Source organism: Drosophila montana, unplaced genomic scaffold (assembly GCF_035044405.1).
Source record: "Drosophila montana isolate Dmon_TW-CO22-7 unplaced genomic scaffold, ASM3504440v1 contig_3848_1, whole genome shotgun sequence".
Lineage (NCBI taxonomy): Eukaryota > Metazoa > Arthropoda > Insecta > Diptera > Drosophilidae > Drosophila > Drosophila montana.
Window position 1 is genome coordinate 1 of NW_026998720.1, and position 407,805 is coordinate 407,805.

General features: G+C 41.1%; 42 protein-coding genes across 69 annotated transcripts; 16 read left to right on the forward strand and 26 right to left on the reverse strand.

Moving 5' to 3' along the window:
- Positions 1-9,951: 9,951 nt before the first annotated feature.
- LOC135438703 (uridine diphosphate glucose pyrophosphatase NUDT14-like) lies at positions 9,952-10,983 on the reverse strand. Its single transcript, XM_064697115.1, has 2 exons — positions 10,530-10,983; positions 9,952-10,469 (listed from the first exon to the last, which is right to left on the reverse strand). Exons 1-2 carry the CDS (start codon positions 10,931-10,933, stop codon positions 10,238-10,240), a joined length of 636 nt encoding a protein of 211 aa, XP_064553185.1. The 5' UTR covers positions 10,934-10,983; the 3' UTR covers positions 9,952-10,237.
- A 33-nt stretch (positions 10,984-11,016) lies between these two features.
- Positions 11,017-11,883, reverse strand: LOC135438702 (uridine diphosphate glucose pyrophosphatase NUDT14-like). The gene has a single exon (XM_064697114.1). It carries the CDS (start codon positions 11,774-11,776, stop codon positions 11,072-11,074), a length of 705 nt encoding a protein of 234 aa, XP_064553184.1. The 5' UTR covers positions 11,777-11,883; the 3' UTR covers positions 11,017-11,071.
- Positions 11,773-15,414, forward strand: Pdhb (Pyruvate dehydrogenase E1 beta subunit). 2 transcript variants are annotated; one of them, XM_064697111.1, is made up of 6 exons: positions 11,779-11,922; positions 11,990-12,225; positions 12,857-13,018; positions 14,329-14,740; positions 14,805-14,924; positions 14,985-15,414. In XM_064697111.1, the coding sequence occupies exons 2-6, from the start codon at positions 12,034-12,036 to the stop codon at positions 15,179-15,181; spliced, it is 1,083 nt and encodes a 360-aa protein (XP_064553181.1). In that variant the 5' UTR covers positions 11,779-11,922; positions 11,990-12,033; the 3' UTR covers positions 15,182-15,414. The 2 variants fall into 2 exon arrangements, with proteins under 2 accessions (XP_064553183.1, XP_064553181.1); XM_064697113.1 differs by lacking the exons at positions 14,329-14,740; positions 14,805-14,924; positions 14,985-15,414 and adding an exon at positions 13,343-13,892 and having other exon boundaries at positions 11,773-11,922.
- Positions 15,415-15,525: 111 nt separating this feature from the next.
- On the forward strand, positions 15,526-17,834 carry Atg14 (autophagy related protein 14). The gene is made up of 3 exons (XM_064697110.1): positions 15,526-15,911; positions 15,977-17,028; positions 17,354-17,834. The coding sequence occupies exons 1-3, from the start codon at positions 15,631-15,633 to the stop codon at positions 17,509-17,511; spliced, it is 1,491 nt and encodes a 496-aa protein (XP_064553180.1). The 5' UTR covers positions 15,526-15,630; the 3' UTR covers positions 17,512-17,834.
- On the reverse strand, positions 17,765-23,025 carry yem (yemanuclein). The gene is made up of 6 exons (XM_064697109.1): positions 22,005-23,025; positions 21,734-21,946; positions 20,836-21,679; positions 20,623-20,770; positions 20,334-20,573; positions 17,765-20,272 (listed from the first exon to the last, which is right to left on the reverse strand). Exons 1-6 carry the CDS (start codon positions 22,266-22,268, stop codon positions 18,601-18,603), a joined length of 3,381 nt encoding a protein of 1,126 aa, XP_064553179.1. The 5' UTR covers positions 22,269-23,025; the 3' UTR covers positions 17,765-18,600.
- A 524-nt stretch (positions 23,026-23,549) lies between these two features.
- On the forward strand, positions 23,550-29,781 carry Ctl2 (Choline transporter-like 2). Of its 3 annotated transcripts, none has more exons than XM_064696919.1 (4): positions 23,550-23,695; positions 23,984-24,302; positions 26,705-27,066; positions 27,130-29,781. In XM_064696919.1, exons 3-4 carry the CDS (start codon positions 26,743-26,745, stop codon positions 29,179-29,181), a joined length of 2,376 nt encoding a protein of 791 aa, XP_064552989.1. In that variant the 5' UTR covers positions 23,550-23,695; positions 23,984-24,302; positions 26,705-26,742; the 3' UTR covers positions 29,182-29,781. The 3 variants fall into 3 exon arrangements, with proteins under 3 accessions (XP_064552989.1, XP_064552990.1, XP_064552988.1); XM_064696920.1 differs by having other exon boundaries at positions 23,984-24,276; positions 26,731-27,066; XM_064696918.1 differs by having other exon boundaries at positions 23,551-23,695; positions 26,731-27,066.
- dgt6 (dim gamma-tubulin 6) lies at positions 29,368-32,615 on the reverse strand. Of its 2 annotated transcripts, none has more exons than XM_064696925.1 (4): positions 31,632-32,615; positions 30,985-31,440; positions 30,424-30,929; positions 29,368-30,359 (listed from the first exon to the last, which is right to left on the reverse strand). In XM_064696925.1, exons 1-4 carry the CDS (start codon positions 32,500-32,502, stop codon positions 30,216-30,218), a joined length of 1,977 nt encoding a protein of 658 aa, XP_064552995.1. In that variant the 5' UTR covers positions 32,503-32,615; the 3' UTR covers positions 29,368-30,215. The 2 variants fall into 2 exon arrangements, with proteins under 2 accessions (XP_064552995.1, XP_064552994.1); XM_064696924.1 differs by having other exon boundaries at positions 29,368-30,368; positions 31,632-32,613.
- A 417-nt stretch (positions 32,616-33,032) lies between these two features.
- LOC135438568 (zinc finger matrin-type protein CG9776) lies at positions 33,033-38,885 on the forward strand. Of its 3 annotated transcripts, none has more exons than XM_064696915.1 (7): positions 33,033-33,923; positions 33,984-34,169; positions 34,840-35,027; positions 35,093-35,788; positions 35,849-35,997; positions 36,514-38,534; positions 38,656-38,885. In XM_064696915.1, exons 1-7 carry the CDS (start codon positions 33,170-33,172, stop codon positions 38,664-38,666), a joined length of 4,005 nt encoding a protein of 1,334 aa, XP_064552985.1. In that variant the 5' UTR covers positions 33,033-33,169; the 3' UTR covers positions 38,667-38,885. The 3 variants fall into 3 exon arrangements, with proteins under 3 accessions (XP_064552985.1, XP_064552984.1, XP_064552986.1); XM_064696914.1 differs by having other exon boundaries at positions 33,034-33,923; positions 36,511-38,534; XM_064696916.1 differs by lacking the exons at positions 33,033-33,923; positions 33,984-34,169 and adding an exon at positions 34,442-34,748 and having other exon boundaries at positions 36,511-38,534.
- An 807-nt stretch (positions 38,886-39,692) lies between these two features.
- LOC135438570 (GATA zinc finger domain-containing protein 6) lies at positions 39,693-55,800 on the reverse strand. 3 transcript variants are annotated; one of them, XM_064696923.1, is made up of 10 exons: positions 55,411-55,800; positions 49,528-49,756; positions 43,170-43,645; positions 42,876-43,099; positions 42,584-42,813; positions 41,726-41,893; positions 41,542-41,626; positions 41,399-41,480; positions 40,784-41,345; positions 39,693-40,453 (listed from the first exon to the last, which is right to left on the reverse strand). In XM_064696923.1, the coding sequence occupies exons 1-10, from the start codon at positions 55,417-55,419 to the stop codon at positions 40,428-40,430; spliced, it is 2,091 nt and encodes a 696-aa protein (XP_064552993.1). In that variant the 5' UTR covers positions 55,420-55,800; the 3' UTR covers positions 39,693-40,427. The 3 variants fall into 3 exon arrangements, with proteins under 3 accessions (XP_064552993.1, XP_064552991.1, XP_064552992.1); XM_064696921.1 differs by having other exon boundaries at positions 40,756-41,345; XM_064696922.1 differs by having other exon boundaries at positions 40,756-41,345; positions 55,407-55,800.
- A 285-nt stretch (positions 55,801-56,085) lies between these two features.
- LOC135438743 (UNC93-like protein MFSD11) lies at positions 56,086-63,941 on the reverse strand. The gene is made up of 4 exons (XM_064697181.1): positions 63,512-63,941; positions 57,798-57,967; positions 57,275-57,732; positions 56,086-57,210 (listed from the first exon to the last, which is right to left on the reverse strand). The coding sequence occupies exons 1-4, from the start codon at positions 63,596-63,598 to the stop codon at positions 56,624-56,626; spliced, it is 1,302 nt and encodes a 433-aa protein (XP_064553251.1). The 5' UTR covers positions 63,599-63,941; the 3' UTR covers positions 56,086-56,623.
- A 188-nt stretch (positions 63,942-64,129) lies between these two features.
- Positions 64,130-65,163, reverse strand: vrs (versager). Its single transcript, XM_064697185.1, has one exon. The coding sequence runs from the start codon at positions 65,012-65,014 to the stop codon at positions 64,229-64,231; it is 786 nt and encodes a 261-aa protein (XP_064553255.1). The 5' UTR covers positions 65,015-65,163; the 3' UTR covers positions 64,130-64,228.
- A 22-nt stretch (positions 65,164-65,185) lies between these two features.
- On the reverse strand, positions 65,186-73,511 carry Desat1 (Desaturase 1). Of its 2 annotated transcripts, none has more exons than XM_064697184.1 (5): positions 73,491-73,511; positions 68,054-68,382; positions 66,560-66,896; positions 66,319-66,504; positions 65,186-66,256 (listed from the first exon to the last, which is right to left on the reverse strand). In XM_064697184.1, the coding sequence occupies exons 2-5, from the start codon at positions 68,364-68,366 to the stop codon at positions 65,938-65,940; spliced, it is 1,155 nt and encodes a 384-aa protein (XP_064553254.1). In that variant the 5' UTR covers positions 68,367-68,382; positions 73,491-73,511; the 3' UTR covers positions 65,186-65,937. The 2 variants fall into 2 exon arrangements, with proteins under 2 accessions (XP_064553254.1, XP_064553252.1); XM_064697182.1 differs by lacking the exon at positions 73,491-73,511 and adding an exon at positions 71,585-71,746.
- Positions 73,512-74,100: 589 nt separating this feature from the next.
- Positions 74,101-75,311, forward strand: LOC135438666 (uncharacterized). 2 transcript variants are annotated; one of them, XM_064697056.1, is made up of 2 exons: positions 74,320-74,454; positions 74,520-75,311. In XM_064697056.1, exons 1-2 carry the CDS (start codon positions 74,408-74,410, stop codon positions 75,064-75,066), a joined length of 594 nt encoding a protein of 197 aa, XP_064553126.1. In that variant the 5' UTR covers positions 74,320-74,407; the 3' UTR covers positions 75,067-75,311. The 2 variants fall into 2 exon arrangements, with proteins under 2 accessions (XP_064553125.1, XP_064553126.1); XM_064697055.1 differs by having other exon boundaries at positions 74,101-75,311.
- Desat2 (Desaturase 2) lies at positions 75,232-76,706 on the reverse strand. The gene is made up of 4 exons (XM_064697051.1): positions 76,403-76,706; positions 75,998-76,334; positions 75,753-75,938; positions 75,232-75,693 (listed from the first exon to the last, which is right to left on the reverse strand). The coding sequence occupies exons 1-4, from the start codon at positions 76,704-76,706 to the stop codon at positions 75,375-75,377; spliced, it is 1,146 nt and encodes a 381-aa protein (XP_064553121.1). The 3' UTR covers positions 75,232-75,374.
- Positions 76,707-77,915: 1,209 nt separating this feature from the next.
- Srlp (Spliceosome-ribosome linker protein) lies at positions 77,916-79,467 on the reverse strand. Its single transcript, XM_064697050.1, has 3 exons — positions 79,255-79,467; positions 78,410-79,198; positions 77,916-78,348 (listed from the first exon to the last, which is right to left on the reverse strand). The coding sequence occupies exons 1-3, from the start codon at positions 79,352-79,354 to the stop codon at positions 78,068-78,070; spliced, it is 1,170 nt and encodes a 389-aa protein (XP_064553120.1). The 5' UTR covers positions 79,355-79,467; the 3' UTR covers positions 77,916-78,067.
- A 356-nt stretch (positions 79,468-79,823) lies between these two features.
- On the forward strand, positions 79,824-88,511 carry Gdh (glutamate dehydrogenase, mitochondrial). Of its 2 annotated transcripts, XM_064697048.1 has the most exons (6): positions 79,824-80,358; positions 85,650-86,084; positions 86,148-86,467; positions 86,611-86,815; positions 87,271-87,309; positions 87,853-88,511. In XM_064697048.1, the coding sequence occupies exons 1-6, from the start codon at positions 79,956-79,958 to the stop codon at positions 88,122-88,124; spliced, it is 1,674 nt and encodes a 557-aa protein (XP_064553118.1). In that variant the 5' UTR covers positions 79,824-79,955; the 3' UTR covers positions 88,125-88,511. The 2 variants fall into 2 exon arrangements, with proteins under 2 accessions (XP_064553118.1, XP_064553119.1); XM_064697049.1 differs by lacking the exon at positions 87,271-87,309 and having other exon boundaries at positions 79,825-80,358.
- Positions 88,196-90,438, reverse strand: LOC135438664 (uncharacterized). Its single transcript, XM_064697052.1, has 5 exons — positions 90,272-90,438; positions 90,036-90,209; positions 89,573-89,941; positions 89,241-89,509; positions 88,196-89,171 (listed from the first exon to the last, which is right to left on the reverse strand). Exons 1-5 carry the CDS (start codon positions 90,303-90,305, stop codon positions 88,902-88,904), a joined length of 1,116 nt encoding a protein of 371 aa, XP_064553122.1. The 5' UTR covers positions 90,306-90,438; the 3' UTR covers positions 88,196-88,901.
- Positions 90,439-90,686: 248 nt separating this feature from the next.
- LOC135438665 (uncharacterized) lies at positions 90,687-91,736 on the reverse strand. The gene is made up of 2 exons (XM_064697054.1): positions 91,386-91,736; positions 90,687-91,324 (listed from the first exon to the last, which is right to left on the reverse strand). Exons 1-2 carry the CDS (start codon positions 91,659-91,661, stop codon positions 90,758-90,760), a joined length of 843 nt encoding a protein of 280 aa, XP_064553124.1. The 5' UTR covers positions 91,662-91,736; the 3' UTR covers positions 90,687-90,757.
- A 233-nt stretch (positions 91,737-91,969) lies between these two features.
- LOC135438659 (cytochrome P450 307a1-like) lies at positions 91,970-93,790 on the reverse strand. The gene has a single exon (XM_064697047.1). It carries the CDS (start codon positions 93,773-93,775, stop codon positions 92,060-92,062), a length of 1,716 nt encoding a protein of 571 aa, XP_064553117.1. The 5' UTR covers positions 93,776-93,790; the 3' UTR covers positions 91,970-92,059.
- A 564-nt stretch (positions 93,791-94,354) lies between these two features.
- Rpt2 (26S proteasome regulatory subunit Rpt2) lies at positions 94,355-95,940 on the forward strand. Its single transcript, XM_064697116.1, has 2 exons — positions 94,355-94,491; positions 94,553-95,940. The coding sequence occupies exons 1-2, from the start codon at positions 94,489-94,491 to the stop codon at positions 95,867-95,869; spliced, it is 1,320 nt and encodes a 439-aa protein (XP_064553186.1). The 5' UTR covers positions 94,355-94,488; the 3' UTR covers positions 95,870-95,940.
- LOC135438712 (uncharacterized) lies at positions 95,858-97,729 on the reverse strand. Of its 2 annotated transcripts, XM_064697127.1 has the most exons (3): positions 97,588-97,729; positions 96,475-96,571; positions 95,858-96,294 (listed from the first exon to the last, which is right to left on the reverse strand). In XM_064697127.1, the coding sequence occupies exons 2-3, from the start codon at positions 96,562-96,564 to the stop codon at positions 95,941-95,943; spliced, it is 444 nt and encodes a 147-aa protein (XP_064553197.1). In that variant the 5' UTR covers positions 96,565-96,571; positions 97,588-97,729; the 3' UTR covers positions 95,858-95,940. The 2 variants fall into 2 exon arrangements, with proteins under 2 accessions (XP_064553197.1, XP_064553196.1); XM_064697126.1 differs by lacking the exon at positions 97,588-97,729 and having other exon boundaries at positions 96,475-96,609.
- Polr3F (RNA polymerase III subunit F) lies at positions 96,439-97,717 on the forward strand. The gene is made up of 3 exons (XM_064697121.1): positions 96,439-96,581; positions 96,761-97,159; positions 97,221-97,717. Exons 2-3 carry the CDS (start codon positions 96,767-96,769, stop codon positions 97,707-97,709), a joined length of 882 nt encoding a protein of 293 aa, XP_064553191.1. The 5' UTR covers positions 96,439-96,581; positions 96,761-96,766; the 3' UTR covers positions 97,710-97,717.
- Positions 97,730-97,858: 129 nt separating the features above from the next.
- Positions 97,859-99,432, forward strand: LOC135438706 (zinc finger protein-like 1 homolog). 3 transcript variants are annotated; one of them, XM_064697119.1, is made up of 6 exons: positions 97,859-98,101; positions 98,154-98,278; positions 98,343-98,454; positions 98,519-98,712; positions 98,773-98,971; positions 99,033-99,432. In XM_064697119.1, exons 2-6 carry the CDS (start codon positions 98,177-98,179, stop codon positions 99,326-99,328), a joined length of 903 nt encoding a protein of 300 aa, XP_064553189.1. In that variant the 5' UTR covers positions 97,859-98,101; positions 98,154-98,176; the 3' UTR covers positions 99,329-99,432. The 3 variants fall into 3 exon arrangements, with proteins under 3 accessions (XP_064553189.1, XP_064553190.1, XP_064553188.1); XM_064697120.1 differs by having other exon boundaries at positions 98,169-98,278; XM_064697118.1 differs by having other exon boundaries at positions 97,860-98,278.
- LOC135438709 (transmembrane protein 199) lies at positions 99,430-100,371 on the reverse strand. Its single transcript, XM_064697122.1, has 2 exons — positions 99,801-100,371; positions 99,430-99,736 (listed from the first exon to the last, which is right to left on the reverse strand). Exons 1-2 carry the CDS (start codon positions 100,369-100,371, stop codon positions 99,450-99,452), a joined length of 858 nt encoding a protein of 285 aa, XP_064553192.1. The 3' UTR covers positions 99,430-99,449.
- A 13-nt stretch (positions 100,372-100,384) lies between these two features.
- Muted (muted) lies at positions 100,385-101,111 on the reverse strand. Its single transcript, XM_064697125.1, has 3 exons — positions 100,954-101,111; positions 100,624-100,895; positions 100,385-100,555 (listed from the first exon to the last, which is right to left on the reverse strand). The coding sequence occupies exons 1-3, from the start codon at positions 100,973-100,975 to the stop codon at positions 100,385-100,387; spliced, it is 465 nt and encodes a 154-aa protein (XP_064553195.1). The 5' UTR covers positions 100,976-101,111.
- Positions 101,112-101,296: 185 nt separating this feature from the next.
- Positions 101,297-102,956, forward strand: PSR (Bifunctional arginine demethylase and lysyl-hydroxylase PSR). Its single transcript, XM_064697117.1, has one exon. It carries the CDS (start codon positions 101,383-101,385, stop codon positions 102,598-102,600), a length of 1,218 nt encoding a protein of 405 aa, XP_064553187.1. The 5' UTR covers positions 101,297-101,382; the 3' UTR covers positions 102,601-102,956.
- Positions 102,957-103,462: 506 nt separating this feature from the next.
- On the reverse strand, positions 103,463-107,208 carry Sar1 (Secretion-associated Ras-related 1). The gene is made up of 6 exons (XM_064697123.1): positions 107,061-107,208; positions 106,159-106,279; positions 105,729-105,848; positions 105,600-105,665; positions 103,892-104,127; positions 103,463-103,819 (listed from the first exon to the last, which is right to left on the reverse strand). The coding sequence occupies exons 2-6, from the start codon at positions 106,199-106,201 to the stop codon at positions 103,703-103,705; spliced, it is 582 nt and encodes a 193-aa protein (XP_064553193.1). The 5' UTR covers positions 106,202-106,279; positions 107,061-107,208; the 3' UTR covers positions 103,463-103,702.
- Positions 107,209-107,587: 379 nt separating this feature from the next.
- rdhB (retinol dehydrogenase B) lies at positions 107,588-111,898 on the reverse strand. 2 transcript variants are annotated; one of them, XM_064697001.1, is made up of 5 exons: positions 111,597-111,898; positions 111,369-111,546; positions 111,181-111,307; positions 108,006-108,141; positions 107,588-107,894 (listed from the first exon to the last, which is right to left on the reverse strand). In XM_064697001.1, the coding sequence occupies exons 1-5, from the start codon at positions 111,732-111,734 to the stop codon at positions 107,718-107,720; spliced, it is 756 nt and encodes a 251-aa protein (XP_064553071.1). In that variant the 5' UTR covers positions 111,735-111,898; the 3' UTR covers positions 107,588-107,717. The 2 variants fall into 2 exon arrangements, with proteins under 2 accessions (XP_064553071.1, XP_064553072.1); XM_064697002.1 differs by having other exon boundaries at positions 111,369-111,534; positions 111,597-111,890.
- Positions 111,899-134,939: 23,041 nt separating this feature from the next.
- LOC135438602 (uncharacterized) lies at positions 134,940-135,570 on the forward strand. Its single transcript, XM_064696968.1, has one exon. It carries the CDS (start codon positions 135,093-135,095, stop codon positions 135,465-135,467), a length of 375 nt encoding a protein of 124 aa, XP_064553038.1. The 5' UTR covers positions 134,940-135,092; the 3' UTR covers positions 135,468-135,570.
- Positions 135,571-137,600: 2,030 nt separating this feature from the next.
- LOC135438449 (uncharacterized) lies at positions 137,601-138,697 on the reverse strand. The gene is made up of 2 exons (XM_064696777.1): positions 138,677-138,697; positions 137,601-138,598 (listed from the first exon to the last, which is right to left on the reverse strand). Exons 1-2 carry the CDS (start codon positions 138,695-138,697, stop codon positions 137,606-137,608), a joined length of 1,014 nt encoding a protein of 337 aa, XP_064552847.1. The 3' UTR covers positions 137,601-137,605.
- A 13,717-nt stretch (positions 138,698-152,414) lies between these two features.
- On the forward strand, positions 152,415-159,537 carry LOC135438583 (uncharacterized). The gene is given in 6 exon segments (XM_064696944.1): positions 152,415-152,960; positions 155,724-155,999; positions 156,119-156,296; positions 156,539-156,645; positions 158,679-158,756; positions 158,847-159,537. Coding segments are annotated over 6 exon segments (1,320 nt in total). The 3' UTR covers positions 158,982-159,537.
- Positions 159,538-167,243: 7,706 nt separating this feature from the next.
- Positions 167,244-170,882, reverse strand: LOC135438441 (carcinine transporter). Its single transcript, XM_064696769.1, has 10 exons — positions 170,491-170,882; positions 169,668-170,013; positions 169,484-169,602; positions 169,159-169,321; positions 168,899-169,075; positions 168,670-168,819; positions 168,322-168,546; positions 168,111-168,238; positions 167,573-167,994; positions 167,244-167,472 (listed from the first exon to the last, which is right to left on the reverse strand). The coding sequence occupies exons 2-10, from the start codon at positions 169,979-169,981 to the stop codon at positions 167,374-167,376; spliced, it is 1,797 nt and encodes a 598-aa protein (XP_064552839.1). The 5' UTR covers positions 169,982-170,013; positions 170,491-170,882; the 3' UTR covers positions 167,244-167,373.
- A 3,216-nt stretch (positions 170,883-174,098) lies between these two features.
- On the reverse strand, positions 174,099-335,804 carry SKIP (Shal K[+] channel interacting protein). Of its 6 annotated transcripts, none has more exons than XM_064696562.1 (18): positions 334,644-335,801; positions 291,386-292,117; positions 192,944-193,267; positions 192,243-192,538; positions 192,051-192,100; positions 191,846-191,952; positions 189,753-189,839; positions 188,909-188,965; positions 185,590-185,647; positions 184,873-185,069; positions 182,887-183,050; positions 180,689-180,770; positions 180,076-180,282; positions 177,952-178,144; positions 176,725-176,867; positions 176,392-176,663; positions 176,196-176,317; positions 174,099-176,046 (listed from the first exon to the last, which is right to left on the reverse strand). In XM_064696562.1, the coding sequence occupies exons 2-18, from the start codon at positions 291,743-291,745 to the stop codon at positions 175,610-175,612; spliced, it is 3,156 nt and encodes a 1,051-aa protein (XP_064552632.1). In that variant the 5' UTR covers positions 291,746-292,117; positions 334,644-335,801; the 3' UTR covers positions 174,099-175,609. The 6 variants fall into 6 exon arrangements, with proteins under 6 accessions (XP_064552632.1, XP_064552631.1, XP_064552630.1 ...); XM_064696561.1 differs by having other exon boundaries at positions 184,873-185,084; XM_064696560.1 differs by having other exon boundaries at positions 174,099-176,067; positions 184,873-185,084.
- On the forward strand, positions 178,898-179,413 carry LOC135438296 (acylphosphatase-1-like). Its single transcript, XM_064696568.1, has one exon. The coding sequence runs from the start codon at positions 178,956-178,958 to the stop codon at positions 179,316-179,318; it is 363 nt and encodes a 120-aa protein (XP_064552638.1). The 5' UTR covers positions 178,898-178,955; the 3' UTR covers positions 179,319-179,413.
- Positions 245,941-250,771, reverse strand: Gld2 (GLD2 poly(A) polymerase). 6 transcript variants are annotated; one of them, XM_064696629.1, is made up of 4 exons: positions 250,030-250,769; positions 247,825-249,948; positions 247,509-247,769; positions 245,941-247,436 (listed from the first exon to the last, which is right to left on the reverse strand). In XM_064696629.1, the coding sequence occupies exons 1-4, from the start codon at positions 250,303-250,305 to the stop codon at positions 246,291-246,293; spliced, it is 3,807 nt and encodes a 1,268-aa protein (XP_064552699.1). In that variant the 5' UTR covers positions 250,306-250,769; the 3' UTR covers positions 245,941-246,290. The 6 variants fall into 6 exon arrangements, with proteins under 6 accessions (XP_064552699.1, XP_064552698.1, XP_064552697.1 ...); XM_064696628.1 differs by having other exon boundaries at positions 247,825-249,951; XM_064696627.1 differs by having other exon boundaries at positions 247,825-249,966.
- A 1,191-nt stretch (positions 335,805-336,995) lies between the features above and the next one.
- Positions 336,996-337,870, forward strand: LOC135438759 (uncharacterized). The gene is made up of 3 exons (XM_064697230.1): positions 336,996-337,089; positions 337,154-337,306; positions 337,373-337,870. Exons 1-3 carry the CDS (start codon positions 337,021-337,023, stop codon positions 337,706-337,708), a joined length of 558 nt encoding a protein of 185 aa, XP_064553300.1. The 5' UTR covers positions 336,996-337,020; the 3' UTR covers positions 337,709-337,870.
- A 4,537-nt stretch (positions 337,871-342,407) lies between these two features.
- Positions 342,408-344,261, forward strand: LOC135438451 (uncharacterized). Its single transcript, XM_064696779.1, has one exon. It carries the CDS (start codon positions 342,408-342,410, stop codon positions 344,259-344,261), a length of 1,854 nt encoding a protein of 617 aa, XP_064552849.1.
- A 15,584-nt stretch (positions 344,262-359,845) lies between these two features.
- LOC135438454 (uncharacterized) lies at positions 359,846-361,699 on the forward strand. Its single transcript, XM_064696782.1, has 2 exons — positions 359,846-360,400; positions 360,461-361,699. Exons 1-2 carry the CDS (start codon positions 359,846-359,848, stop codon positions 361,697-361,699), a joined length of 1,794 nt encoding a protein of 597 aa, XP_064552852.1.
- A 1,828-nt stretch (positions 361,700-363,527) lies between these two features.
- Positions 363,528-377,791, reverse strand: LOC135438267 (signal transducer and activator of transcription B). Of its 3 annotated transcripts, XM_064696522.1 has the most exons (12): positions 374,245-374,378; positions 371,235-374,135; positions 367,928-368,079; positions 367,740-367,874; positions 367,427-367,684; positions 366,471-366,810; positions 366,325-366,411; positions 365,807-365,957; positions 365,439-365,748; positions 365,281-365,380; positions 364,439-364,582; positions 363,528-364,294 (listed from the first exon to the last, which is right to left on the reverse strand). In XM_064696522.1, exons 2-12 carry the CDS (start codon positions 373,928-373,930, stop codon positions 363,844-363,846), a joined length of 4,824 nt encoding a protein of 1,607 aa, XP_064552592.1. In that variant the 5' UTR covers positions 373,931-374,135; positions 374,245-374,378; the 3' UTR covers positions 363,528-363,843. The 3 variants fall into 3 exon arrangements, with proteins under 3 accessions (XP_064552592.1, XP_064552593.1, XP_064552594.1); XM_064696523.1 differs by lacking the exons at positions 363,528-364,294; positions 364,439-364,582; positions 365,281-365,380; positions 365,439-365,748; positions 365,807-365,957 and adding an exon at positions 366,178-366,244; XM_064696524.1 differs by lacking the exons at positions 363,528-364,294; positions 364,439-364,582; positions 365,281-365,380; ... (5 more) ...; positions 367,740-367,874; positions 367,928-368,079 and adding an exon at positions 377,776-377,791 and having other exon boundaries at positions 370,780-374,135.
- Positions 377,792-379,939: 2,148 nt separating this feature from the next.
- On the reverse strand, positions 379,940-381,084 carry LOC135438456 (uncharacterized). Its single transcript, XM_064696783.1, has 2 exons — positions 380,210-381,084; positions 379,940-379,979 (listed from the first exon to the last, which is right to left on the reverse strand). Exons 1-2 carry the CDS (start codon positions 381,082-381,084, stop codon positions 379,940-379,942), a joined length of 915 nt encoding a protein of 304 aa, XP_064552853.1.
- Positions 381,085-384,832: 3,748 nt separating this feature from the next.
- LOC135438457 (uncharacterized) lies at positions 384,833-385,977 on the reverse strand. Its single transcript, XM_064696784.1, has 2 exons — positions 385,103-385,977; positions 384,833-384,872 (listed from the first exon to the last, which is right to left on the reverse strand). Exons 1-2 carry the CDS (start codon positions 385,975-385,977, stop codon positions 384,833-384,835), a joined length of 915 nt encoding a protein of 304 aa, XP_064552854.1.
- Positions 385,978-392,529: 6,552 nt separating this feature from the next.
- Positions 392,530-399,466, reverse strand: LOC135438459 (target of Myb protein 1). The gene is made up of 4 exons (XM_064696786.1): positions 399,384-399,466; positions 399,030-399,311; positions 397,865-398,961; positions 392,530-392,672 (listed from the first exon to the last, which is right to left on the reverse strand). The coding sequence occupies exons 1-4, from the start codon at positions 399,464-399,466 to the stop codon at positions 392,530-392,532; spliced, it is 1,605 nt and encodes a 534-aa protein (XP_064552856.1).
- Positions 399,467-407,805: the final 8,339 nt, after the last annotated feature.

Genomic DNA, 407,805 nt, shown 5'->3' on the forward strand with positions numbered 1-407,805 from the left:
CAAAATCACACACGTTGCTGGGAAGCTTATAATTAAGACTCGAACCAAGAACAAATACGAAATACGTCGTTAATTCAGGGATTTGTGGATTGGTTGCTTATCTCAATTTAATTTGTGCAAATAACATTTTTTTTATATTTTTCCAATTTTAAATTTAATTTAAATAGAAAAAGTCGGGCAGCAAGGTATTCCATTACTCACAATTGTTATCAAAACTGCAAATATATTAACAAACAAATTACACGTATATTTAAAAAGTGCGTTTTGTTTTTTTTTTTTTGCAAAGTCCAATCAAAGATTCGGACTTAAAACTTCTCAGATAACCTCATATATTCTCGCATTTATATAGTACTAGCGGGTATAACCCGGACTTGCCCGTGGCACGTATGTTATAAAATCAATGTTCTCAAAAAAATTTGAAATGATTTTGAAACTGATCGGACCGGACCGTAAACAAATAACTTTCATACAAACGTTTTCCGCTAATTTACCACTGTTGCGAGTGGAATATCCCAAATCGTTGAAATACGTATTTATTAAGTTCTTATGTAGAGCATTGAAAATAAGTTTAAAGCAAATCGGACACAACTTAAAAATTCGTTCAAAAAATCTTTAAATCGCATTCCCCCTGAAAAAGTGTGAATTCTGCGAAAAGTGTGAAACACGTCTCAAATGATTTTTCTTATAGATCTGTGGAAATTAATTTGAGGGCGAAACGTCAAACCACAAATTTTTGACCCCCATTTCCACCAAGAAGGCATGCATTTTCAAAAAAGTGCGAAACACCCTTCAAATGAATTTGAACAAAGACGTTTGAAAATAAATTTGAGGCCGATCGGATGGTAAACAAAAATTTACATACAAACGTTTTTCGCGATTTTTCCACACTTGCGGATGGAATTTCCCGAAACCCCGTCTTAACGTGCACCTACATCACATAAGGTAACTACAGTGAAAATTTCAGCTTCCTAGCTCTTACGGTTTGGGCTGTGCGTTGATCACCAATCAATCAGTCAGTCAGTCAGTCAGTCAGTCAGTCAGTCAGTCAGTCAGTCAGTCAGTCAGTCAGTCAGTCAGTCAGTCAGTCAGATCAGTCAGTCAGTCAATCAGTTAGTCAGTCAGTCAGTCAGGACAAACAGTTTTATATATAGAGATAAGATGTACTGCTAAAAATTTCATCAAGGTCGATTAAGAAACACAATTATTGTAGGAAAAGTTCTTTGACTTTCCTTTTATCAGCGGCAGCAAGCGCAAATTCCAATAATTTCAACAGCATTGCAATTGCGATTGTATTTTTTTCTGTGCTGCTATTTTAATCGTTTATTTACTAATGTTCAATTATTGGTGTGGCTGTTGGGTAGAGGCGGCAGCATGTAGTGCGGTATGTTGCGGGTTCCAACCCAACTAAGGAAACTAATTTTTTTTGGCTACTCTTTTTTGGCGCCTCTACTCAACAGCCACAGTTGAGTAGAGGCGGCAGCAAGTAATGCGGTCAGTTGCGAATTCGAACCGTGCCAAGGGAACTTTTTTTTTATTTATCTTTATTACTACCAAAGCGAACAAGCGCGTTGGTGTTGGAATAAGAGGGTTCAGGGTATCCCCTAGTCGGGAGCTCCCGACTAGAACCTCTTACTTGTTTACTTTGCAAGGGAGGTGGGATACAGTACATTGCATCGGGATTCGCATTAAAAAAAAAAAAAAATATCAAATATTGCTATAAAACGGGCAGATTAATTTAAAATTCGCGAATGGTCGTTCAGTCTTCGAAGCACAATGATTAAATCTGGATCTGTTGTAATCGCATTTTTGCTCTGCCTGCTAGCGGACGTCGCTAATAGCTCATTATCAAGTAAGCTATATATACAAAAACATATATATAGAGCATTGCTTAAATTGAAATTACCCACCAAACTAGTTACCTGCAATTGCAATCCACAGCAAGAATACCATAAGATTGGCTGTAAGTACTACTTCATATGGCACACAGAGGTTTCCTGGTTTGAGGCAGCACACGTATGCCGGCGCTTGGGCGGAGATCTGACGCTAATCGAATCGGCCGAGGAGATGACGTATATTTCCAAATTTCTACTGAGCCAGGGATATGACCGTTATTTTTGGACATCGGGCAACGATCTTGCTAAAAATGGTCAGTTTCAGTCAGTAACAAACGGAATGCCATTGTCGTATACCAATTGGGCAAGTGGACAGCCTGATAATGAATATGGCAAGGAGCATTGCGTGCATTTGAAGTTACAAGGAGGCTCCTTCAAAATGAACGACTGGATTTGTAATCAGATGGCTCAAGTCTTATGTCAAAGCCAAAATCACACACGTTGCTGGGAAGCTTATGATTAAGGCTCAATCCAAGAACAAATACGAAATACGTCGTTAATTCAGGGATTTGTGGATTGGTTGCTTATCTCAATTTAATTTGTGCAAATAACATTTTTTTGAAATTTTTTGTAATTTTAAATTTAATTTAAAATAGAAAAAGTCGGGCAGCAAGGTATTCCATTAATCACAATTGTTATCAAAACTGCAAATATATTAACAAACAAATTACACGTATATTTACAACGTGCGTTTTGTTTTTTTTTTTTTGCAAAGTCCAATCAAAGATTCGGACTTGAAGCGCAGATAACCTCATATATTCTCTCATTTATATTGTACTAGCGGGTATAACCCGGACATGCCCGTGGGACGTATGTTATAAAATCAATGTTCTCAAAAAAATTTGAAATGATTTTGAAACTGATCGGACCGGACCGTAAACAAATAACTTTCATACAAACGTTTTCCGCCAATTTACCACTGTTCCGAGTGGAATTTCCCAAATCGCTGGAATACGTATTTATTAAGTTCTTATGTAGAGCATTGAAAATAAGTTTGATGCAAATCGGACACAATTTAAAACATCACACAAAAAATCTTTGAGTCGCATTCCAGCCAGGTAGCTACAGTGAAAATTTCAGCTTCCTAGCTCTTACGATTTGGACTGTGCGTTGATCACCAATCAGTCAGTCAGTCAGTCAGTCAGTCAGTCAGGACAAACAGTTTTATATATAGAGATTATTTATATTGTTTACAGTGCATACGAAACTTCCATAGGGTTAAAGTTTGAAAAGTTCTAATACGTTTTTCAAATTGCTCTAGGCTTTTATACCATAAACAGAGTATTGCGCAGTCAGTTGCATCCGACTACCACTTTTTTATACTATTCAATACACTATTCGCCTGATGCTGCTCTTAATCACATTTTAAAATCGTAATATGCTCTTAATGTCGTCTGTTTTCAAAAATGTAGTAAATAGATATTTATCCATATAGATGCCCGACAACTATTGCAGTTAGACTGCTGAAGAAATCTTCTAAATATCGAGCAAAGCTCACACTCGATCGTCTCTAAAAAATCACAGTTTAAAAGCAACTGCTTGACAGACACAAATGCATGAAGGCAGTTATAAAGAAAATTCTTTCCGAAACTTTGTGAACAGGTTATGGAGCAGTCGGTTACACCCGACGTAAAAGTTGCTGTTTTGCTTTGCTTTTTTTCATAATATGATTATCTAAGCATGTGTTGATTTTTCCTGCTCAGCGTCCGCGGCGCTTTTCCAACTGTCAACGGCGCACAGCCGTCGAATGATTCGCAGATTCTGTTTGACAGTCGATCCGGTTTTTCATTAATGAACATGATCAAGACTGTGAAGGAACACACGCACCGAACGCGACAAACACGACACAACACGGCTATGGTCATTTGATTTATGGCATGGGCCTAGTTAAAGGGTAGACACTGAGATATATTCGGCAGTACGTTTGAGTCAGTCAGTTGGCCAGTTGGCCAGGCTCCAGGGCACCCTAATGAAGATAATTTATTATGCGATGCCGTTTAATTAAAATCAGATAACCAGAGATCGTTCGCCGGCCCTCAACTCCTTCAAGCTGTATGCATACATATACGAACGTATATCCATTGGCCTGCCCGGCTCCAAGCGTTCCGGCAACTGGCATTGTCAGCTCCTCATCCGCCGCCGCAGCTGCCGCAGCATTCCCAGACTCTGCCTGAAGCTCTGAGGAAATGCTCTGACGTTTGGTAGTTGTTGCTGCCGCTGTTGTCATACCCTGTATTCATTGAAGAAGGGGTGCAATGTTTTCTTGCAAATATTTGCAGCATGCAAAAGGAAGTAGCAACAACCCCATTAGGCTTGCCTATTCTTGCTCAGCATATGTCCATCTGCTTGTTTATAAGAATTCGTCAAGTCCCAAGATCGATATTTATCGTTATTATAGCTTCCGGGCCTACAAAAACTAGAGGCTTACAATTTGAAATATAGTATATGTATATACTCTCGTATATCATAGGCAGAACGGGACTATCATTTATCAATAAATAAATTAATATCAACAAATAAATAAATCAAAAAATTGATTTTTATAGATAGTTTCTCAATAAATAAATAAAATAATCGATTATTATCGACAGTTTCTCCCATTTCTTTTAAACCGATATAACACAAACGAAATAAGGAAAAAACACTCATTTAAACTAAATCCACATTTGCAAGCCATATTTAGGACCTGAAAGTTTCATAGAGATCAGACCACATGCACGAGGCTATTCAAGGATGCATTCATCACACTGTGGGGCAGGTGGAAGAAGAAGTACATCCGCTGCGTGGCTTCTTGAGTGCGTTGGTATTTGAGATAATAAAGTGTTATTCATATACAAAGGCTTGCAAAGGCAGCTCGGCTTAAGGACCAAGGATTCGGTTAAGGGTATTGCCTAGTCGTGCATTCCCCACTAGAGCACTCTTGCTTGTTGTTGTTGTTGTTGTTGTTATTATTGTTAATTTCCCAGGCGCAGGCCAACAAGATTTCGCGTTAAGTTCAACAACTAAAAGCAACAAAGTTGTAGCCGGTCAACGTCGCGTCGTCGTCGTCGTCGTCGTCGTCAAACGTCGCCGGTGGCAGCTGCGACTGCCCCTCAGTTTCGATTGCCATACACGATTGGGCATTGGTTCTTTATCAGGATCTTGTTTAGGCCATCTCGGTGCTTTGTTGCCGTTCGAGTTGGACTTTTAATGCGCCCCTTTATTGTGGTTGCGGCCTTCATTATCAATCCTATGCAAATGATTTTTAATTGTCTGACCGGCTTGTTAAGGCCGGTGGAAATCTCTATTTAAACGCTTGTCGAAACGGCTAAATGACGACTTAAGTGTCTGGGACCACACAGCAAGCAGGCGCATGACTCAGGACGTGGCCAAAATGCCGTCGGCCGTGGCCAGTACGCAACGAACGGATCGTAAATATTAATTAACCGTGGCGAAAATTGGTAAGCGCCCATTTTTGGCACTTTCGCGCATTTGCATAGCCAAAATTTTAGCAGAGGGGGCGGTAGCCGGGGTTTTTCGCTCTCTAAAATCTACATTTCACTTAACTAAGTAGGCGGAGCATAGACGAATGTCTAGCGGCCATTTAAGAGCGACAAAAGCTTCAGCTTAAGAGCAACATTTGCTCTTTGGCCAAAGCCAAGCTGTGCCTCTTGTGGACAGTGAAATAGAGAGAGAAGACCTCTCTCTCTCTCTCTCTCTGTCCCTCTCTTTCTCTCGCGCATTATTATATTCGGTTAGCAATGCAGCTCAGAAATCAATCACAGGTGCAGCTCTGTGGCACAGTTTGAGAGCCACTGGGAATGCTAAAAGCAAGTTTCCTTGCGTGGTCGCCATATCATAAATCAAGCCGGCAAAGAGTGTGAAATTTTAACCAGCCAACTTTATGTGCGTCGCGCGCATTTTTAGCCATTTATGACTTAATTTCAATTACACGTATTTGGCCAAATTATTTGCTGACACTTTGGGGGCAATTAAAATGGCAACACGTGCAACCCAACACGGCCAAAGATGCAAGCGGCTTTTAATTAAAAAACCTGCAGTTGCATTTGGCAAGGCCTTTAAAACGCATTTATCATATTGACAGCGGCAGCAGGAACTAAAGATATTATTTTACAAATTTTAAGATGCAAAGCCGGTTCGAAACTGGATTTCCAATAAGCTTTTTATCATAAACAGAACCCAATTAGTAGCCAAAAAAATAACTGAAACTGAGCCCGAACCATATCTAAAAATATTTCTTCTTAAGACTAAAATGGTTTCTGTCTGAGCAATCACTAAAAATTAATTTTGTTTCCAGTAGTTGGCGTTGCGCTAACGATATTTGAATATTCTATGATATCAGGAAAAACGACTGATCCTAGACGATATGAGAAGAAGATAAACCTTTTTCCGAAACGTCTTCGAGAAGGATCTCGGATATTCTTAAGGGCAAGATCGGTCAAATATAAGGTTCTTCTGTTAAGCAATTATTTTAAAGATATTTGTATCATTCTTGGCATTTACAACGGTCGAATAACAAAATTTTGGAATGGACAACTTTTTTGTTTTTTCTTAATTCAAGTTAGTTTTACCAAGCTCAGTAAGTACTAGCTAAAAGCCCGTTTCAAATCGGAACACTATATTATATAGCAACAATCGGTCGGATATAAGTCTACAAAAGTATTAAATCTTAGGCGTGCAAAGTTGGAAAATGTGAACTGACTGTGGAAATTCCTAGTTCCCAAACCTAGGGGCGAAGCATTTTTTTGTCCATTTGAAATGGACGTTGATTTATATTTAAGCCTCAAAAATTTACATAATTATTAAAAAATGTATGAAGTCAATCAATCAACTCTCTATTAACAAAGTCTATCAAAAAGTTGCACTTGTTAATTAATTTCTATGTAATTTACTATTTTGAAAGTTTGATTTGCTTATTTATTAAATTAAAAAAAAAAAAATATTAAAAAAGTAGATATTAGAAGAAAATGCCTTTGTTATACATTATATTACATCTACTCTAGTGTCTTATGTAATCCACTCAATGGACGATAATTTCAATTTGTCAAATTGCAATTGTTTTGGCCACATGAGTTCTGCTGTGCCCGTGGCGCACCTTGCGGCTGAGAGCCGTCCACAGTTGACGGCAAGGTGCAGCAGAGAACGACTCCAGTTTCGGTGGACAACGCCCCAAAGCCCTCAGCTAACCCAGCAAACGGTGGCATCGACTTTAGAAAGTCAGCTCCAAAAAAACCAAAAAAAAAAAATAAAATCGTTGCGCTTAAAACGGTAAAGCCAAAGCCTTTTCCTTTTGCCAGCAACAGGAGCGGAAAAGCAAAGACGTAAAAGCGGAGCCGACATCGAAAGCCTATATAGTATATATGTACGTATATAACTCATTGCAGACATTTGGCCTTTTATTAATTGTTTGACGGCGCCCGTGCCCATGAAGCTGCTACTCTCCCAGAACCCCCCACCAAAGCAACCCCCGCACCGCAACCTGGATTTTCCTCGCTCTGTGCCAGTGTCTGGGCGTGATGAGAAATTTAATATTGGCAAACGGATAAAACCGCCAGATAATTATACATTTTGAGTGGCCCAAGCTGCAGTTGTTGCTGGCTGCCGCTGCTGCTGTCTGAAGGCCCGGCGATTTGGCTGACTGGCGCTGGCTTACTGGCCACCAGTTTGCAGTTGCTTTTTTTTTTTTTGTTTTTTTTTAGTTCATGATAGTATAAGATTTCATTTCATTAAAGTGCATCACGACGGACAGCGGACAACAGACAACGGCTGGTGGAATCAATGAGCGGCCGCTAACATAGTTGAGCCGCTGCAGTCATTGCCCTCTCTGCCCGTCCCGCTGCCCGCTGGCTAGCCAAGCAGCTACCAGCCAGCAGCAGCTACCAGCCAGGCAACAAAACCTTCCTTGCTTACTTTTCTTCTTATTGGCAGATTACGGCAGCGGGGTGGGCCGGTGGTACGTACCAACTTATAATCAAATCCGATAAAAAATTTCATTATTGCTGCGGCAGCGGCAACAACAACAGCAACAACAACAGCAGCAACAACAACAGCAGCAGCAGCGCCCATAACTGTTTTGCAGGTAATCTGTGCTGTTGTTGTTATGATTGTTGCTGGCTGCACTTAATTTTCGCATGCGCACTGAGAGCTCATGATCGCGATTTCTTCGTTCCGTTCCCTGCCGTTCCGCAGCGGACGCCATTTTGAGTTTTGGTTCTCAGCCACTGCAACTCTGGGGTCAGCAGCAGCAGCAACAGCAGCAGCGTCCAAGGGATAGAAAGAAGCTTTGATTTGAAATAGCAGTCTCCACTGTATTTGTTGTTGTTGTTGTGCTGGCGTTGCTCTAGCAACATAAATTGGGACGTGATTATGAAATAATTGCAGATCTCTTTTGTGGCTTGTAGCTTTGGTCTTGCGCAATGTACGGCAAAGCTAAAGCCAATCAGTCGCCAGTTGATTTAAGATCGGCTCATGATGAGAACGTGTTGAGGCAACAACGCGATCGCAACACCTCGGGGAGTTTGACACGAACAGGAGCAGTGACAGGGCGACAGTTGATGCTTGACAGCCATATCACAGCGATCACTAAGGGACTACAAACAATAGCAAAAAAATAAAATAAAAAATTGCTACTCATATTCATTACAATTCTGAGCAAATGTGTACAGCCTAACCGGAAGTAAAATGCAGGCATGAGCTTTTCAAATCTTATCTTATCTTATCTATAATTGTATCTAAAAACATTTGTACTGAACTGATTGGTGGTGATCTAGCTAAGGTTTGTTTTACAGTAGTTACATTATGTGACGATGTTTAAAGATCTTTGTGAAAATTCTTTGGAAGCTTCTTGCGCTTTTCTCGAAAAATCTTTCTCTATCCGCTGACTAAGAATGAGGCTTAAACGTTTTACACTCGTCAATTTAATTTGTGTCCAAGCGACTATAACTCAATTTTAAATCCCCACTTCAAATTTATTGCATGTAATCGTTTAATAGCGACTTTATAAAATTCAGCTTTTGGTAAGCCATCTGATTTGGATCCAATACTAAAAGTTACTCGAAATAATATTATACATGTTGTTTAAGTGTATATAAAAAACTTGGGATCACTATGGCACTACTCACCTTGACCTATATTCCCTTCGTCAAGCATATCAATTGCATTAATTGCAGAAATGTTTCAGCTTTGTGGCGAACAACAGTGACACCCAGAAGAAACTCACGGGTGCGTCATGCGGAATAGCTACTTGCGAGTCCGTCGCAGCTCGGCTACTGCTCGTTTGTTCACATATGCAAATTAAATATAATTTCAACACTCGCAATGCTGTTGATTCTTTTGCTGTACGTCCATAATTTACATGAGGTTAACACGCAAGCAAACAGGCCGCAGCAGACGCTTCAGCTTCAGGACTGGCCTTGATTATCTCCTGTAAATCGAATGCACGCACAGAGCATGCAGTGCATCTACAGTAACAGCAGCAGCAACAATAGCTGCAGCAGCAACAGGAGCAGCAAGAAAGCGCATCAAGTTTTTAAAGTTAAAAAGAAATTCTATTGCAGCGTTGAATGTTGAAATATTGCCAAATCATGGCTTTGAAGTAAATAAATTTCCACGCCACCGCTCGCCGTGACCGCTGAACTTCTGACGTAGGCAGGGGCAGGGGCTGGGGGCAGAGACACAGGAGCAGAAGCAGCAGCAGCAGCTAAAATGCCTGGCCGTGTATAAATAAGTAACCTGAGCTGCGCAACACGTTGCCTGCAAGTCCAAAAACGGCACACGGCTCGGCTTGGTTCGGATCGGATCGGATCGGCTGGGCAGCGAGTTGGTTGCCAACTTGTTTAGATGCCGCTGCCGCAGCAGCAGCAGAAGCTGCCTGCCCCTCTTGCAGATTGCAGCAGTTCGCGTGTGCGCCTGGCGGCTTTTTGATTTATTTGCGATTTATGCACTTGGCTGCTGCTGTCAGTTTGCTCGACAGTCGGCGGGTCTCGGGGGTGGTTTCTTGCCATTTCAGCTGCAGCCACATTTGCGCGCATCCACTTGACCGATTTCCACAAGCCAGAGATTGCGTCTCGCAGCTAGAGCTCATGCTCTTTATTCTCAAACAAATGATAAACAAAATATCTATAATATATACAGACAAGCAATATATATGTATGTACTATGTGTTGTGTAGACTCGAAAGGCATCGAAATTTAGTTACGCTACGCGTGTTAACTGAGGTGATGGAAAGCATGTGAAGTTCTTGTTTGCGTATATTAATCATCTGCAGCTGCCCAGAGTATTATCGTTGTGAAGTAGTTATCAGTTAGATAACACAAATACGCGATTATACGGCGGGGGACAGTGGGCTAAGCGCTTGGGGGCGCCTTGTTGGCGAAAAACCACATAAGGCCCATTAGGCAACTGGGCGGACTATTGTTAACGGCGCCTTGCTGCACCATACGCTTGGCCTCTTCCAGAGACAATTCCACCACCTCAATCAATTCATCATCGACGCCGCCGCCGCTGTGGGCTTTATCCGCATCTGTCACCTCGCAGTAGTACATGGCCTGCTTGGCGCCCGATGAGCCCACACCAGATCTGCAAGTGCAAAGCGTTCGACTCATATGCTGTTAGCAAGCAAACCGCTCCATCACATACCTATACACCATGACTTGCTCAATGCGCTCCACGGGCACATCGTAGCCGCACTCCTCCAGCATCTCCTCGCGAGCGATTTCCTGCCAGCTCATCGACTTATCCACAATGCCGGCGCACAATTCCAAGGTCACGCCAATAGCAGGCGGGTAAGCCTTCAGATCGACCTTGTCGAAGCCACCCTCCTCACTGGCAATTACACCGTGATATACTGCCGGTCGAAACTGACGCACCAGCACAAGTTTCTGGCGCGTTGTGTTAAATAAGACAATCGCAACGCTGTCGTGCACTTTCAATAGGTCCCAGTTCTTTTCGACGCCATTTTGCACATAATACATGCGAAATGGTTTTACATATGGCGAGTCTTCGGGCAGCGGGCCCAACCAGATCTTTGTAATGTTTTCCATTTTGGAATAAATCAAACTGCAGCCGACAGCTGATTTTGGCAAAAACAACTGACAAGTTATACAGAAAAAAAATACTCGCACGCTTAAATCGTTTTGACGTTTCACACCTATCGTTTTATGGTCACACTGAAATTCAATTTAAATTTGATTGCACAAAAACCATAGTGTGCCTATAAGTGTGCCTGGACCGCTATTTAATGTTGCGCCCTTTTGGACTAAACTCTTAGCCTCATCAATTGATAGCTCCACAACTTGTATAGCTTCATCTCCAATGCCACCGCCATCGGACACTTTTTGGGAATCGCAAACTTCACAATAGAACAATGTGAGTGCAGCGCTGGAGGCGCCAACGCCAGATCTGAATTCAAAGATGCGCTCCATCTTGTCGGCGGGCACATTATAGCCACATTCTTCGCGAACTTCTTCGCTTGCTATGTCAGCCAAACTTTTGGTTTTGTCAACCACTCCAGCACAAGGCTCCAACGTCACCCCCAACTCGGGCGGAAAACGCATCAAATCAACTTCTTCCTTGGGTATTTCGAGAGTATTACCTCCTAATATGCCGTGGTACACCGCTGGTCTGAATTGACGCACATAGATAAGCTTCTTTTTTGAAATATTGTACACGACTACCAAGACACCATCATATAATTTAACTATATCTCGATTCTTCTTTTGTCCATTTTCAACGTAGTGCATTTGGCACGGTGCTATCCATTGAGAATCCTTGGGCAACGGTGTGAACCAAATTTTCGTTATTTGACTTAACTGTTGTCCATGACAATTTACTGCATCCGAGCTGCGAAAGCGTCGCAAAGCCAGGGCGGCAAAAGACTTAAACATTATCGATAACCAAAAAGCCAAACTCGTTGGCAGCTCTTCAACTGTTCGTGTTGGAAAGTGTTTGTAGTCTGCAAGTAAAAAAGAGAGTGCTGTAAAGCAGAGAAAAATATTCTGACATTTTATTAGGGGCGAAAAGACGTTCGTCGGTGTGTATAAGATTTTGTTTTATTTTTATTAGGTAATGGGAAATTTTTCAAAACATCTCTATAATAGGAAGCATACGAAACATTCAAAAAGGGTCAAACAAAAAAGCCAAAATGCTGCGCTCCAGACTCACACAGGCTGCCTCCGCCGCTCAGCGAGCATTCTCCACGAGTCCCAAAGTGTTGGCCGTCAAGCAGATGACGGTACGCGATGGACTCAACAGCGCCCTAGACGATGAGCTTGCCCGCGACGACCGCGTATTTCTGCTCGGCGAGGAGGTGGCACAGTATGATGGTGCCTACAAGGTGAGTAAAAGATTTGACTTTGCCACTTGTAAGATGATTACGTAAACAGGCCAAGTGACAGCTCGCACTGACAGCTGCTGCGATTAGGGGATGGCGCGGGGCCCGGAAAAAGTTGCAACGGGTTCACCTACCAACTGCTGATTACAATTTTGAGCTCATATGTTTTGTTTCTTGAGCTGCGTGATTGGCGAAGGTCACGCTTAGATTGCATGAGCCGATAACGCACGCATCGATAGCGTACGCAATCGATAAATCCGTTTTGTTTACAATCAAGTGGCTGAACTGAGAGATAGCGTTTCATTTGTTTTCTTCTATAGTTAACACAAGTATAATATATTTATTTTATTTACCAACTAACTTTTATAGATTTACGCATTTGCAAGAACAAAATTTAATTTATTTAGGGATATATTATACAGTATATTTTGCTGGAGCAAAAAGAAATAGTTGTTAATTTTTCCATATTTTAATTAATCTACCAGAGCACTATCTTTATTAGTTATTTTTGGATGAAATGTCAACTCGCTAACTTTTATTGCATTGTATTTATTTGGGTATATGCTTACCTTTATTATTCCGAACCATTACGCATTTATTTACATAGAGACTAACAGCCAATCTTTTTATCCAGATATCCCGTGGACTTTGGAAGAAGTATGGAGACAAGCGGATCATCGATACGCCAATCACAGAAATGGGCTTCGCCGGAATTGCTGTCGGCGCTGCCATGGCCGGTCTGCGTCCAATCTGCGAGTTCATGACCTTCAACTTCTCTATGCAGGCGATCGATCATGTGAGTAGCACGCACCTGTACCACCCGAAACACCCACCGCCCACACACACCACGAGCAGTAGCTTAACTACTCATATTATCTCATGGAAATACAGAACACGTCAACTCCAAATCTATGTGCCTATACGCCGCGTTAGCTGAATATCAATTCAAGTTTGTCACACAATCCGCAAAATATAAATTGCCTTCACTTTAGCGTAATGGGATAATATGGGTCTCAAAATCTGGTTGAGCTGCTGCTGAAGTACAATCTAGCTGTCATGCGGACATTTAGCCAAAACGATTGATTGACTAATTCCACCCATATTATCCAATTATGTGCAGGCAAATTCGCTTAAGCCCGCCAACTACAACGATAGGCTCGCCTTGCGGCCATTGGTCAGGCCACAGCCCATTGGTGATTCACCACTGCTGCACAGGAAGATTATCGAGAGTCCGCGCTCCAGTCTCCTAACGGAAATCAATGATATACTGCAGAGAGAGCGTGTTGGCGAGATAATTGCACCTCCGCTGGACAGGAGCAAACCCGACAAAATGGAAGCGGCGCGTCTGATTGTCATTCGGCGGCGCAAGATGAAGAAGCACAAGCTAAAGAAGCTGCGTCGCAAGATGAAGTTCGAGTGGGCCAAGGTGCGCCAGCGACGAGAAATGCGCAAGGAGAAGGCGTTCCAGGCACAGCTAATGTCACAGATCAAACAGGCGGAGAGCTTCAATGCCGAACAATATGTGACCGAGGTGCTGCGCCAGGCCAACGAGGTGCCTCTTCCCCGATACTGGAAAGGACGCCGGCTGCCCGCATTTATAATTAAGCAGAAACTAGGCGTTAAGTAAAGCAAAAAGTCAAGAAAATAAAATGCGAGTGTACAAACTTGAATCTATATTCAGCTGATCGTTCTGAGTAATTATCAATTAATTACTCTCCATTCATTAATACACGTGCAAACAGCTCTCATCGGGTTGCCGATTTTTAAATACCCTTGCAGATGTAGGATTGTAATATATATATCTTCATATTCATACAAAACATAAAGTATACAAAAGATAAGTTATACCAAAAGTAAAAAAAAATATGTTTTTAATACAAAATCACCATCACAATCCATTGTTTCTAAAGGCACTGTATGAAATAGTGGTCCGATCTAGATAAAAATGTAATATATAGTAAATCTAAATTTGGTTATATAATACCATCTGCAATGATATAAATTGAATATCCTGCCTTACATAATTTTATAATCAACCAAAGCTGGAGTTTATCCAAGTATATGTATTTTATATTATCCAACTGCAACATTTTCGTTTACCATTAGGTCATAAACTCAGCCGCCAAGACATTTTACATGTCTGCTGGCGCCGTCAACGTACCCATCGTGTTCCGTGGCCCTAATGGTGCCTCCGCTGGTGTTGCGGCGCAGCACTCACAATGCTTCGCCGCTTGGTACGCTCACTGCCCTGGCTTAAAGGTGGTGTCACCCTACGACACAGAGGATGCACGCGGATTACTCAAGTCTGCCATACGTGATCCCGATCCGGTTGTTGTGCTAGAGAACGAACTATTGTATGGTACTGCATTTCCTGTTGACGACAGCGTGACCGATGTTGATTTTTTGATACCCATCGGCAAGGCAAAGATCATGCGTCCGGGCAAAGACATAACAATAGTGGCCCATTCCAAGGCTGTGGAAACGGCGCTACTCTCGGCCGCCGAGCTAGCTAAGAAGGGCAAGTTTAAGCGGAAACTAAACTGTAATATTAACATAATAATCTTATAAATGGTGTTTTGCAGGCATCGAAGCTGAAATTATTAACCTACGTTCCATTCGCCCTCTTGACATGGAGACCATTTTTAATTCAGTCCGCAAGACACATCATTTGATCACCGTAGAAAACGGCTGGCCTCAGCATGGTAAGTGGCCAGCTAAATCTAACTCTCACCTATATAGTAATAATTTTCTATTTTACACAGGCGTTGGTGCTGAGATCTGTGCTCGCTTTATGGAGGACCAGGCGTTCTTCGAGCTAGATGCGCCCGTTTGGCGTTGTTGTGGTGTTGACGTGCCCATGCCATATACCAAGTCCTTGGAATTAAATGCACTGCCCCGTGAGAACGATGTTACAGCAGCTGCTCTTAAGGTTCTCGGCAGCAAAGCGGGCAAGAAATAAACGAGAACGAACGCTTACAAACACAGGCACATGCTAACTAAATTAATTGTCCTCTACGAAATCGATAGGCAGAGGTAGTCCAAAATTGAAAAATACTCGGCAAATCGAAAAGTGAAATTGTTATTATTGGAGCCGCATCGATAGCGTTTTGTTCCCATACGCAACATACTAGTTGAAATAATTATATTTGGTTATCGAAATCTCTGCATAAAATAAAATGTACAACTATTTTATATTGGCAGCTATTTTCTTAAATTAACATAGAAATTTCAAAATTGGCGGCTACGTTGCTTGCAGCCCTGATAGTTGCGCGAGAGTGCTGAGCAATGACAGCAGCAAGATAACGTTACCCAACACTTCTGCTTTGACAGGGGGAAAAAGTATCAATAACAAAAACAATTATCAATGAAAAATCGACTACGCATACTAAGTGCAATGATTTGACTGTAATGGCAAATAGCTCCAGCTCCGATGAAAGCTCCAAAGCACCAGAAAATTTTCAATTATCAAGCGCATCCACAAACGACGACGAGGACGATGTCAATGTCTGTGATGGCGTTGCTTACAGAAAGAAGCATCCGAATTGCGATGTGCGCGTAAAGCCAACAGCTGGTGGCGCCTCCACAGGTCTGCGTTGTCCACTGTGTTGCAGGTACCAGCGACGGCTCCATTGTCGGACTTGTGTCAAAAATGGAAATATTACCCATAGTTCAGCCGAAGAATCCGAAAGGTTGTTACTCATTCACACACATGTACACACACACAAAGAAAAATAAATTATTCAAATCTTTTTAGCCTTACGGAGAAACAGCAGAAATATATCAACCTGCAGGCGGGCCTAAAGACCTATAGCAATCGATATGAGAACCTCATACAGCAGCATAAGTGTAATGAGAATCGCATGATAGCGATCCGTGCGAAACGGGAGCAGCTGCAGTTACTGCAACAGCTGATCGGCAGCACAACGCAACGCCTGCATATGTTAAGCGAGCAGAGGGATGAACTACGTCATGCCAATGCTGAGAAACGCAAAAACCTGCCCAAGTATCCCACCAAGGTGAAGATGCTCGAAGACTATGTAATCGATCGCTCTATGCGCATTGAGAAGCTGCGCCAGCAGCACATGAGTCTGTTAGACAGCATCAAGCAGACAGCCCGCCGTGACATCAAACAGCTTGTCACCTACATATTTCCCATCTCGGAGGTGGTGCTGAAGGACGAGCAGCAGCGAAAGGTATGCGCCGAGCGCAGCGAAGATGCCGAAACAATTGCAGCACTGGCCGATGCCAAAAACACTTCATACATACGCGGCAAATGGGTGTTTCATGGCAGCGGCATCAGCGAGGTGCAATATCGCATAGTGGGACCATCGTTGCCCGCCAACGGCGACTACTCCGCCTACCTTGACTGGCTGTCCGACAACAAGGACGATGTGCCCAAAGCCACGGCCAATGAGATAACGCCCAGTCGACTTGAGGCCTATCGCATAGTTGGCGCACTCACCTACACGACACAGCTGACGCAGCTGCTCAGCTTCTATCTGAATGTGCGGCTGCCGCACAAGATTGCCTACGGCGACTTTTGCCGCAAGCTGCTCAACGAGGAGCAGTTCCTGCGCAAGGTTTGTCGCGTTAACAACAACATCATGTATCTGGCCTACTCACAACAGGTGAAGCTGCGCGCACTCAACGAACAGCATACGCTCGAAAATATACTGGCCATCTTGGATCTGGATCGCAGCGATTTGGGCCGTTACGGTCATTTGGATGTGACGAATGCGCCGCTTATGAAATCCGTGGACTCGCTTCTCATTGGCATTGAGACGACTACGGAATCGGAATCTGAAGGTTGGAATTTGTTCAAATATGAATTTTTACAGTATACTCTCGATAATCCGTACAATTAAAAATCGTGGTATTCAAAGAAAAAATATTAGGGAACAAACATGTTTGTTAAGTTTTCAATTATTAATAATTCCATTTGTATACATACATTCCCATACGGACTGAAACTTTTCTCTGGTGGTTAAAGTATGCTAAACTATGCAAAAATATAAAGTGTACAGGACCCAATTAATTTGAACTAGTTTAGTAATAATATTAATCTATAAACTATACATAATAATAACAAGTTTGTACTGTTTATACAACTAATCGATCTATCTCCTTGCAGATGAAAGTTCGTTACGTCTGGACTGGGAGGCAGTGCCGAGCGTCAGCGTGTCTCAACCAGAACTCACAGAGTCCAATCTGATACCTGCGGTGGCACAACAATCCACCATAGCCATGGCGGCCAATCGCATCACATCAATGCTTCGCTGGATCAAGTGAACCACTTACCTGGTTGCGTGCGTGTGTTATATCTCTTAAATTAGGTAAGGTTGGTTTAGGCTAAAGAGCGGTAGAGCTGGTAGAGCGGGGGAGCCTTCATGAGATAACCATCTATAGAAATTATGTAAAATATATACGCAATGGAAATGTCTCCCCAAATGGATGAGAACTATTGTCACAGTTTTCTTGAGTGTTATTGATGGCTGCTGTTTTCATGTGCATAGAAGGAACTAATTTTGAGTAGACTACGCGCTTTTGTTTTATTTTTTTATTATATAACTTATTTTTCTTTTATTTAATAAAAATTGATTCACTATAAATAACCTGATACAACTCGATTGATTCTTAATTCTTTCAAAGTACATACTTTAAGTTGGTGGACTTGATTCTTCAAAAATAAGAAAAGAAACATACAAAAGAAATACGAAAACATCACATCCGGCACACACACACACACACCGAACCCGGCATACCCTTACTTTATGCATACGTGCGTCACTTGGTTGTTAAGCATGTCTTGCGACCCATAAACCTTTTCAAGTCTTTTTCCTGGCAGTGATGCAGACGCACAAGATAAATGCACAATAGTAGTTAATGCCGAGTAGTGATAGGAGACAGGGCGGGGGTTAAATGACTAATGCTTATGAAACCTACAAACTAAACATATTAATTCCCTTAACTCTGGGAGATAGATTTTTATAATGGTCAACTTAGAATCGCTTAGGGAGCGTGTGTGTGCAATCCATATACCTAAACAAACTTTGTCGGCAGTTGCGCCGCTTGCGCCGTGTTTGCTGCCATATCGGTAATCCCTTCGACAGCGGTTGCGGGCGGCGGGGAAGGCTTCAGAAATACTTGTGGCAGTGTTGGTGTTGTTGTTATTGTTGTTGCTGTTGCAGTTTGAGTTGAGGAACTGGCCACTTGAGCGGCAGCCAGGGACCCATTCAGTAAACCCAATTGCGCATCGTACGCATCATAACGGGCGGAGGCGCTCATCGAGGAGAGCACCAGTGCCGCAGCCACTGCCTGCTCGTGATTATAGAATGCCGACACCGACACCGATTGGGGCTGTGTGGCATTCCCCGTATGTCATTGATGCGTTGAGGCGCCAGCTCCCGCTCCAGCACCACTGCCCGCACCAGTGCCGGCACCCTTGAGTCCGGCGGAGAGTAGCGAACATTTTGACCATTTCATTTGCTTCTCGAGCGCCGATAGGTCCGATAACTGTTTCATTATCTGCGGATTGCGACTGAGATCGTAGCCAACAGTAGACGTCGTGTTGGACGCCGCATTTGCGCGTATGACGCCGGGTCCAATCTTGACGGCAGCATTGTTGTTGTTGTAGATGTACATGTTGTCCAAGTTGAAACCAACCGCACCATTAAGTCCATTGGGCACCGTGCCCGTTGTGCTTATGACTGACGTCGTTTTACTCTTCTGGTTGGCTTTCGACCTGGGCTTGGTGTGGCCTGGATTTATGTGCTTTACCACAGCCGGATAGACGCCTACAATCTCCACGCCGTCAGACTCGCTGCTGCTCTCGCAACGCACTACCGCAGGAGGCACTGGTGGCGGCGGCTGTGCTGGCGACACCTGAACGGGCTGCCATTCAGTGGCCGCCAACTGCTGCGATGTCTGCAATATGTCGCTGGGACTCTTATAGTCGTCTAGATTGATGACATGTGGCACAGGACGTGCTGCAACGACGCTCGTTGTGGAATGTAATGCACTAGGTGACTGACTGTTAATGGGCGCACTAACGCTGGCCGAAGCGGCGTTCAGCGACGCTGCCGTTATCATGTTATAGATGCCGTGCTCCGTTTTGGTGGGCGATGCCAGCTCCAACATACTGGCTGCTGCCGCCACAACTGCTGCATTAAGCGCCGCCGCCTGCTGCGAAGTGCTGGGCTGCGACATCAGCGTGTCCAGCTGCGTCATTGGCGTTGGTGATGGTTGCTGTTTCTTCTTCTTAGGCGGCTTGCTGCACTGCTTTGAATGTAATGTGGAACCACCCATCGTTGGTTTCTCTAGCTTGCGCTTCAGACTGGTCGATGAGGCACTTTTAACGGAATCTGTATCGGAATTGGCACGCGAGCGACTCTGCGAGGCAGTTACAGTGAGCTCATCAAATTGCTTCAGGTAGTTGTTGACAGCTGGCAGAGACATCGTTTCAATGGCAACTGGTGCCATCTGCGACGCGTTGTTGATTTGCGACATCTGTGCCAGCGTGGCCGCCAGTTGTTTTTGGAACTTTATTTTTGGCGGCTTAGCGCTCGGCTTTTGCTGTATCGTAGTCGTGGCAGCAGCAACGCTCGGTGGCAGTTCAAGTTTACGTTTGACACTATTGGATGAGGCACTTGTAGCTGAATCTGTATCGGAATTAGCCCGCGACCGACTCTGTTCAGTGGCCGTTAGTTCATCGAGCTGCTTCAGGTAATTGTTGGCAGTTGGTGCTGTGGTTGCTATGGCCGTTAGCTGTTTCTTTGCTTTCTCTTTGAGCTTCTTACTAGCGTGCTTATGGCGTTCGATCTCGCGCTGCAGCTCCTCGTAACGCATCCAGCCTGTGGCCCACACATCCACTATTTTGTCTTTCAGGTAGCCATTAATGAACTGCTCTAGCGAATCCTTTCGCTTGCCCAGCACTGCGTAAGATGTCCAGCGCGCCTGGTAAACCTCGTACAGTCGCTCGCGCAGCTCATTTGTCCACTGGAACTTTTTGCGCGGCATCTTTGGCGGATGCTCGGCGTTGACATCAGCCGCCCTAAAAGACAAAATCAAAATGAAAACTTTACCAACGTGTTGGTATTATATTTATATCTTACGCTAGCTCCGCGAACTTGTGCAATTCGATCTCGTAGTTGGCAATGGCCTTGGGCATCACCTCGGCGACTGCCTTGCGTAGACGCTCCAACGCATTTGTCGTCTTATTCTTCTCCTCCCTGGCGCGCAGCGCCTTAGCCTTGCGCAGTATAAAATACTTGGGCAGTTGTAGCTGGTATTCCAGATGCGCAAACACCATGTTACGTTCATTGCGCTCCGTGCAAAGCAACGCTTCGTAAACCCTAAAGATTAAAATTAAATAAATTGAATTTGTCTTTTGGTTAAACTCACTTGAGTAGAAGCGCCGTCAGTTTGCCATCAAAGTAGAATCTTTTGCCGCACAAGTCTCTGCTTCTGACCAGTTCCTTGAAGCAATTGATGCTCGCAAGCATATCATTATCGAGAGTTGCTGGTAGAATGGTATCCGCGGGTCGTAGATCTAAAACGAATATAAAGGAAAAATGTCAGCAGGGGCAAAAAGGAAGTTCTTAACCGTTCGCTTACTATCGCTGCCATCCTTGGTCTTGGGCAGCTTCTCGGATCTTCCTTGCTCGCTGGCTGAATCGGTGTCATCGTTGTCGCTGCTAGAATCCACAGTCGTTGAAGTGGTGCACTTGACTTCACCGTTGACGGTGATTTTCGAGGGGCCTTCGAGCTGGCCCTGAGATTTAAGGAAGCTGTCCCTTTTGGCCTTTAGCATATCCTTAACGGTTGTCGTCTTGACCACTTTTTTGAGCGCCTGAGATTGCCGCTCCTCCGTATCCGAGATGTCTATGGCATTTGGACGCGGCGAGTTTGAGGAGGAGGACGGTGCCACGTACAACTTGCTGCTTGGTTTCTTTCCATTATTGTTGACCTTCTGTTTGATGGCGGAACTCGGTTTGGGACGCTTCAATGCGGTTTGTTTGAACTTATTTTTGGTATTGGCAGATGTGCCGCTGGTCTCATCGCCCAGACTTTCGGTGTCGCTGTCGGAGCCGTCAATGCTCTCGCTATCGCTATCAGAATCGTCATCCTCATCGTCGTCATCCTCATCATCATCGTCTTCACCATCATCCTCGTCCTCATCATCATCATTATCATCCTCATCATCATTATTATTATTGTTAACTTTATTATTCGCGACTTCTTTCTGTTCATTATCACTTGCAGAATCAGACGATGACTCAGAGGAATCATCCGAGCTGCTGGACACAACACGTTTGCGCGATCGTTCCGGCATTTTGATAATGGCATCGGTGCGTCGTGTGCTCGATTTTTTGTTAAGGTTCTTGAACTCCAATGCGCCGCAGTTAATATAAAATCCACCCTCCAGAGTCTCCACCTCTTCAGGCAAGATTTCATCGTACTAAAATTAAATAGCATTAATATAGTGTAACTGGGCAGGACAACACAAGCTTACGGCCTCAGTATTGTCTATAAAGGAATCGGACTCATCGTAACCCATTCCGATATCACAAAAATCATCCTTTTTACGGCGTCCACGTCCTCTGGCATAGGCATTGCCATATTTGGCCTCCAATTCCTTGGCGATGCGCGCCACATCATCATCATTATCGGCAAATGGATCAGTGCTTCCATTGTTCGTTTTCCCTTTCAGCATTTTTGCCTTTTTCTGCAGGGGATTTGGATAGTTAGACAACAAAAGCACCTAACAGTATGGAAGCGATTACCTTCTCCAAGTAGAGCAGCTTTGAATAGTTAAACTCTGGATACCTATTGGAGTCCGTCTCGAACAGTTCCAGCTGCAACCGAACGCTTTTGTTCGCCGATTTGCTGCTCTTGTTGGGCTGCACTGCATCCGGGTCCAAGAAATCACCGAAACGCGAGAATGTCGGCGGCATAGAACTGAAGCCCGCTTCATTGCTATTAAAAATGCTCCTTTGAGTGCTGATTGTGGTAAGGGATACACGCTTGTGCTCGCCCAGCTTCGACATTGCCGCCGCCGCCGCCCCCCAATCGTGAGGCTGAATTCAGAACACAATGCGAAAAAAAAATAATAATCGAAAAACGCGTTACGAAAATTCAGACGCGAATCGTTTTAGTTGCCTTCCCGCCCTTTTGCTAAACAGCACGCCGCGTGTTTTGTATACCAAACAAAAACAATGGCAGCAGCAGAGCGACAGCAGCAGCAGCAGCAACAACAACAACAATAACAGTAACGGCAACGACGACGGCGACGTCGGGCCCCACCTCCTGCTGGCTGTCAGCGATGTCTGCTTCTGCTTCTGTTTCTGTCCGTGCACGTACACCACCAGCGCGACAAATACTCTGCCAGCTCTTGGCCTGTTTTCACTATTTTGTTTAGCAATTTAGAAATGTGTGCAGAATCTGTTATAAACAAAAACAAATGCGATGATTCGGCGATTTAATTGGTTGCGTGCGCTCTTTAGTTCGTTTAAAAAGTATCCACTGTAGCTGCACTTGCAGCACCCGACGAAATAATTTGTCACTTTTTGTGCAATTGAAAATAAATTTGTAGTTTTGGCGTCCAGCCGGCGCAAACAACACAAAGACTTTGGCCAAGCACACATATGATCATAGACACTTATAGCTATGGCCAAGCGAGAGTCTTTGATTAAATTAAAGCATAAGGTTTTTTAAAATCCTGAACTGTTTTTAAATTTGTTTTTCTTTTTTATCAAATCTTATGCCGTCTTCAACGCTAAACATTTTCACTGCACTCATGCCGCCGACCCCGCAATTAATAAATTGTATCACTTACCAGCACTGGCCGCAGATTTGCAATATGACTGTCTCGCTCTAGTTGGGCTCTGTTCACACTTGGCGCCCGAAACTGTTGCGCAGCAATATTTAATGCAAATATTTTGATTGGAATGTGAGTGCTCACTTATTATCAAGCATATTATTTTTAGCGTGCTTTAAAAACACCTGTAAGCTAAATTACCAACTTATAAAATACGTATGTTCCATTACCTTTAGCATGGAGTAAGAGCTAACTTCGTGAACTTTAAAACTTGGAAAATTAATTAATATAATGTAATACATTTCAGTTCTGTTATCACTGTACTAACTGTTCCTCAACCACTCGAGGAATAAATTCCTTGGAGTAGATTTTAGGTTTATTGTAAGGAATAGTTGGCCTTGTGCTTAGAGTCTGTAAAAAGAATGGCAAAATTTATCCTATTGGAATTATTTTATGACAATCACTTGTTTATACGATACTATCGCAGCAATACTGCTGATGTAAGTCAGTGTGCATAACATTTTTTGTTTTGTTTTGACTGTCCTTTTCGTTGGCCAACACTGCTCGAAACAGCTGAACGCAAGTGGGGAGCTGCTTTGTTGGGTCTCTCTCAGTGTTATTGCGTGCATTGAGGCTGAATGCTTCGCAAAACGCCAAGTGAGTGTCATAAATACTAATTTAATTGAAGTATTTTTTTAGAGCATATTTATGTATGTGTGAGTGTGTGTATGTGTGTCAACTCTAGACATAAAGTTGCATGCATAGCAATTCAAGCCGAAATGCATGCAGTTATTAACAAAATTGTTAAACCGTGCACCTTATCAGAAAATGGTGTGCAATAAAACGGTGAATGTGTTCCATATTGGCTACAGTCCGAGAGCCTTGTGATTAAGGCGTGTGCCTCTGTGAGTGTGGTGTATATTTATGTTGCCTTTATGCTTGCAGTTCCAAGTACACCCCCTCCTGCACTTTCCCGTTATTGACGCCAAGTGACCGCCGCCGTTCAAAGAGCAACGTACGCGACTCCAACAAAGGCAACCACTTTAGTCGTTTACTGACTTTCGCCTGAGACGCAAGCCGAACGCGATTCCTGCATTCGCAAACAAAGCGATTTTCAGGCCACCCACCCACCAACCAACCTGGATATTGGACAAACGGCTATGTGGAGACAATAAAGAATCGCCTTGTTCATTGTTTCAATTGTTTTCGTTGAACGGGAGGAGAAACTTCGTGCACAGGTAGACACACAAAGGCCCCGACCAGGGTGAGTAATGTATATGCATGTGCTCTATTAGTAATTAATGTGGCTCGTTTTACGCGTATTTGCCATTTGGTAAAACAAATAGACACAAATGTCGCACAGACAACAACATTGGTCGATAAGCAAAGCAGCAGCAGTAGTTGCAGTCTTATCTATTTCCTATTTGTGAAAAATTCAAATACATGGTATTTTTCTGCTCTGATAAACAAGATAAAAATATAAAAATTATAAGACTCCACACGGCTGCCGGTTGTGCCCACACATTCTCCTCCACCTTCTTCTGTTTACTATTGCTCCTGTCTGTATACAGTTACAGTGAAAGAACGAATATTATTTTGTGCATCTGGTGGAGCTATCCACCTAAAAGCATCGCTGATGAAATAGGAATACAAATGCATTAGTTCATGTAGATATTGGAAAACTTCTATCGTAAATTGACAACTTTTTCTAAGATTTCCTGAGATGTCAGAACGTCAAGCTGTGTCGATTAAGACATGTGCTTTTTCCCGTCTCGAAATTTCAAATATATGTATATGTATGTACATATGTACATATATATTCTCGTAGAACCCTGCTCTTTAAAGTGTAATAGTGTTGGACAAAGAGGGGTAACAAGAACGTATGTAAAAGTACGCACAAGACAGCTGTCCGTTAGAAGAGCATTCACTGTACTTGAAACCGAGTTGCGGTAAATGACCTTGAATGTGTCGCCTTGTCAGCCAAATATGTTTTACAAATTTCAATTTCAATGGAAAGCGAATTATTTCAATGAAAATAACAGTGCACACCTCGCACAGGCGCCCGTTTAGGCCCCAACAGGTTTTGTTTTTATTTTGGGCAACAGTGGCAAGGCGGACCACAAAAAAAAACAGACAAACAACAACAGAAAAACGTGCGGCAAGCAACAAGTTGCGCATAAATGTGTGTGCACACATAATTAAATGTATTTAATACGCTTTTAATGCGTCATTATTGCCAATTTACGCAATGCTTTGTTGGAGCCGGTAGCGATTGTGGCTCACGTTCATTATCAAAGAGCATCAGCATCACAAGTCAATATACACACGTATACACACACACAACATATGTATGTAAAAGAAAAACAAAAGTAGATATACACACACATATGTATGTATTTATGTACGTTCAAACGTGGAGGAGGCAACCGATCACTTTGTGCGCCGACAGGCGAATACGCTCACCCATAAATTCCCCTGCAAGGAATTTGATGCAGAAGTAAGCGAGTTCTGTGGTCAAGCTTAATTTAAAATCCGTGCGTTCTGCGACACCACGGTCAGCTTTGAACAGTAACAGATTACGATTGTCGGGCTCCATTGTGAGCTACAATATTCTTTGTGCCCACTTTTGAGCTTGAATCCTGCACGAATTCAAGTATTTTTATTTGATTGTTGTTTTTTTATTTGATTTGGAGATCCTATATCTATAACTTACAATGGAATTGACCTCAAGATAAATTCAGTAATATAGCAAATATATTTTTTTCTTTTTATGTAGTAATATATAGAGCATCCAGAAATGTAGTTCTTTTGCAGTTAGAAAACATATCTGAAACAAGAACGTTATAATATCCAAGCGACCCCAGTGTCTCTTCAAAAGTTTTATTATGCTATTTTATGGTTAGCGTGTGCTTACGCGGCTCTGTCCGCTCTATTTGAAATGTACTGAAGCAGTTTTGTTTTACAGTCATAACTGGGAAGCTAAGAACTATATAAATCACATGACTCTATGCTCATGTATGGCAATGATATGCCTATATAGTAACTGTAATATATTTATTATTATTTTATTCCTGATTATTTTTAGAATATAAATACTGGTCCATTTAATAGAAAGCAGTGAGGTGTTTCGAAACGTTAATGTACTCTTGTATGCATGGCATAAAAAATTTATACTATTGTTCACAGAAATACGTTTTAATTAGACTCTATATAACACAGTGGTTTGATAAAATATACTCTATATATATATATATTGTTATGAATTCTTCTCATAAGTTTGATCGTTTAATTTTTGTCACTTCCCTAAAAAAGAAATCGACTGCATAGCAAGTTATGCAAGTCGTGATATCATGCATATAGCCTTTATTATAGAGCATTCAAAGTGCAGACAATGTACGATTGTCCATTGAGCCGTGTGTGTGAGTGTGTGTGTAGTCTGTCTGCTATCTACTGTGCTTTCAATTCGAAGCAATGACGAATGTTCTGAAATAACTTACAATGAACTATGTTTATATATGTACTACTATGTATGTATATGTAGTATATATCGCAGCCGATAGAAAGCAAAAACATGAGATAAAATCTATAGAAATGAACATTATTGATGATGCTGAGTTGTGCTCTGTTCGTTCTGTACTGTGCGGTTCGTCTCTAGTCTAATGACAGTTTTTCAATTCTATATTTGACTCCAGAGCGAGCGAGAGATGCCTGAGAACGTGGAGCTGGTGAACAAATATGGCGAGCCGTTGCGCTATGATCGAAATTTTCAGGGACCCCGACAGCGTGATCGCAGCTGCACGGATGTGCCCTGCTTAATACTATTTGTGCTCTTTCTGGGCGGCTGGGCATTCATAGCCCACTATGCCATACGGATGGGGGATCTCAATAAGCTAATGGCGCCCACGGACATGTATAATCAAAAGTGCGGCATTGATTCCAGCGTGCTCGATAAAGAGTATTTGTTCTTTTTCAATCTGGACCAATGCATTGATCCGCTGGTGCCCATAACTGGCTGTAAAACGCCGCAAGTAAGTATCCGGATGCCGCTTTGCCATGCTTCATGACACATTTCATCTCGTCCGTTTTTACAGGTCTGCGTCAAAAGTTGTCCCACGCAGACGTTCGTTTGGGATAAGATGAAGAATAATAACTTTGAGGATTTGAAAAGCCGCCTGATTTGCAAAACGGATGAGGACAAGGCAGCCATTAGCTCCAAGTCGGACATTGAGCGTGCCATCCTGGATAATCGTTGTGCGCGCTATTATATCAAAAGTCAGCCCTTTCTCAAACGCTGCATGTTTGAGTTCTCGGATCAGGTATGCGAATTTCTGCCCAGCGTGCTGCTGCGAACGCGCCGCGACTCAAAATTGCTGCTTCCCGGCAATGCTAGCCAGGTGGAGGAGCTACAACTGCAGGCAATGGCCCTGACCATGCAAACTGTGGGGCAGGCGCAGGCACGTATGGCGCCCCAAACTATAAGCAAGCAGGCGCCAGTGGAGGACCAGGTTGGACAGTGTCGCCGTCAGCAGCTAAACGGCGCGGTCATTAGGGAGAAAATGATGCAAACGGATACACGACTAGCCAAGATGGTGGGCAATCTGGTGGCGCACTTTTATAATGGCACCCACGATGCGCAGCGGCTGGGCGAGGAAATAGTCGAGGATTTGGTCAATTCCATGACAGTGGTTCTAATGGCGCTACTCTTCACGCTGATTGCTTCGCTGGTCTTCATTTCACTGATGCGTTGGCTTGCCGCACCCATTCTCTGGTTCTCCATCGTTGGCGTGCTCGTCGGCCTGCTGTTGGCCATATACTACAGCTTCAAGCAGTACAGCTTCTGGAACAAGACACCGACGGTACCGTTGCACGATTTGAATCTGCATAAGCAATGGCAGAATCTGCTGCAGGATCCAAAGATGTGGCTCTATTTGTCCATTGCGGTGTGCGTCTGCTTTGTAGTCATATTTCTGCTGGTCATTGTGCTGCGCAAGCGCATCCGGATAGCCATTGCACTGACCAAAGAGGGCAGCAAGGCTGTCAGCAGCGTCATCAGCACCGTTTTCTTTCCGATCTTCTCGTGGGTGCTATACATTGGTGCCATTGGCTTTGCCATTGGGGTTGGCCTCTATCTGGGCTCCATTGGCCCATTATCGTTCCGCATGGTGCAACGCCTGAATGATGCGGGCGAGGTTACCAACGAGCCGTGCGTATGTGGGGGACCCGCTATTAACTACACCGTGGGCGCTGCATGTGATCCAAAGATATTTCAACAGAATTGTCACATCAACCAAAGGCGCGATTCCTGCATTCAGACCACATGCAGCTTCGTGGAGATTGATAATCCCCCGCTAGTGCGCTGGGCCATGGGCTATAATGTGTTTGGATTTCTTTGGCTGAGCTTCTTTATATCGGCCTTTAGCGACATGGTGCTGGCGGCCACCTTTGCCAGATGGTATTGGACCTTTAAGAAGCGGGATGTGCCCTATTTTACGCTGACGCATGCCTTTTGTCAAACAGCTCTCTATCATCTGGGTACCCTGGCCTTTGGCTCACTGATACTGGCCATTTGCCGGTTAATACGTCTGGTGCTGGAGTACATTGACGCCAAGCTAAAGAAATACGATAACACGGTCACGCGCGCTATTCTCTGCTGCATGCGGTGCTTCTTTTGGCTGCTGGAAACCTTCCTAAGGTTCCTCAATAAAAATGCGTATATTATGTGCGCCATACATGGCAAGAATTTCTGCTCCAGTGCCAAGGATGCGTTTAATCTGCTTATGCGAAATTTTCTGCGCGTCGTTACATTGGACAAAGTCACCGATTTTCTATTCTTTCTCTCCAAGCTGCTGCTCACCGCTGGCGCAGGCGTGTCCACCTACTATTTTCTGGATAATAATCCATCCGTTATACAGCTTAACCACAAGGCCGTGCCCACAACGGTGGTTGTAATTGGCTCTTTTCTGATTACGAGCGTATTCTTTGGTGTCTACTCAATGGCCGTGGACACGCTCTTCCTTTGCTTCCTAGAGGACTGTGAGCGCAATGATGGCACACCAGAGAAGCCTTATTTCATGTCCAAGCAGCTGATGAAAATCTTGGGAAAGAAGAATAAGCTGCCACAGCGCCAGCGTCGCAGCAAATAGGAATCCACAGGCAAAGTCGGCTGGTCGCAAAACCAAAGCAATATCCCTTGATACATGTAAATGACAGTGCAAATTGTAGCGTAGACGAAGGATGTTGAAGATGCTTGCTTGGAAAGACATATACATTATATATATATATATAAATTATATTTATCATACGTTAACATAAGCCACAGGTTGTGCGCGAATATTGCTCATGCGAAATTTATTTAGATGGCAACAGTTTGGGCCGGCTGCAATAAGTATTTACATGCAATGTAAGGTTAACCAACTTAATGCTCCAATTTTGCCAATATATATAGTATTTTAATTGACATTATTTTTTGCATACATATAATGTATGCAGTACTGTGCATCTATATATGTATAATGCAAATTGAAATCCACAAATATGTATATATTTATGCACATATCAATATTTGTGGTTCAGCGAGTTTATTATAACGGGTGCTCAACTATTGATGTGATAAAGCGCTGAATCATAAATAACTTTATTCTAAACACAGAACCAAAAGATATGCGTGTACTTAATATACATCTGTACACGTTAATATGCATGTTTACACATGAAATATATATCTCATACTACAATAATGTAAATATAGCAATTTTATAATACAATATTAGAACACTACTCAAATCTCAGAGATTGTAGGTTTTCTCACGATAATTTGGAACTATGAACTTAAGGAAAAGAACTGAAGTTGAGTTAAACTGAATATGTTGAGAAAACTAACCATAAGGTATTTATATTTTTTTTCTAATAATATTCATGCACATTTTAAATTTATTATGGTTTGATTTCGTTGGTTAACAAAAATATATTTGAATTTAATTAAATTGAATTCAACTTCAAACACATCCATTCGCATAATCTAACATAAATTGCCAAGCAAATGTCTCACTTTAAACATATGTCAATTGTTTCAATAGAAATTAAATTTAACAGCGCAAAAATAAAGAAATTTTTATACATGCATTATGTAGCTAAGTTTTACGATTTGCATATATAATAAACCATATGAGAATGAAAACTAAATGAAAATATCTTTGAGCACACTATCGCTAATGTTCTGCAAATCATCATTTTCCCCATGATCGCTAAAGTCTAGACTAAATTTGGGCGGTGGCTGGTTCATTTGATTCGCATCGTTTTCCTTGCTGCTGCACTGCAGCTGCTGAAAATCCTGAAAGGATTGAGCCTATTAGTAACTGTAACATTATTTTGTGTTATATACTCACGATAAGTGTTTGATCATTCAGCTGCATGCGTGGTAGGACTTGTTCCGGCAATGGACCGGGTACCAGTGCATCCAACCGACCCGATGGTGATGTGCTCAGATTCTGTACGTTCAGCGAGGCGTCCAACACTTTCATCATGGCAGCACTCTTCTTGGCATATAACGAGTTGTTGCTTGTATCAGCCGCTTGTGGATGTTGCACTCGCTCAATGCGGGTGCGTTCGTTGCAATTAAGCGGCGTAAACGGTGAGTAGCTGCTAGCGGCATTGTACTTGGGTGAAGTAGGCACTGCGGGTGTCACGTCATCAAAGCCAAACGTGGCCTGCATCTGCTTCCATTTGCTGCCCAATGAGGAAAGATTTCCCAGTGTGTTTGGCTTAGCTGACTTTTTATTAATAGTGCGCAGGAGCTGCATGGGATCAACAATTTTTGACCTATTCATGGTGCTGTTTAGCTCCGAGGGATGTTCCAGCTTAATCTTTCTCGCTGAACGTGGCGCTGCAGGTACTGCAAATGTACAAAAATGAGTCAAGTACAAGGGGTATTAGGACTCTCCACTGACCCAGTAGACTGTTGCACGTCGTCTCAAACTGCTTGGCATTGAAGTCATCTTGCAGCGGCAAGCGCACGTGCACATTGCGCACGCCGCTGGCCAATTCCGGTCTAATGGGCGGCGTGGAAACGAACTTCATCAGCAGCGGATGCCCAGCGGCGCCGGCTTCAGTTCGTGCATCCAGCGTGCGTAGTGGCGTGCTCGGCACCGCTAGCTGTGAGCTGTGCATTTGTGACGCATTGCCACTTATATTGCTGCCCTGCTCCTTGGCGCGTGCATTTAAATTCCTTTGTACAGCGCTCACTTGTAGATCGATCTGCTGCAGCTCGGCACGCAAAGTCTCCAGATCTGTTGTAACAAACTCATTGCACTCGTTGTAGTGATCATTGGCATCCAACTGGTCGGCGATTGTCTCGCTAATGCTATTAAAAGCGGACAGCAGTGCGTTAAGTCTTACGCCGTTGCCTTAAATATTGATATATGTATATATTTGATACAAATTATACAAACTGGAAGTTATCTTGGGCGGAAGCTCTAATGACCGGACGTAAGCTTTATTTATATACGAATTTGAAGGAAGGACTTACTCCCATCTGGCTCTGTCTCCACTCAAGAGAACTTTGAAATATACCTTAGCTAAGACGTCCCACGCTTACCTGTTGTATAGTCTGCCTCTGTGCCGAAGAGCTTTTGGATACCGCGCAATGCATTGTCCGCAGCTTCTTTGTTTTGCTTGTAGTGGGCCCGCTTGGCTTGAAACTGATCCATTACAGTTTTAAGCGCACACAGTGGGGCCTCTAACATTGCAATTTTTGCAGCAGGCACAGTTATTTTCTGCTCGCATTTGCGTCGATTAGATGTCTCAAAGTCTTCCAGAAATGCATCGTCTAGCAGCAGCGCCTCATCGATCTCGGTTTGGGCTGCAATTGCTGAAAATGTTTGCCTTATTTTCTGGGTGCGCTCACGGAACTGGGTTGCATTTTCCTCCAGCTCCTCAATATATGCTGAGATATATTCCTTTCTGAAAACATTTGCTTCTGACATTCTTTGCACGCTCCAATTCCGGTATTTTGATATATCCGTGTCTGCTGACAATGCTTTCTCCCGTTGCCTGGTCAGTTCCTGCACGACAAAACTGACCAGGTCTAAAAGAAAGTTAATGAATTTCATTCCACCCGGCATTACAACCAGGTAGGATTTAATGTTGGTCCAATTAAGATTATGTTTCGCGTTCAAATGCTTCAAATAATCAACGGTGCTGGTTCGAAAGGTCGCCTCCGATTTCTTGTCCGTAATAGGCCAGAAGAATCGGCGTTTGAACTCTACGGGATCCAGTATACGAAAGAGGTAGTGCATCACTTGAAAAAAAGCGGGCTGGTTGGGCTTAAGAAAAATGTCGACCGAAAGCAACTTGTTCATTTCGTCGTTCATAGGATACAACAAGGAGAGGCCTTGCAGTTTTTTATACAATTTCTCACTATGCTCCTTTTCCTCTGCTCTCCAGGGCGCTATCATTGTACGGTCCATATTGTTAGCCAAATTCTACACTTTTAAACTATTGCATATGCATGGAAATAATTTAAATTATTTTTCTTAATTTCCAGTATGATGACAGTTGTGCCGCTCTCTATTCAAGATGACGACAATTCGAGTACAAATGCAATTGAAAGTATCGATAAATACTAGAAACATTCAGAATTAATTATCCCCCACAAAGCTTAAATATAAAACGCACCCATTTTTCTTATTTACTCCACTCATATTAAAATGAACAATAATTGAAAAGGCATTAACAAATATAGCTATTTAGTATATAAATAAATTTTCATAACACGTGTGTGGTCACACTGCCAGTTCTCCAAGATTGTATCGATGCTTGTACTATGCATTATCGATTATATAAAAAATTTTAATTTTAATCAAAAACTTGTTTGCTCGAAATTATAATTGAAAAGTATAAAAGCATCATTTCAGATAAGTCGTATGTTGAGTAGAACAAATAACACTGAAAAATCGACATCTTTTGCCATACCGATAGAATCAACACTATTTGTACAGCTGCTATCGATAGTATCGACATCATTTTTGCAGCTCTACTGGCAGAATCTACGGAGAAAAAGTAAAAACGTATAAAAACCACTAAGTGCACATTAATCGCGCAAGTGACTTGTGGAAAGCATTCCACTATTTCAACATGGATGAAGGCATAGCGTTGAAACAAGGAACAGACAAACGCATGGGCACAACGTTGGATGACGGCCCGCCCGGCGTGGATGGCAACGATGCGAGTGAAAAAAACGAGGCGGCAGCAGCCGCAGCGCCCGCGTCCCGCAAAACCAAGTCGACCTCCCGTCGACGCTCAACATCGCGACGTCGCTCAAGTTCGCGCCATGCTACATCACCGCCACCCATTCGTCGCAGACGCTCGCATACGCGATCGCCGACGCCACCGCCACCGTCTCGTCGGGGACGCTACGATTCACCGGACTATGGCCGATATCCGGCACGACGTCGCTTTGACCGCCGACGCTCACCAGATCGTGATCGCGATCGCCGACGCTCGCCACCGCGTCGTGGTCGACGTGACCGGTACGGCAGATCCCGGTCGCGTTCGCGCAGCGCCTCACCACCAAGGCGAGGGAGCGGTCGTGGGGTTAGTCCAACGTCTCGATGGTCGCCCAAGAAGAAGCCATCTTCGCCGCCGATGCCAGCACAAGCAGTGCAACAGTTGCCGCATCCTGTCCAAGCAGCTGCTTACGGTGTCATGCCGGCGGCAATGTACGGTCAAGCAGCTTATGGCGCAACGGATGTGTACGGACATCAGTACAACATGGCGCCATCGAATGCCTTCCCGCCGGCGGGACCACCGCCTGGATATGGCATGCAGGGGCCACCACCCACACAGACTGCCCCCTTCAATTCAGGCTACGGAGCCTGGGGCGTAAATGGTGAGCCAGATCATTTTCAGTGCATAGTAATGTTTGCTTTATATAATAAATGTCTTCTAGAATATGGACAGCAAGTTTGGCTGCCGCAGCCGCTGGCCAACGTAACTGCAGTAACACCTGAGCCTCTAGCAGCCCAGCAGGTTGCGCTGGCGGCGCCAGGAGCACAGCAGCAGCAGCCACCGCCAGTAATTATTGAGGAGCAACCAACTCCGGCGCTTGAGAGCGCAGGTTTGCCACCACAGGACGGTAAGTGTGGAAATGAACTTTGCCTTTGCTACTTACGACAATTCACATGCAAACCTCTCACATTATATTTTATTGTTGTCATGATTTACGCGCCCCCTAACAACAACAAAAAACCAAAACAAAAACAAAAACTTGTATGTAATTGTAATTTGTTAACTGTAATTTATAATATGCGCTTGCAAACGCACAAAAGTATTTAAAAAAATGCATTGTAAAAGACATTCAGAATCTAGCTATAAAATCGCAGCGAGAGCTTAAACTGACACGGACTTGGGCTCTGGCGACACTTGATATATTGAATTCCATTTACGTAAGCAAATCGAAACAATTTGTCGTTTTCTGTCGTGTTTTGTCTAAGACTAAACTTCTCGCCTGGGGGGAGAGCGGCACACAGTCAGCAGTTACGTCACGGCGGACGGTCAGCCGTCAGCCCCAACACGCACAACCAATTCCCGAGGACAGCAGTACAAGCCGTCAGACCCGATATGCTACAAACCGATTCGTTCCGGCGAACGCATCCGTTGGTCTTATTGCCAACTGTGTGTAACTAGCCGTGAAATGCACTCGAGAATGCATTTTGTAAATGAAATTTGAACTTTAAATCAGCTAACGAGAATGTGCATTAATTAATTTCTTTCTCTCACTCCCACCCAAATCAACAAATTGGCAGCTGTGGCGCAGGAGGCGGAGAATCAAAAGGAAGAGCTGAAAAAACAACGAACCAACTATGTGAAGAAGGTGTCGCTGCTCAAGAAGGAAATGAAAGTGTTAAAGGAGCAACGCAACGATCTGACAGCTGGCGATGCGCCACCATCGCCAACCACAAAGAATTTCATTGAGGAAAACGATCGCCTGCAGGTTAGTCAGGGATACAGCAAACCATGCGACTCCCTTCCTAATTATTTTAAACATTCAATTTGCAGGTGCAAATCAAAAAGAAACTGGACACTATAGAGAACGTCATAGATATGTTGAACGGCATCATTGGCGACGAAGAGGCCGACGAGGAACCAGAGGTCATGCCAAAGAAAGAGCCAGAGCCACCAATCATTAAATTAGTTCAACCAGCTGCTTCTGCGGCCTCCACTACAAGCGATAGCTCTGATAGCTCGGATTCCAGCTCATCCTCGAGCAGCTCATCGGAGTCATCCACAGAGGACGAGGGCGATGAGGAGAACGGCACTGGCGATGGCAGTCCCACTAATCGTCTCAAGAATCGCGCAATCAAAACAATGAAAGCCAAACAGCGACAGGCTGCACCTCCGGCTAAACCGGCTGCGCCACAAGCCCAAAACTACAATTATGTATTCTTCGATCCCGAACAGCATTGGTGTGAGAGCTGCAGCGTGTTCCCAAAAACGGCGCGCGACTATTTAAAGCATTTGCATGCAGAAGAGCATATGAATCGGGAGACCATGGAAACGCCCTGGCATGTGGGCATCGATCATGATCCCTATCCCACCTTCGATAAGGCGCCTATTAAGCGTGTCCCCGTGCGTGGACTACAATTTCTGGTGCCCGCCAGTGCCTGGTACTGCAAGTTGTGCTGCGTTTGGATTGGCGATTTGCACTGCGCCTCTGCGCATCTTAAATCTCGCATGCACGCCAATCGATATGACGTAAGTGGACAATATTTTGGCAGCTTTAATTCATTTAATATTACGAATTTCCAATTGCAGTTGTTCATGAAAAAGCAACCCAACTACGAGAGCGAGTGGCTAAGCAAACGAGAACGCGCGCAGCAGCAGCAAAAGGAGAGCGAAGAGGCCAAGCTCAAGAAGGCCAAAAAGGAGGAAGACAAAACCTCAAAGAAGCGTAAGAAGAAGAGGTAAGTATCGTTTTATATACCATGCAGTGTACCGACAAGAACTGGATTAGTAGATAAAAATGAAGTTATGCAAATGTAACGCGCAAAACAAGGCAACTTCGATCTATGAATTATGTGCACTATTGTTTAGAACAGATAGCTGAGTATTCCTTGCCAAGACCGTCTGTTAAACGCATCTTCTTTCTAAAAGCATTCATATATAACGACTCCAGCTCCACCTAAAATTTAAAAAGTAAAGAAATTTTTGAATATGCATAAATTTAGACGTTATTATGTTTTAGCTTTAAGTATATAATTGATACCAAAGTTATTCATGAATGAAAATTGCAATGTGTGATGCAAAGTGAAGAAGAAGCAAAGACCCTGACCAAAGTCCACAGGTTTTGCTATTAACTTATTATATGAGATAACATATCTATATATATATTTCGGCGCTGAGCAAAGGGTATCTTCTAGTCGTGCACTCTAATTTAACATTACAAGATTATTAAACTCCCTTTTACTTTAATAAAGCAGTGAGAAGAAGAAAAAGAAGCACAAGCATGGCAAGAAACACAAACGTAATGCGAATGCTGCGAACAGCACATCCACTTCAACGGACAGCTCCTCGTCGGATGAGGCGGATGAGGTGCAGCAACCAAAGAAAGGACATGTCACAACGGATGGTGCGCCTCCCACCAATGCAGCCTCAATACGAGTGGCCATGCGAAAACAGGATGCTACCGTGCAGGACAAAGCGGAGGCGACGCCACAAGTGGTACCGCCGCCACCGCCGTTTATTAAGGATGCTGTAAAAGATACAGTAGAGCGCGGCAAATGGACACCTGCCAGTAATGATGTGAAAGAGAAGGACGATGAGCAGAAGAAGCGCGACGATGTCATGATGCAGCAATGGAACACAGTGCAGCCAGTTATAAGCGAGAGTGAGAAGAAGCTGCTCGAACAGCTGAAGGGCAAGCTGAAGAGCAAGCCGCGGCCGGCGGATGACAATCGAAATTCAAGTGCTGCAGCTGATGAGAAGTCACGGCGTCCCGCCTCCAAGCGAAGCAGTCCATCCCCACGCAGTGGCAGCCGCGGACGTATCGACCGCGATCGGCGCGACCGGGAGCGTGATCGTGATCGCGATCGTGGCCGTGAGCGGGACCGTGAGCGAGACCGTGAACGTGAACGCGATCGTGATCGGCGTCGTTCACGCACCCGCTCGCGCAGCCGCGGTCGAAGACGCAACTCTCGCTCGCCTATGCGCGGCGGACGACGCAGTCGCTCACGTGACGCTCGCTGGCGTCGGAGTCGCAGTCGCAGTCACTCTGGTGAGCGCGTTGAGCGGCCTGTGGTCAAGCCAGCCGAGTTCCGGCCGCGTACACTGCCCGAGCGCAAGCAGAACGATGCCAAACGCGACAAAAAGGACACGGTGGTGAAGCCAAAGGTGGCCAAGAGCAATACAAGCACCGCAGCCAATACAGGCAAAAAGTTGCCCTTCATTGGCAAAATGCCAGTGCTGAAAAAGCAGCCAGTTGCTGCGCCGATTACTGGCTACAGTGATCCAAGCGTCTACACCAATGGCGGCACCATGGACAATTTACCAGTGGGGCCACCACCACCACCGCCGCCGCCAATGGCCATGGCGAACACTGCACGCCAGAATGCGCCGACAGCGGCACAAATCCAAATGGCCATGATGGAGGATGCTTTTGGCAATGCGCCACCTTTTCATCCCGATGCCGGCATGATGATGGACTATGATGAGCTAATGCCCGATCCAGTGCAGTTTGCCAATTTAATGACACATTGCCCGCCACCGCCGCCGCCTGGCGACAGTTCAAATATCGATGGCAACGAGTCCCTGAACGCAGATCAGCTGGCGAGCGAGGACAATGGTGAGGAGGACGTTCTACCTCCAGGCATTGATGAGGCCGAAACGGATCTGGTGCCTCAGCCGATGGTAGCGGCAAAAACAACACGCGACGGTGAGCTGCCGAAGGATCTGGCTGAGGCGCTCGACATTATATTCCCAGCGGAGAGACCAGCGGACGCCGAATCCGATGAGACCAACCATATGCCGGCCGTGCCGCAAACTATAACCACCATTGTGGAGGATGAGCCTGTGCTAGACGAACACAATCTACAGGATTTGGCTAAGCAGGGAATACATCTGGTATCCATTGAGGAAACCACGTCGAGCTCAATGCCATCCTCCATAATTGATGACGCGGCAAAATCAAACGATTCGCCCATGCAAATAAGTGCAGATGAGTCGTCCCAAGGTGTCTATCCACAAGCGAATGGCAGCGCGGAAAACCAAATGCCACACACAAACAGCCTGAAACAGTTGGTGGCGCAAGACATACCAATGCCTGGCTCACCGGCACCAGCGGACCCCATTGAAGAGGTCAAGGCCAAAACCGAGGAACTGTTTAATGTCGGCGACATACCCCAACCACCCGACTCGCCCACAGACAGTGAGAAGTTGAGACGCCAGGCGGAGCTGGATGAGTTGGCTATGCTGGGCATTGACAGCAGCGACATGGCGGCACAATGTATGTAGAGCGCACCTACACCTACACTCGCACACGCACACTCACAAACACACATACACACACACTTAACATATTTATTCCAATAACTTGGCTCATAATATCAACTTGTGTATTTATTTAGATGCGTTATAAGCCTTGATTCGACCATTTGGCCACGAAACTGGCCACTGGAGGCGTCATCAGCTCTATCTGTGAGTTAATCGCATGCAAGGGCTGGCTGCAATGGAGGAGCCCAAGTTTAATTCATTTTATTAGTTTTACTTTATTCCTATGTATGATTGTGTTTATCTGACGAAATGTTCTCAATAAATGCACATATATGTATGTATCATATGTATGATTAAACTAGAATTATCGTCTTTTTATTCTGCTTTAGTCAAACGAATCTGAAAATTGTATTTTCCAGAATTTATTAAATTAATTTGCAGAATCAATCTAGAGGGCATGAAAATTGTTTCAGTTTTGATAAAGTTCTGAGATCTTCGAAAGGAAGGGTGTATGTTATGGATCCGGGAATTTTATTTTTATCAACTTTTGTCAATTATGGCATGATTTATTACAACAAAATTTGATCTGTTTCGAATGGTTTTTGAAATTTAGCCACTATATACATCTATGTTTGTATGGAATAGGTATGCATGTGTGTATGAACATAAACATGTGCATGTTATGCATGTTTGTATGTAGTTGTGTATGTCTACATGTACTCTTATACCAAACATAGACCAATTTATCTGCAATTTTTGAAAACTTCATCCGCTGTGCATCAAATTAGAAAAACATTTTTGAACTTGTAGCCCTACTTTGCGATTCTCATGAATTTAGGTATGTCTTAAAGGTTTTCATTCTTTGATTATAAGTGTTGTTAACAGTTTGTTTTGGCAATTTTAGAAGTTGTATCGCTGGGCTTTCTCTCACATCAATTTTGCCGACTACACTGTATTTCTCTCTCAATTCTTAACATTCTCTTTCTTTCTCCTGCCTTTACTCTAAACACCTCTAAATCAAATTCTGTTTCCCACCTACTTATAGATGGCCATAATATAATCGTGCATGCGTATTAACAAACTTGTTTATATATAAATAAGAATGTATGTTAAAGCAATTCCAGACCTGGGCGTGGCTTAATGCCTGGTGATTAAATAAAACATGTTATGGTTGTTTATATCAAATGGCACCTAAATCTGTTTAATGTAAGTTATTAAAAAATAGTGATTAATACTAATACACTGCACAACAACATTGATGAACGTACGTATGTGTAAAGTGATTGCATCCCTTAACAAAACAATTAGATCTTAATAGATTTTGATTTTTGTTCGCTTGTTATCAAGTATATATGTATGTATGTCTATATAGGTACACGATTCTCGCTATTAGTTACAAAGTTAATAGTTGTAGGTAAGTGTAGTTACTAAATGGTTTTAGTTACAAATTGTGTGGGGTCAACTGATATTTTGTGCGGCCTGAGGATTTGGGACACAATTATAAAATGCTGGATTGGGGGATTTGGCCTTTGGAATACGACCAACATGTCGTAAACTTAACACGATCTTTTGGCTTATGTGTGTATTAAACATGGTCTTGTTGTTGTTGTTGTTGTTTTGTTTTACGCATAGGTCAGTGAGCTATAAATAATTTTGAAACGAAATGTGTGCAGTCGCCGCTGTTGCCGGTCGCCCCGAGGATTTGGTGCCTGCTATAAGTGTGTCACACGCAAACCGGCTGCTGTCTTGTGGTGTCTGGTGCCGGGCGCGTTGGCATCGCCGCAGCCGGTTAGCTAGAACTATAAGTCCGTAATGGGTCCGCCGGCGAGGCTGAGTCTGTTGGCCGTGGCAGCGGTGCTTGGCGTCACACCTGGATTCCAATTCGGCTGGCTGGCCACCTGGGCGCTTAGGTCTTTAACCAATTTTTCGAGTCTAAAAGCAGTTGATCGAAACAGCAGGTATTTGTTTTTGTTTGTTTGTTTTTTTCCGCGCAAGACAGAAAGTTAGAACGAGAAGAGCAGAAATGCAAAAAAAAAAATACTGTGAGTGAGTTTTGTTGTGTTTAGTCACCGGATACGCTTAAACATGATGCGAAATGGGTTATTGGTGCGGCATCAAAGCGCTGCATGCATGCGAAATGAGAGAGGTGCGATTGAAAGGTCGGGTTAATGGATTAACAGCTTGCACATATAGAGATAAATAAAAGAACCATATAGAGCATAGACTACACCCACGCAATGATACGCTGATTGGCCTCCTTACGTGCGCTGGTCGCTTCGCTGAGTTCGCGCTTCAGTTGGGCATGCTCCTTTTTGCGCGGCAGCAGCGGCGGCGGGGGCGTGGGCGTAGGCGTCGATGCCAACTGCTCCGCTAACAATGCAAACTTGGGCGGACTTTGCACTGGCTGGGCTTGCGGCTGTTTTGCTGTGGGCGTGGCCAGGCCATTGGTGCGAGATTCATTGCTGGAGCTGGACAGACGCTTGCTTCCCGCCGCACTCAACGCCAGCTCCTCATTATCCTCGTCCTCCGGCTGCCCCTCATCATCCTCATCCAGCAGCTGTGTGGGCTGCGCCGGCGCCTGATGCACAGTGCCATAGTGCAGATTTAGGGAGTGTGCGCGTCGAGCGCCGCCATTGGGAAACCCGAAAGGAGCCTTGCTGCGTGCGGCACGAGCGCGTTCGTTCTCGTATATAATGTCGTGATACGCCTGACGTTGATTGAATAAGCTGGCCAAGGCCTGGCGCAAATATTTGTTCTCCGCCTCGAGATGGGACACACGCTTGTTCGTCTCCTTGCGCTCGACGCGCAGCTGCATCACATGGGACTGGAAAATGAGCGCTGCATTAATCAGTTTGACAAAGCTCAATGTGGACATACCTTTAGCTCATCTATGTCACGCAGTATGCGCACGTTGCCCTCACTCATGGTCCACTGGCGCTCCTCCACCATGGACTTGACGCTGTGTAGGGGGATTCGGATTGTGAGTACTTGCTGAGGTCTTGAACGATCTGGCGACTTACCGATTAATCAGCGCATCCTCGCGGACGCGCGCCGCCTCCTTCACCTCGCGCACCACATCCGTCATCATGCCGGGCGTGTAGGCGCCTAAAAAATAGCCAAGAGCTCGGATTAATACGGAGCTGCTTGAGCAGGTGTGTAGGAAGTGGCGTGTATGTGTAGGCTTGTGTGTGTGTGTATATATACCTGAATGAAAGGTGGGCGCTGGACTGTGAGTGCCACCGAATCCGCCGCCAAATACCAAGGGCTGACTTTGTGTGCTTAATCCGCTCAAGCTATCTCTACGGTGCCGCATGCCCCCGCCACCAGCCCAGGGCTGGCCATTGGGAGCGTGCTTCAAAGCTTCGATATCGACTGTGTGTGTGTGTGTGTGTGTATTTACGTAGTGTGCAGTGTGTGTAAAAGATAGATAGGCGAAAAAAAGGTAAACGAAAATACACAGCGAATACGAACAAAAATAAATGCATACAAAATACATAATTTAGAACAGCGTGTAAATACAGAAACTTTTAAAATTTTCAACAATTACAATTTTAACAACAGCAGCAAGAACAGTTAAAGAGAGCCAAAGGACTTTACAACTAGGATAGAGTATACAGAATTATTGTATAAGTATTCAACGAATTTACAGACTGTCTTCCAATGTATGTACAATGTAAGAATAAACAAATAAAAGAGCTCTAGTCGAGGGCGCCCGACTGGGATATACCCTGTACCCAGCTTGCAAATGTAGTTGGTGCTGTTTTTATACCCCTCTAGAGGGATCTCTGGAATGAGACATCTGTGACTCCAATCGGTTGTTAACTCAGTTTCACTATCCTCCTTACATATATATACAGGACTAATTAAGATCTACGAGAATCTATATTCCATATTTGCAGACAGACGGACATGTTCAAATCGATTCGGCTATTTGCATTGATCCATGTTGTGTAGATTTTTCTCGCAGCTTCCGCCTTGTTGCACAACTGCAATATACCCTTTCCTAAATCATGTTTAATGGGTACAGGCTATAATTGGATATCCCTTATGCGGCGCACGCACCTTTCGTTTCGTGCAAATTGCGACAAATTTTGGAATTCGTTTCGTGCAAAATGTTAATCTGTTCCATTAGCGCGGCAAAGAATTTATTCTGGTGCTCCGAGTCGACATTGCCATTGCCAATGCCCGCGCCAGGGGCGCCATTGCCATTGCGACAGTCCGGCGTATTCTGACCGCTTAGCTTGGAATCATTGTCCGAGGGATTCAGCAGGCAGGGATCACTAAAGCGAAAGCTGCAACAACAATAAAATAAATTATTGTCGTTCCCCAATTGGAAGTTGGATAATTGTTTTACCCGCGGCTAATGTTCGGATTGCTGCCGCTGCCATCTAGGACATCTGTGGAGTTCTGGTCGTGCTCTGGGCTGGCGCCAAAGCCGCCCAGCATATTGACCAGCGGCGGCAGGCTGGCAAACTCCTGCCCACCATCGCCAGGCAGCGGCAGGCCAAAGCCCAGCCCGTAGCCATTGGGCTGTTGCGGAAAGAGCATTGGGTAGCGATAGCTAAGCGGCTGGGAGTGCTGGGCAATAAGAGAAACAGTTAACTATTTTGACCACAAACAGTTACAGGCCTTAATGGCCAACACTCACGCGTTGTATGCCCAGGCTAAAGGGCGTGGCAGCGCCCATGCCAAAAGGTTGCGACTGCGAACGCATCAGAAATTGCTGCTGCTGCTGCTGTTGTTGTTGTTGTTGCTGTTGTTGCTGCTGTTGCTGCTGCTGTTGTTGCTGTTGTTGCTGCTGCTGCTGAAGTTGCTGTTGCTGCTGTTGTTGCTGCTGTGCCGCGGCAGCTGCCAGCGTTTTGCCAGCTGCTGCTGCTGGATTAAAATCCAAGAATTCCGATGACGAGGACAATTGCGCATTTGTCGCATCCCGCAGGCAATTCTCCAGCCAAGCATCTAAATGATCCTTGGCATATTGCTCGCGTGCGCTGCCATTGCTGCTGCTGCTTTTGTTTTTGCTGGATGTTGTTGTTGTGCCCGTTGCAGCTGCTGCTGCCGCTGCTGTTGTTGTTGCTGTTGCGGCGCTGCGTGATTTCAGTTTCTTGCGTTTGGTGGCATCCACAGCTGAAAAATGAAATCAATCGATTAGTTGCGCTTGCTTTTGATTGGGTAATTTAATTGAACTGGGTCAAAACGACAGCACAGGCCGCTTGGCAATCCACAGCCAGTTGCGTTGTTCACCTTTAGCCTTTTCCTATTTGGCTTTTAATTAGAGCCAACAATTATCAATCACAGACTGCACTGGCGCATTGCGAAAACACAAATGACTCAGAGCCCAATTGGCTGCTAGCCAGGCTTAAAAGCTCTCTGAATGCCCGCTTTGGATTATTTCAGCCCACAAAAATGTCGCGTTGCGCATTCTCAAAACGAGTTTTCTCTCGCATTGATATTCGCTTTTTGGTCTTCATATACCCTGCACTTATCGAAAATGGATAGCAAGGCGTATATTGTAGCTATGCAAATCAAAAGTTGCGGGCAAAGCTTAACAAAAACTATACATTTTTCTTTATAGAGAGTGTCAAAAATAAATGCTAATATTTATTAAAAAATGGGTTGTATAGTTCCTTAAAAGTCCAAAAAATACCCTGGAAGGCAAAATATTAAAATTAATATTAATATAATAAATATTTTGCCATACAAAAACTAATTTTTCGACCGATTCTTCCTAGAAGTGCGATATGGATAGGATTTGGCTAAAACTAATTGATAGCAACAAGGTTTTCAAATAATAAGTTAACTTTCTGATTGTTTGCTCCTATGGCAGCTAATATTAATTATATAGTGGTCCGGCCCGGCTTGTTCAGATCGGCTGTCTATAGCAAAAAGACAGACCTATACGAAGATTAGAGACAATATCTTTATGACTGATAAACAAGTTCGCAAACGGAAATGGCTATATCAACTCGGCTATTGCCGCTGATCAAGAAATATATATAGATATGTATACTTTATAGTAAACGCAAAAGTTATTCAAAAATGCAATTTTGCAGTTGAAAAAACAGGCACATGCTGGCTAGAGGGTATCTTCTGTTCGAGCACTTTTGATTAGAGTATTTTTGTTGTTGTTCAGTTTTCTGTTTTTGTTTTGGTTTCAGTTAGCTAAATATTTGAATTCGTTGGGAATTCGAGCGCCAGCGTTTTCTCCTCGGCTTTGTCAACGTTAGAGTTTCATTCGCAAACCGGTAATTGTATGCAAAAACATGTGGGCGGGACGCGGAGAGCAGCTGCCTTCAATGGCAATCCAATGCATAATTGAATAGACCATGACTCCATGGGAGTCATATGCCCCGCATTCCAGCCACATGCGCAAGCCGCCGTCGCCGTCGCTGTCGCTGGCGACTCCGATGCGTTCCCCCAGAGGCTTACACAGTCCGTTTAAATTTAGCAAAAGTCTCGCAGAGAGCTGCCCTTGTTAGTTGTTGCTGTTGCTGTTGTTCTTGTGGTTCTAGTTGATGGCGATCATGGCGAGGGGCGTGTACGTTTTTGGCGCAGGGTGGCCATGAGGGTGCTATAAATAGCATGTGAGCGAGTTATTAAAGCGGATGTGGCAAGAACAAGGAGCAGCCAGGAATTAAGGCGCGCATACGGGCTACATACATACATACATAAATGGTGGTGGCTAGCCAAGTCAGCTAATGATATATGCCTCGAAAACAATACATTCGCCAAGACAGGCGCACGCATACACACACACATACATGTACATGCAAGCACATGTCTCCGTTTCAAGCGAATCCTAAATTTAGAGCCAAGGCTCAAGTCCAGAGCTCACACTGCAAACGCATTTCTTGAAAACTCATTAGAAGGAAACGGAAAGCTTTCGGCAAGATATCAAAAATCTTCATTGGCAAACTTAATATAATAATATTATTATTATTTACTCATTATATTAATATAGGTATTATTATTATTATCATTGCTATTAGTCATATTATATCAAAACATAATTTAGTTTTAATATTATTATTAATTTTACCAATATAATTATTATTTTTATATTAGTATTATTAATATTATTAATTTAAATATTTTTATTGTTAGTATTGTTATTGTTATTATTATTATATTATTATTGGTATTCTCATTGTTCTTTTTGTTCTTAATATTGTGAGTATTTATTTTATTATTTTATATACTATTATTAAAAGTATTAGTTTTATTATTATTGTTATAACTTACCTCTATTTTCGATATTATTATTATTACAATTAGTATTGTTTTATTATTATTATTATTTTTTATTATTGTTATAATTATTATAATTGTTATTGTTAAATTCTTCTTCGGCCCCAACCTTATTGAATCCATACAACAGACTGGAACTCGTACCCGGATCAGATATAAGTATAGAAATTCATTTTTATTTTGAGAAACAATTAATTTCTATCAATTATTCACAACCGCAAGCAGTACTTTAATAACTTTAATTATTTATAGCGTGCCCCCTTACGCCCCTGTAGACCTTTATCGCGGCCCCATCTCAAGAGAGATTTCCGAAAACAAAGCCGTGTTTTGCATTGAAAACATGACTCCAAACTTAAAACTAATTGTGGTTCGGTTCATGATTCTCTGCAGTCTGCACTTTAACCTGGCATTTCAAATCTATGAGCCCAGGTTTTGGTTCTAACCTCGGTTCGTCTTATGTTTTACTATGTTAAATAGAATAAAGTCAATCATTTTTCATATATTATAAAGTGGTTTTGAAACCCTTTCGACTCAAACTTATTTCGGTAGTTAGAATTTAATCCAACTTCTGTGCTTTTAGGTTCGGTTCATGTGAAATATAAAATTGGAGCTGGGTTTAAACCAGCTTGCAGGCTTCATATATTAGTATAGGATATGCTCACTAGCAATATTATAAACAATGGATGACTAGTCTATTCTGAGGTACATGTAACTACATATCGGATCTAACGTTATTTTCCAAACAATTGATGATGTTATATGTGTTGCATGTGCACAGTTCGCATTGTTAGCTTCCGCCCTTGAATCTAATCATTAGCTGCTACTGGTTACAGTAAAGCCTACTGCGCCCACCTCCACCCCAGCTCTGGCTTAATTGGCAAGCATTTAGTACATTGTTCCCAATTCGAATCGCATTCGCATCGCTTACCCAATTTCAATGTCAGATCGCGTGTATAGATTTCATAATAGCCCCCAATTGAAATTAAATCAATCACTGACCGTGAACTTGCACACACACACACACACGCTGTACACACACGTCGGTGAGTTGGGGACGCGAAGAGAGTCGCCACCTGGCACGCCGTGGAACCAATATGATGCAGGCCTTTCTAATTGCAACAGAAAGCAGATGCTTCGGGGGCCCAACTAATCACACAAATCACAAATTAGCGTCTGCATGGGGGAACTTTCGAATGACACAACTTTGTATAATTTGTTCAGTTTTTAAATGTTGCACAACAAATTTGCAATTATGAAAAGCATTGAGAAAATTACAGCGAGTTTCGTAAAGGGGGAAGGGGTAAATAACCATCACATGCGTTAAGGGAATTGAAAAGGAAATAATAAGAAAACTTGAATAAAACGATGAATGAGAATTGAAAAATATATGCAAAACGAGCTGGAATAGATAGCACAGACAGCTGGGGGCATGAGAAAACTTTTATGTAAATTCTCATCTGAGATTGTAAGATAGAAAGAGTTAGTTGGGATTCAAGTAAATTATATAAATTATAAATCAAATGTCTCAAGAGTTGAAGTTGAGAGATAAAAAGAAAATGCTTTTTACTCGCATAACAATAACAGCTAAGAGTGCGTTAGTCGGGTGTGTCCGATTAGGGAATACCCTGTACCAAATCTCAATGAGTTGATATTCGTATATTTGTAGGTTGATCCATTTATTTGATGGCCAAGATATGAAAGATACTTCATATGTATGTATGTAACTCGTCTAATATGGTCGAATAGGTTCTGAGATCGTCGCGATCAAACGTACGAACAGACGGACATAGCTAGATAGACTCGGCTATTGATGCTGCAATGGGGTCGGAGATGATTCCTTCTGCCTGTTACATACATTATCACAAAAAAATTATACCCTTTATATAAAAGTTTATACAAAACTCATGTACACTCTTTACCCATTTTAAAAGGGTTCAAGGAATAAACATCAATAGAACTGAAATTTTCGAAGTGCAGAACATTAAATACTTTTCTAAATATATAACTCAGGTGGGATATATTTCGACGATGTGTTCTTTAATGGTACATAAAATACCATGATAATAAGATGTTGCCCATAAATATAGGTACATATAGCTGAGCCTTGTTAATTTATTTAAATCTTTTTTTGAACGTTTGCTTAACGATATAGTTCTCCGATCCAGGCAACTGTTGTTATTTTATATTATATTTTATAGACTATTTAACAAATGGGATGAATAATAAAGATAAATAAATGCAAATGGGCATCGCATAAGCAAGAAGCAAGCAAAAATGATAAGCGCATTCTTCCATTTGTATTTGCCTCAAGTATGTAAGCCATAAAATATTTCTAGATATCTGAATGTATCTGAACTATGTAAGCTACAAAATATTTTCAGATAAATGAAAGCGTATAAAAAAATTATGGAGATGTGCGTATGGAATTTAATACGAAAGGCTCAATTATTGCCAATTAAAGTGTTGTACGTAAATAAACAATATCAGTTCTAAAGGCAATTGGATCGATTCTAAAAATTTCAATAATATTACGTTACAGTTTATGAAGCTTAATAATCATTATTTATACTATTAGCTGATTTTCACTTTTCCACACGCCTCCACGTATTTTACACTAGGTACGATCGAACTCTATCTTGAACCAAAATTTGATTTAGAGTCCTTCGCCAATTTTAGTCTTGTGGTGAAAATCTAATAAGCGAAAAAAACTATCATTCATCCAACCCACATTTTCGAGCTAAGGGGGCGGATTTAACGAAGTGTGAAACACGTCTGACATGAATTTTCATAAAGATCCTTGGAAATGAGTTTGAGCCCGAAATCCACCAAATCCTTGACCTCTCTTTCCCCCAAGAAGACGTAATTTTTCAGAAAATTGTGAAATACCTCCCAAATTAATGCGACAAAATCTCATTAGGCACTTAACCTCAGCTTAACCTTAACCTTTTAACTTGACTGTCAAGGGTGAACAACAACAAGTTATAAGCACCAAGGGTGATCAAGTTGTCTGTATAGCCTTTTCAAGAACCTTCCGATTCTATAATTTGCAGAGTTTGCTATTGACTCCAGACTTGCAAGACCTTAGCAACAGTGTGAAGCTAAAACTACTTGAGAATTATAAGCAACAAAAGGGCGACACAGCTAGCAAATTCAAATAAATTTGAACAAAGAACATTGAAAATGAGTTTGAGGCAAACAAAATAGTTTCACACAACGTTTTTTTTTGCGATTTTTCTACACTTGCTGGTGGAATTTCTCAAAATCCCGTCACAGAAGGTAACTACAATAAAAATTACAGCTTCTACGATTTGATCAGTCAGAACAAACATTTGTATACTATATATGGAGATATTCCCAAGTACTTCTAATTTGAGGCATTATTAATGAGTTATTGTATGGAATGTAACAAAAAACTCGGGCTATTTATAAAGAGCTCCACTTAGAAAGGTGTTTTCAACTCCAATTTCTATACATATACAGTTACAGATACATGTCTATAGCTACGTCTATGTGCGGGCATTTATGCCCATTGACAAATTATTTAAACAGCTGCCTGTTATGTTTGTTTGCCAGCGGAAATTGCGTGCGACAATTGTGTTGTGGCCAGCTCAGACATTGGTCTCATCTAGCTTTTGGTTGACATGGAACTGTGGAATATCGCGTGCCGCTGCCAACAGAAGTGTGTTGGAAAATTAACAGCATTTAGCTGCAGAGTTTTTTTTTTATTTTTAAGCATATTTCGTGGCCAGCCAAGTGCTCACCTCTTTGTGTGCTTGGCACGCCCGCGCCCACGGCGCCTGGACTCTTGGACACTGGATGGGCTTTGGCCAGCTCTGGGCTGGCCCTGCCGGAGTTGGAGTTGGTGTTGGTTGCAGTTGCCATTGTGGTCACGGCGCTGCCATCCAAGCTGGCGTTGCCGTTCCCGTTCCCGTTGGTGTTGATCTCCATCTGCGTTGTGGTTGTCATTTCTATGCAAAACGAGTCGCTCGCCTGCAAAAAAAACAAATGGAAGTAGTAAGAAAATGACGAGAATTTCTTTTTATTGTTATTTAACAAAAGTTCCATTCAATGTCTGCGTTTGGCTCGTCTTCATTTCAAGGCATGTCTGTCGCTTCGCAACATGTTGGCATTCGACCATGAAAAACTTGCCAAACAGCAGGGTAACTAGCAAAAGTTCTTGAGTCTATGCTGCTTGACTAGAAGATACTCTGTACTAAGCTCAACAACATGCATTAGTAATAACATACAGACATGCTGATATGCAGAACTCAGACAGTGACTGCGCTTCTCTCTTCTCTCCTCTTGTAAGCGACTTATCCGCCCGTCGAAGCTTTAACCAGTTGCGAATTGCAAGCTTCATAGTTATCAGGAGTAGATTTTACATGCGGTTGTCCTCTCAGAATATACGTATATATATATATATATATATACACGATAGATTCCAAGAAATTCTCCTTAGCCTGTTAGCCACAATTAAGAAAATCTGTCAAACCCTACGATAATTACAGGGTATAACAAAGTCTGGTAACCAAAGAGATACTTTGTTATAGTTGAGGGTAAGAATGAACATAGAGACAATGATCAAATAGCAAAACTGGCAGAAAGAAAACGTCAGTTTACGTATGCCAATGCCGGAAAACACCTGTCTATTTTCTATTTTTCTTTAGCTTTATCTTGCGTGTTGTTGTTGCTGTTGTTGCTGAATGTTTGTGTAGCCGTGGTACTGCACAAACATTTTATTGATGAAAAGTAAACAACAGCACTTTTATCGAAATGCAAAGCGTGAAGTGCGCGAGAGTAAACATATTGTCAAGTTTTGGTAACCAGGAGACAGATAGCCGACAAGAGGTTAAACAATAGTTGGCAGGGTGGCAGGGTGGCAAGGTGGTATACAACTGACCATTTATAGGAAGGGGCAAGGGGCAAGTGGCAAGCGAAGTGCACACACACTCAACACACAAGTTGTGATCTTAAGATAATGAAGTACTTGTATGCCGTTTGCAATTTGCATTTTGTGGGTTTCCATGCAGCTGCAACAGACAAAATTTTCGCGGTTAGCAGGCAAGAAGAAACTAACCCAACTAGCTCAAGTTAGGTTTTTCAACTTTTAATCAACTTGGGTGTTATTCGAGTTCAAATAAAAGTTATTAAGTTAAGTTTTCTTTGGGCCAAAATAAAAGTCGCTGGTTCAACGGTTCGCAACGGCTTCGTGCCTTTAGGATCGGTTCGTGACCCTCTTTTCCCACATCTGGAAGCCAGAATTTATCTAAAAACTTGGTTTTTCTTGTATTTCTGAAATTCGAACGGTAATTTAATATAATTCACAAATAATTGAAAATATTGCATATCCTTTGTATTTTCATAGAGAAGTCGCGGGTTAGATTTGAACTCTACGCACAATTGGAATTTATCAAATATGTTGAGATAAATCCAAAGTTTGGGCCCGGTTGAACTGGTTCGGTGTAGAGCCTTAAAATTAGTTTAAAGCTGATAAAACGATTTGAGTATAAACTATGTTAAAAGCCTGTAGACCTTAAAGCTGTACAGGTAAAATCTCTGAAGTAAAAGTTCGGAAAATTTTTAAATGTGACAAGGTTAATTTGCTATACTTTTTTAATTAAAGCATTCGCTTTAAAATTAGCACTTTCAGATTACATTGACCAGTAAATTCTACATTTAAGAGTGCTAAAAAAAAGGAAACATAAAAAGAATTTTATAAATATTCAGAATTTCATAAATAATAATATTCATTTTAGGTATTTATTTCTACAATTTCTATTTTTTCGAATATATAATTATTAACTTTACGATGGGATATATATTTGCTAGCAACTGCTTCCGAAATTCTCTAAAACCGTCTACGTTTGATGCCAAACATTTAGTTGAACAAAACTAAACGCAAAACCTAAATCGATTTCGTTCAGTTTTTGCTTCAAGCAACGAGTTACCCAAAATAAAAGCTAAAATCGAATGAGCACAAGAAAACAAGTAGCAAATGCACAAAGCAAAGCGAACAGTCTGCCGAATTATCCGGCTGCCTTCAAGTATGGACATGGCTTTAAAATACAAACGTAACATTGAGGTACTTGTTCTCACTTCATTTTCTACTCTGTTTTTGACTATTTGCATTTCTGCTCGTTGAGCCTTTGGAGACTACTCCTCTTTTTATAATCATTCTTTGCCCTATGCAAGGGTATAAAAAGAAAGAGTGCGAATTTTGAACATGTTTGAATTGGAGTCAATCATCTCAAAAGCCTACTTGTTAATGTTCGTCCAACGCACACACTTGCATGTACCGCTAGTTAGAGTCTAAGCATGCATCCGGTCCTAGTAAATGGAAACAGGAAACTTAGTTATATTCGTTCGAGAAAGTTGGTCGAAACGAATGTTTGAATGTGTCGTTTGCCATTTCGTAGAGAAATTTGCAGGACTCTAATACAAACATCAACTTAATTTGTATGTAAAGAGGCATTCAGCATTCACAGGGATTCGAATCCGTATCCTGATTGTTGAATGACTTACTTAGATCAGTAAAAGAAAAGTAACAATTCAAGGAGCAAAATGCATTTCTAGCATTTCGCATATTTCGAGGGTTAAGTTGGCAAGTTTCTAAAGAAACAACCCTTCTGGCTGATCTGGATAACATTGGGACAGATGTTAACTGTTAAACTAATGTATATGTGTACTTTTTGTATGTGTACCTGCGACTGCATCATTAGTCTAATGGGTTTAAGTGCAACGTTGTTTTTACAATGTGTCTTAATGTCTGAGAAAGTTGTCGGCCAGCAACATTTGCATGCCATTAAGAGAGACGGCCACAAACTGGAATGGTTGGCTTGTTTTAATGTGGTAGCTTCTTCTTTCATTTATGACAGCATAATTGGCAGGCCGTTAGCTGTAAAGAAATTTACATGTGCATTGCCAGTTGGGTTCGGTTCTGTAACAGAATTAACAGAGCGCTGCTATGCTTTAACGCTTCGCTTGCGGCAATTATGCGGCAACAGAGTGCAAGATACATATGTATCTTTTGGATACGTACGCGCGTGCAATTGTATATCTTGAAAGCGCCAAAAAAAATTAAAAAAACTAGTTTGGTCCTAAACTTATCACAGCGCCAAACTGGGCGCAACGAAAGTCAAACGACTCTTTGCATTTGCCACGCTCGTTACATAGATAAAGATGCAGAGATATAAAGATAGTCAGATACAAAGATGCCTTTGCTGTGTGTGGGGATGCCAATGCCAAAATCTATGCAAGGCGAAAACAAATTAAAAACTAACAAGAAAGTATATGAGATAGAGAAAGACAGAGAGAGGGAGCGAGCGAGAGCGGCATATGCTATATTGCCCGTTAAGTACAACAAGTACCTCTAAGATACATGCATATACAATTATATTGTCTGTATCTGTGGCTGTATCTACACAAGCGCTAACGAGCGAAAAAGTTGACTTTGCCGCGAATGGGCTTGTTATTGTTGCCATTTTTTATTAACGTGCCGGCAAAAGGCCTTGCCACTTCACTAGTCAACTTCAAGTTGAAAGTGAATTAAGTTTTTGCTTTTCTTTGCTGCTGAGCTCAGCGAAAGGCGCAACAACAACATCAGACACAAAACAACAACGACAACAACCACAACATTGGCATCTGATGATTAATTAAATTAGCGATAGCGCAAAAATTTTAAATACCTCTTGATGATAAGTGGGTGGCACTACTGTATAACAAGCAGGTCTAGTAGGTAAACTGATATAATAGATTGCATCTACACGCTATAATAAATTAGGAAGTTAGTGCAAGGCTTTTAAATTAGAAATGAAATAGTCAATATATTTAGTTTAATATATGCTCTGAAAATCAGAAAATGAGATATTGTTGAAGCAAAGGGAATTCATTTTAGCTAACATTGGTCATCTGTTCATTTACAGAGCAATAGGCAAATGTTGTAATGTTACTAACATATTTCTGTAAAGCTCGTTACAGAAGCTTAACATTAACATTCGACTTACGAATAACATTACCAATAACAATAATGTTAACAGTATAATGAACATGAACTTGCACAGTAATGTGAATGTTAATGTTAATATTATGGGTAATGTTAATGTAATATTAACATTAAGATTCATGGGTATATCAGAGTCGACATCTAGCTTTTCTCTCAGCTAATCTAATCTCGCCAGCGCACTTAACAGGCTAATAAATTAAGGCACTGTAAGTCAGACTCGAGGTGTTATGACGCCTCTAACCAAATTAACACCAATGACACAAAAACAAGAAAAAACGCTTTCGAGCTTGACGTTTGTTTAGTTTTGGTTTGTTTTTGTTTGGTTCTTGAGTTGGCCCTGATTAGTTGGCCGCAAGGTGAGAGCCGAACCGAAACAACAACAAAAACACATTCATTACTGGCAAAACCTATTTTGGTGTTTCTTTTTATTTTCGCTCAAGTTCTAGGCTATTGAGACGGTGCCAAGAAAAAAGGGCATGTCGCCAAAGAAAAGCAGATGAAGATGAATTTCACTGCTGGGAAAAAAACAAACTCCAAAAGATAATGAAGTTCGAACGTGCAAAAAGTCTCTGGTGCTATTGTGGCATCCACAAAAAAATAAAAAATATATAAAGCTTTGGAATTGAAAGCTGCCAACTGCACCATACTCTATTCCCTGTGTAAAAACATCTGTATGGAATTCCAAAAAAATCTGCTGGATTACCCGCTCGTGCCTCTAAAACTGTAATACTGTGACCTTAAAACTGTAGGCTATAAAATTAATACTTTTCTAATAGATAACTCCCTTGCTGTCCAATTTTTGCCTAGTTTTAGTCTTTTATCTTCTACAAGGAATATGCCTTTTTTAATTTTTCAAACAGGGTATAAAGAAGAACCGGTTTTTTCTAATGGTCCAGGGACAACACAAATCTCTCTTAGTGTGTGTATGTTTGTGATTGACCTTTCCCAAACAGCAATTTTTAATGACACCAATAAAAACAAAGTAAAGTGAAGTGTAAAAGCCGGCGGCGACAGCGACGTTGATCAAATCACCGGACGCGATCAATGGCTAAATAGAAGAGAGACAAACACCAACACAAACAAAGATGAAGTTGCAGTCATTTGGTTTGTTGACCCAAGCGTAGAGCATTCAATAAACTGAAGAAAATGAATGAAAGGAGAAACAGAGACAGACACAGACGGAGACGGAATACGTAAAAGTAGCGATGACCAAGCCAAAGCGCACAAGGAGCAGCTACATAGACACACACACATAGACAAAGACACAGACAGAGACAGCGGTCACATGGGACACACATTGCTCTGGTAGAAGAGACAACTATCGAGTTATTTGTGCGACCCTCCCCCTCCACAACAGTCTGTTCAACGGCAGACGACAAACAGAAAATGAAAAGCGAAATGCGTTCAGATGACGTCGTCGCTGGCGTAGGCGTAGAGATTCTGCCGCGTCGCTGCTACTGCTGCTGCTGTCAGCTGAGGCAGCTGCTGCTGTTGCGCCTGCATGAATTGGAAATGCTTTTGTTTTTATGCTGGCACTTGGTTCACATACCAAACAAATTTCTCAAGGTTTCGGAACACACACACATATTTACACACAAACACACCTACATATACAATATTGCTAATTATTAAAGTTACCTACGCGTTGCATTCGGAGCTGAATCGATGTGCAGTTGTACTTTAGCCTGTGCCGCTTCAAGTATTTTATAAGCAGTGCTTAATGATTTAATGCTAATTTGCCGCCGTTAATAGCAATAAAATAACACACACACACACATTTGCTGGCTACTTTTGCTTTTTGCCATTTCTACTTTGCACAACGAACACACATAGATACAGCGTCAACTTAAAATTCTACACGTTTTGATTATTGAATTTGTTCAATGGATTTAGCGGCAGTTGTTTTTGTTGCTTCCGCCGACTATACAGTAGTTTTATTCGCAATTATTAACACAAACACCCGCAATGCGTGCCCAATAGTTATGCGCAGCGACAAAATACACAGCACGTCCGGTCTCGACAAGCGTTGCTCGACAACTACAGTGTGCGGCAAAATGGAACTGAAACTGAACGACGCAACGGAATGGAACGAAATGAATCTATAAGATAAACTAAACAATAACTTGACGAAGGATTAGCCAACTGTGGCCAGTGCTGGAAGGCGTGTGTTATTGTGGCGCAATTTCGTTAAAATTTGAAACTTTAAATTTTTATGTTATATTTTAAGATAAGAAATAGCATATTCTTGGCTAGTTCATTCGAAATACTTAGATTTCAAATAGGCATATTTTTCAAAAAAAAAACAAAAGTCGTACGATTTTATCGTCAAATACGTGTATATTTAATGCTCGCAGTGCATATGCAAACTGCGCGCTGCATTTGTTATTGTAGACAATATAAATTTACAATTGCACGTTTACTTTTATGCATTAAATAAATTAACATAGATAAACAAATACATACACATATACATATATATATTTATAAATTTATATAAAAAACAATTACAACTACAATTATGATTACGTTTTGGATGTTCAACATTAAAAAACAAACATTCATACATATAGCAACATTAGCGATCAACAATTAACTATTATTGCATATGTATAGGAAGACGCCGGCGCACGTGCAAATGCACGCACGAAGGGTTTTAACAAACAATGAACATATATGCATTCATACGTACATAGGACACATACATATGTATGCAGATACATATATATATATATATATATACACACAAAAGCGTGCATTACCCTAAGCAATCTCAGTTTCAATACAAGTACTAATCTTACATACAAACAGCATTAAATTTGTTACGAATTAAACTACTCTGCAAGCGACAAACTAATCTACTTCTCCATTTCGCGATGCTCCCGCTTAAAGCTCCATTCAACAATAACAAAAGCGACTGTGCCAATGGTGCCGGTGGCCACCAGAATGGCCAGTTGGACGTACAGGCCAAAGTGCGAGGAGTAAAAGAAACTGATGGCCGCCGCCACGGATTGTGTGAACTTGAATAGAGCAAATGCGCCCACAGGATTGTTAACAAATTCGCCGCCCAGCATGGAATAGACCTGGGTGTTGAAGCAGGCGTCGCCCAGACCCAGCAGAAAGGCGCAGACTAGAGCCATGGTGGCGCTGGGTGGATCCAAATAAGATATATCGGTGGTATCCGTAAACGGTGCGCTGTTGGGCAAGTTGAGGAATATCATCAGATAGGCAGCCATGTGCAGCACATAGCCGGCAATAACAATCGGATCGCGTCCAAAACGTGTCGTCTTTGAGGCCAAAATGCCAAAGAAGCCGCCGCCAAAGACCTCGCCGACGCCAATGCAAATGCCCACCAGGCCAACAATTTCCTTGGGCGTTGAGGCGATTTTCGAGGTAAAGCCAATGGACGAGCCAAACACGCCGCTGAAGAACGAGAGCTCCAGACCTAAAGTCAAACATAAATCCAGTTAAAGGCGGAACAGTCGACAAATTAGCTGATCGAAACCCACCTGTATAGAAGAAAGCCAGGCTGAGCAGCAGCATTCGCTTGGTGCAGAACAGTTTGCCGGCCAGTTTGAGAGCATACAGCGCCTGGCCACAGCCCGTGTGCTGGTGCTCCAGTTCGTTATCCTGTTCCGCATTGCTGGCCATGAAGCGCAGCGCAGCCAAAAACACAATGCCCAATATAGCCACACCGGTAAGCACTCCAATGACCAGATTACGCGTCTCCGTATCGATGTGCGTCTTGTCCTGGAACTGATAGTAGACAAACAGATTGCCAAAGAACATGCTGCACTGCAGCAGGGCCCAAAAGATGCCCGAATTGCGGGAAATTGTCTCCGCATTGCTGCACCGCGCCAAATAGGTGCCCTGACCCGTCCAGGTGATCGAGGCGCCCAGACCCAGCACGGCGCTGGCCACATACAGCAGTGCCGTCGACGGGAACAGGAATGTGATCATGAAGAGCCTGCGGAACGTAGCACAAGGATATTTATTGCTATATGTGCATACACAAATGTGACAAGTACTCACGTGTAGGTGGACGCGCCCACAACCATTGCCACGCGCGGTCCTGTAAAGGATATGAAGGATGGCGCCAGCCAATTGGAGAGTGAAAAGAACAGATAGAGTATGGCCAGGCTGGTGTAGCCATCGCCTTTAAAGCTGTCATCCTCCTGCGATATGCTATCCAATATGGTTTTCTGCGTAGTAAATAAAATATTTAATTATTATATTATGCAAAATAATTTGTATCAAAACGTGTCCCGCAAATTCAATAAACATGTTCTGAGCAAAAGTGACTAACAAGTAAGTTATTTAGTCAACAATGAACGACTAGCAGATACCCTTCCACTGGCTTTTATATAATGTTTGTATGCACATACAAATAAGTTAATTAGTAACGAATGTCCGACTGGAATATACCCTGCCACTGGCTTATAAATAATATATGTATATATTATATCCACACATTCACATACAAATAAGTTATTTATTCAGGAATGACCGACTAGAAGATATCCTGCTTTGCAATATATTTATATTCGCTCTCACTTCTATCCACACATGCACATACGAAAAGGTCATTTAGTCAAGAATGACCGACTAGAAGATACCCTGCCACTGGCTTATATATATAGTATGTATATTCTTACTTATATCCACACATACATATACGAACAGGTTTTAAGTCAGGAATGACCGACTAGAAGATGTCCTGCAACCAGCTTTGCAATACATACCTCTATCCACACGTATACACATAAATAAGTCATTTAGTCAATAATGACTGGTTATACGATACCCTAAAGTCATGTTTGCAACAAATGTACAAACATTCAAATACATACATACATATACACACGATAAGACCTTTTCCCCTTAGCACAAATTTTGAAGAATGCATTCTAAAATAACTCCTAAAATGCATGTATCGGACATGTTTCAAATGTGTAAATATACCAAAACTTAAGGCTATATACAACAATAAAACTTGTATTCATTTTTGGGATTAATGGGAGATGCTATCAAAGAAAGTATAATATAATTTTTTTTTTTAAATGTGAACTTTTGTTTTCTCTAGCTCTCATATTTACAGAAAGAGGTTGAAAATCGATATTTATCGAATTTCAGTTAAGTTATGTCACTTATCGAATTAAGAAGAACTTAGATTTTCAAGAGCTTCTATTTTAATTTTCGTATTGTAAACTATCCTGATCAAGAATAAATTTATACTTTATAATGCCGGGGATGGCCTTCTGCTACTAAAACCAATATACCCGCCCTTTCATTCACCTGTTTTCAGGTTATACAAATACCATATAGATTTTAAATGATTTGCTTGAATTTTAAGCACGTGCTGACTGCTCAGGGTTAGACTAGCTGAAACTTCCAGTTTAAGCGTTTCCTATGCGGATGCGGATGCGGATGTGGTGGGCGTTGTTTCCATTTGGGCACGGCTTTTGTCTAGATCACGCCTGCGCCTGAGTTTGTCAACTACATAGCTGTATGTATACCTTTATGTGTTTATAAATATATTTTTAGTCAATTTGCAAATCAGCTTTAAACAAGTTTTACGGCTAAATTCAAGTGCAATGACAGCTGCAGCTGAAAATTCTTGCATGGCTGCCCCGCTGCCACATTTTGCATGCGAATTAATTAGTATTTATGGAAAATTACGTGCCACAGACGTCGACGAAACGTGTTTTGTCTGTGCAAAAAATTTTCCACGCTCAAGCCGAAGGATTGTGTCTGAAAGTTTTGAAAACGAAATGATATCGTTATCGTCTACTTGACTCTGACACCAATACGATTTGCATTGATTACGCACCGTACGTATTGTCGGCCAGTCCTTGTGCCCATTAAGAAGTCAAGTTGTCAGCTGTATTATCTGTAGTACGCCAAGAACTAGGTACTTTGTTGATCTTTCAGCTAGCCCCCTCTCGAGATTGTCGGACGTGTGCAAAAAGTCAATGACAGTGGGGAAAGTGAAAGTCAAATGTTTTGTTGTGAATGCAGGAATTTATCAACACGCAGGCTTAAAACGCAGCTACGTATCGTATCGTAGTTAACAATTTAAAACATATTTGCTAATATTTTCATAAGGTGAGCTTTGAATTTTTATGTATTTCCTAAGCTAACCGAACTTGGCATTTAATTACTATAATTGAACACGCTTATCAACATCTGACAGCTATATCATTTAAGTCCAACAAACAAAAGTTGTTTAAAAAGAAAGAAAAATATCACACATTTGCAAGGGTATTTAACAGTCGGCACTCCAAAAAATGATGCACTCTCCTGTTGGCGATGCGACCAAGTTTGATTCTAAAACCAATTCCAACAGTTTTAATTGCCATTAATGAAAAATAAAAGGTGTTATCTTTTGACGAAAATTGGTATTTATTAAGCAAAAATCTATGAATTACGGCTTTCCATATTATAAATCGCTGTTATCAGAGCCTCAACAAATCCATAAGACTTGCACCTACACACACACACACACATACGTATACATATAAGCTTTATGTAATCATAAATACCGCTGGTTAGTCTTAAATGCGTACAACAACAATAAACTGATAAGAGAACTAGAGTTATAATCAGCTCAATGGCGACTCTGGAGCACACAAACAATGAACATTAAAATAAGAAATGAAAAAAAAAATAAAGTTGCACTTTCAAAAGTGGGTCAAGTTTTGTGCAAATACTACATGAGAGACAAAGTCTTAAAAAAAGAAGGCCTTAACATACGTATGTATGTATGTATGCAGCCATGTGAAAGTCAATGGCCCAAACTATAAACAAAAGTAAAGACTGCAAAAACGCAGCCGGAATTAAAAGCTGCTGCAAACCTATTGAGCGCCGAGATCTGATATAAAGAGTTATGCGCATGTTACGCAAATATCAACTGGTGCGACAACTCTTTAACAATACGAATGTGGCGCCAAAAAGAAGGCCTGGAAAACAAAATGCTGAAACAAGTTTCATTGGGTAGTTGTTTTTATTTTTTCTTTCTGTTGTAGACAACTACAATGAGGGGGGAGCAGGTGGGCGGGGGTCCTGGTGGGCTCGTCTATGGCGCACCCACTTTTTTGGGTTGAGTAATGACGTTGCAGTTGGCGTCTAACGGTTATTATGCTCGGCCAATGGGACAGGCGCAGTTTTGCGTCGTTTAACAACACTTTTGCTATATTTATGTTAGTGTGTGCGCTGTATTTCTGTTTGCATGTTAACCAAATGCATACGCTGGTCAGTCTGGCCTTGAGCCTGTGCATGTATGCTGTGTGTGAGTGTGTGTGTGTGTGTGTGTGCGGCGAACTTGCATTTGCAATGACATTGAAAGAGTTGACTTTGATGCGTTAGCGCACACACACACAGTTGCTTGCAACCTACATTGTGAACAATATTTTGTACTTGATTGCGCAATCATGTGGAAAATTAGTAGTTATGATCGGGTTGATAAACTGACCAAAATTCGTTAAATATGTATTTACAGTTACAAATTTGTAGCATTGCTTGTTGCTAAGCGAACTGGTTCCTTCTTAATTTCCCTTTGACATGTGCGCACATACATAGTAATTGAATGTTAAGCAGTTGTACATGTTGTTAACAGTTTACGTTTTTGAATGCTTGTTTACATTGATTATACATACGTATGTTATGTATGCTTGCACAAACGAACCAGATAAGTCCGCGCTTTGAAGCGAGCTAATCACATTAAAAATATTTTAAAGAGAGCATTTACGGATTTTCTTTTATATTTGCATAGTAGTTGGAGTTATCCGAATTTATTTTTGGGTCAGTTCTCGAATTTCCAAGATAATCGCTAGCTTTACGCAGCTCTTGGATAAGTCCATAGTAAGTGTACTAGCGTGCCTATGGATAGATTGCGCCACATGCCAAGGCCTTTTGCACCAAAATTGCGCTCTAATGGGCCACACAGATATAGTATATACACTGTATGTATTGGCTACGACTGGTCGATCGATCGTTTTTATTCCTCTATAAGTTTTGTAAGCGGTGTTTGGTGCACGCCCTGCTTGGAATTCCAACTCACTTCGATGTGGAGCGTAGTAAATTATTTAACAATATAAAAAGAAAACAAGAAACGAATCAACTGGAGGGCAAATTGCACAAAGTACAGGTTGCTATAAAAGTGAGAGCTACATGTATGCAATATATGTACATATATACACAATACTCTGCTCATTAATTAAATAAAACTTGGTTACTGTCAAACAAAGCAGTGAAGATTCAAAAAACGTCACAGGTTCAAATTTAAAGCTGCACCATAACGGTTTTTGAAAACGGTTCAATGAACTACGTACCATAACAGAATGTAATTATGATGAGTAAATGTTCAATATAAAACACACTGCATTGAGTTATTCCGTTTCAGATTGCTTTCCAAAAGGCAAGCGATAAAAAAGTGCTTAGCATACAAAACAAAAAACCTGAATTTCAACAAAAAAAAAAAGACGATTGAAATAACACGTTATTTTAACGCGCCGACGTAACAATACACTTGTTTTGGCTAAACATTTTCCGGAATCAGTTAAAAACCGCTTATTCTAATAATAAAAACTGTATCTAAAAAATTCTATATTAATTAATGCTTTTGCTTGAAGTTCAAAATAGTTTTGCTAGGACGAAAAAATATACTAAGGGTACTGAAAGTGGTTACAATATTGGGGTTTTGTTTCTAAAAAATTCCCATTTTAAATGAACATGTTAAAAATGTAGAGAAACAGAATGCTGCATTTGCTATAGGTGTTACAAATGTAATGACAAAATGTTGCAATCATTTGCAAGGCATTTCGAATAACTGAATTCGCACAGCGCAGTTTAGTTCTATACATACATATATGTATATGTATATGTATGTATACACAACGAGCGACCTTCATCTTAACACTGTTAACACAGAACCCGGACAAAAGCCTGAATAAACCGCTATGTAAGCCAACATGTGAATGGACGCAGTAATGAAGCTATATATATGCAGCCATAAAAAACATTAAATGTTTGTAATTATTATAATGTCAGAAGGGAATAAGCAAATACAAAGGCATACCCCATAACACAAGCTTAATTTGTGTGGGCGTTTTCTTGTTATCGGACCACAAAGGCCTATCAATGTCAGCACGTTTACACTGTGAGAAGCATCTCGCCGCCAGTTAATTGACAATCTGCCCTTTGACAAAGGGAGTTGACTCGTAATGGAAGTTGACTTTTGAGCTCGTCAATTGAATGCAAGCAAGTCTCCAATTGCATTAAATGTATTTATGCATATGCGACCAAATAAATGATGAATGAAGTTAGCGGCTGCAAAATATTGCGTTATCAGTCATGAAATATTATCGTATTATACTAACGAGCCGAAGCTTTAGCAAACAGCGTCTTAGAATTGATTAGAAACACGATATACAACAACAACAACAACAACATCTAGGGCAGCCCGTTACTTTACACAGACTGAAATCAGTGTAATTTACTCAAATGGTAATTGAATGAATCGCTTTCTTTGTGTGCATCAGCTAATATGTGGTTGTGGGTGTGTGTATGTGTGTGTTTTAGTTAGTGGGAGTTGGCTGGCAATAACTGACAAACGACGACGCCACGTATGCCAAGGCTACTACAACGTCTATTGGCAAGGACAAGGACGAAAATAGCGCTCTGGCGCAGGGATTGTCAACAACGCCCACGCATACACACAAAAGCCCGGACGCACACTCAGAACTTACCTCAATATTACACATTGTTTGAAATGCAGTAAAAACAAACATAAAACCAAAGCCAAGTATTATTATCATTACGAATTTCATCTCCATTTTGACTTGTATTTATTCTTTACTTGTCTTGATTAGTACAATTTTGTGTAGTTTTATTTATTTGTTTATATTGTGCATATCAGACGCGCAGCATTTGACGTCACAAGCAAGACGATGACTGATACGGAGGAGGCGACGGAGACGTTACCAGCGACAACGAATTTTGATGCTCAGCGCGGGTTAAAATCAAAACATAAAAACACAATTTTATTTATGCATATTGTTAAACAATTGCCTAAACAATAATTAGCAACCCAAAAGAAGCTTCACGGAGAATTTAAATCGAAAGACACCAAAAAGTTTGACGTTGGGTTAATGTGTATGTGATGAGGTTTGAGAGTGGATTGAAATAAAAAAGAGAATGTGTAAATATACACAATGTTAATTATAATGTTAATGTTAATGTTAGCTCAAAATGGCACTGTTAATACGATAACAGCATCAGCTGCTCAGTTTAATCGACTGACGAGCAACCGCCACAATCTAGTATTTGCAATAATCGATTGTTTGGACGATCGAAAATCAGGCGGCTTGATGTGTAGTAAATTTTATTTGAATACAAACATTTTTAGGGATATTTTGAATTTTTTTTCTCAAAGCTTATATAAATTAAATTAAAGCCAGAGCATCTTAAGCAGAATGATTGGCGTGATAACCTTGAGAATTATCATAGCTTGGTGCGTACATAGGCGAATCCTGGGGAACTACATCAGGCTCTATTTCCATGGCCATGGGTATAGCGGATTCACGGTGCAAGTCAGCTTCGTTTTCAGCTACCATATGTGTTCCGCTTGTCCTTGGAGTTACGTGTGCGTCCATGCTACTGCACTGATTAATCATTTGACATATTTTGACCAAATCCATTAGGGCCGAGCGGCAAGCAATGCACATTATCGACGGCCGACGTTGGCTACTCCTTTTTTGGCGCAGAGACGGAGCACGTACTCGCTTTGTCCTCGATGCAGGACCACGTTTAACGGTTTTGACCGAACCTTTCCTGTTGCGCGGTACCCGTTTACTTAGCCTAACATTACCCGCTGAATCGGCGCTAATCACTCGCACCGGATTGGAACATGGGCTTCGCTTGCGAGATGCTGCTGCCGAGGTATCTACCTTGGACATGGGAATCGATACCAGAGAATATTCATCGGTGGAGCACTTGATGGTGTGCCGTATGGCATAATCCGAGGAGCCAGTACAGGCCAGCACGCCAAGATTAGTCAGATTAGCCAGCGACTGATGTATGATGCCATCCAAATTGGGCATATTCTTGCTGCGGCGCAATTGGCGTTTAACGTGCTGGTTGATCAGCTCGGCAGACACGAAGCCCGACCGCGAAGTCTGCAATACGGAGACGGCTTTAAAGACGTGTCGGTTGACCTTCTTGGGCACATTGAACTGATCCATGTCAAACATTGAATGTTAAAACAATAATTTTGTTAGAGTTAATTTTTTTTTGTAAAATTCTTACTATATTCTCATTTGCTTCGTATATAGATTGTGTTCTATTCTGTACGAATTTCGGAAATATTGTGTGAAGTCCCAAACAGGCGTCGACTGTTTGAGCTTCGAGTGAAAGGCAAAGTCTACTGTTTAAAAGCTAAAACGAAGAGATTTTCGATTTTATTTATAACAATTTTGCAAAATTCATGTAAGTGTTCAAGAGGTTTTGTGTGTCTAACATAGATCGTTTATTATATCGTAAACATATAATATATAATGATTCCTTTTGTGTTAGTTCTTTTTGGTTTACTATAAATACTAAAATCTTTTGTAGAGTGTGTGTTCTTTCTGCAGGTATTTATAGTTATAATCAATTTCATTACATTTAATTGAATTCTTCGCTTGCTACAAACTGGAGTGAGGCTCGATATATTTCCAATTGAACCATAAATCAAAATTTGTTTTTTTGTTTATAACATAAGTAATAGTATATAGCATGGTATGTGTATGTATAAGTATAAAGATAATTTTTTTTCTGGCTGCCGTCTAGTTGCTGTCCAGCGGGGTACTTTGTACACTTGGCTGGCGTCCAGATCGACTGACTCCATGCATCTCCAATAAATCAAATGTGGAGCGAAAAAACAATTTCCAGAGCTGGTTTAACACAGACGGTACACAGTTATTGATAAACAACAGATATTTATCAACAACATCATTTCTTAAAATTATTTAAAGGGTTTCTGTTTGTATGTTTTTTTTTTTTTTGCTATGCTGCTTTGAATATCCTTTAGCCGGCATGTGTAAAATTGAAATTTTCTTTCATTATGTTGTTTCTCTGATTCTGTTTATCATTTGATTCAATTCATTCTGGCTTTAGCGCGAAATACGCTTTTAATTTATTCGCTCTTTTTGTGTGTAATCACGGCATCATCGATCTCCTCCTTGGGCTGATCCTTATCGCCCCAGCCCCAGGTGGCGTGGGTACCATCGCCGGTGCGCTTCACACGCTTCTTGATAATGTCGGGGGAGACGCTCTTTAGGTCGTAAGCCCAGCCAATCTTGGCAAAGAAATCAATGAAGGCCGTGGTCAGATTTAGCGAATATCTGCCAAACTCAGCGGTCTTGTAGTCCCAGGGGAACACATGATGATAGTTGTGCCAACCCTCACCGAAAGCGAGCAACGCAACAGAAATGTTCTCCGAAGGATTGATGAATCTAATAACAAGTAGAAAGCAGTCAAAAAAATGCTACTGCGGCTCTTCCAGATATTGACTCACCTGTCATAGGGACGGCCACCGAATTTGTGTGCGGCACTATTTACCAGCCAGGTCACATTCAGAATGAAGCACCAGCGGAACATGGTGGCCACAAACCAGGCATTCATCAAGGTCTCATTCCAGAAGTACATGGGCGCCACAGTAGGCAGAATGAAACAGGCCAGGGGCATCAGGATCATGTAGTGTCTAAATGCGAGAACATAATTGAGCCAAAGGTAGACAAATTGGTATAAGCACTCACCTCTTCTGGAACATCAGGACGGGATCGGCGCGCAGATCGGACAGATCAACACCCTTGCCCTTGGCCTTCACCTCGGGATGCTTCTTGCACAGCAGCCAGCCAATATGCGAGAAGAAGAAGCCACGTGTGGCATTGTGTGGATCGGCATCGGTTTCCGAGTACTTGTGATGCACACGATGATCGCGAGCCCAATGGAAGGCGGCATCCTGGAAGGCCACCGTATTGAATAACACCAAAATCACGCGCAACGGCCACTTAGCCTTGTACGAACGATGGGCCCACAGACGATGAGCGCCAGCAGTAATGCCCAAGCCAGAGACAGCATAAAGAATGAAAGCTGTAAAAAGAGCATAAGGATATTAATTATATATCTTAGTTAATACAAATTAACAACGATTATGGCATTATAAAATTAGCGAGTTGTTTAATATGTATTTTCCCATTACTACTATAATTTTTTCATTTTACAAATATAAATAAACAGTTTTACACTGGCTCTGGCTGATCATGATCAATTTGCGCTCGATTCTTTGATTTAATAAGCATGTCCCCAATGTTGCGTATGGCATATGATTTGCTATCATCGCTGGCAGAGAGTATGCCCAGAAAGGTCAAGTTATGCAGCGAGGATTTGATGCAATCATCTAGACGATGCACAGGATTTCCATTACGCATCGAGTACTTCACGTGCTCTTGTATGACTGAGAATGGCGCATATTCCAGATCCTCGTTATCAGTGATGTATCTGACGGCCTTCAGCACATGCCGATTGACCTTGCGGGGCACTCGAAAGTTATCCATTTGTTTTGTACAAGTGTATTATACGTTCGTGTGTTTGTGTGTGTGTGTGTGTGTGTGTGTGTAAGAACTTGTACGCTCTACGTTTAAGTCTAATTGTTTCTTTACACTAAGAATGTTGACAGCAAAACAACTGCTACTAGTCGGATGAATAATGGGGCAAGGGCAAGGGTCTATACTTGGAACAGCTAGAAATAGAGTTCCGCCTGACCTCGTAAATTAGGCATTCTTTAAATAAGAACCCAATCAGAATATGCGCATTTCAAACAAGAAAAGGGAATTTAATTTTCTTTACTTATATTCTCTCATTGATTATTGAACAGCAATTTTAAGAGATATATTAAGCATAAGTTAAGTTGATAAAAGCAAATAGGACTTCTTAAGTTGCAAATGAGAAACACCTTTGCAATCGAAGTGTTCTATTTGGAGAGCGTTCACTTGAATACGTTTTATAATCAAACCGCATTAAACATGCAAGTTGAATTAGGCATTATGCTAATTTTGATTCTGGACTTGCGGACTACGATACGACTTTGCTCAATGTTATCAGCGCCAAATTTGAAATAAAAAACAACACGCTGATAACCTCGCAATTTTAATGCGCGGCACGCGACGGAAAGATGTCAGAAATGAATAAACATCGGAAAATATTGATGATTGAGGTGATTGAGGCTATCTGCGTGTCTGTCCACTTACCCAAAGCAATTGTCTGCCATTTGGCTGAGGTGAAGATCAGCCAAGCGCCGTAGAGTGCGGCCAAGTGCAAATAGCCGAATAGAATTATATTGCGCCAGACGAGTTTCAGTTTTCGCCTGTCGGCCTTTTTCATGGAGACGATGTCCTTTACGAGGCCGCCATCGATGGTCTCGGCATCGCACTCGAAGAGCACACCGGTCGAGTCCTGCTGCAGCTTGGTGGGATTCTGCTCCGATTCGGCGGCTGCTGTGGCAGCGGCCGAGATAAGCGAGTCGGTAATCGACTGCCCTCCGGCGGTTGCGTTGGGCGGCATATTGTGGCACCAGTTACTGCAACAAAATAAAACAAAACAAAACAATAACATAATGCACATTAAATTTCAAATTAATTGGTTGGGCAATTAACTAAACAAATTGGCTAAGCTGAACTTGACACGCTTTACCTATAGCTGCCACCCTAGGCGCGCTCTTAAAGGTGTCGTCGTGGCCGCCTGGTCTTTATTGCTCAGCTCGTAAATTGTTGCTGCCCGTTACTTAACGTTAATTACAATAATTTACCTTGCAATATGCTGCCGTATGGAACAATTTATTGTCAGGCTAAGCCTTGAGCACCATGACCTACGTTGAGGCAGGCTGATGGAAAAAAATCAATAAATTTGTGCATGTCCTTGGCGAAGGATAACTGCCAACACAGTGAAAGCGCGCTTGAGCGAACACTCTCGGTTTCAGGTATACATATTTTTTTTTATAATTAAAACATTATTCCATGTATTTTCATAATAAAAATTGCTTTTTAAAGAGACACTATTTTGACATAAAAAATATAATAACCAAAATCAGAAATTGTCGTGAATTTTGCTTGATTTGCTCTTTTATTTTGTAGTCCAGCTTAAACTAAATTTCCCTGGTTAAAAATTTGGTTTGTCTGGAACAGGGATATTTTACAACAACAAAATTATCATACGAGCAAAAAAAAGGGGAGTTTTGAAAAGGTAAAAAAAAAAATTGGGACTTTAATGTGCGACCGGCTAATGCAGATGGCTGCTCAAGGCGTCTGTCCATTAAGAGATTTTACGGTTAATAATTAAAGTGTCGGCATGACAACAACAACAATAACAACAACGGCATCAACGGAGAGCGCCAACTGCAGTCGAAAACGACTCACACAATTCACACCTCTGCAAGTTTGTGTGTAGGCACATACAAACACACATGTGGGTCACTGGGCGCCTTATGTGAAGGCCAGGCATTAGCTTGCTAACGTGTGCGTGTGTCTGTGCCATGGAAAATTTCCTAGCTTCAAATTTCTTATACAAACAGACTAACACCTTAGCAACAGCAATTAGGAATTAAAGAGACTATAATAACTGTTATTCAAGCAAAAGCAAACCGACATCAATTAGCAGATGCACTATTTATTTATTTTATGCATACACACATATTAACACATGCAGCTACAGAGCGGCTGGTTGGTTTGGTTTACCTTTGTTCACTTATAAAAAGTTCTTATTTGACAACCTGCCAACTGGGGGTTAAGTTTTAAACTGTTGAGTAGAAAAATTGCGCATAAGCCACCAAGCAACTGTATGCTAAAGCTTTTTGTTTGCGTAAGCTTTGGTCAACCCAAATTGGTTTGTTGTGCCGGTAAGCTTTTACAGGTGTGCAGCGATGAGAAGAAATATAAGCTATACAAAGGCAGACATCGAATGATGCTTATATATTATTCAGGGTCAGGGTTTTATATTCTGCCGATAACTGACGACATTCAATCACGTTGCTTTATCGCTTCGCATTTTTAGCGGGTAATATGGGTCTAATGGCCAGTTGCTGGTTTAACAAAAATCTGATGAAATATCATGTGTTACTGATATACAGAAAGAAAAAAAATTAAATAAATAAACGAAAATATAAAACACGTCGACTTAAGCAGGCAAAGAAAAACAAAGCTTGTATTTTTTCCATTGTAAAATGCATTGATGAGGTTGCATTGCACTCACGCATACATGCAAAAGAACAAACATATACACATACATGTACATATGTAGGTTTGTACGTACATCATAACATTGATACATGAACCACGTGTGTGTACGTGTGCTTGAAGTCATACGATGTCTACGCCAGACTCGGTCGACCCACCAAAAGTGCAAGACAGAGGCAGAACGATAGCAAGAACAAGAAATACGGTTGAGTTTGTTTGTATAATATTGTTGTATGTGTGTGTGTATACTTTCAATTCAAAGAATATTTAGAAAATAACTAAAAGAGAAGATCGCCTACGAAAGCTTTTCTACTATGGCGCACAAGTGAAGTAAACATCTGTTTATTCTTGCGGAGAGAGACGCACCATGAAATGTGGCAAAACCGGCAAACGTCTGCCTATGCCTGCATATTTTTTTTTTTTTGCCAGTTTTCATTATGTCGGGCCTCGTATCTGTGATACAGCCTAACCGCTTTGATATTGAACTTGAAATTTGAGTTGACGCAGTCCCATTGGCGACAATGCCCGTACACACAGAGCGAGAGAGCGTGAGAGAGAAAGAGAAATTGGGCTGGAGCTTAATTCGCCGACCGGCATCACGTTGCAACAGCGTGATTCGCTCTGCTCAACGCGTAAAATCGGGTCGTCTCGGTCATTTTCTATTGATGCGTCTAATCTGCTAAATTGTGTGCTTAATTTTGCGAAAAAAAGAGCTTTCCGGCAGCTTGTTCAATTTAGTATATGTTAAATTTGGTTGCATTTAGCTAGATACACGACACATCGTTAAATGTAAGTGTACAATTAACAAGGCTAAAGCGGAGCATTTTGTAAAAACAAAGTTCATGTTAATTAAGTCATATTACATTGTTGTTGATTGAATGTTTCAACACTGTAGTGAGTGCGCCATACAGTTTTTGCATTTTAAGTTTTTACAACATGGGTTCATTAGCCGGAATTCATTACGATAACAAAAAAACGTGCATTTCAATTTCCGGAAACTGTAATTGAGCTAACATAATGTTAGGCTGTACGCTCTTTTTAGATACATATTAACAAATCAACCGTGGCATAAGAATAACATATGCATATTTCGGTAATAATTTATGTTTCATTGTATAGTCTGCGAGTCATAATATTAGTATGTTAAATATGTACATGGTCGAGTAGCTAAATGCCCCAAGCTAACTATGAAAGGCCCCGAGTGTTTGCGCCTAGGTCTCTAACCTTCGACAAATAGACGCTTTGACCGTTAAAGTACAGCCTTCACAAGTTAAGAGAAGCTTATAAAAAAAAAAAATCAAGCTTCAAAATTTAATGATTAGCATGCTTGATGATCGGATCGCTTGGGCGCAATAAAAAGTACTTATAGCAGTTTTTTCTTTTTTGGCTGTAAGAGAGAAGAAGAACGCAACAACACTTTTTTTTTGGTAGTGTCTTTTTCTCTATATATTCTTTGGTCACTTGGCTACAGTCACACGTTTGGGTTAGTTAATGGTTTACATAAACACTTGAAAATCCTGTCGCAACTGCCAAACGGCAACGAATACTAACCTGTTTTGTTGACAAAGCTAATAAACCTTGCTTTTCGCGGGTTTTCTTTCAAGTAAAAATCAAATAAAAACTGTAGTTTGTCACTGTTTTTGCACTGAGTTTTTGTATGGGTAACAAGCGAACAGCCAACGTTAATACGTCCGCACGCTCTACGGTCTCAACACTAACTGAGAGCAACTTGGGCAGCGTGGTGAAAATTTAAACTTTTTTTCTTCGCAGAGCAAAACTTTGACGTTGGCAGCGACGCAAAACTTTTACTGCCCCTTTCTTTCGATTTGTTGATACGCCCGAAGCTTGCTTACGCCAATCTGTCATATACATACATATGTATATGTACTTATCAGCACTTAAACATAAGTACATACATACAGGTGTAGATCAATTGAGATGCTGTGAGATGATAACAAACATTCAGATTTGCACGTATGCATTTCTCAGAGAAGTGCGCAAATATTGCGGGATCAATTTAAAGCACAATAATGAATGAAAATGACTTTGAAATCGCATTTTGGGCCCTACGCAAATAACTTATGGGCATCGTTAATAGATCAATTTTAATAATGTAACTGGCCAAAAGGAAATTGTTAAATTTGCTGGAGGTACACAACAATTTAAATATATTTCCAAAGCATGCACTCTGTACTCCGTTATAAAAATATTTGTATAGATATCGTACAAATAATATTACTAACTTATAATCTTTGATATGGGTTCAGAGTAGTAATGCTATTAATAATCCATTTGAGTGAATATTGATAGTTAACTTTCAAACGTGTTCACTTTTGTACTTTGACCTATTGAAAAAAAGTTGATAAACTGAATAAAAGTAAACTCCCCACAGAAGATATTTTATACCCTATTTGCAAGGCGAAATATGCTATTGTTCTTTATAAATAGTTTGCATATAATGTAATGTAAATGTTTGAAATTTAAGAGAATCTTGGCATGAAACCTTTCACATTATCTGATTAGATATATATAAGTATTAGGTTCTCATATCACTTAGCATTCCGATCAATCAGAATAGAGTATTTAAAAGTTCTGCGAAATTTTGTTTTGTGATTTAATGGTTTGGCTTTGTTAAACAAACAACTTCTGCTTGCCTATCTGGTCAAGTCTAACAAAAGACAAAGATCAGCATATGGTAAACATAAATAAGTATATATGCACGGTAAAGCGGAGACATATTCTTCGCTAAACCAAATAATAGTGAAATACTTTTAAATACGCATAACTGGGCGAAGAACGTAAACGATATGCACAGCTGTTGCTTTAACGTAAACGACATTCGTGCTTCAGATGTCCGTGCAGCTACATTAAAAGCAATTTCTACATGCAATACTTATAGTATATACATATGTTTGTACAATTTTCCAAATAATGTAACTTGACATGCATATGCGCATTGGTCGCATGGAAAATTATAAGGCAGATGAACTCTGAAGTCAATTTGATTAAACGTGATTATAATCGTTTTAGCGCCTGTTCAGCTCGTTCTCAACAGCTGAACGTCAATTGTTTAACCCTTAAACTATATATTTATTTTATATAGAATTGACATATGGATGTGTATTTGTGCAACATTTTAAAAGAAAACGCGTGATTTCAAGCAATGCCTAGGGGGAAATCTAATCCAAACCTTGCGTCATTGCATGCAAAGTAATGTGTCACTATGTGATTGTGCTGCGCATCAGACACACAGTTCTAATCTTTCTAAACAAAAAATATTGTTATTTCGCATATACATACATACATATATTCCTTTAACCTTTAAAGCGAGCTGCGGACGTGTTCAGCTCAGCTACTGAAGATTTTGGCAACCTCTAGCTACTACAATGTTTGATTTTGCACAAGGTCAATCAAAACTTATATATATATATATATTGATATATATGCAACAACTTACTTGATACGATTATTTATTAATTTTGTGGTAGATATCCGAAATCTGCAAAATTGCTTGCAATTAATGCCTGTGAGTTAATTATTAGAGATGCCAAGTATCGGGATTGCTGACAAGCAAATATCGAGCCCCATCAACTCGATATTTAAACTCAATGCCATGGGCAATGTATCGATATTAAGGAAACAGTTAAAATAAACCTCGAATGTCGCGTAAGGCACATATGTAACAAGTTTTATATATTTATATATTGAAAGGTACACTGCATCTGCTAATTACAAAATTAAATTAATTCTTTAGAGGTTAGCTAAAATAACTTTTTGTGCCAATATTTGCAAACTGAAAAAGCTTAATTTACATATAAAGTAATTTTATAGTAAGGTATTTTGTTCACAAAAATCATAAAATTTTTGTGAAGTGTAGTAAAAACTGTTGGGATTTAAATGCCGTTGATATAAACTCAATATTAAAGATATTACATATGTGTGTGACCTCTACCTTTCGATTTGACATCTAGCTCCACATTAATGTTTGTTTGCTTATGCTTGCTATATTTTTTTTGTTATTCTTTTCTAGTACTTTTCCATTATTCTGATTGTTACCTATCTTGTCTTTGCGAAAAACAAAGTCATTAACAGCTGTTTGCATCAGCTGTCAAAAAAATAAAATAATCCATATATTTCGTATGTCTACAACGATTACTCAGTATCGGCAGGATACTTAATTATAATCGATAGCATACACAGCTTGATGACCTATCGTTGCGCCTATTGACCTGCATAATTCCTAGTTCCATCGCAATTGGCATTTGCCCTGGTGCCGCCACAACATGTCTCAGCAAGGCGGCGAAGACGAAAATCCTCTCGAGAAAGCAAATCAGGATCAAAATAAGGAAATCATTGCTGCACACGAGAAGCCAAATGAGGACCCAAATATTGCTAAGGAGCCAAATGAGAATCTTGGAACGGTAAACATTGCCCCAGATGATTTGCCAAAATATGTTCAAAGTAAGGTTGTCATTGCTGCACCCAGTGAGTCGAATAGGGAACAGGATATGGACAGGACTACTACAAATCCAAATCAGGATCGAGAAATTGAAATCGAGAAGCCAAATGGGGATCATAATACGGAAGAGAATGCTGCACCCGAGGTGCCAAGTGATGATAAGGTAAACACACCTGCATTTAAAACGCAGAATATGGACAAATATGAGAGCCAAAATATGGAGATCAATTCTGGAGTTGGGGAGTCAAAGCAGGATGAAAATGAAAATAATAAGTTTAACAATACTGAGGTTGAGCAGGATGAAACCGACAGCCGACAGAATAAGGAACTCGGCCCAGCAGTTATTGACCAAGGCACGGTGAAGAGTGTTGTAAACAAATCGCCATCCCTGCGCATTGCAGTCCATGGCATGTCGGAGCTAATCAACACGCGCCTCTCGACCGAAGCACTGGAAATTTGCGTTGAGCTAATAGAGGCAGGTGTGCAGCCAAGGGCGCTGGCCGAAGTTGTGCTGCATATCCTAGATCTTAAGATGAAGAAGTACGAGAAAGAGAACGGTCCCATACTACCGTAGACTTTGACGCTGTCTAAGCCCCGAAAGCAAATCCTAGAACGCACATGGCTAGAGATAATGCTTATCAGCACGACAACACCTGCAGGCCCCAGCCGTCTAGACGTAACAATAACAATTCCGTCACAATCCATACAAAGCGATTACCGCACCAGCGAAATCCATCAATTGCGATATCAGAGTTAATTATGTATATTGTTGTATATGTTTTTGTTACTATCGAAAATATAACCCGTTGTATTAAGTAATTATGTCTTAAGATTAGAATATTGTTATAATAATTAAGTTTGTTTGTGCCCAGGCACAAGGTTCTATGCTGCCTTCTTGTCAACGAACAGCACGTGCTGTGCATCCTCTGAGGTTAGATCCTTGTCGCCCCAACCCCACAGCTCGTGTGTTCCATCGCCAGTGCGACGCACTCGCCGCTCAATGGTCTCCGGCGCCACCGACTTCAGTTCATAGGCCCAACCGATCTTGGCAAAGAAATCGATGAATGCTGTGGTCATGTTTAGCGTATATTTGCCCCACTCGGCTGTCTTGTAGTCCCAGGGGAAGACATGATGATAGTTGTGCCAGCCCTCGCCAAAGGTAACGGCCGATACATATGGGCTTTGTGAGGGATTGATGTTCCTGTACATAGGTAATAAATATGTTTTATATATATATTCACAACTACAGGTAATACATACTTGTCATAAGGGCGTCCACCGAACTTGTGGGCGGCGCTGTTCACCAGCCAGGTCATGTTCAATTGGAAGCACCAGCGGAACATGGTGGCCACAAACCAGGAGCACAACAACGACTCGTTCCAGCACATTATGGGTATGATGGTGGGCAATATGAAGCAGGCCAGCGGCATTAGAACAAAATAGTGTCTGCCAAATACCGAGATTAGTCAGAGTTGGATTTGTATTAGTTGCTATTAGCTACTCACTTAAGCTGGAACATGAGTATGCGATCGGCGCGCAGATCGGACACATCCAGGCTCTTGCCCTTGGCGACCACATCGGGATGCTTCTTGCACAGCAGCCAGCCGACGTGCGAGAAGAAGAAGCCACGTGTCGCATTATGCGGATCGGCATCCGTTTCGGAGAACTTGTGATGCACACGATGATCGCGCGCCCAATGAAAGGCGGCATCCTGAAAGGCGATCGTATTGAAGGTGACCAAAATCAAGCGTAGCGGCCACTTTGCCTTGTAGGAGCGATGAGCCCAGAGACGATGAGCACCGCCGGTAATGCCAATCATGCCCGCAGTATATAGGAAAATGGCTGCAAAGATGTCAAAGAAGAAGTGGGTCAAAGCAAAGTACGGAAAGGGAAAGAAAGTCTTTACTTACAGAAGACAACCGTGGCCAATTTGGCCTGAGTTAATAGCAAAAAGCCGCCGTAGACAGCGGCCAAATGTAAATAGCCAAAGAGAATTATGTTACGCCAAACCAATTTCAATTTGCGTTTCTCGGCCTTTTTCAACTTTTTTACATCCACATCCAAGGCGCAGTCGTTGGTATCCGCATCACCCTCAAAGAGCACACCGGTCTGCTTGGAAGACGTCGCATTCTCACTGCTCAGTTGCGTCAGTTGCTCCGCTTCGGGGCATGTGGCCAGCACATTGGACGGGCCGGGTACGGCGTTTGGTGGCATTTTTTCTGTAATTCAAGCGGCAATTAGGCATCATTCAAACGAAATTGATCTAGCCTCCCCGAACTCAGCAAATACATAGGCTGGAGCTAGCAAATTAGGTATGTGGCTTATTTATCTCTCAAGCTCTCGATATGAACATGTAGTTCGCACTATAAGGACGGTGTTTCTGTGCTTTTTGCAATTAAATATCAAATGGTTGTTTAAAAGGCTCGCATTAAGTGTATGACATTCAGTTTTATCAGTATTCTATTTGCACTTGTTCGCGGAAATACAGCGACTGAAGCCAGTCAACAATTACTCTAAGTACTTTGGGCCAATTGAAGAATTTCTGAAAACCAAAGAACCAAACTTTACTGCTGCCATCCACGACCGGAGAGAGCTGACTTTTTACTGTGGGCACGTTTTATTATGACAGCGAATTTGATGCCTTCTTCCATTTACCTTCTTCTTTAAACTTAAATTCGCTTAGCTTTTTATTTTAGAATTTCAGTTTTAATTGGCGACACAACCACGTCTAAAATATGGAAAATAGTTTGAAACTGTAACATCGCCTGCTCGCAGTATTTATACAAAAATTTTCAATCAAAATATGCCCATTTGTTTAACTCTGTTGACATTGCGAACAGATTACAGAATAAAACCTACTAATGACTGTACTTAATCAGATTTAATGAAATTCTCATAGTTGCAATTTATTCCTATTGAACTGTGGACAAACACTCTCGTATGCGGCTGGAGCACATGCCCGATGGCAATTCAAAGTGCACGTAGCGCAAGATCGCTCGATCTTGAAGGCGTCTAGGTGTCAAATCTGAGTCATAATCTCGACGTGTGGCTGCTGACACCGTGATAGTCGGGTTATCTCGCTGCTAAAATCAATTACTTACTGATAACCAAAGCGCCATCTAGATGTCGTGCGTACAAGCCACCTGGCTCTGAGTTCATGAAAATGCCGGCATTACCCGGCTTTGCCTGGATTGAAAGTTTTTCTATAATTTTCAGTCGGGAGAAAAGGGAAAATATATTCTTACTACCTAAAACCTCCATTGATGCTCAAATGAAAGGAAAATGTTGTAGAGCTTTTCCGATTACAACTTTGAAAATAATATCGAATATATTGTGCCTAAAATATACATATATACTATACAACTTGAATCACACTTAATGAATTTCCAAAGATTTTCTTAATGAATTATCAGTGTCAGTCAGTCAGTTGAAAAATGTTTATATTTATAGTTTCAGTGTTCACGGTTATGTATTTAAATAAATTAACAAATTCAAGTTTGTCAGTTCTGAACTGCATGTAAGGATGTTATTATATACAAAATGTTTTAATTTAGTTCTATACACTAAGGTTGCCCTTATTTATCCTTTGGTTTTTCGGTTGGATCTGTTTTTTCGCTGCTAACTTTGCTGCTGTCCTTTTCGCTGGACTTTTCTTCAGGTTTAGCTTCAACTGCTTTCTTGGACTTCTTGAGCGCCTTCTCTGCCAGTTTCTGCTTCTCAGCCTTAAGAAGTGCTGCTTCTTCCTCCTGCTTTTTGGTCTCCTTTTGAGCTGCTGCTTCTGCCACATCCTCATCATCCCAGTCAGCCATGGAGCGGTCGCGTTTCAGCCAAGAATGTGTGGTGTCTGCCTTGAACGCTGCATGGAATGAAGTTATCAAATTAAATTTGTAGCTACCAACAAACAAGAAGCTACTCACTATTATTAAACCACTTGATGCCGTTCTGCATGTCCTCGATGATTTCGCGTGATGTGTACATTACCTCGTTCTGCACCGCCTGGTGGAACGTTGATGTCTCAAACGCGGCGGAGTAAACCGAGTTGCGATCATGATTGAGTGCACGCTGTGGAAATTTGGCCAAGCAAGTGGCCAGCTCCAGTGCATGGCCCAGCGCTGTGCCTGTGGGCACAATACGATTAACTAGGCCAATATCATGCGCCTCTTGTGAACCCACCGGGCGTCCGGTGAGTATCAAATCCAGCGCACGGGAGAGTCCAATCATGGCGGGCAAGCGAACAGTGCCACCGTCTAGCATCGGCACACCAAAGCGCCGATTGAAGAAACCCAGCACAGCGGACTCCTCCATGACGCGCAAATCACACATGAGCGCCAGCTCCAGACCATTGGCTATGCAGTAGCCATTGATGCCGCAAATTACCGGCTTTTTAATCTGGCGACGTGTGGGACCAACAGATCCCTCGGGTCTCATCAGAATATCAACGCTTATCTCCTCCTTTTCGTCGGTGCTGATCTCAAGAATGTCAAAGCCCGAGCAAAACGATCCACCCACACCATACAGGACGGCCACCGGCGAGGTATCATCCGCCTCGAAGGCGGAGAATGCCTCACAAAGCTGAGAGGCGGTACTCGAATCGATGGCATTGCGTTGCTGGGGACGATTAATACCGATTAAAGTAATATTTTTATCCTTCTCCACGAGTATGCTTTTAGGCGGTGCCGGTTCTGACTCTGCTTTGGCTGCGGCATCTGCAAAAATAATTATTTTACTAGATAAACATTATGTCACGCTGTGTTTTAACTACCTTTGTATAAAGTGTTTGTGGTGGCTAACATGCGGCGAGATGTCAAACGTATTTGCTGGCCTATCTGCTGGCCCAGCTGCCTTCCTACTTTGCAGAACATGTTGATAACACTCTTTAAATTGTTTATAACTTTAATTTGGTAAACACACGCGATTACTTCTTTAATATGCGAAGATATGCAATTGTAATTCGCAAAACAATTTATGAATATCGTAAAAAAGGGCTGCCAACTGTAGTGAAAAAATGAGAGTTGCCAGTCTGCAGCTCATCTATTCGATAGTGAAGTACAATCGATAGATATTGCAGCTAAATCGACTGATATTGTTAATGATCAGTGACAAAGCAAGTTGTAATGTTTCTTTTAGATTAAAAGTTATGCATATTCAATGGCTGTCACAACATATTTATCAAATCCATTGTGATATTTTGATATCTGATTACCCGTAAATATCGATAGGCGGTCTGTGCTCATGAACTCATAACTAGTTTTCGCGCGCTTTTAGACATGGCAAATTTTAATTTCACCACGGTTCTGGTGAAAAAGCTTTCAAGGTATGGAGCGTCCCTCAATGTGCTCAGTTTGGAGCGGCGTCGAAAAGCAAGCGGTTGTGTATTAGCCAGCAGCTTCTGAGGAGTGGTACCAATTTAGAACATTTGAATTTTGTGTGGTGTGGCAATTGTGTGTGCGTAGTATAGAAACCATGTATCACCTGAAGAGTTTGGCCCGACAGGGTGCTATGCGCCAGCAGGAGTTGACCGCCTTGGCCAAGGCATTGCCCACTGCTGTGCTCCAGACACGCAATTACCAAATTCCCGATCGTCTCAAGGACGTGCCAACCGCCAAGGATCCGCGTTTCTTTGACATGGTCGAGTACTTCTTCCATCGCGGCTGCCAAATATCCGAAGATCGTCTGATCGACGACATGAAGGGCAAACTGTCGCTGGACGAGAAAAAGCAGAAGGTAAAGGGTATTCTTATGCTTATGCAACCGTGCGACCACATCATCGAGATTGCATTCCCGCTGCGTCGCGATGCGGGCAACTACGAAATGATTACCGGCTACCGTGCACAGCACAGCACGCACAGGATTCCCACCAAAGGAGGTAAAATATAAAAAGATATATGTATGTATGTATTTTAATAAGCAGTCCGTTTTTCCACCTCTCGTTTTCTGGCCTGCGCCTTCTTTTGGCCGGCATCTTTTGTGTTGTTGGCGTGGAAAAACATTTTGCCAACTGTTGGCAAAAATCGATTTTTCTCTACAGGCGCTGCATTTGTTTCTTGTCTTTGCAATTATGTAATCAACGCATACGTATTCAGACCTGCCCACAAGCCGCCCCCTCTGACTGCCTGCTCCCGCGCACACTCTACACATTGTTTACATTGACGCTGCCCGGGCACACATGCATATAAATACATATGGACTATATGCTACCTAGGCCTTTCCTTTACAGTTAGCCCAATTGCATAAGCAGCTGGTTGGTCTTTACACGTGTTCCCATTTGATTTCCAAACCCTTCAAGTGTTGTTTAACCCCCTACACCTCTTCTAGCAGCAATGACACCAACATAAATTCGATGCCTTGCAAAATTCACAAAATTTTTTGTTCAACTAGCGCGTTGGCAAAACTTTTTCAACGATTGTTTTTGTTTTGCACTTATTTTTGCTTCTATTTTTAATAACGTTTTTTTTTCGTGCTTTTGCTTTTGTTTTGTTTTCTAATTGGAACTAGAGCAGCACAGCAAATAGGGCACAGTGTGACAAATATACGATTAACGGCACTCGAAACGGCGTTTTGTTGTCAAGCTGCAAATAGCGCCACACGCCCACTTTTTTTGAGTGCAATACAGTGAAGCCCCTACAAACGGATTAAGCGAAAAAATAGCTAGACGTTCAATTGTCCAAGTTTTTTTTTTACTTTATTAAGTATTGACAATTACTGAAATAAAATGCTTTAAGCGTTTTGCCTCAGTAAAATACAAATAACAGTATGACAGTATGACAGGTTTCACTGTAAAGCAGCCTTAATGATACTTGATAAATGTATAACAAAATTTAAAAAGAAAATTATGCATCATAAAAATAACACAGCCACACGGTTCTTATCAGACCTTGGCAGGCGGCTGGAACAAAAAAACAACAACAAAAAAGTTGACAAAAAACAAAAATCATATACATATGTATGAGTTTATTGGTGTATTTGTTTCGTATCATCGGCAACAACTAAATAATTGTACATGATTTTTTGCTTTTGCTCATTGTTATTGATAGTCGGCGCCCTCCGGGGCCTGCGTAGCATAAATAGACGAACCATTTTATGATTTTATTTGCCGATTTCATAGTCATTGAAACTGGTTGTCAACAAGCGTGTGACTGGCTGTTGCCAACCACTCGAGCTAGTTAATTATGCCCCTAAATATTTTGATATTTTTCTAGTCGCTGCTAGAAATAAATATGTGTACACATATACTAGATGTTGGTGCTAAATTGATTTTAGACATTTGTTGAATGGCCCGGCCTTTTAGTGGTCATTTTCATTACTCTAATTAATGCTAATTGCAATATATATATACATATATATATATATACATATGTATAAATATATGCTAAGTGTATGTGTTTTTCTATAGGCACTTTATTGGCACAAATGACTTCATGGCTTGGCTCGAATTCGGTTAAATACATTTTGCAGTTAATTCTAAATGTTTGACGTCTGCCACTCGCTAAAAAAAAAAAGACAAGACTGCTCTAGTCGACTATGGAATACCCTTCCAATGCCAAATGCAGCTCGCGCTCGAACTCGCCAATCCCCAACTCCTTGCTACTTGCCACGTCTTCATTCTTCACAGCCATACCAAAAATGTATATTCAATGAAAAAACTGTATTAAAATAGCAGCATATAACACAGCACAGATTACAATATAATATGAATTACAATTCATCATGTGGAACTAAAAAAAAAACTAGCGGAAGAATGTACACATACACATGTGTACAGAAATTCTTGCGCTTTCCACTGGCAGCCGCACGTTTTCTTTAATAACTTCTGTGTTTCTTAACTGATCTTGATGAAATCTTCAGCAGTAGATATTGTTGTGCTAAAGAATATTCGTATATTCTCGAAAACCAATAGCAATAAAATTGTGGCAATTATTGTTGGGTCCAATTAAGTAATTAATTTCATTTAAAGCTATGGGATGGAGGCGATACCTATAAAATAAAAAGATACTTGATCTGTATATATTATTTTAGAAGCTACATGTCCAATTTACTGACTAGCTCTTAAAATCTACGAGAATTCCTCAAAAAAAAAACAGGTTTTCAATATCGTCTTAGTAGTGTTTTTATATAACGAAGCAATACTACAGTGTATAATATATGTATTAAAGTGGTCCGACGAATTCACCAATTAATGTACTTTTACAAATGTCATCTTACATGTGTTACATATTTGATAACAAAACCATAATACCCTATGCCAATGTATTAAAAGAGTAATAAAAGGCAAACAACAAAACTGGTTTTCAGCGCATTGGTTTGGGTGGTGTCTATACAGCTTGTATCTCCCTCAATCAGCAAAACTTTTCATTTTCGATTTGTTTTATATTTTTTTTTTTTGTGATGTTGAGTGTTTCACGTGATGCTCACGTTGTGCCAATGCATGAGTCACACGTTTTACATTCTTGGCACACTGTGCAGCTGCTTTATACACCACTTTCTATGTCGTTGAACTGTTGTCTGGCAATTGGATTAATTTATTCGCTATGTATGCATGTATATATAGCAATTGTATCGGATTGGGAAATAAACAGCGCATTCATTATAATGATAATTATTGAAGTACAGCCAAAAGTCTTATATAGAGCGTGCTATTTATGTGCACGGCATAATTCCACATTTGGGTACATTATGTGTTTGCTTTTAATTATCAAATTTAGGCCTAAACTGTTGCAACTACTCGTAAATCAAATGATAATTCAGCTGATAATGTGAGCAATGTAATGTGGGCAGGGCGAGGCAGGGCTTATCAGCCGGCTGGCGGTATGTGTATATGCAACATTTATGTACATACATACATATTACAGTAGTCACTCGTAAATTAAAACGCTTTCTTTCGAATTTACAAATTTTAAAACTTATACCTAGCTGTGCTGCCCCAAAAAAAAATTTTTAATTGCTGAATATAATTACAAATTACAAAAATGCCCAGCAACAAATTGTCTCAAAAAAGAAAACTTGTATGCATCCCAATTTATTAAAAACTAAGCTAATTTCTTAAAATTTTCGATTTCTGCCCAACTACTGTACATTAATTAAATATAGGATTTGTTTACAAAAAGATAATCAGTCGGGCTCGTGTGTAAAGCTTCCATTTGCAATTTGTATTCAAATAAGTTGTGTCAACATTTAACTGTTGTGTGAAAAACTGCTGTTGTTTGTATTCGTGTCTTGCTCAAGTACTACAAATACTGTTGATATTCGCCCCTGAATGCATACGAGTTGTCCAGCAGGTATTTGCCCACTTGTTTTGTTTGAATGCTCTAATTGAGTATGGGAACTGTTTACCATCATTTTGGCACTTGCTACAGTATTCAGCGTCATTTCCTGCGCTATCTGGATCCTATTCGCTTATATCTTATCCATATGTCAGGAAAAAAGACATAAGACGCCGACAGCCCACGCTAGAAGAGAAAAAAAAATATCATACGGCTCAAAAGCTAGTCAGCTGATGCGCACTGGGGGGCAACCGGTTTGGCCTTTCAAATTTGCGATTGCTGTTGCCAATGGCACACACTAACACAGTCACAGATACACACATAGAGCAGACTTATAGACGTGGCAATATGCACGCCCCAAACGATCGAGCCCCCAAAAAAGCAAAGAACTTATCGCAACTGATTGTATAAGCATGCCATATATACATACATACATATACATACATAGCATTTATAGGTACATACATATAGGTATAGCTATAGTATACCTATAGTATGGCAAGCTCTTTGCATAAATAGATTTGCGATACGTGGGGGCATATACCAGCTCGTAGTATGCGAACTATAAAAAAGTCACGCGTTTGCTTGTTTTTTTCATTTTCTGTTTTCTTGCTTTGTACGAATAATACTGAAAAACAAGTCTCTGTTTGCTCTTTGGGCCGATAAAGCCGGTTGTTAGCAACGAATTTTTTATGCGTTAAGCGCTGAAATTCCCGAAACTGAAGCGAAAGAACAAATAGAGCTGAGGTCTTTTGGCAAGTCGAAAAGATGTGTGCGCTGTTGTTATGCGGGCACAGAAGAAAGAGAGCGCAAAGCAAACAATAAGAGAAATAGCAAGCATTGCAAAAAATGGCAACATCGCATTGAGCTTCTCTTTTCTTGGTCCGTTGGTCAGTTGCTCGTTTGTTTATTTTCGAGTCTAGAGTTTTCGTTACTTTGTGCACACGCACACAGCACCAGACGAGGATGGTGCACTGCTTACACGAGTAAGCAGCGCAATGTGCACACATACTAATGCACTCATAAGTGCGCGCACACATATATATTTTCCAGCTGCTTTGCATTGACAATATTTACAGCTGATAAGATGGACTTGCGAGAAGTTGCAGCAATCAAATGTTGCCGAATTCGGCATGCCAAAGTTCACCGGATTCATGGCCAAGACATCAAGATCAGTGCTTGACAACCGCATTTAATTAGCTAAAACTTTTTGCGTGTTTGTTTTTGTGCTTTCTTTTTTTTTGGGAGGGAAAAACAAAATTCGTTTTCCCAATTGCTAAAAGTTCATAAATTGAAAAATGTGTGTACTTTGTGCCTGCCTGACCAATTATTTATCTGCTTCAAGTGCATAATGTTCATATTGTTTATGGATTACATCGTAAAATTAAAAATAAACCTTCGTATTGTTAAAGGCGGGCAATTTAGAAGTTGAGGAAGTTGCTTATCTAATCGCCAAGACCATTTTACTTTCAAGATATAACGATATTAAAATGGTACACACAAACAAGATAAGCAACAAAATGCTGGCACAATGTCTTGGGTCTTTCAGGTTTTACGGCCTGGTTAGCATTTACTTGCCTCTATATGCGATTATGACCCACTTTGGCAATGATCCCAGGGCGAATGCACGTGTGAAGGGAGATGCCAACACACTTTTCAGAAAATCAACTTTTGCTTTCGAATACAAACGAAATGTCTATTCATAGAGCTTTGCAATTGGATTAAGTCCAAAAATATAAAAAGACAACTGCAAAGCTGCCTAGACAGGAGGAATGTACTTTTTTTCGATACGACATTTAGTATTTTGAATATATTGTATATATATTGCTTTCAAGGTTTTCTTGTGCCCAGGCACACCTGTCGTATGCGTAATACTTATGCAATTCTTTTACCGCAGGCATTCGCTTCTCGTTGGATGTGTCACGCGATGAAGTCAAAGCCCTTTCTGCTCTGATGACCTTCAAGTGCGCCTGCGTTGATGTACCCTTCGGCGGTGCCAAGGCCGGCCTGAAGATCAACCCCAAGGAGTACTCGGAGCATGAGCTGGAGAAGATCACGCGTCGCTTCACACTTGAGTTGGCCAAGAAGGGTTTCATTGGCCCCGGCGTTGATGTGCCCGCACCCGATATGGGCACCGGCGAGCGTGAGATGTCCTGGATTGCCGATACCTATGCCAAGACCATCGGCCATTTGGACATCAATGCGCACGCTTGTGTCACTGGCAAGCCCATCAACCAGGGCGGTATTCACGGACGCGTCTCGGCCACCGGTCGCGGCGTCTTCCACGGTCTGGAGAACTTCATCAACGAGGCCAACTATATGAGCATGATTGGTGAGCTATTCTAGAGATTCCCAGTCGCTTAAACATTACCATAATCATATCGCATGCTCGCAGGCACCACTCCCGGCTGGGGAGGCAAGACCTTCATTGTGCAGGGCTTCGGTAATGTCGGCCTGCACACCACCCGCTATCTGACCCGCGCTGGCGCCACCTGCATCGGTGTGATTGAGCACGATGGAACACTCTACAACCCAGAGGGTATTGATCCCAAGCTGCTGGAGGACTACAAGAACGAGCACGGCACCGTCGTCGGCTATCCCAATGCCAAGCCGTACGAGGGCGAGAACCTGATGTTCGAGCAGTGCGACATCTTCATTCCAGCGGCCGTCGAGAAGGTCATCAACAGCGAGAATGCAGGCAGAATTCAATGCAAAGTGAGCATCAATCACATATGACCAAGGTTGCAAGAAATGAAAACTGGGAATTCTAGATTCCGAACTAGTTGGCAGCCTTTGCCTTTGATATGTTTGTACAGGATTATCTCCATATTTCATGCTTCATCTTATTATACTTCTAGATCATTGCCGAGGCTGCCAACGGCCCCACCACGCCCGCTGCGGATAAGATACTCATTGATCGCAACATTTTGGTCATACCCGATTTGTATATCAATGCCGGTGGTGTTACCGTCTCATTCTTTGAGTGGCTCAAGAACCTGAACCATGTATCATACGGTCGCTTGACCTTCAAGTACGAGCGCGAGTCCAACTATCATCTGCTCGGTAAGTTGTTCAAGTTCCTTGAAGAAAAACACTATCTTTAACTATCTATCTATATACGTAGTATATATATATATATATCACAGGCTTGTACGATCAATCATGCCATATCATTTACAATTCATTTAAGGGTATATGGTTTTTAAAATTGTATGATTATTTATTGTATATATTATGTCTTTTAACTTAAGCCAGTTGCAAAACCCTTACAGAAAAGCGGCTGCTCTTAAGCATTTGCTCTTCCGGTTTGGTTTGGTTTCTAAAAACAAAAACAAAATACAAAAAAACATCTAATTTATTCTAATTTATTTGGCTCCATTTAGTTAGTGCTCCTCAATAGTCGTATATCAGCTAAAAAAAAAAAAAACTTAAAATCGTAATTTAATTATAATGCCATCTTAGTAATTCGTTGTTTATTCTATTTCTTCTTTTTTTCTGTTTCTCTATCACCAATGTAGACTCAGTCCAACAGTCAATTGAAAGAATTATTAACGACGGTACATTATTATTAAATCTTCTTTTCTATTATCCTGTCCCATAAAAAAAAACAAGCCTTTTACTGTTACTCATAACGTACACACACACACCCATCCAAAAAACGCCTGCATTGGTTCTTGTTATCCTTTATTATTTAGAAAACTTTATTGTATGTTGCTTTGACATACATGTATTTTTTATAGTTTTAGATTTTTCCTCTTTTTATGTATGTTATGTTCTTTTGTCCGCATTATCCTTACCATCAACGCATTGGTAGAGCTTGAAGATCTGTGTTCAGATTACGCCCGGATGTCTCTTGCCAGCTCCTTATCCATTATACCATACAGATCGTGTCACTAATGACTGGGGCCTAGCCCATAAACACATCTAAAACTATGTGCTCTAACTGTGCCTTCATAAATGCTCTAACCTAACCTTGGCGGCTTATAACGTATCCAATATCCAGCATGTGGCATATTTAATTAATCGCTTTGTCTATTTTTGTATCCCTCTCTCTCTCTATTTTTCTCTTTCTCTTTGTGCAATGCCGGATCATATTTTAGAATCCGTGCAAGAGTCCTTGGAGCGTCGCTTCGGTCGTGTCGGCGGTCGCATTCCCGTCACACCCTCTGAGTCGTTCCAGAAGCGCATCTCTGGCGCCTCCGAGAAGGATATTGTGCACTCCGGTCTGGATTATACCATGGAGCGTTCCGCACGTGCCATCATGAAGACAGCCATGAAATACAACCTGGGTCTGGATCTGAGAACCGCTGCCTATGTCAACTCCATTGAGAAGATCTTCACCACATACCGTGACGCCGGTTTGGCCTTCTAAGCGCTGCAGCTGCTAAAACTTAACTAGTTTATTAATCAACCAAACTCAAAAGCAAACATAAACATATTGCATCCGCGCACCTCTGTTTTTGGCAAATGTCACAAAAGCAAATTAATTTATATGAAGCAACAAATTATTAGTTTAGCTGAAAGATTTGTTCAACTTTCTAACTTCATACCGTGTTTTAAATTAAGCTAAACAAAAACAAGAGCGAGCTTTAATTGCTTTTACAATGATTATTGTTGATTTTCTGTAAGTTTTTAAGTTTTAATGAGCGTAAAAGTGAAGCAATTGCATTTTTCAATTATGTATCGTATCGTACGAAACGCTCCGTTGCCGCAACTTTTAAAGTAATCAAATACACACATAAACTAAATAACTAAACAATTGCATTTTGTTTTTTTTTGTATTTATTTTTTTTTTTATTAAAATTGTCAATTGTCGTTGGCCACTAAAATGATCACAATATTAATTTTAGTCTCAAATGTTCTCAGTTCGTTAGTCGAGCTTTAAATTACGTATACATTGTATAATTGATTGGAATGTATGCATACTACGATATAGTTTTTAGTTATATAAAAAATGATTGGCTCTACACATAATACTATAAGTACACTTTTTTTTTGCAAACGCTACAAATTACAGGTTAATATATACCTGGTATAAATTGGAAGATTTTGTGGTCATAATTGATTCGCAATATTAAAACTTTCATCTTAACTAGTAATGTTTGTGTGCGTATTAACTTGGTGCTTGATCCGTATCCAATAGCTTCAGTTAGATTGCCAAAGATTTGGGAAACAACTGATGTTTCACATAGTCATCAATCATTTCCATAAGCAAGGCGCGCGTTACTTTTGGCTGCTGTAGCACATACCCAAAGTCTTTTAGTTTCGTATTGTCCAGGTAGAGATGCTTATGATGCAGCTGTTCTTCGTCTAAGTAAGGTGTAAGCGGCGTATTGTCAATGCCATTGTGTTGACAAATCTCAGCCCAGGGCGCCAGGTGCTTATCATTAATTTCCCCTACCGTATCGCTTGGATAGAGCTGAGTAAATGCATATGAATATGTAGTGATTAAATAGCCGTGAGTCATCGGTCAATATTGATGACATACCTTAGTCAGATTGGACATAACAATGCCAAAATATTCCACATTGATTTCAAAAATATCCACAAGCAAATCGCTGATGCTGCCCTGCGTAGAGGCTGAGTCATCCACAATGTTGTAGACCTGACCAACCGTTTTTGGACTTTCAGCTAATTGCCAAATCGCAGCACATACGTCGCTCACATGCACCGTATTGAGGCGCATGGCGTCGTTCCACAGTAGTTTCATTGTCTCGCCGAGATATTTGTATATGGCTGCTATTATAATGCGTGGCACTGTGGAGTTAGTTACATTATTGTTATATACAAAAACAGATTGTGATTGTGACGGCGACTCACTTAAGTAGCGCTTATCGCCAATGCCGTAAACAACAGGCAGGCGCACCACCGTATAACTAAGATTGTTAATGTGCGCCAGCTCCTTTTCCACTTTAAGCTTTTGTTTGGCCACACCCGTCCAGGGGTCCAGCTTGCAGTCTTCTTTTAGCGGTGTCTTCTCGCTGCTGTTCACACAGCCCGAGCTGAGCTCCACATAGCGCTTGGTCTGCTGACTGGCAGCCTCATTGGCACAGTTGATGCTCAGCTTGTAGATGCCCTCCTTGTAGACGGCATCATCTTGATTGGAACGCGTCTCGGCTGCACAGTTGATGACCATATCCCAGCTCCGATTCGTTGTTGGGTGTGGTGCAAACGCCAATTTGCATGAGGCTGCAAAGCATGAAGGACACCCACAAAAAAAATCCAAAAACCAGTTTCAGTTTGTGTAGATAAGGTTGCGTGTGTGGGTTGAATTATTACATACCGGCATTAATTAAATTCGCGCTGCAAAACTCAACTTTATCACTAGCGAAAGCCTTGCTTTGTTGCTCATTCAGCCAGGCCATTTGTGGCGGCGTCTTATCAACAATGCGTATTTCCTGTGTCAGCTCATTCTTCAGCAAGTAAGTCACCAAGTTGCGTCCAATAAAGCCACAGCCTACAGATACAGTCGAGATAAGTCGCAGCTATCGCTCCGATTGCCATTGCAATTGCACTTACCGCCCAAAATTAAAACAGTCGGTTTCTCAGACATACTGCAACGACGACGCAACCGACAACGAGACTACGACGAATGACTAGACGCTTGCTTCTGTATAGTTTCAAAATCTTTAAATTATATGTAAACGGGACGCGAATCAAATACAAAGGCAAGCGTTAGGGCTGAATCGTTGTATTTGTTCAGTTCAATGAACCGATTGAAGCAGTTGCTATCGAACTACTGAAATCGCCGTTTTGTTCAACAAGTGGAGGGTTCTTTTTGGAGATGACACTTGCAATGAAACAATTTGAAATGTATTTAGTTGACGCAAATGCATTGCTTAATTTTAATTCATCAAAATTCCAAAGGTAAAGAAAAAAAAATTCTATAATTTGAAGTAGGAACAACCCTTCTTGAAATACAAACATATGTAAGTTATATAATAAAAATCCGCAAAGTTTAATAAATTGAATGGCACTACATGGTGAATTTATGTCTATAAGGTTCTAGTTTGACCATAAGTCGTATTTGGGAGCCCTAAATCCGCGGACTATTACATCTGCCTGCCACCAACCAGTCATTTGCTCTGTCTCCTTAATGCACACTTCCTCATTGGCTTCTGTTGGATGTAAATTCAAAATGGCGATATCCTCGTATATAGCCAACTGCTTGCAGCATTCCAGCTCTGCATTGTCTTTCTCGTTGACATGCAACAAATGCAAATGCACATTCTTGCAACTACGTGGCAACTGACTAATAACATCCTTAGGGATTAGTTTCCAAGCCTCGATCTGTTCCTCCTTTTCATGGCTCAACAGTTCCAGCTCCAGGAAAACATTAGTGGCCTTAAGCTCTGTGGACCAGAGCGTATAGAGATCCTCGCAGGTGAGTAGCTGCAGAAGTGTTTGGTTCATGGGTCCATCTGCCATGGAGTGCATATCACCGTGGTATTTGGATATGGATGTGTGCGGAATGTGTATTGTGTAAGACTCTGACGGCATGAATGTATTATTCCCGAATAAAAACCGTAAACTCTTTACCGCTTTGCTGCTTTTAAATGTAGTTCGTATTAGCTGAAAATAAAACAATGTTTGTTCAGTTTTGGCTACTTTTGCTCACGTTGCTTATATTTACTTCTCGCATATTGCTGATGGCCTCCTTGGTCTCCTTAGCTAAGGATCGTTGTTTTTGTAACTGATAGTGCTTAAAGGAGTCTTGCGCATTATCTGTTTGATTAGTTTCATCCCATTTCTCCACATAATATTTGTATGTTTTATAGACGAATGGAATTTGACTGCGGTGAAATAACAGGAAGTCCAGTATGCTATTTACAAACTCTGCAACAATTCCTGCTGTTAAAACATCGACGTCTTGGAGCTTAAGCTCAATGTTTTGTGGGTTTTGTGCCATTTATTTATAATTTTAACAATTTCGCGGGTTTTGTTCAATAAACAACAAACTTGAGTTGTTTGGGTTAGAGATGATATTGAGCATTGAAATTATATAGTTCAGCTCAAAGCTAGTTCGCTTGTATGGAAATATCGATATATTAAATTAATCAAGATAAACTATCGATGTTCTCTTCTAATTTTGAGAACATTAAAACTACTGTTAATTCCAAATAGGCAGACATTTACATTTACATTTATTTTTCTTGGTTTATTATTTATTTAAACTATTTTCAATTTACATTATCCTATAATAAAACTACCAATATATGTAATTACATTTTCGAAAAGTTTACTTTTAAGCTTGGTTATATTCTATGTTATGACAAATGGCATATTGAAAATATTATTTTGTGAATTTTACTTTCTTTCTGTTAATACTAGTGGAAAGCAATTTGCGGGCAACGCTAAGCTGGCCGGATTTACCTTAATCGTTGAAATGTCTGGACTGCTTATATTATAACGCAATAATATATTGGACAGCAATATAAAACCAAAGCCTCGTACTAAATTTTGTCCAATGCAAGTACGTTTTCCTATACTAAAAGGTAGAAAATGTGGAAGATTCTTTCTCAGTCGAAACTTTGGTAGTTCATCAGTCAGTTGATTAGTTGTACCAGATTTCGTTTTTAGGTTTCTTATATGCGAATATTGTAATCCAAATTTACTATCGTTTTCGAACTCTATGCCTGAATCAGAGTCTTCGGACATTTTTCTCTTATCAGAAATCGTTGATGATTTTTGAGCATTATTTATACATTTTTGTTCTAAAAATCGTTCTGGACAAAAGTGATTGGGATTCCTCCAACTTTCTTGGCTCATGTTTAGTACATAGTTGTTTATAAACACAATTGTGCCCTTAGTCACTCCAAATCCTGAAATAACCAAATCCTCAGTAGCCACATGTGGTACAATGGGAGACGATGAATAGCGCAAAACTTCGAATATTGTGGCCATGGTGTAAGGCATTTCTTCCATGTCTTCCAAAGTTATATTTCGCTTTCCATTATTTGAGATAACATCTGCTTCAAATTGAATATTTCTACCAATAACTGGATCCTTGGCTATATAGGCAAGAGCCAGCATTATCAAATTACCAACAGCTGAATGGCCACCGATAAAGTCTTCCAGCATAAAGATAATTGTATTACGACACATATTTTTGTTTTCTATCAAACTTTTCAGTAGTGCATCCGTGAAATCGTTGTCTGGCTCCTCAGGATCAATATTCAGCTCCCTTTGGTTAAGAACACGCTCCAGAATAAATTTACGTATTGTTGTAGACCAATATGCAATTCGTTTCGTGTGTAGCTGGTAAAATGGTGATAGCCATGGCAAAAAATCCAATGGATGTCCTTGGTTAATTTCCCAAAAAATTTCGTCGAAAAATTTAACGATTTGTTGAAATTCCATATCGTCATAATCAAATCGTATTGAACACATGTATTGGCTAAACATATTTGCGCATGCTGCGTTTAAAACTGGTTTCAAATCGAGTGGTTGTCCAGGTATAATAACTTTTCTCAGCTCTTCCATCAAAATGTCAATCTCATCACATCCAATACTTGACATCTTGTTGAAATAAGAGGACGATTCTCGCGGAGAGCAGTGGCGTCGCGCCAAATTCCGGCGTTTTTGTTGCAGTTGAGACCAATCGCATAGAGCTAGAGAGTTGTTACGGTCCCCTCCAAACAGCTTATGGTAGCGTAGAAAGTCCGGGCGACCACCAAAGAATTTCCCATTCTTGTTTAGAACCTCTCGTATTAACTCCAAGTTGTTCACCACAAGGCAGCGTGTGTGACCAAAAGTTAAGGAGTAAATGTCTCCATAATGGATTGCTAATGTTCCAAAGCCCTTGAACGGATTTTTAAAACGGCCAATTATATCCAAGTTTCCGAGTATAGGCCAAGGATGTGGACCAGGTGCCTGAACGAATTCACGTTTAACATTTTCCTCATTTGAAAGTACAATTTGGACAATAACTTTTCGTGTACATTTAAATATTATTAATATGTAGGACGCGACGAACACAATTATTAAACTTGTAATGGTCAAATAAAATAATTCGAACATCATTATAACCAATAAAGCATTTAGATAAAGCACTCGAATGTTACGTAGACAATTTTACAGGTATCTAAAAATAGTTAACAGAAATTCATTACATGTACATGAATCTACAGGTGCCTTAATAATTACGTACCTGTTGATAAGCCGATGACGAAATGCCGATCGCTAATAAATGAAGACGTTATTTCTGTTGTTTCGTCTGATTTTTTGCGTATATTCTTGGGATCTACGGAAATGTTTATTTTTGTTGTTTTCTAACCTTGAACTTTATGTTAATTAAATTTACTTGTTAAGAAACTTGTTATCTGCTTGCTATGTCCTTCCTTTTTGTGGTGAATATGTTGAGTAGAAAATTACTACTGTAATAAGATGCTATGTTAAATGTGATGCCATGTTAAAAAGTACATAACAACGTATGTTGTTATTCGTATTCTAAACGTCTATCAAAAAGTTAATTGTCTTATTAAAAAAAAAATTATAATTGCATTCACAAGATAATATATAAATAACGAAACAAGAGTTCATTAATATGTTAAATTTAAATTTAAAGTAGGCGCCAAAAATATTATTTTGTCGTGCAACCATGTTCGATACAAAGTGTACACACTGGCAGTGTAGCCGCAGCCAACTTCATGTTGGTTATGACTAGTAAAAATCTGTTTGTGTTGCCGACAAAATAAATTAATTTTCGTTTGACTATATTAAAGAAGACACGCAATATGGTAAATTGGCCTGGGAAAAGGCTTAGTTTTGTAAGTTTAATTGAGTACTGGCGTTTTGCAGGGTCAAAACCAATCGGCACAGGGTGGAACTGGAGACAAGAAGGATGACAAAGACAAAAAGAAGAAATATGAGCCACCAATTCCGACTCGTGTTGGCAAAAAGAAGCGTCGCGCAAAGGGTCCCGATGCGGCCATGAAGCTGCCGCAAGTGACGCCCCATACACGCTGTCGTCTAAAGCTGCTTAAATTGGAGCGCATTAAGGATTACCTTATGATGGAGGACGAGTTTATACGCAACCAGGAGCGCCTGAAGCCACAAGACGAGAAGAATGAGGAAGAACGTTCCAAGGTGGATGACTTGCGTGGCACACCAATGTCCGTGGGCAATCTAGAGGAGATTATCGATGACAATCATGCGATTGTGTCGACATCCGTGGGTTCCGAGCACTACGTCAGCATTCTGTCCTTTGTCGACAAGGACCAATTGGAGCCTGGCTGCTCTGTCCTCTTGAATCACAAGGTTCATGCTGTCGTGGGTGTTCTAAGTGACGACACAGATCCCATGGTCACGGTTATGAAGCTGGAGAAAGCGCCACAGGAAACCTATGCGGACATTGGTGGTCTGGATACGCAAATACAAGAAATCAAGGAGTCTGTTGAGCTTCCGTTAACTCATCCCGAATACTACGAGGAAATGGGCATAAAACCACCAAAGGGCGTTATTCTTTATGGTCCTCCCGGCACTGGTAAAACTCTTCTCGCCAAGGCTGTTGCCAATCAAACCTCTGCGACTTTCTTGCGCGTTGTCGGCTCAGAGCTTATACAAAAGTACTTGGGCGATGGTCCCAAGTTGGTGCGCGAGCTGTTCCGCGTGGCCGAGGAGCATGCGCCGTCTATTGTATTTATTGATGAAATTGATGCTGTTGGCACAAAGCGTTATGATTCCAACTCGGGCGGAGAGCGCGAAATTCAGCGCACCATGTTGGAGTTACTCAATCAGCTCGATGGTTTTGATTCTCGCGGAGACGTTAAAGTTATCATGGCAACAAATCGGATTGAAACGCTGGATCCGGCGCTTATACGTCCGGGACGTATTGATCGTAAGATTGAGTTCCCACTGCCCGATGAGAAGACCAAGCGACGCATTTTCACCATACACACCTCGCGCATGACGCTCGCTGAGGATGTGAATCTGAATGAGCTAATTATGGCCAAAGATGACCTATCTGGCGCTGATATTAAGGCAATTTGCACAGAAGCTGGTCTAATGGCCTTGCGCGAGCGCCGCATGAAAGTGACCAACGAGGACTTTAAAAAATCGAAGGAGAGCGTTTTGTACCGCAAGAAGGAAGGCACGCCCGAGGGATTGTATTTATAAGTCAAATCAACTTTCAGTTAATATATTATAATTCCTAATCACACACGCATTAAATCAGGTTAATACATAAATCATTTCGCTTGCGACTTGAATAAATTTGTTGTTTTTTGCAGCGCTTCGTCGCAGTGTTCCAAAAAATTGTCTATATAGGCATTTTGTTTTTCGGATACAACGCTGAGTGGCTCACTTTGATGCTCCAAATACTTAAAGTGGCACTTATCTGTAGGTTTTGATAACTTCATTTCCTCGTAGGCCACATGCTCCTTTGATAAAGTTTCGTCAATATTTGCGGTTTTGAGTACGTCATAAAAGGCCGGGAACTTGGATAATTCCATTCCAGTTCTTAATCCATCGGCATAGCCTTGATCGAAGCTGGTCTGAAACACTTGTTCGCGTCCATCTGCAATTCCATCAGCATAATTTATCTGTAGGAAAGATAGAGTATTCAGTATTCTCATATGCTTGATCCTGTAAGTTGTCAGCTGATTTCGAAGTTTTGGGACTGCACACTTAACATATTGCTTCTTCTTCTCTTTCTTAACAGACGTCGTAAAGTAAGCTGACAGGCAACTCGGTTCCCACTTTGAAGCACGCTTTTGCCATACCTTTTCTACTTTTTCCTGTATTCGTTGGTAATTAGTTGTATTGACGGCCTTAAAATCAGTTTCGTCATCTGAACTGTGTGTTTGCGACATTTTAGCACTGTAAAATCGTAAGTTATTGTAAAAATAAAACAGCTCAATTTACTTTCGACTATTGAAAACAAAAACATTCGCCTGTGTACAATGCCCTTACTTAGCAGCCTAATAACAGAAATGCTCCTCATTTACTGTGTTGCTCCACATTTGACATAATTTACCCCACCAATTTATTTGAATTTTTTAATTACAGATCACAATGGCAGCCGAGATCGCTCAACTTTTGTTTGCTGTAATCCAAGGAATTCCGGGTGGTGCCACAAATGATGACCTTACCAAAGCATTGTCGGATATGTCCGCTGCTTCGCGGGTCGAAGGTCTCAATGTACTGTTGAAGCAAGGGAGCATAGAGGTTTTAAAGAAAGGAGAGAAACTTATTTATCGTGCCAAAGATCCCCAAAAGAAAAGCGCTCTACCGAAAGACGCTGATAATGAAGAGAAGATCGTCTATAGTATAGTTGAAGAGGGCGGCAACAAAGGCATTTGGATACGTGATATACGCATGAAGTCCAATTTGAACATGACACAGTTAAACAAAATCCTCAAGAATTTGGAAACAAAGAAACTGATCAAAGCCGTTAAATCAGTGAATGTAAGTGAACGCTAACTATAAGAGAAATCATAAGAATTACATTTGAATTTTCACAATCAAGGCCAGCAAAAAGAAAGTCTATATGCTATACAACATGGAAGCAGATCGGTCTGTAACGGGCGGTGCTTGGTATCAGGACCAGGATTTTGAAGTCGAGTTCGTGGATGTGCTCAACCAACAATGCTTGCGATTTCTTCAAATGAAACGTGAGGGTGCCGAGAAGAAACGCGATGGACCTCTGGCGTTTAAACAAATGTCCTGTTGCACTGTGAAGGAGGTCCACAAATTTATTTCGGATTTGGGTATTAGTAAAGTCAATCTAGATGAGGATGATTTAGAGACCATACTGAAAACCGTAGTCTATGATGGCAGCGCAGAACGCATACTACAATCAGATGGAACGTACGTGTATCGTGCGGTAAATTTACCTTTGCCGGCACCTGGTTTGGTTCAAATGCCATGTGGCATATGCCCCGTGATTAAGAATTGCTCCAATTGTGGCGATGTTACCGCTATTAATTGTCAATATATGAACGATTGGTTAGACTAAAAATTGAAGCATTGTTTTTTATTGTTACGGTAATTTAAGTACTGTTCATTCAGAAGTTATTTTGACAGCATTCGAGTTCATTATATATATATATATATATATCTATATATTAATGGATGATAAAATTACATTTTGAGCTAAAAACATTTCCCAACTTAAAATTTATACTGTGCATTCAAATACTAACCAAAACCAACTGCGCCCCCATACAAACAATTTATCGATTAATCGGAAGTCCGATAGAATTTTGGTCGGTCTGGAAACAGTATAAATACGTGGCTGTCGATTCTGTTATTATCTAGGCAAAAATTCCAACAAAAGCTAAGCACAAAATTAAAATAATTAGAATTATTCACAATAAATATGCGATAATACAAATTTGTGCGCCCAAGGTAAATAACGACTGTTAGCTCAAGTGCGATACAAAGCTTATTGAAAACAAAGACAATAACTCCTCAGTATCCACAATGGGACTTTGCAAATGTCCAAAACGATTGGTGACAAACCAATTCTGCTTCGAGCATAGAGTAAATGTTTGTGAGCACTGCATGGTCCAGAGCCATCCCAAGGTAGGTTTCGAACTCAATCTATAAGTGATAAATAAATTTTAATGAATCAATTACTCTCGTATAGTGCATAGTGCAATCGTATCTACAATGGCTACGTGATAGCGACTATATATCCAATTGTACGCTGTGCGGCACCGGCCTGGAGCAGGGCGAATGTGTACGTCTGGTGTGTTACCGTAAGTGCTTAGTATCCGCAGACAGTCAGGAAATTTTCATCGATTATTTAATGTTCATTCCTAGATGTTTATCACTGGGACTGCTTGAATGCACGTCAAGCCGGTTTGCCTGCGAATACAGCGCCTAGTGGCCATCAATGCCCAAGTTGTAACGTCGAAATTTTTCCAACATCAAATTTGGTCTCACCCGTGGCAGATGCACTCAAACACTATCTGGCCCAAGTGAACTGGGGACGAAATGGACTGGGTCTTGCCTTGGTAAATGCTCAACGGGATGGCATAGTTGAACTGTTTACATAGTAACAAATCAATTCGCAGCTTTCAGATGATCAAAACAATAGCTTCAAGTCGAAAGCTATTGGTAGCCAGTCGGCTGTTACGAACATAACCAAAGTGCACCATCATTCCGCTGGCGAGCGTGAGCGTATGAAACCGAATGGAGGCGTTGATAGTTCCAGTCCACATTCCGTGCTGTTAATGGACGCATTTAATCCGCCTAGCTCAGGCGATTCACATGGTTCGTTGTACGTTGTTTCAATCTGTATGCCATTTTAAAACATTTTATTTTTTTTTATTAGGAACTAGCAGCCGGCGTCCTTTATTGCCGCGTCAGTCGCCCATAGGTGGCACGGATCGTGATGATAATAAATACCAGCGCCGCACACCGGCTGAGCTATTCTCGCGATGGACGCGTCGCTTTTATGCACCGTCATCGCGTCCGCCTTGGCGTCGCACCTGGTTCTTGGTACTCAGTGGCATTTTGGCTTTCATTATGTTCATTTATTTAATGGCATTGCTAGGTCGAGGCAGTGGCAACGAAAGTTTGGACGACAGCTGGAATAATCCAAACCCCAACCAGAACCACTACGAATAAGTGTATGTGTATTGTCAACATATATCGAAAAGCCCTTCCCTTCCTCTGTTAAAATCAAAACTTATTTATCTAACCCAAATACTGCAAACGAAACTTAACGCTAAGCTTTTTAAATTACTTTTTAATCAACATGCGGCTTAATGTTTTGCACGCCGCTTACTTTAGTCGAGTTTGGAGTTTTACGTTTGGGCGCATCCAAGACCTCATCATATTCGTGCAGCTTCTTGGCTAGGAAATACATCTCGGCGAGCGCTATAACTAGTGCCACAATGACACCCAGCAGAATTCGAAAACCAAAGGGCAAGGGACCAACCATCAAATTGACACCAAAGAAACCAAACGTAAATCCTGCCGCTACCGAGAAGATGAACTGAGCCACGGCTATGATTTGCTTATTGATGCTTTTTACTGCAAGAAAGATGAGAATTATCATGATTTATCTATATTGATTTAACTTGATTGATTAACTCACATTGATAGGCAACGGTGTCCTCGGGAACATGCTTCAGGGTTGCATCAACATTTTTGGTCATCTTTTGGTATTCTCGATTTTGCTGCTCCTCACGCAAGCGCTGGCAACGCGCCTCAAGCTCGGGATTACGAGGCTTAAACTCATTCTCTGGCAGTATGAGCTCGCAACTTTCAATTAGCTCATAGAGAAATACATCAATTAAATTTTTTTTGCGTAGCTCAGTCAAAGTTGAGTTAAGCCAGTGCAAGTCGTTCAGATATAAAAAGTGGCCCACAATTGGCCGCTGCTGTTCCTCCTCCTCTGGGGCTTCCGCTGCTTCTTGGGGCACATCTGGGACATCTGCTGTTAGTTTTTCCAGCAGCTTTGTATCAATCTGTGGGCGCTTAAAGGCAAGCTCACTGTCTTTCAAGATTCTGATACTTTTCGGAACGCTGTACCCGTTTTTCTCCAGTGCAGTGGCCAAATTGGCCGGCAGTTCTTTCAAATGTTCCTTCTGTGCATTTAGCGAATCCAAGAACTTCTTGGATGGGCGAAGCCGCACACGAGTGTCCACGATTGTTGACTTCAGCATGTCGCTGGCGTACTTATTTGTTAATGTTCAGCTTAAGTTGCAAGTCCGAGTATAGTTCGGCTATTTCCTCCTCCTTTTCCTCGAATGAGTTATCAATTCTTTGATAACTGTGCTGCAGATTGTTAATAAATTCTGCTTTGCGTTGCTCACGTGCAAGTCTTGCCTCCTGTAGATTGGCGCTGGGCTGGGTACACAAAAAGATTACTCACAATTCGGTTGGAAAATATTTGATTATTAGTTAAATACACGCACTGTTCGTTCAACTTTGGCTTTCTCCAGAAGCGCTTCAACGCCACAAAGCAAGTTGTTAACACCTGTGGCAAGTTCGGTAAGCTTCTGATTACCTAATGCAATGCACCGCTCTGAAAGGTCGTATTTAAGTGAACCCACAATTTCGGTGACCTGGAAAAGTTTCTCAACTTCGCTATCGTTGCGTTTTACTTCGAAATTATCCAAAAATGTTTCGATTTCGCCGTTAACAAATACGCGATGGTCTAAAATGCGATGCGGCACTCTGTAAAACTCTGTAAGAGTTTAATTTAACTTATATACGTTAGCGAGGTATAGTTCTCAAAAACGTACCTCTTCCAACTTGGCTTATCATTATTTTTCTTCATAAAACACCTATTTTTTGCTTCTGTCACATGAGTGAGGCCGACGATATACCGCAATTGACTATCGATATATTTGATTGTGACATTGGTGACTTTCCTGCAAAAGTTAATTTACAAATTTGAAATAAAAAGTATGGAAAATAATTTGCTGTTCCTAAAGAGGTCTGTCTGGAAAAATGTTGTATAATTAAGAGTTAAAATATTTCTATTGCATTGAATTCAAATTGAACTACGCTTTCAGCAAAAAATCGATATCATAGGAATCATTAATTTTTGAAGAAATCTATATCGATATCGTATTTGCAACTCATCTGCATTGGCTCTGAATGCGACGTGCAGAAAGTCATCCACCAACTGCCTAATTACCATTTCGCTTCTTTTTACTGAATTTCTCATAATGAGCGAAGAATTCAAACTGCCGAAACGATCCCGAAAGCGTACGCGTGACGTGAAGCGCAAGGCCCGGCCTGAACTGGATGGAGATACCGCGTGGATTGCGATGCGCTATTATGAGAAGTTTGAACCATTTTGGGACTTTACGGATAACCTGGAAAGAATTGACAATGCAACAATAACATGTGATGAATTCATTGAACGCTACGAGCGTCCCTATCTGCCCGTAATAATTACCGGTTGCGCTGATGGCTGGCTGGCCCAGGAGAAATGGACGCTCTCCCGCCTTGCTAAGAAGTATCGCAACCAAAAATTCAAGTGCGGCGAGGATAATGAAGGATATAGCGTGAAGATGAAAATGAAATACTATGTGGAATATATGCAAGGGACTCGCGACGACAGTCCGCTTTACATATTCGATAGCAGCTTTGGCGAGCATCATCGTCGGCGAAAGCTGCTGGAGGATTATACGGTGCCCAAATATTTTCGTGATGATCTCTTCAAGTATTGCGGCGAGGATCGTCGCCCGCCATATAGATGGTTTGTCATGGGTCCATCTCGTTCCGGCACTGGCATTCATATTGATCCATTGGGTACCAGTGCCTGGAATACGCTAATACGTGGCCACAAGCGGTGGTGCTTATTTCCCACGCACACGCCCAAGGACCTGCTGAAGGTCACCAGCGCTATGGGCGGCAAGCAGCGCGACGAGGCCATCACCTGGTTTAGCACCATTTATCCGCGCACCCAACTGCCCTCGTGGCCGCAGGAATACAAACCCATCGAGGTGCTACAGTGTGCTGGCGAGACGGTGTTTGTGCCTGGCGGCTGGTGGCACGTGGTACTCAATCTGGACGATACCATTGCGATAACGCAGAACTTTTGTAGCATTACGAACTTTCCGTGTGTGTGGCACAAGACGGTGCGCGGTCGTCCCAAATTGTCGCGTAAATGGCTGCGTGTGCTGCGGGAGCAGAGGCCAGAGTTGGCTCAAATAGCCGAAAGTATTAATATAAACGAAAGCACGGGTTTCGCCTCCGATAGCTCGAGCAATTCAAGCTCATCCTCCTCGTCCAGCAGTTCCTCTTCATCAGAGACCGAGGCGGACGCCGATTCAAATACGGATAGTGGCCAGGAAAGTCTCACGGCCAAGAAAAAGAAAAAACGGCGCATGGGCGGCAGCGGTGATGGCGGAGGTGCTATGGGCTCTTCGCAGTCTTGATGTCAACACAAAGCGAAAAGGAATAGCCTGCTCCTGCGGCTGTTTCATCGTCAACTGTTATTCTGTGGTCGCGTGCCGCGTTGTCAACGTTCGTCCGACCGCACATCCCGCCCAAGCTAACAGCGCAATCCTGACCCTGATCATTTCTGCATGTTTTAGTAATATTTTTCTACATAGACAAGTAAACATGTTGCTGTAAAAATAAACTATGAATTATCCCCGGCTAGACCAAACAGCCGATTAATATTAGCTCTAATTAGTCAATTTGATGTTTTATTAATTTCAAGTTGATCCGCCAAGGATAATTCGCCAACGACTTAAATGCAACATAAATAAATTCAATATATTTGTAAAAATCTGCACTGCGTTTCGTTGATGGAATATATATTCCGGTTTCTACTAAAATGTTTACTCGTTGGAAACGATATAAATGACCTGGGAAAAGGTTCCTTCTGCCTGGGCGTTGAAAATGCATTCAAATGGTTTTATACAAAAAATGTGTCATCTTTTTATTGTAAATTTGCGTTTTTATAAATTGTTTCCCATGCAACTTAAAAGATGTAGCAACAAATTAAATTGGTCGTGGAAAATATATCGGCAAGTTATATAGAAAAAATTGAAAAAGACCAAATCAAAAAAATTTGACAGATTATTTAAAATGTTTAAATAATAAAATTTATTTATGGAACATAAGCAAGCACATGGTCCTTAAAAAAATCACCTTTTAATTTGCTACAATTTATTATTCATACATAATTATTTTTAAAAGCTTTTCCCACGCATTCCTTAAGTTTCCCGTTTTTATTTTCTTTATTGGCAACCTGCGTGCGTCTACGTTGAGTTTTTAGAAGAGGTTTTGCACTTTGTTTTTTAAAAAATATTTTTTTGCTTTATTTTTTAATTTAGTTCCTTTTGTTTTGTTTTACGATTTATTGTTTATCATTGTGTATAAATTGGAAATTGCGCTCGCAGCTTCGATTTGCTTACTGTCGTTTCTGTTTGTCCATTCTAAATATATTTTTTTGTTGTTAGCCAAGTTCTTTGCTTTGTTGTGTGGTTGTTGAATTCTGTTTGTTACTTTGTTGTTTATGTTAATCATGACTTAATCAATATACTGCGCTAACCAACGGAAACCCTCGCCATAGCCCTGTCGCTTCAGCACGGAGCACATAAACAATTCCAACGGGCGACCAGGCAATTCGGAGCGTGCAACTTTGCCCTGCGATGCCGAAACCAAAAAAGAATTTAATTAAATATATTGAGCGACAATATTAAACAAGTTTAGCTATACCTTGCCGGTCGTTAACTGATACAGTCCGAACACATTTCTCAGCTCATCCTCGCTGGCCGCGCCAGGCTTATCAATTTTGTTGCCCAATATGAGCACGGGGCAGTTGGAGAGCGCTTCATCTGTGAGCAGCGAATCCAGCTCGTTTTTGCTCTCCTGGAAGCGGCCGCGATCCCAGGCGTCTATCAAAAATACGATGGCATCTACAGCTGGGAAGTAATCCTTCCAAACACGACGTGCTGCAACAAAGCAAACATTAATTAGTAACTGAACGGACTTATCTAAACAGCCCAATTACATGACTAAATCAAACAAAAACATGCCGCTCCCGCCCCCATTGCTATCAGTCACGATTTTGATATCATCACGCTGACGCTGACGCTGACTATTTAGTGTCTCTCACTCTAAGCAAATACGGCTCTGTCTAAAAATCGAGCGTAACGCTGACAGCGCTACTTGGGCTCTTTAGGCCTCTAATATATGTGTGATATACGTGAGCTGCGCCTCGCTGCTCGCTTATCAATAATATATGTATGTATATTATGCACACTCGCTAGCCAGTTTGCGCCATCTAACGCTTACGAGCTTTATTATATAGATTTGCTTGCACGTAAAAACTTGAGGTATTCTTATATATTAAACAATATAGTATACTTATGCATGTGTTTATATTTGTTGTTGATCGTGTGCAGTTTTCATACTTGTTATGGCAACTTAGGCCTGACTGCTTGACATAGCACATTTTATAATTATTCCAGGCACAGTGGTTATCAGTTTAAAGAAACCGGTGTTGTAAGCTACCAAAAAATTGTCGAGGTTCAAACCTTTTTTTTTTATATATATGCATGTATTATAAAATGTTAATGAAGAGATTCGATTTGTAAGATAAAATTGCCTGTTCTACTGAAAATTGAATTTCGAGCTGGTTGGAAACAGTTTTAAAGTTTGATAGTAATACGAATTGTTACAAATTTTCGCCGTTTTTTAGTTTTTGAATATTCTACTAGTATTTACAGCGAATATTCCTATATTCCTATTACAAATTGCTGAATATTTTAAGATTTCTCTGGGGTCAATTTACTTTTCTGTAAATTCGTATAGTTTGACAATTGACTATTAGCAAAATAGTAAAAGCAAGGATTAAGATCGATCAAGAAAACTGTCCGTTAGTAGAGTTTTCACTGTACAATAAATTGGGCATAGCTATTATTATTGTATAGCCAATAACAATTACAAGTGGTTGTTAACCACAGTAGACAAATTGTGTCCAAGACCAAACTATTTATAAATGCTTGCAGTCTGGTTTTATTTAATTTATGTTTTTAAGCATATGTATTAATTAGTTTCCTATATGGTACATATCTGTTCTGTCGTAATACAGATTAACTATGACTTACATGCAGATATATCTATAAATATCTATAGACATTTGTTGTTCTTGTTTTTTGTTGAAAGAGTGAACGCAACAACTGGCAAAAATTACAACGTGTTTCGCTTTCTGCTAGTATGGGTGACCCCCTGTGCTATATTTTACGCTGATTGTTTTGTTGTTTCTCTGTGCTGTCTTTGTGCTATGTATATGCATTGCGCTATATTTAGACAAAGAGCACGTTTTAACATGCGCATTATTTTTGATTTTAATAAGGTCTTAGATGATTGGATGTTTGAAATGTTTTTGAATTGTTCTGTCTTTCAACCGAGCTTAACTTACCCTGAGTGTGTCCACCCAAGTCGAATGTAGTGAAACGCATATTGCCGATGGACAGCTCCTCGGATGCTAAGCAGGGCAAATAAATACGATTTAGTAACATATAATAAAGTAGCTGTATTTAACACTTACTTGGATGCAGTGTTGGCACATGCTGCGCCAGCTTATCATCTTTGAGCATATGCAATAATGTAGTCTTACCAGCATTATCCAAGCCAAGGAACAATAGTTTGCCGGACTTTTTCCATAGACCTGGGTGTTTCGAATGGTTTTTAATGATTATTAATATATAATTCAAAAAATAGCTTGAGCGTTTGCCAGTCAATGCCAATGCTAAGGTTAAACCGACTTTACTAAATCGACATTAATTAAAAACCAACAGCTTCACCAATACACGCATACAATTGACCCGCATACAGCTGAAACATTTCGTTTAGCTTTTGTTGTCTGCTTCTGCTGTTGATATTGATGATGTTGTTGTTGCTGCTGCTGATTTGTTGGCAAGCGCTCAAGAAAATAGCTCATGTAGCAATGTCAAATTCCATTTCGCCCAGACGCTTACCTAAGTATCCGAGAACACCCGTGAACCAGTCCCAAATGAACATCTTGGCTTGTGCTGTGGTTTCTTGCGGGAGTAGCAAAAGGCTGAGTGTGTGTTTGTTGGGGGGAAGTGCGGTGCTTTACTGAAAAATAGAAAATGTGGTAAACACAAAGCAAGACAAGGAAAATGAGAATATGCGTAGCAAGTTCAATGTCCAGCTGCAGTGAAACACAACGCGGCTCTGTTTTTGTTAATAATAATCAATTTTCTGTCTCGTTCGTAACCTAAATGCGACCAAAGTCAAGTACTAATTGTATAGCAAACGCTGAACGTCCGGTTTTTGGATCCAAGTGCAAGCAGCCTTGACATAAATAAAATGAAAAAATGTTGCCGCTGAATGTTATTGCGCTCAGGAAATAATATCTGACCGATTATAATTAGGTTAAAAACCTGTTTAGGTTCTTTGTCAAGCTCTAGGCAGCACTTTCTTTCTTTGCATGCGTGTGAGTTTGTATGTGCTAGCGTCTACGGCTTTGTATGCATGTATTTGTATTATGTACGTGGTTAACACGCATAATACTTTGTAATTTTCATCAAATTTTTTTAATTTCGTAATCTTGCACTTTGGAGCTAGGCATACTCTGTGTGCCCTACAAACATGTCAATTTGCCGCACCCTTGGCGCTCGCGCCATTCCACTTATTGGACTGGGTTTATATGTATAAAAACAGCAGACATGACAATCTGATTTTGCACTACGTGGACACACATTTCTAGTTGGCTCTGGATTCGGTCTTTTGATTGCACGTTGCCGCGTCGCTTTGCTGCACTAACTACAATGGATCGCTGTATAATATGTAACACTATGCGTGTGCATTAAATGCATTTTTCGTTTATTATTTACGAGTTATTATTATTTATTACTTTTTCTGCACACGTTGTATCGAATCGTTCGGAATAAGTTCAATCGAACGACTCACTAAACTGAATGAACGAATGTCGTTCATCTAGTTCGTTACATATAAGAAGAAGAAAACAATTAACATGCTATCGGACTGTTTCTGACAGTGAGGAAATATTTGCTGGTATAATTCCAATTTCTGTCTCAAGCTTCTAATAACAGTGCCATATAAAAATAATAGATGATATTTTCTATATATTCTCTATTTGCTGGTAATTTTAAGAGCGTTTCTATATATCGATGTGCTATCGATTGAAGTACAATCGATACTAATTTACTTATCGATATGCATAAATATCAGAGATGCGATAGTGAGCAAAGTTGGCTGCACTTGAGCAAAGAATGTTATTCGGCTTACAGTACTGGTAAAGTGCGCGCGCTTTTTTAAATATTTCTTTCGAATAAGGAGAGCTGCTATTTTATATATGCGATTGTTGCTTCCAAAATGGACTGTATATTGATAATTCTTTCGGCCCCAGAATATACGAAATTTCTTATTAGGTTTTATATCATCGTAATGAGTTTATTGTACACTTCGGTTAAAGATGCAATTTTTTTCAAATCCATTTATTATATTTAACATTTAAAAAAATTTAAAATGCTTTCGATGTACGTCTGCTTCACTCAACTTTCCGCATCTTTTGCATAATGATATCCTCCACCTGGACTCCATCGGGCGTGTCGAGTGCATATAGAATTGCCTTGGCCACATCGACGGCCTGCAGTTTGGGCAATTCATCGACGGCCTGTGAGTAAACATTCAGAAAATCGGTGTCCACCATGCCGGGGCAGATGCTCTGTGCGGGCGAAAGAAGACGCGTCACATATGTTTGCATGCAACATGCGGGGCGCCAAGCGCCAAACCCTTCTCCCATTTGGGTGCAATGTATGCAATGCATTTAACTTACCGTTAATTTAATATTTAATTTGAGAAAATGTATTTCCTGGCGCACCGTCTGGCAAAGTGCTGTAATTGCATGCTTCGTGGCCGGATAAACGCTGAATAAGGGCACCGGCACTTCCGGTATGCGATGGCCCAGCACGCTGTCGCCAATCATGAGAGAGAGAGAGATGGAGTAAGTATGTTTGAGATGGAGAAATAAGTAAAGTCAACGCTGCTACCCAGTGTAAGCGCTTGAAACAACAACAAAGGCGATTGCAGAATCCATCACGGGAAAAATGATGGTCAACATCTGTCGTTGATTTCTGCGTGTGAAAGAGGCGGTAGCCTGTGCAGGCAGTGCATGGACCCGGCACCGGTACCTCAATTCGGCGAGTGCTGTCGTTGGGCATTTTATGCAAACATTGCGTAAACTTCTTTTAATTTAACAGTGTCTGAGGCAGCATTAAGTGCAAACAGCGGTACCAACTGGTGCAGCTCCTCGGCCAGTGCGTCCTCATGCAATTTTAATTAATTAAGTCTTAATATTATTGCGTTGACATTAAGCGCAATGCATATTGATGGACATGCCCACAGCCACGCCCACAAGCCCGAACCCGCCACGACATTCGTTCATTAGCAACGCCCCAGCGCATCCGTACGCCTTTTGTCGCTGTTTTCACTGATTATACCCTAGCTGGGGGTATAATTATTTTGTCACCACAGATGGTGACTTTTTCGACAACATAGTGTGTTTATGTTTATGCAGATTCCTAATTAGTATTAACAGACGTCGGTCATATTTTTAGAAAAACTAGTTTCTTAGTGCACATGTCGAAGTTCACCGAGTTGCATAGTCAGGCGTAAATTAAGATATTTTATGAAAATTTGCTGCCTGACCAAGTTTGAAACGAGTTTCACAATGCTTCTTACATGTAAGCAAAAACTTTACAACTTTGTCATACGTCTCTTTAGAAAAATCAGTACAAAAATTTGTATTTTTAAGATATCTGTCAAACATTGTCAAATCGTACTACTATATCATATGACGTTTGTAGGAACAATCGGTCGGACATCAGGCTTTTGTGTAAAAGAGTTTCTTCAAGAGCATTCAATCTTCCGCGTGCCAAAGAGAATCCTTTCTTTTTGGTTTATTAATTTGGTGTTTTTTTTTTTTCAACAGCATTCACATTATATCAATTTTCTCATTAATTAACGTTGAAGCTTGTGAGTTTTCTTTTGTTGCACTGCGCACGCTGTTGCTCAATTGTATTTGATTACGGCGGGCATTCCAATATATGCGAATGCCTTTTTCTTTGCTCATTAAAAAAGCAAATTGTTCACCGCGCCTGGGGACAGCAATTTAAGTTCATTCGCAAGCATGTGCCAACGGCCAGGCAAAAAATATACATTTACATTTATAAATAAAATAATTATGAATGATAACGGAGTGCTCTACTTATGAAGAAGACTCTGCCTGGAGCCGAGCAAGCCCTGACTTTTTAAGCCTGTGGCAGTATTGAGATGCCTGCTGATTGATTTGACCAATATTCAATAATTTGCAATTGATTTTGATTGCCTAGCTTGACCAAATGTTGAATCTGGCATAAGTCTGGCGCACAGTGCGTATGCGCAGTTATGTATATAAATTATATCAAATTGTTTACAATGCTAATTGTTGAAACCTGTTTAAGCGAATGTGTGTGCCTTTTTAAGTAAGTTCCATTAAAACGAAATCAATTCAATTTTAATTTAAAGCCAAAGCGCGCATCAAACGACGCGGCTTAATTTTGATTTTAAATGCGTTGCGCATTGGAATTCATGAAATAAAAATCAGCAGACATACACAAATGCAAACACAAAGACACACGCCCACACACCCGCACACACACAGACGACTGCACATTTATATGCAGGCTGCTTAATGCAAAATACTTAATTATGTTGAATAATTGAGTTGTTGTTGTTGCTGATATTTGCGGAAACACTTTCGCCATGGCGTTGCAAATGCAAAGCTTTTAATGCACAGAGCAACCGCAAAGCAGCATCAACAACAACAACAACAACAGCAACAACAACAACAGCAGCAACAACGGAACAGAACAGTAATTGCGGGAATCGCAACATTTAAATATCAATAAATGTTTGCATGTTTGTGCCATGGCTTTTAATTTAATTTAAATAACGCGCAATCGTCTCGTCTCCACACAATGCCGTTGCGCAGCTCATGAAAAATGCATGCGCTGCCCAACACTGGCCAATGCTGGCTGCACAATCGCACTATTTGCACTTTCATTAGCCCCCTAGACACGCACTCACATGCACACACATACACAATTCACTAAATATGGACATAATTTTGGCAAATGCTTTGGCACTCAAGGCAACTTTGGTCAGTTGTTTGTCCATTGCAAGCAACTTCTATAAAGCAAATACAAGTGCGAACTGCGTATGGGTGTGTGTGTGTGTGTGTGTGTGTGTGTGTGCGTGTGTTAGTGTGTTGCAGTGTGCGTAAGTGCATTGTGATGATGCATGACCAACAATTTAAGCCTTAGATTCATTTTGCTATTTTAGCTGGACAAACTTCATTTACAAAACGAAAACAGACTCTCGTCCCCTCAAACTATGCTAAGCGATAATTGTGCTAATGCTGTAGTGCAATCAGGCAATTTGAATGCAAATTTGTTGTCATTTGCAGTCGAGTGTATTGGTTTTGTGACTTAGCGGCATGCCTAACGTGTGTCCTATTTAATTATCGAACCAAACTGACAAGCTAATAGCAGACAATTCTAGCCAAACAATATTCAGTAACATTAGACATTTTAATTATTGAAGAATATTCCAAATTAATAAAATTGTTTCGGAAAGTTAACAGAAAGAGGAGTTAACGATATAAATCTTAAAAATCTACATTTTTAAATGTTGAAATAACGAGTGTTGAACAACACTGGATGATTTCAATTATTTATCGGAAGCAGAGCTCAACATATCGTAAAAGTTGATGGTATTGGAAAATATATGTTTTTAAAATCTTCGCAAAGATAATGCGTATTTTACAACACTAATAAGTGAAGTGTTGCTTTTGTAAATCAAAATCAACTCTCATGTTGAATGTTAGTTATATTCAGCAATATTTGTTGAGTCGTGGGAATTTTGTTGATAAAAAGTTAAAAAATTATTATTATGGTTGGCTTTCAAATTACCTGTTTATAACGATAATGTGGCAGCGCACCTTTGTTGCAGCCATATGCTTCAGTGTTTCGCGCAAACAGCTCGCGGTGGCGACCACATTCAAATCGAATAGTTCCTTAATGTCCTTGGTTGCTGATTCTAGGGGTTAAGGATATTGTAGTTTTTTTGCATATTAAGCTCACAATCGGACCGGATTTACCACTCAAAAAATTTGCCTTGAGTATGCCCGCATTGCAGACGAGCACATGTATGCAATAGAAACGCTCGCGTATCCAGTTGAAGGTGCTGATCAGCTGCTCATCATCGCTGAGATCGCATTGACGCGCAAAGATTTTGCCCTCGCCAGTCACTTGAGCGTTGAGAGCCTGCAATGTCAGCTGTCCAGTTAAAGTTAAAGTTGAAACAACTGCAAACTGAACACTCTAACCTCGATCAGCTCGACGCGCCTGGCCAGGCCCACCACAACCATGCCAGCATTGGCCAGAGTGAGCGCCGTGCTGGCACCGATGCCCACCGAGGCGCCGGTGATGACAGCCACCTTGTTGCGCCAGTAGAATCTCTCCATGTCGATAGCTAGCTAGACAGCGCTCGCCAGAGATAACCCAACAGCTGCGTGTGCCTTGAGCAACTGATCTCGGAGGCTGTACGCTATCGCACCCAGAGCAATCGCAGCAGTTGCCTATTCGCTCGGTCGGCGGCTTTGCCAATTGAATAGTTCAGGGTCTGCGCTCGCTTCGATTGACTCTGCGGACTTGCAGTTATCGCATTTAATTTTTTGCAATTAACTCTTGTCATATTGTGGTCTACTTTAGGGCCCCCCACCTTACTGACAGTGCAATGCACTGGCTCGAGTCGTTTTGCAGCCGGGTATTGCCTGTGTACCCTGTATTCTTTACTGTATTAAAGATGTATGCAGTAAGAGTCTGTAGAGGAAGTATATATATATATTTTTTTAAATTATTAATTTGATGCGAATAGTTGTATTATAATGTCTGGAGTTATTGTTATTATATATGTAATCAATATATTTGATACATATACTATATTGATATTTGAATTTATTTAATGCAGATTGAATCTAGACCTCCAACTGACTAAGCTTAGTACATATTTTTATAATAATATATTTATTTTATTTATTTATTTATTTATTTATTAGTGGTCGACAAAACGAGTGTCTTCCTAATTATTCAATACATTATATTTACAATTATGAAATTTAGATGCTAAAAGCCTAGATAGAGAACACAAATTTCAAATAGCATCACCGACCGATGGAGGTGTTTTATTTGCCAGTCCGGCCAGCTGTGCCCCTTTTCACAGCTAATTTTGTCAGTGACGCTATTAGAGCCTACATCTAAGAAGAAGGGTGTAAGTAGGAAAAAGTGTTCTTAAGTAAAATTAAAAATAATCTTAATTTGCTATATTATTTAAGAATATATCATAAATAGGAGAAAAGAAAGTAAAAAGATTGTTAATAAAGTAAAGAACTGTATGCTAGATATACAGAGTGTTAAGTAGATAGGATAAAGAGATAGTATTGGGAAAGTAATGGGAAATCACCGACCCGGTGGGGGAAAATTTGCAGCCTGTCCGGCAAGCTATGCCCCTGCTCATAGCTGGGAATGGTCAGTGACTTCCCGAAGGTATCCTGAAAGCAACGATTTTATTAGGGGTAGAGAAAGTTCGGTAGAGAAAACGTGATGCAAACTATTGTAATTTTTACATAGCACGCGAAAAGGATTGTGCATAGCGTAGTCTGTTGTGCACGTAGATAGGAATAAGGGGCGGTAATTTCTGGTTACTTAAACTCATAGTTCCCAACATATTTATGTATGTATTAAATTGTTATCCGCATAACAGGGTATTTTCTAGTCAGCCATAGCCAAGTTAAGCATTTATACCTGTTTTATTTCTAGCATTTTCTTTAGAGTTTGTTTAGCGGAAATTTGATACAACATGAAATTCTCATTTTGTGTGGCGGCTTTGGTTTTGTTTTGTCACTAATCTCTAGTGGCTGACACTTGCGGCTTATGCATTTCCACATTGCACAACTAAACGCGGACAGTAGGCACTCGCTAAGGTTGCGGGCTCTTTTCCAACTCGTTAGTCATGTCAGAGTGCGCACTGTTGCCCCAGCGATTTGCCTACCTATGTATATACATATATATATATATGGGTACATCGTGTCTATTACATATATTCTATTTGCTTCTGATAGTGCCTTCTGCTTGAAACGGTTTCGTTCATGCGGTAAACCTTATCATATTTTTGTTGTTACTCAACAGCAGCTTCGGTTTCAGCTGCCTACCGCATTCTTATGGCCTCCCGGCAGACTGAGAGTACTTGCCACGCCCGACTGAGTCCGGAGCAGCAAAGCTGCTGTCAAGCAAATCAGAGATGATATTTATCAGCATGCACCAGAAAACCTAGAGAACTCTAGTAGACTATGAGATACCTCGTAGTACCTCGAATATTAAATATGTTAGTGTCAACAAATAATAATTGTCCGATAGTCCTTAGATGCGACAAACTCTGATTAGTCTAGTGCCAGTGTTGCTCAGCGACTTATCGAGTTTTGGTTAGTCGAGCATTGTTAAGACTTAAAAAGATAAGCTTTACTTTTGCTAACATTAAATTATTGTGCTGTTTAAATAACCTAAAGTTAACAGAGCGTAGAGAAACCTGGCGAGAATTAAATACTTTAAGGTTTGAATTCTAGGTAAGGGTGCGAATAGGATGTTTGATTACGACTGAGTTTATAATATAATTTCAAAGAATAACTATTGTGCCTTACATAAACTTTGTGAAATATACCCCAAGTTGCCTTCAGATGTTGGGTATAATTTTTTTGCAGCAAGAAAGTGAAGCGGCAATTGTAAAATGCAAAATGCAATTCAAAAATGCATCTAAAAATGCACTCGACTTGGAGTTTGCCAGTGCAGTGTTGCAAATGACAGCAATAAAATGCAGGTGCTGCATCTCAAACCGAGACAAGTGGGTTTTATCTGTGTAATTCAATGGTCAAGCCCATGCATTTGGTACAGTTGACAACACTGTTAACTAACAGCGTCTATGTGCAATCTATATTACATTTGCTTTGGCTGCTCGTAAAGGAAACTTTGATTAAACTTCAAATAAACGAAGGCTGTCGGCAATAAACAGTCGCTGCTGGGTATTCAATTTTATTTGGTGGTTTTTGGCACCACACATACATGCCACACACACACACACACACACACACACACACAACACCACAGCTGGTGGCATAGTCATCAAAGTGGCAGCCATTTAAGCTGTACAAAAGCACAATTGCCAACATTTTCAATGCTCTTCCCCACACCGAAATTGATAGAAAATTGGCAGGCAAAGTGTTTTTAGTTTTGCAACAATTTATTTGTTTTTTTTTTTTATTTTGATTCTCCGTTCGACGTTGCTGTTGCACGTTGGGGGGCGCCGCGAAATAAAACAAATAAATGGCAAAAAAATCGCGCATCGTGGGGAAATTTATTGTTGCATACTTTTCGGCTCAGCGCGCTGGCATGCAAAAATAAAATTGTTGTTGCCACATGTTGGGGCATGTTGTTGGTCTTGTTTATTTTTCGGTTAAACCCAAATATGCATTTTTCATGGGCTGTGCGCCGGCTGCTTCTGCTGCTGCTCTGCTGCTCTTGTTGTTGTTGCCTTTGTTGTTGCACTCCTTTTAATTGTAATAACATTTGTTGGGCACACGATTTAAATTGCATTTATGTTTGGCAATTGGTCTGAGCTCTGCTGCTGTTGCTTGGCTTTTTATATAACTCATACGTCACGTTGGCCGCCGCCGACTGTCGCCGTTGTCGGGATTTTCGCTTTCACAATCTAATAAAAAACGCGCTCGCTGCCGCAAGAATAAATTGAAACAATGGCAACGAAACAAATCAACTGCTCGTCGTCTAGCGAAACGAGGCCAAATTAAATTACAAACTTTTCTTTTAAGCAAGCAATTTAATTGAATTGCTTCATCCACACGCACACACACACACACACACACACAGTAGCTGGAAATTTTGTTGTGTGTGTCTATTGCATTTAAATACGCACACACAGTAAAACTTGTTGGCTTTTGTTAACAAACACAACAATACTATAACTAAAAGTTTCCCAAAATAAAATACTATACGGTTAAACACAGCCTGGGGTTAGAGTTTCTGCAACTGAAAGGCTTTGGCTTTTTTATAGCAAGCTCAATCTGAAGCGTTTTTCTATTAGTTTAAGCTTCGTCAAAGTAGTCATAGGCGTTTAAAATTATAGTAATTTAATTTTTTGGCGATAAAAGACTTTTATATGTTTGCAGCGATTTAATATAATGCTGTCATGATTTATGTTACATATTGAATGAGCTGTCTCCGATCCTTTGTAGTACATATATACATATATTTTTAAATATAGTCTATATCGGCAATGTTTTTCTGTGTGTCTCTCCTTTTCTATGCAAGCTATTCATTTAGTTTAAAAGCTATTTTGATGAGGTTTGTCATCAGTTTGTCTTACTGCTGATGAGCTTGATCGGAGCATTATATCATATAGTGAAATGAAAATATATTGCTCGTAAATTAAGATCCTTTAAAACTTTCTTTCCTTTTACGAATCCTAGCAAATTACTCTTATTTTACATTTATTTAAAAGTGACATTAAATCCTTTTTTTGGGTTATACACATGTATATAGTTTATCAATTTCTGCAACATTGGTCGGTATCATATAAACTGAAAAATAATATTCCAGCAAACCAGCAACATTGTCTGGATAAGTTTAAGACACATATCGCAAAGGGTTCATATATCCTAGCTAGGGTATTTATTATTATTATAACGTGATTAATTATTATACAAAACAAGTAAGAGTTTCTAGTCGGGAGCTCGCGACTAGGGGATACCCTGAACCCTGATACTTGATATATGTAAATGTATATACTATATACTATTTTCGAAGCATGTCAAGTTTGAGCTCATATTATTTGCCGAAATTGCTCATAAAACAGGATTTAGATATTGATTTTCATCGATTACTTGGCATCGGGGCAAGTTATCGAATATCGGAAACAAACTCGATATGCGCGGGGACTAGGAGGGTCTACAGCTAAAATTTCAAGTCTCTAGCTCTTATAGGTTCTGAGATCCTTGCTTTCAGACGGACAGAAGGACATGGCTAAATCGACTCGGCTATTGATGCTGATCAAGAACATATATACTTTATGGGGTCAGATATGCTTCCTTGTGCCTGTTACATACATTTGCACAAATACCATATACCCTGATTACATATAAAAATAATGTAATAACTAAAGGGAGGGAGTGCTAGCTTCTAAGGCCATCGACTCAAAGGTATTTAAACTTTGGCACCTTAAAGATAACTATTCTCTTTTTGATACACATTCAAATACATTTTATATCCATTAAACACTTGTGTAATTATCGTAGAAGTTGTGCCTGCGACTAATCATTAATCAAATGTGTGCTTAAGAATTTAATTAAGTGCCACGCCCACATTTACACCTTTATAATTGACACGTAGACAAAAGACGACTGTTAAGCAATTATTTAAGGCGCACGCATAGTCTATGAGCAAAGGATGTTTTTTGTCAACTGTCTGGAGGGGAGGCGGAGGCGGGGGCAACTGCCGAATGTTGGACCCAAAAACTATGCGAACAATTTTAATGTTAAATGCCAGCCGGTATTAGTGGTTATTGTTGTTGTTGTCGTTGTCGTTGTTGTTGCTGTTTTTATGTAGAGACAACTTTTGATTAAATTAAAATTTATTTTAATTAAACAAGAGTCGCAAATGTCTCATTTACGCTTCGATGATGTGACAGGCAACACACGCGTGTGTCAGAGTGCGTGTGTTTGAATGAGCGTGTGTGCCTGTGTGTGTGTGTGTGTGTTAGTGTGTCTGTTTTTCAATGGCAGCAACAAATTTGCTTTTAGCTCGCATGTTTTGTGGTCTGCTGACAATTTGTACCCGCCCAAAAAAATTCTTTTTGCTGGCATTTTTTTGTTTGCAACAACAACAAAAGCAACAAGCCAAAGTGCGGGTGTGTCCGACTAGGAAATACCCTTTAACCAGCGTCGAATTGCTGTTACAAATACATCCACACTTAAACACACCTATACACCTTACGGAGATTCTTCTTTCCATTGCCCCATACTATGGGAAATGCGTTCTTGAATAACTTCGGTTTTTCAAGTTCGTTATTTTGAAATATATATACGGCGCCTTAATGTGCGTTAAGCAGAGTTTCTTGTATTTACAATCTTCAGAGGAACGGGGGAGTTTTATCTACAAAGTGAAATTTTTAGATCTTTCACTATACGAAAGCCCACATACAACATTTGGCCTCTAGCTCCGAGATATGCTCAGTAAACAGAATATCGATATCGATTCTTATCAATTTCATGGCAACAATCGACAATGATCGATGATTTCAAATGAGCCTGACAAAAGCTTGCGATATATCTAGTATATATGTATATATACTTCCTCTATATACTTCCTTTCGCCTGTTACGTACGTTAGCTGCAAAGCATCGTAACTTTTTTTACGGGGTATAACAAAAGCAACTGCAGCTTTATCTATTTAACAGCCAAAAGTATGCAAACCCGTTGTGGCTGGCAGACAAGAAAGCTAAATGGCGCAGCGTGCAGGTGTTGGTTGGTGGTTGATGGTTGGTTGGGGGCGTGGTTGTATCCACTAAGTGGCGCCTAAGCTCGCGCTTAAGTGCAACTAATTAGCCTAGATTTTGGGCCAAGTACGCATGCAGCTGCTAAAGGCTGCAATAACATGTTAGTTGTTGCTGTTTTTGTTATTGTTGCCTGTTAATTGCGCAACGTTTGCCGCTAAGCAGCGAACGCAGCCAGCGCAAAAACTTTTTGGCATTTGCCACGCGAAACCGGGCTTGTTGTGGCACTTTATTAGCTCTGCTCCTGCTTGGCTTGGCTATTAATTGATGTTATTTATGACTGACAGACGGCAAGACATGCATTTGTTGCTGCTGCTGCTGGTGCTGCTGTGGAGGAGGCGCACCTGCGTCTGGCCATAAGGTGTGCAATGTTATTTTCATTACTTGCAAACTTTGCGTTTACTTTTGCCACACAGCTAGTTGCAAGTGTTTGGCAATTAGATGCAAGCATGTTGAGCATTTCGGCATGCTGCACTCATTAGAAGCTTGTGTGGGAGGCTAAGGTCTTCTGGGGTTAACATTAAAATGCGCTCGCATTAGGCAGCCAGTAGCCAGGCCAACTTACACTTATATCCCATGCAAAGGATTTTTCCCGTGATCTAGATCGCACTAGCTATATATATTTCTTAACAGTATCAACAGTCCACCTATCTGCCTGCTTCTATGCAAACTGATCTCTCAGTTCTAAAACCACTTTCATTTGATTTTAAAATATCTTAACCAAGTTACTTGACTTACCATTTACGAGGTTCAGTAAGGGTTCCAAACATTTCAGCTAAATCCTATCTACTTGGGACTAGTATTCGATGGGAGCAATAGCTCGGATACTAACTTTTTATATAAACTTAAAGAAGGTATATTTATTCTTGATCACCATCTATTACCATGTTATCTGTGTCTGGGCAAACTTGTAGTCCTTTTTTCTATTGCAGGCAGTAGATATGTCGGAGTCGACCAGATCGGACAACTATATCATATCTCTGCTGAAGTAATTATTGTTCGGCAACAAAATTCTGAACATGAATTTTTTTATGTATCTTAATCAAACTCAGCAATGACGATCTTCACTTCGTTCTTAACTTGAAACATCTAATAAGCAACGGAATACTATATCATATAGCTTCTGTTGGAAGCACTTATTTTACACGGATTCTTTTGTATCTGAGCTATATGATATACTACTCCATTGCTAATTAAAGTGCTGCTGGCTCAGTGAAAATATTATAAAATAAGTATAAGCAGCCTTTTCGTTTCTTCAACCCGAGCTCAGCAATTATGAACTGTGAGTAAAATTATGAATATTTAACAACTTTTGTATAATATATATAGTTTAGAATATATAGCTTAGTATATATATTATGGTATATTATGCATAGCATTGTTCTCATAAGCACTCTTTGTCATATGTCTGCAAGGGTATTCAAACGTCGCCATCGTCAAAAAAAAGTAATTTCTCTGTAATTGCTAGAAGCGTGCACTCGTGCATGTCGTCGGAGATTCTGGACGGCGCTGGACTGGACTGCAGGACGTCTCGACTGCTGCAGGCATAAATCACGTGCGCCGCACAAGAAACTTTTGATTTGTGAAATCAAAAGCTATTTGCTGCGCTGCAATCAGCACAAACATTGTAGCAGTAGCAGCAGCAGCAGCAGCAGAAGGCAGGAAAAACTTTTGCTTTTTGGCATTCGTCAGATATGGATGCCAAGCAGCAGCAGCAGTAGCAGCAGCAGCAGTAGCAGTGGCAGCCAAATCTAAATCCAAGTCCATATCCAAGTTCTGTTCTGTCTGAAACTTTTTCTCTTGTTGTAAAGTTTTTAATAGTTTGTTGGCGCTTTCGCTGATTTGCTGTTGCAAAGTTTGTCGCTTTCTTTTCTTATGTTTTGTATGTTTTTGATATTTTTTTTTTTGGCTTAGCAGCTGATTTTAAGCATACAGAGTGTAATTCCCTCGAAATGCATTCGCTAAATTTCAATGGAGCGGCTAATGAAGCGCCTTAAAGCTGGCAGCTCTAAACCAGTCACATTTCACTCAAGTCTCTTAAGCCGCACTCTCCCTAGCCTCCCTCTCTCCCGCTCTATCTCTCTCTTGCTCACTGCGCCTTCTCTGCCAACACACTTAATCTCGCACGTGTCCACTATAATTTGGCTTTAGCCGCACTGCGCTGCGCCCAGAACTATGCTAAAAGAAGCTAAAAGTGTGTCAGACCAACAGCATTTAGCATAGTCACAGCAAGTGCCCGAGACACAAGAAGCACGAGAATTTGTCACAATTCACGTAGGCTGCAGCAACCATAAAAAAATAGAGGAAAACTGTGGAAAAAGTGGAAAATAATCAACTAAAGCTAAGTGCACTGATGGCGCAGCGGCAACTGCGACAAACTGTGCGCACTGCCAAATGAAGAAAGAAACTTCTCATACTATGTGTGCTTTCTCTGTCTCCCACACTGCATCTATTTCACTCTATCTCTCTCTCTCCCACGCTCTCTCTCCCTCTCTCTCTCTCTCATTTTCCCTCTGTGTCACTTAATCTGTGTGTGTTTTGTATACCCTGTTGGCTTGAAAGGGACTCATAAATTTTTGCATATTTTGGCAACTGTAGAAGGACACACCCGAAGATTGACAATTATGTCCACTTCGTGACAGACTCAAGTTCATATTTTCGCTTGAATTTAAGTCCAGATAGTCCTATGACCAACTGAAAAAGGCGAACTGCTGCTTCTTAAGACAATTACAACAGGTTCCTGACAACTTTAATTTGGTTTATTAAAAACACAACAAACAATATTTTGATTGTACGAACAGCTAAGCTTTGTGCAGGGTAACTGTTAGTCGGGCAGGCTCGTGCACTGGCACATGATTTCTTTTTCGTTGCATTCCTTGCAGCATTACGAAAAACTCGTAGAAAAGTAGTTAAACTTAAACTTTTAGCTGCTTTGGCTGACATAATTTCTACTCTGCCCGCCTTTTGAATGATATATACAAAATGCAGTAATAAATTTCCACAAAGTATACAAAAACTTTTTGGCAAAGTATGCCGTCACATATATACACACACACACTTATACACGCACACACAGAGTTATCTGTGTATGTACATATGGTTGGCAGGAAGAGGAGCTGGTAAATGGACTAACTGGCTAATGCGGCGTATGCGCATTAAAGTTGCATTTGCTTCTATGTGGGGGCTCAGATAATTGGCATATTTATATTAAGTTAATATTATTAACACGTTCAACAAGCAGTTTGGAATATCACTAAACAAGAACTTAACAAGCTGACATTCAATTGAATAATAAATATAAAATAAATAAATCATCACGGTTTGACCCAACTCTCTGCCTTCAGCTTCGGTTCTTGAAGCTTAAGCCCAATTGTTGGCTTAAATATTCTTTGGTCATATGTTTTGAAATTGTTTTTAAGCAATTTAGTCAAACAATTGCCCGTTTTCTTGACAGCTTTTTGGTAAGATGAATGCAATGGTTCAGCACAAAGTTATTTGTAGTTTGGGGCTGGGTTGCCAAAAACTTATGTTTATTTATTATTAATTTTACACAGCTGGGTTAGTTTAAGGTTTAGTTCATAGTAAAAAGTTGGAACCCTGGGCTTGCAGTCTTGCACAAAATTATTTTCCTCCTTAAAAAACATATTATATGTATTAATTAATAAGTTTTATTGAATGATCAATCAAATATATATAAGTAACAATATATAAGCTATTTTACGACTAAAAATATATTTTATCTTCTGTACATGGAATTAAATAAACCTATTTTGATTGGAGTTTACGAACAAATATAACTTGAGTCCCAAAGCACGGTTGTAAATCAGGCTTAAATCAAATAATCTATACCATAAATTAATTAAGTAATTTTCTTTTTAAGCTTTTTAAGTCACTTTGCTGAGCTAGTTCCAAATTTGTTTTTAACTCCAATTGAACCAGTTCATGTATCTGATTTATGTACATTTTCTTTTAAAGCAGTTATTTTGCTTGAATCCTTAGTTGAAATAAATATTATGTTGAAATATATTTTTTTGAATAAAAGTCTCAGTTTATACAAATTTTTCTCCCTGCTAAGCGTTCGTCCTGGCTGACCTTCATCGCAGGACATGCTGTTCGTGCACATTTATTTTCATATTAACTGTTGGCTCTATGCTTTATTTACTTGCATTTGAGCCACAAATTGCAGCACATAGTTTAAATGCAGTTAGCCTTCGCGACAGACCCCCTTCTCTCACTCTCTCTCTCTCCCTGTCTCTCTCTCACTCAAGCATTTTGGCCAAGTTCAGGGCATATCAGCACGTGCTGCCCAGATTCATCTCAGTCAGTAGCAGTCAGCGCACAATTTCTCCATTTAAATGAGAAAAAATTGTGGAAAATTTGTAATGCAGGCGTTTCGCTTGCCCCACACCCCGTGTCCCGCTCCAGCTGCTGGTCACGAGCTGTTTTTGTTTTTTGGTTTTGTTTTTGTTTTCCAGGCTTTGCCAGTCAAGTCAAGTAAACATGACGTGCGATGTCTAATTTTTTTACTTTTCTAGTGTTTTTTGTTTTTACTTTTATTTTTGTTCATTTTTTGCGAGGGCTGCGTTCGCTCTCTCGCCAGTCGTTGACTCCGTGAGGCATTGCCCCTCTCTCTTTCTTTCACGCCCGCTCTCTGACTCTCTCTCTCTCTCTCTCTTTCTGTCGTTTTCACGAGCGCAATATTTTACATTTTCATGCATGACGCGTTTAATCACGTGATGCATATGATTTTCAGCCGCTGAGGGCAGACGCAACACTTTTCCCCATTTTCTCAAACTCATATTCATGCATACAATTCCATCAGCATGAATTATTATGCCTTGCATACTTTTTAGCTGCCTCTAGTGTGTGTAGGTGTGTGTGTGTTTGTTTGTGTGTTCGAGTGTGTGGTTGGGCTTAGGTCTTTGGCGCTGTCTGCTGTCTGCTGGTGGCTTTCTGTTTGGTGGCCCTTGGCGCCTTTACGAAATGTCGCCTTTTATATTTTTACTCTATTCGTTTTTCTTGGTTTTGTTTTTAGGTTCTCTTGCAGAGGGTTGGGCAATACTCCAGTCGAAAAGTTGTGGATTAGAGCGTGTAATTTAACTAAAAAGAGCACTTCATATACGACGCATTTGTAAGTGTTTTCGGTGTTTCGGGGCAATGTGCTTTTAATTTCGCTCACTTTTTGGCCAGAGTCGAAAATTCTCATGTAATTTATGTGCTTAACTTTTACACAGTCCGCTTGGCTTCTGGCAGTCACAAAAAATAGTCATAAAAATTCTCGACATTTTCACACTTTTGCGCCTTTTGGCCAAAACTGAAAATGAAAGCGAACAGCCAGCCAGTCCAGCAGCCAACCAGCCAGCCAACATCAACCCAAATATATTCAAGTGAATATTTATGAGCGACAAAAGTAGCATTTGTGCTTTGCATTTTGCTTTTCAAAATGGCAAGCAGCTGTTATACCCTGTAATCATTGCAAATGGACAAGAAGGGATAGATTAACTTTTTGCAAATGTTTGTAACAGGCAGAGGGAAGCATCTTCACTCATCATCAACAGCTGAGTACACCTGACTATAAGGGCTAGAGTCTTTGAACGTAGGTCTTTCTAAAGCCCGCAGATCAAGAGCCTTAAGCTTTGTTACACATTTAAGCCCTGCAAATTTCATATAGTTCGTACTGTCAATACCGAAGTTATTCAAGAACTCATTTCACATTTATACAGTTTGAGGCTAAGAGAGGAAGAAAGAACGCCTTGCTGGGTTTAGGGTATCTGCTGGACGAGCACTCCCGACTAGAGCACTCTTACTTGTTATTGTTGTTGTTGCTGTTGATGTTTCTGCTGCTGGTGCTATTATCCCTACGTTATGGCTGTAAGCAAAAGTCGGCCAAAAGCGACGACCAGCGTCAACAGCTTTTGGCCAGCTTTTGTTGATGCTGTTCTTGTTGTTGTTGTTGCGCTCTCGTTGTCAGCATTTCCGACGCTGATGGGTTTATGCTTTTGGGCTATATTACTTTATTCGCCATTGCTGTCTGTCTCTGTGTGTGTTTGCGTATGTGTGTGTGTGTCGGGCCTCTAACTCTGCGGTTATGCGCCTCACACAAACGCCCATTCATGACTGTCATGAGTTTTCCGCAATTGATGGTCTAATTATGCCGCCAACACTAAATTTCATGACTCCGGTGGTCGAGCCAGTTGTGGGGCTGTCTGTGGCATGCTGGCAGACAGAACGCATGTAATTTAATGGAAAAACATTTGCCACACACACACACATTCAGATACATATGTGCCCAAACTATGACTGAGGGCTGTGTTTGCCAAGTGTGAAAGATACCCATCAGCGATTGCCCTTTAACAGATTGACAGTAAACGCTGGCAAGGATGGCCAGTGCTTCATATTAGAAGGTCAGAGTACAGGCATTATCACTCAAGTACTCGCATTATGGACAGTTTGACAGGAATTGAACAGCAGCTGTGTCCTGTAAACTTTCACTTAGGGTAAAAGCATAAGCCATGCAATTGGTGTTAATTAGATGAATACATTTCATTTAATAAGCTACTTGCGACTTCTACTAGTAATTAACAGTTTGACAGGAATTGCTATACCCTCTTTATTCAAAATGCGTAAGGACCTAATAAGGGGTGTATAACTAAAACTCTATTAACTTAAGAAAATACATTTTTAATTATTTGAAGGGAATTGTTATACAAAATATGTGTCTTATAAACAATTAAAGCGATTGACATTTATAAGCTGTATAAAAAAAAACTTATTGGAGGGTGTCTAATAGATTCTAAAGATTTATTTAAGGCCAGAGAAGTTTTACAAAAGTAGATTTATTGACAGTTTGGTGTAGATTATAATTGCAAAATGGATAATGCATAAAATGGAAGGGCACTTAAATGGGGCTAGTAAATAAAAATTTGTAGAGGGTTTTTAATAAAGCGCAACTTTTGATCAAGATTTTATTTATTATTATTTAAAAAAACACCTTAAAACAAAAATATATATACTAGTTATTGACAGTCTGACAGACATTTTAATACCCAGCTAACATAATGGTACATCAAATAAACGTGATAGAAAATAACACAGGTTATTCAAAGGTAATTCGTTTAACTATAATTAAAAGTTTTATAGACATCACTGAGCTTGGCTAACAAAAAACTATGAGAGTAAATTTAAAAGACAAGTCGAAAGTGTTTCAGAGCAGGGCATTAGGTACCGACACCTTTTAGCTAAACTCTTAATAGGCAAGTTTGGCTATAAAGTATCAGAAGCTTATACATTATACATATACATTGGGTATGTGTGAATAATAAAATAATATAAGCAATCCAGAAGCTCTCAAGACGTTAAAAATGTTTGAATAATTACTCAATAATATTTGGCGATTTAATTACCTTAATCAGGTTTCCGACAGCTTTGTCTTTGTAATAGACGTACCACAAAGTTATGCAAATTATATTGTTCGCACTTAATATTTATGAGAACATATAATTATGTATACAAACGAATGCTAAAATATACGCAAACCAAAAATAAAAAAATACCATTAATTAAATGCAAAAAGATAGAAGAAAAGTGAGTTTAATTTACGAAGATAAACAACGAAGCTGCCTCTCAACAGATTTCTACATAACTCTATAATTTCAAAAGCTAGATAGTTAGTTCTTATCTGTGTTTTCGCGTGGCAGGTTCTATCGAGAGCGGGCGACTAGATATTACTCAAATGTCTTTCAATTGGCAAACATTGGTGTTGAGCGTGTGCCTCAGTCAAATCGGGGCGCAGTTGTTTGAACAGCCGTCGACGCTGACAACAACAAAGTAGGTCGTCTATGGGCATTGCTAAAGCAGGTCAATCTATTGAGCAGCCATTTACTTGCAGTGTGGCTTACACAACCTATATACAGGGTGCTGCCGGTGGCGCCACACAGCTGCCAAATCATGTGACCGCTCAACGTGCACCAGCAGCACAAATTATTAAGGCAACGGAGCAAGAAATCACGGATAGCGATGCGTTGGCGCCATTGTTGCAGCAATTGTTGAGGCAAACTATGCCAAATTGGCAGCAGGAACAGCGGCAGCAACAACAACGACAGCAGCAACCGTTTGTTGAGTATGAAAACTCACAGCCTGTGCAGCTGGCAGGTCAACAACCTCAAATATTGCTAGGGTTCAATGGCGTCAACGTACGTCAGCAGCAGCAGCCACAAACGAGATATATGCCGCAGCGGCAGCAACAACAATTCACTCAGCTGCCAATTCAGCTGCAACAACAGGAATATACAAAATATTTACAAACAGCGCCAAAAATCGCATTGGCGCCGCCTGCAACAGCAACACCAGCAACTCCAACACCCGCAACGCCCGCAACACCCGCAGCAGCTTGGCCGCCCGCAGTTGGTTTTGTGGCGCCAATTGGAAGTTGGGCGAACAGTTTTCAGCCTCCGTAAGCAAACAACTATCAGGCATAATCGTATTTTTTATTATTCATTGTTGTTGCCGCCATTCAAACAATGCATTTATTAATTAGCTCACCTCAAGCGAATAATGCGACTACGGATGCGTTATGCCAGCGCTGCTGCGACCCGGTGGCGCCGCCAGAAACGCCCTGCGCCTGCTGCAACACGAAGCCGCTGCTGAGCGCCACGCTGCTTAAGGCGACAGCTGGTTAGTTGATTTTAATTAAATTGCTTGGCCCGATTAATAAAGATGCGCAGCTGCTGCGAAAAATGTGTTGCATACTTTTCAGCTTCTCGATAGAAGAGAGAGAGTGTGTGTGTGTCGAGTGTTTTATTTAATTGCATGTGGCAGCAGCTGTGGCAAATGTGTGTGTGTGTGTGCGTCAGAAAAGTTTTTACAATATGCGTCTTATCTGTCATCAACGGCAGCCACGCCTCCGTCTGCTGCGTCCAGTTGACTTCTACTGCTGCTGCTGCTGCCGCTGCCGCTGCTGCTACTGCAGCCATGTTGTCCAACTTGAACGGAAAACACAAAAGCGACTCATGCAACTAAAAACAATATCTAAAAATATAAAGCATGCCACAAAAAACCGCAACACTTCATGTTGAGTGCGACGTTGCAAATTGTTTGCCACTGTTTGTGGGCATGTGTGTGTGTGTGTGTGGTTGTGTGTATGTGTGTGCGCTGCGCTGTCAGCATGAAAATAATAAATAAAAAATCTGCTAAAAGTATGCTGTTCGGTGTACTCTGTGTCTGTGTGTCGGTGCATGTGTGTGTGTGTGCGCGACTGTTTCTACTGAAAAATGAAAGTGCTGAAGTGTTGCCCATTGTTTTATGTGAACGCTAAGCGCAATCGCCAGACAGCGTCAACAATGACTCAAGCGAAGAGGATGACGACGTCAGAAAGGTGGCAACAGCACGAGTTTTCTTGTAGCTTTTACCTATCATATGTTTTTCTCTTTTATGAATTGTACAAATTGAATCTGGATGTGAAATGCTTATCAACAGACATTTATCTATTATTTACCTGATGTGGTTTTTTCTTTGTTAATATAATAAATAAATACTTATTATTTTATGAATATTACAAAATGGATCTGGGGAAAATTGCTAAAATTGCTGATCACGAGTTGCTTCGCTCTCTTTCTCTAAAAATGTATTTTCTGTGAATTTGAATTAAATACAACCACGTGATTTTGATTTGCTATTGTATCTGCTAATGTCTTTAATATTATATGTATTTAATTTAAAATTGTATAATTAGCCATCGACATATTGTAGGTTGGTATAAAATCTTTTTAACTTCATGTTTAGAAAATTCATATCTATTACTATTATCTATTACTTATTAGTTTTTGCAGCCAATATATCGCATATAAATTTTCCATACAGTCTATTAATATAAATTTCCAGAGAAAATCATTGGAAAAGCTAAAAACTCAACACGTACATAAGGTCCAAAAAACTTATCACATCTTATAAAAATTCTCTAAAGCTTCCAAATCGAAAAAATAGTGCTATAGAAACAATATTTTTGATAATATATAGAAAACGTTTAGTTTAGAAATTTTATTGTCATTATTATTATTACATATTTTTTATATATATTTTATTTGTTTTGTCAAGAATCGCCCAGCAATTTTGGCAATAACATGGTAGCTTACAAAGAAATAGTTCTTAAAAAATTTTCAAATGTAGAAAGAATGAAATAATACTACAAAATTTTAAAAAAGTAAAATAGTTTAAGCATTTATTATTATTGATGATATTATTATTATTGTAAATAATAATTACATTATATTAAAAGTATAGAATAACGTTTTTATTTTATGTTCATTTGAATCCTAATGAAACGTAGTGACTCGTGCCCAACAACTGACCGAGGGGCAAGTACGACACGAAGTCGAAGTGAAAAAACCAACACAGACTAAGACTATCTAAATAATAGTAAAGAATAAGGGTCTTAATACAAGATGAACAGAATACCCTGTAATTATAGTCTTAAAAGTGGAGCCACAACTGTGGATGCAAGGCAGAGACGTTTGCTTGCGCTGGTCTTTGGATAAGATAACACTATTTCCATACAGTTGGTATTAATACGAGTGCGGATCCCCTTAGATTATAAATAAAAGCAATTATATTGTACAACACGAAACGGTGTTAATTCAATATATAGAAGGACATGGCATATAAAATAATCGAGTTTAGTTGTGGTTAGGCAGCTTTCAAAATGTTAACTACCCAGGCACAGAAACGTCGGCATCCCTTGGTCTGGCCCAAGAAATACATTAAGGAGCTGAGTGCAAAGGCTGCATCATGTCATGGTGTATAGCCTATTTATTACCGAGAGGTAGATGTAATTTCATGCTCGCTGCTCGAAATGGACCATAATCGGGTGGCGTGGCTAATTAAATTCTAAGCATTTGCCAGCAGCTCCAAGTGCAAACACTAAAAAATGTTTTAAATGGCAACAGAGTTGCAAAATCCAGCAACAAAGCGACAAGGCAGAGTCAACAGCCAACAGCCAGCCCCAAGCCTTAACCCGCCAGCTTCTAAGCCCAGCCCCAACTCTCTCCAATTGACAATCTCAATTGCAGATCCTGGACCCACACACGCCCCTATGCAAATGGCAAAGCTGCCTCAGTTTGTGCTGACAGCTTTTGAACTGCCTGCGTTTGTTGTTGTTCATGTTGTTCATGTTGTTGTTGTTGTTGTCGTTGTTGTCGTTGTCATTGCCGTCTAAATTAACCGTTTCGTTACACCAGCGCACTCCTTGCCTATCCTTGTGCGTTACCCGTTGCCAGTTGCCCGGGCTGCTTGACTGACTGGCAGCCTCCAGCCTGAGATGCGACTACGTCTCTTGTTATACACTTGCAGAGGGTATTCCAATTTTGACACTAATTGTGTAACGCATAGTAGGATGCACAGTAGAATATATTCTGGACCAGTATCAATAAGTGTGTCGACTTATGTTCCTCTGTCTTTTTTCATGCAGAGTCGTCAATTGTTTTGTTTGAATTATTATCTTATACAGCTTCAATAGGAATAATAGGTTAAAAATTTAGTTTTTTAATGAATACTTTTTTTATGATGAACAAATTTTGCATTAATTAGTTTTATCATGTTCGTGTTTATTATATAGTTCTATGGGAAGAATTGGTCGAACACTGAGTTTTATTATTTATACTTCTTGATCAAACTTAAGAACCTTGACGTTAGCTATTCTTTTAGAATATCTGAAACCCGTATCGGACTACTATTTTATATGATTTCAACAGGAACAATCGTTCGAAATGGCCATATGCCTAGGCGGGTATTTCGACTTCGGCGTGCCGAAGATAGCTTTGCTTTCTTGTTTAGGTTCAAGTTTGTATGTGGCAGTCGTGCGTGCCCGGGCGCTTGCCAATTGGCGCAATCAGGCAGCGACTTTAGACAACGTCGTCGTCGTCGTCACCGTTGCCGTTGCCGCTGCTGCCACTCGACTGCGACAGTTGGCTTTGTCTTCCTTGGGAGCTGATCCGGGCGCCGCCCTGATTGCCATTTACAATTAGCGCGCGGGTAAACAGAGAAATTGTATGGCCTTTAAAGCGGGCCCACTCTCTAATGAACAAGTCCCCGCCTCAAAGCAGAAAGATGGCATCAGCTCCCTCACCTCACCCTCTCTACCTTTCTCTCTCTCTCTCTCTCTTTCGCTCCCTGTCGCCCTCTCTGTCTTATGTGTGCGCGTAAGTATGGAATTGGAATAATGTACTCGTAATTGGATATGTGATTAATGAGCCATGTGCGCGCTCGCCTTTGACTCATCACAAGTGCTGACTTACCGCTGTCAACGGGTGGTCCCATATCACACACACACACACACACATACACGTACACACATTAAATGCACTCGTTTAAGTATTTCCCGATTAGCTGACCAGGCTACAATTATACAATTATAGAACTCTGATATTTGATTTAAATTTCGATATTTTGTTTGTCCTTTATACACAACTTTAATTGAAGCGGCTTTATTACAGCTGTCGGCTGAGGTTGCAATGTCAGCTTGAGCTGACAACCGAATGTTGCAAGTTGCTGTGGAAATTTGCAGTTAATTATGTCTCAATGGAGCGAGCATTTCTTGTTGTTGTTGCTTCACCTTTTGGCGGCATGCGGCTTAAAGTAAGAGGCATCGATGAAATAAATGTAATTAATGACAATTAAGTGGGCGTGGCAACAGCTATACATGCAACACAAGTAGCCCACTGGACGCTAATGAACCATATTATGGGTTGGCTGCCAATGTGTGCGTGAGTGTGTGTGCGCTTCTTTATTACATTTACGTTTACCTTAAATAATTGCGAAAGCTTAAAGTTGTCAATGGAAGATGCTGTTAATTGGGGTCAGCCAGCTGTTGCAGGGGCAGAAAAAACGACCACAGTAGTTCCATGTGTGCTTCATAAATCTTCAGAATGAATCGGGTCGCTTTTTAACTCGAGTATATATTTTAAATAAGGCGAAAATTGTTAAATATATTCATAAATACTATATGTGCATTGGCCAGAAAACTTTTCTTCATAGGAAGATATCGATTTAATCATATGTTAATTTGACTATTTTTCTGTGTTGTAAATCTCAGAGAAAGTAATTACGTCATTTAATTTTGATGACATATTGATTACATATAGATTTTATAATATTATAGACTATATAAAGATCGAATAAATTTCTAATAAAAGTTAAATACTATTTATCTAAATTCATATCTACAGATATAAATCAATTATATATAAATCAATAATAATAAAATATATAATATTATATATATATATGTTATAACTTTTCTAAAATCCGAAAAGTATCGATTGAAATTCTTTCTATATAATAATATTTTTGTATGATTTTATTATAATAAAACATAGAAAAGTTATGGAAAGATATTAATACTAATTACAGCTTATTCAATATTTCACTAGCTACGAGTTGCAGTCGTTAGGTCGAATTAAGGCTTAATACAATGCATTAATATTGAATTAAATTATTAAATGCAGTTTATCTGCTTGAACATTTAAATGAAATTCAATGCAAATGTTGAGGTTTTGGCTTGAGCATTAAGTTTCTTGCGCTGACCATTGAACAAAGTCTATGATTAAATTAGGGGGCAGCTGGCAAACAGGGGGAAGGGGCGTGTGAGGTGGCACAGAAATTATGTGCACAGTTTGTTGTGGTTGAATTGCATATTAAATCTAATTCGATTTGCATTTACTCTGTGCACCACGATTTCAATGGATAATGATGTGTTGTGCTGCATGGATTGACGCTCTCTTGGGATTGACGTTTATCGGGTCTTGGGTGCAGACTTGGGTGTAGGGGGACCACAGGGCATCTTGCAGCTGGGCGTTGATGCGTCTGGCAAGTTGATGTAATGTTGCGGTCGAGTTTTGAGGCACGTTGCTTTGAGGCTTTTGGCCCGACTGTTGCCAGAGCTCTGTAAATAGTTCAAGCCAGACGGTTATAGGGGCGCTTTGAAATAGCTGAATCTCTTCAAATAATTGAAATTTTGTTGCCGCCAGATGAAAAAAAAATAACAGAGAAAACAAAAAATTATAACTCAAATTCTTGTTGTTTATTGTTGTTTTCATTTTTGGGCTGCTGTCCAGCGTATTTTGTTCTGACGTAAATTGCCAACAAAATATTTGTGCACATTTTTTTACTCGCGGCAGCTCAGCTTCCAAAAACATGTCTTTGATCTCAAACATGTTCAACTGCATCAGCGAAAACAATGAATAAAAAAAGGTTGTGTTAGGCACAAACAACAAAACGTCGCACCAATTTACAATCAACGTAATATGAAATTTACACAAAAATAAAAAAATTCAACAAAAATCGAGTGAAATGTAAGTGCAAAATAAGCCGCAGAGTTTGCCGCTGCTGCTGGAATTATTTACGGAATTCATTATTATTTTCGTAAGCAACAGTGCCAGGCAGAGTGTCGCCCGAATGCAAATGATGCCATCAGTGGGTGGCCCGGGTAAGGTAAGGGTAAGGGTAAGGGTTTTCCAAAACAACACAAAAGCTTGTTGATTCACCCTTACAAAAAAAAGGCAACACACTTATTTTTAATATCTCACATAAATTAATGGAAAGCGGCTCTGATTGACAGTCAATTTTAATTTATATTTATTTCTCTTAGCAGCTTCGCCAAATGAAGTCACATTTGTTCAATTGCATTTTGGTTTCAGATTTCTTATAAGCTATTAATTTAAAAATTAATTATCTTGTTTCTTTATGTTTAAAATTTACGAATCAATCTAAAGCTGTTTATTTAATTTTTTAAATAATTTGTTCTTCATTAGTCTGATATTTTTTAATGTTTTTAGTTCTAGTTGCAAATCTTTGCTGTGCCATCAATAAAAAATTAATGATTTCTTTTTAACATTATTTATTTTTTCCTTTGTATCTAAAGCTGTTTATTCAAATCAAAGATAATAATTATTTCGCCATAATTCTGTTATTTATTTTATGTATTCAGGTCTACTTGCAGATCTCTTATGAATAAAATAATAAAAATCGATAAGAAATTAAGGATTTTATTTGACATTATTTGCGATTCTTCTACATATTTACTTAATAGTTAATATATATAGTCTATATAAATCAATATGAGGCTGATTATTAAAATTGAAGATTTTGTACCATATTTTTGTTCTTGTTCTTTCATTCTACTTCCTTCTATTGACATTATTTGTTATTCTTCTTTATATTAAGTCAATAGTATTTATCGTCTATATAAATCAATAGGAGGCTGATTGTAACAATTGTATTTTTAAATTTTCTCTCAATTTTTTCTTCTATTTAGTTTTTTGTTTATTCTTGTAATTATTTTTATTTTTTCTTAAATTTTTTAGTGTAATTTCCATCTTTTCTACTTTAAAGCAAGATTAACTTGATGTTGTATTTTAAGCATTTTCTTGATAGTTCGTGTTCTTTCATTCTACTTCTTTCTATTGGTTCTCTAATTCCCAAAGTCATTCTCTTACCACGAATAGTTTGTGAACTGGCTCAGCAATTAAATAAACCAAAGTTGTTTTCCTTTCCTTCACAAAACTGAACATCAGAGAATATCAGTTAATTAAAATCGAATTATGCTCCATTCTCGAATACCAATCGTTTTAAAATCTGTGCTAGTTTTAACTTAATGGGCGCTCTTTAATTGGGTTTACGATATCGAAATATATTGTAATAATGCAAACGAGATGCAAGCTGAAGGCAATGCACAGCAAACAGCAAATCCGTAATTAAATAATAATATTAAAATGTCGCATTGTAAAACCTTTTGATTGATGTGCCAATTTGTAAAGTACGTGTGTGTGTGCGTGTGTGTGTGTGCGCGTGTGTGTGTGAGTGTTTTACATATGCATATGTGAGCTGAAATCAAGTGCTTTAACTGCACAAAAGTTCAGTGGTACAAAGCGTGTGTAATTAATATTATTTTTTATTTACATTTAATATGTATGTATTAATTAGCCAATAAGGTAATTGAAGACAGTTGAACAAAGGTGAATAAAAACGCAATCCGAATTTGAATGAATCATTTGCAAATGTGTGCCACAACAAGCTGCATAGTCGCAACAACCTGTCGCAGCTGGATTTGTTTTTGTTTTTGTTTGGTTTTTCGCATTTGCATTTCTTTTGTTTCATACGCAATGAACTTGACATGCAACCTGACGCATGACGCGATTGCTCGACAGTTCCAGCTCCACGCTGCACCGAGCAGCTCCTGGCTGACCTGCGCTGACGTTTGCTGCGTGTGTCAATCACTCCGCTTGTCAGTCAAAGGCAGCAGCCGGCAGCCAGCAGAAAACAGCCAGCGGCAGTCAAATGGTCGTCGCACAGTTGGAAATCGGAGCTTGCGAACCGGATTTACCCAAAACAAACAAAAAATTTATCAAATAACAACGTTGAGTGATCGGGTGCCATCGACTGCGCAATGCTCTGTCGCATAGAGTTTTTCTTGGTGATTCTTAAACTGTAAGTTTAAAGCAGTGAATTTCCAACTGTGACTATTTGCCATATGCGTGTGGGTGGCCTGGGAGGTGGGTACGAGTGGGCGTGGCCTCAATATATTTGGTTCGATTTGCTGCCTATAGTTCTTAGAATGTAGAAGATATAAATTGCCGGATAGAAATATTCATTCCAAGTGGCGTTCATTGCTGAAAGCCAATATACCCGTTTTCAAATCGCGAACAGAGAGTATCAGAAAAAAGCGGCAGTGAAATGTTTTTTCTCTCGACTTGAACTTGATGCGCGCCTTAAATATAAAAACACAACGCTCAGAACATTAGACGTGTTCAAGAGCTTGATTTAAACGTAGCGCGTAAAAAATTCAAGGAACTTGAATTTTAAAAAAAATTGCAAATCATTTATTTATATTGAAAAAAGTTGTAGAAAGTATAAGACGAACAATTTAATCAAGGCATATTAATATAAAATATTTAAGAGAAAAAGGAACAGAACATTTTTTTTTAAAGATGTGTGCGACAAGTTTTAGAAAAATGGTAAGCTTTAAAAATTTGTCACAAAACATTTAAGCGAACTATCAATTTTTCAAACCTAGCTACTCAGCTGCTGTCTAGCCTTGGTGCTGTCCACAAGTCAAGCACTGCCACGGTACAGTAAAAGCTCGTATAAGAGGAACTTTGATCTGAGTGGCGCCAGCAGCGAGACCATCCTTGCCTATGCGTCCAAGCCACAGCAGCCCATGACACTGACGGACAACTATAACCTAATCATGCCCGATTATTACGATCACCATCCGGCGGAGTCTATGCAGCTGCAGAACTTTGCCAACTTCTATGAGGCTGAAATGAGTCCGGGCGCCGATTTGGGCATGGATGAGTCACAGTTTCTGACCAGCACGCCCGTGCGCGAGCCACAGCCCATCAATGCCGAGGAGCAGCATATACGCAAGGAGCTGCATCCGGTTGACATTAGCCGGGAGAAGAAGGCCCTGCAGAAGCTGAAGAAGGGCAACACGAAGCCGCGCGGCGCTGGCTATGCGGAATGGGATCAATTTGATTATGATCTTTATAGCGTCAATCCCGGCGATAACAAAAAGTACAATAACGATTTCTAAATCTGGCAGCGGTTGGGGCAAGTTTCTTGTTATTTCCGAATTTGTTTATTGACGTTTGTTTTTGTTAAGTACTGAAATAAATTATTTATTTATTTGTAAATTGCATTTCGCAAATGTGGTCGGAATGTGGTTTTGAAAGCTTTTGCGGCTGTCGCAACATCTTCGCCTTATTTTTTTTTATAATTAGACTTTTTTTTTGCCAATTTGCCTGACGAAATTAATTATTAGTTGCCTAATTTGTTTAATTGCGCTTGTCATTAGCATTTAGCCAGGCGGCGCGTTTGCCTTTAATTATAGAGAAGACTTTTTTTTTTTTTTTGCGAAATCAATTTTGAACTTCCAGAGTTTCCAATGTCTCCGACGCTTAGTTCAAGTGTCTGTGCTTCCGGTCCCAAAGAGAGCTGTCTGCAAGCCCAGCAGCAGCGGAAGCTGCATCATAAGCGTGGCCCTTGCAAGTACGTTGACACCTTGTTTACTTATGCAGCTCTTGTGGCGCCTCTGCGTTGCAGAGCTTGTGACATTTCCGCTGGACATAGAGTCCACTGTCAGCTCTTGGCCCACAACTAAATATGTGATGAATGGCCAAGCAGCTGCTGGGAATTTTTCTTATACACTTTTTGACGTCATGGGTTAAAACGTGTTTATATTTGGTAACTAACAAAGTCAGCAGCAAACAAAACAAAAAGAGAAGACAAACAAAAAAATCGAAGATATTTCTTGGCGTGTCTCACTCGAATGCTAAACAAATGACTAAGCACGAGTTCTGCGCAGTCTTTGGAGCAGGTTTCGAATTGTTTGGGTTTAACAGCAATCTGATATTGAAAATTTCCCAATTAAGGAGAAAAGAAGAATTTCGTGATGTCAGTAGAAATCATTCTTAATTGTATTTATAGCGCTGCTCGGATGAGTGACCGAGCTATTAAGGTAAATGGACAAATAGAATCCGTTCGAATCTTAGTTTGGTTGTATACAAATAAAATACATTTAACTTACTTAAATGTCTTTTTCCGTGGCCTTGTTTGAATAATTATACAAAAATATATTTAGTTTGTCTTATCCCCTGTTCTTAGCTGTTACTTACCTATTACAATTATTTTTGTTTTGTTTTTTTATTCGAAGTTGAGAGACCTTTTATGGTACTTCTATATCAAGAATTGTAGCTAAACAATTTTATAAGAATACAAAAAATTAAAACAATTTATAGAGCTGTTAGCAACAATGTTGCTTAAGTCTTACTAAAAAAAGTTGCATGCTTTTAGGCTGGTATTAAAATTTTAATTTATTCAAATGTGGGCATTAAATTATCAAACCGAAAACGATACGACGAAAAAATTATGGGAACAAATATTAAAGATAATTTTTTTGGCCGATTAAGTCAATTGAGTCACAAAAAATCAAGTTTTTATTTAATACAAAATATGTAAAAATGTTAAAATGTCTAGCTGCATCGGGTTCTTTATCTTGAAGTAATTTGCGTTGTTTTGATATATATTACGTACGATTCTTTCTATAAAAGTAATAGACGTATTGGGGCTCGTAGCTGCTGTTTCAAATAATTTGATAAACAAAAAATTGTTCTTTTAAAAATTGAGTTTAAGACCAAAAGTTCTCATGGCAGGTATATGTTAAATATAAAATATTTCAAATATTTGTAGTTTTTGGGAAAAATTAAATTCATATTGAAAAATAAAATTAAAGACGTAAGGGATCTCTAGTCTTGAGTGCCCGACTAGAAGATAATCTAAATTGCGATCCGAGCTACCTTTACAAACAATCTAACTTTCTTCTATATATAAACTCATGTAGGGAAATGCATTCTGTAATAGCAATGTTCTTTATAGGCCGATTGTTAACAGACGGACATGGCTAAATCGACCCATCGCCCTATTTAAAAACACATATATATATATTATTTAAAATGGTTGGAGGCGCTTTCTTCGACCTTTTAGATACATTTGCTCATTTTCACATATTTTCTAATTTTCAATGGGTTCGGTGTATAAATCATATTTTTAACTTTGGAAAATAAACACACAAAATAGTTTCAGGAACATTTGAAGGTTGTTCATCTTAAGGGTACTTTATTTGTATTATAAGGCAACTAACAGGTACTAATAAATTCGATTTGGGTATTTAATTTAATTATATGGATACTTGGCCAGCTCCTCTTGGACGTGCGCATAGGTGCGTCTGTCGCGCGGCCGCAGCTGGCCCTGGGCATTCGGTTGGGCGCCCGGCGGCACATAGTTTTCTTTCTGACAGCCACCTTTAGCTGGCTGTGTTTGCGCACGCGCCGTCTGCAACAGTTGATGGTGATCGGTATCAATCTGTCCCGGATTCAGATTCAGTTGCTGGCACTGCCCGTTCGGCTGGCAGTTGGTCACATAGCGTTGATAGCTGCGCGTATCTCCGGGCACAGACTGCTTGTAGTTATACGTATCCAGTGCGGCATTCGGCGATTGGGCGTTGTAGTCGCCCACACGGGTCGGTTCCGTTGAGTGTCCACTCTCGGCGGGCAACGGGCCCGAGCCGTGACCAGCATCCAGTACGCGTTCACCCTGCGGCAGCGTGACAACGGCATAAGGCAGTGGATTGCTATAGTGTGGCGAATGTGGCTGCTCCTGTGGCGGACCATAGCTGGCGGTTGGCTGCGTTTGAGTTGCGGTGGCGACTGTCAAGGCCTGTGGCTGCCTATAATAGCTGTCAGCTGTCTGCTGCCCGTTGCTTTGTGCCTGCGCCTGAGTGTAGTAGGTAACGGACCCACCTGGGACAGGTGATGGCGGTGCTGGCGGCGTCAGGCCAACTGGGACAGCTTGGTAGTTGGTGTTAACTAGCAGAGGATTCTGGTACTGCGAGCTGGACAATTGCTGCTGCGGTTGCTGCACATGATGTTGGAATTGCCTCTGTGGCTGCCGCTGATGGCCAGGCACAGCGTACGTTTCATGTGCCACATAGATTGCTGGCGATTTGTGCGTTTGCAGCTCATAAGTGCGTCCATGCGGTCCAAAGGTCTGTACTATAAACTTGGTCGGCGGCTGACGGGCTGCCGGGCGCTGTGGCGTCAGGTGGAATGGAAACTGCGGGCGCGGATAATGATAATCTTGCGACTGGGCGCAGGTCATCAACGACAACTAAATTAATTTATGGACAAACATATAAATTTTAATGAGGTAGTCATTGATGGCCCATTCAGGCAGAGCACAGCTTACCGCCAAGACGAGCAGCAACATGTTGGCCATCAAATGAACAGAGATTCGGTTTAAGATATTCAGACTGTGTTTTGTGTTGTGCACGCCTCGCCGACTGGCAAATGATTGAGCCAGACGCTGCGAAGATCACCTGGTTGGACTTCTTTCAAAGAAGAGTCAACAGAGCAGCAGCTCAAGCAGCAGCAATAGCTGGCAGCAGCGACATCGGCCAGAAACTTGTTTGGCTATTGAGCTGTAATTGTGTTGGCAGCGGCGTCGCGTGGCTTTTGATTTGTTGTAACACTTTTAAATTTCATAATTTCTTTTTGTCTATATATCTGCACACACATTATATATATATATATATATATATATATTTATTATACAGTATCTTGTTGATGTTTTCGTCGTTGACCACTTCAACGTTCGTTTGCTTGTGGCATAATTTTGCTATCACTCACGTCTGGTTTTGTCATCGTTAAGGAGCCAACTTTTGCTTTGGCCCATGCAAAGAAATCATTTCGTGAGGGCCGTGAAAATGTTTTCCGCTCATGATACCCTGTATGCATTGAGAAATTGGAAGTAGGGTATTATCACTTTGTACCAATGCATGTAATAGACAGAGGGAGGTTTACATATTATTGTTCAGCAACAATAGCCAAGTCGCTCTACCCGTCTGTCTGTCCGTGTCCACTTCAAAATAGACATTTAATATAATAAATTATCGATAACTTGAACTACAAAATTTGGTATATATACACATTTCGGTATCATATTTAGGATTAGAAAATTTCAAAGATCGGACTATAAGTACTGAAATTATTAAAGACCACATTTTTGATAGTGTGTCGACAAACGAAGATGAAGTATGTTATGTGTGAGAATGTGTGCTTTTATGTATGTATAAATAGAAGATAGCTTTTTGGGAGCTCAGCGCTGAATGCAAGATATCTCATAGTCGGGCACTACCGAGTAGATCCCTTTAATTGTTTTGTTTTTTGTCTCATTCTGCCTTTTTGCCTTTCCGCTTTTAACCACTTTATGGTTTAATTTACCATCTTACCCAGGCATCATTATTGTACATTTCTACGTATTGACTTTATGTGTGTAAAGATCATGTTGATCCAGTCAAAAGTAAAAGTGCGATTCCGGCGACCTTAACGATGAGGTCTGCTTTGTTTTTGTTGTTTGTATACAAATAAATTTGCATTAATTTTGTTTAGGGGATTTTTGGTTTTTCATTTGATGAAGCCAACAGAGAAATCAAATGATTTAAATGCAGGCGTGTCGGTACATTTGATTTATGTCTGCGCGATTAAAATGATATTGCTATACGTCTACTGAAAATGCTCCTCAGCTCAAATTTAAATTTCTTCTGAAACTCACGTCATTGATACAATTGCATGTCTTAGGCCCGTTTATGGGTCAGGTCAAAGTTTGTTGTAGCCATTAATTGGGCACATACTAAATATGGAAATGACAAATGTTAAGATAATTATTTTATTTTGTGAAAACTGGTTTCATCATATGATATTTGTATGCGATACCCACAATATATGTGTATATAAGACAAATTTTATAATTTATTTACAACAAAATGTATATATCTGGCGCGCATGAATGGTCGATTCATTCGATTGGCAAAAATTATTATAATTTACGACTTTTAATTGTTTTGTTGCGGTTTATACTCCGCTCACACACTGAAAAGGAGTGTATTGGCTGTGTTTATTTCGCTTTTATTTCCTTATTTTCGACTTTTTGTATGTTGTTGCGGTTAATACTCTGCTCAAATAGGGAACATAAGTATATTAGTTTTGGCTATATTTCTTTGCGAGAGAACTTTTGTATTTTTTTTTGGCCTCAACTGCAGCTAGAGTCTCTATATAGAATATACTTGTTAATAACAAGTCATAAAAATTAGATAATCATAAAAGCTATTAAATTTAAAATGTAAATTGGAGATGATTTTCCTAAAAGATCGATAGTATATCAAACACTGCAAAAATCAATCAATACAAAGTTTGAAAGTTCTGTTTGCAGTGTGAAGGTAACTTAAGCCTTAGGACTACCCATAACAGAGACGCGTCTTTTCCATCTGGGTATCAGTTGCTTAATACATTTCTTAGGTTACAGCATTGGGGCTACAGTTTTAAAAGGACCTAATAAATAATTATGAATGGTTTTCGACTGTTTGAGTATTGAAGCTATAGTGAGAACAGAGTGTTACGTATTCGGTTGAAGCCGACTGACATTTTTCACTTGATTTGGTTTCTTGTATAAACCTGATTTATTTATTTGCTTTTTATTTCCATTTAACAATAATTTAAGTGCTACAGTGGAAAGAACATAACTGGTTAATGTGGCCCCCAAATGTTTAACATTATATCACTAATTATGTTAGACGCAGGCGAGAAGAAGCCATTGAAAATGAACGTTATAACAATAAAGGTATCACAGTGTAACTTGTCGAAAGGTTAACTAAAAACTGTAATAAAACGAAAAATGTATTATGATTAATTAGTTTGCTCTGACTAAGGCAAGATCATCTATTATTATATTGACTGCTTTGATATATTAATAATATGAACATATAAAAAATTATGATATCATCTCATAAATAATCAGTTAGTGTGGACGATAATGTGGCTTAAACAAAATAAATGCGACCAATATTATGAGTATATAAAATGTATATGTACGGAGTCACCTCCGTAACCGGTATTGGCTTATTTTTCTGGTACTTATAACTCATGCTCAAGAGATCGTAAGGGCAAACAAATCTGCTGTTTAACTGGCTCAACTGCTTTTATTTTTCTTCTTTTTTTATCTGAAGTCTACGAAAACTTTCTTCTTGTTGCGAACACACTCAATTGCCTGGCAGACATAACGTCGACTTCACAGTGCCTGGCAATATGTTAATGTCAATCAAAGACGCGGCATGTAAAATGCACTTGAATGCCACTTGACAAGGCAAACGCCGCTGTTACCGGATCTGCACGTGCAGTTGCTCGGTGCTGGGGCGGCTAACAAAGCATCTTGGCAAGCAACTGCCAACACTTGACATTCACAATGAAATTGCAAGGCACTTGAAAGCACCAATGCACACACACACACACACACTCGCACACTCGCACGCACGCACACGCACTCGCGAGAGCTTATCACAGCGCTGGAGTAGCGCTTAATAATGCAAGTGGCCAATGCTGCGTATACGCAATCTGCCTTGACTTGACTTGACTTGACTCGACTTGGCTCAGCATGAGCCCCAGGCGCGGCTGTGGGCGTGTTTTGTTTGCCATGGTTTGGGTGCGTCTGTGCGTTGTCTGTGCCACGGCTGTGCTGCATTCATGCGATGCATTCAGGGTTAAAAGCCGCGCCGCGCCGCGTTGCATGCAACGCCAAATGAGATAGCGCACGTGAGGCGGCCGCTATAGAAATGCAGTTGCAGTTGCAGTTGCTGTTGCCATAGCACTGGCAGTGCCCGTGTGTTTGTGTATGCCTGCTATCTTTTTAGCACACACAGACAGACGGACGTGCAGTTTGTTTTTGCCATTTTCCACATGAAGCGTCACTTTAGACACCTAGCTGGGCTTTGCTGGCTTTTCAGAGGATTTGCTTTAGTTGCGGCGCCTAATTAGACGCACACAGCTCGGCCCACGGCATAACTGGCCAGGCTGCCAAATTAGTTAGCCCTCGCCAGCGGGTTGAATGACCCTTGGCATCCAGCTGAACTCGTAAGCCGACAAAAACAAAAACTGCTTTAAGCAGCTTCGCCTACAACAATGAAAAAAACGTAGCAAGAGCAAAAAAAAAAACCAAGAAAATCAATTGCATAATGGCGCATGTGTTGCGCTCAGCAGCAGCAACAACAACAACTGCAACAATAAAAAAAAATAAATTGCAACTCTTTTTTTTTTGTTTTACATTTGCACGTTGGCAGTAGTAGAGAAAATAACAACAACAAAATCAACCACCAGGCGACGCCACTCGACTTGCAGCTGGCAGTCAGAGATTTTTTGTTGCTGCTGCCATATTTTTTTGTTGCTTTCGGAGACAAATACACCCACCCACACACACACACCCACACACACATACTCGGATTGGCACATGTGTGTGCCGTGTGCGACTGGCTGGCAGTCAGCTTTTGTTTGCACCCGCACAGGAAGCCATTTAAGTGCGGCTTCTTGAGAAAATTGCTGGCGCGACGGGCAGAGCGGAGACAGAGAGAGAGAGAGAGAGAGAGAAAGAGAGGGAGAAAAGCAGAGATAGGGAGAGCTGGATATAGAAAAAGCAAGAGCAGGCATGAGTACATAGAAGGATGTGTCTAACGAGCGCGTTGCAGCCTTAATTATTAACAGCAGCAGCAGCAGTCGCGAAAGGGTTTAGCCGATGGGGAGTTGGGGCAAGGGCCTGACCAGGGCTTAACTTTGTTGGGGCCTATCGCTCACGGGGCGCTTTTTAGCTTGGAAACCCGCTCAGTGCTAAGCCGCTCAATTGTTGAGCGACTCAGGCGCTTTAATAGGCTTAAAATCGAGTCAACTATCAAAACAAGTCCGATAAAAGGCACACACATGCCCACGCACGCACACACAGACACACGTACTCAGCCGCACGTACACACACTCGCATGCAGATGCATATGAAATCCTTGCGCTCCAATTGCCGGGCAAACAGCTTTGTCAACGCAGCCCAAATCTGCGTCCGTGTCTGTGTCCCTGTTTCGTCTTAACTGGGGCTACGCTTATGTCTCGGCACACACACGCACACACATAAACTTACACATGCATGCATATGCCATAGTCTGCTGCGGCGCCTGTAAGTATGCTTCGTAGTCTCTTGGCTTGCAGTCGGACTTGTCCTCATTGCCTTTGTTTTATAATTTTCTTTTGATTAATTTTTTGTATTTTTGTTTTCGGTCGCATGCACTAAACAATGCGCATAAGGAATGCAGTCTACATATAAACAGGGTGTGCCTTATATTTTTATCGTAACAAGCTAAACTTAGGCATGATGTTAGAGATTTACAAATAAAATATATACAAAAATACAAATATTTTAATTAATTAAAATATAAATAAATTTCAACAAATTTGCAATCAATAGAGCTCAACTAAATTAAAAGAATATTAAAAAATGAATATATTTATTAAGTATTAATTCAGGTTTTTTGACTTTAATTTTAATATTATGTTCAAAAAGTCAAATACTTGTAAAGCAATTAGTAAAAAATATTGTAAATACTTTCTTTTTATAAGGAAGACCTCGTAACTTGAGTTATGTAGGCTCATTAGAAAAATATTTCGAGCTGTTCCTTCAATAATTTGAAGAATCAAAGTTATAAAATAAATTTCTAAATGGAACTGTTTGGCATTACCCGGCTATATCGGCTTCCAGTTACAGCCATTTATCTGCCAATTTCCACCAATAGGAAGGTATCTTCCGCAAGCGGTAAACTCATAATTTACGTAGAATTTTGAAAATAAAACGCTCGATCTTCATTTAACGAAGTTATTTTAATTTTTACCTTTTAAAATATTCAGTTTTTAATAACTCAGGAAAATAGAATGAATGGTATGGCTTTTTGGACTCAAACGGATCGGATTTTTAGTTATCACAAATTTTTTCCATAATGCTAGACTAAAGTATTCGCCAAAATTGTGATATATTCTCAAGACTTCAACAACTTCAAAAATCATATCTTTTCATGATCGGACTTTATTCAAGCGAGCTTAAGTTTAATATTTTTTAATTGCTATAATTATTTTTATTATTAGGGCTTATATTGTTATTATTAATCCTTTTTTCATTTTGTATTATAATAATTATTATTTTTGTTTTAATCCGAAAAAATGTTTTGTTACTGCAGCGAAAAAGATTAAAGGTCCAATATTTTATAGAACATTTTCAAATACAAATCGGTATATTATCTAAATAAACCATTCTAATAAAATTGTTATAGTATGTCCAGAACAAAATTAAAGGATTCACGGTTGAAAAATCAGCAAAACGTTATGATTTTAAGATTATTTTTTAATCGATTAAAGCCTTGTAAAATTGAAATGTCTCCAATGAAAAACTTGCACAAATGTTTTAAGTAAAAATATAAATTGAAATAAAAACAAAATTAAAATATTTTTCGACTACAGATGGACTTGATAAGTAAGACCCTATATACACTGAATTTGTCATCCACAAGCAGTGTCTGTCTTAGCTTGATGCTGCCAGAAGGTACCATGGGCATCACAACTGACTTCAAATGCTGATTATTGCAACAATATCAACAGCAGCAGCAGCAGCAACAACAACTGAGCTGGGCGAACTGCTGGATGTGGACTCCTCTGACGTTTATTTGCAGTCAGTCGCATGTGTCGCCACCAGCGGCTGGAGATGATGAGGCACAAAATGTGCCCAGGCGTAGTCAAAACTAAACGGCCTGCCCGTCTGCCTGACTGTTCGTCCGTCTGCCTGTCGGTTCGTCTGCGACAAAAAGAGAATTAAGATTAAAAAAAAATGTTGAAACAGGCAGACAAATGAGGACGCCGGCGTTGACATGATAGCCGCCTGGGAGCCTTCGAGCGGCTTCTGCCGGCGTCGCTCTGCCGCGGCGCATGTTGCAGACGCTGTCGTCACTGCCGTTGCATGCGTTGCATTTTTACGCCACTTTTTTATTTACGTTTTATTTTTTTTTATATTTTCCTTTTCTGTTTTTTTTTAGCTATATTTAAATACGCTGCGGGTTGTGCTGTGTGCGGCTCGTCGGCCGCAGCACTTCATTTGCTTCACAGCTCATTCATGTTTTGTGTCGAGCCTACGCTGCCAGTCAGCCAGGCAGCCAGGCAGCCAGCCAGACGGAGCGTCAGAGCTCTAAGCCGAGGTAAACACTCTCCTCGACAGTTACCCGTCTCGCTTTGGCTCATGTGGCTCGACTGGCAGCTACCTCACCTACTTTCTGCACTTAGACATGCTGCCACATTGGCAGCGGTGGTGGCTGCCTCGCAAAAAAAAACCTCCCCAACTGCGCCGCCGACGCTGCTGCAGTCGCCTGCTCTGCTGCTGCTGCTGTTGCTGCTGCTCCCTCGCGGCCTGCGTCTGGGCCGTGGGTATCGCTTACAACAAACACTTGCAACGTTTGCAAAGCTTCTGCTCCGCCGCACGGTCGTTGGCCATGGAGGCGGAGGCGCTGACGGCGACGTTAACGTTAACGTTAACGTTACGTTACGTTAACGGCGGCCTTCCTGCCTCGAGAAGTTTGCCGAGCTCTCCACTCGGTTGCATTTGCTGCATGTGGCATGCCAGTTGCCAGTACGTTCGCGTGCTTTGCATACTTTGGTTGCGTTTTTTTTGATCGAACCGCTGCTGCTGCTGCCGCTGCGCGCGAGATTTTACGTGGGATTTTAGTTTGGTTTATTTTGTCGATTTCGGTTCGCATTGCAATCAACGCTTTGGCCTCAAACCGCGAGCACAGAAACGCGCTTTTTGCCGGCTTGCCAATTGCATGCGGACATATATATTGTGCAGCATTTGTGTGTGGCGCCTCCGATTTCCGCCGGTGTTTGGCCATTTGCGCGCCACTTTTTTGCCGGCCATTTATTCGTTGAGGTGTGCAAAGCCAACGCCATAAATCACATGGCATAATTGTGCATGTTGAACCACCATTTGGCTCACAGCTTGGACTCTGGGCAAGCAGACAACAGCAAGGACAACAAGTGGGCTGATTGGCTTCACGCATTATGCCTTAATGGCCGCTATAAGCCTAACGAACTCTTACAAATTAAGTGCTGAAACATTTGATTATTTCAATAGCAATCGCAATTCAAGGATAAACAAAAGCTGCCCAAGGCTAACTCTTACATTGTGCGAGGATTAGGAAGCACACCTAAAGCTCCAATTAGGATATACATTTAACAGAGCCAATTGATTGCTGACCTTAATTGTAAGTATGCAAGTAAAACTATTTTTAAGCGGAAGGGTATAAATTATTTGGGGCTTTACATTTAAAATTGTCTATGCACTTTCCCCGGCTATGTATCATGTAATATCTATTATATTTGTGAAAGTTTATTTATAGAAATCTATTAAAATAGTAATCTTCAATTTATCACTGAATTTCTTATAAATATTTATATTCTATAACAAAATGTCATGATTAGTGTCATGTTTTGGAGTAAACTAAATTTTAAATGGTTGACTCGAGGCCATTGTTGGATACAATAACTAACAACAATAAGGTATAAAACCAAATAATGAGGAGAATGTCTATAAAGCTATTTCAACAACCTAACTTTTACCGCCTTATCAATCTATGCGAAGCTATAAAAACAAAATTTTACTTTATAAATAAAGCTAATCAATCTTGCAATTGGTAAGTGGAGTGGTTGAAAATGTCATTCAGCAGTCTGCAAAGCGTATTATCGTTTACGGACGCGACATAAAGAAGAACATAAAAAGCCAAAGAGGGCTTCGAGAGTCTGAGCTCAAACATTAAACGAGTTAAAATTGACTTATTTTTACTTCTTACGTACATTACTTGACGAAATAGGCATATTTCACAAATTTAATTTAGCCAAAAGGCAAGTTCCTTGTGTAAATGCTAAATTGCATATTAATGCAGAGGCTATTTAGTTATTCATTTATATAATGCCAAAAGCTTAAATTAGAATTAAGATATCCTATAAAAACAAACAGTATCAACAACAATAAATACATTATACGTTTATATATTTGGATCATACTACTTACATTTTTATTTAGTTATATTATGTCTAAATTCATATAAATATCGGGCGGCTCCAATACAATGATATAAGTTAATTAGCTGGATAATAATATATTATATGCGAATTTCTAAGCGCTGCCATATCTCAAAATCAGGAAAAAAAACCTGTTTATCTTGTTTTAAATTGGGGTTTTATTGACAGGTCCTTTCTTTTAGACTAGGGGCTAAATACTGAAAGTCCGCATTCGAAAGCACCTTTTTATATGAAGCGGATATTCAAATTTTTCATAGGCATTGTGCGATAAGAAGGGTGAATGTAGAATATAGCATATATGATGTGAGCACGTTAACCACAGAAATATCTGTCGCTGCTTTCTGTTCGACAACTCGTCTTGAATTTGCATAACCAACAAAACAAGTCTTGGGTTCCTGTTATAATTCACAACCTGTAATTATGTGCAAACAAACGCAGCAAATGCAATTTCAATTAAGCAGCGACAACAGCTAAAACAATAATAACAAAAGCAAGAGACATGTCAAAGGCAACGGTTGAAAAAAAAGAAAAAAAGTGAAATCGAATCCGTTAACATCACACGCTTTGTTAAGCAGTGTCCCCTCCCTCGGGTACAGGAAAGATGGCACTCGAAGCGCTTGTGAGGCTTCCCCAGCCGTAAGCAACCGCAAGTGCGTAGCCTGTCAGAGGCTGCTGTGCCGGTGGCACAGCTGGGGGTACACGGTGTCTGGCTGTGTGCTGAGTGCCGTGCAGCAAGTAGCAACTGCCAAGTGCAGCGTCAGGTGCACTGACATTGACGCGCACGACTGCAGCAGCAGTGGCGGCGGCAGCAGCAGCGGCAGGAGGGGACCTGCCACACAGCCAGCTGTTCCATAGCAAACCTTGAGCCCAAAACAAACTCGTCTGATTTTTGCTGTGCGCCTGTTACCCAACAGTCGCGTCTGCAAGGGTGTTCCCGAGTTGAATTTCGCCATCTCTCTCGCCTGCCTCTCAGTTCTCATTGTGTGCTCTGGTTTTTTTTTTTCTCGATTTTTTGTAGAGATTGCATACTGTGTGTTTTGTCAACATAGCAGCCAGGCAAATCCAGTTACAATTCCAACTCCAACAACAGCTTCAGCTACAGCTCCAGCTCCAGCTCTAGTTCCAGCTCCTGCATTGTGCTCCTTTTTGTGTGCATTGTTTTCGCTGGCGGTTGGCGGGTGGCAGCGCAGTTGTTGCTGCAGTTAATTGAAAATACTAAATTTTCACTGTCTAGACGGCAAATTATATGACAATTGTTAGAGCGCATGTTTGACTTTCATATTAAAATTAATTACTTGGGCTGGTTTGCATAAAAATGGGCACTGGTTAAATATTAGAGATACGCAAATAAATGTACAAATAATTATATCAAAGCTCGTGGAGTACATTATTTTTATGTAAATTAAACTGAAAGATTAAATTTGAAAAAAAATGTACAGAAATACGTGCAATTAAGTTTTAAATTTTTGAATTATATTGGCAGACGAGGTAGCTGATTGAAATAATCATTGAGGCTTATTAATAATATGGTACCAGGTTTTAATACCAGGCGTAAAAGTGGGCATTGGTTTAATTAACCAGGTAGACAAAAATAAAAATAAAATATTCCTATGAATATAACATAAATAATATAATATATAAATAATATTCACATGAAGATTAAATGTATACGAATCAGGGCTGCAAGTTCAGGATTAATAGTTATTGGTTCGCTTAACGGCTCGAACATCTCCCAGAATTGAGGTTCATTCACCTGGTATTCCACATCTATGACCACAACTTTGAATTAAGAACTTGATTTATTTCGGCTTGTAAGTTCTTTGATCATAATAGTAAGTTTTTGGAATTTGTAGTTTGAAATGATTTGTTTTTAAATCAGTTGACCAAAAATATATTGCCAGACGATTTAATTGAATAAGTTGAAATCGTAGGAATAAGACTGTAAGAATTTGTTATGGATAGCTCATAGAGTATATAATATTAATATTTATTAAATTAAAAGATTTAATCTGTACACTTATTAAAAGTAGGTGGCTCTTACACTCTTAAGCCAGGCTAATATATGAAAGCCTTAATGATGCAGAAAGCAATGCCATTTAAATTTTGGGTTAATTTGAACATAAATAACAATAATATAAAGTTAATTAACGCTTAGCGAAATAGCTTAGATATCGATTTTTGGAATATCTAGCACACAGAATTTATGCAATTATCGTACTTCCAAGTTTCTAACTAGGGAACTAATCACACGTTCCATATAATTAATGCCATAATTGCAAATGCATTAAAATTAAGGAAATCTCATAAACATGCAGCTGGGCAGGGCATTGAACAAAATTTACACAATTACAATTACAAACGGAAATCGTGCGAAAGCAAAACACCTTTGACAATTGCTCCGCATGAACACACATGCACACATATACATACTTACACATATACACACACACACATACATCATTAATTTGGCACTTAATAAACAATGAAATTGAAAATTTAAGACGCTTATCTAACTAGAGTCGTTGGCAAAGTCGTATGTAAATTCTGACATTACAGTCATGCAAGTAATTACACTGACCGCCCGAGTGCACGAGAAATTTTATGCATTTCCAGTATGTGTGTGTGTGTGTGTGTGTGTGTGCTTGTGTGTGTTTGCTATCTGAATATGCTGTAGGAAATTCATTAACTGTCGCTCGTTGTTGTTGTTGCTGTTGTTGTTGCTGCTGCTGTGGTCCTTTTGGCCGGCATCTTGGAAATCAAATTTGTCTAGCAACGGCAGCGTATGGAAAGCATCCAACTACTTCAACATTGACTTTACTGATTTTGCCTTACGCATTTTATTACGTGTTTATTATGCTAACAATGCGAGAAAAGTTTCTGGTTGTGTGCGTGTGTGCGTATGTGTGTGTGTGTGTATTGCTCCAACTGTGGCAGTTGCAAACAGTGGCGTAGTTCTTCAAAGAATGAAAGTTAAACATAAACAAATTCATATACATGCGTATGTGTTAATGAATATGCAAAATAAACTGCTGTAAAGTATGATAAGTGAACTCTGCAGCAATAGTTATTCTTTGTGACTGCTTATTCTTAATGAAAAATAAACAATAGTTTTTTTTTCAGTATTAAATTTTATACATTTATATTTAAATCAAGAATCTTTAAGCTGTTTAATTATTTTTTTAAAACTCTAAAAAAATATGATTTTTTAAAATTGTGTCAACTCGTTCTCCTTTCTATTTGTCTATCCGAATAAACGATTCTATGTTAAATGCCAGAGATAACTTTAAACTCATTTTCCGACCAATTCTTCTTAAAGAGCTATATGATATAGATTTGGCTCACTTGTGAGAAACTAATAACTTTCAGGCTTGGCCAAGATATCTTGATAGACAAGAAAGTACTTCATACAAGAACCTAATTCTTTACCAATCATTCCTATGTACAATATGGTATAGTAGTCCGGTCCGGCCGATTCCCTCATATATTCTGCCTGCAACCAAGAGAAGGGTCTATCTGAAGTTTTGCGACCATAGCTTTAAATAAAGCTAAGGGACTTGTTTTCAAGGAAACAGACAGACGAACAGACGAACATGACTATATCATTTCGGCTATTGATACTGATAAAAAATATAAAATAATATTTCTACTTTTTGGGTTCGAATGTGTCTCTTTCTAAGCCTTACTTATTTAATGACTTAATTTTAATACTATCTCAAGGCTATAACAAGTTTAAGTGCAATTGAGGACGAAATAATAAGACATATATCACATCCGGCTAACTGTTGCTATCGGAAGCATATTTATCGAAAGTAACAATTATTACTTAAGTAACACCTGGATAGACGATAACAGAGTTACGCATACTAGGGGAATTCCCTAGCAATATTTATGATATAATAATTTACAATTATTTATGATATTGCAATTTGGACATTTAATTGCTAAGGGCTGTTTCAACCCCTTTACAAGAAATTTCCAATACGACCCATGACATAGAAATGTGGCACAACGAGTGCTGTTGATTGTGGTATTTAGCTGCACATGTTTTGATCAATAAGTCGGAATGGCAAACTCAAGTGCCTGAATGTGCTCCCAAGTGGCACAAAACAACAAATGAAATATCTTATAAATATTTATGTGTGTGTGCGTGTGCGTATTTGTGTGTGAATAAATCAACACACAGACGATGTCACTGGACCTTTCTACTTAATGACAGCTGCAGCAGCAGGCGCAACCGAAAACTGTAGCCACATCTTTTCATTAGGGCATTGTTTCCTGGGTGAGCGTTAGGTTTAAATTCGTTATAGCATAGGGCTGAAATCGGAGATGGTTTCTAGAAATGTGTGTGTGTGCGTGTGTGCGAGTGTGCGAGTGTCTGCGCACGACTGGCCACCTGAGCTAAGCCAAACGAATGTGTTGTGGAAATGGCTGCCAATATTTCTAGTGGCAGCAGCCATTTGCATTTCAATTTTCGACAAGCAAAAATATTTTTCAGGCGCAGGACGAACTGTCTGCCCGGGGCATTATAAATAGTTAGACGACTTCCTTTTGTCTTTTGTCCAAGTCAAAGTCTACAGCTGCCTGTGATTGTCTCTGTGTGGATGTGTGTGTGTGCGTGCTTAGTCCATCTGTCATTTTAAGTGGCTTATTCATATGCAAGTGGCTTCCGGGGCTAAACATATTCAAGTGTTTTAGTGGCCCGTGTACATGACCGAGCATTATCATTAAGTGCTTATAGGCTGGCCGTGCAGTCTTTCAATTTCTCACCCTCTCAGTTGTCAGTTTGTGAACAATGATGGCTATTAACGCAAATTGATATACTACATATACCTGTCTGGGCCGGCTATTGTGCTGCTTTGACAGCCAGTGCATACTTTGTGGGCGCCGGAAGTGACAGGCTTTATTAAGCATACGCACTGTTGCACATTGTAACATAAGTTCGCTTTCACTTTCCATTCTTCACTTTTCGCTTATCCTTGCCACTGTTTCCCTTTGCAGGCGTTGCTATGAAGGCAACGGTCAACAGCAGCAGCAGCAGCGCCGCCAGCAGTAGCAACCAGTTGGAGCCACTGGCGGCCAGCAGCAGCAGCAGTGGCAGCAGCACCAAGCCCCGACTGCCCAAGGTCTCATTCGCACCGCTGGACATTGCGGCACCATCGGCCGCCACGTGATACGCGAATATGCCGCACCACAATATCGTTTGCGAGTGGCTGCGCACAATTGGGCTGCCGCAGTATGGCGAGAGCTTCCTGGAGAATGGCTACGATGAGCTGGAGATATGCAAGCAAATTGGCGAAATCGATCTGGATGCCATTGGCGTGGACAATCCCACGCACCGCGGCAAGCTACTAAAAAGCGTGCGTGCCCTGCGTGAGAAGGGCGCCGCCATTGTCTATGTGCTCATCAATGATCCGAAGGCGCTCAGCAACAGCAACGAGATACTTGCCTCTGACTGCGATACGCCCATTACCATGAAGGAGCTGGAGGGGGTGATGAAACGGCATCTGGAGGCAGATGGCATACGCCTCACAGCCCATCCATACTCCTCGCCGGTGAGTACTCGACTGGCGTTGGCCACCATGGCCACCACCCCAGCCCCAGCTAGTGCCGGCTTATCTTGGACATTTTATTTACCGCTTGCAATTTGCATGCTCTCCATGGGGGACTTGTTGTCCTGCCTGGATGTTGTAGTTGTTGTAGTTGCTGTTCCAGCAGCGTGTGACAGTCGCCGCTAGTTTGTAATGGTCACCGTTTGGGGACAGCCAAACGGACAGCGGCCTGGTGTGCGCTCTAATGTGAAATTAACACGATTTTAATTTAGTTAAACCGAGTGGCCAACCGCGTGTCTGGTCTGGCCTGGCCTGGTGGCCATTGCCCAACCACCGCCCACCGAGCAGCCAGTTGTACACTTTTCGCTCGAAAGTTTATTTTATAATATGTCGGTCTGGTTTAGCCGTGGGAAACGCTTTTAGCCTCGCGTTAATTTTGTTTATTTTAGCGGGTGCTGTTTCTATGTTTCCTGCCTTGTTCCTCCCTCCCCCCCAAATGGTGGCGCCCTTAACAAATTGGGCCATAAACGCCACTGTGGAGCAGCAGAGCAGCAGGGCAACAGTCACCAGGCGGTTTGAAACCCTTTAATGATCTGCCAATACACAAATTTTTGCAATGCTTGCAACATTGCCAAATTGCTGCCACTAGACACGCACGATAAAGCAACGCTGGCAACAATGTGGCCATAATGCAAGAGTTGCAACATCCAAGCGAAAAGAGAGAACAAAATAGCTGTATATGTAAACAGTGGGCTGCGTTTTATATAAAATAAGTCCGAAAAAAGCATGTCTTACTAGTTATGTTTATTTACTGCGCTTTAAATATTATAATTGAGATATTTCGGGCATATTAAGTCTGATCTTACGAGCTATGTTAATTTAAAGATATTTTATAAATATGATATATTAAATATAAAGTCAGATCTCTGAAATATTAAATATTATATTAAATTTCTACTATTACGCATGACGCACCTCTTTTCAATTTTCTGATGATTTTAATGAAGAAATTAAAATCGATAACAAATTTCTTGGTGTGGAAATCAAAATTCAAATTTTAAAAGGGTTTAAGTCCGTTGTGTGAATTTAAGGGAAAAATTAAAAAACTTTGGCGGAAATTATAGAAAAACACAAATATAGTTGAAAATCGCTTGTGTACGGCCTAAATATTGAAACTATCATGAATATTCATGAGCATGTTTCAGAGTTTTCTTTTGGCAGCATGCGACCCACTGTGCCCACTATGCATAAAAAGCGTGCATTAAAGGAAATATATACTTTTGCGGACATGTTCGCATTGGCACATCTAGTGTGATGAGTTTTGTAAGCGTGTCAAGGGACAGCCAGTGCAAAAGCTCCAATTTCCAAGCTCAGTTGGCAACCCTTTTATCCATAGTTGTCATGCAGTTTTGCGCAGATTTATAAAAAATAAAATAAAAAAAAAACATATAAAAGAAAAAACATGTCACTGGTTCAGGGCCGTGTTTCACATTTGAAGAAATGCGCTGCAAATAAATGCGGAATGAGTCTAGCTGTTGCTTTTGATTTAAAGTTGCATATTTGAGGCGTATGGGCAAATGGGCGTGGTCGGGGCAGCCTATTGAGCACGCATAGTGCCTGGTACTTGTCGCTGTTTTATTATGCAGGCGCGTCACATGGCTGCCACGCCCAGCACTTGCCACAAGTGCCAAATTGTGCAGTTTTGATGATGAAGCACGAAACGGAGAGCCTCTTGTGGCGTGTTTTGTGGCAACTTTGACATAGGCTGCCATCCAGCAGCTGCCTTGCATTTTAATTAGCCATTGCGTTGTTGGTAATGTTTTTTTTTTTTTTGTTGGGTACTTAACATAGTTTGCCTGTTCAAATGTAGACAAATATTTACAGTTGTTTTGGCAACATTTGGGCGGACCACGCGGCGTATGCGCAATATCACGTTCCGACCGCAAATTGAAATGCAACTTAAAAGCGGCAATAAAATTATATGAAATGGAAATGCAGTCAAGTAAAAATAAATATGTATATCTTTTGTATGTGCGTGTGTGTGTGTGTGTTGGCCTGACAGGTGTCTGCGCTCGTGCGAGACTACAAAGAGTTGGAGGGGATCGGTGAGCCGAGGCTAGACTTGTTAGCTTCTGGGGTGCTTTCCTCTGTCTGGGGCATGTTGATGCGCGCAACTTCAACTAATTGCACTTTGCGCTGATGAGGCAGACACGAGTGTGTGCATGTGTGTCCCAGTCCGTGTGTGTGTGCGTGTGTGTATCACTGACTGACTGACAGTTGCAGACAAGTTGCATTTCAGCACAAATGTTTGCATGGCTGCGACTCTAAATGAATTTGCCTGGCAGCCACAGTAGCAGACAGACACAGACGCATGCACACCATACACACACACAGAGACATTCAGAATGCCTTGAGAGGATGCACTGATGCTTCAGTGGACGCTTTGAATGTCAAGCAGGACACATTTAAGTGGCAGACTTACGCTAATTACCGGAAGATATTAACACTTGTGTTTCTGGGCCACAAAGTGCCTCAGCATTTGACCCTGGTCAATATCTTGGGAGATTAGATTGCGGCTGGGATGCAAGTGAATTTGAATCTAATGTGGGAAATGGGTTGAAAATGAATATATAAATGTGTATAATTGAATATATAATGTTCATTTGGCCCGGACAAAGCCGGGTAATTCCTGCTAGCTTATATATATTCTAAAAAAAAAACATTCTATGCAGTCTTTAACTTTTTCTCTTGCTCTTCCTCCCTCAGGAGGGGAAACGCGGCTACTTGGAAGGCCTGGCCGCGCATTATAGCAAACAGATTAATATGCCCTATGATGATGTGCTGGATGCCATTGAGCAGGTGCGTCTTTCGAAGTGGAAGGAACGACATGTGCGCATCTCGACGGGGCATACGTTAACGCGTCGCAACGCTGGCGCTGGCAGCAGCAGCAGTGGGAGCAGCGGCGGGGGTGGTGGACTGGTTGGCTCATCGGTGCTGCCCACCAGTCACAGCCAGCCGCTTTATGTGCCCGGCAAGTATTTGGTAAGCAAAGTGCACATTGACTTTTTACGGCTCAGTGTTTTTACGATTCGAGCTAATCAGGCCGCACGAGCCGCCTGGCGAATGGCTTCTAATTCATTTCGTTTATTATGCATGTGCAGCCATCGAGCTGCCTGTCGAATCGCGAGGAGAACGAGATCTACAGCTATACCCAGAACGATTTGGCCAATCGCATGGCCCGCAATGCCATCGACTCCAAGTCGGCGCTCAATCTGAATGGAATGCAGCACAGCTATCCCGGGGCGCGCACCAATTTCTTTTACGATTTTTCGGCAACAGGTAAGGGCATCTAACTGGAAGGGGTTCTTCAGGCGGTGTAGTCTCCCACCCAAACATTTTTTGGATGCGCTGCATGTGGCTTGCCACTTTGTCGGCTGTTTAACTTTTTATGGCTTTTAATTCAATTAAATTGGCTTGCGCAGTCCTCGTTTCTCAGTAGATTTGTGTACCTATATGTTTAGCGTACAGACTGTTTGATTGTGGCTTTTAATATCGGTTTGATTTCTTTTTACCTTTTTTAGAGGGGCGCAACAAGAACAAACAGCGACGCACGGTCTTTGCGCGCTTCCTGCAGGGCCTGCGGCAAAGCGGAGACGAGCTCAATGCCAACGAGGGTATGCAACTAAAGGTGAGTGAGAAGGTAAGAGTGTGGGTGGGTTAAGGGACACATGTTGAGCTTGCTTAAGTAGTTATTTTCTGGAAATTAGAGAATAGTATGTACACCATGCGAGAAAGTAGAAAGACATATAAATATAAATTGGCACATTTTGGTGATTATAAAGCTTTTAATTGGTACATTTCATTGGAAAAGGTTATTTAATCAGCATATAGTATTTTTTTTGGTGATTATTTCATAATTTGTATGGGTTTCGATACATTTTTACTTATTGATAAAAACATACTTACAGATAAAAACATAAGAAACAATCAACATATCTTTCCGAGTCAGTTTTTGTACAGGGTATTTAGATTTATTGGCACAGGCTTAATTTGTGGCACTATTTATTTTATTGGCACAAGACATTTTAATGTAACGCGTAATTTTAAAAGTAGATAGTATATTAATATAATGGAATAATGGTGGAGGGTATAAATATTTATTTTTGAACATTTTACCTTCATGCACCACATTTTAATTTTTTTTGATATTTTTTATATTTAAATATAAACCGTAAATTATACATATTAAGCCGCTTTTTAATGTACTTCAAAGCATTTCCTGCCGACAGCCAATGCCAAAAAGTTTAGGAACGCTTTGTTTAATGACTAAATTTTGCAAAGACAAACTTTTGACCTCGGGGGTCGCCTCCCGTGTGCTACTTATAAAATTAAATTAAAATATAAAAACCGCGCAAGCCCACAAATAACAACAACAATAAGAGCAACTGCAAAGTTGACAGAGAAAAAGAGAGGAGAGTGAGAGGGAACGAGATGCAAACAAAGAGAAAAAACTTATCAGGACTAAGCCGATAAAAGGCAATTACCGTTAATTGCGTTGCCTTGTGCGAAGTGCGGTGCACGAGATGACAAAACAGAATTGTAAGAGGGCAAAAGAGCAGGGCTTACGAGAGTGAGAGGGACAGGGAGAGGGGTAGAGAGAGATGGCGAAGGAGGTGCAGCACAGACATGTGCTGCATGCAAATAGCAGACCGACAACGGCCAAAGAGATATGAACTGTGCAGGTGCGAGTTGCAAGGATGGGCTTGTGGCAGGAAAAGGGGCAGCCAAAGGATTTGTCCGGTCGAGCTGTACGGCTTGCAATTCTTGGGGATCGGCCTGATTGGGTTGGGTCCGGCGGGTCACCCACTCATTTGCACCTTTGCGCGTTGGCATTTTGCGGTTGGCATCCGGTGATTCCCAGCACACGAATGTCCTTTCTTTTTGGTTATTTTTCTTCTTTTTTTCAAACATCCAACGACAGCGTCGCATTTGTTTTTATTATTTCAGGCGTGCCAAAAAGTGTTTTTGTTTTGCGAGTCTCTTTTTTGTGCTCCTGCGAGAGTTTATAACTTTTCGTGTTTTACGGTTGTTGTCCGGCGTTTCTTTGCCGTATTTGTGTTGCTGCCTTTTGTTGTTGTTGTTGCTCTTTTTTTATGTGACTTTTTTTGTGTTGCTGCTCATTTAATATTTAAGCGCAATTTGCTGTCGCCCAGCGCAACAGACTCCCAGTTCTTTGTGGTCAATTTTGAAAATGACTTGGGCTAAGCACTGGCGACAATTGTGGCCCGCCAACTTGCTGTGTGTGTGTGTGTGTGTGTTGTCCTTTGGCACTCATTACCTTGTTTATACCATGAACCGGGGTCCCGGCAACAGCTGCCGGCCATGGTTAGCCAGCAACAAGAGGTCACAGACGCGTATGTATAATTCTAAACTTGGCTACGCTCTCATTATGCGGTCTGTTGCGGAAATGTTGCTTTAGGGAAATTCTCTGTTTGGTCTTTCATTATTTTTCGTTGGCCGGCGCTTTTCATTTGACATTTTCATTTGTCTGCCTGTGTGTGTGTGTGTTTGTGTGCGTCCCTTTTATTGTGGTTTTTGTTGTGAGGTGTCGATTTGTTTTATGCCGTCTGGCTGGCAAAGTTCTGGACTGCTTAAGTTAATGAAGTAATCATGGGCCAAAAATACTTATTTATTCCATGAATTTATGTTTGCATTTAACAGACCAACGAGCGCTTGAAAAGCTGCGGCACCATGAAACGACCCGAACCCCCGCAGGACTTTGAGAAGACCATACAGCGAGTAAATATGAGAATGCCCATAACTGACTTATCCATTCCTTCTTTCTTTGCCATTTGCATCTAATTTTTTTGTTTTTTAATTTTCACACAGCTTAAGACGCAAAAAGCTGCGCAAAAGAAACCAGCCAGCGCACCCATGGACATTGCCCTGCATGAACGCAACAAGGAGGTGGCCCACAGTCTGGCCACGGAGATGCCATTGAATAATTATACAAAGCATCCCTAGGATACGGCCATCAGCATCGATGCTGCATAAGATTTACATATTTAAGAGGCATGCATTCCATTTAATACCATATGCACTCAAAATGAAGCTAGTTAGTCGGGTTCGGGTGATACACACGTTAAGCGAGCAATACGAATTTAAACATAAACATAGTTTGTAGTGCAGTGTAAAGGTGATATTGAACAGTATAAGAGCTAATTAATATAGTATGATAGACAGCACTTACTGCAAACAGTTGAAGCCATTACGATAATTACAATTCAATAGATATAACAAACCTACGGCCAGTTGATCTACAGAAAACTTTTTGTTTAACATATGCAGCTAAAAGATTTTGTTCTATTTATTTTGGGCGTACACACTTGAGCCAAACTAAAAGCATCCACAAGTCAATCAAAACTTCTTCGAACATGCCAGGGCAAACCATATGCCATACTCGATATTCCAACAGCCTTAGACGGCGAAATAACTAGCGGCAAATGCATCAGCAACTTGGCGAGGAATGTTGACAAAACGCGAAATTCCAACAAGCTTAACGCTGAATCAACACGACCACACACACCCAAACACACATACACATACACACACACACACCCACACGCAAACATATACAGCAAACTTGCGCCAACCGCAGACACTGTATAGACAATCCAGCAACTGCTGCTGGTTGAGGTCCTGCCTGGATCTGGGCTGGGCTGTGCCGGTTCGGTACGTCTCGGCCTGGTTTGGGTTTGGGTTTGGGCACTCGTATTTCCGTTTCCGCACTGAAGTGCATCGATTTTGGTCTTTGGTTTGATTGGGCGGGCGGATTTGTGCAGCAGTTGTTGCCGTTGGCTTTTTTGCATTTTAATTGCATGTCGCGCTGGAAAGTATGCAACGAAGTTGACACTGGCCAGGACCTGGCTTGGCTGCTGGCCTGTCCAATGGACTCTCTCTCTGCGTGGTGAATGCGATTTGCATTTCGCCATGAAAGCGGCGCAAAGCATTTGAAATTTGAAATCGCTTATAATTTTATTTGCATTTTGGCCAAAAGGCACAAAAATACTCGGATAAGAGCGCACACGCTGTTGTCCTTGCAATTCGCGCACTCACAAATGTCAGTTCCTGTGGCTGGCTGGCGACTGCATTTATTATTAAATGTCCGCTGGCGCCTTATGGAGCTGCCAAAATTGAAACATTTAGCGGCTACGTGAGTGCAAAACAGAGCACTAGACAACTATGGCCATTTAATGCGGGCTGCGTGCTTGCGTTTTCGCATCCGTTTCCGGTTTGTTGGCAGCCCTCGCCGTGATTAGCCAAAGTACTTTTCTGGCAGCTAAAAATGCTGTCGAGTTAAGAATATTGGAAGCGTGTTCTGCCCATCGATTTCACCTCAATTTTGGTAATTTGTCGTGTTTATTAACACTTTGTTCGCACATTAATTTCAATTGTTGCATTTCATTCGTGGAAAGTGATGTGCATAACGTGCTCAATTATCCTGGACTTATACTTGATTGCGAATCACATGTTTTATGCAAATTTTTAAAAAATATATTTTATTTGCTTTTAATTTTTGTTAACGAGCAATTAAGTCTGCTGCTTTCCCATGCAGGCCGCGTTTGCCTTTTATCATTTTATCATTGAAATTTAATTAAATGCAATGAAACTCATTCGTAAAATCAACCAGCCATAGTGAAATAGTATAGAGACATACAAAATGCAAACAGTGAAAAAAAGGTGAAATTAAATATAGGCAATATAGGCAGTCATGTATTAAATTGTGCGCCGTTTTAAAAAGCATATACAATACATACAGTACAGTACAGTTACATACATATAATTGTTTGACTACATACACACACACACACACACATACATAGACTATGTATGTGTATGGAATACAATGTGCAGACAACAGCAAACGCAGGATTACAATAATAGCAATAAAACGAAACAGTTTTTATGAAAGTTTTTCAATTTGTTGCAGGCTCATTTTTAATTTCGCATAGCCAAATATTAAGTATACGCAAAAGCAAACAAACAAAATAAAATATAGTTATACTCACACATACAGTCAGATCTTTCTTAAATTAAGCATTTCCACTGCGACTGGAAATATCTTTGTTAACATATATTTAATACACACAATCATATGTTAAGTGCCAGTTGAAATAATGAATGTGACATCGATAAAATTTAAGCCATCAAACAATATAAATAAAAACACTTTAAAAGCATAAATATATATATACACATGCGTAGTTTATAGTGCATTAAATATCAGAATTACAAATATACAAGACAATTCGTCAATATATTTAAGCAAATAATACTTTGCTCAAGCAAATAGCAGCATTCACAATTGGCCAGAACCAAGCAATTGACTCAAAAACCAATTTTCAAATGGCCATCAGAGTTTGCCGAGCAATTGAGATAAAAAATCAATATATTAAGAGACAGAAAATACAAAAATTGATATATATATATATATATGAATGTATATTTATTGGTTGCGCATAAATATTGATGAGATACAAATATATTTATATACATTTACAATTAATAGTGCTAGAGCTGAAAAACTGAAATATCCCATATATACAGATATACATACATGTATATTTCAATTTACATATTTAAGTGTTCAAGCAAAATGCCAAAATGTATTTCAAATGCCTGGCTGAAGCAAAAAAGTTGTTTGCGCGATGAATAACAAATATTTATGAATGTAAGCGAATAAATATAAATACGTTGTTTTAAAAAAACTGGCACACGTGCTAGCAGGTATATATATATTTATATATATGCTAATAATCCATATATACACACAAAATCTATATGTATTTTGAATAAACATTTAGGATACATCTGACAAATGCTACGTGTATTTAATGTATGTTTGTATGCCAGTTGGCTTATGGCAGCAGGCATTTAGTAATAAAATAAAATATATAGAAAATTGGCATCTATCATAAGGCACTTTTGCAGCAAATTGAATCAAAATTATGTTTAAATGCGTATTTAAATGAATAAAGTGTGCTTAAATTGTAAAAAGTGTTTAAGTTGAGCTTTAACCCGTCATTAATATGTTCGGATATTAAATATTGGCATTATATTTATTGCAGTTCTTGGAATTTGAGCTTTGATTGGGCTTGATTTCTTATTAAAAAGGCTATTTGCTGATTATCTTTGAATTTTCGCAGAAATGTTCAAGGATTTCAATTCAAGCTATATGCAGACTTTCGTGTAACACAATTTTAATTGCCTTCAGGCTTATGTATTTTGATTTATTTCTCTGGTGTTAAATCATTGAGCTTAAATATTTAAATTGTTTCTTAGAATTCCAATACTATTTATTTTACATTCGTGTCCATTGGCAAAGCGTTTTGGTTTAATCACTTGGCCAGAGGAGGTATTTATTTTTATTTTTTGAAATATCAAAATGCTCAGAAATGCAAAAATACGCAGACCGTCTACAAATATCATCTAACAGGCAGCTCCATTAAAACTAATGAAAGCAATTTGTAAAAACAGCAGAGAAAAAGTAGAAATAAATGGAATGCACCTGCACAGTGTATTGCTGGCAAATATGCAGAGCTCACACAGTTCGAACATGTCATTGTAAGTTCAAGTGTAGCCAGAACATCAGCAGCAGCAGTAGCAGCAGCACCTGGCCAAGGAGCAGGAGCAGCAGCAGGAGCAGCAGCAGTAGACACTAGAGCTGGCAGGCCCACAGCTGACTCTGGCTGATGTTTGGCATTGCAATGGCTGCTGCTGCTGCTGATGACTGTGATGGGCACAAAAGCCAACACCTCATGAAAAATGCATGGACTCTCATATGTTTTATGGCTTGTTGAATTTCGTTGCTGTTGTAGATCAAGTTGTAGTCAAAGGCGCAGTGGCAGCCTGTTAAATTAATAAAGGACATCAGTGCAGGCACCAACCAACCAACCGGCTTCAGTCGCGTTCAGCATGACAGAAATTTTGTATGCGACCAAAAGTTGAGGTTTGTTTTTCAACAGCTGTGCAGGAGACAACGGCCGGTCTGGGCGCCTGTCAAATCTGGCTGGCGTTGCCTGTCCCGGCTCGGCTTTACACGGTTATAATATATTAAATTGTCTTTACATTGTTTTTTCTTTATTTTTTTTTAAGCTTTGTTTGATTTTATGCGCCCAAACAGCGCGCATTTGTTTAACGAACTGTGAATTTTGTTTTGGCTTAGCAGTTGCTGTTTGTGTGTGTGTGTGTGTGTGTGTAAGTGTGTAGCGCCTTAGCTCATGTGTGTGGCAAAAGGGTTTTCGTATATACAGTTTTTTTGCGATAGATTTTAATTTCCGTTTGCATTTTGCACGTTTTTCATAATTCATGCGCTCAAGCAGCGAGATTGATGAGGGCCTTTACCGTAGGTTTGGGGCTGAAACTGGCTTAGCCTCCAGCCCAAGCATACACACACACATAGACATACGCGGACATTCGCACACCCGCTTTCTCACAGGGCATAATCGTGCGGAAACGCCAGGCACACTAAGCTGACCTGGGCCAGTCGCCTCAGTATTACTTATATATATATGTATATATATACATGTGTCTATAAGTAAAACACAATGAGAGTGCAACAGAAGCAAACCAGTCAAGCCACCCAGCCCCCCAACCACCCAACCACCCCCGCTAGCCCCGGTCAACCCTTTAGACATTGCCGAACAGCTGCCGTAACTAGCGCAGCCGTTGCATCCCCAAAGGGCCATTGACTAATAGGATTTGAAGAGCGTAAAATTGGTTCGTTGTGAACATGAAATATGCAGTAAATCCTTCTGCCAGCATCCAGAACAATTTCACTTCGTGCCACCCCCCGTCCACAGCCCCCCCGCTCGCTTCGCATTCTTATTTTCACATGTTTTTCTTTAATATTTGCAGCACCGTCGCAGCTTAAATATTCTTTGCAGCTTGCCATATTTTGCGTCCCGGCAATGCGACCGGATCCTTGTTGGCGCTCGCATTCGCGCTGCCGCTGCCGCTGCCGCATCCGGATCCTGGTGCTTGGGTCTGGGTCCTGACTTTTGCTATTACCGCTGCCATGGAGGCCAATGCACGCGCAGTTTGTTACAATTTCGCGGTTCGATTTCGCCCAAAGTCTCCATCGTCCTTGTTGTTGTCCTCCAGGGCGCGATGGTGTGTTTTATTATCGCAAATAAAGCGCAATCATTGTTGTTGCACCCACAGCAACAGCCAACGTGCAACTCCCTCCCCGTATTTGTACTTTTCCCCCGACTGGATTTTGTTCATGTGGCAGCTGGCTGCATGAAATATTGCAAATAGTTTTATTCATACCCAATTGAGTGAAATATGAAAAGCTTCAAGAATTTCACAAGCGCCTCGCTGCTCCAAGCTAAGCAACCCTGCAGAATATATTTACAGTGGCTCCAAAATAGATTTGGTTTAAATTGTACTGGAATTAATCTGATTGCAAAAGGGTTTGGTGTAAAAACGACAAAGCTAAGCAAACCAATTCGAATTGTCTTGCGGCTGGTTGTAATCCATCTGATTGGAAAAGTGTTTGAATTGGGTGACGTTTCAAATGAAAAATAAAAGAAAAGCGTTTGATTTTCTCCTTAAATTAATTTGCCTTTTTGTTATTAATTTGATATATCAATTCTAAAAGAGGATTCTACCTAACATCAGCAGCTTGAGCTAGCGACATGTGAGGGGATAATATACGTTTGGAGCTTGCACCTAAATACTCTAAAGTTGACTAAATAAATATTAATTATATTAATAAAGTGCACCCGAATTTTAAAGGTAATGAAACAAACTATTGCAGACTTTTGTGTTGCACCACAGTTTAGAAATTTCATTGCATACTTATGAGCTTAAAAAAGAATAAAGTAAGTATTTGAATTTAAACAAATAAAAACCTTTGTCAAATATTCGTAGATTTTCCTTGCAAGGACAGGATTTAAACACTTAAAAAAAGTTTGGTTTCTCTTGTTCCTTCTTAGCCCTAAAAATGAGGGCCATATCCTTGCAGATTTTCACTGGATAAAATGGTCGATTTTAAGGTCGGCATCTTGTGTTAATTTTTTGGAAAATCTTAGATAGAGAAAGTTTGATTTTGGAATGTGTTTTTGTCTTGGACTCGTATGTTATGTAAAACCAAAATCGCAAGGCAAGACATAACAATTTTTGCAAGTTTCGGATCCACATGGCAGATGATTTTGTTTTTACTCTCGGTTAATTGAAGTCTGGTTTAAGGTGTGGTATCGCTACTATGGATAACTACTATTTATTGTAGTTAAACAAATAATTAGTAAAAAAAGGAATATATATATTCATTTATGGGGTTTATAGTTATATCATGTTTTTGTTTCTGGGAAAAAGTAAGATTTGGGTTCATTGTTCCAATCTGAACTTTTAGCGATTAAGATTACGAGTTCTATACAATTTTTGTCAAAATTTTTGCCGCGGCTCCCCGAGCTTTAAAAGGCATTTGGCAGCCAGCCAGACGGCGATAATTGCGCATAATATTTAAGCAGTTGCTGTGTTCTGCTGTGGCGCGCTTCATGATGCCATTGATGCTTCAAATGCCTCAAAATCCCTTGTAAGTCTATAGAGTCAGTGCCAAGGACTTGGCCCGTCGTCTTAGGGCTAAGCTGGCTGAAGACATTCTCGCTTGTCGTTCATTCAACTGCAGCTTGGCTGACTTCCGGCGTTGCCTTTTATGATAAATTGAAACAAATAGCCAGCAACAGCAGCATACACCCACACATACAAACACACACTCACATACACACGCACACTCTGAAAGTGCAGCCAGGACTATGGCTTATCAGAAAATTGCGCTCAGCTGTTTATGAAAGCATAACAATGTTAGCTGCTGCTGCTGCTGCTGCTGCTGCCTCCGTTGTTGCCGGGGCCATTACTGTGCGGGGCAATTGCGCTGCGAACATCAAGCTGATCATCAAGCTGAAAGGCTGCCCCGGCTGGCCGTAGCGTCGCAGCACATAACTCACAAGAAGGATAAACAATTTACTTATCGCTGCTGCAGGCCAGCAGAGAAGGCCTTCAACGCCAACTATGGGACTTGGACGCAGTCTCGGCTCTTGGCTCACAGCTCGCTCAGCTCTCAGTCTGAGATGCTGCCACATTGGCAAATAAATCATAATAAATAACTTGAAAAACGAAACACCTTGCCGCATAAAAGTTGCACGTCGTTGTCTGCCTGGCTGCGTGCCTGTTGCCAAACAAGTTTTGCTCCTGTTGAAACTTGCCGTGTGTTTGGCGGGCATTATAACTTTGTAACAACGTTCGTAACATGCACCGACAAGGGATTTGGTAGTCTGAAAAGCTTGCACCATGTATGCAAACCGAGTTTAAGTCATGTGAAAACATGGCAACGCTTTTGGATAGTTGTGTGAAATATGGGCTGGTAGTTCATTCAAATTATAATTTCAATTATATTGATTTTCTCATTATATTAAAAGTAGTTTTATTATTTATGAAATAATTTTTACTTGAATTATTTAAATAAAAAGTGTTATAAATACAAAACAGTTCTCCTAGTTCAAAGAAAAAACGAAAAAAAGATATAGTTATTTTGTTCTCAATGCGATATGCTTCTCCAAATGCGATATCCGAATAGGTACAAAATCAATCAGATTATAATCTAGAGTTTGAGGTACAATATTAATCTTTGATTTATATATAAAACTTAAAAAACTTATATATAAAACTAATGTCTGGTCTCTTTTAAAGCAGCTGCTCTGAAGGGTATCTAAATTTCCAGGTTATTATCCTACTTGCATTACTTTTCATTCCTGTTATTGTTGTTACATTTTGTTTTTTTGTTGTTGTTGTTGTTATTGCTGCTGATGGTGTTAGTGTCTGCTTACAGTTTAACACTTTGCCAGGTCTTTGGGGTCTGTGTGGGCGGCTCATTTTTGCAACTGGTGATAAAAATTGATACATAACTGGCATAAATCAGGCGAGTGGAGCGCATTACGCATACGACGCGTGTGTATGCCAAGCCATTTATTAAATTAGCCACAGTAGCATCAGCATAAGCAACATTCACACACACACACGCGCGCTTGTACCCACCGCGTATTCTTGCCAAGGGCGATGGCATTGGTATCGCAGGTAATTTGTAAATATCTGACAGATGCGCTGATAAACTCATTGCAGAGATTTCATTCATTCTCGACGGCGTCTCTGTGATTTATGTAGGGCTTATTACGCAGTATACACATAAACACACACACACACACGCACACATACACAAACATACAGTTAAGTATAACAACACTTTATTCGTAATACTTGGGGCGTACTTAATGTAACATCACAACGGGCCAAGCAAATCAATTGCCTTTCTGCCTCAGCTTTAGCTGCAGCTTCAGCTTCATCTTCAGCTTCTCATTCATGGCGCAAATGCCGGCTGATTCAGCTTGGTTAGCTCCGGCTGCGATGTAGACTTCTTTTCCTGGGCCAGCGGCGCTTTTGGCAGACTGAAGAATTTCTGTAAATTAAATTTGTGAAAAATGAAATTAGGCTACGGCTGCTTTGCATAATTTAAATTATAAATTAGATGCCGTCGATGCCTGATGGCTGATGCTTACATCGTGCCTGCCAAAGTTCCTTGCCTCCTTGATGGTGTCTGGCAGCTTCTTGTGCAGGGTCTCTGGCAGAAACAGGGCACCGATTCCGCCCAGCAGAAACAGGGTGCCCAGTATATAATAAGGAGCGCGTATGTTAACCGTCGTCCCCAGATACACCAGATAAGGCGCCAGCACGCCAATCGCATTGGCCAAAATGGAGCCCAGTGCAATGCCCGTCTGACGCATGCACGTCGGATAGATCTCCAGGCACTGCAGATTGGCCGTAAAGAATGTAACCGCATTGAGGAATTTGATGAACGTGGCCAAATAGATCATCAGCCACTCGAAGCGCTCATCGGTGGCATAGGCAATGATGGGCAGGCAGGTGATGAAGGAGATGAGAAAGGATACCGAATTGGTAAAGCGGCGTCCGTACTTGTCGCCTGCCGCATGTGGGAGGAATCCAATGCCAAAGAGTGGAAGATAAGCATATTTGGCAATCAGTGGCCGGTTTGGTACAAACTGCACAGCGTACTTTTTTATTTTGCCTCTTACTCACCCAGGTATCTGCCGACCATGTAGGCGGGTATTTCCACAATGCTCTGGTACAAAAAGTTCAAAAACGGATTGCCCGCCATCCGCGAGCTGAAGAGCACCAATGTGAAGTAGGAAACGGCAACCACGCACCTGTTAATGGTTCGGATGGTTTGTGAAGAAATCAACCAAAATGGCCAGCAGTTAGGTATGCAAATTGGTTTTTTGATACGCACCAGCTAAAACCCATGATGGTGGTGTTTCGCGCCAGACGCCAGCCGGCGAACAGCGAGGCCATGCCATAGGTAACCTCTTGCTTGTCCTGGCTATAGATTTCGGTCAGCTCTTTCTCGGTCACATCGAATGTGCGCCCATTAATTTTGGCAATCTTCTTGAACTGCACAATGGCTTCTCGGTAGCGCTGCTTGCTAATCAACCAGCGCGGCGATTCGATGACGTATCTGAAAACAAAGAAACGAAAAAGAAAAAGAAATAGAAAGGGGAATAAATGCGTATGGGAATGGCTATTGACAGCAGCTTGGACAATAGTTGGAGCATTCAATTGAATTGACTGCGTGACTTACTTGGAGAAAATTAAAACCATCGCCGTGGGCAGCGATGTTAGCCACATAAAGGATTCCCAGTGGCGCAGCCACCAGAACAGCAGCGGCATCAGCGTTGTGCCCACGGACCAGCCAACGCTCTGAAAGAAGGCAATTCGACTGCGATCCTCCCTGGCCAAAAAGTTAGTTTCACGAAACTTTTTCGTTTTCTCATTTGATTTTTTTTGGTTTTTTTGTTTTGCAAACTTACTCCCGTGAGATTTCCATGCCAATAATTTGCGGCGATTGAAAGAGACTGTTGACGGTGAGGCCCACAATGCCGGACGTGATGAGAAACCATGTATATGAGGACGTGCATAGAACGGAGCCCAGGCGTCCCACCGAGCAGAAGACGACGCTAATGTAGTAGACCACACTGCGTCCAAAGCTGTGACCAATACAAATGCCAAAATTCAATTACCAATTGCCAATTGCGCACATGGACTCATAATTTAGTTTTGGCCAACTTACGAATCGCCCATTTGTCCAAATATAAATGAACCGACTACCTCCGTGACGCGGCCCACAACGAACACATTTGTTACAAACAAATCCTTGGCGCACACCCAGTTCTGGTCGGTGGGTATTGTGCTGTCATACCAGGTCTGGTCGTAGCTCCAGCCGTTCTGGCAAACTGTCAATCGTAGAGCCCCATAAAATGTATTAGAGTACAAAGTTGTAAAAATTTATAAGACAGCGAGCAAAAGCGAGCCAAGTTTTTCCATACGCCACAAAGCCAGGCAATATATATCTGCGTATGTGTGTGTGTGTGTCTGTGTGTCTGTGTGCTATTCACCTGTGGTTTGATTTTTGCTGCGGCTATTGGTCCAGGCTGAGAAATCGGATACTTCTGTAAAGTTCATATCGTACATTTCACAACTGCTGTGCGTCTCCTTCCCTCGGTTGTCTTTCTGTCTATATTCGAAATGGTAAAGCTTAGCACAGGGTTTTAATCTTCGCTTTTCTAAAGTTCAACTCACTTGGGCAATGTCAAATCGCGCCACTGATCCAGCGTGTAGTTTGTGAGCTCCCTTCCCGGCACAGTGCACCAGTGCTCGGGTATATTGAGTGCCAATATGATGTTCATGTAGATCATGGCACCGGCAAAGGCCAGGCCAGCGACAAACACATAATTGTAGAGTGTCTGATAGCGTCCATGGTTGCCGGCCTTCTCCATGAGCGCCTGGAATGGATCATTCAGCTCGGATTCATCTATATCCATTTCGTCTATGCTGGCCGCTGTCGTAGACACTTTTCTACTGTAGGCCACCACCTCCTCCAGTTTATCTTTCATTGTGTTGTATTTGTGTTGGCTGCTGTTGCTATCTACATAAATCGTTAGAAGATTACCTCTGTGCACACAAATGCTGCACTTATCTTTATGAAAGGCCTCATGCCTCATGTAAATACGATGCAGCCTAATAATACAGTTTTATGAATTTGAAAGTTTAAGTGCGCCTTAAATGCGTCAAGATCAACCGATGTTGAAGCTTATATCAAAAACCGATCCGATATAACTAGCTTTGTTGCAATATCTTTAATGTATTCCTTGAATTTCACAAAGCTTCAGATCTAATAGTAAGAATTTTACAATAAACTGCGCAGAAATTGGGAATGTGATAAGTGCTTTATGATGGCGTCTTAATATTTCCGAGTGTCATTAAAATTTATTTAGACCATATACCAAGGGCCATTAATTTTATATGTTTTATAATTAGCAGCAAATGAATTTCAGTCAGAGAAAATGAAATTTCTTATCAAAATGCTTGCTTTTATTTTTGTAAAATAATATAGTATACTTACGGCTTATTTAGATATTATTATTTTTGACATATGCTCGCGTCTTGTAATTGAGTAATCGATCTATGGAAAGATTTCACAACGTAATCCACAATTGAAACACTCTTGCGTAGTAAATGATTTTATGAACGTAGGCACTAAAGGAAATTTATAAAACCTCTTTCGATAAGGTTTCTTGCTGTTGTCGCTTTTGAGTAGAATTGCTTTCTAATTGCAATTTAAGAACAAATTAAAATCAAATACAATTAACTCGATCTCATTGAAATATTATAGTATTTGATATCAGTCACTATTCGTTTGCACTTCTCACATTTCGCATGCAAATTGTGCTTGTCAAGTGCCCGTTGAATGGAAGAGCAGTTCATCAACCGTCTGCAACACACGCGGGTGCTGTTATGAGTGCCGACACGGGCAAATGCTGGTGTTAAAAGGGGCCCTCTGTAGGAGGTGGCTTATCAGCTGAGACAGAGCCCATAAGCATTATTAAATAATTGCTGATAACAACGGGTGTTTAGTTTACAGCGTTATATACGACAAACGATTAACAAGACTCAAACCAAATGTTCGTTAGACAATTAAAACAAAAAAGGAAAATAGTTTCCGATGCATTCGAAAGAATCAATTGTGCAGGTTATGTTTGGGCGTAATTTCTCAATACGAGTCGATTTAATTTGTTGATATATAATATAATATATATTATATTTGTTAATATATAAAAGAGTTGCTCAGGTGCTTGTTTCATCCAAAAAATTTTTGTTTATCCCAATTTAACCGATTGTATTGCGATAACTAGCTCAAGATTTGCTTCTACTTTGGATATTGCATTTAAAATTAATGCACCTTTGAGTACTTGCCTCTAAGCTAGGCTGATTTTTATTTAAGCCATGGTTAAAATGAATTTACGTCGAATTCTTACCTTTCAACTTTATTTTCATTTGCTACAGAGTATTTCCGAGTCGAGAAGTGGATAAATGTTAAAAGCGGTCAGCAAAATTTTATTTTTTTTGGTAATTTTGTGGGTCAAGTTACCAAATATTAACTGGGACTAATAAATGGGGTCTTACTAGAAATACACTTTAAATGTTATATTTGTTGGACATGAGTGACAAATAGGATTGACGTATTCTCCACGTTTTGTATAGGTAAAAGTTATTAATTGATTAGCATTGAAGAATCTAGGTGTGAGTTGTGTAAGTTGTCGAGTTCATTCTGGTCATTAGATATTTTTGCACTTCGAGTCTAGAGCTCAAGCGAGATAAGATAGCCTTTTGTACCGTGGTTAAATGTGGGGACACAGCAGCACAGTGAGACGAAGCCGTCAAACGGATAAGCCACGATTTAGGCCTGGTAATTTAGAGCTCTGGCTAAGTAGATGGCATAAATCTCATTTTCAAGTCACTGAGCAAGACTGTTTGGAATATTTCCACTCCACTTTTGCTTTTCTATGGCACATTTACTCCTCTGACCGTTAATATATTTATACTATATAAAGTCTATTGTCTGTGGTATTTTTCTTTTTATTAGATTATAGAATTTATTATTTATGCGCTCTTGCACTGGCTCTGACTCGGAGCGCACAGCAACTGAAACTGAAACTAAGCGCAAAATGTGGCAGAAAATGAGATAAAGTCCACGTAGTTTGTGCAATGCAATAATATCAATTTTCATATTTTCATTTACTTATCCGCCGAGCGAAAGACAAAAGCAATTTAACAATCTACTAAACCACTTAAGCGCAAATTTACTTCCCGGCCGCACAGGCAACATCAAAAATAAAGCAAACGCGAAAAAAAAAACAAAAATGCTAATTTCCAGCATAAAGTTCGTTAGTTCGTGGGTTCGTTAGTTACAAATGCCCTATGAATAAACAGCACAATGCATAATGCATGTGTGCACTAGCTTCAAGAGATAGATCTATTTCACAAGTGTCGTAAATTTAATCAGCTTCTCAGCATCAGCGCAGATTACGACAAAGATAGCTCCGCCTCATCGACACCAGGGGCCGGCGACGTCCATCCAACCATTACCCGTTCACATTGAGCTGCCATCTGCCCCGCCGGTTCCTAGCCCTAGCTTTACGAATTGTTTACATTCTCATTTTGGGCTGGCGCGCCACCTTATACGATAAGATTGTACAGAAATTTACGTATATATATATACATATATGCATAGCTATAAACCTATTTTGCTCACGTGTAGATGAAGCTCGATAATCAGAATTGATGTGAACTAGAGCGTTCATTCAATGTCAGTGAAATTGTACTCTTATTGGGTGGGTAGGTAGCGGCCAGATGATATATAAAGCCATTTAGGCGGTCTCTTTTATTCTATCAAACTTTGAAGATGGGCTCAAGTAGCTCATAATATGAGCTATATTTAGAAAACTGTTTGATTGCTTCTTATAACCATCTGAATGTCACGCGTTGATAATTTTTCTGGATAAAAAAAATACCCATGGGCAACTATCTCAAAAAACGTTTTTTTGAGACTTATAAGAGATATAGAAGATATAATTTAATTTGAATTGAGATTAAATATAGCTCTTGTATATGATTGTATGTATGTGTATATATTTTCATATTTTCATGTATGTATCAATATTTTCAGTACAACAAGCATTTGTAAATTCAGAATTAAATTTCGATCTTAAAATTTATAAAATACATGATGAGCTAACTAATAATAAAAAACTAGGTTAAATTTGTACACAACGTTGTGTAAATCTTCTCTTTTGAATAAAATGGAAGTTTACTTACCTGTTTAGCAGCTCATACCAGTTAAATAAATAAACCATTTAATTACTTTTTAGATATGTTCATTTTTATTTAAGACTTTTACTTGATTTATGCATAAACTTTCATCAGCTTGTTGTGTGCTCCGCTTTGTATTCTTTTGTTTTGTTTTTTTTTTTTTATGCTGAAAATTTCTTCTAAAATGTATGGAGCTCTGGAGAGTTAAAGTTCGCTGACTGCATTGTTTGTATACTAATGAATTGTAATTTTTAAGGTTCTTTTTTGTTTTAAACTTTGCTTGCCTGAAACTGTGTGATGCCTTAGGTATTTTCTTTTTTCTTTTATTTTCTTCTATTTTTTGTTGTAATTTTAAACTTTAATATTGCTTACATATTCGAATTTAATTACATAATTTTACAGTGATAAATGGAAACTTTTAGCACATGCTGCATGCGGCTCTTCTGCATATTATTTTGTTTTTAATTTCTTTAATAATTTACAGTTGAAACACTTAAATGTATCTTTAGATAAATAAAATTAAAAATTCCTACATAAGAATATGTTTAATCTCTGGCTTTAACACGTGCGCTATTAATCTTTTGTTTTGTTTGTTTTATTTTTTAACTAACTGTTAAATTTTATTTAAATTTTTGGGATTATTTAAACTTGTAACTTTATGAATATTGATATACATTAATATATATATATATATATATATATGTTGCTTATTTATGAATAAAAGCATTTTGGAATTTTTGTCGTTTTCTTTTTTGTTTCAAATGTACATAAAGTCAATTGGTATATTTGATATTCATATGCGCTACGATATATTTTTTATTTGTGTGTATATATATTAATATATATCTCATTTGTGCTTGCTTTTGAATATTTGTTCATTTATTTATTTATTTAACTAATTGATTAATTTGAAATCAATAATATGTTCCGCGCTGACGAATTTCATTGTCCTTTTCCTTTTGATTATCGCTAAATATCTGGCAAGTTGCTAATGGTTAAGATTCATATATGAATTTATATGTATTGCTTATATGTATATATATATATATATATATATATATTTAAATGTTAAATGGCATAAATATACACTCCAATGGCAATAATACCTAATCTATGTACAGATCGCTTGCATGGAGTCTACGATTTCCAATTTATATTGCTTAGCATACAATTTTTCTTAGCTGGTTTTGCAAATTTACAATTTTGACGGATACATCATGATGTGTGTTTGTGTGTGTGTGTGTTTGAGTTTTTCTTTACAATGTTCGCACTTAAGAGTAACACAATTAAAATGAGGTTTTGTCGAAATATAAATAGTTTTTAATGTTTATTGGTAATTTATTTGTTTGGTGTAAATATTGAATTTGAATTTGATTTTAAAATGTAATTGGTCTATTGCCGGCACACTGTGCCTTAATATAGGAATCAACTTGAGTTATTAATTATTTATATATATATATGTATTTGTTTTAGGCTCCCCTCGCACCAAGTAAAACGTGGTTTAATTAATTAAAAACTGCAATTCAAGTTGGACGTTTGACAATATCACGTTGCGAAATACACATAGCAATAGAAAACAATTGGCAAATGGCAAATTAAAAAATGTTTTCTTTACATCTTGCTAACTAAAAATAGTTAAAAGATTTCATTACATTACATTACTAAGTATATAGCTCTGTCTCTTTTGTTTTTTAATATAAATATAGTTATATATATATATATAAGTATATATATAAATGCCAACATTATCGGAGGAAGGATTGACTGACTAACTGACTTTGCTTTGTGTGCTCTCTCTTACTCTCTCTCCATCTCTCTCTCGCTCTCTCGCTCTCTCGCTCTCGCTTTCTCTGTTGCTATCTATCTGTCTCTATACACTATACATTTGAACTGAAAGACGCGTCTTGGCCTTTTTTTCACTATCGAATCACAGCAATTGAAATACATACATACATATATCTAAATCAAATATCGGATACAGTTATATCGAGAACCTAAACTAATATCGGTATGTGATAAATGGGTTGTTATTGATCCTTGTCGTCGTGAGCCGCTGGTGCCGCATTGGCACTGGTATTTTTGCGCAAGTGATTGCGCAGCATCACCAGGTTCCGATTGAGGGGCACATTGCTGGAGAGGCCCAGCGTGCTGTTGCTGCTGCCACTGGAAGGGGCATGCGGGAGTGTGTTGCAAATGTTGCCAAGCGGCGCCGTTGCATTCAGGCTGCTGGCACTGCTAGGGCAACCCACCATGCTGGCCGAAGCGACCGAGGTGGTGGGCGAGGTGGCGCCCAAGCTACTGCCGCCCCCGCCTCCGCCGCCCACTTGGCCCACGCCCAGCAGCAGCTCGTGGGCGAGTATGGTTGGCAAATGTTAAGTGCTGCTCTTTAGCGGACCCGACGATAGCGAACTGCTGCTGACGCCCGAATCGCTCGACTTCTCACTGAGTCCGCCACGTGTGAGCGTATCGTCGCCCATAAGACCGCCGCCGCCAAGAAAGGACTTCTTGCCGACGCGCGCCGGCAGCGTCGCCTTGAACGGATTGTCCTTGCAGCGACGCGCGCTCTCCACCCGCTTCATAATCTCGCTGGAGCACTTGGACACCACATCGTCCAAGCTGTTCGATTCGTCCGTCGAGTTCACCGTCTGCGTGGGCGTCTGTGAACTGGGCAGCGGCGAGCCCTCATAGCAGCCGGAATCGCGCGGAAAGTGTCGCCGCCCAAAGGGCGAGGCGCCGTGCTTCTTGTTGATATTGTTCAGGCGCGCCTCGTCGTTCTCGGAGCTGGAGCCGGCGATGTCCACGTCGGAGCCTGTGCGTGCGAAATTTGTAGCTGTGTTAAGTGCGTGTGTGTATGTGAGTGTAAGTCGGTTGGGTGTGGATTATGTGGAGTCGGGCATATGGCGATACATATTGATAGTTAGGCGTGGGGCGTGGTTGAAGGCGGGCGCAGTTACTTACATTCAATGTCATGCAACAGCTGCACGGCCGTCAGTAGCTTGGCGCGATGCTCCTGGTTGAGTATGCCCAGATAATCCAGATCAGCCGGCTCGAGTTCCTTGAACAGTTCCAGATCCTCGTAGCTGCAAATGGAACGATAGGTGAAACAATCCAACAAAAAATTTGTTGTGAAATTTGTTTCATCTACACCACTTACCCGTTGAGCACAAACACCGAGGTGTACTCCTTGAGACCGATGCGAATCAGCAGATCCTCCACAGAGCTGGGTCCACTGTTGCCGCCGCTGCCATTGTTGCTGCTGGCCAGTCGGGCGGAGGCTGGCGCCAGGGTTTTGCTGCTGGAGCTCTTCATGCGCTGCTCGGGCAGCACCTCCACATTGATGAACTTGAAGTGACCCACACGGCCATGACAGCGACCCTTCCAAATGCCCGAGGCATTCATCGACAGCACATCGATGAGTTCACCCTTCTGCAGGTGGCAAGTGGAGCATTGAATATAAAAAGCTCGGTGCAGTTGAGCTTCGGCTTACCTTGAATTTAAGCGCCTCCTTGTCGTAGGGATTGGGCAGACTGTCGACAAGAGCCTTGGCCTTGCAAATGGTCGCCAGGGAGGTGCGATCCTCGGCTGAAATGGAGCTGTGCGGGCTGCCAGGACGCACCAGAGCCTGAGTGCCTGTCCAAAATGGATGGTTTCAAGTTTAAATATTTGTCTCGACAAAATTTCGATGGAAGTTTGCCCAGAAAATTTTCCAATTAATGCGCCCACAGCCAATTAGCCAAGGGCTAAAGAATTTGGCAGTGCCCAAAATACAAACACACAATCTGACGCACACACACACACACGCACGCACGCACACACACAGTTCGTTTGGTTAATTAAAAACTTTTCAAATATTTTTACACACACTCTTGCATACTGAGAGTGAGACAGAGAAAGAGAGAGAGAGAGTGTGAGAGAGGGGGTTGGTGGACACAGACACAAAGCCCGTTACGCCCAGAAAATATTCAAATAAGCACTTGAAGTTTTTGGGCAAAGCTTTGGCTAATCCTTGCTTTGTGTCCTGGCCACATGAAAATAAAGTATTTTTTCTTGCACTTTTCAAAGTTGCTCCTGTAACCCGTCCCTCGCCTATCCCTCAACTATCCCAGCCAGGCCCTTGCTTTGGCTTTTTGTTTTGTTTTGGTTTATTTTTATTTTTTTTCTTTATTTAGTGTAGAAATTTGCGCATATAGCGAAAACTTTTGTTCATTAAAAACTGAGCAATAGCAGCAACAGCAGCAGCTGCCTCAACGGCTGCCCTTTATTTAACCACGCCCCAGAAATTGCACCGGGCTGCATGGCCTGGCCCATGCACTTGCCACATTGCCAGCTGCCAGTTGCCAGTTGCCAGTTGCCACTTGACTGTGCGCAAGTGCATTAAAAATTCATTAAGTTTGCAAAATTTCAAGTTATTGTGCAGCGGTTGCAGAACAACCGCAACAACAACAACTACAGCTGTTAATATACCAATATGCAACACGGACGGATGGGGTCGTGCTGATGGGCGGCAGTCTGGGAATTTTTATAAACAAACCGCTAGAGCCGAGGCGAGCGCTGCCAGCGAAATAGAAAGCAAATGCAAAGGCAAAATCAAAACTCTAAATTGTAAGCACACACACACTCCCTCGCACACACACACACACACACACACACACACACTCACTCGCCCACACACACTCTCGCATACCTAAATAGTTATCTAGAGCTTTATACTTACTCGAACCGGAAGCACTGGGCAAACTTTCAACGGAGCTGGCGGAACATGCAAACGCCTGATCGCTCATGCTGCCACGGTCGGTATTATCTTGGGAATTGCTGAAATCCCTTGATGTATCCTTTGTGGCAACAAAGTTTCGTCCATTCTCATTAAATGCGCCAATTTCCTTTGGCGAGCTACGCATTTCGCTCGACTGCAGCAACACCAGAGTGAAAGTTGTTTCGTCGTCGTCGTGGTCGTCGTCGTGTTGTGCAATAAATTGCATGTTGAGCCGGGCAGGAGGCAGCAAAGGGAGCATATAGAATAGAGCAAAAGTTTTGTTAGTTAAATCATTAAAAAGTTTAATGCTACCACACAAATTCCCCCATACACACACACACACACAGAGTTACACTTACAGACAGACCCCTTACAGTGGCAAGCTTTTTCAAATCTTGGATTTGGCTGCAGTGCTTCCGCTATGGCTTTGGCTTCGGCTTTGACCCTTTTTTTTGGGTGGTTTGACAGTCAATATTGAGCTGCTGCTGTTGCCACAAAACTTTGCTCATATCTCGCACAGTCAACAGGCCTAGGCGCCGATTGCAACTTTTGCCACACGCTAACAAAGCAACAAAGTTGTCTGCAACATTTTTGCGTTGCAAGCTTGAATTGAAAAAAAACCTCTGTTTTTCAAAGTCAGAATAATAGAGGCAAGGGTTCGGTTACAAGATACCCTGTATTTCGATTACAAGTTTCTGTTAACCAAAAAATATATTTGTTTTAATCATTTTTCCGTATTTTGTACATTATATTTTGTATTATGTATGATATTCGAAGCATTTCCTTCGGTTATGCCATTATTTGGCATAGTACGCCTTGAATTTAGTAATAGACCAGAATAATTTTTTGAAATTTTTGTAGTTGTTTTATAAATTGATACAAAATTAGTATTGTTTTTTTTTTTTTTTTTTTTTATATTTTGTATTCGACTCCAGGAAAGGAAAGCTTTTTCCAATACATGTACAATGTCTACAGTGCATTCGTGTGAATTTGAAGTTTTTGGCAAGGTGCAAGGCGTTTACTTTCGCCGTCATGCTGAGATGAAGGCCAAGACTCTGGGGCTACGTGGCTGGTGCATGAACACGGCGGATGGTACGGTCAAGGGCTATATCGAGGGTCCACGGACCGAGGTGAACCTGATGAAGGAGTGGCTCCGCAACACGGGCAGTCCCACGAGTAACATTGTCAGGGCCGAGTTTACCAGGGACGAGGAGAAGCGAGACTACGGATTCAAGAACTTTCAAATAAGACCCGACGCGCCCAAAGAAAATAACCGCAAAATGACAAACAGAGAAAACAATATGACGAAATGGGAGCATGATTCATAGACCCAAGCCCCGAAAAGATTGCGTTTGTATGACCAAATTGTACAAGGACATTATATATAAATGGAGTCAGAAAAAAAAGCCTTTGACTAATATAATATATTATTAAGATATGCTCTAGGCTAGGTTACCTCGTTTAAAACAGAATCGGCTTGAACACTGATCGAAACTAGCCAATCAGATTTTTTAACAGCCTATATATCTATTTCTGTTAATATATATTTTTTTAGCAAAACACAATCTGTGACCTGTGTTCAGACTTCTCTGGCAACTGTGCATTGCCCACTGCAGCGCCAAGTAACCATGGCCTAAACTGAAAATGAGCTTTCACTTTTTGAGTTTGCCACATAGGCATAGGGATGTGAACCACATGACCGGACGCATGTCCGTGTCCAGCGTTTGGGCTCGCATAAAAACTCATTTAACTGGCATTTGCATTTAGAGTGCATGTTCAAGCGTTGCCCTGGCGGGCACATCCCGCGCCCTTTTGGCCACGTTGTTGTGGAGCCTTTTGGTCCTTTTGGCAAACGTTTTCTGCATAGGCCGTAGACAAATTGCAAGTGGCTTAGATAGAGGCGCTCACAAATTCCAATCAGGCGCATATGTAAATGCCCAAGCTAATTACATTTTGCAGCTCACAGATTTGCGGCGAGTCAATAAGCTGAATGCTGTTCGTGTACACCAAATGCAATTGCAATCACACTCACACACACAGAAACACAAATACATACACATACATGCATTTGATTAATTAACTTACATGATGCACCATGGCCTTCTGACAAATCGTATTCGCCTTGTGCGGCAGTCCATTCTTTTTGGCCTTCGCTGCAAAACTCGGCGGCAGTCCGTGCCTTGTGGCGCCAATGTCCTCGTAATCGGATGACGGACTCGGTGACAGGGACGGCGACTCACCAATGCCGCCGCTAAGCGTGCGGTATCTGGCGGTGCAATTGTTGGTGCCAATCTGTGGAAGACGAAGCAGAAGCAGTGGCAGAGCATGTTAAACGCGTTTCATACTAAACAGACGAGTCAAGTTGGGTTTGCAAATGAAATGGCCAGCAGGGAAACGAGGGCCGGCACATCGACATCGTTTAGCTGGCTTAAGTGGCTGCCTTGGGAGCTGCCATTGCTGCAGTCAAAAAGGAAAACTTTTGGCTAAAAAGCTTTTCCAGTTTTTATGCTCGTACACAGTCTACGTGCATTTTGTTATTCTTCCTGGTCGTTCAGCTCGTTGCCAACTTTGTTTGTCACTAAGTGCACTTAATCAATTTAGACGACGCATTGAGATGAACACACACATACACACACATGTGTGTGTGTGTGTACAACTTAAATGAGCTGCTTCGTCTAATGGCTTTTGCCTTACTCACCGAAACTGTGCTCAGCCTGGAGGTAACGCTTTGTAAATCCGAAATGGAGCCCGCATAGTCGCCGCTCTCGCGATCATGAGATCTGTAGGGGAAAAATCAGAGTTGGAGATAAATATAGTTCATTTAGCGAACATTCAGTTCAGTTAAGCTATATGGTAAATAACTTCTCTCGGTGAAAGCATGTAAATAATATTTGGTAAAAGAAAGGGGCATACATGTCCAGAAGCTATTTAGCGTTTTTCAAAAGACTTTATGCGAAACCTAATCCAAATTATATTTAAAACATAATTTTCATATTTCGAGATAAAAACTGGTTCGCGCATCTTTTTTAGTCGTTTTCATTATACATTTTCTTATTAAGTTATTTGTCTTGGTCTAGTTTCTAACCTTTTATGTTGCTTAACATTTGTTTTAACTTACAACTTTTTAAATAACCAACTTCTAACCCTCAGCAGTCCATCATATATTTCGCAAAACTTTTAGCTAGCCCTCAATTGGACCTGCAGCAGCTGTCAGCTTGTTGAGATCTAAGCAAACTATTTAAATTATATACCAAATATTTGCTCATCTTCACCTTGAGGAGCCAGCAGCTGCCAAAGAAAACTAACGAAAGTTGAGCAGGGGTATACCGTATACCGTATACCGTCCGTATCCTGTATCCTGGCTAACACTTGAAGAGCTTTATGGTAACCGTTTTGATTTCAAACCAGAATATTGTTGCTGCTAAGCAAATATGTATATACAAGGGCAACAACAACAGCAATAATAACACTCGGCACAAAGGTCTCGGGTCCACAGGCAAGCAAAAGCTCATATAAATAAATATTTTATACCTTTTTTTTCGGCTACTTCTGTTTCTTTTCTTTTTTTTATTTGTTGTGCCTGGGCATTTGACTTTAACACTGTTGAGATTTTCACTTTTGGCTGTTGTTCGTTTTTCGCTTTTTCCATTTCCATTTCCATTTTCATTTATTTTTATTTTTGTTTTCTTTTATTTGGCAAAAAAAGTTTTTGTTTTGGCCCTGAGGGCGCACAGGGCGTATAAGTTATTTCAGCACGTCTTTTGTATAGTTGGCCGGTGCGTACGTGTGGAAAACGGTTCTCCAATTGGCAACTGGCAACTGGCAACTGGTAACTGACGACCGACTGGCGACTGGCGACTGGCGACTGGTGAGTCTCGACTGTCGACTGTCCCGGCTGATTGACGAGTCGTGTTGCACAGTGTACTGGAGCCGCGTTGAAGTAGCAATAATGCCAATTCATTCAAGTGTCGTCGCTGTCTGTGTGTTGGGCCAATATTGCAGACGTCGACGTCTTCTTATTAGTTTGGGGCCAGCTGACTGACACGCCTCCCAGAAACAGACTCCCGAACCCGCCGCCAGCCCGCTTCGGCGATCCATACACCTGACAGTCCATGTTTTATTCTTTGTGGCATGCGTAACAATATGAAATTGATGACTTTCGCTCCAATGCGCTGCGATATGTTGCAAGTAGTCGGTCAGACAGGACACTCAAACAGTCAGTTTGTCATTCATTCATACACTCATTCACTCGCCCGCCCGCCCGCTCGCTCGCTCGTTCATTCGTTTGGCTCATTCATTCATGTGGCTGCAAAATGTTGATAACGGCACTAATGAAGTGAGGCTACCTTTTTTATTTGGGTGGGCGGCCTGTTGTCCGGGTCAATCCTTTTGCGCACCTTTTCATATTGACAAATAAATTTGAGGCTTCCGAGGGGGGCAGCTACGGGGCAGCAATTGAGCTGCTTGATTGCTTTGCTTTGCTTTGCTTCGGCTCGATTCGATTTGGTTTGGTTTGGTTTGGTTTGGCTTGAATCGGTTCGGTCAGCTATTAGTGTTGGGTTGTTTACAGGGCTAAATGTTTGGCCTTTTCATGCCACACTGCACACATTTCTGGCACATTTTGTGCTTCACTGAGCTTCCCTGAGCAGCGCTTTGAAGTGGTCAAAGGGTTAAGGGTGGGCCACCCTGCAAGTGCCAGATATAACCCGACAACTGCCCCGCATTCATCTTACCCTACTTACATATATATCTACTCTACGTGTTTATATTTTTTCTTTTTGCCAGCGCCTGTTGTTGCTTTTGTATTATTAATGCGTTGCCTTTGGCCCCACAAATAATAATGGCAATCAGCAAGACCCTATTCCCAACCACCCTGGACACTGTGGCAGCACTCACCTGGCATGCGTTAACGGTATTATTGTCGGCGGATTTGGCGGCTGCTGCGGCACGATAAGCCCTCGTCGCGGCGGTCCGCGTTGCGGTAGTGAAATATCTCCGGCGGATCTTAATGAAATTACGCCCGTGCTCTCGCGGTTGTTCGAGAAGCGCACGCGGCCACCCTGAAAGAAAGAGAGAGGAGAAGAAAGTTGGTGAGTGAGACAGAGCTATGAGAGAAGTAAGCGAAACATGCGGATTAGCGCTCAAGTAGAATTTGTTGCAACAGCAACAGCAAAAGCAACAACAAATTATGAAAAATTAACAAAGTTATAAAACTTTATGCGCCGCGCGTTGCTGCTGAGTTGAGTTTACTTTTGGGCCGTTGTGGCTATTGTTGTTGTTGCTGCTGCTTGTTGTTGTTGTTTGGCAGAGATTTGCTGCTGCTATTGCTGGTTGTTGGCTGTTGGGCTTTGTTGCCTTTTATTTATTTTGCTTGGAATTTTAAATTTAGTTTATTCGAACGCAGCGGAAATTGCAAAGTTGTTGTTTTAAATTTGAAGCAATGCCACATACACACACGCACACTCACGCACACACTTCTCAATTACAGCAACTTTCAGTTTTGGACGCAATTTGTGGCAACATGTAAATTGCAAAGTTTTCGAAGCATGTATATTTGCTGCTGTTGCATGCTGTATAAGGACAGTTGCTGTCCACAGCAAAGTTGTAAGTTAGCGGCTAGCAGGCGCATAGATAATGAATATGTTGCGTACTTTTTGGCCCATGCTGGCCCATCAACCCCATCATCAAAGCTCGAATGCTAATTCCATGCATTGGACTCTTATTTTCTGTGCTTGGGGTCCCATTAACATGGGCCAGGCTGCGGTTCGCTGGGCAACAACAGCAGAAACAAATAGGGACAATTGTGCGCTTCACATTTTTATGGACAGGCTGGGCAGAGTGCTGCGCAAACCGCAAAAAACTTTTTGCTAAACAAACTTTTGTTCCTCTCTAAAGTTGTTGCTGTTATTGTTGTTGTTGCAGATCCTTTGCGTATTGCCACATCAAAGCAAAAACTGAAATTGAAAGGCCACAAAGGGCGGCTCAAGCATATCGAAGCCGCGCTGCTGAGTGATTTCAATTGACTAAGAAAACAAAATTTCTGCGTTCGCCCCAAAAGCAATGGGCGCAACCCCCAGCACAAGCCCAGATCCAATTCAACCCCCTCTTAGGCGCAGCAACAAAAGCGCAACTTCTGTGCATATCACAAGGCAAATAAATGAAAAATTGGGAAAAAGTAAATTTTATGCAAAGCCTGAGGAAAAGTCTCAAGACGTCGTCGCCGGGTTGAGCAAGTCAACAAGAATTATGCACTTTTTGACTGTCAATAAAAATAAAGTAAGTTGAAGTTCAACTCGCAGTCGCAGTCAAAGTGGCAGTCGCAGCGGCAGTTGCCGTTGAAAGTTGTCGAGAAAAAATGCCAAAGGACATACAAATCGAAGTTGGAAATCAATGCGCAGGCAAAATATATTCAGCGTATAATTTAATAAAGCAAATATAAAGAAAAAGAATAAGAGAGCGACAGAGAGAAAGAGAGAGAGAGAGAAGGAGGGAAGGCTACAAAGTGCTTGAATCCGCTGAGAAATCAAAGCGACCAACAAGGCGTGGCACCGTCTCAGCCAGGATTAACAGCAAAGACGAATGTGCTGCATAAATCGAAAAGAGCAAGAGTAAAAAATAGAGAAAAATCAAGACATTGTTGAAGGCAAAGAAATTGCCTCAAGTTATCAGGCGACTGCCTGGCAATTGTCCTCGCAATAGGCGACTGCCACTGCGACTGCAACTGCTGCTGCAGCTGGCTCAAGCGACTGCCAATAAGTGGGCCCAAGTGTTTGGTAAACCGCGCACATAAATCTCAGACAAGCAGCAAGTTCTGTAGCATACTACTGAGCATACACACAAGCTTAGACACACAAAAACAACCGCACACTTAGCCACACTTACCTGTATGGTTGCAGCTGGTCCACAATTGAGTCCGGCCATAAGAAAATCATCGGGATCGCTCTCGTAGGGCGGCTCATCGTACCAATGACCTTGATGGTGCAGCGCACTGACCGCATAATGTGCACCACCTGCCACACCACCCACTGCTGCAACGCCCGGACCGCTCCTCAGTGCCTCATCGTACATGTACGTATCATCTGCAAATGGATAGACTGTGAGGCGTTTTGCCGTTTTGCTTGGTGTTAGTCAGAGAGGATTGGAGGGCTGGATGGGAGAGGATTAACAGGGCGCGGAGACATATAAATGGTCATTGTGGCGGTGCTTTAAACTTTTGCCCGGCAGCACATGATAATTTTATACGCAACGTTGCATACGAAACTTGAAATGCCATTTGCCACTAAAAGTTGCACACTTGCACGGCAGCTGCTTCAAGCTGTCGTTGCTGTTGTTTTTGTTGTTGCTGCAGCCGGAAACGGACATAAGATTTTATGCTCGCTTATGCATGTGACGCTCGCCAGACGGCGCCACGCCCACTGCAACAACATTTCGACAGTGTTTTTTTTTTGAGACAAGTTTTAAAGCAACGCCCGTCCCCACCCTGCAATACTCAAGTGGGCCAGAGCCAAGAGGCAATTGGTTTTTATAATTGAAATCTTTTTATTTTGTTGTTGGTCTTTTAGGATGCCTAAAGATGGGTGTTATAGGTAAACAACTTACCTGTGCGTCCCTCGCCACGACTCATTTGCAGTAGACCCTGGCGTATGTCCCGCAAGATCTGCAAACATTATTAAGAGCATATTTATATTATATTGAATGCCTTATAATATTGACTATTAAAACTTCTAGAAAATGCATTTGTTGTCCGGTTATTATATAAATAAGTACGGACGCCTAAGACCTTTAAGATTATATATTTAAATAATGTGAGCTCTGTGCGAGTAAACAAATTCCCCAGAGTTTTGGCTTAAGCTCAGTTTAGGCATAAATGAGTGCACTTTATGAGCTTTGCCAAATGTGAGATGCGGGCCTGTAAAAGGCAAGAATTTTGTATATAAGTATATATTGCCAGCCGGGCGTAGGAGCTGGGTAGGTGCCACTTTGTCTATGTTAAGGCACGTGACTGCTGTGCACAATAAAAAGAGACCCGAGACGTACTCAGCATTGGCAGGCGATGAAGTTTCAGCTTATTCGTCAGTTTCCTGGCAGCTGCCTCTTGCTGAGAAGGATTTACCAGCTTCTTCTGCTCCCTTTCCTTTTTTTTCTTTCAAGCCAGCTGCAGCGGCAAAGGCGTTAAAATTACAAAATTCCATTTGAAAACTAAAACAATTTGAACAGAGCAGAAGCACAACTGAAATGCTGCTGCTGCTGCTGGTTGCTGCTTGGTTGGTTGAATGTCCTGCAACATAATAGCGCAATATGTGCTGCATACTAATTTAAGAACATGCCATGTGTGTGTGTGTATGCCTGAAAAGGATGCCAGGGCCGGGCTAGCGAAATGGAAACAGCAGCAGAAAGTAGTGTAAAAATTAGCTAAAAGCTTTTTCGGGCAGCAGCATTAAAAATGCATTTAAATGGCAGCAATGCCAGCAGTACTACGAACAACAATTGCCTCTGCCTGCCACAGCTAGGTTGTAAATTTATGTAGCAAGACTAGTGCATGTTGCTTAAGGCTGTGATTAGCCCAGCTCTGGAGCCGTGCTTAATTGACTGCCCGATTGTTGGAACAAATTATTGGCCAGCAAACATTTGCTTTTGGCCGGTCAGAGGTTGTCGCTCTGTTTTATTATAAATATTTCATAAGCATGAACAATTTTTTTCTATGTTTTTTTTTTTAGTTTTTTGGGTCTTGTTGTTGACACTGCTCTTGGCGTTTGGCGAAGCCAGAGATGGAAAATAAGCAGCCGCTGTGCAGGCTTCGGATCCGGACGCAGGCACAGGCAGAGGCACAGACAGCAGAGACCCAGTCACAGGCACTGGCAACAAAAACAGCAATTACAATTAGACAAACAGCAAGTTGTTTGCACAAGTTAAGCAGCAACTACAGCAGCAGCAGCAACATTGCTATATGTGTACGTGTGTGCGTGTGTGTGTGTCTGTGACTGTGTGTGCTTTTCATTTATGCACAAAAATTATTGCCTTTGCTTAGGCGGACACGTCGTCGACATGCAAACAGACATATTGTCGTGCAGCAAACGCACATGTGTTGTGTGTGTGTGTGTGAGCGTGGGCATGTGTGCGTGTGCTTTCGGCAATTGCAAGAATTATGCAATGCAATTCGGCCCGCAAGAGCAGTAGCAGCAAAAGTATGCTACAAAATTGTCGACTCTATATGAGCTTAGTCTGGCAAAATGGAATAAGGCCTGCCCGTCGGAGCTGATAACTGAAGCTTTGTATAATTAACTGTGAATATGTGTTGCGCACAGCAAAGTTTCGATTGAAAATCGAATAAGCAAATGGGTCGACAGCATACGAGATGTTTTTATCAACGCCACTTGCTTGGCCTGGACTAGTTGTCAATTTTAAGAGATTTTCATGAAAATTCTATAAAAAATACGTTACGTTTTTTTAGCTTGAATATATTGGATGTATATATAGCTATTTCTATATCTATCTAACATAATTTTTTTCTGTTTTATTATATATATATAGATAGATATTTAAATATATAGTAAAACAGAAAATAATACTTGTTAAAGGATTCTTATATTCTTTTCTTAGCTTTCACTTTATTCAATTTTGTTTGAGTTTTTTGATTTTTTTTATTATAGCGATATATTCTTTTCCATGCTATTTAATGACTCTTTTCTCTATTTCTTGTATTTTGTTATAACCCACTATTTTTTTTTTTAATTTTTAGATAATTTTTGGATTTAATTATAATAATTTCTTTATTTATAAACATATGATTTATATAATAACATGAATTTATATAATAACATGAATAGACCAATAATTAGAATAGAATAGAAAATCATATTCATATTGTCATGTTCTATTAATTTTTTGATTCAGCTCAATTTTATTTAATTATACAAGTCTTTTCTATATTTATATATATTTTTGTTTGTTCTACAATATTTTATCTAATTATTTTCTATTCTTTTTAATTGAATAAAATCGGGACAGCTTCAATAATATTTTCATGTTGTTGGAAAGGCACCTTTTTCAAAGTCAAACAACATTTACTCAACTCCTGTCACGCCCATTCATTACACAGATTACACGCGCTCACACACGCCCACACACACACACACATACATACACACACATTCAGACAATTAGTGTGCCACCTTTGGTGCATCCTTCGTTCGGTCCGGTGCTATGTAAAATGTGGAAAATAATTTTTATGACAGACAAAAAGTTTATCATTTGCCACGTTACAGTTCATTGTTTTTGTTGTTCTTGTTGTTGTGTGTGTTAGTACTTAAGTGAGAATACATGTGAGACAGAATGTGTGTGTGAGTGTGTAAATAAATGTACGCCTGTGTCTGCTTTGCATGTTTTCGTACATTTGTTTTGCTAAACGCCACGCCCTACAGCGACCCGCCGCCCCCCGGATCTACAGCAAAATAATTGCTATTTTTCACAAGAAATATTTTGATAGCTTTTCAAATTGGGTCTACGAATTTTAAGAGTTTGTCCAGCATTTAAATATGCATAGGGGCAGTTACTAAACTGTGGGCTGAGTAAACGCTTTGGATATGGATTTTAATTTTCAGCAGCTGCTGATGTTTTATTTACGCAAACAAAATGTTGTTAGTCCCAAGCACAAACAGCAGCAGCAGCAACAACTAAAACAATTGCTGTAAATGCTTCACGAGCTTGTTTATTTATTTTGTTTAAGCTCCATATATTTAGCTATATACTCGCATATGCTTGATTTATTTTTGGTTTACAATTGCAATTTTGTTGTTTGCAAATTGCATCAAATTGGAATTGGGCAAGACAAATTGATTGACAATATTTTCGTATTGATGATCAAATTTTAATCAAGCGATATAGAAATTGGTTAAGTACTGAGAAAATATTAGCTTACCTCTTCGTGTTCACGTTGGAATTTTTCCTTTTTGCGCATGGCCTCTTGCACTTTTAACTGATAAAGACAAGAAGGGAAAAAAACAAAAAAGAAATTATTAAAATAACAATATTTACTTTTCAAGTGCTGTTCGCCTTATTTATGAAAATTTGAGCACAAGTTAACAACAGCAACAACGACAGCAATTGCAAACTTTAAAGTCTGCTTTTAGGTGCTTGGTCAAAGTTTTCGCTGGTGTGAAAAACATGCGTGCAATGGTGGCAAATGGCAAGTGGGCGTGGCATGAATAGTGGGCGTTGCTGTATGCATTATGCAGCGCTTGCTGTTGCAGCTGTCGTGCTGCTGCTGCTGCTGCTGCTGCCGCCGCCGCTGTTGTTGTTGCTGTCTGTTTATTGTCGCCGTTGATTGCATTTTGTTGCTTGTTTTTGGTTGCCGTGGCTCTGCTCGCCGCTCGCTGCTCGCTGCTTGCGCTGTCATTAATAATGAATGTTGACGGCAATGAACTTTTAAATGTTGCATGCATCAACTTTGTGCTGCATTTTGTTGTTGCTGCTGCCATTGCAGGTAAACGTGCTCGGCAGCAACGGTTGCAGCTTTCGTGTTGAAATTGCATTGCAAATGCAACGGCAGCGAGGGTGCTGCACCGGGCTGTGGCATAAGTAGGTGTGCAACATTCTTATTGTTGTTGCAAACAATTTTGAAGTAATTTTGTTTGCTGTGGCAGCTGTTGCCGCTTGCAACAAAAACAGCACCAAAATGCGTTGCACTGCATAAATATTTATGCAACTGCTGCTGCTGCTCCTGCTTTTACCATGTAGTCCATACATATTTATTGCATACTTACCCTATGGATTGTCTCCTCGAAACTCTGCTGCGGCACACCAGCGCCGCCGTTTATCATTTGAAAGTGTCTCAGACGATCGTTGGCCGCCTGTAAAGTATGCAAATGAAAAGGTATCGATATCAATTAAAATTTCAATTTTGAAAACTCTTTCAATTTTTACTGGCCAGCAAAAGTTCGGCTTATTAACTCGTGGCAACTTCAGTGGCAGCTGCCCTTAAAATATGCACAAAGACCTTCGAAAGGCGCTGAGTGCGGCGAGTGCTCGGGATGACCCAGCAAAGAGACTCATAAATCAGTGTGGCGGGCTCCACGTGCTTTATCGCCATTACGACGCCATTTTGTATTTCACACCTTTCAGCCGGGCTTTAATTTTTAATTAATAACGAGTCAGGGCAACGAGGGTCGCGACCCAAGTGTTGAGAGTTGCGACCCTGCAACCCAATTCAGGGTACTCCAGTTCGCTTTCCCTCTCCCTCTCCCTCTCCCACTCTCACTCCCTCTTCCTGCTGTTGGCCATCTAATGCGTTTGTTTTCTTATCATAAATAGCAAATCAGCTGGGCGGAGTTCCAGGCGATGAAACACATGGGCCATGGCCAGGTGAGTGCTGTTTAATTATATTTTGAAAGGCAATTTTTTAAATGTGGAAGGATGCTGCTACTTAGGCGCATATCCTTAGTCATTTCCTGCGCTTATCTGCTGCACGTAGCCCACGCTCCCACTGCAGGCCCCCCTTGGCTGCCCTTTTAGCTCGTTCACTTCCTCACTCGTTCGCTTTATTATTTATTTTCAGCTGGCAGCTTCTTTTATTTATTCTGTTTTCTTGTTATACCCTAAGCCCAATGAAGATGGGTAAAACGGGTATAATGGTTGGGCTTAAATGTGTGTAACAGGCAAAAGGAGCCATCGCCGCCCCATATGATAAATATATTTCTCCCGTCTGTTTGTTCGTGGATCTCGAAAACTACAAAAGCTATAGAATTGAAAATGCATATATATATTGTAGAATATCATATGTAAAATGAGCTAAACATTATTTTTCGAAATATTTTTTCATTTCCATAATATCGTATTCAACCTGACACCTCCCTTAATTACTTTAAAAATCTCAAATTTAATGTTAGAGCTCTGCGCTTTCGGATGATAGGCCCCGTAAATTTCATAAGGATCGGACTATAAATACAGAAGTTAATTAGGAATGCTTGATGAAATAGTGATTCTTACAGCGCTGTGTTTAGGGTATCTCCCAGTCGAGCACTCCCTAGAAGAGCGCTCTAACTGGTTTTTATTTATTTTTTTTTCTGCTTTTTTGTTGCGTTCGTGTGCTCGTTGCTTATGAAAAATTTATGCATGTCCTTGCTTATTTATGAGCGGCGACGACGTCCTGTAACGGCAGCGTTATCTTTGGCCACAGTTTCATTGCCAGGCCTCCTTTTGTTGTGCGCCCCCCAAGAATAGTGGCAACGTCTACTCAGAACTGCCGCTCGGCTCCCCAAAGGTGGCTGGGCTCTAATCAAAGGCGCTCAGCGCCTGAATGTATCCTTTGTGGAGAGTGCGCAGATAAACTGGCTACAAACCAGCACACAGTGCCACATTCTGCTGTTGCCAAGAAAGAAGTGGCAATGTAGACATGGCCGCCAGGCAATGACAGCAGCAGCTGAGCAGCTGTGGAGCAGGAGCTGGAACAGCAGCGGGCACATTTTTAACCTTTTCAGCTGGCGCGGGATTTCTCGGCGCGCATAAAAATTTACATGTCCCCGGGGCCAAGATTAAGTACAGCGGCATCAGCCAAGACGCAGTCACAGCAGCAAGTCATAAAACGACAAGCGACGGGGAGGGGGGATAGAGTCAAGGAATTGTTACAAAACGAAATATTATGAAATGAACGAAGGACTACAACGGGGCAAAAACTCTGCGCAAATAAATTGAAAGAATTACCGCAGTTGATTTAAATGAAAGGCAAAAGGACAAACAATTTGCTTGCGGTCATAAAACCAAGCACGAAAATGAGTTCCACTTGTACAATTTTTAGCTGCAATGGGAGCGGCACTGGGGGGTTTAGGGGTTTAAGTTGGGGATATAGTCACAAACTTACCCTGGCTTGTGCGCCATTTTGTTGATTGCTACGATCCCTTCGATTGACAGTTTTTAAGCCTTTCAGCAGTCGCGCCAACGTTGTGCGCTTCTTTGTCTCGCGTCCCTCTGTTTGTGTGTGAGTGAGTGTGTGTCGGTGTGAGAGAAAAATTTAAAAAAGGACAGGGAATTGGTGAATTGTTAAGGCTTTTGGTAATTCAACTCACCTGCAGTCGGTGGAAACTCATAGAAATATGCAGAACGGGGACTCAGGCAGCTGTAACAGCAACAAGAAAAATATTTGATTATCAAATTTTCTGGAAAAAGTTCTTAAATATTGCAAATTCTTGAGAAACTAAATTTGTTGCAATTATTTCTTTAGCTAACTTTCTCTCTCGCTCTCATTTTGTTCTACTCACTTTTGTTGCACAAAGTTCAGATGCGCTACATTTGGCGGGAGTGTCTGATGCTGTTGTGGTCCAACTCCGGGCTGTCCTCCCGCCTGTTGGCCTGGCACATTTGGTAGTTGTTGCTGCTGTTGCTGCAACTGTTGCTGCTGCTGCTGTTGCTGTATGCTGTGCTGCGTTTGCAACGTTTGCTGCTGCAACAGCTGCTGATGTTGCGTCAAGCCGCCGCGTGCCACTCGCGGCGCAAAGACGCCATAGCCAAAGCCATAGATCTCATCCTCCTCCTTGTCGGACAAGCAGCTGGAGGGCTGCAAAAGGCGGGCAAGAGGATAGTGTATATTAGAGATTGTATCTTCAGATCACATGCTAAGTATGCAGTGTGTAAGCGTGCAACATGCGGCAAAGGCAAAGCAAAACGAAAACAAAGAGAAAAAAAAAACAGCACAAATTTACAAATATTTACAAAATCATGTTCATAAGTTTTTATATAATTCATAAAAAATATCTCTTTAAATTTTTAAATTATATTTTTCTGTTTGCCAAATCAACGCCAACATCAATAAATTTGATTTTTTAAACCGCTTCTGTAAATATTTTAAACAAATAATGTCATTTCTTTTTATTTGTTTTTGTTTTTTCTCGTTTTTTGTGCTAAGGGGCCCAGTCTGTGTTGTTGTTCTTGTTGTTGTAGTTGTTGTTGTTGGCATACATACCGAGTACTTTCCTGGCACATAAATTGGCTGACTATGACTATTGGGCAGGCCGGCGCCGTGCGTTGAATGGCCGCGATGGCCATGCTGCTGGCGATGTTGCATGCCGCCGCTGGCGCTGCCGCTGCCGCCAGCGCTGCCGCTGAGGCCGCTACCACCGCTGCCGCTAGCGCCGCCGCTGCTGCCGCCGGAGGGATGGAGCGGGCTGCGCTCCGCCCATGCTGCTTGTCTAGCATTTTCTAAAGCACTCAAAATATCTCCAAAGGGAGCCATTAACAATTCGCAATAGACGGATGCAAGACCCTCTAAATGGCCGCGTTGTCCATCCTGCAAACAAACAGCAAAACAGGCAGCAAAATGAAAGTTACATAAACGTATCCAACGTGGGTGGGCGTATGGTGGTGGTGGGTGTGGCAGTTACATATGTATGTTTTATATGGGTGTAAATGCGATTTGGTGCAGTTTTGAAGCGGATTGATGCAACCATTTGACAGGATTTCAGGGTCTACGATTAACGATATTCTACTAATAACGATTATTATGAGCTGGTTAATGATGGTTATTGATGTTGGCGCTGGGCGGTGGGCGCGGTGGGCATTGTCGAGGGAGTGCTAGCTGCTTAAATGCTAAATAATTGTTTAATTCGGCTTAGTTAGAGACCAGGCCATGTTAGTTAGTAAGTTGAAAGCAAACGTGTGTGGTTAGCTGCAGGCTCAGCTTAAATAGTCAACAATATGGTTTGTACTTTAAGTGTGTGTGTATGTCGGTGTGTGTGTGTGTGTACAATGCGCTTAACTCAAATTAGTTTGCCGCTTGACGCCAATTCGCGCAAATTATTAAGTCGAGGCCCCGTTAGGGCACTAAAACCGTTCGCCTAATGCAGTTACAGCCTGGTCTACACTCGCCAGCCTCCCACCACCCACATCGTTTGTCTTGGCATAAATTATGGCACAAACTTGTGTGTGTCTGTGTGTGTGTGCTAGTCTCGACACAGCTGTAAAAAGCACCCCCCTTCTTGCGTGTGTGTGTGTGCAAATATTTACAGCTTGGCAGGCAGTTGCCTAGTGGCAGTAAATTGCGTAACCCAACTCTGAATCCCCTTTCCGACAGCCAAAAAACAAGAGAGCGATAAAATTGTTAAGCAAGAAGCGGCGCTAAATTACGCAACATGCACACAATAAACACACCAGCACACACAGACACATGGCGCAGTGACAAGCAAATGATTTTTATCCAAGGACATGAAATTGGCGCCACGCACTTTTTCCGCTGCATACCTGCAGGGGCCACTTTTGCACACTTGGAAGTGGCGCTTGGGGCCATGCTGAACTCTTGACATTGTTGCCAGGGCTGACAGAACGAACGTGGGGCCAACGCTTGCCGCGCTGGCATCAATCAAATATGACACGCATTAAAATTCTCACGCTGCCTCTCACACATGCGTGTTCTGCAGGAAATTGACAGCCCGTGTGCCCCTCCCCCTCAGACACCTTCAACCGTGCCGACTCCTCTCCTCTTCAAAGCTCTACTCATTGATGCGACACGCTGCGCATTATAAAATGTCTGCGCCTCTGTGTTTTATGCCTTATTTATAGTTGAATTTTATGCCGCCACCTGGCTATATTCCTAGGCAAAACACACACAGCTCTCATTTTGTGTGTATGTGTGTGTGAGTGTGAGTGTGTGTATATTGTGCAATTTACCAGGAAATTGCTGCGTTTAGCGTAATTTTTGCTACTTATTGCCTCTTGGCACCCCGCGCAAAGCCTTTTTCATTCTAGCCTTTTGCCCGCTCGAAGGTTCTTTCTTTCCGTTTTTTTCCTCTTCACTGAGGTAATTTTTACATTGTGCGCTTAAGGCTCCAAAGGTGTTGGTTGTTGTTGTTTGTTTGTTGCTATTGCCGCTTGACTGTTTGACTTTTTTTTTTATTAAGGGCGCTCGTTTGCCAGAAAAGTGTCAAGTTCTGATGGGCTTCCCAAGTGTTTTTTTTTTGTGAGTTTTATGCGGAAATACCTGAAAATTTTCATTTAAGAATGAAACCCTGGGACTGGCCTCTAGGATAAAAAGAAACTCATTCTTTGACGATGTTGCTAGATGGAAATTTAAAGCTGGATATTAGCTTAAGTTGGACTTGTGCGTTTATTGGCTTGATTTAAGTTGACTTTTAGTATTTGATTATAGACTCCTAAACGCGCATTCATTGCAATAGACACATAATTTATATATGCCCGAGTAAATGTAACGTTCATTATGCATTCTGCACAAATTTATTATGCAATTCCAAGTTTATGCGAGGCACAGAATCAATTTCATAGACGGCAAGCTCATTATACAAGCATATATAAGGACGTATATGTTGTATATGGCTGTGTGGAGCTGTGTGGCTTTTTCTCGTCTTGTCGGTTCGTCACATAACAGAAAAAATTCATAAAGTCATTTGCAATTTGTAGCAAAAGCAAAGTCAATGCGAGATGACAGCAGCCAGATATGCCACAGCATAGATATATATATATATATGTATATATCTGCTGCTCAAGTGAATCCATGAAATGAAAAACTACGAACAACATCTCGCTGAGAACCAAAATAACTGTCGCAATAAAATAATTTATTGAAGTTTTGCGATGCCAGCGACAAATGCAATAAAGTGCAAAACTGCGCGGGGCTCACATGACGTATACGTTATAAATTTATTTTCAATGCTTCGACAGCAGGAGCAAAAAGAAAACAAAAAAAATAAATAAAAAAATTAAATAAAGAAGCTGCTTCCATTGGCAACTCTTGACACACATCCACAAAGATGCGAGACGCAGCTAGCAAAAAATGTGCGAAAATGTTGCAGACTAGGACGCACACACACATAGACACACACACACACTCTCACACAGAGAGCAGTTAGTTAAGTATAGCAGCAGATAGGATAAAGGCTAAAGTGATGTATGAGTTTAACGCCCTCACGTATCTGACGGCAGCGACAGGACAGCTGCAAAAGTTGTCTACTTATGAGGCAAGAATATGTTGCCAGTACAAGGATATTGACAAGGAATCGAACAAGCTGGCAGGCAGCATGCAGTGAGATATATATATATGTGTATATATATATATATATATATATATATATACATTAATATATAAATCGAACGCATGCTCGTTTGCCAGGATTGGCAACGACAGCAGCGGGCGAGGAAAACTTTTTGGCAGCGAATTTTGTTATTGCCAGAGGAGCCCTTGAGCTGGCCAAATGACTTTGTTTATATGTTGTACTATGTATTTAGTAATCAGCTTTCTGGCACAGAACAGCAAATTATTTGAGCTGAGGCTAATAACTTTTGACATGCGCTTCTAAGTGCCACTAAGCAGTGGGCGTGGCGTGATATGTAGAATGGTTGAATGCGAGCTTTTCTATACGTTTGCTCATTAGGTGCCGCAATGCTGCGAAATTCGCTCAAGCCTGTCAATTTTTTGCGCAAACTTGGCACTCGATGACGACGGCCAGTTGCTAATTGATGACATTGCTCTTGTTGTTGTTATGGTTGTTGTTGTTTCTCTTGCTGTTGCCATTGTTGCCTGCAAGCGTTTAATGAGCAAACAGAACGCACGCAAAATTACAAAGAAGCAACGTCTGTCTGGTCAGCCCGTATTTGCACAAGACTTCAAGCCGCATGCAAACACCAATTAGAGTGACCGCAATGCAAACAAAGGTATCAATTAAGGGCCAGTCAGAGCGGCCACTCTTCCTCTTGCTCTCGCAATCTTTTCTACCGACAGCTAGCTCTTTAAACGGCTTAAAGCATTATGGCCTCAGACAGTGTGTCTGCTAAATGGAATGCAAGTCAATTTACGCTCAAGTCACACTCATCGCACAGCCCCAACCCAGACCCGTATTTGAGTAGTGTGGTGTAGTCATAACAATCAGTGGCACTGCATCCTGTTTCCGTAATGCCGGCGCGTAATCAGCTAAAAGAAATCAACTTGAAATGAAGCATTCACTGAGAAGTTGATGTCTCTGTCAGGAAATCAACAGCAGCAGCCGTCGCTGCGGCAGCGGCAGCGGCAGCAACAATTGCCGGCAGGCAGCACTTAAGGGTTAATTCCATAAATTGTAGATCAAAGCATTTGCCAGCGGCTGCTTGGTTGGGGCTCTGGTTGCGCTCAGGCATTTGCCCTGCAGTTGACAATTTTTGAAAGTCAGTGATTTGTAAATAATCCTTTTATAAGCACAATGGCTGCTCGTTAACGGCAAATGAGTTTTGACATGCCCAGTGGACAACTAGAAACCCCATCCAAACCCCACCCAACCCCACCTTCGCACCCATACCCGCTGCTTATCCCGCTGACAATCTGAGAACGAGACTTTGAATAATGCGTGGCCATTAGCACAGTCGTTGTATAGCTGTTGTTGTTGTTGTTGCTGTTGCTGTTGCTGTTGTCGGCAATTTAAGGCAACACATTTTGTGTTGCCACTAAACTCGCACCCTGCCCCACGTTCATAGTTGTTGCTAGTTGTTCGGTGTTAATATGCGGCATACATGCAAAGTTTTCAGCTGTTGCGCGACGCGCGGCTCTCCAAGGTAATGCAACGCTTTACCGCTTTTCACTTGCCATACTAAGGAAAAAGGTATTTTGTACAACATATGCGACTATGTTAAGTTGTTAAAAAGCACAAACTTGTTCACTGGCGAAATTCATTAGTACACACACACACACACACACACTTGTGTATAGATAAACGGAGTGGGGCAGCTAAACGGAAACTGTGCAGGTCCTGACTGTTGCCTGCTGCTGCTGCTGCTGTGAGTCAGCCTGAAAGTATTTTCTAATTAAATACTCATGTTTTACAATATGACGCTGACATTTTGCGGAAATGCCTTTTAATTTTACATTTGAGATGCGAACACTGCGCACACATGTGCTCGAGCGTTTTGCTTTTAACTCATATTTGTAGCTGCCGCTGCTGCTGCTGGGGCACATTTCAGTTTAATTTGGCAGAAATGAGTTTTAGTTTTCATTTCAGCTTTTTGGCCAAGCTGCCGTGTGTGTGTTGGTGTGTGTGTGTGCCGGCTGCTGCTTTGCGCTTTTGCTGTATCATTTCCGTTGCGCACTTTTGAAAAGAACAACCCTCACCCCAACCCCTACCCAAGCACACCCGCACCCGCACCACAATTAACAACCCTTACACGCGCTCCTCTAGACATTAGCAGCAAATAATTTAATTTCTCATTTTCAAGCTAAAAGTGCTTGGGCGTAGAGAAAAATCATTTAAAAAAGAAGAGCGCGGGCGGCGGGTGATGGCAAATGAAAAATTACGCATACGCCACGTTTGACATAAAATTGCGCTTGATGCGAGAGTCAGCAGAGCAAATATGAAGTCAAATAGGCAAATGGCAAACGGCAACAGACAACAGACAACGGGGCAACGTGCAACGTGCAACGCCAGCTGACAGCAGACAGCCGCCGCTGGCAACATTGCGACTGCATTACATTTCAATTTCCAGTTTATTTTTCTCTCTGCTTTCCTTTTAATTTCTGTTTTTTTTTATTGCCATTTAATTTTAATTCATTTGCATTGTCTTTTATGACATTGCACGATGCGGCGCTCACTGCTGTGCGTCCTTTGTCTGCTTTGCGTGCGCCAAACGGAATGAAATCAGCCATAATTAGCATAATATTTCATGCTTAATGTAATTTAAGTTGGCAAAAAAGAAGAAAAAAAAGAAATGCAAAAAATGACAAGCTTCGAGTGACAGGCATGCAACAGCGGCAATCCCAGCCTACAACACCCTGTTCAAGCCACACCAAATTGCCGCATACCGCGTACGACAATGCAACGCCCCGACCCTGGGCCGGGTCGAAAGGGTTGCCGTCATTTGACATATGCGCAGGCAAAGTGCACCGTTTGATTGCCGCCAACCCAACTCCTTGCCTTGCCGACCGATCAGTGTCTAGCTGCCTGTCACTGCTCGATGGATGGCCGCATTCTACACGTGCAACATGCCACATGCTGCGTGCCGCGACGCCCCTAGGGCTGCTGTCTTTGGCAATTTATGCGTTTGCTGACGCAATTATGCGAAATTTTCGCACAGCATGAAAGCGATGGGCGTGGCTAAGCGTTTTAAAGTTTTTGTTCAAGCCATAAGGGGGGATGGGTGGCGGGCGGCGCTTTGTTTTTCAGCGTAATTTAATTACATTTCTGTGGCCAGAGGCAGACGCTGCCACCGCGCACTCTACCCCCGTCACAAGCACCATCGCACTTTCTGGCCATTTGTGCTGCTCTTGCCACTTTGTGTGGCAATTTAAATTTTGTGGGCGAACTGCTTGAGGTCATATTAGAACCAAATTAATGTTGTTTTAATTGTAAATGAGTTTGCAATGGCCAGCAGAGCAGGGTGCCGCAGACCAGCGGTTGGAATTCGAATTTGTTGGATTTCAAATCATTTGCAACATTTTATAAATAATTTTTTATAAACATTGTGGTCGCTTTTTTACTGCCTCAAAAATAATTATAGTTGTAACTATATTAATTAAAACTATGACTGCTCAGAAAACATTCTATGCAAAAATTAGCCCGAAAATTAGGTTAGAGTTGGCCACGCACTCGAAAAAAGGGGCCGCCAATTACGTCTTGTAATTGGCCTGGTCTGCCCCACTTTCTGCGCCTCGTCTCTCTAATGATTTATTTTTCCTTTTCGAAAACATTTGCCTTGGCATCTCCGCAAATTGACATTAAATGCACAATCGAACCGGAGAAGACAGGCCTGAAAAAAAAGAAATACTAATCTTCCACGGCAGCAGTGGCAACGGGGACAACAGAAAAAGTAGGCGTTAGCCTGTGAGCTGACAGCATGAGAAAGTGCCAAAATGACTAACGCACGAGTTTCGTTATTCGGGGATAGAACATCAATGCCCTGGCCCTGACTGGCAGCCAGACAGATTGGGTTTCATTCGGCTGTAACGGACACAGTCAAACACAACCAAACAGTAGCAAATGCCAAACGTATGCAGTGCGCCAACAATTTTGGCCAAATTACATTTCAACACAGCCTTTTGCGTGTACAGCTACAATGTGTTTTATACCCTTTGATTTTGATGTAATAATAGTTTTGTCATAAAGTATGTGCCATGCATTAATGTTTTAAATTAAAAAAAAAAAGGGAAAATGCCAATGTCAATATATGTATATACAAATAGCCTTAATGTATATGTACTTATAAATCTAAGATATAAGATACCTCGTGTATCTGTGTTCTATCTGATATGGATTCTCAACAAGCTACTTCAGGTCATCTAGCTTCTGACTTAAAGTAGAGGCTCTCTATTATAAAGAAACTGGGCTTAAAAGCGTTTTATGACAGCTGGCAGTAAGTCAAAGCTGGTGGAATCAACTTCTAATATAATATAGTTCCTAAGGCTTCAATCGGTTCTAAGATAAAGCTATTTTATGGTTTTGATACATATCTGAATTAAATTAATACAGCTTTCATTTTGCAATAAAAAAACTGTTTAAACATAAAAATATGCGTAACAATATCTGAAAGTTTACAGACAAAAAATCGTTGGTAAACGGAATTCGCTTCTGTTTTTGTTTGTCAAATTCAACATAAATAAAGTTTAACAAGTTTTAGGAAATTGGAAAAAATTTAATTGAATTACTAGCTCTGTAAGGGCATTTAATATTCGGTATTGGTCAGCTTAGTATGCTTTCTTATTTCATTTTACTTTGCAGTCTTTGTTTTTTTTTATTTTGCTTCAGTCGGCCGGTCAGTGAAAGAGAATTTCCACATTTGGTACATCAATGTCAAATCGAGGCATCGCTTCGACGGGCCGAGGCCAACGAATGGGCTGCCAGGAAATTGGCAAAAATGTGCGTAAGTGTGTGTCTGTTGTGTGTTCGTGTGTGCGTGTGAGTGCGTGTGCAGCAAAGTAGACATAAAATGAAATGAACAAAAAGATTTCTATCGAAGCTCGGACGCCCAGCCCATTCGCTGGCCAACGGAATGGTCAAAGTTGCTTAATATGACAGCCCCTCGTGGAGAGGGGCTGGCAGAGGGGGTGGGGATCCAGAAACAAATGAGTGTGTAATAAACGTGGCCAGCCTGGGCAGGGGTACGGCTAAAGTTTGAGCATAAACTGCAATTGCCAGCAAACTAAGAAACGAGCTCGCGCCGCCTCGAAGCAGGCAAGAACTTTTCCCAGCCGCTCGCTAATGGCAATGAGGCGTGGGTGGTGCTGCGGGTTGTGCGTGGTGGGTTTTGCTTGTTAAGCCGCCAACTTCTTTGTCATTTTGCTAAGTCCGGCCCGTGTGCGTTGGCTATCTGATTTTACCCCACTCAACGCTTGGCTGGCTGCCTGGAGTCCACAGCCAAAGCGTAAGCAGATGCTAATCGGAGCTCTTCGCTCTGAACGCTTAAAACAATTTTCTTTGATGCGGCCCAAAGTCCTGAGTCCAGACACGGCTTCACGGCAATCCAATTGACTTCATTTGTCCAGCTAAAGAGCAAAAGACTAAATGATAAAGCGCTCCAGGCACCCGGATTGGACAGAGTCCATTTTCTATATAATAGCCTGTCGCACCCTCGAGTCATATTTGCAGTTAACCGCACACAACAATGGGCAGCGTTTTGATGAATTCATCTGTGACCCACCCCCATGCAGCACATGTGCGCGGGCGGGATTGTGGAACATCAGTGTGGCTAGGCATATGAATTGATTTGCTGTCAGCGTTGGTGGCGGCAGTGGCAGCGGCAGCGGCAGCGGCAGCGGCTGCATGCACGACTTGCCTCGGCGACGTCCTCATTATGCCGCACATATGGCCATGTGAACGTTGCCGCTGCCGCTGCCGCCACCACGTTCCACTTAATATGCGCAGGCATGTGGCAAGATTTGGTTGCAACCACCAATGAGCCTGGCAGCAGTTAAGCCCCAAGTCTTTGTCTTCTTCATGCTTGGCATTTGTCGTAGCCTTCCCATTTTCTTTCTTTTTGATATTTGCCCAATTTTGCACATTTGCCTAGAAATGGGCATACAATAGGGTTGTCAAGTTCTTTGCTTAATGCACAAATTATAAATAATAATAGTTGCTGAAATAAATAAAACGTTTATGGGCGTTTTATCTGATTAATGTCTTACTTATTTATAATGGGAGCATTATGGTCAACATACGAAGGACTTTAATATTTGTCGGTAGCAAAGATTTCTTCATCTTTTAAATATTGCGATAAAATATTGTCGATAATAATCTTAAAATATGAAAGCTGTGCAAATTATCGTTAGAGCATTTAGCAGTTTTCCAACACTGACCACAACTAATTAGAAGTTGAGAGCTAAAGAAAAACCCATTGATGTAACTTTAATTTGCACTAAAATACGCTTCGCTCTGCTGAGAAGCGTGAGCTAGGCTTTAGTTAGTGACATCATCCGATACGGACAGTGTTGCAAAGCGTCTGCAGTGTTGTCAGTTACAAAGTTTTTGCTGAAGCCAAACAAGCTGTCAACATTTTAATAAAAGTCTCAACGCTCAAAAAAGTACTAGAAATTGCTACCAAAATATTTGTACAAAATTAAAAAGGCAAATGAAGCAACAGCGGGTGGTTGCGTTCCGGAGTTGGCCAATAAAACTTTCTTCATCAAGTCAACAGCACTTGGACAAGCGGCGCCTAAAACTATGCTTAATTTTTGGTTTTTTTTTTTACCAACTGCGGATGAGCTCCGAAATCTGTGTGTTAACCCAAAGACCAAGTTTGTGCGCCTGGCATTAAGCCAAAATACGTGGCGTGGGCGGGCTGGCTAAGAGGCTGCTGAAAGGCAAGAAAAATTGCCTGCCAAATGCTACATTTAGCCTACAAAACTGTGTACGCAAAACAAAGGCGCGTGCATTGAACTTTTGAGAGTGTCGCGCACAAAAACAGACAACAGCCAACAATAAAAACGACGACGACGACGACGACAACGACTACAACAGCCAAGCTAGCCCCAAGGCGGCGCAAAAAAGTGGGCGTGTGCTCCAACGTAAATAGTTTTTGCAGCTGCAGCGGCAAGTGCAGCCAGCAGCCAGCAGTCGGCAGTCGGCAGTCGGTTGGCACTTTGGCAGCCAGACAGACAGGCAGGCAGGCAGAAAGAGGGACAGACAGCCGACAAGTGCACATGGCTTGATTCCTAATGAAGCCAGCCAAAGGCGGGCTAACAGCCTACCACCCAAACACCCCACTACCACCGCCAGGGCCAACAGCACACTGCGACACGGCGACCGCCGAAAACTGCTGAGAGAGAGAGACTCGTGTGTCTCTGCCCCGCCTTGGCGGCCATCTGTGAGGCGTACACACTTGTCAGCTGCCGTTAGACACATTGTTGACAGGCACTGCCACGCCCACTGGCAAACACCTGGGCGCTCTCTGGTCGTGTTGACAATGTGCAGCGCTTGTTTTTTGTGCTTTTTTGAGCCTGTCAGTTGTTTGGCTTTTAGTGCACTTGCCAATTGCCTGACCCAGTAAGTATGCCCAGTGCCACGCCCCCTGACTGCCCACACTACGCCACACAACACGACACAGTCAATTGTCAGTTTTTAGTGTTCATTTGGCTGTTCTTTGGCTTTGTTGCTGCTGCTGTTGTTGTTGCGTTTTGGTATTTATGGCTCTGGTCTTTTGTGCTGTAAATCTGTTAAGCTGTTGAGTGCTTGGGGTTGGGCGATGCGGTGTGGGGTTAAATTAATAAAATTTTATGCATGGCGCTCGCGTTTATTATGCTAATATACCAATTGCCAATTGGCCAGAGCCACAGCTCCCCTGGCTGGCCAGAGCTGATTGCAGCTTATCGAAAGCTATTGGCCCTCCCTGTCTCTCTCTCTAAAAATATGTACTTTTTTTGCTATTGCAGTTTCATTTTATGAACCGGCGGCATTATAAAATGCAAAAGTGATTATCTCTTATGGCAATACACTCACACACAAATACAAATACGAGCAGTGTGCGTGTGTGTGGGATTTGATTGTATTTATAATGGTTTAGCTATGCCAGTTATAAGGGTCCCTTGGCAATTTCAAACTTGGTCAACAGCAGACTTGGAGTCCGCTTTGAGCATAGTCGCTAATTAAACTGAAAATCGTATTATGGTTATTGGGAAATGCTGGCCCATAGTCGTTGATACCAGTTGATAACTGGGTACGTTGTACGCTTTAGCCGCAGACAGACAAAGCCATCATTAAAAGCGCACAATGCAAATTAATATAGCATACTTAGCGGCGCGGAGATCATTTTGTGGTTTGGCAATGCCACTTTTTTGCGCCCAACCGATAGAGAGAGAAGCTTTTCATCAAAGCAACAACAAACACAACACTTGCACATTTGGCCATTTGTTGGTTTGCCCAACCCAATCCCCGTCAGATCTGCGGAACGACTGGCTAAGCATGCGGCTGGATGGCTGCGATTTGCGGGGGAAGGGGAGGCAATGTCGCGTCGCCGGCTTTGTTGTTTATCAACGCTGACAAATCTTTATGCGTTCATTTCATTTTCTCTCGCCTTTTTCCATTTTTTTATATACCCATTATACAAAGGGCTTAGAGGGTCACACTGGCTAAGATTAAAATATCATCGTTAGATTTGAAGATTGAAGTATAGGAAATTAGCTAAGAATAGTCAAAATACGAATTGTAGGGTACAGACTAAGAAGAATTTGTATCTTAATCAATTGAAATATAAATTAATTCCAATATTAACCTCATATTTGCATGATATGAACATATAAAATGGTAGTATCAAGTTGATTAATTAAAAAATGTATTTGAATATGAAAATATTATAGGGTATATGCGAGTTGTGCACTGAAAATATGTGCGTTTATGTGCGGCGCTTTTGCTATTTTTCATTAGAGCGCGCGTGTGGTTAGCTGCATTGTTGACATGCGGCTGTGGGTGTGGCTATAGCTGTGGGCGTATGCGTGCGACTGCGAGAGGGAGATAGGAAAGGGTATTCAGAAGGGCAATGTGTGTGCCTAAGCCACAATGGCGCTGATCGAGGTAGGGGCTTTAATTTATTTAAATGCTTATCACGAAAGGCTTAAATGTTATTTTGCTTGTTGTGGTTTAAAGCGGCTTAAAAAAATGCAATGCACGAACGCACAGTGGAACAAAGTCGCAGGAAAGGGGTCAGGACAAACAGGAGTAGGTTGTGTTGTCGCCTGTACAACGAATTCCCTTTTACCTTTGCTTATTTACTTTTGTTATTTCTCTTCTTTTTTTTTTTGTATTTTCAGATTGGACTTCCGGTTGGGTCAGTCGAAATGTATTGCTTAATTAAACGCAGCCAAGATGGAAGGCAGCTGAGCACCACAAGGCAAGACCAGTGCAAATTGGACAGGAAAGACAACATCAGGAGCGGCAGCGGGCAGCGGGCAGCGGGCAGCAGGCAGTCAGGTGCCCCAAATGCCAACCGCAACAAGACAAAATCAACAAGGACATGCGGCAAGGGTCGTCGGGCCGTCGGGCAGCAGCAAGGGGCAGCAAGGGGCAGCCAACTGCCTGTTCAATTAATTATTCAAGTGAAAATTTTCATATCCTGCGATACATACAAAATAAGTCAGGTCCTTGCTGCTGGCATGGCCCGCAATTCGACAGCTGTTGACCTTACCTCAAATGACTGCCCCAAAATGGCCTGGTGGGCGTATTTCCATGGCGGGCGGGATGGCGGGGGGAGGTAGGTGTTGCGCCTTGTTTGCTGTGGCAAATTTATGGTTGCAAATTGTTTTGCACCCGGCAACAGGCCAAAAAGGTTAACACGCGGCGAACGAGTACCATATTTTGAGGCTCGTTGAAAAGTCAACATTTGGCAGCAGCAGCAGCTGAAGCACTCGCTGATTCACTCAGAGCTCTTTCTGAGCCTGGTCAATGGTCGCCATTTGCTATGGATGCTACTTTGCATGCGCAGCGGGTCGGGCATAAGGCGCCGACAGAGGCAGAGTCAGAGGCAGAGGCAGAGGCGGGGACGGTTTGGTCGTGGAAAAGGTTCAAGGCGCTCATACGTTGTTGTTGTTGTTGTTGTTGATGTTGTTGTTGATGATGATTGTAATCCGGTTTGTAAGTTATGTGCTGCTTAATTGAGTTCACATGCACATGACCTGAATTCTTGATAGCCAGGCTCAGCCCCAGGATGCGCAAGGATACTAAAAATTCAGCTAAAACCTAAACCTTTGCCCATATTCAAGCTTAAATGTGTGGCGGGAGCGCGCCAGGTGTGCTGACTGCTGATGAGCTTTAGCACAGACAAATACACCCGCCTACACACACACACACGCACAAACACACACACGAAGGCACACACATACATATATGTAATAGTGAACACGTGCTGGCTGCCATTTGGCGTGCAGCGGGGGCGGAGGAGCGACTACAGCGGCGATGCTTAACCTAAAAGTTGATTTCACTTGTGCTTTATCTTTAGCTTTGCTCTTATTATGCAATTCTTCAGTTTATGGGTGTGTGTGTGTGTAAGTGTGTGCATGGGGGTTGGAAAAACAATCTCTTAATTTTCGTAAATCTGCACCTCATAATTTATTTTAATTGCCCCCAAAGACCCGGGCTCAGACGTGGCTTGCAACGCTTTGATGCTGGCATAAAAAATGACCCCGGACCAAAGCAATTTATGATAGCTAGAGTCCTGGCCACATGGCTCTAGCCATTGTTTATGTTGTCTAGCCATAGAATTTACGTGAGTTTTTCCAAAAATTTAGACATCCTGCCTCGCACAGGCAATTCAAACTTGCCAAATGCACTGCGAACTTTTGCTGGCAAAACGCTGCGATGCGGGCGAGGTTTGAAAAACTAATGAAACTAATTTAGTGCACAGCTCAAAATCTAAATAGGGACGCTGGCTTCAAATCATTTAGCCGCAAAGCCCGCAAAAAGACAAAACCCGAACGACCGCAGGATACGGGTAAAAAATTGCACATATAAAAATATGTAAATATGCACCTGCTGCTGATCCTTCCAGCTATGGAACCTTGGGCTGCTGTTGCTGCTAACCAAAATACACTCCAACTTTTGTAAAGCACACACACACACATATGAGTAGCTGAATCTCTGAGTGTGTGTGTGTGTGTGTGTGTGTGTATGTGGGCGTGGCCGCAATAATGTTGTAGAACTTTTTAGCCCGAGAAACTGTTGCTATTCTGCCAGGCAGCTGCTGGAACGCGCGCGCGCTCCGAAGCCCCGCAACATTTGACAAATGCCGGCAAACACACAGCCCACAGCTCGGCATGTCCTAAAGGGGGAGTATAGGTGGGGCGGGGGCTTAGTTGCTGACTGCGATGCCCTGGAGGCTTTTCCATGAGGCTTTTAATAGTTTGATGTATGAGTCGCATATATGGCAGCCGCACATATGCAAATTTCACAAGGTCTTTGAGCGTGCGAAGGGTGGAAACTGGATGGGGCCTTGTCAGAAATGCCGCCACTAAGCCTTTTTATTACGCATTTGTGTGGTGTGCGTGTGAGTCTGTTGGAAAATTAACACAAATGTATTTAGTTTTGCCCGAAAATGTTGGCCAAACTAATAGTCTGCTGGCGAAAGGGTCTGACAGGCGCACTTTTAAAGGTGCCTAATGGCTGGCTGTGTGGTTTACATATGTGTGTGGGTGTGTGTGTGTGTGTGTGCGTGCTTGTCTGTCTGTGTGTGAGTAATAGCTTTAGAGCCGCAACTTTTAAGCTAATTTCATGTGAGTTGTGCTTTAAAGCCCTATAAAATTGCAGCGTTTCCCTTGCCACAAAAAAAAATAATGCAACAATTCGCTTTGTTTGGGCTTCGCTTTTTCTCGCGTTTTCTCACATTTTCCCACAGTTTCTCGCTTCGTCTCGTGTCTGTGCGCACAAATAATGAGCGCAAGTTCAAAGCTAACACAAATAAAATTGTTAACATTTTGTGCTGTGCCACGCCCATACGCTGGTCGCATACACGCCTCAACAATTGAATTTGCTTGAAAAAAGGCAGATATGCAAAAGAATGACGAGCTAAGCCGACGGATCAATATCCTGTAAAATAAGAAAACTATTGTGGCGATAAAATCCATTTGCAAATTGTTTATGGAAAGCAAAAATTAATGGAACTTAATGTTTGAAGCAAAGAATAGTTAAGACTTCATTTGATGGAGCAACACGCTGGGTAGAAGAACATTTCCAACAATATTGTGGATTTTATTAGGAAGACACTTATTTTTACTAGTTACGCTAGATTACATATCTGCTTTTGGAGCATGCTTTTTTTTACAGGGTATACCCATAGGGATACAAATAAAATAAAATAGAAGCTGAACTGCGCTGAGCTAAGAACGAGCTGAGCAAAAACTTTTTCCTTTTCGCTGACGCTGGCGCGCTGCAAATGGAATTCGCCGTTTGATGTGCTCACGTTTTATTTTATTTTTTTTTGTCCCGACTTTCACTTGGGCGTCGCCTTGTGCAATTGTTTGAATACTTTTGCAGCGCATTAAATTAGTTTCGTTTGAGTTAACGTGCCGAGCGATACAGACGGACAGACGAACAGACAGTGCGACAGACAGTGCGACAGACAGGCTGGCAGACAACAAGCCACATGCTTGCTCATAGACACAGTACGGAACAGAGCGAAAGACACATACAACTTATAATCATGTCAGTCAAAGGCAGCAACAATTTTTGGCTAACAAGAAAATGTAACACACACACACATAGTCATACACTTACAAGGAGAAAGGATGTTGTCTGTGCTGACTGTCAAAAGAAAGTTTTGCGCAGCCAGACAGTCCTCCCCCAAAGGCAAGCAATCGCGGCCAAAATGAACAAGCCAGAAATGCCAGAGAAATTGACTTTAATATTGGGCCAAGCACAGCTTGCTCGATAAAACTGTCGCAAAGTATCCAAAATTGAGGCAATATCAGGAAACGCCTTAATGCCACGCCGAACAATAAATGTCAAAATGCTCAATAGCACAGCCAGGACATCATCGTCCTGCTGCTGGCCACAACCAAGCTGCAGCTAAGTACAAAAGGCAGCTGCTCAGCTGGCTGCCATTGAGTTTATAATTGCATTGCGACAGCCGGTGAATGACATGCTTTTAACACTGCCCGGCATTTACCTACACTGGCCACGAAGAAGTGTCCGTAAGCTGATTCAATTTCGGCATGCTGCAAGATGTGTGAGATAGAAGACTACATTTGGTTCGCATTTATTTATATTTGTTTTCTTTTTTTGTTTTTATTGACACAGCTCTAATTGAAGTGGCATTTGACATGAGGGCAGGGGCTGCCCGGGGGTTGTACACAACCCTTACGGATACAGCAGAAAATTATGCAATTTCATAATACGCAACATGATTGAGAGATCGCTTGTTGAAGATACCAAGCAGCAGAAGAGCACCCTTTGCGACTTGCCACGCGGCATTTGTGGTTGTGGTTGCTGCCACAAGGAGCGGGGTGGGGGCTGGAGTAAGATAACTGTGAGTAGTGAGGTTGGGCGGCTGCTGAGCAATTTTCATAACTTCATTTGCATGCAGTTTGTTGTGACAAGGCAAATGGCAACAGCAAAAATTAAGCCCAATTTCTATTTATGCCTTTTTTAAAAGGCATAGGGTTTGAGGTGGAGCGGAGGTGGGGGATTGATCCTCTTCCATGACAACGACGCATGTCAACATGAAATAAATCACTAAACGCTGTCACAGTGTCAAATGTCAGGCAAGTCGGGCGGCCGGACCGTCTGCTGTTGTCTCGACTCAATGCAACGCCACTTGCCGTGTCACACAGGCGCACTGGAGGCAGTCGGGAGTCGGCAGTTGGCAGTTGGCAGCTGGCGGCAGAGACGGGGCGGCAGGAAGGAGGCAGGACAATGACCGTTCCCGCTGCTGCGTCACTTCATTGTTGACATTTAACGTGTTCGTGTTTGGCGTGACAAGTGACATGCTGTGCGCGACCTGACGGCGGGCGCGACCAACTGTTGAGGTTGAGGGTGGAGTGCAGGTTGAGTTTGGTAAAGCCGCCGAAAAAGGGTTGAGTGTGCGGAAGAGTTGAGGAGAGCACAAAAACCCGTAGCCGTGCACAAAAGGTAGCGTATAATTGCATAAATATGCAAATTAGTGAATGTGCCAGTGAGAGTGTGTATCTGGTGTGTGTGTGTGTGTAAAAAAGGGTGCGCCAGCTTGACGCATTGTCGCCCCAATGTCAACGAGTGTCGCCGGTGTCGTTGTCACACACGCACAGGATGTGCAAGGCGCTCGAGCAAAAATCTATAGCATACTTTGCAGCGCGCCCAACTACCTGCCTTCCGTCAGTCTATCTGTCTGTCCGACTGACTGCCTGCCCACCCTCACACCTGCGCAGCTGCTCAACTGTTTCGCCTGCTTTTGCATTGGCATATCAATGCGCAAAATGGCAAAGTGGAAGTCCTTGCAGCCGTTGGCATTTTGCATGCACGGAAATGTGTCTAATTTCAATACAAAGTAACTTTGACAACGAGCTGCCTGGCACAGGGCGTGAGACAGGGGGGGGGGGGGGGGAGGGGGGCAGAGACAAAAGCTGCACTTGCCTGTGTGCAATTGCGCTAACAAGCACACACACACACACTCGTATACCCACACATATGTACAGCTTCCGAGCCAATGCACAACATTTGCATTAAACATTTCATTTCAGTTGTCTTTTCGCTGCGATGCAGAAAGCATTTCCTTTTGACAGTATTTTTATATACCCTGTATCTTTTAGAAATGGTTGATAAGGAAAAAAGACTATTTGTAATCTATAGAAAGAGATACCAAAGATGTAAATTCTGATGAGGAAAATGAGAAGGAACTTGGCAAGGTTGTTTACCAAACACATATCAAATTTACTTTAAGTTATTTCGCACTTTTTCTTTAAAATAAAAATTTTTGTTGATAGTTACTGAATTAAAAGTAGATGCTGCTAGGATAGCTATTGGCGTCCTTTCCTAAATAACAACTGAACTTTGGTTACGGAGCATTTGCTAGTCGAGAGTGCATTCACCCGGCTTGAGCTCCTGTGCAAATTTTCATGCGCCGGCTCGTTGAAAATCAACAAAATGTTATTTATTGAAAATTGTTATGGACTTGTGCCGCAGCCAAGAATCTTAATTTGGCTCAAAGTTGCGCCACGTATTTTCTTCACAATTTTGAGGGGAATTCCTTTTTGGCGCATTATGACAAAATGTGCATTTAAGTGCAACATTTATGTAAAATGTGCGTCTGGCAAGTTTCGTCTAGTGGCGGCGCTTTAAAATATGCACCTAAGATGGCCCAACCCACACCAAAAATGCCCCCGCCCTCAACATCTTCATGAGAAGACGTTGAATAAGCGACCAAGTTGGTGACGAGCATTTTGTAAGCGCCGATTGCAGGGGGTGTGCGGGGGGCGTGGTTGGGTGCATGCCATTTGCTTTGGCTGGCAACGAAAAAGTTCAGAAATTAAGTTTGCTGACAAACGTTTGTACACCACGCCAAAGGAGTGGGTAGGGTGTGGGGCATGTTGCTGGCAACTTTGCCAAGACATTTCTAAACTTAAATAAGCGCAAGTTTGGCGCACCCAGTTGCCAGTTGCCGCCTGCCACATGTGCGAGTCCGTGTAACTTTTCTAATGCAATTAATTTCTGCACTCAACAACGAGCAGGACGAGCACAGGACCTGGAGCAGCAGCAGCAGGAGCAGTAGGAGCAGTAGGAGCAGCAGCAGGAGGACTTCCTTTTCAGACTGGGACTAGGACGAGGCCAAAGTTTTCAAGCCTGCAACTTGGTGGCGGCGTTTTGTTTTTCGCACTTGCAACTTGGGAATGCACAAATTAGTGTGGCAGCATGTGGCCACGGCTTGTCCCTGGCCTGGTGGATGGCAGCTCGGTGCCAGGCTTTTGGCAATAATGCATGTCATACTTGTAATGGCAGAGCAAGCCTGCACTTTACCATTATTCCGGCTTGCCGTAAATTTGTCACACGCACAAATTGTTGCAGCCACGCCCACACGCACCCTCACATATTTGATGTAATTTAAATTTTTAATTAAGCACACAAATTGTATTCGGCGGTTTTGCAAATCTCTGACAGATTTGTGTTGTCAGCGTTGGCATAAAACAAAATGATAATGAAAACGTTTAAATATTTACCACAATTTGTAACAACACACACAATACACACACAACAACAATAACAGCTTAAAGTTTAAACAGAAAGATGAGTGAGAGCAACACACATGGACATACAATTAGATACACACATATAGCACATAAAGTTAGCTTTCAGGTTAGTTTTGTTAAACGAAATTAATATACATAAAAAAAATATTTTTTTAGTATAAGTGATACGTGTACGATGACGTGTTCTTGAAGTGCAGATAACTACATTGATGAAACATCGAGCGGTAGAGTTGGACGATAAATGATTTGGTTAAGGTTCACATACCTGTAAAGAGAAGAAAAATATAGTGTGAATTAGAGAGTTTCAAAATACATAAAATTATAAAAAATATGGATTAGTTCTCAGATATTGTTTTAACAAAAAAAGTGGAAGATGAAAGCTTTATAAATGTATTAAATCTTATATATACATAAAGCGCAGGATGAGCTTGTCTATATTTCCAGCTTGTAAACTTTTAGCTAGACGATGACTCATAAAGTTGTATATTTTAATTCGTAAAATTATTTAAAAGATTTTTGATATCAATAAAGGAAAATCTCTGTTTGTTGTTCTTAAATATATTTATTATTAACTATAAATATTTTTCGTTTCTCTGCTAATCAACATGAATCGTATTTTGACAGAAATAATACAAACAATTTTATATATTTTAGCGCTCAACAATAGGTATTTATAATCGAAAAATATCTTAAGCTGTCTGACATCAAGTGATATCAACAAATTCTATCTCTGATATTTGCTTAAAATTATAAAACAAAACTTGTGCATGCCACAAAATGTGGTTATTAAATGAAAAATAAGCAAATCAGGACAACAAATGCATGTTGCACGCAAGAGTTGGCTGTGTGTGGGTAGGGGTGTGAGTAATGGTAATTGTAAGGGTAGGACGCAGAGGGGTATATGCGGGCTGACATATGTATGAGCAGCTGTTCAGCTGACTGATCTCGGCTAGACGATAATATTTGCCTTGCATTTCACAGTATAATTTAAATTTACCCGCCTTTTTATTTAATTTTTTTTTTTTGGCTGAATATTGTTGAAAATGTTGTTGCATGTGTTGCCAGTGTGTGTGTGTGTGTGTCTATGTCTGTCTGCTATTTGTTTGGTTTGCGGCTTGTGTGGCAGCATTTATATCATTTTTGCACAGTGTCGCGTGTGGGTGTGGCAAAGGGGTCGGGGCTGGGGTTATGACTACGGGTTCAGGAAATGCGCTCCCGGCGATACAATTTCAGTTTCAATTCATGAATGTTAATATTTATGTTTTGATTTCAAACAACGCCACCTCTGCAATATTAATGAAATACAAACAAAATGTTAGCGCGCGGCACAAATACCCTCACATACACACATACACACTGAGCCACACACATATTCACAAATGCAGGCAAGCACAGACATAGTTGATATGCAAATAAAGCTGACTGCGAGGCAAACGAAGAAACGCAAAATGAAGCACCTGGCCAAAAAGAAGCCCCAAAAAATCAAACAGAAATTGAGTGAGCAATATAAGCAGAGAGAGAGAGAGAAGAGAGTGTGTGGGAGAGAGAGAGCAAAAGAAAGACGGAGCTGGCATTAGAGAGTGGGTGCGGCGGCTAGGCAATGTGAAGTTCTTTGTCAATTTGCAAGAGCTTAGAAGTGTGTAGCTAAGTGAAATATACCGAAAAAAAGATGTGCAAACACACACTCACACACACGCAGACCAACACAAGTGGAAGTTTTTTGTTGTGCCAAAATTTATGCAAAGTCTATGGAAAGTCGCTTTGCGTCAAAGATAATCAAAATGCCGCGACTCGCGCTCGAAAGTATGCAACGCATTTTGGTGGTTGAATACGGTTTCGAGCGATTTGCTGCTGCTGCTTCTTCTTGCTTCGCGGCAAAACAAATACATATTTTATTTCAAAGATTAACGCTTTTCAGCGCACGTACGACTGTCTGACTGTCTGACCAATTCACGAGCTGCTTTATAAAAATGCAAAAAACGCCCCCTCACACAATTTCAATTCGGTTTGTTGCACTTTGTAGCCCCGGCTGAAGGGGCAACAGCTGCCATGTGCCACACCTAAGCCGGCGAGTTCTGTGTGTCTATGTGTGTGTGTTTGTGCGCGCTTGTGTATCCACTGAGCCAGACAGACAGAGAGACAGTCAGGCAGACAGGCAAATTTAGCTGCAGGCTAAGCAAATGACAAAGCGTCGACGACGGCGTCGGCGTCGGCATCGGAAGCTGCTTGTCCTGGCAGCCGTTGCCTGTGTCGCATCTTGCGCTCGCAACGACGGCAAAAAGTAAAAGTGGCGGCAACAGCGTGCGACAGCGAGGCGCAGCCAGCCAGCCGCCTCGCACGTTTTATTGATTTTCCTTTTAACGTGAACGCCAGTTGCACATGCGTCGAGTAGCGCCCATTGCTGTCGTTGTTACCGCTGCTGTTGTTGCTGCTGCTGCTGCTGCTCTTAATGTTGCTACTGCTCCTTTTTGTCGCTGGCGTATTTCCGGCGATTAAGGCGACCGTTGCGCCGTTTGTTTGTAAATTATTTAATGTTGCGCTTAAATTTTCCGGCCCAGGCATCGTTTAGTTGGGGCTTGCAACAGTATTTGGCGAGAGTCTTTGAACTTTTGTGTGTCTGGGACTGGACTGTCGAGCTTTCGGTTTCATTTTTCGCATTTCGCATTTCGCATTTACGCTGGCCATGTCCTTTGCTGGTGTCCTTTTACAGCTGCTGCTTCTAGTGCTGGCTCTCGCTTATGTCTTTTGTTGTTACATGGATTTGCTGCTTCCTTTTGCTGCTCCTGCTGCTGGTGCTACGTCCTCGAGTGGTATTTAACATTATCTGCTTGAGTACATGTTGCGGTATTTGCAGCAGACAACAGGCAGTGCCCAACCACAGCGCAGCACAGGACAACAAGGACCAACAAGGACACACATATACCACACCCAACCCCCAATTGGGTTATGCTCGTGTTTTCTTTCTTTCGAGCTGCCATTTTTTTCTTGTCTGCGTTTCCGTTTACAACAACATCGTTGCTGCTACTGTTGTTCTTGTAGTTGTTCTTGTTGTTGTTGTTGTTCTCGTTGTCGCCATCTTTTTTGCTTGAGCGCTGCAAGCCGCTTATCTTTGGTTATGTTTTCCTACATTTTTGTTCATTGTTTGCTTTTGATTTGATTGTTGGCAGTGCTTTGGTTCAGCTAGAGCTAGAGCTATGTGCTCCCTGCTAACTTTTAACGAAATGTCTACAAAGGATCAAGCATTATGTGCGCCCCATCTCCCACTCTCACAATTCTAATTCCGACTGGGTGTGCGTATGCGATTGTCTGGCTTGTCAGAATCACAACTCTGCGCTTGAGGATTTTCCTTGGCATTCGCCTTGGCATTCCTCAGCATCATTTTCCGTTTGACTAAATGCACTCAAACTGCCAACCTTCCATGTCCCACGTCCGATGCGACGCGACGCGACGGCAGCATTAAAAGCTAATTAATTATGGAGCTCAGCTAGTCAGTGCGGCAGTTAGTCAGCGCTTCAGGACGTCTTGTGATTTATCTATTTGCTCTTGCTGTTGTTGTTGCTGCTCTTGTTGTCGTTATTGTTGTTGTTGTTACTGCTGCTGTTCGTCCTGGCCAGCAACAGTTTGCAGCACGCTGATTGAAAAGTCTGCGCTCAGATTTGCTGTCAAAGTATCCGTTTCAATAAAACATAATTTATGCTACAAGTCGTCGACGCATCGCTGCACAACACTTGACACCTCAGCGACGCTTGGGGGTGTGTTAGATAGGGTGTGCGGGGTTCGTATTGGACCGTACACAATAAATCTTCTTCGGTTTCATTTAAAATGCAGACAGATTGCTGGCATATTTGATATCAAAGCAAGTAGAGACAGGAATAAAAAAAAAAATAAAATAAACAAGCAAAAATTTAATGCAATGTTACACTGCATTTCTCATGCCAGAATTACCGGGCACGCAATTATGCTTTACAATGAATTTTATAAATAATATGATTATACGTCTTACGACATGCAGCTTAGGAGCGTAAATGTTTAAAAACTGTTAAAACGTTCGATTTTCTGGCAGTTAAAGCTGGTTTAAAGCGTTTTATAAGAAAAACGTTTAAAAAAAAGTTGCATAGTCCATAAGAACACGTTTTAAATGTGAATTTATTAATTAAGGTGTCAGATTTAATTGAGAAGTGCTTATTAAAAAATAATTGTCAAATGAGAGAATTTATTTTTAGTTTTACTCATTTTAACTATGAATCATTTATTTTCTTTAATTATTTTTACTTATATTCTGGTTCCTTGTTGCTGCTAACCAGAATGAAATAAAAGCTAGCGAATATATTTAGATTCCTTAAAGTGTGTTAAAATGCGCATGGAATTGCTATATTATACTGCATTTAATTATTATGCATGTAGCTCATATATGCTTTGAGAGCTGACGTGGCATCGCATTTTCTTTTATATAGCTAAACAGTTACTGTGGATTTATGGAATATTTAAATACGGTTCATGCAAAGCAAATAAAAATAGAAAAATTTGCCTCTCGCAGCACGCAACTGAAAATTCATTTTTTAAAAATGTCAAAAATTTGTATTGAGGCTTAAGTAGTTTTTTTTTTACCGCAAAATGAGTGAACGAGTAAATGTTAACGTTATGTGTCAGCAGCTTAAACAATTTTAGATACATTTCCGGCCAAGCTTGTTGGTTATTTTGTGCATTGTTGTTGAGTTTGGTTATGTTTGGCTTTTGTGTTTTTATTGCTTTATTTGCAGTCGCATAACAAAAGCATAAAAACGGCAACGAGAACAAGAAGAACAGTCACATTTTCATGTCAATTGTCAATAAGCTGCAAATGAAATGAAAATATTATTTTTTGCTGTAGCTTTGTTCCAGTTCGTCGCAAAGCATTTTCACTTCCGCAGCTTGGAAAACTCTACGGGCTCCTGTGTGCTCTTCCTCTTTTCATTTCTTTTTTTCTTCTTCTGCGTTTTACGACATTGAAGACAAAAGTCGCGTCGTGTTGGAATTTATGCATATTTTATGTTTTGCCAAAAGAAAAAGTCACGTAACACGCATACGACATGTGTGACGACAACAATGTCGAACTTGTCAAGCGCGTCTAAGTGAAAGGTGTAACGCCGACTGTGACGCCGACTGCGACGCCAACTGCGACGCGAACAGCGCACATCAAGTGCGTGCGCAAATATCAACAATAAATTGTTCGAGAGGCATTTAGTGAGCAGCGTCGCTGATGAAAGTTGTTTGCAGCCGCTGTTATTGTTGCTGTTGTTGTTGGTATCTTAGTTTAAATAAAAATCAAAACACGCCACACTTGAAGCTCAAGACAAACACTTCATTTAAACCTGAACAGAAAAGGAGTTATAAAAAACACTTGACGCACTCAAGTGCCAGACAGCGGCTATAAGAGAGTTGGCGGTGATGTTGCTGTAGCCGCCTGATGCTTCTGCTGCTGCTTCAGCTGATGCTGCTTCATGCGCCATTTGGCAGACAACAACAGCAACAACACTCACACTAGCGACTGGCAACTGCTCTTGAGCCGCACATGTTCCAGACGCGCGCCCAAACCCAAAACTCAAAACCCCAAACCCAACCTGAAACCAAACCCAGTTCCAGTTGCTGCTGCTGCTGCTGCTCTTAGCCATTCATATTGCGTTTCTCTGGGTTCTTCGCACTAATGAAGTCTCAAAGGCGCGATTAAAAATGTAACTTGTGCACAAGAAAAACTACGCAGGGCGCAGACAAAGCTGAGTTTACTCCACAGCCGCATGCAAAGCGCAGATAAAAAGCAAATATGCCGAGGGACAGCCCAGAGCTCGGCATAGCTCGTTGGCGTTGATGCGCTGCCAAAGTGCTGCTTCAACACTTTCAAAACTAAGAGGGGGAGCTGGGAGCCGGGAGGTGGCAGTGGGCGGTAAGAGCGGGAGCTGTGAGCGGGAGCTATAGTAGCATGCACAGCCGGACACAAGTATATAGAATCTAGCTGGGGATTGGACTAGCTGGGCTGCTTGCTTGGCGTTGGGATAGCAGCTAGCTGGCGAAGCCAGTTCCACATCCAACCGAAGGCGAACAACTTCAAATGAAGTAAGAGACAAAAAGCTGTAGCACATTTATCACAAAGTCAGCCAGCAGTCCGCAGTCGGTAGTCGGCAGCAGGCAGCAGGCAGTCAGCAGTCAAGGCAGGAGCTGTAGCTGCTGCAGGAGCCTGGCTTGGGTCTGATTGGAAGTTTGTTTTGCTGTTGGGTGCTTAGCGGTCGCCAGATTGGCAGCAGTTGGGCGTTTGTTGCGGGTGTTGGGTGGGTGGCTCCTGCTGTCTGGCTGCCATGTGCGATTGCTTTGTAGTTGTTGTTGTTTTATATAGATTGCGCGCACGAGACGCATGACATTGAAAAATTTATTGCACGCTTGTGAGTTGCAAGCTGAACTGCTCGGTTCGGTTTTGCGTTGGGCTTGTGTTAGGGTTTGGTCTTCGGCATGGGCGGGTTGTAAACGTAGAGGGTTGTTCAATGCCTAGGGGTTGTGTCAATGTCACTGTAAGCCCAAAACACTCGCACTCCAAACACACTTGCTGCCACCTTCACTCTATAGCTCTGGCGCTAGCTCTGTTCTAGTCTGCTTTCGTTCCACGTTTCATTTAACACCTCAACGGTGGCCATTGGCCAACGCTAGATGGCGCTACAACTGTGCAGCTTTGTAGCTTTTGAGTGGGTTCAGGCACTTGGCTGTCATTTGAAATGCAATTAAAAAGCATTTTGAGCACTCGGTCGACTTGACATTCGCGTGATAAATGAGCCCAGCGTCCAATGAGTCGTTAAATGCTGCCAGTTGCTTTCGTCTAGGCTTTCCTTTTTGAAGCGTTTTTAATTTCACTTTTTTCATACCCTATCACAGAGTAGGCCAAATCGGACCATTATATCATAAAGAACAGTAGCAATAAACGGTGGAAAAAGCGATTTTAGTATGGAAAACTTTTACATTTACGAGTTTTACCCTTAGTTATAAGATAAATAAAACTAACATGAGAATATGTCATTATATTGCGAAGTTCGTAAATATGTTCAGAAACTGACTTTTCATATGAGCAAATTTTTTTTTATAAATTTGTATATCTAATATATGTATAGAAAAATCCCTTGGAAAATCGTTTTACTATATACAATATGATAAGAGCATTTCTGTGTCAGGCACGCCGAGCATAGCTGATTTTTCTGTTCTGTTTGTTGGGATGCTGCTTGCAAATTAAATGTTGTTTTTTATTATGGCAAATACATTGCCTGGCAAATTCGCAATCCTTTCGCAGCCTCTCATATATAGATATTTCACGCGCCAACGCAATTTGAAAGCGAAATTCCAGGCCAGCAGCCCTTGTGAAACAATGCCCTCACCCTGGCACCCGCACCCCAGGCCAGACCTACAACTCTGGCTCTTTTGGTTGCCTTGTCTATTCGGCATTTAAATGTTTTACGGTGTCGTTTCAGTCTGTTTCTGTTGGCAGCCACTGTTGTCTGTTGTTTGCGCCTCTTGAGTGTGTTTTAATTGCGTTTGTATTACACGCATACTCTCACACCTTACACACCCACACACAGCCACGACAAGAGATACAGCTGACATAGCAATGGAAATTTAAAGCCCTCTTTCACCAACCCCTTTTATACGCTGGCAGCTCGTTTCACCCCCCATCATCCCCTGCAACGTCTTTCTGCAAAGTTTATTATATTTCAGTTGCCTGATTTTTCTGGCTGTGCTGCGCTTTTGCTTGGCTGTTGCCTTTTGCTAAATTAACTTAATTGTTTTTGCATGAAATTAATTTCGGCGCATAAATTTCACCTTCGGCCATTCAATGCCCCCGCTCCCCACTCCACAACACCATCAACATCCAGCCTCTTGGCTGTCAGCTTTAAGTGTGAATTGCGACGCCCGGCCGCTTGCTTCGCATAATTTACGCATTTTTGTAGCCACTTGAGTCGCCAGGCAATTAATTATGTGCCACTGTGTAAATATTTAAATGCTGAAATTAATGAAAGATACTCGTAGAATTCTTAAATTGCAAATGCCTAAGACGCAGCATAAATATTGTCTTTGCCACTGTCCAAGGTTTTATAATAATGAGTTCATTTATATGCCGCATTGGGAGGGACTACCATTGCATTTGCCTGCGGGCAACGGAGAGAGAGAGAGAGAATGAGAGAGAGAGAGAGAGAGAGAGACAGAGTGCGAAAGATAGATAGAGCTGCATTTCATTTGTCCTAACGGTTACTTAATCCCTAAAATGTGGTTGTGTATTTTTTTGTCTGGGTTGGCAAAAGGCATACTTTATTTGATTTTAATTATGATTGAACTAAGAGAGTATCCAATAGTCCACCGAAGAGTAGAGTAGTTAATACTTAAGCCTCTGCTAATTTGCATACATTTCAAGCCAAAGTGAGTGCGTGAGCAAGGGGGCCATAATCCGTATAGCTTGAGCCAAATCTGTTTAGATCTATAAGCCGCTTATGGCACTCATGCGAAAACGAATACCCTTGCATGCCGCCACATGGCGCATATTTTGCATTTAAAATTTCACATTTCACGACATGCACAACAATCAGCATAATTTCAGTTTATGTTAAAGCCAACAAAAAAAAGGGCGGCAAGTATGCAAAGAGCTTGAATGCTTTTCAATTTATTTGCTGCTTAGCTGCTGATGACATAAAGCACCCAAGGAGCTCATGACTAAATAAAAAATGTACTTTTAAAATCGAGCACATGTGCACAGGGGTATAACTGTTTGGACATACATATGTACAAATGAATGGGCGCCAAAAACCTGCGCTTTTGGACAAGTTAACATGGATTTAAAAGGTTTTGGCTGTCAAATACACTTGCACGCACACACACACACACATACAAAACCAAATAAAAATGAGCGGCTATGCCGCTGACAATGAACCAAATAAAAAATATATGAAAAGGGAAGATTTTACTTTGTATGCCGAATTTCGAATACCCTTGCAGGGAAATATCCGTGATGCGGGTTATTGATCAAATATAGGCTATATGTTAGGTTATGTTCATATCTTAGCACATGAAAATGCTGAGATTAAGGTGTATAATTTGAAGCTAGCCGCAGTTTGTAATTTCTCTAGGACTTAAGCTTCTATTAGCTTTATTATAATGTATCATTTGCTTGTGATAACACCCATAATGTCGCCTATTTAATTATATTTTCCATAATTAATAACAATTACAAGAGTCTTTGCATACGAAGACGCATTTCCCGACCAGTCGTTATACAATTGTCATATAGTTATCTAATATCTTCGACTAAGTCAAATACATATGTATATTGCCTGTCGTAAAGACATCTGTAAAATTAAAAACCTAGTTTCCACACCAGTCAGACAGACAGGTAGTCGGACATGACTAAATCAGTTCAATTAGCTGCGAATGAATAATATATTTGATAAATTATTATACCCTATGCAAGGGTATGAGAGAATAGAAAGAAACTCAATAATGATCAGCCCGAATTGGGGATGCATGATTAAAATTGGTAAAAGAAAATATTCATGTACATATATCCTTATACAAGTCTTTATAAAAATGTATGTGTATGTGTCTTTGCTTATAAAGAAATATGTTTATCACCCACTTTGCTGGCTCAACTCACTCTCCCGCCCCTTCACCCAGCAGCTCGACACTTTTTGTCTGCTGCCAAAGCAGGTTTTTTGTGCGCCGTTTAGTAAATTTTCATTTTCTAAATGAAATTTCAGCGTTCAAGCCTGCTGCCACGTCACCCCCTCTGAAGGAGCTGCTTTCTAGTTTATCTTAATTTTTTTTTGCTGTTGTCTGCACATGTCCCTGGCAGCTGTTAGACAACACACACACATACGATACAGCTGACAAAGGCAGTTTAATTTCATTTCAATCATGCTAAAAGCAAAACCTAATAATTTATATAACTGTCAGGGGCATCAGCAACAACAATAACAACAACAACAACAACAGCACAGAGTGTAAATTAATAAAGCTTCGCACAGTGGGCTTCAATAAGCTCATAAATCAGTTGTCGCTCTACGAGATTTGTAGCCAACTTTAATGCACTCGAGTTCTTAACAAGTTTAAGCCTCCTGCCGCACACATATGTATATGTATTTGATTTGCCAGGTTTTTGCTATTGATGAAGCAAAATAAATATTAAAAAATTTTCAGTGCTTACTCTTCTTGAATTATTAATGAAGGCTGTGCAGCACACAGTGTGAACTCAGTTGCTGCAACAACAACAACAACAAGAGCACAACTTAAATCCAACACATTGTTGCTCGTGTGCTTGAAATTTGACACAGGGTATCCTTGGCAAAATGGCCGCCAGCCGGTTGCCACATTTTTAAGCACATAAGAGCTTACGCAGACACTCACCGCGCTGCGACTTTAATCTGACCTTGAGCCAGCTTCAGCAAAATTTCGTCCTTGTGGCATGAGGCAGAGTCAGTTTCAATTATGTTAATGCTGTCTGTGCGTCATTTTGCTGCAGCAACTTTGTTGTGCATTTGAGTGCCAACAATTTGGCACTTCATAACAAGCATCTTTTACAGCCCACACCAATACACCAACAAATACACCTACACACACGCACAGACACGTCCAGGCTTTAATTCAATTAACACAACAAACCGCATACACACACACGCACACACACACACACAGCGCTTGAGCCGCGCAGCAAAGTAATCAAATTTTTTTATTTAAATTTTTTGCGCGGCCGTGTTTGATTTTTATATAATTGCATATTATTGTTGTTGTTGTTGTTGTTGCTACTGCTGCTGCTGGTATTGTTGCTGCAATTTCCTGGCCTGGCCAGAGCCTACTGTGTGCATTAAAAAGCCACTTTGCGGCTTCCTGTGAACACCGCCCCTTGGCGTGCCGACATGCCTGTGTGTAAATTTGTGGGCAACAGCAGCAGCAGCAGCAGAGCAGCAGCAGAGCAGCAGCAGTGTGGGCGGGGCGGCACTTTAATCGTTGGTTGGCTTTAAAGCGCAGGTAAGCAACTACTGCCAGCAGTAGAATGCCAGCACTTCTTAATGCGCACATAACTACAAGTGCATAGGCATAAAAGCCAACGTGGATTTGGGCATGGGTTCAGGCTTGCGTTCGGGCTTAATGCCAGTCAAGTCGCAGCTTATCTAATCCTTTACAGCAACTCTGTTGTTGTGTTTGTGTACCTGAGCACTGAGAGGCGGGGCCTGTTGGTCTGGGGCCAGTTGCTGGTCGCTTTTATGAGGCATCGTAAAAACTTTTGTGGCTAGCAGCGGATGGCTAAGCCGAACGTGCGCCTAGAAATATGCTTTGCATACAATTTTAATGCCAATGCCAGAATACAGCCGAAAAAGCCAAAGTTAAGTTTATATTGTCGACGTTTTTATTGATATCGTAAAATTGCGACGAACAACACGAAACTGTCGCTACCCGGCCGCCGCGCTCCCTACCCCCGGCCGTACTGCTGCCACACAATTTGCATAGTAAATTTATGAGACAATTACTGAGCATTTTTGATTTAATGACAATTATTGTCATAATTTTCATAAAATTGCCTGCCGTGCGCTCTTTTTTCGCTGACTTTCCCCCCACCCCCTTTACAGGCTCTGTTTTGCTTAGCTAATGCCATGCTTTTTACACACACACTCACAAAAAGAAAAAGAAATGCGAGAGGAGAAAAACAAAAACGAAGCAAAGTTGGATATTTATGCGTTTTCGTGGCTCATGAATTTCGGAGCATACTTCACTCAGCTGGCGGCCCCCAGTTTCAGCCTGAGTGTATTTTCCATATTCGCCTTTTGGGCTTTGCATGCGCTCGTAAAATGTCTGCGCCAGTTTCTGTAGTCTACTTTCTGGGGCTGCTTTAAGTGGCCGCCTTGACAGGCTTCCCTTTTTTTGTATTTTTTTTTGGCATTTTCTCAATACCTATTCTTATGTATCTAGGTGCGCTTGGGGTATATAGCGTCATGTAGCAGAGCTGCTTATCTATTAATATATTGGCGATACTTTCGATTATACGTTCGCTCTTCTATCGATAATCGTACTTAATGCTTCGTTTGATGGGGCCTTCAAAGTGTATTTTAAATAAAAAATTAAAGTTAACTCCTAATTTTAAATAAAGCTTCAATAATTTTCCTGTAACGTTAACAATAGTTAAGGCTTAATATGAAACTCACAGGGTCTTTAAAAAAATAAATATCTATTACTTTTTTCCTCTTTATTCCTTTCGATTTTTTAAAGGCCTGGGTGTCTTTGGGTCTATCACTTTCAACTAAAGCTTTTATTTCTATTTCATTTGACTGCGCTGCGTTCTCATTTCAATTAACCAGTCACGCAATTTCCTTATAAAGTTGTCTGCTACGTTCGCATAAATCAACAACGCCCCAAACAAAATAATTTTGTGGACCTTGGGCGCGTTAAATAACTCATTTAATTTCTTAATATGTCTTTATTTTATTGTCCCGATATAAATCCATTGATATGTTCATTATTTAAAAAGGAATTCTATAAATATGAGTACATGTTAGACTACAAATTGTGGTTGACTTGTAAGCAAAAAGAATATGTTTAGCGTTATTATGTGTGTCATAAATGCAAGAGTAGTATATTTGTTAACTAATACGTAAATTGTGCAAGCATCAACTCGCATTTGCATTTTATATATTTAAACTCTTTTAATATACAGTGAAAACCCTGTTGATGAAAATATCGTGAGTGTCATTTTGAAGAGTGGAATGAAATTCAAAGCTCTTGTTGAGTTTGGCCGTGCGTGTGTGTTTGTGTGTGTATCTCTGTTTACTGTTTGCGGTTATACGTTTTTGGATGGGTGGCGGGGTGGGTGCGCCCACTTGTCTGGCATCAATAACCCGACGATGCTTATAAAAATGCAAACAAATTTTGCGCGCCAGGCACACACACACACAGACACAGCCATACCTATACCATGCAGGTGTTGTTTGTCCAGGCTTTGGGGCACTCAATTTGTCACATTTGAAATACGACGACAAACAAAACCCAACACAGCACAGCACTGCACAGCATTGAACGCTGCACAACAAAACGAAATCGAATTGCATTTTTATTTACAAATGCTTTGCACTTCAGCCAGAACGCAAATGCGAATGCGAATGGCGTTGTTTTTTAGAAATAATACTCGACTCGGGCGAGTGGGTGAGTGGGCGGAGGGGTGATTGCGTTTGGGGTTGACAGCGTTGGCAAATGTGCTGCACTCAACTGCATAAAACCATTGAAATGTTAAATATCCGAGTGAACTAAACGAACTCAAGTGTGCAGCGAATACATTTGAGAAGCTTTCCGCGTCTCAAATCAATGCGGTATCATTTCGCAGCGCCCTTGCTCGACGCCCTTGTTGCGTACAAGAAAATCAACTTAGAATTGATGGGTCCTTCGTGGGCGCAGAACGAAAATTAAACATAAGAAACAAAAGCACAAAATCATAAAAAACATAAAATAAATGTAATAAAAACAAAAAAGGAACGAAACGAGAAAAAAAAGGCGAACAATGCAATTTTCGGGGCGTATGTGTAACAGGCCACAAAGGTCATAAAACCATATCAACGCCATTAAATGTACAACGGGGGGTAGACCGAAACACATACACCAAGTACTGCTCGACATGTAAGTGAGTTTGCATGAGTGTGTGTGTGTGGGTGTATACACACCTATGGGCGGGGAGACTGTAGCTGGCGCAGCTCAACAAAATGCCATAAAAAAGTGCGCTACAAAAAGTTGCTGAGGGGGTGGCATAGGTGGCGATTGCTGAGTGAGCTACCTATAGTGTGTGTGGAGTTAGGGTAAGCGTGGTAGGGGGGGGGGGGGGGGACTGCTGCTGCCAAATGAGATCCGGTGCGCTTGTTGGCTGTGCCCGGGCGTTTAGACAATGTAAACGCCGGATAACCGCAAAAAACTAAACAAACTGAGGCGGACTCACAGCTCAAAGTGGGGCAGGGGCAAGCGGGAAGCGGGTGTTGCCCGTTTTCCCAGCCGGTGTGACTCAAGTGTGAGCACAGACGATTTTTTTACGATGTTGAAACGTTCCACGTGGCACAGGATGAAAAAGTAAAACACTAAAATACAAAAAAATAAAAACACAAACACAAACACGAACGAAAATAAAAATTGTGGCGAGCTGTGAGCCAGCAGGCGGCCATGTCAGCAAATGTGGGCGCGTCAATGAAATTGGGGCGGGGACGTGAGGTGAATAGGTTGCCAGGGGAGCGACACTAAACTAGGATGCCAGACACATTGAAGAGGAGGAGGGAGAGATAGAGAGAGGGAGGCAGAGATAGAGAGAGGGAGGCAGAGCGAGGCAGTTAGTGCTCTCTCGCTAATGTTTTAATGAATGCTAACAGGTGTTGCAGCGCCCGTCGATGATCACCGTAAACTACACATTAAATGCCACGCCCTCTACTTAGTTTTGGCACTGTTCAACATTTTAGTGTTAAGTGTTGCGCATCGAAATGAGCATTGCTTTGCGTTACGTAACATTACGTTAACAACAATGGCCAGCAATTAGCTTTTTATACCGTTTCGCTTTGGCGTTTGCAACTCAATTAAGCACACCCCGCACACCTGCCCGAAAACTAACCAAATAGGGGAAGCATTTTGTAATGCAGCCAGCAAACAAGACCTATTTTATGAAACTCACGTGCTGCTAAATGCTAGTCAAACACACACACACACACACACAAAAAGCTCACTCACACAATCACATTCACTCACACATTCAGGCAAAACGAGCTGCATTTACTTAGTTTTTATATCCTGGCAGCTTTATCATTTAAATGTATGTAATTTAAGTGAAATGCATTAAGTATTTCATTTAGTTGAGAAACATGCAACTGTTAAATTAAATTGTATAAGGGGGGCACCACTAGCAAATACTTAGTAATTAGTTGTTAAGCATAAAAATGCCTTGTGAATTTGTGTAGTTAGAATAATTCCTACAACAAAAATTCAATTAAATTCTTAAAGAAAATTATTCCCAACGGAATGTTCTTATATGATTGTCTATCTCTTAGGTCTTCTGTAAGGACACACTATAATAAAAATATTTTGAAAGAGCATAAGATGTGAAACAAAATAAAAAATGAAAGCCTTGCCGCTATGTGCTCATATCAATATGCCACTTGAAGCATATTTAGAGGGTATCAAAGTAGTACTGGGCATATCTTATACCAGCTAAAGCACAGCAACGCGAGTGTACATAGGCTCGTAAACCGTAAATGCTACAATTTATGTTTCAACAAAGCACCACAGACTCAAAACTCGAAAAAGCTGTCAAATGAGGCAATTTTATTTTGCACTTAATAAACAAAAGTTTAATGGTTTATACACATGCAGAACAAGCGGAGTCGTAAATGGGGCCGAAAAGTTGTGGCCAAAAGTGGCTTTTAATAAAAGTGGCAGCACAAAATTAGAGTCCTGACAATTGTCCCTTTGATCGATAAGAAGCAGCTAATCGCGGTGTTAAAAAGAGCAAGCGCAAAAATTGTTCATAAAATAAATAGAAATGAATAAAAAACTGTGACTAATTACGCAGGCCCAGAGCGAAAATCAAAGGCCATAGATACAAAGCGCCAGCGAAAACCAATTTTTATGAGCGCAGCAAATAAAAAGAAAAGTAAAACAAAGAACAAAATATATATATAAACTTGAGCCTGGTTCGGTAAGCAGGAAGCATAAAAGCAAAGCGTGAAATATGTCAAAATGGCCAACAACTTTGGCCAGCCATAAAACTGTTGCCCCAGCAGCAGCGGGGCGGAAGCGATGCTTGCCACAGGCGAAACGCGATAAAATCCACAAAACAGCCGCCGCTGGCCCCAACTAAGGCAAAAAAGGCAACACGACGGGGAGGAACAAAAGCGTAAAAAATATGCTTTTCAAAGTTTATAAACAATATGTATGTTAAATCAAAGTGGCCGAAAATGGCCACGCCCCCCAACAGCCAAGCAGGCAGATGGCATTAAACGTGTATTAAAGGTGCCAACCGACAGATTACAGGTGTGTGCGCGTTTGCCTAACCTGACCGAGCTGGGCAGCTACTCAGGTTGTCGGGCAACATGGCGTATGCGCAACAAGCCCAAACGTACACACACACATACATATATGTAGACAGTTGGGACAATGTCAACAAATTGACACATTAAAACAAATGAGGCCACTGCGACCGATGAGAACCTGGCCAGCTGTCGAGTCCTGTGCTGGGGGGGGAAAGGCAACTAATGGCGCTTGTTAGACGAATTATGCGTAGTTTTTTAATACCCTTGCAGTGGGTCTCTTCATTTTGTGGCGAAAAAGGTAACCCATAGAAAGAGAACAATCTGTAATTTGTCTACTTAGATAAGTAATTGTGTCCCATATCTAGGAAGCATCGAACTACTACATCAAATAGCTGTCATAGGTAAATTATATTCTTGCATATAAAAGAGATGTCACAACAAAGATATGTTGTCCGAACTTCAATAGAAAATCAGTAAGCAATTGTAATTTAAATGAGAAACTTTTCCGTTTGCAGAATATCTTAACCAAACGCAACAATTACCAAATTGAATCTTAACATATCGGCCAGACGGAATCCAATCGAGCCCCTTCTGTATGATCGGCTATATTGCTTACAAGGGTATTTAGCCTTCACTGCGTGCCGAAGATAACCTTTCTTTCCAGTTTTTTTTTGCACACACACAAACAATTTCGGTGGTGTGCTGTTGGGTTGTGTGGGGTTAGAACTTGACTTAAAGTGTAGCAATGGGAGGGCAAGTTAGTGGCAAGAGGAAATTAACGCCCCGTTGCCGTAAATGATTGCAAGTGTGCGAATGTGTTTTTTATGCGGCGTAAATATATATAAATATATAAAAGCATATATATACTTCATGTATTTTGTTGACTTTGCAACCCAAAAACCTAGGCAACAACACCTGGCAATTGGGCGTGGCATGTGTACCTTGGAGCTGTTCGGTGCGAAAGTTTTTGTCGCCGCACGCATAAATCAAGTTAATCATTTGGCGCCAAAGTTGCACAGACGCTGCGCAAATTGGACATTTATATTTTACGCTCACAGCAGCAGCAGCAACAACAACAATAGCAAGAATCCTGTGGCATGTCCTAGCACATAGCTTCTGTGTTAAATTATGACGCGTCCAAAGGCATTTGCCGTGTGTTTTGTTGTTGTTGTTGTGCGCGGCAGCAAGATTTATGATCTTACGACTTGTACTTGACATTTTCAGCTTTACTCCAGTGCCTGATGGCTGAATTAGTGTAAATTACTGGGCGAGTCAACTTGAAAGTTAGATCATCAAGTTTCGGCTTGTATATAGGTACATTTTTATATACTTGCGGTTACTATCCGGCTTTGCACGGGCCAAGCTGTTCGCTTCTTGTATTTAAAATGTGAAGAATATTATTCAATTGGTTTCAGGTTTATCGAATGAATTACAAGTTGCATTCAAAGTTTTCCGTGCAATTTGATTCCCACATTAATGCCTTTACGATGTAGAGCTTTAAAAATGAGCTTAGGGCCAAACATTAAACTTTCGTTCATGCAAAAATTGACGCTCATTTACCAAATAGAAGGGAGCGGGACGTTCAGTTTACCGAAAACTGTAAAACAAGTCTAAAATGAATATTTGCAAAAATCTTTCAAATTGATTTTGAAGCTATTTAAATTAAAAAAGTTTTATGCAACCGTTTTCCACCCATTTTCCACATTTGCTGGTGATTTTTCCTACCTTCGTAGTTTTTATGCGGCTTGGGCTGCGCCAATCAGTTACCAAACAGTCAATCAATCAGTCAGTTAGTCAGAACAAACAGTTTTAAATAGAGATACACACAAACCTGTGTGTCGAGCAGATAAATGGCTTTTTGGCTTACCTGCAATGAGAATTAAAAGTGAAATGTCAAATGTTACTCAAGTTTAATTGCATTTCAAAAAGAAGAAAATTCACAAATTATTCAATATGCAAATTAAATGGCCACAACAACAGCAACAACAAATATAGCTTGCCAGCATAAGCAATCGAAATAGAATTTGATTATGCGAGAAAGCTAAACAAAAATTGATTATTTCTCGAGAGATTGCTGGAGAAGAAGCGGAGTGTTAGGGGCACAAAACTTTCCAGCTTCAGCTACAACTTTTGCCATAAAAATGCGTTGAAACACTCGAGAATGTGAGTTAAGAGCAGCTGCAGCTCCATGCATAAATAAATAACTGAAAAAGCCACTACCAAAAGTCAAATCAATAAAAGAGCAATAGCCAAGGGTGGCTAGGTAGTGTGTGTGTGTGTGGATGTTGGGGGAGGGGGAGGGGGAATATTCAATAGATGCAATATATACAGAAAGAGAGAGCGCACAAGTTTTGTAAAGTTTTGCTGCAGCTGAGCTGAGCTAAAGTCTAGCTACAAAATCAAATCGAAATGTAAAAGAGTTACCTGACTTTATGCAGGAGCAACAGCAGTAGTTGGGGCAGTTGTGGCAGCTGGGGCAGCTGCTGTTGGTCAGGCACAAAGCAAGCATCAGGCAATTGCATTTTTAACAAAAGGGCCGCCGGCAGGTGAGCTGAGTTGGGTTGCAGCTATGTGCAACAGTCGCATTGATGAGCAAACGAGCTCGCAAGTGCGTGACACCAGCAGCTACAAAAGGGGGCGGGGTCAACAGTAAGAGCAGCGGCAGCAGCAGCAGCAGCTGACACTGACTGTGTGACAGAAACAAGCACAAGTCCAGGTAATCCTTTGGGTACAATAAGCGCTCGGACACGCCCAGCAGCCAGACAGCAGAGCCGCAGGCGGCGGGGCGGCGGGGCGGCGGGGCGGCGGGCGGGCTAACAAATTCAACAAAAATGCTCGACTTGGTTGATCAGTCAAAATGTGGGCACTGGTCAAGTGTGTGTGTGCAAAGAGGGTTGCCTCTACTTTTGGGCAGCATTTTATGCAAAACTCTACAGTTGCGTGACTTTGCGCTTATTTTTGGCCTGCAGCAGCCCAGCGAGACAGAGACGGCGAGAAATAGAGAGAGAGAGAGAGAGAGAGATCAGGGGAAGGCATAGCCAAAAATGCTCTGCTTGGTTATTTTTTGTGGTCAGGTGGGTGTTGTTGTTGTTGTCGGTTTGTTTGCTTTGCTTGTTTGCAATTTGCGTGCGTGCAACGTTTTGTTTGTGCGCCTCAAGCTATGCTTCATTATTTTTGCAAACTTTTTGCTTAAGCATGTGTGCATGCGTGTGTAGGTGTGTGTCTGTGTGTGGCTTTAAATTTGTACATGTGTGCCGGCTCGTACAGTTTATTGATAAATTAGTCCAGGACACTTGTGGACAGTCTGGTTTTTGGCATATGAAATGCAATTATTGTTAATAAATGTTCTGTGCACAGAATTCAATTAAAATGCACACAGACACACACAAGCAGAGAGACAATGGCCTGTCAATTGCCATGTCGCACACACGAGCCCATACCCACACACACACACACACACACACACACACACACACACACACACACACAAACACATACTTAATGACAATCATTGCATGCATAAAGCGCCACTTAAAGTCGTGCCAGGTATTGTATGACAAACTGTCACGCCCACAAAGGTAAAACGAGCACAACAATATAGAAATCCGCTTAAGTCAGCTTTTCCAGCAATTTTACTAAGTGCCCAGCGGCGCAAAAGATTTGCCACAAAGCCTGTCTTCGTGCATGTGCGTGTGTATGCGTATGTGCGTGTGTGTGTGAGTGTGAGTGTCTTTGGCTTGAACTAATTTGGCCCTTGTCTATGAGAGGGCGAATTGAAAGGCTTTAGTTATGCTTGCGTGTTGCAGCACTTTTCCAAACGATAGAAAAGCAATTCACTTTGAAATTTGCACCTGTAAACATTGTCAAACGGGCAGCGGCGAAAGGACAAAAGCGCAGGACAATGGCATAACAGCACTTGAGTGTGCAGCCAGTAGCCACACCTGATGTGTGCTTGTGTTGTTGTGTTGTGCTTTGCAAATCGCCTTAGCTGGTAATTGTGTATATATGAACAAACATAGGAAAGGACACAGACGGCACAACAAAACCAAGACGGCAACTCGAGCAGCCAGCCAACTAGTCAGCCAGCCAGGCAGCCATCGACAGGCAACAAGACAAGACAGGTAAGAAGAACAGAGGCAGCCTGGCGGGGGCAGTTGGCTCCACTCGTTGCTCGTTAGCAACGCCTTATGCCACAATTTGCTGACTCTGCTCTATGCCTTGGCCACTCTCCCCGCCCCCTTCAATCTACTTGAGCATTTCTTTTAATGCCATCAGCTCTACGTGAGTTTGACCAGCTGCAGTGCCAGTATATGGCAGGGGCAGCAGTGGATAGGGGCGTGAGTAAGGCAAGCAAATGCAATCATAAAAGGTGTCATTATATTAAATTCACTTTTAGAGAGCGCTTTACCTGGTAAAAGCCAGCAAGTATGCAACAACATTTGCAAACTGCATATTGCCACAAATTTATAGCTAAACATAGCCTTAAATAGCTGGGCGTAGCTTCTGTTTGCACGCAAACATAAACACTTTTATGGCCGCCACAATTAAAGTTCAGTTGACTTGGCCACATCAGCTGAAAAATAATATAAAAAGGAAATACATAGAAGGTGCTCAAAGTGCGTGGCAGCAAAATAAATTGAAAATCGAAAGTTGTTAAATTTAACGACAACTCAGCTTTCCATCTAGATAAAAACAGAAAGAATATATCGGAGCTTCTTGCCAGTTGCCTGTTGTCTGTTTCAATTGAAAATTTTACGCTCCGTAGCTTCTAATGTTGTGAAGTTGTCAACGGAAATCGCCAAAGTTGCAGCTAACAACCATCATCATCATAATCATCATCATCATCAGCCGCAGCAGGAACATTGTCTTCACATTTAGCATATTTACTTCTATTTTATAAATTACTTTTTCCATTTCCTTGCATTCGCTCTCCTGTAATTGATTTTTAACATTCATTAGCCTTAGCTTTGCTTTCTCTTTTCTAACTGACCCCCAGTTCCTGGACTCGTTCTTTTTGTTTTCCAGTTTGTATTTTCATTTTGCACAGTGGCAAGTATCTTACAACTGCCCCTGGTGGCATGTCCCATGTTAAATGTTGCAGAATTGCGCTTTAAACATGTTGCGCTCTGCTTTTTTATATTTTTTATTTTCTCTTCTTTTTTTGTATTCAGAAAATGTTTGAATTTTTACTTTCGCATGTGCGACTTGATTTCCGTTGCAAATGGCTACAGGGAAAAGTGCGGACTCGAATGGCGGTTGGTTTGGTGTGGGGCGTGGCATTATAAGTGATATTGAAAGCGTTGCGTTTATGGGCCATTGTATTGGGTAACGACGGAAGGGCAATACCCGAATGCCTTTTATTGTTAAATGGTGCGTATGATTTATATATCATTTTATTTTTATATTCAACACAATTTCATGTGCTTAATGCTGATTTCACTTTCTGTCTGGGTTAAAGGAAATCCTCTTTCTCACAATTAAAATTCCTAGTAGAAAGAATCCAAATGCTTGGCAATTAAAGCACTTGTGAAAATCTGTGAAAACGAAGCAGAGCTGAACTACATAAATTGATGTCAAAGCAGCAATCAAAACTGACAAGGACATGAGATAATGCACATAAAATATGTCAGAAATGCTTGACAGGAAAATATAGCAAATACGGAGACAAATACGGAGGCCAAAAATGGCCTGGACAAAAGAAATGCGAACAAGCGGGACAAATGTTTGCATGTTGTGGCCAAATAAACTGAATGAATTTAAATAGATCCGCTACCCAGCCCAAAAGAAAAGCACAGACAAGTAATAAACCCAAAAAGAATGCGGCAACTGATATACGAAAAAAAAAAAATATACGGAAAATCAAGACACAGACTGCAAAATGCCTCCAAAGCTAAATGTAGCCATGCAAAAAGGGAACAAATTGTTCTGCAGGCAGGAATGGCATGCCAAGAGTAACAAAAACAACAACAGCAACAACGGCAACATTGTGAGGAGACACGCAAAAAGAGGCGGAACTGTCGCCGTTGCAAAAATAATAATAAAATCTACAAATAGATTTTAAGCAATTTCACTTGTGAGCGAACGCAATAAAAATCAAGAATATTTGCCATGAGTTTTGCCGCAAAGGAAGCTACTCACACACACACATACTGATACGAGCCTGACTGTAGCAAAACGGAAAAGTAAATCGGCGGCGTCGATGGCGTCTACTGATAAAGCGCAGCCATTGAAAGGCGCAGGCAAGGATAACAGAACAGAAAGCAGAGAAAGCGATTAAACTACATTTTTGTTGGCCTCTCTCCCTCTGTTGTGCAGGGCTTTTCAATACATGTGCATGCAAAAAGGTTGCAGGATATCTCAATAGAGTCACGATTATTTACACGCCAGGCACTAACATAGTTGGCTGTGTGTATGGGAAATTGAATTTCACGCAGAGCGAAAACAAACCCAATCGAACCCAAGCAAAACGGCCAGGCCCATCAAAAAAGAAAAGAAAAAAAAATTTATATAATAAAATCATGCTTAAAGGAAATTTACGCCGTCCAACGTGGAGAAGTTTAGTGGAGCATCCTCGTCTTAGTGTCGCACGTGCGCGCCGTCGAAATGAAAATCGAAAGCAATAAAAAAAAGTGAAATAAAATAAGAGCCAGGAACAACATGGCGTATACGTAATGTGAGCCAGTGTGTGCTACCGTGAACGCCAGACTTGACAATCAGCTCGGCAAAGAAACGTTGCATACTTATTGGGGCATGCAGTCGGTTTGACAACGGCACTAAAGCGCCAATTTTGTTGCTGTAGGGAAAATCAAATAAAAATATCAAGAATATATGAAAAGCACACGGCAGCAGACCACAGGCATTTTTCAATTTATTTTTCCTGGTTACGGCAAACCTCAACAATGATGATATTCAGAAAGGCAAAGAAAGAATAAAAAAAAAATAGTATATTATATATAATAGGCAAACAAATAACCAGCTGAAAACGTATAAAAACCTAAAGAAAGTAAGTAGCTTTCACATTCGCAGTTGAAGCATTATTTGAGCAGGCAATTTGACTGAATATATGAGTTTCTTATGCCAAAAGCAGTGGCAGCCGCTGACGTCCATATTGGTAAATGTGACTGCCTGGAGAAATCAGAGACTTTTCATGAATGCTACAGTCAACAGATTTAGTATACAAGTATGTGCGTCTTTTGTGTAGCTCACAGAGGGCTCACTCACAGTCGGGCTTAAACAAATCTAAAAAGCGGCAAAGTGTGTTGTGTAACAGCAATCAAATAGTGTTCTTTTCTATCTGCCACAATTAATAATTTCAAAAATGCATGAATATAGCTTTAGTTGGATCTAATATTAACTATTTGTGTTCAAAGAATTTGAAAATATTAAACAAGAACAATTGTATGAATAATTCCGATAAATATCTAAAAATTTAAACTGCTAAAATGCAATACTGTATATATTTGTTCTTAAATATGTTGTATATAAAATATTGAATGCTCCTTGGACTCTTCATCAATAGTTGCTTGGTTTGGCCGGCTTTTAACGAGTGTAGAATAAATATTGCCCAGCACTCAGACTTGAAAAGCCTGCTGGCAAGTGCTTAGGCCAGCTAGGCTTGTCCATAGGCTTTGGTCGTGATGACTGTTGGGTAACAACAATTGCTGCCAAATTGGGGGTGCGAGCTGCTTGGCTAGGTAAAAGCCAAATGCCATTCGAATGGCTCACAAAATTTGCATTTTTAATTCGGCTTTTTGCCAGTTTTGCATAATGCCGCCGCCGACGACGACGACGCGACGTGTGTCAGTTGTTGTGGCTGCTGATGTCAGCTGCCAGTTGCCAGCTGCAAAGGGTCCGCACAACTTTGTTAGAGTAAACCCCGAGAATAGCGAAATTGGCTTGTCAGTTAGCATTTGTCGCTGTCTCAGCGCTCAACTTTGGTCGCAAGAGAGTGTCCTCCCCGCAGCACCCTCACCAACAAGTTCATGTCGTCCAAGTTGTGACTGAATTAATATACAATTGCATAGCTGAAGGCGCATTTAAATAAACAAACTAAACACGTAGCAAGGGCGCAGGGTGCGTGGGGAGTGGTGATTGGGCGAGGGGTGAGCAAAAAGGGAGTTTTGGGAGGGAAACTTTTGTCGCATTCATAAATATTCATAAATAAGCACTAAGTAAAACATATTTTCTGTTTGATAGCCAGGGCCAAGTTTTGTTTACAGCTCGCGGCCCAACAAAATGGCAGTCAATTTTTGTCAAAACTGTCGCCCTGATAAAACTCATTAAAGCGGAACTGCCAAAGCACGATATGAGAGCAGAGGAGAAAAAGAAAAATACAAAAAAAAAGAAAAGAAAAATGGGAAGAAAATCAGGCAAATACTTTGCGCTTCATTACAAGTCACTTCCGTTTCCCCCATTGTTGTTGCTGTTGTTACTGTTGTTGTTAATGAAGGCGCAAACCCGCCACGCTGATCTCTATCGAAAGTTTTCGGCTTTGATGATATAGCCCACTGACACGCCCTCTCAAAAGCGGCATGTGGGCGTTCGAGGCGCAGCTGTGCGCAAGCAACAACTAAATTAAAATTTACAGCACTTAAAATGAAAACGTGCCAGTTTTATTAAATTCATTTTATGGGGCCGGCACACAGAGAGCGAGAGAGCGTGAGTGAGGGGGAGTGTTGAGAGTGGAAAATGGAAAATCTTGTAATAACGAATTTTCCCGCTTGCTCAGTTGCTGCTGCAGTAGTTGTTCTTGTTGTTGTTTGGAAATAAATTAGACATTTAATGATGACCGCAGGCTGTTTGCTGATTGCTCCACAACCGAACTGGACGTCGACAGACGGAAGGACTCAGGCTGAAAACTTGCGCATTTTTACTGAGATTTATTTAATTTAATTGAAGTTTTATTGAACGCAACGTTGCGGCACTAAGTCCAGTAGATATACGAGAATGCGGTTGTAGCTTAAAGCAGCTGCTGAAACGGAAAGCAGACGCAATACAAAATTGTATATTCCTCTATAAGGACTCAGCAGAACTGCAAAGCGAATGCGTTCTTAAGCAGATATTTTGCATTATACATGATATACAAAAGCTGTACTCTAAGTACATATTCCATATAGACTATATAAAGTTTGCTCTCTATCTCCAAGTTGGCAGGGGAAAAAAAAAAGAAGAGAAACCAGAATAAAAGTTGCTTTTAAAGTGCATTTTATTTTTAATGGCTTAGAACTTTGGCCAGCCATGCTGTCTAGGCATTGCATTTCCACGCTGCCCTCACTTATTACTTTGCATTTTAGTAATTGAATTAGAAAACATAAAAAGCAAAAATGACAAGTTTTTGCCTCTGTGGAAAGCATCGTCGTTGCCGGATTACTTTCACTTGAGCGCTTCCAAAGCTTTTGACACTTGTCTGCAGCAAGGATATGCCAAATATATGCTGGCGGTCATCAGCTGGGGACTTCAAATGTCCATTGTCGGCTAATGAAAATTAGAAGAAAACGGCGTCCCTAATGCACAGACAGAAAGAAACAGAGAGAGAAGGCACATTTGAATATGAATTTCAATTTATTCTTGACGCTCGCCTGCGCCGCACATGTCTAAGAGTCGCACCCCAAGGACAAAAGCCCCGCAGACACAATCTCTCTCACACACACAAACACACGGAGAAGCACATTTTAGGGGTCGCCCAGCTGACTGGCTGCCCGTCTGAGCCAACAAATTGCAGCAGTCAACAACCTTAGCCAAGTTTAAGGTAATAAGCTGACTAAAAGAAAAAGACGCCAAGACGCTGGCAAAAACTAAACATTAAGCATGCACACATGTGGTGCTTGTGGGCGCAGGCGGGCGGCCAAGGTGGCAGGGGGACCAGGCAGGCCGGGCAACGTCTTTACTCGGGGCCAAGTTGCACATGCATAAGTTATGCTTGGCAAAGTTCATGCAACTTCCACGCATTGCTGCAGGTAGAGAAACTGGCGCGACTTTAATGCTCCACTTTAATTATTTCAGCTCAAGGCGACGGCGACGGCTGCTGCTGCTGCTTCAAATGCTGCAATGTCTGCTTCAAATCATATTAAAACTTTTTTCACTCAGCTGTGGCAGCCAGCGGGGAAGAGGGCAGGCGTGCGGGTTGGGACAGAGGTGGGGGAAAAAAATTAAGAAACTTTGTGCGCCCGCAAAATGAACTGTACAATGTGTCTGGGTTGTCTTTGTTTGACTGCGTCTCGCATTAACGGCCCAGGACGTCTGCAGGACACCCTCCTAATTATTATGCTATATGCGTGCGGGCAGCAAAACAAACGTACCACTGGACTCCACTGGTCATGCCTTGCCACACCAGTCAAGAGAGAGCCCAAAAGGAAAATATAAAAATAATAATAATAATAAGACGGAGCAACTCAGTCGGAACTGGGCACCAGCAGCAGCCAAAGTTTACAGTATTGTTGTGGCCAGCTAATGTCCTCATCCAGTGCCTTGCTCTAGCTATCTTCCGTCTGTCTATGTTTTCTATGTATATAGAGACTGTATTTCTGCCTCAGAGCAGTATCTACGCATTTTCGATTTCAATGCGAATAAAGCAACTGCCCCAGAGAGCGCAACAGGGAAAGAGCTAGCGATGGAAGGCCATAAATTGGCAATGGCAGACGCAAATCTACAGCAAAACGAATAAATAGGAACAAAAAAAAAACAACAACTTTTCCTTTCAGTCTGTAGACGCAGCACTTAAGAGCCACACAGCCCGGCTGCTAGAACATGCCCAGAACTGGCAGCCAACTTCAAATGCAATTAAGTCTCGAGGCCAGAGAGAGAAATCTCTGCCAAAGAGTTGCTCCACAACAATTTCACGCGCTGGCCAGCTCAATAAAAATGGCAAAGGACTTGAGTTAATGCCACAGCCACAAAATGCTTTTCTCTCTTATGTCCTTGCTGCCCTACCCCCACACCCCCTCCCCCACACCACTCTTCCTACGTCTTCCTGTTCACACATTGGTTTTGGCTGGCATTGCATTGTACAATGTGCGGCATTAAAAATGGCGCTTAAAAAAAGAACACAAAATATAATGTAAAAAGAAGAGTGAAAAAATAAGAAAAATTATTATTTCACATTTAGCACGTAACGCACATAAATCCTTTTAAATAAACGTTTGGCACGTTTTTTGTAATATTTTTGCCAAACGACGAGTCCTCTGCCTCGCTCGCCGCAACAGCCAGCCAGGTCTGTGGCGTGGCCAAGGTCCACGGTTGCCAGGTAGACTGGACCCTTAAGTCTTATCCTTGCCAAAGCTGGCGCTGCTTTTTTAATTTCTTTGGTTTCCTTAAAAAATTACTTAAAACAGCGACAGCCGCCGTAGCCGTAACAGTAGCAGACACTGCAGACAGTTGGAGCAGCAGCAAGGACAACGAGCTGGGGATTATCCTGTCACGACTCTCGAAGCACGAGCTGTGCATGCAAATGGGTTACAAGCGATGCTGGGCGTTGAAATTAATCACAGTGCATTATAGTACTGGACCTGCAGGGACAGGGACAGGGGCACAGGCAGGGGCGTTACAGCACAAGGCGTAGAAATTGCTGTTTTCTATCACTCTCGCATCCTCTCTCTCTCTTTCTCTCTCTCTCTCTCTCTCTCTCTGTCTCTCTGTCTCTCTCGTTACGCTCTTTTAATTGAACGAGCGTAGTCGAAGTTATCCAGCATTAAGCATAGCATACTTTTCAGCGCACTTGACATGCATGAGCTGCGGCAAGTGTCCTGCCACTAATTGCAGCAACGTCTTGGGGTATTCATCATGATGTTGCCACAGCGAAAATATTGCATAATCGCCAAGAAAATGCAAATGATATGCGAGATAATTTAAAATTTGTTTTTTCTTTTTTGGCTAAAATCGATGCTGCAACTGCCACTGCTGCTGCTGCTGCATTGCAGATAAAGCCTGTTCCGTGGCATAACGACTGACACGTGAGAAGTTTTTAACACGTACACACAAATTTACGAGTGCCACACACAAACATACAAAACTCTATTTATTTATTATATTTCTCTCTTTCTGGCACACACTCTCCCGATCTCGCTCACTCTTTTTCTCTTTCTCCCTCTCCTTCTAGCTGTCTGGGGCTGTGTGATTTATTTGGCGAGCTGCGGCAACTGAGTTTAATTCTGCTTTGGCTAAAATCACTTGGCCGTTGCAGCCACTGTCTGAAGGTGCCACTACGTAACACGCGATAAGGCCGCACACTTGAGGGCGGCAACCGCAAAAAAAAAAACAAAACGTAAAAAAGTGAAGAAAATACAGAAAAGCAGTGAAAAACTGAAAGCAATGCACAAGGAAATGCAAAAAATGACACGATATCGTTAAGAGCTTCGCTTCTAACAAGCGCGTGCCCAGGCAACGGAAATGCCTCGGCCCCTGTTGCAAGTTGTTGTAGGCAACTGAATGCGGCGCGGCAAGTGTCGCCGGCGATAAGCAGCTCTAGCACGCCCCCTTTTAACCCCTTGCGCCAACCGCCCACCAAGCAAATGATATGCAAATGTGTGAAAAGCCAAAGGACAACTACGTGGTGCGGCTGAGAGGGGCGGCTGTGGGCGTGAGCGTGAGAGCCTGGACTTGACGGAGTAAGCGATATGCCAGAAGCTTTGCAACCCTTTTGCCACAGGTAGATTGGTACCGGTTACAGGTTGTAAGGCGAGGGGCGGGGCGGCATGTAAACAAATGAATGCTTTTGCAGCAGTTGCATGATTTATGCCTCAGTTTTCGGTGGCTTCATCGTGGCAAACTTTAAGTGCCTGCTTCTGCATGTGAAACGGCCATTTAAATTTATGAATTTGTTGGCAGACAGCGCACGAAAATCAATAAGTGCCACGTTTATCGATGTGGCGAGTGAAGTATCCGCTGCTAGAGATGACAGCGATACGACAGGGATCAGCAACGTATATGTGTGTGGTAAGGACCACATGGGCTTATGGTTATTCAGTTGCTCAATGTACTCAGCGCGATGCGACGCATAAATTTCAATTTTCAATAAAATGCTTGTAAAAAATGCGGGTAATTTGCGTTTTTTATTTGTTTGGCTACACACACACACACACACACACACACACGCACACACACACACACACACGCACGCACAACCACAACTTCAGTCATGTGCATACATAAAGGCTACAACGGCATTCCATATATATATATATATATATAGCTGTTTTTTATGCGGTCGCTTTTAAATGGGTCCACTTGAAGTGCTAAAAAAATTGTCATATGAAAAATGCATAATAAATGTGCTTGATTGCCGAACCAAGCGGATTGTGTGAGTGTGTGTGTTGGTGTGAGTGCGCTGTGTGGCATGTTCTCAAGCCTTTAGAGCGTGCAATACACACAGTTTTGGGGTTTATACGCTTTTATTGACGGCGACATTGGCTGATTGATTTTTGCTGATATTGCTGGGGCGTTATCCAATGGCAAAAGAGGCGGGCCACCTAACTAGACGGCGAGAGCTAAAATAGTAGCAGTAAAAATAAATAGTTGAAAAATTCCAAAAGAGTCATAAAATGAGTATATACTACGTATGGCTTGGGCATATATCAAACAAGGGGTAATAAAAGTTCGAAACTGCTTTGGTGTGTCATCAGCCGTTGAAAAATTGAGAGGCAAAAAAATTAGGGAAGGAAACCTTAGGCAGATTTAAGGCAAACTAGGGATAACTAAGAAGAGAAATAAAGTTACATTTAAATGTAAAATCACTTGAAAAAGTAGTTTATTTCTAGCAGAAGGTTCTCAAAAATTGTTTTTAAAAGTATATTTGTAGTACTTGAATAAATTAATAATCTAAGCTAGTTAAATGCTTTTAATGAATTGTAACAAAAAAAAATGTCATGACAATTGTTCATCTACATAATTTAATTGGCGAAAAAACGATTAAAAAAATGTAATAATTAATGAACATTCGAATTATTGGGCTATACAGATGTTTATTACTATCTAATTTATACAAATAAATAGTACTCTCTTTTATTGTACATTTTTTTGGTTTATATAAATAAAGAAAAATTAGTTAAATCAACACAATGATAAATTTTGCCAGCTTCGCCCCGCTTGTGTACGCATTTAATTAATTTCCGTGTCAGGTGTGTTTATTTTTGTGTTATGTTTAATCTTTGATGAAGTGGTTCAATGCGTTAATCAGCGATTTTACATGTGGCAGCGACTAAGCAAACAAAAATATTTGCCAAAAGCGCTGAAAACAATGTTTTTGCATATAATTCATGTGCCGGCGTATTAAATATTTAATGTGTTTCTAATTGTGCGGCAAAGTCAACACACCCACTCACACACACAAACACACACATACATATACGTTTACATGTATGCACGTATAAATGCTGTGCGTAAATTATGCAGCTGCAAACATTTATCGTGAGGCCTCTCGCATTGCCAAATGATTTATTGTTTTAAAATTAAAATTTCATGTGTTTAGTTAATTTGGCCAAGTGCTCAGCTGGCCAAAACCAGAGAAGAGCCGGGCTTAAAACATGTACATTAAAACTAATTAAAATTGTAGACAAGCACTTACGCTAACTGTACTTGTTAATTGCTGTTGTTGTGGTTCTTTTTGTAGTGCAGTGTAATAAGCTTACCTGCAATTAGAAGAACAAATATAAAATTAAATAATTAGTTTCAGTTGCGAGTTGTTAGCAGCTACCGCCGCACCACACTTGGTCACTTGTGGCCCAAAGGGGCCGGCACAGAGCTGTCAACGCGTTTGGCCCGCAGGCACTGAGTTTCTCACACATGCCGCAGGTAATTTGTTGCTCATGACTAATGCACAATGGGCCGAGATTGGACAAGTTAGCTTGGACTTTGTCCAGCTAGCAAAAGGCTCGCATAAAAAATAATATAAAAAAAAGAACAGAGGACAACAAACAGACAAGCAACAATATCTCATGGCACGTCAACAAAGTCCCAAAGGTAACGCACACACACAGACACACCGACAGACACACCGACAGACACACCGACAGACACACACGCACATACACACACGCAGCCAATCCAAAAATGGCAGACAACGAGCTATTGCTTGTTGTTGCTGTTGCTGCTGCTGCGGCTGCATCTTTCAATTGAACCCTTTTTTCCGTTCGATTCATTTTCGTTGCGTCTATAAAAACCGGAGGCAGGAAAATTGAAATGACATAAAATGAAAATTCCAGTACGTGCGCACAATATAACCCAACGTCCATTGGGGATCATCAGCAGCTGCCCCATCACATGTGAGCACAATAAATGTACAAAAAGTAACTTCAAAGTGCCGAAGCTTAAATACCCTAGCGCAAATATTTTAATTTCATTTGTACTCAGTAAAAAAAAGGTGTTCGCATTTGGGCCCTATATATTTATATATCAACATTGATCTGATGATGATAATTAAATTTGGTCACTCTAGCTTTAACACGGGAAAAGGTACTAAGTTTTTCCCATTTGGTTTGATTTGAGAAGGGGGTTATCAGCGGTAACATTTGGTGGCTACTTTTAGTTTTCCCCGCCATCTTTAAGGTTTAGTTAAGACAATTTAAAAACTATCGGCTTTAATATCGTTCAAGACAGCAAGAAGAGCATTGCCCAAAAATAATATACCCTCTCTTCAGTTTGAAAACGTGTAAAAATAAAACACCCTTTGCAGTGATCCCCCGTTCCAACACCTAAAGTAATAAGTATTCGAGAAACATCGAGGAAAGCGTCCCAAATATATGCAACGTGCCAGCAGCCTTGTCGGCATGTTCCTTAAACTATGCCATTCTATTCTGCTTACTCATCGCTCACAACGGCTCACAAATAATCAAGTTAGTAGAGGATCAAGCAAAAATGTCACAGATTGTCATTCTCCACCACTCGCACTGCCCTGACCAACTGTGACTGTGACTGTGCCTGTGCCAATGCCACGCCCTGGGCCCGGTGTGGGCCGCCTGTGCATCCATTTAACGCCCGCACGCCAATTACAATGACAATGAGTAATTATTTGTGCAAAGATCAGAGCTCGAGCCCTCGAGGCAAGGGATTTGGCCAAAAGGAATTTTAATGGCAGCTGCAGCTGTTGCAGCAAGGGGAAGACGCCACAAATTGCTGCCAAATTAATTTTTACTCAAATTTTAATTTGAATGCATAAAGACTGAAAGACCATTCCCATTAACGTGGCATTCATAGTAAACGCTTTTGTTTTACAAATTTCATCTTTCAACCTGTTATCAGTGGGCATTTTGTCCTGTCAATATGCGAATATGCAAATGCCCTGCTATTAACAATGGCGCGCATTAATTACATTTTGGATGGGTGGTGGATTGTGGGGCGACGACAAATGAAAATATGTTGGCTGATTTTGCCGTTTCGTTTAATTACCCAAAAATTTAGCACATATGCAGAAATGAATGTGACAACCAGGCTGACAGCTACGAAATGATGTGCTGCGTTAATGATAACGATGCCACCTCTCAGTCCGCACAATGGCCAACAATTGGCCCTGGCAATGCCAACGATATGGCATTAGAGCACGTTCACATAATGCCGAACAACCCCCCTTCTGTCGAGCCCTGATGGTCACTAATCCCGTTGACAATTTGGACATTAAGTGGGCGACGATGTCTGACATTATATCAATTACTCAATACCAACCACCAACTGAAATTGAGCATTGCATTTGATGTAATAATTTGATGCACTAACATTTTGCGGCTCTAAAAATGGCGATTGGTGATGTGGTTGTGTGTGTGTGGATGTGTCTGTATGGAGTTCGACAGATGTACGCAACAAATTGCCATTCATATACTGCGGGCTAGTGCCACGCCCACGTACTCGGACACCCCAATAGCCAGGCGAATAGCTACATATGCAGTTGTGATTTAATTTGGTGCCGCATGTGCGACAATTTTTGGCCTCAGGGGACAAATTATTTGAAACCTAGCTTGCAGCTAGCACTGAGTGCTTGTCGTGAGACGAATATTTATTTTTCTAGGTTTCAAGCCATAAAATGTTTGGAGATTCGGTTCAGAGTTTTAGGCGGTTTTCCACACCTGTGAGCCCGGGTTTTGTTCAAAACGTGTTTCACATTTGGCACAATTTTCATGACAATAAATTTTGCAATATATGATGTATCAATTAACCAATAAAAAAAAATGATTTTTAACTAAACCAACGTAGAAAAATACTTTCGTTAAGGTTCAGTTGATTCAAATTAAGCCTATTCGGCTTGAGGTATTTAAACATTTATATCTGGATTATGGACTGTTAAAATAAAAGGATAAACGTGTTTTTGTTTATGGTAAAGTCAAGCCGTCGACCGCCCATCGCTATTGTAAAACCTAGTTCTTTAGTCTATCAAGGAAATATTATTTTTTTTTTTTCTTTTTATTTGTGTGTTAATTTTTTACATTTTTTTTAGCGCTGTCTTTTTTGAAAACCAGTTTATTTTTGGACATTCCAAAAGGGTATCTGAATTGGCCGCTGCTATTCGCATATTTTGTTTAGACATGAGCGCATTTTTTACATTTCTTTTTGGTAGTTTTTTATAAAAGTGTTTTAAGGGATGTTTACTGTGAAAATGTGCGTTCGTATAAAGAGTATAAAGTGTGCGCGGCATTGAAAATTGCTAAACTCCTATATTTTTCTCTATTTATCTATAAGGATATACCTATGCTCTCTTTTGCTTTGATCTATATATATTTTTTTTGGTTTGGGGTTTTTTTTATGATTTTATAATTTTTTTGGAATTTTTTAAAAAAAATTATATATTTTTTTCTAGGAGATTTTTCTGTATGTTTTTTGTTGTATTTGTACTGTGCGAAAATTGTTTTCAGCTTTTAGTGTTTTTTTTGCGACCACATTTGCGAAAGAAGAGTTTTTTTTTTCATTGTGGGATACAATCGCTTGCGACGGAATCTTTCAAATATTTAAGAATCTAAATGTGAAGTGTCCAACGTAAAATTTAAAAGTGTTCTTACGGTGCAAGCTACAAGCAACTACGATCATTAAAAATAGTACACTTTTGGGAGCAGCAGCCTAACATTAGCGCACCACTAATATTAGCTGCTCAAGTCTAAAGCTGGTGGGGTGGTCGGGGGTGGGATTTTAAGGGGTTTTATATTTTGTTTTTGTTCGTGGTGGGGGATGTTGGGAGTGGCCGCAGTTTTCGTTTATTTTTGTGGGGCACGTGAATTCTTTTTGGGCTTGACATCGTTCGTCAAATGTTGTACATGCTCCTCCACAATTGTTTCCATCTCGGTCTGTTCCACCTTGTTGCGTATATCACTCCAGAGAGCTGTGGTTGCCTTATCGACCATATTGTGCCTGGGCGATGGCTGTGCGCTGTTTGACTTGGATGAGGTACCACTCGGTTGCTTGTGGCCCGACTCATTGTCCGAATCTTCAGTGAGCGGTGCCATCTGTATAGTGGGACCATCGTAATCGTCAAATATTGAGTTCAAATTGCGCGTAGATTCCAGCCGACTATAGGAGGCTAAGAAAATGGCGCGTATGCGATCAAAAGTATCTGGATCGTATACCGAACGCGCCGTGTTGGTCAAATCGAACGGCTCCTCGATGCACAGCTCGTTCCACTGATGTATATCATTTTTGACCGCCTTCGATGCGCGGCATGTCTCCACCGGCAGCACACCGCCGACCCGTATCGAAATCGCAAATTTTCCATACTCAAAGATGCTGTAGTAATGCAGAAAGCTAAGCAGCAGCTCGCCCAGTGTCTGATGGTTATCCGACTGATACGGGGCCATTACCTCGTTCATATCCACATAGCCAAAATCACTGGGCTGTAATATGCAAAATTTCTCCGGATACATTTTGTGCAAACACGGCAACACCGGCGGATCGACGCCGGCCTGTAGAAAATGTATAACCATCAGCATTAGGGAATAGCTGGATATGGTCATATTCTTGGCATTGTTGATGTTGTGGTATTGAGCCCACTGTTTAATGGTCAGCGCAATGGGACGTAGGCGCCACTCCAGCTGCGAATAACAGTACAGCAAATGTGTATTACGTATGCCAACCGAATTGTTGAAATTGATGTCCACCTCCACCTTGTGGCGGCGATCTGTAAAACGCAAAATGGGCACACGCGCCTCAATCAGATTAAATTCCTGAAACTGTTCGGTTGCGTTCAACATTTCGCGCATTATTTGTAAATGATAAACGGCCTCCATGCGTGGATCAATATTGGGATTGGTGCAGGCGAGCATGCAAATGTCCATGTCGGAGCACTTGGAGCCAAAGTATGATATCGATGAGCCCACCAAATAGACACCATAGCGCGGATAGACGGCCTGTTGAATGGTTTAGCAGTTACTCTGATTACACAATGGATTCACACTTATACAGAAGCAGCAAATACCCACCATGGTCACCTTATAGATGAAACGCCAGAGGCGCATTTTGGTCTTGAATATGTGTCGTGTTTGTTGCGCCTCGCGAAACTTTTGCCAAATGGACAGCGTGAGGGGATCCCATTTGGAGCGACTGGGCACCGAATGCGGTGGACGCTTCATTTCCACCAATTTGGCGCGTGTTAGAAAGCGATCCGCTGGCGTATAGCCAAAGAATTCGTGCCAGTAGCGATTCTGCATGGTCAGCGGCTGATCGTCATCCTGTGTATCATCCTAGGCGAGATGAATGTCAGATCCTAGTTAATAGCCAACTTCAATAAATGCCTACCTTAATTATGTTGCCCTTGGTGGAGACGGCCAGAACCGTTTTACTGGAACGTGCCGAGGCATTGCAGGATAGCGCCGATGCCTCCGAGCAATTATCCTCATCAGCCTCATTGGCTCGGACGAGCTGCGTTTTTGGCTCCACCAGCATATCGCCGCAGCAGTGTGATGAACATTTGAAGCCATTCCTGATGCCATGTTGGCCCTTGCGCTCCGACTCCCGCAAATGATGCATATCACCAAAGGGTATCAGATTGGGCCCCTTTAGGTCGGGCATTTGAGCGCTGGTGGCCAGCGCCAGGCAGCTTATCGTAATCTTGCGCACCATGGACTCCAGCGAGGCATCGCTCTGTTCGCTCTCGGTGCTGTCACTGGACGAGCTCGGCTCCAGACTGGCATACGACTGGCTATCGCAATCGCCGCAATTGGTGCGATTTTGTTGATTGTTGCCCACCTGTGGATCGGCATCCGATGAGAACTCCGCATTGAGCGCTGCGGCATATTCCACGGGGCTGCGCTGCTCAAAATCTGATTCATGATGATGATCACCGTCCGAGGTACCGCTGCTGGCGGCCGTTATGCCCGGCGAATCCTGATCCTCCATTTCGACATGCGCCTCTGGAAAGTGCGTAATTGCCACCGGATAGCCAGCGTGCTCCATGTGCCTCGAGTGATACGAGCGCGTATGCTGGCGCTGCATCTCCGTGAACTTTGGCATGCGACGCAGCGGGGGCTGATAATTGCCAGCTGGCTGCTGGGCACGATGCGGTTGGCTAACCAGCTCCATGCCCACATTGGCTGTCATGTATCGCGCCCGGTTGCGATAGCTGCGCTGCTGGTGATTGTACGTGGCTAGGGACACACTGGATGCCGTCTCGACGCGCTGCTCGAATTGTGTCTTGGATGATGACGGCGATACCGAGTCGGATGAGTGCGAGCTGCGCGCTGTTATCAATTGGCTCTTCGAGCGCTTCAGATGCCTGCCCGCTGTGGCGTGATAGCTGCTGCTGGCCTGAAAGCCGCCGCGGCGATTTATATTGCCCGGCTCCAGAGGATTGTGTCCATTGTGCAATGAGACGGCCGAGTGCTGTTGCGTGCCGCGCTGCAGGCCTGCGCGTGGATCAAATGGATGCCGGATGCGCGTGCCAGGTGCGCCCATGGTTACATTGCCGTTGCTATTGTAGAATGTCTTGGACTCGCGTGCAAAGGACATCGGACCATTTGCATGACGTCCTGGCCCAAAACGTTCGCGTGGCGGCGGTGCTGTCGGACGGCCAAACCGATCCACAGGCGGATAGCCATTGTTATAGCCATCCTGTGGGGGCTCCTGTTGTTGTTGCTGCTGCTGTTGCTGCTGCTGATGCTGATCTGCATTGGGCGATTGTTGTTCGGCCACGGCTGACAGGTTTGGCGAGACATGTCGATAGCCGCCTCGTGGCAATGCCGTCTGGTTATAATAGCCCGGAAACATGAAACGCTGCGCCCCATACGGATGTTGATCGAAGCCCAGCGGCATCATGGGAATGCCGTACTGTGAGGCATAGCCCTGATTGTACGGATAATTGCGATCGAACTGCCACACGGCATTCTCTGCATGCCACAGACGCCGCTGCGGGCCACTATACCCCGGGCAGATGAACTGGGGCGGCGACATATTTGCATTACCAGAAGCTGGCGTAGCGGCTGCTGCAGCTGCTGCTGCTGCCGCTGCCGCAGCTGCGGCGGCGCCGAAGCCCGTGCTGGGCGAATTGGTCCCCGATCTTGGCACAATCGGCACGGCGGGCAGCAGCGGCAGCTGTGTCGGTGGCGGCGGAGGTGAGGTGCGCAACGTCCGTGGCGTTATCGACGTGGGCGTGGGTATATCGAGCGTTACCCCAGCCATATGGCTGCCAATGCTATAGAGAAAGCCCATCGAGTATTTGTAGCCGCCCGGCGGACGTGGATACGTTTGCGTCAATGTCTTGTGCACCTTTTTCTTTCTCCTGGCACCTGGCAGCGGAAACTCATTTGGATCGAGATAATCCGATTGAAACTCCGAGCCAGCTTCCGAGTCCGTCTCCGCACTCAACGCCTGCTGCTGTTGTTGCTGCTGATGCTGCTGCTGTTCCGGTTGTTGTTGTTGCTGCTGCTGATGTTGATGCTGCTGCTGCTGTTGGTATTCGGGTGTTGGGCAGGTTTCGTCAGTTCGCATTTTTTCGCTAGAACTTACGTTTGTGCTGGCCTCGATTTCTGCATAGGTTATAGGCGTAGATTGCTCCACAAACTGCGGCAAGGGTTCCAGCAACATGGGTCTTGTGTTGGTCGCTGCCGCCGCTGCGGCTGCAGCAGCCGCTGCGGCTGCTGCTGCTGTTGCTGTTGCTGTTGATGCTGCTGCCGCTGCTGCTGCAGCTGTTGTTGCTGTCGAGGACGTTGCTGTTGTGGTCGCTGGCGGCGCTGATGTGGCCGTGCTGGTTGCACTTGCCGCCGCTGCCAGCGCAGTTGACATTGCTACCAGTGCGGCGCAATTACAAATTAAACGACATATAGTTCAATGTTCACGCAAATACAGAATTTTCTAAAAATCCTATAGAATCTAATGCGCGGGCGTGTGCTTAACCAAATTGCTCTAGACTTGTGTGTTCTTTATGTGCCTCAAAATGAGCAAATATTTGACAGCAATCTACACGCCTTTTCAGCAGTCCCGAAGGTTCAGCCCTGTCACTTCGACTGTTCTATCGTTCAAAGATGAGTGTGCGTTCGTGATTTACAAATCAAAAAAATAATTAATTAAATAATTTAAATTAACAAAAAAATCAAACCGAGTGTTTTGTGTTTTCTTTCACTAAAATCATCGTCTTCGCATTGTTTCTTAAATGTTTCGCATGTATTGTTCGCTTCTTTCTGAGCCTCGTCTTTCAATGTTTAATATTTAAGTATTTTTCACAATTCCACAAAATTTTTATGCGATTTACACAACCGTAGAAAGTCAATTGTCATCCGTGTGACAAGTGTCGACATTTGCAGCATGTTGCAGAACAGTGTTGGTAATTTTACAAAACAGTGCTTGCCAAAATGCAACAGTTCACTTTATACCGTTATATAACTGTACAGTTTAAATAGAAATGCATTTATCTTCGCAAATCATTTCACATATTGTTAATCAGTTTTATACGGGGTTGCTTCCCGCCCAACTGATATAAATAATCCAAATAATTTGAATTTTATTCAGAAATTAAATGGGCATAAATTCTTACTGGTTAAGTATAAGTATAGTATAATAATATGGAACAAGCCAGTCCGTAGTGCATGTATTTAGAAGTGAAATGATTGCAATAAACCATATATTTATGAAGTCAAAGTGTTAATTTTTCCGGTAACAAGCACATCTGTGTACTGCGTAAAAGGATTTTCATTTCCTTTTAAATTTGAAATTATTTAATTAAACACAAAAAAGATTTTATGGTTTTATGCATTTTCAGTTTCTCCAATTAATAATCTTACTTTTTGTATAGGATGAAATAAAATTTTAGCCTGGGATTCGAACTAGCCAGAAATTTCAATCTGAATTCCCATTTTTCTTATCTATATTTAGTCAAATTAAATTGCGATTATAATTAATATAGAAATTCAATTGAAAACCAAGCTTGGTCGATATAACTAAGAAAAACCAATTAGGTTCGGGCTCAAGCCCCGGTTTATTGGACACTCGCTTACCTAAGCTTGTGTTGCATCATAATGCCAATGCTGCAGCAAATCCATCACAAATAATGGTACACATCTCATTTCATATGTAGATAGCATAAATATATTTTTTAGTTTATTGACAGCTCAATTCTGAGTTGATGCTCCACTATTCTCACATCAAACATGCCGCTGGAACTTATATAAAATATTCTTATATATCAGTGGCGTGTACTCCCTCCATTCCAGACGGACAGATTTCAAAGCTCGTATATAAACTAAAGCATCACTTGAGCCAAATTCTTTGACGCATCGACAACAAAAGACGCACAAAGCACGCATATAACAACAACAATGTGTAAAAAGCTGACACAATTTGTGGCAAGGATGATAAAATGCGAACAAATCTACGCCAGACACTCAACATAGTTCCATTTTCAGCTGGTTTGCCTGGTGACATAAAAGAGCGGGTGCCAACGCCCCTCTTCTACCGCCCCCATCCCCCATACCCCACAAAAAATTCCATTTACAATTTGATTTGCTTATGTAAATTATGAAAATTGCCCGCAGAGAGTAACCGCAAGTAAGATTCGATTTGGCGGCTTAACAAAATGCAGCCAACAAAACGAGACTCACAAAAAAAAAAATGCTGAATAAAAATTGTTCATTGCTTTTTGGCTGTAATTTGAAACAAATCAAATTTATTGCCCAGACGCACAGGCGCCGCCATTGGCAATTTTCAGTTGCGGATGCGGCCAGATGCGCTGAGCATATGAAATGAGCGCCAGGAATGAGAGATAACCAGAAGATTGGGCTGGTAGCTAGGTAGAGCCACACATACATGTCCATACATATAGTATACATACATAAGCGGCTACGGGGCGCACATATTCTAATTAGATTTATAATGCAACAAAAATGTTATGTTCTGTGCTGTGCCAAGAGATTTTCAAATTTAAAATTTTTGAATTATGCTCGACATGGCCAGATGACACACACAAAGACCGGGTAAAAGGGGTGGCTGGGCAGAACTTGGATTTGGAAATTGCAGGAGCAAAACCCGGATTCAGGCAGCAGATAAGCCACCAAGGAACGAGAGGTACGAAAATCTGTGAGTCATAGTCATGGCATATTAGTGTGGTACGCTTTTGGTTTTCGGATTTGATCCCTCGGCTCCTCGTTTCATGTGGCCTGCAATGCGTGACGCGTGTTTCAGATTTTCGATTTAGCACACACTTTTTATTCCGTTTTTTTTTTTCCTTTGCTGTGTGACTCATTGGCAAACTAAAAATTAGCCAGCATACAAAAAAGTTTCATATTACATGCAAGCAATTTGCCAAATAAACTGTCAGCAACTGTGTGTGCTGGGAGGGCACCGGCCTTAGGAAGATGCCATTGGTTTTAGCATTGGGCCTTATCGATCGAGCACTAAATAATTCACAGAGCAAAATGGCAAAATATGTGCAGCTTGGCAGGCAGGCGGGTGGCGGGCAGACACTGCCACGGCAGGCATTCCCCAGGGCACGCACAATAATAATCAGCAAAGGGGCCACCATCACCATCACCACCACCAAGTCTGCGTGGGCTACAGGGTTGCAACGGTCCAGTCGAGACTACCTACTCTATATATCTGTCCAACTACCCAGCAGCCGCCGCTCGAGAGGGGGAATGGTAGTGTTCTGGCAAAAAAAAAAAAAGAAGAAAAATCGACGCAGCTGAATTATTTCAAGGCAAGTTTTAGATTTCGTTACGCAACGGAAATAATGTGTGACAGGTAATTAGATTAAGCTAATTTTGCTTTTATTAGCAATCAGGCTCGTCAGTTACGCTTTGCGCATTTTGGTTAATAATTTTATTAGGACTCAGTAGCGCAAAGTGAGCCTCGGAGCGACATTGCTCCTCTCACAGTTATCGTTAATAACGCGCCAACTGTACGTCAAATTTGACAGCCAGTGTTGCATGCGGCTGTCAAAGTGGCTGACAGCCCAACGTTTGCCGCAATGCAACACTGGCCAGCAGAGTGTTGGCAGCCGAGCACGTGTGTGTGTGTGTCGGTCTATCCGTCTGTGTGTCTGCGAAAAATCAAATAATTAATAATTCATGCGACACGATTGACAGTGCGCCCATCTGAACCAGAACTCTTTCTCGTACTTTTTTTGCGCTCTTTTCTGTTTATTTTGAGACTCGTTCAGATAGTAAAAAGAGTTTATTGGTTTTGTGCTATATGCATCATTCTGTTCGATCGCCCATCTGGTGATATATGGAATATATACATGCCTATATCCGCATCGGAAAAATCTATATCTTTAACAGCTTAGCCAAATTTGAAATGAAGACAATAAATGAGGTCTCTTATTTGCCTACTCCTACTGTGGGCGAGCGATATCCCTGGATTATTATGGCGATTATAAGGTTTTAAGCTGCTATTCGATTGTGAGCGAGTATTACGCAGTCGGTAACACCCGACGGAAACTTTCTTACTTGCTTTTATTTATTTGGCTTTTTTACAAGCCGCCTCATAAATTTACAATTACAGATGCGAATGTGCTGTCGTTGCGCCTTTTGCGCTTTGTTTTTTTAATTTAATAAATTAATAAAACAGCAACGTGACAACACTGGCAACGCGGCCGGGCTGCCATCAAAGTGGCAAAGTGTTGCCATTTGCATTTTTAATGCACTCGCTGCGTCGCGTAAAAATAATTATCAACTGAATTGATGATGAGTCCACGAATGGAACAGGAACAGGAACGGAAACGGGTATGGGAATGGGATTGGGTACGGTAAAATGGCCATGGAAAACTGAATGCCTGAGAGACTATGAGAGATGATGGGCACGTATGTGTGAGTGTGCGTGGCGTGTCAACACGACCACTGCCACGCCTCCCTTGTGGGATGTGCTGCCAACAGAAATAAAAGAAAAACTTTTTGGAAATTGAATTTAACAATTTTGCGTGTCAACTTTGTTGACTTTTAATTGAAAATTTGTTGGGACACAAAAAGAAAATGTTTTAGATTTGCCCGAGCAAATTCCATACTTTTACTGAACATTTCACTTTCAATTCCCGTTAATTGCATAGAGCGAATTAAATAATGAATTGCAAACAAAAAATGGAATAACAAAATAAGAGAACTTCAGCCCGACAATTTATAAGTGCGGCAAAAATTTTACTTTTCCTTTTTAGCACACTTTGGCACAATGGGCGGCGGCGTGCCAGGCGCTTCCTCCACTTCCTGGGCGCCCATTGCAGCCGGAATTTTTGTAAGGGGGGGGGGAGGCATAACTGCACCTGGGTTGCCGTACCTGGCCGTAGTTAACCCCAATTATGCGCACAAAGCCCAAACAGCAGAGACAGACCGAGGGAGAGACAGACACTCCAGAACTAGCAGCGACTGCGACGTGCGGTAGTTGAAATATTTAAGCAACAGAGACCAAGGAAAAGACCATGGAAAATGCTATAAAAAGTTCGGGCAAAGAGTAAGTAAGATGAAATGCAGCCGCAGGCATTAAAATAATAAGGATAAGGAAGCGCTTGTTAACCACGAAACCGCTCAAATATGAATGAAAGCCAGTTGGAGTCGGCGTCGAAGTCGGAGTCGGAATCAGCGCAATGGCCGTAACCATTGTCGAGAGCCGGAGTGAGTCAGTGTGCCGCTGACGGCGTTGCCGGACCGCCTATGCCGCGTGTTCATTATGCGTTTCCTGTTTGCATAAGCTCAGCCCAGGCCGGACCAGCCCAGCACAGCCCAGCACGGCCCAGCTTGGCGAGCTCTCGCCCGAGGATTCGCTGGTTGTAATTGTTCTGCTGCCTGTTGTTACTGTGGCTGGCAGCACAAAAAATGCCCTGACCCAAGCTCCATTGTGCAGAGCGTTAAATTTTGAAAGTTTTCCTTGCCATGCCCTGCGGACTATTGACAGAATGCGAGTTGAGCTAGGCGAAGCAAAAGTGAAATTTCCAAGAAGAGCGTTAAAATAGCAAGAATTTTAATTATGAAACGCAAATAGCGAGTAACGTGTAGCCTGTAATGAGTCACTAGCTGCGAGTAACGAGTAGCGTGCTGCCAGTTGCTTGCGCCACCTGTCAAACGTTTGCCTACACTGGCATACATATATATTTACATGCACAGGCCAATCGCATAATTATGACTTCGGTGGTTACAGTCTGGCAAATTTTCCATATGAATGAATTTCGCACAATTAACCATAGGCAGCCGAGTCAGGGGTGGCCTCCACCCAGTTACATGTCAGCACATAGAAACATCAACACGCCCAACTTTCCATTCACAATTAAGCTAAAAATACACCAAAGACAGACGTCGGCGAGGTGGTGTGTGTGTGTCTGCTGTGCGTAGAGCTACAATAAAATTTATTGTCAAGTGCAGTCACAACGGCTCAAGATATGTAACGGCCGGGCGCCTAGGTGTGCACAACAATAACAACAACAACAACAACAACAGCGTGACGAAGTTTTTTGGTGTGGGAACATTGGGGACTGGGAATCTCGCTGTCGCTCACGTTGCGACTGGCAGCCTGTGACGGGAAGAAAAGCAACGGCAACAGCAAAAAAATCAACAACGCAATCTTAATGAAGGCAATAATTCAAACAAAATGCAAAATTCCCTTAACAAACTGTAGGAAGTCAGCCAAGACGAGTCAGCCAGCCAGTCAGTCAGTCAGTCAGTCACTTACTCACTCACTCACTCAGTCGCTCAGTCAGTTGCTGAGCTCTTGGCTCATTCATTTCATTTTTCAGTCAGACCTCCGACACAACATTGAGAAATTGCCGCCTAGTGTTGATGTTGCTGTTGTTGTTGCAACACGCTGACAAGAATTCCTTGTTGAAATTAAATTTTTACAAAATCAAATAAAATTCAATGCGTGCCAAGCGGCAGCATCAACATTGTGGCAACAACTCCCTCGACGTTTTACCATATTAATTAGTTTGTATTTTAGGCATACGAAATAACAGAAAATTGTTTAACATTTGCCCTGTAGCGTACATTAAGTGGCCACATTTGTCAATTTGCGTTTTGCTGCCGGGTCAACTTTATTTTTGGGGGCATCTCACACACACACACACAAATGGGCTCAAACACGGGTCCGATCCGTGCCCGCACTGTAGTTAATGGCTGCACATTTGCCTAAATAATGAGCCACCGGTGTATTGCCTTGAATTCGATTTGGCTTGATTAAAAATATATTTCATTGTGTAGCGAACTCTGCGCCAAGCGGGGTCTGTTGGAGGCCGAAATGCGTTGTTGGCTGGACAGCAGAGCGATTGCAGCGGCAGCTGAGAAGCTAATCAGCAAAATGTGGCACAGTCGACGAGGCCAAACTATATTGATTAGCAAGACGACAAACGGAACAAATGGTACCATCGGCATCTGTCGACTGCGCCTTACTCTGTTCCTAGTGCTTTGATTATGCTGCTTCTAAAACTGTAATTTTTAAGAGTATGACTCAAACTGTGACTCTTAAGTTGGGTATTAACACTGTTCCTTTAATATGACTGTAAACTCGGGCATTAAAACTGATATTAAAATTATGATCGTTAAACTGAGGATTGAAAATTGAAAGATGAGAATTTTATTTTTAAGGTTCAACTTTAATTTTGATCATTAAAGATCGTCAAGAGCTCACAACAAAATTGTCGATCTTCTCAAGACTTAGACGCCGATTTTCACGACCTGCAAAGCAGTTAATGGGCGTGGCAAATAAAAATTGCCTGAAATAGGGAGACATCTCACACCCAATCTACTCGATTTTTTCGATGGCAACAGCGTATTAATAGCAGCTGCTTTTAGGGAAAGAATTTGCAAAGAATTTGGGCATAAAATTACAGATCATCAGGCATTTTTCTGGCACATAAATTCAAATGTTAGCATTTATTTGCATTTTGTATACAAATTTAAAAAGGAAAAAGAATCCATCTAGAATTTTCACAAGCGAATTTCCCAGCGCTTTGCCTGGGTTTCCCATAGAACAGTATGTCCATTGGCTTTCAGCTGTTAAGCAGCTTACAAAGCATTTGAAGAAACTTTCTCAAAAGCCCTGAACTAAACAAGCAATGCCCGAAGAAGGACAGACGGAGAGACAGACAGTCAGTCGAACTGACTACAAAGGCGCTGCCATTAAGCTACTCATAACCTAAATATTCGAGCAGAGCGAAGGCAAATACTTGTCGCGGTAGAGGGTTGAGGGGGTACGGAGGGGGGGGGGGTGCGGTAGTGACTGCTGCTGCAGCAGGCGGCACTTATGTCAAATGCGTTTGCGATTTGTGTCAATAAACGTTGCAGCAGCTGTGGCAAACAGCAAAAGAAAGAATTTTTCTATTATCTGTGCAAAGTGTGCGCGAAATTGAAAATTGCAGCCGGTCGTCAACGTTTTTCCTCCCCCCACATCCTTTTCACCAGCCCCCACCGCCTACCCTTCTTCGCCCGTCCACTCACAGTTGTCCTTGCTCTAGCACTAAATTTTCATAGCGCTGCCAGTTGATAAACTCCAATATGACAGTGGCAGAGGCAATGGCAGCGGCAACAACGGCCCGTGCGCCTTGGCTTATGCAAGCATTTTGTAAAATTGCATTTGAGTTGCTTTTGCTGCTGCTGATGCAGCACATTATTGCAGAGCTGTGTGGATGGGGACAGGGGATAGGGATAGCTACATATGAGTGTGCTTGTGTGTGTGTGTGTGTGTGTGTATGTGTGTGTGTCTGTAAGTGTACATGTCTTTATCTATATAGACATGGCAACAAGTTTACCAACACATTGCGGTTACGCGAAAAAGTCAATTACCATTTTAACTGAAAGAGCGCGCTGGCTGCTGCCTCCACCAGCTTCTGCGATTCCCGCTGCTGTTGGCGGGACTCCGCCCAGGCGATCATCGCATATAGTCAATCAGTTGGTAATCGATTTTGTCTGGCGGGTTGGGTGTAGCTGATGATTCTGGTTCTGGTTCTGTTGCTTGAGGTTAACAAATATGGCAACGCTTTTTACGCACAATTTTCCTTTGGCAAGCAGCGCGCGTTTGCCAAATGGAATGTAAATATTTATTTTTATTTGCAGTCAGCCGCATTGCAGGGTAGAAATTTGTTTGCAACTTTGCTCGACATAATTAGACGTCTGTGTTTGTGTCTGTAGCTCTGTGTGTGTGTGTTGGTGAGTATCTGTGCGCTTGCAAATGATAGTCACACTCGAAATGCGAATAGATTTGCAATATTTGCGCATGCAAATTGCCTTAAGCCACAGACTTGGCTTACACTCGTTGATTTCATTTGGCCAACAAGCGGCGTCGTCGGCGGCGTGTGGCAAAAAGAGGTTGAGGTGTAAGGGCGTCAACCTTCTAAGTATTCATAATTGAATTTTCATGTTTGCCCGCATTTGTGAGCTCTCGAGTAGTGTTTCGAAAGCGGGAATGTTTAAAAGTTCAGCACGCGAATGCAACGCACAAACGCTGCCACAGCGTGGCAACCCCTGTTGAGGATACTATAATATTGTCACGAAATGTGTAACGGATGGAAGGATACATCTACGAATCCCTAAAGTATATATCTCCTTGATCAGTGTCAACGCTCGAGTCGATATAATGTGTGTCTGTTTTTTCTGGAATTAAGACTCTCAGCCTTAGAGGCAGTACATATTTCGGCATCTGCCGAAGCGGGTCACTATATCAAAATACTGCCAATCGAACAGTCACTCAAAGAGATTCAAGGTATTTTAAGTGAACATTTTAAGAGTTAAATTATATTATACCAATCCTATTAACATTAGCATACTATATTATTTAGCTGTGAAACAAAGTTGTCTGTGGAAAACATTTAAATATTACAAGATATCTTGACCGAAGACACAACGAGCCTCACTACATTTCTAGTCAGATTATTTTATTATTTTAATAGCTCATATCTAAACAATCTACCCGAAATAAAGCTATTCTACTTATAACCCCTGTTTCTCAGAGGGTATTAAATATTCGGCGTGCCGTAGGTAGACTTGTTTTTTTTTTTTGCTGTTGTTTTCTTGTTTGTTGGTGGCAGCTCCTGCGCCTTGTTTTAATAACATAATTGAAAAATGACTGAGGCCAGCAAGGAGTTGTTGCACGGGCAGCAAAACAACACAAAAAACACAAATGGAATGCAGCCAGCTTGTGTGTGTCCTGTGTGGCACAGCTGGCTCTGATTACAGGCGCAGCACTGAGGGGTTGTTCGATCGCGTGCAACGCGCTGTTAACATGCGTTTGTCCTTTTAATAGTGCCCCGTTAAGCAGCGGCAACAATAACAAGCCGTGCTTTATTACCGTAAATCAATAAGCAACAGTCACACATACACGCACGCATTCACACACTCGCAGCACACTCGCACAGCCTGATAATTAACTGCAATTTCCTCAACGAATGGCCAACGTTTTGCACAGGATTCAATGTCTTTATTCGCTGCCTGTCATTTTGTCACATTTCCCATTCACTCTATCTCGCTCTCTCTCTCCCTCTGTTCCATTCACTGTCTCTATTTTCTCTTTCTCTCTCTTACTCTCTTGCCGCCCATCTGGCGTTAAAGTAATGAGCATTCCGCGCTCTGGCACAAAATTGAAACTATTTTGCATAGCATTGGAAGTATTTTAATTTGAATTTCTTTGCAAGTGATCAGCGCTGAAGTTGGAAGCAGGCAGCTGGGCGCTGGGTGCTAGTTGCTGGGAGATGGCATCCCATTCACAGTGGTCGCTCGCAGTGGGCGCTACTAATGGTGTCCATAGTTGCTGGCAACATTAAGGATAATTGTTGTAGTTAGCATGTACTTTTGCATTTATAATGTGCCTCATTTATTTCGCCTGCCACTCGCTACGTTCCTTTTCGCATTTCGCTTTTTGAAATACTTCTTTGCATATCCTGGGCCCTAACGATAAAAATTATTATAAAAAAATGCTGATTATGCATTTTATTGCTTTCTGCTGTGGTGTTGATTGCGGCTGATTGCTTTGTGGCCAAAGCAGGGAGCGGGAGTACTTCAAAAGGAATGACCAGGTAAGCTGAAAGCTCTCGCAGCTATCTGCGAAATGTAACATGGTTGGGGCCCGAGACAGCCTCAAGGCGAATGGTCATTTATTATGCACAATTTATGCAAAATATTTCTAATTGCCGGCATTTGGCAACAGCGCGCAAGAAATCCTATTTATTGTAAGAGAGAATATAAATATATGAGCACACCCTGTAGCGCCTGCCCAGAAGCTATTGAAATCTAATTGGAAAATAGTTGAGCCACTCCATAAAAGCCGCCGCTGCCTCAGAAAAATATCTATATGCAGCTAGAGATTAACCCTGCTTTGATAAACTACCTCTATATCGTTTGTAATTTCGCGTCTAATTACTGTTTTGTAGAATATACCATTTACTTCAATTGCTTTAAAGGTAGAATGATGCGCTTTGTTTTAGGCACACTTTTTCATGCCACATTTAAGCCATTCAATATTCATAATTATGTTGAAAATCATAAATTTTTGAAAAATTAGAAATCGTTCAAGTGAATTTAGCAGGTCCTAAATGAATTAATTGCATTGCCACTTTCCAGGCCGCATTCATAGCTCAACTACTTGAGTGCACTACAAATTTTACCTTTGCACAATTACCTAAGCTGCATTTTGCACATACACACACACACATACCGTGTGTATCTGTGTAAGTGCATAAGTAACTAATGGTATTCAGCCCAGCTCTACCCACTAATTGGCAGCCAATGAACACTTACAGGCGCACACTTATTAGCCACAACCCGATCGATTCGCTACATATCATAATTTCAAAGCGAAGCTCCAATTGCAACACGGAGTCAAACCCAGCGGCATAGACAGCAGTAGGATAGGCGGGGGCCGGACTGGCAGACAAACAAAATTGACGTGCGGACAGGTTCACAGAGGGGGGAGCGAAGGTTTAGATGGACTGCTGCTGGCTCACACCTGCGCATTGCATTTCAGCAAAAACAAAAGTACATTTTTGGCCAAAATGATAGACAAATGCCAATTGGCGAGTGAAAGGGTTGGCAGTTCGGCTGAGGGGGGAGTAGAAGGGAAACGGGTGCATGTTTTTGTGTTAAAAATTGCATAAATAAATCATGTTCTAATATTGCACTTGGCCTTGCAGACAATCTGTCGAAATGTAGCGCACTCATAGACTCGCCGCCGCTGAATGAAGGGTTTACATGGAGACGAGCTGGAATGGGCGGGTATGGGCTGGGCTAGTGCATAGATTGGAAGCCAGGAACAATGGCAACTAGTTCGGCAACATGGCGTGAATGAGCGCGCAAAATGGCGTTAAAGGCCGTTACAAAACACCAAACGCAGGCTAACGAACAATGCCCAAAAACCAATCGATGCCCGGCCATAGATAGCGCCAGAGTCATCCAAGACCAGGCGAGTTGTCCGGCTGGCTATGGTCCTGTTGTTGCCTGGCAGCAGAGCACCGCAGCCTGCACTTGACAATGCGCCATGGCGGAAAGTGAAGTGGGCCGTTATTCACAACAGCCAGTTGTTCGATGGCGGGTCCATGGGTGTTCTAGGGTGGTCTAGGGTGGCTCTGACATACTGAATCGCCTGTCTGTTTTGGCGCTTAATTCGTCACTAAATGAGATTTTTGGCTGCCTTTTTTTTTCTTGCTGTGCAGTTTTTGGAAACGTGGCTGTTGCTGTTGCTGCTGGCATTGTTGTGCGCCGTTTCAAATTGGTATTTTGGAAGTTGGTGCTGCGGCTTTGGCTGGAATTGATGCTGGTGCCGGTGCCGATGCCGGTGCTTGTGCTGGGGCAGTTGCAGCCACTTTGCAATAACACAGCGTGAAATTGCAACGGCAAATCGAATCAGTCCGCACGGGAAATTCGATTTTTTTTTGTTTTGCGCTGCCTTTTGCGGGCAATCAGACAGCAACAAATGCCTGGAACCCCTAGACAGACAGAGGAACTGAAACAGAGTTGGAGACAGCAGAGAAAGAGTGAGAGGTGAGAGCAAGCGAGAGAGCGAGACGGAGACAGGCAGCAATGCAATTTAGCACGCGCGAGTTTTTCAACCAAAAACTGCTGCCAAAATCCACTCACACACACACACACACACTCTCTCTCGAAAATAAAAGAGGAGAACAAAAATGAAGGATAACAGCGACGTGCTGATCGTCCAGTTGCCTAGTGGCGCACCAATGCTCCAATGCATCCTGGCATTCAGCACTCATTCAGACAGTTGTTTGATTGTCCATCCATCAACAACTAGCATACAGCTCGACTTTTGCAGCTCGCTCGCATAATGAAATCAAATTACAAAATGTGTTGCACGAGTGCCAAGCGCTTTGTGGCACCACTTTTGCATAGTCCGACGCTAACTCACATGTTCACTGGCCATGCCACGCCCACCTCCAACACCCACTGTTGTTCAACAAATTGCTTATTTATTGTTTAATAGTGTGATTGCTAACAACATTTGAAATTCGGTAGTTGCCAACAGCAGCAGCAACATCGCCCCAGCAGCAGCAGCAGCAGCAGCATCTATTGTTCTCGCATTGGATTTTCTGATTGAAAACAGTTGTATAAAAGTGTACGAATTTCCATCGAATAGGTAACTAGTGCCGGTTGCCTGGCAGTGAACAAACAACATGTATACACGTGTTATAGTTTTGAATTTTTGGCTTTCTGAATGGGTTCTTAATTTGTGACTGGCTTTTCATGCCCAACACTATTCAAATGCCAGCCAACAATGCATTGCAAACTGTTTGGTGTAGTTGCAAATTAAGCTGATGCATAAAGATAATTGCATTTCTTGCCAACATTTCGATGGCATAATAATACAAGAAATAAAAGGTCCCTTTGCTCAAAACTCTCATTACTTGGCTAAAAATGTATTAATTTCTACAAGTAATATATATATATCCCTCAGGTTAGTTTAATTAAAGGGGAACATTTGATTAGGATATTTTCCTATAAATTTTATTTTTAATTATATGGCCAGGATAACAGCAAGTGGGATACACAACATTTAAAACTACTTTGAGTAGGACTAATTGTTCACCAAAATAAAAAAAAAAATTGTTCAATAATTTTCGAATTGTTAATGAAAAATCCACAATTATGTGTCAGCATTTTATGATCGTCGTCTGATCTCCTTTTTCTAAAAAACATGCAGTTTTGCATTTAAAATTAATTAATTATAAAGAATAATATTATTCCAAAATTTGAAGTGTCATATGACATTTATTTTTATGACGAACTTCAAACTCATTTGAGATCTCTTTCCGAGATTTTCACTGTGTTTGGCTATCTCCATCCTATTGACATGCTTTCAATTTGATTTGCATTGTGATTTACAGTGAAATATAATAATGACAAGACAATCGGAAATACAATGAATACCGTTTAGATCCTCAGCCAAAGAGTGTCCCATACACACTCTCTCGGACTTTTTTTATGACGAATTTCAAACTCATTTGAGATCTCTTTCCGAGATTTTCACTGTGTTTGGCTATCTCCATCCTATTGACATGCTTTCAATTTGATTTGCATTGTGATTTACAGTGAAATATAATAATGACAAGACAATCGGAAATACAATGAATACCGTTTAGATCCTCAGCCAAAGAGTGTCCCATACACACTCTCTCGGACTTTTTTTTTTGCTTTTCGGTGGACTTCCAATTTTGGTCATCGTTGCTGACAACATCGCACATTGTGGCGTCCATCAGTCGGGGACTTGCCAATCAAACAAAAGTCACGGGAACAGCGACAACTGCGGCAACAACTGCATAACGATATGCAAAATATGCAACAGCAACAGCTGCCAGTTGCCGTGGCTACTGCCACCAGTGGCAGGCAGCCTCCTGGACGTTCGCCTGTCGCTTTGCGCCCAATTACGCCTTCAAATTGAGTGATAAATGTCTTGAAGATGGCACATAAATAAGCTTGAGTTAAATTTATTACACAACCCACACAAAGACTTCATAAAAATGCAAACTAAATGAACTATTAAGAGGCGGCGGCAAACATGAGAAACAAATAAGAAGCCCAAAACCAATAAACAAAGCTCCCCCACCCTCCCTCCTCTCAACCAAAAAATGCAAGGAAATTCAAGAGCAGACAATTGAATTGCATTGCGCTTAAGCAAAAATAAAAAACAAATATAAATAAGAAGAAAACAACAAACAAGTTGCGAATGCTGTTGCGGAGAGGGCGTGGCGTGGGGGCTATCGTAAAAGACAGCAGCAGTCGCAGTCGCAGCCGTGTGAGAAAATATGCAAATAAATGCGCAAATAAAATGCGCAATCAACTGGAGATGGCGCACTGAGATCTGGCAACTGGCAGCTCGCAGCTCGCAACTTGCAACTGTGGCAACTGGCGAGTTGCAGCTCGCAGCGCGCAGCTCGTTTCCCCCCAGCGAAAGGCAAAGTGTGAATGTTGCGCATGCGCAGCAACCGCGTGGAGAACACTGCGCATCAATTAGGCCGCCAGGCGGCCAGGAAAGAACAGGAACGGCAGCACGAATTGTCCAGAGAGCGAAAGATAAGCCAATAGCTAAACACGAAGGCAGAAGCCACACACACACACACAAACACACACACACACACTCACACGCGCGCAGGCACACACAAATGAATAAAACGTTTAGATAAACAAATACAGAAGAATGCTGAAATGCTGTTAAAAGCTACAAAATGAAGTGGCCGTTGGCGGCTTTTGAATTGGGTATTGGGGAAACGGGCGAATGGGAAATGTTTATACCGATTCGTATTCGGGCCTCTGGCTGGCTGCAACAAATTCAATGAACATGCGCGCGCACAGTTGAAGAGCAAACAAATTTATTACGCGCCGTTTGAACAGCGCATAAATTTAACCAGTGGCCCAACAGCAGTCGCAGCAGCAGTCGGAGTCACAGTCACAGTCGTGGCAGTCGGCAAGATTAACATACCTGGCCAAAAGCGCGACTGACTGCCTGAGCGGGGCCCAACACTGTCCGACTGGGCCAATCGATCGATGTGGCTTGCGTGCAGCGTGCGTGATTTAAAAACAGCGCCACATTTGGCGAACATTTACGTGGACTTGTCTCAAAACTACGTAAAACGATTTAAAGCTGAACACGAGCAATTTGTGGATAGGCTGCAGTCGACCGCAAACGAAAAAAAAAAACAAACAAAAATAAATAAGAACAAGTACGGCTGACTGCGGCACACCAAAGATTCAATACCCTTTTCTTTAATATTTTAGACAAAGCTATTTATAAAGTAGTTCGATTTGATCGGGTTTTGTAAACGAAATAGTTTTCCTTAAAATAACTCATGTTACGAGCTATATGATATAGTATTGATATATACAGATTGATATGAACTTGATTTGATTAATATCAAGTTTAGTCAAGATATATTAAAACACAAATAGGTTTTCTACAAGAAGTAAATACAAAACGAATCATTACTATGGCATCCTATTTATATAGCGATCCAAACTAAGTATGGAAAGTAGCCTGAAGATAGCTTTTCAGACAAGAGACAACAGGCAGACAAGCAGACTGATCAATATATATATTTATATGGTCTAGTAGATGTCTGCTTCTTTGGGTTACACATTTCATGACAAATTTTTAATACCCTCTAGGTTTTGAAAAACTGGTAACGACTCTTGGGGCGCGTCCACTCTCGTCCGCATTGCCCACCCGCTGACTGGGGCACAATGAGGCAGCGTTCGCTGCTGCGTCGCATTTCTCATTTTAAAATTTATGCGCACATTCAATTGATTGTTGGATTTTAATTTTTTTTCCGCTGCTTTCCAAGTGTTTTCTTCGACTCAACATTATGTAATTCAATATGTTTTAGCGTCTAATAACATAGGCCGTGAAATTAATATACTAGAAGCGAGTATGGTAATTTTTAGCTCGACAAGCTGGTCAGTTCCTCAGTTCCTATGAACTGTCTACAATGTCATTTACAGTTCTGTATCAGAGTCGGGTAGAGCTGCGGGACCCCACACTTATTAAAAACATGCAGCGCTGTGACATTTCGATTTATTTTTATTGATTCTCCAGAGCAGATCGAAGCGTGATGAGGTGAGACGAAGTGAGGCGAGGCGAGGCGAGGTGAGGCGACTCTTTGCCTCTCTGAAATGCAAGTCAGGCGCCGCTGGCACGCAAGTGATCATCACACCTTGATAAGGTACTGGGACTCGAGAGCTCATGCCCCAAACGTATCGAATTTTATTGAAATGCAGCGCTGCGTGTGTGTGTGAGTGTGTGTTATCTGAGTGTTGGCTGTGCATTTGTTACTTTTATGCTTGATTTATTGACTTTATTTTATGGCCGCTTGATTGGACACTAAATGAGTTTTTAAACTGCATACGAAGCGGGGCGGGCCTTATCAATTTTTGTTGCCTTTATTATTGTTGTTGTTGTTTTTGCTGTTGCTGTTGCTGCTGCTGCTGTCCAATGTGAAGTTTTGTTCTGCAGTTGCAGTCGTATTTTGAGCCACTTACTTTTACATTTAACCCACGTCAGACAAAACGTTTCGATTTTATTGCGGATATGAAGTTCTTCGTTCTTTGCTTGAAACTTACCTGAAATGAGAGAAAAAAAGGGCAGCCCAGAAATGTTAATTAAATTGTTTTTCTTTGGATTCTTCTTTATGAAGTAAAAGCTTTTTATTGCAATTAAATGTGATGTGCTGATGCGGGTAGCTCAATGAGTAAACAATAGCTCGTTATATTGAGTAAGACAGATAAAAATAAATCGTATTTCAATGTAATTAAACACACATCTTTTTGTAACATAAATTGTATCTGATTTTTATATATTACTTAGCGCTTATTCGAAGTCTAGGAGCAGCACTAACATATAAATTAATTAAAGGAAAACAAAGTGCGCTAACTTTGATCAAAGTTAAATACTTAAACAGATAAATATAATTTAATCATTAGAAAACATGATAAAAAATTATATTTACAATGTGTTATATTTCTTATGTTTATCGATGCTAATTTTATATCTGTTATTTCAATAAATATCATATAATAATATTACTTAGTTTTCGTAAATAACAAACATGTTTTTCTTTATATCACAATATTACAGTAGTAATCTTCATATACAGTTATTTCATTCTTCGGAAGCTAGCAGTTCCTAATTGAAATTTCAAAATAAATGCAAATTATGGAAAATGTTTCGTTAAGGTGTAACATCTAAGACTCTTTCTAATGTACCCACTCAAAAATAATGCAGATTTATCTAGCTCAATCACAAAATTATTATCAGTCCAAAGGTTTATGTTAATATTCTGTTTTGCATAACTGATCAGCTTAGCGCCTATCAAGTACTTTTAGAGGATCTTCAAAGGCAGCTCTATCACTTCTCTCATCCCGTATCGCATGTCTATCGTTGCCCACTTTGTTTTTTTTTCGAGTCACAAGAGGGCAATTCAATCTCTCTCGCTGTTAAATGCAACTCATGTCAAACTGATTTGAATATTGCCCACGCAACATATTTAGTTATTACCAAAGCGAACATCAAAGTCGTGCTCAGCACATGACATGGGCACCCCGCAACTACAGAAATCATGTTAACTATTATTAAATATATAAGCAATAACAACAACAACAAAATCAACAGCAACAACAAGATCAGTCGGCGTGAATAGCACAAATGTCCATCAAAGCGGCTCAGGCAAATGATGCAGAATACTTTTTAATTAAACATAAAATTACTTTGGCGCTGGCAGAGACAGAGAGCCAGACAGACAGGCATAGACAAAGACAGACACAAACTACACAACACAACACAGCTGGCAATAAATCATGAAATCTACTTTGCAAACAACTCTTGAGTGTTGGTCGGGAAAGGGGGGGGCAGCTAGGATAGGGCAGGGTCTAGTCGGCACGTAATAATCATTTACATGAACACTCGCATAAATGTCACGTTGCTGCGATTATAAAAATAACTTGAAAAACTCCAAACTGAACTCAACTAATGGGTAGCTGGGCCTGCAGGAATCGTTTTGGCTGATGCTGATGCTGATGCTGTTTGGTTCTGTCTTGTCCGCCGCTGGCAGTAATAAATTAATGAAATTTTATTTGCTTATGCAATGAGGGAAACATACCGACCCCATGCCCCTGCAACTACTACTACGACACTCGCCTAGCCTAGCTAACGTATCTATAATAATGAAAGCATATCCTGCTTAAGAGCGCGCCCGTAGCACGCCAGGTGGAAAAATTCAATTTCCAGGCCATGCGCCGTTCGCCGTTCGCTCGGAGGTTGGAAAACAAGTTGCATCCGCAATTAAGTCATCAAGTTGCAATTATTGCCATAAAAACGAACAAAACGCAGGCACAACAACAAAAAAATGTGGCCACGCATGAACGTGATGCTGTGCGGAGCGAGTGGACAGGGCGGCAAGGAGACGGGCAGGGGGCAGTTGGGGCACTGAGTGGCTCCCATAGCCGTGACTGTGGCTGCGGCTGGAGTGTTGACGCTCAGCGGGGCAGCGCCGCGTCGTGAGAGACTTGAACAAACAAAAAAAAATCAAATAAAATAAATACAAAAAAAAATAAAAAAATACAACAGAAAATCAAGCAAGACAAGGCGCACAGATACATATTGCAGTTACAGATACGGCTTACGATACAGATACGGCCGCCAGATACAGATACATATGCGGCTTACGCGCAGATAAATTATTTCTGTTTTCCTTTTTTCTTTTGCTGCGCACAGGGCAGAAATTGCCAAGAAATCAAAAACACAGACGGAGCTGGAGCTGGAGTCGGAGTCGTAGTCATAGCCGGGCAACCAGTTGCTCTTTGGCTTAATTAAAAGCTGCAGCGCGGCTGGATTTTTACACGGATTGGATGAGATCGGTTCGGTTTGGGTTTTCGGCATAAGAGAAAGAGACAGATATAATGAGAGCATCGGTCGGCTGCAACTCGCATGTTGGCTTTTTATTTGCCTTTCATGCTGCGGTCGGCTGGACAAGTCGTTGCTGAAATGACACTACAATGTCTTCAAAATGAAAATAAATACGAGCGACGAGCGACGACAACAACATGAGGCAACAACAGCAATGGCCCACAAATGCGGCTGCGGCAACACGCCGGCATCTTGGCTACATGTTACACATTAAAGCTGCGGCCCAGCCCAGCCCGATCCGGCCAGCTCTGCCACATTCTGTGGCAGCCTTTTGTTTTGTTTGCCTTACTGATTTCGCAGCCAAGCGCAACGCTGACAATGACTTTGCTCTTTTTGCTTTCGACTCTTTTTTTTGTCTTATAGTTCCCATTTACTTTTTTTTTCTCATTTTATTTTATGCTGCGTCTGCTCAGTGTTTTATAAATCTCATTTCAAGAGGATTTGTGTGCCTGTCAAAATGTTGATGTTTCACAAAACACTCGGCATTACGAAGTGAGTGTGCCCGTGTGTGTGTGTGTGTTTGCGTGTGTGTGTGTGCGTGTGTTTGTGGAGTGTGTGCTCTGCTCGATTTCAATCATGATCGATTTCAGTTTGTTTTACTTAAGGTTACTTTTGATCTGCGCTGCGCTGCGCCGGCTGCTGTTGCCTGGGAATTAAAGTGCAAGATTTATACGATTTCTCGACGCATCGAATTACCCGCGTAGCCCAACTGAATGACTTGTGGTGAAGTGTTTCTGTATCTGTATCTGTTTGTCTGTATCTGTCTGGCTGACTCTCACAATCAGTCGCGGTTGTGGCCAAATAACAACAATTTGTTTGCCTTATAAAGATAATACCACAACAAAGGCATTAAACACACACGCACACACTGGACGCACAACAAAACACAATCATCATTATCGAAATGTCATAAAAGCAAATGGGCGTTCATTATTCAATTTTAAACTGCAAACGCAGCAGCTGCCAAACAACTTAATATAAAGGCAAAACAGCAGCTCTTGCCAAGAATGCGAACTGCTGCGATCTACAGTCGAGTCCGGCAAATATCAAAATAAATGTTTCAACTGCCACAAATGCCCTTTCACTGCAACAGACGCCACAAAGCCACGAACAACGACCCGAAAAAAATTAAGCATAATTACTGACAGCAATTCGGACCCGGCCACACAGGCGCTCCAACAAGAGTTGGTTAAGATACGTGCCGGCTGGCTGGCTGGCTGGATGGCTGGCTGGCATCAAAGTTGGCTGGATTGCAACGATTTCATTAAAATTGCCGGCCCCAAACGATCCTCGGCTGCCCCCAAAAACGCTGCAATTTGCTTCGAGTGAGACAATTATAAGCATGACAAATGAATTTCGCATTTAAAAATGTCTGAGCTGGGCCAAAAACTGTCAGTCAATTGCGAGCATTGCAAATGCCCCGCAACCCTGTGCTGTGCTGTGTTGTGCTGTGTACCCCTTGCCCTACATCCGCTGACTTGGCAGCTGTTGTCTTCGGGCACACACCTTCGCCTTAGCATTTGACTGTGCGTGTATGAATGAGTTTGTGAATGTGTGTATGAATAATTGCATCAAGATTTTCGTTGGTATTTTTCTTTCTTTTTTTTCAAGTGCGGTTTTTTGTCCGCACCATCAGCTGCCAACAGGTAAAGCTGACTGCATTCAAGGTGAATTTCAGCATAAACCGCAGTCGCCGTGACATGCGGCGACCACCGGCAGTGCAACAACAACAAAAGCAGCAGCAGTGCAACTGCAACAAAACTCATTTAAGTTTAATTTTTAATTTCAGCGCTTTAAAGAGCCAGTCTGCAGGAGCAGCTTTCATTTTAATGCAATTTGCTGTATGCAGCACATCAGCAATAAGAATGGCAACAGCAGCAGTAGCAGCAGCAGCAACAACAACAACAACATGTGCCACAGCGTTGCCTTTATGGAATTTCACAAATATGAGTTGCGTTCATGCAACAAACAGCTTAGCAAGCTGTTTTTTTCCTTTTTTGCCAGCCTCTGCATTGCATTTGTCTGACGCTGCGTATACTTGATTTTTTAGTTGTCTCGGCTGCTCTTAACTCTCTCTCTTTCTGTAAAAGCTGCTTTCATTTTGCATCTCTTATAATTTGATGCTTATGTTGTCTTTTTTTTACTTTTTTCTACTCTGTGCCATGACGGAACATTCTTTGCATTTGGGTTTGGTGGGAAACCAAAATTTTACATATTTTTGGCATTGAATGCGGCCATGAAACACAAACAGTCACAGGGTACAAGTGCAAAGGACGAATGTGGGCGCATATTAACCTCTTTTTTTTACGCGAGCAACAGGGTGACTCAGGTGAGCGCCCTAATATTTATGAAGGTGACAAGGAAATAAAATTGTGCCAAGTATATAAGGTACAACTTTTTTTAAATATTAAAAAATAAATGTTTCATAATATTATTTTTTGTGTCTGTCATAAAATTGGAAAATTATCTGATTTCTTAATCGAAAAATATTAAGTTATTTATTATTGAAATTTTACAAATAAATTTCTCCATTTTACTTGCTGGATAATTAATTTGATTAATTATCAAAGTTATTTATCATTCCTTTATACTAATCCCATATTGAACAATTTTTCATTTGATTGCCCGAATCACCCTAATGCTGATATATTTCTTACATCATTTATACATACTATACTGGCGCACGCATATTTTTGCCAGCCACAAAATTTTTCACAATCACCAACAGCAAGAAACGTTGGAAAAGCAGCTACAAAAAGGGCACATGAAATTGTTTTCTACATAACGACCTACAACAAAACAAACACAGTAAAACGACAAAAAAATGAAAATGTAAAACCAAAATGCCGAAGGTTAAATACCCTTACAGTCATTCATTGTATAAGTTGACTCTAGTGAAGCATTTAACTGTAGAGTTTTGCTAAAGATATAATGAACAACAGAAGCGCGTTCTAAAAAGAATTTAATTTTCGACCGTTAGTTCGTACATAATATAGTAGCGCGATCTGGCGATTTCGGAAAGCATATCAGAATAGATTTAAAAGTGAGAGACTATTTTGCGTAAAAATAGACATACGGATATAGCAATATCGGCTCGGCTGTTAACAGCGATCAGGAATATATATATACTTTCTGGGATTGAATATGTCATTTTGTATGCCTTACATATGTCATGGCAAAATTAGATTACCCTCTGAGAGCGTATAAAAAGGGGGTAGCAGCAATACGAAAATAAAGGCAGACACATAAAAAAAAAATGGCGCACAATTTCAGTTATGCTTACAAAACCAACATAAAATCCACATAGATGTAAACAGCAGCTATGTGCTGTGACCAACCCCTTACACGAAAGAATCTTTTTGCATTTTTTTGGGCTAGCCCTTGCCCCTCGTGCACAAACAAAAGTAAAAGCCAAATTTCAGCGGCCTTTACATTTTTGTAAACCAAATTTACAGTAATGTAATGAAAACGCGGCGTTAAAAGGATTAAATGCACATTGCATTTATGGACTGTATCAAAAAAATTACGAAAATAAAAAATAAATTTAAAATAGCTATGAAAAAAAAACGATAATATTTTTGGTAATTTTATTGGCAGCGGCAAGTGACGGTTTTTGGGCAAAACTCGGGAAATTCTGTTAAATTTTTTATTCGCTGTGCACGTGTTTTTGTGTTTTAATTAACAAAGGGCGAGAGCGTCAGCTAACAATAAAAATGGAATATTAAATTGGGCTATTTCTAAGAGTGTTTGTGTGGGTGTGTGTGTTGTGTGTGTGGTGTGTGTGGTATTCCGTGTGGAGTGCTCCACCTTGGCGCTCATAAAAATGTAACAAAATGTTTACCAATTAAGTAAACAAAAAGTACAAAAACTCTGAATTAATTGCGTGGGAACATTTTAGTGCGTTTTTATGCATTACGACAATGAGACTCCCAGATAAGCTAAGGGGGCAGTGTAAGATATGTGGGGCATGGGCGGAGGGCGTGGCAGTTAGTGCTGCTACTGGTGCACATTAAATGTTAGTTTATAGCAGGCATATAAAAATGCCAGCAGGGATGCAAAGTTTATTTCACTGCAGATTTGACAGGCCATGTTTATATTGTGTGTGTGTGTATGAGTGTGTATAAGTGTGTGTGTGCGTGTGAATGTGTGTGCTAGTGTTCCGTTAGTAGCTCATAAATCAAGCGACGTAGGTGTTGCTTTGCGGACAAGTTAACGGCCTGCACAGCACAGCTGGCCACAGCTTAGCTGCGGCAGCTGAATTAAAATTCACGCAAAGTGTTGCCTACTTTTCGGTTGCCATCGTTAAAGCTCATTAGCACATTCGGAGAGGGGTGCGCAGCTCATGGGCGGAGACAGGGGCTAATAAAGGGGCCGTTGAGTAAACCTATGCATAACATAATTTGCCCACAGCCTTTTGTGAATGCCAATTGATGGATGGCTTGGCCAGCCACACTACAAGCGGCTAAGATGGGTGTTAGAAAATTGTAAAATGAGACAAGTAGATACCCTGTAAACGAAAACAAATGGCTGCCACATTCTGCAATAGTTGCAAGAATAAGGCAAAAGACTTTCAAATTCAGACTAGCAGAAACCTATTTGGCTGTTTAAATGCTTAAATAGTACTTGCTTCAGCTAGACGTGCAACATGCAATTAAAAGCAGCCCTATAAGCTGAACAAAATAACTACGATTGCTGCTAAAAGCTGCTCAGATTTCATGTACCTTACGCAACTGTAGCTAATGGGCATCGTTGGTTTTCCAAGCCATTTATCTTAGTGCTAAATCTTAACAAGACTAATTAGCAAAACATAAATGACAAAAGCAGAGCAAATCAATATATGTAATTAATTAATAATTGAAGTTTGCCTGACATACACATGATATCATAGCTTTGCCAGAGCAGCAGCTGGGTATCCGCTGTTATTTCATAATTGCTTGGGATATAATTTCCACCTGAACACCGCATTAATTTGCCATTTCAATTACTAATTTAACGCTTAAACGATAAGGCAAAAAAATATATATAAATCTAAAAATAAAATGCCTGCACTAAGCCTGTGCGCGATTTTCACATTTCCCATTAAGCAGCTTAAAAAAAGCGCTTTATTGTTATGGCGGGTGGAGAGTTCAGAGGTATTTTGGGAAACTGCTGCTAATAATGCAAGCAATTTTAATGCAAATTTGTGGTCATGCATGCTTAATTACAAAACATTTTCAATAATTATAATTGTTCTGTAATATTTGGCAGCATACTGAAAAAAAGGGACATCAAAATAAGCGAAAAACACATTAACCAATGGAGTGCATTAAAACCAATCGATAGTTAATTAGCGATTTTTTTGCGGGTTAAGCCAAAGCTTTTTAATTGCAATTAAAAAAGTATATATACATATATTTATGTCTTTGTGTGCGTAGTTATGTGTCATTTGCATTGGCCTAAACACTCGCGCATTCAGTTAACATAATCAACATACTTTCCAGCTTAGCTGTTCGGCTTTAAAACCCAACTTGATTCTTTTTGCAGGAATTTTGTTTTAATATCTGACAATAATCTTACATATTCTAACGAAAAACCAAAAATAAAATACAAAACGACAAAAATGTAATATTTTAATTGATCTAAAGTAGTCTCTGCCTAAAAGCAACAACATTTACCGGCAAACTACAAACGTGAAGCGAACACTTTTGGCTGGGTCAGTCTTGTTTAATTCACACCACTCTTCGTTGCTCATAACCACAGACTACTGTAGTCGCTGCAAGGCAACATATTGTATATATACTCAGCTGGCCACTCACATACCCCCTCAAATAACTTGACCCGCCCCTGCCCACCACAGAGTCAAACATTTTGCCACTCGCTTCATTGACGCTCATCATTTTATTTGTTTAGGCCATTGACTGCGCAAATCGATATGAAATTTGGTGCCGTCCCTTGCAATTCCGTTTTATTTAATTTTTTTTCAGCTTTTTTTCAGTTTATTTTTTCGGCTGCCACTCATAATGAAAATGGTTTTTACAAGTGGACGAAGAAAAAAAAAATTCGCTGAAAATTGAAATAAAATGTTGATATTTGCACACGTAATATGCGCCTTAACGCTCAAATACGCTTTCAATTGTCCAAATTCTTATATAATTTTTTTTCTGTATTTTTTTGACTAGTATATTAATTTGCTTTCAGTGGGGTATTATGAAATTGTGACTAGGTATGTTACACATTCGAGAAAGAAAATGTCCAACATCATAAAGATCACACGATTCTTTATAGCCATGACATAACATTACATATTGAGATATATCCTAAGAGCTTGGCTCTTAGAAATAAGTCTCAATTTCTGGCAAAAACTTCCCCGTTTTCTATACGTGCCATATAAAAGCTCAATCGAAAGTTGAGAAATTGTATGAAAAGCTTTTTATTAAAATATCTCAGCTAAACTTGCCAAATATCAATTTAATGAGGCTTTATTAATAAAAGAAAAAAGTCTACAAAAGCTCGCGCTAATAGATATTCTACCTCCAATGAATTATATATATATATATATATATATTATATGCAAATTAACCCTTCCACATATTTATCTTTAAATATATATGTATATATAAAACTATAAAGGTACATATTAAAATTTGCTTTCCATATTTAGGCAAATGTTTAGTAATTAGAATAAGATTAAACTAATATCTTTTATAAAAAGACAAATTGACAATTACTGTAAGGATTTGACAAATAGCAGATAAATATTTCGCATGCTTGGAATCCAACTGCAGAGTATTTCGTATTCTATATGTGACATTTTAATTGCTTGATTTTATTTTTGCTTCTAGAGGCCTGAGCTCTTCAGATAAAGAGTGAGAGAACTTGGGGGAAAGGGTTGACTGGTTGTGGTACTCAAGTGGTTGACGTGCAAATAAAAATTGTTATACAATATAAATAAAAACACAATTTTTTTATGGGCTGCACTTTCAAGTTGTCTGCTGAAGTTCGCAAAATTTAATTTGCCTCGATGTGACGGGGCGGGTCTAATAGAGTAGCTGAAAAGTGCATTTGGCCATTGTTAAGCGATGGCATGTGGGATCCCAAAAAGGAAATGGAGCTGGAGCTAAAGCTCAACTGGAGCTGGAGCTGGCTTTGAGATGCCGCCGTCGCCGGTGCCAGAGTTTGCTGCTGCTGCTTTTGTTGTTGTTGTTGTCGTTGTGTGGGAGTTTTCTTTATGCGCCATAATTATGTCATTTAAATGCAACAAGCTTTGGTATGAGCCAGTCAGTCAGCCAGTCTGTCAGAATAAGCCAAAGAGCACAACGATAATTCATAATTAAAAAAACATGCAAGCTGCTGCAGATGAGCACGGGTAGTATATATATAAATATATATATATTTATATGTATCTGTATAGGGGCAGCAGGAAAAAAGATAATAAAGGCAGCGCAAAAAAAAATTGGTTGCCGCGCCCGCCCAAAGATGCAACACGCCTTCTTGGCACAGCCTCCAGAGCCAGGCCGTGGCATGGCTGCACCGCCTGCTGCCTGCCGACTGCTTCGGCCGCGACGTGGCTTGGCGTGGCGCGCGACTGTTAATTAAATGAGCGCGCAGGCAAACGAGCAAACGACTGATGGACATATCGCATGGAGGCAACACCAACGGCAAAGGCATTTTCAGTGAGTGGGTGTGCGGCTAAATTGCTAAATGGATACGGCCAGGCTTGCAGCTAAGGACACACGCAAAAGAGAGATAGCTAGAGAGAGCGAGAGGGAGAGTGACAGTGCGAGCATAAGGGGTTAATAGTGCAAACTGCATAGTGCCACTGTTGCAAGTTGTCTGGGGCATCTAACTAACTTAGGCTTCTAATTAAGCCAGTCGACACGGGGCGACAGTTGGACATACAGTCGCTTGCATGCCAAGTGTGAATGTCTGTCCAGGAGGTTGGCATTAGGTGAAACTACCAATTACCAACTAGCTGTGAGTGCTGTGCATCTCTGGTCTGCGTCTGGCTCTTTGCATTTTGTCGCTCATTAGTTTATTGCCGAAAAAACACAAAAGGCCTGGCAGTAGACAGGCAAATGCCTACCAGTTCGTGTTGGAGTTCAAGCACCCCAGGATGAACAGGATCAGGAGCAGGAGCAGCCACATATGTGAGCTGCAAGTGGACAAAAGGCTTTCCAGCTAAGTAACTGAGCTGCTGTGCTTTGAGTTGGCTGTTTAATTGCCAGCAGCCTTTGAGCCATGCTCAGCCAATTAGGCGCAGCACGCGGAAGTTGAGTTTTCAATTTAAGACTTGTCAAATTACGCATACGTCATGTTGTCTACGCATTGCCATTTGCCAATCAAACAGCTTGCCTTGTCAGCATAGATCGCCCCCTTGTCCCCTTGCTTGGCTTTGACAGCGTCTGTGAAAAACAAACATGGGGCGTTGATGCACATATGTCACATGATAACAACATGGGGCCACGGTGCAGACCGCAGCCAAACTTGTCTCTTCAAGTAAGATAAATTTTGCAAAAATCAGCAACACGCTGTGTAGGCGGTCGCAAGACAGTGCCTGTCAGCAGACAATGCCAACGAGGCAGAAGGGCAGGCCCAATAACCACAAACGACGGACTTGACTGAAAGGTGTTGCAAATGTTGCCATGTAATGCGGCGAGCGGCGTTGGTCAGCTAAAAGTAACAACAGCGACAGCAACAACAACAACAAAAGAAAAAGAAAATATGCTGCCTCATAGCAGTCGGCCATTGCCTGTTTTGGCATGTGTCAAGGCTTGCAACGAGGCTGCGTTGCCAACAGTCAGCAGCATGTCCATCAATTGTGGCTGCCACTGCGACTGACTCTGGCGCCGTTGTCCTCCACTCTTGATGGCCATGTTAGTGTGATGTGGCAGTGTATGCGTGCATGTGTGTGTTTTGGTTTTTGCAATTATTTTCTAATTAAAGACGTGCCTGGCAAGCCCAAGCCACAAGCTCGCTCTCCGAGCGCTGGCATTTAATCAAACACAACGCATCGCTCTTTAAGGGCGGCGGCTGCTGCTGCTGCTACTGCTGCAAATGGGTCAAGAGGCGCCCCGAATGTGGCTGCTGGCCGAAAGACAGAAAAACTGAAAATGAAAAGCGCACAAAAAACTGTTACATGTGCCAAATACATGCACACACTATACATGCATACATAGATATGCCTAGGATATATGTGGCATGATTAGCCAATTCTTTTACTCTTTTTTGGGGCTTGTGTTTCTTTTACAGCGGACACAACTGCAACACAGCACTTCATTAAATATTTAAATGAGCATCCTGTTTTTTTGTAGTTGTTTTATTTTTTTTTTGTGCAGCACCTACACAACATGCGAGTAGGACAGTAGGGAGGGGCACGACGACAACGACGACAACAGCGACTGCATATGCAGATTCATAAGCAGTTAATTAAGGCCGAACTGGGGTCGCCGGCAACACAACTATGCAACACGCAGGCAAAAAGTGAAAACCACATAAAAAAAAATACGGCAGTGCGCTGGGCAAGGATGCCCTACAGGCAGATACCCTGTAAACAGCTCCACATTCACATGCGAATATACGCTGTGTTTGTTCTGCCCTTTGGTTAAAATATATTCGTCTGAATTTATTGTCAGTTCGTTAATAGGCAAGATATCAGAATGAGATGAGGTAAAAAGCAAATGTATCGAATTTAGCAATCATTCGATTAATTTTTCGATAAATTTGAATAACTTAATGTATCAGTACCACAATGACCAAATATTCTATTTGAACTCTTTAAGTTTACATCCAAAATTTAGTCTTAACATTTTTAAGAAATAGTTAAAAAAAATTTCACGAAATCGGTATGTATCGAAATTCGGATATCATTATTATTCCGATAATTTGAAGTGAATTTGATGAGCCCGTGCTATCCGAAAAACTCTAAATAGTTCTTAGCCCTAAGTCTATGTTATCAATGCCTTCATGCAGAGTCGAAAGGACGGACGAAGATCAAAAATATATGTACACACATTATAGATGGAGAAATCCTTTCTGCTGCCTATGACATATATTTGCACAGCTTCAAGATACCCTTTTGACATTTTGTATGGGTACGGGGTATAGCAAAAACATAATAATATTTGCCACAGCAACTGCCCAGCCAAAGTCTAGGAATGAGGCTGCAGTCGAGTCTCGGGCGGAGTCTCTCAGCTTGCTGCACAGTCGGTCGGGGCAGCATATTTTACACATTTCATTTTCGTTGCTGCACGAATTTATTAGGCAATAAGAGCAGCCAGAGCCAGACAGAGAGACAGACGGACACAGAGACAGATGGGAGAGAAATAGGCTGGCAGAGGCAGTCAAGAAAATGGCGCAATGAATACGAATGGTTATATTCGTGTCTGACTGTCCGTGTGTGTGTGTGTAAATGCGTGGGGCATGTTGGTAATTTCGTACAAGTGGAATTATTATTTATAATTTTTAGCGACGTCAGTTGGGTGGGCGTAACGGGCGCTGCGCTATGCCGTAAATTATGTCATTTAAGACAAGTGCAAGGAGGGGTGAGCGGGGCTACACACGGTGCAATTCGCTATTCGTTTTAACATACTGCGGATATGAATCCCCAACGACATAAATACAAACATGGGTTCCAACTATATGCATATGGAATTGGGTTGAGCAGCAGTCGCGCACTTGTGCGCAAATGGAGCTGGCTTGATGGGAAAACAGGGCGCAGGGGGCGTGGACTACAGGGGCGGAGTGTTAAGTTTCATATGCATTTTGTCTGGCTTTGGGCTGCCCCCTTCCAAATGAAGTGGCCCGGCATGCGAAATTAGTTAGCGCTGAGTGCTTGGGAATGTTTGACGAGAGCGAAAGAAAGCGAAGCATGAAAGAGTGAGAGTGCCCAGAGAGGGAGGTGTGTGTGGGTGTGTCTATCTATGTGTGTGTGTATTGGGTGTGAGAAGGGGCTAAAAACGAACAAGCCCACAGTTGGAAAATTGATATAAATTGCTTGGAGCTGCAGCTGAGACAGCTGTGAAGGCGACAACTCTTTGATTGGGTCAGACAGATGGAAATAATTGTGCTAGAACCGAACATGACTTCATCTGGAATCTTGTGGCTAGTTAAGAGAAATCAAAAATAGTTTATATTGTCAGCATACATGCACGATCTGATGGGCGATTTTATTCGCCTTATCATAAATTTTATTCTATAGATAATAATAATAATAATGTATAATAACAAAATTATATTAATAATAATCTCATGTGGATTTATTTTAAATTACTGCCAATATATAAAACTATAATTTTTATTTATTTGACGATATTTTTCGGTTAAATAGGTGAACATTTTTATTATTTTTAGAATGATCATATCTTTGCCCTAGGAAGAATTACAAGTTACACTCAATTTTTAATACTCTCGCTATTTCTGCACTAAGCCTTTATATGGTATATCTACTTTACGTTTATCCTCCTTGTGTAAATAGTACTACAGTATTACAACTTGTTTCCTTCCTTTGATAGTCTATACATATTTATACACAATTTCGCAGCACTGCAGCTACCTTAAGCCTCTTTTCTATCTTATTTCCATAACAATCCGACATTTATGCCTATTACAGGCAGCTCAGCTGCAGCTGTTGTCTCAATTCTCACACCTTTTATGCAACAACTCCGTCATATCGCATACAAGTATAAGATTTCATTCTAGGCAACATACGACTGAAATGCAATGCATAAACAACAACAACAACAAAAAAGCGACAACAACAAAAACAACAGCAACGGCGACAACGACAACAACTAATGTCAACCAATTCATTTCATTGAGTGCAGCGCGTTGGCCGGACAACGCCTGGTGTACAGCATATCTCTCGAGCTCCAAAGCATTTAAGGCGCATGTTCAGCGGCTGGCTTAGCCCCAGGGTCAAGTTCAAGCGACGAGCTGGGCAGAGAAGAAAGAAGAAGCTGCCCGAAAGCGCAGGCAGGCAGGCAAAGGTTTGCATATCGCATATCTAAATGAGGTGATGATGCTGCACATGCACAAGTATCAGACGCAGATACAACAGCTCAGACACAGGCACATATACAGACACAGTTGCAGATACACCGACTTGGACACGGATTCGGATACAGATACACATTTGCAATGGCATTGGCTTAAATATATATAAAGAGCAAGGCTCAAATGTCCACTCGAGTGGGTAGCATGAACATGAAGTGTTTGCGCAACAACAGCAACAACAACAACAACAAAAAACAACGACAACGCAGCGAAGTAGGTTGTTGATGAGACGAGAATGTCAGTGCTGCCAGTGCCAATTATGAAAACTGATATGCTTGCGAAAACCCGGTTGATGGGCGCGCTTCAAAGCGCTGACCAGCCGCCCGAGCCAGAGCCAGAGGCAGCTAAAGATAAGGAAGTGTATGTGCAGCCGTCGGTGTCCGTGTGTCTGTCTGTCTGCCCGTCTGACCGTCCGTTCGACTGGCGCTTAAGCACATTGTGGTTGCAGTTTTGATTGCATACGGATATTGGACACTCACACGTGGCACTCGGAAATTAATTAAGCAGGCAATGGGCAGGCACAGTTGATGCAACTTGCTGCTGCAGCTAGCTGCAACTGGATTCTGCACCCAGAGACACTCGGTCTAATGAAAATGTAATGCCATAGATGAGTCGATCCCCTGGCGGGAGGGTGTGGCAAATGCACTGCGGCTTATTTGCAAGTAATTAGATTGAAACAGAATCTTGTCATTCAATTGCTGCTCGGATCCACTTCAACTCTCTCTTTCTATCTCTATCTGTCTCTGTCTTTATCTATCTGTATCTCTGTTGAGTATGATGCATCATCATCATCATCATCATCATTTGCGGATTTGTTCAGTTCTCCAGCTGGATGTTGGGGCGTGTCTTATGGGCGTTTTGGCTTGTCTTATCTGCAAGTAATTAAGCACCGCAGGGCGGCATTACAAACCAATATTCAGGCACATTGTGTTGCATATACATATAAATATATATATATATATATATATATATATATATATATATGTGCCGCATAATTCACTTGGAAGCTGCCCCAGCAGCAAGCAGCAAGCAACATGCTGGAAAAATGCCGAAATGTCGCCGTGGCGAAATTTATGACCCAAAACGGCAACAAGCAGCGGCAGCCGCAGCAGCAGCAACTCTCAACTCAACTTGCAACACAAATGGGGAGCAACAGTCGCAAAACAGTCGCAAAGGACGCTGTTGTAAATGTTTTTTATTGTTGCTGTTGCTCTTGTTGTTGCAGCCACAATGTCAAAGTAGGGAAAAGGCAACAGCACCAGCAACTGCAACTGCAACTGCAATTTATGCGCAGAAATATTGTTGAAATTGTTTGACTTTAACAACTAAATTTCCAGTTGTCGTTGGCTTCAGCAGAGTGTGGGTGAGTTGGTGTGCGTGCGTGTGTGTCTGTGTGTGTGTGTGTGTAGACAAAAGTGCTCCGAATTGGTTTTTGCTCCGTCTACACAGTCGGCTCTGGTGATAAACTGTGCAGGTGTTGTGGTCTCCCACTCTAGACTTTCGTCCCAAAGTCTGTGTGCCATGATTTGTGTGCTTCTAATGGCCACAGGTATTTAGTGGCAAGGTGTGGCTGCAACAGAAACAGGACGGCAACAACAATAAGCTGAGTTTGCAACATGATTAGCCCTGGCCTCAAGTGCGTATTGTCGAACAATTCCGGCAGCTGGTTTATGGCGACACGGCGTGTCATGAGAAAGCTGCTGCAAGCTTTTAGCGGCGCGGTGAAGTCTCATCTGTTAGTCTAGACCACAGACCATCATTAAAACTGTCCAACGTGGCACACAGACAGGCGCACATTATGCAAATCCGGTTCGCATGCCGGGGCCAACTCAATCACTCAGCAACAACTCCAGCTCCAGGTCGAACTAAGGCCGAGCTAAGCGCTCAACATTTATATCAAATGTCATACGCCTCAAATTGCCAAATGAATCATAAGAAGTGAGGACCACCATCAAACAGGAAATAAACACAAATGTGATGTAGGTGTACCCCAAAATCAGAGGGGCAAAAAAAAAAAAAGAAGAGAGACAACGCTACGCCTACGGCTTGACTGAAGACCCCCAAGACCTACAGACAGACAGCTAGAGCTGTAGCTGGAGATGGGCCTGATAGACAGCAGGGTAGGCGCGCAGCAGTGTCTGCAGATGCAAAATGTATATATATACGTAGAAAACGTGGACGGAGCACCCACACCCGTGCCCAAATCACCAAACTCCAACTCCAAGTCCAACTCCAGGCGGTTGACCAACATAAATGGCGCAAAGTTGAAATGCTGACAGGCGCACATTCGTTATGACGTCGCAACGTAAAACGTTACGTGGCATGAGCTATGTGGCATGGGGCCATGAGCCATGAGGCCATGAGCCTGTAGCATGCAGTGAGTAAATCAAGTTGTAGGTAAGTGAGATTTATGCTTATGTCGTTTAGTGTAAGCCAGCAACATCGCCAACTTCCTCGTCTCGGCTTGTCTCATTCCGTCTCGTGCCCGCCCCGCATAGCCTACATCGTTGCGGCTGTCGTCTAGCGCATGCAAAATATGACAACATGCTCCCAAACGGATCACAAGGAATCGACCCCAAGGCAACCGAAATGCAACCAATGCATGCAGCAAAAACTTTTTGGCGCTAACCTTAGGCCAGGGGCCTCGGGTCTCGTTTGCACCACATTTCTGTTTCTAGCTACTGCCATCAAAGTTGACAGTTCTCACTCTTCCATTAAACTGTCTACAGAAAGTGTCGGGCTACCTTTATAAATGGGTATCGCAGCACAAGCTGCTTATGTAAGTCGCTGTACCTTAACCGATATGTGTGCGCTTTGAATATGGAAATATTTTCAATATTATTTTCTAGGCAACGAAATAAATTCTTCAATCTAGATTTTATATATCTTGGATTATATTATTTTTACAAAAATGCGTCTTCAGTTAAACCAGGAGAGAAATTGAAAATAGACTAGCCTAAACTAACAGTAACATTGCCACTAACAGTTTCGTTTTAGCAGTTTACAGTGCACATTTTTAACATAAAGTAAAAGACTGTCGCTTTTATTAACATTGACAGAGGTACTAACAGTAGTCCGTTTATTTAACATGCCAATGACGCTTCTGAACTAAATCCTCTTCGCAATGGTTATTTTATTTTTATTTCAAATTTTTATCCCGTTAAGTTTCTGATGTCTCTTAAAAATCGTTTTGAAGCGCAACACTTTGATCGGTTATTCATGTGCTGACAATTTTCTTTTTATTTTTGGTAACCTGTTTCTAATCGCTGCTGCTGCCTGTTAATTACAGCAAACAAGCTGCATTCTAATCAACCCAACCCTGCCCCCAGGCCCCAATCCCCAATCCCGGACGCTCTTTCATTTGGCTGTTGATGCACTTGTGCAATGTTTGATGTATGCACGTCCTCCTCTCTTGGATGCTCTAATTAGCTGCAGCTGTAGCTGGCCCAGCTGGCTAACTGGCACAGGCAATGGTGCCGCGTTTGAAAAGGCTTCAATGGTTAGCGAAATGTGTCAGCAGCAGCAACATTTTGCCACGAGGCAAATGTAAACAACTTTCACTGGACGCTCGCTCGCTCTGAAAGCGTTGCAGGAATCCATTTGCTCTGGAGCCTGGTAGCGCTATTCCAAATGCTGATGGCACTGGGCACACAGAAGTCAAGACCAGCAGCTACCAGTTACCGCCCACAATAATAAACTGGGAGTCAAAAGTGGGCGTATAGATGGGACGCCAATTAAAAGCGAAAACGTTGCAAAAATAGTCGATGACATTAATTGACATTTAGCTGCGACGGCCATATCAATTCGCTGGACAGCACAATCACCCCAAGGCAAAAGACCAACTGGGGTACGCCAGATGGAGATGGTAGTTGAATGGAGCTGGTGGCGTGTGGTGAGTGTTTAGGGGGCATGCGGGGCGGGCAGCACAACTTTAGCCGCTGACGCTGTAATAGGTAGTCGGCCTAGGCCGCCGCCTTTCACTGTCACAGAGCTCCACGCAATTGTACAATTGGCAAAATGTCACAAAATCCAAAAGGCAGTCGTCAGCGTTGCTTTGGACGTGGGACTCCCATCATTAGCGTGGCACAATTGTGAGATGTGTAATTGCTGCAACAACAACAGCAGCAACAACTACAAGAAGCAGTAACTACAATAACAACAACGACAATAACAACAACAACTCTGAGACATGCAGACGACACATTGACAGCGAGTTATGTCAAGTCGAGCGCGATTTGTTTAACCCAAGCGCTGCCAATGAGAATTTTTGCAACATAAATAAATTGTAAGCAACAAATTGAAAGCGAGACAGCAACAGCAAAGCAAAAGCAGTTCGATGCGCCCTCTCTTTCCGGCACTTTCTGTTAATTGGTTACACGAAGCTCTGAAGGAGTCGTCTCTGCTCTGCCGGTCAGCTCGAAAAGTGCGCGACAAGATTTATAAGCGGCTGTCAACGTGGTTGCAACGTGGCTGCAATGTTGCCGCTGCGGCGAGCCAGCTCTTTTTGATTTATAAGCAAAATGTTTTGCCGCTTGCGTTGCAAAGTACGGGCCAGTATTTATGAAACATTTCAAGGCAGCGGACACACAGCTCCTTGAACAGTCCGGGACTGGCTACTTGTGTAGGCAGTTGACATAGCCAGTGAGTGCAGTGTGGTGTAGTGGTGCAGTGGTGCAGCTTTAGCTGGACCCGCCAGTAAGTAGCCGCCATGGCGGCAGTAATTGCGGCGGCATGTGAAATATGAGATAAACTCCAAGTAAGGCCCCCAGCAGCAGCAGCAGCAACAGCAGCCGCTGTGGCAGCGGAAACTTTCAAGCATGTGGCAAGTTGTTTAGAATCCCAACTAGCCAACGCAAGCGACAGGCGACAGGAGCTGACTTTACAGAGAGAAAGAGAGGAGACTGAAGACAGGCGACGACAGCATTTTGGTGCCACTTTGCGGCATGCGAAATAACTTCGCACAATTGAGCATGCCGACAGCCAAAGTCAGAGTCAAAGTCACAGTCAGATGCAGTAGCAGAGCCAGAGACAGGGGCAGAAGCATAGCCATAGCCATAGCCATAGCCACTGGCAGTTAGTTGCAACACCAAACTTGGACATTCTATTAAATTAATCGTCAATTATCAATGGGCAACTGAGTACGTCTACAAATTGAATGTGCGCTGCACAGGGCCCCAATACAGACACGTAGCTAACGGGCAAATCAATTTAACTGCATGTCTAATTAAGCCGCAATTGCCAAACTACAAGCACTCGAATTTCTCACACAGACAAACACCCATATGCTCTCTCTATGTGTGTGTTGATTTTGTTTCGAGTGCTGCCAAAAAAGTTTGCATGCAATTTGCACGAACGCCTCCTTCAGTTGCCAATGTGTTTAATTAAATAGCAAGGGTAATTAAATTGCAATTAAATTAATTAAAAAGCACGCAGCCGATTGCCGCAGCCATTGAAGAGGGCTCCGGCTTGGGCCGCATCTGCGCCGTTTAGTTTAGGGTCTCTCGCGCCCTTAGTCGTTGGGGCGAGTCAAAAGAAAAACAAAACGTGTATCCGCCCCGTTGTCCGCTGTCCGTTTCCCATTGCCACAAAGGACATGAACGTGAACGTGAACCTGAACCTGAATCTGAAAATGTGTACGCGAATCGTGGCTCGCTTTTCCATTCTGCCTTTGTCCACAATTAGACTTTAATTTTTTATGAGCAATGAATGCGTTCGCAGCAGTTTTACATTTTGGTGCTAAATGCCTGATTAAGGCATTGCTTCTGGTACTGGTTCGAGGCCAACATCTGAGGTGCTACGTAAATTTTATGGCCAGCTGGGCGAAAATTGGCCCGCTTTGATGTCGTATAGCGGGGCATGCTTAATTCTTATGTTTTAATTTACGCAATGAAAGGGGAGAGGGCAGGACAAGTACATGCACCGAAATACAGGCTAATAATATGCTACACATGCGGGTCAAAAGGATGTGTGTGTGCGTGTGTGTGTGTGTAGCGCACATAAATTACAAACAAGTTTTGGACAGAGTTTTCCTATAATTTGTTAAATTAAGAAGACATATTTTCAAAAGCAAAACTTTGACTGCGTAAAATTCAGATACAGATAAAGTTCTAGACATAGTAAATTAGAAAGAAAAGCCAACCTTCAGCAAGCCGAACATTTAATACTCTTGCAAACGAGACGTAGAAATGTTAAATGCGAAAATCTTATTTGCGAGCGAATGTTCCTATAGGAGCCATATGATATATTTTGGGAGAATAGACCAGCTCGTTAATACTGAGTTTGGTAACGATATCTTGAAAATAGAAAAGTTTTAAATCCAAAAACAAGTTCATCGACCGATTCTAAGTATAAAGTCATGGCTTTACCGTACCATCTGTTCAAACTGATCAAGAATGTATATAGATATATTTATATAAAGATATACATATATATATAATAATTTCGTAACCAAATGTGTGACGCATAGAAGGACGAGAGCCCTTAATATATACTGTATAAATATATTTATAGGGCAATTTATATTTATGCGAAATTCAAATCATAAATAAATCAACAATAAAATGTCAAAAATTATAATTAATATGGAATTCAACGTTTGACTATATTTCCTATGCACACAAATATTTCTCTAGCTAGACAAAATCAAAATGATTATAAATAATTAAACATGAAAATCATTGAGTATGCTTTCCAATCTGCTGGCCTGTGCAATTAAATAATATTAAATTAGGCCCGGGCAAAGGGCTCATTTGTAAGCCTGAATAACAAATAATAAAGCCACATAGCACGTAGGCAAAATGAACAAATTGAATTGCGGCAATTACTTGCCACGATACGCAGAAAATGCTCATAGCGAAGAAGATGAAGAAGAAGAAGAAGCAGGCGAGGAGCCGTCGACAGTCGTGGCAAGAACTGAAATCAAAATGAAAATGCACAAAAGTCAAGTTCATAAAAATGAAATCATGCCACAGCTCAGGCAGAAGATCAAAGAGGACAAATCAATAAAGCCAAAGCGCTGAAATAACTTAAAGTCAACCAAGTCCAGAAACAGTAACAGAAAAAGATACAGAACCTAGCCCCCGGACCAGTCCAGCTGAGTGGACCTGAGGCAGCTCGACCCCAAAACAACTTGACCTGGTCAAGGCTACAAGCACATAAAATAAAATTATACAACAAAACGGCGAACTGTGCAGCAGGGAGGAAAACTAAAGCAAACTGTCTTTTGATCTATGGCAAAGGCAAAGCCTGCTGATGAGTATGATGAGATGATGATGATGATTATAATGATGATGATGATGATGATGATGGGTCTCAATATGGAGCAGCATCGAGCGCGCAGTCTATGGTCGAGAGTAAATTGGCATAAGAAATCAGAAATCACAGAAGGTTGCTGTCCACGTTCACGTCGAGATAAATGGACGCCAGGACAGGACTGTGGGCACATACACGCACGCCAAACACACACACACACACACACACATACACATACACTGCACAGTGCAGAGACCATTGCAATATTAAGTAAATATACAAAACGTTGTCGGCGCGGCGCACAAAACTAATGATGTCGATGCGGCTGCTGCTGCTGCTGCTGTTGCTGGTCGAGTCGGATGCTGTGTGGCTGCCAGAGACGAGGCTGATAATGATGCGGCTGGCAAAAGTTTAGGACGTTGTCTGTGTGTTGCTGTAGTATGTTTCAGTTGGGCTGTTGTTTGGCTGACTGGCACTGGCGATATACACACGCCAGGTAATAAATTTCATTTCTCAGCTGATATGGGCAATTAAGGAACAATTTTGCAGCTGAATGAGTAATAAATAAAAATTGTATGCCAGCAGATACGCAGATACAAAACTGCAAGAAGTCGTCAGGCAGCCAGATAGTTTTCGGATAAAAATACACAAAACGAACGAGCGGCAGACAGCAAGAGTTGGGCGGGGAGGAAGGGCGGGCGTACGAGACGTCAGCAAATGAATGAATGGGCCAGCAGACTTGGGGCAACTTGCTGGCAACCTAAAACGCTCTGATAGCCGCGGACTCATCAACAAAACGAACAACTGCCCGGTGCTGAGGAGCTGGCCCAAACTGAGCGTAGCTGGACGAAGCTGCATGCTTGCCCTTTTGATGAAAACAACTCAATGACGTGATTTGTGCGGCAAGCGTCACGTTGCCGCCAACGAAGCCGCAACGTTATTGGGGGCAGGATGTTGCATGCCGCATATACAATATATTCACATATATGGGATTCCTGTCTCCCTCTCATACATACATATAAATCACATTTTGCAACACGATTGACGTGCAAATTCCACAAGTTGCCAAACAGTGTGTGGAGATATGTTGTACTATAAGCTGTCAGACGGCGGTCAGTTTATAATTTCAGCTTTTGCATAATAAATCACAAAGGGCTTAAAGTTACTTTTGGCCGGCTCTGAATCATGCATGTAGCCATCACCATCAACGATTGGGATTCACATAAATTGGAGACGGGTTTTTGTTTCTTTTGTCTTTGGCAAAGCTGTCTGCTTCTCAAGCATTACTTTAATTACACAAAGCCAAAGGCGTAGAGGACGCGGGTTGAGGCATTTTTTAAATGCTGCCAAAAAACATTGAGAGTGTTCCACAATTGTTGGCCAAAAGCAACGCGACGCATCGGTGCCTTTTGGTACATATAAAATGGCACATGATATGTCGCCTACCTGAGAGTCCTACAAAAGGGGCACCAAATCCGCCCAGCAACAGCAACAGCAGCAACAGAAGCAGAAGCAGAACAATGGAGCAACATCATGACACTCGAGACGGCACCAAAGCCAAAAGCTGCATACAAAAGCCATTTGGGGACAGCATCGGACGGCAATGAGCGACCGCCGGCAACTACCGGGGCTACCGTTTAAATGTGCTCCATTTTACTGTCAAGTGTAGACCGGGTTGACATTTAAAAACGTTGCACTCTGCACCTCATCTTGTTGTCTCTCTCTCTCTCTAAGTCTCCTATCTATAGCTCTGCTTCTAGCAGTTCTGCTTGTCAGAGAATTTTAATTTAAGTATGTAAACTGACATTGAATAGTTTGTCGGGCTTTGCTTTGCTTCGGTCGACCTTTTGTTGTGGGTGGCTACAAAACTGAACTCAACTAAAACTAAAACTGAACTCAACTGAACTGAATTGAGGCGAAGTGAGGTGCGGTGCGGTGGTGGCGCACCTGAGCGCAATTTAAAACAATTTTAAGTTTTTGCAATTTTGTTTGCAATTGGATTCTGTATTATCAAAAGTGGAAACGTGGCCGGACTAGGCAATGCTCTGTTTTTTTGTTAGGGTAAAAGCAGCTGAAAGAAGAGCTGAAAGAGCTTCTTAATGGGAACGGATTATATATTAATTTTGTTTTTTTAAATATTCGGAAGTCTTCAGTGAATCTAATACCTAATTATGGTAACTGCCAAACTGTGGCTTTAAAATTGTGGGAGCTCTATAGTCAACAGCGAGATACTGTTCCCAGAAGATTTTAATGAATCAAATAATATTATTGTATGACTCTTAAACTGTGGTTGTTGCAGCCATTAAACCAGACGAACAGACATCCACACTGTGATTGAACTGAACCTGTATACCCTTTCAAATTTTTGTACAGAGTATATGAAGCTAGCTCAACTTGCCAGGAAATACAGTTTGAATAGGTTTTTCGAGAGAGCGTGGTGTGAGCTATATTTAATGAAAACCGAGCATTGTATAAGAGCCGGAGTGTGAGCTTGTTAGCCTGATGAGTAGCTGTCCAACTACTGGCAAGGTCTAGGCGGAGCTGACAGCCATGCATAATCAATGCAGTTGACAGCTTGGTGTGCACCACGGGTGGCATACGGGTGGTGCACATCAGCACGGCACATAAGCCGGCGCTAATCAACAGCAACTGCTATGGCAAACCGAAAGCTTATTTTAACTGGCAATCAGTGGCATCTTATTATATATTTGTATAGAGTACTCACCGGTGTTGAATATGGATGCGCTGTCAGACGCACTCCGTCCGTCTCCAGCTGCTCGCCCAGCACCATTTCCAGTTCATTGCTGGGCGGCGTCTCGCAGAGGATCTCCATGCTGCCAGATAGCGAATTGGGATCGTTGAGCATGAAATAGACTGAGGCAGCGCCCTTTTCGCGCAGCGAACGTATGCTCTTTAGCAGTTTGTGTCGATGTGCAGGATTATCAACGCCAATGGCATCCAGATCCGGATCACCGACCTGCTTGCATATCTCCAAGTCATCGTAGCCATTGTCCAGGAAACTTTCAGCGTATTGCGCCAGCCCAAGGGCGCGCAGCCATTCGCAAACAATGTTGCTAACGGCCATTTTTGCCACTTGCCAAGTGCTTGATGTGCGCTCACGTGTGTGCCACCAATTACCGTTACAAAATGGGAATTCGCTTAGCGCCGCGTCACGTGCTAAGCGCGTTTCCACAAGCTGTTGCTGCTGCTGCTGCTGCTTACGCTTGCAATTTCCTCAGCCTGTTTTTGTAAAGGTCTTAACGCTTTTTCGTATTGTTTTAAATGCTCTCGTTAAAATTCATTGCCTTGGGCCACACACACATAAAAGTTGATTTCACATTTTTGCATTTTCACATGCCCCGTCGCGCTATTCAAATTTCCTGCAAGCGCTGCTGCTGCTGCTCCTTTTCCCACTGCTGCCGCTAGCAATGTCATCCGCATTCTGTTTCTTTGTGATCTGCAAATATATTAAGAAAACTCAAATGCTTAGTTATGTTTTATAATTTTCGGAATAAAAGTAAGCATTGCATAAATTTCAATTAAGCGCCAGCCCGCATATTGGGAAGTCGAGAATTTTCCCACAATTTCCCTAACTGCTTGCCTTGCCCTGCAACGCGCTGCAGTCAAATCAATGACTGCTGTTCAGATTCAAATCAAATTCAGAATTCTAGAAAATTAATTAAACCAATGGCAGCTGATGCGGTTTTCGTTTGCTCCACAAACACAAGCACACACACGCACAGTCAATAATTCTCACATTCTGGCAGCGCCTTATCAGACATTTGGGCAACAACTGAGGCACACCGCAGCGTATCATGCGTGCAACACACACATACACGCACACGCACGCATTTTCATGCATATCACTTTATCATAGACACACTGACGTCTCCCATGTGGGCCGCACTTGAACCCTCGCACTCGCCCTTCCTACGCCTCAGCGCTTTAGAGAATCTATGAGGCGTTAAACGCAAACTAAAAGCTTATAGCAACCAATCAACAGCAGTAGCAGCAGCAACACCAACAACAACAACAACAGGAACAACAACAACATCAACTGCAGTTTTGGGCGTGTGCCGTCGCTTATTGATAAATGATTGATTATCAGCGTGTGGGTGCGCTGCGGTTTGCTTTGCTTTAGCACAGGAGTTTAGTGTTTGCTTTTAGTTTATCTTTAATGGATTATTTTAGCGGTTGGCAGCAGCAACAACAAAAATATATATACCCAAAATCATTGCCATAATCCACATTCTTTTGCCACGCCACGGCGCGCCACGCCCTGCCTGAAAGGCAGAAGCCATCATATAAGTAATTTATATGTGCTGCCCCTGCCGTGTCACTAAGCTGCCTTCTCTCGCTCTCGCATCACAATTCTACTTGTTTCTGTTCTTTTCTGGCAGCTGTTTTATTTCGTTTTCACATTGGCATCGAATAGATCAATCATTGCTGGTCGACATGCCTTACAAATGGTTTAATGATACGCAATTATTCACCAATAAAACTGTCGAGCGAATGTCAAGAGTTGAGCTTTTTATACAGAAACGAAGAAAAACAGACAAAAACAATAACAAAGTACAAATTAAATATCAATTGAATTTCTTTAATATTTGCTCATAAAGACATATTCAGTAAAGTCGTCAAAAAATTAAAAATTCAAAAACAAACGCTCATCTCTTGTGTTGCCGAATTTTAATTTGTAGAAATTAAGATAAGCATTGGTACTAAACTAGGCTGTGCACCAAACCTAAATGGTTCAATCCCGGAACTCGCATTTATTTTTTACGCTGTACGACCAGTTGCCTGAAAACCAAGTGAACCAAAGTCCGAAACGAATATATTTTTCATCAAAAATGATTTGGTTTAAAATACAACATTTTGTAGGAGATTCGGCCCCAAAAAATAAAATAGTTTGAAACCCAGCCAATTTATCTAATCATCCTTGGTAAATACAATTTTGTGTTGGGGATTATATTTTGTTTATCTTGTATTTGAACATATGTATTCATACGTGTATGAACGGTTTTTACAGTACAACAAACAATGATAAATTAAAAATTTAGTGTTTTAAAAAAAAATATATGACAAGCCTAAGTTTGGACCAAAGCCTAAGGTACCATTGATGTGAAAACCCAGCCTAACGTCAAAGCAGGAGGTTGGTTCAAACCACTACCGAATCAGGAAAAAGCTGAAGGCAGGGAGTTGGTTGTAGCTCGAACCAACCTTCTGCTTTGAGGTTCGGCCGACCCACTATCAATTTTTTTTTCATTTGCATTTCTGAAGAGTAATGTAAACATTTGAAAAGTTTTGCTAAATAATCTAACAATTTAGTGGGCATCAAATTTTGGCATTGTAAAGCTCAAAATAACTGAGTTTAGTCGAAATATACATATATATAAATTGCAAAATAGTCTTAATACTTATGAGATTTTGCTGTTATGTCAAAAGCATACTTAAGCTCGTAAATGTCAAGTTGAGTCTGGCTATCTTGAGATATATAATTATCAAATTGAACAACGTTTTACATATTGCTTTAAGATATGTTTGTATACGAATTAAAATTAATTGCTGGGCTCTTTGTCTCTGCATGCGCATAACTTCTAGCTGACTATTGGCCTAAAGTGCCTGCCAATTATGACCAGCAAATGCTTTTCAGTTTATTGCACAATTGGGGGTTTAATTAAAATGAGCCCAATCGGACAACAGGAAAATGCAAACATGGCCGGACACCATTATAATTATTTTCTGCTGTCAAAATGGTTAACACACACGAGCACACAAAGGGGCGGGGCCAGCTTATGTCTTGACTGTCTTGGCTGTCTTGACATTTTAGTTGGCTTTTAGTTAATTTATTGAATACTTTCAATTTCGTGGCTCGCAATCAGTTGCAATGTGGCTGTAAAATTTTAATGTGCCCCGTTCATTATCTCAACTTGAGAATCTAATTACCAAAAGTGACTGCAGAGACGTGTACTCCGTGTGTCTGTTTCTACCCAGTCCCTGCTGTACCCCCCGTCCCCTAACCGCACGGTAGTCGCTCGTTGGCATTCGGAGCAGCGAGCGATATGTGACCTGTTCGACTTGCAGCTGACGCTGTACCCTTTGCATCGGGCATTACATTTTGTCATGCGGTATGTAACGCATAGAAGAAAACAACTGCGACCTTATAGAGCATATACATTCTCATAAAATATCAACAGACGATATGGCCATGTCCGTCTGTCTCTTTCTCTTCCTGTCATTAACTAGTTTCAATATGTTCTTCACATATGAGCCAAATCTTATCAAAAACGGAACACTATATCATACGGCTGCTCTATGTGTATCATCGATCGGGAACAAAGTTTTCATTTAAAAACCTTTCTTTCTTGCTAGCTATTTGTCCGCAAGGGTATTGTTAGGTCGACGTGCTGCTTGTTTTTTTTGTTTTCGCTTTTAGTTTCAACGCAATTAAAGGCGGCCAAAAACCAACAGCGAACAGGAGGATAAAAAACAATAAGATACAAAGCAAACAAAACTTGCTCGCTGGCCTTTATTATCTTGATGAGCGGCCAAACTATTTTACGAGCTCGCCAACAAGTTAATTAGCCATTGGTATTAATGCGCCCAAAGGCGGCCGAACAGTTGGCTGAAACGAAAATTTTGGTGTTGTCAAATGTATTTTACTTTTATTCGGCTGACTGCCTGCCTGTCTGCCCGCTGCTCTCTCAACCTACTTCCTATCATTAATGAAGACGCCTTGTTCTTGCGTTTTTTGTATTTTTTATATTTTATAATTTGATTTGCTTATTTTAATGCTTATTGCTGCCCCAGTTGGCCGCTTCCTATGCCAAAAAAAAAGAAATAAAAAAAAAGTTCTCTAATCGGGAATGCCTGGCTAGAAGATGCCCTGCAACCATCTTCATCCCATAGTCCCAAACTATAAGAGATGCTTTCTTGAATAACTCCAGGGTAATCTTTATGAAAATAGCTGGACTTATATATAACACCAAAGAGTGTGTGTGTACTAAAGCACCTTTCAAATTGACATTTCCTTAATAAGTGGAAGAATGGAGTGAGATGTTCTCGATAACTGTGTCATTACCCATTTCGATTTCGTGTACAGGGTATTAAAAACAGTACCGACAACAACAACAACAACAATTGGTGCTCACCGCATTGTGTTTGCTCAACTAATGACAATAATTAAATGCTCGAGTGCGTGGAGTCCGAGTTATGCATATTAATTAGCCAAAGTCGTGTAGCGTGTGAACATTTTGTTGTAGTTGTTGTAGCTGTTTCCGTTGCGCACCTGCGCGCCAAAAATAAAAAAAAAGGTAAATTAAATAATAAAAGAGGCAAAAATATATACATATATAATGTGGCCAAGCAATTGGCGAAGCTGTGCAAACAATTTTAATTAAATGGCAATTGCGCATACGCCGCGTGTGCATGTGCCGCAGATGGCCGATAAAGCGTAACCAAAGTGCCAGCTGACAGCTGTTGGCAGCGCCGCAACGTGTTGCAATAATCGTTACCTGCAACAGCCACAGCAACAGCCACAGCAACAGCAACCAACAAAATAAATTTGCCTGCCACAGCTTATTGACGCTCAATTTGATTTGGTCTCGCCTTGTCCACCTCTCACAATTGTTTCTTGATCTGAGGCCAAAAGTCAACACGATCAACGTAGGGCTCTTGTGATTGTTCGTATTAATGTTGTTGTTCTTGTTGTTGTCGAGTTGCTCAAATGACACCGTTTAAAACAAACGGACGTGCTATAAACAAATTAAACTTGCCACAAAACAGAAAAAAAAAAGAACAAAATATACAAATAAATTTGTATCTACTCGAACATAATGCGTTGGGACGACGCCCACGAAAACGAATTCAATGTGAATGAAGGCAACAACTGCAACAAGTCAACAATTTATTGTTGTTGCTTGCTTTGCGGTCGTTGTCGATGATGTTGCATTAAATTTGTTGCCCCTTGCTGCGCTGTTGCGTTGGCGTTGAATTTTTTTGGGAAGACCAAAATAACAAATAACAGCAACAATGAAGCTAACTCTGACAAACTTTGACCCAAAAAAAGCTGAAAGACAAAAATGCATAGGTAATAGGTCGGAAGTGAAAGGGTTTTATTTTTGAACACTGGCCACGCTGATCTGCCTCGTATTGCCGCTGACAGCGCCACAATTTGTGGCATTTTGTTGATAGAGCATTTAAGCGTTTAAGTATTTACAAAAGGCGCGCCCAAAAAAATTATTTCGTTTATAAATTGGTTGTGTTACAAAGCGAACAAAATATATAATGCCAGCTATGTAGAGAGTCAATTGATTCTTGCTTGCAGGAAACTTAAATGAAAATTGTTTTTGGTGGCCAAATTTGGACTTAAATTGGACTTTTATTAAGAGACCATTTAAAGAAGGAAATGTCAATGAATTAAGTTTTCTTTAAAAGATATTTGCATACATTTCGAAACAAATCTAATTGACAATCGGAAAATTATAAGTTATATCGCCCAATTGGAACTAATTGTAGTCACGTTTCAGTTTAAATGATTGATATCGCGCTTAAGGCTTACAGTAGTCACTCGCTAACTAGACCGCTTTGGTTTTTAATGTAATTTTATTCAGCTAAAAGATATTTAGTTTAGTAAGTCTTTTATTTTATTTTTCAACAATTTTTGAATATCTTGTACATACTATAATTTTAACTATGTGATGTTTTCTATGTCTTTTCCGAAAAGTCAGTTTAAAAACTGAAAGCATAAATTTTCAAATTAACAATTTTAGATCATTTTTCTATGTCAATTTGAACTAAGCCGGACTGCATCTTAATATTTGTACCTGAATTTTATCTAGCCCGAAAGATGTGGAAAACCAGGCACACGAATGAAACGTTGAGACAGAGTTGGTAAAAACCTCAAGCCAAATTTGTATAGGTTAGCTGCTCTGTTTATTACATTATTTACCTGTATTAATACATATAGAGCTTTGAAATTGAATCGGCGGATTCTAATTTCTAGAAGTTAACATATTCAAGAGAATACTGTAATTTAATTCGTATATAGTACATAATACAGCTGCAGAGATAAAGTGTACACTTTGTCCATTTTGGGTGTGCATTTAACCAAACCCAAAGTGTTGCAATTTTGAACGCCTTCCCTGAGATGGAGTCAAAGCTCTCCAAGCATAATAAGTTTCACGCAGCGCACAAGTTGGCGACCTTTTGGCATACACACACACTCACACACACTCAAACACACACACACAGATGTGTGTGAATATTGGCAGTGCCTGAAGCTGTGCACAAGTCAAGTCAAAAATTTATAAATTTATATCATTTGTTTTTTATTTTTTGTCGCTCGTTTTCTTTTTTGTTTTTGGTCATGTTTAAGCGCTGGCACAGAGCAGCGGGTGGCCAGAGCGCAGGTGGCTTCAGAGATGTTTTTATACTTTTTTTTGTGCTTTAAGCGTGTTTTCTGCTTAATGTTTAATGCCCGATAATTTAACATTTGTGTTGTGTATTTTCTACAATTTGTTATGCAAACAAACGGGGCTACGCTTTACTTAACAGCCGCTTATAAATCATCATCATCATCATCGGCAACAGCAACAACAACTGCGGAACGAACCCATCGATAATATCGCCATTGTTTAAACAATGAAATATGTGCGATATGCCCTCATAATATTTATTTGGCAGCCTATAACTACACAGCAACAACATCATCATCGATAATCATCATGGAGTTCATCAAGCAATGTGGGCATTGATTTTCGACAGTTTTTTTTTCTCGCTCGAGGCAAGAATCTTATATGCATATGTTTCGTCTTTATTGATTACTGTTGCTGCTGCTGATGTTGTATAAACCCCCTTTGAAAATTTCTTACTTGAGGCTCATTATGGACAGTCCCAGACCCAGTTCCACGCCCGTTTCCAATCGCAGTGCCAATGAAATGCAATAAATTCACATTAAGCCGCTCACATAAAACGCCTGATTGCACACAGCGCGCTGTGGCGGCAAAAGCCAAAGTTCTGCCCCACGCTCGCTACCCTCTCTCTCTCACACTCTCTCTGTCTCACTCCCTCTCTGGGGGAACTCGCTGAAGCCAACATCCTGTTGACAGTCGACTGTTGCTGCAGCAGCAGCAGCTGCGGCAGCGGCAGCGGCAGCTATCAATATTAAAAGCGCTTATTTGACAGAAATATGACAAATGCCTGACAGCAAAGCTGAAAATAAGAGCGCACAGGTTGCCACAGTTGCCGCACAAACGCATTCGATTGGATCCTTCGTCCCGCCTCCTTCGCCACCCTGCTCGTGCCGCCATCCGGTGTCCTGTTGTGCTGCGCAAAGTGCCAAGTCATTAGTAACAGGCGAGAGCAAACGTCAGATATGCTTTCTGGATTAGTCAATTCAAATTGCGTGTGAGTATTGAACCGTTGGTAGTTGCAAGGGCGAAATGTGTGTTGGCTGCTGCTGCGGCTGCTGCTGCTGCCTTTGGCCTGTTAACTTGGTCCTGGGTAGACCTCAATAACCAAACGAACTTGCCACATGCTGTGCCCAGGCATTCAATTCGCGGCTTCTGCGCGACTGCCGTTGACAACGCGCGACACGTGCACTACTCACGCAATTTCAATCACCCCCCCCCCCCCCCCTCCTTCCACCATCAACCATCACAACCACTCCTGCCTACACCCCCGCCGTAGAGCGTGTGTTAAATGAAATAAGTAAGCATCGAAAATGCGTTCAACTGTCAAAGTGGTGCACCACCGCCAATGGCAAAAGTGTGTCTGTGCATGTGCATGTATGTGGGTAACTTTACCCAACTGCCGCCTTTTACCTTTATGTTGGCATGCAATGAAGCGTGCCGCAGCTACAATGCAATCACAGCCAAAATGGGGCATAGCCAAATTGTAGGATAGCTTATCAGCGGTTCGTCTGTGTCTATATGTCTGTGGGTGTGTGTGTGGGCCAGGCTCTCTGGTTTTTCAATTGGAAATTGAATTGAGCCCGCGCTGAGTTAGTGCTAATGAAAACCAGACGAGTGGAAATGTGCGGAATAGTTTTACAAAGGGAAAGTCATCAATATGTCATGGAACTCCTTTAAAACTACAAGGTTCTCACGGCTAGAACTCAAATATCCTTGTGCTTTAAATGCAAGCTCTTTGATAATTAAAGGATATTCTTAATTAAATTTTAAAGGACGTGAAGCATAGTTTTGATAACATATATGCTTAATATTCAATCAAACAGTTCGGGGGAAATGGATATCTGTTTCCAAATGAACATTTATGTGTCTTATTCGTTTGTTAAGACAATTTTAATAGATATTTTGATAGTAATTAAGCAAAAAATGAGAAGAAGAATCATTGTTGTAATAGAAATGGTAATTAAATATAAGAATGAAATGCAAAATGTAAAATTGATTAAGAAACTATTAAATTAAGTTGAACCGCCTGAAAGCAAAGTGGACTTTAAACACGCTTTTGACTGCAATTGGCTTAAAAGCATTTGCAATTCGCCTCAATCAAAATGAAATGCACATTAAAGCTAATAGTTATGTATATGCAACGATATCAGCGTCTATCTCGTTATATTGTGCTCTAACGCTGTTATTTGGCGCATTATCAGTCAGATATTTCGCATAATTTTCGCGTTATTTTAAAATGGACAACAGGCAAATAAACACGACGCTTTGCGCCAATTTCATAAATATTTTTATGGCGTTTAATAAAATTTTATTGGCAGGGGCTGCATGTTTTATGGCCGTCTGCTGCGCTCGCTCCTGCTGCTGCTCTTTGCTCGCGCTCCGGCATGTCCGGGGCTACTCCAATTTGTCGCCGCGCTGCTGCAGTTGATCAACTACCTCGGCCCCCTCCGCCTCCTCCTGCCAGCCTGCCAGCCTGCCACTGTCTCTCATTCTGTCTGCCACGGCAGCCGGCTGCATGCAATTTTTTGCGTATTTTAACGCTTCATTGTCAATGCAACTGACAGGCACTTGCCGCTTGCCACTGGAGATGGCGATGGCAATGGAGATGGCGATGGAGATGACGATGGCGTTGCCGATGGCCATGGAGCTGCTGCTATGGAACGTTGCGACGTTGTCATCAGTTGCAACAATTACTTAAATGCAGCTATAATTTTTATGCAGACGGGCGGGCAATTTACTGGTCCAGCCAGCCGAACGCTTCTGGCTATTTTCACAAATTTATTTTTATTATTATGAATCCAACTATTATTATTATTATTGTTATTACGCTTTTGACTTTAGGGCTCATGCTTCAAAAAATATTAACACAAAAGAAATTGACCAGCATACCAACCAAATATGTATATTAAAATACCAACTGCCTCTGATAAAATAATTGCATTATTGCCTCTCATGCCCGTATCGTCAGTGTCAACCATCAATGGGTGGCGATTAAAAAAATATTTGTGGTCCATTTGCTTGTCGCATTGTTATACCCAATTCTATCCGTTGCGCATTTATTAAAGTCTATAGCATATATAAATGTGAATTTTTTGTTGGGCTTTCAATTAAAGTAAGTTTTGAATAAAGACAGCAAAAGACAGCTTTTAACCCGTTCATTAATTAAGCTTTGGCTAACAACTTGCCAATAAATATTAATTTATGCCGTCACAAGAAACGCCGCCAGCGTTAGAAATAACAACAACAAGTAACAATAAATTCCCAGCATACCCTGTAAAAACAGCTCGCTAAAAGGTTTACAGCAGATTACGCATATTTATATTTCAATTATTTTGTATGGTGCTTGTATTTTTAAGATGCCTTTACTCCAAACTTTTCCAACACTTTCTAGCTCTATCCGGCGTTGCCACCTTATCAAAGTACCTACATTTCTTTACAATGTCTTTTTAAAAACTTGCCGTGTGACTAAAACATGGAGTTTCTCATTCCCTTTCTATTCGCTATGTCCCACCCTCAACCACCTTTAAATTAATCTTAAATTATAAATATTCAAATATTATATTTTTCTATATATTTCCTTGCCCAAACTTTTCCTAAGACAGCCTGCTGCCTATTTTGTATACAGGGTATTTAAGTGACTCAACGACAACTTTTATTGTTCAATTTGGATATTTAGCATTTTGTCAATGTGTCATATTGCCTTTCGATTGCTTTCATTGGGTCGCCTTCTTGTCCATCTTCGGCTGCCCTTTTCAATTTGCCGCGCGGCACATAAATCAAATAAATCAGTTCGGCAGGCAAATAAAACATTTTTTACAGCATCTTTTTTGGCATTGGCTCTGATTGCCGAACAATGGCAATTAACCCATAAAATGAAAATGCCCACATTTAATCGTAATACAGCCCAGTCGACAGGCACAGGCCCATCTTCTGGCCAATCGGGGGGAGTCCAATTAATTGAAATTCAAAGCTTTAGCCTTAACTTTGAATTTAGAGTCAGTTTTATGAGTGTAGCGGCTGCTTTTTTGCCGGTTTCTGTTTAATTTCACTCGGCTCTGCATCATTATTGCCATCCCCCAGCCCCAGTTCTAGCCCCATCATCATCATTATCATCCGCATCATTATCATCATCGTCGCTGACTTGTGTTTCCAATGAATAATAAAGTAGAGTGGAGTACACCAAGTCGTCGTCGTCGTTGTCGCCGCCGCCGCCAGTGCCACAGATATAAATCAATTCCAGAGAAGCGACAAAATTTACATTCCGTTTTGCGTGTGGATGTGTGTGTGTGTGTGTATTGGACTGGAATTGGAAGCCAGGGCGGGAGCTGGAAATGGAGCTAAGCGACCGAAGGAATGGGGATCAGCCATTTGGCTTATTGAGATTTCATCGGAAGTTTTGTGCGCATTGTGTCACAGGCGCATGCGTATTGAAATTTATGGGAACGGTAAAGCCAAATGGCATTGTATTAATAAAAAATAAATTTAAGAAAAGAAAAAAATCAAAGAATAAGAAATCGTTATCGTTGAAATCGTGCGAGGCGATACAATTCGTAAGCGTTTAACTTTAAGTGGGCCTTGATTAATGATTTCAATGTGCGTTGCGGTCGACCACGCACCACAGGAGGCTGGCAGCTGGTCTAAAAAGCTACAGCAGGGGGCCAGGCCAGGGAATCCAGATCGAATAGAAGAGCTGTACAAAAGACTTTGGCCTTGGCTAAGTTTCGAGCCTATTTCTGTGATCATGCTGAGATTATGTGCCGATCTGCATGCAGAACTAAACCACATTCATAAGTTTACAAGCCTGATAAAATTCATTCAAAGCTGCGCAAAATTTGATACCTTTTTAATGGGTCCTCATAGAAATTACTTGGCGACCTTATGGACCATTTGTCAGACGGCCTTTAATATCTATTTACCTGTCAGACCTTTAGCTGCAAACATGTCCAATCAATGCCAGTCCCATTACTTTAAAAACCATCAACACGAGGGCCACTCGCTGCCAGAGAGTAGCTCGAATTTCACATTTAAAATAAAACACACACATTAGGCAAACAGAAAATAAAAATCGTAATCGAAAGAGAGAAGAAAAAAATTGAAATTTCATCATCCTGATTAGCTTGTCGCCATCAACTTGGGCTGTCGTCTAGAATTTGTGCTTGCGGCATATGCCATAAAAATAAAAAGACGATCCTACGAGAGCTCCACACGGCGCACTAAAAATTTTCCAACTGACTGCAAACGACACACGATCAGATAAAATAAAATATAAAAACATTATATATTAAAGTTGAGAATGTCATGTCAAAATGTGGCGCTGCCACGTACAACAATATGACAGGGCTGATCATCGAGGGGGAGAGACAGAGAGAGAAGGAGAGAAATAGCAGCAGCAAAAGATTCTGGGCAGGACAAGCTAATGGCAGCCAAAAATGTGTTGATACCCACACGACGACTCTGTCCAGTTCTTCGACTGTAAACCGATCTTCCACACGCGGCACAATGAAATTTCAGTTGAAAAGAAAAATTGACAAGCAAAACTATAAAAAAAAAAAAGAAAACACAAAATGGAAAGTGAAGCCGGGACCAAAGACGAACAAGGTTGGATAAGGACGACGACAACAATTACACAAATAAAATGAACAATATTAAACGAAATTATACTCTATATATACTTGTTCCTGTGTGTGTGTGTGTCTCTGTGTGTCGCGGTGTGTGTGTGTGCGTATAGTACTTCCCCTCTCGGCTCAGTTGGCAGACAAGCGACACAACAAAGGCCAACGGCGGCATAAAACAAAAGGGCCCAAAGGCATAAGGCTGACAAGGCAGCTGTCCCTATGCCTCTGCTTATCCCTCTATATCTCTCTGCCCCTCTCTCTCGCTCGCTCTGTCTCTGTCTCTGTCCTTGTCGCTGTGCCTTTGCCTTTGTGCCTGGACTTGGGTTTGCCTTGAGCCTGCAGCGCGTTTTGTGTATCATTTTTCATGACAGGCAGCTACTCAAACGTACACACACACAGAGACACGCACACATACATAGCCGCACATACACACACAAAGGCAGTTGATATGTCCGTCTGGCTTGACAGTTGGCAGGCACTTCAAAGTGCAATTGCTGCAGCTAATTACAACTAAATATGTTTCTTCCTACTTCACTCTCCCTAACTCTCACTCTCTCTCTCTGTCTGTTTCTCTATATATATCTCTCTCTCTCTCTCTCTTAAATTCTACTGCACTTAGTCACACATTAATCAACACGTGGCCAATGCTAATGAAGACGCATCTCTGCACTGCACAGAACTCACTTAAATTCTGATTTAAGGCAGCCACCCAAAAATGTGCCCAAAGACATATATCATTATTTGGAATCTGCCAGACAGCACGAGTTCATATAACTACAAGTGTATGTGCGTGTGTGTGTGTGTGAGTGCTGGGGCAAAGACTTCATCATTTAACGATTATTTCTAGCAATTTCAATGCACTCAGCTCTTGACTGTTGCAGGTCTCGTCAGCTCACCCTTTCTCTATCTTTCACTCTCGGAGCTCTCGCTCGCTCTCCCTGTCTTTCTCCCTCTCACTTGCTGCAACATTGCGAAAATTTACGATGCCTGTGACACAGTTAACTCATGCTCGACACCAAAACATATATCAAATGTGTGGCACGACTTGGAGAGCCACAAGCATAGCCTGAGGGTAAAGGCTGCGTTACCTGCCGCTGGCACCCAACACCAATGCCCCCGCGCACTTCCCCGTCGACTCCTACTCTTACCAAGCCCATGCCCAGTTTCAGTTTCAGCCAGGCAAACAATAACGTGAAATATGTGCGGCGTTTTGCAATTCATACGCAAAAATGGATGAGCGGCGCATTTGAATCGCAATGTGGATGGTTCTGGTCGAGGGCAACGGTAGCCGCTGCCAGCCACCAGCCGCCAGTCGTTAGTCGACAGTCGCCGCGTAGCTTTGTGGCAATGTGGGTTGGGCTGGCATCAAGGACACATATTGCCGGGCACAATAACACATTGTAATGGCAATGGCAAAAACATAAAATTAAAGTGCCGTCCCCAACACTGAAGTGTCTGCAGCGCTGGCCGGCCACTGAGGCAACCTTACCATAACCATGGAGCGGGTGGCTTGCATTTAATCTTCCAATTGAGTGCGTGCTGCTGCTGTTGCTGCTGTGGTGCGCTGACATAGATAAACTGGCATATCCTGACTGTCTACACTTTATTTTTTATGTATTTTTGTATGCTGCATTGCCAACATTTTTGCTTTTAAAAAACAATTAATCTTTATTAGCAGAGGCCGCTGGCAACTTTGTCGATGGCTCAAAAGCCAATTAAAATGGTTTTGCCAGTGCAACAATCAAAAAATGGCAGCACCCCAAAAAATACTCAAGTGTCACGCCTCCACAACCCCGCGCCGCCCCCTTGGTATTCGGTTTGTGTAATTAATCATTTTTACTGATTTTATATTACATTACTTTCTTTTCTCCGTCTCAGTCTTTCTCTCTCTCTCTCTCCCTCTGGCTCTGGCTCTGTCTCTGTCGCGCTTTGGCATTAAGAGTCAACGCTTTCCGAAAAAAGGGAATTGTGCAATATCCGTAAAATGCGCAAAAGTTGCCATCAATATGCTACGCTCGGATACGTCCATCAGAAATGCAGTGAAGCGTAGATCCTTTCGTGTTACCGTGCCTCTTCGACAAAGGATTCGTTACGGATTTATTGGCAACTTGATGCGGCCCCTGGCCCTGACCCTGATCCCCGCCAACCCGGCCCGGCCTAGTCCGGCCCTGGTCCTTCGTCTTTCTGTGACTTTTCTGGCTTTGGCTCGTGCTATAAATTGACTTTTTTGGTTCTGATTTGTTCAAACGCCTCTGCAGACCAAAAACTCGTATCGTAAAAAGCACAACCCTCAAAATTAAAAAAATATATTTTTTAGGCCTGCCCAAAAAAAGTTCTGTGTGGTCAGTTAGACAAAAGGCCAAATAAATAGGGTATCTAAAAGTTTTCGTGATGCCAAATTAATCCATAGACAAATCATTAAAGGCAAGGACGATATTATTTGTGGGCCTTAAAAGGACTTTGCGCGTTGGCAGCGCACTTGAACGGGATTAGTTGCCGATGGCTGAAACAATAAAGTCCAACAACGAAAGCGAAACAAGAAACCAGAATTTCCGAAATTGCAGAAATCGAGCAATTAATACCCTACCGAATGAAAATCTACATGAATAATAAAACATTAACTTTGGACTAAAAAAATAACTACACAAATTGTACTTGTAAGAAAGTTTCTCGAATCGTCAAGCCGAACCACCGAAATTGTTTTCGGTTTTTGCAGCTATGCTAAATATCACGTTTAACTGATAAGCCACAATATTTCAAATAATACAAAAATATGTTCAAATTTATATTTGAAATTCTAACACGATTATAATAAAGCCAATAGACATGCCTTGATTTATTTCACGCATGACAAGCCCAACAATAAATGCCTAATGCCCATTCGCAAAGGGTATCAACGTTAGCTGTCGCACAATAAATTGTTAATCATCCCCGCGCCTTTCGTATAATTTTGGGGTGTGCAAAACTGGAATCGAGCAATATAACAATGCATGGAAATCCCTAAATGCTGTTAAACAGAAAATAAATGAAGTCGACGCGGTACGGGGCACACAGTACGCGGGGTGCAAAAGGATTTGTGCATTAGCGCCGCAGACAAGTATTGATGGCCGGACACGGACTACAGCTGGACAGAGAGAGAGAGAGAGAGAGAGAGAGGGAGAGAGAGAGAGACAACAACATTTAAATAGAAAATCAGTTGCAAGTCGTATTTATTGTTAAGGGTAGTCAGAGGGAATGCGCTGGTGAGGGGCTCAAGAGGGAGTCTAATAATGTCGCCAAATGAATAGATTCGGCAATGGGCAACAAATTTCTCGAACGGGTGGTTGATTTTTCTGCTGCGCGCTCACAAATTCATGTTTGTTGTCAACATTTGCAGTTGTTGTTTATTTACATATTGTTGTTATTGTTGTTTCTTTACTTAGTCATAGAAAATTAGCAGCACCCCAAACGTGTCTTCAAATCAGTTTATCAAAAATATTTGCCCAAATGCTTAGTCTGAACATATTCAGAATTGTTGACACTTTCCACAATGTTTGTTTAGGTCTCACACACTCTCTCTCTCTCTCTTTTTCTCACTGGATCTCTCTGTCACTCGCTCTCTCGTCGCTTTTGATTGGGTTAGCTGCTAATTTGCGGCACTGTCAGCAACTGCATTTTTAAATTACATTTTCGACTAAAACTCAATTTCCCATAACTATCAGTATGCGCAGCCTATGAATATTCAGAAAAAATCGTATGTTGCAACATAGAAAAAAAAATACGAAAGCTTCGTTGCAAAATACAAAATATGAAAACTTTTAAGCTAAAATGCACAGTAGGAATCAGGTCAACTGGATATATGCAAATGCCATGTACAACTATTGTACAACATGCAGCGCAACAATGCACACAACTTGTTAAAAATGTTTTTCTCATTTTTTTTCCGTGTTTTGTTCTTCCGTCTCTTTAATATATCGCACACACAACACGCAGCCTGCCTGTGCAACATGGCATTGGCCAAAAGGCGGCTGCACCAAAGAACCGCGCCAAGTGCAACTGCAACCCGGCTGCGTCTGCGGCGGCGGCAACTGTGGCGGCGGCTGGCCAAGACAATGCCACCAAGCTGACTGTGTGCGCCGGCCCACCGGCAGGTCGCGGCGGCGGCGCGACTGTCATGGTCGTTCCAGCTGCAGTTGCGGCTGTGGGGCTATCTTTGGTTTCATATTTTTGCTGCAGTTTATAATTCACGATTTTTTTTTTTTGTTTTTTGTATTGCCGAATCTTCAGCTGCATTTGCATTAAATGGGCACAGCATTTTTCTAGGACAGCTTGAGCTGCCAAATTTTATCTGACCTAACAGCATGCAAAAGTTTAAAGCTTTAAAGTATTAAGAAAAATATGGGCTATGCCCAGTAACAGTTTTAAAAAATTTACGACAAGGTTTTTTTTTTTGCAATTTTCGATTTTTAGGTTGCATCCCATATTCCCTGTTAGTGGATGTTAAATTGCTGAAAGACTTTTAATTGGGTATTGATGAAAATCAATTTCAATATTTTGCTCGAGATCTAATAATATTAAACAAAATAGGAAAAAAAATGTATACAAATATATACATAGATTCCTTAGTTATTTAATTCTATAATAAGTTATATATTATTCGGTTCATATAAAATTTGTTTATATTTTAAGATTATGCTTCGAATAGTCCAATCAAAATGTTGTATAAAAAAGCCTGAGCTATTTCTATAGCCAGATCAATCAAACAAAATTCTGCCACACCAAAAGCCTTTTTGTATCTATCGAAACTTGAGCTAAGCTGCGATTACAACCTGTGCCAAGTGCATCTGAACAACTAATCTTGGCTCGTTGCGGCCCTGCAATTTTTCCGGTATATTTGGCACCACCTCCGCCCTGGAGCTGGCACTAAACAAAGTTTGTTCAACGAACACGTTTTCTTTTTCTGAATATATTTTTTTTTTGTGGGTTTACATTTGCTGTAAGCCTTTTTTCGATTTCGAGAGAGTGCAGGCCGGCATAAAAACCAGTTGCAGTACCAAACTGAAAAGGGGAGTTACATGTTGAAAGGGGTAAAAACCACAACAACTACAAACAGAAGAGCTCCTCTCTTTTTTGCACAGCGCAAAGTGCATTGAGGCATGCGCCTGCAAGGGATGCCCGCCATTTGTTTACAAATAGCCAAATACAAAATGCGAAATGCAAAATGGAAATGGAAATGGGAATGGGAATGCGAATAGCGTAAGAGAACTGTTGGATGCATAATACATAACTATGTATAACTATTTTTGCCGGATTTATTTCCACCTTTTTTTCGCTTTGTGTATTCATGCCGACCGCCCAACTGTGAAATTGTGTCAAAATCGGATGCTGCAGGCTGCAGTTTGCTGCAGTTGCAGTTAGTTTTAATGGCAGCGGCGCAGGCGAGTCATTTATAGAACTAGCTGAGCAATTTTCCAGGTACGTTACCTGGCAATTTTAACGGTAAATTGTAAATTTCATTTAATATGACAGCGCAGTTTTCCAATGCCGCGGCGCAGTTAATAAAGCTATGCACAGCTCAGAGTCAACTAATTAGATGCGGCCCAGATTCGCCGAACGGCAAGAAACTTACCTAAAAACAGACAGAAAAATACGAAAAGAGATGAGTAAAAAATATGATTTAATAAGCAATTAAATTATTTTAATAGCATCTACGCCCGGCGCAGCCAAACAAACTGCACATAAAATTGCAATTTTCCAGCAAATTTATAAGAAAAACAACAACAACATCAAAATTCTGAAAAACCAGGCCGCAGGCCTTTGGCAACACAAGCTGGCATTAAACAAAAATTAAGAACGGCTACAAGAGCCTGTGGATAAATAGTACAAAAAATAGTACAAACAAGAGAGGACTGATATATGCGGCACGCCGAAGATTAAATACGCTTGATACAATATTTGGATATAAGTCCAACCGATTGTTCCCATTGAAGTATTAAGATATAGCGGACCGGCTGGACACGGATTAGGAGAAGAGAGAAGTTCTTCATTCATGAATTTTCCGATCGTTCCTATGGCAGCTATATATAGTGTTCCTATCCGGTTAACTAAAATATGCAAGCGAGGGATGGACCTGAAACTGATACTGATCAGGAATATATTTACTTAATGGGCTTAGAAATGTCTCTTTCTACACACAAATAATACCCTCTGCCTGGGTATTAAATTAAAAGAGAACATCTCTAGGAACTGGGCAAAAACAATACTTAACATCTGCCAGGCCAAGTCGACGTCGTCATTATCAGCTGAGATAGCAACATCTCAAGTGGCAGGCAACGAGCGAGCAAGGGGCAGGCAGCAGGCAGCAAGCGGCATGCGGCAGGCGGCAGCATCTCAACTAATGCCATCGAGCTGATGCATATAGTGATTAGACTGGACGCACTACTGACTCGCATCGGTTGCAGATGACGATGACGATAAGTGCAGTTTGCAGCGTAATAGAAAAGTTGCCAGCACACACACACACACACACACACACACACACACCAGCACACACATGCTCAGTGTGTGTGTATGTTACTGATGATAATGATAGATAAGTGTGCGCCAAGTGTACTACGTAACTTTAGTCTAACTTCAAAAGCTATCAGCAGTTAAATCGAAAAGCAGTAACCCAGCAGACTAGAGTCGACTCCAGTCCGGGCTAAAGCCAACGGGCAAGAACTGTAAATGTGGCGCAGCTTAATGACAAGAGAGCCCAGGAAGCTGTTGCTGCTGCTGCTGCAGCTACTCACATAGCTGCCAAGTGCGCGCACCCGAGTCTGCATCATTAGCAATTGTGGGCTGGCCAAGGCGGGCGTGGGCCTGGGCATGGGAAATATTTGCTATAAATGCATGCAACATTAAGTAGAACGAATTTTTGCTATAAAAACAACAACAACAACAATAGCAGCAGCAGCAGCAGCAAGAAGAGCAACCTGATGATGACGCTGCTGCCGCCAACGCCACACGCCACTTCACTTGACTGCAGCTCCTTGTCGTAGCTGCTGCTGCTTCTGCTGTTGTTGTTCTTGTTGTTGTTGTGCATTTTCACAGCTCAACGCTTGCGCGCTTTTGGAGCCAGGCTGGCGCAGAGCCTGCAAAAGGGTTTTCGTTTTGCCACGCCGCATGCTTCATATATATATATACATTATTTTCCAAGAATCTTGACGGCTATTAAGAAAGCGGGCAACCCAAGCGCAGGCAGCCTGTGCGCGAACTGGGCTGCTGCTATAAAATAAAATTATTATTTTCTTTTCGTGCTCATAATTTCAGCATTTTCCTAACTGTTTTTCTTCATCATCTTCTTCCTCTTGATTTTTGCAGCGTTCTGCTTTTGGCCCCAATTAGCAAAAGTCTCTTCCTTATTCATTTTTTAGTCTTGCCTTTTGCTCTGCTGATAGATTTTCTTTTTAGTCACAATTAATGTGGATACGACGAGTAACAAGAAAAAAACTTGGGCATAAGCGCCAAATTTTGCAGTTTTCTTGAGCTTGTAATGCGCCAAAAACTTGAATTTTAATTAATTATATAACTTTTGTAGTCGTGTAGCTTATTTTCAGCTGTTCGTTCATTATTTATGTGCCCTGTTAACATTGAAACAAATCATGATTCATGCGTTTAAGCATCTCTTTTATGGACATATCTTGGACTTTAATTTGAGATGGCCTTTTGGCTTTAATGCCAAAACCGAGCACCCACTCAACTTTTATTTATTGACTATTTATTTCATTTAACTGTAGCCAAATCAAGCGCTCAGCATTTGCGGCCATTTAGCTGCGATAAAACCAAAATTTATGCAGCGAAATCTTTTTTTATGCACAAACAAAATGCAGCTAAAGAACAACAACAAATAATAAAAAACTAAATAAAAGAAGAGAGAAAAGAAGCATATAATAAAATATAAGAAAAATTCTATTTTCTCGGGCAATAAAAATGTCAACAGCGTCGCCGCAACGGACACAGCCAATTGCAACTGGGGCGGCTGCTGTGGGTCGACTTCGCCGGCTGATTTATGCATTTCGCATGCAAAACGCTAATCAGTGTGCGACTCCCTCCACCCCAGCTCCCCGAGACCCGACCGTCGCGACGGGCGGCCTTTATAAAACCAAGCAAGCGTACTGCATGGGCATGGAGTCTGTAATGCAAAACTCAAATAGCGTTTGGCCAAAGATGACTAATGGCGCGTTGCAGCATGTTGTTGCAAGTGGTCAAGTGGGCTGAACGGGCTGCATGTGGAGGCAGTTAAATGAATGTTAACAGCAGCAGCAGCAGCACCAACAACGACAACAACAACAACAACAGCAGCAGAGCAACTTTAACAAGAACAATAACTTTTCTGTAGCATCGCCATCCGATTTGTGGCCTTATAATATGCAGCGAAATTCCATAAATTTGCATGACAGTTTGTGGCAAGTGCGGCGATTGACATGCAACGCAAATACACAATTGTATCTACGCATATTTATGACTGCATGTAGATGTGTGTATGTGTGTGTGTTTGTTTGTGTGTGTGTAAATGTACATATGCCCGGCTTGTAGTGGTGCTCAATTAATTTTCCTTTTACGCACTGGCTGATGGACAAACTGAAGCCGATTTTTGTGGCAGTTGTTGTTGTTGTTGATGTTGCAGCTTCAGCAGCTTGTTAAATATTTTGCGCTTCAATAAGTTTTAACCCCAATTGAATTCAATTTATTCCCGGTCAGCTTTGGGGTGGCTGACTATATTCTCCCATTTGTAGTTCTTGTTGCTGAAAAGTAAATGCAAAAGTTGTTGAAATGCTCGCATATGCCTTGCATAATTACATGATTTTAAGTAAAATTTTGTACAATTTTGTAACTTTTGAAGTGCTTTAATAAATAATAAGAGCTTTGCTGCTTGAAGTGTGCTTAATATTTTGCCTGATTACCCACTGCGTGCCTCACTCTCAAAGGACTGGCATATCGAAATACTTATGTTCATAAATAATATATGGTATATATGTACAAATATTACAAATTAAAGTTTGCCAAGATATTGTAATTCATTATGAAAACGGCCTAGGCGTTGATTTCTTGAGCGCACAATTTAACATTAAGAATTCAGTTTAATATCTATAAACAGGGTATTTATTAGTCTGTTGCGTAGGTACATAAAATTCGTTTATATTTGACCAGCGCAACTTTGTACGCTCTCAAGCTAAAAACCTTCAAGAACTGTTCAAAGTGCTACAAAATGGGGTTAATTTAGTTTTGTTTAATAACTAAAAGGTATCCCTAAGTTAAGTTTCACATTAAAGAGAAAGCTCAACAAAACTTTAAGAAAGCAGCTTATAAGCTAAAAACAATTATAAAAGAGTGCAGAAAGTCATTTTATTGTTGTATATTAGGGCTTGAGATTCTTCCTTATCAAATGTCCCATATTGTGGGGGGAAAAATCGAATAAAACTAAGTGAAATTTATTTTCTTTAACTGCAAAAATATTTGATTAAGTATATTAAACAGCACCTAAAATAATAATTATAAAATATGACGTACTCGATACTTGAAGCTGTATACTAAAATCTCAATTTCAACATTTTGTAAAACTTTGTTTCAACTATAACAAGGGTATGAAAAGCTTAAAGCCTCCTATAAACATTAACTAATCAATCCTGAACAAATAATATAGTTTAGCAAATTTAATTAATGCAGAATTATTAATATTATGTGGTTGTTAAATGAACATGATTTACAAACATGCATCACAATTGAGCCGAAGGCAACGTCTCATATCGAAGCAAGTTCCAATAGAGGCGTTGCATGCCACTTGCCACATGATAAGCCCAATCAAAATCAGATACATATATATCTATGGACAGCACTTGTCAGGAAAATTAATTAACTAAAATATTTACATATATTTGCACAATTGAAGTGAGCTTGAGTGGCAAAAACAAAACGATACACACATAATCAGACAGAGAGACAGGCACACAGACAGACAGACAGGCAGACAAGTACATGGACTACGCCCACTTGAAACAAAGTTATCTAAAACCAAGAAATATGAGTCGCATATGTGGCCAGTGTAGAAAGCGGTCGAAACGGGGAGCAACAACTGCGGCAAATGTCACTTAAGCGGTCATGTCCTGTACTCGAACTAGCGACTGTTTGCAGTTGAGTGTGTTTGTGTGTGAGTGTGCATGTGTGTGCACAACATATGGGCTTAGTTATTGTGCATAGGCAATGCTCATGTCCTGCTGCCACAATTAACTAAAAGCGCGCATCAAATTACAAACAAACGGCAGCAGCAGCAGCAACAAGGCTGCCCCCAAAACGGGCGGACAGCCAGACGGACAGGGAGTGACAACGACATGAAGCGGAAGTAACAACTGTGCATGCATGTGTGTGTTAAGTGTATGTGTGTAGAGTGTGTGAGTGTGTATTAGCTGTATTATTGTTATTTCCCTCGAATGCTTGTAGATTTGTCGCCAACAGCTGTGCAGCTTTTATAGCCCAGCTCGACGGCCATTTTGTCAATGTATCTCTACCTATATGTATATATAGATATTTGTGTATCTGTATCTGTATCTGTAGCTGTGTAACTGTGTATCTTTGTGTCCGTGCACGGCTGCAATTTATGTATATTTTGGCTTACAAGAATAGATGGTCAATGCGCTTGTTGCCAACTGTGGCATAGTCGTATATTGCCAGAGCCCGACCTCAATCAGGTGCCCTCAGGCAGATGAGGCCAAAGCCTGGCCAAGCGAACGTTCCTCATTGTAAGCTACTTAAGATTTTGCACAGATTATATTATATATGCTAAAATAGACGCGCAAATTGAGTGTGAGTTTTCCATAGATAATCTTTACAAGCAATTTAAAGCTAGACAAGTGCTAATATAACAAGCTAATGGCAACAACGGCCAGGCAGAGATACAACAGATCTCAACAACATCCACAACAGCAACAACAACAACATCCACAACAACCACAACAACAATGGCAAGCAAATTAAAGGCTTAAGTACTTGCTGCAGAGCAAAAGGCCAGACAGGTCGAACAGGTCGGCCATATCACGTGCGATCAACTAATTAAAGCACAAAACCGTAAAAACAGGAAGCCGCACATTAGGCAACAACAAAGCGTCCGATAAAGGGGCGTAGAGGGGGCAGGGAAAAGTTTTAGTTGAATGATTGCCACGGCCCGAGTTGAGACTTTTTCCCTATGCAACATTAATGAGGCTAAGCTGCAACTGAAGCTTGAGTGGGGGAAGGGGGCCAACAACAAGAGCTTCCTGGCCGCACTTTTGCCATATTCAATTATGAACGAGCCCCTAAAATTACAGTTAACCCAGCAGCTAAGCCTATTGAGGAAGCCAAGCCTGATGCTGACTACTATAATAAACACGAACCAAAACTTCAAGTCAAATCAGCAGCAGGGCTCGTGGCTGCCACCAATTCATGCAACGTTCGCCGACAGCCAAGCACAAAAGATAATTCTCTCGGCGAAGTAGTTGACGAAAGATAAAGCTGACAAAGAGAGAACGAGAGATGAGCGAGGGGGAGCGCGATGGAGCAAGTGGGGTAGTCAACATCTCTGGCATGCGTAGATAAATTGAATTGAATGGAGGCGCCACTGATTGGTACACTGCCAGCGCTCTATCCAATTCAATGTCTGCCTGTCAGGTTGGCTTTTACGTGCGGCCGCTTTCACATTTTTCAATTATGGTTAATCATGCAAATGTTTGTCGCCTGTGCAAAATGTTTTACATAATGCAAAGTGAAAAGTGTTGCTGCCGCCAATCGGGAAATCGTTGGCAACATTGCAGCAAGGCTGCATATATGAATAATTGTGTCTTTTTGTGTGTGTCCCATGCCCCTGGACTTACAGCTGGTGCCCACAGGTAGCACAAACAATTTTTGCCACTTCATTTCACACAGACGCACACACAAAGACAAGAATGGACAACTACCTGGCCACAATCGATTGTGTCTGTGTGCATGTGTGTGTGTGTGTGTGTGTGTGTGCTACGTTTTGGGATTAGAAACAACCCCAAAACGTGTCGCATTATGCGTGCGTATGCTATAGAGAGACGAAAGAATTAGAATTGATGTGTCCTTCGTTTGGGCTATGCAGGATTTAAAAGGTGCCCTGTGTCCCGCATTCACCAAATGCAAAATACCTGCGGGCTTAGGGCATGCACAACGGGCGGATGCCACAAATTTTGCCTGACCGAAGAAAAGGTAATGAAAATGGCTTAAACAGTAATTGGAATTCTGCTCAAAACTGAACTGCGATTCTATGACAAATAGATATTTTAGAGATTTGCAATCCTATATTCGAATACTGAGAAATCCACTGCATCAGTTGTTGCAAACTCATTTGGGTGGATATACGAATATAAATTATTTTTATAAATTAAGTTTTCATTATAATATATTCCATTTATGTTGAACAGTGCGTAATTCGAATTCGAATCATAGGCTAGTGTATCCGAAGGCCATTAACCAAGGCCCATAAATGCTAGCGCTTTTTTAATAATGTCAGCTTAATAGAATTTTGCCGTACCTTCTAAAAATTATATTAGTTATAATTTAGAAAAAAAAAGATACAGCGATAAGACATTGTATAAAATATTAATTTTTAAGTGGAAAATTGTTTTGTGGTCTAAATGTTGTTTTGTTCTGTGGATTTTAAATTTTTGATTTCCGACGATTTCTATTTTCTATTTTCTTTTATTTTATGTTTATTTTAAGCTATGTTACAGTTGACAGACTTTTGAAAGAAGAAAATTAATAAAAATATATTGAAGTTGAAATGATATTTTGAGTAAATATAAAAATGTCCAAGAATGTCTCTCAAAAACGTTTTTTTTATATTGGCATAAATATATCATTTTATATATAATTTTTGTTTGAATCTTTTTAATTTTTTAATAACAATAAGTTATATATGAAAAAAAAAGAATCAAATAAATCAAACTTTAAATTATATTTTGAATAAACTATAGAGATGTCAAAGAATTTATAAAGAGTTGATATCGAGTTTAAATATTATCAGGGGATTTTCCACTTTCTCATTTACAAACAACTATTACGTTTAGTCATGCAAAACTGTGCAATTCATCAACATTTTACCCTGAGTTGTTTCATAATATATGGTTTATTCTCATGGCATTACGTTCTGCGTGTAGGTTTGTTACCCACATAATGCCCATTCAGTTACGCACCCTATAGCCACTACCCCCACAGGCTCTCTACTTCAATTCCCATGCGTAAACCAGACTATTTATATGTCTGCGCTTGAGTGTATATGTGTGAGTGTGTGCGCGTGTGTTTGTGCCATTTGGTCATAAATTCAAAAAGCTGTCCGGCTTAAATTTTGGTTTTTCAATTTTTGAATGTTAGACCTACTATAGCAAAAACTTCCCCTCCCTCCACAAGCCCCCTCCACCTCCCACAAACATTCACACATACACACGCACACATCGGATGCTTCTCGGGCACAGTCGCATAGTTGTGCGTGTAACTGTAAAACGTGTAAGGAGTCAACGCACGGAGCACTGTTCAGGAGTCCGTAAGGACGAGCGTCACACAAAAACCATGAGATTTCATTTAATTAAAGCATTTTTTCCCGAGCAGCGGGCTACGCAGTGAAACCCCGAAAAGACCCGAAATCCTTGCATGCATGTTGAATTTTTGACGCCATATGTGCGTGGAATATATTAAATATATGTGTACAAACATGCCTTTAAAAGGGATAAGCGGACGCTTAGGCGTTGTCGTATTCGAAATATTTGTAGTTTTGCGTTTTTACTTATATATGTATTTATATATATATATATACACATATATATTTTTGTTACGTTCGTGTTTTGCAGCTCCTAAACAAATATGTGACATTGCCCACAAAAATGGTTTGCGTTCGGATTATGTGTTATTAGCTGGCCCCACAATTCGCCCCTGGCAGGAAAAATATGAATTCGATGTTGGGGTTGGGGTTGGTGTGGACGGGGCGGGACTAAAAAGGTTAAACAAAGGTTAAGCCTGACCCCGAAAATGGTTGGGGCTTTGGCAGTCATCAGAGTTATTTAGTTAAAATTAGTGCTGTCGAGGATGTCTTTTCAATAAAGCAAAGCAAACAGGCGACAGACACCAAGCCAAATGAGCTCCAGGCAATGGCAAAGGATAACAGCGAAGGATGTTGTCGTTCTGCTGCTGCCGCCGCTGCTGCTGCTGACAACTACGACGTCAAAGGCCGCAGTAGCTTAAAGGCATCTTGGGACTGAAGACGCTCAGCTGGAAAATCAAGTTGGCCACCCAACAGCAGCAGCAGAAGCAGCAGCCACAGCAGCAGAAACGGACCCCAAGCCGCAAATCATGAAATAAACTCTTTAATTACGCCTCACGACTTGCAGCCAGGCGGCGGGCAGTGAGGCACGCAACAAGCTAAATGGAAAATTATGCAAAATGCAGCAGCAGCAGCAGCTACCGAAAATGTAAGTAAAAATTATAAAATCTTTGGCACGACGTCGACGTTGGCAACGACAAAACTGCAAATTACCAAATTATAAACAAAAAGCAATGCTGATGACGACGACGACGACGCTGCAGCAAAACCATAAAAACCCCGAGGATGCAGTAGCTCGGGGAGAGCATGCAGAGGCAGAGGCAGAGGCAGACCGCACACAGCATGAAGCTCAGACATGGTAAAGAGTCGCCCCATCCTCCGTCCTCCCCACTCCTGCTCGACAGCTGTAAGCGCATTTAAACAACCTGACGGCCCGACCAGCCCCCCTTTTGGACAGGCTGCCTGGCCAGGCCTGGCCCGTCAACCTGCCTGGCCTGCAACGCTTGGCACCCACTCGATTATCACCGAAAAACGATTGACCTCACGAATTCGTAATTAATTTTCACAAAAGTTTTCCATTCGAAGACAAACTTCAAACAAAAGGCTCGCACACAATGTGAACGTGGCGGCGACCGTGCTGTGAATCGTTTTGGGTTTGGGTTTGGGTTTTTGGATTGGTTTTGCCTCGATTTCTTTACACTATGGCATATGCATGTTTGTGCAGTGTATGCAATGGGGACTACAATGTTTAAACATTTAAGCAGCGGGCTAGCTTGCCCCGGCACACCGAGTCTCACTGTGGCACTGTGGGGGGGCGCTGCAAGTGGCTCTCGCTCCAACTTGAATCTTGCAGCGATTCGTTCGTTTGTTGGTTCATACGCTAGTTGTGCGCATGATGTCGCTTAAGTGCTGAAACAATGTTCCAAGTTGTAAGAGCAACAGCAACAACGGCAACAACAACAACAACAGCAGCGGCAGCTGCCAGTCGTTGCACCAAAAATAAAGTGTGTAAAAATGAGCAACTTTTTCAAGTGAGAAGCAACTATGTGCCCTGCCAAGCAGTACGTACACACACACACACTCACACGCACACACACATTCATAGGAGGCAATGCATAGTCTACGCCAACGACAACAACCTCAGCCATAGCCTCAGCCTCAGCCTGACTAGCAGATACTCGCACTCTGCTCCACAAACTGGCAAAAGATACAATTTTGCTGCGGCTCAGACTGAAGCAATGCATGTGTGGTGTGCGTGTGTTTGTGCATGCACACACAATTTTCCAACCGGCAAAGTAAAGTGCACAAATTGCAATTGCAGCGCGGGAATCAGGACAAGAGCACATTTCCTGAGGAGGCGCTACAAAGGCTGGCAACCTATGTGCAACTCATAGTGTAGACTACAAAAGCCTAAGCATGCATACCATGGAAACAGATCTAATACCAAGTGCAGTGGGTAGCATCGATAGAATCGAGAGTTAATCAATGTAGTTTAATGGAAAAAAAATTCTTTTAAAAAGGTTAAAAGTAGTTTTTTATTATAAACATTTTACGCGAGTTTGTTTCTTCAAATATATCTAAATATATTAATGAAATATTAAAGAGACGGTTCAAAATAAAGACCATATATATATATATATATATATATATATATATATATATATTTAAACTATTTTCTTTAAGTAACACCTAAAAATAGTATATATTAAAGAACAATTTAATTACCCTTTTTCAAACAACATTTTGATTAAAGTAGTTTTCTGCAAATAATAAAATAAATCAATTATTTTTAATATTAATTTTAATGTTTTAATATCTTTCATATCATATGTTCTTTTCATATACTTGTACCCTTTATCGTCTCAAGACTCTTTCTTTTAATATTAAGATAAACGATTCTAGATTTTTTTCTTTTCTCTGGTTTTGCTTTCTGTTTCCTTTTTATTTAAACATTTACGCATCAAATAAATCATTTGATATATCATTTAGACATCTTTATTTTGAAAACCATAAAATATTCGTTTAAACGCATATACCTTTTAGAATATACCACAAAGAACTTTATGATAAGCAGGACAGTTTGAAATTTATAGTGAATTGCTCATTTCCAGGCTTGTGGCCAGCTTAGAGAGCTTGCACTGAAAGAGCTCTGGCATAGATTAACGCCATATTTGCTTGTTCTACACACACACGACACACACACACACACACACACACACACACACACACACACACACACACACACACACACACACACACACACACACACACGCACGCAAATACATATGTCATTATAAGACAAGCCATTCGTTTGGCCAAAATGCAAAGTGCAACTGTGGAATGCAACGTTAAGAGGCGTTGACCACAACACAACCTGCCAAACTGATAGTTTCCAGGCATTAGACTGTTCCTGCTCCAGCTCCCGCTGCTGCTCCTGCAGCACGCACATTGACACTTTGATATGATATTGGGCCACATGCCTGTGCAGCATGATGTGCGGTCTACTCCTGCTACTCCTCTGGCCTCCTGCCGAACTTTAATTTAAGCTCCTTTTGTGTGGCATTTTTAGCATGATTGCACCACAGTTTTGCAACTTCTGTGCTTGTGGTTTGTTGTTGTGGCAGACACCCAATGACGCTGCACAAAATTTTCACCCGATATCAGGCAAGGCTGGACATCAATTCGTGCCTGTTGCAAGCAAGACTCAAACTTATGTCAAAATGCGGCTATGCAAAGTGTAAATAAAATTCAACCACAAGCAAGATGCAAAAAAAACTTAAATTGGAGCAACAACAGGAAAAACTTCATGTTCAGCTACAGCTGGAGTGTAGAAAGGGAAGAGTTGACTAAACATGTTTTCTATATACATACAAAAAGAATAACAAGAAATAACATTTGTTCAGCAGGATGCCGAAAATTAAATACCTTTAAAGTGTAATCACACGTTTGCCATACAATATTATGCAGTTGTCGATATTTGGTTTCTATAATAGCTATAGGAAACAGTTCTTCTTTGTTTGGGATGTCTAGAGAAACCAAAAATGTTTTCATACTCAATAAGTGAGCAGTTGTTGCTATGGAATCTATGCTTGCTAGGAAGCTATATGAATAATATAAAGATCTGAATTGGCTGCGTGCAGTACATTTATAATGACAAATGTTAAGTTTCATCGACTTCACAACTGAACATGTCTATATAGAGTCGTCTGCTGAACAAGAACATATATGCCCTTTACATATAAAGATATATTCTTTAAAGCGCTACACCCTGCATCTCAAAATTAAAATACTCTTGAGAACAGCATCAAGTATTTTCTCTGCATTAAATTCGGCGAATTTCACATAAAGTATCTCAAAGACTTGCGCTTAAGTTTATCGCGTTTTTCTCACTTGTTTCTTGATATTGAAATTAATTTTTGGAGCTGCTGGCGACAACAGCAGACAACAGCTGTTACCAGGCAGCCTCCTCAAAATAACCGCCGTCCGCCCCTCCGTTTGCTGACTTTATTGTGTGACTTGTAACTTTTGTAAAGCGTTTTTGGCGCTCAACTTGAATTTCGACGCTTGACTTGGGCAACTTTCGCGAGTGACAGTCGCCAGTTGAAGCCCGCCGAGCCAAAGTTGCAGCAGCGGCCTTTTAGACGGCGCAAATTACTTCAAGTTTCTTCTCTTTTTATTTGTTTGTGTTTTCTTTTTTTGTGACATTCAAGTGCTTAAATGTCTCTCATGAGTCGCGCACGTTTAGCTCTTACACGTCATTTGAGTGCACACTCGAAAAACTAACAACTACAACTAGAGCCATGAATTAAACGGAAAGCAGCTGCAGCAGCATTTTGGCGTTAAGTATTTTTTGCTTGCAGACACACACACAGAGGAATGGGCAACCGCAGCGGAGCGCGCGCAACGTCAAAGCTAGAGACAAGTTCAACTTAATCAATTTAAAGTGCTTACCGCAAAGTCAACAGTTCAAACTAACCGCAAGGCGGTAAACACACACCCGCACATAGAGGCAAGCCGCACGCCACGCCCCCACACCCTCACTCCCTCACTCTATCTCTCCAATGCTTGGTCTGAGTTATTAGGCAAATTGCCGCACATAGACTCTCAGCAGGTTGTCGTTTGACTGACCAACAAGTGCCCAAAGCCCAGTGCCCAGTGCCCAGTGGCCAGCGGCCAGTCTTGAGTCTACATTGGAGAGTGGACATTTCCTAGTGTCCAGTTACCTACCCCCCATTGTCCTGGCATATTAAGTATCCTTTTCACTGTGCGCCTTTTGTTTTTTTTTTTGTTCCGGCACGCTGCGACGCTGTCAACGTTCTGCACATTGCCGCAACCCGCAGGCCTCTTTGCCTAGCGGCTGGCTTGTTTGCCTACGTGTATTTATGTTTACTCTGTTGTCAACATTGGAAAATTATGAAAATTAATATGAAAATTGTTGTTATTATGGACACTCTGCTCTTGTCCTGTGCGTGTGTGCGCGCGTGTGTGTGTGTGCGTTTGTTTGCATAGCCAATTGTTAGTTTTGGATTTAATTACTTGGCTCAACTTCAACATTAATTTGATTGAGTATTATGCGACATTCAGTCCTGGTTTAGGTTCGTGCCGAGTTTAATGTTGCCCAATTGACAGCACACTTAACCCTATTCGCCCTCTTTCAATCCCAAAAAGGGTCTGCAGTTTTCCCAGACAAAAACATTTGGCAAAAGAAAAACCCACAGCGCTAGCTGCTCGTCTGAGCAAATCAATTGGGCGACCGCTTTGCACTCTCTACATTTGCATTGCTTCGTTTTTGTTGCTGCTCTATTTGCATGGAATTATGCAATCAGCTTACATGCAACACACACACACACACACATGCAGGCATGGCGTGTAAAATATGCGAGAAAAACTTAAGCCATGCATGAGGCTGCAAGGATATGCAAAATAGGGCAAAGCCGCGCTAAGAGCTGCAGAGCAGAAGCAACAAATGACAGCTCAATCTGAAAATTGAATACACATACGGATTCTATGATGATCATAAGCCTGATATAATGTAAATTGGCTGGTTATAATAAGACAAGTTATGATTATGATGATTTTGAGCTTTATTTATTTAAATAAAGAATGCTTTGATATAAAAATTTACCAAGTTAACTTTAAGTCTATGTTTACGGATTTACTGACTGGCTGATTGCTTGCTGACCAAAAATTAATAGCTAGATAGCTAAAACGTTTACAGTAGTTACCTAATAAATTGCAACTTCCACACGCAACTGTGGAATATTAGTGGAAAGCGATTGTACGAAAAGTTTTTGTTTACCATCCGATCTGCTTCAAAATTATTATGAAAAATTGTTCTTAAAATTGATTTCGGATATTTTTCACAATTATCCTTCAAATCCACCAATTGCGCAAAATCCACTTTGCCAAGTGATAATGTGGGCTTAAAGATCAAATGAATAGAAAAGTGTTGCTATAACTTGTCGAATGCAAATCCTGCTAATTTTTTCTACAGTTATCTTCACATTAGGGCAATATCAACATCATAAGCGTAAGATTATGCAGCATAGTGTAAAATGTGGCGGTTAAACTAATCAAAAGACAGCAACGCTTTTATAAATGGTTCACACATTTTGTTTTAGCTATAATTTGCCTAACCCATTAAAAAATGACACCTTTAATTAGAGCTGTTAATAGCCCGGCAAAATCAATTCTATATCAATTAGCGAGCACTTAAAAATTAGATAAACACTCAAAGAAGAAAAACAATAGTTAGAATCTCTGATAGAAACGTCATAAAACTCTCAATTAACTATGTCGAATGTCAATTGATATCGACATCGGCTATAAAGTGAAATTGCCCAAATTAAGCAGCTGCTTGAAAAGTCCTCTCTATAAATATCTTCATAATTCATATGGATTTTAACGAGTTATGGCTAGTGTGGAGGGAGGAGGGAGGTAGGCAGGAGAGGGCTGGCTGACTACGGCAGCCATGACAGTTTTTTATGACACTTTTTATTTCCTGTAGGCAAATAAAACAAGCAGCAGGCAAAGGGGCACAGCTCGTGTGCAGTCAAACTTTAACTTCATTATCATGATGGCACTGAATGCAGTAAATGCATTTTATTTATTATTATTATTTACAAATGCATTAAACACCATATTTAATTGCATCATAAAAACGGGTCGTTGCGACAATTGGACAGCCAACAGCCAGTCGAACTGTCTGCCACCGAAAAAAAAAGAAAACAACCCAGCAATGCAATTGTATCTGTATCTATACAGCCGTGTTGCGTGTATCTGTTCGTATATTTGTATTTGTAGCTGTAGCTGTAGCTGTATCTGTATCTGTTTATTTAGTTGCATTGCTTATCGCAAATGCTTTTCCTATAACGCTTATGCGTGTGATATTTTTATGGGTTTTCCAGCCAAGCTGATAGACAAGTTACGATTTTGGCTGCTGTTTCTGTTGTCTAGTGTTGTTGTTGTTGTTTGCTGTTCACAGTTTTTCTTTATTATTTACACAATTGACCCTTTCACACCAAAAACTCATTGAACTTCGACAGCAACAGCTCACGCATACATAGGTCCAGTTCTTAGCTGCGAGTGTGCCTGTCTATGTGTGTGTGGGTGTGTGTGTGTGTATGTGTATTTGTTGTGTGCACCTCTCGCTCAACTGTAAATAGTCATAAATGTTTTGTTTATGTTTACAATTTAGCTGCTGTTGTAGTTGCTGTTGCTGTTGCAGTTCGTGACTCCTCTAATGTTGTCGACGTGGTTGTTGCTGCATGTTCCGCAGTTGTTGCTGTTGCTGCTGCCACTGCTGCTGCTGCTGTTCGAGCCAAGATTTCTGAATTGGTAATGGAGCATGTGCAGTTCAGAGAGGTGAGCGAGCTGCATTTTATTGCTATCTAAATCGCTGACCAGCGAGGCCATTTACGTATGCCTTGGCTTATGTCTTGGCTTTTATTTGCTTTTAATTTGACTTGAAACGGGACTTAAATGTCAGCCGTACAGCTCTAATCTACATATGTTAGAGAAAATCGTCTAGCCCCCCTCCACCCCACCTCTTCACTTGTCTAAATAAATCTCTGTTTTTTGGTAGCTACATTTATATGCCATATAGCATATTATGAATGCATTCAATTAAGTGACCACAACAATTAAACTCATTATGTTTTCGACAAAAATTAAGCATGTTGCAGTTATTGTTCTACCGCTTTTGTCAACTCAACATGTAACTGCGCAGTAAATTATTTATAATACCAAAAAAGCTTTATAAACACATGCACTTCACATAATTGCAAACAAGGCCTAATAACATTATAGAACACAGTTTGTTTTTACTTTTGCAGCAGTTATTAGCGCTGATCTACTGAAAATCTGGTCTAAAGCATAACAAAAAGTCCATATAAATAATTAACAAAGCTCGAATGAAAACGGCATTCAATAAATAAGTTATTAATTGAGTTTAATAGATTAAGCAAAGGCTTGATTTAAGTTCGGAATATAATATCCAAATAATCCAATGCCATAAAAACTATAATAAATATTAATATTGAAGAGTATATAGCTTAATGTTACCAACTATGAATCTAATACGAATAGATGACTGGATCACTTAGACAGCTCAGATGCCGAATACTGCTATTAACTATAGTATCGTATATTTTTGAAGACAAACCTATTTAGCTAAAGTTTAATGCTCCATATTAAAATTATTTTTATAGCTCTTAAATTTATATTCAGCTCCAAGCGACAGCTCATCAATAATTCTCATTGACTTAAATACAATTCTCTTAGGCCAAGCAAATCTTTATCAAATCAGTCTTCGTCTTTTTTGTTAAGCTGGTTTTTCCAACCGGTTGTCCTCATCTAACTTTAACTCGGAGCTAGTCAGTTGTAGACAATAACTAAATTAGATTAGGGCAAATTAATTTAGATGCCAAAATAAAAAGGTGGCCCCAACAGTGAAACAAATCCCAACCAAATACAAAAATGTATGGAACATTAATTAGGACCAACAAATGACAACAACAAACGCGACTATCTAAATCATTCGCTTGTCTTTTCCGAAGAGCATTTTAAACTCAATTTATCATTGGGACTGATGAGCTAAGGGCGAGCTATAGATTAGACGACTAGCAGATACCTTGCACTGAAAGAAATTAAACATATGTGAATCAATGCGTAGATGGGAATTTTTTTTTAAATAATTTTGTAATTTTCTAGCTAGGCTAGAGGGATAAGATAGTCGCTGGAAATCGTAAATATATATTTAGAAGAGTCAAAATTGTGTGTCCCTGTCTGTCACATAAGTCGGCACAATTCCAAAACACCCTTCCAACACATTTTACTTATTACAGGGCACAACAGAAACGAACTAAAACCATATGATTAATGCCAACATATTGTTGGCAATCAATATAATGAAATAACACACAATTTAGCATAAATTATGCAAAGGGTATAATTAAATAATAATAAAATCGTATTGGTCGTCGCATGCATTGGGCCGTGCGAATGCAAAATTAACTTAAATTATTTAATTTATGTGCCCAAAAACTACAAAGCCAAACGGAATTTTGTGATATGCAGCAAATGCGAAAACGAATTTCGGTTCTGCAATTAAAAATGCGCATAAATTACAATTAAACAACAACAAAAACACCGTAAAACGACAACAAAATTAGTTTATAATTGCAATATAAATTATAAATAAATGCGCACGCCTGTCACAACAACAACGACAACTACGATGCGAATATTTTGCATAAATTAATGAATTACGAGAAGAAGTAGGAAAAAAAAGAAAACCCTAACAGAGAAAAACAAGCAACAATGAAAATTAATTAAAATATTCATAAGGCAAACTGCGAGGGCGTCATCAAACAGACGATTAAATGTCAAATGCAGCCATGAAAAAGAAAAATGCAAACTTTTTGCCTTTTACCACGAAGTTTAAATAAAGCTGCTCAAGTTTTTAAACTAGTGTAGAATTATAAATAGTTAAGTTTTATCACAACTTTCTTTTTTTTTTTTAATTATTTCAGGCAAAACTTGAAAATAGTTTTTGATACTCTGAATCTATTTGGGAAGAGGGAGTATACAAGGCAGCAGAAACCTTTATATGAATATAGAAAAAGTCTAAGCATTAGTAGGACGTATATCTGGTTCGAAATAAGATATAATGCCAATTTATTTATTTAAAATGTCTAGATACCTTAGAGCTGTCAATGTATGTCACTATATAATTAATCGACACATATTAGTTTTCTTTATTTCACAAAACATTTATTTTTGTGTTTTTTGAATTTAATATGTTTGCCGATATTTTAGATCGCACTTTCAAGCTCGTGTCTCCCTTTCTGACATGAGTATTCTTCCAACTACCATTTCACTTATTACATACTGCTATAATATTATTTATATAAATTTCTTTATACCACCAGGCAGTCTTCAGCTAGCTTTAGGTAACCATATACGCTGGCAGTCACAGTTATTACAGCTATTTTATAAGAACCTGCGATTTAGATCCCCAACATGGATTAGCTATTTTTAGGGCTGTTTTCATGTAGAGCGTGGGCGCGACGTGTGAAAAGCGGTTCTTGTTTTCTAATTAATGGTGCCGAGGCACAACTGCAACAGCTCCAAAAAAAAAGGAAAAAATGCCTTGAAAAAGGGTTCAGTGCTCTTGGATGTTGTTGGTGTTTGGCATTTCCTGTAATTTGTCGAGCACGGAAATTGCTAGCTGGCCAGGCGCAGAGTGTGTAGAGCTCGTTGAACGTTTGGGCCACTTGCATATTAATTTAAATATAATTATGATAATTTTTATTGTCAAGGCAGCGCAGGCTGCCACATGTTGATGTTGGCCCCGGGCAAACAACCCTTGCAACGTCCCTTACCATCCGATTGGATTAGTTATTGAGTTATTTTAAAACTAAAAAGGCAACGATCCAAAAACAACTGACGCGCCTCGATGAACCAGTCCAGTTCTGGCCGGGCCAACAACTTGTGACTGACATTTGTGCGTCAAATTAAGTGAACTCTTTTTTAGTTGTTTTTTTTTTTTGTTTTTTGGATTTTGTTGCAAGGAGGCAGCAGCAGCGGCAGCAGCAGCCGCCGCCGAGTCAGTGGCACATGGTCAACAAGAACTCGGCTTCCTGCCTGACTCGGTCTGACTGACAGACTGAGTGACTGTTATTGTTGTTGTCTTCGGCCTGTCCCCTGCGTTGCGTAAACTATAATTAATAACAAAACATGTTATGGTTATGGCCGCGCTGCCGTCTCTTGAAAATTGTTTCTTTGTGCCCGCGCCTGCGGCTCACAAAAGGCGGTCGCTCTCTGGATCTGGGTCCGGGTCTGGCCTGGGTAAGCGGCGGCTGCTGCTGCTGCTTCTGCTGCTTATTCTGATTCTTTGGAGTCTGACTCTGGGCCTGTGCAACATATGTTATGCATTTTTTAGCTGTCTTCGGCATTCGAAAAATTATGTAGCATTTAATTAGCGCATAATTGCAGCGGTCGCAGCTCACTCGTTAGCTGCGAAAGCTGACAAAGACAAAGCTCTGGCTTAATCCGCGCAGCTACTTAGCGAACAGTCCCAGGGAAATGTCAACGCATGTCAAAATGTCTGCTTTTCCACGCGCCCACCCGATCCCTTTTGCACCCGTGCATCTGCTAGTTTTATGCATTTTCTATTTATTTTGTGGTCTAAGTATGCGGCATACAAGTTCAAAAGCAGTCAAAAGCTTCTGTTGGAAAACTCTTCGTCTACGACATCGTCATCCTTTCTCTGCGATTTTCTCCTTCCCGGCTTTTGCCAGTTCGCCAGTTGCCAGTTCCTTGTGGCTTGGCAAATACTCAACAAACCATGAAAGTAAATAAATGTTTTGCAACGTTGCAGAAATAAAATGCAATTTAAGTCGCACCAAAATGACTAACACGACCCCAAAAAAATAAAAAAATAACAAAATAGCGGCAAAACTGAACAAAAAACTCAAACATCTAGAACGTTGCAGCGCAGCATGCCTTCTGTCTAGGCTGCAGCCTGCTGCATATTTCTCGGTTTTGTTTTTTATATTTTTTGTGTATTTTTTATATACATACATTTTTTTTTTTGCATTAGAATCGCCTGTTTTGTTGGCAGTTAAAGTTACCGTCGCACTGTTTGGGGGCTTCAAACTTTTGCATTCTGCCACAAAGGAAAGTGAAATGCAAAATGGGCGTTTCGACTTGGATGTCTTAGTATATGTTTGAGTTGTGGGAATGCAATTGCAGAAATGCTTAAATAGTAATGCTTAAATAGTAATAAGCAATATTTGTTTAATGATTTAATTGTGCATACTAGAAGTATATAGGCATTAAATTTATTAAATGTAAAATATAGTTTATTATGGCACTTTGTATACGAATTCAGCTGTTACACAATTTAAAAAGCAAATACTCGAAAAAGTTGAATAAAAGATAACATCTTAAAAAACTACTGAAAAACTCGAAAATCAATTATAATTGAATTTTTTAATATTTGCTATTATTTTAAACGTTTTTAAATATATATGATATGTATATACATTTTTTGCGACTCTATCAAACGGCAGCTCTTATTGTGAATGTTTTAAATAATTTGTTAGGCCTATTGTGTTTTATGCTCCTCCTGGGAAACGTTCAAGTAAAACGAATTGAAAACCGAAAAAATAAAAGGAATAAATGAAAAACACGCAAAAAAGAAGTGCTGCAAATGGCAGACGAAACGGAACAATAATTAAAGCAAAATCAACTACAACAACAACAACAACAAGAGGATCAAAATGGGGACACAACGAGCAGAAAACCCCAATGATAAAATCCAACGCAGCAGCTCCTCAAACTTTGAATGGATGATGTGCGCCTGGTGGATGGCTGCCCCATGCAACAAAATCATGTCGTTCCAGTTGTCGTTTGTTTGTTGTTGCTGCTGCTTTTTGTTGTTCTGTCATTGATGCCGCTGCCGCGTTGATTTGTTGTTTTTGCTGATGAGCCAAGGCAGGAAAAACAGAAAGAAAACACCAACAAAAAAAATCAGTGCAAAAGTCGAGTGCAGGCCAAGGCAAGAATCCACAACGTCAACTGGTTGGGTGTCGCTGCAGACTACTTGAAAAAAAAAAACAGACAAGCAGCGGGTGGGGGGTGGCTTGGAGTAGAGAAAAACTGCAGCAGCAGCAGCAGAGGCAGCAGCAGCCTGCGCCCCCAAATGCAGCTCAGCTAGCCGCGCCCCTCAATTGACAGTCACGTCATTTTAGCCAGCGGAACACACACGCAGCTAGGCCAACAAACAGATTTACCAGACAAGCAGGTGGCAAAGGCTGCAAGCAGCAACAACAACAGCAACAACACCAGCAAGAACAACTACAGCAACAACTGCGACAACAACAACAACAACTGCTATTGATGTGCCACGCAGTAGCAGCGGTAATTGCTGAACGGTCTACGGTCCATGCAAATTTTGCCTTTGCGTGTCTAGGCCTATGCACACACACAAATATACAAACACACATACTTACGGCCCGCCCATCACTGGCTGCCGCCTTTTGTGGCAAGCATTCAGTTTGAGTTTGTTTCTGGCTGAGATTATGTTGTACTTTTCGAGAATTTAGTTGTCCTTATGCCCTTGTAGCTGCCCAGGCGTTATAAACTTGTCATCAAGTGTGCAACACAATTAGGCATTATCATTCAAAGTGAAAAACAAATAATCAAAGCATTAAGAATAAGATATACGATCGCAAATAAAATAATATACAATATAATAAACAAGAAAATATCAGATTGCTTTCGTATGGAAAATATATTTATTATTTAAAAATAATGCAATTTTATTTATTTCTTTATCTTTATTTACTTTATCTTTGTCTTTAAGAAACAACTAAACTGTAAAATTTGTAATAAACATAGAAAATGATATATTTTATTTTATTTTATTTTTTAATTTAATTATTATAAACAAGATATTTTATTATGTTTTATAAACCATACAATTTTTTTGATTTTCTTATTTAATTTTTTTTTAATTCTCTTGTTATTTTTTGTGAAAAAATTTGAATTTTCCAAATTTAGATTACTAAGCAAAAAAATATAATTGAAAAATATTAGCTCAAACTTGAAATAAATCTAAACTTATGCTGCATATAGTACATATTTCTGTACAAGTCTGCAGATTAGATCTTTATATCATATAACTAATTAGAACTAACTTTTTAAAATATAAGTTCGGGCATGACAAATCGTTCGTTTTTTTTTTTGATTCCCCAACCAACCACAAATTAACCTAGCATTTTATAAAAATCTAATCAACATCGAGCTACTGTAGCACATGGCTTCGATGGGAAATATTATGTAGCACAATATAAATTGGTCTGCAAGAGTATTAAATGTTCGGCACGGAAATATAGCTTATTGGTTCTCTTTTATTGCTGCTGCTGTGCTTAGGGCTTGGCTCCAGTTGAGATGATTTCAATTAGTGATAAATCAGTGACTGCCAAAGGAATAAACACACAGACAAACACACACACACGCACACACACACACTGCACACACAGATACAGAGTGTTGTGCAACGGAATTATAGCATTAACAAATTTATTTATAACACAAATTAAATAAACCATTGCGAGGCACTGTTTGAGGCAACTAGCGAATGCAATTTGCAGATTTACCTCCTTTTAGCTCCCCACAGCCGCCAGCCCAGCAGAGCTCATCTGCCAAGTGACTGTCTGTCCGTCCGACTGGGCTGTCCGTCTGCCCGGCACTGTTGCTGTGGCTTAGGCCAAATTGCAATTGCAATTACCAATGGCCGTGGCGCAACAACGTGGCATAAAACAACTAAACAACGCAGAGCGACGACAGTTTGACTTGCAATTTTGCTGCTGCCGCTGCTGCTGCTGCTGCGGCTGCTGCTGCCGCTGCCGGCCGGCGGTCGCATCATCATCAACATTGAGCGCACGCCTGTATCCAGGCTGGACACCCCGTATCCATTACTCGTTCGAGGAGCCGCTCGGTCAGCGCCAAATGGATATGGGGGCCGTTTACAAGAGCGGGAGAAAGGGAAAGAGGCCGAAAAATGCGCGCGTTTCAAGCCCTGCGGCTGACTGGCCCAGCCTGGACGGGGCTCTGGCCAAGTTTGCGAGAAAATCGATTTCTGCTGCTGCTACGCTTGGGCCAGTGCCGCCTTTTGGGTCCAGCTGCCGCCCCGGCCCGCCCCAACTGCGCTTTGCCAGGACCTGTACGTCTGTTTGTTTGTTTGTCGCTTTTAATGTTCGCAACGTACCACCGCGCGGAGGCGACTCTTGACTGATTTTTATGCTTTTGGCCCAATTGCCCCGCAGTAGCCCAGGCGCAGGCACAGGCACAGGCACAGGCACAGGCTGAGCCACTGGCTGAGGCAGAGGCCTAGCGACCGGTTTGGGGCAGCGTTGATCTCTGCGTCAACACAGCATCATGCAACGTCCCTGCAAAGCCCACCCGCTCCCCGCCGCGCCCCATTAGCGGCTCTTTGTTTGCCTTGCAGTTTTGCAATACATAAGGTCATTCCCTTTGCTCTTGTTATTGTTGTTGTTGCAGTTGTTGCAGTTGTTGCTGCTGCTGTTGTAGTTGTTGCCGCGCCTGCACGCTTTTCGTTTCGTTTGATGGCAGCGCGCACGCGGCCTTTTGTTAGTTTTTCCAGGCGCATTTTCATTATTACTGCCATACATATATATATATACCCTTTGCAAATGTGGCCCAATTACTTTAATAAGACACTTGCCGATGAAGGCATTTGCGCTTAACGTACATTTAACTGGGTAACTTATTTTGCAGCTTGTGTATTTCATTTTACTTTTATTTAATTTGTACTTTAATATTTATAATTTTTGATTAAAGAAAAGCAAAAATTGAAAGCACCTAATATATTTAAAACTTCCTCGAGGCTTAGGTTTTCTAAAAGTTATGAATAACATTTTTCTTTACATTTTTGTAGCTCTATTTAAATTTAAAGAGTTCAATTTTTATGATACTTTGAAAACTCTTGATCACACATAATTTTAAACTCAGAAAGGAATTTTCTATTCCAGCTGATTTTAATTAAAGAAAGTTTCCATTTGAAAATATCACTGCAAATCTTTTATATGACAATTGGCACAGCTGCAAACCAAGTTAAAATCAAAAAGGTTCAAACACAAAATTCGATTTTAGTTCTAACTGTAAACCTGAACTTAAAAAAAGCCGAATCGAAAGTCGAATATAATTTAAAAATTGAGTTGATTATAAATAGGAAAGCTTTGAGCAAGACTCCACAATATTTAATTTATTGGAAAAGGTTTTTCGCAACTCAAATAGACAAATTAATAATTTTCTCAGCTAACTCCTTTCTCAACTCTCCTTTTTGAATATCTTAATCTTATGTTATCAACGAGTTACTTCATAAACCTAAGATCACCACAAATATATTTAAGTAAATTTTGCTTATAACTGGCATTGCATTGTAAAAAAGCGTATTCACAGTTCGTCAAATTGGTTGACTTTATGTTTTGTATACGGACTACTCACAGAATGAATATTTGAGTGTTGTATTTTATTCATTGCACTCACAATTTGATGCTCGCGGAATTGCACGTAGTATTTGCCGAGGCTTTAAGTAAAGTTTCTGTTGCCACTGTTGCCGTGGCTTAAAGTTGGCCGAGAGGCAGCGACTGCTTATCGCATAATTGGTAGCAATGTTGGCTGCCACTTTTTGCGCTGCTTCTGCCGTTGCGGCTGCTGCTGCTGCTGCTGCTGCGAGTCGGACGCATTCCGGACATGCCGGCAAAACACTTGTCAGCGACTTAAATGGCGCGCAGATGTGCCACGGCATTAGCTGGCCAAGAAGGAGCCGCATTCACGTCCAGGGCGGACACACCTCTGCCACAGACACTGCAAGGTGTTGCCGCTGATGTTGCTGCTGTGGTTAGTGAGACATTTGATGTGATTATTGAGTTATGCCCAACGGGGGCAGCAGCTTCGCATATTTCTCTTAATTTTTTGATAAAGTTATTTTTTGGTTTTTGTTGTTGTGCAGCCAAAATGTATGAGAGCAACAATAACAACAGTAATAATACAACATACGAATAACTAGAAGAGGTAGATAAAGCTTTTACCGTTGCGCCGGCAAACTTCACCCACGAAGCAGCACAGCAGCAGCGACGGCAGCTGATGAAAACATGGGAATGACAAAACTAGGAAAAGCAAAGTCAGCAGCAAAGCAGCCAGCAGCAGCGCAGCAGGCTCACATTTTATAGCTACAACAACAACCCCAAATGAGTAGTGGCCAAAGAAGAAGTAAAAAACAACACAGATTGCCAGCAAAAGCAACAACTACACACACACACATACACACATACTTAGCCACGCAATGCTGGCAGAGCACTCCAGCTGTGCTGCCTGCAATCAATAAAACGGATTAGGAATATCCTCAAATGCGACGCTCGCACAGAGAGAGGTAGCGTGAGAGAGTGAGTGTGCGAGAGCAAAGGTTGGGCAGAGAGCACAGCATTAGAAAGCAGCGTAGCCCTAGTCCGAAGGTGACTGCAAATCATTTACAATAACAACGACAAATGCGAATAAGGCAGAGGACAAAAGGGAAATAAAAGTAGCGGCACTTACCATGAAATTTTGAAGCTGCGTTAACGTTGGCAGCGACTGCTATTGGTGTTGATTGTTGCTGAATTTATGTTTTATATTATCTAAAAACTCGAAACACACGCGTTTTGCAGATTTACCGTTTTGTTGGCGCGACAACCGCCGTAAAGAGCTTCAATTGTTGTTGTTGCGCTCCTTTATGTCACACTTGCAACACCAAATTCTTACGCTCGCTCACTCTTTCGCGCGCTGTCTGACTGTGACCTTAGCGCCAACGACCTTTGGGGCGGCGTCGCTCGAGAGCGTCTGCCGGCAAAAACACACAAATTGTATGCGCTGTTGTTGTTGTTATTTATTTATGCAAAAAAAAACTGTGTACATTAATTGCATGCAAGAGACAGCGACAGCGACTGAGGCAGAGGCTATGACAGCGGCAGCTTCTGCCTGTTGGTCTTGTTGTTGTTTTTGCTGTCTACCTTTTATTTAAAAAGTCGCTGCTGCTACACATAATTGCAGCAGCCGGCAGCAGCGCCGTCGACGCACGAAAATTGCTCGTTTGTTTTTGTTGCTGCTGCTGCTGATGCTGCGGGAACACACACGATGTTAACGGCGACTGAGCGTGCACACGACAAGAACAACAACAGCAACAACAAAATACTGATGCCGCTGCTGCTGATGCTGCCTGTCTGTGTGTTTGTGTGTGTGTTATCACGATTTCTTATGCTGCACGTGAAGCTCTCAAGCTTGTCATATACTCGTATTATAATTATTTGATTGTCTTTATTGCTTTCTGTTTTATTATTATTATTATTATGTACCGCACACGCGCCCCGTTAAATAATTTGTATTTATGTTCAATTGCATTTTGTACGAATTCAACTTAAAAAGAAACACAAAACTAAAACGTGTAACATAAAATAAAATTAAACATGTTTCCCGATTTATATTCACTTTTGTTTTACAACGAATTTGTAGAGCAACAAAAACCAACTCACGTTCGTTCTAAGAAAGTATTATATTAATATTGCGTTCTGTTTAACGTTCTTGCACTTCTTTTTTATCCTTTTACGTTACCGTGTTTTGTATTAATCGCTGTCTGTTCTTTCGTTGTGCTCGCTGTGTTTGCCGCTGCGAAGAAAAACACGTCCGTTCTCGTCAAGAGTTGCTCGGCAACAGCAACGAATCGTATAATATGAAACCTAACGAGCTCCAAACAGATAAACTAAACGAAGCGAAGTGAGACGACGGAATGCAACGAAACGCGTTCAGCGGATTAACTGAGCATTTCACTCAGGGAAATGAAACAAAGAGAGCGCCTAGCACGCAAAGAGAACGACCAAAACACATGTACACGCGTATAAGCTAAACGAAACGATGCGAATTGAAACTAAGAGAAAACTGAACGAATCACAAAATAAGCAAAAGATTCAACGAAATCTCCCACGCATTTACAGGTGATTCGAGGCATTAATTTTTAAATTTCTTTAAAACAGACGATCCAGACTACCCAGCAGCACCTGTTGGTATCTGACAGATAAAAATAAATCCTAAATTTCAATACAAAAATACCTTCATCTCTTGAAATATAGAAAAATCTAATTAATTAATGATTAAGACTCAACTCTCACTATAAATTTGAATGGGACAAAATGTGAACAAAAAAAAGTAAACTAAATGTGCGCATCATATACGAGAATATTTAGTTCAATATTTCAAGTTTTTAGCCTTTCGAGATCGATACGTTCACACAGACTAAACCGACTCAACTCGTCCTCCTGATAGAAAACATATATACAGTTAACTGTACATTTACATTTTTGTTTGCTTTATTTCAATTTTACTGTAATTATGGGAACAACTTAAATTAAATTTATATGAATATTTACAATACATCTTATTCTACTGTTAAGTCTAACATACAAAATTTACAGGGGTGTTTATATAAAGCGATCTGAGAGATCGATTGGGTGTATACAGTTAACAGAAGATGTTTTCTTAAAGTAGAATTATGTTAAATACATTTGCACGAATCCATTTTAAGAATTTTAAATGAGTTCGGGGTATACAAAGTAAAGTGCGACCCATTATCCCCACCATGCCAGGAAGTATGCAATGAGAAGTGAATTGCAATACTCTAAGAGGTCAAATATTAATATTCTAGTATACTTTAAGTAGTGTGTAATTTGTAAAAATTAATCATCATTAATAACCTATTGCAGCGTTAACCTGACACAATTGCTTTTGTTTTTATACTTGTGTCTATATGTTTAACATGTTTTTGGCGTGCTAAATGGTATTTAGAAAGGGTATTATTAGCGAAAAGATTAGCTACTGCAAGTGCTATATAAGGCCTGTGCTGTTCCAACAGACTAATTAGAAGTATTTTTTTCGGAGCTGTTAAATGGTATCCCAATCGATTTTTAGAAAGTTTTGTTTGCTGCTTCTGGCACTTGAGGGCTGTGAGGGCAAAGTAAGTAAATCTTCAAATCGATTTGAACTGTGCACAGTTAATCAGGATACTCGTACTTGGATAGCGTAATTGGGACTACGACCCGATATTCCTTACCGGCAACAGCTCAGATGAGACTAAGCTGAAGCCCGATTTTCGTGTAGAACGCGTGGGTCGCTACGAAGTTGGCTTTTCGGGCACCCTGGACTGGCAATATGATATCGATAACACAACTATGGTGAGATTAAAGGAAATGTAACTTCATTAGCTATAATTCAAATCATTTTTGTTGAATACTTGACAGGTTGAGGTACAGATCTTTCGCAGCTCAAGCGGCAGCGAAAGTGACTACCGACTGATCCCCTTCGCTGTTCCAAAGAGACCTCTTGCGACTACAAAGGCCATATACGATGATCTGTTATATGCCAATATTAAACACTGTTCTAATATGCCCCGATTTGAAGGGGATGCTTTGCTTCCATGGCCCAGGAATCTGTACAAATTTCATATGTGTGACTTCAGAAATGGATTATTCCCTGAAATACTAATGGATGGTTTCTATAAGATTAAGATCATCGTGACTGGCGAGGTCGAGTGGAGCGTGACTTTTGTTTCAAGGATAAGGACAACATTATTCTAATGGAATGAACATAATATAGGGAAAATTTAATCTGGGCTTAGTTGCATTTCACGTAATATTACTAGCTATGCTCTGCACCTTTTGCTGTTTTGCTTTTTTGCTTGGTTTGTTATTTAGTTTAACTTATTCAAAAGCGAGATGCTCCTCTTTCTTCGAATCTATTCAAAATATATCCATTCAAATTTGAAATACTCGGAACTGCGTTTGTTTCCGTACAGTTTCTTTGAAGTATTATTTACGTGAATTATTATTAACTGAAAATAGAATTACATAGATAAGTAGCAATACTTGGAAATGGCATTTGATTTAACTTCAATAATATATATATTTATTTATAAAGGGCTTAATATGCATATCCTGGCAGCTCGGCAGCAGCTCTGTCTGGCAAGGAAAAAGCGGACGAGCCCACAAGAGCCAGATCAGGTTCCCCTCTAGAGGCCTTTTGTGGTATCCCGTAGACTTCCGCTAAATCAGAAAATCTCTGGCAAGAGAGCCTCTCGGCTGGAAGGTGGGCGAGGCCAACTATGCACATTCTATTCGAATGCGCCCAGCAAAGGGCAGAAGGCTGAGAGTTTGACTTCCCAGTTGAGATAAGGGCTTCTTTAGCAAAAGTAACTCCTGCTCAGTTAGGCAGCACCAGGCACGATAGCCCATCGTAAACGCAGTGCAGCTCCCCTCTATTTTACATTTTATATTATAACTAAAACCGAGTCCAATGATCTCTTAACCTTATATAAACCGTTCACCTATAATTAAGCATTTGTACATATGCCTGGTCCACGGTTGCAAAATATCTCCTTCAAATCGGTGCATATTAGAACAGCGGTGAATATTGGGATATAGCAAATCATCGTATACCATGTTCAAGACAGGTTTCTTTGGTAAGGACAAGGAATCCTGTCAAGCATTCAAAAATAATGAGTTGAATTATAGCTATTATAGTTACATTTCCTTTAATCTCACCATAGTTGTGTAACCGATATCATATTGCCAGTCCAGGGTGCCCGAATCTAAAAATCGCTTGGGATATCATTTAACAGCTCCGAAAAAAAAAGACTTCTAATTAGTCAGGTGGCACAGCACAGGCCTTATATAGCACTCGTGCCGAGTAGCTTATCGCTTTCTAGATACCATTTAGCACGCCAAAAACATGTAAAACATTTAGACACATGAATAAAAACAAAAACAATTGTGTTAGGTTAACGCTGCAATAGGTAATTAATGAAGATTAATTTCTACAAATTACAAACTACTTAAAATATACCAGAATATTGTAGTAGGACAAATACATGCATGTACATACACAAATAGATAGACACATTCTCAAGGCCATTTAGGCAACAATCTCCCGTTTGTTTTAAGCGCTTACATTCCTCATGCACTCTAATTCTTGTAAGAAGAGCTCGACAAGTCGAATCACGCCTCGTCTCGCTTGCACACACATAAACTTATTGTCAATTCGCTTTTAGTCTGTAAGCATGAAACGAACGCGAAGTCAGTCGCGATCGAACAGTCGAATAAAGAAGACGTATCAAGATAAATCGTGTGTTTTACTTTGAAAGCGGCATTTGTCTTCTACAAATTCAGAAGTGGTCCAACCTAGCAAAAAATGGATTTGAACATTTTCACGGTCATCCAATTGAAAAATTGGCTATCTGGCTTAGGAGCACCGACGACAGGAAGCAAGGCGGAATTGATTGCTCGTCTAAACACATTCGCACCGAGTGTACGCGGCAGTGCCCCGGGTTTAGACGCTGACGATGTGGACATGCTGGAATCAGCTAGCTTGGGGAACAGACAGGCACGACCAAGGAGCAACAGCATAGATGTCGTGCAGCAGCAGAATATGGAAAGCGGCCAGATCGGAGCATTGACAACGCAGCAACAAGCAGAAGCCCAAAATAATTTACACATAGGCGAACTAATGGAAATAATTAGGCAATTACAAAGTGAAGCAAATGCGAGCAAAATTGCGCTACAGCAAATTCAGCAGCAAAATGTAACGGCAAACGGCAGCGGTGGCGACAGCGGCGGCGCCAGCAGCGAAAGCCAGAGCAGAGACAACGATAACGGCGTTGCCAACAACAAATGTCGAGACAGAGACGGAAGCGCTGGCATTGAAACAGCTGCAGAAACTCTACAAACTCGTGAAAGAGATAAAACTACATCAAATCGCGGATCAGCTGCAACAATCACAATCGCGAAAGAGGCGACGTTAGAATTCGATGGAAGCGGTAGCGCACGCATGTGGGTCAATCATATTAAAAACATTGCACAAATCTATGATTTAGACGACAATTACTTGCGCATGCTGTTTACGACAAAGCTGAAAGGAAAAGCGCAACACTGATTGCATTCCAATTCAACGCGCATTCTGGAGCCAATAGGAACATTGAGCAACCAGCTGATCGCGGCTTTCGAAGAAAAAATTTCAAAATCAGACATGCGACGCAAGTTCGAACAACGCAAGCGGCAAATACACGAAAAATTTGCGATGTATTTTGAAGACAAGATGATGCTAGCCGATACCATCAATATGGACGAAGACGAACTCTTAGAACAAATCATCGAGGGAGTTCCCTCCGAGACGTTGCGCGACCAAGCCCGGATTCAATGTTTCGCTAATCCTGAGCAGATGCATCATGCGTTTGCCAACATAGTTCTTCGAAGGCAAGAGCGGGTAACCCAGGGATTTCATGAATGCATGTGGTCTGAGCATAATTCTAGACACCCTATTCCATAATTCTAAGCTTGATTGAGGCTAAGGAAACCGAAGACATAAATGATGAAATACAGGAAGGGGGCAATAAACAGCAACTGTTAAGAGACCAGACTGTTAGTGAGCAACTGTTAAGAGACCAGACTGTTAGTGAGCAACTGTTAAGAGACCAGACTATTAGTGAGCAACTGTTAAGAGACCAGACTGTTAGTTAGCAACTGTTAAGTGATCAAACTGCAGCTGTTAGTGAGCGACTGTTAGACGATCAGAAAATTATGAAGAAAACAATGCACAACGAAACGGTTTCTTCAAATAAGTCATCAAATAATGCGACCGACGAACGAGAATATGTTAATGACAACTTTAGAAGAAAAGCTAAGAACGACCATATTTTAGATGATGTTATGAAAGAGAATTTTGACAAAGGTATGTTTTGCATAAATGTAGTAGATGATCAATTTCCGGATTACAACTGTGGGCAAAATTTAAGCTATGGAATAAAATGTCGGTTCATAAAAATGTTTGAGGAAACGTATATGCACGCAAAAAAGCCAAATGATCCAATCGTTAAATGTGAAATGAAAATATCCTTAGAAAACTATATATAGGAAAACGAACGACGGCAGGTTACTGTTTTGCGTGCCAGCGGCCAAGGAAAACCAATTACAAGCACAATCTTATAATTAATCATATTCAAACAAAAAGTAACTGAGATCAGGGGATCTTGATCGCAGGATGAGTTGTAGTAGGACAAATACATGCATGTACATACACAAACAGATAGACACATTCTCAAGGACATTTAGGCAACAATCTCCCGTTTGTTTTAAGCGCTTACATTCCTCATGCACTCTAATTCTTGTAAGAAGAGCTCGACAAGTCGAATCACGCCTCGTCTCGCTTGCACACACATAAACTTATTGTCAATTCGCTTTTAGTCTGTAAGCATGAAACAAACGCGAAGTCAGTCGCGATCGAACAGTCGAATAAAGAAGACGTATCAAGATAAATCGTGTGTTTTACTTTGAAAGCGGCATTTGTCTTCTACAATATTAAAGTTTGACCTCGTTAAGTAATGCAATTCACTTCTCATTGCATACTTCGTGGCTTAGTGGGGACTATGGGTCGCACCTAAGTTTGTATACCCTGCACTTATTTAAAATGGATAAAATGGATTCGTGCAAATGTATTTAACACGTATCTACTTTGAGAAAGCATCTTTCACCCGATTAACTGCATATATGTATGTTCTTGATCAGGACGACGAGTTGAGTCGATTCACTCAATTCCGTCCCTGCATAATTTCGTCCGTCCGTCGATGTCGATCTCGAAAACACAAATTACATTTCTTCGTGTACCATGCGCTGAACTAATTTCATATTTATTTGTTGCTATCTTGTTTCGCTTTGTTATCGATAAAAATCGATTTTGACAATTTGTTCCCTTAGCATAACTCGAGAGTTATAAGATCTACACAGGCCATACACACATTGTGGGTGCTCGTATAGTACACGCAGATTCAGGATATTTTCCTGTTTGAATACCTTCCTTCGTTCGGCTCGAAATTACAAATATCCTAATTTGACACAGATAGGGCCTAGATCTTTTTTTTAAGTCATTTTTAAACCCAGAAAATTTAAGAAAAAGCTGACTATAAGTGCCGAAGGTCTGGGGCCAAGGGACGAAGCAGCATATCTGCAGCGTAAACTGTACATGTGTGTGCATATGTACATATGTACAAGGCTCAACGCTGCGTTTAGAGTATCTGCCAGCGGGCACTTATTTGTTTTAATTTGTCATAAAAAACACTCTGATTATTATCTCACATGCTCTGAGTTTTGACACCGAGTATAAAGCCCGTGTTCCCTCCACAATCTTCGATTAAACTGAACTTCAAAGCAATTTGATTAATGTACAACTTATTAGGAGCTGTAAAATGTCCTAGCCATGTCTCAGTTCGTTCTTAATACTTGGCCCAGAATGTTGGCCTTTAGTTCGTTTAGCTTTAGCCTGTTTCTGCTGCTGCTTGTAGCTGGCGGCTTGAACACTTTTCCAGAATTAGCAGAACCAGGAAATTTTGGAACTAATTTCATCAACAACATCATTGAGAGAGTTCAGAGGGAAAGATCCGTGGATACGCTGTTGCTTATGAAACGCCAGCAGGACAGCAACTGCCCTCTGCAGGATATCAATTCCATGGGAATACCTAGTCTTCGCCTAGATGAACGAATCACAATTAATATAAAGCAGCGCTTTAATAGCGAGGCCCTCGCTCTGGTTTGCATGGCCGATCTTGGAGATGCCACCCTGCTGAGCACCTTGGCCCAGAATCTACATCGCATGAGAGAGGCGCCAATCATTGTGTGGCTACATAGTATGGACTCGGATCTACAGGAATTTCTGTCTATAATCACCCAACAGGCAGAGAAATATAGTTTGATCAACCTCTTGGTTTTTCGTACAGGCTTGTATGCTCTCGAAGACTCGATAATTGTCTATAGATTACAACCATTTCCAAAGGCAACTCTTAAACTTATCAGTAATTTAACTAAGGCACCATTTTTATTTCCAATCTGGCGAGATTTCCGCCGAAAGGTGGCCATAACAGTGCCCAGTCTCTCTCCACCGTCCAGTTATCTGCTCTCGGACAAGCGCACGGGCAGCAAGTACCTGGACGGCCACATGGTTCGACTCGTAAGGGAGTTTGCCCGGAAACATAACATAGAGCTCCGGTTGCAAAGAGCTGAGAATGAGAGTATTTGGATCGATAATCACAGTATTGAGAAAATGATATCGAAGGGTGAAGTGGACTTCCCAATGCATGGACGCATAAACACATTAAACATAGAATCTACGCCCTATGTTGATATGAGTCAATTATTTATTGTCGTGCCCTGCGGCCAGGAAATGAGATTAAGTGATGTTTATAGAAGTATGAGAACCTACTTTTTTGTGATGCTTGGCGTCTACTTTCTGTTTGCGCTGATCGAAACAACGCTCAAGCTGGCCAGCCAGCACATCTGGCGGCGCAGCTCGTGCCTCGGCTATTCAACATTTTTCATAAATCTGCACTCATTTGCCGGGGTGCTGGGTCATCCCATTGGCTTGCGTCGATATCGAAGCCCATCACTGCGACAGTTCCTGATGGTTATGAGCATTTTCAGTCTTGTTTTCGGCTGTTATTTCAATGCCAACCTGAGCTCTCTGCTGACCAAGCGGCCCTGCTATCGACACGCCCAGAACTTCGAGGAGCTGGCGGAAAGCGGCTTGCCCGTCATATACGACAGAATCATTGCGAATGTGACGGATGTGCACATGAAAGATCAAATTTTCAAAATACCCAATATTGTTTTCACGCCGAACAATCAACGCAACGATATGATGTTTGCCCTGAACTCGAGCAATGCCTATCAGGCACACAGCAAGTTGTGGGATATCGTGAATAGTCACCAGAAGAATTACAAAAAGCATGTCCTCTGCGCGTCGCCAGGACTGACCATTTTCCATGGCTATCCCATTGTGGGCATTTTGAAGGAGAATTCCATTTACATAAAAGCTGTTAACGAGTTTATTTATAGGACACACGAAGTCGGTCTGTCCCGTCACTGGCAAGTGGCCTCTGTGCGCAGCATGGTGGCATCCAAGAAGCAGCTTATCGATCAAAAGAGTTCACATACAGAGTCTACACATGCTCCATTAAATAATGAGGATCTACTCTGGGTTTGGAAATTGTTGGCAATATTATATGCCGCAGCAGGATTTGTTTTCATCGGAGAATTGGTCATGGCTCGCTGGCAAGGACGAGGTACCGCAAAAGCATCCTCAAGGGTGTAGATGAAACGATTCTCAAAACTAATTTTTAATTGATTTTAGGAGTTCAAATAATTTCAACAATTTGTATAAATTGCATCTAAACTTTCAGCAGTTGGCAAATAAATAAAAAAAAAAGGTATAATTATTATCAAAAAAATATATAAATATTAATAGTTTTGAAAAATTAGATTGTAGATTTAACACCCTTGCAAATATAAATTCAATTCTCCCCAATGATGTCATTATCGCCTTCTCCAAGCGATTGTCCTAATATTAACCCTGTGGTATCCCCTGGAGTAGTTCCAGTAGAACCTATATTAGAACCTGACCCAGTCAGTGAAGCTGCTTCAGCAACGTCAGCTTCTGGTCGAAAAGGTAGACCTTCGCGCAATCCAGCCCCGATTGTTAAAAGCGTCCGCCTCTTTTGCTTTGGATTTCTTCTTATTTAAAAAGTAGGACCCAAAGAGTAATGCTGAGGCTGACTACCTCAAAACAGGTTCACGTTACTTCAGGTGTCCCTCAAGGTAGTCATCTTGGTCCTTAACTCTTTGCTCTTTTTATAAATGATATCCCCTCGGTTATATCACATGCCCATATACTTATGTATGCGGACGATGTGAAACTTATTCTATCATACACTAATCCCCAACATCACTCTCGTCTTCAAGATGATTTGAGCGCTATGCAACTTTGGTGTTCGGCATCAAATTCATCTATCTCGTCAAGTATACAATGGTCAATACTTTATTGCAACGTATACTAACAGTTAAGGATCTAGGTGTTCTTTTTGATTCAAAACTCTTCTTCAAACTTCATATAGATTAAACATTTGTCTAAGGAGTTTAACGAGCCTTTCATAACCAAACTCCTTTACATCTGTCTTGTTAGCCCTATCCTTGAATACTGCTCTTGCATCTGGTCTCCGCAGTATAACAATAGCCAGGATCGTATTGAATCAGCTTAGAAGCAATTTCTACTTTTTGCCTCACGAGGTTTAAATCCTTCTCCAGCAGTCTTCTTCTTCTTGATCTTCCGTCGTTAACCAACCGTAGGACAATCCTCGGTGTTATCTTCCTACATAAGTTGATTGTTGGCGACATAGATTCTTCTTTTCTGCTTGGTCTTCTTCAATTCTCTGTTCCGTGTAAATCTACCAGGAATTATCGCCCCTTATTCCTACACAATTTTTTCGTGTTCTATGTAAAAATTATAATAGTTAGTATCACGTTTTCTCCACGTTTTCTACCCCTAATAAAATCGTTGCTTTCAGGATACCTTCGGGAACTCACTGACCATTCCCAGCTATGAGTAGGGGAACAGCTAGCCGGACAGGCTATAAATTTCCCCACTGGGTCGGTGGTTCCCATCACTATCTCTTTCACTCAATATTTCACTCAGAAATTCTTGGAATTTGCGCTTGCTGCTGCGCTTGTTTGCAGGCCAAAACATATTTTCTTTCGTGTTTCTTAACTGATCTTGATGAAATTTTCAGTAGTAGATCTTATTGTACTATAAAATATTCGTATATTCTCGAAATGACAATTGCATTTCAATTGTGGCTTAATTAGTAAGGCAATACAAATTGGTTTACTAACATGATTTATAGCTTTGTGGTGGTAACGGGGTGGTGGCGAAAGCTATAAAATGAAGGATACTTGATATATATATATACTATTCTAGAAGCCACATGTCAAGTTTGGTGACTCTAGCTCTTATTATTTACCCAATTTGCTAAAAAACCCGGATTTCGATATCGATTTTTATCGATTACTTGGAAACGGGGCAAGTCATCGAATATCGGGAACAAACTCGATCTGCGCGGCCACTAGGATGACCTACAGCTAAAATTTCAAGGCTCGGGCTCTTATAGGTTCTAAGATCCTTGCGCTCATACATACGGACAGACAGACGGACGGACGGACGGACGGACGGACGGACGGACAGACGAACAGACGGACGGACAGACAGACGGCCATAGCTAGATCGACTCGGCTATTAATGCTGATCACGAATAGATATACTTTATGGGGTCGGAGATGCTTCCTACTGCCTGTTACATACATTTGCACAAATACATTATACCCTTTTTACCCACTTTCAATGGGCTCAGGGTATAAAAATAAATTTCAAAATAAGAAAAGTTCCCTCGATAGGATTCGAACTCGTAACAGACCGCACTCGTAACAACCGCCTCTACTCAACAGGCAAACCAACAACCCAGTCTTAATGGGAAAAACGAATTAAAATAGCAGCACAGAAAACAATACAAATACAATTGCAATGCTGTTTATAAAATTCAATAAAGACGCATATGAAAGTGTGTGTGTACATGTATTCAGAAATTCTTGCAATTTAGACATTTGCTGCCAACACGCGGCTAGCCAAAACACGTGTGTTTATTAAGCGTGCTTGATGAAATTTTCAACAGTAGATCTTATTGTGCTATAGAATATTTGTATATTCTCAAAAAGTCAATTGCATTAAAGTTGTGCCTTAAATTAGTGGGTAGCACAAAATATTCAATAAGCTAAAGGTCAGGTTTGGTGGCTACAGCTCTTATTACTTACGAGATTTGCTCAAAAATCACGATTTCGATATCGATTTGGATCGATTTCTTGGAAACGGGTCAAGTTATCGATTATCGGAAACAATCTCTTACTGCGCGGGCACTAGCTCTTATAGGTTCTGAGATCCTTTCATTCATACATACGACAGACTGACGGACATGGCTAGATCAACTCGGCTGTTGATGTTGATGAAGAATATATGTATATACTTTATGGGGTCGGGGATACTTCCTTCTGCCTGTTACATACATTTGCACAAATACATTTTACCCATTTTTAATGGGTTCAGGGTATTAAAAATAGATGTGTGAGGAGGGTTGTGTAGTTTTGCTGAACAATTTTCCATACAAAAACGTAGTTTTTGCCGACGTTGGTCAAGATATCTTGATAAACAAAAAAATTCTTCATACAATCTAGGCAGTCTAAAAACTCAATACATATTGGTAAGCATAAGAAAAATTCATACAATAACATAATATTCGACCGATCTTTCCTCTGACAGTTAATTGATTTGATGTTGATAAGATTTTACTGATAAATGGCAAGTTCGGTCAAGTTATATTGATGCCATCTACAATGCTTTTCATACAAGAACTTAAATTTTATCCGATTCTTCCTATGGCAGCTATATGATACAGTAGTCCGATGTAGATAATATTTGGCATATATCTAGGGAGCATCATTTTACTAGTAAACGCTAAGTTTAGTCAAGTTATCTTGATGTACAAAAAAGTTTTTCAAACAAGAGCTTTATATTTAGCCGATCGTTCCTATAGCAGCTCTATGATATATTGGTCCAAATCGGCCAGTTCCAACATATGTATTGCCTACAACAAAAATACGAAACTAGCCAATTTTTCATGACGATAGCTCTTAAAGTAAGAGTCTTATTTGCACAGATATTATGTCTATATCCACTCGTCTGTTGCTACTGATCAGGAATACTATTTGGCCATTGAGATGCCTTCTTCTATGCGTTGTAATATTCCGATCACTTCTCTAGTTTAAGACTTGTTCCAACAACTTGTTAAAGAAATTTACATTTATTTCGTTCTATGCTTTAGGTCTCTTTTTTTTAAAGCATTTTCATACGCCAATTAGATTGAATTTATTTTAAAATTTTTATGATTCTAATTGTGGGTGCATGTGAAGGTTGGGTCGATTTAGTCATCTCCGTCCCTCTGTCAGTTCGTCCGTCCGTCAATGTCGATCTCGGAAACCACAAAAGCTAGGCATTTAAAGTTTGAATTACTTGTTTTCGTGTACCATACGCTGAACTATTTTCATAGTTTTTTGTTGCTGTCTTGTTTCACTTTCTTGTTATCGATAAGAATCGATTTTCACAATTTGTTTCGTAAGCATAACTCGAGAATTATAAGATCTACACAGGCCATACACACATTGTGGGTCCTCGTATTGTACACGCAGATTCAGGATATTTTCCTGTTTGAATACCTTCCTTCGTTCGGCTCCAAATTAAAAAAATCCTAATTTTACACAGTTAGAGCCTAGAGCCTTGGTATAAAGGCACCTTTTTATGTCATTTTTAAACCCAAAATATTTACATGTGTGTGTATATGTACATATGTACAAGGCTCAACGCTGCGTTTAGAGTATCTGCCAGCGGGCACTCCCGCCTAGCACACTCTTATTTGTTTTTATTTGTTATAATAACACTCTGATTATTATCTCACCTGTTCTGAGTTTTGACACCGAGTATAAAGCCCGTGTTCCCTCCACAATCTTCGATTAAACTGAACTTCAAAGCAATTTGATTAATGTACAACTTATTAGGAGCTGTAAAATGTCCTAGCCATGTCTCAGTTCGTTCTTAATACTTGGCCCAGAATGTTAGCCTTTAGCTCGTTTAGCTTTAGCCTGTTTCTGCTGCTGCTTGTAGCTGGTGGCTTGAAGAGTTTTCCAGAATTAGCAGAACCAGGAAACTTTGGAATTAATTTGATCAACAACATCATTGAGAGAGTTCAGAGGGAAAGATCCGTGGATACGCTGTTGCTTATGAAACGCCAGCAGGACAGCAACTGCCCTCTGCAGGATATCAATTCCATGGGAATACCTAGTCTTCGCCTAGATGAACGAATCACAATTAATATAAAGCAGCGCTTTAATAGCGAGGCCCTCGCTCTGGTTTGCATGGCCGATCTTGGAGATGCCACCCTGCTGAGCACCTTGGCCCAGAATCTACATCGCATGAGAGAGGCGCCAATCATTGTGTGGCTACATAGTATGGACTCGGATCTACAGGAATTTCTGTCTATAATCACCCAACAGGCAGAGAAATATAGTTTGATCAACCTCTTGGTTTTTCGTACAGGCTTTTATGCTCTCGAAGACTCGATAACTGTCTATAGATTACAACCATTTCCCAATGCAACTCTCAAACTTATAAGTAATTTAAATGAAGCACCATTTTTATTTCCAATCTGGCGAGATTTCCGCCGAAAGGTGGCCATAACAATGCCCAGTCTTTATCCACCGTCCAGTTATCTGCTCTCGGACAAGCGCACGGGCAGCAAGTACCTGGACGGCCACATGGTTCGACTCGTAAGGGAGTTTGCCCGGAAACATAACATAGAGCTCCGGTTGCAAAGAGCTGAGAATGAGAGTATTTGGATCGATAATCACAGTATTGAGAAAATGATATCGAAGGGTGAAGTGGACTTACTAACATGATTTATAGCTTTGTGGTGGTAACGGGGTGGTGGCGAAAGCTATAAAATGAAGGATACTTGATATATATATATACTATTCTAGAAGCCACATGTCAAGTTTGGTGACTCTAGCTCTTATTATTTACCCAATTTGCTAAAAAACCCGGATTTCGATATCGATTTTTATCGATTACTTGGAAACGGGGCAAGTCATCGAATATCGGGAACAAACTCGATCTGCGCGGCCACTAGGATGACCTACAGCTAAAATTTCAAGGCTCGGGCTCTTATAGGTTCTAAGATCCTTGCGCTCATACATACGGACAGACAGACGGACGGACGGACGGACGGACGGACGGACGGACGGACGGACAGACGAACAGACGGACGGACAGACAGACGGCCATAGCTAGATCGACTCGGCTATTAATGCTGATCACGAATAGATATACTTTATGGGGTCGGAGATGCTTCCTACTGCCTGTTACATACATTTGCACAAATACATTATACCCTTTTTACCCACTTTCAATGGGCTCAGGGTATAAAAATAAATTTCAAAATAAGAAAAGTTCCCTCGATAGGATTCGAACTCGTAACAGACCGCACTCGTAACAACCGCCTCTACTCAACAGGCAAACCAACAACCCAGTCTTAATGGGAAAAACGAATTAAAATAGCAGCACAGAAAACAATACAAATACAATTGCAATGCTGTTTATAAAATTCAATAAAGACGCATATGAAAGTGTGTGTGTACATGTATTCAGAAATTCTTGCAATTTAGACATTTGCTGCCAACACGCGGCTAGCCAAAACACGTGTGTTTATTAAGCGTGCTTGATGAAATTTTCAACAGTAGATCTTATTGTGCTATAGAATATTTGTATATTCTCAAAAAGTCAATTGCATTAAAGTTGTGCCTTAAATTAGTGGGTAGCACAAAATATTCAATAAGCTAAAGGTCAGGTTTGGTGGCTACAGCTCTTATTACTTACGAGATTTGCTCAAAAATCACGATTTCGATATCGATTTGGATCGATTTCTTGGAAACGGGTCAAGTTATCGATTATCGGAAACAATCTCTTACTGCGCGGGCACTAGCTCTTATAGGTTCTGAGATCCTTTCATTCATACATACGACAGACTGACGGACATGGCTAGATCAACTCGGCTGTTGATGTTGATGAAGAATATATGTATATACTTTATGGGGTCGGGGATACTTCCTTCTGCCTGTTACATACATTTGCACAAATACATTTTACCCATTTTTAATGGGTTCAGGGTATTAAAAATAGATGTGTGAGGAGGGCTGTGTAGTTTTGCTGAACAATTTTCCATACAAAAACGTAGTTTTTGCCGACGTTGGTCAAGATATCTTGATAAACAAAAAAATTCTTCATACAATCTAGGCAGTCTAAAAACTCAATACATATTGGTAAGCATAAGAAAAATTCATACAATAACATAATATTCGACCGATCTTTCCTCTGACAGTTAATTGATTTGATGTTGATAAGATTTTACTGATAAATGGCAAGTTCGGTCAAGTTATATTGATGCCATCTACAATGCTTTTCATACAAGAACTTAAATTTTATCCGATTCTTCCTATGGCAGCTATATGATACACTAGTCCGATGTAGATAATATTTGGCATATATCTAGGGAGCATCATTTTACTAGTAAACGCTAAGTTTAGTCAAGTTATCTTGATGTACAAAAAAGTTTTTCAAACAAGAGCTTTATATTTAGCCGATCGTTCCTATAGCAGCTCTATGATATATTGGTCCAAATCGGCCAGTTCCAACATATGTATTGCCTACAACAAAAATACGAAACTAGCCAATTTTTCATGACGATAGCTCTTAAAGTAAGAGTCTTAATTGCACAGATATTATGCCTATATCCACTCGTCTGTTGCTACTGATCAGGAATACTATTTGGCCATTGAGATGCCTTCTTCTATGCGTTGTAATATTCCGATCACTTCTCTAGTTTAAGACTTGTTCCAACAACTTGTTAAAGAAATTTACATTTATTTCGTTCTATGCTTTAGGTCTCTTTTTTTTAAAGCATTTTCATACGCCAATTAGATTGAATTTATTTTAAAATTTGTATGATTCTAATTGTGGGTGCATGTGAAGGTTGGGTCGATTTAGTCATCTCCGTCCCTCTGTCAGTTCGTCCGTCCGTCAATGTCGATCTCGGAAACCACAAAAGCTAGGCATTTAAAGTTTGAATTACTTGTTTTCGTGTACCATACGCTGAACTATTTTCATAGTTTTTTGTTGCTGTCTTGTTTCACTTTCTTGTTATCGATAAGAATCGATTTTCACAATTTGTTTCGTAAGCATAACTCGAGAATTATAAGATCTACACAGGCCATACACACATTGTGGGTCCTCGTATTGTACACGCAGATTCAGGATATTTTCCTGTTTGAATACCTTCCTTCGTTCGGCTCCAAATTACAAAAATCCTAATTTTACACAGTTAGAGCCTAGAGCCTTGGTATAAAGGCACCTTTTTATGTCATTTTTAAACCCAAAATATTTACATGTGTGTGTATATGTACATATGTACAAGGCTCAACGCTGCGTTTAGAGTATCTGCCAGCGGGCACTCCCGCCTAGCACACTCTTATTTGTTTTTATTTGTTATAATAACACTCTGATTATTATCTCACCTGTTCTGAGTTTTGACACCGAGTATAAAGCCCGTGTTCCCTCCACAATCTTCGATTAAACTGAACTTCAAAGCAATTTGATTAATGTACAACTTATTAGGAGCTGTAAAATGTCCTAGCCATGTCTCAGTTCGTTCTTAATACTTGGCCCAGAATGTTAGCCCTTAGCTCGTTTAGCTTTAGCCTGTTTCTGCTGCTGCTTGTAGCTGGTGGCTTGAAGAGTTTTCCAGAATTAGCAGAACCAGGAAACTTTGGAATTAATTTGATCAACAACATCATTGAGAGAGTTCAGAGGGAAAGATCCGTGGATACGCTGTTGCTTATGAAACGCCAGCAGGACAGCAACTGCCCTCTGCAGGATATCAATTCCATGGGAATACCTAGTCTTCGCCTAGATGAACGAATCACAATTAATATAAAGCAGCGCTTTAATAGCGAGGCCCTCGCTCTGGTTTGCATGGCCGATCTTGGAGATGCCACCCTGCTGAGCACCTTGGCCCAGAATCTACATCGCATGAGAGAGGCGCCAATCATTGTGTGGCTACATAGTATGGACTCGGATCTACAGGAATTTCTGTCTATAATCACCCAACAGGCAGAGAAATATAGTTTGATCAACCTCTTGGTTTTTCGTACAGGCTTGTATGCTCTCGAAGACTCGATAACTGTCTATAGATTACAACCATTTCCCAATGCAACTCTCAAACTTATAAGTAATTTAAATGAAGCACCATTTTTATTTCCAATCTGGCGAGATTTCCGCCGAAAGGTGGCCATAACAATGCCCAGTCTTTATCCACCGTCCAGTTATCTGCTCTCGGACAAGCGCACGGGCAGCAAGTACCTGGACGGCCACATGGTTCGACTCGTAAGGGAGTTTGCCCGGAAACATAACATAGAGCTCCGGTTGCAAAGAGCTGAGAATGAGAGTATTTGGATCGATAATCACAGTATTGAGAAAATGATATCGAAGGGTGAAGTGGACTTCCCAATGCATGGACGCATAAACACATTAAACATAGAATCTACGCCCTATGTTGATATGAGTCAATTATTTATTGTCGTGCCCTGCGGCCAGGAAATGAGATTAAGTGATGTTTATAGAAGTATGAGAACCTACTTTTTTGTGATGCTTGGCGTCTACTTTCTGTTTGCGCTGATCGAAACAACGCTCAAGCTGGCCAGCCAGCACATCTGGCGGCGCAGCTCGTACCTCGGCTATTCAACATTTTTCATAAATCTGCACTCATTTGCCGGGGTGCTGGGTCATCCCATTGGCTTGCGTCGATATCGAAGCCCATCACTGCGACAGTTCTTGATGGTTATGAGCATTTTCAGTCTTGTTTTTGGCTGTTATTTCAATGCCAATCTAAGCTCCCTGCTGACCAAGCCGCCCTGCTATCGACACGCCCAGAACTTCGAGGAGCTGGCGGAAAGCGGCTTGCCCGTCATATTCGACAAAATAATTGCGAATGTGACGGATGTGCACATGAAAGATCAAATTTTCAAAATACCCAATATTGTTCTCATGCCGAACCCTCAACGCAACGATATGATGTTTGCCCTGAACTCGAGCAATGCCTATCAGGTATTCAGCAAGTTGTGGGATATCGTGAATAGTCACCAAAAGAATTACAAAAAGCACGTCCTCTGCGCGCCACCAGGACTGATCATTTTCCATGGCTATCCCATTGTGGGCATTTTGAAGGAGAATTCCATTTACATAAAAGCTGTTAACGAGTTTATTTATAGGGCACACGAAGTCGGTCTGACCCGTCACTGGCAAGTGGCCTCTGTGCGCAGCATGGTGGCATCCAAGAAGCAGCTTATCGATCAAAAGAGTTCACATACAAAGTCTACACATGCTCCATTAAATAATGAGGATCTACTCTGGGTTTGGAAATTGTTGGCAATATTATATGCCGCAGCAGGATTTGTTTTCATCGGAGAATTGGTCATGGCTCGCTGGCAAGGACGAGGTACCGCAAAAGCTTCTTCAAGGGTGTAGATGAAACGATTCTCAAAACGAATTTTTAATTGATATTAGAAGTTCAAATAATTTCAACAATTTGTATAAATTGCATTTAAACTTTCAGCAGTTGGCAAATAAATAAAAATAATAAAGGATTTCCTTGCTGATAAGAAACATCAGCGTTAATCAATCTGCAGAAATTCGCGCGAAAAAAATATACATATAATATATGATTGGTAGTCAAGTAGTCTGATTAACTATTTCTTATGTGCATGAAAGGTATAATTATTATCAAAAAAATATATAAATATTAATAGTTTTGAAAAATTAGATTGTAGATTTAACACCCTTGCAAATATAAATTCAAGTCTCCCCAATGCTGTCATTATCGCCTTCTCAGTCTAGTTTCAGTAGAACCTATATAAGAACCTGACCCAGTCAGTGAAGCTGCTTCAGCAACTTCAGCTTCTGGTCGAAAAGGTAGACCTTCGCGCAATTTAGCCCAGATTGTTAAAAGCAATCATGGTGTCTCTTTAGCCCCACCAACTCCTGTTTCATCTTCAGCCCCATCAGCTCCTATTTTGACTGTTGTTGCCCCTCGTAGGCAAGTTTTTGTGTCTCGGCTTTCGTCTGACACCACTTGCGTGGTGCCTATATTGCTAGCAAATATCTTGCTAGCCTGTCAATAACTAAATTTAATTATCTAGTTCCCTCAGCACAACCTGACTTTATATATTGCATACTTGACCTTTCGTTATGTCAAATCAATTCAATTTCTAATCATTTGAATAGAACACTTGATCTTGAATTTGTTAACGATTACCTTACTGCTAATGTGTCCAGGTCCCCTCCTTTATCTCCTCCTGAGGATGTATATCATCCTACTTTAGAGGTTGCAATGTTCAATTGCAATCCTCTTATTTTTCACTTTCTGTAAACTCTTTATAATTTTGTAAACTTGAAGCGAAAATTTTCAAGTTTGCCAACTTCCTTTTCTCTCGGGATGGATAAAGCTAGAAATGATTCCGATTCTGCTATCCTTTGTTATCTTTTTCCAATCAACTTACTCTTCCGTCTGTCCTCCGATTCCATTCTTGCTCCTATTATTTCCCATTCCTCTCTCCTTTCTGCTATAAATTCATTAAAATCTTCTTACTCTCCTGGGCCTGACAATATTCCTAGTTGCCTACTCAAGGAGTGTATTTCTTCCCTTTTTCGTCCATTGCTAAAGCTTTTTAATCAATACCTTGAATCTTCTGTCTTTTCATCTCTTTGGCAAGAATCTTTTATCATTCCTCTCCACAAGAAAGGTGGAAAGTCTGATATACAAAATTACAGGGGCATTGCTAAACTATCCACTATGCCTAAATTATTTGAAAAAATAATCACTTAGAATTTACATCATTTCTGCAGATCAGTTACCCTATTCAACATGGATTCGGTCAACTACGACCAATCTGCTTGAATATACTTCGCTGGTAAATGATGTTTTCCTTTCTAAAATGCAATCTGATGTCATTTACACTGACTTCAGTAAGGTGTTTGACTCTGTGCACCATGATATTTTACTCCTTAAACTTGACCGTCCGTCTCTTTTGCATTGGATTTCTTCTTATTTAAAAAGTAGGACCCAAAGAGTAATGCTGAGGCTGACTACCTCAAAACAGGTTCACGTTACTTCAGGTGTCCCTCAAGGTAGTCATCTTGGTCCTTAACTCTTTGCTCTTTTTATAAATGATATCCCCTCGGTTATATCACATGCCCATATACTTATGTATGCGGACGATGTGAAACTTATTCTATCATACACTAATCCCCAACATCACTCTCGTCTTCAAGATGATTTGAGCGCTATGCAACTTTGGTGTTCGGCATCAAATTCATCTATCTCGTCAAGTATACAATGGTCAATACTTTATTGCAACGTATACTAACAGTTAAGGATCTAGGTGTTCTTTTTGATTCAAAACTCTTCTTCAAACTTCATATAGATTAAACATTTGTCTAAGGAGTTTAACGAGCCTTTCATAACCAAACTCCTTTACATCTGTCTTGTTCGCCCTATCCTTGAATACTGCTCTTGCATCTGGTCTCCGCAGTATAACAATAGCCAGGATCGTATTGAATCAGTTTAGAAGCAATTTCTACTTTTTGCCTCACGAGGTTTAAATCCTTCTCCAGCAGTCTTCTTCTTCTTGATCTTCCGTCGTTAACCAACCGTAGGACAATCCTCGGTGTTATCTTCCTACATAAGTTGATTGTTGGCGACATAGATTCTTCTTTTCTGCTTGGTCTTCTTCAATTCTCTGTTCCGTGTAAATCTACCAGGAATTATCGCCCCTTATTCCTACACAATTTTTTCGTGTTCTATGTAAAAATTATAATAGTTAGTATCACGTTTTCTCCACGTTTTCTACCCCTAATAAAATCGTTGCTTTCAGGATACCTTCGGGAACTCACTGACCATTCCCAGCTATGAGTAGGGGAACAGCTAGCCGGACAGGCTATAAATTTCCCCACTGGGTCGGTGGTTCCCATCACTATCTCTTTCACTCAATATTTCAATATTTCACTCAGAAATTCTTGGAATTTGCGCTTGCTGCTGCGCTTGTTTGCAGGCCAAAACATATTTTCTTTCGTGTTTCTTAACTGATCTTGATGAAATTTTCAGTAGTAGATCTTATTGTACTATAAAATATTCGTATATTCTCGAAATGACAATTGCATTTCAATTGTGGCTTAATTAGTAAGGCAATACAAATTGGTTTACTAACATGATTTATAGCTTTGTGGTGGTAACGGGGTGGTGGCGAAAGCTATAAAATTAAGGATACTTGATATATATATATACTATTCTAGAAGCCACATGTCAAGTTTGGTGACTCTAGCTCTTATTATTTACCCAATTTGCTAAAAAACCCGGATTTCGATATCGATTTTTATCGATTACTTGGAAACGGGGCAAGTCATCGAATATCGGGAACAAACTCGATCTGCGCGGCCACTAGGATGACCTACAGCTAAAATTTCAAGGCTCGGGCTCTTATAGGTTCTAAGATCCTTGCGCTCATACATACGGACAGACAGACGGACGGACGGACGGACGGACGGACGGACAGACGGACAGACGGACAGACGGACGGACAGACAGACGAACAGACGGACGGACAGACAGACGGCCATGGCTAGATCGACTCGGCTATTAATGCTGATCACGAATAGATATACTTTATGGGGTCGGAGATGCTTCCTACTGCCTGTTACATACATTTGCACAAATACATTATACCCTTTTTACCCACTTTCAATGGGTTCAGGGTATAAAAATAAATTTGAAAATAAGAAAAGTTCCCTCGATAGGATTCGAACTCGTAACAGACCGCACTCGTAACAACCGCCTCTACTCAACAGGCAAACCAACAACCCAGTCTTAATGGGAAAAACGAATTAAAATAGCAGCACAGAAAACAATACAAATACAATTGCAATGCTGTTTATAAAATTCAATAAAGACGCATATGAAAGTGTGTGTGTACATGTATTCAGAAATTCTTGCAATTTAGACATTTGCTGCCAACACGCGGCTAGCCAAAACACGTGTGTTTATTAAGCGTGCTTGATGAAATTTTCAACAGTAGATCTTATTGTGCTATAGAATATTTGTATATTCTCAAAAAGTCAATTGCATTAAAGTTGTGCCTTAAATTGGTGGGTAGCACAAAATATTCAATAAGCTAAAGGTCAGGTTTGGTGGCTACAGCTCTTATTACTTACGAGATTTGCTCAAAAATCACGATTTCGATATCGATTTGGATCGATTTCTTGGAAACGGGTCAAGTTATCGATTATCGGAAACAATCTCTTACTGCGCGGGCACTAGCTCTTATAGGTTCTGAGATCCTTTCATTCATACATACGACAGACTGACGGACATGGCTAGATCAACTCGGCTGTTGATGTTGATGAAGAATATATGTATATACTTTATGGGGTCGGGGATACTTCCTTCTGCCTGTTACATACATTTGCACAAATACATTTTACCCATTTTTAATGGGTTCAGGGTATTAAAAATAGATGTGTGAGGAGGGTTGTGTAGTTTTGCTGAACAATTTTCCATACAAAAACGTAGTTTTCGACCGATTCTTCCTATGGAGCCGGATATTAAAATATTTCAATGTTAACAAGATTTGGTAATTGGCACCGTGAAACTAGTAAATGCCGACGTTGGTCAAGATATCTTGATAAACAAAAAAATTCTTCATACAATCTAGGCAGTCTAAAAACTCAATACATATTGGTAAGCATAAGAAAAATTCATACAATAACATAATATTCGACCGATCTTTCCTCTGACAGTTAATTGATTTGATGTTGATAAGATTTTACTGATAAATGGCAAGTTCGGTCAAGCTATATTGATGCCATCTACAATGCTTTTCATACAAGAACTTAAATTTTATCCGATTCTTCCTATGGCAGCTATATGATACAGTAGTCCGATGTAGATAATATTTGGCATATATCTAGGGAGCATCATTTTACTAGTAAACGCTAAGTTTAGTCAAGTTATCTTGATGTACAAAAAAGTTTTTCAAACAAGAGCTTTATATTTAGCCGATCGTTCCTATAGCAGCTCTATGATATATTGGTCCAAATCGGCCAGTTCCAACATATGTATTGCCTACAACAAAAATACGAAACTAGCCAATTTTTCATGACGATAGCTCTTAAAGTAAGAGTCTTAATTGCACAGATATTATGCCTATATCCACTCGTCTGTTGCTACTGATCAGGAATACTATTTGGCCATTGAGATGCCTTCTTCTATGCGTTGTAATATTCCGATCACTTCTCTAGTTTAAGACTTGTTCCAACAACTTGTTAAAGAAATTTACATTTATTTCGTTCTATGCTTTAGGTCTCTTTTTTTTAAAGCATTTTCATACGCCAATTAGATTGAATTTATTTTAAAATTTGTATGATTCTAATTGTGGGTGCATGTGAAGGTTGGGTCGATTTAGTCATCTCCGTCCCTCTGTCAGTTCGTCCGTCCGTCAATGTCGATCTCGGAAACCACAAAAGCTAGGCATTTAAAGTTTGAATTACTTGTTTTCGTGTACCATACGCTGAACTATTTTCATAGTTTTTTGTTGCTGTCTTGTTTCACTTTCTTGTTATCGATAAGAATCGATTTTCACAATTTGTTTCGTAAGCATAACTCGAGAATTATAAGATCTACACAGGCCATACACACATTGTGGGTCCTCGTATTGTACACGCAGATTCAGGATATTTTCCTGTTTGAATACCTTCCTTCGTTCGGCTCCAAATTACAAAAATCCTAATTTTACACAGTTAGAGCCTAGAGCCTTGGTATAAAGGCACCTTTTTATGTCATTTTTAAACCCAAAATATTTACATGTGTGTGTATATGTACATATGTACAAGGCTCAACGCTGCGTTTAGAGTATCTGCCAGCGGGCACTCCCGCCTAGCACACTCTTATTTGTTTTTATTTGTTATAATAACACTCTGATTATTATCTCACCTGTTCTGAGTTTTGACACCGAGTATAAAGCCCGTGTTCCCTCCACAATCTTCGATTAAACTGAACTTCAAAGCAATTTGATTAATGTACAACTTATTAGGAGCTGTAAAATGTCCTAGCCATGTCTCAGTTCGTTCTTAATACTTGGCCCAGAATGTTAGCCCTTAGCTCGTTTAGCTTTAGCCTGTTTCTGCTGCTGCTTGTAGCTGGTGGCTTGAAGAGTTTTCCAGAATTAGCAGAACCAGGAAACTTTGGAATTAATTTGATCAACAACATCATTGAGAGAGTTCAGAGGGAAAGATCCGTGGATACGCTGTTGCTTATGAAACGCCAGCAGGACAGCAACTGCCCTCTGCAGGATATCAATTCCATGGGAATACCTAGTCTTCGCCTAGATGAACGAATCACAATTAATATAAAGCAGCGCTTTAATAGCGAGGCCCTCGCTCTGGTTTGCATGGCCGATCTTGGAGATGCCACCCTGCTGAGCACCTTGGCCCAGAATCTACATCGCATGAGAGAGGCGCCAATCATTGTGTGGCTACATAGTATGGACTCGGATCTACAGGAATTTCTGTCTATAATCACCCAACAGGCAGAGAAATATAGTTTGATCAACCTCTTGGTTTTTCGTACAGGCTTGTATGCTCTCGAAGACTCGATAATTGTCTATAGATTACAACCATTTCCCAATGCAACTCTCAAACTTGTAAGTAATTTAAACGAGGCACCATTTTTATTTCCAATATGGCGTGATTTCCGCCGAAAGGTGGCCATAACAGTGCCCAGTCTGTATCCACCGGCCAGTTATCTGCTCTCGGACAAGCGCACGGGCAGCAAGTACCTGGACGGCTTTATGGTTCGACTCGTAAGGGAGTTTGCCCGGAAACATAACATAGAGCTCCGGTTGCAAAGAGCTGAGAATGAGAGTATTTGGATCGATAATCACAGTATTGAGAAAATGATATCGGAGGGTGAAGTGGACTTCCCAATGCATGGACGCATACAGACATTCAGCATGGAGTCTACAATCTATGTGGATATCGTTGAACTATTTATTGTCGTGCCCTGTGGCCAGGAAATGAGATTAAGTGATGTTTATAGAAGTATGAGAACCTACTTTTTTGTGATGCTTGGCGTCTACTTTCTGTTTGCGCTGATCGAAACAACGCTCAAACTGGCCAGCCAGCACATCTGGCGGCGCAGCTCGTGCCTCGGCTATTCAACATTTTTCATAAATCTGCACTCATTTGCCGGGGTGCTGGGTCATCCCATTGGCTTGCGTCGATATCGAAGCCCATCACTGCGACAGTTCTTGATGGTTATGAGCATTTTCAGTCTTGTTTTTGGCTGTTATTTCAATGCCAATCTAAGCTCCCTGCTGACCAAGCCGCCCTGCTATCGACACGCCCAGAACTTCGAGGAGCTGGCGGAAAGCGGCTTGCCCGTCATATTCGACAAAATAATTGCGAATGTGACGTATGTGCACATGAAAGATCAAATTTTAAAAATACCCAATATAATCCTCAAGCCGAACAATCAACGCAACGATATGATGTTTGCCCTGAACTCGAGGAATGCCTATCAGGTATTCAGCAAGTTGTGGGATATCGTGAATAGCCACCAGAAGAATTACAAAAGGCATGTCCTCTGCGCGTCGCCAGGACTGATCCTTTTCCATGGCTATCCCATTGTGGGCATTTTGAAGGAGAATTCCATTTACATAAAAGCTGTTAACGAGTTTATTTATAGAGCACACGAAGTCGGTCTGTCCCGTCACTGGCAAGTGGCCTCTATGCGCAGCATGGTGGCATCCAAGAAGCAGCTTATCGATCAAAAGAGTTCACATACAGAGTCTACACATGCTCCATTAAATAATGAGGATCTACTCTGGGTTTGGAAATTGTTGGCAATATTATATGCCACAGCAGGATTTGTTTTCATCGGAGAATTGGTCATGGCTCGCTGGCAAGGACGAGGTCCCTCAAAAGCATCCTCAAGGGTGTAGATGAAACGCTTCTCAAAACTATTAAATTAATTAAATATCAAATTGATTTACCGCTTTAATTTAATTTATAAAAATATTTAAGACTAGCGGGTATAACCCGGCCTTGCCCGTGGCACGTATGTTATAAAATCAATGTTTTCAAAAAGCTTTGAAAATGATTTTGAAACTGTTCGGACGGGAATCAAACAACTTTTATGCAAATCGGACACAACTTAAAACGTCGCACAAAAAATCTTTGAATCGCATTTTACCCGAAGGAGTTTAGATTTTGCGAAAAGTGTGAAACACGTCTCAAATGATTTTTCTTATAGATCTCTGAAAATGAATTTGAGCGGGAAAAGTCACCCACTAAATCTTTGACCTCCATTTCCACCAAGGAGGAATGGATTTTCCTAAAAGTGTAAAACACCCCTCAAATGAATTTGAACAAAGATCTTTGAACAAAAAAGTTACATACAAACGTTTTTCGCGATTTTTCCACACTTGCGGGTGGAATTTCCCGAAACCCCGTCTTAGCGTGCACCTACATCACATAAGGTAACTACAGTGAAAATTTCAGCTTCCTAGCTCTTACGGTTTGGGCTGTGCGTTGATCACCAATCAGTCAGTCAGTCAGTCAGGACAAACAGTTTTATATATAGAGATAGAATTTTCTTTATAAAATGCAGCTTAACTTAAAGCAGACGGTAAATAAGTAAGAAAAGAAGGATTTACTTGGTTATAAGAAAAGTCAGCGTTAACCTTACCTAATAAAATATGATAGACAAGTATTACTTACTGTTTCTGATTTATTAATCTTTAACTCACTATTGACTTTATGTTCATCAAACAAACAAAAAATTGACATTAAAATAATATTATAAAAATAATTTTGAAATTTAAAAATTAAAATTTTTTTTCTATTAATCAAGAATGATCATCTATTAAAAATTATATGGCTTTTTTCTAAAGATAATTGTAGCTCTTGCTGAAAAATGTCTATACGAAAACGTAGTTTTCGAACGATTTTTCCTTTGGAGCCGGATATTAAAATACTTCAATGTTAACAGGACTTGGTAAGTGGCAACGTGAAACTAATTAACGCCAGGTTTGGTCAAGATATTTCGATAAACAAGAAGTTTTACATACAATTTAGAAAGTTTAGTGAAGCGAGTCAAGATTGCTTGGTAAACAACAAAAACAAATTCTATTCTATACGATATAGTTGGCTGATTTTGAAGAGATTTAACTGATATGTAAATGGCTGTGTGGAAGTAATAAATGCCAAGTTTGGTTAAGATATCTTGAAGAGTTACATAGTTCTTTATAGAACTTGATTTTTTACCGATTCTGCGTATGTCAGATATATGATATAGTAGTTCGATCTAGATAATATTTCCAATATATCTGGGGAGTATAATTTTACTAATAAACGCAAAGTTTGACCAAGATATCTTGATGAACAAAATTGGTTTTCATACTAGAACTTTACATTTAAAAGATCGTTCCTTTGACATAGTGGGCCAATATAGATTCGATTTGGCATATAGCTAGGGAGTATAGTGAAATTAATAAATGCCAAGTTTGGTGAAGATATCTTGATAAACAAAACGGTTTTTCTAATACCGAAACTTAAGTTTTGCTGCAATAAAAATACGAAGCTGAGAGCCTGGTTGGCACAGATACTAAGAATATATCCACTCGGCTGTTGCTGCTGATCAGGAATATATATGTATACTATATTGGCACTGAGATGCCTTCTTCTGCGAGCTATTATATTCGTCATTATATTATAATGCTCTCTGCGACTCCCTGAGCTCTTCTCTAGTGTAAGACTTATTCCAACGACTTGTTAAAAATATTTACATTTATTTCGTTCTTTGTTTTTGGTCTCTTTTTTTTAAAGGCGGCTTCATAAACCAATTAGATTTAATTTATTTTACAATTTTTATGTGTTTAGTTGTTGGTGCATGTGCGTGTTTTCTGAAAACTGTCAGTGGTGCAAATAAAAGGACATCTCTGGCCCAAGGATCGGCTGTGCAGCGTGTGGTTAGTGAGTGAAGGATACTCGTCACTGGCAGCAATTCGGCTCAGCTCGACAGCGCCTCAGTTGCTGGGACTTTTGCTTGGCTTTAATTCGAAACGGAAGATCGAAGTTGAGCGGATCAGACGGCTGAGATCATGTGGGCATCGTCCTCGTTAATGCGATCGTTGCATTTGCCATTGATTTCAATCGTGTGATTCGATTCGGTGTCGCTGGGCTCTTGTTCGCCCTGCTCCTCGTCCTCCTCCTGCTCATCCTGTTCGGCGTCGTCCTGGCTGGAGGAGCTGCCCGTCTCATGCTCGGGCGATTCACGCTCCTCGTTCTCCTCGTAGATGACATCACAGCTGGTGGGTAACGTTTTGGGCGGCGGCTTCTTCAATGCTTTGCCACGCGATGCCGCCTCGCCATTCTGCTGCAGCTCGGACATTTGGTTTTGCATTTCGCGCAGCCTGTCGGTGAGCACAAACAGATCCCGCTCCTGGCTATCACAGCGCGTGCGCAGCTCCGAGATCTCGCGCAGGTCCTCAGCGCGTGGATCACGTCTTTCATAGCGCATGCGCATCTCCTCGAAACTGTGAACGGCATAAAAAGTTTGGATTAGCTCGGGAGACGGATTGCAGGGACTGCAGCTAAGCGCACAACAAAGACGACATGGCTAAGCGTTTTGTTATGGTCAGGGTTGTTGTTGTAGTTGTTGTTCTGGTGGCTGAACTTACAGATTGGTCAGGCAGCGGCATTTGCGATGCAGTTGCTCGATCTCGTTGGCATTGCTAATGTCGCGTTTGTCCAGCGCCGTCTTCTCGGCATCGTAGGCCGCCTTCAAGTCCTTCAGATTGCGCTGATGCCGAAGCTCTACATCGCTGTGGTGTTGATTTTGATAGGTTGTAAGGATTTGGTTGCAGGTTTCACACAAGCAAACAGAGAGAGAGAAAGAGAGATAGAGAGAGAGAGAGAGAGGCGGCAGCGGTAGGTATATAGCGAAAAAAGAGAAAGTAAATGTAATATATATATATATATTTTCATATATGCCAGACGGATACTACGTTGCAAAGCAGGCACAAACTTGCTAAATGATTGATTGATTAACTGTTTTGATTGACTGATTGATTGTCACACTTTCGAAATATATTTAAATCTTAGTGCTAGTTAAATGTTGTTCAAGAGATGGCCATATTTGATATAGAGCACTGCGATTATATTGAACACTAAACATGCTAAGGCAATCAATGGCGACATGGTCAGATATAGCACATAGATGGTGGGCACATATGGACACGCCCTCTTCGCAAGCACACACAAGGCGGTCGCACAATCGTAACCAATACAGCTATGTGTGTGTTTATGTGAGTGTGTGTGTAAAAGAAAACAAAAGACAAGTAAATGTATATGAAAATTGTGGCAGGCAAAATGAATGAACTGAAAGGCAAACAAAAAACAATTGGAACTCTACTGGCAGGCACTGTATATATAAATAAGTCTGTTAAGCTCTAATACAGTTAGCTCGGGTATATATATATATAGGTATATATATGCTAGTATCGGAGTAAAAGACACTCACTTCATTCGTTCCTCGGCAGCGGCCATTTTGGCGCGATGTCGCTCGACCAGCTCCTGCAGCGCTTCATCCTTTTCGCTTTGTAGCTTGGCCTTCTGGGTTTCTATAGGGGAAAATAATTAATTTTACGCCTGGCACAGTTTATGGGTTTGGATTTTTACCTAGCTCCTTGCGATGCGTTTCGATCATATCCTGTGTGGACAGCTGCAGCTCCTTGGCGAACTCCTCCTTGACTTGACCCAAACGTTCACGGAATTTCTCTTCCATTTCCTGCTTTTCGGTTTCGAACTCCTTGCGCAGCTTCTCCTCGAGCTCGACGCGTCGATCCTCCTCCCGGCACATGGCATTCTGATACTCGCGATCCGCACGATCCAGATGCATACGCGTCTGCAGCAGCGCATTGTCGGAGCGTTCGCGCAGCGCCAGAAAGTCTTGTTTCTTGAGCTCCAGATTTTCGGTCAGCTCTTCGATCTGTAATCAAGGGGTAGGCTATAAAGTGCGCTCTATGTGTGTAGTAGTCGGACTTAACCTCTGCACGCAGCTCATCCTCATTGGCCGTGTAGCGATTGGTTAGCGCACGCAGCTCTTCGATGTGCTCCGCCTGCAGCTTGTCCAAGGCATCGCGTCGCTCATCCACATAAACGGATTCCAGTTCATTTGTCAGTCTTGTCATCTCTGTGCTGTGGTTAAAGATCACAATAACATACATTATTAATGTGGATGAATAGGTAGATAGATAAATGATTGGTAGCGACCAAAGCGAGGAAGCGCAAGAACAGAATTTAACTATGAATATATTCACCGAAAAGAGTGGAAAATAAGTGAGAGGCTATGTTATGCAATACTTTGGTTTTTAGCCGATACAATATTAAACTTAATTTTATAGATCTATATAAATACATTTCAGATGAGTTTCTATTTCGGCGAATCCGCCCGCACGGGCGAAAGATGCGTGGAAAATGTATTGCTAACATTTGAAGAAAAAAATTACACCGATAATACCAGCTAGTCTAACAGTTATCTTGTGTATAAATTTTTAACACTTACTATAGTTTATTCTCCCAAAAGGCGGCAGCTTCGTTGCGCACCTCATCGATGCGATAGATCATTTGACGCTCCTTATCATAAATGGCGCTGCAATTGGATTCTAAATTGATATTCCATCTTCCAAATTGAGCTGCAGGTTTACTTACTTATCACACTGATACTTAATCTTGCGCACAGCTTCGATCTGTGTCTCCAGATTGTCATTGGCCGTCTCCAGTTCACCTTTGAGATTCTCGATGCGCTCCATGAGTGTTTGTATGGAGCGCTCCTGTTCACTTACTACGCCGCTCAGCGACTTCACCTGTGCCTGGCAAACGCGCAAACTTTCCGCCTCCTTGCGACGTGATTGCAGCTCCAATTCCAGTTCCTCGGCCTTGGCCGTTGCCTGTTTGCGTTCGTAATTGGATTTATCCAGTTTATCCTTGCATTGACGCTGCATTTGCCGCATCTGCCATTCGCAGTCCGACATCAAGGTCTCCTCGCGTTCTGTTAATCAGGAAAAAGCATTTGAAAGTTATCTACTAGAATAGATACCCTGTACACACATGACACTTTTAAATGCCATATTTGAGAATGAGGAAGAATATGCATCAAAAGCATATTGAAAATCGCATAGAAAGGCATTACTTGGAAAAAAAAGAAAGCGAATAAAGAAAGTAGACAATTAAATAGTTAATGTGAGAAAGAGAAAGTAAGAACATAATAAAGCAAGGGAGCGAAAGAGAATAGATAGTAGGGAGAGTAAGATAGAGATAGCAGTCAAGCAGTCAAAAAGTAATAGAGAGAAATAGAGTCAGAAATAGAATGAATAGAGTGATAGTCATTACATTATTTCCCCTTAAGAACGATTGGATAGGAGAACCGCATTAGAAGGCGATAGTTAAAAATGTGAAAAACACTTTAACTATGTATGATAAAGAGAAGGAGGTGAAGATGTATTGCAATGGACCAATAATGGCCTAAGCTCCAAGCCGGGATGCCTTTCTCTATTAAATAAGTTCTCACATCTTCAATATACCCTTTACAGTCGCCTATAATTGGTATAGGGTACCTAAGAGCAATATTTGTTTTTGCAAGCATTGTTTTACATTGTGTGTCGCACCTCTGTTGTGTGTTCGGAGCATCTCGAACTCCTTTTGCCACTTATCCTCGCAGATTTTGCGCTCCGCCTCGGAATTCTCGAGTGCATTTCTCAGTATGCGTATTTGTTCCTCCAGCTCTTCACGTATTTTATCCACCTCATTGCGCCACTGCTCCACCTCGACCTGGGCGCCCGCCAGCTGCGTTTGGAGGCCGCTCGCCAGGCTCTGTGTCTGCTTGTACTTTTCGGTTAGTTCGTTGTACTGGGCCTCCAGAACGTCTGGAATAGTTTTGGTGTTGTTTGAAATCAAATTATTGATAAGCCACAAACTCACTATATTTGCGTCGGAATTCGTCCTCATCGTCGGTGTATTTGTGCCGCAGATGTATCTTTTCATCCTCGAGCAGTTTCAGCTTTTTGCGCACATATTCATCATCCTTTTGCGCCGCCGTTAGTTCGCCCTGGAGTCCTGTCCAGAGATGGGGTTAGCTATTTAACATAGAAGTTTTGTGCTGCACTTACTGTCCACATTCCATTGCTTTAGCGATAGCTCCTGCTCCAGATTTTGTATCTTTAACTGCATAGCACCCACCTTGGCCTCCAGATTTTGAACAGTTTTGTGTGCATCGTCTAGCTGGGTACTGAAGCGTGCCTTCTGCAGCTTGAGCTCTCTTCTGCAAATATTTTTAAGCAAAATTTGGTTCAGTGTTAATAATTTTTCTAGTCTTAAAAGCCAGGCAAAATATGAGCTATATACGCATTATATATTTAGTCAACAAATCTCTAGAAAATCCGCATGAAAACAAAAAATGACTCAGCTACGTGAGCAGCGCACGCACTTGTGTCTTATGTTAGAATTAAAACTAAGCCACAACATAAATAAATAAATAAATAGAAATGAAATTATAATATTTGAGCAACACACCTATATACCACACATTCACACATATATATAAATATATACCATATATAATGATTTTTGTATATGCTAACGACTTGACGCACTTGAATCGAAAGACTCGTAAACTGAAAATGAGGTGCAAAAAACATTGGGAATGTCTTCCCCACAGGTTACACATAATTTGCCTGCAACGTAGGCAACGCAGACATTCGCATTTATATAATATTCGTTATGTGCTTGGTCTTTTGATACTCTTTCAAGGGGTATTCTGATCATTTTAGAACCAACAACAACGTTTTAGCTGGTTTAATTCTATTCGGAAAGCTGTTTTTCGTTTGTCTAACTAGGTTTTAGAATATTCGTGTTTCGGTTCACAGTTAATTCGAGTTCTGAGCTTAAGCGTATAGCCAAGACGTTATAAACATGCTTGTCTGTCCGTCTACAGCCTAGCCTTCTCCTTCAGACTTCATAAAAAGGAATTGTCAAAATTTTAGTTATTTGTAAAACTTTGTTCTTAAGCAAACTGACAAACTATTCTTAACTCAAAATTTCAAAAGGTTGTCGTAGAAATAATCAGTATATATAAAAGTTCTTGTAGATAATTTGCGTCTGTTCTTTGTCTTGAAAGGGTATTGAATCTGTGGCCAGGTCGTAGAGAATTTCCTTGTTTTATTTTGTTTTTGCATTAAACGCAAAATAAAATACGTTTTAATTGAATTTAACTTATTTAAATGTGTTGTCTTGTCGTGCTGCGATGTGCAAATGCGCAAAGCTATTTTTAAAATATACAACGTATCTGTATCTGTATCTGTATCCATATAGCTGTGCAGTTTGGCAAGTGTTAAGATACTCGTCTCGAGACAATGAGCGGCGAATTTATCAAATTGTGACACGCGATGCTGCGTTGCTGCGTCGAGAGCGAGCACAAATGTACACACACTGCGACAAGATACAAGATACAAGATACAAAGATACAACAGAGCACACAAAATGTATCTCGCAAGTTATTTCAATTATTTTGACTTAAGTTTGCTGAAGAATGTTGTTGCTGCTGCTGCTGCTGTTACATTTGTTTATGCCCAAGTTGTTCATGAAATTACTTAACCTAAACACATCAGCTCATAACTTAGATGCGGGCTAAAGAAATTACGCATACGCCCCATTGGGCTGTGTTGGGAGTAAACATTCGGCCAATGCTAAGTAATCGATGGGCCAAAAAGATTGTTTACTTGGCCACTTTCATGGGCCAGCTGCTAAATCAAGTGCAGCCGCCCCCCTCACACGTCGCCCTTAATACGTTGGATATTACACGAGCATTTGATATTTAGAAAATTTTGCATTGCGCGTCCGGTGGAAAAAGAGAGAGCAAAAAAAAATTGAATGAAAAGAAACTAAAATAAACCGGAAAAACTAGAGCAGGCAGCTCGCGAGTTCTATGCATATTTGACGTAGACGGCTGCGAATATGTAAAGAAAATTATTGAAAACTGGCGTGGGAAATGCGAACAGGCGAACATGTTGCCAAAGAAATGACGATGGGAAATTATTTTAAGATGATTTACGAGGAACGGCTCTCAAGACCCAAATGGGGAAGGGCACAAAAACATGCCATTAAATGCCGTTCAATTGCTTTATTTTGTTAAATAATTATTAATTTTATAGCAATACGTATATAAATAATTAGCGTTCTGCCAAATGTGTATAGTTGGTCAAGACACTTGTCGGCCGGCTGTCACAATCCGTCATAAATTTTGAAGGCCAAACAATGGGCAAGTGGTATTTGTTATTTGTTATAAATTGTTTCAAAATTACGTATACGTACTTGGCAAAAAACAAATATTTCCTCTCAAATTGAGATTAATTATGTACAAACATAAAAATGTATTAAACATATATTTTAAGATATATGTATGTGTTTTATATATGTGTATAGTTATCACAGTTCAAGGCTATATTTTTACTTTAAAAAAAAAAAATAGCTTATAATTTTATGTGATTCTTTTTAAGTTGTAGAAAGGAAACACCCACTTGACCTCCCCCAAAGAGTCTAACTCCACACATGCCACTGCTTCCCCTACACTAAACACACAAAACAGACACATAGATACACGCAATACATAACTGCCAACGGTCAAAGAAAACATTTAATTATAGCCCAAAAAGCGGGCAGATTTTAAATAAAATAAATAATAACTATGTTCAAAAAAAAAAAAAAAAAAAGAAAGGCATAAACATATAAAATATATGTTATATGAATATGTAAATTGGAATTAATTATTCATTATTTTATGCTTTGATTTTCTGTTCTCAAAGGCGATTTTCTGAATAAATTTATAAAACATTCTTTAAATGTATAAAAATAATTGGCAAATGCAAAAAAAAATTTGTATTATAATAAAAAATCTATATCCATATTTGCTGCTACAAAAAAAGAAACAAAACGGCGCAATAAAAAAATGTTTTCTTTTTTATATAAAAATAGGCGCCTTGACTGGAAAACTGCCACAAAATACACACATACAAATATATACACATATATATTCATTATTGAAACAAGAAACAAGAGATCAAGATGAATGGCAACAAGAAATTGGAAAACGGAAAATGCTGAGCAACTGATTAATTAACGCGTCACATTTGATTTGGCACAAAGAAAACTTCAGTTGCAGCAAAAGCACATGAAATTAAAAAGATTAACAGTAGTTAGTGGCACAAATATTGCGCATACGCCGCGCTGCACAAACAATAAACAAAAGGCGAAAGCTGGCTGTTGAATCACAGACACACAAAATGGCGCATTAGATCATCGCTTGTTATTTTCTTGATTTGCTGTTGTTGTTGTTGTTATTGTTGTTGTTATTGTTGCTGTTGCTGTGGTTTTTCATGGCATTAGCTATAGCTGGCGTGAAAGACATGGCGTATACGTTACTTGAGCTCGAGTGTTTCGCGTCCGCTCTGCTGCGCCTCCTGATTATTGAGCACGCTGCCATCCTCGACGATCTCAACGCTGGGTGGCATATTGCGTCCTATGCAGCTATCGTCCAGACTGCGCTGCTTGGGACTGTTGCTGCGACTGCGTGCAGCAGCCGCACCAGAGCCGCCGCCCTCGATATGTATGGGTATGAAATGCACATTGCCGAGGCTGTTGCCACCGGCGCCATTGGCAATATTGATATTCAGATGGTCATCATGGCTGACAGCGCCGTTGTTGCCGTTGCTGTTGCTGCTGTAGCTGCTGTTGCCGCCGCTGCTGCCAGTGCTGCCATTGGTGGACGTTGTGGCGGTCGTTGACTCGACAACCACGTCGGGCAGGCTAATGCTCTCGATGCACACCAAACGCTCATCGAAATGCTGCTCATCATCGAGTTCGTCGCACTGCAGCAGCAGCTCCTCGCAGTCGCAGTCGGTTGACGTTGAGTTGCCGTCGCGCACGAAGGGCGTGCGCAGCGGCAACGTTGATGCGCTGCGCGACGGCAGCGGCGGCTGCTGTGCCGGCTGCTGTCGCTCACCCTGCTGCTGCTGCGACAGCCCCATGCCCATGCCCATGCCTATGCCCGAGTCTGCATAGCTGCTGCTTAAATTGGAATCGCTTTTTAGCGCGCTGCGTTCGCTGCTGGCCGATTGCCGTGAGCCGTTGGGCGTGGCACGCCCCTGCTCATCGATGCAATCCAAGTCGAGCGCCTCATCCAGCTCATCATCCTCGGGCTCGGGCTCTGCTTGCGGATCATCATCCTCCTCTTCGGCCTCTTCCTGCACATTCTCCAGCTTGACATTGGTCAAGCGCGTCCAAGGCCGGGGCACGCCATTTGCCTGTTGATAAATGGTTGTGGGTATGTCGAAGACCTCATCCTCTAGCGTCTCCTCATGCGCCTCGTTCAGCTCCTCAATGTTGAGGTTGTGGCATGCCGGGCTCTCGAAATCGTAAAACACTTCCGCCGTCTGTGGACTTTGGCTGGGACTCTGCTCAAAGCTGCAGTCCTCGACTGTTATTGTAGGCAGCTCCTGCTGCGGCTGCTGCTTATGGTGATGCTGACGCGGTGGCGCCACCGGCACACCTTGTGGCTCGCTCACGAACGACTCACGAAACTCACGCGGCGTGCTGGCCCGTGAGCTATGCGCCGATTGCGTGCATTCGTTGGGCTTGGCGCTAGTTTGGCCCATTATGTCACTTGTGTTGTTGTTGCTGCTGTTGTTGTTGCTGTTGTTGTTGCTGTTGTTGTTGCTGTTGTTGTTGCTGTTGTTACTGCTGTTGTTGTTGTTGTTGTTGCTGCTGCTGCTGCTGCTGCTGCGTTGCAGTGTTGCAGCGCCTTGGTGATCTTCCGCGACAGTGCACAGCTCGACGTTTGCCGCTTGAATAAAATTGGCACTCGCTGCTCTATGCGCATCTCGTCGCTCGTCTCTCGCCAGCTGGCGGCTCTCTTTTTGCTGCTGCTGCTCCTGTCCAGCTGAATTACTGCTGTTGCTGCTGCTGCTGTTGCTCCGCTCTCGTTCGTGTTCGCGCTCACGCTCTTTGCCCGCGCTCTGCCGCTTCTGTGTGCTATTATTAGACACAGTCATTTGATAACTATTTGTGGACGCGGTCGCGGGGTCGGAGTTCGTTTCAAGGTGTGCGTCTGCCGCTGCCGCTGCCAGCGCCTGCCCAATGGCGATTACGTCGACGTCGTTAGCTGCTTTGGATTTAAACTGTTGCTGTTGTTGTTGCTGTTGCTGCTGCTGGTGTTGCTGCTGCTGCTGTTGCTGTCGCTGCTGGCGCTGATGATTACGTCCACGCGCCATGAAAATATCAGTGAGAAACTCGCGACTCTTTTGCAACGTTTTGCGCTTCTTGTGCACAGACTCTGCTGTGGCACTGTCACAGTCCCTGTTGCCACTTAAATGCAACGTTGCCAAGTTGCCTAGCGATAGGCGCGATTGTCGTTTCTGTTCGTTCTTCGATTGGTTCGATTGGCTACGATATTTAACCGTGTCCGCAGCATTAATTACCGTGCCAGCAGCAATTGGTGTGCCATCGATAATTGGCCCGTTATTGTCGCGTTTCGTTTGGCTAATGCTATTGCCAATTGGCTGACCGTCGACGTTGTCTGCCTTTGCGCTCGCACTGGCTGACTCGTTTGGACTGGCCGCCGTGGCATGCCCAGCGGCAACATTTCGATCAACAACAACTGTCGTTGTCCTCGCCGTTGTCGCCCCATCGCCTGCGCCCATGTTATTTATATTCAAATTGTCGGAGCGCCAAGAGATCGCTGAATGGCCATTAGCTGCTTTAGCTGCTGTCGGCGCAGCTGTTTTGGCTAAATTTACACTTGTCCTCTCTTCGTCGGGCTCCTCGGCATCGCTGCCAAAGTCCTCCAACTCTTCGATCACAGCGCGTCGTGCTGGCGGCCGCAAACACATTGCGCTCAATTGCTCGCTTGCTCTTTGGCGCTCAGTGGTTCTCTCTGTAGCGCTGAATAGGCAACGGTTCTCAGCGCCATTGTTGCTCTCTTGCTGAGGGCTCCTGGCAGCAGCACTCGCTGTTGTTGTTGTTGTTAGTTTCGATGCCGTTGCCTCCTCTTCGTCGCTTACATCGTAGTTTTTGTTTTTGTGCGCTTTTCTCTGGCGCGTGCGTCGCAGCAAATTAAACATTTTTGTCAATTTGTTTCGTTGTCGCGCTGCTTAGACACACACACACACACATAGATAAATATGAGTGTAGATTTAGTTTTTCTTATAATTCATTTAAATTCATTTAAATGCATGTCCATCGTTTTGTTGTCTATCTTGCAATTGTTGCTGTTCGTTGTTTCGTTTATAAACAAATCGTTTTTATCGCTTATTTCAGTGTCGCAACCTGTTGATTTAAACAATAATTCTTTATGTGCATTTGCATATATATGACACTCACAGCTGGCTAAAGAGTCACAGCTAATTAGCATTAATCAATTGCTTGGCTTACTTACATACACTGTGCAACGCGTCCGTCGCTTCGAACTGGCTGACGGCTGAACTGGAACTGGAACTGCGATTCCAATTGCGATTGCTCCAAGCGATGACAAACACTGGACAAATATGAGCAACAGCACTCGCGCATACACTTGACAAAAAGACACATGGCATAATTAATTTTAATTGCGATTGTATTGTTCCGATACATAGCTGTATGAGTGTGGGTTTGGCTTGGATTTAGCGCTTCTAAGCGGCATGTGTGCGTGTGTGTGTGTGAGTGTGTGTTAGTGTGCTTATGAATATTAATTGATGCGTTGAAAGCTAAAGGCTAATTGTTCGATTTTATCATTATGTGTCATCAGAAGCGACAACAGCATGAGCTTCGCTCACTGCCCATGACAAACAACATTCCATATCTGTGCCCTATTGAAAACTGAAGGCAGATTACATGCTCCAAAATTTTATCAAAAAATGTATTAAATAGATATATAAATGTATATATCTGCTTACATGTGCATAGGCTATATTTTATTTGTATCTTAGTTTAAATATTTTTAAGTATTACGATCTCTGTCAGCGGAGCTTGCCTCCGGTCTGTCTGCCTTTCCATCTTTATTTTTGTCATTATCTGAATTTAATTGCTTTCTGCTTACTCTCTCTCTCTCTCTTTTTCTGTCTTTCTTTTTCTATATCTCTCTCTTTCATTTTTTCTCTATTATGATTGCTAACTGACTTCCTAAGTCTCCGAGTAACACCCCCTCTCTCACTCAATATCCGTCATTCTCTCTCTCGTTTTTTCTCTCCGCCCCTCTCTCTCTATCTCTCTCTCTCTCACTCTCTCTTTATCTCACTCACTCTCTCTTACTCTCTTGCCTCTTTCCCTTTTGGGTTATAAATTGAATTATATTATTTCTTTATGGCACTTACCCGCAATATTATCAATCTACTTTATAATTTCTGAAGCAAAACTCATGAATTTCTTTCCCATATATCATTATAATATTTGCTTAAATTTTAAATTGTATATTTCCTGCAATTTTTCGCAGTGTGGCCGCCTGCACTGAGTCAGCGGGCTCCTCAACCCTCCGCCAAAGTTCAAATTGCAGCAACGTGACAAAAATAAACCTAATCACAGCATCGTCTATAACATCATAATCCCAGAAAAAAAAGAAGAGAGAACTATAGTGTGGCAACAGGCAAGTGCGTTTAACTTCAAACCTATGTTGCCCCGCGGTATTGCTGCCGTGCCACATGAAATCGTTTCAAGTTCAGGGCGCTCACGTCTCTGCACATAAACAGACCAATTATAGGCAGCAATAAAAAAATAAAATGGCAAGTGCCTCAAAGCGCAGAAGAGCAGCAGAAGAGATCGCTAAAATTAGAGGCAGAAATGCCCATGTATATGCGGACAATGTGTAGGGCCCCATCGCTCAGCGTGAAAACACATTGACGTCACCATAAATGATGCGAATAGGCAGCGTGTGTTCTTTCTAAGTAGACACAACGGGCACACAAACGGGCTGTTCGGCGCATTTGTTGCATTTGATTGTGCCACTAATTGATGGGGCACAGTGAAATGCGGTGCCTGGGATTTTCGCGAACTTTGCGGCGCAATTGGCGCGCATTTTGCTTCCATTGAAATTTATTTATTTTCAAAATAGATAAAAGCTAAAAATACATAAACTGCACGAAAATTTGCGCAAAATTTGGAAAACGTCAATCGTGCAGCGGTTGGCTGAGGGGGGCAGAGGCTATCTTGAGGTTGGGTTTTGGCAGCGAAACTTAAAGATAAGCAAATCCGACAAACGGAAATGATGCAGCAACAAATGAAAGCAATATGCTCAGCTGAGTTAAAGCAAATTGGACTGTAAGATCGGAAGATATATCTAAGCAAAATAAATACATTTTTTGTATAAGAAAAAGCCTTCTTTCTTTACCAGCTGACTGACAGGCTGACTGAGTGATTGACTGACTGATTGTTGTTAATCACACAGTCCAACATCGCACAGCCCGTAAGACAAAGGTAGTTGCATCTTTTAATGCACTCTAAGAAAGAGTTTTGGAAAATTCCATTTGCAATTGTGAAAACTAAACGGATAATGATTGTAAGAAATCGTTTTGTCTGTCTTCCAATCCGCTTTAAACTAATTTCTTGCCAAGAACTTTGTGAATATTCAGTAAAGGTGGCAAATGGGGGACAAAGGTTATATCGGCAAAAAGACTAATTGCGACTTCCAATTTTGAAAAAGCTTGTTTCGGCGATTACAGGGAACACTGAGAGAAAACTGATTCACCGGGAAATTGTGAGTTTAAGATAGAACGGGAAATTCGAATGTCACTCAGATGGAAAAGTGTTGCAAAGTCGGGTAGTACACGCCAGTTGTATAATACATATTGAATATATAGTTAGCTATTTAATTTCTATGTTTGCTTAGATGTGGCGCCAAGTTAACCAACCGCCCAGCCACAACTGACCCAATTTGAAAGTCGATCAAGTTTACAGCCTTCGCCAGATGGCCGCGTCATAATTTGTTGTATTTACATAGCATATCATTGCCAATTATTGCACAATTCCACAAAAAGATTTAAGCATAAACTTGAAAAGTTTTACGACAAAGGCAGCGGAAAAGTCAAATTTATAAATGGACCAATAAATTTTGCACTTGGGCCAATGCCATGACAGTCCAGTCGTAAGTATTTAAAAAATGTGCTAGCTGGCAAAAACAAAAAAAAGAAGTCAATAATATTTTAAATAATAGATAAAATATGCCAGGCATATTTATGTTTAACATATGTCTTCCATGCATATATATATATATAGACAGAGATAATAACTGCGGCCTGCCACTTGATACTTGACGTCCGAAAAGAACAATTGAAAATTGCTTTGGAGCATTTTTGCTGTTGAGTTGAGCAACTTTTCGGTTACTCTGTAGCGCATATGAAATTTTCTAAATTTTCCTCCCCACTCGACTGCAGCCATGTCGTCGCACACTTTCCCTTTTGTTTGTCTACGCCCCCGCCGAACTGGCAGCGGGCCAACTGACATTGACTGATGCCAGACTTGGCTAGCTGGCTGGTCAGCATTTTATTCCATGGGCTGCAACATGTCGGCGTGTGTGGGTTAATGTTTTGCTTTTGACTTTTGTTAAGCTTTTTGCGCTTAGTATTTGTGACTTTTATAAACAATTCGCTGCGCTATTTAGTTTCATATATAATTTGTAGCTAAAAAACCGAAGATGGCCCCACGAAGGTGATCAAAATTGTTGGCCAAATTATGAATGCGCATAAAACGGATTTGTAAGCTAGTGTGTGGGGTGGGGGAGAGCAGGCATAAATTTAAAAAACTGTTGAAAAATATTTCAAGCTATTAAAGCGTGTGACAGCGCATAAAATATTGCGACATGCGACATTAAATTGCGCTGAGGTGTTGAGTAAATTAATTGGGTATTTGCTAGAACTAATCGGAGCACAGGCAAATGTTAATTAATTGCTAATAACTGTTTATGCAATAAGCAGCAATTTTTATAAACTAGCCAACCTACAGAGAGCACTGCTTTTAGTTACGAATAATCAACGTACACACTTAATACACTTTCAACATTTCTATCAGAATTTACAACACATCTTTGATAAGACACAATTTTATTGTTATATACACGAGTTATTTATTTATATTTCAGTTTTGCAACATTTGTCAATGTCTGATTGCAGTTTCCGCCCGTGTCGGGGCAAGCGTCTATTAACACATATTAATTTGTCACTAGAAACGGAAACACTTGTTAATCGCTCGCAAGACACGCGGCGCATGTGGCGTATGCGCAACAAATGAACACGGCAAAAACATTTTTACCACACAAAAAGCACACGGCGCACGGACCAAGCGGCGCAACAAACTTTTCACGACTGAAAAGCCAGCTGCTCTGCTGCTAACGTGGCGACGAGAAAATTTTGTCGTGCAAGTGAAATTCGTTTGGCAATAATCGCCTATCGATGGGCCCCACAAAAGAATCCAATTGCCTTGCAATATAAACTCTTATAGGGGAAAATATTTAATAAAATAAATAAATATCTAAATAAATAATGACATTTTCTAGTGTAAGCTAATGTTTTTCATAAAAACATGGTACATACTCTTAAAGTGTGCAGATTGTCCGTATAGCTATTTTTAGAACCTTCCGGTTCTACCATCCGCAACCTTCGCTGGACCTCCAGATTTGCAAGCCCTGTTCCTCAATTTGAAGCCATTAACCATTAAGAAGCCCACAGTACCAAATACATACAACAGTAGGTTTTGACTGACTGACTGACTGACTGATTGACTGACTGACTGACTGATTGATGAACAACGCTCATCCCAAACCTTTATGGTTAAACAGCTGAAATTGTTTACGTTTAGACGGGGTTTGGGAAATTTCCCCCGCAAGTGTTGCATGTAACCTGTACCTAATTTTCAATTGTATTTACTCAAATTCGTTTGAGAGGTTTTCCATACTTTTTACCTAAGCCACATACACTCCTTTGCGTAAATTCATATTCACTTGACATGTACTTTTCTTGCGTAAGTTCATTTGCAAAGATCTTTGAGAAACGCAGATGAGAATTTCTTCACGCTTTTCGTAAATTCCACACTTTCTCCGTGGAAAATGAAGGTAAAAGGTGTTTGGGCGAATTTTAAGATTCATCTGCTCCACTTCAAGCTTTCAAATCCCTACATAAGAACTTAATAAATATGTGTGTCAACGATTTGCAAATTCCAACCATAAGTCGATCTTGATTATCCATGGTAGGAAAATGGGTTTCAGAAATAAACCTTGGACCGGCAAGGCTGGTCAATACCAATAAAAATAAAATAAAATTTACGATTTAAAGTTATTTAAATTAAATAAAAGACAAAAATTTAATCTCATTATAAGCAATCTACATTTTTTAAACCAAATACATTTATTGCAACATTATCTTTCTTAGGGTATATACTGTGTTGCTATAAAAGCAGACCTGCCAGCTCTTTTCTTTTGCCAATAGGCTGTGCAAATTTCTCCAATAAAGACCAAACCTGCTACGCCGTGGCATACGCCAAGCAATTTCCATAACCAATTCAAGTCCCCAACATTTAGGGGCATTGGCTTAATTTCCAGATTGTCTGCTAGACTGGTGTTCGCCAAGCGAGAATGTACGCTCGACATCATGTTTTGTCCAGCCGTGAATTCCCAGTGTTTGTGAAGGCCAAACCTGTTGGTATCATGCACAAAATCCAAAAAGGCCTCCCTATAAACGGAGTTTTTCTTAAGGATATTACTGAGTGGAGCATCGCCAAGCATGTTTAATCCACGTGACTTGCACAACACAATTCGATTGTGGGATTTTTGATAACGGTCCAAAACTTCCCACAAATTGGTGTGCATGTGGTATGCATAGCTGGTATTTAAAGTCAATATTTTATTTTCATATTGTTTAGTTGGCAAATATTCGATACTCGGCAACAGCTTTTCAAAATCTATATCCACGATTTTTTTTTTTAGGGCAGCCTTTAAGCTCCTATCTAGCACAACACTTAATCCACTTCTCCGCAGCTCGTCGAAATTTTGTATCTGTTTAAACTGAGGATGCTTTGTCAGCAGCGTGCTGAGATTGGCATTGAAATAACTGCTGAGAACTAAACTGAAAATGCTCATAACCATTATAATCTGCCGCAGCGAAATACTGGTTCTATATCGCCTGAAGGGCATTGGGAGTCCCATAACGCCAGCTAAGGCGTGCAGATTTAACACTAAAGTGGAGTATGTTAAAAGGGGTCTGCGCCGAAATATATGATTTGTTGCGCATACAAACAAAGTTTCAATTATGGCAAGCATAAAATATGAGCCCAAGACGATTGTGGAGTAGGTTTTTAAACCTGCGTACACATCACCTATTCTCATTTCCTTTCCACAAGGAACTATAACAAAAATATTAGAAAAACTTATAACATTTGCATACTCTATATTGGCTGGTATAGTCCACGCTGTCTGCACAAAGGGTCGGATGGGCAAGTCAATGAGACCCTTTTTTGTCATATCAAAGATATCGCTAATGTCCATACTCCCGATCTCACTTAAAGGTTGCTGCAAACGCAAGCTAATATTGTGTTTCTGCGCAAAGTCCATAATAAATCGATCTGAGGATCCACAAAGCTTTTGCTCTCCAGTGCGTGGGTTAGTTTTCAACATGCTGCGAGGTGGAAACAGGTCGGGCAATATAACAGCTGTCTTTCCATGAAAATTCAGCCAGACCTTGGGAAATATAGGACCGTCATTAATGTCCACAACACTTTCGAAAATCGGACTCGGAAACGGCTGTAGACGATATGTAGTGATCGGTCCTTCGAAATCGTACGAAGTTGAGTGCAGCACAATTAAATTAACCAAGTTGTATTCATTCGCTTGCTCACTGACGATGAGTAAAAACTCCTCAAGATTGGATGGTATAATTTGCGTCAAGATTACGATTCGCGTCTCTCTCATTCGATCGAGATTCTGGGCTAGTGTCGTGAGCAGCTGGGAGTCGGCGAGCTTGGACATGCAAACCAGAGCGAGGGCCTCGCTATTGAAAAGCTTTTTTACATTGAAGACGGTCCTTTCATCTAAGCGTAGAGTAGCTAGGCCAACTGGACTGATCTCTTGCAAGAGGCAGTTGATGTCCTGTCGACATTTCATGACCAAGAGCGTATCCACAAACCTCTCCTTCTGAACTTTCGCAATGATATTGTTGATAAAGTCAATTTTTGAATTTCCCAATGCTGGATACGTGACCAATTGGCCAGCTAGGAGCAGCAGAATATGCAGATTAATTGTGTACAATTTAAAGGACAACATTATGAGTCCTGCCCAAATGTGTAACTGAGCACGGGCTTTCACATTTTGCACTTAAATTGAAAAGGCAGCACAGCAATTAAAACATTATTCTAATCGAGTTCACGGCATAATTGACAGTGGATCTTAGATTTGCAAAGGTGACCTGTTTTCGTTTGATAAAGTGTATTAAATGCTCGATGGGCATACATACATACATCAAGATTCCGTTCCGGTTGATTAATTGTTAATTTAGTTTTTAATTTCTTAAAATTCTATTAAAAGTGAATACTTAGGTTCCAACTAATAATCCTATGAATCAAAACCATTTTAGTATATGTAAACTGTTCTAAAATCCCCAAATTGGAGTTCAACATTTAAAATAGTTTTAAACAAGTCAGCGCTGCAAATGAATTGCTAGTTCGCGGTTAGATTGACGTGATTAGAGTACCTTTGAATTTTCTTTCCCAGCGTTTATTGAGCACATTAAACTTGTTAAATGTCTTTAAACAAGGTCTAGGCAATTCCTAATAGCAAATTAAAAAAGCTAAGTTATTTCAAAAACAAATAATCAATACGCACAGCTGGCGCGGCAGCCAACCCGTGATTCTTGATCAGCATCAATAGCCGAGTCGATCCAGTCATGTCCGTCTGTCTGTCCGTCCGTATGTATGAGCGCAAGGATCTCAGATCCTATAGGAGCGAGAGACTTGAAATGTGCAACGTAGGTCCTCCTAGTGCCCGCGCAGTACGAGTTTGTTTCCGATAATCGATAACTTGCCCCGTTTTCAAGTAATCGATAAAAAATCTAAATCCAGTTTTTTAAGCAAATCTCTAAGGTTTATAGCTAGAGTCCCCTAACAAAACATGTAGCTATTAGAATAGTATATATATATCAAGTATCTTTCTTTATTTTATTGCTATCGCTAACTCCCTTATACCACCACATTACTATAAATCAAGTAAATAAGCCAATTTGTATTGCCCACCAATTTAAGCCACAATTTCAATGCAATTGGCTTGTTGAGAATATTCAAATATTCCATAGTACAGTAAGATCTATTGTTGAAATTTTTACCAAGATCGGTCAAGAAACACAGAAGTTATTAAAAGAAATCGTGTGGTTATATGTACATATATATATTTTCAGCCCACGTGTCAGCGGCAGCTAGCGCAAAGCTCAAGAATTTCTGTATACATATACACGCGCGTCGTTATTGATTGCAATTGCGATTGTATTGTTTTCTGTGCTGTTTTTTTATCCGTTTTTTTCTCATTATGTCTCAATTGTTGGTGTGGCTGTTGAGTAGAACGGTTGCAAATAGTGTGATCTGTTACGAGTTCGAGTCCTATCGGGGGGACGCTTTTTTTAAATTTATTTTTTTTTACTATGAAGCAAAAGAGTGTGGAGCGCAAGCTGCATTTGGTGTTGGTAAGAGAGGGTTCAGGGTATTTCTTAGTCGGGAGCTCCCGACTAGAGCCTCTTACTTGTTGTTTTTGTGTGCCCTGAAGACGGTTGCCGAAGTGCAGCCGAAATATATTGGTGAAAACTTATGCAAAATTGTGTTTTTTTGTCTTGAATAAAAACCCCAAACTTCGAGCCAGCTAAACAAATATTTATATAATATACATATCTTAACAAGCGGACCCAAAGTTCATTATTTATTTGGTCACTTTCCAGTTTTATGCTCTGCATTTTGTAAGCTACATAAAATGAGGTAATTATTACATCTTGCTGCTTATATGTTGGGCTTTAAGTCAATTACAAGTCGCATGCGAAGTCTTGACGAGGTTCATTTGATTAATTTGCAAGGCTCACAGCCCACACACACACAGTCACACACAGACACACACTTGTTTTGTACGTAATTTTTGAGTGTAAACTAATGTTTCTCATAACAACGAACAACAAGAATGTATAAACATCCAAAGTTTGCAGGTTATCCGTATAGCTACTTGAGGAACCTTTCGGTTTTACCGTCCGTAGACTTTGCTGCAGGCTCTGGATTTACAAACCCTGTTCCCAAATTTGAAGCCATTTACCATTGAGAATTATAAGCAACGAAAAGGCGACAAAGCCCACAATACCAAACACATACAACAGTAGGCTTTGACTAACTGACTTATTGACTGACTGACTGATTGATAAACAACGCTCATCCCAAACCTTTATGGCTAGACAGCTGAAATTTTGTACCTGATGCGGTGCCCCTTTAGATAGGTGTTTCATGAAACCTATTACTAATTGTCAATGTTATTTGCTCAATTTTGTTTGGAAGTTTTTCCACACTTTTAACCTAAGCCACACACACTCCTTAGCTTAAATGGGCTGGTATGAACTTGGTGGGTTCAAATTCATATTCATTTGTCATGTAGATTTCTTGCGTAAGTTCATTTGCAAAGATCTTTAAGAAAACGCACTTGAGAACTTTTCACGCTTTTCGGAAATTCCACACTTCCCCGGTGGAAAGTGAAGGTGAAAGGTGTATGCGCGAAATTTAAGATTCGTCCGATCCGCTTCAAGCTTTCAAATCCCTACATTAGAACTTTATGAATACGTGCTTCGCCGATTTTGCCAATTCCAATCGCACCTGTGGAAAATTGGCAGAAACCGTTGAGTCTTACTTTTTTCTAACTCCGTTTTAATGATCCTTATGAACATCCATTTAGGGGGATTTTTTCCCACTTTGCGCAAAAACCACAATACGAGAGTTTCTTATACGAAAATAAAATGTGGATTTTAACTTTTATTTCTTAATTCAATTAAATTATCTTTGTTAGATAGTTTAGATGTTAAGCTTAAGAATAAGCACAACTTATAAGTAGATCTTGAGTTTTCTATGGGGGGAAAAGGATTTTATGAATATAACTTGTACCGGCAAGGCTAGTTAGTTCCATCAAGTTATCTGATTAAAAAATAATGTCCATTTTAAAATTAATTAAATTAAATAAAAGACAAAAAGTTAATCTCATTATAAGCAATCTACATTTTTTAAACCAAATACATTTATTGCAACATTATCTTTCTTAGGGTATATACTGTGTTGCTATAAAAGCAGACCTGTCAGCTCTTTTCTTTTGCCAATAGGCTGTGCAAATTTCTCCAATAAAGACCAAACCTGCTACACCGTAGCATACGCCAAGCAATTTCCATAACCATTTCAAGTCCTCAATATTTAGGGGCATTGGCTTAATTTCCAGATTGTCTGCTAGACTGGTGTTCGCCAAGCGAGAATGTACGCTCGACATCATGTTTTGTCCAGCCGTGAATTCCCAGTGTTTGTGAAGGCCAAACCTGTTGGTATCATGCACAAAATCCAAAAAGGCCTCCCTATAAACGGAGTTTTTCTTTAGGATATTAATGAGTAGAGCCTCGCCAAGAATGTTTAATCCACGTGACTTGCACAACACAATTCGATTGTGGGATTTTTGATAACGGTCCAAAACTTCCCACAAATTGGTGTGTATGTGGTATGCATAGCTAGAATTTAAAGTCAATATTTTATTTCCGTATTGTTTAGTTGGGACATATTCGACATTCGGCAATAGCTTTTCGTAATCTTTTTTCCAGATTTCTTTTTTTAGGACAGACTTAAAGCTCCTATCTAGCAGAACACTTAATCCACTTCTCCGCAGCTCGTCGAAATTTTGTATCTGTTTAAACGTAGGATGCTTTGTCAGCAGCGTGCTGAGATTGGCATTGAAATAACTGCTGAGAACTAAACTGAAAATGCTCATAACCATTATAATCTGCCGCAGCGAAATACTGGTTCTATATCGCCTGAAGGGCATTGGGAGTCCCATAACGCCAGCTAAGGCGTGCAGATTTAACACTAAAGTGGAGTATGTTAAAAGGGGTCTGCGCCGAAATATATGATTTGTTGCGCATACAAACAAAGTTTCAATTATGGCAAGCATAAAATATGAGCCCAAGACGATTGTGGAGTAGGTTTTTAAACCTGTGTACACATCACCTATTCTCATTTCCTTTCCACAAGGAACTATAACAAAAATATTAGAAAGACTTATAACATTTGCATACTCTATATTGGCTGGTATAGTCCACGCTGTCTGCACAAAGGGTCGGATGGGCAAGTCAATGAGACCCTTTTTTGTCATATCAAAGATATCGCTAATGTCCATACTCCCGATCTCACTTAAAGGTTGCTGCAAACGCAAGCTAATATTGTGTTTCTGCGCAAAGTCCATAATAAATCGATCTGAGGATCCACAAAGCTTTTGCTCTCCAGTGCGTGGGTTAGTTTTCAACATGCTGCGAGGTGGAAACAGGTCGGGCAATATAACAGCTGTCTTTCCATGAAAATTCAGCCAGACCTTGGGAAATATAGGACCGTCATTAATGTCCACAACACTTTCGAAAATCGGACTCGGAAACGGCTGTAGACGATATGTAGTGATCGGTCCTTCGAAATCGTACGAAGTTGAGTGCAGCACAATTAAATTAACCAAGTTGTATTCATTCGCTTGCTCACTGACGATGAGTAAAAGCTCCTCAAGATTGGATGGTATAATTTGCGTCAAGATTACGATTCGCGTCTCTCTCATTCGATCGAGATTCTGGGCTAGTGTCGTGAGCAGCTGGGAGTCGGCGAGCTTGGACATGCAAACCAGAGCGAGGGCCTCGCTATTGAAAAGCTTTTTTACATTGAAGACGGTCCTTTCATCTAAGCGTAGAGTAGCTAGGCCAACTGGACTGATCTCTTGCAAGAGGCAGTTGATGTCCTGTCGACATTTCATGAACAAGAGCGTATCCACAGACCTCTCCTTCTGAACTTTCGCAATGATATTGTTGATAAAGTCAATTTTTGAATTTCCCAATGCTGGATACGTGACCAATTGTCCAGCTAGGAGCAGCAGAAGAAGCTGATTAATCGTATACAATTTAAAGGACAACATTATGAGTCCTGCCCAAATGTGTAACTGAGCACGGGCTTTCACATTTTGCACTTAAATTGAAAAGGCAGCACAGCAATTAATTTAAACATTATTCTAATAGAGTTCACGGCATAATTGACAGTGGATCTTAGATTTGCAAAGGTGACCTGTTTTCGTTTGATAAAGTGTATTAAATGCTCGATGGGCATACATACATACATCAAGATTCCGTTCTGGTTGAATAATTGTTAATTTAGTTTTTAATTTCTTAAAATTCTATTAAAATTGAATACTTAGGTTCCAACTAATAATCCTATGTATCAAAACCATTTTAGTATATGTAAACTGTTCTAAAATCCCCAAATTGGTGTTCAACATTTAAAATAGTTTTAAACAAGTCAGCGCTGCAAAAGAATTGCTAGTTCGTGGTTAGATTGACGTGATTAAAGTACATTTGAATTTTCTTTCCCAGCGTTTATTGAGCACATTTAACTCGTCCAATGTCTATAAACAAGCTCCAGGCAATTCCTGATGGCAAATTAAAGAAAAAAGCTAAGTTATTTCAAAAACAAATAATTAATGCGCACAGCTGGCGCGGCAGCCAACCCGTGAATACTTGGAAATAATCAGATCTAAAAACAACTTGTGTTTTTATGGCCAATTTCATGCAAAGCTAAATGTTTCGGTAAAAAAAAAACGAATGTATTCCCGAAAACAATATATTTATACCATAAACATTCATCTTAACAGGCGGCACCAAATTTCAATATTTATTTGGTCACTTTCCAGTTTTATGCTCTGGATTTTGTATACTATATAAAATGAAATAATTATGAAATCTTGCTGCTTATATGTTGGGCTTTAAGTCAATTACAAGTCGCATGCGAAGTCTTGACGATGCTAATTTGATTAATTTGCAAGGCTCACAGCTCACACACACACACACACATAATCACACACTTAAACTCACACCGTCACACGTGTCGGATGTGTAATGTACGTAATACGCGAACTCAAACAGTTTATTAAACCTTAATTATCGCTTGTTATTGTTGGAAAGGCAAGTTAATTGAACAGGCACGTCCATTTCATTATGCTGATTGAGCGCGCATCTTTGGTGGAATGTCGCCACAAACTGGAGAGTTAAAGAGCAATCACCTAACGACGTCTTTAACCCAAAGATGCCTTAAACCCAAAGATGCCTTCACTTCTGCATGATATACTGTCAGCTATGGAGCATAAATGCATACCCTTTAAACGCACAACTATTTCATACGTGAGCAACAGTTGTTTTAATTTGCAGGTCAAAACTTAATAAACTTAATTTACGAAACTCATCGCTAAGATTTGCTTTAAATAAGCAATTTGGATTTATTTAGTGCTGAGAATGACCATGTCAGAAGCATTCGTTAATTGTTTCAGCCTATCTTGGCCTCCATAACCGCAAATTTAATTTTGGAAATCTGATTATGCGTCAGCTGCAAACAACAAGACAGGCACACCCACACACTCACACACACACGCACTCATGACAAAAACGTGAACTATTTTCAATCCAGAAACCGCAATTTGTATTTTCTGCAGTCGGCGTATATACACGATTATATACATAAATTTGCTGTTTCTATTTTTCTGCATTTGTGTGTGCATATATATATATATATATATTTTCCAATTTCCATAGCTGACAGTTGCCAAAATCGCGTGCGCTAAATGTTATTTATAATAGAATTTATGCCTAGAACCAAACCAAACTGAACCATCCATGGACCAATGCAAATGGCAGCCTGTCGAAAACGCTCCAATTTCGCTATGTATCATTTATATATTTTCATTTCCAGTTTTTTTTTTTTCTGAGAGAGAGAGCGTGAACGGCGGACGACCGCAAAATTCAACAACAGCAATGGCGGCGGCGGTATAATAAACCATTTTGGGGCTCCAAACTGCCCCCAAAAATGGGCAAATAAATGCATGGAAATGCTAAGCGAAATTCTTGTGCTATGGCAAAGAATTCATTATTGGATACGAAATTGAATATGGCACTGCGCAAACAATGTTTGACATTATATTAAAATGTTGTCATAAGCTGTGCCTCGAACCCATGCAAATCCTTTTTTTCCTGCAGTTCCCCAGCTCGTTTTGTGTGTGCTCTGAGGCGTTAAAATTGCACATCTCAATGGCAGTTCGTTTATGTAGCTCTGTCTCACTCTCACTCGCTGGTGCTATCTGCCGCTCTCGCTCTGTCAGATAATGACAGCCAGTGCGGCGGCTGTTGGTGTTGGCGTCGACTACAAAATGGCCGCTGGTGGAATATGTCAACAGCTGTTCGCGCACTCGCATGTGTTGCATAATTTTTGGCATTTGGCTTTCCGCTGTGCAAAAACAACATCGAAAAGTCAATTTAATTACAACAGGCGCATTTAAATTTAAATCAACCGGACGTGTGTGGGTGTGTGTGTGTGTGTGTGATTTACAATGTCAGCGCCGCCATAGCCGGCATATAATAAAAGCTTTAAATGGACTTAAAAGCCTTTAAAACTGGCATTGTGTGCGTGTGTGTGCATGTAAATAGTTCACACGGCCAACTAAACGGAAACCGCGTTACACAGACACACACACACATGGAGAGAAAGAGAGAGGGATACACAATGCACTGTATGTTAGTGTGCCAATGCATGCGGTTGTTGCCGCAAAGTATGCTACAGAAAATTTTCAGTTTCATGCGCCCAGCAGCTTTACATTTATTGCACACACACTGTCCTTGCCACGCCCCAAAAACGAAATGCTGAGCCAAACACCCCGTGCGCCACGACGCTGGGCAGCAAGAAAAATAGAATTGTTTATTTGCCTTCGCCTTTCTTATTTAAAACTATTTTATGTGCCGCCTGTCCCAACGTAAACTTTTGCAAAAATTGTGGCAACTGCAAGGGGTGTGTGGCCAGGGGCACAGATAGAGCAATTGGAGTGTGAAACGTTTTCACTTCCGTGTGTTGGCAGTAGATGCTGCCTCTGCCGCTACGGCTGCTGCTACGGCTGCTGTTTTCCAGCACTTTTCCTAACTCGAACATAAAGTTCAGTCGATTTTGTGCAGTTCTCCTTGCCTCTCCTCTTGTTGTTGTTGTTGTTGTTGTTGCTGTTAGCCCAAAATCCCATTTGGCACTGAATTGTGTGCACACATTGAATATTTGTAGCAAGCTTAAGGCCCCTGCTTATATATGGGGCATTAATAGATATTTTGTGTGCGATGCTGGTGCACTATTTTTTGCCAGTGTATGGGTGTGTGTGTGTGTGTGTACCTTGTAATTGAATCGTGAATGTTGCATACTTGCAGGCGGCAACACTCGATAGCAATGCGAGCCGTTTGTGATGTGTTTACTTGCGGCCCAATTTCAACACAATTGCAACACATTCGTGCCACATGCAGTGACATTTATGTGACCAACGCAACGCTTCGCATTGGTCAGCACTCGAGTGTCTTGTCTATGAGTTATTGCTTTTCAAGCACCAGAAGGGGCAACTGCGGCAGCTGGACAGACTGGGGCAGCAAGCACATTGCATGCAGCGTTGACACATTTAAATCTATATCTATGACAAATGAAGCATTTCTAGGAGGAAAGGAAATTGCCTTAGCTTGGTAATAGCCGTTTATGCGACAGCCTTAATATATTTCCCTAAGATTGGAGGGAAACTCATATTTAATTTCCTTCCTAATTGATATGAAAATGTTAGAGGTGAATGAGAAATAATGAAATGAAAACTACAACTTAGGAAAATCTTAGCACATCAGATCGGGAGAACAGAATTTCTCGATTCTAAACTAATTTTGATGTACCGATTAGTTCATTATAAAGATTAACTTCATGATATTCTATAAATTGAACTTTCTGGATACAAATTTTGGGGCTTCAAACCCTTTTCCAGTTGAAGGACCGATTTACAAAGTCCACGCTCATTAAATGTATTTATGTTTGTATTTATGCATGTATATATTTTATGTAAATGCTGTTCGCATTTGGATCCAACTACCGCACAACTTAAGGACTATTCGAAACAACAAGCAATTTTAAATGAAGCTCAAAGCACACCTGCAGAATTCACATACTTAATTGAAAAGTAAATTTATTTATTATTTAATTAGTGTTGTATAAAAGTATAAGCCTAATCAGCTGTATGAGAGTATGTATAAGCTGGGTGCATTAAATCATTATATATTTTATTTGTATTTTGTTGTTGGCCAGCACTTTAATTATAAATTTAGATTAGAAGGATTTTCCATAAATAAATAAACAAGTATCTCTGTATGTGGGAATGATCGCTTTCGACAAAGGCGAACCAAATATACTTCCCGTCATGCTGCAAATTAAAAGGTATCATTAAAAATCGACCTACTTCGCGATTCTCATTATTTCAAGTAAGACTTAAGGATCTCGTGCTTTCAATATAAGTATAACAAAATGTGTTTTGGCTATCTAAAAATTGTGTCAGCTTCTTCACTCTCTTGCACTCTAGCTCTCTCTATATTTCTTTCTTTTGTACTTCGTATTTTAGATACAACTTGTTCGCCTGTTTCCCACCATAGACAACTTAAATCTACCCGTACTATTTGGTTATAACAGTAATTTCAGCTTCCTAGCTCGTATGGTTTAAGCTTAGCGTTGATCACAAATCAGTCAGTCCATCAGTAAGTCAGTCAAACAGTTCTATATATAGAGATAAATATATATATGTAATTAAGTACTCACCTTTAAGCTCACACGAACGGTTGTTTTATTATCATCTATCACTAGGCTGAAGACGAACTTTTTAGCAAACATACTAGCGGGTATACCGCGGCCATGCCTTGGTAAGCCTAAAATATTTATAGTTATATGTATATACTAAGTATCCATAAATTAAAAAAACACAATAAATAGACATTGTTTGAAATATTAAATTTTTATTATGATGTACAACATTAGATAATTGAGTAATTGACTTTGATTACAGGAATTGATTTATATATTAAACATTCCTGTTGCCAGTTGTTAAGACTAGATCTTGTTAAGACAAGATCTTTAAAAATGTTTACGGTCATTACACTTCTATAATGACATTTGCTCGTTTCGTTTGCCAACGTGCCACGCAAATTTCTGCAATGAAAACCAAACCTGCCAAGCCATAGCATACCCCAAGCAACTTCCATATCCATTTTAAATCAGCTAAACTTAATGGTGTTAATTCTTGATTGTTTGCTGGAAATCTTTGATCTAGAATCGGTTGGATGGATTCTATCATCTTGTTTCCAGCCTTTAAATTCCAGTGCTTGTCAAAACCGAAGCTGTTAGTCCAAGATACAAAATCATGTAGAGCCTCTCGAAAAATTGAGTTCTGCTTCATGATGTGGCCCATTAGTAAATCACTTATCAGAATAAGTCGACTCGATTTACAAAGTACATTTCGCTTATGAATCTTTTGATAATTGCCCAAAAAATCCCAAACATACTGATATGTCTGATGAGCATAGCTTTAATTTTAAGTCAATAACAATTCTAGAATTTGCTTAGTTGGCACGAAATGCGCATTGGGAACTAGCTCATTGAACATTTTAACTTCGAAATCATTTTGAAAGTAATTTTGTAAGGTTACGTCAAATATTACTTGTAGGCCACTTTGCCGCAGCTCCTCGAAACTCTCGATTTGTTTATACTGGGGATGCTTTGTCAGCAGCGTGCTGAGATTGGCATTGAAAAAACTGCAGAGAACTAAGCTGAAAATGCTCATAACCATTATAATCTGCTGCAGCGAAATACTGGTTCTATATCTCCTTATGGGCATGGGCAGTCCCAAGACACCAGCAAATGCCCAAAGGTTTAACACAAAGTTCGAGTATGGTGAAAAAGTTCTGCGCCGAAACATCCGATTTGTGGCAGCCACAATTAAAGTTTCAGTTATTGCAAACACAAAATATGAGCCCAAAACTATTGTGGAGTAGGTCCTTAACCCTTTGTACACATCACCAATGCTCATTTCATGGCCACAGGGCACCACAATAAAAAAGTGTGCATAGCCAGCGAAACAATTAAATTCTACACTTTTTTGCATTTGCAGAGATAATAGACTTGGCCTAGGCGGTATATCAATTTGGCCACTTTTTGTCAAATTGTAAAAGTCTATTGTTTCGTGTTTTGGCAACTCAGATAAAGGTCGCAGCAATTGCAATTGTATGTTGTGTTTATATGCAAACTCCTGCATCAGTACATCAGAGGCACCATACAGTTTCATCTCTTTTGTGCGACTGTCTCTGGCCATTAGGCTGCGTGGTGGGAACAGATCACGTAATATGACAGCCGTTTTCCTGTTGAAGTTACGCCAGACAGTGGGAAAGGTTGTTTCCTCATTAATATTCTTGATGCGTATAAAAGATGGACTCGAAAATGGTTGCATCCGATATGCAACCATCGCAGCTTTGATATCATACGAAGTTGATTTCAGTACGATTAGTTTGACAAAACTATAACTGTTCGCTTCGTCGCCGATTAAACGCAGCATTTCCTCTACATTAGGTTCCACACTGTGCAACAAGATAATAATACGTTAATCTCTTATGCGATGAAGGCTCTGCGCCAGTGTGGTCTGCAGCATGAAGTCCGCCAACTTAGACATGCAAAGCAGAGCAAGTACCTCGCTATTGTAGAGCTCTTTTACGCTCATCTTGGTAGATTCGTCGTGTCGCAGAGCTGGTATTCCAATTGGATTGAAATTGTCTAGCAAACAACTGATATCTGGATATCTGGCGTTTTGTTAACAACATCTTTGTGAACTTTGCGAATGATATCGTTTAGATAGGATTGTCCAGATTCCAATATTGGAGGATATGTGACCAACTGGCCGGGTAGCAGGAGCAGTAGCAGCAGCAGCAGAAGGGTGCGTTTATGCGATTTTAAGGACGACATTGCAAAGCAAGTTTAAAAAACTAACAGAGTTCCAGTTTTGCCATTTTGCACTTCTATTAATTTGTACATTACTCTAATTGCATTAATATTCAAACGTCGTCAAACGTCGAAGAATATGTAAGATAATGTCGAAAGTCTAACATGTTAACAATCGAAAGTAACATGGAACTTAAGGAAGAATTCCCAGTCCGCAATTGATTAAAAATGGCGTTGTATATAGTACAAAAAAAAACATTTAAGAGTGAATAATATAATATATTTAAAAAATATGTAGATGAAGAGTTATGGGAGCTGAATTTAGTTGAGTTTCATCTAAGCTGACTTGTTCCCAGACAAAATTCCTTCAAAAATATTTCTCAATTTTCGACTAGACTGCATAAAACTTTAATGGAAATGACATATTATTTTTCTTGTTTTGCATCAAGTGCTACATTACGTTTTATTCTCGTTTAACCTAAGAAAATTACTCAAGGAAGTCATAATAGTCTTTGGCCTGCTTTGAAAGTGTATAAAAGGCTCATGGCTAAATGAAATAAAATGCAATAAAACAACAACTTAACACCTTTGGGGCAAATAAACAGAGTGGGATGAAAAGAAGGGGTCAGGCATAGAGGCAGCGAGAAAGAGATAGCTAGGGGGAGGGCATAGAAGCAACTATGCTCGCATATACAAATGCGCAGGCAATACCAAAAGCAAACCGTAAGCGCAGACTAAGCCGATTATAGCAGGAATATGGGCGAGGGCTGCAGCGGCGGTGTGGTCCCGAGGTGGTCAGAAGGAATACTGACTGTCTGGCAGGAAGTGCGTGGCAGGCAGAAAACCCAGCAGCAGCAGCAGCAGGCAATGAATTATCGCACTAGCAGCGCCAGTAGACGAGACAAACGTGTTGTAAAAAATGTAGTACTATTAATTTTCTTGCATATCTTATAGTATCTTCATAAACCGACACGCACACACCCGCAAGCTCACACACACACACCGACACACAGAGTGCGACTGTCTCAGCAAATGCTTTGGCATTGGCTTAGTGCGAAGAGATTTCTAATTCAGTTGAGCAGAAATAAATTACTTACCGTAATTGTTTACCATATAAAACTGTAGCCAAGGCGTTGAGCGTAAATCGAGACAGTTGTTGGTTGTTTTCTGTGAGCTTTGTGTTGGTGTTGTTGTATTTGTTGTTGTTGTTGCTGCTGTTGTTGTTGTCTGTGCAGTTCTTATAGCTTCTGAGAAATTTCGGTTTTGCCAGCTGTCGCCCTGCAAAAAGGATTTCACACTTTTTTCGTTTTAGCTTGCCTCGCACCAACTTTAACTTTTAAATTCAAATTGTTAAATTTGTTGAATTTATTTACTTGTTTACTTTTAATTTATCTACTGCACACTTATAGTTGACACGAGCAAATTATTGCCATTTAATTTTGTGCTTTATGTCGACATAAATAATTGCGCAAAGCCAGGCAAAAATTGTATGTCGTTTACAATTTTTAATTATTTTTTAATGAAGTACAAGCATAAAAATAAAATAAAATAATAAAAAGTGAAAAAAACCCTACTCCTCTCACTATGAATTATTGCGTGTTTCAAGTGAATTTATTGCATGTGTAATACGCATTATAATGTGGCAGGGAACAAGTCGGGACATTTGATATGGTCAGCCTGCGGGCATACACAAGAGTACAATGAATATTTTCACTTTCTGCTCACCAGTTTGTTAATAAAAAGCTGGTTAAATGCCCAGCATAATTAAAACTATTATTACAAAGTAACGAATATCGCAAGGGAAAGCAGAATGCGTTGATTGAATCAGGTAGGTAAGTAATACAATATTAGAGATATATGCATAAGATATAGTTAGACGGACAGGCTGAACTTTCTCTTTGCCCTATCTGCATAATATTACATTTTATATTTAGAATTTCTTCACTCTTTTCAATTACTTTTTTCCCCATTTTTTATAATCTGTTATATTTTGTATATTGTAGGATTATTTATAATTTTTACTTCAAAATAATTATTCCTGGCCTGCACTTCCCTTTCTACGTTAAACTCTTACAATACAAAATAACATTCGTGGTGAATAGCGGCATAGCTGACGGTTAAATAAAATTCCTCAACCATTTGGTGTTGCTATTCAGAATTATTGATAAAGGTTTTAATATTGCTCTGCTCATTTATTAAAAGTTAGCTTGATACCCATTAATAATAAATAAATAAAGAATTAAAGAAAATAAATGCAGAAGGAAGAAATATTTTCAATTGAATGAGGAGCAGCAGAGAAATATTAAGCACCGATTTACGAGCATTCAGATCAAAATAAAAATTATTTAAATTAAATTATTTAAATATTAAAATTCAGATCAAAAATAGAAAAAGAGTTCTACTAAAATATTTGTTATATCAATTACAAGTAAAATGAAATATCTTAAATGAATATTTCAAGGGTTCGGTTCCAATACCCAATCTATTTGGGATCTAGCTTAGATTCTTTCGAATCTTTGAATTCTTTGAATCAATAGTTCGGTTTTTAGTGGCAACAATTAAAAATCTGTGATGCGCTGTGACTGAGACCTTACAATTAATTAATAAATATAATGTTTTATATATCAAATATAGTTTGGTCAGTTATTTGTTCTACTTCAATGTAAAGACTATCGCTAATAGATGTTATGTTAAAGAGACTTTTTTCTACATTTTACAATTAGAGTATCTTTAAGTCAAATTGAACAGTTATAGCTATTTATAATTTAAAAAAAAAAAACAACAAAAAAACAGATTTTTAATAATATCTCGTAACTAATTGTTGCGCAAATGCGATTTTTCATTTCTGCCAATAATTATAGTTTGGTTAAGATTATAGCCCACCTATATAAAATTAACGACAAATTTAATATATCCTAAGCAGCAGCAATCCTATGCATAACAACTAAATTATCTAAATTTTCTGAACTGCAAGGGCACGTGTCTGTTGCAACATCGCAGATGCCGTTGCCCTTGCCCCGCTGAAGCTCCAAAAAATCACGCATTAGCTGCCAGTTTGCACTTAAAGTCATAAATTTATTCAAATATATGGGCGCCGAGATCGCGGTACGCATAAGACGTACACGTATGAGTTGGGCGGCGCTTTAAAGTAAAATTTATATTAACTTCATTTTCTGCTGGCTGCCACGCAGTCGTGGCATAACTCATACGCACCGTGTGCAACCGCAGCGGTAAGGACTCAGCCTCCAGTCATGGCGCGTGTCGGCAGCGCCAGCTTTCCAACAGGCATATCACTGGCGCCAAAGCCAGAAGAAGGGCGGGCTGCTGGCTTGGTGTCCACGGTCCAAATGGCAGCCAAGAGAATTTTAAATTACGCCTTTGAGTGGCGAGGCGAGTGCAGTCGATGCCGAAATGCAGCTGCAGTTGGAGTTCCAGTTGCAGTTGCAGTTATTGCGCTCGTGTGTTGGCTTTTTATCATGCATTTAATTGCAAATGAAGCAGCAGCAGCAGCAGCTACAACAACAACAACAAGATCTCCGACAATTGCGTGCAGCAGCACTCAACTCCAAATCTCAGCTGCCGCTTGTGGCAACTGTAAATGACGTTTAATCAAAGTTGTTGAAATTGATAGCATTGTTTGTGTTCCTGTGTGAATGTGTGCATGAGTGTGCATGTGTGTGGCGCATAAATTGCATGCTGCATTTTAAAGTGCACGAAATCCGTTTATTAAAGTGGCAAGTGTCCTTTTTCCTGATCTCATTAGAAATAATTATATTGCCATTCGCGAGCTGAGAAGCCATTAATAAAGAAATAAGCAAGCATTGCAGCAGGCACTGCAAGTGCAACAGCTTTGCATTAGAAAATCTGTGGCAAGGTAGCCGAACAAGAGGTGTACGCTGTGGCAATACCAGTCCCTGCGCCTGTGTCTGTGCCTGTGGTGGCCACACAACGCACATTGTGCAACTTAGTTGTGGCAGGCAATAAAATAAAGTCTTAGCTCCCAGTTCAGAGAGCTTGCCACATTTAATTTGTTGCGCAACAAATTAGCATTTATTTTCATTAGAACTTTAACATTGCATTGTTTGTTCGCTTTTTGCGCTCTTTTTGTCTGTTGCCTTGTACAATGTTTGCTTTTAATTATAACAACAAAAATATTTATGCCTTATTTTAACAGCTACAAATCTCTGAAGATTTACAAAAAAGTAAACTCTTGCAAGATATTTAAAATTAAGGCATAGCTTTCTGTGGGTCGCCAAGATTTTTTATGTATAATTTCTATTATTATTTTATTCTTGCAGAAGGATAAGTTAAAGGAAACCATTGTTAATAACTATTGGCTACATAAAATAATAAATGTTAATAATTGTTGGCTATATAAACAAATATTTCTAGAGATTGATTAAGCTATTAGAAATTGAAAGCTTACAGTCGGTTGGATTTCTCTGTAATATAAATTGCACTAAGATGTGGCTAGGGTAACACAAACTTTTCTTTTAATAACAACAAATATTATTTTCTGATTTCCATTGCGATTTGATTGAGAAATAATTCAAGTTGCCAGTTTTTAAGCCCATTTCTTGAACTCTTGTAATGTAAATAGGAGCAAATAGATTTTCTTTAATAAAAGTGACATTACATATTTTAATTTCCATTGAAATTTGCTTTATTTTACGCAAAGCACATGACTTGCTTATAATTATATGAATTGGTGGCATAGTTTTCAATTAGCAACAAATTTCCATATTTTATGTAGCATACTTTTTGGTGCTCACTTAAATAGAATTTTATAATTGTCGCAGATTATCAATAAACTGATGAGCATTTAATATAATTTCTGAATATTGTCAATTTGATTTCAGAATATTCAAAGTATTCGCATTGAAATATAAATACAATTATTGAAGCATACAAATCTGGGCTGGAATTGCGTTTTCAATTGTTGCGCGTATAGAAAGAATCGCCTATGCGACGTTGTGGACTTCGGTCAGCAGCTTCATTACGATGTCGCTGGTTGTTGTTGTTGTAGTTGTAGCGTTGATCATAATCATCATCATCATTATCATTAACAGCATCGGCATTCCTGTACCGCGCATTATCCGAGTAAGAGCTCACGCCCGACTGAGCGCCCAACGAAGCTGAAGATGAGTAACGTTTGTTGCCAGCTGCATTCGAATACGGATGCGGATGCGAATGCGACTGCGAATACGAGTTACCATTGGCGCCAAACGCCCAGCCGCTGTCCATGTAATGATGCCGATGACGCTCCCTTTCCGGGTAATAGTGATGCTGATAATAGTCCGAGTCCGAGTCCGAGCCGCCGTCCGTGTTGGCGTTGAAGTCGGGGCGCAGCGAATGGTCAATGTGTGTACGATTAGGATAGAAATCGGCAGCCGATGAGGGCGTGCGATGCACGTTATTATAATCATCATCATGATGTTGCTGCTGTGGCTGCTGTTGCTGCTGCTGCTGCTGCTGATGATGGGGATAATGAGGATGTTGTTGTGGATGCGACAGCGGCGATTGCTGATACGAATGGGTATGCGAAGCTGGCTTATTAGTCACCAGACCACTGCTATACGGCGTATGCAGCGTCACAGCTGGTGTAACAATGACGGGCAACACGGCGGAACTGGTTGCTGGCACCAATGCCGGCTGCTGCTGCTGCTGTTGCTGCCAAGATGCCGCCGATTCCGATGCTTTTGTGGATGCCGGCGATGAGGTTTGTTCGCGTGAGTTCATTTCAGCTAATTTATTGAAGCGATTGCGACTGCCCGACGATGTGAGCACCATCACGGTGGGGTTGATATCCGAGATATGCTCCTTGATGCAGCTCTGCAGCATATTCACGAAAAAGAAGAACGAGAGCAGCGTCAGCGCCGACATCACAGAGCTGGAGCTCTTTTTCTTCTTGGTGGCAGCCGTGGTGGGTGGCGATTTGGGCGCATAATATTGAGGCGGATGCGATGGATGCGGCGGCGGCGGCGACTGAGGCGGATGCGGCGGATGGGCAGGAGCGCTCCCACCGCTAGGCTGATAGGAGGAATAGCTGCCAGAGGGTGGTGTATGCTGCACCTCATACTCCATCGATGGCTCCATGCTGTTAATTTAAAGTTGCATTAGCGCTGGTCGACGCAGGACTGTGGATGCGGTACTTGGATTACTTACCCATAGCCCGAGTGGCCGCCGGCTGTGCTGGCATAAGCACCGTTGTGGTTGCTGCTAGCGCCCCACAGTGGCCGTCCATAATGGAGATAGGGATTCTGATAGAGCTGCTGCTGCTGCTGGTGTTGCCAGGGGTAATGGGCACGCTGGGTATCGCTGCAAGAATTCAAATTGCAGGCTGAGTGTGAGTAAGTGCAACAAATTGCGAGACAGCACAAACAAACAGGACACACACACACAAACACGCACACGCACACGGCTAGGCCAAAATGCCAGGCAGGTAAGCTGGGCCATCATTTGCTTTTGTTGTGTCACACAGCGCCAGCCGCATAAATTTCGCGCTGTCATTTAGCTTACGCATAATTATTTCCGGAAATGGCTGACAGCAGCGGATGTTGTTGTTGTTGTTGTTGCTCTGCCGCCTCCTGCTGATGTTGCATATTCCCAAAGGACATTTGATGTTTGATTTGGCAATTTTATTGCTAATTGATTTCCGCCAGCTGCGCGCTAGATTCCAATTGCAATCGACTGATTTCGCTGTTGGCCAACTAACCAGCACATCATCAACTGAGATGCGACATGCTCGAAAGTCAAAACCAACTGCCAGCAGCAGCAGCAGCAGCATTGGCGGCAACTGCAGCCGCTCCGGACAACAACAACCGCAAGTGACAGAGTTGCTTAGGCAACCTGCAATTGCGTTTTGGCCAGTTACTTAATGGCAACATTGGCACCGCTTGTCATTGTCAGCTGTTAAGTGCGAGCACTCCCCCTCACCCTCCCCCCCTCCCCCTTTCTCTTTAACACAAGCAAACTGACAATTGCCTGCAAAGTGTTTTGCGGTGTGTGTGGGAGGGCGACCAACTGACATACACCTGAATTGGAGCATGTGCTGCATGTGCTGCACATTTTGGCCACAGCCAGACAATTAGTGCACGACAAAGACTGCCACGCCGCCCAGCCCCTTCGCTTTACACACTCACTCCCCTCTTCCTCTCGCAGCGGTCCGCTGTCAGTGTTAATGACGCTGCTGCAGCCGCTGGTTTATTGCATTAAAAGCGCTATGCAACGTTATGCATCAGAAATTGTCATAATTGTGACATGTCTGGGCGTGCGTGCGGGCCACGTTGTGGTTGCTCTGGCAAAGTAGGGGGTGTGGCCACCATCCAAGCCATTGTGGTTCCTCTATGTTTGTGTGTGAGGGTGTGTGTGTGGGAGTATGGCGATTTCATATCGCTTGAATATTTATGTTGCCGGCTAATAGTTTTCACTGGCAACAAACAATTCTTGTCTTAGTTCAACAGGAAAACATTTGACTGCAATAACAAATATTTAACATTTCCGCAGCAGCTAGCGGCAAGTCAAAGGGCACATAATAAATTGTCAAATTTCTGCGTTGCAGCTTGCCACCGCGTTGCGTTGGCTGTTGCTTTGTTACGCTTTGATTTGTCACCCTCGCTCCCCTCCAGGAAATGGAAAACAACAAAAAAATAAATACGAAATGAAAATATTTGTCAAACAAAATAAGTAAAAGAGATTGAGTCCTGGGAGCCCAAGTAGTAGATACCCTGTACACAGCTCAGCTCAGAGATGACGTCACATATTTTTCAAAACACAGCGCTTCTTCTTCCCGTAGTTTATACGTTTTCAGTGGCGTGGCCCGTTTTTTAATACCTAAAATAGTATTAATTTAAATTTAGTGTCTCACTTTCTGTTGGCCTCTCAGTAATGCTCAATCAAGATGTTGCTGTAAATCGATATTTATCGATATTCGTTGAAAGTTTGGAATTATCGATGATTTGCACAAAACTTGATCTGCATAGGGAATTCGAAGTCTGTACCTCTCATAATCTCAGAGATCGAATTGTTTATACAGGCGGACATAGATAGAAACGAAGTTAGCTAGTTCGATACGGTTTCGATCCCTGATTCACAGTGGCTTGGGAGAAAATGTCCTCCCAGTAGACCGTATTGTTTAGAATATTGACTTACAGCTTCACCATTTTGTGATCAATACGTTTTTAAAGAAAATCTGACCTAACACCGCAAGGCTACTAATTAAGTCAGAAGTTCTTGACTTTCTATCAGTGAGACTTATGCACAACGTCATTATACTCTCGCGTGACGCATTCTCAATGGGTACAGGGTATTAACAGAAAAAAAAAACTATTGCCGAATCGCAGAAGTTTTGCTGATGTGCTCAAAAATAAGCAAAAAAGCGCAAAGTAAATCAACAACTCCAATGCCGCGAGGGGTTGAAAAAAAAAAATCAGACTTAAGCCAAGTCGGGTGAGTGGTGTGCTGTGTGTGGGGGAGGGGGACGGGGGGTGTGCGGGGTAAGATTTTTGGGCAATTGTGCGACTGTTGGCAGCTTTGTTGCTGGCGCCATTGTCAACATATTTCAAGCGCCGCCTCGAGACTCAATAATAAGCTGTGAATCTTGACTACAAATATTGTAGTTTTGGGCCATATAAGTAGTAGCTACATTTTTCTAAGCTCCTTTGGCGCCCTCAAATTGGTCAGCGGCCCAACCAAAATTTAATGACTGGAAAATGAGCCATTTAAGCTGAGTGCCAGCCAACTTTTGGCCCCAACCCCAAGACGAACGTGCCCAGCGAGCATTTCGATATTTATGGCTGTCTGTGCCCAGTCTTCAGCTGTGTCTTTGATTGTATCTGTAGCTGTATCTGGTAACTGTATCTGCATTTGTGTCTGGATACGTGGCGGTACGTTAGGTCGTTCATTAAATGCTGTGATTAACACGTAGACGCATTAAATTATGTAACAAGCCCCGGCCTAGGCGCGCATTGGCCACATCAATTAACGCATATGAAAGGCGAGACTTAAAAAAATATTGCAGCACGCTTTTAGGCGGCATCGGTATTCCCTGGCTACATGTGTGTGGGCTGTGTGTGTTTATTTGTGTGTGTGTGTGTGTGCGATACATGGATGGGCATACATAAATCATTTGGGTACATTAAGCGCAAACTTTTGGGCCAGCATTGAAACAAAAATAAAAACTCGTTAACACAGCATGGGCTGGGGTGGACGGGGCGGGCGCTGCTCGTGGGGCGTGCTGCTGCCTTGGACTCAAGTTGGCTACGTGCTTGGACTAGGACTGACTGGCCAGCCGGACTCGTGCTGGCTGGCTGACTGGCTGGCCCCCTCCGGGCACTACAGAGTGTCAAGTGTAAAGAAGAACTACTAATCAGCAGTTAATTCTTATCTTTAATTAAGTGCACGCTCCCACTACGATGGCGATGCTGGCCAAGCAAGCAGCTGCGCGTTTATGGCAGACGTCTAGGAGTCTCGGCCAAGTTAGCTTCAACACTTTTGTTTGCCTTTGCTTTTGGCATTGTTCCGGCACAAAGGCCAAGCGCCGACTGCTGTTCCAACCGCCTTTTGTCGCCCGCTCCATTTAATGAAATAATCTAAGCAAACACTCTCGAAAATTAAGCAGTTTTTTTTGTTGTGTTTTTGTTGTTTTTACTCGCAGTTGCCTGAAATTAAAAATGTAATGTGTTTTTCTTTATTTTCATTTTGTTTTGCACATAATTAAATGCGAATTTTTGGTAGCAGAGCTGGCCAATTAAAAAGGCCACGCAACAATGGCTAAGGCGACCGCCCATGCATGTCTAAGCGGCCAAAAAGACGAAGGGGTTCATAATGAGGCGCATCTGTTATGCTCTCTATGCCGGCTTAAGATGCTCGACCAGCTCAGCCGAAAATGTTGCACCAAACTCGTGAGTGTGCAGTCAACTCGCCACCCCACCCCCCCCCTACCTCCCTCCCACACACCCTCTTTCCCTACCAACAGGTAACCACAGAAGTCATTACCCCCATGAAGGAGGGAAGGGGGTTGAAGGTGCTGCTGCTGCATCAAGCTGTTTCTACAAACAATACCTATGCACCACGCCTGCCACAGTCAGCTAGTGGCAGGGGCGTGGCAACGTGGGGCGGTACTCAAGCGTGCCTGTCACAATTTTGCACTTTGACGTGGTCCCCCACAGCTGCCACAGGCAAAGCCCAAAAGTTACATCAGATACATGAAAACATTATTCAAAAGCTCCACTAAAAATAAAATAAAGAAATTTTTATTGAAGTGCCAAGGTGGCTGCATGCCTGGCTAGAATCGGGGGCCCGATGGCAGTCAAAACTGACGGCGTTCGCATCCCGGCCACACAGATTAATTATGCATCGCAAAATGCTAAGCCAGGTAGCACCACCACCACCAGCAGCACCACCAGCCCCACAGCGACTAAAATAAGGCACACACACGCGACTGCGGATGTCTGTGCATGTAAAAGCCAAGTACAAGCCACATAAAAATAAAATAAAATAAAATAAAATGGAATAAAAGAAAATAAAATAAAGTTAAATAAAAAATAAAAAATATAAAACATGACAATAAAGCGCCGCATACTAATATACCCTTATTAAGTAAAGTAAAATACAAATTAAATACTAAAGTTTTCATTATTGTAATTATACATATTTTATCATTATTACTTATAATTATTACGTTTTTATTAACTTTCATTTCTGTTGTTAATATTATTATTATTGTATTGTTATTATTATTGTTATTTTTATTATTAGTTTTATTTTTTATATTATAATTAATATCACTACTACTATTATCATAAATATTATAATACTTAATTTTATTATTATTTTTACTATTATTATTTTAGCATTACTGTTTTTATTATTATTATTATCATTATTATTATTTTTTATTATTATATTTGTTATTATCATTATTATTACAAATTAATTTTCATTTTTAATTGTTGTTATTATTATTTTTAAAATGGGTGCACAGCGAAACTAAAACTTTTAAGCGGCGTCCGATTTTTGCATATATCAAGATCAGCAGAAAAATATGATCAACAATATATATAAAGTAGAAATATGCCTATAGCTAGCCTGTATTTCCAGTTAAGTTCGTTTTTCAAAAAACATTGTTTAAAGCCATTTACAGGTCAAATATGGAAAAGTTGCTAACTTGTATTATTTAAATTTGAAGTACATATTGCTGGCAAGCCTTGCCAGGCAGGTCTAAGCTGCGCTTGAAGTTGAAATTAAAATAGATAACAAATAGAAATATTTTTTTAATTATGTGACCAACATTATTTTTTCTAATGGCTTTGAATATTATCTTGTAGTTGGAAGCACCCGTAGTGCTCTGAACATCTGTGGCACATTCAATATTTGGCTTATTAGCGGCAGAAACTTCAAATGTGATGTGTGCTGTTTGGCTGTCACAAACACGCCAATAGAATTAACATATTCTCACCACATAGCGCTCATAAAAATGCGCATATAAAAAATTAAAATAAAAATTAAAAGCTGCTGCTCAAAATCAAGCGCCAAAGTCGACGTCAGCGCTAAAAGCCAAAAAGCGCGACGTTGTCGTCGCTGTCGCCGTGTCACTGCACCCAGCAAGGCGGAGGGGTGGCCAGCGTGTGGGTGTGGCAGATGGGCACACATGAGGTGTTTTGCACCACAGACACACACACACACAGAGCGAGAGAGAAAGAGAGAGAGAGAGAGAGAGAGGGGAGAGAGCGCGACGAACGACGACGACATCGTAGTACCCACTTGAAACGCTTTTTAACAAAAATTCTTTTAATTTTTTGAGCTTCTTTTTTTGGGCAGCAGCAAAAATAAGAGAGAAAAAATTAAAGAAAAATCCGGCAGTTTGACTGAAAGAGCTGCTGCTGCTGCTGCTGCTGTTGTATGTTTGCGCAACCCTCACTGAAAATGAAATTTTCCTGCAAGACGGCAGCAGAGACGACAACGTCGCATTGTTGATGAACATGAACAAGCGGCACGCTAACAAGTCGCCTGCCCCTGTGCCCCTTTTTGGTGCCCCTCCACCCAACTTCCCCGCTGCAGCAGCACCTTGCTAACCGATGCACCTGTCAGCGCTGGTGTTGGAACGTGGGCTGCTCCTGTTATTTTTGTTGTTGTCGCTGCGGATGCACATGCCACGCCCCGCCGTTGCCTCTGAGGCATCTAGAAATTATGATGTTTGTGTTGTTTCCTCGTTTGCTGCCTGCGCTCATTTTAATTTCCATTTCTACTTTCTTTATACTTTTTTTTAGTCTTTTTTGGCCTTCGAAAATTACAACAACAACAAATTGCTGGCAGCAAAAAAACAGAAGCGATTAAAACAGTTTGGAGAGAAATAGAAAAATTCAAGTGCATTTTTCACTTCACTTTACGGTGCATTCACATTTCCGTTGCACTGCGCTGCAGCAAAACGTTTGCGGCAGCTTGGGATTTTTGCTTTAGCAATTTGTCGGTGGTGCGAGCGGCCCTAAGAACTGGGCTGGGGCGAGGCGAGGCGAGGCGAGGGTGGCAAGTCTTTGTTCAGCCAAAACCCCAACTGCTCTCAGCTTCTTTTTACCTATGCAATTGGTGTGTGTGTGTGTTTTTTTATATTTATTTTATTTGCATTTATTTTGTTGTCATTGTCATCGTTTTGTTGGTGGGGTCAGTCTGGAGTCTGCAGTCAGCCGTTGGCCCTCGTTTGGCTGCTGTGTTGCACGCTGCAAGCTGCACGTTGCACGTTGCACGTTGCCTGCTTTTAGGCATTTTTTGCAAGAGTTGCACTTTTGAGCGGCGCGACGCTGCTGCGTGCTGTTTGTTGTTGTTAAATTTTTTATAAAATTCGCATAAAAAGCGCATTTGCTTTGCATTCTTATTTTACAATTTTTTACTGAGGCATTTATTTAGGTTTTTTTTTTGTATTTTAATTTCTTAATTAGTAGCCTTTGTGGCAGTCGAGGGTTAGGGTGCGTTCGTAAGGGTGGCCGCCACGCTCAAAAGGGCAGCAGCTTTTCAAATTAATCAAATTGAAATGGTTTGGCATTAGGCTGTTGCCCTGTTTGATCCATGCAGCCCAGCAGCCCACGCAATCGGGCCAAAAACTATTTAAAATCTAATTTGCATTCTCAACTTTTGGCGAAAACAAACCAAAATAAAAGAGAAGCAAATGTGAACGCGAACGCATTTCAGCAAATTTCTTGGCGCAGCTCAAAATCCAAACTCAAAATTTGTCATAAAACTTTGACAGACAAAAAAGTTGCCAAAGTTGTTGTTGCTGCTGCTGCTGCTGAGAAGAGCTCTATGCGAAATTAGCCAAAAATCAAGTATTAAAAGGGAGCTGCGCAAGCAAAGCAAATGAATGTGTTTTATTTATGCTCGGCATGTTGCGTGTCGATTTTCTTTGCTTCCAAATATTCAAATTTCAGATTCATGCATTTATTAGCGAAGCCAAAGGCAGCCATCGCCGTCCTTGCCACCACCACCGCCCACCCTCATATTTGGTTGCACTTTTCGGGTTGGCTCCAGAACTTTTTAATTACCCTCATCAGTGAATTGCAATGTGCACTTGAGAGCTGCCAAGGAGCGGGCTTCGAGGCGGGTGTGTGGCGGGGCATGCGTTTCTGTGGTCGCCAAACCCGTATTTGTTGTACAAAAAAGTTTCCATTTCAGCCACAGGCGAACGTGGCATAAATTCGTGAACAGTTTGTTTATTTTGATGGAAATTGCATTTAATAACTATACCCAGCTGCATTTAACAGACTGCTAATAATTAATATTTATGTGCTGGCCGAGTTCAACGACTGCACCTTGAGCCTTGCACTTCCTGTTTGGCTCCTTAGGGATCCGGCCAGAGAAGCCAGGCATATAACACCAAAAAATTATGACGCAAATTTGCCAGAAATCTGCCACTTGCGATCTAACTGTGTCAGTGTGCGACAAACCGAAAGCGAAACTGAATGCATCCCGATGGCTATCTATGTGGCTAAGAGTGTGAAAAGCGTAATTCTAACGAGCACTTGGCAAACAGCTGGGCTGTCCACTGAAATGAGCCGATCTTATCTGTAATTGCTTTTTGGTAGAACAAACGACGAATACGCTTTCTCAAGAGGCTGTCATCTTGGGGCATGGCGACTGCAGCTGCTGTTGCACTTTAAGGAAATGACCCAAATTAGGCTTGGCTAGGAGAACTTTTTGCATTAGCATGCGGCGTACGGAATGCGGCATGCGGCATGCCACTTTGTCTTTAGCTTATTTTGAGGCAAACTTCAAGAAATCGACATTTGCTGTGCAAGTCAAGAAATCACGTAGCTGCAGCCACGCCCAGGTGCGTGTGTGTCTGCGTGTGTGTGTGCAGTATATTTTTCTCTCACATTTTATCTGCAAGCATATCACACACACACACACGCACACCCCTTCAGTCAAACACAAACACATGTGCAGAGCTGAACTCGTACTTCCGCTTCTTCGGCAGCGCCGGAGGCCAGCAAATCAGTTTTTCTTTCAATTTTTTTTTTTTCATATTTTATAATATTTGTCTCGCTGCTGATTTGTCGCACGCGTTGAATTTATGATTATGCCGCCAGCGGGGCATATGAGCATGTGTAAAAATCATTTTTCAAATAAAAATTCAAACTCACATTGAAGTGGCATTAATTATGCGTAAATGGGCTTAATGCATCAATTAATCAAATCAAAGGCGACGCTGCCTGCCACTGCGCCAGCCTCTGCCGGCGCACATGCAGTTTTCAGCCTTTGTAGTGTCACACAAAAGCGCGAGAGCTCGCTCCTCGTAAAAATCCAACTACGAACGTTGGCTCAACGGACTGGTCACTTCATGGGTTTGAGGTACGGCTGGGATGAGGGCGGGGAACTGGTGCAGTCAGATGCGGTCAGCTTACAGCTAGTGTATAAAATCCTGTTGCCGCCCGCAACGATGTGATGCGTT

Coding starts and splice junctions, on each gene's coding strand:
- LOC135438703 (XM_064697115.1), bottom strand. CDS start 10,933: ATGGAAAACATTACAAAGATCTGGTTGGGCCCGCTGCCCGAAGACTCG. Junction 10,470..10,529: donor GAGCAAGTCATGGTGTATAG/GTATGTGATGGA, acceptor TTGCACTTGCAG/ATCTGGTGTGGGCTCATCGG.
- LOC135438702 (XM_064697114.1), bottom strand. CDS start 11,776: ATGTTTAAGTCTTTTGCCGCCCTGGCTTTGCGACGCTTTCGCAGCTCG.
- Pdhb (XM_064697111.1), top strand. CDS start 12,034: ATGCTGCGCTCCAGACTCACACAGGCTGCCTCCGCCGCTCAGCGAGCA. Junction 14,741..14,804: donor CGCCGAGCTAGCTAAGAAGG/GCAAGTTTAAGC, acceptor GGTGTTTTGCAG/GCATCGAAGCTGAAATTATT. Junction 14,925..14,984: donor AAACGGCTGGCCTCAGCATG/GTAAGTGGCCAG, acceptor TATTTTACACAG/GCGTTGGTGCTGAGATCTGT.
- Atg14 (XM_064697110.1), top strand. CDS start 15,631: ATGGCAAATAGCTCCAGCTCCGATGAAAGCTCCAAAGCACCAGAAAAT. Junction 15,912..15,976: donor TCAGCCGAAGAATCCGAAAG/GTTGTTACTCAT, acceptor AAATCTTTTTAG/CCTTACGGAGAAACAGCAGA. Junction 17,029..17,353: donor TACGGAATCGGAATCTGAAG/GTTGGAATTTGT, acceptor ATCTCCTTGCAG/ATGAAAGTTCGTTACGTCTG.
- yem (XM_064697109.1), bottom strand. CDS start 22,268: ATGTCGAAGCTGGGCGAGCACAAGCGTGTATCCCTTACCACAATCAGC. Junction 20,771..20,835: donor GACCAAGGATGGCAGCGATA/GTAAGCGAACGG, acceptor TATTCGTTTTAG/ATCTACGACCCGCGGATACC. Junction 20,273..20,333: donor CACAAGTTCGCGGAGCTAGC/GTAAGATATAAA, acceptor TTTGTCTTTTAG/GGCGGCTGATGTCAACGCCG.
- Ctl2 (XM_064696919.1), top strand. CDS start 26,743: ATGCCTGAGAACGTGGAGCTGGTGAACAAATATGGCGAGCCGTTGCGC. Junction 27,067..27,129: donor CTGGCTGTAAAACGCCGCAA/GTAAGTATCCGG, acceptor CCGTTTTTACAG/GTCTGCGTCAAAAGTTGTCC.
- dgt6 (XM_064696924.1), bottom strand. CDS start 32,502: ATGGACCGTACAATGATAGCGCCCTGGAGAGCAGAGGAAAAGGAGCAT. Junction 31,441..31,631: donor AGAGGCAGACTATACAACAG/GTAAGCGTGGGA, acceptor TCAATATTTAAG/GCAACGGCGTAAGACTTAAC. Junction 30,369..30,423: donor TGAATGATCAAACACTTATC/GTGAGTATATAA, acceptor CAATCCTTTCAG/GATTTTCAGCAGCTGCAGTG.
- LOC135438568 (XM_064696914.1), top strand. CDS start 33,170: ATGGATGAAGGCATAGCGTTGAAACAAGGAACAGACAAACGCATGGGC. Junction 35,028..35,092: donor AGGAAAACGATCGCCTGCAG/GTTAGTCAGGGA, acceptor TTCAATTTGCAG/GTGCAAATCAAAAAGAAACT. Junction 35,789..35,848: donor TGCACGCCAATCGATATGAC/GTAAGTGGACAA, acceptor TTCCAATTGCAG/TTGTTCATGAAAAAGCAACC.
- LOC135438570 (XM_064696921.1), bottom strand. Junction 41,894..42,583: donor CAATTTGCACGAAACGAAAG/GTGCGTGCGCCG, acceptor ACACACACACAG/TCGATATCGAAGCTTTGAAG. Junction 40,454..40,755: donor GCCAATCAGCGTATCATTGC/GTGGGTGTAGTC, acceptor AACTGCTTTTAG/ACTCGAAAAATTGGTTAAAG.
- LOC135438743 (XM_064697181.1), bottom strand. CDS start 63,598: ATGGAGATGAAATTCGTAATGATAATAATACTTGGCTTTGGTTTTATG. Junction 57,733..57,797: donor GTGGGCGCGTCCACCTACAC/GTGAGTACTTGT, acceptor TACGTTCCGCAG/GCTCTTCATGATCACATTCC. Junction 57,211..57,274: donor CCTGGCTTTCTTCTATACAG/GTGGGTTTCGAT, acceptor GTTTGACTTTAG/GTCTGGAGCTCTCGTTCTTC.
- vrs (XM_064697185.1), bottom strand. CDS start 65,014: ATGTTTGACATGGATCAGTTCAATGTGCCCAAGAAGGTCAACCGACAC.
- Desat1 (XM_064697184.1), bottom strand. CDS start 68,366: ATGCCGCCCAACGCAACCGCCGGAGGGCAGTCGATTACCGACTCGCTT. Junction 66,897..68,053: donor ATGGCAGACAATTGCTTTGG/GTAAGTGGACAG, acceptor CTCTTTTTACAG/CTTTCATTCTTTATGCTGTC. Junction 66,505..66,559: donor GTCCTGATGTTCCAGAAGAG/GTGAGTGCTTAT, acceptor TCTCGCATTTAG/ACACTACATGATCCTGATGC.
- LOC135438666 (XM_064697055.1), top strand. CDS start 74,317: ATGTCTCAGCAAGGCGGCGAAGACGAAAATCCTCTCGAGAAAGCAAAT.
- Desat2 (XM_064697051.1), bottom strand. CDS start 76,706: ATGCCACCAAACGCCGTACCCGGCCCGTCCAATGTGCTGGCCACATGC. Junction 76,335..76,402: donor ATTGGCCACGGTTGTCTTCT/GTAAGTAAAGAC, acceptor ACATCTTTGCAG/CCATTTTCCTATATACTGCG. Junction 75,939..75,997: donor ATACTCATGTTCCAGCTTAA/GTGAGTAGCTAA, acceptor GGTATTTGGCAG/ACACTATTTTGTTCTAATGC.
- Srlp (XM_064697050.1), bottom strand. CDS start 79,354: ATGTTCTGCAAAGTAGGAAGGCAGCTGGGCCAGCAGATAGGCCAGCAA. Junction 79,199..79,254: donor CACAAACACTTTATACAAAG/GTAGTTAAAACA, acceptor TTATTTTTGCAG/ATGCCGCAGCCAAAGCAGAG. Junction 78,349..78,409: donor CATCAAGTGGTTTAATAATA/GTGAGTAGCTTC, acceptor CATTCCATGCAG/CGTTCAAGGCAGACACCACA.
- Gdh (XM_064697048.1), top strand. CDS start 79,956: ATGTATCACCTGAAGAGTTTGGCCCGACAGGGTGCTATGCGCCAGCAG. Junction 86,085..86,147: donor CAACTATATGAGCATGATTG/GTGAGCTATTCT, acceptor GCATGCTCGCAG/GCACCACTCCCGGCTGGGGA. Junction 86,816..87,270: donor GTCCAACTATCATCTGCTCG/GTAAGTTGTTCA, acceptor TCACCAATGTAG/ACTCAGTCCAACAGTCAATT.
- LOC135438664 (XM_064697052.1), bottom strand. CDS start 90,305: ATGTCTGAGAAACCGACTGTTTTAATTTTGGGCG. Junction 90,210..90,271: donor GACTGTTTTAATTTTGGGCG/GTAAGTGCAATT, acceptor CTGTATCTGTAG/GCTGTGGCTTTATTGGACGC. Junction 89,510..89,572: donor TGGCGATAAGCGCTACTTAA/GTGAGTCGCCGT, acceptor CTAACTCCACAG/TGCCACGCATTATAATAGCA.
- LOC135438665 (XM_064697054.1), bottom strand. CDS start 91,661: ATGGCACAAAACCCACAAAACATTGAGCTTAAGCTCCAAGACGTCGAT. Junction 91,325..91,385: donor CCATCAGCAATATGCGAGAA/GTAAATATAAGC, acceptor TTTTATTTTCAG/CTAATACGAACTACATTTAA.
- LOC135438659 (XM_064697047.1), bottom strand. CDS start 93,775: ATGATGTTCGAATTATTTTATTTGACCATTACAAGTTTAATAATTGTG.
- LOC135438712 (XM_064697127.1), bottom strand. CDS start 96,564: ATGTCGCAAACACACAGTTCAGATGACGAAACTGATTTTAAGGCCGTC. Junction 96,295..96,474: donor TACAGGAAAAAGTAGAAAAG/GTATGGCAAAAG, acceptor TCTTTCCTACAG/ATAAATTATGCTGATGGAAT.
- Polr3F (XM_064697121.1), top strand. CDS start 96,767: ATGGCAGCCGAGATCGCTCAACTTTTGTTTGCTGTAATCCAAGGAATT. Junction 97,160..97,220: donor AAGCCGTTAAATCAGTGAAT/GTAAGTGAACGC, acceptor TTCACAATCAAG/GCCAGCAAAAAGAAAGTCTA.
- LOC135438706 (XM_064697119.1), top strand. CDS start 98,177: ATGGGACTTTGCAAATGTCCAAAACGATTGGTGACAAACCAATTCTGC. Junction 98,279..98,342: donor TGGTCCAGAGCCATCCCAAG/GTAGGTTTCGAA, acceptor ACTCTCGTATAG/TGCATAGTGCAATCGTATCT. Junction 98,713..98,772: donor ATGGACTGGGTCTTGCCTTG/GTAAATGCTCAA, acceptor ATCAATTCGCAG/CTTTCAGATGATCAAAACAA.
- LOC135438709 (XM_064697122.1), bottom strand. CDS start 100,371: ATGCTGAAGTCAACAATCGTGGACACTCGTGTGCGGCTTCGCCCATCC. Junction 99,737..99,800: donor GGACACCGTTGCCTATCAAT/GTGAGTTAATCA, acceptor TCTTTCTTGCAG/TAAAAAGCATCAATAAGCAA.
- Muted (XM_064697125.1), bottom strand. CDS start 100,975: ATGATAAGCCAAGTTGGAAGAG. Junction 100,896..100,953: donor GATAAGCCAAGTTGGAAGAG/GTACGTTTTTGA, acceptor AAACTCTTACAG/AGTTTTACAGAGTGCCGCAT. Junction 100,556..100,623: donor AAGCCAAAGTTGAACGAACA/GTGCGTGTATTT, acceptor TTGTGTACCCAG/CCCAGCGCCAATCTACAGGA.
- PSR (XM_064697117.1), top strand. CDS start 101,383: ATGAGCGAAGAATTCAAACTGCCGAAACGATCCCGAAAGCGTACGCGT.
- Sar1 (XM_064697123.1), bottom strand. CDS start 106,201: ATGTTCATTTGGGACTGGTTCACGGGTGTTCTCGGATACTTAG. Junction 105,849..106,158: donor GGGTGTTCTCGGATACTTAG/GTAAGCGTCTGG, acceptor CGAAACACCCAG/GTCTATGGAAAAAGTCCGGC. Junction 105,666..105,728: donor TGTGCCAACACTGCATCCAA/GTAAGTGTTAAA, acceptor TGCCCTGCTTAG/CATCCGAGGAGCTGTCCATC.
- rdhB (XM_064697001.1), bottom strand. CDS start 111,734: ATGGAGAGATTCTACTGGCGCAACAAGGTGGCTGTCATCACCGGCGCC. Junction 111,547..111,596: donor GGCGCGTCGAGCTGATCGAG/GTTAGAGTGTTC, acceptor TTAACTGGACAG/CTGACATTGCAGGCTCTCAA. Junction 108,142..111,180: donor CACATTATCGTTATAAACAG/GTAATTTGAAAG, acceptor GATTGGCGACAG/CGTGCTGGGCCATCGCATAC.
- LOC135438602 (XM_064696968.1), top strand. CDS start 135,093: ATGACACTGACGGACAACTATAACCTAATCATGCCCGATTATTACGAT.
- LOC135438449 (XM_064696777.1), bottom strand. CDS start 138,697: ATGTTGCTGCTCGTCTTGGCG. Junction 138,599..138,676: donor TGTTGCTGCTCGTCTTGGCG/GTAAGCTGTGCT, acceptor AAATTAATTTAG/TTGTCGTTGATGACCTGCGC.
- LOC135438441 (XM_064696769.1), bottom strand. CDS start 169,981: ATGAAAGATAAACTGGAGGAGGTGGTGGCCTACAGTAGAAAAGTGTCT. Junction 169,603..169,667: donor CGCGATTTGACATTGCCCAA/GTGAGTTGAACT, acceptor TTTCGAATATAG/ACAGAAAGACAACCGAGGGA. Junction 167,995..168,110: donor CATGGTCGGCAGATACCTGG/GTGAGTAAGAGG, acceptor CACATGCGGCAG/GCGACAAGTACGGACGCCGC.
- LOC135438296 (XM_064696568.1), top strand. CDS start 178,956: ATGTCTACAGTGCATTCGTGTGAATTTGAAGTTTTTGGCAAGGTGCAA.
- Gld2 (XM_064696624.1), bottom strand. CDS start 250,305: ATGTCAACTGCGCTGGCAGCGGCGGCAAGTGCAACCAGCACGGCCACA. Junction 247,770..247,824: donor CCAAGGGCAACATAATTAAG/GTAGGCATTTAT, acceptor CATCTCGCCTAG/GATGATACACAGGATGACGA. Junction 247,437..247,508: donor TCATCTATAAGGTGACCATG/GTGGGTATTTGC, acceptor ACCATTCAACAG/GCCGTCTATCCGCGCTATGG.
- SKIP (XM_064696560.1), bottom strand. CDS start 291,745: ATGGCCGTTAGCAACATTGTTTGCGAATGGCTGCGCGCCCTTGGGCTG. Junction 188,966..189,752: donor TCGAGGAGACAATCCATAGG/GTAAGTATGCAA, acceptor TGTCTTTATCAG/TTAAAAGTGCAAGAGGCCAT. Junction 176,318..176,391: donor TCGGTGTTTGTGCTCAACGG/GTAAGTGGTGTA, acceptor TTCCATTTGCAG/CTACGAGGATCTGGAACTGT.
- LOC135438759 (XM_064697230.1), top strand. CDS start 337,021: ATGGTATCCCAATCGATTTTTAGAAAGTTTTGTTTGCTGCTTCTGGCA. Junction 337,090..337,153: donor TTGAGGGCTGTGAGGGCAAA/GTAAGTAAATCT, acceptor GTACTTGGATAG/CGTAATTGGGACTACGACCC. Junction 337,307..337,372: donor ATATCGATAACACAACTATG/GTGAGATTAAAG, acceptor AATACTTGACAG/GTTGAGGTACAGATCTTTCG.
- LOC135438451 (XM_064696779.1), top strand. CDS start 342,408: ATGTTGGCCTTTAGTTCGTTTAGCTTTAGCCTGTTTCTGCTGCTGCTT.
- LOC135438454 (XM_064696782.1), top strand. CDS start 359,846: ATGTTAGCCCTTAGCTCGTTTAGCTTTAGCCTGTTTCTGCTGCTGCTT. Junction 360,401..360,460: donor CCAATGCAACTCTCAAACTT/GTAAGTAATTTA, acceptor TTCCGCCGAAAG/GTGGCCATAACAGTGCCCAG.
- LOC135438267 (XM_064696522.1), bottom strand. CDS start 373,930: ATGTTTAATTTGCTGCGACGCACGCGCCAGAGAAAAGCGCACAAAAAC. Junction 367,875..367,927: donor AAAGCAATGGAATGTGGACA/GTAAGTGCAGCA, acceptor ATCTCTGGACAG/GACTCCAGGGCGAACTAACG. Junction 366,811..367,426: donor GCTCCGAACACACAACAGAG/GTGCGACACACA, acceptor CCTGATTAACAG/AACGCGAGGAGACCTTGATG.
- LOC135438456 (XM_064696783.1), bottom strand. CDS start 381,084: ATGTTGTCCTTTAAATTGTACACAATTAATCTGCATATTCTGCTGCTC. Junction 379,980..380,209: donor ACTATACCAGCCAATATAGA/GTATGCAAATGT, acceptor TGCACGCCTTAG/CTGGCGTTATGGGACTCCCA.
- LOC135438457 (XM_064696784.1), bottom strand. CDS start 385,977: ATGTTGTCCTTTAAATTGTATACGATTAATCAGCTTCTTCTGCTGCTC. Junction 384,873..385,102: donor ACTATACCAGCCAATATAGA/GTATGCAAATGT, acceptor TGCACGCCTTAG/CTGGCGTTATGGGACTCCCA.
- LOC135438459 (XM_064696786.1), bottom strand. CDS start 399,466: ATGCAACATCAGCAGGAGGCGGCAGAGCAACAACAACAACAACAACAT. Junction 398,962..399,029: donor GGCGGCCACTCGGGCTATGG/GTAAGTAATCCA, acceptor TTAAATTAACAG/CATGGAGCCATCGATGGAGT. Junction 392,673..397,864: donor CAACAACAACCAGCGACATC/GTAATGAAGCTG, acceptor TTGGAATACCAG/CTCTGCGACACGACGAATCT.